The 561719-nt window shown below is 36.8% G+C and overlaps 2 protein-coding genes across 6 annotated transcripts; one reads left to right on the top strand and one right to left on the bottom strand.

Annotated features, from left to right (window-relative positions):
• Window positions 1-33622: 33622 nt before the first annotated feature.
• On the bottom strand, window positions 33623-440367 carry LOC150089212 (MBT domain-containing protein 1-like). 5 transcript variants are annotated; one of them, XM_090388417.1, is made up of 20 exons: window positions 439922-440367; window positions 393370-393493; window positions 382745-382886; window positions 373903-374015; window positions 341050-341149; window positions 310884-310937; window positions 294394-294473; window positions 259502-259631; window positions 229348-229482; window positions 220488-220576; window positions 198969-199206; window positions 192739-192818; window positions 170914-171163; window positions 161041-161120; window positions 135596-135830; window positions 116849-116905; window positions 110151-110261; window positions 72723-72807; window positions 49602-49764; window positions 33623-33787 (listed from the first exon to the last, which is right to left on the bottom strand). In XM_090388417.1, exons 3-20 carry the CDS (start codon window positions 382857-382859, stop codon window positions 33656-33658), a joined length of 2247 nt encoding a protein of 748 aa, XP_090244543.1. In that variant the 5' UTR covers window positions 382860-382886; window positions 393370-393493; window positions 439922-440367; the 3' UTR covers window positions 33623-33655. The 5 variants fall into 5 exon arrangements, with proteins under 5 accessions (XP_090244543.1, XP_090244537.1, XP_090244526.1 ...); XM_090388411.1 differs by having other exon boundaries at window positions 72750-72807; window positions 382688-382886; XM_090388400.1 differs by having other exon boundaries at window positions 382688-382886; window positions 439922-440365.
• A 15476-nt stretch (window positions 440368-455843) lies between these two features.
• Window positions 455844-552777, top strand: LOC150089213 (splicing factor YJU2). Its single transcript, XM_090390377.1, has 7 exons — window positions 455844-455981; window positions 467554-467654; window positions 497012-497156; window positions 503672-503806; window positions 514690-514871; window positions 547546-547702; window positions 552549-552777. Exons 1-7 carry the CDS (start codon window positions 455958-455960, stop codon window positions 552699-552701), a joined length of 897 nt encoding a protein of 298 aa, XP_090246503.1. The 5' UTR covers window positions 455844-455957; the 3' UTR covers window positions 552702-552777.
• The last annotated feature ends 8942 nt before the right edge of the window (window positions 552778-561719 follow it).

The following is a 561719-nucleotide window of genomic DNA, read 5'->3' on the forward strand; positions in this document are numbered from 1 at the left end:
TTTCGCTATGTACAGTGGTTTATCTAAGATTATAAGGGGCATATGCCTCTTTTGCCCATCCTGAATATGCCCCTGGGGATAACAGTTAAAGGCATTCAGTCAACTGATTACAGACTGGTGTTTACATTGGGGGCGAACTTTCCGACGTACGCTCTAGCGAGCAAAATAAAATGAAACCAGTAAAATGAAAATAACTCGCATTTCATAATTGCTCTATTTTTGTGGGATTTTTTTTTTTTTTTTTTTTTTCACTCTTTTTGTGTCTGTATTTGAACAGGCTGATGTGGAACCTTCGGTTGTGTTCACAACTCAAGATAATCTGTGAAATTCTAGAGAGGGAGAGAGATACTTCTGACACAAGAGGTTTTGTTATCTGTATAAAGTCAAACTAGGGGTATCTCAAAACGTAGTTTGTGTTTAACATTGTTGGCAATAAAGTCCTCGAGTGAAGGTAAACATGTAGAAATAATTTCCATACGTCTGAACATAGTGAAAAGCACTGTTTGAGTTTTAAAATATCATTAAAACAAGTATTATAAAAAAAAAAAAAAGATTTAAAGTCAATTCCTACTTAGGTCAACAAAGAAAAATTTTATTTTAGTTACTTTTTATTAAATAATTACAATTAATATAAATATGTATATACATATGACAGAATCACAATATTAAATGGCAAAATAGAAAGCGAATTTCCTTGCAATTTTCCATTTTCCTTTCTATATATGGTGTTGGACTATTATTTTTATTCACATGTTTCATTTTCCATTTTGTTCCCTCCTTGACTCAGACTAGAACCCAGAATGAAAAAAGAATTTGAAAAAGAAATTTTTTTCCAGCGATCTACACGCTTCGCCACTGATGGTATTTATTCCTAAATTTATATCCTGCTAAATATCTTATATAAGAGAAATTTTTTTCTCCCATATAAAACTAAAATTAATTAATTAAATTTAATTAATATTTGAAAAAAAACTGTATTAACATCAAGTGTCATCCACTACAAGTTTAAAAAAAAATATTTGAACTTGAGTGGATGAATAAAAAGTATTTTATTAACGATTGAAAATTTGAGCAAGATATATAAATATATATAGGGAGAGTGTGAACTAATAATAGGAATTGAAAAAAGACGGAAAAACACATTAATTTTGCCTTTTGATTTTCAGGAAAGCTTTTAATAATTTTGCATATGGAAGACTACTGTACAAATTGGAGAGGTATGGCATTAAGGGTAAGTTGCTGGATAAAGGGATGGTTGAGTGGGAGACGACAGAGAGTGGTAATCAATGGACACTATACTTCGTGGACAAATGTTATTAGTGGAGTTCCCCACGGTTCGGTGCTGGGCCCATTGTTGTTTTGTGTATTCATCAAAGATATTGATGAAGGTATAGCAGGATTAATGTCCAAGTTTGCAGATGATACAATTGTCAGGGTTGTTAACGACAGTAAAGACAGTATGCTACTCCAACTGGATATAGATAAGTTGGGCAAATGGGCTGAGAAGTAGCAACTGAAGATTAACATTGACAATGCAAAGTAATGCATTGGGTAGCAATAACTCAAGATAAAAGTACCACTATATGGTACTACACTCAGGGAAGCGGCAAGTCAAAAAGAGCTGGGAGTAATTGTGCAGTCAAATATGAAGTTCGCTGAGCAGTGCAGACGGACTGTCAGGGCAGGGCATTGAGTCTTGTCAATGATATATAGGAATTTTGCTAGCAGGGGCAGGGAGGTGATTATCCCGTTCTATGAGGCAATGGTCAGGCCACACCTGCAGTACTATATTCAGGTCTGGAGGCCTTATTTTAGGAAGGATGTAGAGTTGCTAGAACGAGTACAAAGAAGGGCAACAAGATTGATGAGGGGAACAAAGGGGTCCTCTTACCAATTAAGTTCTGCAAATTGCAGCGCTTGGAGAGTAGGCACCTGCGAGATGATCTGATTGAGGTGTATAAGGCCTTGAATGTGTTGAGGAAGCTGAATGCTGATGGGATTCTTCCTCTTCTCAGATTAAGAACCTGAATGGGCATAGATTCAAACTGAGGAAAGACAGTTGTAGAATGGGTGTGCGGAAATTTGCCTATAACCAGCTGGTTGTTGATTGGTGGAACAGACTTTCATCTTTTTTTGTGGAAGTTGATAGCCTAAATAAATGCAAGGCTGCACTGGACAGGTATTTTGAACGAATGGAGGGGTGAAATGGTTTTTTTTTTTTTTTTTTTGCTGATGCTGCATAAGCTTGCTTTCTTGCATTGTATGCCCCTACTAATGCTAATCTCTCCAAACCAGTTAAGTTTAAAGTTTATTCTGTCAACGCTTCTTATCCTTAAAAATAAAGGAACAGAGACACATAAAATTTACAAAAGCGTAGTTTTATCGACTACCTATATACCCATTAAATAGAATTAAATTCGTTGTGAACAGGAGCGCACCCAGCAGTTTTGTGAAAAATGCCTGCAAACAAGATGGTGATTTATTTTCATTTTACAGGTTTTGGTCCTCGTTTGTAATGCTACCATCCAAAATGTCGACTGAAGTTTTCGAACGTAGGTAAAAGGAAGTGTGGCTTGTCAAGCCTAAATGTCTAGCTCCTGGTAATTTGAATTTGCTTTCTGCTGCTAACGGAAACGCGATCAACTCTTCCAATGACATATTTTGCTTATGAGTTTGTTGTGCTGCTACAAAATTCTAATCCATACATACAGCTGTCCATGAACTAATGTAATGGATTAAAGCCAAAGTTGACTGAAATCATCTTTCTCTTTCGCAGTCTCACGAAAGAAAAACTTTACAACTCCAGGCAGTGCCGGTTCTAGTGGTCCTGAAGGCCAGATGCAATTTTAAGTTGGGGCCCTTACATTTTTTTTTTTTTTAAATGTAGTTAAAATTTAAAGGTCAAAAACTCATAACACATATCTATTTTTTGTAAAAATTGTGCATTTTGAAAAATACATATATTAACAAGACGGCAAAAATCGCAAAATATAGAAAAATGCACATAGACTAGAATTACAGATATGTAAGTTTGCCGATTCCTGGCTATGAGCTATTATAACTAGAGATGTACAAATTAGAAAAATTGGACAATGACAAGAATCATTTAATTTTTAATGGAAAAAGAAATGTATGAAAAAATTAAATGATTTAAAAGTTTACTTTTCTTGATTTTATGGAAGCAGATTCATCCAAAATTTCACTTGTTTCTCGTAGATATCACCTTCTATTGCGATAACTGACAGTCCAACCAGTCTTTCCTGTGAAATACTAGATCCTAGATATGTTTTAATTAGTTGTCTTGAAAATGATCGTTCGCCACTTGCTATTGAAACTGGAAGTGTCAAAAATATTCAAAGAGAAATTAAATTAATAAAGACGCTTTCTAAATCACTTGCGTATATATGTTGCAATATTTTCAGTGGGTCTAAGCTGTCACACTATCATGTATGATGTCCTTTAGAATTTGTATTTCATTATATAATTCGGTGGCACAAATATCCTTTTCTTCACCATCAGTTAGCGCAACCTGTAAATCATCACAGTGTTTTCTTAAAGTGTCCTCACCCATATTAGAAATTTCCTTGAAACTGGATAACAACTGAAATATGTTAAAGTGACTTGTCAAGAGATCAAACCTTTCAGTCAAAGAATTAACAATAGTGTCCACAATTGGAAGAAAAAATGTAACTTTAAAGTTATATTGCGAATCAACTGGCGCTTCGTCCGAACATTCATAACAGAACAATCTTTTCTAACGTCTGCGTAATGTACTGCTTTTGAACTCAGGAGAAATTTCTAAATGTAATGCTAACTCTTTTGCCGATTCAAGTATAACATTAAAATTTTCATCCGATCTAAATTCTTTAGTAAAGTCGATTACATTATTTAACGCCTTTATAGATTCACTTAAATTTGTGCCTGGATTTTGAAGCATTTTTCTCATTACGTTGATCCTGTACAAAGTTTCATACCAGATTATAAGTGAACAAAACAAACCATAATCTTTAATTTTCAAAGCTATTGTTTATGCTTCATATTTTGTAATATTATCAATTTGAATATTATCATAAATTTCTACAAAAGAATCTAAAACTTATCCAATATTATATATAAGCGAACGAAGAGCGTCAATCTTCACTTCCCATCTAGTATCTGATAAAGTTTTAAGTGCAATTTTGGTGTACTTTTTCAGTATATCCCATCGTTTAGTCGAAGCACTAAAGAAATTATAAATTTCTTGTATAGTGCTAAAAAAAAACTCACTGTTTCAGTATTGACTTTAACTTTAGCAGCATCAGCGATCACCAAATTTAATGTGTGTTGCACGTTCACTTGTTCACTTCGTTCACGCATCATTGCCCCGCAAATTTTTGATATCTAAATTTAAATCTTTTAATTTATCTAAGAAGTACGCGGATAAACCTTTTCCTGTTGAATCAAGAACTTCTAGGAAGCCCAAAAAATGTTCTTCCACAGTAATTATATTTCTTTCATTTTTATGGACAAACCTGGCAATAATTGCTATTTGCTAAGTATGACTTATGTTCAGTCTAGTATTATAGAAAAATATTTGGCATTAGTTATCATCTGAACAATGGACCGAGCAATTTGATTTGAAATTAAAGATATTCATTTTGAATATTTTTACTCAAATAATGAGCGGTTTATTTTTTCGGTTCTGGCTTTTAGCCAAATGATTTGCAGTAACAATATCAAATTTGGAAAATAATTTTAAACCTAAATAATTCTACCAATTTTTAAAAAAAATTGCCGTTGACTTTCTCATAAATAATATCCAATGTGCCACGAAAAGCTAGACACTGCCCTGCAAGATATTTTATTATTCGACTATTCTATCGAGGACAGCACGCCAATGTCACTTTTCTCAACTTCACATGCTGGTTAAAATTTACAGTCTATTGTGGTATGATCTTTTGTTTTTTAAGTTCCATCCACTTTATGAAATTGTTTAAATATAATGCACTTCTTCATGAGTAGTAAGTTTTCGATAAATTTTGCCAATTAAAATAACCATCGGTAGTTAATTTCTGGTTTCTTTCATTTGAAAATATTTTGCAACAAAAACAAAAACTCAACCCCAGGGGCTCACATCTGGTGAGTATGGGCTTTGCACACCCAGGGTCCTGAGCTGGATATCATCATTCTTCTCTTTCTTGATGATTCCCTTCTACTTCCGACTCTTGTTCTCTCTCTCTCTCTCTCTCTCAGGGTAATTCAGAATTTTTTTTTTTTGGCTGGTGCAGCATAAGCCTCGGGCTTCCTTGCACCATGTGGCTAATAATAATAATAACGCGGTTTACGGAGGTGGAATACATGAACCATGTTCTTGGCAAAATTTCATTGTTTGCTACTTTACGGTTATAATAAACATTACTAAAACTTCGACCACAATCTTCACGTAGATAAAAATTATTTTTAGTTTGTTTCGGTCCTTGTTTTATGAGAAATTTTCGAATATTACCATTAATAATTGCAGGCCAAGTTGATGGATCACTTGAATTAAAACTGGTTTGGAAATTTGTAGTGTTGCTTACTGCTGATGTTTGTAATAAATCGAAATCGGAAGTTGTCTTTGATGGCTGCGTAGAAAGTTCTCCGGAATATGTGCAATATTGCTTCGCTTGTTCATTTTCATCTTCATTACGCTGTTTTCGTATCTTCAGACTTTTTGAGAAATTTAGTTAGCTTGCCCTTTCTGTTTCTCCTTTTAAAGTTCTTTTGCCGCTTTTCTTTTATTTGCAGCTCCAGATAATTTTTTTCCGTCTTCAATATGCCCAAATTTATTATGAAATAAAAAATCTATTGAACAAAAATTTTGGTCAGTGTGAATTAACTACACATCTGTGTGTTTAGCAATCAAAAATTTGATGGTTTACAAACAATGCGATGATTTACAAAAAAACGCCCATATGTCACTTCGTAATTAATGTTAACTTGTAAAGCGTTCTCAGAAAGAAAAAAAAAAAAAAAAAAAACGTGGGTTAACTTGAAATTTACATTCTGTTTACTACCTTGGAAAATAATTTTTGTATGAACAATTAAGTTATCCTTTTTTTGTAAATTCTATCAGTATCTATGTTCCTTTTTAAGGATAAGATTTAAAATTTAAAATTAACAACTAAAGAAGCGTATGTTCGTTTTGCATACACACTTTGTTTGGCAAAGCTAAATGGTTAAGCGTAACGTGTGTTTTAGTTTGTTTTTGGAAATTTAAGTCTAGTCAAAAAGCGCACTTGATAATGCTAAAATATATATAGTTTTATTCTTGCGGTAACATCGAAAATAACCAAAAATGTCACCCTTAATGTTGGTAATTTTCACTTAAACGCATTTAAGCAAACACACTTGATGTCACTTAATATACACTTTTATTGCTGTGATAGCTAAAACGTCGAAATTAACGTTGGGAATTTTCACATTAACACCTGCTAACAACTAAAACGGAAAAATTACAATTTAAGGAAAAACTGGGGTCACTGAGAAACAGTTTTGCAAAAAATGAACACAAACTGATGTCAGAACCACTAGAGGAACATTACGGCTCCAGAAGTAAGGATTTTGTACATGTCACCAACATTTTTTAATTGTTTGGATTAAGTTTGAAAGATACAGACAGTTTTCACTTTCACCAGAAAGTGAAAACTGTCTTTCTTGAACTTGGTCAAGAAAATATTCACTGGAACTTGAGAAGGTTTCAATTTTTAAGCTTTTGAAGAACAGGTGCAACTTTGGAAGGAAAAAACTAAGAATATTAAGCTGCAGATTTTATTTTCAGGTCTCAACAATGGATGGAAACAGCAAGGAATTTTTATCTTTCAAGTAAAGAAAAAAAAAAAAAAAGTTTTAATCCCACAAACAAACAAGATGCCACGTCCACGACGCAGGGTGCCGGCAGCCTCCCCACAGCATAACCACTCCAAATAAATCTTCCCAATTAACACACACAATGCAACACCACATAGTATTCGGGAGGCAACTAGAGGGAGTAATACTCTTGATTTGATTATCAGCAGTGATTCTTCATGCATTAAGAATCTGCAGATAAATGAACCACTAGGTGGCAGTGATCACAGTGTGCTGAAGTGGGATTTACTCAAAGAGGTAACTACCATTAGGGGTAAAGGGAAGGGTTATTGCTTCCGTAAAGGCGACTACGATGGACTGAGACAGTATTTAAATTCTATACAGTGGGACCAACTGATGATGTTACCAACAGCAAATTCAAAATGGGAAGCATTCAAAGAACTTATCTTGGAAGCTACTAGGCTTTACATACCAACTAAGAAATATTGTTCAAGGTTTAGGCCAAAATGGATGTCAGATGAACTAATGAGGCATATGGCAGAGAAGAAAAATGCATGCGATACTTACAAATTAACACATGACACAGAAGCCTATGATAGATACAAGTTGATATGCAACCAAGTTACAAAGGAGGTTAGGCAGGCGAAGGCAGATTACGAGAAATCCTTGGCAAGGGATGCAAAGAAAAACAGCAAAGAGTTCTTTACTTATGTAAACTCTAGAAGGAAAGGGATGAATCAGATTGGTCCACTTGATATTGATGGGTCAAGTGTTGATGATCCTGCTCAGGTGGCTAACAAACTAAATGAATATTTTGCACCGACATTCACACATGAGGAGTTATTCAGCGAGGGGAATGCAAGAGGTGTATTCAACTCTAGCAGTAAGTTACAGAATCTTGAAATAACTGGGAGTAAAGTGGAGGAGAAACTGTTGAAGATAAACACAAGAAAGGCACCTGGGGTGGATGGGATCTATCCAGTTATATTAAAGGAGGCAGCAAAGGAAGTAAGCAAACCCTTAGCCATAATTATGAGAGCTTCCTTGGACTCAGGGGAGGTACCCATAGACTGGAAATGTGCAAATGTGACCCCAATTCACAAAGGAGGATCAAAGGCTGACACAAGTAATTATAGACCTGTGAGCTTGACTTCTGTTCCAGGAAAATTAATGGAGGCACTGGTTAAAGACGCACTGCAGGATCATTTAGACAAGACTTCAGTTATAGCTCAGACACAGCATGGTTTTGTTAAGGGGAAGTCTTGCCTGACCAACTTGATTGAATACTATGATGCAGTCACAAAAGAACTGGATGCAGGGAATAACTTTGATATTATATACTTGGATCTTAGAAAGGCTTTTGATACTGTTGCACATGGAAGACTGCTACACAAATTGGAGCAGTGTGACATTGGAGGCAAATTGCTGCTATGGATAAAGGGGTGGTTGAGGGGGAGAAGACAGAGAGTGGTAATCAATGGACACTGCTCATCGTGGACTGATGTTATTAGTGGAGTCCCTCAGGGCTCAGTGTTGGGTCCATTATTGTTTTCTGTATTTATAAATGATATTGATGATGGTATATCGGGATTAATGTCCAAGTTTGCAGACGATACAAAGGTTGGCAGGGTTGTCAAGGACACTACTGACACTATGCTTCTGCAACAGGATCTGGAAAGGTTGAGCAGATGGGCTGAGAGGTGGCAAATGAAGTTTAACATTGACAAATGTAAAGTACTACACATGGGAAACAGCAACCCCAGAGCAACGTATCAACTCTATGGTACAACACTGACAGTGGTAGAGAATGAAAGGGACTTGGGGGTGGTTGTGCAGGCAGATATGAAGTTCTCTGAGCAGTGCAGACGGGCTGCAAGAGTAGCTCATGGAGTATTGTCAATGATATACAGGAATTTTTCCAGCAGGGATAAGGGTGATTATTCCCTTGTATAAGGCAATGGTCAGGCCACACCTAGAGTACTGTATACAGGTCTGGAGGCCTCATTTCAAGAAGGATGTAGAGCTGCTGGAACGAGTACAGAGAAGGGCAACAAGATTAGTGAATGGAACAAAGGGGTGCTCTTACGAAGAAAGGCTTAAGTTTTGCAAATTACAGTGTCTGGAAACTAGGCACCAGCGAGGTGATCTGATAGAGGTGTATAAAGCCTTGAATGGTTTAAGCATGCTCAATGCTGATGGGATTCTTCCTCTAGCTCAGAATAATCACCTGAGAGGGCATAAATTCAAATTGAGGAAAGACAGATGTAGGATAGACGTGCGGAAATTTGCCTTTAGCCAGCGGGTGGTTGGTTGGTGGAACAGACTTCCATCCCTTGTGGTGGAGGTTGATAGCCTAAATAAGTTTAAGGCTCAGCTGGACAGGTATTTTGAACGAACAGAGGGGTGAAGTGGAAGTGGTTTTTTTTTTTTTTTTTTTTTGGCTGATGCTGCATAAGCTTGCTTTCTTGCATCAAATGCCTCTACTAATGCTAATGTATTAAAATTATTCACAAAAATTCACTGACATCATAACTGATACATTCAAAGACTACATCTAACCTGAAAATAATGGGGGACCTGCACAGCAGTGAGGAAATGCCAATGCCCACTGAACACAACCCCAGCCCAAAGGCAAGAATAAATTCTGAAATTACCACTAACGCCATCTACCGAGAGGAAAACAAAACAATGCCAGCAAAAAATCCTAATCCCCTCAGGCCATGGCCAATTCAAACACGTTCAAACCCTATCCCGATACTACTTATGCGCACCTCCGTAGCCAGGTGGGAAGGAGCAGTAGTGAGTAGCACACGCTTCTTGATTAGACCGGGGTTCGAGCCCGTCACCAGCAAATACGGAGGATGTGGAAAGGTCAGGGAATGACCACCGCATATTCCGGAGCAATATGGCCTTAGTTGCTAATGCTCCAAAAATCCAAAAAAAAAAAAAAAAACTACTTATGCAACATGACGGTACACACTCTCTTAAAAACTACCAGCGGACCTCACCAGTGAAATGCTGGTCCATATGGACCAGGTGTCCAAGTTCTTGCCAGAAAAAACATGCCCATATTAAGAAACCACCACCACCACCACCTGCCTGGATAGTGGGGCAACACACATGAAGGCATCCGTCGGCATGTTGCACCAGGTATTTGGACTCATCTGACAAGCACTTGTTTAGTCACCCGCTGTCCAACCAGTGTGTTGTTCACCCCACAGCATTTGCCCAACGATGATTTGCGGTGAGGTGTCTTTTGCTGTGAAACCCCATACGTTCGAGTGCGCAACACATCGTCATTTGGGATATTGTTCTTGCATTTCCACATATTGTATTGCGATGTCAGCTGTTGCACAGTAACCTGCCATTGAGCCCATACAATGGGCCATGCCCTTCGCTTACCACGAACATCCACCTTCATACACTAACTTTAACCACAGTGGGTGGTGAGCAACCGACAAGTTGTGCCATTTCCGATATGGAAGCAGCCGATGCACGACCTAACACAATCATGCTGTTTTAAAATTCCGTGATATCTTTACTTTGTCCCATAACTGCTGCTTTATCACTTTGACCTGCATGACCATATGCAAATTACCACTTCTCTACTGAACGAAGCTATATTCAGCTTTTTCTACTTTAAGCTATGCAGATGTGGCAGTCACAATTCAGTGATCACTCAGTGTATATTACACTAAATATAACATCCCAGAACTGCTCAATTGCACAAAGGGACTTGAGGTGTATGGATATGCAACTATCATCTGTTCTGATACTGTGGAAAGTCTTGCAGGCAGCATGGCTGTACATCCCTAGACATCTTCAGATATCTGCTGGAGTCAATGGCTATGTGAATAGTGGCAGTTTTCTGCGAATGATGACCTAAAACGCTATTAGGTAGATGGTCATAATTCAGTAATCAGTCAGTGTTTATTGTCCAGTACTGAATGGCGAGGCGCCTCGGTAGCCAGGTGGGAAGGAGCAGCAGTGCGTAGCACACGCTTCTTGATTAGACCGGGGTTCGAGCCCATCACCACCAAATACGAAGGATGCGGACAGGTCTGGGAATGACCACCGCATATCCCCGGAGCAATATGGCCTTAGTTGCTAATGCTCCTAAAAACCAAACAACAAACTGAACAGCGAGACATTCGCAGCTTTGCTAAAATTGTTGTCAATAAAAAATGGCCATGTACGTGGAAAATTCATGAGTATCATTTGTATCGAAAAAAGACCGACATGATAAAAGAAAAATTGCAATCACATTTAGATGCTAGAAATTATATCCAATTGATTGGCATGTAAAAATCCGATATAATCATTTCAGAATAGTGACCCACTTTTTTTGCATTAAAGACCATACATGGTCATTAAGATGAATTAGGCTAGTATTGATGACAATGTTATTAAACAGCAGAATATGGGAACTGTTTTTTTTATTGGCTAATCATATGTCCTAACGGGAAAACCTGTAACTGTAGAGTAGTATTAAGCATACCACAAATTTAAACAGATACACCAACCGTTTAAAACTGATTTAATAGTAAAATGAAATAAAATAAAAGGATACAAAAGACTAAAATAATATTTACAAAAAACTAGTTTACAATAAAAATAAAATAAAATAAGTTAAAATGCATTAAAATATAAATTTAAAAGCGATAAAAACACTATTGAAGCTTTCAGAGGTGTCTGCCTCCTTCCTCAGCAATAATGAAATTTAAGCGACACATCCTTAAATACCAGGTTCACGGCACACGTGGATGACCAGGCGCATACTCAGTATTCCTTTCACTTGTACCAGAACCGGAAGTGGTCTGGGGATGTGGAAAACTAAAACGTTTCTCTGACAAAAACCACCGCCTCAAAAAGGGGGTGAAGCCTAACTCCCGTCTCTGTTCATGCTATTGTTGCCAGAGGATCCAATCCACAGACTTTCCAGCCACTTGTGGTCCCAGAATCTATGCGCCCGGACTAGGATGACAGCATTGTCGGGGGAGATCTGGTGTTTTTCCCAATAGTGCTCGGCAATGGCAGATTTATTGAGCTCTGCGGTCCGTATCGCTCTTGAATGTTCCCCCAGAGTCCTTGAGACACTGTCCTGTGTCCTCCACGTAACATTCTCCACAATCCGGGAATGTGATCTCATATACGACCCCACTACTAGAATCCCTAGTAATGGGGTCTTTGACCTGTGACATTACTGCGTGCAACCTCCGGCCCGGGAGATGCACACAGCGTGTCTGAAAGTCGCGAAGCATCCTTGCAATGCGATCTGACAGGCCCGGATAATAGGGAACATACACTGTGGTAAGCGGTACAGACGGAACTACCTGATTGGGCTCTTCCTCTCTATTGTATTTATCAATGACCCTCTGGGGGTAACCGCACCTCATAAGATCCGTCGTAATTTGCCTAATTTCCTTCTTCCCCTCCTCAGAGCTGCTCCAATGTGTCCTCACCCCACCCAAAAGTGCACTGGCCACACTATTTTTATGTTGGGCAGTCTGTGCTGTCCTATAATGTGTATACTGGCCCCTACACATTGGTTTCCTATAAACCTTAGTTCTATGTCTGGGGCCTATATACCATTATGTCCACAAATGGGAGGGCGCCATCTATTTCTGCCTTCGAGGAAAATTTTATAAAGGGGGAGAAACGAGACCACATCTTCCTCTCTCCCTTTCTTTACAATAGTGAATGTATCATCAACATATCGTTTTCACTTACGCATAGGGAACTCCAATCTCGCAAAAACCCTATTCTCTAATTCCTCCATAGCCAGATTTGCGACAATGGCGCTGATTGGAGAACCCATGGCTGTGCCGTGAACCTGTTTATACATCACTTCTTGGAAAACCAAGGTTTTTTTTTTTTTTTTTTTTTTTGGTAGTTGTTGGCGCATCAGCTTCTGTGGCCACAATGCACCTCCCAAGGTTTTGCAGTACTTTGATCCACGCCCGAGGCGGGATTCGAACCCGCGACCTTTGGGTTGCTAGGCAAGCACTTTACCCACCCGGCTAGCCCCATCGGCACCAAGGTTGTACTAGAAAGACATAATTCAACAGCACAACATATATCTTCTATGTTTAGGTGGGATCTAGCACTTAAGGTATTATCCTTCTGTAAAGCCAACTTCACACATTCTACCCCATGTGCTATGGGGATACATGTGAATAATGATATGACATCATCTCGTCCTTCCCTATATCTTGACTCCTTACAAAGTTCAAAAATTCCACACTATCTCCAATGACCAACATGGACCGACCACAACCGGAGAAATCAGCTGCGCCAGATATTTAGATAGAGCATACGTAGGGCTACCAATGAAGGAAACTATGGGTCGTAATGGAACATTCTCCTTGTGCATCTTAGGTAACCCATAAAATCTGGACAGCCAACACCCTGTTGCATGCATGGACCGATACTTGTCCTTTGAAATCTTTTCCATTTTTAGCCAGGAAAGTAGCATCTTATTTACACGCTGTTCTAAGCTAGCCAAGGGGTTTCTATGGATAATCTTGTAAGTACCACTATCACCTAATAAGTCTAACACTTTCTTGTGGTAATCTTCCTTGCTTAATACCACCATTGATCTGCCTTTGTCTGCTTTTCTTTTAGTGCTTTCTTCTGTTTCGGAGCAACCGTTTTTGCCTGGCAACAGCCTTAACACGAATCTGATTGGCAATGTGTTCAGGTAATTTCCTAATTGCCCTCTCAATGCCCATAGATGTTTCGGTAATTGGAGGTTTGGGAGGCAGCAATGCAAACTTAGGTCCAAAAGCCAATAGTCTCTCTTGTTCTTGGGTTAAAGGTTTGCCACTTAAGTTCTGAATAAAGTTGGAATGGTTATTACACCTAAATACAGTGGACTGCTCCTCTAATAACGTGTTGAACTTCCTAATATGTCTGTTTATATGAAAAGGTAATCCTATTCGTCCTCTCCAGAAATAACCTCTTCACACCCATCAGGTGTAGAGGGGACAATCTACTACTATCACCTAATGCTACATCAATCTCCTACTATGTCTCAAGTCATCATGAAGTTTCTGAATCCATGTATTCAAAACCTTCTTTTGGTACCATGTGATAATCCTGGACAAACGGGCATCTTTAAATGGTGCCTTGATCCTAAATCCATGTGGAATAAGATTATGATCCCTGCAACAGTAGGTAAACCTTAAGTGCTGTTGCTGTTTGGACTCACCTATGTATCTTTGGAACCTTCGGATGTGCCGCAGAACTGTATGGCCATAAACATTAACTTCAAGTCTTTCCTCAATTTGCATTTGCCCCATCAGGTTTGTAACCTGAGCAAGATAAAGAATCCCATCACTGCTCAATCCATTCAAGGCCTTATACACCTTGCAGGTGCCTAGCATCCAGATGCTGCAATTTGCAGCTTCGTTGTACACATCAGTCAGGCCTATGACACACTCCTACCTTCATTTTTGCTTTTAGTGCTTGTCATACCAAACTGACTCAACATTGCACTGTCCACCCATGTCAACTGGATACGCTTCCTTAGATTTTGTTTCTTAACTAATAGCATAACCCCTCCTCCCTTCCTACCCTGTCTGTACACATTGTACTCTCCAAATTCCAATTCTGCACTGCTTATATCTGTGTGACATTTCCATGCCAAACTTACACCATTCCTGAAAGAAACATGTGCATTTTATAAGTTACAGCTCTTACTCCTCAAATTCAGATTATTATATTAGAGTTATCCATACTCTTAATACATAAACCCGTATTTGTGTCCGCAAATTGCTTGTGTTCTCCGGTGAATCTGCCTGTTTTGCTTGACGAAAAAACTCATTTCTGGAGGGAAAAACATTGCTATCTATGCCTGAGACTAACTAACTCAACCACAGAGTGAAAAATCAACAGGATTCGAACCTGGCCTTTTCTGCCCAGTGTGGGGAGGATGGTGACAAATAACACTGTGCTACCCGTGCAGACCTCTTACTCCTCAAATTATATTATTGCAATTTTAGAATCATCTGCAGGGCTGGCTCCAAAATTTGCAGGGCCCCCTGTTTGTTAATTACTTACCCCCAGAAGTTAATACAGATATTACAGAAAGTGAGTATAACATAAAAATTGTTTTTAAATAATGTCCCATGTTCGATATCAAATGAAACATACACATTGAGAATGAAGTATACCTCTACTTCTAGCAATTTTTTCAAGTAGACTAGCACAAGCGCTCTCAGAGACGATAATTGGGTAAATAGACATTAAGATGGCAGTAGGCTCGTTGACAGAAATTCAGAAAACACATGGATGATATTATTTAGACAATTTGAGTGCAGGGCCTTGTTCGACAGAACCGAATGTTTGAGGCTGGCCCTGATCATATGCATCATTCAGGAATCTTCTTCCACATTCAGAAGTCTTCTACATATTTCCTAAATACTATTTAAATATTTTGATTTTTATAATAGAAAATATTTTAATAAAAATTGGTAAACAAGTTGGTCCTATTCTAATAAAAACTGAAAATTAAGAACAATGAAATACAATTTCAAACTTTTAGCTAGGTGGGTATATAATACATATGCTCAAATGCTATTTTTCCACTATGTGTGTCCCTCCAGCTGCACTTAACAAGTCAACTCCCAATTCATGGATTATCATGAAATTTTAAATTTAGTTCTTTTAGAAAGAGTTGTCAAGCCATCTTAAATTGCATTAAAATTTGACATAAAAATCTGGCAACTATTTTTATTTTGTGTGTATTGCTATGCAAGACACTGATATATATATATATATATATATATAAAAAAAGAAAAAAAAAAAGAAAAAAAGAGTATACAGGAGAAAGAGCAATAAAAAAATTTAGTTGTAATTAAACTGAATGGTAAAAGTTTAGTAAATGGAACTGATGTATTGCATTAACTTGTATGTGTTCCAGAAAGTTACAATTGTAATAATTAATTGATAAGGAGATAACTATATTTACTTTTTACTTCTATAAATCATAAAAAAAGAAGAAAATATAATTAATTAAAAAGTATGAACACATGTGAAATGAAGCACACCATGTACATTAACTAACTTGTCTTCAGTTAGCACCAGCAGGGCATATGATGCAAAAAAGCAAGCTTATATAGAATCAACCAAAAAAAAAAAAACACCCTTCCCATTTCATCCATCCATTCACTTCAGTTCTAGTTCTGCTTTGAACTTATTTAAGTTGCTGACCTCCACTACGACAGATAGTTTGTTCCAACTATCAACCACCCGCTAGCTAAAGGCGAATTTCCACACATCTATTCTACAATTGTCTTTCCTCAATTTGAATTTATGCCCCCTCAGATGAATAATCTGAGCAAGAGGAAGAATCCCATTAGCACTGAGCTTGCTCAATCCATTCAAGACCTTATACACCTCAATTAGATAACCTCACAGGTGCCTAGTCTCCAGATGCTGTGATTTGCAGAATTAAGCCTTTCTTGGTAAAGCCAACCTTTTGTTCCACTCACCAATCTCGTTGCACTTCTCTGTACGCGTTCCAGTAGCTCTACATCCTTCCTAAAACAAGGCCTTCAGATCTGCATACAGTATTCAAGGTGTGGCCTGACCATTGCCTTATGCAAGGGGACAATCACCCCCTTATCCTTGCTAGCAAAATTCCTGTATATCATTGACAAGAGACCATGAGCTACTCTTGTAGCCTTTTTGCACTGTTCAGAAAATTTCATATCTGACTGCACAATTACCTCCAGATCCTTTTAATTCTTCACTACCCTGAGTGTAGTACCACCCAGTTGATACGGTACTCTGGGGTTACTGCTACCCATATGCAGTTGTTGTTGTTGTTGTTATGGGGGTTTAATGGCGCATAAGCTACTATGGCTATAATGCGCCTAACCCATATGCAGTACTTTACATTTGTCAATATTAAACTTCAGTTGCCACCTCTCGGCCCATCTGCTCAACTTTACTGTTGCAGTAGCATGCTATCATTACTGTCATTAACAACCCTGCCAACCTTCGTATAATCTGCAAAAAATATTATAAAGTAGAACCTGAAACAATTTCTTTTCCACATATTTTCTAAACCATATGTCCTTGTTACTGCATCTTTTCAATGTATAAAATAATTATTGTTGTGAGAAGTTCAATACTATTTTATGGTATAGACCTTAATAGTAAGCATTTAGCTCTTAAGTCAACTCAACTGCTGATATCAAATCATGCTATTTATACATCATATTAAAAAAAAAAATTCTACAATGGCAACACGTAGAGATCAGAGCTATTATATTATCTAATAAAAAATAATGAATTACCCACGAATAGTTAGGCTGTATGCATAACCTCCAAAGTAACCAGAATTTTCAGAAATCTGGCGTGTGCTTGACCCCAAGGATCTATTCTATTGTTTTTTTTTAGAAGAGAGCCATGAACTAGCATTATGTTCTTAGCTGCCTTCTTAAGACAAGTGCCTTTAGCTTTAATTTCATTGCTGTTACTACATCAAAAGCAACTTTTGGGGCATCTCACAGTACTGTAATTGTTTTATTAGTTTTCATATTCTATTACTGCCCCACTCTGACTGAAGACAGGGATTCAGTAGAACCTTAAAACAGACAACTGTATTGTGTAGACTGATGTGATAACACTTTAATAAACATCTAAAAACATACTCATGTGGTGTAACAGTATTTATTTTGCTTATCTTATAATAATGACTAACCAAACTATTCTCCTTGCAGATTTATGTTTTTTATACTTGCCATTTTCTAGGGGGGGGGGATACAAGCTTTAATATCTTTTTAAATTTATAAAATAATTTAACCTTAGTTGCAGGTGTACAAAAATCACAGGATAAGAAGATGCCTTGGGAACAAAGTATACAAATCAGCTTTTGGGGATAAACTGGCAGACAAACATTTGGACCGAGTGGATGGGTGAAATGAGAAGGGGGGTGTGAGTTTTTTTTTGGCTGATGCTATATAAGCTTGCTTTCTTGCATCATGTGCCCATGCTAATGCTAATCTGTCTGTTATTGTGTCCATATTTAATTCAGTCACTGAATCTATCTGCAGAAAATGAAGTACTGCAGCAAAACAGTTTTCTCTTCTTCAAAAATTCAGTCAAATATTTCCTGGAGCATAATTTCTAATTTACAATATTACTCTGTAATATTGTAAGTTGAAAATTTTTAGTTTATGTTTTTAATTCTTTGAGATCGAGGGCTTTCATTTTTAATGATCCGATACCACTAGCCAATATGATTTTTACCTCCAAGAACTTAAATGCTGTTTTTAACCAATTTTTATGTGTAGATTTTGAAAATCACCATGATAGTTTCACATCATGTCACAGTTATTAAATATAGAGGGAGTTACATTTTACCAAAATATCCCAATTTTGCATAATCTATCTAGTAATATTTGACATACTGATTTATTTTAACAGATATAAGCTAATTCTCTTAATTTTAACAGTCGATTCTGGCCTCGGTTTTCTTGTGATAAGCATAATCAGACTTCTACCTATGGTTCTTAGGTTCAAATTCCGATACAACTTACAATTTGAAGTGAGCACACAGTGTTTTTGGTGAGGATTTTTGTAGGCTGTGCCAAGGTTTTCTAAGTATTAACTGATTGTGACATGTACTCAGGGTTATAAATCTATCCGCCAAACATAAACAGCCCCTCGAGAATAAGAGGGTGTGGCCCTCCTACCACTTCACAAGATGTCGACTATCAGCCAGTAAGTTTCAGGTACATTTAATCAAACACGATGAGTTGAATGATTTGGTTCGAGAGTTAAATTTGCCAAAAGAACAAGTCAAACTGTTAGGTTCTAGGTTACACAGCAGTGGAATATCCTTGCAGCAGGAACAAATATTTCAGTATTTTGAAAAAGACACGAAAAGTTTTCAAAATATTTTGCTACATAGGACAGTATGTGTTTTTTTGCAAAGACATTATTGAACTTCTGAAAGAATTAGGTGTCGTGCATAAGTCAGATGTTTATTCACAGATGCCTCAAAATTAAGTTTAAAAGCAGTTTTGCTTCATAATGGTAATGAATTTCCATCAGTTCCTGTTTCCTTCAGTCGGACTTAAAGTCATGAAAGTCTAAGACTACCTGCTATAAAATACCAGGATTATGGTTGGAACGTATGCAGTGATCTTAAGGTTATTGGTTTTCAAGTGGGTTCCACAAAATGTTGTTCAACATTGGGACAAGCGGGACGAGTTCGTACCAGGACAATGTAATGCAAAATATATTTCTTTAGTGCAATCAAACAAGGTTCTTCTTCCACCCCTGCACATGAAATTTGGATTGATGAAAAATTTCGTGAAGGGGCTAGATAAAGAAGGTAACAGATTTGCATAACTGAGAAGTGTTTCCTAATTTAATATATGCCAAACTTAAGGAATTTTCATAGGACCCCAAATTAGGAAACTCTTGAAAGACATGTTTGAAACCTAGTTAAAGGAGGTTGAATTAGCAGCTTGGCGATCATTTAAGGTGGTAGTACAGGGTTTTTTGGGTAATAGGAAAGAAGAAAACTATGTAATTTTGGTTTCTAATGCTACAAAAACGTGGGCTGTCAAATGCTGTTGAAAATTCGTTTGTGTCATTCCCACCTAGAATTTTACCCCGAAAATCTGGGAGATGTGAGTGATGAACAGGGGGAGCGATTTCATCAAGATCTTTCCATGATGGAAAAGCGGTACCAAGATCACTGGGATCCTGTAATGATGGAGGATTACTGCTGGTTCCTTGTGAGGGAGAGTAAGCAAGAATACAAAAGAAAATCCCTTAGAGAAAATATTTTTAAGGACAATTATAGGTATGCTGATAATATATTTTATTGAAATATAACTATTTCTCAATGATTTATATTTTTTTATACTTGTATTACAAACCTGAATTATACATATGTATCCCTTTATTTTAACAGTAAACATTGATACATCTTCTGTTGTAGATGTGATGGAGACTTTTTATGGTGATTTTCAGAATTAGCATGTTTATTTCTACCAGAATCACTATTTTCATTGCAGAGGTATGAAAAAAATATTTTTTGTTGGCTAGTGTACTCATTGGAAAAGCTGCACAACTGAAATATGATAATGATCACAATGCTGCTGACTGTACATTTTTTTTTTTTTTTTTTTTTATGAAAACCCCAAACACGAAAGGTATCAAAACCTATAGTACTTAGTACCGTGCATGGGTTGAAGGAGAAGTATGGGGGGGGGGGGATGCCGGAAACTTTGCTCTGGAGACTAAACATGGGTTTCGCCACTTCAAGCCTCCAATAAGCAAAGTGGTGGTATTTCACCGGTTGATGAGAGTCATCTATTCCTACAAACAGAATATGTACAAAAAGTAGATGTTAAATGCTTTACTTTGCTCATATTCAGTCCAGTATTTCAATGAGAAGATGCTTCAATTCTGAAAATATAGCAAATACAATTTCAGCTGAATGCCTCCTCATAAAAATTGAATAAAACAACAATTAAATGCAGTGAGTGAAAAGGAGAAACTAACAAGATGTCTAGACAATTTTCAATGTGATAAAAATCATATGTAAAGTTCACCAAAACATTAATACAAAGTATACATTCATACTGTTCAACAAATTTCAGGCTGATTTTTTGTGACTGAAAAAAACTGATATAGGATACAAAGTATCCTATATCAGTGTTAAGATATAGTTAAGCATCTTTTCTGTTAAGATGCTTAAGTTAAGCATCTCTTTCTGGCTTAGCGAAGCTGTTTTACAGTGCTGAATTCTGGCAACCTTAAAAATGATTCCAGGATTCAAACCCAGACTTCCCCAAAGATGTCAAAATTGGCATATGTACAATACTATCATGAAAGGCAATGTTTGAAGTATTTTACAAAAATACAATTAAATATTTGTTGATTCTATCAAGGTGGATTGGAAAACTGATAGCTTGGGGAAGGGGGTAATACATAAATTAATACTTAAACATCAGCCACAGGCAGGAGCAAAAGAGATTCATGCACAGCTTCTATTAAAGCATGCAACAGTATGGAAAGCAAGCAAAGGAAATAACAAGTCCCAAAAGTGGTTCGCATTGCACAAACAAATATATGGGCTGTTAGGTCACTAAGAGCAAAAACAGGTACATATATATAAGGTGTAGCAACAAAGTTCCTGAACTGGTTCAATAAAAAGATCTCAAAATGAAGGAGCTCAAAAATGGTTTTACGTTTATTCAAAGTAATCGCCACCTGATTGGATGCACTTATGACAGTATTCTAAAGGTTTATGAAAAGAGTCAGCTATGGCATCCAAAGACAATGTTCGGTTCAGCGTTTACATTTTTCTTTATTAGCCATATGGTGCAAGGAAGCCTGAGGCTTATGCTGCACCAGCAAAAAATTCCTGGGTTAGAGAGAGAGAGAGAGTGTGTGTGTGTGTGTGTGTGTGTGTTATGTCTCAACATCTGAAATCACTTTCCTTTGAGGGGCAGTTTTTTCCCCAGGAAAAGGGAAAGAAGTTCTCTGGTGTTAAGTCAGGAAAGTAGAGTGGACAGTTTATCTGTAGAATGCTATGTTTCATCAGAAATGTATTCACAAAAAAGTGCAGAATGGGTGGAGCACTGTCGTGCAACAAGAACCAGCTGCTTTTCTCTTGAAATTGGGGCCTCACCCAGAAATGCATTTCAATAGTCTTTAAAGCACCTGAATGTAGAATGCAGCATTCATACTAATTCCTTGTGAACCACACCTTGTTTGTTGAAAAATATGATCAGCATCACTTTGAATCTGGTCTTCTGTAAACAACACTTTTTTAAGCTTTGGTGGCAATTTTGAAGTCCACTGCATGCCTTTACACTATATCTTAGGTTTGTACTGAAACACCAACACTAATCTCCAAAGACAATATAGTCAAGGAAATTACGATTGTCTTGACAAGTCATCATGTGAAGACTTCATCCAGAAGTCTTCACATGATGACACTCTTCAGTAGTCTGCTTATTCATGAGGCTGGGTGGCTGATTTGCAGAAACCTTCTTTTTCGCTAAATCTTCATACAGAATTTGATAAATCATCTTATCCATATCCAACTCATCATCCAGAGTGTCAAACAACGTTCTCGTGCCACAATTTCCAGAAATTTTGCAACTCATTTTGAGAGGTTTTTGGCAGATGCCACTTTCTGGGCCATTGTGAACATCCTCAGTGGCTTATACCAATCAAACACACTGGTACTACTTAATGTTTCATCGCCATAAACAGATTTTTAATATCTCATATGTTTCTGTTCCAAATTTTCTCAGTTTAAAGCAAAATTTGATATTTGTTCATTACTCCATTGCAAAATTGCAACATGGAACGTTAATGATACTAATGAAACTAGTTGTTACTTGACCTGCCAGCCTACTGGACAATCTCTGTATCACCATTGTAGGGATATTGGTAACCATTCAGACTTAGGGGAAAGCGAGTATAATGGATATAGGAAGGATGGGGGGGGGGGGAAGACTTTTCTTGGTTAATAATCTATAGCAAAGAAAATGGTTGATGTAAGTGGCCAAGGTAATGTTCAGTCAGTTTGACATAACCACTGGAAAAACAAAACTGAGAGCAGTATTAGAACAGGCCAGATGACTTTCACAAGTATAACAAGCAAATATACAGACAAACACAGTGAGCTAATTAATCAGAATGTCTTATAATGAAGATTTTAATTTTCCAGCTGTTGGGCAGAACTTGTGGACTGGTTGCTCACACAGTAACTTAACTTTTCTGGATTTACTGGATGACTGCTTTCCACACTAGCAGTCATCCAGTAAATCCAGAAAAGTTAAGTTACTGGATGACTGCTTTCCACACTAGCATGTCAGATAGGCAACAAGAGAAAGCAATACTCTTGCTATAATTATCAGCAGTGATTTTTCATGCATTAAGAATCTCTAGATAAAGGTAAAACCAGGTGACAGTAATCACCTGTACTGATGTGAAATTTATTTAAAGATAAACTTGCTGTCAAGAGTAATGGGAAGGGATTTTGCTTTCATAAGGGTGAATATAAAATGGTTTTAGATAAATTTAAATTTCATTTAGGACTAAAAGGTTACATTAACAACTGCAAATTCTAAATGGGAAGCATTTAGGGAAGTAATCACAGAAGATACTAAGTTTTTTTATAGCAATTAATAGATAATTATTTTACATTACACCTAAATGGATGTAAAATGAACTGATGAGGTTAGTGGTAGAACAAAAAGTGGATTACACAAGCTACAGCTAATATGAGAAGTCTTTGCCTAAGAATGCAAGAAAAGTAAACTGTTCAGTGGTGGTGAATTTGTTAAAAGTTGTGGAAGAAATCTGTCCAGAAAAACAAACGATAACACAAGGCATTAGTTTATCTCGACAAGCAATTATGCGAAGAGAAGATAATGGAAAAAATTTGTTCGAACACTTTTGGAAAACATAAAACAAATGAAATATTTTAGTGTGGCACTGGATGACAGTACTGATGTAAATGACACAGATCAACTCCTTACCTTCAGATGTGGAATTTATGATAATTTTGTACCAGTTGAAGATTTAGCTGATCTGCAGAATATGCACGGAACAACCACGGGAAAATTTTTTCCCATCTATTGAAAAAAGTTAAGATTACATAATAAAAACCTGGTAGGAGTCAACTAACGGTGCAGAAAATGATTAGTAAAAATATTGGGCTCATAGGTAGAACAACCAAGAAAATGACAGATATCGGAGCTGAACCTCTGATTGGAATTCACTGCACTGTGCATCAAAAAGCTCTCTGTGGGAAAGTATTGGAACTCCAACAAGTTATGAATATGGTTATTTCAACTATAAATTTTATAAGATCACATGGCCTTAGTAGTAACAGAGGCATGTGATGCAAGAAAGAAAGCGTATGAGCTTATGTAGCATCAGCCAAAAAAAAAAAAAAAATGCACACAACCATTCTCTCTGAAAGTTTGTCCAGTTCCTCCTTGAATTTATTTAAGTTATCAACTTCCACAACGACAGATGGAAGTTTGTTCCAGCAATTAATAATCACCTGCTGGCTAAATGCAAATTTCGCACATCTATTCTACAACTGTCTTTCCTCAATTTGAATTTATGCCCCCTTAGGTTCGAAATCTGAGCAAGCGGAAGAATCCCATCAGAATTCAGCATGCTCAACCCATTCAAGGCCTTATACACCTCAATGATGACACTCAGATCACCTTGCAGATGCCTAGTCTCTAGCCGCTGCAATTTTTGCAGAACTTAAGCCTCTCTTGGAAACAGGACTCCTTTTCCCCTCTCTCTGTACTAGAGATTTGTTCAAGCAAATCTACATGTGGCCTGACAATTGCCTTATACAAAGGGATAATCACCTTTTCCCTGCTAAAAAGGCGTCTCCCTAGCCAGGTGGGAAGGAGCAGTAGTGCATAGCACACGCTTCTTGATTAGACCGGGGTTCGAGCCTGTCACCACCAAATACGGAGGATGCGGAAAGGTCAGGGAATGACCACCGTATATCCCCCGGAGCAATATGGCCTTAGTTGCTAATGCTCCTAAAAACCAAATAACAAACACACAATCCCTGCTAGCAAAATTCCTGTATATCATTGACAAAACCACATGACCTGCTCTGGCAGCCTGTCTATATTACTCAGAAAACTTCATATCTGACTGCACAATTACTCCCAGGTCTTTTTCATTTTCTACCACCCTAAGTGTAGTACCACACAGTTGGTATGTTCCTCTAGGGTTACTTCTACCCTATGCAGTACTTTGCATTTGTGAATGTTAAACTTCAGTTGCCAGTTCTCAGCCCACCTGCCCAAATTTTCTAGATCCTGTTGCAGTGGCACACTGCCATTACTGTCATTAACAACCCTGCCAATCTTTGTATCACTTGCAAACTTCAACACTAAGCCTGATATACCTTCATCAATATCACTGATAAATATACAAAACAACAGTGGGCCCAACACCGAACCATGTGGGACTCCACTAATAACATTAGTCCATGAAGAGCAGTGTCTTGATTACCACTCTGTCTTCTCCCACTCAACCATCCTTTTATCCACTGTAGCAACTTACCCTTAATACCATTCTGCTCCAATATGTACAGTATATGTACAGTCTTTCATGCAACAGTGTCAAAATCTTTCCTGAAATCCAAGTATATGATATCAAAATTATTTTTTGCATCCAGTTCCTTTGTAACCACATCATAGTATCAAATCAAATTTGTCATTCAAGAATTTCCCTTAATAAAGCCATGCTGTGTCTGAATTATTGCTGCAGTCTTGTCTAGATGATCCTGCAATGCATCTTTAACCAGCGACTCCATTATTTTACCTGAAACAGAAGTTAAACTAACTGGTCTGTAATTACTCGTGTCACCTTTCGATCCCCCCCCACCCCTTGTGAATTGGGGATACATTTGCACATCTCCAGGCACCTCTGTAGCCAGGTGGGAAGGAGCAGCAGTGCATAGCACACGCTTCTTGATTAGACCGGGGTTCGAGCCCGTCACCACCAGATGCGGAAAGGTCAGGGAATGACCACCGCATATTCCCGGAGCAATATGGCCTTAGTTGCTAATGCTCCTAAAAACAAAATAACAAACAAACAAGCACATCTCCAGTCCGTGGGGACTTCCCCTGAGTCCAAGGATGCTCTCATAATTATGGCTAAGGATTTGCTTAGTTCTTTCGCCACCTCCTTTAATATAATTAATTTAATTAATTAATTAACTTTATTTAATTAAAAAATTAATTAATTTAACTCTAATTAACTTTAACAATTTCTCCTCCACTTTGCTCTCAGTAATTACAAAATCATTAAGCATCCTGTTACAGTTTGATAACAATAATCATTGTATGTTTCAACAGTTTCAGAAATTGAAGCTAAATATGAAGATGTAATGTTACATAGTGCAGTGAGATGGCCTAGTTGTGGCAATGTGTTATATCGTTTCTTTAAACCGCATCACAAATTTGATATTTTTATGACAGAAAAAGGGAAACCAATAAAACAAATACAGTGGTACCTTGGATTACGAGTAACTTGGTATGCGAGTGTTTTGCAAGACGAGCAAAAATTTTTAATAAATTTTAACTTGATAAACGAGCGAGGTCTTGCAATACGAGTACTGTACAGTCAGTCCTCGTATAACACGTGTTTACACTACACGAATTCGATCATACACGATTTATAAATAGGGGAACGATATCTTATATAACAGGAACCGAATTCGCTTATGCACAATTAGCCTTTGTGTTTACAAGAAATGGCAGTCGAACGCAGAATCACCCCAACCGAACGCAACCCGATAGGAATGAAGAGAAGATTTTGAAAATGTATTTATGGTTTTTTATATCAGTGAAGGGGAAACACATTTCACCATAATAACGTAAAAACCAACACAATTCCAGCTATCGGTATAATCGCAAAAGCAATTAGATCGAGTTTACTACCAGTTTATAACAGATTCACTCGCAGAAACGCAACTGGAAATTGTTTTTATTGTTTTATGGTAGTAACCCCTAGAAATGTGCTTTAGTAAAATGTGAGGTGTTAATAGAGTTGTCTCTGCCTTTACGGTGTTGTTTATTCAGTTGCTACACGCGCGCAGCTTTGTTTATGTGTATCAAGCGTGCCTACTCGTTTTGTAATTGTGCTTTATTCCCTAAAAATGAGTAAAATAATTAAAAGGTGTGAAAAGGAAGCATCCTGGCAAAGACACTGCAGATTCAGAGAGAGAAAAAAAAAAAAAAAAAAAAAAAGAAGCAATATCGATAAACAGAGGCGGACTGGGTCAAAAATTCTTACCCGGGAAAATTTATAGTGGCCTCATACTACGGTTTATGGCCAAAATCACACCGGCCTCCGGCCCACCGGGCTACACGCGTGCAGCTTTGTTTATGTGTATCAAGCGTGCCTCCTCGTTTTGTAATAGTGCGAGCGATGAATCTGATTTCCGTGAAATCCTCAAAAGGAGGCAAAAGCAAGTGTCATTGGAAAGATTCCTTGTTAAAGTCGCACAAAAAGAAAAAAAATCAACAGATAGCAGTGATTCCGTTAGAGACAGTGAAAGTCGTCCTACCCAATAATTAATAAATTCGATTGCTCGCAGAAACGAGCAATCGAATTATGTATATTAAATTTAAATATTAAAAATATAAAAAGGTATGTATTTTGTATTAATCATTTTTACAGTATATGAATATTTTTGAGTTTTGGAACAAATCATCTGGGTTTCCATTATTTCTTATGGGGAAATTCGCTTTGATATACGAGTGCTTTGGATTACGAGCACGTTTCCGGAACGAATTATGCTCGCAAACCAAGGTACCACTGTATCAACTATGTAGTGGCTGTTTTATGTTGCAATTCTTACAGACATTTCTAGGTCATTTAAATGCTCTTAATTTAAAACTACAAGTGAAAGGAAAATTGGTCTGTGATTTGTATAGTGACATCAAATCATTTCACAGAATATGTTATTATTTAAATCCCAAAATGAGCAAAACAATTTAGTTCACTTTGAATATTATACTGAGCTAAAAGAGAAACACATATTTCCAAAGAATCATTGCCTTTCATTATTACAATTACTTTTTTACGAGTTTCAAAGTCAATTTGCTGATATAAGATCCTGTCAAAAAGACATAAGCTTGTTTGAGAATCCATTTACTTCTATGGCTGAAACTACAGTCCCAGCCTGCAACTTTAAATTATCGATGTTCAAGTTAAAACATGGCTCAAAAATAAATATATGGACTGTGAAAATAAACTACTTGAATTCTACAAAACTCTCAACACCTGAAGATTTACCACTAATAAAAGATAATGCCATGAAGATGGCTACTTTGTTTGGATCAATATATGTTTGCGAGCAAATTTTTTCATGCATGAAATCAAACAAATATTTAAAAAGAAAGAGAATAACAGATGAGCAGCTTCATTCTGTATTGAGAATTGGAGTCACAAATTTTCAACCAAATTTTGCACAATTATCTAAAAATATCCAGCTCAATTATCTCATTAAATGTTAAGTTTTGTTCAGTAAATGTTATTTGTGCTATTTTATTATTATTTAATAAAATTTTTGAATATTTTCAGTTATAAGTGTATTATATTTATTTATTCACCTTAATATTTGTAGAAGAATAAGAGAAATTTACCTCAATAGGATATGAAGGACACATCCGTATGATACTCTCCAGAAATTAAAAAAAAAAAAAAAAAAAAAAAAAGATTAATGCAACACGATTACAGTAAAAAACCAATTAAACACAATTCAAAAAAAAAATTTTAAAAATCAATTAAAGTTAAATCTAAATTTCTCTCCAGGCATAACCTATCGATACACAACAATTATGGGAGCTTTTTTGAACATCTTGGTGCAAAATTACATTAGATTAATATTAAGATACTCGGCCCAAATTTACCATATTTCTTTTCTAAAATATTGCCTTCAAAACAACATCGTTCCGAAATTTGCCAGGTCAATTTAAATCATAAAATTTTGGGCATAAAGCAACTAGCACTTGCCACATCGCGTAATGTTGTTAAACTTACCTTGAAATCTCGGTATTCCAATAAACAAAAATACCTTTCCCTTTCCAAACTTCGAGACAAATTAAAAAATTATCTACATCCAAATGATTGGTCTGTATTGAAGACCTCCATAGATTTGTGAAGTGAAGCACATGCCACAGAAATAAATACAGACACACTAACAAATTGAATACATTATTGTGGGTATCTAGACAGGTTCATATAAGTTGTTGTTGTTTGTTATTTTGGTTTTTTAGGAGCATTAGCAACTAAGGCCATATTGCTTCAGGGATATGCAGTGGTCATGCCCTGACCTTTCCGCATCCTCCGTATTTGGTGGTCACAGGCTCGAACCCCGGTCTAATCAAGAAGCGTGTGCTACGCACTCCTGCTCCTACCTACGGAGGCGCCTCATATGAGTTCAAACACATACTCGCAAGCTTTTGGCCAAGTGCAAACAAGTTCATTGCTGACTCCCCCACAGGCATAGAACATGCTATCACACAATCAGAATGCTTTAGCTAGTGCTCAAACACCCCGTTGCCCAATGTGTAATGTATCTGCATATCAGCAGGTTATAAATCTTTCCTCGTATATGCTATCGCAGGACCAAATAGCACTTTTATTCAAAGGATTAAATTATAATTTACCACCTTGCAAGCTACCTAAAAAACAGTTTTTTATAGATATTGAATTTGGGCTTTGTAATGTTCCACAAAAAGATTTATTTATTCAACAAGATAACCAAGTGGTGAATAACAAAAAGAAAGTGCCTCCTAAAATGAATGACATGAAAGTTCTGCTTTATCATGAACTTCGGGAAAATAAAGACATTATTATTCAGAGAGCAGATAAAGGAGATACAGTAGTAATACTCTATAAAACTGGTTATATAAATAAGTTAGATTCAATTATATCAGATACTCTACTATTCTAGAGGTAGACCCGGTACTATTTACCAATTTGGTCAATCAGTACAATGAAGTGTTAACCAGTATTGAAAAAATGACTACATTATCATGTGTCAGTTAATGGTGGTTGTTTGTTATTTGGTTTTTAGGAGCATTAGCAACTAAGGCCATATTGCTCCGGGAATATGCAGTGGTCATTCCCTGACCTTTCCGCATCCTCCGTATTTGGTGGTGACGGGCTCAAACCCCCGTCTAATCAAGAAGCGTATGCTACGCACTGCTGCTCCTTCCCACCTGGCTATGGAGGCATTGTCAGTTAATGGAATCGAAGTCCAGAACATATAACATTCATGCATTTTTTGGTTAGGTAAAATTGCATAAAAATGGATTTCCTATTCAGCCCACTGTTTCTTACAGGAACTCAGCATTTTCATCCTTAGCCACACGTTTATAGTATTATAAAACCCTTTAGACAGGCGATACAATTTGGGATAAAAAACTGCGGTACATTATTTAATAATCTTGAGGACTGTAGACTCGGCGATAATGATAATTTATTCTCACTGGATGTTACTTCCTTATATATAAATGTAAATGTTGAATACACATTAGATATTCTTTGGGATATGTTAAATAACTCTATATCAATTAATTATACAAAGCTTTCTATTAAAGAAATTTTTCACTTGATTAAACTTTTAGTTGAAGCCAACTATATAACCTTTGGAGACAAAGTATAGAAACAAATTTTTGGTTTGCCAATGGGATTGAGTCTAAGCGACTTAATATTGGAGGTCTATCTTTCAACACTTGAGCATATACATTTGATGCCTTTGACCAATATGGAAGTTACACACTATACTGAACAATTGATCAGTCCTTTCCTCTTTTACAATACAAATAAATGACTTGGTATACAACATTTCTTGCAGTGATTGTGTCCCGTCTTACCTAGGATCCAAGCAATTTCTGCTCATTATCTACGTAAAACAGCACATGTCCTCGGTTCATGCTTCTCGTGCAGCAGTATTGGAACTGACCTTCCATGCCATTAATAAGAAACACATTTTTATTTAACGAGGCCAAAATACTTAGTATCCAATGTAATTAAACAAGACTTATTAATTGCAGAAACTGTCGAAATTAAATTGAATGAGAATTTTATTAACGTTCATCATCCTTATCTAATCTCTGATTCGTCGTCTTTTGCACAGATATGTAAAGACAAATAATCTCTCTATTTAAGATTCAAGCTCTCACACTTCGTAATTTCCATTCCTGTGATCACGACACACAGACGAAAAGCATTGTCTGCTTCAGCAAGGTAAACAGTTTTGCAAAATTTATGCAATTGATTTTTTAATCTTTTATTCATTTTAATTTCTGAAGAGTATCATACGGAAGTGTTCTATGTATCATATCGAGGTAAATTTCTCTTATTATTTTACAAATACTGATATCAACGTAGAACGTATAGCTCTGTTATATACTATCACCTTAATATTGTAAAGCAGTGATACTTTTAAGATTGTAAATTTTCTAAAGTGAGCATTAAAAAGCAAAAGCAAGGTATTTTTTTAAAAAACAAAAGTAAATAACATTTTTATTATTTTAATAAAATCTAAAAACTAAAAAATAAATCACTGACATAGTTTTGTTGCACATAAAAGTGTTGGGAATTTGTATTTTTCATATATAGCCTGAAAATAAAAAAATGAAAAACAGAAACTTCCTTTTAGATGTAACAAGATATGGAAAATGTAACATACTAATTTTTCTCAAATCACTCTGTGTGGCCTGTCAAACAAATCTAACTTTGAATATGGTCCCTGTATGGGAAAAGGGTGAACACCACCGATATAGAGGATTTTGTTAGCAGGTATAAGAAGGTGATCATTTCATTGTATAATGCAATGGTTAGGCCATATCTTAAGTATTGCATACAAGGCTGTAGGCCTGGAGGATGTTATGTGGATCTGTTGGAATGGCTGCAAAGAAACGCACAGGATTAGTCAGTAACACAAAAGGGCACTCTCACCAAGAAAGACTTCAGTTTTGCAAATTGCAGTGGCAGGAAACTAGGCATCTCTAAGAAGATATGATTAAAGCTTTAATTGGATTAAGTAAACTAAATGCTAATGGCATCCTTTTTCTTTCTCAAAGAACATACTTAAGGGATAAATTTATATTGAAAAAAGGATGGTTGCAGAACAGATGTGCAAAAATTTGCTTTCAACAAGAAAGTAATTGACTGCCGGAACAATATTCCATCTGGTAGTGTGGAAGTGGGTAGTTTGAATAAATTTAAGGAAAGATTACATAAATTGTTAGAGATGACATAATAATGGTTTCCCCCACCCTCCTGGCTGATTCTTCCTTGCTTCCTTTCATCATTTGCCACTACTAATACTAAATTTGAATTAAAAAATTACGAGGGGAAGAACTGCTTCTGTATCTTCTATGAAACGAATGCCACTGCTTCATAGGACCAAGCAGGCGAGTCCAATGGTGTGAAGTCAGAACTGTACAGGCGATATGGCAGAATGGTCCAACCGAATTCCATAATGGTTTCCCATGTCAAGATGGGGTCTGGTATTGCATGGTGAAGAAGAAATTTTGTTTTCTTCTCTGGCTTCACTTTTGCAACTTATTTGTGTCTTCAGCTCCTGGAATTTTTCCACACTGCAAGCAGCATTAATTGTGTGTTCCTGTTCCAGAATACCTAAAGATAAACCCTTTTTTGTTCCAAAAAATGGTAAACACATGATTTTTCCAGTAGTAGTAGTAGTAGTAGTAGACAGAAATCATTACTTTTTACAATTTTGTGTTCTTGTTCCAGGAAAGCCCAAAGATAAACCCTTTATTGTTCCAAAAAATGGTAAACACATTATTTTTCCAGTAGTTGCCTGATCTTTGAATTTTCTCATTATCGGCAAATTGTTGTATCACTCCTCCACAGACTACTGCTTTCAGAGTGCTGTAAACAAGTCTCATCTCTGGTGACAATGCAGCCAAGAAAACTGTCACCCATAGTCTCACATTACAAGCTTGAACTCTCACAACTTGTGATCTGGCATTAGCATTCATGGAATCCACCAGGTGGATCTGTATCTCAGATTGTCCAGAAATGTTTTTGCTCTCATACACATTTCTCAGGTCTTAATTTGTCAGTCTTCACAAATTGGTTTATCCACTCTCTGTGTATTTTTCCTGCTGTCAGTGCAGTGTGAGGATGGCCCTACCGTGATATGTCTCCATATCATTACCATTATCACTGACACATCCTACTTCACTGCTCACATTGACTGTCAGATCCTCATAAACATTTTTAAAATATCATTGAAATTCAATGGTACCTAGTTTTCTGTATTCGAAAACTCAATAACATACTGCTGCTTCACATGAACATCAATGTCGCTCTCCATTTTCAGACTACTACACTTGGCCTGCAGTGTTGAAATTTGCAGGATACTCGCCGTAACATTTAAATTTTCTCCTGACACCACTACATGAGCAAGAAAAAATATGGAGGCATAAAGCAGACAGATTATAGCATTTTCCAAAAATAAAGTATGATATCAGAGAAGTTCAATGAAACTAACTAGCTTACATTAATAATAAAATATACGGAGTTCTGCAGAAATTATTTTAATGCTGAAATCTTATTTCTACTACCAAAAATACATAAATCATTATTTTTTTACAACGGGTATAATTATACTGATATATATTATGTTTAATAGGTACAGTAGTAATACAAAACTTGGAGAAAAATTCCCCTTCTGCATATTCATCATGAAGAACTGCTTTTTAGGAACCTAAAATTTCAACTGAGAGCAGATATAAATTCCAGATAGACTTAACACAATAATAATAAAAAGTTGTTCAAAGGCCTAATTTACTACATGATAACTGGAAATTAAAGCAAAATTAGAATGCCATCTTGCACATAATACAGTTTTTCAAGGTGAGCAAATATTCATTTGACATTTTATGTAGCTATAATAAGTGACATTAAAATTATGACTATATTTTTGATCAAATATGAAGCTGACAATATAACAATTAATTATGGTCAGCACTATTGTTTCTACTGTAAAAAATATTTATTCTAAATTAATATGTCAAATATATATATATATATAATTATGCTTTATTTATATAAAGTTAAAGTCAGTCAGCAAAGCACTCACTGCTCAGCATTTCCGTGATCAGCAATACAAAGGCACAACAAATTTCATTAGTAACATTGTGAAATGCACACAAGACAGTTTACTTTAACAAATCAACAATACAAGCATTTCCTAAATAAAATACTTAAAAAAAAAAAAAAAAACTGACAATGAAACCCTTTAGTCTTAAAATTTCTTGAGATGTGTCCTAAGTTGTTGGATAAGATCAAAGATTTTCAGAGATGGTCCCACTTTCATTCCTGTTAGCGACATAACTTCATCTTTACCCATATTTAAAAATCTTTGGCCATCAATCTTCTGTAAAAACGAATTCAGGCAGAATTTTATTTTCCATGAAACAAAAATTTACACACATACATTCTTTTAAATTATAAACATGTAAGAATTAAAGTGTAAAGAATTAAATTTCTTCCACCATTTTTTGCCCAAAATGAAGATCTTTGAATAAGGACAAATGAACTACACTTTATTAAATAAACAATAAAGCCAGACAAATGTTTTTGTTCCCTGCCCATCATTAACAGATGTTTTTTGTCCCATTTTAAAGTAAAACTGTCTCTCTACTTGAAAATATCAGTTCTACGGACAGCAAAAAGAGTGACGATTTGGTATAGAATGGAATCTATGCATATTTGGTATAGAATGGAATCTGGCATTAGCATTCATGGAATCCACCAGGTGGATCTGTATCTCAGATTGTCCAGAAATGTTTTTGCTCTCATACACATTTCTCAGGTCTTAATTTGTCAGTCTTCACAAATTGGTGAAGACTGACAAATGTGTCAGTGACAAATGTGGCTGTGTGTCAAGCCAGTACTGAAAAAAAAAAAAAAAAAAAAAAAAAACCCCTCCTGCATATTAAAAATGTAGGCCAACAGTTGACAAATTTCCAGTGGTCCCAGTTCAATTATTTATTATTAACTGAGTAAATCAGTTTAACTCTATGAAATCATTGCAGAAGTTTTCATATTAAGTGCGAAGACTGTGTTAGTAGAGAAGTTATGTCAATAAGCAAATAAATAAAGTTTTGTTACACAAATAATTCAAGACATTTGCATTTTTGAGGAAATTCAGATATAACAAAGTAAGATACCTAATTCATACATCTCAAAAAAGCTTTTCATCAGAGATTCTGATGTCACCTATAACATCAAAAACTTTGGTAAACCATTGTGCAGAATACTAAATTTTGTAAATTTAATCTGATTGAAAAAAATTAAGGCCGTTATTTCTTAGAAAAGCCTTAATTTTTTTTTTTTTTTTTTTTTTTTTTATAAAAGTAAGGGTCTAAGAATAGCTTTTGCACTCACCAAGGATCACTGATGTCTGAAGAAATGTGACAAATTTCTTATGTTAACATTGCTTGCATGTACACTAATGTTAGAATTATAGTAAATAAAATTGATGAATTTGAAGTGCTGAACAAGACATCAAAGCCAGATACTGTTGGGATATCAGAGACATGGTGTCACACAGATATAAGCAGTGCAGAATTAGAATTTGGGGAGTTGATTTGATTTTTTGATTTGGTAGTTGTTGGCGCATCGGCTTCTGTGGCCATATTGCACCTCCCAAGGTTTTTGCAGTACTTTGATCCAAGCCCGAGGCGGGAATCGAACCCGCGAACTTTGGGTTGCCGGGCAGGTACTTTACCCACTCGGCTAGCCCGGTCGGCGAATTTGGGGAGTACAATGTGTAGAGAAAGGACAGATAGGGTAGGAAGGGAGGAGGGTTTATGCTGTTAGTTAAGAAACTATAAATCTAAGGAAGTGCATCCAGTTGACATGAGTGGACAGTGCAACGTTGAATCTGTTTGGTGTGAGATAAACACTGGGAAAGGGAAAATGAGAGTAGGAATATATTATAGGCCTAATGACTCTGATGAGTACAATGAACAGTTGTGCACAGAAATAGAATGGGCCAGTATATCAGAATGTCTTGTAATGGGGGATTTTAACTTTCCAGATATTGACTGGAACTTGTGGGTTGGCCACTAGTACACTAGCAAGACTTGTGGATTTTTTGGAGGATTGTTTTCTACAGCAACATGTTCGAGGGGCAACCAGAGGGAGTTTGTTATTTGGTTTTTAGGAGCATTAGCAACTAAGGCCATATTGCTCCGGGGATATGTGGTGGTCATTCCCTGAGCTTTCCGCGTCCTCTGTATTTGGTGGGTATGGGCTCGAACCCCGGTCTAATCAAGAAGCGTGTGCTATGCGCTGTTGCTCCTGCCCACCTGGCTACGGAGGCGCCACCAGAGGGAGTAATACCCTTGATCTGATTATCAGTAGTGATTATTTGTGCATTAAGAATTTGCAGATAAAGGAACCACTAGGTGATCACAGTGTACTGAAGTGGGAGACGCAGCAGTGCGTAGCACACGCTTCTTGATTAGACCGGGTTCGAGCCCGTGACCACCAAATACGGAGGATGCAGAAAGGTCAGGGAATGACCACCACATAACCCCGGAGCAATATGGCCTTAGTTGCTAATGCTCCTAAAAACCAAAATAACAAACAACTAATATGGGATTTATTCAAAGATGTAACTACCATCAATGCTAAAGGGAAGGGATTTTGCTTTTGTGAAGATGACTACAGTGGTCTCAGACAGTTATTAAATTCAATTTAGAGGGATCAACTGGTGATGTTACCTATGGTGAATTCTAAATAGGAAGAATTCAGGGACTTAATCTTGGAGGCTGCTGGGCTTTTCATACCAACTAAGAAATAATGTTCAAGGTTCAGGCCTAAATGGATATCGGATGAATTAATGAGGCTCGTGGCAGAGAAGAAAAAAGCATGGGATGCATATAAATTATCAGGCGACACAGAAGCCTACAGCAGCATATAAGCTAGTCTGTAATCAAGTTACAAAGGAGGTTACACAGGCGAAGGCAGATTATGAGAAATCTTTGGCAAAGGATGCAAAGAAAAACAGCAAAGAGTTGTTTACTTATGTAAACTCTAGAAGGAAGGGGAAGAATCAGATTGGTCCACTTAACATAGACGGTTTGACTACTGATGATCTTTCTCAAGTAGCTGATAAACTGAATGAGTATTTTGTATCTACATTCACACATGAGTAGTTATTCAATGAGGGTAAAGACAGAAGTTTATCAAACTCTAACAGGGAGATAAGTGATTTTTTAATTACCGAGAGCAAAGTGGAGGAGAAATTGTTGAAGTTAAATATAATTGTTGAAGTTAGTTTAAATATAAAAAAGGCACCTGGGGCAGATGGAAGCTATCCAATTATAATGAAGGAGGCAGCAAGGGAAGTAAGCAAACCCTTAGCCATAATTATGAGAGCATCCTTAGTCACGGGAGGTCCACACGGACTGGAGACATTCGAATGTATCCCCAATTCATAAAGGGGCTCAAAGGGTGACACAAATAATTATAGACCTGTTATTTTAACTTCTGTTCCAGGGAAAATAAAGGAGTCACTGGTTAAAGAGGTGATACATGATCACCTAGACAAGACAGCTATAATAGTTCAGACATAGCGGGTTTGTAAACGGGAAGTCTTGTCTGACCAATTTGATTGGATACTACGATGTGGTCACAAAGGAACTGGAAGTGCAAAATGCACTTCCATGTGCAAAAAATAATTTTGATATCATATACTTGTTTCAGGAAAGATTTTGATACTGTTGCACATGGAAGACTCTTGTACAAACTGGAGCAGTATGGAATTAAGGGCAAGTTACTGCAACGGATAAAGGAATGGTTGAGTGGGAGATGGCAGAGAGTGATAATAAATGGACACTACTCTATTTTAACTAATGTTATTAGTGGAGTCTCCCAGGATTTGGTGCTGGACCCATTGTTCTTTTGTGTATTTATCAATGATATTGATGAAGGTATATCAGGCTTTATGTCCAAGTTTGCAGATGATACAAAGGTTGGTAGGGTTGCTAATGACAGTAAAGACAGTATTCTACTGCAACAGGATCTGGAAAAGTTAGGCAGATGGGCTGAGAAGTGGCAACAGAAGTTTAACATTGACAAATGCAAAGTACTCCATATGGGTAGCAGTAACTCTAGAGAAATATACCAACTGTGTGGTACAAAACTCAGGGAGGTGGAGAATGAAAAAGACCTGGGGGTAATTGTGCCATGTGATATGAAGTTCTCTGAGCAGTGCAGACGGCTACCAGAGCAGGTCACGGAGTTTTGTCAATGACATATAGGAATTTTGCTAGCAGAGACAAGGAGGTGATTATCCCTTTGTATAAGGCAATGGTCAGGCCACACCTTGAATACTGTATACAGGTCTGGAGAACTCATTTTAAGAAGGATTTAGAGTTGCTAGAACGAGTACAGAGAAGGGCAACAAGATTGGTGAGAGGAACAAAGGGGTGACTTACGAAAACAGGCTTAAGTTCTGAAAGTTGCAGCATCTGGAAACTAGGCACCTATGAGGTGATCTGATCGAGGAGTATAAGGCCTTGAATGGTTTGAGGCTCAGTGCTGACGGGATACTTCTGCTTGCTCAGATTAAGAACCTGAGGGGATATAGATTCAAATTGAGGAAAGACAGTTGTAGAATAGATGTGCAGAGGTTTGCCTTTAGCCAGCAGGTAGTTGATTGCTGGAACAGACTTCCATCTGTTGTTTGGAAGTTGATAGTTTAAATAAATTTAAGATTGAACTAGACAAACATTTGGAGTGACCGGATGGGTGAAATGGGGTTTTTTTTTTTCTTTTTTTTTTTTATCTGGCTGATGCTGTATAAGCTTGTTTTCTTGCATCATATGCCTCAACTAATACTAATGCTCTGTGCATTCTTGTGTGGATTACATACAAATGTTTCTAATAATATCTAATTCAAATTTAAAAACAATGCAACCATCACTAGTGGGAATTGCAGGGTTCTATTTTTAAGTTACTTTATATATTGCAATTTAGCAGTGCAGGTAACGATTGATTAATGGTGTGTGTGTGTGTGTGTGTGTGTGTGTGTGTGTGTGTGTGTGTGTGTGTAGTTTAAATTTTTTAAGTTTAAGGTAAAACCATATAGTTTAAGGTATAACCACGAAGTCCAATGGAAATATAAGTATTTAGTTATAGCATAAAGGCTACATGGCAAATGTAGTAGTAGTAGTGGCATGTGATGCAAGAAAGCAAGCGTATGAGCTTATGCAGCATCAGCCAAAAAAAAAAAAATAATAATACAAAACAATCCCCTCTAAATATTTGTCCAGTTTCTCCTTAAATTTATTTAACCTATCAACTTCCACAATGACAGATGGAAGTTTGTTCCAGCAATTAACCACCCGCCGGCTAAAGGCAAATTTCCGCAAATCTATCCTACTTCTGTCCTTCCTCAATTTATGCCCCCTTAGGGTTCGTAATCTGAACAAGTGGAAGAATCCCATCAGAATTCAGCGTGCTCAACCCATACAAGGCCTTATACACCTCAATAAATCACCTCACAGGTGCCTAGTCTCCAGCTGCTGCAATTTGCAGAACTTAAGCAAGCCTCTCCTGGTAACAGGATCTCTTCATTCCCCTCGCCAATCTTGTTGCTCTTCTCTGTACACGCTCAAGCAAATCTACATCCTTCCTAAAATGAGGCCTCCATACCTGCACGCAGTACTCAAGGTGTGGCCTGACCATTGCCTTATACAGAGGGACAATCGCCTTCTTTTCCCTGCTAACAAAATTCCTGTATATCATTGACAACACCCCATGACCTGCCCTGGCAGCCTGTCTGCATTGCTCAGAAAACTTCATATCTGACTGCACAATTACTTTCAGGTCTTTTTCATTTTCTACCTCCTTAAGTGTAGTACCATACAGCCGGTATGTTTCTCTTAGGTTACTTCTACCCATATGCAGTACCTTGTATTTGTGAATGTTAAACTTCATTTGCCACTTCTCAGCCCATCTGCCCAAATTACCTAGATCCCGTTGCAGTAACACACTGCCATTACTGTCATTAACAACTCTACCAACCTTTGTGACTTGATTACAGACTAGCTTATATATATCATAGGCTTCTGTGTCCGCTGATAATTTATATGCACTCCATGCATTTTTCTTCTCTGCCACGAGTCTCATGTACCTAAGTACACAAGGTGCCAAACTAGTAATGAAAGGATAGAAAGAAAGAGAAGTACTGAGAATGGATGATACGGAAAGAAGGTGAAAAAACCTAAGTGATTTATAAGAAATTAAAGGCTGAATTAGAAAGCCAATTAGATGGAATGAAGATACAAAAGGAAAGTAAAAATAAATGAGTAATACAAATGATTACAATAAAATAGCATGCATCAAATAAGCAGGTGGAAAAATTTTTATGTAAGAGAAATCTAATGGTGTTAGAAAGTAAAGACCAGTAAAATAATAAAAATTTTTATGCATGCTATAAATACAATGGATTCCAGTTATTTTGGTCACAGGTTAATCAGGGCAGCTGTTTATTTGGGACAAATCTCAAAGAACAGAACCTAACTGAGAAAATAGCCAGGTTTTCTTCACTTAATTGGGACAACACACCGTTTAATCGGGGAGGAAGAAGAATGCAGCGTCTGAGATTACCCCCGATTGTCTCGGACCGGACCACTTGGTCCAGTCAGAGACAATTCCATCGTAAAGTGAAATAAGTAGGCACTGGTTAGTAGAATCAGCCGCTTTATAGAATCATAACGAAACAGGCCTACGCGCTCTGGATTCATTGAGGAATTTTATTGTGGCTTAAACACAGAGCGTACAGATAAAGTAGAAATATATATGAGCTTTCGGCTATATGGTAGCCTTCGTCAGAATTAAAATACATGAATGGCAGTTGGAATGAAGATGTGCACTGCCAGGTGCGTGAGACGCGAGGTTTAATTGTTTGTTGACGTCTGTGGCTGTGACGCATGATGACGTGGCCAGCGCTTGTCCAATGACAGAACTACTGACTCTGTGATCGGGTTGACTTGGCAACCACTGTTCCTGTTTAAGGATTTATCCGAAGATTTTATATTTAATGATTCCAACCAGGTACGCTTTAGGTAATGGTGGGATCTGTCTACCACCACGACATCGCGGTGTGGGTCGATGTCGTGGTGGGTTGTCCAGACATGTTCGGCGATAGCTGAGTGTTCTATATCCGCTAAACGGATCGCTCTTTTGTGCTCCGAGAGACGTTTCTCGAGTCGACGTCCAGTCTCTCCGAAGTAGCAGCTAGTGCAGTCACGGCAAGAGATGCGGTAGACTAAACCGCTCTGCAGAAGGGTGGGGACAGGTGTTTTCACGTTGGAAATGAAAGAACGCAGTTTCCTGCCTGGGAGCTGGATGCACTTTATTCCGTGCGTTCTCAGGATTCTACCGATCTGTTGTGACAGGTTGGGGTAGTATGGGATGAATGCCCTTGTGGATGGCTCGTCACTGTTGGTGTTGTAGCTGGTCGTCACGATGTCACGTGTCTGTAGATCACACCTGTCGAGGACGTCAATGGGGTAGCCACACCTCGTAAGGTCTACTTTGACCCTAGTGACCTCTTTGCGTCTTTCATCAGCGGAGCTGGAGTGTGTCCAGGCGCGAGTAAGCAAGGTTCGGGCCGTGGAGAGGAGGTGGCCTCGCGCGTGTGCTGACCGGAAGTTGGTAAACTGGCCAGCACACATGGGCTTACGATAAACTGTAGTCCTCAGGTATGTGCCCTCACGTAGACACACTTGTCCGACGTGAGGGCACATACCTGAGGACTACAGTTTATCGTAAGCCCATGTGTGCTGGCCAGTTTACCAACTTCCGGTCAGCACACGCGCGAGGCCACCTCCTCTCCACGGCCCGAACCTTGCTTACTCGCGCCTGGACACACTCCAGCTCCGCTGATGAAAGACGCAAAGAGGTCACTAGGGTCAAAGTAGACCTTACGAGGTGTGGCTACCCCATTGACGTCCTCGACAGGTGTGATCTACAGACACGTGACATTGTGACGACCAGCTACAACACCAACAGTGACGAGCCATCCACAAGGGCATTCATCCCATACTACCCCAACCTGTCACAACAGATCGGTAGAATCCTGAGAACGCACGGAATAAAGTGCATCCAGCTCCCAGGCAGGAAACTGCGTTCTTTCATTTCCAACGTGAAAACACCTGTCCCCACCCTTCTGCAGAGCGGTTTAGTCTACCGCATCTCTTGCCGTGACTGCACTAGCTGCTACTTCGGAGAGACTGGACGTCGACTCGAGAAACGTCTCTCGGAGCACAAAAGAGCGATCCGTTTAGCGGATATAGAACACTCAGCTATCGCCGAACATGTCTGGACAACCCACCACGACATCGACCCACACCGCGATGTCGTGGTGGTAGACAGATCCCACCATTACCTAAAGCGTACCTGGTTGGAATCATTAAATATAAAATCTTCGGATAAATCCTTAAACAGGAACAGTGGTTGCCAAGTCAACCCGATCACAGAGTCAGTAGTTCTGTCATTGGACAAGCGCTGGCCACGTCATCATGCGTCACAGCCACAGACGTCAACAAACAATTAAACCTCGCGTCTCACGCACCTGGCAGTGCACATCTTCATTCCAACTGCCATTCATGTATTTTAATTCTGACGAAGGCTACCATATAGCCGAAAGCTCATATATATTTCTACTTTATCTGTACGCTCTGTGTTTAAGCCACAATAAAATTCCTTTATAGAATCAAATTTCAAAAACCAATTCAAATCATTAAAATGCACTACACTTTCACTATTATCATATGTTCGGTGTTATAAGAATCAATTTTGAACGCCTTTGTGATATTTTCCCAAAGCACCTTTCTGGAGGTCACAAACATAAAACAACAAAAACAATATATAGTTTCTGGTTTATTGGGCTTTTCTGTGAGTTAGTGAGTGCACTCTATTATAAACGGGTAGTAAATTCGATCTTATTGCATTTGCAATAATACTGATAGCTGGAATTCTGTAGGTTTTTACATTATTATTCACATTGCCCTCATGTTACACTGATAGTTCAGTGGACAGAAAAAAAAAAAAAAAAAAAAATGAAGTATAGAAAGCAAAAACATAAAGAAAAGAATTTTGGAATACTCGGGTAAATGAGTCCACTTTGTCCATTGAACTATTAGTGTAACGTGAGGGCAATGTGGATGCTATTGCTATCCTTTTCTCTATGCTATCTTCGCCTCATTTTTTTGAATTACTTTATATCTCCTTTGCTGCACTTTATTTTCCTTTTCCGATACCATATGCCTTTACTTCTGTTCCTCCACAAGTATCCATTTTTTTTTTTTTTTACCATTTTCTTACTTATACTTCATTTCAACTTATTAGCCATACCACATACAAAGCCTGTTGTATTTTTCCAACCTACCTTTTTTACAAATTTGTCTTATTCATCTTTAACCTCTCATCACATCCAATAGTTTGGCATCCAATTAATTGACTTGTTTTTATTATTTTTAATTTTATTATACTGCTTATTTAATTTTACCTTAATTTCGTCATGACACACTGTGTTGGGACTACCTTCCCTATCTTTATGGAAGAATTTTGTTGTTTTTTACCCTCATTATAATACATTTTTTTAAATTCTTTCTTTTTGCATATTATTTTTATCCTATCCGAGTATCCTGTTTTAATATTTTTTCTTCCATAGGCATAGAAACGACATGTAGGCATAGAAACACAGTTTATTGATACATAATCAGGTGTAGTCCCACGAAGAATTACCTGCTTTATATAACTTGTTGTTTTGGTTTTTAGGAGCATTAGCAACTAAGGCCATATTGCTCTGGAATATGCGGTGGTCATTCCCTGACCTTTCCGCATCCTCCATATTTGGTGGTGACGGGCTCGAACCCCGGTCTAATCAAGAAGCGTGTGGTACGCACTGCTGCTCCTTCCCACCTGGCTACGGAGACGCCTACCTGCTTTATATAACAATTATTTATAGCATGCATCAAAAATTTTATTATTTTACTGGTCTTTACTCTCTCACATCTTTAGATTTCTCATACATAAAAATATCTCCACTCCCTTATTTGATGCATGCTATTTTATTGTAATCATTTATTTTTACTTTTCATTTGTAGCTTCATTCCATCTAGTTGGTTTTCTAATTCAGCCTTTAATTTCTTATAATTCAATGTTTTTCACCTTCTTTCCCTATCATCCATCCTTAATACTTCTCTTTCTTTCTATTCTTTCCCTACTAATTTGGCACTTTGTGCTGTTTACATTTCCATTTGTCAGCTCTTTTTCCTCACTTATATTATAACTTTGCTTATATATATATATATATATTAAATGAGTAATATGGTAGGTTGATAATAATAATTAATATACTGAATTTATGTGCTAATGCCAATATGTGTTTTCCATTGATTTATCTGGGTATATCTCTTAATATAATTCTCTTACTATAATCTTCGCTACAGCCAAACCGGCCATGGCCGGGGGCCTCATTTTCAGTGTAAATATTTTCTAAAATAGCAAAATTTTATTATTTATTTATTATTATTACTTTATTTTTCAAGTAAAAAAATATAAAACATTTTTGACCTCTTATTTTATGTTTTTATAAAGGGCCTCAAATTTTAATATGGCTGGAGCCTTTTCATCCTTAATCCAGCTCTGCTTTCCCATAAACCAATAATACAGTGTAATTATCTACACCTTTTATTACTTGGGCATTGCCTCTATATTATATCTTTCAAAGCAATTCTAAAAACAAAATCAAAGTTATCCAATCAAATGTTCTGATTTAAATTGAAAATGGCAACACAGTGGATATAAGATTTCTACATTGTTTAATATAAGCATTTAAAACTAAATATGTACATTATATTTTTCATTGCAATTCAACAGTTTATAAATTTTTAATTTGTTTATTGAATATAGGGTCTTGAGGCCAGAATCCATAACTGGTGTCTCTCCCTCCTCCCCCCACATGCTGAAAATTGCACCACATTTGGACACTATGTTTGTAACTCATATTCCCAAATTATTTTATTCATATACTGTATAAGATATCAAATATTTGAATTTACTTCTGGTATGTAAGGAATAATAAATAATATTATGTTAATTTTTATATGAAATTTTTTTTTTTTAACATAGTGCTAGACACAATCCCATAGCGCTCAGCATGAATGCTTTGCCTCTTTATGTGCTCCTGTCTTGCAGCACACCACACATTGTTTTTGTTGTAATAGGAACTACTATTTCATAAAAATGTCTTTCATGGGCCTGTCTAGTCTTGAACCACAAACTGTGCCATATGTTTTCACTAACTTTATAAAAGAAGAAAAGAAAGAGTTTTAAAAGGGTGATTACCACATTTTAGTGCTGCTCCTAAGGTTTTGGACTTTTCAAATTTGATAACATGGGCATCTATACAAAAAAACAAAGAAAAGGGAAAAAAAAAAAAAAAGCTACATCCAGATGTAGTATTCACTGCACTAGTATTGAACATCGTGCATAACCCGCCAAAATGTTAACCACAGCAACTGTGGTTAAGCCACTCTGTCAGTTTTGTTTGCCTTGGATGCTACTAATGGAGATTTTGACTTGTGGTCATCTGTTTTTTTGAGATCTTTGTTTACACAATCAAGTAAGAAATACACAATTGTATTTTGTGTATTCCTTACTTCTATCCTCCTGCCAAAGCAGTTCAGCAAGGACTGACTGTGAAATATCAAGACCTACGAATTCTGCTTCCGGAACAGTTCACTTCGGGTACACAGAATAAAGTTTTTTCTCTAATTGCATTGAACTTTCTGAGGTCAATTAACTAAAAATCATGACTTCTGAACTTCTATTTTTAATTTTTGTAGCATAACATGGCTATAAACCTTTGAATATGTTATTCTACACTTAGTTTTTTTTTTTGAAGGGCTCATAGATGCAAATGAGTTAACAGCAGTTACCAATGCAAAAGCCAAAGTTATTAATTCATTAATTAACTTTTCATTAGTAGCTGAAGTATGGAAATTTAATAGAAGTAAAATGAAAATTATATAAAAACTCCATACCCATTTACCAAAAGAAGATCTGAAAGGTTAAATTCCCAAAAAAAATGGCAGTAACAGCTTTTTATGTTCTTGTTAAAAAACATTACAGTAAGGTCATAAAATCTTAAGAATCAGTTAGACATTTATGTTAGAACCTCCAAATGGATTCTAAAAGGAAGACCATGTATTGATTCCATATTAAACTTAGAACTTCTAAAAAACATAGAATGCAACCTGAAAATGTACATAATGTTTATGGACTATGAAAAACCATTCAAGTTATAAAAAGCAAGTTTTTGATATACCATTGCAAAAAGGCATACCAAAACACTGGTTGAGAGCAATTATTAGCACAGATAAATATAGGTGACTGAAAAAGAAGTTATATCATTTACATTTAAAATACACGCTTCAATACTTTGCTGAAGTTCCATTAATATGTGTGAACTGTTTGCATACTATTTTGTTTTAAACAGCTTCAAGGAAAACAAGTAAGGATAGTGCATTTGCAATATGCACTACTGCTTAACTGTCTGCAAGACAGTACTGTTACTGTCTTGCAGTAACCAATGACACTATTCATTCTCCTTTAATAATGAAATGATGCAGTAAGTAATTTCTTGGTAATGCTTTACAGGTACAGTCTTGACAAAGAAAAAAAGATATCATATCCTGTTCTTTTCATAGGTATGTGAACTTTTGTTTCTCTTTCATTCTGATATTTTGGGTATTAATACATCTACTTAAATTAAACCAAGCTTTGTGAGAAAAAACCTGCATCCAGTCTAGTCTGCTGGAAACCAATTTGAATTAACTGCCAAAACCACTAACAATATCATAAACTTTTTTCTACATCTCATTCTTTCAATTTTTGCATAACTTGAATGCAATCAGGATGAAACTTAAAATGCTGTTGAGCCTTCTATGCACTCCATGGAATCTGGTTTGCCGAGCAAATTTTCTTTCATCAATATTTGTTGCATTATCCATGATTGATATCATGGAAAATGCAACAACCATTGATGAAATTAGCACTTTCAGATTTCATGCTAGCATAAAGTTTGCAAATGCTCACCTATATGCACTCTGCATAATGTTTAAAAATGACTGTGTTGTGCAATAGTCTTTGCTGTAAAACAGTTTACACACAACTTGCACAATGGAAGTATCAGGGTCATGCACATAACATAGATGCACTGTACAAATACCTTACATACAAGGTAGGATCTAAAAAACTTCCATGACTGAATTTTTATTTTAAAGAAATACAATTTTTAAAATTTTTTTGGCAACATATTCTGGCTTTAGAGGTTACATCTTCAATTCTTATTTGGCAATTTGCCATAATAATGCTTCTAAGCCATGCGGTGCAAGTTTGTCTTTTGTTGATGTTCAAAAGTGATTTAGGGTTTATCACTAAGGATGATTTAAGGTTTGCACACCTTAAATCATCCTAAGTGATACTGTATTCATCTTTGAAACACTTTTATCATTCAACTATCCTACCTCGTAAAAAATCATTTTCACTGTATGCATTGGAACAATTATTTCAATCTCTGAGGTTGATTTTTTAAACAAAAAGCAAAATTTTAAAGATCCTTGACCAGAAAGAAACATTCTGAAAAATGACAGTATGAAATTACTTACATCAACAACAGATAAAAAAAATAACCCTGCACATGCCAACCAACATGGTATCTACAAAATTTTAGACACCTTAGGTTATGAAATAAATTAAAAAGCCATCTTTTTTTAAAATTTATATTGTACTAGAACTTTTTGATCCTTTAAAATTAAAATTTTGATCCTTTAATTAAAAAGCTTTCTTTTTTTAAACTTTTTGTTCCTTCTTTGTATGAGGTGCTTCCAGAAAGTAACTTTAAAGAATTTTTTCCTCAAAAACATTTAAATCCACAGAAAAAAAAAAAAAATATATGTTACACAAATAGTCTTATACTGTCATAATTTCCAAAATATAATAACAGATAACACTGCCGACATTTATATATGTAAATTCTGAATGACTGCACAACTGAAAATGGATACCCCAATGTGAACATATTCCACAGAAGAGGCACGCTTCATTATTCAATGTTTGTTACTAAAGGAAAGCTAGGTAATGAAATTCATTGTGCAGTTGCATCCATGTATGGAGAAAAAGACTGTCTGTTCAGAAGTGTTGTTTCGTTTTTGTACCAGCAGACAGCACACAAGCAAGACTGAAGATGACATGTTCATTAAACAAACTATTCTTGAAAACCAACATATTAATCTTTGCAGAACTGCAGATTTCCAAATCAGTTGTGCAAGCAAGTATGCATGGCAATCTTACTTTTGGTAAGTGTGGGATCAGTGGGTTTCATAACAGATAATCACAAGGCAATATGCATAGTATTGGGTGAAACACCTTCAATGCTACAGTGAAGAGTGTGACTAGTCCCCGAAAAGAACTGTAACAGGGATGAAACTTATAGTGTATCATGAAGTTCAATAGTGTGGAAACATCTGACTTCTACTTGGGAAAACAAGTCTAAGATAAGCATGTAGTAAGCTAAGAAGGTGATGGCCACCAATTTTTGGATTCAATATGCCATTATCTTCATTGACTTTATGGGTCAAGGAACCACCATCAATGTATAGTGTTACTGCCACACATTAGAGAAGTCGAATGCTGAAATTTACCAATAATGCCGTCGAATTTCGACGTATGGGGGTTACTATTCTGCATGACAATTCAAGTCTACCATACAAATGTGTGCATGTGTGACTAAGTCAAGAAAAACAAACAGTAATTTTTGAAACATCAAACACAGCCAGCAGCTCACACCAAGAGGTTTCATTTTTTTAAACCTTTAAAAACAATATTTATCTGTGAAATGTTTTGCAATGAATGATAAAGTCATGTGTGGAAAAAAAATGCTGATTTATGGGAAAGAAGAGTTTCTTGAGAAGGATGTTGATGCTCCCTTGTTACACTAGGATAAATGCCTAATTTGTCACAACAATTATGAGAAGTAGATAATATCACTATTGTATTTGTCTTCTTTGGATTAAACATTTCCTGAAAAAAATTTTGGAAAGTTACTATATGATTGCCCTCATATAAACATGCAATTTTCTGAGTGAAAAGTAGGCTGATAGTGTACAGTTGTTGATCACCATTTATAATGAGATCCATATTAAGTCAAACTTTGATAAAATTCTGATTAAAAAAATAGATACAAAAAAATCACCACTCATCTTTAATATTTATTTCAATGAAGTTGTTTCGTGGTGGTGAACAAAAATTGGAACAGGAATTAAATCAAATAATAACTCCTAAACAGACTTTTATTTGCTGATGATCAAGTGGATCTTACAAAAATACAACATTCCAACAAAATTTTACAGCTAGCAGAAATTTTTCCAATAATATCCATGAAGAAGTAAAATTACAGTAGATGACAAAATTATTAGGCAGGTTAATACCTTATATCATAATTTAAAATGTGAAATGATGATGGAAAAGAAATAAACAAAAATAAAAAAATAATGAACTGAAATGCTCACTAGTTCAAGGAAATACCAGAGCTAAGTTACTTGAAGCATAAGTTCTTTGAACATTTTTTTATATGGCTTCCAACTCTGAATTCAAACAGAAAAATTACCAATGATTAATATCAGATGAAATGTGATTTATAATGACAACAATAAACTATGCATTTCTGTATAGAAAGAGAAACAAAGAAAATTTACAACAGAAAGTACAACCAGTAATAAAGAAAAAGAATTACAGATAAAACAAAAACAAGGAAAAATTGGACCATTACAGATAAACAATTTCTAGACTAAACAATGAAACAATTTATAAACTACAAAGCAAAAGGGAAGTTAAGACACAGCTACAGCTGGCAGTAAAGACATAGCCGACTAAAGAGATTAAATATGATACAAGATTGGAACAAGACATCAGTACTAATCCTTGAAATGTATGATGATAATGAAGCAATATAAATAAAATGTAATGAATATAAAAACACACAAAAAAAAAAAAAAAAAAATCAAAGAACCCAGATATTAATATATGATCTGAAATAGTTGTACTGTATTACAGTTAGTAAACTGAATGCACATACTGAAAAATATCTTAACACATACTTTTTGGCTAAAGATTTGGCAGTAAGCTCCACATTCATTTATACGCAGAAATTGGGCTATATCCAGTACTCCCCATTCTTTGGGATTGACTTCTGTGTGGATATTACTAAAAGCAGGTCCAACACTGGCAGACTTTACATCCATGCCTTTAACCAGCATCATACTGCAAAATAATTTGATCAATCAACTATTCAGCACAACAATCCAGTCTATGTTCTTATTATGACATTCAGTACTTATTTGCATCTTTCTGTTCAAATTCTCATGTATCTATGTTTTAGTTTTAGACAAAGAAAAGAAAAAAAAAAAGCCTTAACCAAAATGAATGAATTTCTAATTATCTATACAAGTACTTGTAATGTACTACTACAACCAAGCGATATGCCATTTTATGTGAAACATTATAGCATTTAAAAGTCAAATGAAAAAGCAAGTGCATACTGAAAAATATTCCTATACTAAAACAAAAATGCCAAATTTGTTATAGAAATTGATGTCCAAGCAAATAAAAGATCATGGGCAATTTACAAGAATTCACTTTCCAAAAACTTAGAAAATACCATACTTGTGATGTACAACCATTTTACACATAATGCATAAGTACTTTGGAACTGGAGGTGCAAATTCAGCTAACTGAATAACTACTGAATCTTCAGTTTAGTAGTTGTAACAGAATTCAGATCTTAGTAGGGTTACTCTTTAAAAACTAGGTTTCAGATATAAACTCACTTATAAAAAAACAGAATAAAAAATAATTATTAATGGGTCGTAAAGAGGGGAGGGAGAGAGAGAGAGAGAGAGAGAGAGAGAGAGAGAGAGAGAGAGAGAGAGAGAGAGAGAGAGCGAGATGTTTCCATCAATAATCTACATACTTCAATAGTAAGTTCAAAATATCAGTCAATCATCATATGAAACAGTCCAATTTTATTTTGGTCTGTTTATGGCAAAAGGTAGGACAATTCCGATAGAAGAGATAGAGACCACTGGCCTACATGATATCTATCTTAATCACTGTAGTTCTCTAAATTCTAGGGTGCAGTATCTTTTACACAACTTAATACATCTTACAGAACTTAATAATTTGCATGTGCTTTGGGATGCCCACATAAGGGGTCAGAGGAGTTTACAAGATATGTTGCTACAGAGCATTAACAAATTATGTGGTTTCATATAGATTTGAACACACATGCATGTGTGTGTGTGTGTGTTTAATTCTATACTTTTATTCCAACCACTTCGCTGTTATCATACATGATAGCAATTCATAAATGCTGTTTTTTTATATTGAGACATTTCTTGAGAAAGAAATAATTAGATATTTTTCTAAAAATTTAAAGCATTTAAGCATTTAAAATTTTTAAATATTTTCTTTACTAAACTTGGCCTTTCTTTGTCAGTTTTGGAAATCTGGGTGAATAGAAAATTAAGCTACATCCAGCACTTTTTCAGTTCTGCTAATTTTTTTATGCTCTATCCTCTTTTCTGAAATTTCTACCATCTCATTCTTTTCAAAAAATACTTCAGCTCAGGCATATCTAATAATTTAATAAAAATTTAAAGGTTTCTTAATTTGCATATTTTAGTCTCAGCATTTTATCAGTTTATGATTTCATCATTAGCAGGTTTAGTTTCTGTCATCCTCATGACAGAAACTAAACAAGTTGAATGATAGAAACAAAGGAGTTATGTATTCATAAATATTAGCCAGTATAGGATTTATTATTGCTCAAGCTTTAAGGTGCAAGGTTAACTAAATGCTATAACATGCCAAATAATGGTTAGGAAAAATCAGGCATACACATTATATAGGTTTCATTATCATTTATTATCAGTGGCATTCCTTCACAAATAACCTCAATACGTGTTCTTATTTATCCCCTTTTAATAAATTCCTGGCCAAGTTCAAATGGGTTCAATTAGAATTTATGGTACACAAGTCATTTTATTATACACCAGAATATTTGTTCCCATGTATGAAAAAATGTGTACATTGCTGGGTAATATTTCAAACCTTTATGATCAATTGAATCAAGTAACATTAGCTTAAAAGAAATAAATAATATTTATATGCATAACAAGAAATATATAAGAGGGGCATTCAATGAGTTATCTACCTACCTATGAAGGAAGTGAGATAGAGGCAAAAATCTATTTTTATTTTTCAATGTAACTCCCCTGAACTTCAATACACTTGTTCTAATTTGTTGGCAATGAGGAAATACCACACAAATAAAATTCTTTGCCCTGTCCGTCAAAGAAAACAGAAACAGCAGACTTCAGTTTATTATCATTAGCAAAGCGACATCCACGTACATTCTTCTTGAGGTGTCAAAATATGAAATAGTCACTGGACCAGATCCCCAGCAAGTGACCTGTGCACTGGTGCATTGTCCTGAAGAAGCAGCACACCTCTGGAAAGTTTTCCAAGGTTTTTTCCCTTTATGACATCCCTTAGGTTGTGTAGTAGGGATGCATATGACTATCCAGTGACTTTCTGCTTGTGTTCCAAGTAGTGAATGTGAATGTACAAAATTCCCTCAGTTCCCGAAAAATGGTCGCCATAATCTTGCCACCTGAAGGTTTTGTCCAAAATTTTTTGGGTGAGGGAGAATCCTTGTGCTTCCATTGCATTGATTCTTGCTTGCTCTCCCAATGATGAACCCATGTTTCATCACATGGAACAATTCTGGAGATGAAAGTTTCAGGATCTTTTTATGTGCTCTAAATTCTCCTCACAACACCATACTCTGAATTGCCTCTGCACAGGGGTCAAGAAATCTGGGGATTCACTTTGCACTGACCTTAGTCATCCCAGATGTTCATGGAGGATGGTTATAACTGTTCCCTCAGATATGTCACATTCCCTAGAGATTTGGGACACCTTAAAACGTCTGTCATTCAGCACAAAGGTTTCCACAGCTTGGCACATTTCTGGAGTGGTTGCTGTCACAAGCCATCCTGAATGCGGATCATCTTTGATGGACTCTCTACTCCACTTGAACTGTTTTGACCACCAGAATTTCACTGGCACTCTGAAGATGTACTGTTGCCATACACAGCCATTATCCTTTCATGAATGGCCTTTGGCCCATTTCCTTTTTGGTGAGAAATTTGATGACTGAACGATGCTCCAATTTCAGCAAATCCATAATTTGATACAGGTGTCTTCCTTCTTTCTGTTACAGCAGCACAACCTAAAAACATAATGGGATCAAAATTAGTATGATTCAAGTTGAGATATGTAGGAACATGATAAATCATGAATCATTGAAATATAACTATGGGAAGTAGGTAGATAATTTATTGAATGCCCTATATATATATATATATATATATGGGTGTAAAAAATTAAATATCAAATTAAGTAGGGGACACATCCTTGCATATACAAACTTTGGAACAGGTATATAAAGATATAATTCACACTACAGAGATCAAATTAGGCAGTTTTAATTAGTTATCAATCTTTAAGAGAAAATAATTTAATTATTAAAATTTATTAATTATAAATTACAAAAATAATTTATTTTACTAAATGACTTCCCTGCATTCCAGTTGCAGGGATGGTAATTGTTAACCCTTTCTCATTTAGGGTAAGACTTAGGGCAAAGGTTAAGAGGTCTTGTTTCTGTTCTCCAGAGTAAAAACGTTTTTTGTAGAACTGAGTTTGAATTTTTATATTACACATCATTGAAATTTCTTTGTGTTTTGAATTTTAAGGTATGAGCTGAGTGTATATGGGCTATGGTCTAGGTAGCACTTGGTTTAGGTCACTTGAATGAATACAGCTGGACATAAAAGTATCACGGGAGGAGATGCCTTCCTATGTAGGTGTTATGTGCAAAGAGTGAGGAAATAGCAATTTTTCTGAATGCTCGAGGAACAGAGTAAATGGAGTAAAATCACAAGACAAGTACTCAACAGTCTGCACTCAATACCAAAGCCTGCTCCCATGCATCTGGCTGCACTGTAGAATCACCAAAAGCAGAAGGTGCTGGTCCCATAGGAAGCAATAGGGACAGGGTAGTTTGCCAGGGACAAAAGTTAGTAACAGTCTTATACATACAGGTACTAATGATATAAAACAGAAGCAATCTGAAGCTCTACTTCATAATTATGAAGTGTTGTTGATAAAAAAAAAAAAAAAAACTATAAGTTAGAGCTGAAACCAAAAATGTGTGCAATTTTGCCAAGGCGTGATAGGATGTTCAAGATGAGTCTTGTCAATCAATTCAGACATGGAGACTGTGATGGGTGTTATCGAGGCAAAAGCCAAATGACTATGATGGGTGTAATTAACAACTATAGAGCCAAACAGAGTGGATGAACAAATCAGAATGTCTTCTTTTGGGGAATTTTAATTTTCCAGATATTGATTGGAACTTGTGAGTTGGCAGGTCACTCACTAGAAGAATATATCTGGATTTTCCAGATGACTGCTTCCTGTACCAGTATTTTAGAGAAGCAACAAAAAGAAACCAATCTTCTTGATCTGATTAGCAGCAGTACCCAGAGAAATAGCTACTGTCAGGGAGAAAATGGATTTGTTTTAGCAAAGGTGATTACAATGGTCCAGACACTAAAAATTCATTTCAATGACACTGATGCTTTAGTTTCTAAAACAGTACAGCCAGTCAGAAAGATACTAAAACAGTAGACCCAGTAGATATGCATTGCCAATGTAATACCAAGTCAGTTTGATGTTTCATCATTGGAAAAACAAAATTTAGAGTAAGAGTACTCTAATTTTTCTGAAATGAGCAATTATACACACAAACAGAGTGGACAAACAAATCAGAATATCCTGAGGGATTTTAATTTTCCAGATTTTGATTGGAAATTGTAGCAGAACATTTATGAACTTGCTAGATGACTGCTTTCTATACTGATATTTTAGGGAGGAAGCAAGAGAAAGCAATATTCTTGATCTGATAATCAGTATATTATATGATATACTATACTGATATATTATACTGACAATCAGTATAATTTATTCAAAAAGATAACTACTGTCAAAGGTAAAGGGAAGGGATTTAGTTCTTGCAAGGTACAATGGTCTTAGACATTTTTCAAATTCTTTTTAGTGGGACCAGCTGATGTTTTTAAACAAGTGCAAATGCAAAGTAATCCTAGAAATTGGTAACCATTTTATACGAACTAAGAAATACTGTTCAGAGTTGACACCAAAATGGATATCAGATGAACTAATGAGCTTAGTGGCAGAAAAAAAGATGCATGGGAAAATTATAAATTGCCAGTGACAGTAAATTCTATAATAACTGTAAATTAGTCTAATCAAGTTACTCAGGGAGCAATGCATGCTAAGACAAATTATGAGACGTCTTTGGTAAAAGTACTGATGATCCTGTAGAGGTTGCTAATAAGACTGAAGCTAAATAAGAAATAGAGGCTAGGAATGCATTTAGGAATTTATTAACTGCACATAAAAAACAAACATGTTGATGATCCAATATTATATTCTGCCATTAATAGACTCCTACGTACGCCCTGTTCTATTTTCTACATTATAACAAGTTTTGTATGCGTGGGTAGCAGAGTGGTATTGTCAGTGTTCTCTCACACTGGGTGTAAGAGGCCCAGGTTCGAATCCCGTAGATGATGCAAGGAACTTTTATGGGCTTTTTTTTTTTTTTTTTTTTTTACTCCATGGCTGAGTTAGTTGGTCTCAGGCATAGATAGCAAGGCCCCCCCCCCCCAAGAAATTGGGATTTTTCATCCAGCAAAAACTGGCAAATCGACCAGAGAACACATACAATTTATAGACACAATACACATGGGTATATGAATTAACTTTCTGGGTGACCCTAATGTAATAGTTTGGATTATATCAAGTTTGTCATTAAGCTTTAATGTTGTTCGTCTTTTCTTCTCTGTATGAGGTTTATTAACTTTAGGCACCATAGTGAGGGCTTTTAATTTAAAATAAATGTAAAACAGTGGTATAATCCATGATATCAGTATAGAATTTACTTTCAAAATGGCGAACATAAACAAAGACATTAATCATGTGACTTACCGTTTTCTTTTTTGGCACTGCAAGACATCTGCGCTGTATGTAAACATCCGATCTCAATGTGCAGTTAGCTTGAATGTTCTGTTATTTGGTGTGCCATTATTTCGACAATCTACTGTATTTTGCATCTACATTCACACATGAAATTTTACAGATAGAGATACTAGAAGTCTAATACCCAGTGGGAGTTAAATGATTTTATAATAACTAAAAGGAAGCTGGAAGAGAAACTGTTGTTACAGCTTGTAAACATTTGGTGGTGATGGAAACTATCCAATTATATCAAAACAGCAACAAGAAGTAATCAAACTTTAAGTTGTAATGATGAGTGCATTCAGGGAAGTTTATAGAGATTAAGAGATATGCAAATATTTGTCCTATTCAAAAAAGGAAGCTCAAAGGTTAATTGGAGTAATTAAAGACCCATAAGTTTCACTTCTGTGACAGAAAAAAATACTGAATCCATAGTTATAGTAATAAGCCAATTATAGCATAGATTTGTGAAATGTCTGACCAGTCTGATTAGCTGCTATGACGTTATTGCAAAGGGAATGGATGCAATGCAATAATTCTGATATCATTTAATTTAATTTTGGTATAGCTTTTAATACTATTATGCACAAACAGTTGTATATCAACTGAAGCAATGTGGCATTAGGAACAATTTATTACTAGAGATAACAGCATGGTGAAGCGGTAGGAGACAGCAGTTATAAATGGCCACTGCTCTTCATGGACTAATGTTATGACTGCAGTCGGACGTTATGGGTGGGTAATCTCATCAGTCAGGATATACAACTTTAACATGATCTAGTTATTAGTGAGATGGGCTGAAAAATAGCAATAACTATAACATTAATAAATGCAAGGGCAGCAAAAAAACCACAGAATAACATTATTTGGACAACATAAAACTGGTATTTGACAATGCAAAAAGTCTGTGGGTAATTTTAAGAAATACATACACCTCTTTGAATAGTGCAGATACACTGGTAGGCAAGCTTACAGAGTTCTGTTAATGATATGAAGGAACTATGCCAGAAGAATAAAGAGGTGATTATCCCATTGCACTGTAGAAAATGAAGTATTAATTTAATTTATACTGGCATTAAAATTTGTATGCTAACTAGATATTTCTACATTACTGCTACATAATACATATGATTTAAAAAAAAATAAAAATAAAAAAAAATAAAATCAAGAAAATTTAAAAATATAAAAACAAAACAAAACAGGAGTTTAGACCTACTAATTAAGAAATCATTTGGTTAGGAATGGATGACTGCTTTCTATACTGATATGTTAGAAAGCAATATTCTTCTAATAATAACTATAAATAACACATTTTTATTGGCTGTTTATGTACATAAACGACCACTCTCAGAGTTCTTTTGACAATGCTGTACTCCACATAAAAGAGTGTGAACTATGAGAGTGATTTGATGGCATGGGAAAATAGCTGCACGATGAAAAACATTATGTTGTGAGAGAGAACAATGTTTTTGTTAATGAAAGTGAAGAGAGAAATTCTACTAGATACTGTTATGGAAGATATTTTAATTTAGTGGTCCCTTTTTATATGTGGTTGTGCATTTAAAAATTTTAATGAATCATGACAAGGTGAAATGCTGAGTTCATTATGATGGGGCTAATTCCAGATATAAACGATTTATAAATAATAAAAATTACACAACTAATTTATATACACCATATAGCAACTGTTATGATCAATTAATGTCATTTTGGAATGAAAGGTAGGTAATTATTCCCTTGAATTTATTAATATCAAACACTCTTAAGTGAAAAGGCTGAAGTGAGGGATAAGGATGAGTAATTAAATAAAGGAAAATAAGAGACATGAAATTTACTACTGTTCAATAACACACTGGAGATTCTGCATGTTACCAAACATCATGAGGAAGCTAACTAGAATGGCTGAAGCATACCAGTAACTTTTAATTATTAGCAATAGTTTTAATACCTGGCAATGATAAACTTGTTAGCAGATTCTATAAAAGTTATTGGAAGAAATACAGCTCATTCAAGAGTTCTTAATATATCTATTCCTTGTATATAGCACTTGTTTTTAATACAGTTCACTTTGTTGTTTCATTAATCATTATTATGGACACAAAATATGATATGCAGAAGTTATTATATAGGCAGTCAAGTCAATTAATTCAGAAATATACAATTCTGTAGTTATAAGGGAAAAACTTGCAATCATTTAATTAAGCCATCCTTTACTGTTTTACTTAAGCCATCCTTCCTTGTGAAATTCTGCAATAAGCTTGTCTAATTAATTGCTACAAAGTGCAGTGCCCTACTGACAGAAGCTATTCAAGAAAATTATAAACATTTCATGTGACTGATAGTAGCTCTTGAAAAGCGAGCAGAATTATAGTTTCTTCTGCATCAAACACTGCTGTCAGATCAAAAAAGACTGTGCATAGTCTGGCATTCCAAGGTGCAAGGATCTTCTCTGTTAGTAACTAGGTAGGTGACAGTGGAACAACCTTTCAACGTATAATGAATTTATTTGAGTCTTTCACAGAGGATATGAGATGCAAGTTTTTTTTTTTTTATTTCTTTATGTTTCAAATACATATATTTCTTTATGTATTTTAGGAGTTTTTTGAGAGGTCACCTTGAGAACTGGAATAATGCTGCACCTGGATCATAGATGAGCAGCAGAGAACTTTGTTAAAAACTGCAGTTAGAGTGTCACTAATGAGGAAGCTGGCTAATTTTAATGTGATGGTTGGAATAAGGTCAAAGCCCAAGAGGTTCTTTATTTGTCATAGCATTTATTACATTCATTACTTCATTCTCTGAAAGATAGATGTTGGAAAAGCTGAAAGAAGTGGAGTTTCCCATCCCTTCCCAGGGAAAGATGGCTGCTTGAGCATGTGAGTCATCATGTCTGAGAATGAAATCAGCCAATTCATTCAGACTGACAGCAAAGCTGCGGGATTTCTACTTATGTAGGAAATGATCCTTTTGCTATTCAGCCTGTTGAGAGAAACCTGCCGAAAGACTTTTCTTTAGCTCTTGAAAGTCTTCATACCTTTTTCATGCCACAGATGTTGGAGTAGAACATTGCTGAGGGGAAATTTTTTAAGGTTATATGAGCTCACATAACATGTTTTGAAATTGAGGCCAACCATTTCATTAGTCAGAAGGCTGCTTTGTTTCTGTTTGTTTGGACTGGGTGGTTTGAATGCTATAAACCAGCAGATAATGGTCACTATTTAGAGGATTGTCGTGCGTACTGCCCAGTCTATAGTTGGGAAGAGGATCGGAGAGCAGATTAAGAGATCTATTGAAGTGGTTGAGCCAGTAGGAAAATGGACGTAAGTAGGTAAGCTAGTGTTCAATAGTGTCAAATTCTCTCTGTCAAGTAGCAATTCAATAAGCTCACCGCCCATCTGAGACCAAAGAACCTCACAATGGATGATGTCCATTAAAATCTCTTAATAGACAGATAGGAGACGGTAACTGAGAAATAAGATTTTCCAGATCCTGAATTGTGCATGTTCGATTTGGCAGAAGATATATTGAGACCACTGTCACTGTGATACCAATTACTGTACAGGTAGCAACAGCTTCTAAAGGTGTTTGCAATGGAATGTGCCTGGAGGGGACACGTGATTCCACTAGTATAGCTCCTCCTCCATGGGGGGCTGTTAGTTTCAGATCGATCTTTTCTGAAGATAGTATAGTTTTTGACTGAAATGGATATTTTTGTTGTTAAACAAACAAAAAAAAAAAAAAAAAAAAGGAAACGAGAGTAGCCTTGTGCAGGCGAAGTTTTTATGGCTTTGAAAAATAGAGATTTTATGTTTTATTAACTTAAATTGGCATAACTTATTTTCTAGAATAGCTTTATATTCCTAGTTACGATACTTAGTTAAATTTTAACTTAGATAGAGATTTTGTAGGTTATTACTTAGTATCAATAAGGGTATCCAATCCACATGTTTTACAAGTTTTGCATCTCTGGCAAATGGAGTGTTTTTAGCTATATTTTGTATCTTTATTGACTAATTGTCATAATAAATTATTTTCTATAAGTAGCTTATAGACCTAGTCAAGATTGTTGGTTTATTCTGAATTGAGACAGCGAGATTTTGGAAGTTAATTAATACTTAGTGTCAGTAGATTTACTGTTCATAACTTGCCACCATTGTTATATGATACATTATATCCTGAACTAGATAGAGTTAGCCTAGTATAGTATACATTAACAATTAATCTGTAAAATTTATTAATCTTGTTAAACTTCATTGTCAATTAACTGATTGTACTTTTTAACTAAATACATATAACGACTTAGATTTTACAAACATAACATTATTAATTAATAAATAACTTGATACGGAAGTTATATAACGAAACTCGAAGATAATACTCGAGACTGAAAAAAAATATATAGATATATAGTGTTATAATTGCATTGGGATACAAGTTTAGGGTTATAATTTTGTACCGAAATAATGAAATTGAATCGAAATCATGACTCAGACTAGAGCAGCAAAGCAAAAGTCTCAAGCTAATGGAAGTGCTGTGGCTTAACTGAGGACGGCAGTTGCCTTTTGAATCACAGCCTTTAAAATGCACTGCTTGCTTGATGTTTGTGGAGCAATCAGGTACGGGACATGATATTGCCAAGGGGAATGTCTTTGTGCGCGATGTAAAGAGCATAAGGAAATCAGGCGACAAGTCAGCATTGTTATGGGCCTATATGAGAGCTTGAAGGATAGGGTGGATGCCCCTGAAGGATCTAAATTGAGGGGCCCATCAAGCTCTCAGCAGCCCACATCAACACCAGAGCTTGCACTTGATCAGCACGCAACACAGCGGCAACCCCCAAGGCAGAATGCGCTGGTCCCACAGGAACTAGTAGTTGTTGGTGACTCTATTGTCAGAGAAACAGGGAACATGGTATGTCTGCCAGGGGCAAAGGTTGATGACGTAGTAGAGCGGATATCATCTTTTAAGGGCAAAATAGGTGATATTGTTGTACACATTGGCACTAATGATATTAAGAGAAGGAGACCGGTAGAATCACTTAACAATTACAGGTCGCTGTTGAAAAAAAAGCCGTGAATTAGGATTGAATTTGAAAGTGTCTGCAATTCTGCCTAGACACGATAGGAGGGAGTATATGATGAGAGCCTTGTTGATCAATTCGGCCCAGGAAAGGCTGTGCAAGGCTAAAGAGGTAGAATTTTTTTCAGCCTGGTCTGTATTTGTTAACAAGAGAGATTGCTTCTACAGGGATGGGATACATTTAAATAGAAAGGGGGCAAGAATATTTGCTGATGCTATCAAGGCAGTGTTAGGTGGGTTAGAAAACTGCTAGCTTGGGGAGGGAGGGATACAAGGACTAATAGATTAACAGCAGCCACTGGCAGAGGTAAAGTGATTCTTGCACTGCTTCTATTGGAATGAGCAGCAGCCTGGAAAACAAGATACAGGATGTTTCAGAGACTGCTGGGAGTCCTTGCAGTACAAGTAAACACATGAGTTGTGTTAGAGTATCTAAGAATAGGAACAGGTGCATGTATAATTGCATATACAGCAATGCTAGGAGTTTGGTAAACAAATTTGATGAATTTGAGGTGTTGCTCAAAATATCAAATACAGATATTGTTGGGATATTAGAGACGTGGTGTCACACAGATATAAGGAATGCAGAACTGGAATTTGGGGAGTACAATATGTACAGGAAGGATAGACAGGATAGGAAGGGAGGAGAGGTTATGTTATTAGTTAAGAAACACATAAAATCCAAGGAAGTGAAGCCAATCGACATCGCTGGACAGTGCAGTGTCAAGTCAGTTTGGTGTGACATAAGCATTGTGAGATCAAAATTGAGAGTAGGAGTATGTTATAGGCCTAATGACTCTGATAAGTATAATTAGAAACTGTACAGGGAAATAGAGTGAGCCAGTAAATCAGAGAGTCTTATAATGGGGGATTTTAATTTCCCAGATATTGACTGGAATTTGTGGGTTGGTCACTCACATACTAGCAAGGCTTTTGCAGATTTATTGGATGATTCTTTTCTACATCAGCATGTCTGGGAGGCAACTAGAGGGAGTAATACTCTTGATCTGATTATCAGTAGTGATTCTTCATGCATTAAGAATCTGCAGATAACGGAACCACTAGGTGGCAGTGATCACAGTGTGCTGAAGTGGGATTTACTCAAAGAAATAACAACCATCAGGGGTAAAGGAAAGGGTTTTTGCTTTTGCAAAGACGACTATGGAGGTTGAGAGACAGCATTTAAATTCTATACGGTCGGACTAACTGATGATGTTAAAAACAGATAATTCAAAATGGGAAGCATTCAAAGAATTTATCTTGGAAGCTAGTAGGCTTTATATACCAACTAAGAAATATTTTTAAAGTTTTAGGCCTAAATGGATGTCAGATGAACTAATGAGACATATGGCAGAGAAGAAAAATGCATGGGATACATAACTTAATGGGTGACATGAAGCCTATGATAGATATAAGCTGGTCTGTGACCAAGTCACAAAGGAGATTAGGCAGACAGAGGCAGATCATGAGAAATCTTTAGCAAAGGATGCAAAGAAAAACAGCAAAGAGTTCTTTACCTATGTAAACTCGAGAAAGAAAGAGATGAATCAGATTGGTCCAATGGATATTGATGGTTCAACTGTTGATGATCCTGCTCAGGTGGCTAACAAATGTAGATGTGAATGTAGATGCTTTTGCATCTACATTCACACATGAGGAGTTATTCAGAGAGGGGAATGCCAGAGGTGAATTAAACTCTGGCAGTGGCTAGATGATTTTGTAATAACTGAGAGGAAAGTGGAGAAGAAATTGTTCTAGATAAACATAAACAAGGCAACCAGGGTGGATGTTATCTATCCAGTTATATTAAATGAGGCAGCAAAGGAAGTAAGCAAACCCTTAGCCATAATTATGAGAGCTTCTTTGCACTCAGGGGAGGTACCCATGAACTGAAGATGTGCAAATGTGACCCCAATTGACAAAGGAGGATCAAAGGGCAAAACAAGTAATTATAGACCTGTTAGTTTAACTTCTGTTCGAGGAAAATTAATGGAGGCACTGGTTAAAGAAGCACTGCAGGATCACCTAGACAAGACTTCAGTTATAGTTTGGACACAGCATGGTTCTGTTAAGGGAAAGTCTTGCCTGACCAATTTGATTGGATACTATGTTGTGGTCACAAAGGAACTGGATGCAGGGAATAACTTTGATATCATATATTTGGACCTTAGAAAGGCTTTTGATACCATTGCACATGGAAGACTGCTGAACAAATTGGAGCAGTGTGGCACTGGAGGCAAATTGCTGCTATGGATAAAGGGATGGTTAAGTGGGAGAAAACAAGAGAGTGGTAATCAATGGACACTGCTCATCGTGTACTAATGTTATTAGTGGAGTCCCTCAGGGTTCAGCTTTGTGTCCATTATTGTTTTCTGTATTTATAAATGATACTGATGATGGTATATTAGCATTAGCAGAGGCATATGATGCAAGAAAGCAAGCTTATGCAGCATCAGCCAAAAAAAAAAAAAAAAAAAAAACAAACCACTTCCACTTCACCCTCTGTTCATTCGATATACCTGTCCAGCTGAGCCTTAAACTTATTTAGGCTATCAACTTCCACAATAAGGGATGGAAGTCTGTTCCACCAACCAACAACCCACTGGCTAAAGGCAAATTTATGCACATCTATCCTACATCTGTCTTTCCACAATTTGAATTTATGTCTTCTCAGGTGACTATTCTAAGCAAGAGGAAGAATCCCATCAGCATTGATGGGATTCTTCAAGGCTTTATACACCTCTATCAGATCACCTCGCTGGTGCCTAGTCTCCAGACACTGTAATTTGCAAAACTTAAGCCTTTCTTCGTAAGAGCACCCCTTGTTCCATTCACTAATCTTGTTGCCCTTCTCTGTACTCGTTCCAGCAGCTTTACATCCTTCTTGAAATGAGGCCTCCAGACCTCTATACAGTACTCTAGGTGTGGCCTGACCATTGCCTTATACAAGGGTTTAATCACCTCCTTATCCCTGCTAGAAAAATTCCTACATAACATTGACAATACACCATGAGCTACTCTTGCATCCCATCTGCACTGCTCAGAGAACTTCATATCTGCCTGCACAACCACCCCTAGAACTCCCTCTCATTCTCTACCACTTCCAGTATAGTACCACAGAGTTGATACGTTGCTCTGGTGTTGCTTTTTCCCATATGTAGTACTTTACATTTGTCAATGTTAAACTTCATTTGCCACCTCTCAGCCCATCTGCTCAACCTTTCCAGATCCTGTTGCAGCAGCATAGTGTCTGTCGTGTCCTTGACAACCCTGCCAACCTTTGTATCGTCTGCAAACTTGGACATTAAGCTTGATATACCATAATCAATATCATTTATAAATACAGAAAACAATAATGGACCCAACACTGAACCGTGAGGGACTCCGCTGATAACACTAGTCCACGATGAGCAGTGTCCATTGATTACCACTTTCTGTCTTCTCCCACTCAACCACCCCTTTATCCATAGCAGCAATTTGTCTCCAATGTCACACTGCTCCAATTTGTGCAGCAGTCTTCCATGTGCAACAGTATCAAAAGCCTTTCTAGGATCCAAGTATATATCAAAGTTATTCTCTGCATCCAGTTCTTTTGTGACTGCATCATAGTATCCAATCAAATTGGTCAGGCAAGACTTCCCCTTGACAAAACCATGCTGTGTCTGAGCTATAACTGAAGTCTTGTCTAGATGATCCTGCAGTGCTTCTTTAACCAGTGCCTCCATTAATTTTCCTGGAACAGAAGTTAAACTCACAGGTCTATAATTACTTGTGTCAGCCTTTGATCCTCCTTTGTGAATTGGGGTCACATTTTCACATCTCCAGTCTGTGGATACCTCCCCTGAGTCCAAAGAAGCTCTCATAATTATGGTTAAAGGTTTGCTTACTTCCTTTGCTGCCTTCTTTAATATAACTGGATAGATCCCATCCACCCCAGGTGCCTTTCTTGTATTTATCTTCAACAATTTCTCCTCCATTTTACTCTCAGTTATTACAAGATTCTCTAGCTTACTGCCAGAGTTGAATACATCTCTGGTATTCACCTTGCTGAATAACTCCTGTGTGAATGTCGATGCAAAATATTCATTTAGTTTGTTAGCTACCTGAGCAGAATCATCAACAGTTGACCCATCGATATCAAGTGGACCAATCTGATTCATCCCCTTCCTTCTAGAGTTTACATAAGTAAAGATCTCTTTGCTGTTTTTCTTTGCATCCCTTGCCAGATTTCTCGTAATCTGCCTTCACCTGCCTAACCTCCTTTGTAACTTGGTTACAGACCAACTTGTATCTATCATAGGCTTCTGTGTCACGAGTTAATTTGTATGTATCCCATGCATTTTTCTTCTCTGCCATATGTCTCATTAGTTCATCTGACATCCATTTAGGCCTGAACCTTGAACAATATTTCTTAGTTGGTATGTAAAGCCTAGTAGCTTCCAAGATAAGTTCTTTGAATGCTTCCCATTTTGAATTTGCTGTTGGTAACATCATCAGTTGGTCCCACTGTATAGAATTTAAATACCATCTCAGTCCATCGTAGTCGCCTTTATGAAAGCAATAACCCTTCCCTTTACCCCTAATGGTAGTTACCTCTTTGAGTAAATCCCACTTCAGCACACTGTGATCACTTCCACCTAGTGGTTCATTTATCTGCAGATTCTCAATGCATGAAGAATCACTACTGACAATCAAATCAAGAGTATTATTCCCTCTAGTTGCCTCCCGAACATGCTGATGTAGAAAACAATCATCCAATAAATCCACAAATGCCTTGCTAGTGTGTGTGTGTGAGTGACCAGCCCCCAAATTCCAGTCAATATCTAGGAAATTAAAATCCCCCATTATAAGACTCTCTGATTTACTGGCCCACTATTTCCCTGTATAGTTTCTTGTTATACTCATCAGAGTCATAAGGCCTATAGCACACTCCTACTCTCAATTTTGATCTCCCAATGCTTATGTCACACCAAACTGACTCGACACTGCACTGTCCAGCGATGTCGACTGGCTTCACTTCCTTGGATTTTATGTGTTTCTTAACTAATAGCATAATCCCTCCTCCCTTCCTATCCTGTCTATCCTTTCTGCAGACGTTGTACTCCCCAAATTCCAGTTCAGAATTCCTTATATCTGTGTGACACCACGTCTCTGATATCCCAACTCTGATATCAAGCTTAATGTCCAAGTTTGCAGACGATACGAAGGTTGGGAGGGTTGTTAAGGACACTATTGACAGTATGCTGCTGCAACAGGATCTGGAAAGGTTGAGCAGATGGGCTGAGAGGTGGCAAATGAAGTTTAACATTGACAAATGTAAAGTACTACGTATGGGAATATGTAGTACTTTACATCTGTAGTAGATTTATTGGATTACTGTTTTGTAATCTGTTTCTGCACAGCTTGACAATGATATACACTGTGCTGCCACTTTATTAGGCACACCCATGCTGTGCATACAAATGGTTTGTTCCAATGTTGCAAGTCACATGACCACAGTTGTGAATATAAATGCAGCAGAACAACCTTTCTAGTTTCAGTTAAGCACACAAACCATAGCAAGAATGGGGGAAAGGAGTGATTTTAACGGACTTCGAACATGGAATGGTAGTAGGTGCAAGATGTACTGGACAAAGCCTCTCTGAAATGGCAGTTCTAAACTTTCCACACACCACAGTTTCAAGGGTGTATCAAGAATGGTGCAATGAACAGAAAATATCTTCTCAACGGCACTCCTGTGGAAGAAAATCGCTTGTTGATGAGAGAGGTCAGAGGAGGATGGCTAGAATTGTGCAAGCAAACAGACAGGCCACAATGTCACACATCATGTCAGAATACAATCTTGGTGAGCAGAACAAAATATTGCAATGGACCACTTGTCGCACTTTGTCGTGAATGGGCTACAACAGCCGACGGCCACATCGCGTACCTTTGTTAACAATGAAGAACAAGAGAGCACACCTCCTGTGGGCACAGCAACACCAGCACTGGACTATCGAGGATTGGAATGGACCCATCATGTCTGATGACTACTGTGCAAAGTGGTGGGAGCAGTATTATGGTGTGGGGAATGTTTTCTTGGCACACCTCAAGGAACTGCAAAACACACTGATGTCTGCATGGTACTCCATTCCTGCACACAACGTTTTCAGCATCTCGTTCAATCCATGCCTAGACGAATTCAGGCTGTTTTGAATGCTAAAGGAGGCTCAAAACACACTATTAGGTAGATGTATCTAATAAAGTGGCAGCACAGTGTAAGTTTCTGTAGAGCTTGGTGATGATATTGACATCAACACTTCTCAATATCCTGTTTGATATCTTATACTAGACTTATCATGAACATTCAATCCATGACTCAATCTTTTATACAGGAAGCTACTCTTTTATGGTTCAGAGATAATATATTAAACTGGTTCCACAGCTATTTGGTGGACCAAATAGCAGTGCAGAGTCGTAATCAATCTCAGTTGTTGACCATCAATTCTGGCATTTCCCCAGGTGTCCTATCTAGGTCCATTGCATTTCAATCTTTATATCAACCAAATAGATTTTTATATCTTAACTTGTCTTAATAAAAATAAAAGCAGTAAGAGCTTAATTGACAGTACTCACCTCATTAAGACAGTACTCACCTCATCAATGAGGTGAGTACTGTCAATTAAGCTCTTATTGCTATAATTATTATTAAGTCAATTACATAACGGTACATTAAGAAGCCCTATAAATCACCGAAGTGTCATCTTAATTTGTCTGAGTCCTTATAAGGAAGGCTTCCAAAAACTCACACAAATCTTTTTTAGCTTATGCAGATGATTTTAAGTTTTACAGGATAATTATACAGGAGATTTTACAGGAAATTTTGCTCATTATGAATCTTTACAAATGCTTCAGATCTTTTTTATTGTTGGACCTACTGAACAGTATCTTTTCTATTAACATCTCTAAATGTTATGTGATTTTTTTTCTGATCTCCACATACACTTTATAACATACAATATGTGATTACTCTATCAAACAATTATTTAAGCCAGATTCAGTTCCTAAAAAGATAGATCATTAAGTATTTTTCACACCTAATGAAATTTTATCCCATATTAAAAACATAATTCATTGAAACTATCAAACATCAGGCCAGCTGAAGCAGCGCAATATGGCCAGCGGCAGCCCCAAAGCAGAATGCGCTGGTCCCAAAGGAACTAGTAGTTGTTGGTGACTATTGTCAGGGAAACATGCTTTGTAAAAAGGATAGGTGGAACAGGACCAGGGTATTTCTGCCAGGGGCAATGGTTGATGACGTTGTGCGGATATCATCTTTTAAGGGCACAAAAGGTGATATAGTTGTACACGTTGGCACTAATGATATTAAGGGCACAAAAGGTGATATAGTTGTACACGTTGGCACTAATGATATTAAGAGTAGGAGACCGGCGGAATTACTTAACAAGTACAGATCACTGTTGAAAAAAAGCCGTGAATTAGGGTTGAATTTGAAAGTGTCTGCAATTCTGCCCAGACACGATAGGAGGGAGTATATGATGAGAGACCTGTGGATCAATTCAGCCCTGGGAAGATTGTGCAAGGCTCAAAGGGGTAGAATTTTTTTCAGCCTGGTCTGTACTTGTTAACAGGAGAGACTATTTCTACAGGGATGGGATACACTTAAATAGAAAGGGTGCAAGAATGTTTGCTAATGCTATCAAGGCAGTGTTAGGTGGGTCGGAAAACTGCTAGATTGAGGGGATACAAGGACTAATAGATTAACAGTAGCCACTGGCAGAGGTGAAAGTGATTCTTGTACTGCTTCTATTGGAATGAGCAGTAGCCTGAAAAATAAGATGCAGGATATTTCAGAGACTGCTGGGAATCATTAGGGTACAAGTAAACACATGGGTTGTGTTAGGGTAGCTAAGAAAAAGAACAGGTGCAGGTATACTTGTGTGTACACCAATGCTAGAAGTTTAGTAAATAAATTTGATGAATTTGAGGTATTGCTTAAAACATCAAAGGTAGATATTGTTGGGATTTCAGAGACGTGGTGTCACACAGATATAAGGAATGCAGAACTGGAATTTGGGGAGTACAATGTCTACAGAAAGGATAGACAGGATAGGAAGGGAGGAGGGGTTATGCTATTAGTTAAGAAAAAATAATAAAATCCAAGGAAGTGAATCCAGTCGACATCGCTGGACAGTGCAGTGTCGAGTCAGTTTGGTGTGACATAAGCATTGGGAGATCAAAATTGAGAGTAGGAGTGTGCTATAGGCCTAATGACTCTGATGAGTATAATAAGAAACTGTACAGGGAAATAGAGTGGGCCAGTAAATTAGAGAGTCTTATAATGGGGGATTTTAATTTCCCAGATATTGACTGGAATTTCGGGGCTGGTCACTCACACACTAGCAAGGCTTTTGTGGATTTATTGGATGATTGTTTTCTATATCAACATTTTCTATATCAGCAGGAGGCAACTAGAGGGAGTAATACTCTTGATTTGATTATCAGTAGTGATTCTTCATGCATTAAGAATCTGCAGATAAATGAGCCACTAGGTGGCAGTGATCACAGTGTGCTGAAGTGGGATTTACTCAAAGAGGTAACTAACATTAGGGGTAAAGGGTAAGGGTTATTGGTTTCGTAAAGGCGACTACGATGGACTGAGATAGTATTTAAATTCTATACAGTGGGACCAACTGATGATGTTACCAACAGCAAATTCAAAATGGGAAGCATTCAAAGAACTTATCTTGGAAGTTAGTAGGCTTTACATACCAACTAAAAAATATTGTTCAAGGTTTAGGCCTAAGTGGATGTCAGATGAACTAATGAGACATATGGCAGAGAAGAAAAATGCATGGGATACATACAAATTAACACGTGACACAGACGCCTATGATAGATACAAGTTGATCTGTAACCAAGTTACAAAGGAGGTTAGGCAGGCGAAGGCAGATTACAAGAAATCTTTGGCAAGGGATGCAAAGAAAAACAGCAAAGAGTTCTTTACTTATGTAAACTCTAGAAGGAAGGGGATGAATCAGATTGGTCCACTTGATATCGATGGGTCAACTGTTGGTGATCCTGCTCAGGTAGCTAACAAACTAAATGAATATTTTGAATCGACATTCACACATGAAGAGTTATTCAGCGAGGGGAATGCCAGAGGTGTATTCAACTCTGGCAGTAAGCTAGAGAATCTTGTAATAACTGAGAGTAAAGTGGAGGAGAAATTGTTGAAGATAAACACAAGAAAGGCACCTGGGGTGGATGGGATCTATCCAGTTTTATTAAAGGAGGCAGCAAAGGAAGTAAGCAAACCCTTAGCCATAATTATGAGAGCTTCCTTGGACTCAGGGGAGGTACCCATGGACTGGAGATGTGCAAATGTGACTCCAATTCACAAAGGAGGATCAAAGGCTGACACAAGTAATTATAGACCTGTGAGTTTAATTTCTGTTCCAGGAAAATTAATGGAGGCACTGGTTAAAGAAGCACTGCAGGATCATCTAGACAAGACTTCAGTTATAGCTCGGACACAGCATGGTTTTGTTAAGGGGATGTCTTGCCCGACCAATTTGATTGGATACTATGATGCAGTCACAAAAGAACTGGATGCAGGGAATAACTTTGATATTATATACTTGGATCTTAGAAAGGCTTTTGATACTATTGCACATGGAAGACTGCTGCACAAATTGGAGCAGTGTGGCATTGGAGGCAAATTGCTGATATATATATATTTTTTTGGTAGTTGTTGGCGCATCGGCTTCTGTGGCCATAGTGCACCTCCCAAGGTTTTTGCAGTATTTTGATCCAAGCCCGAGGCGGGATTCGAACCCGCGACCTTTGGGTTGCCAGGCAGGTTTGTTTATTGTTTATTTGGTTTTTAGGAGCATTAGCAACTAAGGCCATATTGCTCCGGGAATATGCGGTGGTCATTCCCTGACCTTTCCGCATCCTCCGTATTTGGTGGTGACGGGCTCGAATCCCGGTCTAATCAAGAAGCGTGTGCTACGCACGGCTGCTCCTTCCCACCTGGCTACGGAGGCGCCTGCCAGGCAGGCAACTTACCCACCTGGCTAGCCCGGTTGGCAATTGCTGATATGGATAAAGGGGTGGTTGAGGGGGAGAAGACAGAGTGGTAATCAATGGACACTGCTCATCGTGGACTAATGTTATTAGTGGAGTCCCTCAGGGTTCAGTATTGGGTCCATTATTGTTTTCTGTATTTATAAATGATATTGATGATGGTATATCAAGCTTAATGTCCAAGTTTGCAGATGATACGAAGGTTGGCAGGGTTGTCAAGGACACTACTGACACTATGCTGCTGCAACAGGATCTGGAAAGGTTGAGCAAATGGGCTGAGAGGTGGCAAATGAAGTTTAACATTGACAAATGTAAAGTACTTCATATGGGAAAAAGCAACCCCAGAGCAACGTATCAACTCTGTGGTACTACACTGACAGTGGTAGAGAATGAAAGGGACCTGGGGGTGGTTGTGCAGGCAGATATGAAGTTCTCTGAGCAGTGCAGATGGATGCACGAGTAGCTCATGGTGTATTGTCAATGATAAAGAGGAATTTTTCTAGCAGGGATAAGGAGGTGATTATTCCCTTGTATAAGGCAATGGTCAGGCCACACCTAGAGTACTGTATACAGGCCTGGAGGCCTCATTTCAAGAAGGATGTTGAGCTGCTGGAACGAGTACAGAGAAGGGCAACAAGATTAGTGAATGGAACAAAGGGGTGCTTTTGTGAACAAAGGCTTAAGTTTTTCAAATTACAGTGTCTGGAGACTAGGCACCAGGGAGGTGATCTGACAGAGGTGTATAAAGCCTTGAAGAATCCCATCAATGCTGATGGGATTCTTCCTCTTGCTCAGAATAATCACTTGAGAGGGCATAAATTCAGATTGAGGAAAGACAGACGTAGGATAGACGTGCGGAAATTTGCCTTTAGCCAGCGTGTGGTTGGTTGGTGGAACAGACTTCCATCCCTTGTCGTGGAAGTTGACAGCCTAAATAAGTTTAAGGCTCAGCTGGACAGGTATTTCGAACGAACAGAGGGGTGAAGTGGAAGTGGTTATTTTTCATTTATTTATTTTATTTTTTTTTGGCTGATGCTGCATAAGCTTGCTTTCTTGCATCAAATGCCTCTACTAATGCTAAATGTTGATGTGCAACATAAACAACACTAACAGTCTGTTGAAGGGACATTTTTTTCTTTATCCCCTCCTCCCTTTCCTGACCCTGTTATTGCCTTCATGACCAGCATTCAGTCTACCTGATCTGAACCTCTCATTATTTCTCTTAAAAAAATTCAACTTGAGGCTGTCAAATAACAGACTCATGTTAAATACTAATACTAAGTTAGATGGCAAGGTTGGCTTTTATAAAAATCACTATGAACAGTATCTAAATAGATATTGCATACTGCCTTCTCCCTCAAAGAACCATTACTGGGCTTCACTTTTTTAATAAGCTCATTTCTTCCAATATCCTCTCTCTCTTATAAATTTCTATGTTACAGAGAATATTTTTGAATCGTGAATATAGTGTGCTGGTATTTCAACTTTATTGCTTTCCATAGTTTGCATTTTATTATTTAAGTATTGTGTTTTTATGAATATGTTAACTGAATAACTTAATAATTTGAATATTTTAGTTTAAAATATTTTGTTATTCTATTATATATTTTAACTATAATCATCTTTCATCTATACATATAGATGAAAAAATCTTTAATGCATCATTACAAGAAGTAAATAATCAAATATGCCACTTGCAGTACAAATTAAAACTATTATCAAGCAAGATGCACAGCTATTTACTATTTATCAAACAACTTATTTCACTTTTGTTATAAATCAAATCAAAACATTCAAAATGAAACCAAACACTATAAATACTGCTACACCATGATTATCACCAGTATCTATCTTTAAAATTTATTGACTAAAAAAAAAAAACATACTTGGAACTTTCAGATAACACTACTGACCCTTTGGTATCTTCCACTGACTTTGATGTTATTCCAGATACATCAGATGTGGATGAAACTATAAAAATGTTTTACAATAAATAATTACCTTTTAAAATAGACTTAATGAACAAAATGTTCTTGATGTAAATATAAAATTCCTTCCTCTTAATTGCATCATGGCTTTCATTTTTCGACTTACAGCCATGCCTATTATTTGAACTACAATACTGATATGAGATTTATGATATAATTAACTCAAAAACTTTAAAAGGGCTATTAAATATCAGGAAGGAAATTTCTTACAGTGTGTGTGTGTGTGTGTGTGTGTGTGTGTGTGTGTGTGTGTGTGTGTGTGTGTTCTTTAAATGAATTCCATTGATCAATGGGCTGCGATATCTACATTTAAAGAGATAATCTTATTTATAGTTCTAATTGATAACATACAGGAAAAGAATAATTTTTGAACAGAAAGGACACAAAGCATCAATATACTATTTCTGTAAACTGGGTTTACAGAAATAGTATATTGAATGAAATACAAAAGTTTCTTGGGGGAAGACGGCATGTAGCTCACCCCGACACTGTTAACCCTTTCATTTCATTAACAAGTTTGTTGAATGTATCAGTTGAAGGTAATGAGGTTTCTACTACCCAACTGCTCTGCAGAGTGAATTTTTGGTAGGGTATTTTTTTTTTTCTTAAACTATAAAAATGAAAACTTTGTACATAAATTTTTTTACGTATTAATTTATTCTTATTTTGGTCTGTTTAGAGTGAAATTACTGGTAAAATTCAAATCAGAAAAAAAAAAAAAAATTGTAGATTTCATAAAGGCTTCTTTAAACCAAACAGGACAATAATAACCAACACGTGAAATCAACTCTCTTTTGATTTTCAAATCTAGTTTCATGCCATCTATTAAAACTGTCTACCATTAGTTGGAAACACAAATAAGAGAGGGCAACATGTACTGGAAGATTTCGAAACAATTTGTACATCAACTGACAATTTATATATGTACACAAATTTACATGTGTGCTCTGGAAAAAGTTAACTTGACCAGTCTGAAAAAAAGGTCCAAAGAAGTTTCTCCTGGGCCGACTGTTTGGCTTTGGTGTCCTCGTAAAAGGAGCCTTGAGATGTGTGCAAGCATTACTCTTATCCATATCATCAGATAAATGCAAATATGTATTACCCTTTGTCCTCTAAACTAGCAATTTCCCTGAACCCTTAAGGCCTCCTCAATGAAACTGGCAAAGATCCTTGCACCACCTGTGTTCAAATGTATTCTATTTCCTTCTACCTACTAGAGTAGGTAGAAGGAAATGGAATACATTTGAAATGAAAGTAGACCAGAGTCACCAGATAGGACTATCTAGTGACTCTGCACTAGATAGTCCTATTTAATGTCATATGAGAGGGTGATCAGTGTATATTACTGTAAAATTGTCGAATCATGCTCAAAGGGCTGCTTGGAGTTATTAAAATATCCATTCCAGTCACCCAGTGTACAAAATAAATCAAAAGCAACTGAATTATTAAGCCATCAAACTCAGAGAGACTAAGAATAATTAGGTAAAATGTACAAAGAAGCTACTGTTATTTCAATATAAACAGTAATACAAGTTGTGATTTGCCTAGAGATTCATCAGTCTGAAAGGAGTTTCAGAGTTGATTAGCTAACTTTCCATGAAACAGATTCACTGTAATAATTTTTTTAATAGAAAAGGCACTTAGCATAAAAGTTTATTTTTATGCATTTAAAATGCAATACAAAAAAAAAAAAAAAAAAGAAAGAAAGAAACACAGCCAATGTTTCAAAGGTATAATCTCATAGTTATAAAAGTACCCTATATTTAGAAATGCCAAATGAACACATAATATTTTGATACCACAACTTCTCTTTTTTTTTTTTTTTTTTTTTTAATGAGAGCTACTACTCCACACCTTTCAGTATATGTATATTCTCCATCAAGTGATGCCCACATATAAGGGATTGCTTTTTGATGTGAAAACTCTTTGGTGGCACCTAAGAATGGTTATGTTATGTTACGTTATTTGGTTTTTTAGGAGCATTAGCAACTAAGGCCATATTGTTCCGGGGATATGCGGTGATCATTCCCTGACCTTTCTGCATCCTCCGTATTTGGTGGTCACGGGCTTGAACCCCGGTCTAATCAAGAAGCGTGTGCTACGCACTGCTGCTAATGCCCAAAAGGCTACAGAGGCACCCCACCTAAGAATGGAATGTAACAGAAATGTGAGACGGATGTGTACTGTTGTGGTCAAATATTTATATTGTTGCAATTATACTAAGGCAGTATGATCATCACAAAAGAACCATAATAATGGTTCTTTAGCGGCAAGTCATACTATTCTACAAATGGATTTCACTAACCTCTTCCAAGTCAAGGATGTTTTCACATGAAACATCTTTTGTGTGTACAGGGTGCACAAGCAATTTTTTTATTGAATAAAATAAATGGAAACTCAAAATGGATTTTATTACTATGTATGTTTCCAAATAGTATTCTGCAGCTTGCAGCTGCTAATATTTTCTTTGTTCTTGTTGTCTTGAAAAAAAAAAAAAAATGCTATGGTTACCAACGTTCCATATCCAAATATCTTGATCATCACACGATCAAGAAAAATGTAACAATTATCTATGGTTTTTTTTTCTTCTTCTTAATTTGCTGGTTATGTATCCTATGTTACTAAAGATGGAAATGTAATGTGGTGCCGACTTGTGCCAAAAAAGTTTTTAACCCCTAATCTAGCAGTATTTTTGTCAGTACATCCAAAGGAATGACTTCAAGCAATAATTTAACCTTAGATTCTGATATATATATTTCAGATTGTAAATATATTTGAAATATCTTGAAATGTTGTTTCTAATTCCTAGCAGTCTCAATTTCAATTTTTAATATTATTATTATTATTAGCCATATGGTGCAAGGATGCCTGAGGCTTTTGTTGCACCAGCCAAAAAAAAAAATTCTGAGTTACCCCTGCAGATAATTGGTTATTTAAAAAAAAAAATTTTTTTTTTAGGAGCATTAGCAACTAAGGCCATATTGCTCCTGGAATATGCGGTGGTCATTCTCTGACCTTTCCACATCCTCTGTATTTGGTGGTGATGGGCTCGAACTCCCCTGCAGACATGTGATACATTTACATTTATACAAAATAACTGGAAATTATGTTGTTTTTAGTTCAGATATTACATGTTCTTGTAGTTGATCTTTTTACATTTTCAAATGAAACAGCCAACCCAAATATTGGATTGCTTCTGCATTTCTTCAAGATAATTCGTACATTAATGAACAGTCCGGAAGTGAACTGCCCGACTTTCATTCAAAACATAGACAGAAATACTGAAAAGGTTAATAAAAATAATTTTGGTATAAAAACATACATTTAAATCTTAAATTAATTATATCATAATGCATGAAAAATAATCACTGATAATCTTTTTCTTTAAGGTTAACATATATTTCTTAATGGTGAGATGTACAGTGAAGAAAGTATAACATAGTTGCTATGCATGCATGAACAATGAGTGAGAGCACCAGCAAATTTTGAATCTTGTTTAAAATTAATAGTTCATTATTACACGTGCTTGTCGATATAGTATATGTAATTATTTCTTACTTCATCCTGTTAAAAAAAATGAAAGTTAAGGAATGAAGTGTGAAAGGACCTTGCTGCCATTGTTCATCAATCAACAAAGAATGATATAAATGTGGTAGAATTTTTCTGCGTGGTTTGTGCTTGTTAACAGGAGAGATTGCTTATACAGGGATGGGGTACACTTAAATAGAAACGGTGCAAGAATATTTGCTGATACTATCGAGGCAGTGTTAGATGGTTTGGAAAATAGTTAGCTTGGGAGACTAACAGATTAACAATAGTTGTGGGCAGAGGTAAATGTGATTCTTGGCTTGTTTCTATTGGAATGTGCAGCAGCGTGGAATGCAGGGTGTTGGGGATTTCAAGGCCTACTATAATTATTTCTTACTTCATCCTGTTAAAAAAAATGAAAGTTAAGGAATGAAGTGTGAAAGGACCTTGCTGCCATTGTTCATCAATCAACAAAGAATGATATAAATGTGGTAGAATTTTTCTGCGTGGTTTGTGCTTGTTAACAGGAGAGATTGCTTCTACAGGGATGGGGTACACTTAAATAGAAACGGTGCAAGAATATTTGCTGATACTATCGAGGCAGTGTTAGATGGTTTGGAAAATAGTTAGCTTGGGAGACTAAGAGATTAACAATAGTTGTGGGCAGAGGTAAATGTGATTCTTGGCTTGTTTCTATTGGAATGTGCAGCAGCCTGGAATGCAGGGTGTTGGGGATTTCAAGGCCTACTATAATTATTTCTTACTTCATCCTGTTAAAAAAAAATGAAAGATAAGGAATGAAAAAGTAAAGACGGGCTGTATTAGGGTAACTAAGAGTAAGAACAGGCATGTATATTTGTTCACTGTGGTCTGTGCTTGTTAACAGGAGAGATTGCTTCTACAGGGATGGGGTACACTTAAATAGAAAGGGTGCAAGAATATTTGCTGATGCTATCGAGGTAGTATTAGATGGTTTGGAAAATAGATAGCTTGGGAGGATACACAGACTAACAGATTAACAATACTTGCGGGCAGAGGTAAACGTGATTCTTGGCTTGTTTCTATTGGAATGTGCAGCAGCCTGGAAAGCAGGGTGTTGGGGATTTCAAGGCCTACTGTGAGTCATCATGGAAAAGTAAAGATGGGCTGTATTAGGTTAACTAAGAATAAGAACAGGTGCATGTATATTTGCATGTACACCAATGCTAGGAGTATAGTAAATAAATTTGATCAATTTGAAGTGGTGGTCAAGTCATCAAATAGAAGAGATGCAGAACTTGAATGGGGGAGTACAATGTGTAAAGAAAGGACAAAATATTTAAAGTATTTTTGTTTTTCGGGCAGTCTCCAAGGTTTCCCCTATACGCTGTGGTTTCGTCTGTAAGGCATATGCCAAAGCTGGTGGTATGTGTGTGTGGTTCTGTTGAATGTTGAGTGCCAGCACCTGGTCCCCTGCCCCCCATCTCTTGCCACTAAGAGGAGGCACACCAAGGACTGTACACAGCTCTTATTGGAGCTTACAGCAATTACTGAAAATCCTGAGGGTATTTTTGAGAACTGAAACATGAATAAGTGGGAGACATAGGGGAGAAAGGAAGGAGAAGGGAAAAAAAGGATAGAATGTCGAGGAGAAGGAAGAGACTTCCCCAGAAAATAAAAATTAGTGTTTAGGAAAAGTAACAGAAAAGAGGACGACCAGCAAACTAACCTGGTTAAATAAACTTTATGTTAATCTAGTATTCATAAGAAAACTTATGTTATGGATAAAAAAGTATGTTAAACCATGAAACATACAATAAAAAATTCTTTTATATGTCAAAGCATTTAAAATATTAGCTAAACAGTTAAGAATCTTATAGAAAAGTGTCATAATGACTATAGTCAAAAGTGAAAGTATATTAAATTTAATTAGTAACAAGAAGAGACGATTGGAGGAAACCAACACAACTGTCATTGACCATTATGACAAAAGATATACATCAGGTAGTTAAATAACTAAGACACCTACTCAGACAGGTGTCAGGTTATGATCACGTACCTTGCAGTGGCAGAGATACGTGTTATAATGGTCTTAATAAAACATTAAAATAGCTATAGTAGCATTCACTGCAAGTGCAGCGGCAGACTTGACATCTTTAAAAAGGTCTTAGTTAAAATTATCATCAATTAGTACAAGCAATTGGCAGTACAACTAAACTCAGTATCAGTTCTTATTTTAGATAGTATACAGTCACTTTCTATTGTCTATTGACAGGTCAAAGAACAACTCTGTTCAATATACGTCCCAAACCAAACCAAACCAGGCAAGGTAAGGAAGTCACATACTGAAGGTAAGGAAGTCACATACATAATGAAGACTTTGCAATGGGAATAAAGTCCAATTAGTCACAGTTCATTATAAAACCATGCATTAGAAGTTGGTGGAACAATATCATTCAAATGCAGTTCTTGAGAGACAACAATAACTTAGAAGACATCAAGCAGTTTTCAAGTCAATGTAGTGAAGATCAGCACCACTGAGCAGCCTGTAGCAATGCAAAACAAGCACAAATCATATACAGTTGTGCCCCTGTATCTGCTGATTCAGTTACCCGTGGTTAACCACAGGAAAAAAAAAAAAAAAAAAACCGAAAAATCTTAACACGTACTACTCGTGTGTCCAATACGATGCTTCCCTTTATTTTTTACAATGTCGCGTATGGGTTGGTCACCAACATTATAATGGTTCTTTAGAGATTTAACAGATGCACTGTTTTCGAACTTTCGAATAATTTCAAGTTTTTGTTTAATTTGAAAGCACAACTCTTGCGTTTGTCCATCATTTTCATGATTTCTAAACAAAAAAAAAAAAAATAAATAAATAAAAAATAGTTACTATACAAAAAAAAAAAAAAAAATTCTGATATCCCTGACATAAATAATGAAACAAAATTTGTCCTTTTGTGGTGCGATGGAACACAACAATCGACGCTACACACTAAATCAAACTAAACAGTTGGTCTCTTTTTTTAAATTTTTTGTTTTGTTTTGAGTGATAGGTGTGAAGACAGTGGGGGATTGCAAGATAATAGGTACGCTAATCTCCCAATGACAACTTATAACACCGTTTCTTGCCGCTTATTTACGACTTGCAAAATATCTGTTTATACCAATTCTAGTTATTACTTGAATTTTATGATTTCTGGTTGATTTTTTTAAAATTTGGATTCTTGAAGTGTCCTGGTTAATCGAATCCCGATAAATTGAGAGTCTGCTGTACTTTATTATTACTGCATTTAATGTTGGTAATGTCTTACTGTATGTTTAATTTATCAATTAAACTTTATTATACGTATGTTCAAGAAAATCGCATTATATATGGGGTTAGTGGGTGTTTGCTTATATCCATGATTTCAGCCATCCAAGATACGCTCCTGGTATCCCCCGAGGATACGGGGGTCTTACCATGTTTGTGTTTCTGAACCATAAGAAACAACATTGGATCTTACAAGTATATAATCTGATCTTGACAGTAAAGTCGTTATCTAATTAATTTATAGGTGACAATTAACAGACTTAAATAGACAATAATTGACAGTCTTATGTACATATATACATGCTGGCCATGAACAAATAGTGCACAACCATGGCTGAAATTGCTATCTTGCAATTTCATTTAATTATCAATTAAATTACAGTAATTACCATAAAAGTTACAACTCAAAACAAGTAATCAAACTCAGCAAATTCATGATGCTGAGAAACTTCTTCCATACAGAAGAATTTAGCTATTAGAATATCTAATCTAATATCTAATCTAAAGAATATCTAATCTAAAATATCTAATTATTACTCAAAATATGTTTTCTCCTTTTAAATAGTTAATCAGCATAATAAGCTAGGGCATGAAAGTTCTCTATTTGTTACTAATTGATACATATTCTCAGCATTATATACCTCAGTAATAATTTGCATTTGATTCCTCAAGTCAACATAAAAATTACACCCGAAAAGCATATGTTCTATAGTTTTTCATCAAGGCTACACAAGTACAAAGGAGAGGCTGCTAAACCAACGCGTGTAATTTATGATCAACACCTGTGTATCCTGTCAGTAGACATAAGATGTTGAGTCCAGGACAGGACCAATTAGTTTGTTTTCTGTAAAGGACAAGGTCAAGGTGTCAATATGTGTTTGTTTTAATTGTGGTCTCCAGGGTTTCCCCTATATATCATAGTAGCATCTGAAAAGGCAAAAGGCCAAGGCCGGGAAGTGTATATATGTAGGTGTGTAAGTATATGTGTTGTTAGGTTGAGTGCTGGCACCTGGCAACTTCGCAGCCAGGGGGAGGGGGGGCAGGGATACCTGGTTCCCTGCCCTGTGACTCCCAACCTTGGCCACAAGGAGGTGCACCAGGGGCTGCTTTTAAACTGAAACTCTTACTGGGGCTATTAGGCAAGCCTGGGAGCCCCAAGGTGTTTAGGGAAAGGAAGTCAAGCTAAGAATGAGAAGTATGGGAACTGGAAGGGAAAGTTGGATAGAAGATAAGGGGAAGAAGAAATAGACATCTCCTGAAATTAAAAAAAAACAAAAAAAAAAAAAAAAAACCAGAAATCATAAAATTCAAGTAATAAATAGAATAGGTATAAACAAATATTTTGCAAGTCATAAATAAGTGGCAAGAAGCGGTGTTATAAGTCGTCATTGGGAGATTAGTGAACCTATTATCTTGCAACCCCTGTTGTCTTCACATCCGCCGCTCAAAAAAAAAAAAAAAAAAAAAAAAAGAGAGAGAGACCAAATGTTTAGTTTGTTTTAGTGCATTGCGTTGATTGTTGTTCCATTGCACCGCAAAAGGCCAAATTTTGTTTCTTTATGTATGTCAGGGATGTTGGAATTTTTTTTTTATAGTAACTTTTTTTATTTTATTTTTAGAAATAGTGAAAATGATGGGCAAAAGCAAGCGTTGTGCTTTCAATTAAATAAAAACTTGAAATTATTCAAAATTTTAAAACAGTGCATCCCTTAAAACTCAATGAACCATTATAATGTTGTTGACCAAACCATACATGACATTGTAAAAAATAAACGGAAGCATCGTATTGGACACGTGAGTAGTGCGTGGTAAGTTTTTCATTTTTTTTTTTTATCTATTGCCATACTTTTTACATAGGTCGCTGAACATTTTTCGATACAGTAAGTCCCTGACTTATGTAGCTTCGGACTTACATCACGTTATTTATATATATATATATTTTATATGACTGAAGATTTCAGTGAAGGGGACACACACTTCACCATAATAACATAAAAACCCACAGAATTCTAGCTATCGATATTATCGCAAATGCAATAAAACCGAGTTTACTATCCATTTATAATTTTGTACTAACAGAAAAGCCCAGTAACCCGGAAAATGCAAATTGTTTTTGTTTTATGGCAGTGATCTCCAGAAATGTGCTTTAGTAAAATGTGAGCTCACGTGGAGTGATAATAGTGAGTTTTTGCCTTAATCCTGTGAGGTTCTTTACAGAAAATCTAATTTTGACCGTTATCATGGTGCCAACTAAGAGAATTGGTGACAGCAGTACTAGCATATTTATCAAGAAAAGGAAAGCGATTGAGTTGGATCAGAAAATTAAAATAATAAGGATGTATGAAAATGACCAAACATTAACAAGTATCGCGCGGAATTCAGATTTGTCAATGGTGAACACAATAATAAAGAACAAAGACAGAATAAGAGAAGGGATCGGCACCAATAAAGTCAACTATAATAACCAAGGCTACGAAATACATATCAGTTTTTACTGTACAATAACATGCGCTTTTTCTTCCTTTTATGTTTCCTTTCTTATGTGCCACTTCGGCTACTTTACTGCTGTCCCCAGATAACGTTTTTAATTGAACTAATTAAAAATATAACTATTTTTCTTCATCCTTCTGAGGATATTATGTGATTTTTGTAATTTTGGCATATCAGGGATATAGCAGCAATGTTTTATTAGTCATTCCCGAGTTATGCAAAACTCAACTTGCATAAGAAGTCCTGGAATGGACTTCTCATGCAAGTAAATCCCCGACATACGTAAGAAGTCTCTTACGTATGTTGGGGATTTACTGTATTTTTGGATTAACCGGGAATATTTTTTTACCATTTATCCCAGAAAATCGAGAGTCTACTGTATCAGGAATTTTATGAAAAAGAAATGGGTAATAGAATGAGAAGTATGGGTGCAGGGGAGGAAGGGGGAAATAGAGATAGAAAGTAGGGGAAAAAGAAAAAGACATCCTCTAGAAGAACGAGTAACATACAGTAAGAAAGTATAACATATTTAAGAAAGACTAGTGAACAGATACTTAATCTAAACTTATGACCAAATATCAGTCAACCATAAACAATAACAACAATATGCACATTGGTTCTGGCTTTAGACCATTCCACAACACAAGTGGGGGAGACATTAACAAACCAATTCCATTTCCTGAATCCTAACATTAGGTAAACAGGAAACAAATAAAATCATGCCTAGACAAAAGCTAAGTTAAGTTTTAAGTCCATTACAATTCAATATTAGCAAAGAGTTAGCAATATCCACCCACGAGTACAGCGAGAAACAATAAAACAAAATTAGAATACATTTCTACAACCAAAATCATTCCAACCCCTCCCAACTCAGGAGAAGAAACAAGGAGAATTTAAAGTCTGTCCACAAAAGCAAGAATAATTTCCAAAAGGACATCTCCCATTTACATAACACATTGACCCAAACAATTGGCAAGGGACAAAAAAATCAGTTATTTACAAAAAATTTAACTATTTATAAACATCCAGAAAACAATATATATCTAAATAATACAACTACAAATCACAAAAAAAAAAAGGGAAAAAAAAAAGACATGTGTAGAAAAAAAGGACACTGTGTAGCCAACATATTAACTCCACAATGTCTATCCTCTAAATTCAGAGGGAGACCACAATAGCTTCCAGAACATATATACATTTTACAGCCAATCAAGTGCCAGTCAATCACAAACTCTACATTTCAGGAGATCATCATGCCAAGCACTAACAACATAAGTACTGGACTACCAAACCAGAGGCCCAAAACACCATTCAACCTCAACAGTCAAGACTTCCAATATTCAGACAAGGTGCAAGTCCACATTACAAAAAAAGGCTCAGTTCAATACATTAATTTGTTAGACAACTCATAATTAATAATCTTTTAGGAGAAACACACAACTCCAGCTCTTGCCAAGAAGTAATTCAACAAGTCATAGAGACAGTAATTGTATCACCAATTTCATAGTCCTGGATAGCAACCAGGACTATGAAAAAACACAAGATCGGACATACAATAACAGTTTCAATCCAGCCAGTTCACCAATAACAAAATGAAAACCTTATAGTATATACTATTAAACCAAAAGTCCTTGGCCAACAGACATTTTCACCCTGATAAATCAAGTTCAACCAGGGCAGAATCATTTCATCAAAACAGTTCTTTTAAACACAACTAGGTTTTTATTGCTGAGGGCCATGATATCCAATTGAAAACAAGTTGTAGATTCTGCAACTTTGATATTTATTGTCAGTTATCATGCACTTTCTATAAGTCCCAACAACTCAAGACAAAAGTTCAATTAATTTCACCCAAACCCAGTAAGAGAACCATCACTAGGTGAAGTCTATTATTCAACCTATTTACAATCAGGTCTAAATTTAATTCACAGCTTAAACATGCCTTGATCAACCGATCACAAGCAATAAAACCCTATCAAGGATTCCAATCTCGAATCCAAAAGCCAACAGTATAAATATTTACACATGTTAAACATTTACATGATTTACACATTCTATCAACGTAATTTCATTAGATACATTTACTCAAGTAGACAGCATTTCCAGAAATTACAATACTTACAGAACACGATTAACACATCCAGTAAAATATGGTCATTGAGATCACCATGCATAATATGCTTCCTTCTGCTGAATAATTTATCAGTAAACTCCACTAATGCTGTGTAATTTTCTCTATTTACAAGAAAATGAAACATATCACTCTGGTTATATACATTTGTAATCAATTGTAACCTATATCTAAGGTCTATGTAAGACACACAGTCAAAGATCAGGTGCTCCACAGTTTCTGGAGCACTGCAAAGACAGTTAGGAGAGTTTGAAAGGCTAAAGGAAAAAAGCTTAGAATTTAAGCTTCCATGACCTCTTAAAAGAAAAGATATATATAAACCTGGAGAAAACCAGGTCAGCTGTTGCTTCTGAATACTGTTACATTAGGCATAAACCTGTAAGCATTTCTTCCAAGTTCAGATAGAGACCAAACATTCTGCCAGTCCCTAACAAACTGCAGTCTAAGCCTAGAAATATCTTCCTTTTCAGAAAGATTCAAATCGACTGAATAGGCTTCTGCCTGCACACGAATACTTTTGTGTTGAATTATACAAGAGATATTGTATTAGCCAGCAGGTGGTTGGTTGGTGGAACAGACTTCCATCCCTTGTAGTGGAGGTTGATAGCCTAAATAAGTTTAAGGCTCAGCTGGACAGGTATTTTGAACGAACAGAGGGGTGAAGTGGAAGTGGGGTTTTTTTTTTTTTTTGGCTGATGCTGCATAAGCTTGCTTTCTTGCATCAAATGCCTCTACTAATGCTAATGCTATTGCAACACAACCTCATATTGTATGGGCATCCTGCCACACAAAACCTGTAAGGCCGCAGGAAGAATCTTTGGGCCTATAGGAGATGTTTTTTAATTAAACAATTATTAAACCTGAAGCCCCAAGCACCAGTTGCATAACATATAATAGGAACAAATATACTAGTATAATAAAACTTAATGGTTGAGGGGTTTGAGCCACCCAATCATTTTTTGTAATTCTAATAATCTTTCCAATAATAGCCTTAATTTTTTGTAAGATATACTTCACATCAGTAACAAAATTAAATCTACTGTCTATCATAATGCCTAAATATTTATACAATCCAGTAATTTTGATTGCCTGATCATTCAACCTGACATTTGGATGCCTATTTAAGTTAGGATAACCTTTCAAAAACATCTGTTTGGTTTTTGGAATGGAAATTTGAAGTTTGTGAATTTTGCACCAATCATTCAAATCCTCCAAAACGAAGTTTGTTCTATTTTCCACTTCAAGATGGGACTGGCCAAAAACAAGAACAACTAAATCATCCGTGTATGCAAATTTCATAATATTCTCATGTTGAACTGAAAGCCACCCATCAAGGACCACATTCCAGCAAACAGGGCCAAGAACGGGAAACTGTTCTTTGCAGAAAACCCTGCAAAAATGGAAGAGACCCTGGCATCCCTGAACCTTGCCAGGATGCTCTTTGCCACCAAACAGTGTCAAAGGCTCCTCTGAAGTCCACGAAGAGGCCGAGGACATTCAGATTCAGAGGAAGACACAGAATCAATGGTTAACTTTATAGCATCGACAGTTGACTTGACTTTAGTGAAGCCAAACTGCATTTGAACGTTCAGACCTTTAGCAGAATAATATGTTTGAAATCTAGAGACAACAAGTTTTTAAAGAGCTTTGCCCAATATGGGCAACAAAACAACCAACCTGTAAGAACCAGGATTGCTAGACTGTTTTTCATGGTTTTTCAACAATAGTTTCAGGTTTGCTATCTTCCAAGACACTGGAAATCTACCTTCTTTAAAACAAGCATTCATCAAGTTAGAAATGACCTGTGGACACACTTTCCAGACATGTTTAAGGACAGCAACCTCAATCAAGTCCAAGCCAGGACATTTCCCGTCTTTCATAGAAAGGATCGCTTGATTAATTTCTTCATTCAAAAATGGTTCTTCAAAAACCTCTCCTTCATATGTTAGATGTTTCATTCTAAGGTCTGTATGCTCAGTGCCCTCAGGTACTGTGACATCTTGATGTATTAAGCTATCTAATATAGCATTTATTGACTCACTCCATGCTCCAGATGTAAAAGATGAGAACAATTCTCCCATATGAAACTTGTCCATAACTAACTTGTAGGGTAAACCCCAAGGTTCATTATTCATAGTAGCATTTACGAGGCGGTCCCACGCATTTTTCTTTTTGTGATATATATAGTAATTAAAATATTAAAATATGGCAGTCATATAGATATGCTCTAGACTTTTTATTTCCTCTCTTTGCCCTTTGAAAATTCCTTCGCGAATTCTTTACATTTCTCCTGAGATCACTCAATCCCACCGACCACCATGGAACAAAGTTTTTCTTGTGTTTCTTTTTTTCAAAGATAAACATCACAAACCATTACAATTAACTTTTGAACCTCAATAGCTTGAGAATCTGCATTCAAAATTTTAAGTTCTATCTTTTGGGTAGTAATAATTTCACGAAATTTATTGTCAAAAAGCAGCCAGTCCGCTTCCCGAGTCCTATATCTTGGAGAGTCATGAGAGCCACGCAACCCTCGAGAAGACGGACCAAAATCCAAAATGAAAGAAATACCATTGTGGTCGCTCCCAGACCATGAAGCAAGCACTTTCCAATCCCTGATGAGAGAACCAAAGGTAGAATTAGACAAAGTAATATCTATATACAACTGACCCCTAGAGGACACCAAGGTAGGAGGATGATTGGGAGTGTTCCAGCCAGTCAAATTCTTAGTCCTAATGTAACTCTTCAAGTAACTCCCCCTTTGGGTCCGAGATGGGACTATTCCAAAGAGTGCAGGATGCATTAGCGTCGATCATGAAAATAACCTTTCTACCTGGTAGCTTGTGTAAAACGTTTTCAATAACCTCCATGCACAAGTACATGATGGGTGATCACCCAGGTGTGAACCAATGTAAGCAGGGGTCGAGGTGTGGCACCCACACCACATGGAGGAATGCCGCCCCTCTATGTTACCAGGCAGTACTAGGTTGTAGATGACTCTCATCAACAGGTGCAATACCACCACTTTGCTTATTGGAGGCTTGAAGTGGTGGAACCCATGTTTAGTCTCTACACCTAAGTTCTGGACAACACTTCCTTATCTCTTCCATCATGCAGTATGATTGATGACTTTTGAGGTTATGATGAACATCATGGCGAGATCCAATATTCCTTACATTTCGAGGGTACAGCTCTAAAACGGTGTTCGCAGGCCGGCCGCTAGTTAGTACACCGGACCAAACCTATTGGTAACTCTCTAGGAGGCTTCGGGATCAGGTAGTGTATAATCTTGCTACCTCTACTCTGCAGATAGTGACTGGAGGGGGTCCGAGTAGTGTGTATGCGGGGAGCACTTTCGAGGCCACGTTATGTCAAGGATCTGGGTATATTTTTTACCATGTGTACGCCATATCCAAAAATTTCATTACTTCATACAGCATGTCCCACCCACTTTTTCTTACTATTGAATACACCATGAATTGTCAAACTAATAGAGCAAGCTTATCTGCGAAAAGATCTAAACCTCCCAAGCACTTCCTAATTCATTTCACAAATATACGTGGTCTCAATTCTAATCCCAACGATGTCCACTTCCACTTGCAGTCTGCCAAACCCCATGTACTTTTTCTGACAGAATCTCAGTTATCGGTTGATTCAACTACTGCTCATCTCAGATGCCCAAATTATTTGCTGTATGATTCCTTTCGCTTGATGTTCCCTGTCAGAGACTTGGCAATTTGGAATCTCCTCTCTTTGATCTTCTCTGGCTTAAAATCCCTCTACCTCATTGTGTCAAATTAATCTGTTGTCGCTACCGTTCTTCCAACTCCACTAATCACTTGGAGCTCTTTGACTTTCTCCAGTCCAACTTTCCTAACAGTGAGGTAATTTTCTTTGCTGATTTTAATGTTCACAACTCCAGCTGGCTTCCGTTTTCTAGTCACACTGATCCAGCTGGTCAAGATGCTGAGGCTTTTACAATGACCTTGCACAGATTGTTCATTTACCTACAAGAATACTGGACAATCCTAATCATACAGCCAATACGCTTGATCTTTTTCTCACAAACAACCCTTCTAAGTACACGGTCGAAGTGAGAGGTCCTTTAGGCACATCAGATCACAACTTGGTGATTGTCTCTTCTCCAATGGAACCTTTATCTCATGGCTATTCCCAACCTCCTGTTGTTTGGCATTACAAGAATGCAAAATGGGATGACCTGCGAGATTTCTTTTCTTCTTTTCCTTGGTCGGATTACTGTTTCAAAACTTCTGATTTCAACGTTTGCTCAGATCGTGTCAGTGAAATTATTCTTGCAGGAATGGAATCCTTTATCTCCACTTTAAATTTGGAATCCTTTATCCCACACTCCACTTTAAAATCTCGTCCTTTATCTAAACCTTGTTTTCCAATAAATGTGCTAAAGCTGTTCAAGAGAAGAATGTTGCATATTTGGCTTAATTGGCTTGTTTCTAATTCTCCAGTTTCATTTTCTGCCTACACCAAAGCTCGCAACAATTGTAAAGCAGTTATTAATCAGTCCAAACTAGAGTTTGAACAGGCTAAGAGTAGAAAACTTGCTTGTCGCCCTAATGGTAGCCGAGCATTCTGGTCTCCTGCTAAAGCTATTGGCCGCAACTTTTGCCCATCTCTGCTCCCACCTCTGTCGAAACCAGATGGTTCTGTTGCCACTTCAGCCAAGGATAAATCTGACCTGCTAGCATCCCATTTTTCTTCCAATTCATGTATTAATGATCTTGGTAAAACACCTCCCACCATTCCCAACACACTCCATTCAGTTCCTCCTGTGGTCTTCCGTCAAAAGAAAGCTCCAGTCCCGATGGTATTTCTCCACTCGTTCTCAAAACCTATGCTCCTGAATTTATTCCTATTCTTTGCAGCCTTTTTTCATTTTCCTATTCCAAAGGTGTTTTTCCTTCTGTTTCGAAATTTGCTCATATCCAGCCAGTTTCTAAAAAGGGTGACAAATCCCTCCCATAGAATTATCGTCCGATTGCAATTACTTCTACTCTTTCTAAAGTAATGGAGAAATCAATTAACCGCCAACTGTTAAACTACCTAGAAATCTTCCGTCTGATCAACGATCAGACAGAAGTATGGATTCCGTCAGCGTCAATCCAGTGGTGATATTCTGGCTTATGTTACCCATTTATCGACTAATTCAATGGAAAGGTTTGGTGAAACACAAGTAGTTGCTCTTGACATCTCAAAGGCTTTCGATCGTGTCTGGCATAAAGGTCTTCTAAACAAGCTTCCATCTTATGATTTGCCAACTGTTTTTAGTAATTGGTTATCCAGTTTTCTCTCTGATCGCTCACTGAGGGTGATGGTAGATGGCTCTCTGTCTTCTAACTTCTCCACTAATGCCGGTGTCCCCCAAGATTCAGTTCCTTCCCCCCACTCTTTTCCTCTTGTATATTAATGACCTACTTCTATTGACTGGAAATCCTATCCATAGTTTTGCCAATGATAGCACATTGCATTCCACTTTCCATTTTGAGAAACCTTGTCCTGCTCAATCAACTTCAACTTCTCGAAAATCTTCTACCAATTTCTTAAATGCCGATCTTCAGGTAATTCTCCAGTGGGGCGAAGACAACTTAGTTGATTTCAACCCTTCTAAAACTCAGTCTTGTCTTATATCTCGCAATAAGGATTCTTCTGCTCCTATGCTTATCTTTAATGACACTCCGATTTCTAGGCAAAATGATATATCTCTTTCGGGGATTACCCTGACTTCTAATCTCTCTTGGCACAAGCACATTACAAATATTGCTTCCTCTGCATCTAAAAAACTTGGTTTTCTCTTTCGCTCTCAGCGTTACTTTTCTTCCAAACAGCTGCTCACTCTGTATAAATCGTAAATCTGCCCTTTCATGGAATATTGTTCCCACATCGGGGGGTGGTGCCCCCAAAACCTCAGGCTTCTTGATTCCATTCAGAAGAGGGCAGTTAGGTTAATTAATGATTCATCTCTAACAGAGTCTCTCCACTCACTGTCTCATAGACGTACTGTTTCTGCTGCATGCCTCTTCTACAGATACTTCCATGGGCACTGTTCTTCTGAATTGGCTTCTATAATTCCTGCTCTCTCTCTCTTTCAAAACAGTCCGAACACTTGCCGCCACCAGCCAACATCCATTTACTGTCCAACTTCAAATTCACAGAACCAACTTTTCATCTTCCTCGCTTATTCATTCAACTGCCATTTTCTAGAACAACTTTCCTTCATACGTATTTCCTGAAAATTACAGTCTACAGAAGTTCAAGTCCAATGTCAACAAATATCTTCTTTCGTCTTCTCAACCTCCAACCCAAGCACGGTACTAAGTACTACAGGTTCTAATACCTCTCGTGTTTGGAGTTTACATTAAAAAAAATGTATTTGGAAAATTAAATGCACTAGGCATAATCCTTATGGGTTTTGATAATTAACTATATAATATCGGTGTAAATACACCATAGTTAACCCATAGATTTGAGCTACGATTGTAGCGTAGAAGGCATCGTTTTAATTGTATCTCATAATGTGGTTGCCTTCACAACAAGATAGCTACTACTGAATTACTTCAAATAAATAACGCTTCTCTAGTAGAGAAGACTACTGTTATTTATTTTCAGTGTACCACCACCCAGACGATCGTTTCGAAGCTTTTTGGCTTCGTCATCAGTGGGCGGGTAGGTAATCTTGTTGTGAAGGCAACCACATTATGAGATACAATTAAAACGATGCCTTCTACGCTACAATCGTAGCTCAAATCTATGGGTTAACTATGGTGTATTTACACCGATATTATATAGTTAATTATCAAAACCCATAAGGATTATGCCTAGTGCATTTAATTTTCCAAATACATTACCACCACACCCTTCTGGCATCTCTCATAATGTGGATATAACTTCGCAACTGAGATGGCATGTTGTATTACCTACCCGCCCACTGATGACGAAGCCAAAAAGCTTCGAAACGATCGTCTGGGTGGTGGTACACTGAAAATAAATAACAGTAGTCTTCTCTACTAGAGAAGCATTATTTATTTGAAGTAATTCAATAGTAGCTATCTTGTTGTGAAGGCAACCACATTATGAGATACAATTAAAACGATGCCTTCTATGCTACAATCGTAGCTCAGATTAAAAAAATTATATATAATTTAGAAAAGGATTAATATTCTGATTAGGCTGACTACACTGGAAATAAATGGAAATTGCAAAAATTCGGCCAAAACTACCCTCCAAGCAAGCAAGCACAGGCAACGTGAGAAGAACAAAGACCAGCTATCTTGGTTATTGTGATTTCAGGAGCAGCAACAACTAGAGCTGTCCACACTCTAGCAATAGCATTGCTGCCTTGACCAAAAATATCTGTATTAGACTGAATGACCCTACAGCCAGAAGGAAGGACCTTTGACTGCACCTTTATAAGAATAGACTTCTTGAAGTCCAAGAATATGTATTTTATGTTCAGTTATTATTTTCGACAGATCATTCGCAACAGAGTTGCTATGCTGGCAGTTCATTTGCAGCACATTAAAGTTTCCTCTAAAATCCATATTTGTATTTGATGTACTAGACAATCTTTTCTTATTTTGGTAGCTTCTTGGGCCCTTATATATTTGAGACACTTACTATCTCTGTACGAATGATCTGCCTTTCGCTTTCGAGCCTTACAGTCAGGGAAAACAATAGGAGCCTCCTTATTCGGACATTTAGTTATATGGTGATCAATAATGGTCACAAGTACTATCAACCTGGTGACAATTCCTGGCCGAGTGACCATAATTTAAACAACGGAAACATCTAGATGCTATTAAAAAGTCCTCAACACCATGGACAGACCAAGTAATATAGATCCTACCACCAGAACCTGTAATTGCCCTTCTAATCTCACGAAAATGTTCAATGATCCAATGACTGTTGTTTCTAATCCTAGATTTAATTTTGAATCTAATTTTAGTATTTTGTTTAAAGTCCTCCTCTGAGATGTCCAACTCAAGAAGGTTTTTACCAAAGAAGTCCTCAAGAAAACCCTCATCAGTTACGTCCTTGCCAACATCATAAACTATCAAAGTCAGAGACAGCTTTTTAGGAAGCTCAACTGAGAGCTTCAGCTCTTTAAATTTTTCACAATTTTTAAGCTTTTCTAAATCTGAGTTTGTAGTCATCTCTATCAAAATTCCTTTTTCTCTTACCTTTCTTACTTATTTAATTTTTACCTTTTTAAATTCATATTTAAGCCTCTTAGACACCTCAGATTTCACTTCTTCACTAGTTTTGTACACATTGTCTTTGTCTGCACGAACAATAATTGCATGTTTGGGCTGAGGCCCTTCCACATCCAAATTCTGAACATTTTGCATGCCCACATTTAAGGTAGCCACACCTGCATAGCTTGCCGCCCGCATTCTTTCCTCAATCCTAGTCTTTAATTTCTCATTTTCCATAGACAGGTCAAGCAAAAACCTCTCTATGGAGTTCCAGATTTTATTGACTTCTATAACCATTTTGGAAGTCACTCTATCCCCATCTTTTAAAACTTCTAAAAAATTATTCTTTAATGAAAAAACAAAGTCCAATGTAGAGGTGCTGCCTAACCCGTCCAGAACACCTTGATTATTTACAGTGTTGGAAGAGTCATTCAACTCAACTCGAGTTGAATGCAAAGGTGGAAAATGCTGTTCTAAAATTTTTGACATCTTTTGCAAAGGTTCTTGAAAATCTGTCAAACATTCCAAACCCACGTCTGGGACTATGGTCAAATCATTTGGCATAGATGGAGAAGAATACACATCAGACATATTTACTAATGTCCAAACAAATAAAATATATTTACAACCAGTATACTTAATTACAATTTAAAACAAAGCAAATCAAACTGAGCAAAAATAGAATAAAAACATCAATTCTGGAAAGAAGTCTAGGTCTAAAAAGATTTACTAGTTCAACTGTGGTCACAGTTCCAATTTAGTTCTAATTTAACCCAGAAACTGAATGAAAAATCTTAAGATGACTAATTAAGTGAAAAAGGTCCTTGGCTGACAAACAGCTCTCCATAACAGTTCAATGTTTAATTAAGTATATATTGCCAATAACCAAGATACCAACTGAAAACAAGTCAATTTTCAAAATTCCATAACTTCGTTATTTATTGCCAGGGTCGCTCAAAAATTCTCAAAATGAAGTAAATCCCTGATGTTCCAAATATGTTCTTAATCTGTCCAATAGGAACAGCGATAATATGGTGACTAAACAACAGCCCAAACAAGCCCAACTGACACTTGAATAGGACTAGTATATGACTAGTCCTATTCAAGTTTGATTTTTGACTTTAACAGCCCTTGTTTGGGCTGTTAAAGGCCCTTACCAAGGCCTTTAATAATATATAAACACATATAATACATTTTATTTCCAATGTCACAATTTGAAAAGGTGGCAACTAAACCACTTTCCTTCCATTTTATCTGCCACATTGCCAATTTGCAAGGAAACACTAGAGGAAGACCAAATGGCAAACAATATCAAATACCTGTAGTGCAAGAGCCAATGTTTCTTAAAGCAAAAGCCAGGCTAGTGAAGGTGGTAAAGCCAAAAGTGTTCCCCAACCACCAACAACCTCCCTGCAGTCTAAAAAATATTTGAATCTAATTGTTCTGCCCAAAATTTGGGAAGAACAGGTCTACTAACTAGAAGAGATCAAACCGACATTTAGAATCTAAGATTTTTCTTAGCAGCCATATTGAGTAAGTACAGGTAAACAGCTGAAAAAAGCAGTTTTTGAAGATGGACTCAGAATGGGCCAAAACCACAAATGTCAGCCATGAAAACTATGCCATTTAACTTACCAAATGTTCATAGTCTTCTGGGTATAGTTTACTAAAAGGGGGTTGCCAAAAACCACAATATTGAAATGATAATCCAAGAGCTAACTAAATAAGCTAATTCACATCACTAAGGCATTGTCCACAATTGTAAAGAAAGGTTAAGAAACACATCAAATCTAAAGCAGCGCTCCCAGTTGACACGAGTAGCCAGTGCAATGTTGAGTCAGTTTGGTATCACATAAGCACTGGGAGAGCAAAACTGAGAGTAGGAATGTGTTACAGACCTAATGACTCTGAATGAGTACAAAGAACAATGGTACAGAAAAATAGAGTGGGCCAGTAAATCAGAATATCAGATATTGAATTGAACTTGTGGGTTGATCACACACACTACCAAGACTTTTGTGGATTTATTGGATGACTATTTTCTACAGATGAACGTTAGGTATCAAGAGGGAATCTCTTCATCTGATTATCAGCAGTGATTATTCATACAATAAGAATCTGCAGATAAAAGAACAACTAGGTGGCAGTGATCACACTGCACTGATGTGGGATTTAATTAAAGATGTAACTACTATCAGGGTAAAGGGAAGGGTTTCTGCTTCGTACAGTGATCTCAGATAGTTTTTAAATTCTATACAGTGGGACCAACTAATCTTGTTACTAATAAGTTCTAAATGGGAAACATCCAAGAAAATGATCATAGAAGCTACTACACTTTTATAACAACTAAGAAACTGTTCAAGGCTTAGACTTAAATTGATGTTAGATGAACAAATGTGACTCGTGGCAGAGAAGAAAAATGCACGGGATCCATATAAATTGTCAGGTGATACAGAAGCATATGGTTATTCAAGTCATAAAGGAGGTTAGGCAAGTTAAGCTAGATTATGAAAAATCTTTGGCAAAGGATGGAAAGAAAAGCAGCAAAGGCTTTTTATTTAAGTAAACACTAGAAGGAAGGGGATGACTCACATTGGTCCACTTGATATCGATGGTTCAACTGTTAGTGATTCTCCTTAGGTTGCTGAAAAATTGAATAAATATTTTGTATCTACATTCACACAGGAGGAATTCTGCAAGATTGTGGAGCCCAGAAGTTTATGAAACTCTAACAGTGAGCTTAATGATTTTGTAATAACTGAGAGCAAAGTGGAAGAGAAATTGTTGAAGTTAAAATAAAAAAAGCACTCCAGATCTATCCAATTATATTAAAGGAGGCAGCAAAGGAGCTAAGCAAACACTTAAGTCATAATTATGAGATCATCTTTAGATTTAGAGGCAGTCCCTGTAGACTGGAGATGTGTGAATGTATCCCCAATTCATAAGGGGGGGGGATGGAAATCAAATGGTGACATGAGTAATTACAGACCTGTTAACTTAATTACAAACCCGTTAGCTTCTATTCCAGGGTAAATAATGGAGTTACTGGTTAAAGAAGTAATGCAAGACAATCTTGGCAGAAGTGCAGTTCTACTTCAGTCAGACAAATTTGACCGGATACTATGTGGTTACAAAGGAACTGGATGCAAAAAATAATTTTGATATCATATACTTGGTTTTCAGGAAAGCTTTTGATACTGTTGTGCACAAACAACTACTGTACAAATCGGAGCAGTATGGTGTTAAGGGCAAGTTGCTACAATGGATAAAAGGGTGGTTGAGTGCGAGAAGACAGAGTGGCAATCAATCGACGCTGCTCTTCGTGGACTAATGTTATAAGTTGAGTCCCCCAGGGTTTGGTGTTGGGCCCACTGTTGTTTAGTACATTTATCAATGATATTGATGAAGGTATATCAGGCTTAATGTCCAAGGAAATGGATGCAAAAAATAATTTTCACATCATGTGCTTGGATTTTAGGAGCTTTTGACAACTTTGCCCATAAAAGACTGCAGTACAAATTAGAGCAGCCTGGCATTAAGGGTAAGTTACTGCTACTTTGGATAAAGGGATGGTCAAGTGGGAAAAGGCAGAGAGAGGTTATTAATGGACATTTCTCTTTGTGGAGTAATATTATTAGTGGAGTCCCTAGGGATCGGTGTTGGGCCCAAGTTGTTTTCTGTATTTATTAATGATATTAATGAATATAAAATTAATACCTAAGTTTGCAGATGCATACAGAGGCCTCAGTTTAGGAAGGATGTAGAGCTGCTGGAACAAGTACAGAGAAAGGCAATGAGATTGGTCAGGGAAATAAAAGGGTAGCTCTTACCAAGAAAGGCTTAAGTTTGCCAATTTGCAGCATCTGGAGACTAGGCACCTCTCAGATGACATGATTGAGGTTATAAGGCCTTGAATGGTTTGAGAAAGTTCAATGCTAATGGGATTCTTTCTCTTGCTCAGATTATGCACCTGAGGGGGACATAAATTCAAATTGAGGAAACAGTGTTGTAGAATAGATGTTCGGAAGTCTGCCATTAGCCAATGGGTCGTTGATTGCTGGAATAAACGTCTATCTGTTATTGCAGAAGTTGACAGCTTAAAATAAATTCAAGGCAGAACTAGGCAAACTTTTGGAGTGAATGGGAAGGCTTTTTTCTTTTTTTGGCTGATACTGTATAAGCTTGCTTTCTTGCATCATATGCTTCTACTAATTGCTAATGATAGAAAGGTTGGCAGGGTGGTTAGTGACAGTAATGATGGTATTCTACTGCAACAAGATTTAGAAAAATTAGAAAGGCTTCAGCTCTGCAAATTGCAGCATCTGGAGACCCAACACCTGTGAGGTGAACTATTGGAGGGGATTGATAAGTGAAATGGGAAAGTTTTTTTTAATTATCATTTTTTTGGCTGATGGTGTATAAACTTGCTTTCTTGAATCATTTGCCACTACTAATACTTACACAAAGTCCTTGACTTTGTGTAAGCCTGAGTTACGTAACTTCTGACTTACATAAATTTTTTTCTCCACTCAAATTTTTTTTTTTTTTTTAAGGATTGTAAAATTAAAAACAGTAAAAAGAAAAAAAAAAAAAAAAGCAATCAATAATGATGAACACATGTACAAATTGCACAAATGAGATACCAAGTGAGTAAAGAGTTTACGAAGTTTAAAAAACAGGAATGAAGAGAAAATTCTGAAAATTTATTTCTGTTTTTTTATATGACTGAAGATTTCAGTGAAGGGGACACACATTTCACTATAATACAGTAACATAAAAACCCACAGAATTCCAGCTATCAGTATTATAGCAAATGCAGTGATATCGAATTTATTACCCATTTATAATGAATTGCACTAACAGAAAAGCCAATATACTGGAAAGTGCAAATTGTTTTTATTGTGTTATGGTCATGACCTCCGGCATTGTGCTTTCATAAAATGTGAGCTCGCGTGAGGTGATAATTGTGTGTTTCCACCTACACCTTGTGAAGTTCTTTACAGAAAATTTCATTTTGACCATTATCATGGTGCTGACTAAGAGAATAAACGATAGTGGTACTAGTAAATCTACCAAGAAAAGGAAAGCGATTGATTTGGATTAGAAAATTAAAATAATAAGGATGTGTGAAACTGGCCAAACACTAACAAGTATTGCGTGGAATTTAGATTTGTCAGTATCAATGGTGAACACAATAATAAAGGACAAAGATAGAATACGAGAAGCAGTGAAGGAGTCACACTAATGAAGTCAACTATAATAACCAAGGCTACAAAATAGATATCAGTTTTTACAGTACAATAATGTGTGTTTTCTTTTCTTAGGTGCTACTCTGGCTACTCCACCGCCATCTTTAGATAAAATTTTTAATTGAACTATTTAAAAATATATAACTATTTTTCTATAGATATAACTAATATATAAAAAATATATAACTACTTTTCTTCATTCTTCTGAAGATGTTATGTGGTTGTTGTAATTTTGGCATGATATCCGTGATAGGATATAGTAGCAATATTTTATCAGTCATTCCTGAGTTACGTAAAACTCGACTTATATAAGAAGTCCTGGAAGGTTATCTCTTATGTATGTCGGGGACTTACTGTACTAAATGCTATTTAGCATTACTCTATATAATTCTGTAGGAGTATAAGTAATATAAGTTTTTATTAAGTCAAAAATGAATAAATGTATAATAATGCAAATGATTTTATAATGTAATTTTATCGCATACTTTGTAAGTACTGCTGTCACAGAACCTGGGAATAGTGTAACTAAGACACATGCATATAGCATTTTTATAATAGTCACTCTTAGTTTCATATGATTTTTTAAAATTTAATTTTGACTACAATCAGGACTTAGTAAAGAAAAAAAGCTCAAAGTATCAAGAATGCATTGGTTCAGGAGAGAACTGCCAATGGAGTTCTCTTCTGTATCAGGGTTTTATACAGTAGTCTACTAGCTGTTTATTGCCCTGTACTTTTAAGAGAGATGTGATAAACCAAAAGGGAATGTCCTTTGTGTATTTTATATACAAAGAGAATGTAAGGAGATTAAGCATTAGGGTATAACTTTAACATTCTGTTGGGTCTATATGAGATCTCAAAGAACGGGGTTAATGCCCTTAAGAAAAATAAAAACAAGGGACATCTCAAGCACCCAGCTTAATGATAGAGTCAATGCTTGTGCAGACAATGCAATGATATCCTCAACAGGAGAGGGAGAGAGAGAGAGAGAGAGAGATCTAGTCACACAGGAAATAGGTATTGTTGGTTGCCAGGAAAATGGCAAATATATTGTGAAAAAAGATAGGTAGAATAGGGGCAGAGTTCATCTACAGGGTAAAAAGTTAATGATATTGTAAAGCAGATATCATTTTTAAGTCGCAAAAGGTGATATTGTTGTACATGTTAGTAATAAAGATATTAAAAGACAAGATCCAAGGATTTATTTATTGGGCAGGTGGCAAAGTTGAGAAAAAGTTGCAAGTTGGGATAAATTTGAAAGTGTCTGCAATTCTGCCAAAAACGACAGGAGAGAGAGAACACAATGAGTGTTTTTTCAAGCAATTCAGCCCTGGAGAGAATGTATAAGGCTTATGGTATAGAAAATTTTCCAGAATCTCTGTACCTGTTAACAGAACATGTATTCCATTCCTTTCCAGGAATGGAATATATGTAAATAGAAGGGAGTGCAAGAATATTTGCTGATGCTATTGAAGCATCAACAAATTGATCCTTTACTGATTAAAATAGAGTGAAGCAGTGTTTGGAAGATGGGAAAACTACTAGCTTTGGTGGTGGAGGGCAGGAGTACACAGACAGATTTAAAAGCAGCTGCAAGCAGAGGTGAAAGTGATTCCTGTAGTGTTTCTACTGGGACATGCAGCAGCCTAGAAAGCAAGGGTGTTGAGGATCAAGGCTTACTGGAGGTCCTCATGGGGCAAGTAAATATATGGGTTATTAAGAGCAAAAACAGGTGCACATACACTTGCTTGTACACCAACACTAGGAGCACAGTAAAGGAATTTGAAGTACTGGGTAAGGTTTTCAAATGCAATCATTATAGGGACATTGGAAATATGGTGCCAATCAAATATCAGGAATGTGAATATGGTAAGTATGTGTACAGAAAGAATAGATAGGGTAGAAGGAAGGGAGGAGTTATGAGGTGTGTCTAAAAAATAATGAGACTGGTGCTATAAAATTTTTTATTAACAACTGAACTACAAATCAACATTATCCCCTTCAAAATAGTTCCTTTGGGAAGCCATACACTGCCGGAGACGTTGCTCCCACTCCCGGTAGCTGTGCTGGAAGTTTTCAACTGAAAGGGCCTTCAGCTGGTTTGTCACGACATTTTGGTTGTTGTTCACAGTTCCAAAATGAAGACCTCTGAGGTGGAATTTGGGGAAAAGGAAGAAGTCACACGGACTCAGATCAGGCGAGTATGAGCTGTGGAACCACTGGAATACCCTTTTTGGTCAAAAATTCGTTCACAGAAATGGCAGTGTGATAGGGAGCGTTGTCTTGACAAAGCATCCAAGAGTCCGCAATCTCCAGCCGGACATGATTAACCATTTTTCAGAGTAATTCAAGGACCTCACGATAGTACTGTTGATTAACTGTTTGTCCTTGAGGCACGAATTCCTTATGAACAACACCTTGATTGTCGAAAAAACAAATTAGCATGGATTTGATTTTTGATTTGCTCATTCTTGCTTTTTTCGGGCGCGGTGAGTTGCTCGTGTGCTACTCTGAACTTTGTTGCTTGGTTTCAGGATCGTACTCAAAAATCCATGCTTCATCACCTGTTATGACGTTTGAAAAAATTTCTGTCATTTTTGATGCGTTTAAGAAGGTCTAGGCACATTTTCCTTCTGATGTCCTTTTTTGGAACTAGCTTTACACAAATTTTCTGCATGCCCATTTCCTCGTTCAAAATGTCGTGAATGGTTTGGTGATTCAAATTCAACTCACTACCGATCATTCAGACTGTCAAATGTCAATGAGACCTCACGAGAGCCCTCACTTTCATCACATTTTTGTCCGTTTTTGACGTGCAGGTCTTCCAGAATGAAGATCGTCTTCTACACTCTCATGGCCATCCAAAAATGCTTTATGCCACCTAAAAACCAGTGCCCTTGATAGAGCATGCTCTCCATAAGCCTACTTTAATTTTTTGTAAGTTTCTGTTGCGTTTTCGTTAAGTTCGATGCAAAATTTGATCGCGCAACGCTGCTCGAGATTTAGTTTTTCCATTTTCTTAACACGTCACTACTACACACACTTACACAACTTGCTGTCAAGTTAGATGTGTTAGCGCTATTCAGTTGAAACTTGCACTCAACATCAAGTAAGAATGCATATCTCGGTTGGTGTCAGAAGCGTGGCTACAGTGTTGCCAGTTTTCAAGCCACGCATTCAGTCTCATTACTTTTTTTAGCATTAGCATAGGTACATGATGCAAGAAAGCAAACTTATATAGCATCATCCAAAAAAAAAAAAAAAAAACACAAACCCTTCTCATTTCACCCATCCACTCACTCCAAATGTTTGTCTAGTTCTGCTTTGAATCTATTTAAGCTATCAATTTCTACAACGACAGATGGAAGTTTGTTCCAGCAATCAACCACCTGCTGGCTAAAGGCAAACTTTCCACATCTATCCTACAACTGTCTTTCCTCAATTTGAATTTATGCCCTCTCAGGCGATTATTCTGAGCAAGAGGAAGAATCACATCAACATTGGGTAAGCTCAAACCATTCAAGGCTTTATCAGATCAATCAGATCACCTCGCAGGTGCCTAGTCTCCAGACACTGTAATTTGCAAAACTTAAGCCTTTCTTCATAAGAGCAACTCTTTGTTCCATTCACTAATCTTGTTGCCCTTCTCTGTACTCATTCCAACAGCTCTACATCCTTCTTAAAAGGTGCCTCCATAGCCAGGTGGGCAGGCGCAGCAGTGCGTAGCACAAACTTCTATTAGACAGCGGTTCGAGCCCGTGACCACCAAATACAGAGGATGTGGGAAGGTCAGGGAATGACCACCGCATATCCATGGAGGAATATGGCCTTAGTTGCTAATGCTCCTAAAAACCAAATAACAACTTAAAATGAGGCCTAGAGACCTGTATACAGTACTCAAGGTGTGGCCTGACCATTGCCTTATAAAACTTTTTAGACACACCTCGTATGCCCTTGGTTAAGAGGAACACAATCTAAGGCAATGCAATGCTGATTCTATTTAATGTGACATAAGCACTGGGAAAACAAAAATGACATGAGAATAAGAGTATGTTATAAGCCAAATGGCAGTATAATGAAGAGGTATATAAGAAAAATAGAGTGGGCCAGTAAATCAGAATATCTTATGATGGGGTCTTACCTTTCCAGATACTGAATGGAACTTATGGGTTGCTCACTCACACAGTAGCAAGACTTTTTTGGATTTACTGGATGATTGTTTTCTCTGAGAGAAAGCAATACCCTTTATATGATTAACAACAGTGATTCTTTGTGCATTATGAATCTCCAGACAAAGGAACTACTGGCAGTGATCATGATATATTGATGTGGGATTTACTTAAAAATAAAATTATTTTCAAGGGTAAAAAGGGAAGGGATTTTGCTTTTGTAAAGGAGGTTACAATGGTCTTAGAAAGTTTTTAAGTTCTTTTCAGCAGAACCAACTGATGATAATACCAACTGCAAATTATAAATAGGAAGCTCTAGAGAAGTAATCAGTGAAAGTATTAAGTTTATTGTACTAAGAAACAGTGTTCGAGTTTTGGACTTAAATGGATATCAGATGAATTGATGAGACTAATGATAGAGAAGAAAAATACACGTAATGATTGGCAGGTTATGAGAAGTCTCTGGATAAGAATGCAAAGAATTCTTTGTTTATATTAACAGCAGAAGAAAAGGGATAAACCATATTGAACCACTAGATATTATTGGCATAACAATTGATGATCCAGTTCAGGTTGCTGAAAAACTGAATAAATATTCTGCAGCTACATTCATACATGAAGAAGTATCCATGAATGGAAACACAACTATATGACAGATGTGGATCTGTTGGAATGAATGCAGAGAAGAGAATAAGATTAAACAAGACACAAAAGGTTACTCTTTCTATGAAAGACTGATTTTGCAAATTGCAGCACTTTGAAACTCTTGACCTACAAGGAGACTTTGCTGAAGTTTTAAGGCTTTATATTTATTGAGTAAACTTACTGCTGATGGCTTTCTTACACTTTCTCAGACAACTCACATGAAGGGATATAAACTAAAAAAGTATGGATGCAGGAGAGATGCGAGAAAATTTGCTTTTAGCCAGCATGATTGAATGTTGGAACAAACTTCCACCAGGTGTTATGGAAGTGTGTTATTTAAAGAGAAAAATTATTAGAGAGGATGGATAGATGAAGTGGATAAGGTTTATTTTATTTTTTTGCTGATGCTGCATAAGGGGGATTTTAACTTCCCACATATAGACTGAAACTTGTGGGTTGGCCACTCACACACACTAGCAAGACTTTTGTGGATTTATTGGATGATTGTTTTCTACAGCAGCATGTTCGAGAGGCAACCAGAGGGAGTAATGCTCTTGATCTGATTATCAGCAGTGATTCTTCATGCATTAAGAATCTGCAGATAAAGGAACCACTAGGTGGCAGTAATCACAGTGTACTGATGTGGGATTTACTTAAAGATGTAACTATGATCAGGGGTACAGGGAAGGGTTTTTGCTTTGTAAAGGTGACTACAGTGGTCTCAGATTTTTTAAATTTGATACAGTGGGACCAACTGATGATGTTACCAATAGCAAATTCTAAATGGGAAGCATTCAAGGAATTAATCTTGGAAGCTACTAGGCTTTTCATACCAACTAAGAAATACTGTTCAAGAGCTGGAGCTAAATGGATGTCATATGAATCTAATCAAGAAGCGTGTGCTACGCACTGCTGCTCCTGCCCACCTGGATACGGAGGCACCATGTGTGCATGCATATATGTGTAAGGAATGAACATATGGGAAATTTCCCCTTTATTCTTTAAATAAACTAAACTATATATATATTATAAAACTGCTTACCAATTGATATAAGTTGTAGCATAAATCAATCATCAAATCATTCTAATAATTTCCAAATTATTTACTGATTTTTTGAAATTGTTGTGTGATCTTTTGTTTGATGCAGCTGCTACTAGCTAAATGATGCTCTTGTCTGAGTGATGATTTGACGCAGGGAACCGCTTCAAATTCTTTCAATGATTTTTCCCCATTAAATTGATAGTCATTGGGAGACTTATAGTCGTAATAAGCAGTGAACTTTTTTTAACATCAACGATATTGTTCTGAATCCTCTCTCAGTGTCTGCTGAACTAACAGCAATACATTAAAAATTTTTCTGCCCCTTATAATACTGTCTGAGACTTATACATTCAATATCTTCTTTATCGACTAAGTCACAAAAATCATTTATCGTAATGTCATTGTTTCAAATGGTATATAATATTTATTCCTTTTTATAATATCTTCCATTCTCTTTCATAGTTCCCTTTATTTATTTTTATATCTTCAATCATTTTTATTGTTCGTCAAATTAATCTGTCAGGTTTAATAACTGAAACATTTCTTTCTTGTAAAGCTAAAGAAAGCATTGGCATCTGTTAGAATGTTGTTTATTAAAGTTGAATCTCTAAAAAATTTTCACTTCCCAAACATTTAACCATTCCCATTTCACGGTTTCTATTAAAGTGAATATACAAGGGTTGATATGATTTCCAAACTGCTTTTGCAGTTTGGAAATCATATCAACCAATCATATCAACCAATTTTCATTATTTCAATTTCTATCTCTTTAGATATATTATTTAATTCTCTCTTATGTTTATTGGATGTATAGCAGGAAACAAAGTTTTATTTAGAAAAGATTTAAATTGATTTACATCTTTTACTGCATCATCCAGAGATGAAAAAAAAAGATGTTTTCTCATTTCAGTACATATGTTTTGCAACAAGCGGGACCATAAATCTAGAATTGCAGCGATATGCCCATATCGATATTATCCTTTTTTTGAAGTTCTATTAAATATTTCATATCTGAAAATGATCAATTATTTTTAATTATATAATACATAGTGTTCAAAATTCTGATGGTACTTTCTAAATGTTTTTCGTGAACTTTATAGACACTCTTTAACAAAATACTTTTTTTCAGAAGTTTCAATTATTTCAAGTGCTTTATTATGTGGAATTTTTTCATGATGTTCTTTTAATTTTTTCCTCACTGATGAAAGCAAATTTTCTTTATTTGAACCATGAGCTTTAAACAGAACATGATTGCTATTCAGATGAAATATGTAACATTTAAAGACAACTTTTGAGCACCATTTGCACACAACATTTACATTACTAGCAATAATAAGCCACTCATATTTTTTGTTGAAATAATCAAATTGTTTTTCATTCCAGAAATATAAATTATTTGTTTTAATTTGTTCTGATTCTTGCACAGTATCAAAAGACATTCCAGGCTGCAGTTCATTATTAATATTGTTTCTTATTCATTCTCCCCAGATTCAAAAGTTTCATGTTTATGATATTTAGAAGTAACATTAAAAAATGTTTCCAAACTTTGTCTCTTCATTCTGAATGTTCTTTTTTAATATTTTATCATAAATTCTTAAATTTATAAATATCAAACCACTGCACAAAAATTAACTCATACCATAGTCGAACTTGGTTATAACGAGCATGGAAATAACAAGATCACGGCTGTAATGAGAAAAAGACCTAATGATTTTAATTTACACATATTCCCATGCAATCGCTCACTGTTATAAAGAGTGTACTACACGGATATACCGAACAAATTTTGAGACAAAACTCGGAACAGATTTTGCTCGAGTAGTTGAAAATTCCCCAATTCTTGGACTAGACTAAAATGAAAAGGGCGACTTAGCTTTATGACCACCTGCATCAGATTAGCGGCCAGTTTATGACCTTGTCCTACTGGGGACGTGGGCTATACAACGGTGCATGGGTGTTCCGCTTGTTGCATTACCCTATTTACAGATTGTCTTGTATTCAATGAACCATAAATTTATTTTGGGACTTCTAAAAATTTTGGAAACAGGACTTCTAAGAACGTTGTATGCATTTTGGGCTTCTATGAACTTGGTATGCAGATCACTTTACTATATTTTAAAGTAAAATCAGTTAGAAATGAACCCTTCCTTTGGAGACATGTCTACTAACAAAAGAAAGTGTCTCTCAATTCGTGAAAAAAGGCGAAATTATTCGTGAGTTAGAACGTGGTGCAAAAAATGTTGAAGTGTGTAAAAAGTTTTCTTTGTCCTCTTCAAGTGTAATGACATTGTGGAAGAATAAAGATGCTTATATATCGGCACTAGAAAAGAACATAACCAAAAAAAAAAAAAAAAAAAAAAAGAAAGTGCGAGATTACAAATGTTGATGAAGCATTGCTTCAATGGTTCACCACACAAAGAAGTGCCGGATTTTCAATAGACGGTTCAATCTTGAAGGCTCAAGTAAAAAATTTGCTAAACAATTTGGACGCGACGATATTGTGTGCAACAAAGGTTGGCTGGATCGATCTAAAAACCGACATAACATCGTTTATGCAAAAATTAGTGGAGAATCTCGATCTGCAGATCCAATAATGGCAAATGAATGGATTGACTGTGTTTGGACAGAAATCAGGAAAGATTTCAATGGCGAAGACATCTACAATGCCTACTAAACAGGACTTTTTTATAATTTGACACCTGACAATACATTTAAATTCAAAGGGGGAAAAATGTGTTGGTGGAAAAAAATCAAAGGCTCGCTTGACGGTGCTCGTATGCGCAAACATGATAGGAATTGATAAAAACAAAACAAAACAAAACAAAAAAAAAAAAAAAAAAAAAATGCTTGTTATCAGAAAATCGCAAAAACCTCGGTGTTTCAAAAATGTAAGGAAACTTCCTGTGAATTACACTGCAAACAAGAAAGTTAGTTAGTTAGTTAGTTAGTTATTTGGTTTTTAGGAGCATTAGCAACTAAGGCCATATTGCTCCGGGATACCCAAGTCATTCCCTGACCTTTCCACATCCTCCGTATTTGGTGGTGACGGGCTCGAACCCCGGTCTAATCAAGAAGCGTGTGCTATGCACTGCTGCTCCTTCCCACCTGGCTACGGAGGCGCCTAAACAAGAAAGTGTGGATGACTTTGGTTGTTTTTCAGCAAAAGTTTGTAAATGATTGGAATAGGGAGCTATTCAAAAAGAAGAAAAATATTTTTTACTGTTTGATAACTGTCCTGCACATCCCCAGATTCAAAATTTGTCTAACATTAAGCTGGTGTTTCTGCCTCCCAACGCGACAACAATTTTACAACAAATGAACATAGGTGTAATCAAGAGTTTGAAAGGATTTTATAAAAGATTTCTAGTTCTACATCTGATCAGTCAAAGAGAACAGAAACTTACTGAGTCTATATCGATATTGGATGCTATAAATTTATTGAATGATGTGTGGAACAATGTTACTTCGACAACCATCTTGAATCGCTTTAAGAAATCGAAATTAAATTCAAATGAAATTTCAACCGTAGACGAAGAAAACAACTTACCATTATCCAAATGGTTGCTATGTAACAATGTTGTAGGTTTTAATACAGATAACATTGTATGAGTCGATGACAACTTATTAACTGGTGGTCTTCCTACAGAGAGTGACATTGTAGATACTGTGCTCAACAAAGACGATAATGATGACGATGAAGATGATTGTGATGATGATATGATGACAATTGAAAGTGAATCAAAATTAGTGCTGACAATCTCACAAGCTCAAGGTGCAATGGACACATTAGTCAATTTTTTTGAAGGAACTGAGGCAAGTAATGAGACTTTTAACGCATTGAGTGTTTCAAGGGGAAACTTAAGAAATATCAAAATGAAATCTTTAAAACTAACATCAATTTCAAGATTCATAAATAAAGACTAATTGAAATCGTGTTTAGTATTAAGTGTATGGTTTTAAAATTATAGACAAATAAATTGTCTTTAATATTAAGTGTATTGTAATTTATACAAATACACTTAATTTGCATTTACATTAATATAATTTATTAATGTAAATTACATTAATTTACACTTAATACACATTTATAGAAATACACAAAAGCATATTAATACAAATAATATGTAGGTATATACTTATATATTTTTTTCTCTCTATTTCTTTTGTTTTTTGAATCTACCTTTTTATCAAATTATTGAGAATTTAAAAAAATAGGAGGTAGATTTACCTCATCACTGATATAAAGCATTCATTGTTTAATGGCCTTAGGGGCTTCCTCATCTCTGCTATCTGCACTGATATAGCAAGTAACGGTTATAACGAGGAAATTTTGTCGGTCTCTTGATGCTCGTTATAACCAAGTTCGATTGTATTTACACAAGTATTTAAAATAATGAAACCAAAGAAAAAACAACTATTTAGAAGCAGCAGCAGCAGCAGCAGCAACTACGTAATTCAAGATTAATGATAACCTGGTGATTCCCCTAAAGCAGTGGTTTTCAACCGGGGTGCGGCAACAACATTCCAGGGGTGCCACGTAATTTGGGTTTAAGTTACTTAAACTTATTTTTTTAAATTTATATGTTTATTTCATTATAAAATGGTGTACAATGTCTTTTTACAATATCGTTTACTTAGTACCTCTATATAAAGAATAAAATTATTATATACTGTATATATATAATTTGTATTATGTAATGTAATTTTTATAATTATATTATTGTAATAACTGATATAACATGTATATTTTTTTATATTTTATATATATACAGAGAGAGAATCAGATCTAACAAGCAGAAAATTGAGTAGGGGTGCCACAAAATAAAATAAATTACTTAGGGGTGCCATTATTAAAAAAAGGTTGAAAACCACTGCCCTAAAGAATGACAGTACACTAATGTGCAATGAATGTGTACACTAAGGTACAAGAATGTGCAATGCAGGCACACTGCTAACCGTTAGTACACAAACGGTGACAATGCAGCTTAGTTCTGAGAGCAATATTATGAGTTTATATTAAAATTTATATTATTAATTAATTTTACCATTTATCATAGCGGAAACTGGAATGGCTGTACTGGTGAGTACAAGCTGAATATCAGCCCTGACTGGACCAGCTGATGCTGCTGAAAAATGTAAATGGGAAGTGAATGCTTTAAGAAAAATAATGTTGCAGACTTTGCCCATTCCAGAAATGTTGAGTCACAGTTTTGCTCACAACAATGGCTCTGCTATCTAGGCTTAGCTGTCAGAAGTATTTCCAAAGATTCACCATAAAGAGAAGGTCTAAACTCAGTTTTTGGCTTTCTATCTTAGCTTTAGCACTGCTATGAAGAATTGTTAAAATGCCAAGCATGACTGGGAATAATTTGTTATATTTCAAACTTTCTTGTGCACTTGTGAGTTCTCCAATAACCACTGTACATCAATTCTTTCTTCTTTTGTAATAGCACCTGCTAGGTTCTCAACACTGAAACTGACAGAACTGATGCTGCAAAACAACTTTTGCTTTAATTATTTCTTCATGTTTAACAACATCAAGCAGTACTGGATAAAGGGACAGTTTAGTAGCAGGAGATAGAGAATGGCTATTAATGGCTACAGCATCACAGGCTAGTATTATGAGCAGGGTACCAGAGAGTCTGGTATTGGTCTCCTTACTTTTTTTTTTTTTTAATTTATTAATGGTATCGTTGTACAGATTTTCTTCAATATCTTCCCAATTCAGTCTGAACTGGGAAGATACTGAGGCAAAATCTCTGGAGAGCTTGCCAAATGCAGAAATTTACCTTTTCAGATTCAAATAAAAATACAGTACTTTTATTTTCTTGGGGAACCTTTTCTTTTCATTCGGATTCTGCTATTAATCACCAGAATAGCAGTCACCAGATTCTTGTAACTCACACTTGTGCTCACACTACATGAAGTACATGACTGGTCATGCAATGCTCACAGGACTTTGTGAATGTATAAGCATCATAAGTACATTTATGTTAAATAATTTTTTCTAAGATGTATCATATTTATTTTGCTTATTAATTTAAAGGCAAAGTTAAAAATCACTAATTGATAAACATTTATCACTTAAATATCTCTTGTAAATATGTTGGGATTTGATTCTCTATTAAAAATTGAGCTATTTACTTTTAATTTTCCATTTTACTTGTGCGCGTTTTTTTTATATGAGCATTTTGATACTATATTTTTTTGAAATTTATATTGAATTTATTTATTAGTAATTTTTTTTTTTAAAATTGAAATTACTGATGAATGTGTTGGAGGGTTTGTGCAATCCAATTTTTTTCCCCTTTCTGGACTTTCCCCTTCCATGAACTCTTTTGAATTTTTTTCACTGGTCCCTTGAATTAACAAGGTTTTACTGGCTACAACATCACAGACTATTATTATGAGCAGGGTACCAGAGAGTTTTATTTTTTATGGAGTATGCTAAAGAACTTCCATTATCACATATCTCTAACCCCCTGAAAATGCAATTTAGTAACTCAAATGTTTAATTCTAAATTCAATTTAAGTCCAGCCTGAGAGTACCTGTATCATCTCCTTCTTGTTTATAATTGTCTTCCATGCTTTCTGTTAACTGGTCCAATTTAGATCGAAATAACATCTTCCGGTTTTGCAAATACAACTTACTTTTCTTTTCTAAGAATAACAATAATAATATAAATTTAATAACTTATATACATTTAATGAATATAATTATATTATATTCATTAAAAATTAAATGATATAAAATAATTAAATGTGAGTGATACTTATAAAATAAAAAATTATAAGTATCATTCACAAAATAAGACAAAGAGAAAGAAAAAAGATAATAATAATAAACAATGACCAGTCATTCAGATACTAAATGGCAAAAGATGTGCATGTTAGTTTTTGTGTAATTGTAATTCCATTAAGGAAAATGGAATCACACTATGAGTCAGAAATTTGGTTTAGAAAATTAATCCTAACCACTACAGGGAAGGAAGGCACAGATCCCAAAATAAAATTTTTATTTAAAAAACTTAAGAGCATCAAAAACTGAAAGATGTGGAATCCTGAAATTGTGCACAAATTCAAATAGTTTAATTTTAAAAATACTAATTGATGATCTATAAAAATCATGTCTGAGAACTGAGACTACTGAGATGAAAACATTCTTTTAGAAAAAAACACTATAATAAATCTAAATGCAACAAGGCATAATACTATAAGAGCTTAAAATTATCTATTAAATATTAGTGTAGATACACCATAGATAGCTCTTAAATGAAAACTATGATAGTAGTGTAAAGGTATCGTTTCAACTCGTTTCATTTAAGAGCTATCATGGTGTATCTACACCAATATTAAATAGATAATTTTAAGCCCTTATAGTATTATGCCTTGTTGCATTTAGATTGATTATAGTATCATCATGTACACCTTTTGGCATTTCTCATATTGTGGGATTAACTTCACAACTGGGTTGTCATGATTGCATTACAAGGTTACCTGCCCACCCACCGATGGAAGGCCAACAAGCCTTGAAACGGTGTTGTCTGGGTGGTGGTACGCACCGAGAATAAATAACAACAGTCTTCTCTATTAGTGAAGTGTTACTTATTCGAGGTAGTACAATACATGGTAACTCATTGTGAAGGATGATCACAATATGAGATACAGTTGAAACGATGCCTTTACACCAATATTTAATAGATAATTTTAGGCTCTTGTAATATTATGTCTTGTTGCATTAAAAAAAAATAGAAGATTTGTGGTGTTGAAAATGAAATCCAAGATCATCAATACTTATGGAACTGCATATAGAATGTCATTAATTTCAAGAAATTGTGAAACAATAAATAAAGTAGATAAATTAAGTAAGCTTTTAAGCCAACAGAAAAATCTTCAAATAATAGACCTCTAGGGTTGGGAAAGTTCTGACTCAATAACTGCAATGGAATACACCAACCATATATGACTGAAACTTTATAAACATAAATTAAAATAGAATAACAATAAAGGAAGAAAGGATACAAATTAAAAGTGATAAAAAACCATAGCTATGAAGCAATGTTTGTTTTAATCGCTTTTACTTGTAATATTCTGTATATTTTAATTTTATATATTTATCTATCAGTTTATCACTTTTAACTCTACAGTTGTCAGTGCATTTTATTTTTACAACAAAATTTCTTCTGTCTTATTTTATTATTATTCTATTTTAATTTACTTTAATAAAAGTTCAGTCATATATGGTTGGTGTATTACATTGCAGTTATTATGAGCCAATAGAAAATTATCAGCATTTTAAAACTGATTACCATTGTACAATATATAGTATGCAGATACATTAACCTACCAAAAGTATTCAGACATCAAAATTGGAAAAACATGTACTTTAATAAACAAATTAAAATGGTCGAGATGCACCTTTGATCCCAATGATGGCAGTGATTAATTGTGTTGAGCACTTATGATGTTCCTTGTACTAGGCAGCAGCATTAGGTCACAAAAATTCGTGACAGAAATAAGTTAGAATTAAATAACATTACAGCAAAACTTACAAACAGGTTCCTATACAACACTGTCAAAAACAAAAATAAATAAATATACAAGATGGGTAACCCGACAAGGCAAAGAAAAATTACATTATACCAAGATAAAAACAAATACTGACATTAATTGCAGCCCAATGACTGCTAGTTACTGTCTTACTAACCTAACATTATAAACAGCAAAAGCCACTATTTCATATTAGGAAGAAACAAAAACAAATAATATAAAAAAAAAATTTTTAAAGTCAATTCCTACTTAGGTCAACAAAGAAAAATTTTATTTTAGTTACTTTTTATTAAATAATTACAATTAATATAAATATGTATATACATATGACAGAATCACAATATTAAGTGGCAAAATAGAAAGCGAATTTCCTTGCAATTTTCCATTTTCCTTTCTATATATGGTGTTGGACTATTATTTTTATTCACATGTTTCATTTTCCATTTTGTTCCCTCCTTGACTCAGACTAGAACCCAGAATGAAAAAAGAATCTGAAAAAGAAATTTTTTTTCCAGCGATCTACACGCTTCGCCACTGACGGTATTTATTCCTAAATTTATATCCCGCTAAATATCTTATATAAGAGAAATTTTTTTCTCCCATATAAAACTAAAATTAATTAATTAAATTTAATTAATGAATTAATATTTGAAAAAACTGTATTAACATCAAGTGTCATCCACTACAAGTTTAAAAAAATGTATTTGAACTAGAGTGGATGAATAACAAAAATTTATTGATTTTCGCAAGAATTGAACTCATATTCTTCACCTTCACTTGAAAAATACTGAAATCCTTGCATTTTACCGATTGAGCTACTGCCTGTTGATTTCAATTTTATTCCTAAATTTATATCCTGCTAAATATCTTATATAAGAGAAATTTTTTTCTCCCATATAAAACTAAAATTAATTAATTAAATTTAATTAATGAATTAATATTTGAAAAAACTGTATTAACATCAAGTGTCATCCACTACAAGTTTAAAAAAATTTATTTGAACTTGAGTGGATGAATAAAAAGTATTTTATTAACGATTGAAAATTTGAACAAGATATATAAATATATATAGGGAGAGTGTGAACTAATAGTAGGAATTGAAAAAAGTGGTCATCACAATCTACAGGGAAGGCATGGGAAAAATCTATGAGAATATGCAATAAATATAGATTAGAAGAGGTTTTAAAATGAATAAGAAAAAAATACTGAAACAATGTAATTTAAATTTAAAACACCGAATTTAAATTGGACATACCGAGAGAAAAACAGAAATAGTGAAAGATGGATATGAATGGGAAGAAAAAAATCATAAATAACTTCAGTTACAGGAAGAGTTTTCCCAAAAGGAAAATTAAAGAGGCTATGTTTATAAGGAAATCAACAGAAATATTGGTAAAGAGAAATTAAAAGGGGAACCAAAAAATTAAGTCATTTTAAATCTCTCTCTCTCTCTCTCTCTCTCTCTATTTGAAATAAAGAAATTAAAGCTTTAACTTGAACAATAAAAGGATGCTGACTGGTTGCAGCATGTGTTCGGCCTGTTTTGGGAGAGGGGGTTTGGTTTTTTTTTTTTTTTTTTTTTTTTTTTAGGAGCATTAGCAACTAAGGCCATATTGCTCCAGGATATGCGGCGGTCATTCCTTAACCTTTCCGCATCCTCCGTATTTGGTGGTGACGGGGTCGAACCCCGGTCTAATCAAGAAGCGTGTGCTACGCACTGCTGCTCCTTCCCACCTGGCTACGGAGGCGCCGAGAGAGGGGGAGAGGGGGAGAGAGAGAGAGAGAGAGAGAGTGTGGAAATTATGGAAGCAAATTCAGAAGAACGGTGCCCACAGAAGTATCTATAGAAAAGGCATGCAGCAGTAACAAAACATCTATGAGACAGAGAGTGAAGAGACTTTGTTAGAGATGAGTCATTTATTAACCTCACTGCTCTCTTTTGAATGGAATCTAGAAGCCTGAGAGAGGTTTTGGGGGAATCACCCCAGATCTAGGAACAATATTCCATGGTGGGGCAGATTGTGATTTGTACAGAGTGAACAGCTGTTTGGAAGAAAAGTAACCAAGAGTGGAAGATAAAACCCAGTTGTTTAAATGTAGAGGAAGCAATATTTGTCATGTGTTTATGTCAAGAGAGACTGGCAGTCAGGGTAATCCATAGTAGGGATATGTGACCATGTCTAGAAATTAGAGTATCATCAACAATAAGCATAGGAGCAGAAGAATCCTGCTCCAGTGCTTATGGTGTTTGCAAGATATAAGACAGGAGTGAGTTTTAGAAGGACTGAAATCTAAGTTATCTTTGCCCAACTGGAGAATTACCTGGAGATCAGCATTTAAGGAATTGGTAGCAGATATTTGAGTGGTGAAGCTGTTTGTACAGGGCAAGGTTTCTCAAACTGGAAGGTGGAATGCAATGTGCTATCATCAGCAAAACTATGGATAGGATTTCCAGTCAATGGAAGAAGGTCATTAATAAACAAGAAGAAAAGAGTAGGGAAAGAACTGAAACTTGGAGTACACCTGCATTAGTGGAGAAGTTAGAAGACAGATAGCCATCTACCATCACCTACAGTGATTGGCCAGAAAGAAAACAAACTGGATACTCAATTACAAAAAACATTTGGCAAACCAAAAGGCAGAAGCTCATTTAGAAGACGTTTATACTAAACACAATCAAAAGCCTTTGAAATGTCAAGAGCAACTGTTTCACTAAGCAGTCTTATTTTTTCACTGAATTTGTCCACAGATGGGTAACATAAGCCAATATTATTTGCATTGACAGAATCCATACTGGCAATCATTCATCAGATGGAAGGTTTGTAGATAGTTTAAGAGTTGGTGGTTAATAGATTTCTCCATTACTTTAGAAAGAGGAAGTAAGTGCAATGGGACAATAAATGGATGGGAGGGATTTGTCATCCTTTAAATGAACTGGCTGGATATGAGCAAATTTCCAAGAAGGGAAAACACCTGTGGAATAAGAAAGTGAAAAAAAAAAAAAAAAAAAAAAAAGGGTGAGACAGACCAGGAGTAAGTTCAGGAGCACAAGTATTGAGAACAAGTGAAGTAAAACTATAAGGACCTGGGGCTTTCATGGCATCAAGAGTGTTAAAAATTCTTCTGAAATCCTTTTGATGGAAGACCACAAGAGGCATTGAATGGGGTGTAATGGGAATGGTGGGAGGTGGTTTACGAAAATCATCAATCAATACACGAGTTAGAAAAAAAGTAGGATGTTAGCAGGTCAGCTTTATCTCTGGTTGCAATAACAATGGAACCGTCTGGTTTTGACAGAGGTGGGAATAGAGATGAGCAAAAGGTGTGGCCAACAGCTATGAAAAGAGACCAGAATGCTCGAGTACCATTTGGACAAGAACAAGTTTTCTACTCTTAGCCTATTTGAAATCTAGTTTGGGCCAATTAATAACTGCTTTACAGTAGTTAAGAGCGTTGGTGTAGGCAGAAAATGAAATTTAAGATTTGAAAACCAGCCAATTATGATATGCAACATTCTTCTCTTGAACAGCCTTAGCATATTTGTTGGAAACCACAGTTTAGATAAAGGACAAGATTTTAAGATGGAGTACGGAATAAAGGATTTCATCTCTACAAGAATAATTTCACAGACATGATCTGAAAGAAAACGTTGACATCAGAAGATTTAAAACAGTAATTCAACCAAGGAAAAGAAATCTTGCAGATCATACCATTTTGCATTCTTGTAATTCCAAACAACATGAGATTGAGAATGGCAATGAGAGAAAGGCTCCATTGGAAAAGAGACCATTACCAAGTTGTGATCTGAGGTGTCTTGATAATGTACTCAGAAGGGGTGTTTGTGAGAAAAAGATCAACCATGTCGGCTGTGTGGTTAGGATTGTCTGGTATTCTGGTAAGGAAATGAAAAATATGTGCGAGGTCATTAGTAATTGCAAAAGCATCAGTATCTTGACCAGCTGGGTCTGTGTGACTAGAAAACAGAAGACAGCTAGAGTTGTGAGCATTAAAATCGCCAAGGAAAATTATCTCACTATTAGGAAAGGTGGACTGGAGAAAGTCAAGTGTCAAAGAGATGAAGTCAAAGAGTTCAAAGTGATTAGTGGAGTTGGGTGAATGACACAGGTAACAGATGATTTTGACAGAATGTGGTGGAGAAATTTTAAGCGAGAGAAGGTCAAAAAGAGGAGATTCCAAATTACTAAGTCTCTGAGAAGTAATACCAGAGGGCACATAGGCACAAATACCACCTTTGAAGCAAAAGGAATCATGTAGGATAATCAGGACAACTGAGATGAGCAGTAGTTGAATCAACTGATAATTGGCATGTCATGAAGAAATTGGCAAAGGTTTTAAACATGCTAATTAATAAAAAAAACTTTTTACTGTGGAGCAAATTATGTAGTCAAATAAGTTAGCTCTAAATATTTCAATTTTGTTTAGTAAAGTGATAGCTTCTTAAAAATTTATAAATATACAGACATGACTTGCTATATATGATTCACAGTACATGATTATTTCGTATTACTTATATTCCATTAACATCACATATAATTAAAGTACATATCAACACCAAAATAAAAAAACAAATTCAAAACACAGACATTTCAATCAAATAAAAATACCAACCTTCAGATTTTGCAATAAAATATAATTGCTAACCTCTAAATATTTTTATTAAAAACTGTTTTGCTTACTTTTCCGTGGACCTTTATATTTTTGATATTTTTTCTTTTTTTTCATCATGTCGGGACCTGAAAGAAATAATTACATTATTGTACCTTACATTTTTAATGAACGAAAAACCACATGAACATATATGAGATGCAACCAAAAAGTTCATGACTTGATTTTGCATCTGAAATTGCAGCATCACAGTGAGTTGTAACTTGTTGCAACATGTTTGGTGACTCATTTAGACATACTTAATGCATGAATAACCTATTTATCTGCAGTCAATATGAATTAGGGTGCACTGAATAGGTGTTTTATGTGTCTCATTGAATTATAAAATGAATAATTTTTAATAAGAGTGAATTTTCATCAAATTGCTTCAACTTAGGGAAAAGTGCAACAGAAATCCATGAAATTTAAAAAACAACTCCTGGAAAATATACGAAATGCATTATTTAAAGACTTTTCGATGCTTTGCAAAGTTTAAAAAAGGCTGCTTGTTCATCGAAGATGATCTATGCTCTGTCTAGCCTTCAACTTCAAAAACCAATGACTCAATTGCTTGGGTACATGATATGATCAAGATTAATCACTGTTTTAACTAACCACAAAGATGCTAATGACCTAAAATTGACATGTTTTATGGGACATGTCAATTTTAATATAAGATTTTAGAATAGTTGTTGTTGGGTTTTAGGTGCATCAGCAAATCCACAAATCTACACAAGTGTGCATTCACCAGTCAATTTGCATGTTATGTAGCCTGAAAAACTCAATATAACTCATGGGGGGAATTCTGTTCCCTCTGCCAAGATCAGATAACTATAGCCATGAATGAACAGATTTGGGAATGTCATGCATTCCCTTGAGAAGACAGAGTGGTAATCAATGGACACTGCTCTTCGTGGACTAATGTTATTAATGGTGTCCCACAGTGTTTGGTGTTGGGCCCACTGTTGTTTTGTATATTTATCAATGCTATTGATGAAGGTATATCAAACTTAATGTAAAGGTTTGCAGATGATACAAAGGTTGGCAAAGTTGTTAATAATAGTAATGACAGTATGTTGCTGCAATAGGATCTGGAAAAGTTGGGAAGATGAACTGAGAAGTGGCAACTGAAGTTTAACATTGACAAATGCAAAGTAATGTATATGGGTAGCAGTAACCTCAGAGAAATGTACCAACTGGGTAGTTTTTTTTTTTTTTTTTTTGATTTGGTAGTTGTTGGCGCATCGGCTTCTGTGGCCATATTGCACCTCCCAAGGTTTTTGCAGTACTTTGATCCAAGCCCGAGGCGGGAATCGAACCCGCGACCTTTGGGTTGCCGGGCAGGTACTTTACCCACTCGGCTAGCCCGGTCGGCTAACTGGGTAGTGTTACACTCGGGTAGTGGAGAATGAATGAGACCTGGGGGTAATTGCACAGTCAAATATGAAGTTTCCTAAGCAGTGCAGATGTGCTGTCAGAGTAGGTCATGGGGTCTTGTCAATGATATACAGGAATTTTACTAGCAGGGATAAGGAGGAGATTATCCCCTTGTATAAAGAAATGGTGCTTTGTAAAGCAATTTTCCTTGGTGATTTTAATGTTCACAACTCCAGCTGGCTTCCGTTTTCTAGTGACACCGACCCAGCTGGTTGAGATGCTGAGGCTTTTGCAATTACTAATGACCTTCACAGATTGTTCATTTACCTACAACAATACCGGACAGTCCTAACCATACTGTCAACACGCTTAATCTTTTTCTCACAAACAACCCTTCTAAGTACACGGTCGAAGTGAGTGCAATACCAGGACATCCTGGACAATTAGGCACTTCCAACATTATGGCAATACTTCGGGGATGGCCCATACCTGTATTAGCAAGACAATGTGCCATGCAATGCTGCTCGGGTCGTAACAGAGTGGTTTGAGGAAAAGTTGGATTGGCCAGCCCAGAGTCCTGATTTGAATTGTCATGTATGTGCATATCGAGATCACCCAAAGAACAAGACCGAACTGGTGGCTGCATTAAAAGCCGAGTGGAGGAACATATCACCTGACATTTATAAAAAGCTGGTTAAAAGTATGCCACGGAGATTGAAGGCCATCAGCCAACATAAAAGCAAAAGGTTTCAGCACAAAATATTAAATGACACAATAAAAGCTTTTTTTTTTTTTTGTCTAAAGGCAGGTGTCCAGATATTAACGGTAGGGCAGTGTATATATTACACTCCTAACCAGCGTGGGGCCCTACAGTGTGGATAACCTACATCTATGAATGTGTTGTGCAGAATGCCGAATGCATTTACTTGAATGCAGTTTGGTGTACTTTTTTTGTTTTTCGTTTAGTTATTATTCTCTCATAACTACCTTTAAATTCACAATTTGTATTCTCAGAACTCCGTTCAACGTTCTTTCTTAGGATGTTATTTGAATCTCCAAACTGCCTGAGCCATCCCATTTATTCTATATTTCCTTTACTATACTCTTCTTTTTATTTCTCATAAACCGTTAGTTCTATGAACAGGTAGCAAGATACTATATTATTCTTATACCACCATTCCTTTTCAAAGTTTTAGCAACTTTTTCTTGCTACTTTGTATGTTGTATTATTTCTTTTTCTCTTCTTGGTTATATTTATCACAAATTTAACCTCTTGCTTTTATTTATTTATTTTTTTTTTCCACTGCTTGTCTTCTGTCTTATTCTTATCTATAGACATTTCTACTTCACTTTCTTTTAGTTTTAGTGTCAGGTTGACCTAGTCACACTATTAGTTAGGTAAAGTCTTTTACTGTTTTTGTCCATATATTACTCTTGTTCGTTTGTTAAGTCAATCATGAATCTCATGTTGGCATTATACAGTCGTCATCGTCCCAGTATCCTTTCAACCTTTACCTTTTATATTTCAAATTCTTAATCTTATTAAATTATCCCTATTTCATCATTTTTTAATTGCACCTTGCATTGATTTAGAAAGAGGCTTTATGTTGTTGTCATTTTGTGTAATTCTGATGGCTGATTCATAATTGCCAACATTAAGGGTGTGCGATATATGACAATGTATTTATATTTTTTAATTTTATTTATACATTTGTGTATAATTTTAATTTTTTTTATATATACCAATTTCTTTTGGTGCCTTTACTTTTATGTATATATTTCTTCCCTCTACTGAAATTTTTACCCTGTTTTTCTATATTTTTATTTTTTCTTTATTAATACACACACACACACACACACACACACACACACACACACACACACACACACACACACACACACACACACACACACACATATATATATATATATATACCGTATTTCCCCATGTATAAGATGCACCTTAATTTTGGGGCCCAAAATTTGAAAAAAAAAATGTATTACATAAAGTTATTGAACTCAAGTTTTATTCATCATAAAATTCATACAACTCCTCATCACTGTCAAAACTCCCATCCATTAACTTGTCCTCATCTGTGTCTGATGACGAATTACTGTCTTCATATATTGCCTCGTCCTCAGTTCCATCTATGGCATTTGAAATGCCACACTTCTTAAATGACTTGACAACGATCTCAATCTTGATATTATCCCAGGATCTTTTCACCCAGGTACAAACTTCTCCTATAGTTGGTTTCTTCACTCTTCCCGCTGGTGTCAAATTGTCCCCAGAAGACTTCATCCATTGATTCCATTCGTCTCTCATGGCAGCTTTGAAGAGTTTGTTAATGCTGACATCAAGTGGTTGGAGCTGTGATATCAAGCCTCCAGGTATGATAGCAAGTTTTGTTTTTTGCTCTCCAGCAATCTTCTTTGTGTTTTTTGTTATGTGTGCCCTGAACTGATCAAGCACCAATAGGGCAGGTTTGCGTAAGAGCCCACCTGGTCTCCTGCTGCAAACTTTCTCAAACCAGATCCATCCAACCCTTGTCACGAACGTGGACAATCACTCCTTGAGGAATGTCTTCTTTTGGCATTGTTTTGCATTTGAAAATCAGCATAGGAGGCAGCTTGGTTCCGTCGGCACAACAAGCTAGAACAACTGTATAATGGCTCTTTTCATGTCCACTTGTCTTCACAGTTACAGTTTTCACCCCCTTCTTATCAACAGTTCTGTTACTTGGGACATCAAATTGAAGGGGGACTTCGTCCATATTTGAAATCTGTCCCAACTGATGTGTCTGATGTGTCTTCCGACATTGAATGACAAAACGATGAAATTCAAGGACGTCCTGCTCATAGCTTTCAGGCATCTTTTGGGCAAGTCTGGCACATACGCATGCTTAGTCCATTCCGTTTCATGAACCTGAAGCACCAATTGTGTCCTCCTTTGAAATCAGTAATTCTTCTTGCCTCATGCTGAACCATCTTTGAAGACACAGGAATTCCAATTGCCCTTTGTTCTTCAATCCATATCTTAAATTCCCTCTCTAAATCAGGCTATTTTGTTGACTTGCCTCTCATGGCCTTCTTCTGCAGTGGCATTTTCAGTAGGGTTTCTTCTTCCTGTAGCCAGTCTCGGATTGTTTTCTGAGTTGGAGGAGGACCAAACTTACGTTCAGCAGCACGATTTCCATTCACTTTTGCAAACTGGATCACTTTTAACTTGAATTCAGCACTGTACGAAAATCTTTTCTGAGCCATTTCTGGGCAGAACGTGCCAAAACATAACATAATATACTGGTAACAAGTGCGAAACAATAAGCAAGCAGGATTTAAAGAAACACAAGGAAAAAAAAAAAAAAAATATATATATATATATATACAGGGTGATTCACTACTAGTGCGACAAACTTGCAGGAGGTGTAGGGGGGCACAAAGACGAATCGGAATCACATAGCATTGCAGGGTCCGAAATGCCTTCGTCATGCGGTAGAGGACGTTGAACGGGAGGTCGCGTGAACAGCGATCCCGCTGGAAGTCAGCATTTGCGAACCGGTTCCTGAGGCAGTAGGATGGACAAGTATTCAAACGTTGAACTGGCCGACATGCACCTCGCGTATGGAACTGCGGATTTTAACGGGCGCGCCGCTCTGCGCTTGTACCAGGAACGTTTCCTGCACAGGCGTGCTCCTCATCATACGATTTTAATCGTATGATGAGAAGGTTACGCGAGACTGGTTGTTTCACGAGAGGTACCATGAATCGAGAGCGAACGACGAGGAGAATGTCCTACATCTTGCAGAAGGCAATCCGAGTACGAGTACTCGAGCAATAGGCCAACGATTGGGTATTTCCCAATCCACTGTATGGAGGATACTGTCAACAAACCAGAGGAGTTCATACCAACTGCAATGCATTCAATCATTGGAGCCTGCGGTTTATCCACTCCGGAGGACTTTTGCTACTTAGTTTCTTCAACAGAAACGGTTCGCAAATGCTGACTTCCAGCGGGATCGCTGTTCACGTGACCTCCCGTTCAACGTCCTCTACCGCACGACGAAGGCATTTCGGACCCTGCAATGCTATGTGATTCCAATTCGTCTTTGTGCCCCCTACACCTCCTGCAAGTTTGTCGCACTGGTAGTGAATCACTCTGTGTATGTATATGTATATATACACACACATAAAACTTATCGTTGTCTACCCACAATCTAGATGACTTCAACTGGGGCAAACCACCCAGACTGAAGCCAAAAAACAGAGGAGTTCTGTTTCTGTAATGATCGATATTATCAATATCAATATAGATCAATATTGATCATTACAGAAACAGAAAATTCCTTATCATTTTTTGCCTTCAGTCTGGGTGGTTGGCCCCAGTTGAAGTCATTTAGATTGTGGATAGACAACGATAAATTTTATGTGTGTATATATATATATATATATATATATATATATATTTTTTTTTTTTTTTTTTTTTTTTTCCCTTGTGTTTCTTTAAATCTTGCTTGGTATTGTCTGCTTGAATTACCTTCTATATTATTATTTTCAATATTATACAAAATATTTTATATATATATATATATATATATATACACACACACACACACACAGGGTGTTTCAAAATTATTTATACGCACTTTAAAATTTTATATTCAATGAAAAATATATACAAATGTAACTTTGTTTGATACTTTGAAGATAAAAAACAATTTTTTTTACAATAAAACTTTAATTATTCAAAATGCCATCCATCAGCATTAATGTACGAGTGGCATCTATCTTCAACAGATCTGCATACTGAAATACACAAATCAGGTGAAATGTTTTCTGTTTCTTGTTGAATTTTCATCCACAATTCCTCCAATGTTTGTGGTTTGTGAATGTAAATCCAATTTTTCAAGTATCCCCAAGCAAAAAATCTAAAAGGGTGAGATCTGGTGACCTTGGAGGATATTCAAAAGCACTCCCTCAACGACCTATTTAGTGATCATGAAATTCATTGTCAAGATAATTGCATACAGCTATATGATAATGTAGAGGTGCACGATCTTGTTAAAAAAAATACCAATGTATCTGCAAACATGTCTCTGATTTTTGGTATAGCACAATCCCTCAACATATCCAGGTAATTTTTTTCATTAACAGTGCTATTTATCAATAGGGACCAATTATTCCACGTGAAGACAGCCCATTCCCAGTAATGCCTGGTAGATTGATATCTTTCTGTAGAGTGATGTATGAATTTTCAGTGGCCCAATAAACATAATTGTGATGATTTATATGGCCATTCATTTTAAATGTTGCCTCATCTGACTGCACAATTGTAACCTGAAAAGCATGATTTTAGCCTTTTTTTTTTTTTTTTTTTTTTTTAATGTACTGCTCACAAAATTGCAATTGTTGATCCAGATCATCTTCCTGGATTGCATGCACTAATCGAGGTATAAATGACTTAAAGTTTAATTCTTTCATCATTCTAAAAACACTTGTATGATTTAAACCTAGCTCTTGTGAACACTGTCTTGTTGATTTTCTTAGGGGTTGCACAAGATTGTATTTCTTACAGCTTCACAACGTTTTCATTACTTCTTGATGTCCTCTTCGTGCCACATGCTAAGTTATTGATATTCTTGATGTGTTTCAATGCTCTTCAAATTTATCCTGCAAATGAATTGTTAAACGTGTTGGCACTTTTGTTCCATATCGTGATTTCTGTGCACGCTTAACTTCTTCATTGACATTTTCATATTTCCAATACCATTTTATAATTGCTTTTTTTCTTCAAAACTTAATTTTCTTCAAAACTTTTTTTCTTCAAAACTTCAAAGCTTACTCTCCATTTTAGAGGTATCTATAAAATAAAAGAAAAATTAAATTATTGCAAAAAAATTTATTTTTAAGCTACAAAGTGAGTCTAAGAAAATTAAATTGGTGCATATTGTTCATTAAATATAAATTTTTAAAGTGTATACATAATTTTGAAACACCCCGTATGTATGTATGTATGTATGTACGTATGTATATACATATACACCATACAAATAAATTATAATAAGAGTTAAAAATAAAAAATAAAATAATGCCAGCAGTATGGGAAGACAAGATCGAAAATAGTCGAAATTAAACTTAAGAATCAAACCAAACAAGGAGGGAAGAGAAGGGTAACAAGAGTAAAAATATTGCAGCAGAAAATCTCTAAGATAATTTAGAACATCTAATAAATAATAATTCATTAAATTTTGAAAGCCAATTAAAATAGAAATTTAACGGCATCCCCTCTGACAGGCACCAGGTCCAAATTTATGTGAAATAACATCAACAGAGATCCAGATCACTACAGTAAAATAAAACAAAAATAAACCAAAAATAGACTGACCATTACGCCCCATCTCAACAGAGGACCACAAGGCCAATAATGGTCAGGGAATTGCTGCATTTCGATCGCTAGAACAAACATTTTCCATCATGAATCTAAATAAAAATTCTTTACGATCAAGCATCACCGATGCACATTTACAAGCAGTTTTAAGAATCTCAACTACAAAATTAACACCCGAAATTAAAAAAATGTTAAAAGATGTAAAACAGTTCCATTCATTTCATTAAATTCTTGGTTGTTAGAGAATAATTTTTTTTTTTTATGTTATATTTCTTCTTCATGATAACAAATAATATATATATAAAAATAGTATTTTATGTGCGGGCCACCTTCTTTTTGAATTCCTAATGTAGCCCTTCAGCCAAAAAGTTTGCCCAGGCCTGCTCGACATGATGCTTGAAATATAACCATACAAATAAATTAGAATAAGAGTTAAAAATAAAATAATGCCAGCATTATGGCAAGACATATTTTAAGTATCATGTAGAGAAATATGCTTTTTGCTGTACCTTTTTTATTTTTATCATGAAAGATTCAGTTTCCAACTATTTTAAACGTTATTCAAATATATGTATAAGTATATCACATAACAGTAGTGGGTGAATTGCTAACGCTGAGCCTGTGCTGCCATCCATAGTTCATTTTTCGTCTATATAAACTGGTTAAGATTACTTTTGTCAGAAGTGTGGCTTTGCACTGGAGTGCTTGTATTTGTTCTATTTTTAATTTTCGCTGCATTGGGACCACCGCTATTCAAGTCCTCTGCATTGGCGGTTCAATCTGGGGATCGGTGGCAGACTGATCTTTCGATCGACTCACCTTTGCGGCGATTTGTCTAGCGATCAAAATGCAACGATTCCCTGACCGTTATTGGCCTTGTGGTCCTCTGTTGAGATGGGGCGTAATGGTCAGTCTATTTTTGGTTTATTTTTGTTTTATTTTACTGTAGTGATCTGGATCTCTGTTGGTGATATTTCACATAAATTTGGACCGGGTGCCCGTCAGGGGGGGGGTGCCGTTAAATTTCTATTTTAATTGGCTTTCAAAATTTAATGAATTATTATTTATTAGATGTTCTAAATTGTCTTAGAGATTTTCTGCTGCAATATTTTTACTCTTGTTACCCCTCTCTTCCCTCCCTGTTTGGTTTGATTCTTAAGTTTAATTTTGACTATTTTCGCTTTTGTCTTGCCATACTGCTGGCATTATTTTATTTTTAACTCTTATTCTAATTTATTTGTATGGTTATATTTCAACATAATGTAGAGGAATATGCTTTTTGCTGCCTCTGATGTTTGCTGTACCTTTTTATTTTATTTTTAACATGAAAGATTCAGTTTCCAACTATTTTAAACGTTATTCAAATATATATAAAATATTAAGGATAATAGAAAAAGTAAATCAATCAAATAATAATACTTTCAGGGATTTAAGAAAATGCAGAAAAAAAAATATATATCACTTTTTACCCACAATCTAGATGACTTCAACTGGGGCCAACCACCCAGACTGAAGGCAAAAAGCGACATGAGGTTCTCTGTTTCTGTAATAATCAATATATGCTAAGTAATTTAAATCTAAACCAAATATAAATCAAATGTAGTAAATGGAAAGTTAAGAAATTTTAGAAATATTAGAATCAAAAGTAAGAAAATATAAGTAAAATATAAATGTAAGCATATATTAATCATCGTTGACCTGACAGAGAACGTAATTTAATGATTAAAATAAGATTAAATATATAATACACACTAAATACTACATATTTACCGTATCTAGGACATAATGTAATAGTCGTCAAAATAATATGTGGTGCCCCCTATGTGATGGATACGGTAAAAATAAATATAAATAAATAATTAATCAATTAGCTAATCAAATAGCCAATCAAATTTAAGTTAATGCAAAGAGAAACATGCAGATAGTAGAAGAAAAACTAAAGGAGTAGGAATAATAGAACCTGAACTCCACAAAGGCGAAAAATAGTGGTATAGATAAGAAATAGTTTCTCCTACGTCCTCAGATTGCCCTAATAATTTTGGAGAAATAAAAATAAAGAGTGTAGGACAGCTTAAAGACATTACAAGATATAAGTTGTGGCTTGGGTATGCCCCGGATCACAAACCCGTTCCTATAGTAGGACCCTGAGCTGAATTTGCATGTTACCTCAGCGTGAACTTAAGTAAATTTAAATGAATTTAACTATATGTATATATATATATATATAAAAAAAAGATACACTGTAATTTGTAATTTGAAAGATTATTGCAAGAAGAAATTAGCATGTTACAATATAAAACACTATATCCATACGCTCTAAATAAATTTAATCAAAAATATATGATGAATAATTTAAAAGATATTTGTGTTTATAATATGTTTCAAATTGCCAAACTTCATAAATATAATTGCAAAAGAAAATATAGTAAATCCAACACATATAAAAGCAACCGAGAACATTTATGTACATTATATTAGACATTGTTAAATTCAGAATTAATATTTTGAATATTAACAAGCAACCAGAAAACTCTGTTCTCATCTTATACTTTCAAAATAAAATGATGGATGATTTGGATATACATAAAACTATTAATTTACGTAATGACTTGCTGCCTATTAATAACTTACATATTAATATCAGATTTAGATATTCTAAACCATTTGGTCTTAAAGCATTATTAGGAGCATTAGGAGCATTAGCAACTAAGGCCATATTGCTCCGGGATATGCGGTGGTCATTCCCTGACCTTTCCGCATTCTCCGTATTTGGTGGTGACAGGCTCGAACCCCGGTCTAATCAAGAAGCGTGTGCTATGCACTGCTGCTCCTTCCCACCTGGCTACGGAGGCGCCTTCTTAAAGCATGTAACTATAAAATAATAGCTACAAACCTTCACAATATTAACATCGGACAGGATACATGTGTTTGCCACAAACCTTCATTTCATAGATACGTGGATCCTAACCATAACCACATTATAACTGGCAATTTAGATATAATCCCATATCCTGAACTTAGAGATATTTTATTACTGGGTTTTAAATTTCGACCTAATCTACCTATTAATAAATCAACCTTTAAAAAGTTGTTATATCTAGATTTATTAAAATACTGCATAAGATCAGCATACAAATATAACATATAATACCAAATTAATAAATAGGCAGCTCAAAGATATACATGAACATTTTGTAATTACTCCTGTTGACAAAGCTGCTTGCAATTATGCAATCACATGTAAATCATATTATATAGAAATTATAAAAAATGAACTACAGTCTAGCCATACATATAAACACTAACATCTTCTTCTAATATAATAATCAAAAAATTAATTGCATTGCATAAAAAATTAAAGTTAAAGTATAATAACCTAAAATATCCGTTTATATATGGCATACCCAAATTTCATAAATCACCTATTGCTTTCAGATTCATAACATCATGTAGAAATAGTTATGCTAAATTTACAGAAAAAACATTAGAAAAGTTACTTAAAATTATATTAAATAACTTAAATAAAACTATTATAATAAATAATAACTTACCGATTATAAATGCAATAAAAAATAACAATATTCAACAAATACAAACATTTGACTTTAACAGTTTATTTACGAGAATTAATCTTGATAATTTAAAAGTCGTTCTCCAGAAACTATATTTGGAAAATAAAAATGCTATAAAGGTTGATTTAACCTATTGGGATACTCTAACAAATTTATGCATCTTTAATAATTATGTATATGATGGAACAACGTTATATTTGCAAATGACTGGCACCCCTATGGGAAGTCCAGCATCAAGCATAATCGCAAACCTTTATCTATATTATACAGAAAGAGCATTCCAAGATAACCTACTTATATACAGATACGTAGATGATCTATGTGTTTTTAATTGTCCACATTTTGTCCAGGATTACAGTAAATTATATCCAGAAGAACTTGTATTAGAAAAAACTAATAGTTCCGATACTATAGCAAATTACCTGGATTTTCATATAGAAATATTCCATAATAATATAGACGTAAACGTATATAATAAAAGAGACGCATTTAATTTCAATGTAGTCAGCCTTACAAACCAGAGATCTAATATATCAAAATCAGTGCATGCTAATATCATTTTATCACAATGTCTGAGGAATGCTTATATTTGCAATAATAATAATAAAAACTGTTCAGCAAACATAACAGCATTGTACAACAAGTTGATTAATAATAATTTCCCTATCGATTACCTGAAATATCACTTCAGGAAAGCAATAAGCATAATTAATTTCAAAAATTTGTTTTCTGAACTCATTGTTTCAATATAATTGTCATATTTAGTGCCATGTATATATGTACATAGGATACACTTTGCATTCTTGGTGTCTTACGGCATAGAAAACTTGAACCCACTGGCTTGCAAATTACAGTGTATCATTTTTTTTTATATATATAGATATATACATATAGTTAAATTCATTTAAATTTACTTAAGTTCACGCTAAGGTAACATGCAAATTCAGCTCAGGGTCCTACTATAGGAAAGGGTTTGCGATCCCCGGCATACCCGAGCCATAACTTATATCTTGTACAGTAAACCCCCGCTATTCGCGGTATATGTATTCGCGGTTTCGCGATCGCCAATTTAATATAAAATGAAACCTAAAAAAAATGTGAATTTTAAAGCGCCGTGAATATTTTCCGCCATAAAAAACATGTGGCTAAAATTATCTTTCCCGGTCAAAACAGCGCTCAGTGGGTGGGGGGAGAGGGGTGACAAAATCGCGAGCGTGGATGTTTCTCGCTAATCCTTGTTCAGTATGTGTTATGCGTTTGTCATGGAAGGTTTGGTCGTTTGCTTTTAATTTATATGCTTATAAATTGAATAAATTTATGAATTTATAAATTGATATGCTTACAAAAATGATAAATCTACCGTTTTGCAGTGTAAAACAGACTTTTTCGAGTGTGTTAACGGAAGAAAGTGACTATTGTGGACAAGTTCTTTCTAATCCCTACAAAAATATGGCTACGAATAAAAAGAGAAATGTGAAAATATCAAAGAAGGTGATGACATTGGCGAATAAAATTGAGTTATTAGACAAACTTTCTAATGGTGAAAGTGTCTCCTCAGTGGCAAAACATTATAAAATCAATGAGTTAACGGTACGATCAATCAAGAAATCAGAAGAAAAAATCTGCCGTAGTGTCCGTGAAAACGCGCTAATTGCTTCAAAAATTTGCTCTGTAACTCGTGATGTTAAATTAGAAAAAATGGAAAAAGCTTTAAATCTGTGGATAGAAGACCGAACTCAAAATAAAATTCTGTTAAGTTCACTCATCATTCGCAAAAAGGCAAAACTCCTTTATCAACACTTTAGCAAAACTGGTGATAGCATTGGCGGGATAAGTTTTTTAGCTAGCAAAGGCGCTGGTTTGAAAGATTTGTTTGAAATTTCTAATAAATATTACATTTAATATTAAATTGTTTCTTATTTTCATTTCGATGCCATATGTTTGCATTTCACTATGTACTGTCTATGTACATAGTCATATTATGAAGGTACATATAATACATACGTAGACAAAATTTTAGACTAGTTTTTCTTATATATTTCATACTTTGGAACGGATCCCCTTTATTACTATGGGAGCCATAACTCAGTATTCGCGTTTTCGGGATTCGCGACATTTCTCAGGAACGTAACCCCCGCGAATAGCGGGGGTTTACTGTAATGTCTTTAAGCTGTCCTACACTCTTTATTTTTATTTCTCCGAAATTATTAGGGCAATCCGAGGTCGTAGGAAAAACTATTTCTTATCTATACCACTATTTTTCGCCTTTGTGGAGTTCAGGTTCTATCATTCCTACTCCTTTAGTTTTTCTTCTTACTATCTGCATGTTTCTCTTTGCGTTAACTTAAATTTGATTGGTTATTTGATTAGCTAATTGATTAATTATTTATTTATATTTATTTTTACCATCATATAGGGGGCACCACATATTATTTTGACGACTATTACATTATGTAATGGTCGTCACCACTCAGCAGCCTTGAATACTGCGTACAGGTCTAGAGGCCTCATTTTAGGAAGGATGTAGATTTACTTGAGCGTGTACAGAGAAGGGCAACAAGATTGGTGAGGGAAATGAAGGGATCCTCTTACCAAGAGAGGCTTAAGTTCTGCAAATTGCAGTGGCTGGAGACTAGGCACCTGCGCGGTGATCTGATTGAGGTGTATAAGGCCTTGAATGGGTTGAGCACGATGAATTCTGATGGGATCCTTCCACTTTTCAGATTACGAACCTAAGGGGGCATAAATTCAAATTAAGAAAGGACAGATGTAGAATAGATGTGCGGAAATTTGCCTTTAGCCAGCGGGTGGTTAATTACTGGAACAAACTTCCATCTGTCGTGGAAGTTGATAGGTTGAATAAATTTAAGGAGGAACTGGACAGGCATTTGGAGGGAATGGTGTGATTTTTTTTTTTTTTTTTTTGGCTCATGCTGCATAAGCTCATACACTTGCTTTCTTGCATCACATGCCACTACTACTACTATGTCCTAGATAGGTAAATATGTAGTATTTAGTGTGTATTATATATTTAATCTTATTTTAATCATTAAATTACGTTCTCTGTCGGGTTAACGATGATTAATACAGCAGGCCCCCGTTATAACGCGGTTCGCTTTACGCTGATTCGCAGCGCCTCTGTAGCCAGGTGGGAAGAAGCAGCAGTGTGTAACGCACGCTTCTTGATTAGACCGGGGTTCGATCCCGTCACCACCAAATACGGGGATGCGGAAAGATCAGGGAATGATCACCGCATATTCCCGGAGCAATATGGCCTTAGTTGCTAATGCTCCTAAAAACCAAATAACAAACAAACAAACAAACGCTGATTCGCTATAACGCTGTTCTTATATTACAACCCGTATCTGACTATAACGCTGTCACAGATCACTATAACGCTCTTTTACAGATTACATTTTTCACATATTTAACGAAATCGTTTCATTTGATGGAGTCGATAGCTTGAAAATGAATAGCAAAACAGCATTAAAACGTTTCCCACGCCGACTTGAGCAATTTTCCCACGCTCAGTGAAATTTTCTTTCACGCTAATTTAAGTACAGTCACTTGTAACGTAGTTCCGAGATCAACATTTTAAAAAATGATCAAATATATTGCTTGTAATATTTGCGTTATATGCATTTATCCGAAGTCTAGTTAGTCATCACTCAGTACAGTATTAGACATCGTGCGTAACGGACAGTTTACTTGAACATTGTATCATAATTAATTCAACCAACGCAGTTATATTTTCGAAGAGCTAATAATGACCGACAGGAATGAAAATGCAACAACGTCTGGGCACAGTACAAAGACTATAAATGTAAGAAAAAGACTGAATTTGAAAATTAAATTAGACATTTTGAAGCGAATCGATTCCGGTCAACGACAAGCGGATGTGTGCCATAATTTAGGACTTGCAAGTTTAACTGTAAGAACAATTATGAAAAAATAAAGAATTAATTTTAGCAGCGGGAAAGATAGCTGTTCCACTGCAAGCAACTAGGACTAGACCGGCTATTAGGATTGAAATGGAAAGACTAATTTTTTTGAAGATAATATTCCAATGCAGAATTCAGTTAAGTTAAATATTAAAAAGAGAGAGAGAGAGAGAGAGAGAGAGAGAGAGAAAGAGATTAGCCAATACGATGATCTGAAGAAAACTCGCCTAAAAAAAAAAATGTGGAACCATTTAAAACTGGTAGAATATTAAAATCACGGGAGAAGCCGCTAGTGCAGATTAAGGAGCCGAAACTTTCAAAAAAGAACTTGTTAAAATTATTGAAGAGGGGTATTATGTGTTATACTTCTCAACAAGTTTTTAACATAGATGAAGCAGGACTTTTGTGGAAACGAATGCCTAAAAGAAGTTTCATATTGAAAGAACAAAAAACATGCCAAGTTTCAAAGCGGCGAAGGATCGGTTGACTTTATTGTTGGGTGGTAACGCTGCGGGCCATTTAAAATTAATACCCCTTTTAGTTTATTTGGAAGAGGGCCAAAGTTCAACTCAAAATCCACACATTTTTCATGATTAAATTCATCCATTAAATTAAATCAATTAAATTCATTATTTTAATTGGAATTTTGTTTACTTTTGAGACGCAAGTAGTTACCACATAATTATACGTATGTAATGCAGAATATTTTATATGTGCAAATATTTGAATATTAAATATTTTGACCGACATTTGTGCATCTTTTCATTACCGTTTATTATTGATTAGGAAATATCCTATGGCACCGACCGCAGCTCACAAATACATATGTTACCTTATGGGAAAGCGGCGCTCGCTTAGCGCGGATTCACTTAGCGCTCTGTTTTTCCGGAACGAATGATCAGTGTTAAGCGGGGGTCACCTGTATATGCTTACATTTATATTTTACTTATATTTTCTTACTTTTGATTCTAATATTTCTAAAATTTCTTAACTTTCCATTTACTACATTTGATTTATATTTAAATTACTTAGCACATATTGATCTTTACAGAAACAGAGAACCTCTTGTCGCTTTTTGCCTTCAGTCTGGGTGGTTGGCCCCAGTTGAAGTCATCTAGATTGTGGGTAAAAAGTGATATATATATTTTTTTTTTCTGCATTTTCTTAAATCCCTGAAAGTATTATTATTTGATTGATTTATTTTTTCTATTATTTTCTATTATCCTTAATATTTTATATACATTATGGGTGTATTGCATGACTGCTTGCAACTGCATTGACCCATAAATATTAGTTACAGTTACTGTCGTTATAACTATTAACTTTCTTTTTTATCACTAATATAAAAATAAATATATATATATATATATATATATATAAACAGGCATACCTCGGTTAACGTTACCTCTGATAACGAAGCTTCGATATAACGAAGTCGGCAATTTCAAGCCCCATTTAGCATAAAAAAATATTCCAGTTTAATCACCTGAAATCTAAACAAACTGAAGAAATTACGGAAACCTTTGGGGCTTCTCGTGGTTGGTTCGAGAGATTTAAAAAAACAGGCCAGGATTCATAGTGTAAAATTAACAGAAGCTGCAAATAAGTTTCCAGAAAAACTAAAGGAAATAATTGAACGTGAAAATTTTCCAAATTTGGTGTTCAATGTTGACGAAAGCGATTTGTTCTGGAAACGGCTACCAACAAAAAGCTTCATTTCTATTGAAGAAAAATCAGCTGCTGGGTTCAAAGCAGCCAAAGACCGTTTAACGTTACTCTTTGGATCAAATGCCTCTGGCGATTATAAATTAAAATTGTTATTAGTTTACCATTCAGAAAATCCGAGGGCATTAACAGGTAACATAAAAATGAATTTACCTGTAATATGGAAAGCAAATAGAAAAGCGTGGGTTACCAAGGAGTTATTTACTGATTGGTTTGTTAACCACTTTTGTCCTGAAGTAAAACGGTATTGTCAAAAAAAACAACTTTGAAGAAAAAGCTCTTTTGTTGTTAGACAATGCTCCGGGACATCCTACTGATCTTAACACGTTGGACACATGCATTCCAGTCAAAGTTGTGTTTCTTCCAGCAAACACAACTTCCCTGATTCAACCATTGGATCAGGGAATAATAGCATCATTTAAAGCTTATTATCTGCGTCGAACATTAAGCAGTTTAACTGCTTAAAAACTTTTTGGAAAAACTACACCATTAAAAACGCAATTGAAAACATTGTTAGTTCTTGGAAAGAAGTCACTAAGAAATGCTTAAATGGAGTTTGGCGCAAAATATGGCCAGAAGTTGTATAGAAGAAGAAAATAACATCCAAGAAATTAGAAATGAAGTTATCCAGATGGCTCAATCAATAGGTTTCGAAAATGTCGATGAAGAGGATGTTAGAAATTTATTGAATGCAGAAGATGATGGTTTTTCAGTGGAAGATTTAGAAAACCTTGTTAGCAACGAAGACAAAGATAATGAAGACGAAGTTAAAGAAGTTCCTGCCGAAAAAGTGTTAGCAACCAAAGATTTAAAAGGGTGCTTAAATGACATTGAAAGCGTTTTAAATTTTTTTAGTGAAAATGATCCTGATTTAGGAAGAAGTGTTATTGTTAATCAATTAGTGTTAAATGCAATAACTCAGTATAGGCAATTATTAAATGAAAGAGGAAAAAAGCATAAACAATCAACTTTAGACTCATATTTTAAAATGTGATTTCACTTTGTATGTAAGTTGACTGTTTATTTAATAAAACTTTTCTTTGTTCGAAAAAAAAAAGCTTTTCATTTTCTTTACGTAGGAACGTATCCCTATTCTGGCCATAGTATTTTTACCTCTGAAAACGAAGTTTCGCTTAACGAAGTAATTTCGTGGAACGCATCCTATTCGTTATTCGAGGTATGCCTGTATATATAAAAGAGTATTAATATATTTAAATTTTTTTAACATACACAGTCCTTCTCAAATGATTTTTACTATCATAGTAACCTGTACATCCACTGGATATAACAGATTTGTCTGATAATAACACTATGATGAATATATTAAAATGTATCAAAAAATAACTAATCATTGATCAGAGTAACTATTTAAGCTGTAATGAAAAAATTCATGATTCATCGAAAATTAGATCCTAAGGTGGATTTGAGTTAATTAGTTAGTTATTTGGTTTTTAGGAGCATTAGCAACTAAGGCCATATTGCTCCGGGGATATGCGGTGGTCATTCACTGACCTTTCCACATCCTCTGTATTTGGTGGTCATGGGCTCGAACCCCGGTCTAATCAAGAAGTGTGTGTGCTATGCACTGCTGCTCCTGCCCACCTGGCACCTCTGGATTTGAAAGGCTCAGCTGTCTCTGAATTTACAAACGGTGCTACTTTCCACCCTCAACCCACCTGTAGGGTTAAATCATTAACTTGGGGTTTTTTTGGCCTGTAATTGCACGCACACACACACACACACATACGCACATATACACACAAAAGTTAAGTGACGTACTTTGCATTCTAGGGGGTTCTAGCCTGTAGCCAACTACTTCACACCAACCCACAGGAAAGAGATCTGGACTTTCGCAGTCACACCACTGATCATAAGCATCATCCCATCCATCAAAGTGCACTCTCAGCAAGCGTCCTACTACTTTAGTAACACAGCCCACACATATCAAACGTGGTTCCATCAGATCTACAGCTTCCAATCTCATTCCTTCTTTGAACCCATGATTTGGAAGATCCTAAAATAAAGGAATATTTGCATACGTTATATTTAAAACTGGGAAATATCCTCCACTGTTATATCATCAAGAAAGTTAAGCTACACTTCTTGTAATCAGAGTTATGATAATTACAATTCTACAAAAAAAAAAAAAAAAAAAAAAAGGTCAAAATCACCTTTTAATAATATAGAACAAGTCCTAATTATTAGTGATTTCATTTCTCCTTTAAATTAAGTACTGATAATTTATAGGTAGCATTGCCAAGTAAGAAACTATTATGATTAACACAACAAAATATGAAAAAAGTTTTAGTTATAAATACCTTAATAAATGTAAAGTTGGCTAAACATGAAAAAAAAAAAAAAAAAAAAAAAAGTGTATTCAGCAATAACAACCATACCGGCAAGAAATATGGCTTAATCAATAATCAAGATCCTAATGCAGTATTTACCATCTGTTACTAACAACCTATCTCAGTTTGTGTTCCATTCCCCCCACAATTCAATAAGTTCAAAATCCAAACTGATGTCTTAACATACTGTTAAAATATTATGTTAAAAAAAAATTTTAAGAAAAATAATCCACTTTTGCACCGTTTGTGAATTTAGGTAAATAATGCTAATATAATAATAACTGCCAGTACATGTTTATTTATTTACTGGCTGTATTAAAATATTTGCACATCTCAGATTAGCATATTTTGTGGAGATGCAAATCTGTTGCTAAGATGTGTTCATTACGCATACATGCATAGTAATAATCATATCAAACATTAAAAAAAAAAAAAAAAAAATAGAATGTAATTTATGTATACACACCATAAAAATTATTCAGTTTAAAATTACATAAATGCAAATTACAACAAAGTTGAAAGTGCTAAACTAGAAATGCAACAAGTGACATTACAAATATGAACAGGTTACATATTCTCTTACAGTCAACAATATACTTAAACCAATCTTACAATTATCTGTCACATAATATGAGATACTGTGACAACTAGTAAATAAATAAAATCAGCCAACTATATTGCAGTAAAGAAAGCAAATCCGTGAAATAAAATTGAAAAAGACATCACTACGAATAAAATTAATTAGATGACAATAAGGAGTTATTACACAAAAAAAAAAAAAAAATTACTTTGACAACCGATCGAGAAAAACATGCATTAGACACTAGCAAAAATGATATTGCATCTTGAAGAGTACATGCCCAATTTCAATAACTTTGACACATTTTGAACACATTTTATTAAAACTGGACAAATAGAAATCCAACAATTTTTGTTTATATATAATTGAGTTATCCATATGTAATTAGCTGAAGTGCTGTTATGCTATTTTTGGTGGTGTGCTAATTGGAGAATGACTGAGCAATATGGCTGATGCCTATAAAATAAAAGTCATGGTTAAGCCATGCATGTTAAAAATGGCTGCTTATTGAAGTTTGCATTTTGTTTAAATTAATAAATATATAAATAATGAATTAATATTTAATTATTCATTTAATCATAGATCAGTGAAAAAAATTCTGTACTTCAATTTTTATTAAAACTCATGAGAAATAAGCAATGCATATTACATCTTAGTGAGGTATGCATGGCAAAAACAATTACTTTGTAGATATTATTCTTCTTAGTTCTTTGTTTTACAGTATCTTAGGTCACATAGCATTAGTGTATCAGCATGTGCATGCTGATACGCTGATGCTATGGGGGCTGTAACGATTAAAAATTTTAATCTCAATTAATTTTTCGATTAAAAAAATTAATCTTGAGTTATTTTTAATCTTAATTTTTCGAGTCATAGATAATCCCAGTGTACAATGAAAACTAAGCAATAAAAACTACTAAAAAACAGTAATACTCTATAAATTATTACAAAAAAAAAAAAAAAAGTATTTATTTAAAACATATTATAAAACTAGAAATTAAATGTTTATTAGGAACTATGGTACTGAGGTAATTAAAAATATTATTAATTTTCTCCATTTAGCCAGTTATTGAGACAAGTAATTTAAGTTGGTAACACTGAGCGAAGCCTGCTTTTTATGGAGTACGTGCTCAGAAAGCAAAAAAAAAAGTTTCTCGTATGGCACAACAGTTGGGCGATACCAGATTTTTCAATGCAAGCTGTGCAATAGGAAGATGCAATGCACGGTGTGAAATTAATCACTATAGTGGAGAAGCATTGTGCTCAATGTCAGGCTCAGATTTATAACATTTGATTGAAATGTGCACATCAGATTCTGCCATTTCAGTCAATTAAAAATATTTAATTTTTTTTATTTGAAAAAAAAAAATCAAATTATCTTTCCTGTCTTCAGGATGGCCAGGCAATAGTCACCAGACAGCATGGCAGAAAATCCAAATTGAAAGCTTATGAGGACCCACATTCAGTCCTTGTCAGATTATCTCCAAAAGAAGCTTCTGGAACTTTGGTTTCATTCAAATACTGAAGAAAACTCTAGCAAATCACTTCGGAGAATTTTTGGTTAAAATATTTTCTATTTTACCCCAAAACAAGTCAGCAGGCTCTGGCATGTCATCATCTCATGTTCATTGACATACTTTTGTGAAGCTGACTGTTCCTCCCCCCATCCCTTTTGTGAAGCAGTGTCACAAATACTGTGCTAGTCATTACAGATACTTGCCCGTAATCAGTCTGTGTGCAAAATCCTGAGGTCTAGTACAAAGTGTGTAGGCCTCTTTACCAAAAAATAAATATATAAATATACAGGGTGATTCTCTACCAGTGCGACAAACTTGCAGGAGGTGTAGGGGACACAAAGACGAATCGGAATCACATACCATTGCAGGGTCCGAAATGCCTTTGTCATGTGGTAGAGGACGTTGAACGGGAGGTCGCATGAACAGCGATCCCACTGGAAGTATCATATACTCCCACAGGGAGTATATGATGAGTGCCTTGTCCATCAATTTGGCCCTGGAAAGATTGTGCAAGGCTCAAGGGGTAGAATTTTTTTCAGCCTGGACTGTACTTGTTAACAGGAGAGATTGCTTCTACAGGGATGGGATACACTTAAATAGAAAGGGTGTAAGAATATTTGCTGATGCTATCGAGGCAGTGTCGGAAAACTGCTAGCTTGGGGGGAGACAAAGACCAATAGATTGACAGTAGCCACTGGCAGAGGTGAAAGAGATTCTTGCACTGCTTCTATTAGAATGAGCAGAAGCCTGAAAAACAAGATGCTTGATATTTCAGAGACTGCTGGGAGCCATTGCGGTACAAGTAAACACATGGGTTGTGTTAGGGTAGCTAAGAATAGGAACAGGTGCAGGTATACTTGCATGTACACCAATGCTAGGAGTTTAGTAAACAAATTTGATGAATTTGAGGTATTGCTCAAAACATCAAAGGCAGATATTGTTGGGATATCAGAGACGTGGTGTCACACAGATATAAGGGATGCAGAACTGGAATTTGGGGAGTACAACGTCTACAGAAAGGATAGACAGGATAGGAAGGGGGAAGGGGTTATGCTATTAGTTAAGAAACACATAAAAACCAAGGAAGTGAAGCCAGTCGACATCGCTGGACGGTGCAGTGTTGAGTCAGTTTGGTGTGACATAAGCATTGGGAGATCAAAATTGAGAGTAGGAGTGTGCTATAGGCCTAATGACTCTGAAGTATAATAAGAAACTGTACAGGGAAATAGAGTGGGCCAGTAAATCAGAGAGTCTTATAATGGGAGATTTTAATTTCCCAGATATTGACTGGAATTTGGGGGCTGGTCACTCACATACTAGCAGGGCTTTTGTGGATTTATTGGATGATTGTTTTCTACATCAGCATGTTCGGGAGGCAACTAGAGGGAGTAATACTCTTGATTTGATTATCAGCAGTGATTCTTCATGCATTAAGAATCTGCATATAAATGAACCACTAGATGGCAGTGATCACAGTGTGCTGAAGTGGGATTTACTCAAAGAGGTAACTACCATTAGGGGTAAAGGGAAGGGTTATTGCTTCCTTAAAGGTGATTACGATGGACTGAGACAGTATTTAAATTCTATACAGTGGGACCAACTGATGATGTTACCAACAGCAAATTCAAAATGGGAAGCATTCAAAGAACTTATCTTGGAAGCTACTAGGCTTTACATACCAACTAAGAAATATTGTTCAAGGTTTAGGCCAAAATGGATGTCAGATGAACTAATGAGGCATATGGCAGAGAAGAAAAATGCATGGGATACTTACAAATTAACACATGACACAGAAGCCTATGATAGATACAAGTTGATATGCAACCAAGTTACAAAGGAGGTTAGGCAGGCGAAGGCAGATTACGAGAAATCCTTGGCAAGGGATGCAAAGAAAAACAGCAAAGAGTTCTTTACTTATGTAAACTCTAGAAGGAAGGGGATGAATCAGATTGGTCCACTTGATATTGATGGGTCAACTGTTGATGATCCTGCTCAGGTAGCTAACAAACTAAATGAATATTTTGCATCGACATTCACACATGAGGAGTTATTCAGGGAGGGGAATGCCAGAGGTGTATTCAACTCTAGCAGTAAGCTACAGAATCTTGAAATAACTGGGAGTAAAGTGGAGGAACTTATCTTGGAAGCTACTAGGCTTTACATACCAACTAAGAAATATTGTTCAAGGTTTAGGCCAAAATGGATGTCAGATGAACTAATGAGGCATATGGCAGAGAAGAAAAATGCATGGGATACTTACAAATTAACACATGACACAGAAGCCTATGATAGATACAAGTTGATATGCAACCAAGTTACAAAGGAGGTTACGCAGGCGAAGGCAGATTACGAGAAATCCTTGGCAAGGGATGCAAAGAAAAACAGCAAAGAGTTCTTTACTTATGTAAACTCTAGAAGGAAGGGGATGAATCAGATTGGTCCACTTGATATTGATGGGTCAACTGTTGATGATCCTGCTCAGGTAGCTAACAAACTAAATGAATATTTTGCATCGACATTCACACATGAGGAGTTATTCAGGGAGGGGAATGCCAGAGGTGTATTCAACTCTAGCAGTAAGCTACAGAATCTTGAAATAACTGGGAGTAAAGTGGAGGAACTTATCTTGGAAGCTACTAGGCTTTACATACCAACTAAGAAATATTGTTCAAGGTTTAGGCCAAAATGGATGTCAGATGAACTAATGAGGCATATGGCAGAGAAGAAAAATGCATGGGATACTTACAAATTAACACATGACACAGAAGCCTATGATAGATACAAGTTGATATGCAACCAAGTTACAAAGGAGGTTACGCAGGCGAAGGCAGATTACGAGAAATCCTTGGCAAGGGATGCAAAGAAAAACAGCAAAGAGTTCTTTACTTATGTAAACTCTAGAAGGAAGGGGATGAATCAGATTGGTCCACTTGATATTGATGGGTCAACTGTTGATGATCCTGCTCAGGTAGCTAACAAACTAAATGAATATTTTGCATCGACATTCACACATGAGGAGTTATTCAGGGAGGGGAATGCCAGAGGTGTATTCAACTCTAGCAGTAAGCTACAGAATCTTGAAATAACTGGGAGTAAAGTGGAGGAACTTATCTTGGAAGCTACTAGGCTTTACATACCAACTAAGAAATATTGTTCAAGGTTTAGGCCAAAATGGATGTCAGATGAACTAATGAGGCATATGGCAGAGAAGAAAAATGCATGGGATACTTACAAATTAACACATGACACAGAAGCCTATGATAGATACAAGTTGATATGCAACCAAGTTACAAAGGAGGTTACGCAGGCGAAGGCAGATTACGAGAAATCCTTGGCAAGGGATGCAAAGAAAAACAGCAAAGAGTTCTTTACTTATGTAAACTCTAGAAGGAAGGGGATGAATCAGATTGGTCCACTTGATATTGATGGGTCAACTGTTGATGATCCTGCTCAGGTAGCTAACAAACTAAATGAATATTTTGCATCGACATTCACACATGAGGAGTTATTCAGGGAGGGGAATGCCAGAGGTGTATTCAACTCTAGCAGTAAGCTACAAAATCTTGAAATAACCGGGAGTAAAGTGGAGGAGAAATTGTAGAAGATAAACACAAGAAAGGCACCCGGGGTGGATGGGATCTATCCAGTTATATTAAAGGAGGCAGCAAAGGAAGTAAGCAAACCCTTAGCCATAATTATGAGAGCTTCCATGGACTCAGGGGAGGTACCCATAGACTGGAAATGTGCAAATGTGACCCCAATTCACAAAGGAGGATCAAAGGCTGACACAAGTAATTATAGACCTGTGAGCTTAACTTCTATTCCAGGAAAATTAATGGAGGCACTGGTTAAAGAAGCACTGCAGGATCATTTAGACAAGACTTCAGTTATAGCTCGGACACAGCATGGTTTTGTTAAGGGGAAGTCTTGCCTGACCAATTTGATTGGATACTATGATGCAGTCACAAAAGAACTGGATGCAGGGAACAGCTTTGATATTATATACTTGGATCTTAGAAAGGCTTTTGATACTGTTGCACATGGAAGACTGCTACACAAATTGGAGCAGTGTGATATTGGAGGCAAATTGCTGCTATGGATAAAAGGGTGGTTGAGGGGGGGGGGGAGAAGACAGAGAGTGGTAATCAATGGACACTGCTCATCGTGGACTAATGTTATTAGTGGAGTCCCTCAGGGCTCAGTGTTGGGTCCATTATTGTTTTCTGTATTTATAAATGATATTGATGATGGTATATCAAGCTTAATGTCCAAGTTTGCAGACGATACAAAGGTTGGCAGGGTTGTCAAAGACACTACTGACACTATGCTGCTGCAACAGGATCTGGAAAGGTTGAGCAGATGGGCTGAGAGGTGGCAAATGAAGTTTAACATTGACAAATGTAAAGTACTACACATGGGAAACAGCAACCCCAGAGCAACGTATCAACTCTGTGGTACTACACTGACAGTGGTAGAGAATGAAAGGGACTTGGAGGTGGTTGTGCAGGCAGATATGAAGTTCTCTGAGCAGTGCAGACGGGCTGCAAGAGTAGCTCATGGAATATTGTCAATGATATACAGGAATTTTTCCAGTAGGGATAAGGAGGTGATTATTCCCTTGTATAAGGCAATGGTCAGGCCACACCTAGAGTACTGTATACAGGTCTGGAGGCCTCATTTCAAGAAGGATGTAGAGCTGCTGGAACGAGTACAGAGAAGGGCAACAAGATTGGTGAATGGAACAAAAGGTTGCTCTTACGAAGAAAGGTTTAAGTTTTGCAAAATATAGTGTCTGGAGACTAGACACCTGCGAGGTGATCTGATCGAGGTGTATAAAGCCTTGAATGGTTTGAGCTTACCCAATGTTGATGTGATTCTTCCTCTTGCTCAGAATAATCACCTGAGAGGGCATAAATTCAAATTGAGGAAAGACAGATGTAGGATAGACGTGCGGAAATTTGCCTTTAGCCAGTGGGTGGTTGGTTGGTGGAACAGACTTCCATCCCTTGTTGTGGAGGTTGATAGCCTAAATAAGTTTAAGGCTCAGCTGGACAGGTATTTTGAACGAACAGAGGGGTGAAGTGGAAGTGGTTTTTTTTTTTTTTTTTTGGCTGATGCTGCATAAGCTTGCTTTCTTGCATCAAATGCCTGTACTAATGCTAATGCTATCAGCATTTGCGAACCGTTTCTGTTGAAGAAACCAAGTAGCAAAAGTCCTCCGGAGTGGATAATCCGCAGGCTCCAATGATTGGACGCGTTGCAGATGGTACAAACTCATTTGGTTTGTTGACAGTATCCTCCATACAGTGGATTGGGAAATACCCAATCGTTGGCCTATCTGGCATGTCATCATCTCATGTATCGCTTGAGTACTCGTACTCGGATTGTCTTCTGCAAGACTTAGGACATTCTCATTGTCTGGTGTCCTCGTCGTTCGCTCTCGATTCATGGTACCTCTCGTGAAACAAACAGTCTCACGTAACCTTCTGTGCACACGTGTGAAAATCGTATGATGAGGAGCACGCCTGTGCGGGAAACGTTCCTGGTACAAGCGCAGAGCGGCACGCCCATTACAGTCCACAGCTCCATACGCGAGGTGCATGTCAGCCAGTTCAACGTTTAAATACTCGTCCATCCTACTGCCTCGGGAACCGGTTCGCAAATGCTGACTTCCAGCGGGATTGCTGTTCACGCATCCTCACGTTCAACGTCCGCATGATGAAGGCATTTCGGACACTGCAATGCTATGTGATTCTGATTCATCTTTGTGCCCCCTACACCTCCTGCAAGTTTGTCGCACTGGTAGTGAATCACCCTGTATAATAATAATAATAAAAAATGTCAAAATTAAAAAATTGACATCTTGTAACATATTTTATAGAGTGAATGTGATCACTAAACATAGGGCTCAATGCAATTACACTTATCATTAGGTATAAATAAATAAATATTTTGAAAAAAAAAAAAAAAAAGCCTATTTTGCTTGAATACAATGGCTCATCTCTAGAGTTTTTGATACAAAAAAAAGTTAACTGTTTTTTTTGCATCAACAAGACAGGGGATAAAATTGGGGCACATTGCCTGGGAATTTTTTTTAGCACACTGGCTACTCAGGACAGTAATCATATGGTTTGTAATGTATTTTGTCTCTACAAGTACGTGTATTCACATCATTCATTCATTTTAGTATAGTGGAGTCCCGATTAACCGAGACTCATTTAACCAAGGTGAATTGTCGAAAAGTTGTACAGCCACTCCCCAATTAACATAAGGGATGCGTTCCGGGGAACTCTATGTAAGTCGGAATTTTCTCCATGCTTGTGCAGCACTCGCTGAATTGATTGAATCAAAAAAATAAATGTTCGACGAACATGTGAATAGAATTATTTATTGTATTTATTCAATTTTTTATCTCATGAGCAGGAAAAATTACAAAAAAAGAGAGAAGACAGGCATAATGTCAGTAAGTTTTACCTCTTGAGCAGCCTTGCCAGTATTGACGTCTTCAGCTGATAAGTACGCTGCTGCAGAGGTTGAGGGCTGCGGAGATTTAGAAGGGGTCTGCTGCTCAACCTTACGAAAGAACATTAATGGATGACTGGACGGTGGCTTTTTTCCTTTTCATCGTAGATTTCTTAGCAGCAAGCATATCATTCACCCCTCTGTTAACTTTTAAGAATCGTTCGAGTGAGGATTCATCTTCTCAAACCTCACCATTGCCAATGTAATTTCATGAAATGCCATTGTCATCTGTCTGGTGATGAAGCATCTCGGCTCCTCATTTGGTTCATCTTGAGCTTCCTCAGCATTTTCTTCTTTAACGATCGCTGCTTGCAAGTCGATAAGTTCTTCGTTAGATAATTCCTTCTCTTCTTCCTCTATTAACTCCTCCACGTCTTTGGCAACAACCTCCAACTGAAGTAGCTCTGCAACCTTTACAATCTTATCTGTAACCTCTTCATATGATTTGTCTTCTACAAACCCTTCAAAGCCTTTCACATGCCATGGGCATTTTTTCTTCTATGTGCCATTTAAATAAATTTTAGTAATTTCCACCCAGGCCTTATTAATGTTTAGGATGGTGTGGTAAATATTGTAAGATTTCCAAAAGTCTCTTAACGTAAAATTTTTCTCACCATCTACTGAAGACAATGCCTGAGCAAATGTGCGTAAATAGTATGCTTTTAAATTCGAAATAACACCCTGTTCCATAGGCTGGATGAGTGAAGTCGTGTTTGGCGGTAGAAATATGACTCTCACATTTGAATTGAAATCATCTAGATGTGTAGGATGTCCAGGAGCATTATCTAATAGAAGCAAAATCTTGAGAAGAATGTCTTTGTCTTTACAATATTTTTCAACCTCGGGAATGAAGCAGCATTTAAACCAATCCTCAAAGAGTGAGATTGTTATCCATGCTCTCTGGTACGATCAGAAATGCACAGGTAGGGTGGCTTCATTGATGCCCTTAAATGCACAAGGATTTCCAGAATGGTATGCAAGCAGTGGTATTAATCTGTAATCGCCCGCTACATTAGCCCCAAGCAAGAGCATGGCCCTATCTTTGAAGGCTTGAATTCTCGTTTCCTCTTTGGCAATGTATGTTGGATCTGGCCTATTTTCCAATACAGAGAGTCTCATTAACGTTAAAAATTTGCTGCGTTTAATAGCTGCCTTTATCAATAATTTTTTCCAACACATCACAAAATTTCTCTGCAGCTGCAGAATTGGCACTGGTGACTTCACTGTATACTTTAATGTTTTGGAAACCAGAGCGATACTTGAACCTATTAAACCACCCGTTGCTTGCCGCGAACTTGGCAGGGATTCGCTGTACTTATCCTTAATATCTTCATAAATATTTCTTGCTTTTGCTTCAATGGCTGTTGGACTCAGGGGCACCTGCTTCAGAATCTGATTTTCCATCCATATTATTAATAGTTGTTCCATCTTTGATATAGCATCTGAACACTGTTTTGTGATCATGTTGATCTGAAGTGCATTGATCCTTTGACATGTTCTTTTATACGTGCACTGGCCCATAAAGTAGTGTTCACTGTTGAAGCAGCGAGATCTAATTCCCTTGCAGTAGATGACAAACTTTGTTCTGCTTTGCACTTCTTAATCATTTTCATCTTCATTTTGAATCAGTTTTGTTTAGTTTCCTGGCCCTGCCAGCACTTGCCCTTTCGATTGGTCCCTTTCCCTTCCTCATTGTAATACGTAAATAGGAATGAAGAGACGTTTCTGAAAATTTGTTTTTTATATGATTGAAGATTTCAGTGAACGGGAACTAATTTCACCATAATACCGTAACGTAAAAACCCAGAGAATTCCAGTTATTGGGATTATCGCAAATGCAATAAGATCGAGTTTACTACTCATTTATAATAGATTGCGCTAACAGAAAAGACCAATTTGTTTTTATTTATTTTTTCTGTCATGACCTCCAGAAATGTGCTTTAGAAAAATATCACAAAGGTGTTCAAAAATTGATTTTTATAGAACATGTGATAACGATGAAAGTGTAGTGCAATTTCCATTATAAATATGAACTTTTAGAGAGATAAATAGCTTAGTAATATAGAAATATTTTCAAATGCCAAGGGCTTGGAACCAAATACAAAAAAAAAAAAAAAAAAACCCAATACGTTATTGGGTTCACATTTCACATTATGATATTTTCACAATATCCCTACAGATGCAAAATATGTTTCCATATTTTTTTCAGTTTGCACTGGCCAGCAAAATCTTACGTAAAGTTGAATTTGCACAAGTCAAGTATTACTTAAGTTGGGAAGTTTCTGTATATATTTTGTCATCAAAGACAAGAGTACGTAGTTCAGTACAGAGTGGGAACTTACACCAGTTGACTGTTGAGCCATGCTGATCTTTTATGCTTGTTGATTTCATGACTCTTTACTCTCTAATTTTAAAGATTTAATAAAAAAAGAAATAAAAAAGATTTAAAAATTTTATTCTCTAATTTTCTAATTTTTTTTTTTTGTCATGTTTCACCTATGTTATTAGAAATAATAACATAGATAAGAGAAAAAGGAACCCAGATTTCTGGACTGATTTTACAGGCTAAGGCCCTTAGAATTTCATAAGCATTTTGATGAAGGGGGAAGAGCAATTTACTGCAAGTATTGATTGGTTGGATTGTTGGAAAAAAAAGTGTGGAGTTAGAAATCTGAAAATCACTGGGGTAAAATTATCAGCTAGTATGGAAGAAATAGCAATATTTACTGCTAAAATAGCAAAAATTATTCAAGAAGAAAATTTGAATTTGAATCAAATTTACAATTGTGATGAAATGGGCTTGAATTATAAAATGCTTCTATCCAAATCACTTGCAGCTAGAAAATGAAAATCAGCTCCTGGTTATAAAAAATTAGAGAGATAAATAGAAAATACAAAGCAAGGAGAGAATATATAAATAATATATATATATATAAATATATATATATATTATATATATATATATATAAATATATATATAAATAATATAAATAAATAATATAATAATATATAAAATATATATAAATACAAAGCAAGGAGAGAATGATGGTACTGGCATGTTCAAATTAATCAGGGGGCATAAGCTTAAATCCCCCCGATCTTTAAAAAATGCAAAATGTTTGCTTGTTAACTATGCAAATCAAAAAAAATGCACGGATTCAACTTTTTTAAAAACATGGTTTCATGAAGAACCTGTCCCTAGCACAAAAAAATATTTGAATGAAAAGAAACTTCCCCACAAAGCAGTTTAAATTTTAGACAATGCTCCATCCCAAGCAGACGAAAGTGAACTAGTTTTTGGTGACATCAGAGCTCTGTTTTTGCCATCTAATGTGACATCTCTTCTTCAATCTCTAGATCAAGGTGTTTTGGAGACTTTGATATGCTACTATAGGCAATGTCTCTTTAAAAAATAAACATCAAGGATGTTATTTATAAATATAAATAGTATATTCCCTTGATTTGGGAGCATAAAATATTTTATGCTCCCAAAATGAAGCCAATGAGAATGAGATGGCAAATGACGATTAAAGAGGTGAGCAAACCCTTCCTGTTTTGGACACTCTTACTACAGAGGATATTAAAGAGTGGGTGAATTCTGATGAACAGCTGGAAATGACTGATGACATGATTGCAAACCTTGTTGACGAACAAAAGATGAAAGTGAAGATGACGACGAAGAGTGCACAGAAACTACAAAAAATATTACACACACACGGAAGGTCTAAATGCTATTCAGTCAGCTTTATGTTATATTGAACAGCAGGAGGATACCACACCCACCAATGTTTTGTTACTTAGGTGCCTACAAAATATAGTAGCTAAAAAGTGAGGAGATTCTATGAAACAGAAATGCATTAAGGAATCTTTTATATGATATTAAAGTGTAGTGCTAACAATGGTAAGGGTACATTTTTCTTGTCAACTTGTAATTTTTATATATGTACTATTTTTTTTTTTTTTTAATTTTTGTAAGAAAATAGTTGTAAATCAAATCTAAAGTGTTTTATTGTATAATTTAAAAGTCATTATGTTCAATAAGTAGGTCTAACCTGAAAACAGTGTACATCATCACGTTAATGTATTCAAATCCAGTTTATTTAATAATAATTTACCAAATCTTCTGTGTTATCCAAGGTTCCCTCAGTCCACATTACCTCGCATAATGTGGACACTACTGTATTAGTAACAGTAGTGGCAAACGGTGCAAGAAAGCAAACTTATACAGCATCAGCCAAGAAGGTGGGGGACCTCTTCCCATAACACCTGTTCATCCCTGCTAATAGATTGTTTAGTTCTTCCTTGAATTTATTCAAACTACCTAACTTCTACAACAATTAACTACACATTTGGTGCCTGTTTGCTGCTGGCAAACTTCTACACATATAGTATACCCTGATTATTGTCAGTAACCATTAACTATCCTGAAATCATCCTTCCTCACTTTCAATTTTTTATGCCCCTCATGTGTAGTCCAAGGGCAAGAGGAACAATTTCATCAGCATATTCTTGTATGCTGGTCATTCTTAAAATTCCGTTAGCAGTAATCTCGTAACAGAATTTTAACAATGACCAGCGTACGCTATCAATATTGGTAAAATATTATGAAACTCGGCTGGTGCTAACAGAGAGATGACTAATTAGTACAATTTAAAATATAGTAGAAATATTTACTTTTGTGAAAAAGAGAGACAGGAGCAGCTGCAGAACCTCAATTGTAACCTCAATCAGATCTCCTTATAGGTGCCCTGTCTTCATGCACTGCAATTTGCAGAACTGAAGCCTTTCCTGGTTGTTGTTGTTGTTGTTATTTGGTTTTTAGGAGCATTAGCAACTAAGGCCATATTGCTCCGGGGATCATCATCATCATCAGCCATTTTCAATCCACTGCAGGATGAAGGCCTCTCCAGCAACTTTCCAGTTCCTTCTGTTTTGAGCACTGGCCATCCATTTACTACCCAAAAACTCATGAATTTCATCTATCCATCTCTGGCTTTGTCTTCCAGGTTTTCTTCTAGCTCCTCTTGGGTACCATTCTGTTATTTTCTTAGTCCATCTGTCATCATGTCTTCGAGCTATGTGTCCTGCCCAAGACCATTTTAGTTCTTTAGTTTTGATAAGAATGTCATTTACTTGAGTTTGCTGCCTAATCCATGTGTTTCTCTTCTTATCTAACAGTCTGATTCCCAATATAATTCGTTCCATTCTTCGCTGTGTAGTTCTCAGCTTCTCTTCCATTCTTTTGGTGAGTGCCCAAGTTTCACTTCCATAAGTCATGGTGGGGAGTATACATTGATTCATTATTTTACGTTTCAGACAAACTGGGATATTGCTCTTCAGTATGTGACTATATTTCCTGAATGCTATCCATCCAAAATTTATTCTTCTCTTGACTTCCAGCCATTTATCATTATTACAGCTAATAACTTGTCCCAGATAAGTATATGACTCCACCTTTTCAATTGCTGCTCCTTCAATCATTATTTCCCTTTCTGTGGCATACTTGTTCATCATTACTTTTGTTTTTGCCATATTCATCTTTAGTCCAAAATCCTTACTAACTGTGCATAACTGATTAAGATTTTCCTCTAATTCTTTGGAATCGTGGCTTATGACCACAATGTCATCTGCAAATCGTAAATGGTTTAGGTACTCTCCATTCACATTGACTCCTTTCTGCGACCAGTCTAATCTTCTGAAAGCTTCCTCAAGGGCAGCAGTAAACAGCTTCGGAGATAGTGTCTCATTGTCGAACTCCTTTCTCGATTTTAAATTTCCTACTGTCTTTGTCTAGTCTAATGAAGGAGGTAGCACTCTCATATATTTTCTTCAAAATCATAATATATGGGGTATCTATGCCTTGTCTTTCCAGTGCCCGAAACATTGCCTTATGCTGTATGGAGTCAAATGCCTTTTCATAATCCACAAATGCCAGGCATAATGGTGTTTTATATTCATTTGCTTTCTCCATTAGCTGTGATATTACGTGAGGGTGATCCATAGTTGAGAATCCTGTCCTAAAGCCAGCTTGCTCTTTCGGTTGATTCTCATCAAGTATTCTCTCTAATCTGTTAGTGATGACCCTTGTGAACAACTTGTAGATGTGGGATAACAAGCTAATTGGTCTATAATTTCCAATTTCTGATTTATCTCCTTTCTTATGCAGCAAAACTATGATTGCATTATTCCACTGCTTAGGCGTCACACTTTTCTAATGCACTTTGTGAAGAGCCTTACCAGTTTTTGTGTTATGTCTCTTCCTCCCAATTTTAACAACTCTACAGTAACTTCGTCTTCCCCCGGGGCTTTCCAATTTTTCATTTTCTTCAATGCATGTTCTACCTCATCAGGAAGAATATCGGGTATGTCGTATGTGTTGCTACTTTGCAATCCATCTTTCCCACTGCTGGTATCATTCCCTCGCTCCTTGTATAATTCTCTATAGTAGTCTTCTGCTATTTGAATTATGCCTTCTCTGCTGTTTATAAGTACACCATCGCTATTCTTCAGTTTCAGTACCATTTGTCTTTCTGTATTACTGCTCATGGCAGTAATACAGAAAGCTCCGGGGATATGTGGTGGTCATTCCCTGACCTTTCCGCATTCTCTGTATTTGGCGGTCATGGGCTCGAACCCCGTCTAATCAAGAAGCATGTGCTACACACTGCTGCTCCTGCCTACCTGGCTATGGAGGCACCTGCCTTTCCTGGTAAGAGCACCCTTTGTTCCTCTCATTAATTTCGTTGGTCTTCTCTGCATCTATTCCAAGAGATCCACATACTTCCTAAAATGAGAATTCCAGACTTATATGCAGTGTTCAAGTTGTGGCCGAACCACTGCCTCGTAGAAAAGGTTAATCACTTCCTTATCCTTGCTGCCAAAATTCCTATATATCATTGACAAAACCTCATGAGCTATCCTGGCAGCCTGTCTGCATTCACTGCCACCTCTCAGCCCATCTGCCTAATTTTTCCTACATCATGTCAAAATAGCATACCCTGAACGCCAACCCATATTCATCAGATGATTTGATGAGCATAATCAAATAATAATTAATTGAGTAATTTCAATAACTGAAATAATCATTCATTAAAATTTATTCAGTTCATCCAAAATTCAAATGATAAAGTTCAACGGGTTTAGTTTAGCAAAAAAAAATCTATCAAACAAATCAAAGATACATAAATTTAAAAAAAAAAAAAAAAAAAGGTAATTAACAGTGTTGAAATTGTTAAAAAATATTCACACACACACACACACACACACACACACACACACACACACACACACACACACACACACACACACACACACACACACACACACACACACACACACACACACACACACACACACACACACACACCATTTTTCTGCAACATTAGTTCCTTCCAAGCCAGTTTTTCTCCAAATCAATGAAAATATATTCTTTTTCTGAAGAATATTTAATTTTGCAATGATATATTTTTATGAAAAATATAGAATTACAAACTAAACATTTTGTAAATTAAATAAAATACTAAATCTAGATATTTCAAAACATGTGCGCTACAAAATTTCTCATATTTCAACTCAGTATGACACAACTGTACTGATTGCTGTGCAATTGAGGTATGTAAAAATTACCAAATAACAAAAAAAAAAAAAAAAAAAAAGAGTTAAAAACTTCTGTATTTAATTCAAGAACACATGACAACATTGTATGAACATTCCAAAGGACTAAAAGAGAATTCTGAAAACTTGCTGTCAAGCTGGTTTTTTCCACATAGAGCAATGCCCATTTGAAATGTAGTGAAATTTCTAGTGGTCCAATTTTAATAAAATTTGGGATGAATGAACAAACCTTTCTAAAAGACCTAAATATAAAATATCATCAAAATTTGTCCCTTACGAGTCAATTTGTTACATCCAGATGGACATGGTGAAGACATAAGGTATTCCCTGAGTGGAAAGGACAAGAACTTTGTTCAAATTCCTGTTCTTTTGTGAAAATGGTATTGCAAAGACAGCTATCAACTGAAGTGATATGAAAATATCATGAAATGTTTGACTGCATTACGTATATGTTTCCAATTTAGAAATAAACATAATAATATCAATGCATCTTTTGAGTGCTTTATCTTCAAACAACATGGTGAAGACAGTAGATGCTGTATGCATTTGTAAATGCACTTAAAAAAGGAACCTATTAGATAAACCAAAAGAATGCAAGAAAACTAACATTGTTGACCGGTGTTATTATATATATATGTATTTTGTTAATAATATTATATTTGATATACAAACAGTAAATGAAAATTAAGTGATTAAAGGCCGATTTGAATTTGACTGAATAAAATTATTCAAAACAATCTCTCAAAAAAGAATAAAGAATCAATAAGGAAAGAATAACTGTTACTAACTATGATGTTGACAAGGTAAATCTACTATTAGTCATAAAAAAATAAATTATAATTTACAGTTATAACCTCTCAATTATGCCCAAATTTAACTATTAATTGTTCAAATGACTAGTGTAATCAAATGATTTGTCATAAGTGGATGAATCAATTATATTCCCTTGATCATGCCCATTAGCCTACCTACTAATCACATTCAAATTATATGACTATAATCAAATAAATCGAATTATTATGTAACTACTAATCATCTGAATGATATGAGTATAACTACTCAATCATGCCCATCACCAGTTCATATACGAGTGCTTTGGAGTTCCCGATGTCACCCCTGAAACTGTTTCATAGACAAATTCTGTAAAACATAAAATCCTTTGAATCATTCACTTTAGTAAAATATAGGAATGAACATGCAATATTAAATAGGCAGGCATTTGCAAAGTACAAGATGTCTAAATTATTCACCCGATTATGAAGCTTTATCAAAATTTTATTGCAATAGGCACTGCAAAACAGCTCGCTGCACTTAATAAAGCAATTCAGAATTTCTTATCACACAATCACACTTCAGTAAATCTCCACAGGGGCACCTTTGGTAGCAAGGCAAGGTGGGAGTCAATTTCATTCCAAGTATTCGGAAGCATCTCTTGAAAATGGAAGTCACAACTTGTTCAATATAGTCTTTTAACTCTGTGATGTTAACTTTTTTTTGAATACATCTTATCCTTTATGTAACCCATACAAAGAAATCCATGATATCCAGGGAATGAGAAGGTCATGGAATGGGTTCATCCCAGCTAATCAACTGGTTAGGAAATTTTTTATTGAGGAAATCATGCATGTGCAAGTTCCAGTGTGGTTGTGCCTCATCTTGCTGATAGAACACATGGGGCTGCATATCATCCAGCTGAGGTACATCACACAGTTCAAGCATATCTAGAACACATTATAGAAGAATAAGAGAAATTCACCTCAATACGACACACAGAACACCTCCGCATGACACTCTCCCGAAACCAAAATGAATATAACACCAACGCAAAACGACTACAGTAAAAATTAAATTGAAAACAATTAAAAAATCAATTGAACACAATTAAAATTAATTTAAAAAAAAAAAAAAAAAAAGAAAAAAAAAGAAGAAAAAAAAGTTTAACGTAAATCGATTTTCCTTCCTGAAGCTGACAATGCTTTTTGACCATATGTTGTGAACAGAGGAATGAAAATTAACAAAGTGTGTATGAGCATGAATCTTAAATTGAAATTATTTGTCTGCGCACGTGTGCGTAAAAGACCAGGAATCAGAGATTAGATATGGACAGCGAGCTTCAATAGAATTTATGTAATTTAATTTCTACAGTAAATTTTCAGGGATTTTTTAATTGTTTTCAATTTATTCCCCACTGCAACCACCCTGCATCAATGTTATATTGATTCAACTTCTGGAGAGCACCACACACAGTGCCTCTGTGTGGTGCCTCTGTGTGGAGAGCACCACACAGAGGCACTCTATGCACCACACTGAGGCAAATTTCTCTTATTCTTCTACAAATATTGAAATCAATGTAGAACATATTGAGGACCATAGCTCTCGTTAATACTATCAAAAGTTGCACCTCAAGTATATCACCTGCGGAGTTCAGAGTGTTTTAATGGAAGCAAAACATCCTGAAGGACAGTGCGCACTATGTTTACCTTGGGACTATCATGTTCATGAACTGAGTGGAAATTTTCAGATCTTCATATGCGACAATTGTGTCTGCTAACTTTACCAGACAGGTGGGATGTCACTTCATCAATGAAAACAAAATTTTCCAGAAAGTACATGTCTTTGTCTGTACACAGTTGAGAACATGAACAGTGAATTCTTCTCATTGTGGTTTGTGAAGAGGGTTAATTTGGACTTTGTAAGCATAAAGTTTCAATCTCACAGTATTTGTAGCCTGCAGCTACAAATACTGTGAGATTCAAGGTGGATAGATTTTGCATAACTTCAAGTAAACTTTTCCCAAATTTCCAAAACTTATCTGCAGATACAATAGGTCTACCTGCTCCTTTCTGGTGCAGCACACAGCCAGTTTCTTGAAACTGTTTTGATCATTGCCTCATTGATTGTTCCGAAGGCAGATCTTTCAGGAATTCCTAATGAAATACAGTCAGTCCTCATATAGCACGATAGTTGTGTTCCTAGAAACCCTCGGGCAATGCAAAATCGTGCAATATAAACAACAGGCCCTATGGGAAAAATAGGGTTAGGTGCCAACCACCCAAGATTGAGCACACATTTGTAACCAAAACATTACCAAACACAATAAATAATCGTAATAAAATACTTACGTATTTTATTACATAACAAAATATTGCGAATGCCTTTGCTTCTATCGTAAGCAAACTTGTTTTTTGTTTGATTTTCTACGCAAACAGATGACAGCCGTTCCATCTCTTCCAATTCTTTGTGTCTTAATCTGATGGATTTTAATTACACTTTGAGTTGTTCCTGCTATGAAAGTTGTTTTTATTTTCTCTGCATTCTTTGTAATTCTCGATGTTGCCTCATTTAGGTCTGTAGCACGTGCAATATCACATGGTCTTTCATTTCGCTCAAAGCGTTTCACAATTTCATATTTTTTCTCTATCAATAGAGGCTGACTGGCCTCTATCGATAGAGAAATATCGATTTCCCCTTATGGGGGAACCCTGGTGGGCCGAAGGCCGGTGTGATTTTGGCCATAAACCATAGTATGAGGCCACTATAAATTTTCCCGGGTAAGAATTTTTGACCCAGTCCGCCTCTGTTTATCGATAATGCTTTTCTTTTTCTCTCTGAATCTGCAGTGTCTTCACCAGGACGCTTCCTTTTCACACCTTTTAAGTATTTTACTCATTTTTAGGGAATAAAGCACAAAACGGGAATAATACAAAACGAGGGAATAATACAAAATGAGGAGGCACGCTTGATACACATAAACAAAGCTGCACGTGTAGCAACTGAATAAACAACACCGTAAAAGCAGAGATACACTATTAACACCTCACATTTTACTAAAGCACATTTCTAGGGGTTACTACCATAAAACAATAAAAACAATTTCCAGTTGCGTTTCTGCTAGTGTAATCTGTTATAAACTGGTACTAAACTCGATCTAATTGCATTTGCGATAATACCGATAGTTGGAATTTTACGTTATTATGGTGAAATGTGCTTCCCCTTCACTGATATAAAAAACAAATACATTTTCAGAATCTTCTCTTCATTCCTATTGTGTTGCGTTCGGTTAGTGTGATTCTGCATTCGACGGCCATTTCTTGTAAACACAAAGGCGAATCGTGCATAAGCGAATTCGGTTCGTGTTATATAAGATATCGTTTCCCTATTTATAAATCGTGTATGATCGAATTTGTGTAGTGTAAACACGTGTTATATGAGGACTGACTGTATTCTCTTTACAATAAGTGGAGATTTTGGTATCCCACAGCCACAATATGCACATTGCTTTCTCAAAAACTCTCACCATTTTAATGTTATACTCTTGCAATGCTTGCTGGGATCAAGGCTGCCAACTGCAGAAAGTCACTTCAAGACACCCATCACAATAAAATATCAACTGAGCTCCACAATCAGGTGAATAATCTATAGAGACCCTGTACAATTTAAAACTTTCCTTCATAGCTTAGATTTTTTACCAATAACAACAATGGTTACTAATTAAAGCTAAACTTAAATCAGTTAACAGAAAAACATTCTTTGTTGCTTAACATATCAATTCATGCAAATTGAAAGCACAGATTAAATGCTGTTAGAAAACATTAGCAATTCTTTTGCTGCTTCAAGAAAAATATGCTAAGTGCTGCAAAAAAGTTTATATTCCTTATTCTTTAACTGTACTTGAAAAAAAGACCACCGATATTCTTTATTTACCTTTATGATTAAAAAAAAATCTTTTAGGCTTGTTCGTTGACAGAAAGAGAGTAAGGTTTCTTATTCGAGAGAAATCAAATAAGAAACCTTACTTTTGAAAACTTCATTTCTAAAATCCAGTGTTGTAAAAAGACAAAACAGGATTCTCGAGAATGATGGAGAAAATAATGCATGGCTATACCTATACCCATACAGCATAAGGCAATGTTTCGGGCACTGGAAAGACAAGGCATAGATACTCCATATATTATGATTTTGAAGAAAATATATGAGAGTGCTACATCCTTTATTAGACTAGACAAAGACAGTAGCAAATTTAAAATCGAGAAAGGAGTTCGACAAGGAGACACAATATCTCAGAAGCTGTTTACTGCTGCCCTTGAGGAAGCTTTCAGAAGATTAGACTGGTCGCAGAAAGGAGTCAATGTGAACGGAGAGTACCTAAACCATTTACGATTTGCAGATGACATTGTGGTCATAAGCCACGATCCCAAAGAATTTGAGGAAAATCTTAATCAGTTATGCACAGTTAGTAAGGATTTTGGACTAAAGATGAATATGGCTAAAACAAAAGTAATGATGAACAAGTATGCCACGGAAAGGGAAATAATGATTGAAGGAGCAGTAATTGAAAAGGTGGAGTCATATACTTATCTGGGACAAGTTATTAGCTGTAATAATGATAAATGGCTGGAAGTCAAGAGAAGAATAAATTTTGGATGGATAGCATTCAGGAAATATAGTCACATACTGAAGAGCAATATCCCAGTTTGTCTGAAACGTAAAATAATGAATCAATGTATACTCCCCACCATGACTTATGGAAGTGAAACTTGGGCACTCACCAAAAGAATGGAAGAGAAGCTGAGAACTACACAGCGAAGAATGGAACGAATTATATTAGGAATCAGACTGTTAGATAAGAAGAGAAACACATGGATTAGGCAGCAAACTCAAGTAAAGGACATTCTTATCAAAACTAAAGAACTAAAATGGTCTTGGGCAGGACACATAGCTCGAAGACATGATGACAGATGGACTAAGAAAATAACAGAATGGTACCCAAGAGGAGCTAGAAGAAAACCTGGAAGACAAAGGCGGAGATGGATAGATGAAATTCATGAGTTTTTGAGTAGTAAATGGATGGCCAGTGCTCAAAACAGAAGGAACTGGAAAGTTGCTGGAGAGGCCTTCATCCTGCAGTGGATTGAAAATGGCTGATGATGATGATAATACCTATACAGTAATGTATAGGTATAGCCATGCATTAAAAGAAACCAGTGTTACAGAATATTGAATTATTTCCTATTCATATAATTCATATTCATATAACTGTCTTCTCATATATCAAAATGAGTTAATAATAACTGTAAGTTAAAACTTCCTAAATTCCAGCACATAAATAAATTTATTCTTAGATAAACAAATTAACCATTGCTTGAAAGAAGAATAACGATTGCTCAATAAGTTTTAATTTATTAGGTAGTTCTCATACATCCAACTGCATAATTCCCTGAATTAAAAAAAAAAAAATAATAATAAATTCTTACATCACACTCTCAATTGCAGTGGCAAAAGACTGAAACAAATCAAAACGTGCTTTTGGTGAATATATGTTTTACAACAATATAAAAGTAGAAAGATTTAGACAGATATTCTATGATAATATTATAATATCACAGAATATTTACGTGTAAATAAATTATATTATTATAAACAGCAAATTAACAGGTTTGAATTAAACTTTATTTATTTACATAGCACAAAATTATGTGACATTAATTCAGTTCATTTTAATTTTTTTTAAAATACAAATATCAAAGTATTCCCAAAGTTCACTGATTAACTTCGATGCAACATAAAAGGTCCTTTCATTATAAACTGTAATGTGGTAAAAAAGAATGAGATAGTGTCAGCCACTAGTATTAGTATAAACCCTATGGTGCAAGCAAGGGCAAGGCTTTTACAGCATCATCAAAAATTAAATAATAAAATAACAATAAACAAATAACAAAATAAAATAAACCTCCTATTTGACTCCTCCTCATATAGCTATATTACTATCAAACTGCTGAATCTTCCCAAGCTGTCTCCTCAACCACACACATATGGAGAAAACATTCCAGTAATGAACAACTTGTTGGCTAAAAGAAAACTTTCTACAATCCAGTCTAAACCTCTTCCCTCATAATCTGAATTTATTGGCCCTTATTTCTGAAATAATTCATAACAGTGAAAATTCCATCCTCATTCATTTTACTTTCTGCTCTCAAATACTTATACATTTCAATTAGGTCCCCTCTAAGGTGTCCAGTTATCAAGCTTCATAGCCGAGATATTCAAATTATTTCCTCACATGCCAATTTTGCCCATCACTTTGCCAATTTTGTCAGGCACATTGCTCATCCTTGAACCCTCTTAAGAAGCCTTGTCTTTCTTTAGGTGTGATCCATGCTTGGACACAGTATGCCAAGTTGGACACAGTATTACAATACTGTAATACTGTGTGTTGTAATACTTGTAATACTGTTGTATTACCACAATATTTTAACTGCCTTATACAACGGAATTATGACATCCCTTATTTATACAAGAAAACATACGACAGAACAACATGGGCCTTCCTTGCTACCTGTCTACACTGCTCAGAGAACTTCATGTCAAAACGTAATTCTCAAATCCCTTTCTTCTTCTGTTTTTAATTCCTAGTATAATCTATAGAGTATTTTAGGGCAAGAGCCTCATGCTACATAGTAGAATGACTAATGTATAGGTTAGTGCAATGGTATTAGTTCAATCCTCAGCCATCCACAAAAGCAGCCGAATCAGCATCGCTCCAACTACATCTCATACCGTGAACACCCCCACAACAAGCCTCCACGCACCGCACCTCCTCGAACAAGCAACGCTTCACCAGTGGAGAAGACCAATGCCACCCATTCCCAGCCGACACCACCACCACCCAGAAGGCACCGTTTCGAAGCCCACTGGCCTATACGACATCAAAATTATTTTTGCATCCAGTTCCTTTGTTATTGTGACAATATCCAGTCAGATTAGTTAGATAAGATTATCCTTAACAAATCCATGCTGCAACTGCAGTATAACTGTTAAATGCACTGTAGTTATGTTGTCCTCTGGCCTATATGACATTAAAAATTATTTTTGCATCCAGTTCCTTTGTTATTGTGACACAATATCCAATCAGATTAGTCAGATAAGACTCTGGCCTATATTACATCAAAATTATTTTTGCATCCAGTTCCTTTGTTATTGTGACACAATATCCAATCAGATTAGTCAGATAAGACTCTGGCCTATATGACATCAAAATTATTTTTGCATCCAGTTCCTTTGTTATTGTGACACAATATCCAATCAGATTAGTCAGATAAGATTATCCCTTAAAAAATCCATGCTGCAACTGCAATATAATTGTTAAATGCACCATATGTGTAAGCAGTTATGTTGTCCTTTTTAAAATACTGGTTATTTAAACATTTACCGAATTTTTATGAATATAATTTACATTATTAATTTTTCCTGTTTTAATATCACTAATCCTTTCCCATTACTTTAAGTGTTTGATTCTTGCAAGACTAAGATTCTAATTAGAGTCTTGCAAGACTAATTAGATACAGATATTGCCAATCTCCATGACTGAGGATATCTATATCTAATTTTTGTGCTTAATTGTTATGGGAAAAGAAACACAAATTATAAACCAAAACCAGTTCACAGACTAGGTTTGGTCCAAAATGACATAGAATAATAATAATGGTATTCAAATTCTGGCACATATCTGGTAAATTGCTAACAGAATTTCAAATATGATCAGCATACACCCCTCAATGTAGGTAAAATATTATGAAACTCTGCTGGTGCTAGCAGAGAGTGATGACTAATTAGCACAATTTAAAATATAGTAGAAATACTTACTTTTGTGAAAAGAGAAACAGGAGCAGCTGCAGATTTTGTATGCTTTAGATAATCAAACCATTTAAAATCACCTTTGTGACCTAATTAAGAAAGCATTTATACTTTAAAAAATTATTTATTTTTTACTTTTAATAATTTTAATATGCCTGAAAATTATCATGTTAAGAAAACAAAAACAAGCAATATTTCATTATAATAATTCTTTGCAGCTGGAACATATATACATATTTAGCTCTAAGCAAATAAGTAGAGAGGATGCAAAATAGTATCATGCATGAAGCAAATTGTTTAATAAAGGGGATGTGCATTACCACTGTAAAATAAAATTTTGTTGAAGATGTTTTTCGCCTGTGGTACAGCAAATAACTGAAGAACATACAGATAATTAGCAGCGCCAATTGTCCTTGGTAAAGAAAAGGAGAAAGACCAATCACAACCCATTCAACTTGAAACTGTTCCCCTCTGACTCTCAAGCTCTCAGTGCTCCAATTCTGTAGTTGTGTCTATTTACCATACCACATATACGAAACGATGACATCACTAAAAATAACATGGTCCAAATGGCAGTTGTTATTTTCATTCCACCTGAGTATGTCAACAGATAAATCAGCATGGTTGATCATCTCGCTTAAATACCTGTGCAATCTGAATTTCATATGCATATCACATCAAATAAGTTCACTGTTGGCATGATAAGTCAACTTCCTCAGGCTGCAAAAAACCTATTCTTGGGGGGGGGGGGGAATGGTACTCAACTGATTGGAGTACCATTCCCCCCCCAACTGAACGGATTTGATTGGATCACTTTTTGAGAGCTACTAAGTGGAACTTTCTTTATTGCTTAATTTTGTAGTCGTCTTGTATTTAAAATTAGTAGTAGTTTTATCTGATTAAGGTGGACTTAATCAGATAAAACTAATTTGTTCTTTATTCTTTAATTTGTTCTTTAATTGTCCTTCAAAGTTGCTGAAAAAACCCAAAGTCCACTTCTGCTAACCGTGTTCTATCAATATAAGATCATTCAATTCTACTGTTGTTGATACAGTATTAATACAAGAACAACACTTAATAGGTTTCTATATACAGTAGAATGTTGAAAATCCAAAAGTCAATAATTCAAAACATCAATAATCTGAATGAGCCAGCATTTATTATTATTATATTTTTTTTATGCTGGTGCCATAAAATAATTACAGTAAGTGCCGGTTATTGTGATCATGTGTGCGAATTAAATTTGGTTCTATTAAATGGCAATTCTAATAAGCAAAAATCGGAGGAATATTATCCAAAGGCTATAAAAATTAAGATATAAAGCACAAACTTACACTTTTATTACCTTACCAATTAACAAAATTAAGTGATACATGAAAATCGGAAGAATATTATCCACAGGTTAGCAAAAATAAAAATAAATTTACGCTCACATACAATTGTTGTTATTTGGTTTTTTTTTAGGAGCATTAGCAACTAAGGCCATATTGCTCTGGGGATATGTGGTGTTCATTCCTTAACCTTTCCGCATCCTCCGTATTTGGTGGTCACGGGCTCGAACCCCGGTCTAATCAAGAAGCGTGTGCTACGCACTGCTGTTCCTGCCCACCTGGCTACGGAGGCGCCATACATACAGTACTAACTAAACAACACTTTGTAATCTGATATGGTTTACCAATGATTTTATTCCGAATATCAAGAAATAGAAGGCAAAACAGGCAAGGTCTTCCTTATCCTAGACAACATGTCATCACATCCTTCAGTATAAGCATTAAACAAAACAGATGACTGATCTGAGGTCATGTTTCTTCCATCAAATGTTACTGCACTCCTGGACCAGGAGTCATTGAAAAGTTGAAGAGAATCTTCAAAAAACAAGCCTTGCATCATTTATTTTTAGCAGAAAGCAATGAGGAAAGCATCATAGCTTTTTCAAAAAAAGCTCAGTCTCATGGACAGTTGTTACATGTTAGCTGACACATGGGAGTCATTCACTGTGAAGAATTTAAAAGACGCTAACAGAGAAAATGAAATCAACACAGGGCCTATGCATGCTGAGGCATTTGCTGCTCCAGAGACTGTGATGGGTTGGTACAAGCAGCAAACTGAATGCTGTCCAGCTCAACTACCCATGCTGAAAAGAGAGAAAGCAAAGCAATGAAGTTCAAAAATGGTGCAGTAAAAAAATAAGCAATTATTTTCGTTAAAGCCTATACATATGTGTTATTGTGGCTGAAAGTTGCATTTTTTTGTTACCTATGAATAAAAATACATAAGTTCAACTTAGTGATTTTATTTCTAAACTTACTAAACCTTTTTTTTTAGTTTCCAAAACAGTATTTTTGATAAGTTCGAAAATCTGAACAAATTGGAAGTCCGAACTACCACCAGTTTCAATTATCGATGCTCTACTGTAGATTTGTAGGAGTTGTTTAATGTTAGAAGTGTTTTTTTAGATCTATAAATTATAAATTTAAAGCAATAAAAATGTAATATTATAGTGTAGCTTATACTGCAATCAAACAAGTAAGATTAGTGTGGTGTTATTATTTTTGTATTTATTAGATGCATGTATTATTTTTAGATTAAATTAGAGCGACAAAGCAAAGAGCTCAAAGTAATGCCTTGGGAGAGAACTGCCAAAGGGCACTTCTATGAATCAGGATTATTATACGTATGTGTTTGTTACAAAGTTCATAAGGAGCTTAGGCAAAATGTCAGTGTTCTGTTGGGTTTATACGAGAGAATCAAGAATAGGGGTTTGCCCTTGAAGGATTAAAACAGAAGGCCCACCAAGCATTCAACTGCCTATCCCAATGCAAGAGCCCATACTCCAACATCAAACAATACAATATGATACCCTACAACAGGGATCTTTGGCCCACAGGAAGTAGTTGTAGTCGATGACTCAATCATCAGGGAAATAGAAAATATACCATGCAAAAAGGACAGGTAGAATGGGACCAGGGTATATCAATCAGGAACTAAAGATGATAGCACAGAGAAGCTATCATCTTTTATTAGAGGAACAAAAGGTGATATTATTGTAGACAGTGGTTCTAATGATATTAACAGTAATAGTTGCAACTTTTTCTCAATGTTGCCCTACTAATGGCAATATTGAGGAAAAAATTCACAAAAAAGTTAGGATTGAAACAAAGCATCTCCAATTCTGCCAAGACATGATGAGTTTTTAAATCAATTTGGCACTGGAAAGAATGCACAAGGCTCATGGGATAGAATACATTTAAACAGAAGAGGTGCAAGAATATTTGCTGATGCTTTCAAGGAAGCATCAGATGGGTCAGAAAACGGCTAGCCTCCTTGGGGGGGATACATAGACAGATTAGCTGCAGAGGCATAAGTGATTCTTGCACTGCATCAATTGGAACAAAGGAACTGATGAGACTTTTGGCACAATAGAAAAATGCATGGAATTATTATAAATTTTCAGGGGATGGAGAAAACTACAATAAGTAATCTGCTTGTTTGTTTGAGTGTGGGCTTTATGGCACAAGAGCAACATGGCCATAATGCACTAAGTAATCTGCAATCAAATCACTAAGGAGATTAGGCATTCTAAAACAAATTATGAGAACTCTTTGGCTAAGGAAGCAAATAAAAGCAGGAAAGAATTCTTTGCTTATGTTAAACTAGAAGGAAACGGGTGAACTATATTGACTCACTAGATATGAATGGTATAACAATTGCTCAATTGATCCTGCTCAGGTTCCTGAAAAATAAATATTTTGGATCTACATTCATGCATAAAGAAGTATACAGAAAAAATACCAGAATATCTAATTCTTACCAGGAGTTAAATGATTTTATGTTAACTGAGAGGAAAGTGAAAGAGAAATTGTATCTAAAAGTAAATAAGGCACTCGGACTGATGAAATATATCAAAATATATTAAAAGCAGCAGCAAAAGAGCTAATTAAACCTTTGGAATTGTTAGACTCATGAGAGGATCCATACAGACTGCAGGTATGCATATGTCTCTCCAATTCAGAAAGGGGTGGGGGTATAAAAGGGCAAAGAAATAATTATAGACCTGTAAGCTTGACTTTTGTGGCAGGGAAAATAATGAAGTCAGCGGTTGAAAAAGTAATGCAGTATCATCCATACAGGAATGTTTTTTTTTTTTTTTTTTTTTATATGAAAACCCCAAACACGAAAGGTATCAAAACCTATAGTACTTAGTACCGTGCATGGGTTGAAGGAGAAGTATGGGGGGAGGGGGATGCCGGAAACTTTGCTCTAGAGACTAAACATGAGTTTCACCACTTCAAGCCTCCAATAAGCAAAGTGGTGGTATTTCACCGGTTGATGAAAGTCATCTACCACCTGCAGTGTTGTTATAAGGCAATCATAGTAAGGATTAGTTAAAGGGAAGTCTTGTCTGACCAATCTGATTAATTACTATGAGGTAATCACAAAGGAAATGGATAAAAAAATATATATATAATAATAATAATAATAATAATTAGATTTCAGTAAAATATTTGATGCTTTCCCACATGAATGACTACTGTACAAATTGGAACAGTATGTAATTAGGGGCAAGTTACTGCTATGAATAGAGGGATAGTGGAATGGGTAGGAGATGGAGTTGTAGGTGAGTTGTTATTAATAGCCATTTCTCTTTGGCTATTTAATAGTGGAGTCATCAAGGTTTGGTGTTGGGACAGGACCTTATTTTCAATATTTATTAATGGTACTGGTGAAGGCACACCAGAAAATGTGTCGATTTTGGGTTGTATTTTGGCCCTCTTCCTGGCAAACTAAAAGGGGTTTTAATTTAAATTTCTCCACACCATTACCACCCAACAATAAAGTCAACCGATTCTTCGCCGCTTGGAAACTTGGCACGTTTTTTTCTTCTTTCAATATGAAACTTCTTTTGGGCATTCGTTTCCAAAAAAGTCCTGCTTCATCTATGTTAAAAACTTGTTGAGAAGTATAACACATACTACCCCTCTTCAATAATTTTAACAAGTTCTTTTTTGAAAGTTTCGGCTCCTTGATCTTTACTTGCAGCTTCTCCCTGGATTTTAAATCTATTCAACCAGCCCTTACTAGTTTTAAATGGTTCCACATTTTTTTTTTTTTTAGGTGAGCTTTGTTCAGATCATCATATAGGCTAATCTCTTTTTTTTTATAATATTTAACTTAACTGAATTCTGTGTTGGATATTATCTTCAATAAAATTAGTTAGAGAGTCTCTCCATTCCAATCCTAATAGCCAGCCTAGCCCTAGTTGCTTGCAGTGGAACAACCGTCTTTACCACTGCTAAAATTAATTATTTATTTTTATAATTGTTCTTACAGTTAAACCTGTCAGTTCTAAATTATGGCACAAATTCACTTGTCATTGGCCGAAATCGATTTGCTTCAAACCGACTAATTTAATTTTCAAATTCAGTCTTTTTATTACATTTGTAGTCTCCATACTGCGTCCAGACAATGTTGCTTTTTCATTCTTATTGCCATTATTAACTTTTCAAATATGTAACTGTGTTGACTGCATTAATTATGATACAATGTTCAAGTAAACTGTCCGTTGCACACGATGTCCAATACTGTACTGAGTGATGACTACTTTGGATAAATGCATATAATGCAAATATTAGAAGCAATATACTTGATCATTTTTTAAAATGTTGATCTCGGAACTATGTAACAAAGTCACTGTACTGCGATTAAATTAGCGTGCAAGAAAATTTCACTGAGTGTGGGAAAATTTCTCAAGTTGGCATGGGAAACATTTTAATGCTGTTTTGCTATTCATTTTCAAGCTATCAACTCCATCAGATGAAATGTTTTCGTTAAATATGCCAAAAATGCAATCTGTATGCTGGTAAAAGAGCATTACAGTGATTTGTGACAGCATTATAGTCAGATACTGGTTTATAATATAAGAACAGCATTATAGCAAATCAGTGTATAGCGAACCACGTTATAATGAGGGCCGCCTGCTGTACTTAGTTGTATTATAGAGTAAAATTGCTTTGAAACTGACCTCAGATGAATCAATGGAAAGCCTCCACTGATCATGGACATGCTACAGATGTAACTCTTTCATTAATTCCTAAACATTGTTGCAATAAACCATAGCATCATCCATGAAGTAATAGGTCGTTATGCTAGATTGCCTCTCCCTATAAAAAGACACACTGACACCCTTTTCAAGAAGATTCCACTGCTGAAGCTGTGATCCTAGTAATTGATCCTTGGTTTTGGACCAATCTCTGACCAAATCGTTCAATTCTGATTGAATGATTTGATATGGCTTTAAAGTAGCAAAAGTTAAAAAGTGAATCTGTACTTATTCTGGGTGGTTCTGCATCTTCTCGAGACTCCTTTTCCGAACCTGAATCAGAGTCAGTTCCATAAGTTTCCGGTGGATTTGTTACTGGCATTGTATCATCGGGAGGAGAAGAGAAAGTACGTTGGGATCCTTTATGCTTGGATTTCCCAGAAAAACAAGAAATTTTGGTCATGTAAAAGTAACAATTGTTTCTGAGGTCTCGATGTTCTCGCCATATCATCTGAGCAATAGGCATCGATTTACGACTACCTCGAAGCTAGCCTATTAATGTCCTTGAACATGAGCTACAGGAAATCTTTGGAGCCCATTATCTTGATCTCCAATCTTACATTCAAAATAAAGTTCATAGGCTTTTCTCACAAGTTGTGACAGTGGCTTCTGTGACAATTTTAATAACACTTCTCCACAAATGTAGCAAAAGCTATCAGGCTTATTTCGGCAAGAATGTGACATATTTCATATACAGTTGAGGTACATGCATATAATTAAGAAATTGTAGATTTTTATTTCTAATTTAAACACAGTTCACGATAAGCACTTATGCACACAATGCTTGTTTACACATACTATTTCACTAAAACACTTGTTCACCACTTGCTTGGTGTGGAACCCACTTGTTGTTGTTGTTTTGGTTTTTAGGAGCATTAGCAACTAAGGCCATATTGCTCTGGGATATGTGGTGGTCATTCCCTGACCTTTCCGCATCTTCCATATTTGGTGGTGACGGGCTCAAACCTGGGTCTAATCAAGAAGAATGTGATACACACTACTGCTCCGAGGCAACGAGAGGCAACGAGAGGGAGCAATACTCTTGATCTGATTATCAGTAGTGATTCCTCATGCATTAAGAACCTGCAGATAAATGAACCACTAGGTGGCAGTGATCACAGTGTGTTGAAGTGGGATTTACTCAAGGAGGTAACTACCATCAGAGGTAAAGGGAAGGGTTTTTGTTTTCGTAAAGGCGACTATGATGGTCTGAGACAGTATTTAAATTCTATACAGTGGGACCAACTGATGATGTTACCAACAGCAAACTCAAAATGGGAAGCATTCAAGGAACTAATCTCGGAGGCTACCAGGCTTTACATACCAACTAAGAAATATTGTTCAAGGTTTAGGCCTAAATGGTTGTCAGATGAACTAATGAGACATGTGGCAGAGAAGAAAAATGCATGGGATACATACAAATTAATGGGTGACATGGAAGCCTATGATAGATATAAGTTGGTCTGTAACCAAGTAACAAAGGAGATTAGGCAGGCAAAGGCAGACTATGAAAAATCCTTGGCAAAGGATGCAAAGAAAAACAGAAAAGAGTTCTTTACATACTTGAACTCGAAAAGGAAAGGGATGAATCAGATTGGTCCACTGGATATTGATGGTTCAACAGTTGAGGATCCTGCTCAGGTGGCTAACAATCTAAACGAGTATTTTGCATCTACATTCACGCATGAGGAGTTATTCAGGAAGGAGAATGATGTAGGTAAAGTAAACATTGGCAGTGAGCTGGATGATTTTGTAATAACTGAGAGGAAAGTGGAGGAGAGATTGTTGGGGATAAACATAAAAAAGGCACCTGGGGTGGATGGGATCTATCCAGTTATATTAAAGGAGGCAGCAAAGGAAGTAAGCAAACCCTTAGCCATAATTATGAGAGCTTCCTTGGACTCAGGGGAGGTACCTATGGACTGGAGATGTGCAAATGTGACCCCAATTCACAAAGGAGGTTCAAAGGCTGACACAAGTAATTATAGACCTGTTAGTTTAACTTCTGTTCCAGGTAAATTAATGGAGGCACTGGTTAAAGAAGCACTGCAGGATCATCTAGACAAGAATTCAGTTATAGCTCAGACGCAGCATGGTTTTGTTAAGGGCAGGTCTTGCCTGACCAATTTGATTGGATACTATGATGTAGTCACAAAAGAACTGGATGCAGGGAATAACTTTGATATTATATATTTGGATCTTAGAAAGGCTTTTGATACTGTTGCACATGGAAGACTGCTGCACAAATTGGAGCAGTGTGGCATTGGAGGCAAATTGCTGCTATGGATAAGGGGATGGTTGAGTGGCAGAAGACAGAGAGTGGTAATCAATGGACACTGCTCAACGTGGACTAATGTTATTAGTGGAGTTCCTCAAGGTTCAGTGTTGGGTCCGTTGTTGTTTTCGGTGTTTATGAATGATATTGATGATGGGATATCAAGTTTAATGTCCAAGTTTGCAGATGATACAAAGGTTGGCAGGGTCGTTAAGGACAATACTGACGCTATGCTGCTGCAACAGGATCTGGACAGGTTGAACAGATGGGCTGAGAGGTGGCAAATGAGGTTTAACATCGACAAATGTAAAGTGCTGCATATGGGAAACAGTAACCCCAGAGCAACGTATCAACTCTGCGGTACTACACTGACAGTGGTGGAGAATGAAAAGGACCTGGGGGTAATTGTGCAGGCAGATATGAAGTTCTCTGAGCAGTGCAGACGAGCTGCAAGAGTAGCTCATGGTGTCTTGTCAATGATATACAGGAATTTTTCTAGCAGGGATAAGGAGGTGATTATTCCATTGTATAAGGCAATGGTAAGGCCACATCTTGAGTACTGTATACAGGTCTGGAGGCCTCATTTCAAGAAGGATGTAGAGCTGCTGGAACGGGTACAGTGAAGGGCAACAAGATTAGTAAATGGAACAAAGGGTTGCTCTTACGAAGAAAGGCTTAAGTTTTGCAAATTACAGAGTCTGGAGACTAGGCACCGGCGAGGTGATCTGATAGAGGTGTATAAGGCTTTGAATGGTTTGAGCATGCTCAATGCCAATGGGATTCTTCATCTTTCTCAGAATAATCACCTCAGAGGGCATAAATTCAAATTGAGGAAGGACGGATGTCGGATAGATGTGCGGAAATTTGCCTTTGGCCAGCGGGTGGTTGGTTGGTGGAACCGACTTCCATCACTGGTTGTTGAAGTTGATAGCCTAAACAAATTTAAAGCTCAACTGGACAGGTATTTCGAACGAACGGAGGGGTGAAATGGGAGTGGGTTTTTTTTTTTTTTTGTTTTTTTGTTTTTTTTGGCTGATGCTGAATAAGCTTGCTTTCTTGCATCATATGCCTCTGCTAATGCTAATGCTAATGCTAATGCTCCTTCCCATCTGGCTACGGAGGCACCCTGGAACCCACTTGTATATGTACCAGTAGAGAAGTTTCTAGAGAACACCGTCGAAAATTCTAGAGCCATCCAGATAGATCCTGACCTATCTTCCGCTTGTAACACTATTCTAGAATGTTAAGTAACATTCTTAAACATTGTAAAAACCTCCCAAGCGTTCTAGAAATCTCCCAAATGTTCTAGAAAAAAATAAATAGATGGAAAAGATGATTAAATGAATTTGTCTTGGTTTTCTGTCATTAACCTACAATATTTGAAAACTGAGGGTGACGAGAACTTTTTAAGAAATTTTTAATTATTTTGCCAACCAATGTTATCCGTACACATATCCATGTGCGTGCGCGCACACACACACACACACACAAATTCAGTTTATCTTACCTCTTGGTGGAGTCAACTGAATATTATTTAACTCACAGAACCCAACAGGAAAAATGCATGGTGAAGAAGCATGATAACAAAACCAATCTGATCCATTTGCTGCCATCATACCATCTATACCAATCATAAGGTAGTTGTTCCTGAGAACTCTAGTAACTGTAGCTACACAGACAGTAGAGAGATTAAGAGGATCGATGGCTTCTAATTTCATTCCCACATCAAATTTGTTATCAGAGACAAGGTTTCTAATCTGAAGCAAGAAAAAAAAATTTTTAAATTATGTTCAAAACACACATGTAAAAAAATACTAATATGATATTTTATGATGCGTTTAACTTTTAAATGTAGTTTGACATATTGAAAACAACTATGAAAATGAAAGACAATATGGCTCTGAAATTCATATAAACTACTCACTAAAGTTAAAAACCACTGAAATACTAGCATATAAATCATCATAAAATAATAAAAAAAATACTGTAAATGAAAAAAATATATAAATAACAATAATAATACTAATTGAAGTTGATCCTGCTTGCAAAAATCCTGAGCCCTAGAACATTTCATAAGAACAATCATGGCACACTCTCTCTCTCTCTCTCTCTCTCTCTCTCTCTCTCTCTCTCTCTCTGTTCTCCCCCCCCCCGTTATTATGTAATGAATTATGTCAATTTAAGTCACATTAAAATATGCAGAAACAAATTCACTTATTATACAGCTTGTGTTGCACCACTTTCCCCTAAATGATGGGGGGGGGAAGGTTATACAATATAGAGGCAACTCGTCGTAAACAGCAATAAACAATTTTTTTGCTTATTCTTCTTCAATGTGCTGCCATCTTTGCAATGGACTTATGTGAGGTAGAAGCCCTAAACAAACACTCATTACTCTGATCAAACCACTCTCTGAGGGTTGCCAACAAAGATTTCCTTCTTTTCCTTCGACTTATTTTTCCAATGATCTTGCCCTGGATTATCATTTGCAACATCTTATATTTGTCGTTTCTCATAATGTCTTAAATATTTTAGTTTCCTCCCCTTAATGGTGTTAGTTATTTCTGCCTCTTTTTTCATCTGTCTCATGATGTCATCATTCTTTATCTTATCTGTCCATGACACGCTCCACATTAGTCTGTAACACCACATCTCAAAAGCATATAACTTATTCTGGGTCTTCTTTGTCAGTGTCCAAGCCTCATCTCCATAAAGGACAGAAAAGACATCTAGCATTCTTGTTCTTAAAGGCATGCATACGATCACTACGGCATAGAAGATTCATTTTAAGACAGGCTGCATGTGCTTGTTCAATTCTTGAGAGCACCTCAATGAAATGGTCCCAGTCCTCGCTCAGCATTTCATCGAAGATAATGAAAACTTTTACGCCTTTCAATTTCTTTATTACTGACTGTCATTTTTGTTTGTTCTTCTTTCTTACTGATCATCATGAATTTTGCTTTCTTGATGTTTAACTTCAGACCAAAATTTTCACTTATTCTATTTACTCTATCCACTAATGATTGTGAATCATTCTCAGGACTGGCTAGCAAAATAGTATCATCTGCAGATCTGATCATGCTTATTGTATTGCCATTAATTTTTATCCCTTCTGTACATTCTTCTGTAGCTTCGTTAAAAATTTCTTCAGCATACATGTTGAACAATATAGGTGAAAGAATACAACCTTGATGAACTCCTCTTTTAATTTCTATTTCTTCCGACTTCCCTCCTTCTATGACACTCTTGCTGATTGTTCCCAATACAAATTTACAATTATTTCGATGTCCTTGCCATCAATTTCAATTTTCTCTAAAATTTTGAACATTTTGTCATGTCTTACTTGTTCAAAGGCTCAAGTAAGACATGACATAATACAAGAAGCCAATGTATACCTCTTGGTTCACATCTCAACATCTTTCTACTAGAGTTTGAATTACAAACGAAGCTTTCCTAATACCCAGTCCTTGCCGGAAACCAATTTTATGGGAGATACAGAATTCATATAATCTTAACTCAGTAGCAGGTAAAACTCGTAGTGAAATATAATTACAGGGTGTTTCAAAAGTGATGGTCAATAATTTAAAGGCGAACTGTACAGACTACAATATGAAAAAAAAAGCCTAGTAAACATGGGTCCTTAAAGTGAATCATTTTCGAGATATTGCACATTTATAGTTGGATCCACCACTGACGTGTTTGTTTAGGTTAGGTTATGCTCATTTTCTTCCTTTCCCCTCTCTGAATGCTCTGAGACATAGCAGGCATACTAGTACTTGTCAAAGGATAGTCAACATGGAAAGAGGTTACAGCGACAAAGAGTATGCGGACGTGCACTTCATGTATGGTAAAGCCAACAGCAGTGCACTCGAGGCTGCTTTTTGGTACAAACGTACCAATGGGCGCACATTCATCAAGGTACATCAAAACCTTAGAGAATGTGGGCACTTCGCACATGGAGTACGAGCAGGTAGGCCCAGAAGCATAACACCTGATGTTGAGGAAGGGTGGCAGAAAGAATAGAATAAAATCCAGGAATTTCAACATGGAGGGTTGCTCTGCAAGAGCATGTACTGAGCCATAGCAGTGTGTGGCGAATTTTACATCACCAATTACTGTACCCCTACCATATCCAGCGTGTACAAGGTCTCAGCAATACAGATTACCCTCCCAGAGTGAGCTTCTGCCAGTGGATGCAACAACAGTGTGTCTTGAACCTCCAATTTTTGAACATTTTATTCACTGATGAAGCTGGGTTTACTCATGATGGTATTTTTAATTTTCATAACCGTCACATTTGGTCTGACGAAAATCCTAATGCAATTTACGACATCAGCAACGTTTCTCGTTGAATGTCTGAGCAGGACTACTAGGAGACCATCTAATTGGACCACACTTTCTGCCAAACAGGCTAACGGGAGAGCTGTACCTTCAGTTCCTGCAGAATGTTCTTCCAGACCCCCTTGATGATGATACTGTTCCACTTCAGCAACGCCAGAACGTGATTTATGCATGATGGTGCACCGGCACATTTCGCTCGAGTTTTGACTTGGTATCTAACTGAAAGGTATTATCAATACCGTTTAGTTACCGGGAATAGGCAGAGGTGGGCTTATAATGTGGCCTCCCAGATCACCAGACTTAAATCCTATCGATTTTTGTATCTGGGGTCATGTAAAAAGCTTGGTGTACGCTTCTGACGTTAACACAGTAGAGGAATTGCAGTGTCGGGTTGAAGGAGCCTTACAGCAAATTAGAAATGACCCAGGAATGCTTCAGAGGATTCGCAACCCAATGCAGAGAAGACTACAAAGTTGCGTACAGATGCAAGGACAGCATTTTGAACACCTTTTGTAACATCCTGTAACATCTGTAAAATCCTGTGGTGTCAAAAACAAAAATTAAAAATGTATTATCTTACGTTTAATAAAACCACTCTTAGCAAAGGATTCACAGCTTTTTGCTAAACTAGTGCTTCCATAGACAGTGGCGATCTTAACAGAAAATGTGCATTATCTTGAAAACAGTTCATTTGCGGGCCGACGTTCACTGGGACTTTTTTGCTTATTTTAGTTTGTAATTTTCCCTTTAAATTATTGACCATATTTTTGAAACACCCTGTATATACAGGAACACCCCGACTTAGGTAAATTCAATTTTAGGTATTTGCTAGGCCGATGCAAACTAAAAAAAATATGGAAAAGTATTTTGCATCTGTAGGAATAAATGGAGGTATTGTGAAAATATTGTAATGTGAACGCAATAACATATTGTTTTTTGTTTTTTGTAATTTCTTCCAAGTCTTTGGAAGTTGAAAATTTCGCTATATTACTATGCTATTTATCTCTCTAAAAGGTCATATTTATAATGCAAATTGCACTACTTTCATCATTATCATATATCAGAGCTTACACTTGATCATCATACAAAACAGCAGTAACCCCCAAAGGCAGAATGTGCTGGTCCCACAGGAACTAGTAGTTGTTGGTGACTCTATTGTCAGGGAAACATTATGTAAAAAGGATAAGTGGAACAGGACAAGGATATATCTGCCAGGGTCAAAAGTTGATGATGTTGTAGAGCAGATATCATCTTATAAGGGCACAAAAGGTGATATTGTTGTACATGTTGGCACTAATGATATTAAGAGTAGGAGATCGGCAGAATTACTTAACAAGTACAGGTCACTGTTAAAAAAAAGCGTGAATTAGGGTTGAGTTTGAAAGTGTCTGCAATACTGCCAGACACGATAGGAGGGAGGATATGATGAGAGCCTTGTCGACCAATTTGGCCCTGAAGATATTGTGCAAGGCTCAAGGGGCAGAATTTTTCTCAGCCTGGTCTGTGCTTGTTAACAGGAGAGACTGCTTCTACAGGGATGGGATACACTTAAATAGAAAGGGTACAAGAATATTTGCTGATGCTATTGAGGCAGTGTTAGGTGGGTGGACAAACTGCTAGCTTGGGGGGGGTTGGTTGTTTTGTTATTTATTGGCGCATTTACAATGTAGATCATAGTGCACCAGCTTGGTGGGGGATACACGGACTAATAGATTAACAGTAGCCACTGACAGAGATGAGAGTGATTCTTGAACTGCTTCTATTGGAATGAGCAGCAGCCTGGAAAACAGGATGCAGGATATTTCAAAGACTGCTGGGAGTCATTGCAGTACAAGTAAACACATGGGTTGTGTTAGGGTAGCTAAGCATAGGAACAGGTGCATGTATACTTGCATATACACCAATGCTAGGAGTTTGGTAAATAAATTTGATGAATTTGATGTGTTGGTCAAAACATCAAAGCCAGATATTGTTGGGATATCAGAGACGTGGTTTCACCAGATATAAGGAATGCAGAACTGGAATTTGGGAAGTACAATGTGTAAAGGAAGGATAGATGGGTTGGAAGGGAGGAGGAATTATGCTATTAGTTAAGAAACACAAAATCCAAGGAAGTGCAGCCATCGCTGGACAGTGCAGTGTCGAGTCGGTTTAGTGTGACATAGGCAATTGGGGATCAAAACTGAGAGCAGGAGTGTGTTATAGGCCTAATGACTCTGATGACTATAATAAAAAATTGTACAGGGAAATAGAGTGGGCCAGTAAATCAGAGTGTCTTATAATGGGGGATTTTAATTTCCCAGATATTGATTGGAATCTGTGGGTTGGTCATTCACACTAGCAAGGCTTTTGTGGATTTATTGGATGATTGTTTTCTATATCAGCATGTTCGGGAGGCAACTAGAGGGAGTTATACTCTTGATCTGATTATCATAGTGATTCTTCATGCATTAAGAATCTGCAGATAACGGAACCACTAGGTGGCAGCAATTACAGTGTGCTGAAGTGGGATTTACTCAAAGAAATAACAACCATCAGGGGTAAAGGAAAGGGTTTTTGCTTTTGCAAAGACGACTATGGAGGTTGAGAGACAGCATTTAAATTCTATACGGTCGGACTAACTGATGATGTTAACAACAGCAAATTCAAAATGGGAGGCATTCAAAGAATTAATCTTGGAAGCTACTAGGCTTTACATACCAACTAAGAAGTATTGTTCAAGGTTTAGGCCTAAATGGATGTCAGATGAACTAATGAGACATGTGGCAGAGAAGAAAAATGCATGGGATGCATATAAATTAATGGGTGACATGGAAGCCTATGACAGATATAAGCTGGTCTGTAATCAAGTCACAAAAGAGATTAGACAGACAAAGGCAGATTATGAGAAATCTTTGGCAAAGGATAGAAAGAAAAACAGCAAAGAGTTCTTTACCTATGTAAACTCCAGAAGGAAAGGGATGAATCAGATTGTTCCACTGGATATTGATGGTTCCAATGTTGATGATCCTGCTCAGGTGGCTAACAAACTAAATGAGTATTTTGCATCTACATTTACACATGAGGAGTTATTCAGGGAGGGGAATGCCAGAGGTGAATTAAATTCTGGCAGTGAGCTTAATGATTTTGTAATAACTGAGAGGGAAGTGGAGGAGAAATTGTTGCAGATAAACATAAAAAAGGCAACAGGGGTGGATTGGATCTATCCAGTTATATTAACACAGGCAGCAAAGGAAGTAAGTCAACCATTAGCCCTAATTATAAGAGCTTCCTTGGACTCAGGGGAGGTACCCATGGACTGGAGATGTGCAAATGTGACCCCAATTTACAAAGGAGGATCAAAGGGCGACACAAGTAATCATAGACCTGTTAGTTTAACTTCTGTTTCAGGGAAATTAATGGAGGCAGTGGTTAAAGAAGCACTGCAGGTGCTTCTTTAACCACTCTTCTTTAATCCCTCGGGGTTCAGTGTTGGGTCCAATGCTGTTTTCTGTATTTATAAATGATATTGATGATGGTATATCACACGCTTAATGTCCAAGTTTGCAGACAATACGAAGGTTGACAGGGTTGTTAATGACGCTAATCACAGTACGCTGCTGAACAGGATCTAGAAAAGTCAAGCCAGGGCTGAGAGGTGGCAAACGAAGTTTAACATCGACAAATGTAATGTACTACATATGGGAAGCAGTAACCCCAGAGTAATGTATCACCTGTGTGGTACTACACTGACAGTGGTAGAAAATGAAAAGGACCTGGGGGTAATTCCAAATTTACCTGTCCAGCTGAGTCCATTCCAAATACCTCAGCTCAGCTGGACAGATATTTGGAATGAACGGAGGGATGAAATGGGAGCAAGTTTTTTTTTTTTTTTTTTTGGCTGATGCTGCATAAGTTTGCTTTCTTGCATCATATGCTTCTACTAATGCTAATGTTTTAATTACCATTATAAAAATCAATTTTGAATGTCTTTGTGATATTTATCTAAATTGAATTGTGCAGGCAGATATGAAGTTTTCTGAGCGGTGCTGATGGTCTGCAAGAGTAGCTCATGGTGTCTTGTCAATGATATACAGGAATTTTTCTAGCAGGGATAATGAGGTGATTATCCCCTTGTATAAGGCAATGGTCAGGCCACACCTTGAGTATTGTATACAGGTCTGGAGGCCTCATTTTAAGAAGGATGTAGAGCTGTTGGAACGAGTACAGAGAAGGGCAACAAGATTGGTGAATGGAACAAAAGGTTGCTCTTACGAAGAAAGGTTTAAGTTTTGCAAAATATAGTGTCTGGAGACTAGACACCTGCGAGGTGATCTGATCGAGGTGTATAAAGCCTTGAATGGTTTGAGCATGCTCAATGCTGATGGGATTCTTCCTCTTGCTCAGAATAATCACCTGAGATAGCATAAATTCAAATTGATGGGATTCTTACTCTTGCTCAGAATAATCACCTGAGATAGCATAAATTCAAATTGAGGAAAGACAGCCGTAGGATAGATGTGCTGAAGTTTGCCTTTAGCTGGTGGGTAGTTGATCGGTGGAACAGACCCATCTATTGTTGTGGAAGTTGATTGCCTAAATAAATTTAAGGCTGAGCTGGACAGGTATTTGGAATAAACGGAGGGGTGAAATGGGAGTGAGTTTTTTTTTGGCTGATCCTGCATAAATTTGCTTTCTTGCATCGTATGCTTCTACTAATGCTAATGTTCCCATTATAAAAATCAATTTTGAATGTCTATGTGATATTTTTCTAAAGCACGTTTCTGGAGGTCACAACCAAAAACACAATTAAAAAAATTTGCACTTTCTGGTTAATTGGGTTTTGCTTTTCTGTTAGTGCAATCTATTATAAAGGGTAGTAAACTCGTTCTTATTGGATTTGTGATAATCCCGATAACTGGAATTCTCTGGGTTTTTACGTTACAGTATTATGGTGAAATTAGTTCCCCTTCACTGAAATCTTCAATCATATAAAAAACAAATTTTCAGGAACTTCTCTTCATTTCTATTTACATATTACAATGATGAAAGGAAAATGACCAATGAAAAGTACAAGTGCTGGCAGTGCCAGGAAACAAAACAAAAGCGATTTAGAAATGATTAAGAAGTGCGAAGCAGGACAAAGTTTGTCATCTATTGCAAGGGAATTAGATCTCGCTTTTGAACAGTGAATACTACTTTATGGGCCGGTGCACGTATAAAAGAACATTTCAAAGGATCAATGCACTTAAGATCAACAGTGATCACAAAACAGCATTAAGGTGCTATATCAAAGATGGAACAGCTATTAATAATATGGATGGAAAATCAGATTCAGAAGCAAGTGCCCGAGTCCAATGGTCATTCAAGCAAAAGCAAGAAGTATTTATGAAGATATTAAGGATAAGTAGGGCGAGCCCCAAAAAAAGTTCGTGGCAAGCAACGGGTGTTTTAATAGGTTCAAGCAGCGTGCTGGTTTCCAAAACATTAAAGTATGCGGTGAAGTCGCCAGTGCTGATTCTGCAGCTGCAGAGAAATTTTGTGATTTGCTGGAAAAAATTACTGATGAAGGTAGCTATTAAATGAAGCAAATTTTTAAGGTTGCCAAGACTGCTCTGTATTGAAAAAATATGCCAGATTGAGCATACATTGCCAAAGAGGAAAAGTCAATGCCAGGTTTCAAGGTAGAATAGATGTGTGGAAATTTGCCTTTAGCCAGCGGGTGGTTAATTGCTGGAACAAACTTCCATCTGTCATTGTGGAATTTGATAGGTTAAATAAATTTAAGGAGGAACTGGACAAACATTTAGAGGGAATTGTTTTGTAAATTTTTTTTTTTTTTGGCCGATGCTGCATAAGCTCATACACTTGCTTTCTTGCATCACATGCCACAACTACTACTCTTTCAAAAGATAGGACCACACTCTTCTTCGGACAAATGTAGCGGGAGATTATAGATTAATACCACTGCTTGTGTAACATTCTGGAAATCCTTGTGCATTTAAGGGCATCAATGAAGCCACCCTACCCGTATTTTTCCGATCGGACCAGAGAGCATGGATAACAATATCTCTCTTTGAGGATTGGTTTAAATGCTGCTTCATTCCCGAGGTTGAAAAATATTGTAAAATCAACAACGTTCCTCTCAAAGATTTTGCTTCTATTAGATAATGCTCCTGGACATCCTACACATCTAGATAATTTCAATTTGAATGTGAGGGTCATTTTTTTACTGGCAAACACGACTTCACTCACCCAACCAGGGTGGATCAGGGTGTTATTTCGAATTTAAAAGCATACTATTTACACACAACATTTGCTCACGCACTGTCTGCAGTAGACGGTGAGAAAAATTTTACGTTAAGACACTTTTGGAAATCTTACAATATATACCACGCCGTCTTAAACATTAAGGCCTGGGAGGAAATTACTAAAAGTTGTTTTAATGGCGCATGGAAGAAAATATGCCCACGGCACATAAAAGGCTTCAAAGGGTTTGAAGAAGACAAATCGTATGAAGAGGTTACAGATAAGATTGTAAAGGTTGCAGAGATACTTCAGTCGGAGGTTGCTGCCAAAGACTTGGAGGAGTTAATAGAGGAAGAAGAGAAGGAATTATCTAAAGAAGAACTTATTGACTTGCAGGCAGCGATAGTGAAAGAAGAAAATGCCGAGGAAGCTCAAGGACATGGGACAAATGAGGAGCCAAGATGCTTCATCACCAGACAGACGGCAATGGCATTTCGTGAAATTGCATCGACAATGGTGAGATTTGAGAAGATGGATCCTCACTCAAACGATTCTGAAAAGTTAACAGAGGGATGAATGATATGCTTGCTTGCTACAAAGAAATCTATGATGAAAAGCCACCGTCCAGTCATCCATTAATGTTTTTTCCTAAGGTTGAGCGGCCGACCTCTGCTAAATCTCCACAGCCCTCAACCTCTGCAGCGGCGTACTTATCAGCTGAAGACATCAATTCTGGCAAGGATGCTCGAGAGGTAAAACTTACTGATGTTATGCCTGTCTCCTCTCTTTTTTGTAATTTTATAATTTTGAAATTTAAATTGCATGCTTTTGTAATTTTTCCTGTGCATGAGATAAAAAATTGAATAAATACAATAAATAATTCTATTCACATGTTAGTCGAACATTTCTTTTTTGATTCAATCAATTCAGTGAGCACAGTTGCGAGTGCTGCACCGGCATGGGAGAAATTCCGAGTTACGTAGAATTCCACAGAACGCAACCCTTACGTTAATCTGGGAGTGGCTGTATATAGTGTTATTACTGCATTGGGATATAAGTTTAGTGTAATATTTTTAATTGTAGTAAAATTGAATAAAAATCTTTCCTGCCTCAGATCAGACAGAGCAGGAAAGCAAGACGCGAAGGTAGTGGAAGTGCTTGGCTCGGGGGAGAACAGGGGGGGATAGTTTTTTGATATGTATTGCTTGTTATATGTATAGCTTTTTGATATGTACTGCTTGTTTGTTGTTTGTGGAGCTATCATGAATGGGACATGATACTGCCAAAGGGGGGGGGAGATGTCTTTGCATGTTTGCTTGATGTAAGGAGTGTGAGGATGTAATTAAATCGTGTAAATCTGATGTAAATAAATTTAATTTGTAATTATATCGTGTTCATTTCCAGGAGCAAAGCGATGAGATGTAGTTGAGATGTGTTGCCAGTCCTTGATGCCACGGTATAAGCAAGAATCTGTAGTGGTCAGATTAAACTGTAAGAACTTCGCATTCAATGATCCATGACTTGTTATTTAGTATGATGTGCAGAGAATGGAGAAGAACCATTTCTGTACAGTGTTGGGAGATGTAAATCAGATGTCAGGCCTGACATCTCATTTACCTGCAATAATTTGTACCGTTGGTGTGGTTACAATACCTTTAGTAGACAAGGACCAACTGGATTGCTATCAGTTGGTTAGAAGATTCCAGTATTTCTCTTTTTCTTTCTTTGCGTCAGCAGTTGGATCGACAGTAATAATATTAAGGAGGGTAATAGGTATTACTTTCCTAATAAAATAGCAGAGACCTCCATAAATAACATGAAGATCAGCGGGTACAGTTCCTGCAATAGCTTGTAGCGCTGGTGTGGAGACTGTACAGCCTGTTCAAAGTAGTGCCAAGAGAAAAGACCTTTGTACAGTATCCAGTTTACATTTTACGTTAAGAAGGCTCGTCCTTTGAAACTAAATACAGGAGGCATATGATAATACTGGGATAAAGACGGTACACAATACAAGATACGGAGAGTATTGTTTTTTAGTCCCCATTCTTTCCTAGAAATTCTGAAGAGCATTGATGTGAGGAAGTTATATGCCAACTCAGCATTATGGGCCTTTATGAGAGCTTGAAGAACAGGGTAGATACCCTTGAAAGATTTAAATTGGGAAGAGGCCATCAAGCTCTTGGCTGCTGACATCAATGCTAGAGCTTACACGTCATCATCAGGCAACACGGGGTAATCCCCAAGGCATAATGCATAATGCTGTTCAACACGTTGTCTTAATGACATTAAGAGTAGGAGAACTGCGAAATTACTTAACAAGTGCAGGTCAATGTAGAAAAAAAGTAGTGAGTTAGTGTTGAATTTGAAAGGGTGTGAAAGTGTCTGAAATTCTGTGAAATTTGAAAGTATGTGAAATTCTGCCCAGACACGATAGGAGGGAGTATATGATGAGCAGTGTGAATCAACTGGGCCCCTGAAGAGATTGTGCAAGGCTCATATGCAGAATTTTTCACAGCTGTTGTTGTTGTTGTTTGGTTTTTAGGAGCATTAGCAGCTTAGGCCATATTGCTCCGGGATATGCGGTGGTCATTCCCTGACCTTTCCGCATCATCCGTATTTGGTGGTGACGGGCTCGAACCCCGGTCTAATCAAGAAGTGTGTGCTACGCACTGCTGCTCCTTCCCACCTGGCTACGGAAGCGCCTACACACACACACACACACACACACACACACACACACACACACACACACACACACACACACACACACACACACACACACACACACACACACACAGCATGGTCTGTGCTTGTTAACAGGAGAGACTATTTATACAGGGATGGAATATACTTAAATAGAAAGGGTGCAAGAATATTTGCTAATGCTATCGAGGCAGTGTTAGGTGGGTCAGAAAACTGCTAGCTTGAGGAGAAACACACACGAATACATTAACAGAAGACGCAGTGAGAGGCGAAAGTCATTCCCGCACTGCTTCTATTGGAACCTGCAAGTTGTGGAACAAGTAAAAACGTGGACTGGGTTAGGGTAACTAAGAATAAGAACAGATGCATGTATACTTACATATGCACCAATACTAGGAGTTTAGTAAATAAATTTGATGAATTTGAAGTGCTGGTCAAAACATCAAAGGCAGATATTGATGGGATATTAGAGATGTGGTGTCACACAGATATAAGAAATGTAGAATTGGAATTTGGAGAGTACAACGTGTACAGGAAGGATAGCCAGGATAGGAAGGCAGGAGGGGTTATGCTGTTAGTTAAGAAACACACAAAATCTAAGACAGTTCATCCAGTTGACATGGGTGGACAGTGCAATGTTGAATCAGTTTGGTGTGACATAAGCACTGGGAAAGCAAAAATTAGGGTAGCAGTATGTTATAGGCAGCCTAATGACTTTGATGAGTATAATGAATAATTATATTGAGAAATAGAGTGGGCCAATATATCAGTGTCATAATGTGGGATTTTAACTTCCCAGATATTAACTAGAACTTGTGGATTGGTCACTCGTATACTAGCAAGGCTTTTGTGGATTTATTGGATGATCGTTTTCTACAGCAGCATGTTAGATAGGCAACCAGTGGGAGTAATACTCGTGATCTGATTATCAGCAGTGATTATTCATGCATTAAGAATTTACAGATAAAGGAACCACTAGGTGGCAGTGATCACAGTGTGCTGATGTGGGATTTACATAAAGACATAACTACCATCAGGGGCAAAAGGTAGGATTTTTGCTTTTCTAAAGGTAACTATAGTGGTCTGAGACAGATTTTAAATTCTACACAGTGGGATCAACTGATGATGTTACCAACAGCAAATTCAAAATGGGAAACATTCAAGGAATTAATCTTGGATGCTATTAGGCTTTTCATACCAACTAAGAAATACTGTTATTACATTATTTACCCATGATAATTTCATAATCCTCCATTTATTGCTATGGATTCAAAATACGTTTCCATATTTTTTTTTAAATTTGCACTGGCCAGCAAAAACGTGTGTAAGGCCAAATTTAACTAAGTCGAGTATTACTTAAGTCGGGGTGTGCCCGTATTTAAGTCTTAATGTATGCCTGTATTTCCACAACTTAAAAAGTCTTCTTTAATTGCTCATTAGAAATTTCTATTCAAGTGATATTTATTAATAATATTCTCTGTTTAATTAAGATGAACCTCAAATTCTAGATCAGTGTTACTGGTTTGTAAAACAACAAACAGATCTCTGTAATGAGCACTACTACAAACGTTCATCCCCCCCCTCTTCTTCCTGCACACTACCATCTTGATAATCCCTGTTTAGGGAATTACTAAACTGAGGGTTAATCAATCGATTGATATAATACTTTGGAAGAAATCAATGGATTAATCCTCACTTTAGTAGTTTCCCCCCTCATAAAAGTTCTCAACAACCCCTGAATATAAAGCTCTGTACCTCTTAATTCTATTACTACATAATACACCTTAATCCTATTAGCCCTTATTCGCTTTCCTCAATCTCCTCACACTGCATTTAAAATAGAACTATGCATCAACAATGATCACATGCAGAACCTACTCATCTTTTGGGATCTAGGATAGGCTATTCATAATATATAAATAAGCTTCCTCTCCAATTCCTAATAATACTCTACCCTATAAAGTTAGGAAAAGCTGCCAAAACTTTTCTGATTAGGTAAGTCTTTTAGAATAAAATTTATTAGTATTTATTGCTTAAAAATATTTTATCTACGGTTAATTTTTTAAAAAAAATCAAAAATTTTTAAATAATTAAATAAAATAAAATATGTAGAATAACTTACATATATATTTTAGTTAATTATTAAATACACAAATACAGGTTACCCTTGTATAACATGGTAGTTTAGTTCCTACAAAATCTCATGTAATGTGAAACCGTGTTATACAGGACTAAGGATCAGTACAAAAAGAGGAGTTATGTTCCAGAAGCTAACAAAAATGCACCATTTTTTTATAACTATCGGAAACTTAATTTTTATAGTAGTAATAATTTAATATTTTAACTTTATTTTTATAACAGTAGTAACTTAAATAGTAATAACTGAACAAACGTCTTACCTTACAAACTGTGATACTTATATGTCAGATGATGTACGTTCATTTAATTTTCTTCCTCTTCATCACTGCTAAGCACAATCTCTTCTGCAGTATCTAGATTTCGTGTATCTTCTGCTCTCTTTAAAAGTCAGGACTGCATGCTTCGAAGTCACAATTTTTTATGGTCTCAAACAAGCACAAAATCTAACCAGGAATCTCCCAACAAAATACAGTGGATCCTGCTTTAAAGATATAAAGCGCAAATTTAACTTTATTACCTTACCAATTAACAAAGTTAAATCATACGCGAAAATTGGAAGAATATTTTAGTGTTAGAAAAATAAAAATAAATTTACACTTACGTACATAGCTTAATTAATACGTACTGTAATATGTACATACTAACTAACTGATATTTCTGTTCACTGTTTTTTTTTTTTGTTATTGTAAAATTTAAAACAGTAAAAATTATAAGCAATTAATAACAGCATGCACAAGTGAGATATGGAGTAATGAGTTTCTGAAAATTTTTGTTTTTTATAATGATCGAATATTTCATGGAAGGGAACACATTTCACCATAATGACGTGAAAACCCACGGAATTCCAGCTATCGGTACTATAGCAAATGCAAGAAGATCGAGTTTACTACCTGTTTATAACTGATTACTAACAGAAAAGCCCAATAAACTGGATACTGCAAATTGCTTTTATTGTTTTATGGTAATGACCTCCAGAAATGTGCTTTAGAAAAATATCACAAAGGTGATGATGACTAGCGAGTCAACAGCAGGGATTAACAAAAAAGAATGGAAACGTTGAAAATTACATCTAACATAATATGCAGCAGGGTTTTCCCAAAAATACTGTGTTATGCGAGATTTCTTGCAATTCTCATACCGTGTTAGAACGAAACCGAGTTATATAAGTACCATGTTGTGCAAGGATTGCCGCAATTTATCAATCATGTTAGAGCGAAACCGTGTTGTAGAAGTACTGTGTTATATGGGGGTTACCTTTTTTGAAAAATATAAAGAATTGCTCATACCTTTTGATAGGAAATTCCTACTGCCTGACGCTCACATCAAATTAATCCGATTAGTACGTTATATTATATAAAAAAAGGTCCAAGCATATAATGCAATTATGCTTTTTAAAAGTATAGTTAATATTTATTAAAAACTAATCTTGTCTTCAATTTCCATTATTTACTTACTGCCATAAGGAAGAGCAAAACGCAGCCGATGTACATCAACTCACCCAAAACTAAACCAACCAGCAATAACAGATCGGAAAGAGAAGACAATTGTCAAAATATCTTGAAATATTTTTGACTAAACTTCTTAATAATGGACTTAAGTTATTTCAGTATGATCCATGCTCATAAGAAGTAAAGTGACTAACTTAACAATATCCACTCTCTCTTATTCAATTAAAATTAGCGCTCCGTGGCGAGATTATTTTGTTAACCAACGTAAACAGTGCTATATACATTTATAGAATTAGGGTTTAACTTCATTTCAAGTGTTTCGGCTATTAAGAACATTGTATATTAATTATTCTTGCCTCATTAAAAAGAAAAAGGTGGTTCCTCATGGATGGCGTGAAAGGAAAGTTCAGACGCACCTGTTCTATTTGCCCCACTGATGCCTGGTGTTGTTGAATTCGCATCGATAGATAATTTTGGGTAGAACTAATGTAAAAAGAGTTTACATTCCCCACACACAATGTTATAGACTATGTTGGTATGTTCCATATTAACAGTTGTAGTTGTCTTCCTCATCTTCAATACTGTGTTAAGTTTACTTATGGGCTGTGCAACAATTTTAAATTCCGTGTTTTTAAAAATATTAATAAATTGTTTATACCACTGTTGTACATAAGGAACTTTAATAAAGTATTTTTGTGTAGTGTTCTTACTAAATGAAACCGATTCTAATTTTTGTTTCATCTGACGTTGAATACTCTCAATTATACTTAATGCATATCCCCTGTTCAAAAATCTTGTAGAGTGTTCCTTAAGCGCATTATTAAGAGATTCCTGTGTCGAACTATATCTGTATGCATTGTAAAATTGGCTGAAAATGATATTTCTTTTATAAGTAAAAGGGTGATAACTCAAATAACATAAAAATTTTCCTGTGTTTGTTGGTTTGCGGTATATTTTAAAATGTATGTTATCATTGACTCTTGTTAACATAAATTTAAGAAAATTTATAGATTTCTCTCCAGGTTTCTCCTCCTCTAAAGTGAATTTTAGTCTCGTATGAATTTTGTTTAAAGACCCCATGAGATTAATTACAATATCTTTATGAGAAATAACCAAGATATCACGTTAGATTTATCAATTATGTTAGAGCGAAACCGTGTTGTATGGCGGTTACCTGTATATGGTTCCATTTATCCTTAGTAACTTCATATACAATTTTCTGTAGGCAATTATTTAATATATTTCCCTCTCCGACCACCATTTGGGTTTGTTTCCCTAATGTCTGCAAGCATACTGATCTACCCAGGAAGGTTAACAAGCCATATCTATCTTTTCTCCTGATCTTTATGCACATCTCTGCATTTTCCACATTTAAAACTGACTTGTAATTTTGGTTTCATTAATATCTCAATTCTTAGGCCTGATGACAGAATTCAACAGGGGCATCAGAAACAGCAATTATTAAGTAGTTCTATTGTGTGAGAATTTAACTTACTTTATGCAATACTTTTTATGAAATAAAATTCAGTTAAAGAAATCATGGTTTAATTAATTTATTAAAAACAACCACATTATGTCCTTCTCTCAAATGCATTACAAAAAATAATTATAAACAGCCACACTAAAAGCAAATGAATTCTGATGCTGTAATTGTAATGAAACCTAACATGATAAATAATCCTCTACACCAGTGGTTCCCAAACTGGGGTCTGTAGACCAGTTCCAGGGGGTCCACGAAATGACCCTCTGGAACTGGTCAAATCATTCGTTCTATGTATAGCAAACTGATGATAAATAAAGTTATTATTATACATTTATGTAAAGATAGAATAAAGTTGAGTTGTTTTAAACATAAAACTTTGAATTTTCTTTTCAGACAACTCAGCACGCATTAGCATTAGCATTAGCATTAGTAGAGGCATATGATGCAAGAAAGCAAGCTTATTCAGCATCAGCCAAAAAAAAAAAAAAAACACACACACCACTCCCATTTCACCCCTCCGTTCGTTCGAAATACCTGTCCAGTTGAGCTTTAAATTTGTTTAGGCTATCAACTTCAACAACAAGTGATGGAAGTCGGTTCCACCAACCAACCACCCGCTGGCCAAAGGCAAATTTCCGCACATCTATCCGACATCCGTCCTTCCTCAATTTGAATTTATGCCCTCTGAGGTGATTATTCTCAGCAAGATGAAGAATCCCATTGGCATTGAGCATGCTCAACCCATTCAAAGCCTTATACACCTCTATCAGATCACCTCGCCGGTGCCTAGTCTCCAGACTCTGTAATTTGCAAAACTTAAGCCTTTCTTCGTAAGAGCAACCCTTTGTTCCATTCACTAATCTTGTTGCCCTTCTCTGTACCCGTTCCAGCAGCTCTACATCCTTCTTGAAATGAGGCCTCCAGACCTGTATACAGTACTCAAGATGTGGCCTAACCATTGCCTTATACAAGGGAATAATCACCTCCTTATCCCTGCTAGAAAAATTCCTGTATATCATTGACAAGACACCATGAGCTACTCTTGCAGCTCGTCTGCACTACTCAGAGAACTTCATATCTGCCTGCACAATTACCCCCAGGTCCTTTTCATTCTCCACCACTGTCAGCGTAGTACCGCAGAGTTGATACGTTGCTCTGGGGTTACTGTTTCCCATATGTAGTACTTTACATTTGTCAATGTTAAACTTCATTTGCCACCTCTCAGCCCATCCGCTCAACCTTTCCAGATCCTGTTGCAGCAGCATAGCGTCAGTAGTGTCCTTAACAACCCTGCCAACCTTTGTATCATCTGCAAACTTGGACATTAAACTTGATATCCCATCATCAATATCATTCATAAACACCGAAAACAACAACGGACCCAACACTGAACCCTGAGGAACTCCACTAATAACATTAGTCCACGTTGAGCAGTGTCCATTGATTACCCCTCTCTGTCTTCTGCCACTCAACCATCCCCTTATCCATAGCAGCAATTTGCCTCCAATGCCACACTGCTCCAATTTGTGCAGCAGTCTTCCATGTGCAACAGTATCAAAAGCCTTTCTAAGATCCAAATATATAATATCAAAGTTATTCCCTGCATCCAGTTCTTTTGTGACTACATCATAGTATCCAATCAAATTGGTCAGGCAAGACCTGCCCTTAACAAAACCATGCTGCGTCTGAGCTATAACTGAATTCTTGTCTAGATGATCCTGCAGTGCTTCTTTAACCAGTGCCTCCATTAATTTACCTGGAACAGAAGTTAAACTAACAGGTCTATAATTACTTGTGTCAGCCTTTGATCCTCCTTTGTGAATTGGGGTTACATTTGCACATCTCCAGTCTATGGGTACCTCCCCTGAGTCCAAAGAAGCTCTCATAATTATGGCTAGGGGTTTGCTTACTTCCTTTGCTGCCTCCTTTAATATAACTGGATAGATCCCATCCACCCCAGGTGCCTTTTTTATGTTTATCCTCAACAATCTCTCCTCCACTTCCCTCTCAGTTATTACAAAATCATCCAGCTCCCTGCCAATGTTTACTTTACCTACATCATTCTCCTTCTTGAATAACTCCTCATGCGTGAATGTAGATGCAAAATACTCGTTTAGATTGTTAGCCACCTGAGCAGGATCCTCAACTGTTGAACCATCAATATCCAGTGGACCAATCTGATTCATCCCTTTCCTTCTTGAGTTTAAATATGTAAAGAACTCTTTTCTGTTTTTCTTTGCATCCTTTGCCAAGGATTTTTCGTAGTCTGCCTTTGCCTGCCTAATCTCCTTTGTGACTTGGTTACAGACCAACTTATATCTATCATAGGCTTCCATGTCACCCATTAATTTGTATGTATCCCATGCATCTTTCTTCTCTGCCACATGTCTCATTAGTTCATCTGACAACCATTTAGGCCTAAACCTTGAACAATATTTCTTAGTTGGTATGTAAAGCCTGGTAGCCTCCAAGATTAGTTCCTTGAATGCTTCCCATTTTGAGTTTGCTGTTGGTAACATCGTCAGTTGGTCCCACTGTATAGAATTTAAATACTGTCTCAGACCATCATATTTGCCTTTACGAAAACAAAAACCCTTCCCTCTACCTCTGATGGTAGTTACCTCCTTGAGTAAATCCCACTTCAACACACTGTGATCACTGCCACCTAGTGGTTCATTTATCTGCAGATTCTTAATGCATGAAGAATCACTACTGATAATCAGATCAAGAGTATTGCTCCCTCTTGTTGCCTCACGAACATGCTGATGTAGAAAACAATCATCCAATAAATCCACATAAGCCTTGCTAGTGTGCGAGTGACCAACCCACAAATTCCAGTCAATATCTGGGAAATTAAAATCCCCCATTATAAGACTCTCTGATTTACTGGCCCACTCTATTTCCCTGTACAATATCTTATTATACTCATCAGAGTCATTAGGCCTATAGCACACTCCTACTCTCAATTTTGATTTCCCTATGCTTATGTCACACCAAACTGACTCGACACTGCCCTGTCCATCGATGTCGACTGGCTTCACTTCCTTGGACTTTATGTGTTTCTTAACTAATAGCATAACCCCTCCTCCCCTCCTGTCCTTTCTATCCTTTCTATACACATTGTATTCCCCAAATTCCAGTTCCGAATTACTTATATCTGTGTGACACCACGTCTCTGATATCCCAACAATATCTGCCTTTGATGTTTTGAGCAATACCTCAAATTCATCAAATTTATTTACCAAACTCCTAGCATTGGTGTACACGCAGGTATACATGCACCTGTTGCTATTCTTAGCTACCCTAACACAACCCATGTGTTTACTTGTACCGCAATGACTCCCAGCAGTCTCTGAAATATCCTGCATCTTGTTTTTCAGGCTTCTGCTCATTTCAATAGAAGCAGTGCAAGAATCACTTCCACCTCTGCCAGTGGCTACTGTTAATCTATTAGTCCTTGTATCCCCCCCAACTAGCAGTTTTCCGACCCACCTAACACTGCCTCGACAGCATCAGCAAAAATTCTTGCACCCTTTCTATTTAAGTGTATCCCATCCCTGTAGAAGCAATCTCTCCTGTTAACAAGTACAGTCCAGGCTGAAAAAAATTCTACCCCTTGAGCCTTGCACAATCCCTCCAGGGCCGAATTGATCGACAAGGCTCTCATCATATACTCCCTCCTATCGTGTCTGGGCAGAATTGCAGACACTTTCAAATTCAACCCTAATTCACGGCTTTTTTTCAACAGTGACCTGTACTTGCTAAGTAATTCCGCCGGTCTCCTACTCTTAATATCATTAGTGCCAACGTGTACAACTATATCACCTTTTGTGCCCTTAAAAGATGATATCCGCTCTACAACGTCATCAACCTTTGCCCCTGGCAGACATACCCTGGTCCTATTCCACCTATCCTTTTTACAAAGCATGTTCCCCGTTTCCCTGACAATAGAGTCACCAACAACTACTAGTTCCTGTGGGACCAGCGCATTCTGCCTAGGGGGCTGCCTCTGTGTTGCCTGATGACCAAGTGCAAGCTCTGGCGTTGATGTGGGCAGCTGAGAGCTTGATGGGCCCCTCAATTTATTTCCTTCGAGGGCATCCACCCTGTCCTTCAAGCTCTCATAAAGGCCCATAACAACGCTGAGTTGTCGCCTGATTTCCTTGCACTCCTTACATCGTGCACACACAAAGACACCCCCCTTGGCAGTATCATGTCCCGTACCCGACTGCTCCGCAAACATCAAGCAAACAGTGCATTTTAAAAGACTGTGATTCAGAGGGCAACTGCCCCCCTCAGTTCTCCCCTGAACCACAGCACTCCCATTAGCTTGAGCCTTTTGCTTTGCTGCTCTGGTCAGAGTCATGATTCCGATTTAATTCAATAAAATTTCAAAACAAAAATTAAATCCTTAAGTTATATCCCAAAACAGTTATAACGCTATATTTATTTTTTCAGTATCTAGTGTTTTCTACGAGTTCCCTTTATACAACTTCCGTATCACGTGTACCACTATAGTTATGTATTAATTATTTGTTACGATTAAGTCGTTATATATATATAGAGTTAAAAATACAATTTAATTGACAATAAAGTTTATCAAGATTAATAGATTTACTGATTAATGGACAATATTATATTATGCACTATACTACACTAAGCTTATGCTATCGTGTAAAAATGGCGGGAATTCTCGAACGGTACTTCTACGGACTCGTAAGTATTGATTAGCTTCCAAATCTCGCTATCTCAATTTAGAAGAAACTAAGAATAAAATAAACTAGAATAAACTAATCTACTTATAGAAGATAATTTGATATAACAATTGGTTAAGAAATCATGCACGCACACAGGGGGGTACGCAAACTTGTTTTCATTTTTGAAGGGGTCAGTAGATCTCAGTAGTTTGGGAACCACTGCTCTACACAACCACAAGCACTTAATCCTTTATAATTGCTCTTAAACTGAAATGTGAAAATTAAATTCATACCGGATGAAACATTTCCCATGATGCATCATCTGTTTCAAATTTTCGAAATAATGCTTTTTGTAAAGATCGTTTTGCATATTCTGAAAAAAAAGAAGAAAGAAATATAAGTCAAAAGGCGTGATTTATAAAATAAATTATGCAAAGTAATCAACCATCATGCAACCTATATAAATGTGCTGAAAATCTAAAGTCAAATCAATTTCAACAAATCTAACCAAATAATAATAATACTACTAATAATTATTATTTTAAAAAAACCTTTTCTCCTTTGTGAGATTTTTTCCACCCCATGACTGGTACTAGTACCAAGTGCACGGGGTGGTTGGTGTGTCCGGTTATTATTATTATTGTTGTTACTGTTGGTTGAGGAACTCTCTTACTATCCTACAGGTGTTCAGGATTACAGCTTTCTGGAATTCCATGAAGTGTTCTCTGGGAGGCCTACTGCTGCTAGACTCTTATGGAGGCTCTTTGGCACCATGCCGATGATTGACACAGTTTTTAAAGCAGATCTCTATAATAAGCACTACTACGACGTTCTTCCACCACACTGCCATCTTGATAATCCCTGGCTATTTATGAGAGATATTACTAAACTGAGGGTTAATCAATTGAAGCTTTGATTTTAGCAGGCTTCTCGGTCCCTGATGGTATTTTTAGTCAGGTTAGCCTTGATCCCCTTGTTTTTTTACTGGTGGGCCTGCATATCCCCAGATATTTGCATGTCTCTCCCTCTGTCATGGCTTCAACCTCTTCACCGGATTTCAGCTGGTAGTTTTGTCTGACTAGATGTCCTTTGATGCAATCCATGGGTCTTGCATTTGCCTAGACCAAATTGCATCCTGATGCAACCAACAATGAACTCTTCAATAATTCTCAGTTGCAGCATAAAGTTTGATGTCTTCCATGTACATCAGGTGAGAGAAGGTGTACGGTGAGTTCGGTGCCAGGCAGAACCATAGTGGGCTCAGGGCATCTCCCTGGAAGATTCCTCTTCTGATGGGGATTGGTCTGGTCTTGATGGTGGTCCTCCATTTTGCCATGGTTGCTTCTAGGAAGCATGTCAGTGTCGGGTTGACTTTGTAGATCAATGTCTCTGTCAGTCAGCTATAGGCTACGGAGTCCAAGAGCTCCAAAGTCCAAAGCTACACTTCTTGTACCAGCAGTTGTGGATGTTATCTATTGGTTGGGTTTGTCGTTTGTGGAACTTCCTGATTGTCTGTTGTACTTCTTACTTTCTAGATCTATCCGGGGGGGCATGGCCATTATGGCTAACTTCACTACTCCACAGGTTACCCCAGAACTCCTCGAGTGGCTTCTGGGTGGGTGTGTGTGTGTGGGGGGGGGGGTCCGTTGCCTTCCTTCTTCTCGTAGAAGGCTCTCGTTTTCATCAAATATCCTGTTATTTGTTTTCCTCTAGGCACTCTCTCTCTCTCTGTAATGGTGCTCTTCCTGAGTGCCTGGAGTTTCTGCTTGAAGGTGTCAAGGTATTCTTTGATTCTCTGATTATAGGTCTCATGTTTGCAGTGCATGCTATTTTTCTTGAGGATGGCCTTCCCTTTTCTGATCAGCTTCTTACTTCTGTTATGTTATGTTGTTGTTTGGAGCATTAGCAACTAAGGCCATATTGCTCTGGGATATGCGGTGGTTATTCCCTGACCTTTCCACATCCTCCGTATTTGGTGGTGACGGGCGCGAACCCGGTCTAATCAAGAAGCGTGTGTTACGCACTGCTGCTCCTTCCCACCTGGCTACGGAGGCGCCTCTTACTTCTGTTACCCGATTGGTACTGGGTCAGTTGGCCTCATCTTCACCCTTATCTCTTCTACCTTCTGATGTAGCCTTTTTCCCCAGGTTGGTTATTTCTTGTATCTGTGTTTTGTGTTATATTGTTCTCTGGTTTCCCTTCTATTTATCCAGGTGGCTGCTACAAAAGTATAGTAAATGACCGTGTGGACGGTGTCAAGTATGACTTTCTTATTGTTGAGATAATCCAGTATTATTTGCCTTTTGAGGTGGTATGTGACTTGCCACAGGATTCTATTCTGTGGAAAGTCACTGCCACAGAGATCTATTCTGTAGCAGTGACTTGCCAAAAGTGTGGTCTCTGCTTCGGTATGATGTGGGGTCCATTCTGTTGAATTCTGCTAGGGCTTTCTTACATTCTTCATCTATTCTGGATATCGCGATCTTGTCTATTTCCACTTTGGCTGCTACGGGTTGAAATTCTTGTACTTGTTATTCCTGCTCCACTTCTGGTTCCACTGTGTCTGGATTTCTTATTGTTTGTAGTTGGCCACTCGCATCCTGTTTGATTTTTTCCAAGACTGCAGGAGCTATCAGGTTCTTCTTGACGATGGTCCATCTCTGGTCTGCTATTCACTGTTCAGTGACCCGAACAGTTGGGAACCGTTCCAGCCACCCAGTGTGTAGTTTTGTCCTGTAAACTGTCATGTCTGCCTCTAGCTTCGTTACTTCATAGTATGCTCGCATGATGAATATATTCATTCTGATGCTTTACTTCATGCACTGGCTTCTTCCTTTCTGGGTGGTCACTAGCACAGTTGCACAGGAAGAACTTCCAGATGATCGGGCTGGGGGTCTTGTCCTGGTAGCCATATGGGAGACAGTGCAACTTGCTCCACTAGTGTCCGTTGGAAACTGTCTCAACTTTTATAGCCAACCACTCTGCTTATCACCTCAATATGACTGACTTCATCCTGCGTCACACTTACAGTATGTTCAATATTTCTACTTCTCATCTTCATCCAGCTGTGGAAATGGACTTTTTTTAAATTTTAGCTTTTGCATCTAGTGGCAGTTATGGGGGCTGATAAACTGAAGGAGTATTTTGAATTTACATTCACGCAGGAGGAGTTATTCAATGAGGGGAGTGCCAGAAGTTTATCAAATGCTAACAGGGAGCTAAGTGATTTTGTAATAACTCAGAGCAAAGTGGAGGAGAAATTGCTGAAGTTAAACATAATGAATGCACCTGGGGTGGATGGGATCTATCCATTTATATTAAAGGAGGCAGCAAAGGAAGTGAGCAAACCCTTAACCATAATTATGACAGCTTCTCTGGACTCAGGAAAGGTCTCCATGGACTGGAGGTGTGCAAATGTATCACCAATTCAAAAAGGGGGTTTCAAAGGGTGACACAATTACCCCAAGGGTTCACATCTGGTGAGTATGGGCTTGGCATTGTGTTCCAGGGAAAATAATGGAATCACTGGTTAAAGAAGCACTGCAGGGTCATCTAGACAAGACTGCAATAATAGTTAAGACACAGCATGGGTTTGTTAAAGGGAGGTCTTGTCTGACCAATTTGATTGGATACTATGATGTGGTCACAAAGGAACTGAATGGCAAAAATAATTTTGATATCATATATTTGGATTTTAGAAAAGCTTTTGATACTGTTGCACATGGAAGACTGCTGTACAAATTGGAGAGGTATGGCATTAAGGGTAAGTTGCTGCAATGGATAAAGAGATAGTTGAGTGGGAGACAACAGAGCTTGGTAATCAATGGACACTGCTCTTCGTGGACAAATGTTATTAGTGGAGTTCCCCAGGGTTTGGTGTTGGGCCCATTGCTGTTTTGTATATTTATCAATGATATTGACGAAGGTATATCAGGTTTAATGTCCAAGTTTGCAGATGATACAAAGGTTGGCAGGGTTGTTAACGACAGTAAAGACAGTGTGCTCTACTCCAATTGGATCTAAACAAGTTGGGAAAATGGGCTGAGAAGTGGCAACTGAAGTTTAACATTGCAAAGTACTGCATATGGGTAGCAGTAACCGAAGAGAAACGTACCAACTGTGTGGTACTACACTTAGGGAAGTGGAAAGTGAAAAAGACCTGGGGATAATTGTGCAGTCAAATATGAAGTTCGCTGAGCAGTGCAGACGGGCTGCCAGGGCAGGTCATGGAGTCTTGTCAATGATATATAGGAATTTTCCTAGCAGGGATAGGGAGGTGATTATCCTGTTATGGTCAGGATGCACCTAAAGTACTTTGAACAGGTCTGGAGGCCTTATTTTAGGAAGGATGTAGAGTAGATAAGTAGCTAGAACGAGTACAAAGAAGGCCAACAAGGCCTTCTTTGTACTCAGTTTTTTCAAGACTATAGTTACAATGCAGTGCCCTTACCAAGAAAGGTTTAGTTCTGCAAATTGCAGTGCCTGAAGAGTAGGCCCCTGGGAGGAGATCTGATTGAGGTGTATAAAGCTTGAATGGGTTGAGCAAGCTGAATGCTGATTGGATTCTTCGTCTTGCTCAGTTTAGTTTTAGTTTTTTTTTTTTTTAGGAGCATTAGCAACTAGGGCCATATTGTTCCGGGATATGCGGTGGTCATTCCCTGACCTTTCCGCATCCTCCGTATTTGGTGGTGACGGGCTCGAACCCCGGTCTAATCAAGAAGCATGTGATACGCACTACTGCTTCTTCCCACCTGGCTACGGAGGCGCCTGTCTTGCTCAGACTAAGAACCTGAGGGGGGCACAGTTTCAAATTGAGGAAAGATAGTTGTAGAATAGATGTGCAGAAATTTGCCTTTAGCCAGTGGGTAGTTAATTGGTGGAACAGGCTTCCATCTTTTGTTGTGGAAGCTAATAGCCTAAATAAATTTAAGGCTGAGCTGGACAGGCATTTGGAATGAATGGAGGGGTGAAATGGGAGGGTTTTTTTTTTTTTTTTTTTTTTTTTTGGCTGATGCTGCATAAGCTTGCTTTCTTGCATCATATGCCTCTACTAATGCTAATAGTGCTGAGTGACACCAAACGGTGCCACGCTCTGCCTCAACCATCACACTTGGGAGAGGTAGGTCACTACCAGTGACCTACCTCCCCCAAGGTCTCAGGCAGTGATTCTCAACTAGTTTCCTTCTTTCTGAATTATAGTTTCACCATTGTGGCAACCACACTGAAATCTCCAATAATACACAAGTGAAGGTAGTCTGTCAACTAGTTAGTGCAGCTCTTCATATGTGATATACTGAATTAGTGGTAAACAGACAGGCTGTTGTTAATGAAAACTTAATCGTACAGTTAAAACAGTCTTTTTTTCAAGACTGTAATGGGATCAGTCTTAGAAAGAATTGGAGAAATGACAGGATCCTCCAACTATACAGTAAAATTACTGTATAGTTGGGGTTTTCAAAAGGTTTCTTGCATTCAGAAAACAACCGAGTCAAATGTACTATTAGGTTTTAAACATCACCACAGATGATACCTGAAACAATTCCACTGTACAAATCAGAATCAGCCTGTACAAAATTGTACACGCTGATTCTGGTTCACTGTTTCAACCAACAGATCATCTGCTTGAGGTGTTGGAACCTTGGGACATCCTACTGTGTTCTCAAAGCATTTGATTGAGAATGAGCTGGAGCCTTCATGCTTATGATTAGTTTGAAAGTGTCTGCAGAACTTGGAGGTAAGTAGTTTACATTTTCCATATTTTCTCTTTTCAGGAGTAGGAGTGATGCAACCTAGAAACCAAAAGTGGAAAAACACAAGTTATTAAGAAATTATGGGGAAAAGTAAAGGGATTTTCCTTCTTTCTGTAGTTCAAGTATATCTAATATTAAGTTAGTTTAATAAATGCATACAGGTTAAACTTACTGGTTGTAATTTCACAGATTACTTCCAATTATTAAATATGAAAGAAGTGCAATTCATCTCCACATTAATTCGCTCAATGAATGCACTGCATCTAGGGTTCTGGTGTTCTTATGCTCCAAGTTTATATTCTAATTATATCTGCACGATCAAAGTCTTAAGTTGAATGTGTTTTAAATTTTATTAACAAATGTGCAATTGCATTTAATGAAAAGATTCCAGTGGCAAGCAGCAGCTTGTTTCAACTAGCAAAATCAGTAGAATATCTCTTATTCTACTGATTTTGCTTCCAACATATTATAAACTAAGCATTTTGAAAACAATTTTATAAATATAGTGCTTCAATTCCTTTCTTTATGTACAAACCTATCATAAACTTCCATCTTTTTATACTGAACATCATGCAATGTGCATAATGAAATTATATCAAATTTCATTATGCACATTACATTTCTTTAATAATTAAATGACAAATGACATCTGTTTTGAGGAGTTTTCTAATAAGAAGCAGAAACTCAGTTCTACACTACACTATAACTAATTCAAAACTCTCAACAAAGCAACCTAACATAGAAAATTAAAAGTATACAATAAGATGACATACCATGACTGGCACGGAGGTCATGTCCCACTACTTGTGCCCAACCAACAGGATGAATTAGTGGAGACCTTTCATGACACCAGAATCCTTCATCACCATCCTCAGAAGTCTCATAAGTTACATGAAGACGGCCACCTACAGTTTCCACGACTTTGGCCACTCTAACAGCAGAAATGCGATTTTTATCAACAACCTCTAATTTCATTCCAATTTTGAATTTGTTTTTCAGGCTTTCATATACCTGTAAACAAAATAATTTACTAAAGGCCAAACTATTTCAATGACACTGTGCAGATGGTGACTAAGTCAAATTTATTGTTTTAATTGTCATTTCACATTCCTACCCTGAAAATGTAAAGGAATGGTTTAAATTTTAAAATAACTGCAACTTCTATTTACAACTAAAATTAATAATATTTCTCACAGCAGATGAAGTAATCAGCAAATCATTATTTAGTCAGGAACCAAGCAAAGACTGTGGAAACTAACAGTACTTATAGTATTCTAGTAACGTAAGCAGGTTGCAATTCCAGAGGAAACTTGCTGGCATTTCTGCATACTGTATGAACATATTTTTGTATGATGTAAATTTTTGGAAAAAATCCATACGGGAAAAGGCTGTTCTAGGTAAAAAGCAAAAAGGAAATATTCAGTTCAGTGATTTTGAAGCTGAACTATTAACAAGTGCAGAGCATATGATTAATCTGCTCAGAATAGTTTGGAAGAAAGAGATGCAAATCTGTGGCGTGATTTCTGTATAATTGCATTCATCTCTAGATGGTCCTGCATTGCTTCTTTAACTAGTGATCCCATTATTTTCCCTGGAACAGAAGTCAAATTTAATTACTGTAATTACTAACTTTATGTTTAATCCCCCCTAAATCCAAGGAGTTTTGCTTAGCAATTTGTTGCCTCTTTTAATATAACTGGAAAGATCATCCCATCCACAGCAGGCACCTTATGTACTTTTAGCTTCAATAATTTCTCTTCCACTTTCCAATCAGTTGTTATAAAATCATTTAACTCCCTGTTAGAATTCAATATATTTCTGTAATCTCCACAACAAAATGTTTCTTAATATGTCAGTGTAGATGCAAAATATCTGTTCAGTTTGTTAGCAACCTGAACAGCATTATCGACAGTTATAGCAGTAATATAAATTTTAAAAAGTTTGACGAATTTGAGGTATTGCTCAAAACATCAAAGGCAGATATTATTGGGATATCAGAGACGTGGTGTCACACAGATATAAGGAATGCAGAACTGGAATTTGGGGAGTACAATTTGTACAGAAAGGATAGACAGGATAGGAAGGGAGGAGGGGTTATGCTATTAGTTAAGAAACACATAAAATCCAAGGAAGTGAAGCCAGTCGACATCGCTGGACAGTGCAGTGTCGAGTCAGTTTGGTGTGACATAAGCATTGGGAGATCAAAATTGAGAGTAGGAGTGTGCTATAGGCTAAATGACTCTGATGAGTATAATAAGAAACTGTACAGGGAAATAGAGTGGGCCAATAAATCAGAGAATCTTATAATGGGGGATTTTAATTTCCCAGATATTGACTGGAATTTGTGGGTTGGTCACACCACACACTAGCAAGGCTTTTGAGGATTTATTGGATGATTGTTTTCTATATCAGCATGTTCGGGAGGCAACTAGAGGGAGTAATACTCTTGATCTGATTATCAGTAGTGATTCTTCATGCATTAAGAATCTGCAGATAAATGAACCACTAGGCGGCAGTGATCACAGTGTGCTGAAGTGGGATTTACTCAAAGAGGTAACTACCATCAGGGGTAAAGGGAAGGGTTTTTGCTTTCGTAAAGGAGACTACGATAGTCGGAGACAGTATTTAAATTCTATACGGTCGGACCAACTGATGATGTTAACAACAGCAAATTCAAAATGAGAGGCATTCAAAGAATTAATCTTGGAAGCTACTAGGCTTTACATACCAACTAAGAAATATTGTTCAAGGTTCAGGCCTAAATGCATGTCAGATGAACTAATGAGACATATGGCAGAGAAGAAAAATGCATGGAATACATATAAATTAATGGGTGACATGGAAGCCTATGATAGATATAAGTTGGTATGTAACCAAGTCACAAAGGAGATTAGGCAGGCAAAGGCAGATTATGGGAAATCCTTAGCAAAGGATGCAAAGAAAAACAGAAAAGAGTTCTTTACCTAAGTAAACTCTAGAAGGAAAGGGATGAATCAGACAGGTCCACTGGATATTGATGGTTCAATAGTTGAGGATTCTGCTCAGATGGCTAACAAACTAAACGAGTATTTTGCATCTACATTCACACATGAGGAGTTATTCAGAAAGGGGAGAGGTGAAGTAAACTCTGGCAGTGAGCTAGATGATTTTGTAATAACTGAGGGGAAAGTGGAGGAGAAATTGTTGAGGATAAACATAAAAAAGGCACCCGGGGTGGATGGGATCTATCCAGTTATATTAAAGGAGGCAGCAAAGGAAGTAAGCAAACCCTTAGCCATTATTATGAGAGCTTCTTTGGACTCAGGGGAGATACCCATAGACTGCAGATGTGCAAATGTGACCCTAATTCACAAAGGAGGATCAAAGGCTGACACAAGTAATTATAGACTGCGAGTTTAACTTGTGTTTTAGGAAAATTAATGGAGGCACTGGTTAAAGAAGCACTGCAGGATCATCTAGACAAGACAGTTATAGCTCGGACACAGCATGGTTTTGTTAAGGGAAAGTCTTGCCTGACCAATTTGATTGGATACTATGATGGAGTCACAAAAGAACTGGATGCAGGGAATAACTTTGATATTATATACTTGGATCTTAGAAAGGCTTTTGATACTGTTGCACATGGAAGGCCGCTGCACAAATTGGAGCAGTGTGGCATTGGAGGCAAATTGCTGCTATGGATAAAGGGATGGTTGAGGGGGAGAAGACAGTGGTAATCAATGGACACTGCTCATCGTGGACTAATGTTATTAGTGGAGTCCCTCAGGGTTCAGTGTTGGGTCCATTATTGTTTTCTGTATTTATAAATGATATTGATGATGGTATATCAAGCTTAATGTCCAAGTTTGCAGACGATACAAAGGTTGGCAGGGTTGTTAAGGACACTACTGATGCTATGCTGCTGCAACAGGATCTGGAAAGGTTGAGGAGTTGGGCTGAGAGGTGGCAAATGAAGTTTAACATTGACAAATGTAAAGTGCTACACTGACAGTGGTAGAGAATGAAAAGGACCTGGGGGTAATTGTGCAGGCAGATATGAAGTTCTCTGAGCAGTGCAGATGGGCTGCAAGAGTAGCTCATGGTGTCTTGTCAATGATATACAAGAATTTTTCTAGCAGGGATAAGGAGGTGATTATTCCCTTGTATAAGGCAATGGTCAGGCCACACCTTGATACAGGTTTGGAGGCCTCATTTCAAGAAGGATGTAGAGCTTGGTTTTTTTTTTTTTTTTTTTTTTTAGGAGCATTAGCAACTAAGGCCATATTGCTCCGGGAATATGCGGTGGTCATTCCCTGACCTTTACGCATTTTCCGTATTTGGTGGTGACGGGCTCGAACCCCGGTCTAATCAAGAAGCGTGTGCTACGCACTGTTGCTCCTTCCCACGGATGTAGAGCTGCTGGAACGAGTACAGAGAAGGGCAACAAGATTGGTGAATGGAACGAAGGGTTGCTCTTACGAAGAAAGGCTTAAGTTTTGCAAATTACAGTGTCTGGAGACTAGGCACCGGCGAGGTGATCTGATAGAGGTGTATAAAGTCTTGAATGGTTTGAGCATGCTCAATGCCGATGGGATTCTGCTTCTTGCTCAGAATAATCACCTGAGATAGCATAAATTCAAATTGAGGAAAGACAGTCGTAGGATATATGTTCAGAAATTTGCCTTTATCCAGCGGGTAGTTGATTGGTGGAACAGACTTCCATCCCTTGTTATGGAAGTTGATAGCCTAAATAAATTTAAGGCTTAGCTAGACAGGTATTTTGAACGAACGGAGGGGTGAAATGGGAGTGGGTTTTTTTTTTTTTTTTTTTGGCTGATGCTGCATAAGCTTGCTGTCTTGCATCATATGCCTCTACTAATGCTAATATCTAGTGAAAAAATGTGATTCATTCCTTTCAATCTAGCGTTAACATAATTAAAGAAGGCTTTGCTATTTTCTTTGCCAGAGATTCACCATCCTTTTGTGAGTTGACTACAGTTTGGCTTACTTAAGTTTTCTGAAACCCCTGATAATTTACACACATCTCATGTATTTTTAATTACACTAGTATCATCAGTTCATCTGACATGCAGGTTTAAGCTTTGAACAGCATGTAGTAGTTGGTATAAAAGTCCTAGTAGGTTCTACGATTGTGTCCCCAAATGCTTCCCATTTAGAATTTGCAGTTGGGAACATCATCAATTGGTTCCACTCAATAGAATTTAGTCACTGCAGTCACTTTCCATTTACATGGGACAAATTATACCTATAAACAAATCCTAGGTCAGCATACCTATAAACAAATCCTAGAAAGCATTCTACTAGTGGATGCTTTACCTGACGATTCTTAATACACGAAGAGTCACCCCCGGTAATCAGATAAAAATTGTATTCTCTTATTGCCTCTCTAACACATTGGTGTAGAAACCAGTCATCCAATAAATTCAGAAAAATTCTGTTATTATGTGAGTGACCAACCCACAAGTTCCAGTTAACATGTGGAAAGTTAAAATTTTCCATTATAATACAGTACGATTCACTTGCCCATATTATTTTTCTATGCAGTTGTACATTATACTCATCACAACAATTTTGCCCATCTATAGCAGACTCTTATTTTTGTTTTCCAAGTGCTTATATCACACCAAACTGGGGCATAGCCTTAGATTCAATGTGCTTCTTAACCAAGAGCATATCCCCGTGTCTTGCCTGTCCTTTCTATACAGTTGTACTCATCATTTTTAAATTCCACATCCCTTATTGTCTGAGATGCACAATGTCTCCAACATCTCTATAACATCAGCATTTGAGGACCTAACCAGTACTTCAAATTCATTAAATTTGTGTACTATAATGTAGCATTAGCGTGCATGCATCTGTTTTTGCTCTTAGTAACCCTAACACAAATCATGTATTTGCATGTTCTGTGAAGACCCCCAGCAGCCCTTGTAATCCCCAACATCTTGCTTTCCAGTCTGTTGTACAGTCCAATAGAAGCAGTGCAAGAATCACTTTCACCTCTGTCTGTGGCTGCTGTTAATCTATTAGTCTGTGTATCCCTTCCCCCACAATTTGTAGACAAGGCTTTGACATGGAGTACGTTCTCTACAGTGTCACAGCCCTCACCCACACTACCCCAGAGTATGCCCTTGGAATCTTTATAGACTTCCAAGGTGCATTTGGCTAGTTTTGTGAGGAAGTATATTGTTGTAACTACAAAAGTCTGAATGCTCTACATTAGCATTAGCATTAGTAGAGGCATTTGATGCAAGAAAGCAAGCTTATGCAGCATCAGCCAAAAAAAAATAAAAAAATAAAAAAATAAAATAAAATAAAAATAAATAAATAAATAAAAAATAACCACTTCCACTTCACCCCTCTGTTCGTTCGAAATACCTGTCCAGCTGAGCCTTAAACTTATTTAGGCTATCAACTTCCACGACAAGGGATGGAAGTCTGTTCCACCAACCAACCACCCGCTGGCTAAAGGCAAATTTCCTCACGTCTATCCTACATCTGTCTTTCCTCAATTTGAATTTATGCCCTCTCAGGTGATTTTTCTGAGCAAGAGACATAAATATAGAGGGCAATAAATGAATACTTTGATGAAAGAACAGCAGTCAAATCCAAATAAAAAACAGAGATATGTACATCACTAGGGGATGCCCACAAGGCTAGGTATTCAACCACTCATGCAGAACTTAGGGCTGGATGAATTCCTTAACCTGCAGTGGTGGAACCCTGGACCTGGTATATGCCCAAATTTCTTCTAAATTTCTTGAAAAAAATCTTGGTGTTTTTGAATTCTGCCTGAAGTATACCAATGTTTGAGCAATGAATTGCAGTGTTCCTCAATGGACTGCAATCCATTATATATTTCTTTATTTTTAAATTTGAAAGTAAAACAAAATAAAATAAAATAACTCCTTTTTGCATAGTGGACACAACGTGCCTGGTCTTATGTGCATGCTGGCTAACCCACAAGGGCATGTGGACTGGGATGGGATCCTGAAGAGATGTGCAGGTAAATGCAAGCAGTTACCTGCAAGGGTGGTCCTCCAAAATCTCTGATCTGGTGGTTACTACTAAAAGAAGAAACAAAACACTGCCTGGGCTCTTTAGTATATGTTGAAAGGGATGATACTTCTGCTACAGCTGGTACAGATTAGCTAAAATGTAGATGAGAGGAATCAAATTTTATTTAGTTTTAAATAGTTATATTTGTTATATTTATTTAGTTTCTTTGCATTAAAATCTGTTCTCTGTTTTCATTAAACCTAAGTTATTAAAATTTTATTGTTTTGTTAAGTTATAAATTTAGGGGTGTTTTTTTTTTTTTTTTTCTGGTCCTATCCTCCTTTGTGAATAACAGATTTTCTCTTCCCCATGGGACTGAGGAGAAGAGTCTCAAGTTGCAGATGATCCAGATTCATACGTCAGAATGAGAACTCAGGAATCAGCTTCCTGGTCCTGAATAGGCCAAATATAGAATACAACATACATTGGGTTAAGTTGAGTTGTTAAACATCGCGGAGCCCACATGGCAGAAATGAGGAAATCCTTGTGTGCCACCTTTACAAGAGACATATGCATATATACGATACCTACACTGATAAGCTAAATCATCATAACCTCCTACCTAATAGTGTGTTGGACCACCTTTCATCATGATAACTGCTCGCACCTGCCATAGTATTGACTCCACTAGACCATGGAAAGTGTCTTCAAGTATCCAGGACAGAAGGACATCCTGAGTTCAGCAATGGAGCATTGGTGCGGCCTGGCAAATGCTGCATTCCATTGCATCCCACAAATGTTCAATGGGACTGATGTCAGAGAAATTCAGTGGCTAGTGGAGCAAATGAAATTCTTGGGCATGATCCTCTAACCATTCCTGCAAAATGTGGGCCTTGTGACATGAGCAATGTCGTGTTGGAGTCTAGTGCCATCTAGATACACAGTCATGATGTAGGACAAAAAAATTGAGTTTAAACAATGTCGAGGAGGCATCTGGCATTGAGAGTGCATTCAATAGGGATGAAGGGAACCAGTGATTCCATGAAAACATCCCCCAAACCATGTACTACTGCTGTCAGCCTGCTTGCAATCAAATATACACCAATCCATCGGCATGATGGAGCTGGAACCTTGATTCATCACACCAGGTGACTTCCCCAGTTGTTTAATGTCCAGGACTAGTGCTTCTGTGCCCATTGCAAGTGGAAGTAAAGTTTGTGCACTCTGGTTGTAGTCTGTCATTAATTGAGGCATTGTGGGCTGTCTGTTGTCCCAGGCAGCATGTGTCGTGAAATTCGCCTCAACTGTCAACCAGTGGTCTCTCCATCCCATCCCAACCTTGGTAGTTTTGTGTCCCTCTTTGGATAATTCCTGCCTTACCTTCATGACAGCAGCCCTCAAACAGCTGACAATGGCTGTTTGCCGAAATGCTAGCCCCACCTTCCTAGAACCACAAATCATTCTCCGTTCCAACTCTGTCAGGTCCTTCTTTTTTCCCCATTGCATGGGCTTTGTACTAACAAACTGATGGCACTACCTGTGTAATCACTGTATATGATGTGCCAGTTAGTGACATCACTCCTAGGTGCTGTAGGATGTGTCCACTCCTGGAGACAGTTTTGGCTCATGAATGTATATCCCACTTTTACTGATGATGGAAGGTTTGGTGTACTGAATGTCAATAAGATGCTGTGAGTGGGAATAATCTCTGAATCTTTTTTTTTTTTTTTTCCCCAGCATAATTCTTTTTGCCCATGTAACTTTCTGCTCTTGTAGTTACTGGATAACTTCATTCTCTGAGATATTCATTAGGTCCCATTCTGAAATAACACCACTGGAGACTGAGTGTGAAATGTGAGAACACTCTGATTGGAACTCCACAAAATGAGGTGAGTTTCAGAAAACACCAAGAGAGTGTGTTTGTGACTACTGGAGATCATCAGCTAGGAGATCACCAGATTTAAGCCTTTGCATCATCCTTGTGGAGCCATCTACTCTTTCTAGACATTTCTTTATGTAAAATGGAAGCATATTGGCTATAGACTGATTTATTAAAGAAAGCAGAATTAAAAAGTTGAATGTTCCATTTGGGGGATAAAGCTATCTTGTTTCACTAGGTTGGATGGGTCATCATCGCCAGGTTCATGCTAGATTTACAGTCTTAATTGGTGGAAAGTTTTCATAGTTTGCAGTTTGTTCCTTTTGGCTCTGGGGTTAGCTTTACCACCAGTTTTTCTGGCCTCACCACAGGGAGGCAGGAGTGGTGCCACAATTTGACTAAGCAGCTCAATGATGTGTGTTGTACTATTAGAAAAAGAAACAGAAAGGTGAATTTTCTTTCTAGGCTTCTGGCTATTCCTTGTGCAAAAGAGTTACTCTTAACTTTTGAAATCAAAAAACTATTTAGAACAAAAAGGAATCTATGCACAAGTAAAAGACATATAGAGAGGGGACTTTGAGAAAAAAGAAGATAAAAAAAAACTGCTTGATCTTATTATAGTATAGAATCTGTTGGAAGGCGAGGAGCAAATTTTGGATTCTTCGTATCTATGAGAGAGAACATATTTAATTAAATGAGATGCTAGCTCACTACAGTAAGCAGTGATCCAAGAATTATTTTGATTAAGTTCTTAAATCCAGACATTGGCCTGAAATCAAATTTCAGTGACAATATATCATTTTTTAATCATTAATGTAAGTGTGAATTTTTAAATAAAATATCATGTTCAATAACTATAAAGCAATAAAATTTTTTTTTACATAATTTCAAAATGTAAGTGGTTACAATGACAGATTTTTGTAGATTTATATGAGTACATATCAGTGGTACCCCTTTCCCCATTAACAATTCTATGCTCACCTCAACACTAAATTATTGTATTCATAGCTGATATAATTAAGATTATAAAAGAAAATTAAAAGAAACATTCATAACATAAATAATATTGTAATTTTTAATCCTACAATACTTAGTATTTTATTAATGTGGCTGCACACGAATTCTTCACGTTAATTTTTTTTCTCGACCAACATTAAAAATCAAGGAAGAACTACACAAACTATTTGAGGAGATGAATAGGTGAAACATGATTTTTTTTTTTTTTTTTTTTTTTGACTGATGCTGTATAAGATTGCTACTACTTTGCTAACTGGAAGCTTGAAGTGGTGGAACACATATTTAGTCTCCTCAGCAAAGCTCAAGGAAACTGCCATCTTTTTTATCATGCAGTATGATTAATGTCTTTTGAGGTTATGATGGATAACACAGCAAGATCCAATCTTCCTTATATTTTGATGCCACAGCACTAAAATGGTATTTGCAGGCTGGCCACTAGATAGTTCACCACACTGAACCTTCTGGTAACTCTCTAGAAGGCTTCCAGATCAGCTGGTGTATGATCTTGCTGCCTCTACTTTGCCAGATGGTGACTGTAGAAAGTCTGAGTAGTGTGTGTGTGTATGCGGGTGTCATTGGCAAGGCCTCGTTATGTCAAGGTTCTAGGTATATTCTTGCCATGCATACTCCATATATAAAAATTTCATTACTTCATACATGCTGTACGAAGTAATGAAATTTGACCACAGGACTTAGCCTGGTCCTGATGGTATTTCTCCAATTGTTCACAAAACCTGTGCTCTGAGTTTACTCCCTTCTTTTCACTTTGTTATTCCACAGATGTTTTCCATTCTGCTTGGAAATTTGCTCATCTCCAGCCAGTTCCTAAAAAAATGGTAACAAATTGCTCCCATCCAATTATTATCCCATTGCACTTACTTCTACTCTTTCCAAAGTAACAGAGAAATCTATTAACTGCCATTGGTTCAAAGTTGTTTCCTCATCGATGGATTTGGAGGAGAGGACCAGTGGAGTGGGCACCACGATCACTGACCTTAACCCGCTGGACTTTGCAGTTTGTGGATTCCTGAAGGCACAGGTGTATGCTGTAAAAATTCGAGATCTTCATTACCTTAGGGAGAGAATTACCAAGGCTTGTGCTGCTGTCGATTCCAATATGCTGAGAATAATCAAAACAAACATAGTACACCAGCTGAGAAAATGCATGGAGAGTCAGGTTGGACACATTGAACACATATTGTAAATGAGAGTAAGCATATGAAGTGGAAATCCCATTTGTGCCAAACTTTTCGGCCACCCTGTAGATATGGCCATGGGGCACTGTTCTTCTATATTGGCTTTTTATTATTCCCACTCTCTCTTTTAAAGTAATCTGAACACATGCTGCAACCAGTCAACATCCTTTTACATCCTTTTATAAATTTGATGAGCTTGAAGTGTTAGTCAAGACATCAAAGGCAGATATTGTTGGAATATCAGAGACGTGGTGTAACACAGATATAGGCAATGCAGAGTTGGAATTTGAGGAGTACAATGTGTTTTTTTTTTTTTTTATGAAAATCCCAAACACAAAAGGTATCAAAACCTATAGTACTTAGTACCGTGCATGGGTTGAAGGAGAAGTATGGGGAGAGGGGGATGCCAGAAACTTTGCTCTAGAGACTAAACATGGGTTTCACCACTTCAGGCTTCCAATAAGCAAAGTGGTGGTATTTCACCGGTTGATGAAAGTCATCTGGGGAGAAGGGGTTATGCTGTTAGTTAAGAAACACACAAAATCTAAGGAAGTACATCCAATTGATGTTGGTGGACAATGCAGTGTTGAGTCTGTTTGATGTGAAATAAGCACTGGGAAAGGAAAAATGAGAGTAGGTGTGTGTTATAGGCCTAATGAATCTGACGAGTATAATGAGCAATTGTGCAGAGAAACAGAGTGGTCCAGTAAATCAGAATGTCTTATAATGGGGGATTTTAACTTTCCAGATATTGACTGGAACTTGTCGTTTGGTCACTCGCACACTAGCAAGACTTCTGTGAATTTATTGGATGACTGTTTTCTACAGCAACATGTTCGAGGGGCAACCAGAGGGAGAAATACTCTTGACCTGATTATCAGTAGCGATTCTTCATGCATTAAGAATCTGCAGGTAAAGGAACCACTGGGCGACAGTGATCACTATGTATTGATGTGGGAATTATTTAAAGATGTAACTACCATCAAGGCTAAAGGGAAGGGCTTTTGCTTTTGTAAAGGTGACTACAGAGGTCTCAGACAGTTTTATATTCTGTACAGTGGGATCAACTGATGATGTTACCAACAATGAATTCTAAATGGGAAGCCTTCAGGGACTTAAATTTGGAGGATACTAGGCTTTTCATTCCAACTAAGAAATACTACTGAAGGTTTAGGCCTAAATGGATGTCAGATGAATTAATGAGGCTAGTGGTAAAGAAGAAGAATGTATGGGATGCATATAAAGTATCAGGCGACACAGAAGCATATGGCAGGTATAAACTAGTCTCTAATCAAGTCACAAAGGAGGTTTGGCAGATTATGAGAAACCTTTGGAAGGATGCAAAGAAAAACAGCAAGGAGTTCTTTACTTATGCAAACTCTAGAAGGAAAGGGATGAATCAGATTGGACCACTTAACATAGATAGGTTGACTATTGCTGATCATGCTCAGATAAACTGAATGAGTATTTTGCATCTACATTCACACATGAGGAGTTATTCAATGAGGGGAGTGCCAGAGGTTTATCAAACGCTAACAGGGAGCTAAGTGATTTTGTAATAACTGAGAGCAAAGTGGAGGAGAAATTGTTGAAGTTAAACATAAGGAAGGCATCTGGGATTGGACGGGATCTATCCAGTTATATTAAAGGTGGCAGCAAAGGAAGTAAGCAAACCCTTAGCCATAATTATGAAAGCTTCCTTGGACTCAGCAGAGGTCCCCATGGACTGGAGGTGTATCACCAATTCACAAAGGAGGTTCAACATGTGACAAAGTAACTACACACCTGTTAGTTTAACTTGTGTTCTGGGGAAAATAATGGAATCACTGGTTAAAGAAGCACTGCAGGATCATCTAGACAAGACTGCAGTAATGGTTAAGACACAGCATGGGTTTGTCAAAGGGAGGTCTTGTCTGACCAATTTGATTGCTTACTATGATGTGGTCACAAAGGAACTGAATGCCAAAAATAATTTTGATATCATACATTTGGATTTCAGGAAAGCTTTTGATACTATTGCACATGGAAGACTGCTGTACAAATTGGAGAGGTATGGCATTAAGGGTAAGTTGCTGCAATGGATAAAGAGATAGTTGAGTGGGAGACAACAGAGCTTGGTAATCAATGGACACTGCTCTTCGTGGACAAATGTTATTAGTGGAGTTCCCCAGGGTTCGGTGTTGGGCCCATTGTTGTTTTGAATATTTATCAATGATATTGATGAAGGTATATCAGGTTTAATGTCCAAGTTTGCAGATGATACAAAGATTGGCAGGGTTGTTAACGACAGTAATGACAGTATGCTACTCCAACTGGATCTAGATAAGTTGGGAAAATGGGCTGAGAAGTGGCAACTGGAGTTAACATTGACAAATGCAAAGTACTGCATATGGGTAGCAATAACTGAAGAGAAACGTACCAACTGGGTGGTACTACACTCAGGGAAGTGGAAAGTGAAAAAGACCTGGGGGTAATTGTGCAGCCAAATATGAAGTTTGCTGAGCAGTGCAGAAGGGCTGCCAGGGCAGGTCATGGAGTCTTGTCAATGATATATAGGAATTTTACTAGCAGGGACAGGGAGGTGGTAATCCCATTATACAAGGCAATGGTCAGGCCACACCTAGAGTACTGTGTACAGGTCGAGGCCTCATTTTAGGAAGGATGCAGAGTTGCTAGAACGAGTACAAAGAAGGGCAACAAGATTGGTGAGAGGAACAAAGGGGTGCTCTTAACAAGAAAGGCTTAAGTTCTGCAAATTGCAGCACCTGGAAAGTAGGCTCCTGCGAGGTGATCTGATTGAGGTGTATAAGGCCTTGAATGGGTTGAGCAAGCTGAATGCTGATGGGCTTCTTTGTCTTGCTCAGACTAAGAACCTAAGGGAGGGCACAGTTTCAAATTGAGGAAAGATAGTTGTAGAATAGATGTGCAGAAATTTGCCATTAGCCAGCAAGTAGTTGATTGGTGGAACAGGCTTCCATCTTTTGTTGTGGAAGCTAATAGCCTAAATAAATTTAAGGGTGAGCTGGACAGGCATTTGGAACGAATGAAGGGGTGAAATGGGAGGGTTTCTTTCTTTTTTTTTTTGTGGCTGATGCTGCATAAGTTTGATTTCTTGCATCGTATGCCAATGCTAATGCTAATTTATTCATTCAGCTTCCATTTTCTGGAATAACCTTCCTTCATACCTATTTCCTGAAAATTACAGTGTACCGAAATTCAAGTATCTTCTTTCATCTTCTCTATCTTCAACCCATGCATGGTACTAAGTAGTATAGGTTCTAATACACCTCTCGTGTGTGTGTGTGTGTGAGGGGTTTCATAAAAAAAGAAGCTTACTTTCTTGCATCATTTGCCCATATTAATACTAATACTGATATTATACCCATTGTAAAATAAAAATATCATTTTTGTATTGGAAATAGTAACTCTTTTTAAATTTTATTTTTAACCCAAGTGGCTGCACAGGCTAATTTTTGCACATACTAAGATTTAAAGCCTATAGCATGACCGCATAAATATTGTCACTGATTTTTTTGACAAGTATAATAATTATATTGATAAATGTAGCATTTAGAAAAAAAAAGTAATAAAATTTATAACAAAATAAAGTAGCTTATAAAATGCAGATCAACAGATTTTTTATTATTATTTTTTCCTGGCTAATACTACTATATGCATTATAAAAGTAAAATATCTTAATCCTAAAATATATATATTTTTAATTATAACCTCAGTAGGCACTTTTATTTATCACAGAATTCCATTTTTTGAAAATTATAATGCAGCTCTGAACAGAGATTTTTTTTATTGAAAACTTTTTTTCCACCAGTTAGTATGCAATATACAATATAAAATATGCAATATAAAATTATAGCATGTGAATCATAAAAACATTATTATTCTTTAAAATTTATAACCTAAGTGACCGCTTTCATTTATTGCAGAACTCCAGTTTTAGAAAATAATAAGGCAGCTATGAATAGGAAGATTTTAAGAAAAATTTTCTCGGTTAGTACAGCTATATGCCCTATTAACAGCCCTATGGGCAAACTGTGAGTATAAGAGGTATCACTTTGCAGTGTAAGAGAAATGCACATAAATAAGTTATTTTTTTTTTTTTTTTTTTTAAACTAAACCCCAAACATGGCAGATATTAGAACCTACAGTACTTAGTACCATGCATGGGGTGAAAGTTGGGAAGATGAAAGAAGACACGTGAAGACATTAGACTTGAATTTCTGTACACTGTTGTTTTCAGAAAATACATGTGAAGGAAGGTCATTTCAAAAAACATAAGCTGAAAGGAGTGATAAATGAGGAAGAAAGGAAGTAGGTTCGGTGAATTTGAAGTCAGAAAGTAAATGGATACTGACTTGTTGTGGCATGTGTTCGGACTGGTTTGAAAGAGAGATGGGGGAATTACAGAAGCCAATTCAAAACAACAGTGCCCATAGAAGTATCTATAGAAAAGGAATGCAACAGAAACAGAATGTGTGTGTGTGTGTTATTTGGTTTTTAGGAGCATTAGCAACTAAGGCCATATTGCTCCGGCGATATGCGGTGGTCATTCCCTGACCTTTCCGCATCCTCCGCATTTGGTGGGCACGGGCCCCGGTCTAATGAAGAAGCACATGCTACGCACTGCTGCTCCTGCCCACCTGGCTACAGAGGCGCTCCGTGTGCATGTGTGTGTGTGTGTGTGTGTGTGCACGCACGTGCAAGACAGACAGAGAAAGAGAGAGACCTTTAAAAGATGGGGGATCATTAAATAAATTAACCCGGATACTCTTTTGAATGGAATCTGGAAGCCTGAGAGAGGTTTTGAGGGAATCACCCCAGATGTGGGAACAATATTCCATGGTAGGGCAGATCTCGTTTTTAAAGAGTGAATAGTAGAAGAAAAGTAATCCTAGTTTTTCAGATGGAGACGAAGCAATATTTGTGATATGCTTATACTCGGGGAGATTAGAATCCAGAGTTCTCCCCACTAGAGACATGTGATTTATAAACCTAAGTGTCTGAGGATTGTATTCTGGAACCTATTATTATTATTTATATATTATTATCATTAAATTTTTAGTAAAAGATTTTAGTAAAAGATCTCAGTACTCACCTCTTAAAATCCATTTAATTATGACTTAAATTGCATAGGAAATAAAAGTGAAAAGTAAAAATAAAAAGGAACTATATGAATGATTAAGAACCATGCCCAGGAAAAAAAAAAAAAAGAAGAAGAAGAAGTGCACTGCTCTTTCCCTGGTTGTCGTCTATAAAAACTCCATAAAAGGAACTATAATACAACGTCTATAACCAAGAGTCTAACGTAGGACTTTAGATGCATTCATAATCAGTTGGTTGTAAGATACACGCGAAAGAAATCTTTTGTAGTAGCTTTAACTTCCATGATGCATTGCATTAAACACGTGGAAATTTTAGGTTTGTTAAGTGCCACATTGATGAAAGATTGGTGGGAAATTTCGCATTTAGGATCTCGAGTGATGAGTTTTGCCCGAACCATTATATTGTTAAGGCTTCAAATACTGAAGTATCCTGTGATTAGAATTTAACTTAATTAAAGTAATAATTGCAGAGTCTGTTAGTGGATTATGATTAAAAGATTGTGATGTTGTGTGAGTTCAGAATTCAAAACACCATATCAATAGTAAGAAATAGAATTAACAATCCTCAAGATAATAGAACTGATATTAATTACACACAATACATTTAAGTTGTAGTCCCATACCACAGCCAATTAGCCCGACAACTTCGCAATGTTTTTATAGGTACAAACATTACACTAGTTTTTTCCTCATATAATAAACTAGACACCTTCTTTAGTAATTATAAAGAGTCATATAAATATAATATCAAGACACAAACAATATATCTTATTAAATGCAAACCAGAGTGCGATTCCTGTTACGTAGGTGGCACAACCACAAAATACGGATCATTTGGCACTAAACTCGCACAACATCACAATCTTTTAATCATAATCCACTAATAGACTCTGCAATTATTTTAAGTTAAATTCTAATCACAGGATATTTCGGTATTGAAGCCTTAACAATATAATGGTTCGGGCAAAACTTGTCACACGAGATCCTAAATGCGAAATTTCCCACCAATCTTTCATCAACATGGCGCTTAACAAACCTAAAATTTGAACATGTTTAATGCAATGCATTATGGAAGTTAACGCTACTACAAAAGATTCCCTTTGCGTGTATCTTATAACAAACTGATGAGGAACACATCAAAAGTCCTACATTAGACTCTTGGTTATCGACGTTGTATTATAGTTCCTTTTATGCAGTTTTTATAGACGACAACCACAGAAAGAGCAGTGTACATCTTTTTTCCCCCAGGCATGGTTCTTAATCATTTATATATTTAATATTTATTTTTCCTTTTCACTTTTATTTCCTATGGAATTTAAACAATAATTAAAAGGATTTTAAGAGGTGAGTACTGAGAAATAAGCTTCTGCTAAAAATTTAATGAGTATACAGACAGTACTCTCAGTTTTAGCTATAAACTATATAATTTATTATTATCATTAAGTTTTAGCAAGGACTTTTATTTTTACGGTACCTACCTCTTAATCCGCATGGTTTGAAGACACAGAATTTAAAGTGAAAGTTGTTGTAGTTGGTATGAAAGTTTCACGACACAAGGGCAACTGTGGCCAATATGTGTCTGTCAGTGTCATTATGTTCATTTTAATGATTAAGGATGGATATATCAGAGTGTATTTGTTATTCCTAGATGTTATTTGTTATTTGGTTTTTAGGAGCATCAGCAACTAAGGCCATATTGCTCCAGGGATATGGCGGTGGTCATTCCATGACCTTTCCGCATCGTCCGTATTTGGTGGTCACGGGCTCAAACCCGGTCTAATCAAGAAGCGTGTGCCACACACTGCTGCTCCTGCCCACCTGGCTACGGAGGCGCCAGTGTTATTCCTAGATGTTTAATATATATATAAAGAGTTCACTTAGGTTTGCTTTGTCACCAAGTACATGAGAGAGGGTTAAAGGAGCTTGCAAGTTTGCTAATGATTGGAAGGATGTGGTTCGAATGGCTGAATAGGATGGACAATCAATCAGGATGTGCCTTACTGTAAGTTGTATCTGACAGATGGAGCAGAGTGGAGGATCTTCTCTTAGAAGTAAATGTTTGTGAGTGAGGAAGGTATGTCCAATGCACAGTCTTGTTAATATAACTTCCTCCTGCCTATTTGTACATGAACTAGAACACCACGAACATAGATCTTTTTTTATTCTGCGAAGTTTATTGCACAGTTTGTCCCTCCAAAGTTGTTTCCAAATGGAAGTATATTTGGTACGAAATACATCCCTATAATCTGTAAATGGTACAAACTGAAAGTTATCTTGTATATTAAGATCTGGATTTTTTGTGGCTTGGTCTGCATGATTATTTCCTGGGATTCCAACATGGCTGGGAATCCAACAGATAGACACTTGCTTTCTTTCTTTATGCAAAACTCTGAGTTGTTTTTTGAGATGCTGAATCAAGGAATTTGAGGAATATTTGCTGTTCTGTAGAGCTGCTACTGCACTAAGGGAGTCAGCATAGATTAGAGCAGGTAGAGTTGATGCTCGGTAATATCATCCAGTGCTAATTTAATAACATATAATTTGCAGTATTTTCACAGCAGAATGTGGTGTTCTGCTGTGAAAACACTGCAAACACGAGGCAAGGAGACGGATATAATATATTCCAGTAAAACTACTGCTGCATTTACTGAGTTGTTCGATTTTGAACCATCCGTGTAAATCTGATGACCGTTTCTATTTTCAAAACTGTGCAGTGCATGGAGCTTCTGTATAACGATTGGAGAGATCTCTTTTTTATTCCTCTTTGTAAGATATGATATGGATAAGGGCGTAGTCGGAATCCAAGGAGGTTCTGAGTTTATATCTACTGCAGAAATGTGCTGGAAATGTATTTCCCAAAATTGAGCTAAGTGTCTGAGACGTAGTCCTACTGGTTTATTTTCATTTGGCTTGCAATCATAATTCCCTGTCCATGGTGAATCGTGAATAATGGACCAATTTGGATGTGATGGCTGACTGTAATTTCTGCTGCATACATGCACAGTAGATAATCTCGTCGAAGGTGCAGTGGGGGCTCCGATGCATCTGCATACAGGCTGTAAATTGGTGAAGTTCTAAATGCTCCTAGAGCTATGCAGAGAGCATTATGGTGAATGGTATCTAGGCGACGTAAGATGCTCCTTCTTGCTGAAGCATATATAGGAGATCCATAATCCAAACGAAATCTAATCAAAGTTTTATATAATAGTAATAATGTGGACCTGTCGGCTCCCCAGGCCATTGAAGATACTGTGCGCAAGATGTTAAGTTTTAAGAGGCAACTAGTTCGAAGTCTTAGTATATGTTCATGAAAGTTTAGTTTTCTATCTAATGTTAAGCCCAAGAAGGAGAAATTTTGAACAACAGGTAGAGCAAATTTATTTAAGTATAAGACCAGTTCAGGATGAAGACCAAGCATTTTACAGAAGTGTATAACAGCTGATTTTTTCTCAGATATTCTATATCCATTATTTTTAGTCCATACTTCTATTTTGTTTATGGATAATTGGAGCTGTCATTCAATTGTGTTCATGCTTTGTGATTGAAATGAAATGGAAAGATCATCTGCATGCATACATATAGATTTCCAATGATGGTGGTATAATCTTTGTGATATTGTTCACATGCAGTGCAAACAGGGTTGCACTTAATACTGAGCCCTGGGGAACCCCTTCCTGTTGTATATATATTGTAGATAAACAGCCTTTATATCGTACCTGAAATGTTCTGTCAACAAGGAATTTTTCTATAAATTGTGGAAGTTGTCCTCTGTATCCTAATTGAAATAGATCTTGTAGAATTCCGAATCTCCATGTTGTGTCAAAAGCTTTTTCAAGATCTAGATTTACCATCACCATATGCTGCTTTCTTATAAATGAGTTTCTAATATTTGTTTCCACTTTGACATGTAGGTCAAGTGTTGATCTATTTTTTCTAAATCCAAATTGGTGGGGTGATAAAACATTATCTTTTTCCAGCAACCACATAAGTCTATTATGCACCATTCATTCAAGGATTTTCCCTAAGCAGCTGGTCAGTGAAATCGGGCGATAATTATAAGTATAGGAAGGATCTTTTCCGGGTTTGGGAAATGCAAGGACAATTGCATGCCACCATATGGATGGATATAGGTTGTTCAGAAAAATTCTATTATATAGAGCTAGTAGGATTTCCAGACAATCAGAGTTTAGGTGTTGGATCATAGTATAATAAATGCCATCGAGACCTGGTGCGCTATTAGGAAATTTTTTAATGGTTGTAAGTAATTCCTCTTTTAGAAATGGTAGATTATAGGGATGAGACGTCTTGGTAGAGAAATTCAACTTACTCCGTTCAGCTTGCTCTTTATATTTTTGAAAGTCAGTGTTGTAGCTTGTAACTGCTGATATGGAAGCGAAAGAGTCAGCCAGAATTTCTGATATCTGGTCTGTTGCAAAAACGTCCTGCCCTTTCCAATGGAAGATTCGAGATTGTGTGCTTGGATAGCTTCCACTTAAAATCCAAATTTTTTTCCACACCAAACCAGGACTTCAGTTCCTAGTAAGTGTAGAAGCAAACACGATCCAAGAATTTTTCTTTGCTTTTTTCTGAATTCTCCTCGCTTCAGCTTTGGCTTTTTTATACGCAATCAAATTGAGGGTAGTTGGATATTTTCGGAATCTATTCCATGCACGATTTTGTTTCGTTTTTGCTGTTGCACATTCTGCATTCCATCAAGAGTTGTACCGTGCCTGACTTGCCTTACTTATTTGAGGTATTATAGCTTTGGAAGCTTCTAGCAGTTGATCATTGATATATAAGACAGCATCATCTATTGGCAGGGATTCTATTAATTGCTTATCCAGTTTGATTAATTGCATATATTTACTCCAATTAACTTTTTTAAAATTCCATACTGTTCTGGTTCCTTCTGTAAGAGTCGATTGTGTCTGTATGGAACATACTATCGGAAAATGATCACTGTTGTAAGGATCATTCAATACGAACCATTCTATACTAGGATAAATTGATGGAGAACATATGTTAAGTCTATTGCAGAAGTGATACCTGTACCCAAACCGATATAAGTGTGAGATCTGGTATTCAGTAAATTCAGTTGTTGATCATCTATGAAAGTTTCGATTAAGTTACCTCTGCTGTCTGTGTGAGAAGATCCCACAAATGATGAAGAGCATTCATATTTCCCATAAGGCAATAGGGAGGTTGAAACTGCATAGTAATTAAAGTGAAAGTAAAATGAAATTAAAAATGCCCCAAGGAAAAAGGAGTGCACTACTCTTTTTTCAGGTTGTCACACACAAGCTGTTGCTAAAATGTAATGATAAAAACAACCAGTACTATAAGTTCTTTCTATAAATAATTTTTATTATTTATTTATTTTTTTGTCTATAAAAAGAGCTCTGGATACTATGATTTTTGGTTTGAAATGCTACAACTATTTTTCAATTTATTTCTACACATTGCTCATATGCTTAATTGTTTGCAAATATTTAATTACACCCTGTGTCACACACACCACTTTAAACTGAAACTAAAACTAAAACTGAAAAGAAATTTACATACAGTGCACGAAGTAAACATATTACCTTTTCCAGATTTTATAACATATCAAAAATCTTGCATATATGTCTTCTCAAATACTACATCTTATTAAAGGTGCTGTTAAAGTTAGCTTCAAACCAAATATATATACAAAAAAAAAAAAATTACAACAGCATGGTATAACATCATGACACATCTCCCACAGAGTAAAACTTATAAACTCTGTGATAAGTAACTTATCATTTCATGTGTTCCACATATTTTATGTAATACAGACTAGCACCTGATGGCCCACCAGTAAACAACAGACAAAGAATAAGATACAGCAGAAATCTGCAGAAATTTAAAAAAATTCTGAATAACAGTGAAGCCATAGTTTTACTTGTTAATTAAAGACATTGTGTTATGATGGTGACAGAGAAGGATTCAAAAGGATGGAATCTTCAACATAAATCCCAAGAGAATTAGTGGCTACACATAGAGGTCACTTCAATTCTAATAATATAAAACAGAGAATTTAATTTAAATAGAATCTGAACTTACTTTAACGTGGAAGTTAGATGGAAGAGTTCTAGCTCCTGTCAATCTTTTTACAAGGAACTGTTTCCAGTCATTGTATTTATACTCTATACCTGTAACAACAAATTATCATTATTATATATATATATATATATATAGGTATATATATTTGGTATACATACATATATATATATACAGTAAACCCCCGCTATTCGCGGTATCTGTATTCGCGGTTTCGCGTATTCGCTATCGCTGATTTAATATAAAATGAAACCTAAAAAAAAATGTGAATTTTAAAGCGCCGTGAATATTATCCGCCATAAAAAAACATAGGTGTGGCTAAAATTATCTTTCCCGGTCAAAACAGTGCTCAGTGGGTGGGGAGAGAGGGGTGACAAAATCGCGAGCGTGGATGTTTCTCGCTAATCCTTGTTCAGTATGTGTTATGCGCTTGTAATGGAAGGTTTCGTCGTTTGCTTTTAATTTATATGTTTATAAATTGAATAAATTTATCAATTTATAAATTGATATGCTTACAAAAGTGATAAATCTACCGTTTTGCAGTGTAAAAGACTTTTTCGAGAATGTTAACAGACGAAAGTGACTTTATTGTGGACAAGTTCTTTCTAACCCGTACAAAAATATGGCTACGAATAACAAGAGAAATGTGAAAATATGAAAGAAGGTGATGACATTAGCGAATAAAATTGAGTTATTAGACAAAATTTCTAATGGTGAAAGTGTCTCCTCAGTGGCAAAACATTATAAAATCAATGAGTCAATGGTACGATCAATCAAGAAATCGGAAGAAAAAATCCGCCGTAGTGTCCGTGAAAACGCGCTAATTGCTTCAAAAATTTGCTCTGTAACTCATGATGTTAAATTAGAAAAAATGGAAAATGCTTTAAATCTGTGGATAGAAGACCGAACTCAAAATAAAATTCCGTTAAGTTCACTCATCATTCGTGAAAAGGCAAAACTCCTTCATCAACACTTTAGCGAAACTAGTGATAGCACTGGCGGGCGGGATAAGTTTTTTTTGCTAGCAAAGGCCCTGGTTTGAAAGATTTGTTTGAAATTTCTAATAAATATTACATTTAATATTAAATTGTTTCTTATTTTCATTTCAATGCTATATGCTTGCATTTCACTATGTACTGTCTATGTACATAGTCATATTATGAAGGTACCTATAATACATAGACAAAATTTTAAACTAGTTTTTCTTATATATTTCATACTTTGGAACGGAACCCCTTTATTACTATGGGAACTATAACTCAGTATTCGTGTTTTCGGTATTCGCATCATTTCTCAGGAACGTAACCCCCACGAATAGCGGGGGTTTACTGTATATGTATATATATATATATATATATATATATATATATAAGTATGCATTAATTTCTTCCCTGAAATAATTTACAGATTCTCCTCCTCACCCACAATTTTCAAATATCATAGGTTTATGACCGAAAATGAAGACCTGTAGTTGGTTTAATCATCTTTTCCATGTATTTTTTTTCCCTAGAACATTTTACAGATTTCTAGAGTGTTTGGGAGCTTTTTACATTGTTCAAGAATGTTACGGAACATTCTAGATTTGAAACAGAATTTGAAACAAGCAGAATATAGGCCAGGATCTATTTGGATGGCTTTAGAACTTTTGACAGAGTTCTCTAGAAACATTGTGAGCCTTCTAGAAACTTCTCTACTGGTACATATACAAGTGGGTTCCACATCAAGCAAACATTTTCGTATTTTAAATGGTGTATGTGTTTCAGAGAGCAAGTGGTGAACAAAGTAAACAAGTGTTTTAGTGATTTAGTGTTCGTAAACCAGCATTGTGTGCATAAGTGCATATCGGGAACTGTGTTTAAATTAGAAATAAAAATCTACAATTTTTATTTCTAAGGTCAGTTTCAAAGCAATTTTACTCTATAATACAACTAAGTATCCACTATACCATTGGCCCATGCAGTTCACATGAAGGAAACATACAAGAACCTATAGGTTCTTCTGCAAAAAATATGCTCTCAAGAATACAAATGGAATATCTGTGCTGACCTAAAAGTGGTAGTTTTGCTGACCGGGTTGCCAGGTGGATACACTAAATACTGCTGCTTTTTATGTGAGTGGGACAGCTGAGGCTGATTGCCACTGCAGAGGGAAAAAAGTGGTCAGACCATTCAGAAACTATACCAGGCCAGAAAAATGTAGTGCATCCTCCTTTGGTCGATAAGTCAAAAGTCTGTTTACTTCCATTGCACATCAAGGTTTGATAAAAAAATATCTGTGAAAGCAATAGACAAAAAGGAGGAGAATTTTCCTGTTTGAGGCAAAAGTTTCCTTAAATCAGTGAGGCCAAGATAAAAGAGAGAATTTTTGTGGGTCCTAAAATCAATCTGCTATTCCAAGATGAGGAATTCGCTAAAACATTAAATGCTACAGAAATAAGAGACTGGAAGGCATTTGAAAACGTCTGCCGGAACTTTTTAGGCAATGAGAAAACACAAAATTACAGTGAAATTGTGGATGAGCTAATTTTAGCTTGTTTTTTGGTAGTTGTTGGCACATCAGCTTCTGTGGCCATAATTCACCTCCCTAGGTTTTTGCAGTACTTTGATCCAAGCCCAAGGCGGGATTCGAACCCGCGACCTTTAGGTTGCCAGGCAGGCACTTTATCCACCCAGCTAACCCGGTCACACTAATTTTAGCATACAGAGAGTTAGAATGCAACATGTCGTTCAAACTTCATTTCCAATATTCCCAATTAGACTTTTTTCCCCGAAAACGTGGGAGCGGGGTCTGATGAATAGGGTGAAATGTTTTCCCAAGATATTTCTCAAATGGGAAAAAGATACCCAGGGAAAACAGAGTCCAAATACATTGGCAGACTGTTGCTGGAATCTCGTACAGGAAACGCCAATGGACCATTATAAAAGGCAAAAAATAACAAAATAAGTGTTTTGTTATCACATAAACATTTTTGTAAACAGAATAAGGTTAATAGACCCATTGTTCAATATTTAGTACTGTACTTAACATTTTCTTAAAATATATGAAATCTTTTATACTAAAAACTGTTTTTGACATTAATCCCTTCTCCCTTAAAATTGGTGGGTGTTACAGCAATATGGGTGCCATATTTGAATCCAGCAACATAAAATCTACAAGAACCACCCTGAATTTTAAGAGGGAGTGAAAGAAGAAAAAAAAAAAAATATATATATATATATATATTTTTTTTTTTCCCCCAACCATTGTAATCATTTTATTCTGCATCTGATGCAGAATAAAATTACAATTATAGAACAAATTCTAAATACATAAAAAAGTTTGTTCATGAGGTATATGAGGTTTACCCAAATGTACCCGAAATTTGAATGTTGTGCGGGAACTACGTACAGTATGGACTTGTGGCGATAGGTAACACTACATGCATTCTTTTTTTTTGTGAATCAGTGTGCCACGTGGGGTTGGGCTGGATAGAGTCACTGTATATTTTTGTGCAGTTCTTTGGCGGTATGTTTCGTGTAATTTGCAATTGTTGTGATGGCTGATGTGAGAGAGCAACGTGCTTGCATCGTTTCGTTTCCTTTTTAACAATATAGCAGCAGAAACCCATAAGAAGTTGAAACATGCTTTTGCTGACAATGCAAGATGGTGGCAAAATGCAGACCACCTACTGCTGGTTTACCGTTTTAAAAACGGTCGAATGTCGGTTGATGATGATGTCGAATGATGGACACCCAGATCGCTCTGGGCATCCATTATTGAGCACCACCCCGGAAAATGTCTCAAAGGTTTGGGTGGAGATCCGTGAAGACTGCAGGCAGACCATCCACGACATTTGAGGCTTTATAGAACTATCTTACAATACGTGTCAGTGGATTTTGTCAGACGAATTGAACATGAAAATGATTGCGGCCAAGTCTGTGCCACAGTTACTGAGTGAAGACCAAAAGCAGCATTGCATGGAAGTTAGCAGAGATCTTCAAGAACAGTCCATGAGTTTTTTTTTTTTTTTAGGAGCATTAGTAACTAAGGCCATATTGCTCCGAGCATATGCAGTGGTCATTCCCTGACCTTTCCGCATTCTCTGTATTTGGTGGTCAGGGGCTCGAATCCTAGTCTAATCAAGAAGCGTGTGCTACGGACTGCTGCTCCTGCCCACCTGGATTTGGAGGTGCAGTCCAGGAGTGATCAAAACTTGATTTTCTATGGTCGATACTGGTGATGAGAGTTGGGTATATGGGTATGATCCAGAAACCAAGAAACAATCATCCAGTGGAAGAGCCCATCTTCGCCCCGACTGAAGAAAGCCCGACAAGTGAGGAGCAATGTGAAGTCCATGCTGATTTGTTTTTTGGACATTAATGGAATTATCTATTAGGAATTCATCCCTCTTAGCCAGACCGTCAATGTAAAGTTTTACTGTGACATCCTGAGGCAGTTAAGGGAAGCCGTCAGGAGGAAATGTCCAGAAGTGGCACACAAAGGACTGAGTCTTTAATCATGACAATGCACCAGCCCACACATCTCTTGCTGTGGTGCAGTTTTTGGCACCCAACAAGACAAATGTACCCTACTCGCCTTATCAGACAGCTCTGCAACTTCTTCCTCTTCCCAAGAATGAAAATCAAGCTGAAGGGTTGAAGATTTGACAGCATAGTCTTTCCAAAAATAAAAAAATTGGTGCTGAATACTATGACGAATAAGAACGTTCAGGATACGTTAAAATCATGGGAGAAGTGCTGGGATTGGTGTTTATGCTCTCTAGTGGACTACTTCAAAGGTGATGGTGGCAAATAAGATCCAGGGTGAGTCTAATTTATTTTAGAAATACATTTTGGGAACTTTTGGGTAGAAAATCATAGAAAATGTGTATATAAAATGACACAGAATCATATAATTGCAACAAGTAATTTGTAAGAATTTACTATGTCAAGGAAGATGAAAAATGGAGTATACTGTTAACAATTATATGACACAAATAATGATGTGATTCAGTCCTGCATATACAAGCATTAGTGTGTCTTCCAAAAATCAGTTAATGCCTGACTGAAAACAAATTTTCATACCTCTACCTTGCAACCAGCTCTTTCACAATTTAAACTTATGTCCACTTTATGTAAATCATATGGGAAAGTGTAAAAATGCCATCACAAAGGAACTGGATACAAAGAATAATTTGATATCACATACTTGGATTTTAGGAAAGCTTTTGATACTGTAACACATGGAAAACTACTGTACTTATTGGAGCAGTATGGCATTAAGTGCAAGTTGCTACAATGGATAAAAGAATGGTTAAGTGGGAGAAGACAGAGTGGTTATCAATGGACACTGCTCTTCATTGCCTAATGTTATTAGTGGAGTTCCCCCAGGGTTCAGTGTTGGGACCATTGTTGTTTTCAGTATTTATCAATGACACTGATGAAGGTATATCAGGGTTACTGTCTAAGTTTGCAGACGATATGAAGGTTGGCAGGGTTGTTCATGACAGTAATGATAGTACGCTAATGCAACAGGATTTGGAAAAGTTGAGCAGATGTGCTGAGAGATGGCAACTGAAGTTTAACACTGACAAATGAAAAGTACTGCATATGGGTAGCAGTAACCCCAGAGTAATGTATCAACTGGGCGGTACTACACTCAGGGTAGTGGAGAATGAAAAGGACCTGGGGGTAATTTTGCAGTCAGATATGAAGTTTTCTGAACAGAGCAAAAAAGGCTGCAAGAGTAGCTCATGGTGTCTTGCCAATGATATACAAGAATTTTTCTAGCAGGGACAAGGGGGGTGATTGTCCCCTTGTATAAAGCAATGGTTAGGCCACACCGTGAGCACTGTATACAGGTCTGGAGGCCTCATTTTAAGAAAGATGTAGAGCTCCTGGAACGAGTACAGAGAAGGGAAACAAGATTGGCGAGTAGAACAAAGGGTTGACGTAACCAAGAAAGGCTTAAGTTCTGCAAATTGCAGCTTCTGGAGACTAGGCACCTGCAAAGTGATCTGATTGAGGTGTATAAGGCCTTGAATGGATTGAGCAAGCTCAATGCTAATGGCATTCTTCCTCTTGCTCAAATTACTCACTTGATGGGGCATAAATTCAAATTGAGCAAAGACAATTGGGAACAGATGTGTGGAAATTTACCTTTAGCCAGCAAGTGGTTGATAGTAGGAACAAACTTCCATCTGTTGTAGTGGAGGTCAGCAACTTAAATGAGTTCAAGACAGAACTAGACAAATATTTGGAGTGAATGGGTAGGTGAAATGGGATGGGGTGTTTTTTGTTTTGTTTTGGCTGATGTGTCTACTAATGGGATCATATGCATCTACTAATGCAATATTGATGAATCATGTTAGAATTTAGTGCCATTGTTGTTATTACTGGTCAGGCAATTTGCATTCTGGGTTATGTATTGTAGACAATTTTTTTTATGAAAGAAATTAGGTTATTTTAAATTTGCTAAGTGATGTGGCTGCACTAGAAAGAACTTCAACCAAGTTATGGAACAAAGATTTTGGATGGCCAATATACTATACAAATGAACAGAATGAAAATAAATAAATAATCAAAGCAAAGAGCTTTAAAATACCGTCCACTGCATTTCTGCATGCATAATTTACCTGCTTCTGCATTAATTAGCTACAGTAATTTGAAAGGAAAGTTTGGAAAGCTATTCAGACAATGCTGGAATACAGTTCTGCAGAATCCCAGCAAATGACAGATATTAATAAGCCTTCTTTCTTTTGATTTCTTTAAGTTAGCAGGTATGCACATGCATGATTTTTCATTACAAGTAAATTTTGATAGCCTTTCCATTCAAGAACTATATTAACCTCAGTTTCACTAGTTATTCCAATGCAATACAGTACTTGATTATACATACAATTATTTTGTGATCAGAAATTAGAGGATTCAGCTAAAAATGCACAAGGCTATAAAATGGCTCAACTGACAACAGAAGTTTAGAAGTGTATATGATATGGACACTGTTGAAATAAGGTATAATATATTTGTATATAATGTCATGTAAAAAAAATAAGCTATAAACTGGAGTCCCTTGTTTCTAAATTGTCTAAATACCAATTTATGAACTGCTATATTGTGTTCTTGGAATACATGAATGTCACATTAAAGAGTGATGACATGTAAGCAGGAAAGACAGAGAAACTAAGAGAGGCATTTTTGTTTTATCACTTATTCAGTGGGAGCTCATGAATGTATGAGCTTATGGAAAAAAAATATCTGCACCATCCTTTGAGAACCAAAAAAGAAAAGAAAATATAAAAAATATATATATATATATATATATAAAAAAAAAACAAGAGTTGCAACATGCTTTTGGAACCCAGAAGAATGTTTAAAAGATTTATCAGTAAAATTGACATTTTTAAGCTGTTCAAGAATAAGTATAGGAAGCCAAAATAATAATATGCTTGATTTCTGAAATACAAAAATATGATTTCCCTTACCCCCACCCAAGTCCTTCCTCTGAACTCCCACAGTACAATATGAAGTGCTTCCAATAAATGAATGCATGTAATATTCAAAATACATTAGCTACCTAATGACAGCTAATGTATTTTATATGTAATTAAAATATCATCATCAGTCATTTTCAATCCACTGCAGGATGAAGGCCTCTCCAGCAACTTTCCAGTTCCTTCTGTTTTGAGCACTGGCCATCCATTTACTACCCAAAAACTCATGAATTTCATCTATCCATCTCCGCCTTTGTCTTCCAGGTTTTCTTCTAGCTCTCTTGGTACCATTCTGTTATTTTCTTAGTCCATCTGTCATGTCTTCGAGCTGTGTTCTGCCCAAGACCATTTTAGTTCTTTAGTTTTGATAAGAATGTCCTTTACTTGAGTTTGCTTCCTGATCCATGTGTTTCTCTTCTTATCTAACAGTCTCATTCCCAATATAATTCATTCCATTCTTCGCTGTGTAGTTCTCAGCTTCTCTTCCATTCTTTTGGTGAGTGCCCAAGTTTCACTTCCATAAGTCATGGTGGGGAGTATACACTGATTCATTATTTTACGTTTCAGACAAATTGGGATATTGCTCCTGAGTATGTGACTATATTTACTGAATGCTATCCATCCAAAATTTATTCTTCTCTTGACTTCCATCCATTTATCATTATTGCAGCTAATGACTTGTCCCAGATAAGTATATGACTCCACCTTTTAAATTACTGCTCCTTCAATGATATCCATTTCTATGGCATACTTGTTCATCATTACTTTTGTTTTAGCCATATTCAGCTTTAGTCCAAAATTCTGAAGATTTAAGATTTTCCTCTAATTCTTTGGGATCGTGGCTTATGACCACAATGTCATCTGCAAATCATAAATGGTTTAGGTACTCTCCATTCACATTGACTCCATTCTGCAACCAGTATAATCTTCTTAAAGCTTCCTCAAGGGCAGCAGTAAACAACTTCGGAGATATTGTGTCTCCTTGTCGAACTCCTTTCTCGATTTTAAATTTGCTACTGTCTTTGTCTAGTCTAATAAAGGAGGCAGCGTTCTCATATATTTCCTTCAAAATCATAATATATGGGGTATCTATGCCTTGTCTTTCCAGTGCCTGAAACATTGCCTTATGTTGTATGGAGTCAAATGCCTTTTCATAATCCATGAATGCCAGGCATAATGGTGTTTTATATTCATTTGCTTTCTTCATTAGCTGTGATATTACGTGAAGGTGATCCAAATTTGATAATTAAAATATATTAATTATCAAATTTTCTAATTATTAATAATTAACATTTAATTATTAATATATAATTACTAATATTAATAATTAAGTTATTAAATATACTAATGTAATTAAAATATGTTTAATTGGCTAAATTTAACACAGCTTACTTTTTGGTGGTATTAGAGGTTTTCCTTGAGATGCACACCACCCAACAGGATGCACTGATTCAGTACAGAGATTCACCCAAAAGTCACTACTGCTGTCTGTTCCAAAACCTTCATAGCGAAGTTGGGCCATATAACCTAAATATTCAATAAGGTAAAATATTCTTCTTATTTATATGAAAACTCAACAGAAAAAAATAAGCAGATTAACAAAAGAAATTACCTTTAATTTTCATATATAACAGCTACTGCACGAAGGAAATTTTTTTTAAACACTTTTAGATAAAAACAAAATTGTTGTTTTCTACATATTTTTCTAGTTATTTTATAGATATGCCTCTACTTAATCGAAACAAGCTTCCATATATGTTCCCTAAAAATTACAGCCTACAAAATTTTACATCTGGTGTGAACTACAGGTGACTCCCACAGAGCGTGGGAGTTACATTTGACCAACATCTGCACATGGCGATTCCATATTCAGCAGGGTACTGTTGTTATGGAAAAACAGGGGTTAGATTCTGAAACTTTTTAAGTAGGAAATTAAAACCATAATCTGTGTTACAAATGGTACAATTTATTTTTAAAAGAAATTGACAATTTCACTTTATAATTTAAAATGTATTCCAACTAAAAACATCATAAAATATATGGACGCAATATTTTTCTATGCTAATATTTGCTGGAATGGGGGGTTTCAAAAATGAACTGAGAGACTGACTTCCTCAATAATTTCTCTTCTCTCATTCCACTGATCCAACTGAGCAACAGTCAATTCATGCCCCTAACATAAATGTAAATGGCCCCTATATTAAAAGAAAACATGATAAAAGAAAACTACACACAAAAAAAATCAAAACTGAATTATGGAAACAATAGAAACTTAATCGGGTATATACTTTCATTACTCAAATCAAAATGAATTCCTGTAAAAAAAAAAAAATTAAAATAAAATTGCATGCTGAAGAAGTAAAACAATGAAATAAAACTTTTAATTGACCATTCAACTTCAAAAGCATGTTCACCTTCTGCTAGCAGAAGATGAACACGAAGTTTAAGTTGACTTACAAAATCCATAATTTTTGTCTGCCGCTGTTTTCTCATGATTTTCTCATATCAACATAAGAAACCATAATATCGTCAATGCCCCTCTTAATTCTCGTACTCTTGTGAAAGTTGGGATCTTCCTGCATAATCTTCTTCAGGAACCTGAGTGCTTTTAGAACCTCTATTATACCCTTGTTTGTTAGTTCAGGTTTCTTCTGCTATTCATTTTCTTCTTCACAAACATCTTTATTGGAGTCCAGTAGTTCTTCTAACTCCTCATTTCTTAATTCATCCTGTTGGGAATGAATATGTTCTTAAATTAATTCCTGCCCTATATCACTAAATCCCTCACCTCCAATAATGTTTGAAAGTTTAATAATTTTCTCAACTTCTGTCTGAATAATACTGAGGTCTTGTGAGCTTCCTGTTTCAGGGAGTAGCTTCTTCCAATGGTTCTTCAAAGCTGACTTTTTCATTTCAGTTCATGACTGATTATTTCAGTACCTGTTAGTACTGTGAATTAAGCCCAATGTTGGTACAGGTTTTTATCCAGAAATTTTAAAATTTTATCAACAAGATTTGCCAAGCTTCTCCTCAGATAATAAGATTTAAAAGTCGAAATAAGGAAGAAACACAAGTTTTACATTTGGATTGCAATCGAGAAGTGACACTGGGTGACTTGGAGCATTGTCCAAGATAACAAGCACCTTCAACGATAAATTCTTATTTTTCAGATATCCTTCAGCTTCAGGTATGAAACGATGCTCTAGCCAGATACTAAAAAGTGAGCCAGTCATCCATGCTTTTCTATTCGATCACCAGTAAATGAGGAGAGGATTTATTTTTGCCTTTCAAAGCCCTTGGGTTATCTGAACAGTACACTAAGAAAGCCTTGCATTTATAATCACCAGAAGCATTACTACGAAATAGGAGAGAGAGTCTATCCTTCGACACTTTATTAAAAGTGTCGAAGGACACTTTTAATAAAGTGCAATAAAGATTATAAATGCAAGATTATAATAAATAATTGCATTTATAAACTTTTAATAAAGATTATAAATGCAAGCCTTTATTAGTGTGTACACTAATAAAGGCTTGCATTTATAATCATCAGAAGCGTTACTACGAAATAGGAGAGAGAGTCTGTCCTTCGACACTTTTAATCCAGATGAGACTCGTTCTTTTTTTAGATATGTCCTGTCAGGCATTATTTTCCCGATAGAGTCCAATTTCATCAGTTAAAAATCTGATCTGCCAATGTATCCTCTCTCTTCTATTACATTTTCCATTCTGGTAAAAAATTTTCTACTGCCTCCACATCCACAGAAGAAATCTCACCAACAACTTTAATATTGTGCAGATTTCTTCTTTTTTTAAATCTATCAAACCATCCACTGGATGCACTGAAACTTAATCCACCATTTGCACTAGCAGCGCAAATGGTGGATTAAGTTTCAGTGTATCCAAGGAGACTTTATGTGATGATAAATACATTGGGCCTTGCACCTCATCATATTAGAACTGAGAGGCACATTTCTATTCCTTTGGTCTTCAATCCAAACATTCAAAATGTTCCATTTTTTCAATAAGTATATCACGTTGACTAAAAAAAGTTTTTTTTTTGCACTTCCAGAATTTGTTTCCAACCTATGCTTGCTTTAATTTTGTCCTCACACTTTTTTAAATTGTTAATATCGATGATTCATTGTACTGATTCTTTAGCTAAAGATGCATATGTTCTTCCTTGCTCTATTTTCCCCAAAATAATCATTTTCTCATGCAATGACAATTTTTCTGGAATTTTTCTTCCCAGAATCACTTTCGAATGTAGAGGCACGCTTTGAAGCCATTATGTTAGGGTTACTATTGAAATAAAATATAAATTCACTCAATGATAAAACACACACAACGAAGTCACTTTTTGCTGAACTCAGAAACTCATACTGACATTGTCACTAGCAAAGACTCGAGCTGACTAAGGGGTTGTTGAAGTATTATGTCACACTGTTTCTGAGAACTGCTAAGTTGAAAGATATATAACGAAAAATATATTGTAATAAAAAAAGTAAGTACAATGTAGAGAGGCTAAATTTCGACTGATTGCAAAACTGCAAGGTGCCACAAAACAACTGTCTCTGATAACAAAGTCGCTTGAAATGAAATCAATGACTATAAATTCATTTGCACTAAAGCAACTACGTACTATGTAATAAGGTAGCATGGCTGAGTCAGATACACCTGCTACTGCGAGCCTTGGACCATGTATGGCACAATCCATGTTGCACGGACTTTCATTGCGTAAGTGCGAATCCATGCATGGTGAAGCCATGCTCGGTGGCAGTTACGTGTACTTCAAACCCATTTAGAGGATCACCATAAAAGAAAAAAAAAATAAAATGTGAACTACAAAATAATTAGAGATGGTCTGTGTGATAAAATATCCTGAACTGTAATATAATTACAGAATTTACTGTTTAAAGCATGACATGCTAAAGGTTTTACATTTTTGGTTTAGCACTGTCATACAAGAAGTTGGTATATACAGTGAATTGTCATGTAACAGAATGATATGTATCTACTCTACACAATATAGGTATAAAAAATATATAATATATATTCTATACATAATATAGGTGTAAAGTATCTACTCTACAGACAAATACTACATAAGTATACCATCTCTCCAAAAAAAAAAAGTTCAAATTAATATTTTATAGATTACAAGCTGGGTGAAAAAAGGTGAAAGAAACTTTAAAAAATCTTATCCTCTCACTTTCCGTGTTCAGTTCTGTTTGAGGTTTTCTGTCCAGGTTAGCTGAATATATTTCATATTCTATGATTACAGATTTATTTATATATATATATATATATATATATATAATTTTTTTTTTTTTTTTTTTTTTTTTTTTGTTTCCAGTAGTTCACTGTAACAACAGATAATGTCCGTGTTAAAAATGGGGTTAAATATTTTGGTTTAAACATTAAGATTCAAGTTTCTAATAATGGGACATTATTTTGGGGTATACAGTGATTTGTTTCAAAGCATTTCATCTTTTGGCTCAGGTCTTCACTTCATCCCAGCAGATATTTCATAGTTGATTGACATTATGATAGTATAGGGCCATAGCCTCTTAATCCTGTCCAATAGCAGGATTTAAGGATTACTGAAATGTCATGCCCTTCCTTTCATTTACCAAAGCATTGTTCCTGATGAGATGAAAACCCAGCAAACAAAATTTTGTTGGGATTTTGGCACATATTCAATTTTTGATTTTGAGAGTTCTATTTCATTTTGCACATATCTGTGTAAAATTAAATATAATATAAATACATATGGTTGGCAGAAGGGACAGGGCAGTCACAACAAATAAGAGTAACTTTCTCTCAGTGCCTTCCTAAATTGCTTGCTAAATTCAAGAATGTGGTACAATTTAAAAAACAAAAAAGGAATTTCTGTTCCAAATTAATTTCCCTTTGACTCTATATATTAAATTAAGAAAGTAATTAGGTTACATAGAGATCTGAGAGAGAGAGAGAGAGAGAGAGAGAGAATCTACAGATCAATTCAAAGACTGCAAATCATATACAGGTAATGCACTGAAATGCACACAAAATAGACATTGGACAACATCCACATGGTGTCAAGAAGTTCCAATGAAGTTCATGTGCTCACTGGGGATCTGATAATTCAATTAATGGTAAAAGAACAATCATCTTTTGGGACAGTAGGAGAACGGGAAAGTAAATATATTCATATTAATGACTTCCAGAGATAACCCAGAGTTACTGATACTCAAGTCTGAGGGTAGGATCTAGAGTGTTTATGCATATTGGCATTTGCATTAGTAGAGGCATATGATGCAAGAAAGCAAGCTTATGCAGCATCAGTAAAAAAAAAAAAAAAAACTTCCACTGCACCCCTCCATTCATTTGAAATACTTGTCCAGCTAAGCCTTAAATTTATTTAGGCTATCAACTACCACAACAAGGGATGGAAGTCTGTTCCACCAACCAACTACCCGCTGGCTAAAGGCAAATTCCGGCACATCTATCCTATATCTGTCTTTCCTCAATTTCAATTTATGCCCTCTCAAGTGATTATTCTGAGCAAGAGGAAGAATCTCATCATCATTGAGCATGCTCAAACCATTCAGGGCTTTATACACCTCTATCAGATCACCTCGCCGGTGCCTAGTCCCCAGACACTGTAATTTGCAAAACTTAAGCCTTTCTTCCATTCACTAAACTTGTTGCCCTTCTCTGTACTCGTTCCAGCAGCTCTACATCCTTCTTGAAATGAGGCCTCCAGACCTGTATACAGTACTCAATGTGTGGCCTGACAACTGCCTTATACAAGGGAATAATCACCATCTTATTCCTGCTAGAAAAATTCCTGCATATCATTGACAAGACACCATGAGCTACTCTTGCAGCCTGTCTGCACTGTCCGGGAACTTCATATCTGACTGCACAATTACTCCCAGGTCCTTTTCATTCTCTACCACTTTCAGTGTAGTACCACAGAGTTGCTCTGGGGTTGCTTTTTCCCATGTGTAGTATTTTACATTTGTCAATGTTAAACTTCATTTGCCATTTCTGAGCCCATTTGCTCAACCTTTCCAGATCCTGTTGCAGCAGCATAGCGTCAGTAGTGTCTTAACAACCCTGCCAACCTTTGTATCGTCTCCAAACTTGGACATTAAGCTTGATATATCATCATCAATATTATTTATAAATACAGAAAACAATAATGGACCCAACACCGAACCCTGAGGGACTCCACTAATAACATTAGTCCATGATGAGCAGTGTCCATTGATTACCACTCTCTGTCTTCCCCCCCTCAACCACTCCTTTATCCATAGCAGCAATCTGCCTCCAATGCCACACTGCTCCAATTTGTGCAGCAGTCTTCCATGTGCAACAGTATCAAAAGCCTTTCTCAGATCCAAGTATATAATATCAAAGTTATTCCCTGCATCCAGTTCTTTTGTGACTGCATCATAGTATCCAATCAAAGTGGTCAGGCAAGACTTCGTCTTAAGAAAACCATGCTGTGTCCAAGCTATATAACTAAAGTCTTGTCTAGATGATCCTGCAGTGCTTCTTTAACCAGTGCCTCCATTAACTTTCCTGGAACAGAAGTTAAACTCACAGGTCTATAATTACTTGTCAGGCTTTGTTCCTCCTTTGTGAATTGGGGTCACATTTGCACATCTACAGTCTATGGGTACCTCCCCTGAGTCCAAGGAAGCTCTCATAATTATGGCTAAGGGTTTGCTTACTTCTTTTGCTGCCTCGTTTAATATAACTGGATCGATCCCATCCACTACAGGTGCCTTTCTTGTGTTTATCTTCAACAATTTCTCCTCCACTTTACTCTCAATTATTACAAGATTATCTAGCTTACTGGCAGAGTTGAATACCTCTCTGGCATTCCCCTTCCTGAATAACTCGTCATGTGTGAATGTCGATGCAAAAAATTCATTTAGATTGTTAGCTACCTGAGCAGGATCATCAAAAGTTGAACCACTGATATCAAGTAGATCAATCTGATTCATCCCCTTCATTCTAGAGTTTACATAAGTAAAGAACTCTTTGCAGTTTTTCTTTGCATCCCTTGCCAAAGATTTTTCGTAATCTGCCTTCGCCTGCCTAACCCCCTTTGTAACTTGGTTATAGATCAACTTGTATCTATCATAGGCTTCTGGTTCACGTGTTAATTTATATATATCCCATGCATTTTCTTCTCTGCCATATGTCTCATTAGTTCATCTGACATCCATTTAGGCCTGAACCTTGAACAATATTTCTTGGTTGGTATGTAAAGCCTAGTAGCTTCCAAGATAAGTTCTTTGAATGCTTCCCATTTTGAATTTGCTTTTGGTAACATCATCAGTTGGTCCCACTGTATAGAATTTAAATACTGTCTCAGTCCATCGTAGTCGCCTTTACGGAAGCAATAACCCTTCCCTTTACCCCTAATGGTAGTTACCTCTTTGAGTAAATCCCACTTCAGCACACTGTGATCACTGCCACCTAGTGGTTCCTTTATCAGCAGATTCTTAATGCATGAAGAATCACTACTGATAATCAAATCAAGAGTATTACTCCCTCTAGTTGCCTCCCGAACATGCTGACGTAGAAAACAATCATCCAATAAATCCACAAAAGCCTTGCTAGTGTGTGAGTGACCAACCCACAAATTCCAGTCAATATCTGGGAAATTAAAATCCCCCATTATAAGACTCTCTGATTTACTGGCTCACTATTTCCCTGTACAGTTTCTTATTATACTCATCAGAGTCATTAGGCCTACAGCACACTCCTACTCTCAATTTTGATCTCACAATGCTTATGTCACACCAAACTGACTCAACACTGCCTGTCCTGTGATGTCGACTGGCTTCACTTCCTTGGATTTTATGTGTTTCTTAAATAATAGCATAACCCCTCCTCCCTTCCTATCCTGTCCATCCTTTCTGTAGATGTTGTACTCTCCAAATTCCAGTTCTGCATTCCTTATATCTGTGTGACACCACGTCTCTGATATCCCAACAATATCCGCCTTTGATGCTTTGAGCAATACCTCAAATTCATCAAATTTATTTACCAAACTCCTAGCATTGGTGTACACGCAGGTATACATCCACCTGTTCCTATTCTTAGCTACCCTAACACAACCCATGTGTTTACTTGTACCACAATGACTCCCAGCAGTCTCTGAAATACCTTGCATCTGTTTTTTCAGGCTTCTGCTCATTCTAATAGAAGCAGTGCAAGAATCACTTTCACCTCTGCCAGTGGCTACTGTTAATCTATTAGTCCTTGTATCCCCCCCCCAAGCTAGCAGTTTTCCGACCCACCTAACACTGCCTCGATAGCATCAGCAAATATTCTTGCACCCTTTCTATTTAAGGGTAGCCAAGAATAGAAACAGGTGCATGTATACCTGCGTGTACACCAATGCTAGGAGTTTGGTAAATAAATTTGATGAATTTGAGGTATTGCTCAAAACATGTTGGGATATCAGAGACGTGGTGTCACACAGATATAAGGAATGCGGAACTGGAATTTGGGGAATACAATGTGTATAGAAAGGATAGACAGGACAGGAGGGGAGGTGGGGTTATGCTATTAGTTAAGAAACACATCAAGTCCAAGGATTTGATTGATTTGGTAGTTGTTGGCACATCGGCTTCTGTGGCCATATTGCACCTCCCAAGGTTTTTGCAGTACTTTGATCCAAGCCCGAAGCGGGAATCGAACCCGCGACCTTTGGGTTGCCGGGCAGGTACTTTACCCACTCGGCTAGCCCGGTCGGCCAAGTCCAAGGAAGTGAAGCCAGTCGACATCGACGGACAGGGCAGTGTCGAGTCAGTTTGGTGTGACATAAGCATAGGGAAATCAAAATTGAGAGTAGGAGTGTGCTATAGGCCTAATGACTCTGATGAGTATAATAAGATATTGTACAGGGAAATAGAGTGGGCCAGTAAATCAGAGAGTCTTATAATGGGAGATTTTAATTTCCCAGATATTGACTGGAATTTGTGGGTTGGTCACTCGCACACTAGCAAGGCTTTTGTGAATTTATTGGATGATTGTTTTCTACATCAGCATGTTCATGAGGCAACAAGAAGGAGCAAGAGTATTGCTCCTTCTTGTTGTGATATCAGTAGTGATTCTTCATGCATTAAGAATCTGCAGATAAATGAACCACTAGGTGGCAGTGATCACAGTGTGTTGAAGTGGGATTTACTCAAGGCGGTAACTACCATCAGAGGTAAAGGGAAGGGTTTTTGTTTTCGTAAAGGCGACTATGATGGTCTGAGACAGTATTTAAATTCTATACAGTGGGACCAACTGATGATGTTACCAACAGCAAACTCAAAATGGGAAGCATTCAAGGAACTAATCTTGGAAGCTACCAGGCTTTACATACCAACTAAGAAATATTGTTCAAGGTTTAGGCCTAAATGGTTGTCAGATGAACTAATGAGACATGTGGCAGAGAAGAAAAATGCATGGGATACATACAAATTAATGGGTGACATGGAAGCCTATGATAGATATAAGTTGGTCTGCAACCAAGTCACAAAGGAGATTAGGCAGGCAAAGGCAGACTACGAAAAAACCTTGGCAAAGGATGCAAAGAAAAACAGCAAAGAGTTCTTTACTTATGTAAACTCTAGAAGGAAGGGGATGAATCAGATTGGTCCACTGGATATTGATGGTTCAACAGTTGAGGATCCTGCTCAGGTGGCTAACAATCTAAACGAGTATTTTGCATCTACATTCACGCATGAGGAGTTATTCAGGAAGGAGAATGATGTAGGTAAAGTAAACATTGGCAGTGAGCTGGATGATTTTGTAATAACTGAGAGGAAAGTGGAGGAGAGATTGTTGAGGATAAACATAAAAAAGGCACCTGGGGTGGATGGGATCTATCCAGTTATATTAAAGGAGGCAACAAAGGAAGTAAGCAAACCCCTAGCCATAATTATGAGAGCTTCTTTGGACTCAGGGGAGGTACCCATAGACTGGAGATGTGTAAATGTAACCCCAATTCACAAAGGAGGATCAAAGGCTGACACAAGTAATTATAGACCTGTTAGTTTAACTTCTGTTCCAGGTAAATTAATGGAGGCACTGGTTAAAGAAACACTGCAGGATCATCTAGACAAGAATTCAGTTATAGCTCAGACGCAGCACAGTTTTGTTAAGGGCAGGTCTTGCCTGACCAATTTGATTGGATACTATGATGTAGTCACAAAACAACTGGATGCAGGGAATAACTTTGATATTATATATTTGGATCTTAGAAAGGCTTTTGATACTGTTGCACATGGAAGACTGCTGCACAAATTGGAGCAGTGTGGCATTGGAGGCAAATTGCTGCTATGGATAAGGGGATGGTTGAGTGGCAGAAGACAGAGAGTGGTAATCAATGGACACTGCTCAACGTGGACTAATGTTATTAGTGGAGTTCCTCAGGGTTCAGTGTTGGGTCCGTTGTTGTTTTCAGTGTTTATGAATGATATGGATGATGGGATATCAAGTTTAATGTCCAAGTTTGCAGATGATACAAAGGTTGGCAGGGTTGTTAAGGACACTACTGATGCTATGCTTCTGCAACAGGATCTGGAAAGGTTGAACAGATGGGCTGAGAGGTGGCAAATGAAGTTTAACATTGACAAATGTAAAGTACAATATATATGGGAAACAGTAACCCCAGAGCAACGTATCAACTCTACGGTACTACACTGACAGTGGTGGAGAATGAAAAGGACCTGGGGGTAATAGTGCAGGCAGATATGAAGTTCTCAGAGCAGTGCAGACGAGCTGCAAGAGTAGCTCATGGTGTCTTGTCAATGATATACAGGAATTTTTCTAGCAGGGATAAGGAGGTGATTATTCCCTTGTATAAGGCAATGGTTAGGCCACATCTTGAGTACTGTATACAGGTCTGGAGGCCTCATTTCAAGAAGGATGTAGAGCTGCTGGAACGGGTACAGAGAAGGGCAACAAGATTAGTGAATGGAACAAAGGGTTGCTCTTATGAAGAAAGGCTTAAGTTTTGCAAATTACAGAGTCTGGAGACTAGGCACCGGCGAGGTGATCTGATAGAGGTGTATAAGGCTTTGAATGGTTTGAGCATGCTCAATGCCAATGGGATTCTTCATCTTGCTCAGAATAATCAGCTCAGAGGGCATAAATTCAAATTGAGGAAGGATGGATGTCGGATAGATGTGCGGAAATTTGCCTTTGGCCAGCGGGTGGTTGGTTGGTGGAACTGACTTCCATCACTTGTTGTTGAAGTTGATAGCCTAAACAAATTTAAGGCTCAACTGGACAGGTATTTCGAGCGAACGGAGGGGTGAAATGGGAGTGGTGTGTTTTTTTTTTTTTTTTTTTTGGCTGATGCTGAATAAGCTTGCTTTCTTGCATCATATGCCTCTACTAATGCTAATGCTAAAGTGTATCCCATCCATGTAGAAACAGTCTCTCCTGTTAACATGTACAGGCCAGGCTGAAAAATATACTCTGCTCTACCCATGAAAATGTGATTATAAGAGATCAGGAGGCACTTTTCTTAATTTATGGAATTAAGGAATGCCCTGATATTGCAATTAACGTTACGTTAAGTGAATTGGTAGTGACCATCCTTATGAGGTAACCTCCTGACTTATAAACACCATGCATTCCAAAAAAAAAAAGCAAAAGTCCATAAATCTGGAGCGCTTTTCTTGTATATATGCTACGAGGCACTACTTAAAAGTTCCAAAAATGAATTAATAAAATATATTACTCACCCTTTGTCTTATTTACCCATGCCAGTTTCAAAGTAGTCCCCTTGAGAGCGTAAACACCGATCCCAGCGCTTCTCCCATGATTTGAATGCATCCTGAAATTCCTTCTTCGTCATAGTGTTCAGCACAGATTTTATTTTTTGGATATACTCTATGCTGTGAAATCTTGATTTTAATTCTTGGGAAGAGGAAGAAGTTGCAGGGGGCTAAGTCTGGCATTTAAGGTGATTAGGGGATGTTGTCTTGTTGGATGCCAAAAACTGCACCACAGCGAGAGATGTGTGGGCTGGCATATTGTTATGATGAAAAACTCAGTCCTTTGTGTGCTACTTCTCTGGACATTTCCTCCTGATGGCTTCCCTTAACTGCCTCAGGACGTCACAGTAGAACTTTGCATTGACGGTCTGGCTAGGAGAGACGAATTTCTTATGGATAATCCTGTCAGTATCAAAAAAAACAGATCAGTATGGATTTCACACTGCTCCTCACTTGTCGGGCTTTCTTCAGTTGGGGCAAAGATGGTCTCTTCCACTGGGATGATTGTTGCTTGGTTTCTGGGTCATACCCATATACCCAACTCTCATCACCAGTATCGACCACAGAAAACAAAATTTTGTTCACTCCTGGTCCATCCTTGAAGATCTCTACCAACTTCCATGCGACGCTGCTCTTGGTCTTCACTCAGTAACCATGGCACGAACTTGGCTGCAGTCCTTTTCATGTTCAATTTGTCTGACAAAATCCGCTGACACGTGTTGTTCGATAGTCCTACAATGCCACAAATGTCATGGATGGTCCTGCCTGTGGTCTTTACGGATCGCTGCCCAAACTTTTGCGACGTTTTCCGGGGTGGTGCTCAATGATGGACACCCAGAGCGATCATCATCAACCGACATTCAACTGTTTTTAAAACGGTTAAACCAGTAGTAGGTCTGCGTCTGGCTTAAAGAATTGTCATCAAAAGCTTGTTTCAACTTCTTATGGGTTTCTGCTGCTATATTGTTAAGAATGAAACAGGTATTTCGAGCGAACGGAGGGGTGAAATGGGAGTGGTGTGTGTTTTTTTTTTTTTTTTTTTTTGGCTGATGCTGAAAGCTGCTCTCTCACATCAGCCATCACAACAATTGCAAACTACACGAAACATACTGCCAAAGAACTGCACAAAAATATTCAATGACTCTATCCGGCCCGACACCACATGGCACACTGATTCATAAAGGATGATGCAGAAGGACCTAGCACCATAAGTCCGTACTAGACATAGTTGTCAGTAGGGCTTGCATAAAACCGAGAAATTTCAAAACCGAGTTTAACCGAAGTTTACTCTTAAAACCGGTTTTAAAACCGATTTTCTCAGACTTAGGGAAAATAATTAAAAGCGTATAACACAGGTATTTATTTTCTCTTGGGTAGATTGTACAAATCTTATGGGGTGGAGTCTGCTGACGAGGCTACTAGACGGTCGTTTTCAAAGCCGCTAAGTGGATTTTTCTTATTTATTGATTTGAAATTATTGTTTTTCTAAAACTTTTGATTTAAATTTAGTAGTATAACATTATTTTGTGATTTTCTGATTAATTTGGTGTATTTATTCTTTACTCGGCCTTGTAATTGCATAAAAGTATCGGTAAAGGTTTCCACGTGTTTCAACTCCGCTAACCGTTCGTAATTTTCCCGCCTTGTGATACGATATACCGTACTAGATAGCGTTAGTTGAACTTCGTTAGCAGTTACATTGTACGTTTAAATAAATACATATAACGACTTAGATTACAAACGTAATATAATTAATTATATTTAACATAATTAATTATACATATAAGCACTTAGGTTACGTAACATAAATAATTGGTAAAAACAAATAATTAATACATAACTTGATACGAAAGTTATATAAAGGGATTTCGCAGATAACACTCGTTACTGAAACGTAAATATTTCGTAGATAACACTCGTTACTGAAACGTAAATATAGCGTTATAACTGTGTTTGGATACAAGTTTAGGATTTAATTTTGTACAGAAATTGAAATTTTATTGAAGGTAAATCTAAATCATGACTCAAACCAGAGCAGCAAAGCAAAGGGCTCAAGCCAATGGGAATGCTGTGGCCCAGGGGAGAACTGAGGGGGGCAGTTGTCCTCTGAATCACAGCCTTGTAAGATGCACTATTTGCTTGATGTTTGCTGAGCAGTCAAGTATGGGACATGATACTGCCATGGGGGATGTCTTTGTGTGTGTGCGATGCAAGGAGTGTAAGGAGATAAGGCGACAACTCAGCGTTGTTATGGGCCTATATGAGAGCTTGAAGGATAGGGTGGATGCCCTCGAAGGATTACAAGTGAGGGGCCCATCAAGCTCTCAGCTGCCCACACCAATGCCAGAGCTTGCACTTGGTCATCGCGGAACACAGCGGCAACCCCCAAGGCAGAATGCGCTGGTCCCAAAGGAACTAGTAGTTGTTGGTGACTCTATTGTCAGGGAAACGGGAAACATGCTTTGTAAAAAGGATAGGTGGAATAGGACCAGGGTATGTCTGCCAGGGGCAAAAGTTGATGACGTTGTAGAGCGGATATCATCTTTTAAGGGCACAAAAGGTGATATAGTTGTACACGTTGGCACTAATGACATTAAGAGTAGAAGACCGGCGGAATTACTTGACAAGTACAGGTCACTGATGAAAAAAAGCCGTGAATTAGGGTTGAAATTGAAAGTGTCTGCAATTCTGCCCAGACACGATAGGAGGGAGTATATGATGAGAGCCCTGTCAATCAATTCGGCCCTGGAAAGATTGTGCAGGGCTCAAGGGGTAGAATTTTTTTCAGCCTGGTCTGTACTTGTTAACAGGAGAGACTGCTTCTACAGGGATGGGATACACTTAAATAGAAAGGGTGCAAGAATGTTTGCTGATGCTATCGAGGCAATGTTAGGTGGGTCGGAAAACTGCTAGATTGGGGGGATACAAGGACTAATAGATTAACAGTAGCCACTGGCAGAGGTGAAAGTGATTCTTGCACTGCTTCTATTGGAATGAGCCGCAGCCTGGAAAATAAGATGCAGGATATTTCAGAGACTGCTGGGAATCATTGGGGTACAAGTAAACACATGGGTTGTGTTAGGGTAGCTAAGAAAAAGAACAGGTGCATGTATACTTGTGTGTACACCAATGCTAGGAGTTTAGTAAATAAATTTGATGAATTTGAGGTATTGCTCAAAACATCAAAGGCAGATATTGTGGGGATTTCAGAGACTTGGTGTCACACAGATATAAGAAATGCAGAACTGGAATTTGGGGAGTACAATGTCTACAGAAAGGATAGACAGGATAGGAAGGGGGGAGGGGTTATGCTATTAGTTAAAAAACACATAAAATCCAAGGAAGTGAAGCCAGTCGACATCGCTGGACAGTGCAGTGTCGAGTCAGTTTGGTGTGACATAAGCATTGGGAGATCAAAATTGAGAGTAGGAGTGTGCTATAGGCCTAATGACTCTGATGAGTATAATAAGAAACTGTTCGGAGAAATAGAGTGGGCCAGTAAATCAGAGAGTCTTATAATGGGGGATTTTAATTTCCCAGATATTGACTGGAATTTGGGGGCTGGTCACTCACACAGTAGCAAGGCTTTTGTGGATTTATTGGATGATTGTTTTCTACATCAGCATGTTCGGGAGGCAACTAGAGGGAGTAATACTCTTGATTTGATTATCAGTAGTGATTCTTCATGCATTAAGAATCTGCAGATAAATGAACCACTTGGTGGCAGTGATCACAGTGTGCTGAAGTGGGAGTTACTCAAAGAGGTAACTACCATTAGGGGTAAAGGGAAGGGGTATTGCTTTCGTAAAGGCGACTACAATGGACTGAGACAGTATTTAAATTCTATACAGTGGCATCAACTGATGATATTGCCAACAGCAAATTCAAAATGGGAAGCATTCAAAGAACTTATCGTGGAAGCTACTAGGCTTTACATACCAAGTAAGAAATATTGTTCAAGGTTTAGGCCTAAATGGTTGTCAGATGAACTAATGAGGCATATGGCAGAGAAGAAAAATGCATGGGATACATACAAATTAACACGTGACACGGACGCCTATGATAGATACAAGTTGATCTGTAACCAAGTTACAAAGGAGGTTAGGCAGGCGAAGGCAGATTACGAGAGATCCTTGGCAAGGGATGCGAAGAAAAACAGCAAAGAGTTCTTTACTTATGTAAACTCTAGAAGGAAGGGGATGAATCAGATTGGTCCACTTGAGATCGATGGGTCAACTGTTGATGACCCTGCTCGGGTAGCTAACAAACTAAATGAATATTTTGCATCGACATTCACACATGAGGAGTTATTCAGCGAGGGGAATGCCAGAGGTGTATTCAACTCTAGCAGTAAGCTAGAGAATCTTGTAATAACTGAGAGCAAAGTGGAGGAGAAATTGTTGAAGATAAACACAAGAAAGGCACCTGGGGTGGATGGGATCTATCCAGTTATATTAAAGGAGGCAGCAAAGGAGGTAAGCAAACCCTTAGCCATAATTATGAGAGCTTCCTTGGACTCAGGGGAGGTACCCATTGACTGGAGATGTGCAAATGTGACCCCAATTCACAAAGGGGGATCAAAGGCTGACACAAGTAATTATAGACCTGTGAGTTTAACTTCTGTTCCCGGAAAATTAATGGAGGCACTGGTGAAAGAAGCACTGCAGGATCATCTAGACAAGACTTCAGTTATAGCTAGGACACAGCATGGTTTTGTTAAGGGGAAGTCTTGCCTGACCAATTTGATTGGATACTATGATGCAGTCACAAAAGAACTGGATGCAGGGAATAACTTTGATATTATATACTTGGATCTTAGAAAGGCTTTTGATACTGTTGCACATGGAAGACTGCTGCACAAATTGGAGCAGTGTGGCATTGGAGGCAAGTTGCTGCTATGGATAAAGGGGTGGTTGAGGGGGAGAAGACAGAGAGTGGTAATCAATGGACACTGCTCATCGTGGACTAATGTTATTAGTGGAGTCCCTCAGGGTTCAGTATTGGGGCCTTTATTGTTTTCTGTATTTATAAATGATATTGATGATGGTATATCAGGCTTAATGTCCAAGTTTGCAGACGATACGAAGGTTGGCAGGGTTGTCAAGGACACTACTGACACTATGCTGCTGCAACAGGATTTGGAAAGGTTGAGCAGATGGGCTTCGAGGTGGCAAATGAAGTTTAACATTGACAAATGTAAAGTACTACATATGGGAAACAGCAACCCCAGAGCAACGTATCAACTCTGTGGTACTACACTGACAGTGGTAGAGAATGAAAGGGACCTGGGGGTGGTGGTGCAGGCAGATATGAAGTTCTCTGAGCAGTGCAGACGAGCTGCAAGAGTAGCTCATGGTGTATTGTCAATGATATATAGGAATTTTTCTAGCAGGGATAAGGAGGTGATTATTCCCTTGTATAAGGCAATGGTCAGGCCACACCTAGAGTACTGTATACAGGCCTGGAGGCCTCATTTCAGGAAGGATGTAGAGCTGCTGGAACGAGTACAGAGAAGGGCAACTAGATTGGTGAATGGGACAAAGGGGTTCTCTTACGAAGAAAGGCTTAAGTTTTGCAAATTACAGTGTCTGGAAACTAGGCACCAGCGGGGTGATCTGATAGAGGTGTACAAAGCCTTGAATGGTTTGAGCATGCTCAATGCTGATGGGATTCTTCCTCTAGCTCAGAAAAATCACCTGAGAGGGCATAAATTCAAATTGAGGAAAGACAGATGTAGGATAGATGTGCGGAAATTTGCCTTTAGCCAGCGGGTGGTTGGTGGGTGGAACAGACTTCCATCCCTTGTCGTGGAAGTTGATAGCCTAAATAAGTTTAAGGCTCAGCTGGACAGGTATTTCGAACGAACAGAGGGGTGAAGTGGAAGTGGTTATTTTTATTTATTTATGTTACTTTTTTTTTTTTTTTTTTTTTTTTGGCTGATGCTGCATAAGCTTGCTTTCTTGCATCAAATGCCTCTACTAATGCTAATGCTAATGCTAAATCGTAATCAAATCTTTTAAACAAAATTTATCACCTCTTATATTAAAAAAAATAAAAAAATTAAAATATTCCAAAAAAGCAACCAGCTTGAGATTATACAAAATTACAAATTGTATTCAAATCCTTTGAATAAAAACTATCTTCTTGTATAGTAAACAAAAAAATAATAATAATAAATAAATAAAAATAATGTGAAAAAAAAAACAGATTGGGGAAATTACTTTACTATTTATTGCTCAGCTTTTTTTCAGAAAATGATCCTTTAAAAAACACAGTATATTAAGCATTTTTCCTGATAGGCTTGACCTTATTTTTGTGTTAAAGAGACCAGTGATTGAAAACACTCTCTCAGATTGGACACTTGTTGGTTTAATTGTCAGCAGTGCTCTATAAACTTTCTCCAGCTTTTCACTTCTACTGCTAGTTGCCTCCAAAATTTTAAATTCTATGCTGATTTCCAATTCACTCGGATATTTTGAAGGCTCTTCAGTTAATCTCTTTATTACACTATCATACTCTCGCATGAGTGTATCTCCAACATCGGAACTACACGAGTCTTTGTTTTCTTCTAAAAGAACAGTTCGTTTATTTTCAGTTTCTTCATTCAACGCTAAGACTCCTTCTGAATGTTTTGCAAATAATCTCTGATAAATCTCTTCAGCATGCTTTTTCAAAACTTGCTTACTTGGAAAATCAAAAGTTCTTGAATCTGAATCTTCTTTCCTAAACTTTTTGGGGTTGTGTAGATATCTCAGCAAAGCCACAGTTGGCAATTTCGTCTTGCATTGTAACGCTGCAAAAGGCTTTGGTGAAACTTTAAAGTAAATGGGTTTTCTGCTGTATCAAGCTTAGCAAGCAGAAATTCTATTGATGATTCTACTTTAAGTAAGTCTGTATCTTCTGAGGTTATAGCCTTCAGAATCATTTCAACAGGTCGCAAAGTTTCACGTAGCAATTCAAGTGTTTTCCAGTCATCGTCAGACACAGCTTCAGTTGACAGTGCTGCACATAGAGCATTTGGAATGCAATTTTTCAATTTCAAAAATCTCTCAATCATATAGAATGTGCTATCCCATCTAGTCTTGCAATCTAATATAAGTTTATATTCTTTCCCATTAAATTTTGCTTTAACAAAATTTTGTAATATGTCATTTTTGGTAGGCGATTTTCGAAAAAGCTTGCAAATTTTTCTCACTTTGTTAATAGTTTGTGCAATATTGTCCATCGGATTGAAGAAATAAATGAGCTCATCGGTAAAGTCAGTTTGATAAAGCATTGATGAAGAAGTTGAAGAAAGACAGCCTTGCTGTCTTTCTTCAACTTCTTCATCATCACTACTTTCTTCATTATTTTCATTTTCTTCATTGTCTTTGGGAGACTCAGAGACTGTGGCACCATAAATGATTGCTTTTTCATAAAGTACATCTATATCTGACAGATATATATACAATCGGCTATACATTGTTGATGATTAGGCGTAATTTGCTTGCCAAACTTAATCATCATTGCTGCTCCATCGGTGGTGCAAGCAACAACATCCTCATCCAAGTTCAAACCAAATTCCTTCAAGTGTCCATCCACAATTTGCTCAGTTCTTCTGCTATCAAGTGAACCATTAATCTCAATAAGACCTAACGACCAATAATTGTCTTTTGAATGCACATTTATATTCATATACCTTTTATTTTGTATAGACGTATATTCGTCTAGAGTCAATGAATACCGTGCACCCAAAACCAATGAATTTTTGAAATGCTGAATGAGTTCTTCTTTCTTAGTTTTATAATAATTCAGAACCATTTTTTTAATTCCATTAACCGAGGCTGGTGGTAATTTATCGTATTTATTTCTCTGAAGGTGAAGGCTTGATTGTATAAACTCACTCTTGGCAAATGAATTAAAAGAAAATCCATCTAAAGCAGCTAATTTTGAAATCTCTTCTTCCATAGATTTTTTAACGATAAAGTTTTCTAATGTTCTTACCATCCTCCAGACGACTTCATTATCTTCTGACATTTTGAACATTGTGCTTCATCTTTGCTTTTTCGAGCAAAATAATTCCATTAATTTGATTTCATCTTAGACATATTAAGAGTAATAAATATTAATTAGTAGGAATTTATATCACCGACAATTTTAAATAAAAATATTAAAGATAACAAAGGCACAATACTATGTGTCACTCCCGCAAGCACTGAATGAAGAGTCTAAACGAGGCAAGTTTCAAATTTTTCACGAAAGAAATTTTTTATTTATTTACTTGCAATTTTTTTTCCCCAATTAAATCTATTGTATTTTCAAAATTACATAAAAGCTAAATTTGGTGAAGCTGCTTTTTGGAGAACATTTGTCCGCAAATTTAATAGGAATAAAGAAGCAAAAAACTTTCTACAATTGAAATTTGTAGAAAGTTTTTTTCTTCTGTAGAAAGCAATATTCAACGAATCTGTTTCTAGTGGGTAACCATCAATAAGGTGCATTCCATAACTTGACTGGCGAACAAGATAGATGGAATGGAGAAATGTTGAGCATTTTCTTTTACGCTATCGTTCCGAATCACTCAGTCGTAAATGAGTACACCTGCATCGTGCCATGATACAGGTGGGAAGATAAAAGGTACCCCTCCTAGATTTGGGCCACTTGCCCATGAGATTCGTACCTTAAAATAAAATAAAAAACATAAAGCAGTTGAACGATCCAGACAAACGAACAAACAAAAGAAAATGTGAGTAACAAAAAACTATATTCGAGGGCTAACTAAAAAAATATTTGAATCCGGTTTTAGAAGCTTGGTTTCGGTTTTAACAACTCAATATGAAAACCGGATTTAACCAATTTATAAAACTGGTTTGCAAGCCCTAGTTGTCAGGCAACATTCAAATTTTGGGAACATTTGGGTAGCACCTCGTATAATAAGAGAATGTGTTCCTATATATAAAATGTTTGCTCCCTCTTTGTAATTTTATCAATTTACGAAATTAAAGGTGGTTCTGATGTTGAAGTGAAGTTTAATTTAGGTCAACACTGCTAGCAGCCAACTTTATGCAGTAATGTCCTGATTTACAAACTTATTCCTCAAAAGCAGATCATAAAGCAAAAGTTCATAATAAAGAGCAATTTTCCCATAAATAAGGAACAATAAGAGGATATGTTCCAAAAAATAAAATGTGCAATCTCAAATATGCATGACAACTGGGACCAACCATTTATATTAAAATGTATACTTATATGTCCTAACAATAAAATTTTAAACATTATTTTACACAATTAGGACATAATCTCATTTTGTACATAGCATTAAGCAAACTAAATTTGCTAATTAATGCATCAGTTCATATTGTGGAGAAACTTTGCAACAAGCTGTCCTGGTATTCACTACCCCAAATAAAAAGTGCTGCTTCGATGGAGACATATACTGATATTTATTTAATAATGTATGCCATTTCCACACTGTCATTTCAACCCTTTCTGTGGCAGATCAACAATTACTGTGAAGACCTGAATAGCCCAGTGATAGAACATGCACGCACGCACGCACGCACGCACGCACGCACGCACACACACACACACACACACACACACACACACACACACACACACACACACACACACACACACACACACACACACACACACACACACACACACACACAGGTGAAATGGTGTTGCAAGTAAAATAAAACATGTAAATTTAGAAACAAAAGCCTCATAGTACAACATAAAACATTACTGTACAAGCATGACTCAGCCTCATTCTGTACATGGCAATGAGCAAACTAAATCTGCTACTTTATCTACATTCTATCACTGGGCTGTTCAGGCCTTCATAATGCCTACTTACCCAGTGATAAGACCATAAAGAAGGGTCGAAACATGGTATGGGTGATGGCATAAATAGCAATATACTTCTCAATTGGAGCGTGCTTTTTATTTACATCTTGTGCAGTGAGGTCTTCCAGAGAATACTCAACTTGAACTCGATCACTATTATCTTCCCTACTACTGTTTTGAGGATAGATTTACAACCCTGAGAACATGTCACAATCAGTTAATACTTGGAAAACCTTGGCACAGCCTACAAAAATCCTCACCAAAAACACTAAGTGTGCTTTCTCCAAATTGTGAATTGTTGCATTGGAATATGATCCTAAGAACCATAGGTAGAAGTCTGATTGTTTATTACAAGAAAACCGAGGTCAGAATCGATTGCTAAAATTAAGAGAATTAGCTTATATCTCTTAAAAAAAATAAATTATGCGAAATTGGCATATTTTGGTAAAACATAACTCCCTCTATCTTTAATAACCGTGACGTGATGTGAAACTATCATGGTGATTTTCAAAATCTACACAAAAACTGGTTAAAAACAGCATTTAAATTTTTGGAAGTAAAAATCATGTTGGCTAATGTTATTCTAAATGGATCATTTTGTTTGGCTAATGCAATAAACTAATGATATGGTCACACAGGAGTTGAAGGCAAGAAAAAATTGTGACATTATATATACAGCCACTCCCCAACGTAAGGGTTGTGGTCTGCGGAACTCTATGCAAGTTGGAATTTCCCTAAATGCTTATGCAGTACTCACAACTATGCTTACCGAATTTGATTGAAGCAAAAAAGAAATGTTCAATAAAGAAGTAAATCGAACATGTAAATCGAATTATTTATTCAATTTTTTTATCTCATGTGCAGGAAAAATGACAAAAGGGTACAAAATTACAAAAAAAAAAAAAGAGAAAGGCATAACCATCAGCAAGTTTTACCTTTCGAGCATCGTTGCCAGAATTAACTCTGCAGCTGACAAGCATGCCGCTGCAGAATTTGAGGGCTGTGGAGAAGGGGTTTTTTAGAACAAATCACAAAATTTCTCTGCAGCTGCACAATCGGCACTGGCAACTTCACTGCATTCTTTAATGGTTTGGAAACCAGCGTGATGCTTGAACGTACAAAACCATGCGTTGTATGCCACAAACTTGGCTTGGTGTTTGCCGTACTTATCCTTAATATCTTCATAAATACTTCTTGCTTTTGCTTGAATGGCCATTGGACTACAGGGCACTTTCTTCTGAATCTGATTTTCCATCCATATTAATAGCTTTTCCATCATTGATATAGCACCTGAACGCTGTTTTGTGATCACTGTTGATCTTAAATGCGTTGATCCTTTAACATGTTCTTTTATATGCACACTGTCCCTTAAAATAACATTCATTGTTGAAGCAGTGAGACCTAATTCCTGTGAATAGATGACAAACTTTGTCCTGCTTTGTACTTCATAATTTTCACCTTCATTTCTAAATCAATTTTGTTTCGTTTCTTAGCACTGCCACCACTTGTACTTTCCTTTATTCACTTTCACTTTGTCATTGTAATAAGTAAATAGGAATGAAGAGAAGATTCTGAAAATTTATTTATGTATTTTATATGATTGAAGATTTCAGTGAAGGGGAACTCATTTCACCATAATACCTAATGTAAAAACCCACAGAATTCCAGTTATTTGTATTACGGCAAATACAATAAGATTGAGTTTGCTACCAGTTTATAATAGATTGCACTAACAGAAAAGCCCTATAAACCAGAAAGTGAAAACTGTTTTTATTGTTTTATGGTAGTGACCTCCAGAAATGCGTTTTAGAAAAATATCACAAAGGCATTCAAAATTGATTCTTATAACGGAACATATAATAATGATGAAAGTGTAGTGCAATTTCCATTATAAAAATGACCTTTTAGAGAGATAAACAGCTTAGTTATATAATGAAAATTTCAACTTCTGAAGTCTTGGAACGAATTACCAAAATAACAATGTATTATTGGGTTCACATTACGATATTTTCATGATACCTCCATTTATTCCTATGGGATGCAAAATACATTTCCATGATTTTTTTAAGTTTGCACCAGCCGGCAAAAACTTAAGTAAAAATTTCTGTAAGTCGAGTATTATGTAAGGCAGGGAGTGTCTGTACAGGCAACCCTCGTATAACACGGTAGTCAGGTTCTTATAAAATCTCGTGTAATGCGAAACCGTGTTATACGGGACTAAGAATTAGTAAAAAAAGGGGTGTTACGTTCCAAAAGCTAACATAAATACACCATCTTTCTGTGTCATCAGCATTTAAAACTTAATGTGGTGTGTATCTGTGCTCTTCAATAGTTTTTTGAAATTTCCTAGCATGTTCATAGCTTTATTATCAGCCAATGCACTTTTCCCTTGAATTTTTATGTTATGTAACGAGAAGCCGTTTTTGCTCAAACCAACTCTTCACTGGCAACAAACTCTGGGTTAACAGAAGATTCTCCATTTTCTTTTAAATGGTTATAAATTTTTAGTGTCATTTGTTTAATTACATTGCCGTCTAATGGGATCAGTTTTTTCCTGCTATCATCAATCCAAATGCTGAATGCTCTTTCCATTTTATAAATTATTGGCACTTGGGAACGAGCTATCATATTTGGGAAAAATTAAAGATCCTTCGTCAACAACAGTTCTAATTTTCTGTTCATTTGTTTAATGGTCCGGATTGTTGATTCATTTAAATTTAAACTTTTTGCAATGCATGATACCTTTCCCCCCTTTTTTTAAGATGATTCAAAATTTGTATCTTTGATTCTAGAGAAATAAAGTTTCTTTTGAGCGGTGCTTTTTTACTTTTCTTGGGCATAATTTAAGGCTGGAATTGAATTCACAACAAAGAAATTATTCCAATACGGTTCTTAAGAACAAAGTTTAGTAATACATAACTGGGAAAATTTATAAATGATCAAATAAAGACCAAAATAACCTTACAAAAACCCTAAAATTTACGAGCTGCACACTTCAAAGTCCATTTTTTATGATCTCAAACAAGCACAAGTTCAATAGCACAAAACAAGTGATTTTCCAATAATTTTTTTTTGCATAATGACAAGTGAGTCAGCAGCGGGGATTCACAAAAAAGAATGGAAATGTTTAAAAATTACATCCAACATAATAGTAGGGGTGTCCCTGCAAAAAAAAAAAAAACCCTGTTAAGCAAGGTTTCCACAATTCTCTAACCATGTTAGAGCGAAACCGTATTGTAGAAGTACTGTGTTATACGAGGGTTGCCTGTACTTAACACTTTAGCAAAGAATTTTAAAAGTTTCACAAGGAAGATCACTGAACAGGCTGGAGTCCATTGGGATTAATATTAGCCATATGGTGCAAGGAAGCCTGAGGCTTATGCTGCACCAGCCAAAAAAAAAAAAAAAAAAATTTCTAAATTATTCAGAGAGAGAGAGAGAGAGAGAGAGAGAGAGAGAGAGAGAGAGAGTCTGAAGTAGAAGAGAATCACCAAGAAAGAGAAGAATGGTGATATCCAGCTCAGGAACCTGGGTGTTCCAAGCTCATACTCACCAGATGTGAGCTCCTGGAGTTAAATACACGCAATGTCCTGAGATAGAATTAGGAATGGATGAAGGAGAGAGAGAAGGTTGTTATAAATGGTCAATCTTCGGAGTGGGTCAGGATTATTAGTAAAGTGTCTCAAAATTCAGTGCTAAGGCCATTCTTGTTTCTGATCTGGAATGGTATTAAAAAGGAAATTATGGGTACGATATTGAAATCTGTAGACGATATAAAGATCAAAAGAATGGAATGATTTGGACAGGTTTTGTGGATGGTCAGAGAAATGGAAGTTAAATTTAAATGCTGACAAATGTAAGGTTCTACATTTTGGAAATAATAACCCAAGGGTAACTTATACATTAGGTGAAGATAAGCTGAAGGGTGTTAATTGTCCTAGGTCCTTGAAGTTGTCACAGACATTCTCTCAGATATGCTAGACAAGCTGTACTTGCTACCTGGGAGTCTAAAACGCTGATGGAACTGATATTCAGGTGACACTGAAGTCAAGTGGACCCAATTTCGGCAAAGTCCGAACAGTCTGTGACAGCCAAATCCTCTGCTTGCTCCTTCATGATGGTGGGACTGTTAGTAATCCTGGGTTGGTTGGTTGGTTATTAGGATTTTTATGGCGCATCAGCATCTAAGGCAGTAATCCTGGGTATAACCTCATGCACATGTACATGGTGGGCGACCACCCAGGTGGGAACCAACGTAAGCAGGGAATGGAGGAATGCAGTCCCTCTATGTTACCAGGCAGCACTAGGTGGTAGATGACCCTCATCAATCGGTGCAATACCACCATTTTGCTTATTGCAGACTTGAAGTGGTGGAACCCATGTTTAGTCTCTAGAGCTAAGTTACAGTCAACACTTCCCTATCTCTTCCATCTTGCAGTATGATTGATGACTTTTGAGGTTATGATGAACATCATGGCAAGATCCAATATACCTTACATTTCAAGGGTACAGCTCTAAAACAGTGTTCGCAGGCCGGCCGCTAGTTAGTACACCGGACAGAACCTATTGGTAACTCTCTAGGAGACTTCCGGATCAGCTAGTGTATAATCTTGCTACCTCTACTCTGCAGATAGTGACTGGAAGGAGTCCAAGTAGTGTGTAGGTGGGGAGCATTGTCGAGGCCACGTTATGTCAAGGATCTGGGTATATTCTTACCATGTGTACGCCATATCCAAAAATTTCATTACTTCATACAGCATGTCCCACCCACTTTTTCTTACTATTGAATATACCATGAATTGTCAAACTAATAGAGCAAGCTTATCTGCGAAAAGATCTAAACCTCCCAAACACTTCCTAATTCATTTCACAAATATACGTGGTCTCAATTCTAATCTCAACGATGTCCATTTCCACTTGCAGTCTGCCAAACCCCATGTACTTTTTCTGACAGAATCTCAGTTATCGGTTGATTCAACTACTGCTCATCTCAGATGCCCAAATTATTCGCTGTATGATTCCTTTCGCCTCAAAGGTGGTACTTGTGCATATGTCCGTTCTGATATTCCCTGTCAGAGACTTAGCAATTTGGAATCTCCTCTCTATGATCTTCTCTGGCTTAAAATCTCTCTACCTCATTGTGTCAAATTCATCTGTTGTCTCTACCATTCTCCCAACTCCACTAATCACTTGGAGCTCTTTGACTTCCTCTCTTTGCAACTTGACTTTCTCCAGTCCAACTTTCCTAACAGTGAGGTAATTTTTCTTGGTGATTTTAATGTGAACATTAAAATCACCAAGTTCACATTAATGTTCACTGGCTTCCATTTTCTAGCCACACCAACCCAGCTGGTCGAGATGCTGAGGCTTTTGCAATTACTAATGACTTTGCACAGATTGTTCATTTACCTACAACAATACCAGACAATCCTAATCATACAGCCAACACACTCGATCTTTTTCTCACAAACAACCCTTCTAAGTACACGGTCGAAGTGAGAGGTCCTTTAGGCACTTCAGATCACAACTTGGTGATTGTCTCTTCTCCAATCAAGCCTTTATCTCATGGCTATTCCCAACCTCGCGTTGTTTGGCATTACAAGAATGTAAAATGCGATGACCAGCAAGATTTCTTTTCTTTTTTTCCTTGGCCGGATTACTGTTTCAAAACTTCTGATGTCAACGTTTGCTCAGATCGTGTGAGTGAAATTATTCTTGCAGGAATGGAATCCTTTATCCCACACTCCACTTTAAAATCTCGTCCTTTATCTAAACCTTTGTTTTCCAATAAATGTGCTAAGGCCATTCAGGAGAAGAAGGTTGCAGGCTCGTTTCTAATTCTTCGGTTTCATTTTCTGCCTACACCAAAGCTACATAAGCTCATACGCTTGCTTTCTTGCATCACATGCCACGATTACTATAATTACTGAGAAAGCAAAATTGAGAGTAAGTGTGTTATAGGCCTAATGACTCTGATGAGTATAATTAACAACTGTACAGAGAAATAGAGTGGGCCAGCAAATCAGATTGTCTTATAATGGGGGATTTTAATTTCCCAGATATAGACTGGAATTTGTGGGTTGGTCACTCACACACAAGCAAGGCTTTTGTGGATTTATTGGATGATAGTTTTCTACAGTAGCATGTTCAGGTGGCAACTAGAGGGAGTACTACCCTTGATCTGATTATCAGTAGTGATTCTTCATGCATTAAGGACCTGCAGATAAAGGAATCATTAAGTGGCAGTGATCACACGGTGCTGAAGTGGGATTTATTCAAAGACGTAACAACCATCAGGGGTAAAGGGAAGGTTTTTGCTTTCGTAAAGGTGACTATGGTGGTCTGAGAGAGTTTTTAAATTCTATACGGTGGGGCCAACTGATGATGTTACCAACAGCAAATTCAAAATGGGAAGCATTCAAAGAAACTTATCTTGGAAGCTACCATATTTTTCATAACAACAAAGAAATATTGTTTAAGGTTTAGGCCTAAATGGATGTCAGATGAACTAATGACATGTGGGAGAGAAAAGAATTCCATGGGATACATATAAATTAACAGGCGACACGGAAGCCTATGATAGATATGGTCTGTAACCAAGTCACAAAAAGGCTAGGCAGACAAAGGCAGATTACGAGAAATCTTTGGCAAAGGATGCAAAGAAAAACAGTAAAGAGTTCTTTACGTATGTAAACTCTAGAAGGAAGGGAATGAAACAGATTGGCCCATTTGATATCGATGGTTCAAGTGTTGATAATCCTGCTCAGGTGGCTAACAAACTAAATGAGTATTTTGCATCTACATTCACACTTGAGGAGTTATTCAGTGAGGGGAATTCCAGAGGTGTATTAAACTCTGGCAATAAGCTAGATAATCTTGTAATAACTGACAGAAAAGTGGAGGAGAAATTGTTGAAGATAAACATAATAAAGGCACCTGGGGTGGATAGGATCTATCCAGTTATATTAAAGGAAGCAGCAAAGGAAGTAAGCAAACTGTTAGCCATAATTATGAGAGCTTCCTTGAACTCAGGGGAGGTAACCCATGGACTGGAGATGTGCAAATGTGTCCCCAATTCACAAAGGGGAATCAAAGGGTGACATGAGTAATTACAGACCTGTTAATTTAACTTCTGTTCCAAGAAAAAAAAAAAAAAATTAAGTCACTGGTTAAAGGAGCAATGCAGGATCATCTATACAAGACTGCAGTTATAGTTCAGACACAGCATGGGTTTGTTAAGGGGAAGTCTTGTCTGACCAATTTGATTGGATACTATGATGTGGTATCAAAGGAACTGAATGCAAAAAAATAATTTTGATATCATATACTTGGATTTTAGGAAAGCTTTTGATACTGTTGCACATGGAAGACCACTGTACAAATTGGATCAGTATGGCATTAAGGGCACGTTGCTACAATGGATAAAAGGATGTTTGAGTGGGAGAAGAGAGCGAGTGGTAATCAATGGACACTGCTCTTCATGGACTAATGTTATTAGTGGAGTCCCCCAGGGTTCAGTGTTGTTTTCTGTATTTATCAATGATATTTATGAAGGTATAACATGGTTAATGTCTAAGTTTGCAGACAATATGAAGGTTGGCTGGGTTGTTAATGATAGTAATGACAGTATTCTACTGCAACAGGATCTAGAAAAGTTGAGCAGATGGGCTGAGAGGTGGCAACTGAAGTTTAACATTGACAAATGTAAAGTACTGCATATGGGAAGCAGTAACCCCATAATAACATATCAACTGTGTGGTACTACACTGATGGTGGGTAGAGAATGAAAAGGAGCTGGGGGTAATTGTGCAGTCAGATATGAAGTTTTCTGAGCATTGCAGACGGTCTGCAAGAGTAGCTCATGGTGTCTTGTCAATTTCTAGTAGGGTTAAGGAGGTGATTATCCCCTTGTATAAGGCAATGGTCAGGCCACACCTTGAGTAGTATATACAGATCTGGAGGCCTAATTTTAAGAATGGAGTAGAGATGCTGGAACAAATACAGAGAAGGGCAACATTAGTGAATGGAACAAAGGGTTGCTCTTATGAAGAAAGGCTTAAGTTCTGCAAATTACAGTGTCTGGAGACCAGGCACCTGCGAGGTGATCTGATTGAGGTGAATAAATGAATGGTTTGAGCATGCTCAATGCTGATGGGATTCTTCCTCTTGCTCAGAATAACTGCCTGAGAGGTCATAAATTCAAATTGAGGAAAGACAGTTTTAGGACAGATGTACGGAGTTTGCCTTTAGCCAGCGGGTGGTTGATTGCTGGAACAATCTTCCATCTGCCATTATAGAAGTTGATAGCTGAAACAGATTCAAGGCAGAACTAGACAAACATATGGAGCACTTGGAATGGATGAAATGAGAAGTTTTTTTTTTGGATGCTGAATAAGCTTGCTTTCTTGCATCATATGTCTTTACTAATGCTAATAATCTATACAAGGCAATTTATAAAAAAAAAAAATATATATATATATACTGTTCTATTATCCACTACAGACAAAACAGCACTAGACTAAATTTTCATAATTAAAATAATCCCTGAAAGAAAAGATATTTTTGAAATTATTGCCAGAATTACTACAAGTCCAGCAGATGGCCTGCATAACCAAATGGTAGATACCAAAAGTACCACAGCTCACATGTTTAAGTTGACTATGGTGTTTGAATCCATAGGACCACAAAATATGATTAATGATAATATTCTTGTAAAAGGTCTAGTTGTAAATTGTAATCTGTTAGGTCACACTTGAGCATACATGGAAATTTTACTAGGGATATTTCTAGAAGTGAAGAATGCTAATATATATATGAGCTCATGTAGAACTACTTTGAACAATTATATTTCATTAACTGATATGTAAACTAGCTTGTTATTAGGATTGAACACTCTTTAATGATAAGACTACACAGATCTTGAATACACTTACCGGCTATTCTGATCACAGTAGCAATCCAATAAAAACTAGGAAATATTTCCCCATAATTGTCACAGTCTTTATTTTCTACTTCTACTTTCATGCCAATATTTATGTTATCCCAACAGTCAGCTAGAGCAACCTGAATAGGAAACAAATTCCTTTATTTTGTATAATTTTGCATAATACAAGCATTTTTCATAATACAAGCATATACAAAAGTTTAAAACAAAATAATTGATAAGAATAGTTGATAAGAATATCAACTGCTTTCCAATGCATAATATGCACTGGAGGCAGAGCTGAATGACTGCTTTGTATCCAATGAGTTAACTTAGTTTATCTCATTGTTAGGGAAAGTGGAACATTTTCTGGCCATATAAAATGCTTTCAGTTTCCCTGAAATGATGACTGATGGAAACAAAACAGAGTATGTTTTTCAGTAGCAAAATGTTGGAAAAATTCTGAAAGACAGATCAAAATATTATTATGTTGTTGTTGTTATTTGGCTTTTAGGAGCATTAGCAACTAAGGCCATATTGCTCCAGGAATATGCGGTGGTCATTCCCTGACCTTTCTGCATCCTCCGTATTTGGTGGTGATGGGCTCGAACTCCCCTCTAATCAAGAAGCGTGTGTTAGCACTGCTGCTCCTTCCCACCTGGCTACGGAGGCGCCATATTATTATGTCTGCATTTCTGCTCAGAAAGGAGAACAAGAGCCCTACTGGTTAACTCTATACTTGAGGGATTCTACAAAGCATGGGAGGGGGGGGTAACTTTTACTTAGCATGGTGGAGACTAACCATCTGGTAAGCCTAAACTATAAATGTAAGACCACATCTTCTTAATGTGTTATAATTTGGACTATAAAGCAATATTTGAAATTTTTCATGGATGCTTTCTAAGTTATTATTCATATATTAATATTATACAGTTAGTAACATTTCCACTGCATTGGTAAAACAATATTGTTTGTTAGAACAAGGACATTTGCATATTGAAAGTCATTCACATTTAGTACTGTTGGAGCTGTTCAACTCTGTCATTAAGTGGTGGAGCAAAGAGTGAACATTAAGCTTCGTTTCAAGTTGAGAAAGAGATTTAAACCTACAAATTGGTACAAAAAAGCATATAGTAATGATCCTCTATCTTGCACACATGTTTTTCACTAGTCCGCACGATTTCAAGTTGCCACGTGGATCTGGAAGGTGACAAGTGAATGTCCAATAATGCTTCAAACCATACAAACAGTTGAAAAGTTCGCATGCTGTCTAAATGTTGTGTGTCTCCTTGAATATCACAGTTGTATAGATTGTTTTCTCTTAAAAGAGAAACAATCTGTGCAACTATGACAGATGATTAGGCAAAGCATGTATGATCTGTGCTTGGTTAATTTTGTATGTTGGACTCATGAACAAAAGCTGCTCAGAATGTTGATGACCCCTCCTTCCTCAATTATATCATAACAGGTGAGAAGTTGTAGTGTTTTGAATGCACAAAGAAACAAAGCACGGAATAGCAATCAAATGATATCAGATATGAAAAAAGTTTTGTTTTTAAATCAAAAACCACATGAAAGTGATATGATTATTTTCCTCAATAACAAGGGAATAATTTATAAGGAATCTGTTCCATCAAGTAAGAAGTATATTATAAACAAATATGGCTCATTTGGTTAAATTAATATATTGAGCAAAGCCGGTTTTGAGAAAAAGGAGAGATGAGAGACAATGCTAGGCTGCATTCTGCACTGATTATTGAGGATTATAGAGCTTAACCACCTCCTCATTCTCCAGATTATTTCTTGTGTCCCAAGATTAAATCAATGCTGAAAGGATGAAATTTGACAGCACTGATGGCATTAAAAGAAATATAGTAGCAGAATCAATGGCAGTCAGTTCAAATGCATTTAAAAAATGTTTACAATGGCTCCAAAAGAAACCTCAGGTGAAGTTGCTCAAGGCAATTACTTTGAAAAATATTAAAAACTTTTTTTTATTCTAACATATGGGTCTCTTTAAATTGACTGAATCCGGGGATTTAACTGTAATTAGTAAACATGTCTCATCTATATTGTAAGTAGTGCACATCTCACCACTAAGTCAGGATGGAATTATGAAAACAAATATAGTTAGTCGAATTACATGTCATTGTTTGTTGTATTGTAAAGGTTGTAATTCACCACATAGGTGCTGCTACAATTATATCCTGTTGTTGTTAAGGAGTACATTAAGTTTAATGTAATCATCTGCCACAGAGTCTGGCAGCACTACTTTCTGCAGACTGCTGAGGACCAAGATATCGGACGAGGAATATTACAACTTTCTGAAAGTGATCAAGTCCAAGAAACCTATAGGAAAAAAGAAATCCATTGAAGAAAAAATAAGCCAAGAAACACGTCATGATGAACCAAAGACAACAAATGAAGACCAAGATAAACGGTGACAAGGAGAAAATTGAGTATACTGAGTTATGCAAAGCCATTAGAAAGAGACTCGGAGAGGACATAAGAAGATTTAACACAAGAAAAGTAGAACAAGCATTAAGGGATTAACAAAGGACTTAAATCAGCAGCCACGAGCAGTAATACAGAAAGACAAAAAGGTAACGTGCAGCCATTATCAACCCACTGCAGGATGGAAGAGTCCTCAACAATTCATGCTGAGGGAAATGGATCATAATCTGCCACGCTGGTCCAGTGCAGGTTGGCAGATAGACTGTATTAAGTAGTCAGGGGCTTGAACCCCGGTCTACTCAAAGAGCGTGTGCTACTGCACTCCCGCTCCTGACCACTCGGCTACGGAGACAAATGATACTGAAACTGAAGAATAGTGTTGGTGTACTTATAAATAGCAGAGAAAGCATAATTCAAATGACAGAAGACTACAATAAAGAATTATACAAGGAGCGAGGGAATGATGCCACCAGTGGGGAAGATGGATCGCAAATTAGTAACACATATGACATACCCGATATCATTCCTGATGAGGCAGAACATGCATTGAAGAAAATTAAGAATCAGAAAGCCCCGGGGGAAGATGAAGTAATTACTATAGAGTTTAAAATTGGGAGGAAGAGACATGACAGAAAAACTGGCAAGAATCTTCACAAAATTCATTAGAAAAAGTGTGACGCCTAAGGAGTGGAATAATGCAATCATAGTTTTGCTGTATAAGAAAGGAAATAAATTAGAAAATTGAAATTATAGACCAATTAGTTTGTTTGTTATCCCACATCTACAAGTTGTTCACAAGAGTCATTACTAGCAGATTAGAAAGAATACTTGAATGAAAAACCGAAAGAGCAAGCTGGCTTTAGGACAGGATTCTCAACTATGGATCACCTTCATGTAATATCACAAGTAATGGAGAAAGCAAATGAATATAAAACACCATTATGCCTGGCATTTGTGGATTATGAAAAGGCATTTGACTCCACACAGCAAAAGGCAATGTTTTGGGCATTGGAAAGACAAGATATAGATACCCCATATATTATGAGTTCGAAGAAAATATATGAGAACGCTACCTCCTTTATTAGACTAGGAAAAGACAGTATCAAATTTAAATTTGAGAAGAGTTTTACAAGGGGAGACAATATCTCTGAAGTTGTTTACTACTGCCCTTGAGGAAGCTTTAGAAGATTAGACTGGTCGCACAAAGGAGTCAATGTGAATGGAGAGTGCCTAAACCATTTACGATTTGCAGATGAGATTGTGGTCATAAGCCACGATCCCAAAGAATTAGAGAAAAATCTTAATCAGTTATGCAGAGTTACTAAGGATTTTGGACTAAAGATGAATATTGCTAAAACAAAAGTAATGATGAACAAACATGCCAAAGAAAGGGATATAATCATTGAAAAGGTGGATTCATACACATATCTGGAACAAGTCATTAGCTGTAATAACGATAAATGGCTGGAAGTCAAGAGAAGAATAAATTTTGAAAATACAGTCACATACTGAGGAGCAATATCCCAATTTGTCTGAAACGTAAAATAATGAACCAATGTATACTCCCCACCATGACTTATGGAAGTGAAACTTGGGCACTCACCAAAAGATGGGAAGAGAAGCTGAGAACTACACAGCGAAGAATGGAATGAATTATATTGGGAATCAGACTGTAAGATAAGAAGAGAAACACATGGATTAGGCAGCAAACTCAAGTAAAGGACATTCTTATCAAAACTAAAGAACTAAAATGGTCTTGGGCAGAACATAGCTCGAAGACATGATGACAGATGGACTAAGAAAATAACAGAATGGTACACAAGAGGAGCTAGAAGAAAACCTGGAAGACAACAATGGAGATGGACAGATGAAATTCATGAGTTTGTGGGTAGTAAATGGATGGCCATTGCACAAAACAGAAGGAACTGGAAAGTTGCTGGAGAGGCCTTCATCCTGCAGTGGATTGAAAATGGCTGATCATGATAACCTAACAGGAAAAAAAAAAATAAATAATAAAAAAATATATATATATATATAGAAGGCTGCCGTAGCCTAGTGGTCAGGCGCGTGGGTGCATAGGTACACGTGCCTTGAGTGACCGGGATACAAACCCGTGACTGCTGAATACGGTGCAGTTTTTTGTATTCTGTCTATCTTGTGAACTCCTCTGACCGTTTGTTCGTCCCAGAGCATAAAAAAACAGAAAAATTTATTTTATTTATATATTATAAAATATAAGAAAAGAGTATAAAAATAGAATGCAAGTAGGGTGAGAATCCAGATTCTCACCCCCTTCGCCTGGTGGGTTCCCCCACTGCCAGCTAACATCCTACCACTAGAGCAGGATGGGCAGTTTGAGCTTCCTACCAGATTCGACACTTACATGGACCTGACAATGATCACCAACGGAGACATACTGCAGCTCTGCTGCCGACATGCTATTTGGCAATCTGAACTGAGTACCCAAACCCGGTGCCCTTTACATCCAATCTCCAGGCATGGGGGAAGACTGGTCTCTGTCTCCGCCATCCCTGGCCTCCCCCATACTTCATCTGGTGGAGCGTGTCCCCACTGACCTCTTTGGGGATGCCTATATCATCCGCATACTTCGACGTGTTTCCCCTAGTCTTCAGTCTCTCCTCCACCGACTCTAACTAAACCAACCAAATACAGCCCTAACAATGCTGCCAAATTCTAATCAACGTCTAGATTTAACTGCGTTCTCGTAAACTTATTTCGGCCTTTCCAAATTCACCCACACTTCCTTGTTTTTTTTTTTATAGGCCTTGAACTGAAATCCTTAGAAATTAGATAGCGGGGACTGCCAGAGTACTTAAATAATCTACTGGGTGACTGACCTGCCTCCTCATGGCAAAGTATGGGCAATGGTGGCTCCTAACGGCTAAATGGTCAGAGAAACAACAGAACATAACACTACACAGCAAACCACTCCCCACACACTTTTTAAATCTCTGGCCTCCACAGAGTTCTGTGTCACAAACAGAGTACACAACACAAAGGTGGGAGAAACCCCTGCTGCCATTAGACAACCAACACACGTTAGCACTACTTCCATCCAGTACAAAATGCTCAGTCATCGATTAGTATGACTAAGTTTATTTCTGGAAGCATGCACAGATATGACTGGAAATACAGTTTTATCCTAGAGAGAAACATTTTGTTTATAGCTGCTCTGAAAATATAAGCACAATTTTATCTTGAAGCATTTGCATTTAAGCAACATAAGTAAGAACCAGATCAGCTTCTCTGTTTTATGAAGTACTGAGAATTTATTTAAAATGTAAGGAGCTGAATTATCGAAGTACTAGGAACATTTCCATTTATAACACACACACAATTCCCATATATTTTCTGTAAATCAAGAAGGAAACATAACTTTTGAAAAGGCAGAAGAGACTTTTTTTAATATTAGCATTAGTTGAGGTATATGATGCAAGAAAGTAAGCATAGAAAGCTTCAACCAAAAAAAAAAAAAAAAAACCTTTCCATTTCACACATCCTGTCACAAAATGTTTGTCTAGTTCAGCCTTAAATTTGTTTAGGCTATTTTCTTCCACATCAACAGATTAGCATTTAGCATTAGCAGAGGCATATGATGCAAGAAAGCAAGCTTATACAGCATTAGCCATAAAAAAAAAAAAAAAACTTCCGCTTCACCACTCTGTTCGTTCGAAATACCTGTCCAGCTGAGCGTTAAATTTATTTAGGCTATCAACTTCCACAACAAGGGATGGAAGTCTGTTCCACCAACAAACTACTCGCTGGCTAAAGGCAAATTTCCGCACATATATCCTACATCTGTCTTTCCTCAATTTGAATCTATGGCCTCTCAGGTGATTATTCTGAGCAAGAGGAAGAATCAGAATGGCATTGAGCATGCTCAAACCATTCAAGGCTTTATACACCTCTATCAGATCACCTCACTGGTGCCTAGTCTCCAGACACTAATCTGCAGAACTTAAGCCTTTCTTCGTAAGAGCAACCCTTTGTTCCATTCACTAATCTTGTTGCCCTTCTCTGTACTCGTTCCAGCAGCTTTACATCCTTCTTGAAATGAGACCTCCAGACCTGTATACAGTACTCAAAGGTGTGGCCTGACCATTGCCTTATACAAGGGAATAATCACCTCCTTATCCCTCCCAGAAAAATTCCTGCATATCATTGACAAGACACCATGAGCTACTCTTGCAGCCTGTCTGCACTGCTCAGAGAACTTCATATCTGACTGCACAATTACCCCCAGGTCCTTTTCATTCTCTACCACTTTCAGTGTAGTACCACAGAGTTGATACATTACTCTGGGGGTTACTGCTTCCCATATGTACTACTTTATATTTGTCAATGTTAAGCTCCATTTGCCACCTCTCAGCTCATTTGCTCAACCTTTCCAGATCCTTTTGCAGCAGCATAGTGTCAGTAGTGGCCTTAACAACCCTGCCAACCTTTGTATCATCTGCAAACTTGGACAGTAAGCTTGATATACCATCATCAATATTATTCATAAATACAGAAACAATAATGGATCTAACACTGAACCCTGAAGGACTCCACTAATAACATTAGTCCACGATGAGCAGTGTCCATTGATTACCACTCTCGGTCTTCTCCCCCTCAACCACCCCTTTATCCATAGCAGCAATTTGCCTCCAATGTCACACTGCTCCAATTTGTGTAGCAGTCTTCCATGTGCAACAGTATCAAAAGCCTTTCTAAGATCCAAGTATATAATATCAAAGTTATTCCCTGCATCCAGTTCTTTTGTGACTGCATCATAGTATCCAATCAAATTGGTCGGGCAAGACTTCCCCTTAACAAAACCATGCTGTGTCCGAGCTATAACTGAAGTCTTGTCTAGATGATCCTGCAGTGCTTCTTTAACCAGTGCCTCCATTAATTTTCCTGGAACAGAAGTTAAACTCACAGGTCAATAATTACTTGTGTCTGCCTTTGATCCTCCTTTGTGAATTGGGGTCACACTTGCACATCCCCAGTCTATGGGTACCTCGCCTGAGTCCAAGGAAGCTCTCATAATTATGGCTAAGGGTTTGCTTACTTCCTTTGCTGCCTCCTTTAATATAACTGGATAGATCCCGTCCACCCCAGGTGCCTTTCTTGTCTTGAACAATTTCTCCTGCAGTTTCCTCTCAGTTATTAGAAGATTATCTAGCTTACTGCCAGAGCTGAATACACTTCTGGCATTCCCCTCACTGAATAACTCGTCATGTGTGAATGCCGATGTAAAATATTCATTTAGTTTGTTAGCTACCTGAGCAGGATCATCAACAGTTGAACCGTCGATCTCAAGTGGACCAATCTGATTCATTCCCTTCCTTCTAGAGTTTACATAAGTAAAGAAGTCTTCGCTGTTTTTCTTTGCATCCCTTGCCAAAGATTTCTCGTAATCTGCCTTCGCCTCCCTAACCTTCTTTGTAACTTGGTTACAGATCAACTTATATCTATCATAGGCTTCTGTGTCACATGTTAATTTATATGTATCCCATGCATATTTCTTCTCTGCCATATGTCTCATCAGTTCATCTGACATCAATATAGGCCTAAACCTTGAACAATATTTCTTAGTTGGTATGTAAAGCCAAGTAGCTGCTTCCAAGATAAGATCTTTGAATGCTTCCCATTTGGAATTTGCTGTTGGTAACATCATCAGTAGGTCCCACTGTATAGAATTTAAATACTGTCTCAGACCATCATAGTTGCCTTTGTGAAATCAAAAACCCTTCCCTTTACCCCTGATGGTAGTTACCTCTTTGAGTAAATACCACTTTAGCACACTGCGATCACCGCCACCTAGTGGTTCCTTTATCTGCAGATTCTTAATGCATGAAGAATCACTACTGATAATCAAATCAAGAGTATTACTCCCTCTAGTTGCCTCCCGAACATGCTGATGTAGAAAACAATCATCCAATAAATCCACAAAAGCCTTGCTAGTGTGTGAGTGACCAACCCACAAATTCCAGTCAACATCCAGGAAATTAAAATCCTCCATTATAAGAATCTCTGATTTACTGGCCCACTCTATTTCCCTGTACAGTGTCTTAATATACTCTTTTTTTTTTTTTTTTTCTTTTTTTTTTTGTTAGTTGTTGGCGTATCGGCTTCTGTGGCCATAATGCACCTCTCAAGGTTTTTTGCAGTAATTTGATCCAAGCCCGAGGCAGGATTCGAACCCGCGACCTTTGGGTTGCCAGGCAGGCACTTTACACACCCAGCTACCCCGGTCGGGCTTATTATACTCATCAAAGTCATTAGGCCTATAGCACACTCCTACTCTCAATTTTGATCTCCCAATGCTTATGTCACACCAAACTGACTCGACACTGTGCTGTCCAGCGATGTTGACTGGCTTCACTTCCTTGGATTTTATTTATTTCTTAACTAATAGCATAACCCCTCCTCCCTTCCTATCCTTTCTGTACACATTGTACTCCCCAAATTCCAGTTCTGCATTCCTTATAACTGTGTGACACCACTTCTCTGATATCCCAACAATATCTGCCTTTGATGTTTTGAGCAATACCTCAAATTCATCAAATTTATTTACCAAACTCCTAGCATTGGTGTACATGCAAGTATACATGCACTTATTCCTATTCTTAGCTACCCTAATACAACCCCTGTGTTTACTTGTACCACAATGACTCCCAGCAGTCTCTGAAATATTCTGCATCTTGTGTTCCAGGCTTCTGCTCATTCCAATAGAAGCAGTGCAAGAATCACTTTCACCTCTGTCAGTGGCTACTGTTAATCTATTAGTCCTCGTATCCCTCTAAGCTAGCAGTTTTCCGACCCACCTAACACAGCTTCGATAGCATCAGCAAATATTCTTGCACCCTTTCTATTTAAGTGTATCCCATCCCTGTAGAAGCAGTCTCTCCGGTTAACAAGTACAGAGGAGGCTGAAAAAAATTCTACCCCTTGAGTCTTGCACAATCTTTCCAGGGCCGAATTGATCGACAAGTCTCTCATCATATATTCCCTCCTATCGTGTTTGGGCAGAATTGCAGACACATTCAAATTCAAACCTAACTCAAGGCTTTTTTTTTTCAGCATTGTCTTGTACTTGTTAAGTAATTCTGCCGGTCTCCTACTCTTAATATCATTAGTGCAAACGTGTACAACTATATCACCTTTTGTTCCCTTAAAAGATGATATCCGCTCTACAACGTCATCAACCTTTGCCCCTGGCAGACATACCCTGGTCCTGTTCCACCTATCCTTTTTACAAAGCATGTTCCCCGTTTCCCTGACAATAGAGTCACCAACAACTACTAGTTCCTGTGGGACCAGCGCATTCTGCCTTGGGGGTTGCCGCTGTGTTGCGTGATGACCAAGTGCAAGCTCTGGCGTTGATGTGGGCAGCTGAGAGCTTGATGGGCCCCTCAATTTAGATCCTTCGAGGGCATCCAAACTGTCCTTCAAGTTCTCATATAGGCCCATAACAATGCTGAGTTGTTGCCTGATTTCGTTACACTCCTTGCATTGCGCACACACAAAGACATCCCCCCATGGCAATATCATGTCCCGTACCCGATTGCTCCACAAACAGTGCATTTTAAAAGGCTGTGATTCAGAGGGCAATTGTCCGCCTCAGTTCTCCCCTGAGCCATAGCACTCCCATCAGCTTGAGCCTTTTGCTTTGCTGCTCTGGTCTGAGTCATGATTTCGAATTAATTTCAATTTCAGTACAATAATTATGACCCTAAACTTGTACCCCAACTCAGTTATAACGCTACACTGAAGTCCAGATGGACGTCTGTTCCAGCAATCTACTACCCGCTGACTAAAGGCAAACTTCTGTACAACTATTCTACAACTGCCTTTCTCACTTTGAATCTATGTCCCCTCGGGTTCTTAATCTGAGCAAGCAGAAGTATCCCATCAGCACTGCGCCTTCTCAAACCATTTAAGGCCTTATACACCTGGATTAGATCACCTCACAGGTGCCTAGTCTCCAGATGCTACAGCTTGCAGAATTTAAGCCTTTCTTCGTAAGAGCACCCCTTTGATCCTCTCACCAATCTTGTTGCTCTTCTCTGTACTTGTTCTAGCAACTCCACATAAAATGAGGCCTCCAGACCTGTATACAGTACACAAGGTGTGGTCTCACCATTGCCTTATACAAAGGGATAATCACCTCCTTGTCTCTGCTAGCAAAATTCCTATATCATTGACAAAACTCGATGACCAGTTTTGTTTGTCCTTTTGCACTGATCAGAGAATTTGATATCTGACTACACAATTACCCCAGGTCTTTTTCATTCTCCACCTCCCTGAGTGTAGTACCACACAGTTGGTACATTTCTCTTGGATTACTGCTAGCCATATGCAGTACTTTGCATTTGTCAACGTTAAACTTCAGTTGCCACTTCTCAGCCCATCTGCCTAACTTTTCTAGATCCTGTTGCAGTAGCATAATGTCTTTACTGTCATTAACAACCCTGCCAACCTTTGTTTCATCTGCAAACTTGGACATTAAGCCTTCACTGATATCATTGATAAATAAACAAAACAACAATGGGCCCAGCACCGAAACCCGGGGGACTCCGCTAATTACATTAGTCCACGTAGAGCCGTGTCCATTTATTACCACTCTCTGCCGTTTCCCACTCAACCATTCCTTTATCCATTGCTGTAACTTGCCCTTAATGCCATACCTTTCCACTTTGTACAGAAGTCTTCCATGTGCAACAGTATCAAATGCTTTCCTGAAATCCAAGTACATGATATCAAAATTATTTTTTGCATCCAGTTCCTTTGTGACCACAGCGTAATATCCAATCAAATTGGTCAGACAAGACTTCCCCTTAACAAACCCATGCTGTGTCTGAGCTATTATTGCTGCCTTGTGTAGGTGATCGTGTATCACCTCTTTAACCAGTGACTCCATTATTTTCCCCGGAACAGAAGTTAAACTAACAGGTCGATAATTATTTGTGTCACCCTTTGAACCCTCTTTGTGAATTAGGGAAAGATTTGCACATCTCCAATTCGTGGGGACCGCCCCTGACTCTAAGGATGCTCTCATAATTATGGCTAAGGGTTTGCTTACTTCCCTTGTTGCCTCCTTCATTATAACTGGATTGATTCCATCTGCCCCAGGTACCGTTTTATGTTTATCATCAACAATTTCCCTTCAACTTTGCTCTCAGTTAGTACAAAATCACTTAGCTCCATGTTAGAGTTTGATAAACTTGTAGCATTACCCTCCTTGAATAACTCCTCATGTGTGAATGTAGATGCAAAATACTCATTCAGTTTATCAGCTACTTGAGCAGCATCATCAATAGTCTATCTATCTATCTTAAGTGTACCAATCTGATTCATAATCTTCATTCTAGAGTTTACAGAAGTAAAGAACTCTTTGTTGTTTTTCTTTGCATCCCTCACCAAAGATTTCTCGTAATCTGCCTTCGCCTGCCTAACCTCGTTTGTGACTTGATTACAGACCTGATAATTTATATGCATCCCATGCATTTTTATTCTCTGCCATGAGCCTCATTAATTCATGCGACATCCATTTAGGCCTGAACCTTGAACAGTATTTCTTACTTGGCATGAAAAGCCTAGTAGCCTCCAACATTAAGTCCCTGAAGGCAAGAATTCCCCCACTGGTAACATCATCAGTTGATCCTGCTGAATAGAACTTAAAAACTGTCTGAGACCACAAAAACAAAAACCCTTCCGTTTATCCTTGATGGTAGTTACATCTTTAAGTATATCCCACATCAGTACACTGTGGTCACTGCCACCTAGTGCTTCCTTTATCTGCAAATTCTTAATGCATGAATAATCATTGCTGATAATCAGATCAAGGGCATTATTCCCTCTGGTTGCCTCTGAAACATGTTGCTGTAGAAAACAATCCTCCAATAAATCCACAAAAGTCTTGCTAGCATGCAAGTGACCAACCCAAAAGTTCCAGTCAATATCTGGAAAGTTAAATTCCTCCCTTACAAGAATTCTGATTTACTGGCCCATTCTATTTCTCTGCAGAACTGTTCACTGTACTCATCAGAGTCATTAGGCCTATAACATACTCCTACTCTCATTTTCCTCTCCCAGTGTTTGTCATACCAAACAGACTCAACATTGCACTGTCCACCTGTGTCAACTGGATGCACTTCCTTAGATTTTACGTGTTTCTTAACTAACAGCATAATCCCTCCTCCCTTCCTACTCTTACTGTCCTTCCTATACACATTGTACTCCCCAAATTCCAATTCTGCACTGCTTATATCTGTGTAACACCATGTCTCTGATATCCTAACAATATCTGCCTTTGATATCTGTGTCAGCATTTCAAATTCATCAATTTTATTTACTATACTTCTAGCATTAGTGTACATGCAAGTATACAAGCACTTGTTCTTCCTCTTAATTATTTTAACACAGCCCATGTATTTACTTGTTCCATGATGACTACCAGCAGCTCTTGAAGTCCCCAGCAACTTGCTCTCTAGGCTGCTGCTCATTACAATAAAAGCAGTGCAAGAATCACTTTCGCCTCTGCCTGTGGCTCCCGTTAATCTTTTAGTCTGTGAATCTCCCAAATCTAGCAGTTTTCCAACCCACCTAACACTGCCTCGATATCATCAGCAAATATTCTTGCAACCTTTCTATTTAAGTGTATCCCATCCCTATAGAAGTAGTCTCTCATGTTAGCAGGCACAGAACGTGCTGAAAAAAAATTCTACCCCACAAGCCTTACACAATCTCTCCAGGGTTGAATTGATTGACAAGGCTCTCATCATATACTCATATACTCCCTCCTATCGTATCTGGCCAGAATTGCAGATACTTTCAAATTTCAGTAAATCTGTGGATCTCTTACTCTTAACGTCATTAGCACCAACGTGTACAACAGTATCTTTAAAAGATGATATGCCCTACTCATCAACTTTTGTCCCTGGCAGACACATATAGCAGTTGATTACAGGATAAATACCACAATTGGAATAAGAGTATTATCTGAGTGAAATTAGCTATATAACTGGCGTGTTTTCAAGAATTTTTTACATTAAATAAAGACTATATAATATCGGTGTAAATACACCATAGTTAACCCATAGATTTGAGCTACGATTGTAGCGTAGAAGGCATCGTTTTAATTGTATCTCATAATGTGGTTGCCTTCACAACAAGATAGCTACTATTATTTATTTTCAGCGTACCACCACCCAGACGATCGTTTCGAAGCTTTTTGGCTTCGTCATCAGTGGGCGGGTAGGTAATACAATAAGCCATCTCAGTTGCGAAGTTATATCCACATTATGAGAGATGCCAGAAGGGTATGGTGGTAATGTATTTGGAAAATTAAATGCACTAGGCATAATCCTTATGGGTTTTGATAATTAACTATATAATATCGGTGTAAATACACCATAGTTAACCCATAGATTTGAGCTACGATTGTAGCGTAGAAGGCATCGTTTTAATTGTATCTCATAATGTGGTTGCCTTCACAACAAGATAGCTACTATTGAATTACTTCAAATAAATAACGCTTCTCTAGTAGAGAAGGCTACTGTTATTTATTTTCAATGTACCACCACCCAGACGATCGTTTCGAAGCTTTTTGGCTTCGTCATCAGTGGGTGGGTAGATAATACAATAAGCCATCTCAGTTGCGAAGTTATATCCACATTATGAGAGATGCCAGAAGGGTGTGGTGGTAATGTATTTGGAAAATTAAATGCACTAGGCATAATCCTTATGGGTTTTGATAATTAACTATATAATATCGGTGTAAATACACCATAGTTAACCCATAGATTTGAGCTACGATTGTAGCGTAGAAGGCATCGTTTTAATTGTATCTCATAATGTGGTTGCCTTCACAACAAGATAGCTACTATTGAATTACTTCAAATAAATAACGCTTCTCTAGTAGAGAAGGCTACTGTTATCTATAGGTTAACTATGGTGTATTTACACCGATATTATATAGTTAATTATCAAAACCCATAAGGATTATGCCTAGTGCATTTAATTCTCCAAATACATTAAATAAAGAAGAAATATTCAAGTTCAGACAATACAGAATCTTTTCGGAAAACTTTTTTTTTGTGAAGATAATTTGTACAACCAATATATTCTATCAGTGCTGATCCACTAGCAATATCTTGGCTTATATTACTCATCTTTAGACAAATTAAATGGATGCTTACTGCAATAATTAAAGACCAACACCAGCCAGGAATTAAAAATTTTACTATAAAAATAAAATATACAGAATATAATGAAATACTGTGATACACTATCAGAAGACTAAAATATTACAATAAAATAAACTACGATAAAACGTTAAAAATGTAGTTAGCAATAAAATTATCTAAAATAAACTGGATTAAAAGCGATAAAACCTGAAGCTTTCGGAGACTGCTGTCTCCTTCTTCAATAGTGTACTATTAGTGCAATGACAAATCCTTAAGTAGATGTTTGTTAGTTATGTTATTTGGTTTTTAGAAGCATTAGCAACTAAGGCCATATTGCTTCGAGAATATGCGGTAGTCATTCCCTTGACCTTTGCGCATCCTCCGTATTTGGTGGTGACTGGCTCGAACCCCAGTCTAATCAAGAAGTGTGTGCTACGCACTACTGCTCCTTCCCACCTGGCTACGAAGGAGCCAAATTAAATGGATAAGTCCTGTGATACTCATACATGTGCTCTTGACATTTCTAAGGCAATCGATCATGTTTGACATATAGGTCTTTCGGAAAACTGGATATTTAATTGCTGTTTACTTTTTGAATTGTTCTGCCGTATAAGTAGATGAACTGTACATGATCATTTCCAGATAACTGCCAAACTAAATGATTATTTTGCATTACATTCACATGAGGAGTTATTCATGAAGGAGAAGGCCAGATGTTTATCAAACTCTAACAGGGAGTTAAATGATTTTGTAATAATTGAGAGCAAAGTGGAGGAGAAATTGTTGAAGTTAAATATAAGAAAGGTACCTGGGTTGGATAGGATCTATCCAGTTATATTAAAGGAGGTGGCAAAGGAAGTAATTAAATCCTTAGCCATAATTATGAGAGCATCCTTGGACTCAGGGGAAGACTCCACGGACTAGAGATGTGCAAATATCTCTCTAATTCACAAAGAGTGACAGGAGTAATTACAGACCTGTTAGTTTAACTTCTGTTCCAGGGAAAATAATAGTCACTGGTTAAAGAAGAATTGCAGGATCATTTAGACAAGACTAAATGATCTTGCAATGGCAATCAAGAGTAATAATTCAGACACTGCATGGGTTTCTTAAGGGGAAGTCTTGTCTGACCAATTTGATTGAATACTATGATGTGGTCACAAAGGAACTGAATGCAAAAAGTAATTTTGATATCATATACTTGTATTTCAGGAAAGCTTTTGATACTATTGCACATGGAAGAATAATGTACAAATTAGAGCAGTATAGCATTATGGACAAGTTGCTACAATGGATAAAAGGATGGTTGAGTGAGAGAAGATAGAGAGTGGTAATCAATAAACATTGATCTTTGTGAACTAATGTTATTAGAGAGGTCCCCCAGGGTTCCGTGTTGGGCCTACTGTTGTTTTATATATTTATGAATGATATTGATGAAGGTATATCAAGCTTAATGTCAAAGTTTGCAGATGATACAAAGGTTGGTAGGGTTGTTAATAACAGTAATGACAGCATGGGCAGATGAGCTGAGAAGTGTACATTGACAAATGCATAGTACTGCATATGAGCAGCAGTAACCCCGAGAAATGTAGCAACTGGGTGGTGGTGTTACACTCAGGGTAGTGGAGAATGAAAGAGACCTGGGATAATTGTGCAGTCAGATATGAAATTTTCTGATCAGTGCAGACAGGCTGCTAGAGTAATTCATGGGGTCTTGTCAATGATATACAAGAATTTTGGTAGCAGGGATAAGGCAGGCCACATTTAAGAAAGATGTAAAGTTGCTAGAACGAGTACAGAGAAGGGCAAAAAGACTGGCGAGAGGAACAAAGGGGTGCTCTTACGAAGAAAAGGCTTACGTTCTGCAAATTGCAGCATCTGGAGACTATGCACCCGTAAGGTGATTTGACTGAGGTGTACAAGGCCATGAATGGATTCTGCAGGTTCAATGCTGATGGGATTCTTCCTCTTGCTCAGATTACAAACCTGAGAGATCATAAACTGAAATTGAGGAAAGACAATTATCAAATAGATGTGTGGAAATTTGCCTTTAGCCAGCAGGTGGTTGATTGCTGGAATTAACTTCTATCTGTCGTTGTGGAAGCTTAAATAAATTCAAGGAAGAAGTGGACAAACGTTTGGAGCGAATGGATGGGTGAAATGGGAAGGTGGTTTTTTTTTTTTTTTGGCTGAATGCTAATAAGCTTGTATCATATGTCTCTACTAATGCTAACTTCTCTACTACTGTTGGTGTTCCCTAAAATTCAGTTCTTTCTCCCACTCTTTTCACTTTCTCTCTCTCTTTTGTATATTAATGACTTATGGACTGCAAATGGTATCCATAGTTCTGGCGATTTTAGCACACTACTTCCAACATTTAGTTAGAGAAACCTTGCTCTTCAGAAACAGCTTCAATTTCTCAAATACACAATGGCAAAATTTATTAAATGTTGATCTCCAGGTATTTCTCCAGTGGGACAAAGATAAATTGTAACAAGACAAATATGTTACTGTTAATCTTTTTAAAACTCAGTCCTATGTCATTTCTCACAAAAAAATGAATCTGTTTCACCCATGCTTATGTTCGATAACACTCAGATTTCTAAATAAGATCACATATTTTTATTGGGGATTTACTTTGATTTCTAATATCTTGACAGGAGCACATCACAAATATTGCTTCCTCTGCATTAAAAAACCTGGGTTTTCTTTTTCACACTTAGCAGTACTTTTCTTCTAAACAGCTACTGACTCTTTACTCTGTATAAACCTTAAATGTGCCCTACACTGGAGCTGTTTCCATGTCGGAGTTGGTGCCCCCAAAACCTCTCTTTTAATCTCCTAAACTCCATCCAAAAGAGGGCAATCAAGGTGCATCTATTAAAAATTCTCTTCACTTTCTATCAGATAGACATTAAGTTTCTGCTATGTGTCTTTCTACAGCTATCTCAACTGGCATCTATAATTGTACCTATCTTTTCCAAAGCCGCCTCAAACATGTCTAAACTAGTCAAACTTCCATTCTCTGTTCAACTCCAAACTCACCAAACTCACTTTTCTCCTTCGCTTGTCTTTGGTGACACTCCAATTTCTAGGCAAACATGTCTCAACTAGTCAAATTTCCATTCTCTGTTCAACTCCAAACTCACCAAACTAACTTTCCCCTTCGTTATTTATCTCTTCTACTTCTACCTATATTTCCCAAAAATTACAATCCACAGAATTTCAACTCCAATGTCTACAACAATAGGAAGTATGAGAGATAGAACACTATTTTGCATTAATCTGAAGTAAAGAATTTATGGAATTGTAGTCGCCACTATTTGAAGTACAGAATGAATAATAGCAAAAAATTATATACAAAGCAGTAAACAAGAAAGGGGAAAGTGAGGAGGATTACTGCACATTATTGCTGGAGTGCTACAACCTTCAAGAGCAGATTTTAGGGGCTTTTCCATGGGGTGTATTTACGTGCAGAGAGCAACTTTATGGTGGCAGCAAATGTAGTAGAAGGAGAATTCTGACTGGACCATACTTGTGCTGAACATTGACATTTACAAGTGCTGTATACTTCTAGAAATTACAGTTTCCTGGAGTTAGTCAGTCTGTGATCTGCATTGTGGCCCTGAGAGAAAGTTGTGTTATGCTGATTGAATAATGATCTTTGTAAAATGGTAGAGATCTAATATTGATGGATGGTGCTGGTTTGATTGGATGACTGACAGTTACCTGGAAAGGCTGCCTTGGAATCTTTTGGGGTTTTCCTGGTGCCAGCAGAAAGTGACAGGAGGCTGCAAATCTGAAAATGTTTCTGTGGAGCTTGGGGGTAAATACATCCCATGCAGTTTTTTCCCCTAAGCTTAAAATTCCTAATATCTGCTGCTGAAAGCTGCAATACTTTGGCCATATTGTGCAGTAATCCTAATCCCTCCCTACTTGCTTTTCTTGCTAACTTCATTCTATTTTCTTTACTTTATTTAATATCTTCTTGTTTAACTGTTCTGTATATAGTTTAGTGTTATTTTTCGACCTCTACTTCAAAAGAGCAGCAAGTGCTGTTCAATAATTTTTTTTCTTCACACAGGATAGCATTCTATCTTCAATATGTCCTACATCATATTTTACTTACCTGTGTAAAATTGTCCTTTAACTATATCCTATATTACAGTCAAGAAGAATCTTCTGTCTTCTCAACCTTCAATATATGATACTAAAGTAATATAGGTTTCAATACCTTTCCTTTACAGGTTACCATAAAAAAAGTTAGAAAGTTAGGATTGAAGGCATTTAGTCATTAACAATGAATGATTCCAAGACCTCTTAAAAGAAGGGAAATATGGTAAAGTGATTAAGACCATTAAATTGGGAATTAAGAGAGCCATATACCAAGGTAATAATGCTTCCTCCTCCTCAACAAAAGTCACAAAGGAGGTTAGGCAGACAAAGGCAGATTATGAGAAATCTTTGGTAAAGGATGCAAAGAAAAACAGCAAGGAGTTCTTTACTTATGTAAACTCTAGAAGGAAAGGGATGAATCAGATTAGACCACTTAACATAGATGGGTTGACTATTAATGATCATGCTCAGGTAGCTGATAAACTGAATGAGTATTTTGCATCTACATTCACACATGAGGAGTTATTCAATGAAGGGAGTGCCAGAAGTTTATCAAATGCTAACAGGGAGCTAAGTGATTTTGTAATAACTCAGAGCAAAGTGGAGGAGAAATTGTTGAAGTTAAACATAAGGAAGGCACCTGGGGTGAAGAGGATCTATCCAGTTATATTAAAGGAGGCAGCAAAGGAAGTAAGCAAATCCTTAGCCATAATTATGAGAGCTTCCTTGGACCCAGGGGAGATCCCCATGAACTGGAGGTGTGCAAATGTATCATCAATACACAAAGGAGGTTCAAAAGGTGACACAAGTAACAAGACCTGTTAGTTTAACTTGTGTTCCGGGGAAAATAATGGAATCACTGGTTAAAGAAGCATTGCAGGATCATCTAGACAGGACTGCAGTAATAGTTAAGACACATCATGGGTTTGTCAAAGGGAGGTCTTGTCTGACCAATTTTACTGCTTACTATGATGTGGCCACAAAGGAACTGAATGCCAAAAATAATTTTGATATCTTATACTTGGATTTCGGGAAAGCTTTTGATACTGTTGCACATGGAAGACTGCTGTACAAATTGGAGAGGTATGGCATCAAGGGTAAGCTGCTACAATGGATGAAGGGATGGTTCAGTGGGAGACAACAGAGAGTGGTAATCAATGGACACTGCTCTTTGTGGACAAATGTTATTAGTGGAGTTCCCCAGGGTTCTGTGTTGGGCCCATTGTTGTTTTGTATATTTATCAATGATATTGATGAAGGTATATCAGGTTTAATGTCCAAGTCTGCAAATGATACAAAGGTTGGCAAGGTCGTTAACGACAATAATGACAGTATGCTACTCCAACTGGATCTAGATAAGTTGGGAAAATGGGCTGAGAAGTGGCAATTGGAGTTTAACATTGACAAATGCAAAGTACTGCATATGGGTAGCAATAACCAAAGAGAAACATACCAACTGGGTGGTACTATACTCAAGGAAGTGGAAAGTGAAAAAGACCTGGGGGTAATGGACATTGCTCTTCGTGGACAAATGTTATTAGTGGAGTTCCCCAGGGTTCTGTGTTGGGCCCATTGTTGTTTTGTATATTTATCAATGATATTGATGAAGGTATATCAGGTTTAATGTCCAAGTCTGCAAATGATATAAAGGTTGGCAGGGTTGTTAACGACAATAATGACAGTATGCTACTCCAACTGGATCTAGATAAGTTGGGAAAATGGGCTGAGAAGTGGCAACTGGAGTTTAGCATTAGTAGAGGCATATGATGCAAGAAAGCAAGCTTATTCAGCATCAGCCAAAAAAAAAAAAAAAAACACACACCACTCCCATTTCACCCCTCCGTTCGTTCGAAATACCTGTCCAGTTGAGCTTTAAATTTGTTTAGGCTATCAACTTCAACAACAAGTGATGGAAGTCGGTTCCACCAACCAACCACCCGCTGGCCAAAGGCAAATTTCCGCACATCTATCCGACATCCGTCCTTCCTCAATTTGAATTTATGCCCTCTGAGGTGATTATTCTGAGCAAGATGAAGAATCCCATTGGCATTGAGCATGCTCAAACCATTCAAAGCCTTATACACCTCTATCAGATCACCTCGCCGGTGCCTAGTCTCCAGACTCTGTAATTTGCAAAACTTAAGCCTTTCTTCGTAAGAGCAACCCTTTGTTCCATTCACTAATCTTGTTGCCCTTCTCTGTACCCGTTCCAGCAGCTCTACATCCTTCTTGAAATGAGGCCTCCAGACCTGTATACAGTACTCAAGATGTGGCCTAACCATTGCCTTATACAAGGGAATAATCACCTCCTTATCCCTGCTAGAAAAATTCCTGTATATCATTGACAAGACACCATGAGCTACTCTTGCAGCTCGTCTGCACTGCTCAGAGAACTTCATATCTGCCTGCACAATACCCCCAGGTCCTTTTCATTCTCCAACACTGTCAGTGTAGTACCGCAGAGTTGATACGTTGCTCTGGGGTTACTGTTTCCCATATGTAGTACTTTACATTTGTCAATGTTAAACTTCATTTGCCACCTCTCAGCCCATCTGTTCAACCTTTCCAGATCCTGTTGCAGCAGCATAGCGTCAGTAGTGTCCTTAACAACCCTGCCAACCTTTGTATCATCTGCAAACTTGGACATTAAACTTGATATCCCATCATCAATATCATTCATAAACACCGAAAGCAACAACGGACCCAACACTGAACCCTGAGGAACTCCACTAATAACATTAGTGGAGTTCATTGACATTGACATTTAACGTTGACTTTAACATTGACAAATGCAAAGTACTGCATATGGGTAGCAATAACCAAAGAGAAACATACCAACTGGGTGGTACTACACTCAAGGAAATGGAAAGTGAAAAAGACCTGGGGGTAATTGTGTGGCCAAATATGAAGTTCACTGAGCAGTGCAGATGGGCAGGCAGGGCAGGTCATGGAGTCTTGTCAATGATATATAGGAATTTTGCTAGAGGGGACAGGGAGTTGATAATTTCGTTACACAAGGCAATGGTCAGGCCACATCTAGAGTACTGTTATAGGTCTGGAGGCCTCATTTTAGGAAGGATGTAGAGTTGCAAGAACGAGTACAAAGAAGGGCAACAAGATTGGTGAGGGGAACAAAGGGGGGTGCTCTTCCCAAGAAAGGCTTAAATTCTGCAAATTTCTGCACCTGGAGAGTAGGCACCTGCAAGGTGATCTGACTGAGGTGTATAAGGCCTTGAATGGGTTGAGCAAGCTGAATGCTGATGGGATTCTTCATCTTGCTCAGACTAAGAACCTGAGGGGGCACAGTTTCAAATTGAGGAAAGATAATTGTAGAATAGATGTGCAGATAAATTTGCCTTTAGCCAGTGGGTAGTTGATTGGCGGAACAGGCTTCCATCTTTTGTTGTGGAAGCTAATAGCCTAAATAAAGCTGGACAGGCATTTGGAATGAATAGAGGGATGAAATGGGAGGGGTTTTTGTTTTTTTTCTTTGGCTGATGCTGCATAAGCTTGCTTTCTTGCATCGTATGCCTCTACTAATGCTAATGCTAAACAGATATTTGTGCACAATGTTGATTTATCAAATGCACAGAGAGAAACAATGAAATTGGTGCTCAAACCATCAGAAGACCGAGGCCACAGGGAAAAATCTTTTATAATTAACTATAAGGGATATAACAAGGTAGTGAAAAGAAATAAAATATAATATCTAACTTGTCTGAATAGTCAAGCTAGGAGTTCAAGTCAATTCCATGCATGGGAATTCACTGACAATTTGGTGCATGACAGTTCAGTGCACAAGACAATTTGGTATATGAGACAGTTTGGATGACATTTTGCTGTATGTGACAAAATTTGGTGTATAACAATTTAGTCAAAGACAACTGGTGGCTACAAGGGACAAGGGACAAGGTATTCTTGTATTGATTGCGGCCTCCAGGGTTACCCCTATATACCGCTGTAGCATCTGTAGGTTATTTATAGCCGGCAAGTGTGTGTAAGTGTGTGTGTGTGTAAGTATATATGTGTGTTGTGATGGTTGTTGTTTGCCGGCCCTGGAGTCTTAGCAGCCGGGAGGCAGGGAGCAAGCTACCTGCGTCCCGACTCCCGTCCCTAGCCACGTGGAGGCGCTCCAGGAACTATCTAAATTACACTTAGTGGGATTCCAACAAGTGGAATCCCGGTTATAGTAAATAATGAATAGGGAGGATAAAGTAGGAGAAAAGAAAGTAGAAGAAGAAATGGGAGCAAAACACTCTCTCAGGAAAAAGAAGAAACAGGAAAGAGGAAAACACTAGTTGGAAAATCTAACAAGCGAGAGAGCTTGAAGAGGTAAAATTTTGAAGCCTGAAGGCTTGTACATTTGAAAGAAAGATTCCCCTAGCCGGGAAGGAAGCCCAACTTGCACCGACAAGGGGAAAAAGAAAAGTCTCAAGGAAAGAACATAGGTAATGTACAAGTGGCTATTAGATAGCCACTTAAAAGAATAAATTAAGATAAAAAATAAATACTTATGTCACCGATATGAAACATAGCAGTAAACATATTAACAAATTACACTGCATAAGCAGAGAGTAAAATATACAATATTTACAAAATAAGTAATTAAAATCTTGGCTGAAAAATTAGTCAACCAAGAAATTAACAGAAATAGTCAACCAGAAGAAATGCAGAAACTTATATACAAAACACAAAGAGACAAACAGAACTCACCCAAGGCAAAGATATGCCAAAGGCAAAACCAATAAATACTGTACAAATAAATTAGTTAACCGAATCAAAGCAATTCTAAATTTAAATCTAAGTATAACAGATCAAAATAATAAGTTAAGTATTAAACAATAATTAATTAATATGCAGAGAAAATGTCTCTGCACAAGTAATCTAATCTATAAACATATGTACATAACCAGCAAGTGCAAAGCTGCTACCACAAGCTGCGAAAAACAAAACTTGTTTCAAATAACAAGACACGTACAATTAACAATAATGCATAGGTAAGCATTAAACAAAAAAAAAAAAAAAAAATGGATGGCAATTGCCAACAAAGCAATTGGATCTGAGAGGGCGGGGAGAGGTCCATCCCACCCCTCAGAACCAAAACCCATTTACAACTAAAAAAAAAAAAAAAAAAAAAATGCTAGACTAAGAACTATATGGTACTAGCAAAAACCCAACTGATTGCAGCTGCAATCAGGCAGGAAAGAAAAATACAACAAATAATCAGCCCCGCAGGAAAACAAAATTAAATCAAAACACAAGCAGCAAGAGAAGCAGCCAGCAGTAAGACAGGCTAGAGAGGAAAATCATCTCACTCAACCAGAATAGCCAACTGAAGGTTGGATCTGAGGGAGCAGGGAGAGGTCCATCCCACTCCTCAGAGCCAAACAGACAACGCAAGAAGAGAAAACTGTCTCTTCAACATAATAATGAGCTAACTACACAAGTAATGTACAATATAAACATTTAAGATTAACTGCTGATTTAAAACACAATAAAATCAGTTACTCTCAATTCTGAGAGCAAACAACAAATCAAACAAAAGCAGCATGATATTAACAAGATAATTACAGTATTTACAAAATACATACAATTTAACACAGAAAATCATTTCAGGCAACCCAGACAGAGTTCGAAGTGGGAGAGGGGAGGTCCATCTCTCCCACTCGGCCAGGCAAAAACCTGAAACAAGTCTCCAGAAAAAGACGCAAAAACTCTGCGTCCAAAACACAAGACAATTTAGGCAAGGAAGAAACTCCTCTCAAAAAAAAAAAAAAAAAAAAATCAGTACAGTAATATATATAAATATTAAGAACAAATAACGAAATCAAGGGTTATTCCTTGATAAAGCCGCTCTTCTCCGGAAGACACTATTAGCAAAAGAAGAGAAGGCAGAAAGAGAGTCCGCCGACCCAACCAGGCGCCAAAAATCATCTAAATTATATACATTTGTACAGATAGACAATTGTTGTCTTAAATCCACATATAAATTACAATGTAGGACAATATGTTCAACCGTCTCCTCAGAGCCACAAGAGCAGAGAGGAGAGGGGACGAGTCCAAATCTATACAAACGAGAATTAATTCCATGTCCCGTGATTAAGAAAGTGGGAAATAACCCAAGTTGAAGCCAGTTAAAATTTTTATCTTTAATAAAAACACGAGGAAAGAAAGCGTATGTGATTCTGCCGAGAGAGGAATCATCCCAAGAGTGTTGCCACTCTTCCAAAGCAAGATTGGAAAGTCTGGCCAGATCAACATTTGTAGAGTTCTCATAATTATTAGCAAAATCTCCCACAGAGGCAGGAGAGAGAGATTTCCTATGGTAAGACAAGAAATGCAATATAATTTCCAGGTAGATAGGGAGACGACCATTAATAACAAGCAGGGCATCAGTAGAAACAGTTCTACATGCCCTGCAAGTATAGAGAAGGAAGGACCGCTGCGCCTGCAGAAGGTATTTTTGGACCAGTGAATTAAGAATTCTGAAGCCCCAAGCGCCAGCACCATAGCAGACGATGGGGATGAAGATACACTTGTAGTAAAGACCAAGAGAAGACGACTTAAGATTCCAGAGGGAACGGGCAAGACGCAACAGCCAGCCGGTAAGAGAACGGATTTTCTGCCGAAGGTACTTACAATGGGGAATGAAAGATAAACGATCATCAATCACCACCCCAAGGTATTTATATTCACTTACCAATTTAACAGCCTGGTCAAGAATTTTAACCACAGGGGGACGATTACGATTCAGTAGGCCTTTCAGAAGAACCTGTTTAGTTTTAGGGACTGAAATGGAGAGTTTATGGAGGGAACACCACATGTGAAGATCATCCAAGATGTGGTTTGCTTTAATTTCCAATTCAAGACGAGAATTCCCAGGTACAAGCAAGGCAAGATCGTCGGCGTAGGCAATGTTGACAATATCATCATGAGGGGCATTTAGCCATCCATCAAGGACCACGTTCCAGCAAACAGGGCCAAGAACGGATCCCTGAGGACAACCCCTAGAAACCGGCCTCGTAACCGAGCAAAAACCGGAGGAGACCACAAGGCTTCTATTATCGAAATAACTAGAAATTAGTTTGTAGATAGGACAGGAGACCTCGGCCTCCCGAAACCTCGCCAGGACACTCTGCCACCATAAGGTGTCAAAGGCCCCTTTGAAGTCTACAAAGAGACCGAGAACGTATTTAGAAGGAGATGCTCGAACAGTGCTCAGGAGAAGATTAATTGCATCTGTAGTTGATTTACCTTGCGTGAAACCAAACTGGGAAGAAGAACAAAGATTTTTTGAGTTATAGTAACCCTTGAAACGTAAAACCAGAAGTTTTTCCAACAACTTGCCAAGAAAAGGAAGAAGGGAAATTGGACGATAAGAAGAAGGAGAGGCAACTGGATTGCCAGGACTCTTGGGAAGGATTTTTAAGTTGGCAATTTTCCAGCGATCAGGGAAAACACCAAACCGAAGGCAAGAATTCATTAGGATAGAAATAAGGATAGGTTTGATTTTCCAGATTCTTTTAATCACAGAAACCTCCATGAGGTCCAGACCTGGACTTTTGCCAATAGTAAGGGTATTAATGGCAGAATCAATTTCTATATTAGTGAAGGGATCCTCAGAAGAAGAGCCTTCAAACACAAGATGCTGTAATCTAAAAAGAGTTTGTTCATTGCTCTCAGGAACAGAGATGTCCCTGAGAAGCAATTCATCCAAGATGGCATCAACAGATGCCGACCAAGTTAAAGTTTCAGTGGAATTTGGAACATGGATCGAGGTCTGAGGAATATGTGGGTGGAGTTTAGAGGCAATGACTTTATAGGGTAAACCCCAAGGATCTGATTTAATAGTTCTTTCCACGAGACGAGCCCAAGCCTGGGCCTTCTCCTCTCTAATACTGTTAAAATATCTGTTGCGAGCTGCCTTATACAAGTCAGCAAGCCTATTTACTTCAATTGGTGGCCTGTTATTCCTTCTAGCTCTATTAAGGTTTCGCCTGGTAGTCCTAAGATCTCTTCTAAGAGAGGAAAGACCATCAGACCACCAGGGAACAGAATTGATTCGACGAGATTTTTTAAGAAAACTAAGGTCAGAGACCTCAGTAATAATTCCAGTTGGTGGCTACAACAATTTGGTGATTAAAGTTTATAATTTTGATAGAGCATTAACCACTTTCATTTTTTACATTAGCATACACGTGTAAAGCACCCGCTGTTTTCACCATGTCCATCTGCATCTAATAACTCTACTCCTAACATATGGATTTTCATAAAATTTTATATATTCAGCATTTTCAATAAGATCTGTAAAGTCCTCCCATATTTCATTAAAATCATACCAACAGCAATCTGAAAATTATTATTCCTTTGTCCATCCATCCACGTATAATAATGTGACTTCCTATTTCATATTTGCCTCTTTTAGAAAGATCTTTTAAGCCTCCAAAATTTCATTAAAACTGGACCAACAGAAACCACCAAGAAAAGGGAAGGCAGCCAAACCAACCAAGTGGTTAGTTTTGGCTCCCTCCCTTTTCTTGGTGGGCCCATGGATACCTCTGCATGGGCCTGGAATAGCAGCATAGATTAATTGAGTATGTGCCTATTATCCTCAGCATAACCTCCCACATATAAAGTAAAGTTAAATAAAGAATTCAGTTTAACTGGTAAGAACATTAACAAAGTTTAATAATATAAGTAATAAACAGAACTAAAGTTTAAGTAATTAACAAAGCTTTCGAGATTACATATCCCTTTGTTAGCTGTGAGAATACATACAAAAAACATAAAACATTACAAATGGAATGTATAGAGTGTGGTCATGTTGAGTAAAGAGAGAGAGAGAGAGAGAGAGAGAGAGAGAGAGAGAGAGAGAGAGAGAGAGAGAGAGTGCAAGAGGATGTGTAAGAATGATAAAGCATTTACTGGGCAGAACTAGGTGATTGTTGTTGACGCAGGGTGCATACATGGGCTGAGTGCCAGCGTTTATCATATTGTAACACTACAGACTCCATGATTGGGTGTAGCCGCATGCCTCTATTGCATTTAAAAAGCGATGGCAACGCTATGTGCAGTGGCTCAAGCCACAGTCATTGATGGTAGTAGCAGGATTGGTCAATGACCTCGGTATCATGTCTGGGATTGAGGTTGTGTTGCATTGAACAATAGTGTTCTGCAACTGCAGAGTCAGCCAATGAAATGGCCCTTTCATGTTCTGAAAGGCAGTCCTGGAGCCTTCAGGCAGTTTCCCCCCACAGAGCAGCTGTCACAATCGGGCAGGTGATGCAGGTGGTTTTTTTAGAGTAAAGTTGTTACAATATCAATGGACAGTAATGCTGAATACAATAGGTGCATACCCACTTTCCAACCTGCCTATGAGTAGGATTGGGTTGAATACTTTTATACAAAATAAATAAACTGATTAAAAAATATATTCTTTTCTTTTTTTTTCTATTATTTTCTAAATTGCTGCACTATCCTGTAGTGTGACCAAAATTTCTTTTGGTTTTGCAAACCTTGTACTTCACTGAATTTTCTTAATTTCTGGTTTGTATGTGATATACCAAATTGTCACTCACCGAAATGCCTTGGCCAACAATTGTCTTTCACCAAATTGTCACATACGGTGAATTGCCATGCACCAAAATGTCACATACAGTGAATTGCCATGCATCAAACTGTTATAAACAAAACTGCCTTGCAATGAATTTCTAGGGGCACTGTAAACAAAATGAACTGATTTAAAATTCTGGTTAGGTCGACATACACCAATATTGTAGAGCTAACTGATTCATAGTGTCACCTGAGATAAAGGAAGAACTTTATTACAGTGATTGGTTGGTTGGTTGGTTTTAATGGGGATTTATTGGCACAAGGGCAACTAAAACCAAATTGTGCTGTCACAGTAATTCTGAAAAAGAAATCTTTTTTTTCTTTTTTTTTTAAATTTAAGTTGTGTCAGATAAGTTCATATAAATGAATTTCCTTTAAAAAATTAAATAGATCTGATAGATTTGCATCAGCATTGAGAATATGGTTCATCTCTAATGAATTTTTTGGGGTTACAGCTGATTTAAAATTTGCTAATAAAGCAGCATGATTGGTAAGGACAGTCAATGAGGATAGGTTTCACTGTTAGCAGGGTGGGACAATGAAAACAGTGAGGACAGGAGAGAAGGAGGACCTAAGGGAAGAGAGGGTTATGCATCCTATAAAAAGCTGCCTAAAAGTAATTCATTACCAGAATCTTATCAAGTTCAAGTAAAAGCTGAGCATGCGAATGAGCAGTAAAGTAAAGATGATTACAGACTAAATGACTCCACGAAACATGATTGATAAAAATCACTTTAGGCAATTTAAATGGGCTAGCAAATGTGATTGTCCTATATATGATAGTCTACGGGTAACTTCAATTTACCTCTTATTGACTGGAAATTGTTGAATGGAAATATACCAAATAGAATCAGATTTTTGAACCAACTGTATGACTATTATTTATTCCAGCATAATAGAGACAAGAGACTCAAACATCAACCTCATCTTTAACAAGAATCAGGATCCATCAAGGATATGATGGTGCAAGAACTGATTGTAGGCTGACCATAATGTCATAAAATGGGGAATGTCCAAAGGAATTTTGGTACTCAAAAGAAAGGAAGGGGGCTTGAATTTCAAGGAGGACTTTAGTGTATTCAGGTATATCTTAGGCTCTATTAATTGGACTTAACTATGCGCTGCCGGAGAGGGAAAAGGAAATTTTAATTGAGGAATAGGAAAAAATATGGAATAGTTATAAACTATCGTGAGACACCATTCTTAATGATAATTATAAGCATAAATGTAACAAAACCACTGTTAAGGTAAGATAGGTGGAAGCTGAGTGCAAGAAATACACATCAAAGAGAGCCAAGGATATAAATGAGATGCTTCACTTGTACATGAATACAAATCAGGTAAGCTCCTCACAAGATGGTAGCAGGTGGAATCATAGACAACCTAGATGACATGAAAGATCAGCTGAATATGTATATGGTAATGATCTTGACAACTGAATGTGCTTTTGAACCAGGAGCAAACATTGAGAAGGAATCAGCCTGTGTAAAAGTGTAATATAACAATCTGTAAGAAGCATCTGTCAGAAAAGCTACTAAGGCTGAGAGAGAAGACCCCATGAGTAAACAGTATATATTTAGTTATACTAAAGAAGCAGCAAGTAAGTGTATGAAACCATTAGTAATGTTAATGAAATTATCAACTGAATCCAGTAATAATCTCCTTGAATGGGAGAAATGCTAGTGTTTCCCCAATGCATAAGGGAAGACCTAAGTGGTGGGAACTACAAATGTGTGTTTGACTTCTGTGGTGGGAAAGATCATAGAGTTCATAGTTAAGAACACAATACAAAACTACTTCAATTAGAATAGAATACTAAAGAGAACAGAGGTTCAAGAAAGGAATGTCTTAAATGGAAAACATGATGAACTACTATGACAAGATCATGAGGACCAGAATGAACAAAAATAAATAAATAAAAAAGTTTTACATTAGATGCCTAGACTTCAGTAGTAGTAGTATTGAAGTACTACTTATATTCTAGTACTACTTCAGTAGTAGTAGTACTAAAGTACTTTTTATATGGTCCCACATGGGAGGTTACTGTATAAACTGAAGAAAACTGAGATTACCATGAAGATACTTGGATGGATCATGAGCTTGGTGAGGCATGTCAGCCAGAGATTAGATATAAATGAGTGCTCTTTTGAGTGGACTAGAATAGGAGATGGGGTCCTTAGGGATTGGTGCTGGGCCTTCTTGTTTCTAATTTCTCTTATAAGAAAAGCTGAGAAAGTTTACTGAAGATGTGAAGTTGGGATGGTAATTAATGTCCAAACCTAAGCTGTGTCACTTCAAAATGGTTTGGACTTTTTATGGTGAAAAACAATTGCAACTAAGGTTTAATACTTCTAAAAATATATAATGATGATAATTATAGCAATGGCTTCTAGTTATGAACATAAATACAACTAAATTGGTCCTTGAGGTTGTCACAGACATTCTCTCAGATATGCCAGACAAGCTGTACTTGCTACCTGGGAGTCTAAAACGCTGATGGAACTGATATTCAGGTGACACTCAAGTCAAGTGGACCCAATTTTGGCGAAGACCGGACGGTCTGTGACATCCAAATCCTCTTCTTGCACCTTCACGATGGTGGGACTGTTACTAATCCTGGGTATAACCTCCATGCACAAGTACATGGTGGGTGACCACACAGGTGTGAACCAATGTAAGCAGGGGTCGAGGTGTGGTGCCCACACCACATGGAGGAACGCTGTCCCTCTATGATACCAGGCAGTACTAGGTGGGAGATGACTCTCATCAACCGGTGCAATACCACCACTTTGCTTATTGGAGGCTTGAAGTGGTGGAACCCTTAGCTCTAGAGCTAAGTTCCGGTCAACCCTTCCCTATCTCTTCCATCATGAAGTAGGATTGATAACTTTTGAGGTTATGATGAATGTCGTGGCAAGATCCAATATTCCTTACATTTCAAGGGTACAGCTCTAAAACGGTGTTTGCAGACCGGCCGCTAGTTAGTACACCGGACAGAACCTATTGGTAACTCTCTAGGAGGCTTCCGGATCAGCTAGTGTATAATCTTGCTACCTCTACTCTGCCAGATAGTGACTGGAGGGAGTCCGAGTAGTGTGTATGTGGAAAGCATTGTCGAGGCCACGTTATGTCAAGGATCTGGGTATATTCTTACCACGTGTACGCCATATCCAAAAATTTCATTACTTCATACAGCATGTCCCACCCACTTTTTCTTACTATTGAATACACCACGAATTGTCAAACTAATAGAGCAAGCTTATCTGCGAAAAGATCTAAACCTCCCAAGCACTTCCTAATTCATTTCACAAATATGCGTGGTCTCAATTCTAATCTCAACGACGTCCATTTCCAATTGCAGTCTACCAAACCCCATGTACTTTTTCTGACAGAATCTCAGTTATCAGTTGATTCAACTACTGCTCATCTCAGATGCCCAAATTATTCACTGTATGATTCCTTTCGCCTCAAAGATGGTACTTGTGCATATGTCCGTTCTGATATTCCCTGTCAGAGACTTGGCAATTTGGAATCTCCTCTCTCTGATCTTCTCTGCCTTAAAATCTCTCTACCTCACTGTGTCAAATTCATCTGTTGTCTCTACCGTTCTCCCAACTCCACTAATCACTTTCTTCCAAACTTCCTCTCTTTGCAACTTGACTTTCTCCAGTCCAACTTTCCTAACAAGTGAGGTAATTTTCCTTGGTGATTTTAATGTTCACAACTCCAGCTGGCTTCCATTTTCTAATCACACCGACCCAGCAGGTCGAGATGCTGAGGCTTTTGCAATTACTAATGACCTTGCACAGATTGTTCATTTACCTACAAGAATACCGGACAATCCTAATCATACAGCCAATATGCTTGATCTTTTTCTCACAAACAACCCTTCTAAGTACACGGTCGAACTGAGAGCTCCTTTAGGCACTTCAGATCACAACTTGGTGATTGTCTCTTCTCCAATGGAACCTTTATCTCATGGGTATTCCCAACCTCATGTTGTTTGGCATTACAAGAATGCAAAATGGTGTGACCTGCGAGATTTCTTTTCTTCTTTTCCTTGGTCAGATTACTGTTTCAAAACTTCTGATGTCAACGTTTGCTCAGATCGTGTGAGTGAAATTATTCTTGCAGGAATGGAATCCTTTATCCCACACTCCACTTTAAAATCTCATCCTTTATCTAAACCTTGGTTTTCCAATAAATGTGCCAAGGCTGTTCAAGAGAAGAATGTCGCATATCGTAATTGGCTTGTTTATAATTCTTCAGTTTCATTTTCTGTCTACACCAAAGCTCGCAACAATTGTAAAGCCGTTATTAATCAGTCCAAACTAGACTTTGAACAGGCTAAGAGTAGAAAACTTGCTTCTTGCCCTAATGGTAGCCGAGCATTCTGGTCTCTTGTCAAAGCTATTGGCCGCAACTTTTGCCCATCTCTGCTCCCACCTCTGTCCAAACCAGATGGTTCTGTTGTCACTTCAGCCAAGGATAAAGCTGACCTGCTAGCATCCCATTTTTCTTCTAGCTCATGTATTGATGATCTTGGTAAAACACCTCCCACCATTCCCAACACGCTCCATTCAATGCCTCCTGTAATCTTCCGACAAAAGGATATCAGAAGGATTTTGATGAATCTTGATGCTAAGAAAGCTCCAGGTCCTGATGGTATTTCTCCACTTGTTCTCAAAACCTGTGCTCCTGAACTTACTCCTATTCTTTGCCGCCCTTTTTCACTCTCTTATTCCAAAGGTGTTTTTCCTTCTGCTTGGAAATTTGCTCATATCCAGCCAGTTCCTAAAAAGGGTGACAAATCCTTCCCATCCAATTATCATCCCACTGCAATTACTTCTACTCTTTCTAAAGTAATGGAGAAATCAATTAACCGCCAACTCTTAAACTACCTAGAAACCTTCCGTCTGCTCAACGATCACCAGTATGGATTCCGTCAGTGTCGATCCACTGGTGATATTCTGGCTTATGTTACCCATTTATGGGCTAATTCAATGGAAAGGTATCGGTGAAACACAAGTAGTGGCTCTTGACATCTCAAAGGCTTTTGATTGTGTTTGGCATAAAGGTCTTCTAAACAAGCTTCCATCTTATGGTTTGCCAACTGTTTTTAGTAATTGGTTATCCAGTTTTCTCTCTCATCGCTCACTGAGGGTGATGGTAGATGGCTCTCTGTCTTCTAACTTCTCCACTAATGCCGTGTCCCCCAAGGTTCAGTTCTTTCCCCCACTCTTTTCCTCTTGTATATCAATGACCTTCTTCCATTGACTGGAAATCCTATCCATAGTTTTGCCGATGACAGCACATTGCATTCAACTTTCCATTTTGAGAAACCTTGTCCTGCTCAATCAGCTTCTACTTCTCAAAAATCTGCTACCAATTCCTTAAATGCCGATCTCCAGGTAATGCTCCAGTGGGAAAAAGACAACTTAGTTGATTTCAATCCTTCTAAAACTCAGTCTTGTCTGATATCTCGCAAAAAGGATTCTTCTGATCCTATGCTTATTTTTGGTGACACTCCAATTTCTAGGCAAAATGATATATCTCTTTTGGGGATTACCCTGACTTCTAATCTCTCTTTGCACAAGCACATTACAAATATTGCTTCCTCTGCATCTAAAAAACTTGGTTTTCTCTTTTGCTCTTGGCATTACTTTTCTTCCAAACAGCTGTTCACTCTGTACAAATTGCAAATCTGCCCTACCATGGAATATTGTTTCCACATCTGGGGTAGTGCCCCCAAAACCTATCTCAGGCTTCTAGATTCCATTCAGAAGAGGGCAGTTAGGTTAATTAATGATTCATCTCTAACAGAGTCTCTCCACTCGCTTTCTCATAGACTTACTGTTTGTGCTGCATGCCTCTTCTACAGATACTTCCATGGGCACTGTTCTTCTGAACTGGCTTCTATAATTCTCGCTCTCTCTTTCAAAACAGTCCAAACACATGCCGCCACCAGCCAACATCCATTTACTGTCCAGCTTCAAACCCACAGAACCAACTTTTCATCTTCCTCGTTTATTCATTCAACTGCCATTTTCTAGAACAACCTTCCTTCGTACGTATTTCCTGAAAATTACAATCTACGGAAGTTCAAGTCCAATGTCAACAAACATCTTCTTTCGTCTTCTCAACCTCCAACCCAAGCACGGTACTAAGTACTATAGGTTCTAATACCTCTTGTGTTTGGGGTTCACGTTAAAAAAAAAAAAAAACCACACAAAAGAAAACTATCAGTATACAGCAAAGGTTCACCATGAATAGAAATTTAAATTAAAATAAACTTGTAGTAAATAATTATCGCAATAAGCTGTCTAGCTTTTCAGTGTTTTTACATTACTTTCAATTGCTGTTACGATGCAATGCACATGTAGAGGGAGCAGGGATTTAAAAAATGGAAGCACATATGGTCGAGGAAGCTTAAACAACCAGATTTAAACTTCCTATCTATAAAAAGATAAAAAAAATTCTATAAAATTTTATTTTATTTACAAATCTAAAAATCCCTATTTACATGTTTGAAGCAAGACACAGGGGCAGCTTGAAATTCTGGATCTGCAAGATACAGCCTCCAATCAAATGACCCTGTCAATTCTAGATAGGGAAAAACAAATTTATAATTGGTTGTAAAAACAGGCAAAAATACAAATTGTACAGGTAATAAAATAAAAAGTTTGCATTACTATTTTGAACAAATTAATAGCCAAACAATTGATACATATTTACAGAAAACTATAATATCCAATGTATAGTAAAAAATGAAGTAAAAGAGAATCGAAAACAGCATAAAGAAGCATTGCCATATACAGGAAGTTCCCGGTTTTTCGAGTTTTCGCTTTATGAGTTCTCCGGTTTACGAGTTTTTTTTTTTTTCAAGTATCAACCAATTCGAAAATATGAACATTAATTGCAAAAAATGAATGTTAAACATTCATAAATCCCACATTTCAAACCATGCTTGTAGCTATAGAATACAGTGCACCCTGCTTTACGATATTAATCCATTCCAGAGACACCATTGTATCGCGAAAATATCGTAATGTGAAACCAATAACCTATTGTTCGTTGTTTTTTGGTTATTCATTCCAAGACCTCGGAAGTTGAAATTTTCACTATATAACTAAGCTATTATCTCTCTAAAAGATCATTTTTATAATGGAAATTGCACTACACTTTTTTATCATAATTATGTTCTGTTATAAGAATCAATTTTGAATGCCTTTGTTATATTTTTCCGAAACACATTTCTGGAGGTCACTACGGTAAAACAATAAAAACAATTTGCACTTTCCAGTTTATTCGGCTTTTCTTTTAATGCAATCTATTATAAATAGGTAGTAAACTCAATGTTACTGGAATTGTGTGGATTTTCCTGTTATTATGGTGAAATGTGTTTACCCTTCACTGCAATCTTCAATCATATAAAAACATAAATAAATTTCAGAATCTTCTCTTCATTCCTTTTTTTTTTTCTTATTCTTAAACTTGTTACTCCGTGTGAATTGTGTTAGTCACAATCTCGGTTGCGTGTATCATGTTAATCAGTTGCAATTGGTGCATGCCGTTAAAAAATGCTTATGCATGCTAGCATGAAATTTATAAAGAAAAGAGAAGATCTTGGAAACAAACGCCCCTTGAAGCATTTCTGAAGACTCCTTGAGCAACAAACCAATAATGAGTGCCGACCCAACAATGAGTGATCAACGAGTGTGCATTTAGTTAATGATGAAGAATAAACATTCTTTAACATTTGTAAGTCATAAATAATTTCTTTAAATTATAATTTGCTTGATTTTACAGGCTATGTTTTCATTTCTTTGGATAAATCAATCATTGTTTAAACATAATATAATTAGCTAAGCAATTTCATTGTTGAGAACGTAACTCCTGTTTTCAACATTATGGCTATGGGAAATAAATTCCCGCTTTACGAGTGTGCACGCTAAGAACGAATTAACTCATAAAGTTGGGAACTACATGTACTACCTTTTCAAGAAATGCAACATGCTTACAGCACAGATGACGAAATTCGTATCCAGACAAAATTGTTAAATGGGGTGAATGTATTTATAATAATAAATATTAATAACAGCCTCAGTGCTGTAACTCTAAATAACTGCAATATACTTAATGCCGATACAGCTTATATCAGCCCATGTGGCTGTTAACAAATTTACAATACTGATACTACACACTGTCATGATGTTAGCATTAGCAGTGGCAAATGATGCAAGAAAGCAAGCTTATAGTGTCAGCAAAAAAAACAAACTACACCTCCCATTTCACCTTTTCTTCCCTTCCATTAGTTTGTCTAGTTCTTCCTTGAATTTATCTAAACTATCAACTTCCACAAAAACAGATGGAAGTTTGTTCCAACAATCAACCACCCATTAGTTAAAAGCAAACTTGAGCACATTATTCTGCAACCGTCCTTCAATTTGAATTTGTGCCTCCTCATGTGTGTGGCCTGCAAAAGAGGAAAAATCCCATCAGCATTGAGCTTGCTCAATCCAATCAAACCTTTAAGCACCACAATCAAGATCACCTCATAGCTGCCTATTCTCCAGATGCTGCAATTTGACAAACTGAAACCCCCCTTTGTAAGAGCACCCTTTTGTACGACTCGCCAATCTCTGTACTCATTCCAGCAGTTCCAGATCCTTCCTGAATTGAGACCTCCAGACCTGTATGCAGTACTCAAGGTGCAGCCTGACCAATGCCTTATACACTGGGATAATCAACTCCTTATCCCTGCAAGCAAAATTCCTGTATATCATTGATAAAACCCCAAGAGCTGTCCAGGAAACCTGTCTGCATTGCTCAGAGAACTTCATATCGAACTGCACATTAACACCCAGGTCTTCATTTTCCACTACCCTGAGTGTAGAACAACACAGTCAGTATGTTACTCCGGGGTTACTACTAGCCTTTTCTAGTAATTTGAATTTACAACATTAAAATTCATCTGCCATTTCTCAGCGCATCTGCCTAACTTTTCTGGATCCCGTTGCGTCATCAATCACCCTGCCAACCTTTGTATTATCTGAAAACTTGGACATTAAGTCTGATATGCCTTTATCAATATCACTGATAAATATATAAAACAACAATGGGCCCAACACCAAACGCTGGGGGACTCCACTAATAACATTAGTCCAGGAATTAGTGCCGACTGTGTCTTCTCCCACTCAACCGTCCCCTTATCCATAGCAGTAAGTTGCCCTTAATGCACATTGCTCCAAAAAAGTAGACCATATCAAAATTATTTTTTGCATCCAGTTCCTTTGTAACTGGATACCACATCTTAGTATGCAATTAAATTGGTCAAACAAGATTTCCCCTTAACAAACCCATGCTATGGCTATAATTGCAGTCTTTTCTAGATGATCCCATATTACGTCTTTTACCAGTGACTCCATTATTTTCCCTGGAACCTGGAACTAACAGGTTTGTAATTATTTCATGTTACTTTTTGTGAATTGGGGATACATTCACACATCTCCAGACCATGGGAAGTTCCTCTGAATCCAAGGATGCTCTCATAATTATGGCTAAGAGTTTGCTTACTTCCTTCACTGCCTCCCTTAATATATAACTGAATAGACCCCCATCCACCCAAACTCAGTTATTAAAAATTCATTTAGCTCCCTGTTAGAGCTTGATAAACTTCTGGCATCCCCTTCCCTAAAGAATTCCTCAATTGTGAATGTAGATGCAAAATACTCATTCAGTTTGTCAGCAACCTGAGCAGGATCATAAACAGTCAGACCATCAATATCAAGTGGACAAATTTGATTGCTGATCGGGCTAGCCAGGTGGTTAAAGTGTCTGCCTGGCAACCCAAAGGTTGCGGGTTCGAATCTCGCCTTGAGCTTGGATCACAGTAAAAATGCAAAAACCTCGAGGTGCATTATGGCCACAGAGGCTGATGCTCCAACAACTAACAAAAAAAAAAAAAAAACCCAAATTTGATTCATATCCTTCCTTCTAGAGTTTACATTAATAAAAATGTCTTTTCTGTTTTTCTTTACATCCTTTGCCAAATATTTCTTGCAATTAGCCTTTGCTTGCCTGACTCCTTTGTGACTTGATTACAGACTAGTTTATATCTACCATAGGCTTCTGTGTCACCCGATAATTTATATGCATACCATTCACTTTTCTTCTCAGTCACGAGTTTCATCAGACATCCATTTAGGCCTATAACTTGAAGAGTATTTCTTAGTTGGTATGAAAAGCCTAGTATCTTCTATGATTAGTATTAGTAGAGGCATATGATGCAAGAAAACAAGCTTATATAGCATCAGCAAAAAAAAAGGTCCTGTCCATTCACTCCAAAAGTTTGTCTAATTCACCCTTGAATTTATTTAAGCTGTCAACTTCCACAATGACATGCTAGAAGTTTGTTCTAGCAATCAATCACTCACTGGCTACAGGCAAATTTCGGAACATCTATTCTACAGCTGTCTTTCCTCAATTTGAATTAACGTCCCTTCAGGTGCAGAATCTAAGCAAGAGGAAGAATCTCATCAGCATTGAGCTTGCTCAAACCATTCAAGGCTTATACATCTCAATCAGATCGCCTCACAGGTGCCTAGTCTCCAGAAGCTTCAATTTGCAGAACTTAAGCTTTTCTTGGTAACAGTAACCCTTTGTTCCACTCATTGATCTCGCTGCCCTTCTCTGTAATCATTCTAACAGCTCTACATCTTTCCTAAAATGAGGCCTCCATGGCTGTATGCAACACTCAAGGTGTGGTCCATCCATTGCCTTATACAGGGGGATAATCACCTCCTTATCCCTGCTAGCAAAATTTCTATTTATCATTGACAAGATTCCATGAGCTACTCTTGCAGCCTGTCTGGACTGCTCAGAAAAAGTCATATCTGAATTACCTCCAAGTCTTTTTCATTCTCCACTACCCTGAGTATAGTACCGCACAGCTGGTATGTTAATTTGGGTACCCATAAGCAATACTTTGCATTTGTCAGTGTTAAAAGTTCAGTTGCCACCTCTCAGACCATCTACTCAACTCAACTTTTCTAGATCCTGTTGCAGTAGCATACCATCTTTACTGTCATTAACAACCCTACCAACTTTCAAATCGTCTGCAAATTTTGACATTAAGCCTGATATACCTGACATCTATGACATGAAGTTAGTTACAGCTGATATCAAAATTTACGAATAATATTACTTAATCACCAAATGTACATAAAAAAATTCATTTTAATTATCTTTCATAGTTTTCGTAAATTTACACCCTCTGTACAACCATATACAGGGAATAATTTATCAATTATTTTTATTCATTTGCAGAGCCTTCTTGAGCAGAGCCTGAAAATTATATAAAACCATAGGAATTTTTTTGTAACTTTCTGAAGCATTATTTTTTCTCAATCTGTCAAAAACTGATATACTGATATGATTGGACAGTTTGTAATATAGAATATAAAGCCAGAAATCATTCTGGCAACTGCTTTATGAATTTTGCGAATATAACTTATTGATACGCATAGCATATCAATAACTCAACTTGAGAAATTTTCCCTGAGCATCAACATTGTAAGCCTTATCTTACCCGCTTAAATATACAGTAAGCACCGGTTATAGTGATCACGTTTGCAAACTGAATTTTGATTCTAATAAACAGCAATTCTAATAAGCGAAAATCAACAAATATTATACTATAAAAATAAAGATATAAAGCACAAACTTACACTTTATTGCCAAAGGTTTATTACGAATTAAATGATACATAAAAATCAGAAGAATATTCCGATTTTTATGTTCCGAAAAGAATAAATATAAATTTTATACTTACATACATAGCTTAAGTAATATACATATTAATTAAACATAACACTTTGCAATATGGTTATAATTTAAAATAGTCACTTATTTTAGATTGCTTTAATTATCACTACAAAATCTATTTATAGATTTTTCAATATTGTATAACAGTCTATATTAATGATGACTTGCACCAGTTTCTTCCAACACTCTCTCTCCTCAGGACGGCTATAGCTTCACGAGTTTGCTGTTTTGTGACTGGAATTCATTTAGGTTCATCTTCATTTTCCTCCTCCTCTTTCTTGGTAAAGTTATCAGTAACAGACTGGGCAATTTCTTTATCTGTTAAAGCTGTAGTAACTTGTAGATCACCATCTATGTCCACCCAATCATTAAACTCCTCCTCCAGCCAGGTGGGCAGGAGCAGAAGTGCGTAGCATACACTTCTTGATTAGACCGGGGTTCAAGCCCGTGACCACCAAATACGGAGGATGCAGAAAGGTCAGGGAATGACCACCACATATCCCCGGAGCAATATGGCCTTAGTTGCTAATGCTCCTAAAAATCAAACAACAAACAAACATTAAACTCCTGTTCACCCACGTCTTCAGGCTTTTCAACGTGATCAGTATAGTGACTTAGTTGCCCATCATGAATAATTAATCCACATTTTTGAAACAGTTGCTAATGCAGGTTTCAGAAACTTCATTCCAGGCACTCATTGTCATATGAAGTGCATCTAGAACAATTATCTGCTTTGCGAGATCGGATGATTTTCCCAAATCTTCATCTATAGACTGGATGATTCTTCGCCTCATATCCAATCTATAAAAGGCCTTAAAGGTTTTTATTATTCTCTGGTCGAGAGGTTGAATCGGTGATGTGGTATTTGAATGTAGAAAAACTAATTCAATGTTTCTGAAAGTCAACTTTGGATGAGTTGGGCAGTTGTCCAAAACCAATACAGTTTTTTTTGTTTTTCTTATCCAATTTTAAATCCCATTTACGAAGATAACCTTCAAATAAAGAAGCTGTCATCCAAGCATTGGTATTATTGGCATATTCAACAGGCAGCTGTTTTACTCCTTTAAAACATCCAGGCGATTTACTCTTGCCGATAACTAACGGCTTCATCTTGATTGTTCCCGTCATGTCGCATGTTAAAAGAACTGTAATCCTGTCACTGATCTTCTTTCCTGCAGATGCAGAGGAATTTTTGAAAATCATTCAGTGGTCTGTGGTAGCCCTGTAGTACAACCCTGTTTCATCTGAATTAAAAATGCCTTCAGGATTATAAGTGCTTAACACAGTTTGCCAAGAGGTTTTCAACCAGGTGTCAGCTGCAGAACCATTGGAATCCTGTTTTTCTCCATGAAGTTTTTTGTAAACAATATCATGCCTCTCCTCCCATCTTTTCAGCTATCCATCTGTCGCCTTAAACTCTTCTTGTAGTTTTTCAGCAAAATCATTAGCTTTTTGAAGAAGAATGCTACGATTGATTGCCGCATTAAACCAAACTAACAGAGCTTCATCTTCTGTTTGGCATTTCCCTTCACGCTTCCTTTTCCTGATTTCACTAATCATTACTGTTTAATGTGTGACATGATTTTAACCATTTTGATAAAGATGACTGAGGCACTCCTAATTTTATTGCTGCTTCCCTTTGAGACACTGCCTAAGTTTAATTTATCCTATGTTTCTATAATTCATAACTTATCTTTTACACTCAAATTCACTCTCTTTCTGTTCACTGACATTTTTTTTGATAGTAAAATTTAAAACACAGTAAAAAAGATAAGTGTCAATCAATAACAAAACACACCGCACACACACAAATTGGAACTAACACGATACACACAAGTGAGACAAAGTTTAGATATAGAAATGAAGAGCATATTTCAGCAAAGGGGAAACATTTCACCATAATAATGTGAAAACACAGAATTCCAGCTATCGGTATTATCACAAATGAATACGATCGAGTCTACTACCAGTTTATTGCACTAACAGAAGGCCCCAATAAACCAAAAACTGCAAATTGTTTTTATTGTTTTATGATTGTGACTTCTATAAATGTGACTTCCAAAAATGTGCTTTAGAAAAATATCACAAGGGCATTCAAAATTAATTCTTATAACCGAAAATGTGATTCTAGTAAACGATGAAAGTGTAGTGCATTGATTTGGATCGGTTCTTCGAAATTTGATTCTATTGAGCGGCTGATTCTAATAACCAGAGATCACTATAACCGGTGCTTACTATATATAACATTAATGCATTACCTGTCAGATGTGATAAAGACCATACAATTAAAGATCCGCATTCTGGAGTTTGATTACCAAGGAATTGATCGACCATATCATATCAAGAAATGCATGACTTCAGGAAACCTTGGCAGTTTCCTGTGGTGATAATGCAATTTACAGCTACTACCATGGTAGTGTTTTTGGCTAAATCCTCATATCCTAAACTTGCAAAAGATACACATAATAAACAAGTACCACAGTTGTATAGCTGAGATAATAAATACATACCAGCATCAGAACTTTATGCCTATCATCAATAAACTAGTGGGGGCACTCTGTAGCAGCCATAAGGATTCAGGATCCCAGACAGCTACTGCGAAATACAGTTTGGCTTTATTATTGATAGGTGAAATGCAATAAAACCCCATCACAACAAATACCATGTTAAAAAATCACTAAAAATATTTTCAAGTTCCAGATAAACATTCCTTATTTCTAGAACTTCACCAGTCTGTCTTATTTGAATAAATATTAGTTAAGATAAATTTCAATACAATGAATTAATTTAAAAATCCACCTATGAGTAAAAGGAATTTGTTTATAAAGAAAAAAATAAGTTGTTCATAAGTTGTTCAGGCTTCAATAAATTTGTTCTCAATTTAGTTGCCACCTGTAAGAGTCAGGCACTATATTAAAAAAAAAACAAAAAAATTGGCAAAATGGACATTAGAGCAAATTACTAGACCAATGTTAATGAGTCAGGAGGGTTTCACAGGGTTTGGTAGTATCAATATCATTAATAAAGATTTCTAATCTTTATTAATGATATTGGTATAGGTATTTCAAGTTCAATGTCAACGTTTTCTGATAATATAAAGGTGGGGAGGGTGGTTAATCACAGTGAGCAAGCTATGCAAAGACTCAGATGAATCATTTAGATGGAAAGAAATGGCAGCTGAAGTTAAACAGTGGAAAATGCAATAGTAATGTATCACTTGGATAGCACCAAACTCAAGACAACTGAAATGGACTTAGAAATAACTATACAACCTAATATGAAGTTCTATGAGCAGTATTACTAGCCATATGGTACAAGGAAGCCTGAGGCTTATGCTGTACCAGCCAAAAAAAATTTCCGAGAGAGAGAGAGAAACAAGATGTGAGACAAGCTGCTAGGAGAACACATGGGGTGATGTCAGTGATATACGAGGTGCAAGTCAAAAGTTTTCAGACAGGCCACATTGAGTGAGTGCTAACTACATGTAATACAGTGGTGAACTGTTAGATACCACTGAACTAATTCATTGCGAGTTAGTATGGTGAGCTTCATGCCAATAGGCCATTGTGCAACTGGTGTTTAAGTGTTTCTGTCCAGTGTACATCTTGCAGTTTTTACAGCCAAGTAAGATGGCAGTCATTAAGGAACAGCAAATTTGCATAAAATTTTGTCATAAACTTGGGGAAACAGCTTTAAATACTTACAAAATGCTTAAACAAACATTTGGTGATGACATTATGGGTAAAACACAAATGTTTCAAGGTATTTGTGCTTCCAAGGAGGCCAAACTCAGCTGAGGATTTTGAGCACTCGGGTCATCCCTAGTCAAGTCGGACTGATGAAAATTTTGAAAAAAGTGCATCAAGTAGTAGTAGTAGTTGCATGTGATGCAAGAAAGCAGTGTATGAGCTTATGCAGCATCAGCCAAAAAAAAAAAAAATTCACACAACCATTCCCTCTAAATGTTTGTCCAGTTCCCATATTAAATAAATTTATGAATTTAAATAAATACATAAATTTATTTAACCTAGCAACTTCCACAATGACAGATGGAAATTTGTTCCAGCAATTAACCAACCGTTGGCTAAAGGCAAATTTCCGCACATCTATTCTACATCTGTCTTTCCTTGATTTGAATTTATGCCCAATTAGGTTTGTAAATCTGAACAAGTGGAAGAATCCCATCAGAATCCAGCAAGCTAAACCCATTCAAGGCCTTATACACCTCAAACTGAGGTGCTTTAGAAAATCAGATCAGTCAATCAATCAGATCACTGTGCAGGTGCCTAGTCTCCAGTCATTGCAATTTGCAGAACTTAAGACTCTCTTGGTAAAAGGATCCCTTCATTCCCCTCACCAATCTTGTTGCCCTTCTCTGTAAACACTCAAGCAAATCTACATCCTTCCGAAAATGAGGCCTCCAGACCTGTACACAGTACTCAAGGCGTGGCCTGACCACTGCCTTATAAAGAGGGACAATCACCTCCTTTTCCCTGCTAGCAAAATTCCTATATATCATTGACAAAACCCCATGACCTGCCCTGGCAGCCTGTCTGCATTGCTCAGAAAACTTCATATCCCACTGCACAATTACTCCCAGGTCTTTTTCATTTTCGTTTCTCTGGGGTTACTTCTACTCGTATGCAGTACTTTGCATTTGTCAGTTTCCACTTTTTCTAGATCCTGCCCAAATTTTCTAGATCCTGTTGCAGTAACACACTGCCATTAACAATCCTACCAACGCTTTTATCATCTGCAAACTTTGACACTAAGCCTGATATACCTTCATCAATATCACTGATAAATATACAAAACAACAGTGGACCCAACACCGAACCCTATGGGACTTCACTAATAACATTAGTCCACGAAGATCAGCACCCATTGATAACCACCCTCTGTCTTCTCCCACTCAACCATCCTTTTATCCATTGTAGTAATTTACCCTTAATACCATTCTGCTCCAATCTGTACAATAGTCTTCCATGCACAAAAGTGTCAAAAGCTTTCCTGAAATCCAAATATGTGATATCAAAATTATTTTTTGCATCCAGTTCTTTTGTAACCACATCATAATATCCTATCAAATTTGTCAGACAAGACTTTCCCTTAACAAACCCATGCTGTGTCTGAATTATTGCTGTAGTCTTGTCTAGATGATCCTGCAATGCATCTTTAACCAGTGACTCCATTATTTTACCCGGAACAGAAGTTAAACTAACTGGTCTGTAATTACTCATCTCACCCTTCGATCCCCCTTTGTGAATCGGAGATACATTTGCACATCTCCAGTCCGTGGGAATCTCCCCTGAGTCCAAGGATGCTCTCATAATTATGGCTAAAGGTTTGCTTCTTCCTTTGCCGCCTCCTTTAATATAACTGGATAGATCCCATCCACCCCAGGTGCCTTTCTTATGTTTAACTTCAACAATTTCTCTTCCACTTTGCTCTCAGTTATTACAAAATCATTAAGCACCCTGCTACAATTTGATAACCTTCTGCCATTTTCAAACCTTAATAACTCATGTGTGAATGTAGATGCAAAATACTCATTCAGTTTGTTTGCTATCTGAGCAGGATCATCAATAGTCGAACCATCGATATCAAGTGGACCAATCAGATTCATCCCCTTCCTTTTAGAGTTTATATAAGTAAAGAAATTCTTGCTGTTTTTCTTAGCATCCTTTGCCAAAGATTTCTCATAATCTGCCTTCGCCTGCCTAACTTCCTTTGTGACTTGATTACAGACTAGCTTATATCTGCCATAAGCTTCTGTGTCGCCTGATAATTTATATGCATCCCATGCATTTTTCTTCTATGTCACGAGTCTCATTAGTCTATTTGATAACCATTTAGGCTTAAACCTTGAACAATATTTCTTAATAGGTATGAAACTTTTAGTAGCTTCCACGATTAATTCCTTGAATGCTTCTCACTTAGAATTTGCTGTTGGTAACATCATCAGTTGATCCCACTGTACAGAATTTAAAAACTGTCTGAGACCATTGTACTCACTTTTACGGAAGCAAAAACCCTTTCCATAATTAAAGATATAATTACCATCAGGGGTTTACTACTGATGGTAATTATATCTTTAAGTAAATCCTACATCAGTACACTGTGATCACTGCCACCTAGTGGTTCCTTTATCTGCAAATTCTTAATACACGAATGATCACTGCTGATAACTAGATCAAGAGTATTACCCTCTCTGGTTGTCTCTCGAACATAAAGGTCATAAAGGACAGAAATATCCTTTCCAAGGTCTTAACAGGGGATGAAAGCTGGGTTTATGGATGTGATACAGCTAGAGTCCTCCAGTGGAAGAGTCCATCATCTCCACATCCAAAAAAGGCAAGGCAGGTTAGATCAAACATCATCACGAACACACTGTTTTCCTTGCTAACGAGAGAATTGTCCATCAGGTGTTCCTTCTGGCAGGCCAAATTGTAAATCACCAATTCCAAATCATGGGTCCTAAAGCATTTCAGAAAGGATGTCAGAGGAAAATGCCCAGACAAATGATGCACTGAGGATTGTCTTCATGACAATGTGCCCAGCTCCCACAGTTTTATCAGTTCAGCAGTTTTTAGCCAAGGACAAACTGGCGATGATCCCACAACTGCCCTATTTTTCAACCTGGCCCCCTTGTGACGTCTTCCTATTACACAAAATGAAAGTCCAATTTAAAGGACAAAGATTCAAAGACATCACGAAGGTTCAGGTTGAATCACAGAAAGTGTTAGGCAGCATCGCGAAACAGGAGTTGCTGAGATTCTTCAAACAAGGAAAGAAGTGCTGAGATCTATGTATAAATTTTGGAGGGGACCACTTGGCAGGGTACAATGCCAATATTTAACTAACATAAGGCTAATTTTATTGCCCTAGTCCAGAAACTTTTGCCTCACACCTTGTATACAGAAGCTTTGCCAGCTGAGACAAAGAGGTGAAATGGTTAATCCGTATCTTGAATAATGCATACACGCTTGAAGACCCTATTTCAGGAAAGATGTGGATCTGCTGGAAAGGACAGAGAGAAGACTGACTAGATTAATTAAAGGTAAAAAGGTCTTATCAAGAGATAATTGAGTGGCTATTCTGTAAAGGTTCATGGCAGGACTTTCTGTATTTCATGGAAACACTTAAAAATTTCCCTGCTGCTCACAGCTCCGAATTTGGATTATCTAGTATCTCATAGCAAGATGAGGTAACTAGACAGGTGTGTTGTCCCCTTTAAGTCAGTATTTTACATCTATTTGGCTGTTTCCTGTGCTTGCCTCTGTACTTCGATTTCTTTAGCATATTGCCAATTGTCAAAAAGGGAATTTAATTCCTCAGCCTGATAAAGGTGATCGGTGGAGGAGGGTGCGTGTGTGTATATATATATATATATATATATAATTCATATATGGCCACTATAATTATATGTTGCATTTCGCCATTCCTTCGTTTTACTTGTGTAACTTTGAATGCATTCTATAGAGGTCTCTAATCCTGCCCTCTTTTTATAGCTTCTGCATTTTTATTTTATGTCCACATCTCACTATATATTATTGCTGGTTCCAAACATTCTCTCAGATATGTTATTGCCTTTGTGTCTGTTTGTCGGATTGCTCTATTGACAGTTACATATCTCCACTGAATATTTTCCTATTATTTCTTCCCACCTCAATGATGTACTATTCATTACTTGAAAATTCTAGGTATCTATTTTTTACTTTCTCATTTGCAAGTGTATATATATATATATTTCTTCATATTCTTTCATTTGCAGTTCTATTAGGCCTTATTCGGCTTTTTTTTTTTTGGGTACTTTTTCAAAACTCTTACTTTGCAAGCATTTGGTGTTAGCTTCCATTTCGACTAACACTTGCTTAGCCAGAGCCCTTTTTAAATGGTTGGGACTTTATGCCCCCAGCTTGCCATAAAGCTATTAGTGTAATACGAGGGCAATACGAAGCTTTATTACTTTCCTTTACCCTTCACTATTTTTGCCTAATTTTATGAGCTTTCATTCCCTCTCTCACCTCACTTTATTCCCTTGCCTTATACCATTTGCTTGCATATTCTTCTAATACTACACTCTAAATTATTCTTCTTATATTAAACTCAAAATGAAGATCGTCTCTAAATTACTACCTTTCCTATATCACATCATTATCTTTCACATGCATGTAGCTACCTACTTTCGCGGCTATTACCACATCTAGCTTATACTATAATAACTTATTTTACTTTAATTACTTATGCTTTACAATGAACACTACATTCGGACTATCTTATCTATCTTTGTGGAAGGTCTGCTTTTTTGCACTCCTTTTAATATATATTTTTCTTCCACACACATTTTTGAATTCCCTTTTATTCCACAAATATAGGTAAATATAGAAATGCAGGCATTGATACATAATCAGGTATAGTCCCCTGATGAAATACCTGTATTATGTATCAATATTTATATTTAGCTTTTATCTTTTTTTTTTTTTTTTTTTTTTTTGTAATTTTCTTCCTCCCTTTTTAGACTATTTTACTAAATTTTTCCACCTTTATCTGATGCTTGCTATTCCTTTATATTTTTAACTTATTACTTTTACTTTACAGTTCACTCCCTTTTAACTGGCTTACCAACTCAGCCTATAATTTGATTTAATTCATTATATCATTTAGGAGATTTTCATTCTTTCTATCTATCTCCCATCTTCAATACTTCCTTTTTCTTCTATCCTTCTCCTTTTAGTTTGGCATTTTGTGTAATTTACACATCCATCTACCTCCTTTTCAACAGTTTTATTACTTCTACCACATATATATAAATCATAGTCACACACAACCTCCTGCAATCAGAAGGATGAATCATGACTTTTGGTAGATAGCATATTTTCAGTTAAGAACCTAGTTTAACTGAAATGCAATTTTGTCCTCTGAAATATAGAATGACCTATCATAACGTATCCTATATCATAGTGAGGTAAGAAACTCAGAATACAGGCAACCCCCGTACAACACGGTACTTCCACAACATGGTTTCTCTCTAACATGACTGATAAATTGTAGAAAACCTTGCACAACATGGTACTTACATAACAGGTTTCGCTTCATGATTAGAGAATTTCAGTAAACCTCACATAACAGTGTATTTCTGAGCTTTTGTGCGGGGAAAACCCTGCTATTATATTGGATGTAATTTTTCAACATTTCCACTCTGTTTGAATCCCAGCTGTTGACTTGCTTGTTATTAAAAAAATATATTGAGGAATCCCTGTATTTTATTTTGTTGGGAAATTGGCATATTACGTTCTGTGCTATTGAACATGTGCTTGTCGAACTTGTGGAAAAAATCTGGATTTCAAAGTTTTATTACTATTGGATAGCAATACCAGGCCATCCAAACGTTGATGTTATGTTCCTACCACCACAGTTGTACTAGGTTAATACAACTTCTTTCGTTCAGCCATTAGATCAAGGAATTATATTCACCTTTAAAATTCATTACATCAGAAAATCGTTACAATGGATTTTGGAAAAAATTGATTCCAAATCTATTGAAGAAGTGATGGAGGCATTGGAAACATTTTTCAATTGTGGATTGTATTGGAATCATAGCTTTATCACTCAAAGAAGTAAAATTGTCAGCATTAAATGCACGTTGAAAAATAATGTATGGCCAGAGTGAGTTCATTCAGGAAATATGGTCGAACAGGCAGAAAACGGAATCGGTGCAATGGTAGAACTTGCTACGTTGGTAGGAGGGGAAGGTTTTGATGATGTGACTACTGAAGTCCTCATGAGTAGCACAGTTGATAGAATTGCCCTCCTTCCCACACTGGGTGAAAATGACCTGAGTTCAAATCCCGTTGATGACGGGAGGAATTTTTATGGGCCTTTTTCACAACATGACTGAGTTAGTCGGGCTCAGGTGAGGGTAGCATGGTTTTTTCTTCCCGGAAACTCAGGTTTTTCATCCAGCAAAACAGAAAATCGCCCTCAGAACGTAAGCAATTTATAGACAATATAAACAGAGTAACATGGTCTTAGTTGCTGATGCTGCAAAAAAAATAAAAAACATATGACTGCTGAAGACGTTCAAGAATTACTGGTAGATAAAGCGGATGGCAAAGTGGATTTGGTGGAAATGGCATCAGAGGTAAAACAAAATCAATTCATAGGATGATAGCGCAGATGAAAATTCTAAACTTTCAAATTTTACACTAAAAAGCATGCGGGAAAATTAGCCGAGCAATTAGAATCTTATTTTTTTAATGCAAATTCTTGAATGAAAGGAGCCCAAAGTTCAAAATGATTTTTTAAAGAGTATAGAAGATAAATGAAATCTAGAATGGTGTATTTTTGTTAGTTTTGTTAATGAAATATGTATTTTTGCTGCCTTTTGGAACATAACCCCCTCTTTTACTTTTTCTTAGTCCCGTATAACACAACATTTTATAGGAACCTAACTACCGTGTTATGCGAGGGTTACCTGTACTTTATTTCTGTTTAAAAAAATTCTTGGAAATACATAAGACATTATTCTTTCTGTACAAAATCTCAAAATGCTACCAAGTAACAATATGAACTGTTGTGATACCCATAAAATGTTCAAGTTCGGAATATCACATAGTTTATTTCCCCTTCAGTAATCTCCAAAAGGAACAGACTGGAATTGTTAAAAATGGTTATCCTGGGAAGATAGTAGTTTATAGATTGCACTGTAGTTTTTCAGAATTTGGAGAATCTTGTCTATGTGTATCTGCACATTCAAATTATTATGCATAGTCTGGTCTATTCAGCATGTTTTCTGTACTTACAAACACCCGTTACGGAGTAATTTCATGAATTCTCTATCAATTGGTTCCCTCTGTACAAAGTTGATAATGGTTAAACAATAAAAAATATTTAAAAACACCTGTTCAATTTTTTTTTCAAATAAAGTTTGAAACTGGTGACACTGCTATTAAAAATAATGGCAGAAAAATATCTGAAGGCTGATTTAATCAATAAAAATTTATCAGTTTAAAAACTTTAGATGAATGATTTTAAATATTGGACCATTTGAGATATAAAACTGGCCAGTGGTTTGATTAAAAAATATTAAAACAGTTGAGCAATTTAAAAATAAAAGATCATAACAGCTATAAGAAGAAATAATTTTGCTAACAAAATTAATAACAAATGAAAATTTTCCTTTACCTTTTCTATTCTCCAGATGATCTGCTGATATACTTTTTTCTATAATTCCTTTTGCTGAAAGAGAATTTTTTAACATTACTAAAAACATTTCCGAGTTGGAAAATTTTAGCAACAGAAGTCAGCTAAGCATATAGTTTAAAAATATAGTCAACCTATAGTAATAAAAAAAAAAAAAAAAAAAAAAAAAATGTAATAGTTAATATTAGTATTAAAGTGGCAGATCAATGCCAAGAAATATAGTTTATGTAGCATGTACCATTGGGGGGGAGGGGGGTAGAAATGGGTGGGATATGCTTACAAATTGTGTCACTAACTGAAACATTAAATTTTTAGAAAAACAAGCATTAGAACTAGAATAATTGCACCAACAGATTCAATTTTCTCAAAGTGACCAAAAATCATAAATTACTATACCATATTGATAACAGAAATCACAAAACCAACTACTGCATTTTCCCAAATATAAGTCTCATATAATTGCAATAAATACACCAACCATATATGTGACAAGGACTTTAATAAAATAAAATTAAATTAAACACAAAAAACTATGGAGTTAAAAGTGATAAAAAATAATAAATACATAAAATTAAAATATATGAATATTAAAGCAGTTAACAGTGACAAAAACAACACCAAAGCTTTCAAAATGTGACCACTTCCTTTATCAACAGTGGAATTTTACAGCCACGGTACATCCTTAAATAATACGAGAAGGATCACGGCTCTCAATAGGTTACTGAAGGAACATGGGCATTATTCTCCACACATGCATGGAAATTGGAATTGGCCTGGGAGCATGCCAGGCAGAACCATTCATCCCATCCAAGGATCATAGTCTTGAAGAGGGGATGAATACAGATTCCCCTATCTTTATTAATAGTGTTATGCTCCGGAGAACAAATTCGTAAGCTCTCAAGTCATTTCTGCTGCTAATACATATGTGAACAATCGACAATAGTTGTACAGTCTGTCCTCGTATAGCACGATAGTTGTGTTCCTAGAAACCCTCGTGCAATGCAAAATCGTGCAATATAAACAACAGGCCCTATGGGAAAAGTGGGGTTAGGTGCCGACCACCCAAGATTGAACACACATTTGGAACCAAAACATTACCAAACACAATAAATAATCGGGTAATTTTAATCGTTATAAAATACTTACGTATTTTATAACGATTAAAATACGTAATAAAAAATATAATATATTTTTTATTATAATATAATAAATAATAAATATTTTTTATTATTTATTATAAAAAATAAAAATACTATTAAAATACTAAAAATACTTTATAATAAAGTATTTTTAATACTAAAAAAGTATTTTTTACGAATAAAATACGTATTTTATTCGTAAAAAATTTATTATATTAAATAAAATAGTCGTAATAAAATACGTATTTTATAATACGTAAGTATAAATTATAATACGTAAGTCGTAATAAAATGCTTAAGTATTTAATTACGACTATTACGTAATAAAATATTGCTAACGCTTTTGCTTCTATCGTAAGCAAACTTGTTTTTTGTTTGATTTTCTATTCAAACAGATGACAGCCGTTCCATCTCTTCCAATTCTTTGTGTCTTAATCTAATGGATTTTAATTACACTTTGAGTTGTTCCCGCTATGAAAGTTGTTTTTATTTTCTCCGCATTCTATGTAATTCTCGGCGTTGCCTCATTTAGGTCTGTAGCACGTGCAATATCACATGGTCTTTCATTTCGCTCAAAGCGTTTCACAATTTCATATTTTTTTCTCTATCAACAGAGGCGGACTAGCCATAAGCCTTACCGGAGGCCACTGTGATTTTGGCCATAAACCGTAGTATGAGGCCACTATAAATTTTCTCGGGTAAAAATTTTTGACCCAGTCCGCCTCTGTTTATCGATATTGCTTTTTTTTTTCTCTCTCTGAATCTGCAGTGTCTTCGCCAGGACGCTTCCTTTTCACACCTTTTAAGTATTTTACTAATTTTTAGGGAATAAAGCGCAATTACAAAACGAGGAGGCACGCTTAATACATATAAACAAAGCTGCGCGCTTATAGCAACTGAATAAACAACACCGTAAAGGCCGAGATACACTATTAACACCCCACATTTTACTAAAGCACATTTCTGGGGGTTACTACCATAAAACAATAAAAACAATTTCCAGTTTCGTTTCTGCTAGTGGAATCTGTTATAAACTGGTAGTAAACTCGATCTAATTGCATTTGCGATTATATCGATAGCTGGAATTGTGTTGGTTTTTACGTTATTATGGTGAAATGTGTTTCCCCTTCACTGATATAAAACACATAAATACATTTTCCGAATCTTCTTCATTCCTATCGTGTTGCGTTCGGTTGGGGTGATTCCGCGTTCGACTGCCATTTCTTGTAAACACAAAGGCGAATCGTGCATAAGCGAATTCGGTTCGTGTTATATAAGATATCGTTCCCCTATTTATAAATCATGTATGATCGAATTCGTGTAGTGTAAACGTGTTATACGAGGACCGACTGTATCATCTGGATAAATTTGATGATCTTCCTCCCAAAAGTGCTCAGCCACAGCAGATTTTCAATAATTGGTAGACTTTATTGCTCTTATATGCTTCCCATATGATCTTTAAATCATTGTGCTGAATCTCACATGTGCCCACATTGCCTCATCACTGGGGGAATTTTACGTCTCTTCGGTCTATGCCAGACCGGGAGAGGACATTCTCCCCATCACAACGTATCTGCAAACCCTACAGCGCCAGCTTCCGAGTGCCAAAATTATTATTGGAATGGATGCAAATTGCAGGTCCCCGGCCTGGCATAGTGAGACGCCAGATAGGAGAGGCACACACAATGGACAGCGACTGGAGGAGTGCATAGCAAGCAGTAACTTTACTATCCTGAACCTAACAAATCAACTTCCCACGTTTTCAAGTACAATGTGGGAAGCAAACATTGATCTTACCCTTGCAAGCCGCACAATAGCAGGACACCTCACCCCCTGTGAGGTACAGGACCATTGGACCACATCTGATCATAGGGTTATAACCCTCAGTCTGCACCGAACCCTAATTCCAAGACAGATTGTCAGATTTCTCTTGCCAAGATATGCCATTCCCAAAGCCTACTGGAATCTCTTCCAACGGACGCTGATGATGGGAGCAGAAAACATCTGTACTGAAGGCCAAAACTTAAGTGACCTCCAGCAGCAGGTGACGAAATTAATCATGGATGCTGTGGACATAGCCATAAAAAAGAAACACCCGGCCCCCAGAGCTGTTCCTAGTTGTCTCCAAAACTAACTGACCTCAGACACAGAGCAAACAGAGCCCGAAAAGCATTCCAACGAGCACACAAAACCTGGCCACAGGCAGAGGTGGACAAGCTAAGGCAGAGGTATCGCGAGGCAAGAAATAACTACACGGCCAAGATTAAGCAGAAGAAAAAAGAAACATGGGAAACTCTGGTCAGTGCAAATGGCAATGCTAACCTATGGGGAATTGTTTATAGAGTTGTCACTAACAAGCTCCCAAGAGGGGAAGTGGTTACAGCCACCGAAACTGCACCAGCAAGTTATACCAGAAACTGGAAATCATCAATTGACAACATATTAGACCACATCTTCCTACCTCAAACTGAACCCCAGACTGAGGAACGGAGAAAACTCTATGAAGAAAACTCCTCTTATTGTACCATGGCAGTTGAGCCCCCCCTTTACAATCATGGAGCTGAGAATAGCAGCAGCAAACATTAAAAACAGGAAAGCCCCTGGTGACGACAGGATTGAACCAGAGATGCTCAAAAAGGCAGTAGAAAAGATACCAGACATCATTCTAAATCTCTTCAATCGCTGTCTTTCAGAAGGCTATTACCCTAATAAGTGGAAAACAGCAAGAATAAGACTTATACTTAAGAATCCAACCAATCCCCAGGATAAGCCAACATTATACAGACCCATAGCTTTGCTTTCTACCTTGAGCAAACTTTTTGAGCGGCTTCTATACCATAGATTAGAGACTCACTTCCAGGAAGCGAACATGATGTCGCCAAGCCAGTTCGGCTTCAGAAGAGGATGCTCAGCGGCAGATGCTTTGGAAAACATAATTGAGGCAGCAAAAAACTGTGACATGAAGTATTTTCTCCTCATATCGATAGACTTTGCTGGCACTTTTGATTCTCTCTGGTGGCCTGGAATCCTGGCCAGACTTCTGCGCGCCCAAATTCCAGGCAGCCTGTTCTGCTGCCCAAATTCCAGGCAGCCTGATCATACTTGGATGACAGAAGGATTACAGTGACTGCTCCCTTTGCCACTCTCTCCAGGCAGGTCCACAGAGGCTGCCCCCAGGGATCAGTTCTGGGGCCCCTTCTGTGGACTCTTGTGCTGGATGAGTTCCTCAATATGGAAATCCCTAATATAAGAACGCAGGCATACGACAATGATCTTATACTGATGCTGCAGGCTAATAACAGGACAGGAGATCCATGCAAATCAGGCCATTTCTGTTCTGCAAGGATGGGCAAATGGGAACCTACTGAACATTTCACCGGAAAAAACACATTCAATACTCCTCAAGGGCTCCCTTGATCCCAGGAGGCCTCCCCAGATCAAGATAAATGGACCAACCATTAAACTCCAAATAGAAGTCAAGTATCTTGTCGTTATCCTCGATAGACACCTCAACTTCACACCGCATCTTAGTTACCTCAGAGTAAAATTCAGGAAATATTCCGGCCTATTTGCTAGTTACACACAGAGACTGGGGTCTGAAGAAGAGGGTGCTCACCATCCTCTACAAGGCATTCTTCATCCCGGCACTGGCTTATGCAGCGGGAGCTTGGTATGCTAAGGCAAGCACTGCTGTTAACAGAAGGAAATTGGAAACCATCCATCGAATAATTCTCCACACAACAACCAGAGCATGCTGCACGGTGAGCACCCACGCTCTCCAGATCCTTGCAGGATGTCTCCCTCTGGACTTGGAGATTGTCAGCTGTTGGCTACTGCACCAACACGCCAAAGGAAGGGTAATCACACATTTGGGATATACTACGGACTCAACTCTGACTAGACCACAGGAAAAAAGATGTCTTACAGACCACAAAAAAAAACAGTGTGGCAGAATCAGTGGAATGACTCCACTAAAGGCCACATAACTAGAAGCTTCATACCAGACATTGGACGTGTTTACCCTATTTCCCCGACCTGGTACTCTCCTGGACTTCATACCACTTACCTGCTGACAGGGCATGACTCCTTCAAGAAGAAGCTACACGATTTTGGAATCTCGGACATAGCACAGTGTAGATGCGGACAAGAAGAAATTTGGGAGCACCTGCTCTATGAATGTAATATATATGAAAACCTCCGTGGCCTGCTGTTTACCAAACTACGCTTCATCCTTAGAAATCAGGACATAGTGCTGCAGGAAGAAGACTATAAGGCTTTCAAGCTTTTCGCTCAAAATCTCTTCGCGAGGCAAAGAGCACTTCCACCACCCTGAAACAAACTTCAGACTATGGACTACCGATGGATAGAAAGAACACAACTGGCCATTGACGACCAGCTGAGTGACTACAGCACTTGAACACAAGTGGTGGGGACAACCTACAGCAACTGAAAGACAACTGAGTCCTAACTGGATGCGACCAAACACTGGGACCTAGATGTAGTTGGCCTGTCACGTGCAGGTGACGCATCCTGGCCTCTGCCAAGACTAAGTTCACCACCTGGAGAGTCAAAGTGAATGACTTAGATTGCAGCCTTGCTGCCAACTAGCCAAATGGCGACCCAGATCCCACACCTTTCCGGGCCTGCTTTATCTCCTTTTCCCGGGAGGGGGGGGGGGCACCCCTGTCTCCTCCTCTCCCTGCAAAACCCACTTTCCTTCTGGTGTGGCATGGGCATGCCCACTGAACATTTGGGGGCCACCTACTCTATCGGTCCCTTTCTTCTTTTTCTACCCTCCAGCCTTCCTTCTCCCCACCCAAATCTGTCTACCTTCACAGAGCACAGCCCCATATGTCAAAATTGTAACTACACCAAAATTGCTTGTCCGACCCTTTTCGGCCAAAAATAAAACTCATCCAGCGTACAATCCATTCTCGCTCTTAAGGCAAATCTCTATGACCAAACAAAGCACCAACAGCGATTAAAGCAATGTCTTTTTTTTTTTTTTTTATAGGTCCTAGCCATTGAAATCTGGGGAAAGTAAGTGGCAGAACCTGCCAGAGTACTGATTCCTTACTGGTAACACCTGGCTAGCCTCCACGTGGCGCAGTATTAGCAACATCGGGTCCCATCAGAGGCCCGATAGCCAATAAGCCAGATGAACAACAGGCACAACAGACTACACTATACACGATTCACACACTTTAAATCTCTGGCTTGACAGGGTACTGTCACTCGATACAGAGAACACCGCGGAGATGGGAGAAATCCCAGGAGCCGCAAGACCCTCAACATACCAAATACCAAATATAACAGTCCCCACAATCTAGACATTTGATCTCATATAACATTCCACTTGTATCCTCAATAGGTACAGAGTCTTTTGCCATTGAAACAACTGTGTGCAGCCTCCATCCTGGCAGCAACATACAAGTCCATAACAAGTCCTTGACAGTCCATAATATCCTTGAGATCCATTCTGCTAACCCCGGATAGTAAGAAATGTACATGCTAGCAATGGGTGTGAATGCCTCTCTCGAACTTTTTCCCCTGCCCGAATGTACTTGGCCAAAATCTTCTGGGGATAACCAAATTTTCAGAGATCTACTGCGACACATCTAATCTCGTCCAATCTATCATCAGAAGTGTGGTGCTGCAGTGGAACCAGCCCTATCCAATAGGACCTTAATTACACTATTTTTATGAGTGATTGGCTTGTGCCATACGGTAATGCGTATATCGTCCCCAACACATTGGTTCCCTATAGACTTTTATCTTTACTCTAGGGCTGCCTCTACTAATCAACACATCAAGGAAAGGGAAGGTACCCTCTACTTTCACCTCCAAGGTAAATCGAATGAAAGGAGGAAAACCCCTTTTGTTTGGTTAATTAAATAAAATAAATTTTCTGTTTATACTCTGGCATGACAACCAAGTCAGTAGAGTTTACAATAAATCGTCAATACAAATATTTATCGTATTTAGTAGTCATGGGCTTGAACCACGGTCCACTCAAGGAGGTAGGTGGTAGATGACTTTCATCAACCGGTGAAATACCATCACTTTGCTTATTGGAGGCTTGAAGTGGTGAAACCCATGTTTAGTCTCTAGAGCAAAATTTCCGGCATGCCCCTTTCCCCCATACTTCTCCTTCAACCCATGCACGGTACTAAGTACTATAGGTTTTGATACCTTTCGTGTTTGAGGTTTTCATAAAAAAAAAAAAAAAAAAAAAGGAACGCATGCTATGCACTCTCGCTCCTGACCACTGGGCTACGTCAGGTCTAAAACTTTATCTTCCCCCTCATATAATGGCAAATGTACTGTTGACAAAGCATTTCCATGCACGCATGGGAGGAGATGGATCCAAACCATTAAGAAACTTGAAATGCCACTGTTCCATGGCTAAATTAGCAACAACAGCACTTATTGGAGAGCCCTAGCTGTGCCGTGAACCTGCTTATACTTTGAAAATACAATTTGCTTACACACTTGGAATATAAGCCTCATCTCCAAAATTATACAGCTTGAAATAAATAAAAAAAGCACTTGTATCATTTTTGAAATTAACACAATTTCTCATTTCTTTCATTATAAGAAATTGGGTGTAAATTACAATGAACACTTATCATACCACCACTGATCAGTTGAACATCTTCACTTCTTCACCACCAGCAGTTTTGCTTTTAATAAAAGCACCTTTCTCTGTACCTGTCACAACATGGCATTGCCATTATCATATTAGAGCACTACAGTATTGTTCAAAAATCGACGTGCAATAATCCAAAAAATAAGCAAGTATCATGTTGCTCCACGTAGTTAAGTTCATTACTTAAAATACAGCAATATACATTTTTTGGATTAATAGGAGGCACTGAAAGAAAAAAGACAGGTACAATTATTTCCATTAGGATTATACCGGGTCGCTTTTGAATGTCCCCGATTTTAAATGTCTTGCAAAAGAAAACCAAGTGCACTAGGAAATGTTAATAAATTTTATTGGGAAAGAAAACTCAAACAGTTTATAATAAAAAAAAGTCAGCAAACTTCTATATGAGCTCCTTTGGTGAAATGAAGAATGTCCAAACAACACTCAATTTCAGACCAGGTTCCCTCCAACATATCTGCACTGATGGTAGCAACTGCCTGCACGTGTGTATGTAAGGTGGCAAGGTTAGACACCTGGATGGAATAAACCATGTCTTTCACATAGCCCCAGAATAAAATCTTAGGGAGTTATGTCAAGTGAATGAGAAGGCCATGGTACTGGTCCACCATGTCCAATCCAATGGTCTGGGAACTGTCGTTCAGAGCAGTGTGCACCTGCAGGCTCCAATGATGCAGTGCTCCATTCTGATAAAAATTATGTTGGATGTAGGTGTGCAATATGAGGAAATGTATATTGTTCCAGCATGTCTAGGTATGTGATTCCTGTAATGATAATCATGTTCTTCATAAGATCACAATACACATTCACTTCTGGGCTGTCTCAAATGTGCTCTTAGATACTGTGTAGGTTTTCAGAACCCCATAATTTGAACATTCTGCCGGTTAATTTTTCCCAAAATGTGAAATGTTGCCTCATCGGAAAAACATAACATGACTCAAGAAATTGAATTATATATGTGTGATCAAGAATATCAATAGCGAAGTTTTATCACTGTGGTTTGTCACTTAACTAGATTTCTTGAACCATTTTAAATTTATAGACATACAAACGTAGCCACTTATACAAGACCCTGTGCAGATTTGCACTGGGCATGTTCAATTCCCTTGATGCAGTCTGAGTGATTTCCGTGAGCAAAGAACAAACCCAGCATATACCACTTCAATTTGCTTTTCTGAGACACTTTGACCATCTCCTCCATATTGTTATCATATATTTGGATTTCAGAAAGGCTTTTGATACTGTTGCACATGGAAGACTGCTGAACAAATTGGAGCTGTGTGGCATTGGAGGAAAATTGCTGCTATGGATAAAGGGATAGTTGAGTGGGAGAAGACAGAGAGTGGTAATCGACACTGCTCATCGTGGACTAATGTTATTAGTGGAGTCTCTCAGGGTTCAGTGTTGGGTCCATTGTTATTTTCTGTATTTATAAATGATATTGATGATGGTATATCAAGCTTAATGTCCAAGTTTGCAAACAATACGAAGGTTGGCGGGGTTGTTAAGGACACTAATGACAGTACGCTGCTGCTGCTGCTGCAACAGGATCTAGAAAAGTTGAGCAGATGGGCTGAGAGGTGGCAAATGAAGTTTAATATTGACAAATGTAAAGTACTACATATGGGAAACAGTAACCCCAGAGTAACGTATATATCTGTGGTACTACACTGACATCATCATCACTGTGCTAACACCTACTTGTACCTGCGCTTCCTGAGCAATAAGCTCATCCGCGCTTTATATCTCTTATCGTATCAATTTTAGTCTTTTGATTCTTAATCATATCCTCCGTATGATAAATCAAACATTGAGGATACGTTACCACCCCTGCCCTGAAGAGGCAGATATCGACTGTCTAGAGCTCAATTAAACTTTAAACTTTAAAGGCAAACTTCTATAAATTGTGATTCTTGTTCCAGCCAAATAACTGTGTGGTACTACACTGACAGTGGTAGAGAACAAAAAGGACCTGGGAGTAATTGTGCAGGTAGATATGAAGTTTTCTGAGCAGTGCAGATGGGCTGCAAGAGTAGCTCATGGTGTCTTGTCAGTGATATACAGGAATTTTTCTAGCAGGAATAAGGAGGTGATTATCCCCTTGTATAAGGCAATAGTCAGGCCACACCTTGAGTACTGTACACAGATTTGGAGGCCAAGCTGTTGGAACAAGTACAGAGAAGGGCAACAAGATTGGTGAATGGAACAAAGGGTTGCTCTTATGAATAAAGGCTTAAGTTTTGCAAATTACAGTTTCTGGAGACTAGGCACCTGCAAGGTGATCTGATTGAGGTGTATAAAGCCTTGAATGGTTTGAGCATGCTCAATGCTGATGGGATTCTTCCTCTTGCTCAGAATAATCACCTGAGAGGGAATAATTCAAATTGAGGGAAGACACTTGTAAGATAGATGTACGGAAGTTTGCCTTTAGCCAGCGGGTAGTTGGAACAGACTTCCATCCCTTGTTGTGGAAGTTGATAGCCTAAATAAATTTAAGGCTCAGCTGGACAGGTATTTGGAACGAACGGAGGGGTGAAATGGGAGCGGGTTTTTTTTTTTTTTTTTTGGCTGATGCTGCATAAGCTTGCTTTCTTGCATCATATGCCTCTACTAATGCTAATGTTGCTTTTGCATGCTACCAGTGTTCAAAAACATCCTGTACCATCTCCATATAGTCTTTAGGTCAGGTGCATCTTTGTTGAACACATGTCTGAACTGGCTTTGAACCATGACAACAGATATGCTTTCTACAAAACATACCATGCTGGAGCCTTGATTGTTTGTTAATGTTTGTTATTTGGTTTTTAGGAGCATTAGGAACTAAGGCCATATTGCTCGGGGGAATATGTGGTGGTCATTCCCTGACCTTTCCGCATCCTCCGTATTTGGTGGCCACGGGCTTGAACCCCAGTCTAATCAAGAAGCGTGTGCTACGCACTGCTGCTCCTGCCCACCTAGCTACGGAGGTGCCTGGAGCCTTGATCAAAGCACATTTCAAAACATCAACAACAAAACTTACCTATATCCTCATCTACTGGCACCCACCATGTTGCTATATGTATAACCCATGAATTTTAACCAAATTTTAAAATCAGGGACATTCAAAAGGGACACATTCAAATTGAGTTCACAAGCAACGTAACATTGAACTGATGTTAAATCAACAGTAGTTGTGAAGTACCAGAAAGGTTCCGGACAAAAAAAATAAAATAAAATAAATAAATAAAAATAAGTTTTTTATTAATTCAAGCTTAATGACTTGCAACTTTTTTGCTACATTCCGAAATACAGACCTAGTTTTTACTTGATTTGTTTTTTAAGGCAATATTTTAAGGTTTTCACAATTATTTAAAAGTACCAGGCAGGTGCTATGGGACCTCACATATCTTGCTTCAATATCATGATTGCATGTTAAACAACTGCTGTTCTAGGTCAAGGTAAACCACTGTTACACTGTTGAAATAAATATTGCAGCATCTCAATTTTAATAACATAGATTCCAACTTAGAAAGAACATGAGTAATTAGCTGAAAAAATGTAATCAGAAAACATGTGAAAATTCTTTAAATTATTGTTACCAGCAACCCTTCTTATAATGTTTGTGTAGAGCTCTGTAAAGTGAATGAATAATAAGTACTCTAGTTTTTCAATATTTTTTATATAAAAGTACTCAATATTTTAATATTAAAATCTTTTGAATTTTGAGAAATACTGCTGAGTATATATATATATATATTGGAGTGTGTAGACTTCTGCTAGCAGTATATCAACAGAATTCCAAGTGGAATAAAGGCTGCACACACACAATTTTGAAATTCTGTTTTCTGCACTGGAAAAATGCAGTGACTATTAGTTTCATGTTTATATTTCATATTTAAAAAAAAAAATAACATTTTTTAAAATTTTATTTATGATTGTAATGTTTTTTCTTCATTTTCAGAAGAATTATATTTATGTAATTTCTGGTTCCATATGATATATATGTGGAAATATATGTGCATCAATCATTTTGACATTTCATGCTCACATTTTCTGCACTGAAAAATACAAGTGGTTATTGATTTCATGTTTATATTTAATGAATACGCAAGTTGTGTTTTAAAAAAAAATGTGTAAAAAATATCATTTTTTAAATATTTAAAAGCTTTTTATTAAAAAATTAAGAAATTGTTACAGACAATAAATATTGCAATCTATTAATACTTAAATAAAATATAAATGCTCAAGGCATAATATATTATGAGTTTAAAATACACTACAAAATATCGGTGTGAATACACCATAGTGAACCAATGGTCAGGCCACACCTTGAATACTGTATACTGGTCTGGAGGCCTCATTTCAGGAAGAATGAGGAACTGCTTGAATGAGTACAGACAAGGGCAACAATATTGGTGGATGGAACAAAAGGTTGCTCTTAAAATGAAAGGCTTAAGTTCTGCAAATTGCAGTGTCTGGAGACTAGGCACCTGCAAGGTGATCTGATTGAGGTGTATAAGGTCTTGAATGGTTTGAACAAGCTCAATGCTGATGCCATTCTTCCTCTTGCTCAGATAGCCACCTGATAGTCATCCTCGATAGTCACCTGAAGGGACAAATTCAAATTGAGGAGAGACAGTTGCAGAATAGATGTGCAGAAATTTGCCTTTAGCCAGCAGGTGGTTGATTGCTGGAACAAACTTCCATCTGTCATGGTAGAAGTTAACAGCTTAAATAAATTCAAGGCAAAACTAGACAAACATTTGGAGTTAATGGATGAGTGAAATGGGAAGATTTTTTTTTTTTTTTGGCTGATGCTTATTTTGATGTTTAATAAGCTTGCTTATTTGCATCACATGCCTCTACTAATGCTAATATTAATTAAATCGATGCCTTTACATTACTTACGTAGTTTTTCATTAAGAGTTCACTATGCTGTATTTGCACCGATATTTTATAGTGCAACCTATTCAGAAAAGATGATATATTGGATATTGGTATACTGCAAAAGTTGACTATCCGTCAAGTCTTCTGCAATTTCCATTGCAACAAACTGAGAACAACAACCACTGGAGGGTAAAAGCATCATATCTTTGTTTGAACTGTGTATATATACTGAATCTAGACAATCAAATGATTTTTTTTTATTTTGCTTTAAGAACTACTTAAAAGTCACACCCCAACTTTAAAATCAATGATTGGGGGGGGGATATTTGGGGATATATGATATTCTGCACCTATATGGCTAGTGTTATCTTGCATGACAGCTTGTTTACAGCAATTTTCTATCCTATAATAAGCCAGCAGTTTTCTATGAGGCTTATATGTGGGTATTTCTTGGCCACAATAAGTATTGTATATGAAAGTTACACAAATTCTTTCCATAAACATAAAACAGCATTTAGTACAAATTAATAGATTAGAAAACTGAATGAAATAATTGTATAATGCTCTACTTAAATTGCCTGCAGAGTCAGCCTGGAAAATACTACATCCTAGAAGTTGTTGATGACAAGAAGAAGAGGTCTCCGTTAAAATATTCTGTAGTAGTAAGCATTTGCTACAATTTACAAATATATTCTGCCCAGTCTCTTCCTAGTTTTTAATCCTGAAATCATCCTATTTTTGAATCCTGAAACTATTTGGCACAATGGAGACCTCTCTGCTGATTCAATGTAGTTGGGATGATAAGGTTCACTGGTCTGTGTTGAATACAGTGATTTCCATAAAATCCCTGGAGGTTAAATTTGAACTCATCAGAAAAAAAGATTACAGATTCTCACTATTCAATTGTCCAATTGGTATGATTTTTAGCCCATGGATTTGGGTAATAAAGGACAATACGTTATTAAATAGAAACTGATGGTATGTACTTACAGGCAGGTGCCTGAATACACAGATGATGCCAAAACATGCATTTCTTAGAAAAGATGCACTTTAAGAAGCATAGACTAAAACAGTACAACCTGTAGACGTTGTCGGTGGATATTAAGTTAGTCTGGTGTAACATCAATGGTGAGAAAACAAAAATGAGAGTTGGAATTTGTTATAGGCCAAATGACTGTGAAGAGTAAATGAACTATGAAGACAAATACGAGCTAGCAAATTAGAATGCCTTATCATGGGGGATTTTAACTTTACAGATATTAACTAAAACTCATGGGTTGGCAGCTCACTCAGTAAAAGAATATTTCTTGATCTGTGGGTTACTGCTGGATGATCAGCAATGATTCATCACACATTAAGAATTTTCAAGTAAAGGAACCTTTAGGTGACAGTGATAATAGGATATGGATGTAGGATTTATTTAAAGAAATAACTACAGTTAAGGATAAAGAGAAGGGATTTTGTTTCTGCAAAGGTAATTATAATAAGCTTATTTATTTTTTAAGCACTCCTCAGTGGGACCAAGTGATGTTAAAAATGTAAATGCCAAATGGTAATCAATGGACACTGCTCACCATGGACTAATGTTATTAGTGGAGTCCCTCAGGGTTCAGTATTGGGTCCATTATTGTTTTCTGTATTTATAAATGATATTGATGATGGTATATCAGGCTTAATGTCCAAGTTTGCAGACGATATGAAGGTTGGCAGGGTTGTCAAGGACACTACTGACACTATGCTACTGCAACAGGATCTGGAAAGGTTGAGCAGATGGGCTGAGAGGTGGCAAATGAAGTTTAACATTGACAAATGTAAAGTACTACATATGGGAAACAGCAACCCCAGAGCAACATATCAACTCTGTGGTACTACACTGACAGTGATAGAGAATGAAAGGGACCTGGGGGTGGTTGTGCAGGCAGATATGAAGTTTTCTGAGCAGTGCAGACGGGCTGCAAGAGTAGCTCATGGTGTATTGTCGATGATATATAGGAATTTTTCTAGCAGGGATAAGGAGGTGATTATTCCCTTGTATAAGGCAATGGTCAGACCGCACCTAGAGTACTGTATACAGGTCTGGAGGCCTCATTTCAAGAAGGATGTAGAGATGCTGGAATGAGTACAGAGAAGGGCAACAAGATTAGTGAATGGAACAAAGGGGTGCTCTTACGAAGAAAGGCTTAAGTTTTGCAAATTACAGTGTCTGGAGACTAGGCACCGGCGAGGTGATCTGATAGAGGTGTATAAAGCCTTGAATGGTTTGAGCATGCTCAATGCTGATGGGATTCTTCCTCTTGCTCAGAATAATCACCTGAGAGGGCATAAATTCAAATTGAGGAAAGACAGATGTAGGATAGACGTGAGGAAATTTGCCTTTAGCCAGCGGGTGGTTGGTTGGTTGCTGGAATAGACTTCCATCCCTTGTCGTGGAAGTTGATAGCCTAAATAAGTTTAAGGCTCAGCTGGACAGGTATTTCGAACGAACAGAGGGGGTGAAGTGGAAGTGGTTATTTTTTATTTATTTTATTTATTTTTTTTGGCTGATGCTGCATAAGCTTGCTTTCTTGCATCAAATGCCTCTACTAATGCTAATGCTAATGGGAAGTATTCACAGAGATTATAGGGGCCACTAAAAGTTTTACACCAACTAAGATATTATTCAAAATTTACACAAAAATGGATGTCAGACAACATGATAACCTTGGTGGCATAAAGGAAAAATGTATGGGATGATTTGAAATTGTCAGGGGATACAGAGTTATACAATAAATACAAATTAGTGTGTAATAAAGTTAAGCAGGAGATTGGGCAGAGTAAGGCAGATAATGAGAAGTCTGGTTAAAGTGCCAAGAAAAGAAACAAGAAATTCTTTGCACATGGTAGCACTAGAAGGAAAGGAATAAATCACATTGGTCCAATGGATATGAAATAAACAACTGTCAATGGTCCCGTATAGATTGCTGATAAACAGAATAAATATTCTGAAACTGCATTCACTCATGAGACACTTTTAAAGATGGGATTAGCAGAAGTCTAATACTGAGTGGGAGCTAAATGATTTTGTAATTACAGAAAGTAAGGCAGAAGAGAAATTACTACTGTTAAAAGTAAACAGAGAAACTGGTACTGTTTACCCATTTACATTAAAACAAGCTACAAAAGAGGTAGTTAAACTGTTACACATAATGAGAGCATACTTAGAATTAGTGCAAATGTATCTCCTATTTGCAAGGGTTGTTCAAAGAGTATAGTCTGAAACTACAGACTAGTGAGATTAACCTCTATGCCATGGAAAATAATGGAAACAGTAGTTAAAGAAGTAATACTCTTATTGGCTTCTATGGCATTATCACAATGGAAATGGATGCAAAGAATAATTTTGATATTATATATACTTAGATTAACAAAAAGCCTTTATTACTGTTCTAGATGTACGGCTGTTGTATAAATTGGAGCAATATGACATTGGGGACAAATTACTATTATGGATAAAGAGATGGTTAAGTGGTAGGAGACAGAGTGGTTATAATTGGTCACTGCACTTCACGGACTAATCTGATGTGTGGCATTCTACATGGGTCAGTGTTAGGCTCACTCTTATTGTTTTTAATATTTATTAATGATACTGATGAAGGTATTTCAACTTTGACATCTGTTTCCTAATGATAAAAAGGTGGGTACAGTGATTAATGACAGTAATCAGGGTATGCTACTTCAAGAGAATGTACATAAACTAAGCAGATCGGCTGGAATACAGCAATTGAGGTTTAGCAGTGATAAATGCAATGTACTGCATTTGGGTAGTAATAATCAAGTCTGGATTAAAAGATCTGTGGGCAATTGCACAGTTTGACATAATATTCTGAGAAAGGCAAACAAGCTGCTAGAACAACTCATGGAGTTCTGTCAATGACACAGGAACTATGCCACCAGGCACAAAGAGGTGTTTATTCCATTGTATAAGGCAATGGTTATGTCACGTGTAGAATAGCGCATATAGGTATGGACACCACATTTCAGTTTAAATATAGATCTTTTGAAATCATGAAAGAGAAGAGCAACAAGATTAGTTGGAGAAACAAAAATATAATTCTTACCAAGAAAGTAGTAGTAGTAGTGGCATGTAATGATAGAAAGCAAGTGTATGAGCTCATGCAGCATTAGCCAAAAAAAAAAAAAAAAAAAACCACACCATTCCCTCCAAATGCCTGTCCAGTTCCTCCTTAAATTTATTCGAGCTATCAACTTCCACAACGACAGATGGAAGTTTGTTCCGGCAATTAACCACCCGCTGGCTAAAGGCAAATTTCCGCACATCTGTCTTTTCTTAATTTGAATTTATGCCCCCTTAGGTTCATAATATGAACAAGTGGAAGGATCCCATCAGAATTCAGCATGCTCAACCAATTCAAGGCCTTATACACCTCAATCAGATCACCACGCAGGTGCCTAGTCTCCAGCAACTGCAATTTGCAGAACTTAAGCGTCTCTTGGTAAGAGGATCCCTTCATTTCCCTGACCAATCTTGTTGCCCTTCTCTGTACACGCTCAAGCAAATCGACATCCTTCCTAAAATGAGGCCTCCAGACCTGTACGCAGTACTCAAGGCGGGGCCTGACCATTGTCTTATCCAGAGGGACAATCACCTCCTTTTCCCTGCTAGCAAAATTCCTATATATCATTGACAAAATCCCATGACTTGCCCTGGCAGCCTGTCTGCATGGCTCAGAAAACTTCATATCTGACTGCACAATTACTCCCAGGTCTTTTTCATTTTCTACCACCTTAAGTGTAGTACCACACAGTTGGTACTTTTCTCTCGAGTTACTTCTACCCATATGCAGTACTTTGCAATTGTCAAGGTTAAACCTCAGTTGCCACTTCTTAGTCCATCTGCCCAAATTATCTAGATCCTGTTGCAGTAGCACACTGCCATTACTGTCATTAACAACACTGCCAACCTTTGTATCATCTGCAAACTTCGACACTAAGCCTGATATACCTTCATCAATATCATTGATAAATATACAAAACAACAGTGGACCCAACACCGAACCCTGTGGGACTCCACTAATAACATTAGTCCACGAAGAGCAACACCCATTGATTACCACCCTCTGTCTTCTCCCACATAACCATCCTTTTATCCATTGTAGCAACTTACCCTTAATACCATTCTGCTCCAATTTGTATAATAGTCTTCCATGCACAACAGTGTCAAAAGCTTTCCCGAAATCCAAATATATGACATCAAAATTATTTTTTGCATCCAGTTTTACTTTGTAACCACATCATAATAACCAATCAAATTTGTCAGACAAGACTTTCCCTTAACAAACCCATGCTGTGTCTGAATTATTGCTGCAGTCTTGTCTAGATGATCCTGCAATGCATCTTTAACCAGTGACTCCATTATTTTACCCGGAACAGAAGTTAAACTAACTGGTCTGTAATTACTCGTGTCACCCTTCGATCCCCCCTTTGTGAATTGGGGATACATTTGCACATCTCCAGTCCATGGGAACCTGCCCTGAGTCCAAGGAAAGACTGGGGTTCTATAAATTGTAGTCTATGGAAACTAGGTGTCTGCATGGTGGCCTAATTGAAGTGCATAAGGCTTTAAAAAGGTTAAGTAAACTAAATGTGATGGTATCTTTATTCTTTCTTTGATGAAATACAAAACAGGACAAATTTAAATTAGCAAATGATGGCTGCAGAACAGATTTTATGGAAATTTTCATTTAGCCAAAGAGTAACCACTTGTTGGAATAAGAATAAACCCCAATCAATATGAGTAGTTTGAATAAATTTAAGAAAAGTCTGGACAAATTATTAAATCGTTAATTAAAGGAATAGGAAAATTAAGTGGTTTTTTTTTTCCCACCCGCTTTTTTTTTCTTTTCCCAGGAGAAGCATGATGTAACAGCTTAGCAATATTACAAGATGATGAAATGCTATCATGTGACTCAGCAAAGAACAAATAAAATGATAAACACTGGTGGGTGGTGATGTTTTGTGGCCATGACCATGTGTGTGTGTGTATTTATTATATATAAAAAAATACTTGTTGACAAGAAGAGATTTCAAATTTTGTAATTTTCAGGAAATGCATGTGTTTGAATGTTGTTTCAAATAACAGAAAAAGATGGGAAAAATAAAGAAGAGGAAAAGTTAGTTCCCTGATTATGTTGTTATTGTTATTTGGTTTTTAGGAGCATTAGCAACTAATGCCATATTGCTCCGGGGATATGCGGTGGTCATTCCCTGACTTTTCCGCATCCTCCGTATTTGGTGGTCACGGGCTCGAACCCCGGTCTAATCAAGAAGAGTGTGCTGCGCACTACTGCTCCTGCCCACCTGGCTACAGAGGCGCCCTCCCTGATTATGGAGTTGGACAGTGAATTGATGTTAACTAATTGATGCACATGTTCAAACTGGTCTGGAAGAGAACAGTGGAATTACAGATGGCAATTCAGAAGAACAGTACTCATGAAAATATCTACAGGAGAGAGTATGTAGCATAACTAATATAGTTAGGGAAGGATGTTACGTGATTGTTTTTAATTAAGATTACTTACTATATTTAATAACCACTCATATAAAACATGAAATTAATAATATAGTTTATTAAGCTAATCACCCAAACCACTTTCATTTAAGGTGACGTTTCAGGCATCTTACCGATACACATCAGGTTCCCAGCAGCACTGGCAAGTAGGAGTCTGTCAGCAGCATGATCTGATGATGGGTAAGGGTAAGATGCCTGAAATTTTGCCTTAAATGTATAGTGATTTGGGCGATTAGCAATAAACTATATTATTAATTTCACTTGGTATATGAGTGTTTAAATTAAATATAGTAAGTAATCTTATATAGCAGAAACTGAATATCTCATCTGTGAGCAGAGATGGGGGGGGGGGAGAGAGAGAGAGAGAGAGAGAGAGAGAGAGAGAGAGAGAGAGAGAGAGAGAGTTTGTAAAAGGTGGATCATTAACTAACAGTCCTGTTTTGGATAGAGTATAGCAGCTTAAGAGAGATTTGGTAGTTGTTGTTGTTATTTGGTTTTTAGGAGCATTAGCAACTAAAGCCATATTGCTCCGGTGCGGTGGTCATTCCCTGACCTTTCCGCAAGCTCCGTATTTGGTGGTGACGGGCTCGAACCCCGGTCTAATCAAGAAGCATGTGTTACGCACTGCTGCTTATTCCCACCTGGCTACGGAGGCGCTCGATTTGGTAGTTACCAAATCATATTGGGTAACAGCATTCGATGGTAGGACAGATTTCAGATTTGACTGTTCAGCTGAGAACAAAAAAGAAAAACCATTTTTTTAATAATATTCCTTACAGAGGAAGCAATATTTGTGATGTGTTTATGCCAAGAGAAATTAGAAGTCAGAGTGATCCCAATAAGATACATGATCTTCTCTAGATCTATGTACCCATGTGTCAAAGATGAGAATGGGAGAAACAAGTTCTTTTTTGTGAAAATAAGACAGAACTGAGTTTTAATAATAAATTTTTCTTCAGCCAAATGAAGAATTACATGGAGAGCAGCATTTATGGAATTGGCAGTGGATATTCAAGAAGTTGAAGCTGTACTGCACAGCAAGGTTTCTGAAATTTCAAGGTAGAAAATGGCATGCTAGAATCAGAAAAAAATAGGGATATCTCCTGCAGTGAGTGAAAGAAGGTCATTAACATACAAGAGTGAGAGGAAAAAACTGAACTTCAGTGAATGCCAGCATTAGCTGAAATTAGAAAGCAGTGATACCCCTTCTACCATTACTAGCAATGAGCAGTCAGAGAAAAAAAACTGGCTACCTAGTTGCAAAGGGCAAACATAAGACTTAATTGATGGAATCCATATTGGCGTCAATGATCTTGTGGGTGGGAGGCGGGGAGAGAGTGCATGTGTGTAGGTAAAATAAAAAAGATAATGCTTCCATAGATTAATATTTTATATACTTATTTAATTCCTTTTTAAATCAACCTACGTTTCTTGACCCTACAAGGCGCTACCTTGACCCTACCTTGTAACATGTTGCAAAAGTTGTTAATTTGGATGCCGATTCTAAATCGGTTTTTGGTTTTCCTCTAGCAAATCTAGTTTTGTTTTTGGGTTAAGGCTGATTACACAAATATGATGAGACAATATACAAGGGACATTCAATAAATTATCTACCTAAGGTACTTCTCATAGTTAATATTTCAATGATTCATGATTTATCATGTTCCTACATATCTCAACTTGAATCATACTAATTTTGATCGTACTATGTTTTTAGGTTGTGCTGCTGTAAGAGAAAGAAGGAAATTACGGATTTGCTGAAATTGGAGCATTATTCAGTCATCAAGTTTCTTACCAAAGAAGGAAATAGGCCAAGGCCATTCATGAAAGAATGGTGGCTGTGTATGGCAGTGCACCTTCAGCGTACCAGGTGAAATTGTGGTCAAAACAATTTAAGTGGGAGTAGAGAGTCCATCAAAGGAGATCCACATCCAAGAAGGCCTGTGACAGCAACCACTCCAGAAATGTGCCAAGCTGTGGAAACCCGTGTGCTGAATGACAGAAGTTCAAAGGTGTCTCAAATCTCTAGGGAATATAACATATCTGAGAGAGCAGTTATAACCATCATAAACATTTGGGGATGACTAAGGTTAGTGCAAGGTGGGTGCCCAGATTTCTGATCCCTGTGCAGAAGCAATTCAGAGTGCAGTGTTGTGAGGAGAATTTAGAGCTTTATAGAAGGGATCCTGAAACTTGCATCTCCAGAATTGTTAGGGGTGATGAAACATGGATTCATCACTGGGATCCTGAGAACAAGCAAGGATCAATGCAATGGAAGCACAAGGATTCTTCCCCACCCAAGAAATTTCAGACAACCTTCAGCAGGCAAGATTATGGACAGCACTTTTTGGGATGCTGAGGGAATTTTGTACATTCACTACTTGGAACACAAGCACACAGCCACTGGGAAGTGATATGCATCCCTACTGTACAACCTAAAGGATATCATAAAGGAAAAACACTGTGGAAAACTTTCCAGAGGTGTGCTGCTTGCTCATAATAACACACCAGTGCACAGGTCACATGCTGCTGTTGCTGCTTTGAGAGACTGTAACTTGACAGAATTTACCCGTCCGCCTTACAGGCCAGATCTGGTCCCCAGTGACTATTTCCTGTTTCAACATCTCAAGAAAAATGTATGTGGACGTCGCTTTGCTGATGACAATGAACTGAAGTCTGCTGTTTTTGCATTCTTTGATGGACAGGACAAAGAATTTTATTTGTCTGGTATTTCCTTATTGCCAACAAAATGAAACAAGTGTATTGAAGTTCAGGGGAGTTGCATTGAAAATATTGGATTCCAATATTGTCAATTGACTGGTGGTATACTGGATTATGTTACCATTCTATGGAAAAATCAATGGAAAATTTTGAAACAAGCAGTTGTTCTTGACATTTCAAAGGCTTTTGATTGTTTGACATAGAAGTCTTCTAAATAAGCTTCTATCTTATGGTTTGCCAACTGCTTTTTTAATTGTCTTCTAACTTCTCCATTAATGTCGGTGTTCCCCAAGGTTCGGTTATTTCTCCTACTCTTTTCTTCTGGTGTATTAATGACCTTTTTCCACTGGCCAGAAATTCTACCTATAGTTTTCTGATGACAGCACATTGCATTCCACCTTCCAGTTTGAGATACCCTGCACAAACAACTTCAACTTCTGAAATATCCACTACCAGTTACTTAAATGCTGATCTCCAGTAGGACAAAGATAACATAGTTGATTTCAATCATTCTAAAACTCAGTCCAATCTTATATCTTGCAAAAATGATTATTCTGCTCCTATACTTATCTTCAATAACACCCAGATTTTTAGACTTCTCTATTAAGGATTATTCTGACTTCTAATCTTTCTTGGCATAAGCACGTCACAAATATTGTTTCCTCTGCATCTAAAAAACCGGGTTTTCTCTTTCACTCTCAGTGTTACTTTACTTCTAAACATTTTCTCACTCTGTACAAATTGCAAATCTGCTCTACCATGGAATATTGTTCCCACATAGGGAGCAGTACCCCAAAACCTCTCTCAGGCTTCTAGATTACATTCAAAAGAGGTTATTTAGCTTAATAATGACCCATCTCTACCGAGTCTCTCCAATCTCTGTCTGATTGAGATTCTGTTTCTGATGCATGCCTTTTCTATAGATACTTCCACGGGCATTGTTCTTCTGAATTAGCATCTACAATTCCTGCTCTATCTTCCAAACCAGTCCAAACATGTTCTGCAACCAGTCAACATCCTTTTATAGTCCAACTTCAAACTCATAGAACCAACTTTTCTTCTTCCTCATTTATTACCTCAATTTATATTTTCTGGAACAACCTTCCTTCATAAATGTTTTCTGAAAATTACAATCTACAGAAATTCAAGTCTAATGTCAACAAGTATCTTCTTTTCATCTTCTCAACCTTCAACCTAAGTACTAGAGGTTGTAATACCTGTCATACTTGGGGTTTTCCATAAAAAAAAAAACATCAATCCTGTGAATGCACAAATTGTATGATCCATCACTTGCTTTTATTGCACAAAATGGACTAATTCCTAATCGACCTTAGAGAAGACAGGATCTTTAAAAAACTGTTACAAGACATAAGGAGTATAAGTACCAGAGATGATGTATCAAGTTTCTACAAAATCTTTCCAGACTAAAGATGATCACCTTGCATGCAAATAACCAGAGCACTGCCATGAATCCAAGCATGATGCCTCTTAACTTGCCATTGACACACCTGACACAGTAAAAGAGCACATATTTTCATCCTTAGTAATCAGTCAATTCAAGTGGAGCAAATGTTTACTTCATCTCGTAAGTTTGTTTGATAAAAATATGTCTGGAACCCACTTTCCCAAGTTTTCACACTCCTTCTGCTGTTCCAAGTAGTGATGAATGAAAGGTGGGATAGGATTCTAACAGAGTTGTTCAACAATAACAGGAGGATCTTCTTTAGTTTTAGCTAAAATCAGGTCATAACCAAACAAGTCAGTCTGAAATCACCTCTTAAGTTAAGGTGTAGACATCATTAGAACTTCCTAACATTTAGGGTTTTTTCACCATACATATTTTGAATATTTTTCATGGCTGCAGTTGTGTTTTTCCTCTCTTAAATTCTGTATGCCTAACATGTTTTTCTTTATACTTCCATCTTATTTTCAACATGTGAAGAAAACTGAGCCCAATTAACATGTTTGCTGTGTCTGTATAAGGGTCAAACAGTAACTCAGGTATACCTCTAAATGTAATGTACCTCGAGGTTACCTCTATATATGCTTGATTCCGTTGACACATGTAACATTAATGCTACTAACAAAATGAGTTGTTACTTGCAACCTGTCAGCCTACTGGACAATCTCTGTACCAGCATGAACTACAACATACCACTTACATTTATTTATAAACTCATTGAATATGACCACATGACCACAACAGCGTGGGAACTTTACTACCACACCTTGTACATGACTGCTTTCCTCTAGGTCAGTAGTTCCCAAACTACTGAGATCTATGGACCCTTTCAAAAATCAAAACAATGTTTACAGACCCCTTCAAAAAAAAAAAAAAAAAAGTTTGTGGACCCCTCTATATATATATATATATATAATATATATATATATATATGCATGTTTCTCTGTGTGTATATATATGAACACTGGGTTTTCTGAAAAGAAAATTCAAAGTTTTATGTTTAAAACAACTCAACTTTATTCGTATTTTTACATAAATATATAATAACTTTATTTATCATCAATTCGCTATACATAGAACGAATAATTTCACCAATTCCAGAAGGTCCGTTTTGTGGATCCCCTGGACCCCATTTTGGAAATGCTGCTCTAGGTAATTTGTGTATTGTTAGTGATTTGTATATACTGGTGTTAGTACATTTTTTTTCCAAGGCACTGTAATTGCATAAGTACAAAAAAAAAAAAAAACTAACATTAAATTTTGTTTCAAGTGGGAAAAAGTTGAAAATATCCATGCAGTGAATCTGATAACACTGGTTTACAGTGTATCTGGGGTTTGAGTAAAAGTATGTGGCAGTTATTTATGCATGTTTACTGATTATTAAACCGAAGTACATTTGTTTCTATCACGTAAAGATTTTTTACAATTCATTAACAAAATATTACCCAGGTATTATACATAAATGTGTACATAACTATAGTTTCTGCAATGGTTTACAAGTTTTATACCCCTATATTCATAATCAGTATCAAATATTTGCCTCAAATACAACAGATTCCGCATGTTTAACCCGTAACTACACACACTGCAAGGTAGCCGACCTTGACCCAGGAAGGTAGACGGGACCCCCACCCCACTCTTCCATCTGTGATTCCTAGAATTTTATTTTCCGAGTGGAGTCAGGGAGACTCCTGTGTGTGTAGTTACGGGTAAAACTTGTCTGAGCATGCACTCACTTGTTTGTACAGTCCACGCAACCATAGAGCCTATATAAGTGGCACATCCCTTATGTGGTCACAGTACTCCTGTAAAAATCGCTGTGAGCTCTCATTGTGTGTTAGTTTTCTTTTAGTATGGCAACCAGAAAGTGTATAAACAGTCCTGACATATTTTGTTACATATGTGGTTGTTTTGTTCCTGTAAAGCAGAGGCGAAATATTATTGATTTTGTAAAAAAATCATATTATGCATACTTTGACATAAAATTTGGCGATCAGGATAAATCGTGGGCACCACATAAAGTATGCCATACATGTGTCGAACATCTTAGAAAATGAAGTCAAGGAAAAAAGGTGTGCTTGCCATTTCCTATGGTGTGGCGCGAGCCAGTAAGCCATGCCGAATGTTACTTTTGTGAATGTGATGTTAAAGGTTACAATTCAAAAAATAAAAAGGACATCAAATATCTAGATCTACCATCAGCCATAAGACTGCTTCCAAATGGACCTGATCTGCCTGTAAAACCTCCACCAGAAACTTTGGAGTCCACATCTTCTTCCACCGAAGCAGAAGCTAAAGAGGTTAGTGAAGAGGAATGTTATCAAACAGAAAATATTTTAACACCACAGCAATTCATGCAAGTCGAACTGAACGATTTAGTGAGGGATTTAGGTCTTTCAAAGTATGCTGCTGAAATGCTGGGATCCAGACTTCAAACGAAGAATTTACTTGCTCCAGGTACAGAAATCGTGAAAGGGAGTTTATACAGTATTTTTCACAAGAAGGTCCTCTTGTATATTGCAGTAATATCACTGGTTTAATAAGTGCCTTAGGAGCACCATCATATGTTCCTAGTGAATGGAGATTATTTACAGACTCTTCTAAGACTAGTTTAAAAGGTATTCTATTGTATAATGGAGATAAGTACACATCTGTGCCAGTTGCTACTTAAAAGAAACTTATGACAATCTAAAGTTGCTTCTGGAGAAAATTAAATATCAAGAACACGAATGGCAACTATGTGGAGACTTAAAAGTGTTATGTATGCTGTTGGGGCAACAGGGTGGGTAAACTAAAATGCCTTGCTTTATTTGTGAATGGGATAGCAGAGCTAAAGCGCTGCATTAGACAAAGAAGCAATGGCCTCGGAGGCACAATATTACACTGCGGTCAAAAAATATTGTGCACGAAAGTTTGGTGAAGCCAGATAAAATACTTTTACTTCCCATGCATATCAAGTTAGTTGTTGTTTGTTTATTGGTTTTTAGGAGCATTAGCAACTAAGGCCATATTGCTCCGGGGATATGCGGTGGTCATTCCCTGACCTTTCCGCATCCTCCGTATTTGGTGGGCACGGGCTTGAACCCCGGTCTAATCAAGAAACATGTGCTACGCACTGCTGCTCGTGCCCACTGGCTACGGAGGCACCATATATATCAAATTAGGCATAATGAAGCAATTTGTTACAGCATTAAATAAGGATGGCAACTGCTTTAAGTACCTTTGCAGTAAATTTCCCGGTTTATCTGATGCAAAACTTAAGGAGGGTATCTTCATTGGTCCACAAATTAGAAAATTGCTTTTAAACAGTCAGTTTGAAACTACTATGACTGGCGTCTCCGTAGCCAAGTGGGCAGGAGCAGCAGTGCGTAGCACACGCTTCTTGATTAGACCGGGGTACGAGCCCATGACCACCAAATACGGAGGATGCGGAAAGGTCAGGGAATGACCACCGCATATCCCCAGAGCAATATGGCCTTAATTGCTAATACTCCTAAAAACCAAAATAACAAACTACTATGACTGACATTGAAAGGGAAGCCTGGATTGCTTTTAAAAGTGTAATAGAAAACTTTCTAGGAAATTCATAAATCATTCAGAATTCATAAATCATTCAGATAAGAATCATTCATAAATCACAGGAATATGAGAAAATTGTTCAAAATATGCTCAAAAAGCTTCGCAATTTAGGTTGCAATATGAGCATCAAAATTCACTTTTTGCATGCCCATCTTGATTTTCCCCCCGAAAATCTTGCACAGATGAGCGAAGAACAAGGGGAGAGATTCCATCAGGAAATAAAGGAAATGGAGCAGAGGTGCCAGGGAAGGTGGAATAAAAGCATGATGGCTGACTACTACTGGTGTTTAAAAAGAGAGAAACCTGGAACTGTACATAAAAGAAAAACAATTAAACGTTCTTTTCAAACAAAGAGACGAAGGTCTGATTAATGAAAGTTTCAGAATTTTGATTAATACTTGTTAGTATTTACGTATTTTTTGATATATTTTTCAATTTGTCATTACTAAATACAATAAAGTTATATACTTTCGTAAAAAACAACACTTTTTTATTTCTTAAATTGTGATGTATCTGGATGTGAGAGAAAAAAATTTAAGTCATATTTGAAATCACAGCAACATATTTCATCAGTAGGACCTATTGAAATTCAAACCCCAGTGAACAAACTTAAATTTGTAAACCAGTGTAATCAAATGACTATTAGAATTATGGAAAACACTTTAAATTAACAGAGAAACAATCTGTGCAGTTCATTCCACATCATTTTACTAACAAATAAAAGCTGCTCAGACTTCACGCATGCAAAAAAGTTCATTCAAGTTGTTGATAATTATCCCTCCTTGCTCAATTTCAAAACAATTGACTAGTTGTAGTGTTTGAAATACAGTTCACAAACAAAGAAAAAAGGCTATGGAATGGTAATCAACATACTTTCCCAACACACAAAAGATTTCATTTTCAAAAATCAAATACCAAAATGATGTTAATTACTTTCGGATAGCATAGGGAATCATTCACAAGGGCTTCTGTTCCACCAGGTAAGACAATAAATAAACATCTAGTTAAAAGAATTCTCACAAAATAAGGCCTTAGCTTCAAGAAAAGTTTCTCATTACACAACAATGCTAGCCACATTTTGCACTGAATATCAAGGAGTTTTTGGAAAAGCATAGGAATATGGAGCTAACCACCCACCTCATTCCTCTGATTTATTTCCCCGACTACTACTTATTCACCAAATTGAATCCACGCTGAAAGAACAATGATTTCACAGCATAAAGCACCTCCCACCATTCCCAACACGTTTCATTCAATGCCTCCTGTGGCCTTCTGTCAAAAGGATTTTGATGAAACTTGATTCTCAGAAAGCTCCAGGTCCTGATGGTATTTCTCCACTTGTTCTCAAAACTTGTGCTCCTGTTCTTTGCCACCTTTTTTCACTTTATTATTCCAAAGGTGTTTTTCCTTCTGCTTGGAAATTTGCTCATATCCAGCCAGTTCCTAAAAAGGGTGACAAATCCCTCTCATCCAATTATTGTCCCACTGCAATTACTTCTACTCTTTCGAAAGTAAGTAATGGAGAAATCAATTAACTGCCAGCTCAAACTACCTATAAACCTTCCATCTGATCAACAATTGCCAGTGTGGATTCTGTCAGTGTCGATCCACTTGTGATATTCTGGCTTATGTTACCCATTTATAAACAAATTCAATGGAAAAGTTTGATGAAACACAAGCAGTTGCTCTAGAGAACTCAAAAACTTTCGATCGTATTTGGCATAAAGGTCTTCTAAACAAGCTTTCATCTTATGGTTTGCCAACTCTTTTTTGTAATTGGTTATCCAGTTTTCTCCCTGATTGCTCACTAAGGGTGATGGTAGATGGCTCTCTATCTTCTAACTTCTCCACTAATGCTGGTGTCCCCCAAGGTTCAGTTCTTTCCCCCACTCTTTTCCTCTTATATATTAATGACCTTCTTCCATTCACTGGAAATCCTATCCATAGTTTTGCCAATGATAGCACATTGCATTCCATTTTCCAGTTCGAGAAACCTTGCCCTACTCAAACAGCTTCAACTTCTTGAATATCTGCTACCAATTCCTTAAATGCTGATCTCCAGGTAATTCTCCAGTGGGGCAAAGAAAACTTAGCTGATCTCAATCCTTCTAAAACTCAGTCTTCTCTTATATCTCGCAAAAAAGGATTCTTCTGCTCCTATGCTTATCTTTGGTGACACTCCGATTTCTAGGCAAGATGATATATCTCTTTGGGGATCACCCTGACTTCTAATCTCTCTTTGCACAAGCACATTACAAATATTGCTTCCTCTGCATCTAAAAAACTTGGTTTTCTCTTTTGCTCTTTGCATTACTTTTCTTCCAAACAGCTGTTCACTCTGTACAAATTGCAAATCCGTCCTACCATGGAATATTGTTTCCACATCTGGGGTAGTGCCCCCAAACCTCTCAGGCTTCTAGATTCCATTCAGAAGAGGGCAGTTAGGTTAATTAATGACTCATCTCTAACAGAGTCTCTCCACTTGCTGTCTCATAGACGTACTGTTTCTGCTGCATGCCTCTTCTACAGATACTTCCATGGGCAACTGTTCTTCTGAATTGGCTTCTATAATTCCCACTCTCTCTTTCACAACAGTCTGAACACATGCCGCCACCAGCCAACATCCATTTACTGTCCAACTTCAAACTCACAGAACCAACTTTTCATCTTCCTCGTTTATTCATTCAACTGCCATTTTCTAGAACAACCTTCCTTCGTACGTATTTCCTGAAAATTAGTCTTCAGAAGTTCAAGTCTAACGTCAACAAATATCTTCTTTTGTCTTCTCAACTGCCAACCCAAGCACGGTACTAAGTACTATAGGTTCTAATACCTCTCGTGTTTGGGGTTTTCTTAAAAAATAAATAAAGTACATTAAAAGAGATGTAACAAAGGAATCACTGGCTATCTGTTTAAATGCATTTAAAATAATGTTTCCAACCAACACTTAAGAGGAAATCTCACATGTGTAACTGCTATTTAGAAATATCAAAGGCTTTTATTCATTCTAATATCTGCTTTACTTTAAATTAGCCCCCATCCTGGAATTTAACTGTGAAACCTTATATGTATTATATAAGTGTAAAATAAGTTATGATTCACCTTGTATATATATATATATATATGTATAATAATATAGCAATTACCTAATTTAGTCTTTTTAAGAGGAGCAATAATTTTTTTTGCAATTGATGACTGCCGTGTTGCTTGTATAGAATGCTTTGTTGTTCTCATTTGGGAGGATGTCTGAAATAAAAAAAAATAAAAAAAGTGATAAAAATATTCTAAGCAGTTTACAAATCAAAATGAATGTAGTGATTTCTAAATCTAGCATTTTCAATTTTCAACTTTGCCTGACAACCTATTTGCAATAATCAATAATGTAAACACCATTCACTTATATTACTGATAACCTTTATAGGCAAAGTCTACATGATACAAATCAATATAGCAAGGTCTAAAGGTTAGATTAATAAAGGACAAGATTGACCCTTTAAGTACTGTGCTCAATTATAGTCAGGCACTGCATTCATTACTAATAACCTGTATACATGTATTAAATTCATTAAATTCACTTCACTGTACACATGTATTAAATTCATTAAATTCACTTCACTGTACGCATGTATTAAATTCATTAAATTCACTTCACTGTACACATGTATTACATTCACTGGTCTGTGTACTATTATTGCAAACAGACAAGCTAATAAACTTTAAAGATAGGTGCTGTCACCTACTGGCTTTCAATAAACCATCAACTACAAAATCGGATGTCAGAAATGGGAGTTTTTTTGTTCATAAACCATGAACATAATACACAGATCTGAAGAACTATTAAAAATGGCGGACCAGTCAAGTGACACTTATATTCCAACTGAAATATTTTAGCTTTTGATACTGTTGCACACGGAAGACTGCTGTACAAATTGGAGAGGTATAGCATTAAGGGTAGGCTGCTAAATTGGATAAAGGAATGGTTGAGTAGGAGACAACAAAGAGTGGTAATCAATGGACACTGCTCTTTGTGGACAAATGTTATTAGTGGAGTTCCCCACGGTTTGGTGTTGGGCCCATTGTTGTTTTGTATATTTATCAATGATATTGATGAAGGAATATCAGGTTTAATGTCCAAGTTTGCAGATCATACAATGGTTGGCAGGGTTGTTAACAACAGTAAAGACAGTATCCTACTCCAGCTAGATCTAGATAAGTTGGGCAAATGGGCTGAGAAGTGGCAACTGAAGTTTAACATTGACAAATGCAAAGTACTGCATATGGGTAGCAATAACCGAAGGGAAACGTACCAACTGTGTGGTACTACACTCAGGGAAGTGGAAAGTGAAAAAGATCCAGGGGATTGTGCAGTCAAATATGAAGTTCGCTGAGCAGTGCAGATGGGCTGCCAGGGCAGGTTATAGAGTCTTGTCAATGATATATAGGAATTTTGCAAGCAGGGATAGGGAGGTGATTATCCCGTTATACAAGGCAATGGTCGGGCCACACCTAGAGTACTGTGTACAGGTCTGGAGGCCTCATTTTAGGAAAGCTGTACATTTGCTAGAACAAGTACAAAGAAGGGCAACAAGATTGGAGAGGAGAACAAAGGGGTGCTCTTACCAAGAAAGGTTTAAGTTCTGCAAATTGCAGAACCTAGAGAGTAGGCACCTGCAAGGTGAACTGATTGAGGTGTATAAGGCCTTGAATGGGTTGAGCTGAATGCTGATGGGATTCTTCCTCTTGCTCAGATTAAGAACCTGAGGGGACACAGTTTCAAATTGAAGAAAGACAGTTGTAGAATAGATGTGCAGAAATTTGCCTTTAGCCAGAGGGTAGTTGATCAATAAAAATGCAATGAAGTAATTGCCACCTTTGTACAAAAACCAAAAAGGGCAAAAGAAAATCAAGATGTGTATTCTGAATGGGGGACTGTATACTGATCCAAGCTTTAGATTGTACCACATTGTTAACTTTTGATGACAATCTATTGTTTTGAAGTTATTATTCTGATATTCTTTGAAGTTATTATTCTGAAATGCACTGAAGTAATTGCCATCTTTGTACACAAAACAAAAAGGGCAAAAGAAAATCAAGATGTGTATTCTGAATGTGGGACTGTATACTGATCCAAGCTTTAGGTTGTACCACACTGTTAACTTTTGATGGCAATCTATTGTTTTGAAGTAATTATTCTGATATTCTTGTACTATAAGAGTCCAGTAAAATATTTTTGATGCTAATAAAATATATTCCACAATGTATCACACATAAAATCTATTAAGATGTAAAAAAAGGTTAACTTTTTTCAAAAGTAGTAACTCAGGCCATGGGACGGCTGCTTTGAAAAGAACTCAAGTACTTAAAGGATTAAACAAAATATAAAGATTTACCACTCATCCAGAAGAGCAATAAGCACTAACTTTCTCATATATTTTATTTCATTCTTTTATATCAAGTTCTACTCTTTCAAATTAATATCTTCAAGATTTATTCTATTTTATATGATGTTTATTTGATTTACAAAGCATTCTGATCATTAACATACCTTTCCCTATCTCTTCCATCATGCAGTATGATTGATGACTTTTGAGGTTGTGATGAACATCGTGGCGAGATCCAATATTCCTTACATTTCAAGGGTAACAGCTCTAAAACGGTGTTTGCAGGACGGCCGCTAGTTAGTACACCGGACAGAACCTATTGGTAACTCTCTAGGAGGCTTCCGGATCAGCTAGTGTATAATCTTGCTACCTCTACTCTGCCAGATAGTGACTGGAGGGAGTCCGAGTAGTGTGTATGTGGAAAGCATTGTCGAGGCCACGTTATGTCAAGGATCTGGGTATATTCTTACCATGTGTACGCCATATCCAAAAATTTCATTATTTCATACAGCATGTCCCACCCACTTTTCCTTAATATTGAATACACTATGAATTCTCAAACTAATAGAGCAAGCTTATCTGCGAAAAGATCTAAACCTCCCAAGCACTTCCTAATTCATTTCACATATATACGTGGTCTCAATTCTAATCTCAACGATGTCCATTTCCACTTGCAGTCTGCCAAACCCCATGTACTTTTTCTGACAGAATCTCAGTTATCGGTTGATTCAACTACTGCTCATCTCAGATGCCCAAATTATTCGCTGTATGACTCCTTTCGCCTCAAAGGTGGTACTTGTCATATGGTCATATGTCTGTTCTGATATTCCCTGTCAGAGACTTGGCAGTTTGGAATCTCCTCTCTTTGATCTTCTCTGGCTTAAAATCTCTCTACCTCACTGTGTCAAATTCATCTGTTGTCTCTACCGTTCTCCCAACTCCACTAATCGCTTGGAGCTCTTTGACTTCCTCTCTTTGCAACTTGACTTTCTCCAATCCAACTTTCCTAACAGTGAGGTAATTTTCCTTGGTGATTTTAATGTTCACAACTCCAGCTGGCTTCCATTTTCTAGTCACACCGACCCAGCTATTTGAGATGCTGAGGCTTTTGCAATTACTAATGACCTTGCACAGATTGTTCATTTACCTACAAGAATACTGGACAATCCTAATCATACAGCCAATACGCTTGATCTTTTTCTCACAAACAACCCTTCTAAGTACACGGTCGAAGTGAGAGGTCCTTTAGGCACTTCAGATCACAACTTGGTGATTGTCTCTTCTCCAATGGAACCTTTATCTCATGGGTATTCCCAACCTCGTGTTGTTTGGCATTACAAGAATGCAAAATGGTGTGACCTGCGAGATTTCTTTTCTTCTTTTCCTTGGTCAGATTACTGTTTCAAAACTTCTGATGTCAACGTTTGCTCAGATCGTGTGAGTGAAATTATTCTTGCAGGAATGGAATCCTTTATCCCACACTCCACTTTAAAATCTCGTCCTTTATCTAAACCTTGGTTTTCCAATAAATGTGCTAAGGCTGTTCAAGAGAAGAATGTTGCATATCGTAATTGGCTTGTTTCTAATTCTTCAGTTTCATTTTCTGTCTACACCAAAGCTTGCAACAATTGTAAAGCCGTTATTAATCAGTCCAAACTAGAGTTTTAACAGGCTAAGAGTCAAAAACTTGCTTCTTGCCCTAACGGTAGCTGAGCATTCTGGTCTCTTGTCAAAGCTATTGGCCGTAACTTTTGCCCATCTCTGCTCCCACCTCTGTCCAAACCAGATGGTTCTGTTGTCACTTCAGCCAAGGATAAAGCTGACCTGCTAGATTCCCATCTTTCTTCCAGCTCATGTATTAATGATCTTGCCAAAACACCTCCCACCATTCCCAACAAGCTCCATTCAATGCCTCCTGTGGTCTTCCATCAAAAGGATGTCAGAAGGATTTTGACGAATCCTGATGCTAAGAAAGCTCCAAGTCCTGATGGTATTTCTCCACTTGTTCTCAAAACCTGTGCTCCTGAACTTACTTCTATTTTTGCCGCCTTTTTTCACTTTCTTATTTCAAAGGTGTTTTTCGTTCTGCTTGGAAATTTGCTCATATCCAGCCAGTTCCTAAAAAAGGGTGACAAATCCCTCTCATCCAATTATTGTCCCACTGCAATTACTTCTACTCTTTCTACAGTAATGGAGAAATTAATTAATCGCCAACTCTTAAACTACCCAGAAACCTTCCATCTGATCAATGATCGCCAGATTCCGTCAGTGTCGATCCACTGGTGATATTCTGGCTTATGTTACCCATTTATGGATTAATTCAATGGAATGGTTCAGTGAAACACAAGTAGTTGCTCTTGACATCTCAAAGGCTTTCGATCGTGTTTGGCATAAAGGTCTTCTAAATAAGCTTCCATCTTATGGTTTGCCAACTGTTTTTAGTAATTGGTTATCCAGTTTTCTCTCTGATCTCTCACTGAGCGTGATGGTAGATGGCTCTCTGTCTTCTAACTTTTCCACTAATGCCGGCGTCCCCCAAGGTTCAGTTCTTTCCCCCACTCTTTTCCACTTGTATATTAATGACCTTCTTCCATTGACTGGAAATCCTACCCATAGTTTTGCCGATGATAGCACATTCATTCCACTTTCCATTTTGATAAACCTTGTCCTGCTCAATCAGCTTCAACTTCTCAAAAATCTGCTACCAATTCCTTAAATGCCAATCTTCAGATAATTCTCCAGTGGGGCAAAGACAACTTAGTTGATTTCAACCCTTCTAAAACTCAGTCTTGTCTAATATCTTGCAAAAAAGGATTCTTCTGCTCCTATGCTTATCTTTAGTGACACTCTGATTTCTAGGCAAAATGATATATCTCTTTTGGGGATTACCCTGACTTCTAATCTCTCTTGGCACAAGCACATTACACATATTGCTTCCTCTGCATCTAAAAAACTTTTTCTCTTTCGCTCTCGGCGTTACTTTTCTTCCAAACAGCTGCTCACTCTGTATAAATCACAAATCCGCCCTGCCATGGAATATTGTTCCCACATCTGGGGTGGTGCCCCCAAAACCTCTCTCAGGCTTCTTGATTCCATTCAGAAGAGGGCAGTTAGGTTAATTAATGATTGATCTCTAACAGAGTCTCTCCACTTGCTGTCTCATAGACATAATGTTTCTGCTGCATGCTTCTTCTACAGATACTTCTGGGAACTGTTCTTCTGAATTGGCTTCTATAATTCCCGCTCTCTCTTTCAAAACAGTCCGAACATGTGCCGCCACCAGCCAACATCCGCTTATTGTCCAACTTCAAACTCACAGAACCAACTTTTCATCTTCCTCGTTTATTCATTCAACTGCCGTTTTCTGGAACAACCTTCCTTCATACGTATTTCCTGAAAATTACAGTCTACAGAAATTCAAGTCCAATGTCAACAAATATCTTCTTTCATCTTCTCAACCTCCAACCCAAACACGGTACTAAGTACTACAGGTTCTAAAACCTCTCATGTTTGGGGTTTACGTAAAAAAAAAAAAAAAAAAAAATTATATATATATATTTATATATTTTTATTATTTATTTATATATTATTATAAATATATAAATATTTTATTTATATATTTATATATATATTTTTTTTATGATTTCAAAATTTTTCATCTTCATCTTTTTTTTCTGTCCTGTGTGATTGGACTGTCCTCAATTAAGCAACTCATTATAACAAGCATTAATAATGGACCACAAATTTAAACATTAAATACATGGAAATTCTACAGTAATAATAATAATACAATGTGTAGCAACATGGAACTTCTTGCTTATTAATGAGGGCTTTAAAAAGGCAGAGATAGCACAATATTTTTCAAAATATTGTGTTCTTTTTTTCCCTCTGATTTATCTGTAAATGATAAATCAGCAACATGAAATGAATTTTTCTTACGAATTTCTATTCCACTGTTATCGCTTACAAACTGCTTTAAGTATGACCTGAGGTTCCTTTTTTCTTTAATGCAACAATAGGATTCAACTTACTGGCCATATGCAGAACAGAGGGGTGAAGTGGAAGTGGGTTTTTTTTTTTTTTTTTTTTTTTTGGCTGATGCTGCATAAGCTTGCTTTCTTGCATCAAATGCCTCTACTAATGCTAATGCTAAGTCAAAATGTAAATTTAAGCACTTCAGTTTGGATAATGTAAAATCTGTCTACTTCCTTGAAGGAATTGCATATTATCCTCAGATGTTTTGTGGAACTTCTTGTTAAGTTAATGGAGTAATAAGGACAGCAATTCCATAAATAAATAAATGGAACAAGAAGTACCACAGAGTTTGAAATTTATATGTAATTCCTTTAAGAAATTAAACTCAATTCTACACACAGGATAAATACTTCCTCCACCTCCTTTATCAGCAGAACCTCTCCACTACTGTTTATTATTTCCATTTCAACTATTTCCAAGTTATACTAGCAATAATTAGCGTTGATGCAACCATCTTTTTTTTCATAACTAGCAAGTGCAACACGATACTATAGAAGTTTTAACAGTTGTCTTTACTAGTTTACTATTTTTTGAATAACTTGCGCTTGTTAGTTATACAAAAGGATGGTTGCACCAATGCTATTTATACACAAGAAATTGCACAACTGACTTCTTTTCACCAGTCGGGTATTTTCTAAGATTTTCTCTACTGTCGTTATAGTAGATTTTTAAAGTACTATCCTTTACATCTAAGTGCAAACCGTATTTATTTCATTACATCATTATAATTAGCATTAGCATTAGTTGAGGCATATGATGCAAGAAAGCAAGCTTATACAGCATCAGTCAAGAAAAAAACCTTCCCATTTTGCCCATCTGGTCACTCCAAATGTTCGTCTAGTTCAACCTAAAACTTATTTAAGCTATCAACATCCACAACAACAGATGGAAGTCTGTTCCAGCAATCAACTACTGCTGCTGGCTAAAGGCAAACTTCTGCACATCTATTCTACAACTGTCTTTCCTCAATTTGAATCTATGCCCCATTTGGTTCTTAGTCTGAACAAGCAGAAGTATCCTACCAGCATTGGAGCCTACTCAAATCATTCAAGGCCTTGTACACCTCAATCCAATCACCTCACAGGTGCCTAGTCTCCAGATGCTGCAACTTGCAGAACTTAAGCCTTTCTTCGTAAGCTCACCCACTGTGTGATTCCATATCAAGTGGCACCTCCGTAGCCAGGTGGGAAGGAGCAGCAGTGCGTAGCACACGCTTCTTGATTAGACTGGGGTTTGAGCCCGTCACCACCAAATATGGAGGATGCAGAAAGGTCAAGGGATTGACCACTGCATATTCCCGGAGAAATATGGCCTTAGTTGCTAATGATCCTAAAAACCAAATAACTAACAAACAATAACAAACCATATCAAGTGGCCTAATTTTGAAGATGGTTCCTGCTCGACCATCTTCAATTTTGTTGAAACTTGGTGTAGATGTTTAAACAGATTTCCAAAGAAGCTATGCAAAAATTCAGTTCAAAATATAGTATGCTTGAGGCACAAACTCATGAATTTCATCTGTCCATCTCCACTGTTGTCTTCCAGGTTTTCTTCTAGCTCCTCTTGAGTACCATTCTCTTATTTTCTTAGTCCATCTGTCATCATGTCTTCAAGCTATGTTCCTGCCCAAAACCATTTTAGTTCTTTAGTTTTGATAAGAATGTCATTTACTTGAGTTTGCTCCTAATCCATGTGTTTCTCTTCTTATCTAACAGTTTGATTCCTAATATAATTCATTCCATTCTTCGCTGTGTAGTTCTCAGCTTCTCTTCCATTCTTTTGGTGAGTGCCCAAGTTTCACTTCCATAAGTCATGTGGGGAGTATACATTGGTTCATTATTTTACGTTTCAGACAATTTGGGATATTGCTCCTCAGTATGTGACTATATTTCCTGAATGCTATCCATCCAAAATGTACTCTTCTCTTGATTTCCAGCCATTTATCATTCATTATTACAGCTAATGACTTGTCCCAGATAAGTATATGACTCCATCTTTTCAATTACTGCTCCTTCAATCATTATATCTTTCTGTGGCATACTTGTTCATCATTACTTTTGTTTTAGCCATATTCATCTTTAGTCCAAAATCCTTACTAACTCTGCATAACTGATTAACATTTTCCTCTAATTCTTTGGGTTGTTGTTATTTTGGTTTTTAGGAGCATTAACAACTAAGGCCATATTGCTCCGGGGATATGCGGTGGTCATTCCCTGACTTTTCCCGCATCCTCCATATTTGGCGGTAACAGGCTTGAACACTGGTCTAATCAAGAAGTGTGTGCTACGCACTGCTGCTCCTGCCCACCTGGCTATGGAGGCGCCAATTCTTTGGGATCGTGGCTTATGACCACAATGTCATCTGCAAATCGTAAATGGTTTAGGTATTCTCCATTCACATTGACTCCTTTCTGCAACCAGTCTACTCTTCTGAAAGATTCCTCAAGGGAAGCAGTAAACAACTTCTGGGATTTTGTGTCTCCTTTCTCAATTTTAAATTTACTACTGTCTTTGTCTAGTCTAATAAAGGAGGTAGCATTCTCATACATTTTCTTCGAAATCATAATATATGGGGTATCTATGCCTTGTCTTTCCAGTGCCCGAAACATTGCCTTATGCTGTATAGAGTCAAATGCCTTTTTATAATCCACAAATGCCAGGCATAATAATGTTTTGTATTCATTTGCTTTCTCAATTAGCTGTGATATTATGTGAAGGTGATCCATAGTTGAGAATACTGTCTTAAAGCCAGCTTGCTCTTTTGGTTGATCCTCATCAAGTATTCTTTCTAGTCTGTTAGTAATGACCCTTGTGAACAACTTGTAGATGTGGGATAACAAACTAATTGGTCTATAATTTCCAATTTCTGATTTATCTCCTTTCTTATGCAGCAAAACTATGATTGCATTAATCCACTCCTTAGGCATCACATCTTTTCTAATGCATTTTGTGAAGAGACTTGCCAGTTTTTGTGTCATGTCACTTCCTCCCAATTTTATCAATTCTACAGTAACTTCATCTTCCCCCGGGGCTTTCTGATTCTTCATTTTCTTCAACGCATGTTCTACCTCATCAGGTATGTTGTATGTGTTACTAATTTGCGATCCATCTTCCCCACTGCTAGCATCATATCTCGCTCCTTGTGTAATTCTCTGTAGTAGTCTTGTGCTATTTGAATTATGCCTTCTCTACTATTTATAAGTACACCATCGCTATTCTGCAGTTTCAGTATCATTTGTCTTTCTGTATTACTGCTCATGGCTGCTGATTTAAATCCTATGTTTTCCCTTAATGCTTGTTCTACTTTTCTCGTGTTAAATTTCTTATGTCCTGTATGAGTCTCTTTTTAATGGCGTTGCATAACTCAGTATACTCAATTTTTTCCTTGTCAGTGTTTTTCTTGCTCTCCATTTGTCATCTTCGGTTCATCATGACAAGTGTTTCTTGACTAATTTTTTATTCTTTGGATTTCTTTTTACCTATAGGTTTCTTGGGCTTTATCACTTTCAGAAAGTTGTAATATTCCTCTTCGATATTTTGGTCCTGAGCAGTCTGCAGAAGCTCAAACTTGTTCTTATGTTTCAGTATATACCGCTTTTTCTCCTCTTCTGTTATCTCAAAGACCTTTGTATTATTTACTTGAGTCAGTTTTTTTCTTTATTTTCTTACATCTATATCAAGTGTGCATCTTACCATTCTGTGATGATCACTTCCAACATTTACCTTGTTCAAGACAGTAACATCATTCACGATATATCTTCTATTAGTGAGGATGAAGTCGATTTCATTGGTTGTTAATCCATTTGGGCTCTTCCATGTCCACTTTCATTTCACCCTATTCTTGAAAAAAGTGTTCATTACTGACATTCCTTGGACCAGAAAGCCAACTCCACCTTTGCTCCTTTCACTGTTTCCATTGGTGTACAGCAGATGTACTTGTGATTTCACTTGTGTTACGTAGAGAAAATCACAAAAAATTTTCAGTGTTAAGTGTAACTGTTGCACAACAGTGAGAGGTAGCGCTCTGAAACTTGGTATACCTAGTTAACTGTTGGCAGAAAATGCAAAACTTTTGGTGTCCATGGTCAAAAACCTTCACATTTTTTACAATGCAGTCTAAAACTGGCACCAAAAATTTGTCGCGACAAATTTAAGCAAGACATTTGAAAGTCACAACTTTGAAATAAAATCCTTTAGTATCTTATTCTTTGGGCATTCCATTTAACATCTGCATGAATTCAGCCTAACTAAATATGAGCTCTTATACTTGTTTTCTGGCTGATATATTTTCCTTCAAAGATAGACTCAAAATTTGAAAGTCAAAATTTGACCTATCTTTAGGGGAAAATATCTTAATGCGGGACACCTTCAATTCTCTCGTTTTTGCCACCACTGGAAAGAGCAAGTCTTAAGCAACAAGAATCATAGTTTTTCAGTTTTATGTCTTGCTACTTAAGGCCGAAAAAAATGGCCTTAAACATTTCATGTTTTCCACATAATATTTGCATACTTATGTGATGGTGAAGTTTCACATCTCAATAAGGACAGAACTATTGCATTTATAAGAGTGAAATTTTCTGCAATTACTCTGCCATTCGGTTTAAGGAGAAAAAATATATTGCCAATGCACAAAAATATCTGTATTGTTTACAAATGGCAAGGAAAGAAATTGCACGAGTTTCTTTAATGCAAGTTCCCAAGCATGAAAAGTGGTCTTTATTCAGGATTCCAAGCATAAAGATTATGTTCTATTGGTTTCTAAGCTTGAAAGAAGTTATAACTGCAACAAAAATTATTTAAAACACAATACAATTTGAAATAAGCAAGTGAGTGTGAAGATAGTGAATCACTGCTTTGTAATGGACTGGAATTTTTCATTGATGGTTGATATGAGAAGGGTGCGTATGTGGTTTTTGTTTTGTTTTTTTTCCGGCTGATGCTATATAAGCTTGCTTTCTTGCATCATGTGCCCTTGCTTGACTACTTCAGGCAAGCTATACTGTCATCCCATTGTTGTTATTTTTGGAGCTGGAAGAGTGGCAATAATTTGTCGTTCAGGAATCCAGCAGACATCTTGTCTAGCAGGCAAGTGAAATGAGTGAGCTGCTCCATGAGGATACATGAAATTTACCAAATACATCATGTTCTTTCAAATGAAATTTTACAAATATTTCCAATCCATCAATTATTGTCATAAATACAGGCAATGTATTGGCCAGGTTGTAAATTAATAATTGGCACATACTGAATATTGGTTTCACTAGTCTGATCTACATGAGCTACAAATGATGATGGTGTGTCATTTGATACTCTGCAAACACAAATCTGTCTTGCATCAATAGGAATAAAGTGATGATTTTCTCTTGTTCCAGCAGTAGTATGACTGTCTATGAATATTTTCTCTTGAAATGGCCTTACTTGCTCAATTTCCTCTTTAGACAAAAAAAAAAAAAAAAAAAACAGAATTTTATTCCAGTCACATGCTTGTCACAAAATTCAAACATGTTTCTTGGTGTCAGGATTTGGTTTTCAATTGGGCATTGGAAACTTGCACATGCTGCCAATCGTTTTATTGTTCCACCAATTTCATCACATGGTTAGTGATGGCTAGTGCCAAAGAAATTCCATTCAGCACTGATATCAAAATCCTTCTGATGATGACACAAGTTAATAAAATTCTTTAAATTCTTGTATTGAGCTGCAGAACCATCACTGAAGTAGTAAATGTGCCTGATTTCTGTCATGAAACTTTTCAAATATTCAATTAAATTGGTTAGAAAAACAATTGTGTCATATCATATGCAATTGTGTCATATCAAAAGCAGTCACTGATTATGCAGAAATTTATATTCTAAAGTTCACAACATCCTTGTAATAAATGACAAATGGATGCAATGTAGCAGAAATACAATGTGGCTATTCTCCCAGTGGAACCCTTGAACAGCATCTTGCACAACAATTGAATAATTTATGCAAAATCCATCAAGATGACCAATTCTCCTGTCATTAGGCTTTCCTTTATTGCCTTCAAATGGTAGCTTTGATGTTTAGCAATATAGTGATGACAGGAAAGTTTAAATATCTTTGAATATCAACTCTTCAATAAAATCTTCTGTTGTTAATTGCTTTGTGTCCAGTATATCTCTGTCAGTGTGTATCCATTGCTTGAATTCAATAATATCTTCTGGTTCATTGTTTTCAAAAATATTCTCCAGAAACTTTTTTAATTCATCTATTCCTTGACATTTTTCACAACGATGAAGCATACAATCTTTTGACTCCAAATCACAGACTGTTTTACCAACGAGAACCTTGTAATCACATTCAAGGACTTGCTGCGAGCATTAACTTGACATATTGATGGATTGTGCATACACATACAGAATGTGTTCCTGGTGCACCAATTGTGACACACCACTTGGGTCGAAGTTCACAAAATTTAGAAAATCCACTGTCAGATCCATTTCTATCTCGATTAGTTATAAACATTTCCTTCAAGTTGCTGAGTAGTAGTCGCTTTTGCATTTCATCTGCATTTCTAATGGAAATGTAATCTTTCTTTCCAGAGCATACACGAATAAATTCATCATGTTCAAAAAATTCTATCACCTTTTGCTTTACTTGCTCAGAAAGCTTTTTTCCTTGCTTTTTTTTTTAGGCATGGCCATGATTCCTTCTACTGCTTTAAGTTTTCTAGCTTTCTTGACCATTCTTTCTGAGACACTAAACTCTTCCACTGTTTTCTTTATGGACCAACTAACTGGAGCTAGTATTAATATTTGAAGTATTTCTGAATGACTTGATACCATCAACTTTTCTTTCAACAGCTCATTGTAATCTAAGCAGTTTCCACACTGATGACTTGCACTTGGCTCCATGATGTCATTTGGATCCAAGCCACCAATAGATGTAATTTTACTAGCAATTACATCTTGTACTTGACTTGCCTTCCTTTTAGCACAGCCTTGTGAGTCTCTCTTAGCCATTCGCTGAAATTTCAGAGCAAAAATACCAATAGCAATCAAACTTGTGTTCAAGCATTTTGTACATGCATTTTGTCATCATGGTCTGATCCAGATGAAATTGATGTTCCTGCTGCTGCTTTTTGGCTGTTGGGCTCTTTTCGGCATTGTGGGCACAGCATCTGGCCTGGTTTTATGTCTAATTTTGTTAGGTCTTTCAGGTAGTCTGCCACTGACAAATCAATTGGTTGTAAACTTTTTTTTTTCACCATATGATTTTTCTTCCGGAAAGGACTGCAACATGAACATTGCAAATATTCAAATTTTGTCAAAAGTAAAGCTTCATGATGTAGACAAATTGTGTCTTCTTCACTCAGTTTTAATACACAATGTTGACCCATCAGCTGTTGTTCTTCAAATTCAAATTCTTTAAATAAAAGTGTCATGTGTAAAAGTGTTATGGTAGAAGATAACACATGACATTTAGAATTATCCATATGACTGATGGTGCATGATTCCAGCTTATCTCCAGCAAAATCTTCTGATTCCATGGCTTTCAATCTGACTAATAAGTGGACGTTTCTGCAAGCAATGAAAACTTAATTAACTTTATTACAGTCAAACAATAAAAAATAGGGGAACAAAATAAACAAACTGTTCATCACAAAGATAAAACACATTCATAACAGCATGGTTCAAATATCAGCTATTTATACTTTTTTTGTGCGATTCTAGAATGATCATCAGTTTTTTTTTTTTTTTGGAATTCAAGACTATAATCTAGAATACTCTAATTCTTCGGTATTCTTCTAGAATACACCAGAATTCTAGAATATACTCTATTTCTAGATTATTCTAAACATTAGGCAGGATTAAGGAAGTGTTCTGCAACAAAAAAGATCTCACAAAATAACAATACGGCACATAAAACTACTTGATGTTTAGGCTTAATTTTAAGGCCTTAAGTGCAAAGACACAAAACAGATAAACCATGATCCTTGTAGCTGAAACTCTGTTCATTCCAGTGGTGGGGAAAACAAGAGAACTGAAGGTGTCTCACATTAAAATATTTGTCCCTTAAGATAGGTCAAATTTGACTTTCAAATTTTGAGCCAATCTTTAAAGGAAAATATCTCAGCCAGAAAACAAGTATAAGAGCTGATATTTAGTTAGGCTGAATTCATGCAGTTGATAAGTGGAATGTCCAAAGAAGAAGGTACCAAAGGTTTTTATTTCAAAGTTATGACTTTCAAAAGTCTTGCTTAAATATGTGACAAATTTTTGGTGCCAGTGAAGGTTTTTGAATATGGACACCAAAAGTTTTGCATTCTCTGCCAAAAGTTAACTAGGTATAACAAGTTTCAGAGCATTACTTCCTCCCCGCAACAGTAACACTTAAAACTTGGAAATTTTTTTCCCTGCATAACACAAGTGACCTCCACAAAAAAGGTGCTTGTGTCTCAAGCATACTAAATTTTTAACTGAAATTTTCCACAGCTTCATTTGAAACCTGTTTAAACATCCACACCGAGTTTCAACAAAATTAAAGATGGTTGAGCGGGACCCCTAGGCCACTTGACATGGAACGACCCCCCCTTTGTTTCTTCTCACCAATCTTGTTACCCTTTTCTGCACACATTCTAGACACTCTACATCCTTCCTAAAATGAGGCCTTTGGACCTGTTCGGAGTACTCAAGGTGTGGCCTGACCATTGCCGTACACAAAGGGATAATTACCACCTTGTCTCGCTTGCAAAATTCCTATATATCATTTACAAAACTATATGGCCTGCTCTGGCAGCCCATCTGCACTGCTGAGAGAACTTCATATCTGATTTCACAATTCCCCAAGGTCTTTTTCATTCTCCACCTCCCTGAGTGTAGTACCACACAGTTGGTACATTTCTCTTGGGTTACTGCTACCCCATATGCAGTACTTTGCATTTGTCAATGTTAAACTTCATTTGCCACTTCTCAGCCCATGTGCCTAACTTTCCTAGATCGTGTTCACTAGCATACTGTCTTTAGTGCCATTAACAACCCTGCCAACCTTTGTATCATCTGAAAACAAGGACATTAAACCTGATATACCTTCATCGATATCATTGATAAATACACAAAACAACCATGGGCTCAGCACCAAACCCTGGGGAACTCCACTAATAACATTAGTCCACATAGAGCATTGTCCATTTATTACCACTATCTGCCATTTCCCACTGAACTATCCCTGTACAGCAGTCTTCCATGTGCAACAGTATCAAAAGCTTTCCTGAAATCCAAGTATATGATATCAAAATTATTTTTTGCATTCAGTTCCTTTGTGACCACATCGTAGCATCCAATCAAACTAGTTAGACAAGACTTCCCCTTAACAAACCCATCTGAACTATTACTGCAGTCTTGTCTAGGTGATTCTGTTTCACCTCTTTAATCAGTGACCCCATTATTTTCCCCAGAACAGAAGGCAAACTAACAGGTCTATAATTATTTGTGTCACCCTTTGTGAATTGGGGATACATTTGCACATCTCCAGTCCATGGGGACCTCCCCTGAATCTAAGAATGATCTCATAATTATGGCTAAGGGTTTGCTAACTTCCCTTGCTGCCTCCTTCAATATAACTGGACAGATTCCATCCACCCAGGTGCCTTTTTTATGTTTAGCTTCAACAATTTCTCCTCCACTTTGCTCTCAGTTATTACAAAATCACTTAGCTCCCTGTTAGTTTGATCAACTTCTGGCATTTCCCTCCTTGAATAACTCCTCATGTGTGAATGTAGATGCAAAATACTCATTCAGTTTATTAGTCCACTTAACCATCTATGTTAAGTGGACTAATCTGATTCATGCCCTTCCTTCTGGACTTGACATAAGTAAAGAACTCTTTGCTGTTTTTCTTTGCATCCTTTGCCTGCCTAACCTCCTTTGTGACTTGATTACAGACTAGCTTATATCTGCCATAGGTTTCTGTGTCACCTGATAATTTATATGCATCTCATGCATTTTTTTCTTCTGCCATGAGCCTCATTAATTAGGCCTGAACCTTGAACAGTAGTTGGTATGAAAAGCCAAGTAGCCTCCAAGATTACGTCCCTGAAAGCTTCCCATTTAGAATTCAGTTGGTAACGTCATCAGTTGATCCCACTGTATAGAATTTAAAAACTGTCTTAGACCACTGTAGTCACCTTTACGAAAGCAAAAAGCAATAATGTCATTATAGTAGATTTTTAATGTACTATCCTTTACATCTAAGTTCAAACAGTAAGGAATTTAATATACGCTGCATTATTATTAAGCAATAATGTAATAAATTTCTATTCAAATTTAGTATTTCCACCAATTGCCTAGGCGTTAACAACTTCAGTGTAAATTTTAATGGCAAGTGATATAGTTAAATTTCCCAGATCTAGCAATCCATTATCCAACACCTTATTTTTTAAGTATTTTTAAGAAAATGGACAAATCTGGCAAACCTATTCAGAACTGGCAAATTTATATCACTAAAATCGTTAGAGGGTTGTGAGACTGTTTAATCTTACTGTTAACAAAGAGTAGTGACAAAATGTTTTGGTCCTATGATTCATACTGAAGCATTCAGCTGACATAAAGCATTAATTAAATGTTAAACAACTTCTATCTATCATAGGTTGCATGGTGGCCCTTACCAATCATATGTTTAAGAAAGTGGAAGTGCAATTCTGGAAACAAGAGTGGAAGATGCAAAAATAGAATTGTATGGTTAATTTTATTGTTGGGGAATCATTTTATCAAAATTCATGTATTTTTTTATTTTTAAGCTGTAGGTGTCTGAGGCATATCTGATTATGCAGCAAATTAATTCTGTGATTAATTCTACATTTTATGTGTAGAGGAAAAGCATAATTTCTCTTAATATATAGCAAGAACCATTGGTATTTATTTTAGCAGTATCCCTTGAACAAGCCTGGGGTCTTAGCAAAAATGCTGTTCATTGCAATTTTTCATAATGGGGTTCAAAAAGCATTTGTGAACTTTAAATTTTTTTAAATTTCATTCTGATATAAAAAATTGATGTGATAAAAATGTAAAAAAATCTTTACAGCACTAGGCTTCAAGCAAAAGAAAAGCTTAACTACATATAAGTTTGTGCTTAAGCAACATGTCTACAACAAATAAACCAACTGAAGTTGTATTATTTGAGGTATCATTACATCTCATTGGGGCTTAGAGGGGGAACAGGCATTCTGTGTGTTATTAGACACTCAGTAAAAAACACTGATGAATCCAATATCTTTCTATTTTAGAAGATTTAGGAGAAGGCTGGTTGGCCTGCCTCCCTAAAATTCACTCATACACACCTTCTCGATGGTAAGCTCTATTACATCACTTTGGTGGCAACAAAAGTGTAGAACAGTTCTCTTCAAGATGCCTGGTCAGCGTGAAGAGGAAATGACCAAATCCTCCAGCACATGATAACACGACAAAACAAATGGCCTTCAGTCCCCAGTGGCTCTCACTCTCACAGCAGCAAGAGGACCAGAGTGGAAGCAGAGCATACTAAGAATCTCTGGGTACAACCAGGCTGCTGTGCACGGAAACTGAACTTGACCTGTTACAATGTAAAAACGCTCATTGGTGAAGATAGGATATTAGAAATGGAAAAGAATTAGAAAATGGGAATTAGAATATCATCGGCCTGGCTGAAACAAGAAGAAAAAATGAATCACTTATAAGTTTATCAAGTGGAAATTTGCTGTACACCAATGAAAACAGTGAAAAGAGCGAAGGTGGAGTTGGCTTTCTGGTATATAAAGATATAAAAAAGAACATTTTGGAATTCAAAAGTACATCACCAGGGGTGTCAAGACTATTACTCAGGATTTCTAAGAGGTACAAACTAAAGGTTACAATGATATATGCACCAACATCAAGCCATGATGAGGAAGAGGTTGAAGAAATGTACACTGAATTTGAGAGACTTATAGATGAACAGAAAACTCACTACACCATTATTAAGGAGGAATTCAATGCTAAGGTTGGAAAGAGACAAAACAGTGCAGAAAGGGAAACTAAAGGAAATTTTGAAATTGGTAAAAGAAATGAAAGAGGTGAAAGACTTGTGGAATTTGCAAAATCTCGAGGAATGTCAGTAATGAACATTTTTTAAAGAATAGGATGAAATGAAAGTGGACAACTAATGAAATCGACTTCATCCTCACTAACAGAAGATATATCGTGAATGATGTTACCATCTGAATAAGGTAAAGTTTGGAGGTGATCACAGAATGGTAAGATGCACACTTGATATAGATGTAAGAAATGAAAGGAAAAAACTGACTCAAATAAATAATACAAAGGTTTTTGAGATAAAAGAAGAGGAAAGAAAAGCAGTATGCAAGCAGTGGGGAAGATGGATCACAAATTAGCAACATATACGACATACCCAATATCCTTCCTGATAAGGTAGAACATGCATTGAAGAAAATGAAGAATCAGAAAGCCCCGGGTGAAGATGAAGTTACTATAGAGTTGTTAAAATTGGGAGGAAAAGACATGACACAGAAACTGGCAAGACTCGTTACAAAATAATGTAATAAAATAATGCAATCATAATTTTGCTGCATTAGAAAGGAGATAAATCAGAAATTGGAAATTATAGACCAATTAGCTGGTTATCCCACATCTACAAAAGGGTCATTACTAACAGATTAGAAAGAATACTTGATGAGAATCAACCAAAAGGGCAAACTGGCTTTAGGACAAGATTCTCAACTATAGATCACCTTCATGTAATATTATTATTATTATTATTAGCTATATGGTGCAAGGAAGCCTGAGGTTTATGCCGCACCAGCCAAAAAAAAAATTTCCAAGTTACACTGAGAGAGAGAGAGAGAGAGAGAGAGAGAGAGAGAGAGAGAAAAGTAGAAGGGAATCACCAAGGAAGAGAAGAATGATGATATCTAGCTCAGGACCTTGGGTGTGCCAAGCCCATTCTCACCAGATGTGAGCCCCCAGGTTTGTATCTCAGCTAAGGGAGAAAACAAATGAATGTAAAACACCATTATGCCTGGCATTTGTGGATTATGAAAAGGCATTTGACTCCATAAACAATGTTTGGAGCACTGGAAAGTCAAGGCATAGACATCCCATACATTATGATTTTGAAGAAAATATATGAGAACACTATCTCCTTTATTCGATTAGACAAACAGAGTAGCAAATTTAAAATTGAGAAAGGAGTTCAACAAGGATACACAATATTAGCATTAGCATTAGCATTAGTAGAGGCATTTGATGCAAGAAAGCAAGCTTATGCAGCATCAGCCAAAAAAAAAAAAAAAAAAAAAACCCACTTCCACTTCACCCCTCTGTTCGTTCAAAATACCTGTCCAGCTGAGCCTTAAACTTATTTAGGCTATCAACCTCCATCACAAGGGATGGGAGTCTGTTCCACCAACCAACCACCCGCTGGGTAAAGGCAAATTTCCGCACGTCTATCCTACATCTGTCTTTCCTCAATTTGAATTTATGCCCTCTCAGGTGATTTTTCTGAGCTAGAGGAAGAATCCCATCAGCATTGAGCATGCTTAAACCATTCAAGGCTTTATACACCTCTATCAGATCACCTCGCTGGTGCCTAGTCTCCAGACACTGTAATTTGCAAAACTTAAGCCTTTCTTCGTAAGAGCACCCCTTTGTTCCATTCACTAATCTTGTTGCCCTTCTCTGTACTCGTTCCAGCAGCTCTACATCCTTCTTGAAATGAGGCCTCCAGACCTGTATACAGTACTCTAGGTGTGGCCTGACCATCGCCTTATACAATGGAATAATCACCTCCTTATCCCTGCTGGAAAAATTCCTGTATATCATTGACAATACTCCATGAGCTACTCTTGCAGCCCATCTGCACTGCTCAGAGAACTTCATATCTGCCTGCACAACCACCCCCAAGTCCCTTTCATTCTCTACCACTGTCAGTGTAGTACCACAGAGTTGATACGTTGCTCTGGGGTTGCTGTTTCCATGTGTAGTACTTTACATTTGTCAATGTTAAACTTCATTTGCCACCTCTCAGCCCATCTGCTCAACCTTTCCAGATCCTGTTGCAGCACCATAATGTCAGTAGTGTCCTTGACAACCCTGCCAACCTTTGTATCATCTGCAAACTTGGACATTAAGCTTGATATACCATCATCAAAATCATTTATAAATACAGAAAACAATAATGGACCCAACACTGAGCCCTGAGGGACTCCACTAATAACATTAGTCCACGATGAGCAGTGTCCATTGATTACCACTCTCTGTCTTCTCCCCCTCAACCACCCCTTTATCCATAGCAGCAATTTGCCTCCAATGTCACACTGCTCCAATTTGTGTAGCAGTCTTCCATGTGCAACAGTATCAAAAGCCTTTCTAAGATCCAAGTATATAATATCAAAGTTATTCCCTGCATCCAGTTCTTTTGTGACTGCATCATAGTATCCAATCAAGTTGGTCAGGCAAGACTTCCCCTTAACAAAACCATGCTGTGTCTGAGCTATAACTGAAGCCTTGTCTAAATGATCCTGCAGTGCTTCTTTAACCAGTGCCTCCATTAATTTTCCTGGAACAGAAGTTAAGCTCACAGGTCTATAATTACTTGTGTCAGCCTTTGATTCTCCTTTGTGAATTGGGGTCACATTTGCACATTTCCAGTCTATGGGTACCTCCCCTGAGTCCAAGGAAGCTCTCATAATTATGGCTAAGGGTTTGCTTACTTCCTTTGCTGCCTCCTTTAATATAACTGGATAGATCCCATCCACCCCGGGTGCCTTTCTTGTGTTTATCTTCAAAAGTTTCTCCTCCACTTTACTTCCAGTTATTTCAAGATTCTGTAGCTTACTGCTAGAGTTGAATACACCTCTGGCATTCCCCTTGCTGAATAACTCCTCGTGTGTGAATGTCGATGCAAAATATTCATTTAGTTTGTTAGCTACCTGAGCAGGATCATCAACTGTTGACCCATCAATATCAAGTGGACCAATCTGATTCATCCCCTTCCTTCTAGAGTTTACATAAGTAAAGAACTCTTTGCTGTTTTTCTTTGCATCCCTTGCCAAGGATTTCTCGTAATCTGCCTTCGCCTGCCTAACCTCCTTTGTAACTTGGTTGCATATCAACTTGTATCTATCATAGGCTTCTGTGTCATGTGTTAATTTGTAAGTATCCCATGCATTTTTCTTCTTTGCCATATGCCTCATTAGTTCATCTGACATCCATTTTGGCCTAAACCTTGAACAATATTTCTTAGTTGGTATGTAAAGCCCAACAAGATAAGTTCTTTGAATGCTTCCCATTTTGAATTTGCTGTTGGTAACATCATCAGTTGGTCCCACTGTATAGAATTTAAATACTGTCTCAGTCCATCGTAGTCGCCTTTACGGAAGCAATAACCCTTCCCTTTACCCCTAATGGTAGTCACCTCTTTGAGTAAATCCCACTTCAGCACACTGTGATCACTGCCACCTAGTGGTTCATTTATCTGCAGATTCTTAATGCATGAAGAATCACTGCTGATAATCAAATCAAGAGTATTACTCCCTCTAGTTGCCTCCCGAACATGCTGATGTAGAAAACAATCATCCAATAAATCCACAAAAGCCCTGCTAGTGTGTGAGTAACCAGCCCCCAAATTCCAGTCAATATCTGGGAAATTAAAATCTCCCATTATAAGACTCTCTGATTTACTGGCCCACTCTATTTCCCTGTACAGTTCCTTATTATACTCATCAGAGTCATTAGGCCTATAGCACACTCCTACTCTCAATTTTGATCTCCCAATGCTTATGTCACACCAAACTGACTCAACACTGCACTGTCCAGCGATGTCGACTGGCTTCACTTCCTTGGTTTTTATGTGTTTCTTAACTAATAGCATAACCCCTCCCCCCTTCCTATCCTGTCTATCCTTTCTGTAGACGTTGTACTCCCCAAATTGCAGTTCTGCATCCCTTATATCTGTGTGACACCACGTCTCTGATATCCCAACAATATCTGCCTTTGATGTTTTGAGCAATACCTCAAATTCATCAAATTTATTTACTAAACTCCTAGCATTGGTGTACACGCAAGTATACCTGCACCTGTTTCTATTCTTAGCTACCCTAACACAACCCATGTGTTTACTTGTACCACAATGGCTCCCAGCAGTCTCTGAAATACCATGCATCTTGTTTTTCAGGCTTCTGCTCATTCTAATAGAAGCAGTGCAAGAATCTTTTTCACCTCTGCCAGTGGCTACTGTCAATCTATTGGTCTTTGTCTCCCCCCAAGCTAGCAGTTTTCCGACCCACCTAACACTGCCTCGATAGCATCAGCAAATATTCTTGCACCCTTTCTATTTAAGTGTATCCCATCCCTGTAGAAGCAATCTCTCCTGTTAACAAGTACAGTCCAGGCTGAAAAAAATTCTACCCCTTGAGCCTTGCACAATCTTTCCAGGGCCGAATTGATCGACAAGGCTCTCATCATATACTCCCTCCTATTGTGTCTGGGCAGAATTGCAGACACTTTCAAATTCAACCCTAATTCTAGGCTTTTGTTCAACAGTGCCCTGTACTTGTTAAGTAATTCTGCCGGTCTCCTACTCTTAATATTATTAGTGCCAACGTGTACAACTATATCACCTTTTGTGCCCTTAAAAGATGATATTCGCTCTACAACGTCATCAACCTTTGCCCCTGGCAGACATACCCTGGTCCTGTTCCACCTATCTTTTTTACAAAGCATGTTCCCCGTTTCCCTGACAATAGAGTCACCTTCGGATATCTCCGAAGCTGTTTACTCCTGCCCTTGAAGATGCTTTCAGAAGATTGGACTGGTCGCAGAAAGGAGTCAACATGAATGGAGAGTACCTAAACTATTTACGATTTGAAGATGACATTGTGATCATAAGCCACGATCCGAAAGAATTAGAGGAAAATCTTAATCAGTTATGCAGAGTTCGTAAGGATTTAGGACTAAGATAGCGTAACGTATATATATATCTCGAACTGATAGTGTAAGGTATAAAGTAAAACTAGATAGCATAATACGAAGCACTCAATTAGGAATCAGTTAGCTTATTATAGTATTGTCAATTAATCAAAAATATTATTAATCTTAAATTTCATTGTTAATTAATTGTATTTAAACGGAAATCATGACCCAGACTAGAGCTGTGAAGCAAAGATCACAGACTAGCGAGAGTGCTGCGACGCAGGGGAGAAACGAAGGGGGCGATTCTCCAACGCATGTCTCAAAAAATGTGTGAAATGTTTGCTGAACTTTCTAAAACGGGACATGATCTAGCCAAGGAGAATGTCTTTGTGTGTGCTAGATGCCTAGAGTGTCAAGAAATTAGGTGCCAACTCAGCGTTCTGATGGGTGTCTATGAGAGCTTGAGGTGTAAGGTAACTGCCCTCGAAGATTGTTTATTTGTTTTGGTTTTTAGGAGCATTAGCAACTAAGGCCATATTGCTCCAGGATATGCGGTGGTCATTCCTTGACATTTCCGCATCCTCCGTATTTGGTGGTGATGGGCTCGAACCCCGGTCTAATCAAGAAGCGTCTGCTATGCACTGCTGCTCATTCCCACCTGGCTATGGAGGCACCGCCCTCGAAGAAATTAATACGAGTTCACCGGTACCAAATGGATGGCCATTGCACAAAACAGAAGGAACTGCAAAGTTGCTGGAGAGGCCTTCATCCTGCAGTGGATTGAAAATGGCTGATGATGATGATACATCTCATATTGAGATAAAGCTTTCACAATGCGTTGCAAGTTTTTCGTACTTTGAATTTAGTTACACTTCTCTAACATAAAGACTTATTCTAAGCGAGTATCCCCATCCAGTCAGCTGTTTCAGAACATGTGGTGTGTTGTTAAAAAATAAAAAATCTTTAGAGAATGATGCTTCAACTACATATAAGTTAATGTTCAAGCATCATGTCTACAGCAGCTGAACCCATCGAAGCTGTATTATTAGACACATTATTACATTAAATCTCATACTGTGAAATCGTACACAGCTGAATTTTTCTGATTAAGCTGACCTAGGTGTTGTGATTCAGTTTGATATAAAGTTTTCCCTGCAGTGCAAATAGTTAACTAGGAAGGCACATGATGTCCTTTTCATGATTTAAAGGACCTTTGCTAGTATAGAGAAGGACGTCCTTTTTCCTTCATGCAAGATGATAGCTAGACTGCATTTGGAATCCTATATTATATCTAGAGAATGCACCTGAAAAAAGACAGTTCTTGAAAGAGTTCAAAGAAGGGCAAGTAGATTAGTGATGAATGCAAATTGATGCATGTATGAAGAACAGCTTAGAACAAGTTAGTTATGTATGCAGTGCATTACATTTCAATCATGTTTTATTGTTTTCCCTTAATTTAAATGATTTTTTAATTTTCAGAGATTAATAGAAATGAAAAGTAAATATAGTTATCTGCTTATCAATTAATTACTAAGATAATAACGTTATCAAATACCCAATAAAACTATAGGTTTACCTTCTCTAAACATAGCCATTTAGTTTAATTACAACTGAATAATATTTATTACTCTCTCCTCCCATATAACTTTTTTAAAGTCTCTTTTCTCTCTGTATATAAATATCTCTTCATAAGTAACATGACATTCACAAGTCTTGTATAAAAATACATACAAAGTGTGCACAAACTGTCTAAGGCTAACAATACTGTATTAAAACTCCAATTAATCTATGAATTTATTTTTTCAATAAAAATTGTATGGAAAACAAAATAATAATTGCTGGATTTCTATTTTTCCAATTTTGATGAAATTTGGACTGGATCAACAAGTACTTTAATCACAACAAAATTTCCTGAAAATCCGTCCACCGGATATCCCTCCTTTACGCAAGGACAGGCAGATGGACATGACAAAGACAACAGACACTTAGCATATATATATAAAACTATAAAGATTATATGAAAATGGAAAAGAAAGAGTAGGAAAAAAGACAAAATTATTTATAGACAACGGCCATTGAGAGACAGAAAGCACCTAACAACCATAATAGTATAATATATAAATAAGTAATAGCTGCAGAGAAAAGAAAAGAAAAGTAGAATAGAAAACAAAGATTAAAAAAAAAAAAAAAAAAAAAGCTGCAGAGGAAAAAAAAAAACCATATGGAAATAAATAAATACTTACAAAAAAAATTCTATAGTTGTATATCTCACAATTCTGATGTTTCTTCAAGTGCTAACCACCAGAATTGCATGGCAAGACAACAATATAGTGTCCTTCGTTTCTAAAATTAAGTACATGCCATGGCAAAACAAATAGCACTGAGGAGAACAAAAAAAAATTTTTTTTTGTTCTTCTCGGTGCTATTTGCAGTGGAGATATTGTCTGGCGTTAGTTCGGTCCTGCTGCCAAGGGTCTGGTCGTTATCCAACAGTTCCTTTGCACATGTGATGGCGTTCCACTGGGATGGAGGTGAAAAGCGACACTACATCAAATGATGCAATGATTTGATCTTCTGAGATGGATAAGGTTCAGATCCGTTCTATAAATTCACTACTGTTGGAGATGTTATTGGTGGTCTTGACTACTAGGGGAATGTACCAGATCCCATCACCTTTTGGTGTCACTACATGGATGATGTGTTTGTGGTTATCCCCCAGAGATTCGGGCAACCGGCTCTTAGACCACCTCAGTTCTCTGTCGCCTTTCATAAAATTCAGCATCAAACTAGAATCGGACAATACCCTAGCATACTTAGACACCCTTGTCCAACGCGAGGGCATGCACTTGAAGACAATGTGTCTTCAAGTGCATGGACCTTGTTAACCCGTGCCTGCACCCACTAGTTCTGTAGATGAGAAGAGTACCGAGATTGCTAAAGTCAAGGTGGATCTTGCGAGGTGTGGCTATCCCACCAGTACCCTTGACAGGTGTGACCTACAAACACATGACCATGTAGCAACCAACGGGTACATCCAAGGTAACGACTGAACCACGAGCGCCTTTATCCCATACTACCCAAACCTATCACAACAGGTTTCTAGGGTCCTAAAATCACATGCGATAAAGTGTGTACAGCTTCAAAGCAGAAAGTTGTGATCCCTCATCTCTAGAGTGAAAACACTGGTTCCCACCTTACTACAAAGTGGTCTAGTCTACCGCATCTCTTGCCGTGACTGCATAAGCTGCTACATCGGGGAAACTAGGAGACGGCTCAGCAAACGTCTTTCGGAACACGAAAGAGCCATCTGCTTAGTGGACACTCGGTCATTGCCGAATACTTCTGGCCAACCCGCCACGACATTGATCCACACAGCGATGTTGTGATTGTAGATAGGTTCCGCAACCATCGGCGACGTGCGTGGTTGGAGTCGTTGAACATCACATGCTCTAATACCTCAGTTAACAGAAGCAGTGGATGTCATGTCCACCCTATTACTGAAGCAACCATTTTGATGAATGACAAACGTTGGCAACGTTCACACAGATCACAGCCACAGGCTTCAACATCAAACAATTAACTATTGCATCACACAGTTTCATATACATGACTGGCAGTACACGCCCTCACGTTCCACACTCTTAACTGTCAATTTGACTGATGAAGGTTACCATAATAAATGAAAGCTTTTGTATGTATTTAATATATGCATGTTTTACAATTAGTATTAAACTAGTCATTATTTATTCTGTCATCTGTTTCGCTCTGTGTCACACAATAATCCACAATAATAATTGAAAACTTAAATAAATTCAAGAAAGAACTGGACAAACTTTTGGAGCGAATGTATGAGTGAAATGAGAAGGGTTTTTTTTTTTTTTTTTTTCGCATATACTGTATAAGCTAGCTTTCTTACATCATATGCCTCTACTAATGCTAATGATTTTGCCTATCTAATACTAATAAGAACAAGCTAGCATAATCAAGTTATCCTGGGGGTTAGGTAGACAAAGGCAGATTAAAATAAATCTTTTGAAAACTACAATGAAAAACAGCAGGAAATCCCTTGCATATGTTAGCGCTATAGAAACAAAGGAATAAATCACATTGGATATGAATGGCATAATTGTTAATGACCCTGTATGCTGATAAAAATATTTTGCATCTATCTAATGCTAACTGGGAGCAAAATGTTTTATGATAACAGAAAGAAAGATGTAAGAGAAAGTGCTGTAGCTAAGAGTGAACAAAGTACCTGAGTTGATGGAATCTGTAATATTAGCATTAGTAGTGCAAATGATGCAAGAAAGCTTATACAGCATCAGCAAAAAAAAAAAAAAGGTGGGGGGAGGAACTTTGCATTTCACCTCATCTAACCATTGTCTCCAATAGTTTGTTTAGTTCTTCCTTGAATTTATTTACACTATCAACTTCTACAACAACAACAGATTGAAGTTTGTTTCAGCAGTCAACCACCTGGCGGCTAAAAGTTAACTTCTGCACATCTATCTGTAACCTATATTATTATAATATTATAATACTATAATATTTATCAAAAATAAATTGTGCTTGGTTTAAGTTATAAACAACTGAGAAAGGACCAGCTCCAAATTTTGCAATTAAGCATGTAGTTAGCCATCCCGCCTCATGATCTTCCCCACATCACACAAAACCCCATTATAAAATAATGTGAGTGAGAAAAAGTTGTAAAGAATATTCTGGAGGAAACTGCCATCAAAATCAAATAGAAGGTAGTGCACAGCTTTAATTCTATTCAGAGAGCAATCCCAAATTTCAACAGAATGCAGAATCAGGTCTTAAAAACTTTAAAGCAAAAGTAACACTGTTACTGTTGGGATGCACAGCAAAAAAAAAAAAAAACATGAGGGAAGAAAAAAGTGCAAACATTAATGCACAAACCAAGAACATTTTGTTTTTGTGCATGTGCTATATTATGTATTCATTCTTTCAACCAGCACTCAGCAACAAACATAACATCCAGTGCTTCTACAATATACAGTATACGGATGGGCCTGTGATATGCATGAAAAAAAAATAATAATAAAATAATAATAATAACTGCAAGATTTCTATTGGTCAAATTTTAATGAAGTTTGAGAAGGCTCAACAAATCATTCTAAAAGAGCAAAATATAAAATTTTATAAAAATCAATTCACTGGGAGTCAAGTTATTACATGTGGATAGAAGGACAAAGAAATAAAAATTGTCCGATTTATACTGGTCGAATTTTAATAAAATATGGGCTGGCTTGACATATATTTCTAAAAGAGACAAATATAAAATTTTATGAAAATCCATAGAGTAGGAGCAGATTTATTACATGCAGATTGAGACAGAAAGCTGACATGCTGAAGGAAATAAGCCAGTGCCGAATTAATCAATATGAAAAATAAGCACATGCTTAGGGCACCAAGGGAAAGGGGGCATCACAGTTTTTATCCCTAGCTATCATGCCAACTTTAACTCTTTCACTGCCACACAATACTTTAGCTGATTTTTTGTAATCGTTCTTACCTGCCATTTAACTTTTCTCCGCATTGTTAAAAAAAAGTTTTCTTCCAAAAAAAAAAAACCACGCTCTTGTCATGATACTGAAAGTTAAACAAAACTCACTCTCAATTAGCGTATTTAGCTTTTGCGAGTTTCATGTGTATTTTTTAACATTTATTCTTCTGTAAATCAGGGTAACGTGGGAATTTCTTTTTTTTTTTGGCGGATGCAGATAAGCCTCAGGCTTCCTTGCACCATATGGCTAATAATAATAATAATAATTTTCAGACCCAAGATGAAACATGCTCAATTAAGTGGTGAAAAAAAGAAAAAACATGTCTAAAAAGAATCAACAAAGCGCATTGGATTTAGTGCCAAGACTGGAAAGCCAACTAATTTCTTCACAAAAGTTACACAACCTGATATTCCAAATCAAAATAGATCTCCGCCATCAGAAACTACATGTATTTGACTACGACAAGATTCAAGATGAACAAAGCTCCACACCTATCAGTACCGCTCGGTCAACTTCAAGATCAGAACATCATGATGATGAAGTGTCACAGGCTGGCTCAACCGGCAAGAGTCTTACTACTGATCACACTTTGCCCGCAAATTCTCTTGATATGTCTAGTGTAAATGTTGAGGCAAGTTGCTCTACAAGACTGTCTGAAGTTGAAAAGATAGCTGAAATTGAAAATCTACTGGACCAAGGTGAAATGATTCAGTCTGCAAAAGATCCAGAGTTGTGGCAAGATTTTTCTGCTGATGATGTGGCTTATTGGATTGCTTGCAGACCCAGTGACTGTCAACACCACAATGAGCTGCACGACAAATCTCGCCAAACTTTCAAAAGTGGCAAACAAACAAGATACTGTTCACAAAAACATTTCTTTGGGGTAAAAGCCAATGGTGAGCAATATAAGAGAGTGGTTATTGTATTCACCAACAAAAGGGTCAGTTTATTGCTCTGTTTGTAAACCTTTTGCTCCTAAATGTTCCTCATGTTTTGCTGAAAGAGAAGGGTTCAATGACTGGCAAAATATTAGTGTAATTGCTCATCACGAAAGAAGCATTACTCACCAAGACTCTACGCTAACATACTTAACTCGCAGACAAGGTTTGGACTTGCGACAACAGTTGGAAAAACAAATTAAAGAAGAGAGAAGAGTGCAATTACTGGGAACGTGTCTTGGGGCATGTAATAGCTGTTATTTGTACATTAGCCGAATGTGGCCTAGCTTTTTGAGAAACAGATGAAAAGTTTGGTTTGCTGCAGAATGGGAATTTTTTAGGGCTGCTTGAACTCATAAATTGGTTTGAGGTTTCTCTGCCTCTAGGACAACAGGCCAGTAGATCAGCAGTACAAGTGAAAAGAATTGTCAACCAGAGAGCGCACACGCACACACACAACGTAGTAAACAATCCCTTAGTTCCAAGAAAAAGTTTTGCTTTCACTATTCCTATCAAGCTAGAACTAGTCAAATAACTGTTAAACATTGAATTGATCAAGGTGATGCTTTCAAGCATACACAATCTATGTTTTCAAAACTGTCTGATGCAAAAGTGAAAGATGGCATATTTATTGGTCCACAAGTTAAGCTTCGCAAGAATTGGAAGACAAAATGTCTGCCAGATTTCATCTTGTAGTGAATGATTTTACAACAAACTAGTTGAGAAGATGATTAAAAATTATGGAAAAATGGGATGTAAAATGTCAAGCAAGTTCCATTGCTTGTATTCTCATCTGTATTTTTTCAGATCAAATCTCTTCCATGGTAAGTGAAAACCACAGGGAGAGATTCTAGGCGTCTCCGTAGCCAGGTGGGAAGGAGCAGCAGTGCGTAGCACACGCTTCTTGATTAGACCGGGTTTCGAGCTCGTCACCACCAAATACGGAGGATGCGGAAAGGTCAAGGGAATGACCACCACATATTTCCGGAGCAATATGGCCTTAGTTGCTAATGCTCCTAAAAAAAAAAAAAAAAAAAACCAAACAGGGAGAGATTCTACCAAACAGTCAATGGAGAAGAGGTATCAAGGAAGTGAGATGAAGCTATGATGAGTGAATATATCTGCTTTTTGCTTTCTATTCACGACCGACAAACTGATTTAAATTAAACTTTATTTAGATAAATAAAATTACTATGAAACTAAGAGCTACCATGGCTTAATATATCCTATGTTTTATTAATACTTAAAAATGCAAAGGATTTTAACTCAGTACTTCTTCATAGGATGACTTCTACTCTCTACTCTCCAAGTAAGACAGATTTAAAATGCATAAAAACTTCTTTTATTTAGCAATTAAAAATTTGCTAAATTTTTGCTAAAATATATAATATAAAAATTTGCTAAAATGTTTATATTATATATTTGGCAAATTTAGCAAATTTTTATTCCACGATATAATTTTATCAGCATCTATTTTTATATTATATATTTGACATGTCTTCAGTCACTCAAGGTTTCGTGGAGGTCTGGGGTTGGGTTGGGGCTTTTGGCTGTGATCCCAGCACTTCAGATAATTCATGTACTAAGAGTGATGAACACATCAAATTATTTTAAAGAAGTTTTTATGCATTTTAAATCGGTCTTACTTGGAGAATAGAAGTCATCCTATGAAGGAGAACTGAGGTAAACTCTTTTGCATTTTTAAGATAAATAAAATATACATAAAAATATAATATTAAAACTGAAATAAGAGTGTTAAAACTGAAAATTGAAATAAGAGTGTCAAAATACATAGGTATAGAGCAATAAAAATATAAAATATGGAATATAATAGTAAAATATAAAAATTCTATTCCCTTTTGCTAAATTAAATTTTAAATCTTTATCTTCAAAACAGTCTGAATTACTCTAAAGATCACTTCACACATTTATAATTAGCATTAGAAATTTTAAAATACAAAGATCATTCAAGCAAAAATTGAAAACATTAAATAAAAGTTGTATTTCACAACCAATAAGGAAATTATGCATGTAAATCTTCACAATATAGTCCTTATAATGTCCAATACTCTTCCTCCAATGACAAATTCCTGGATTCTTAAAAACAAAAGGAAGTTTTGAAGTTGTGTCGAAGTCATTCATGCATCTCCACCTCGACCTCTTCATCTGATAGGAAGTGACATCCTCTTAGTGCAGCTTTCTAACTGCTAGATTTAAATGGTTCAGAAGCACATCACAGCATTTGTAACACAGAGTCGTCAGGAGAATATGGAAGATGAGTTAACACCTTTAGCATCATTTCCTGTATCTAATTCACTATAGAACACAGTGTAAGGACAGGTATTAATCATGCTGCAGGCACACCTGAGGACAAAAACAAAAACACCAGGACACTTCTTTCTAACTGCTGGCTTTAACCCAATGGTTGTGGCAGGTAATCTGGAAGGTGACCCTCAAAAATAACATTACTTCATTAAGGATGGCTCATATAGTGTCATTCTGAACTCGTTTGTGCACCCAGGATTCATCTTTGATCACTATGTGCTCTAAGAAGGCACCTTCGTGCTCACATCCAAAAAGGACACAACACACGTTAAATCTCTATTCCATTAGTACTGGTGTTAAATGTTGAAGAATCCATTGAGCATACATTTTTTGAAAGTACAATTCCTTGCTAACAATAGTATGTGCTAAACCAACACTTATCTTGAATGCCATGGCAATTTGCTTATAGTAATGAGACAGTTTCCTTGTATGAGATCTTCCACTGCTGCTATGACTTCTGGTATCACATCATGCTTGCTCTGGTTCAGGATAATCCTTGACATTTTCAATACTGTTCTTAAACTTATTTACCCACTCATAGACTTACTGTTGACTCTGCATGACCTTCACAATACTGGGCCAACATTTTGCAAAAAAATTTCAACATGCCTTATTCCTTCTGCATTCAAAAATCAGATTACAAACCTCACCTCTAACTTTGTGCATGACTGCAAAGGTGCCACCATCTTGAAAACTGACAGTTTACAACCAATATCAGCAAATTGTAATGTAATTGCTCGGCATTGCCAACAGACTTTGAATAATAATCTGGCACAAGATTATCATCAGTTTTTGCATAACGTGTATTTTTGTTGGTTTATGGTTTTCATTTGAATGATCTTTGTACAATGATGCAATAAATTTCTAAATGTAACTTAACACATACCTTTCCACCAGTCAACTTAGGTGCAGAACGAGAACATGCCAAACTACAATAGCGTTTTGTTTTTGAATAGAAGGCATGTTTTACTCCTACATTGCCACAATGTTCACACACAGCTAATAAAATAACAAGATAAATTAATGAGAAATGTTATCTGAAGCATTAAAAAAAAGTAACAACAAACGAAACTTAGGAATTCTAATTACATTAGCTAACAAAAAAAATTTTTTGTCATACCTCCGCAATGAAAATATGTGATTCTAGAGGAAATAAATGCACTGATTCAGAAATTCACCATAAAAGGTCTCTATCATGTCTACATCAAAAGATGTACCAATGTTTAATGTTAAAATAATAATTCAAGTTTGTAATACAAAAGTAAAATAATATTATATGTTCTCTATAACTCATTTAACTTCAGAAAAATATCATAAATCATTGCGAAATAGTTATATTTCAATAATATATAATCAGCATACCTGTAAATTGTCCTTTTTTCTCATTCCCCTGGGGGAGTTGCTATAAAGATCTCCACTTTTATTTTAATCCCAATATTTAGTTAACTGTCACAACAAGTGACAGTTAACTAAATATGACCTTTGTACGAACTGCACATATCTGTCTCTTTTATGCTGGTACTTCTACCATTCTAACTACCCAAATACACGTAAGGCTTCAATTATTTTCTTTTTCAGTGTAATAAGAAAGAAATATCAGCAAAGGCTATTTCATATTCTGTAACTTTGCAACATTTCACAATTAAAAAAAAAAAAAAAAAAAAAGTAATTTTTTGAATGTCACAATCACTTCTAAGAATCACCACCAACAGTGTATGTAAATGGTCTCTATAGAAAACCAGTAAACTTCATCAGTGATTGAGAATGACTGGACAACTATACAAAAATCAATCTGTGTAAATTATCAAAATTAATTAGAAGTACATTTTGTTTACAGCCAGAGCTTTCTTCATTTCAGTAAAATTTTCAAGCAGTCATATGAACATTCCTTCCTGGCAGCTAGTTATGTTCCACTTATTCTCTCATTTAATTTAATTCTGTTAATTTTCGTTAGCTAAATTGTCAAAATTAAATTTTTCAGCAAAGTTTCTTTATTAGAATTCCTTATCTCTGTATTTTTTTTCTGAGTTTAAATGAAATACACGGATAAGGAATATAATGAAAAATAAATATAAAACATCCCCTATTAAGACATGAATGCTTTATAAGGGTTTCACATAAAAACATATACTGAGTCCAACATCAATTAAATGGAAAAAAGAAAACATAATCATGACACTGTGGTATAAGCTAACCATACTTTTCAAACTACCCATTTTCAATGCTGTGAATATGGATGCAAATAATAACTGTGAATAAAAATGGAAGTTACCACATGTGAAAAGATGGGCCAGCTCTGATGAGGCAATGAAAAGAATATTTGTTTGTTGTATTCCATGTGTCAAAAATATTACTGTTAGGAGGGTATTTAGAATGTCTGAATTTTGTAAATTGATATTTCTAAATGATTTGCCATTAAATGTAATTCATATTCATTAAAATGTTCAACTGAAATTCTGCCATTATCCATTTCTGGTTATGAAAAACTGATCTACTTGTGGTGCTAATTCTATTTTTGGCTCACTGTTATTGAAACCTTAATCACAAACATAAGCTTGCATTTGATTCATCTGAATGACTGTATCTAGTGGAGTTGGAGTCAATCTGTTTGGCTGGGCAGCCTTCTAAGACTTCATTATTGAAATAACTTCATTATTGAAGTACTTCATTATTTGGTCCTTGAGGTTGTCACAGACATTCTCTCAGATATGCCAGACAAGCTGTACTTGCTACCTGGGAGTCTAAAACGCTGATGGAACTGATATTCAGGTGACACTCAAGTCAAGTGGACCCAATTTCGGTGAAGTCCGGACGGTCTGTGACAGCCAAATCCTCTGCTTGCACCTTCATGATGGTGGGACTGTTAGTAATCCTGGGTATAACCTCCATGCACAAGTACACGGTGGTTGACCACCCAGGTGTGAACCAACGTAAGCAGGGGTCGAGGTGTGGCACCCACACTACATGGAGGAACGCCGTCCCTCTAAGTTACCAGGCAGTACTAGGTGGCAGATGACTCTCATCAACCGGTGAAATACCACAACTTTGCTTATTGGAGGCTTGAAGTGGTGGAACCCATGTTTAGTCTCTAGAGCTAAGTTCCGGTCAACCCTTCCCTATCTCTTCCATCATGCAGTATGATTGATGACTTTTGAGGTTATGATGAACGTCGTGGCGAGATCCAATATTCCTTACATTTCGAGGGTACAGCTCTAAAACGTTGTTCGCAGGCCGGCCGCTAGTAAGTACACTGGACCGAACCTATTGGTAACTCTCTAGGAGGCTTCCGGATCACCTAGTGTATAATCTTGCTACCTCTACTCTGCCAGATAGTGACTGGAGGGAGTCCGAGTAGTGTGTATGCGGGGAGCATTGTCGAGGCCACATTATGTCAACGATCTGGGTATATTCTTACCACGTGTACGCCATATCCAAAAATTTCATCACTTCATACAGAATGTCCCACCCACTTTTTCTTACTATTGAATACACCATGAATTGTCAAACTAATAGAGAAAGCTTATCTGCGAAAAGATCTAAACCTCCCAAGAAAAGATCTAAACCACTTCCTAATTCATTTCACAAATATACGTGGTCTCAATTCTAATCTTAACGATGTTCATTTCCAATTGCAGTCTGGCAAACCCCATGTACTTTTTCTGACAGAATCTCAGTTATCGGTTAATTCAACTACTGCTCATCTCAGATGCCCAAATTATTCGCTGTATGATTCCTTTCGCCTCAAAGGTGGTACTTGTGCATATGTCCATTCTGATATTCCCTGTCAGAAACTCGGCAATTTGGAATCTCCTGTCTTTGATCTTCTCTGGTTTAAAATCTCTCTACCTCATTGTGTCAAATTCATCTGTTGTCTCTACCATTCTCCCAACTCCATTAATCACTTGGAGCTCTTTGACTTCCTCTGTTTGCAACTTGACTTTCTCCAGTCCAACTTTCCTAACAGTGAGGTAATTTTCCTTGGTGATTTTAATGTTCACAACTCCAGCTGGCTTCCATTATCTAGTCACACCGACCCAGCAGGTTGAGCTGCTGAGGCTTTTGCAATTACTAATAACCTAGCACAGATTGTTCATTTACCTACAAGAATACCGGACAATCCTAATCATACAGCCAATACGCTTGATCTTTTTCTCACAAACAACCCTTCTAAATACACGATCGAAGTGAGAGGTCCTTTAGGCACTTCAGATCACAACTTGGTGATTGTCTCTTCTCCAATGGAACCTTTATCTCATGGCTATTCCCAACCTCGTGTTGTTTGGCATTACAAGAATGCAATATGGGATGACCTGCGAGACTTCTTTTCTTTTTTTCCTTGGTCAGATTACTGTTTGAAAACTTCTGATGTCAACGTTTGCTCAGATCGTGTGAGTGAAATTATTCTTGCAGGTATGGAATCATTTATCCCACACTCCACTTTAAAATCTCATCCTTTATCTAAACCTTGGTTTTCCAATAAATGTGCTAAGGCTGTTCAAGAGAAGAATGTTGCATATCGTAATTGGCTTGTTTCTAATTCTTCAGTTTCATTTTCTGCCTACACCAAAGCTCGCAACAATTGTAAAGCAGTTATTAATCAGTCCAAACTAGAGTTTGAACAGGCTAAGAGTTAAAAACTTGCTTCTTGCACTAATGGTAGCCGAGCATTCTGGTCTCTTGCCAAAGCTATTGGCCGCAACTTTTGCCCATCTCTGCTCCCACCTCTGTCCAAACCAGATGGTTCTGTTGTCACTTCAGCCAAGGATAAAGCTGACCTGCTAGCATCCCATTTTTCTTCCAGCTCATGTATTAATGATCTTGGTAAAACACCTCCCACCATTCCCAACACGCTCCATTCAATGCCTCCTGTGGTCTTCCGTCAAAAGGATATCAGAAGGATTTTGATGAATCTTGATGCTAAGAAAGCTCCAGGTCCTGATGGTATTTCTCCACTTGTTTTCAAAACCAGTGCTCCTGAACTTACTCCTATTCTTTGCCGCTTTTTTTCACTTTCTTATTCCAAAGGTGTTTTTCGTTCTGCTTGGAAATTTGCTCATATCCAGCCAGTTCCTAAAAAGGGTGACAAATCCCTCCCATCCAATTATCATCCCATTGCAATTACTTCTACTCTTTCTAAAGTATGTGCAAAGTATTGGAAATGTGCAAATGTGACCCCAATTCACAAAGGAGGATCAAAGGCTGACACAAGTAATTATAGACCTGTGAGCTTAACTTCTGTTCCAGGAAAATTAATGGAGGCACTGGTTAAAGAAGCACTGCAGGATCATTTAGACAAGACTTCAGTTATAGCTCAGACACAGCATGGTTTTGTTAAGGGGAAGTCTTGCCTGACCAACTTGATTGGATACTATGATGCAGTCACAAAAGAACTGGATGCAGGGAATAACTTTGATATTATATACTTGGATCTTAGAAAGGCTTTTGATACTGTTGCACATGGAAGACTGCTACACAAATTGGAGCAGTGTGACATTGGAGGCAAATTGCTGTTAAGTTAAAAAGCAAGTTAAAAAACAACTTTAATATCAGTCCTACAAAAGATTTAATATTTCCTGCTAGCATTTCTTTCATAACCAAACCATTTAGATATGGAATGTCATTACAAAAGTTCTGACAGACTGTAATGGCTCTATATTAGTCTACAAAAGATAGCCATTTTATATCTAACTAACCTTATGGTGATGTCAATTAATGCGAGACCTAGCACCAAAAGCCAATTTTATACAATCAGAAACCAAACTCTTCTAAAACTCAGTCTTGTCTTATATCTTGCAAAAAGGATTCTTCTGCTCTTATGATTATCTTTAGTGACACTCCGATTTCTAGGCAAAATGATATATCTCTTTTGGGATTACCCTGACTTCTAATCTCTCTTGGCACAAGCACATTACAAGTATTGCTTCCTCTGCTTCTAAAAAACTTGGTTTTCTCTTTAGCTGTCGGCGTTACTTTTCTTCCAAACAGCTGCTCACTCTGTACAAATCGCAAATCCGCCCTGCCATGGAATATTGTTCCCACATCTGGGGTGGTGCCCCGAAAACCTCTCTCTCTCTCAGGCTTCTTGATTCCATTCAGAAGAGGGCAGTTAGGTTAATTAATGATTCATCTCTCCACTTGCTTTCTCATAGATGTACTGTTTCTGCTGCATGCCTCTTCTACAGATACTTCCATGGGGACTGTTCTTCTGAATTGGCTTCTATAATTCCCGCTCTCTTTTTCAAAACAGTCCAAACACGTGCCGCCACCAGCCAACATCCATTTACTGTCCAACTTCAAACCCACAGAACCAACTTTTCATCTTCCTCATTTATTCATTCGACTGCTGTTTTCTGGAACAACCTTCCTTCATATGTATTTCCTGAAAATTACAATCTACAGAATTTCAAGTCCAACGTCAACAAATATCTTCTTTCATCTTCTCAACCTCCAACCCAAGCACGGTACTAAGTACTATAGGTTCTAATACCTCTCGTGTTTCGGGTTCACATAAAAAAAAAAAAAAAAAAACTGGATATCAGTATTGGAAGCCTGCCAAGCCAAACACATCCTAATATCCAATACTTCATTATTGAAGTATTGGATATAAATGGTCTCTATAGAAAACTTCATCCTTGATTGAGAATGAATCCAATACTTCAATAATGAAGTATTGGATATTATAAGTAACTTTACTAGACTCTTTGATAAAAGAAACTACTTTAGAGCAAGTTAAAAAACAACTTTAATATCAGTCCTACAAAAGATTTAATATTTCCTGCTAGCATTTCTTTCATAACCAAACCATTTAGATATGGAATGTCATTACAAAAGTTCTGACAGACTGTAATGGCTCTCTATTAGTCTACAAAAGATAGCCATTTTATATCTAACTAACCTTATGGTGATGTCAATTAATGCGAGACCTAGCACCAAAAGCCAATTTTATACAATCAGAAACCAAACACCAATAACAAAACCCATTTTATACAACAGGTGGCACCATTTCAAAACTATTTGGTCTATCATCATTGGGTAGGTATCCAGAGGTATAACAGCAGATGATCCAGTTGTGGCTTATACACAAAATATGAGACATGCCAAAAGATGTACTTCTTAGACTAATAAAATTTTAGGACAAGAATGCCTTAAATTATGCAAATTCAAACTATGACACTGTTTAGCGCAATTTCTTCATTAGTATACAGTTGAATTTTTAGACAATTTTGATGCCTAATATACAAGTTACCGAATAACTTGTACATTAGGCATCAAACAGTGCCATGTAGGTGGTAGTGCTCATTTGAGAATAAGTGACAATAGTTAATGACTTTTCTAATGGGGAAGTATTACTTATTCAAAGTATAAGAGTCAACTTGTGAAGAATTTCACAATATGAAATGTAATAATATCTAGCATACAAATTTTGGTTTATTTTAAAATTCAACAATATAGTAACGATGAAATTGCATGAAACAGTTTCACATGCTTGAATTTTAAATAGTATGAGCTTTCTCTGCCCTAAAATTTTATTAGTCTAAGATTTAGAAATAAATCTAAAACAGCAATAGTTTTTTTTTTATGAAAACCTCAAACAAGAGAAGTATTAGAACCTATAATACTTAGTACCGTGAATGGGTTGGAGGTTGAGAAGATGAAAGAAGACATTTGTTGACATTAGACTTGAACTTCTGTAGACTAATTTTCAGGAAATATGTATGAAGGAAGGTTGTTCCAGAAAACAGCAGTTGAATGAATAAACGAGGAAGATGAAAAGTTGGTTCTGTGAGTTTGAAGTTGGACAGTAAATTGATGTTGGCTGGTGGCGGCACGTGTTCGGACTGTTTTGAAAGAGAGAGCGAGAATTATAGAAGCCAATTCAGAAGAACAGTGCCCATGGAAGTATCTGTAGAAGAGACATGCAGCAGAAACAGTACGTCTATGAGACAGCGAGTGGAGAGACTCTGTTAGAGATCAATCATTAATTAACCTAACTGCCCTCTTCTGAATGGAATCAAGAAGTCTGAGAGAGGTTTTGGGGGCACCACCCCAGATGTGGGAACAATATTCCATGGCAGGGCGTATTTGCGATTTGTACAGAGTGAACAACTGTTTGGAAGAAAAGTAACACTGAGAGCGAAATAGAAAACTAAGTTTTTCAGATGCAGAGGAAGCAATACTTGTAATGTGCTTGTGCCAAGAGAGATTAAAAGTCAGGGTAATCCCCAAAAGAGATATATCATCTTGCTTAGAAATTTGAGTGTCACAAAAGGTAAGCATAGGAGCAGAAGAATCCTTTTTGAGAGATATAAGACAAGACTGAGTTTTAGAAGGATTGAAATCAACTAAGTTGTCTTTGCCCCACTGAAGAATTACCTGGAGATCAGCATTTAAGAAATAGGTAACGGATATTCGAGAAGTTGAAGCTGATTGAGCAGGGCAAGGTTTCTCAAACTGGAAAGTGGAATGCAATGTGCTATCCTCAGCAAAACTATCAATAGGATTTCCAGTCAATGGAAGAAGGTCATTAATATACAAGAGGAAAAGAGTGGGAGAAAGAACTGAACCTTGGGGGATACCAGCATTAGTGGAGACGTTAGAAGACAGAGAGCCATCTACCATCATCCTCAGTGACAGGTCAGAGAGAAAACTGACCAATTATAAAAAAACAGTTGGCAAACAATAAGATGGAAGCTTGTTTAGAAGACCTTTATGCCAAACACGATCAAAAGCCTCTGAGATGTCAAGAGCAAATGCTTGTGTTTCACCGAACTTTTCCATTGAATTTGTCCATAAATGGATAACATAAGTCAGAATATCACCAGTGGATTGACACCGACGGAATCCATACTGGCAATCGCTGATCAGACGGAAGGTTTCTAGATAGTTTAAGAGTTGGCAGTTAATTGATTTCTCCATTACTTTAGAAAGAGTAGAAGTAATTGCAGTGGGACGATAATTGGATGGGAGGGATCTGTCACACTGTTTAGGAATTGGCTGGATATGAGCAAACTTCCAAGCAGAAGAAAAAATACCTTTGGAATAAGAAAGGGAAAAAAGGTGGCAAAGAACAGGAGTAAGTTCGGGGGCAGGCACAAGTTTTGAGAGCAAGTGGAGAAATACCATCAGGACCTCGAGCTTTCTTAGCATCAAGATTCGTCAAAATCCTTCTAACATGAATGTCTGTGACAACCTCCAGGACCAATTTTCAATTTCAAAATTAAATTCAATAATTTCATCCCAAATATAGCAAAAAAAAAAAAAAAAAAAAAGGTCTAAATGGCTAAACTCTATATATCAATGAGATATAGACCCCCCCCCCCAACCTTTTAATTGAAACATCTTAATGCTGGCTGGTAGCTGTAGTAAGTGTCTCAGAAACCTTCACTGCAGCTTCACAGGAAACTTCATTTTCCAGTATCAATGCTAAGCAACTAATACAGATGAATGGTGGAGGTGTGACTGTGGTGTACAAAATGCAAAGGATTTTAAGATGACATTTAGTTAAGCAACATTTTTGGTAATAAGAAATTAATTTAAAATGAAAGGAAATATATAAATACAACTCAATCAAAGATAAATACAAAATAAATTTTAACAGCATTTAGTTATTAATGGTGAAAATATAAATTACCAAACAACAAAATTAACAATGCTTCAGTCACAGCACTTACCCATCCCATCTTTTCTGATTGCCAAAACTGGTCTATGCAACCCATTCTGAAAGTTACCTTCAATAATGTTTTCATCTTGGCTTTCACTTTCTGATGAAGTTGATTCACTGCTGGAGCTACTTGTACTGGACATCTCTTTAGCATTTTCTCCTACTGGCAGCTTGGAAGGCATACTATATAATCCTAAATTGTTTTTTATCTTCACATAAAAAAAAAGTTTGTGTAAGAATGATGAAATATAAATGCCAACAAAAAAAAGTATATATATGTGTGTGTCACACACACACACACACACACACACACACACACACACACACACACACACACACACACACACACACACACACACTATTTATAGGTGTTTTATTTTATAAGTACAGTGAAGCTTTTTGCAATGAAGACTTATTTTACTAGTACCCACAACATATATCATGGCAGTAAGTTTGTTTTACTGGTAGAAAGAGCCCACACCTCTGCCCAAGTAAAATTTAAAGAGCAACAAGTGTAAAACCTGAGGAAATTTCCCTCCAGTTACCGACTAGATCCAAACAGACATATCATTATCTACAAATCAGAGGAACCCACAATCAGCAAGAAAAACTATAAGCATTCACAATAATACTGCCAAAAAAAGGCCCACTAAAAATGTCACAAAGTCCACAGAACAGATCTTGGCAAACAAAAGCTAAGTGGACATCATTAGTAGACATCCTTGTTCTTTAACAAGCGAAAATGTCAGCCTTCCCTGGGAAATGTCAAATTAGCTTTTAACAATCATTACAAAAATTAGCTAAAGGAGTAGGAATTAAGCATGTATCTGTATATAGAATAGGTGTGTATGCCATATCCAAATATTTTTTTACTTCATACATGTCTACCATCTACTTTATCTACTGAATGCATCTTGAATAGACAAACAAAGAGAACAAACTTATCTGTTAAAAGATCTAAACCTTCCAAACACTTCCTCATTCATTTCACAAATATATGTGGTCTCAGTTCCAATCTCAATGATGTCTATTTCCATTTAAAGTCTGCCAAGCCCCACTTGCTTTTTTGAAAGATTTACAATCATCAGTTGACTCAACCACTGCCCATCTCAGTTGTCCTAATTACTTGGTGAACAATTCCTTTTGTTTCAATAGTGCATATGCCCACTCCAATATCCCCTGCCAAAGACAGTAATTCGGAATTCTCTCTTTTCAATCTTCTCTGGCTTAAAATCTCTCTATCCCATTCTGTCAAATTCATCTGTTGCCTCTATTGTTCTCCCAACTCCACTTATCACTTGGAACTCTGATTTCCTTTCTTTGAAACTTTATATTTCCCTTTGATATGTCTGTTTGGATCTAGTCAGTAACTGGAGAGAAATTTCCTTGGGTTTTACATGCGTTGCTCTGTAAATTTTATTTGGGCAGAGGTGTGGGCTCTTTCTACCAGTAAAACAACTTACTGCCATGATATATGTTGTGGGTACTATGTAAAATAAGTCTTCATTGCAAAAAACTTCACTGTACTTATAAAATAAAACACTTGTAAAACACTTTCTTTTGAAACTTTTGAAAATTTCTCCAGTACAGCTTTCCTAAACAGTGGGGTCATTTTCCTTGGCAATTTTAATGTTCCAACCTTCAGTTGGCATTAGTTTTCTAGACACACAGACCCAGCCCACTCAAGATTTGGAGGCTCACAAACAACCCTTCAAAGTACATGGCTAGGGTGAATGACTCCAGGCACCTCAGATCAAAACTTGATGATGGCCTCTTCTCCAATGGAGCCTTTCTCCCATGGCCATTCTCAGCTTCATATTGTTTGACATTATAAGAATATGAAATGGGATGAGCTACAAGATTTCTATTTTTCTTTTCCTTGGGATTACTGTTTTAAATCTTCTGTCAACGTTTGCTGAGATCATGTAAGAAAAATTATTCTTTTAAGTAGAAAAAAAGCCTTTATTTCATACTCCACAAAAATCCTAACCATTATCTAAACCTTGGTTTTCCAATATGTGCTAAGGATGTTCATGGTATGAATGTTGCATGCTACAATTGACGCATTCAAACCTCTGGATTAATTTTCTTCCTACACTAAAGCAAGCAACAGTTGTAAAGCAGTTATTAATCAATCCAAACTAGATTTTGAACAGACTAAAATTAGCAAACTTGCTTCTTGTACAAAATTAAAAATTCAATGAAAATGCCTGGTGAAATTCAAGCAGTTGCTCTTTACATTTCTAAGCTTTTGATCACATTTTCTGTAAAGGTCTTCTAAACAAATCAAGCTATTGGCTTGCAGCCAATAGCTCTTTCCACAGCTATTGGCTGCAACTTTAGTCCATCTGTACTCCCATTTCTGTTAAAACCTGATAGAAGAATTCTGAACAATCAGTAAAGAAAGCTCTAGATAATGATGGTATTTTTTCATTTCTTCTCAAAATGTGCTTCTGATTGCTCCTGTTCTGCGTTGCCTTTTTCTTTCTGCTTGTAAATTTTCTCAGATCCAGCCAGTTCCTGAAAACAGTAGCAAATCTTTCCTAACCAATTAATCATCCCATTGCAATTACCTCTACTCTTTCCAAAATAATGGCAAAATTCATTAACCACCAACTCCTAAGCCATCCTGAAACCTTCCATCCAATTAATGATCATCAATATAGATTCTGTCAGTGTCAATCCGCTGGTGACATATTGGCTTGTTACCCATCTATGGACAAATTCAATGGAAAAGTACAGTGAAACTGAAGCAGCTGCTCTTAACTTTTTTAAGGATTTTGTTTGCGTTTGGCATAAAGGTCTTCTAAACAAGCTTCCATCTTATGGATTATGGACTGTATTATGCAATCGGGTATAAGGCGCCTCCATAGCCAGGTGGGCAGGAGCAGCAGTGCATAACATATGCTTCTTGATTAGACCGGGGTTAGAGCCCATGCCCACCAAATACGGAGGATGCGGAAAGGTCAGGGAATGACCACCGCATATCCCTGGAGCAATATGGCCTTAGTTGCTAATGCTCCTAAAAACCAAATAACAAACAAACAAACAGCAAATCGTTTATCCAGTTTTCTCTCCTTTTTTTTTTTACCACTCTCTGTGGGTGATAGTAGATAGCTCTCTGTCTTCTAACTTCTCCACTAATGCTGATTTCCCCACCTGCCTTCCACTCTTTTTCTATCATTTCCACTTCCAGTTTCAGAAACCTTGCCCTGTACAAACAGCTTCAACTTCTCAAATACTATGATAATTCCTTAAATGCTGATAACCTGGTAATTCTTCAGTGGAGCAAAGATAACTTAGCTAATTTCAATCTTGCTAAAGCTTAATCCTGTCTTATATCTTGCTAAAAAAGATTCTTCTGCTCCGATATCTTAAATGACACATATTTCAAGATAAGATCACATATCTCTATTACCCTCAGCATGAATTGTTGAGGAGGCTTCCACCCTGCAGTGGGTTGATAATGGCTGCACTTTATGTTTTTTTTTATCTCTATTAAGGATTAACCTAATTTCTCTTGGTATAAGTACATTACAAATAGTGCTTCTTCAGCATCTAAAAAACGTTCTTTTTTGGCATTATGTTTCTTCTAAACAACAATTCACTCTAAAAAAATCTCAAATCCACCCTACCATGAAATATTGTTCCCACATTTGTAGTGGGAATGTGCCCCCCCCCCCCCCAAACCTCTCTCAGGCTTCTAGACTCCATTCAAAAAAGGGCAGTCATGTTAATTAATGACCTATCTCTTATAAAGTTTCTCCATTCTCTGTCTCAGACATTCTGTTTCTGCTGCTACATGCCTTTTCTATAGATACTTCCATGGGCATCTTCTGAATTGGCATCTGTCAATTCCCTCTACCTCTCTTCCACACTAGTCTGAACACAACTTTTCTTCTTTCTCATTTATCCCCTTCAATTTCCATTAATTAAAATCTATAAAAATTCAAGTCTAACCTCAACAAGTATCTTCTTTCTTCTCAATCTTCAACCCATACATAGCAGTTGGTACTAATGATCATTTTGATCCAAGAAATCTCTATTGAATAATAGAGATTCTTGGATTTTTAATAAAAATACTCTGACAAAAAAAGTGCTTTGGAAATCATTGTAAGTTATACCTGAGTAAAAAAAACAGTTTGAGTGTAAAATAGCAAAGCAAAAAACAAAAAAAAGGGGGGGGGGGAGAATAATTTTCATTCCATGCCAAATGATTAACAATGGAAATAAATAAGCAATATGACAGACTGTAGATGCTTCCTTTTTCTCTGAAATGAACTTTTTGAACTATAAATGATATATACTGAAATGAATTTATGTTTTAGACAAAAGTATTAATAGCCACAATTTTAAATTGAGTAAATTTAGGTCTAAAGGGTGTAGACTATAAAATTTCTAGTATAACTGAATTTTTGCATTTCTAAAAAGAAATGCTAAAAATAAAAGAAAGACTAATGCTTCTTTAATGTTTTTATTAATATCAGACTTTTCATATAATCACTCCCACATATGGCAATCATGGCATGGATTTGTTAAAGGCAGACCAGGTCTGACCTATCTGATTAGCTACCAAGATGTTGTCACAAATGAATGGAACTGGATGCAAAGAACACACCCACAACTGTTGTATAAATTGGAGCAATATGACACTGGAGTATGTTTTAAAGCAGGCCTGGCCAACCCGCAGGCCCGCCACATGATTTTTATACTACTGCTGATGTAGCCGAGTGGTCAGGAGCGAGAGTGCATAGCACGCGTTCCTTGAGAGGACCGGGATTCAAGCCCGTGACTACTAAACACGATAAATATTTGTATTGATGATTTATCGTAAACTCTACTGACTTGGTTGTCGTGCCGGAGTATAAACAGAAAATTTATTTATTTTTACTGACAACATCGGTGGGAAATCATTCACTAGCTGCACTAAGCACGATATCTAATAAGAAATATAATATTAGACCAGCTGTACTACCCAGAATCCCCACCACTCATTCCCTTCTTCGAACCGCAAAGTCTGCAGATGGAAGTAATTGATTTACAGTGCAACAATGAATTAAAACACATTCACGCCAAGACATAAAAAATCAACTTTTACAACACATATGTGACAACAGAAAAGTATCCCAAATTAAGATTTTTTGCAAAAAAAATTGCAAGCACCTTCAGATCCACACATGTTTGTGAAACTTTCTTTTCAAAAATGAAATTTATTAAAAGTAAATCTTGAGCTTCAATAACAAATCAATTGAAAGATGTGCAACTACCAATATTGAAGTAGATTTTTAAAAAAAATTGAGATTGATCGCAAAGAAAAGCAAATATCTCATTGATGTAGATATAAAATAATAATGAATGAATAAAATAAACTTTTATGGCATTTCATTTTTTATTTTTAAAAGATTGTTTCGTTTTATATGTGGCCCACAGAAAATTTGTAGTTCGTCAAAGTGGCCCACAGAATGATTTGAGTTTGCCAGGCCTGTTCTAAAGAATGCTTATAAATGGATATGACTCTTCTGGGGATAACATAATGAGTGGAGTTCCACAGAGGTCTGTGCTATTCCCCTTGCTGTTTTTAATATTTATTTATGAAATCTGCATATAAAGGAACCACTAGGTGGCAGATCACAGTGTGCTGAAGTGGGATTTACTCAAAGAGGTAACTACCATCGGGGGTAAAGGGAAAGGTTCTTGCTTTCATAAAGGCGATTACGGTGGTCTGAAACAGTATTTAAATTCTATACAGTGGGACCAACTGATGATGTTACCAACAGCAAATTCAAAATGGGAGGCATTCAAAGAATTAATCTTGGAAGTTACTAGGCTTCATATACCAACTAAGAAATATTGTTCAAGGTTTAGGCTTAAATGGATGTCAGATGAACTAATGAGACATATGACAGAGAAGAAAAATGAATGGGATACATATAAATTAATGGGTGACATGTAAGCCTATAATAGATATAAGCTGGTCTCTAACCAAGTCACAAAGGAGATTAGGCAGGCAAAGGCAGATTATAAGAAATCTTTGGCAAAGGATGCAAAGAAATACAGCAAAGAGTTCTTTACCTATGTAAACTCTAGAAGGAAAGGGATGAATCAAATTGGTCCACTGGATGTTGATGGTTCAACTGTTGATGAACCTGCTCAGGTGGCTAACAAACTAAATGAGTATTTTGCATCTACATTCACACATGAGGAGTTATTCAGGGAGCGGAATGCAGAGGTAAATTAAACTCTAGCAGTCAGTCAGATGATTTTGTTGTAACAGAGATGAAAGTAGAGGAGAAATCATTGAAGATAAACATAAAAAAGGTACCCAGAGTGGATGGGATCTATCCAGTTATATTAAAGGAGGCAGCAAAGGAAGTAAGCAAACCCTTAGCATTAATCATGAGAGCTTCAGTGGACTCAGGGAAGGTGCCTATGGACTGGAGATGTGCAAATGTGATCCCAATTCACAAAGGAGGATCAAAGGGCATCACAAGTAATTATAGACCTGTTAGTTTAACTTCTGTTCCAAGGAAATTAATGGAGGCACTAGTTAAAGAAGCACTGCAGATCATCTAGACAAGACTTCAGTTATAGCTTGGACACAGCATGGTCTTGTTAAGGGGAAGTCTTGTCTGACCAATCTGATTGGATACTATGATCTGGTCAGAAATGAACTGGATGTAGGGAATAACTTTGATATCATATATTTAGATCTTAGAAAGGCTTTTGATACTGTTGCACATGGAAGTCTGCTGCACAAATTGGAGCAGTGTGGCATTGGAGGCAAATTGCTGCTATGGATAAAGGGATGGTTGAGTGGGAGAAGGCAGAGAGTGGTAATGAATGGACACTGCTCTTTGTGGACTAATGTTATTAGTGGAGTCCCTCAGGGTTCAGTGTTAGGTCCAAATAAGTTTGTTTTCTGTATTTATAAATGATATTGATGACGGTATATCAGGCTTAATGACCAAGTTTTCAGACGACACGAAGGTTGGCAGGGTTGTTAAGGACACTGACAGTACGCTACTGCAACAGGATCTAGAAAAGTTGAGCAGATGGGCTGAGAGGTGGCAAATAAAGTTTAACATTGACAAATGTAAAGTACTACATATGGGAAACAGCAACCCCAGAGCAACGTATCAACTCTGTGATACTACACTGACAGTGGTAGATTATGAAAGGGACCTGGGGGTGGTTGTGCAGGCAGATATGAAGTTCTCTGAGCAGTGCAGACGGTCTGCAAGAGTAGCTGATGGTGTCTTGTCAATGATATACAGGAATTTTTCTAGCAGTGATTATCCCTGCCACAGGCCACAGGTCAGGAGGTCTCATTTTAAGAAGGATGTAGAGCTATTGGAATGAGTACAGAGAAGGGCAATAAGATTAGTGAACGTAACGATGGGTTGCTCTTACGAAGAAAGGCTTAAGTTTCACAGATTACAGTGTCTGGAGACTAGGCACCTGCGAGGTGATCTGATTGATGTGTATAAAGCCTTGAATGGTTTGAGCATGCTCAATGCTGATGGGATTCTTCCTCTTGCTCAGAATAATCACCTGAGAGAGCATAAATTGAAATTGAGGAAAGACAGTTGTAGGATAGATGAGCAGAAGTTTGCCTTTAGCCAGCGAGTAGTTGACTGGTGGAAAAGACTTCCATCTTTTTTTGTGGAAGTTGATAGTCTAAATTTAAGGCTGAGCCTGACAGGTAACTGGAACGAATGGAGGAGTGAAATGCGAGCGTTTTTTTTTTTTTTATTATTATTATTATTTATTTTTTTGCCTGATGCTGCATAAGCTTTCTTTCTTGCATCATATGCCTCTACTAATGCTAATGCTAAATTTGTGGATGCAGAAAATCACCATTGGCTGCTGGTCAAATTTACCTATTGAGACTGTTGGTAGTGTTATCATCATTTTTCTTTTGTTGCTGTTGAATGAAATATTTTACAGATGTATTCTGATACTTTTTTTTTTATATATAAACCCACTCTGAATAAATTTGCTACAGTACTGCATTTTTTTGTGATTTAAAAATAAAATTTGCCAACGTCTTTTTTGGCAACTTTATTGCCTTGCTAAGTGATACATAGCAGGGAACTGCATCAGTTCAAATAAGTTTGTAAACATTCCTTACTAGCATGTTGAGTGTACTGATAAGATATTGCCAACTGTTCCATGAGTAACTGATGTCATCACAGTACTAATTACTATTATTGTAATGACCTTGACCTTCACTTCTCTTCACTGCAAATCTCAGTGACTAACAAAAACATGTTTGTCAATTACCCTTGAAAGTGTCTGGTCTAAGGAGGTTAAAAATATGAAAAGGACATTAAAGTGTCTGCATCTGTATTAGAGAACATACATTTTGTAGAGGTCATTTTACATATATTTCAGTAAGCATTAGTTAATGTGATCACGTTTGTAAACTGAATTTTGATTCTATTAAAAGGAGATTCTAATGAGAAAAAATTGGAGGAATAATATCCAAAAGATAGAAAAATAAAAATAAATATATAAGGTACAAATTTACACTTTATTAACTTACCAATTAACAAAATTAAAAGATACATGAAAATCGGAAGATTATTATCTACAGGTTAGCAAAATAAAAATAAATGTATGCTTGCATATATAATTTAATTCAAAAGTAGAAAAACTAATTCAATGTTTCTGAAAGTCAACTTTGGGTGAGCTGGGAAGATGTCCAAAACAGAGCAACTTTTTTTTTGTTTTACCCAACTATGAATCCCATTTACGAAGATAATCTTCAAATAAAGAAACTGTCAGCCAAGAATTGGCATTACTGGCATATTCTACAGGTAGCTGTTTTACCCCTTTAAAACATCTAGGTGATTTACTCTTGCCTATAACTAACACCTTGACTGTTCCAGTCATGTTGCATGTTAAAAGAACCTGTCTTTGATCTTCTTACCTGCAGACGCAGAGGCATTTTTAAAATTCATGCAGCAGTCAGGGATAGTCTTGTAATGCAACTCCATTTCATCTGTTTTAAAAATGTCTTCAGGATTATAAGTACCTAAACAATTTGTCAAGAAGTTTTCAACCAGTTGTCAGCTGCAGAACTTCATCAGAATCTTGTTTTAACTCTATGAAGTTTTTTGTAAACAATATCATGCCTCTCCTTCCATCCTGTCAGCAATCCATCCTCCACCTTAAAATTTTATAACAAGAAGCAATTCTTTGACCATCACAACCATTCATCTGGACCACTATGCCCATACAGGCTTTCCAAGCACCTTATTTATTTGTTACAAAAAAATGAATAATATAATACAGTAAACTCCTATCATAGGCACTTTTGAAGGGATCAGCCCCAAAGAGCACTATAGGCAGGAAAGCATTACAAGTTTACAGGATATTTTACAGGAATATCCTGTAAAATAAAAAGGAATATCCCCACTCCACTTTACAGGAAGGGCACTAAAAATGGGATAGCACTATAAGTTCCTTCTGTTTTGTATCATGAAGGGAGTTTACTGTAGCTACTTGTCAAAGAAGTAACCATAAAGAATAAACATAAATGCTAGTTAGAAGAAGAGGAACCATAAGGGCATGGAAAGTGTCAAAGGCAAATGGCTTGGCATTATGGTTTCATTACACTACATGTCAGGTCTGTCACCATCAATGTTGGGGTGGGGCCCTTCATGGCTGCCTTAAGTTAAGAATATAAGTAAATAATGTAATCATTTGTTTATCACTTCCTCTTATGTGTGCAAAATCTCATTATCCAATATATATAATTTCCCCTGCTGAATGTTTCCCCTGCTGCCTTTCCAACAGCTTTGCAGTTCCTTCTGTTTTGTGAAATGGCCATCCATTTACTACCCACAAACTCTTGAATTTCATCAGTCCATCTTTGTTGTTGTCTTCGAGGTTTTCTTGTAGCTCCTCTTGAGTACTATTGTTATTTTCAAGATCCAGCTGTCATCACTGCTTTGAGCTATATGTCCTGCCCAGGTCCATTTTAGTTCTGATAAGAACATCCTTCACTTGTGTTTGCTGAATCCATGTGTTTCTCTTCTTATCCAACAGTCTGATTCCTAATATGATTTGTTCCATTCTTCACTGTGTAGTTTTCAGCTTTTATTCCATTCTTATTGACATCGAATTAACGTCTATGTGAATGCAGTGTACCTATATACCTGCCAAGCGGTGGGTTCATCCACTAATAGAGGGGTGACAGCGTCACGTTGCCCAGGAACCAGGTATCCCATGAATTCTGTCCTTTCAGTGTACATGAAACTATACATAACTAAAACAAACTAGGTTTTTGTAGTATAATTACAATGTGATTTGAGAGTGTGGAGAATATAATCATATTGTAATTACATTCTCAATGCTCTCACAGTGGAAATACAATAGACTCAGAGTAAGTCCCAACTTCCAGAAGTTGCATAAATGTCCAGTGTGGTATATGAACCCTCATTTGCAACAGGCACAGCCGATACCTGAGAATGTTAAAGGTTAAGACAACAAATTTTATTTATGATACAGACATAATTTATAAATCAATTTGGTGATCTTATAATGAAATATAAATGTATAAAAAGAATAGATAGTTCATTATATTTTTTCTTTTAACAGGCACTGTTTGTTTTAATATGAAAATATCAATCTACAACTACTCTCATATAACAAACTTGTCTTATACATAAATGTGTTTATAAATACCTATTTTCCCCCCAACTCCAAGCACTGCTCAAAAGAATAAATGTAAAAACATGGCCGCCTGTTTTTCTATTTGTGCACAAAGTACTTCTAACATGAGTGCAGTTTCTTTCCAATTCCATTCACACTAAAAGAAAAAGTGATACACAATTTAGCAAAAACATAACTAATAAGAATTAATTCCTTTAAAAAGTTCTAAAAATAAACAATTATATTTACAGACTGAAAATTTTAACAAACTAGCAGTTCATTTTAAAGCACGATTATATATATAATCTCAAGGTATACTCCAGATCCTAACTGCAAAGAGTTTTGCAATAGGGCCTCCAATTTTCCCAGAATTCTTGGGTTCTCTTGGAATTAATACATTGTAAATATATCCATCAAAACTATTGATGGTAACTGTTATTAATAAGAGATCATCATTAATACTTATTAAAAATAAAATGAACATTAAATATTAGTATTTGTAACAGTATTAGTATAAGTGGCAAATGATGCAAGAAGGCAAGCTTATACAGAATCAAATAAAATAAAAAAATAAAAAAAAGACTTCTCACATCACCTGTCCATTCCCTTCAATAGTTTGTCTTGAATTTATTCAAAATACCCACAACAACAGATGAGATTTTTTCAGCAATCAACTATCCACTGGCTAAGGGAAAATTTCCACACATATATCATGCATCATCCTTCCTCAATTTGAATTTATGCCTTCTTGTGTGTGTAGTCTGACCAAGAGGTAGAATACCATCATCAGTGAGCTTGCTTAATCCATTCAAAGCTTTAAACATCTCAATCAGATCACATCAACAGGCGCTTAGTCCAGCTGCTACTCCAGATGCTTACAGAACTGAAACTTTTTCATGGTGAGACCACCCTTTTGTTCCCCTTGCCCATCTCACTGTCGGCACCTCCGTAGCCAGGTGGGCAGGAGCAGCAGTGCGTAGTACACGCTTCTTGGTTAAACCAGGGTTCGAGTCCGTGACGGACTCGAACTTATTTGGTGGTCACCACCAAATACGGAGAATGCGGTAAAGGTAGGGGAATGACCACCGCATATCCCAGGAGCAATATGGCCTTAGTTGCTAATGCTCCTAAAAACCAAATAACAACAACAACAACATCTCACTGTCCTCCTCTGTAGCAGTTACAACAGTTCCACATCCTTGCAAAAATGAGGCCTCTAGAACTGTATGCAATACTCAAGATGTGGCCTAACCATTGCCTCATACAAAGACATAATCATGTCCTTATCACTGCTAGCAAAATTCCATGACCTGTCTTAGCAGCCCATCTGCACTGCCCAGAGAACTTCATGTCTAAATGCACAATTACTTGGTTTTTTCATTCTCCATTATCCTGAGTGGTATGTTATTCTGGGATTACTGCTACCAATATACAGTACCTTGCACTTTCAATGTTAAACTTCGACTGCTACTTCTCAGGCGCCTCCGTAGCCAGGTGGGCAGGGGCAGCAGTGCGTAGCACACACTTCTTGATTAGACCGGGGTTTGAGCCCATGACCACCAAATACGGAGGATGCGGAAAGGTCAGGGAATGACCACCACATATCCCCGGAATAATATGGCTTTAATTGCTAATGCTCCTAAAAAACCAAATAACAAACAAGCTACTTCTGAGCTCTGCCTAATTTTTCTAGGTCTTATTGCAGTAGCACACCCTGATTACTGACATTAACAACCGTGCCAACCTTCATATAATCCACAAACTTAGACATTAAGCCTGATATGCCTTCATCAATATCATTAATAAATCACATTGGGCCTCCTCTTAATGTCAGTGGTTTAACTGTTGATGACTGCTCAGATTGCTGACAAACTGATTACATATTTTTCACCTACATTCACACATGAGGAATTCTTTAAGGAAGGGTTCATAGTTTATCAAACTAACGGGGAGCTAAATAATTTTGGGATAACTGAAAGCAGGGCCACCTGATATGGTTGTTCAGGTTATGCACTGCACAAGGGGTGCCATTCACATCATAGATATCTTTACTATTTTGAAGATTTTGGGTTTATGGGAATTATATAAAAATTTACTAAATAGGTTTAGATACAATACCTCGAGTAAACTGACTCGAGTAAATAATACAAAGGTCTTTGAAATAACAGAGGAGGAGAAAAAGCAGTATGTACTGGAACTTAAGAACAAGTTTGAGCTTCTGCAGACTGCTCAGGACCAAGATATCGACGAGGAATATTACAACTTTCTGAAAGTGATAAAGCCCAAGAAACCTATAGGGAAACAGAAATCCAAAGAAGAAAAAATTAGTCAAGAAACACTTGTCATGATGAACCAAAGACGACAAATGAAGAGCAAGAAAAACACTGACAGGGAGAAAATTGAGTATACTGAGTTATGCAAAGCCATTAGAAAGAGACTCAGAGAGGACATAAGAAGATTTAACACAAGAAAAGTAGAACAAGCATTAAGGGAAAACAAAGGATTTAAATCAGCAGCCATGAGCAGTAATACAGAAAGACAAATGATACTGAAACTGAAGAATAGCGATGATGTACTTATAAACAGCAGAGAAGGCATAATTCAAACAGCAGAAGACTACTATAGAGAATTATACAAGGAGCGAGGGAATGATACCAGCAGTGGGGAAGATGGATTGCAAAGTAGCAACACATACGACATACCCGGTATTCTTCCTGATGAGGTAGAACATGCATTGAAGAAAATGAAGAATCGGAAAGCCCCGGGGGAAGATGAAGTTACTGTAGAGTTGTTAAAATTGGGAGGAAGAGACATAACACAAAAACTGGCAAGGCTCTTCACAAAGTGCATTAGAAAAGGTGTGATGCCTAAGCAGTGGAATAATGCAATCATAGTTTTGCTGCATAAGAAAGGAGATAAATCAGAAATTGGAAATTATAGACCAATTAGCTTGTTATCCCATATCTACAAGTTGTTCACAAGGGTCATTACTAACAGATTAGAAAGAATACTTGATGAGAATCAACCGAAAGAGCAAGCTGGCTTTAGGACAGGATTCTCAACTATGGATCACCTTCACGTAATATCACAGCTAATGGAGAAAGCAAATGAATATAAAACACCATTATGCCTGGCATTTGTGGATTATGAAAAGGCATTTGACTCCATACAACATAAGGCAATGTTTGGGGCACTGGAAAGACAAGGCATAGATACTCCATATATTATGATTTTGAAGAAAATATATGAGAGTGCTACATCCTTTATTAGACTAGACAAAGACAGTAGGAAATTTAAAATCGAGAAAGGAGTCCGACAAGGAGACACAATATCTCCGAAGCTGTTTACTGCTGCCCTTGAGGAAGCTTTCAGAAGATTAGACTGGTCGCAGAAAGGAGTCAATGTGAACGGAGAGTACCTAAACCATTTACGAATTTGCAGATGACATTGTGGTCATAAGCCACGATCCCAAAGAATTAGAGGAAAATCTTAATCAGTTATGCACAGTTAGTAAGGATTTTGGACTAAAGATGAATATGGCTAAAACAAAAGTAATGATGAACAAGTATGCCACGGAAAGGGAAATAATGATTGAAGGAGTTGAAAAGGTGGAGTCATATACTTATCTGGGACAAGTTATTAGCTGTAATAATGATAAATGGCTGGAAGTCAAGAGAAGAATAAATTTTGGATGGATAGCATTCAGGAAATATAGTCACATACTGAAGAGCAATATCCCAGTTTGTCTGAAACGTAAAATAATGAACCAATGTATACTCCCCACCATGACTTATGGAAGTGAAACTTGGGCACTCACCAAAAGAATGGAAGAGAAGCTAAGAACTACACAGCGAAGAATGGAACGAATTATATTGGGAATCAGACTGTTAGATAAGAAGAGAAACACATGGATTAGGCAGCAAACTCAAGTAAAGGACATTCTTATCAAAACTAAAGAACTAAAATGGTCTTGGGCAGGACATATAGCTAGAAGACATGATGACAGATGGACTAAGAAAATAACAGAATGGTACCCAAGAGGAGCTAGAAGAAAACCTGGAAGACAAAGGCGGAGATGGATAGATGAAATTCATGAGTTTTTGAGTAGTAAATGGATGGCCAGTGCTCAAAACAGAAGGAACTGGAAAGTTGCTGGAGAGGCCTTCATCCTGCAGTGGATTGAAAATGGCTGATGATGATGATGATGACCTCATTTATGAGAATTAACAATAAGCATTACTACTTCAACAATTAATATTTAAATAAAGAATAACCATTAACTATAAAATACAAAGATGAATAGCAAATATTTTTATATATATTTTGAACAATTAAGTCTAACAATATATATTTGTTTTTAACAGTAGTCAATATTTTTAACATTAGGTAGTGTATATCTGTATTATTTATTAATATATGCTAATGTTCATTTACCATTAATAAACCACAAAGTAAGTATTACATAAACATAAATTAAAGATTACTTACTACATAATGATATGCTAATTATATTATAGCAATTAGTTTATATGTTATGAAAATTTAGTCAGTTCAAAAATTAATTGGTTTTAACATAAGGCTTGTTACATACATATTATTTCAAATTGTTACAAATTCTAAGATAAAATACAAAGCTATTATATTATTCACCCTCAGACATTGGAAATAAAATCCAAAAAATTATTGGAATCAAAAATAGAAAACCCTTAGAGAAGAAAATGAGAGAAAATTATTTAATTCGTTGAATAAATTTTTGGAGAAAATAGTTGGAATGCCAGGAAAAAAAAAACAGAAGACTTCAGGGCTATAGTTTTAGCAGAATGTAGCACAGATATGTCACTGATTGAGCAAAATGGGAATTTACTTTCTACCTCCATGCCAACCATAATTGATGAATTTCAAGAAAAACTGGAAGAGAAAAACCCTGAAGAATCCATTAAACTGAATGTACTTTCTGGCAATCCAGGTATATGGCTATGTAATTTGAATATTAAACAATTGGACATTCTTGTTCAAAATTATCCACCCCAAGTAAGAAATTTTAACTTTTTAAAAGACAGTACATGTAAGAAGTTTTTGAAAACTTATTACACATGAATTCTTCCAGATGGCAAAAAAAAAAAAAAAAAAAAAAAAAAAACACCACATCCTGGTTACTTTATTCTACCTCAAAGAATTCTGTATTTTGTCTACATTACAAATTCTTTGGAGACAGCACAAATCAACTGAAGAATGAGAATGGGTGCAAAGATTGGCAGCATTTATCACATATTCTTACAAAACATAAGAAAGTGAAATGCACATCAACAATAGTGTTAAGTATTCAAAATTTAAATCTGAGTTGAAAAAAATATATATAACTATTGATGCTACAGGACAGAGACTATATAAGAAAATGAGAAAAAATATTGCTGTGCTGTTGTTGAACACATAATATACATGATTTGGATTTTGGCGAGGCAATGTATAACATTCAGAGGCTCAGCCAAGAAATTTTATGAGCGTGATAATGGGAATTTTATTCATTTGGCAGAAACCATAGCAAATTTTGATAACATTATGGCAGAACAGTTACACAGAATACAAACATCGACATCAAATAATATTAAAAATTATTTAGGGGATGAAATACAAAACCAAATAATTAAAATTGTAGCAGATGCGATGAATGAAATCATTTTGAATAAGATAAGAAATGTTAAATATTACTTGATTATTTTAGATACAACCACTGATGTAAGCCATGTAGAACAAATAACAATTATAGTTATATTTGTGGATTTCCAAAATACAAATATTTCTATATGTGAACATTTTTTGAGATTTTGTCTAGTAGACGACATGTCTAGCAACCGTTTCTATAGAAAATTAAATATTGGAGCAAGTAGATTCATTTTTAGTAAACTACTTACAAAAACTGAATCTAGACAAAAATAATTTGAGGGACCAGGGATATGACAAAGCCACAAGCATGGAAAACATAATGGATTGCAAGAGATCCTTGAAAAAAATTCTAGGGCATTCTATATTCCTTATTTTGTGCATTTTTTAAACTTGGCAGTGAATGATGCAGCAAAAATCTCTTTGACATCACTGAATTTGTTTATATTGTTCAAGAACTATACAACTACTTTTTTGGCTTTAAAAAAAAAAATGGAGTTTATTTAAAACTCATTTACCAACCATAAATTTGAAACCACTGTTGAATACACGATGAGAAAGTTGAGCTGATGACATCATGTCACTAAAAACTCAATTAGAGTCAATATGCAATGCTCTTTTAGAAATTGTCTATGATGATTCTAGAATGCAAGCCAAAGGTATACTTTTGAAAATACCCACTTTTAAATTTATTTGCTTAGTACTGATTTGGCATGACCCAAAACTAAATTTCAAAATCAATTTTTTTTTCTGTATTGAATACAACAATATCATCTTTAAAAGAAAGGTTTACAATACTAAAAGGATATCATGGCCTTTTCAGTGTTCTAGATGACATGTAATTTGAAGAATTACGATAAATGTGAACTACTACAACTATGTAAAACTGACTGATGAACATTAAGGAATGTGATACTGATGGGACAGCAATGCATGAGAAACTAAAAAGCTTAAGTTGTTTTATAAAACCTAATATATGTGAAAAAAGTATTGCAGTATTTTAGCCACAAAAATATTGAATATTTTTGTGGCTTTCAGATATATTTAACTTTACCAATGTCAGTCGGGAGTGGAAAACATCGCTTCTCAAAATTAAAACTGATTAAAAACTATTAAGATCTACAATGTTACAAGAAAGACTGTCAAATCTAGCAACCGTTTCTATAGAAAATTAAATATTGGAGCAAGTAAGCACTGAAACTGTCATAAAGTTTTTGGCAGATATTGTTGGGATATCAGAGACGTGGTGTCACACAGATATAAGGGATGCAGAACTGCAATTTGGGGAGTACAACGTCTACAGAAAGGATAGACAGGATAGGAAGGGGGGAGGGGTTATGCTATTAGTTAAGAAACATAAAAACCAAGGAAGTGAAGCCAGTCGAAATTGCTGGACAGTGCAGTGTGGAGTCAGTTTGGTGTGACATAAACATTGGGAGATCAAAATTGAGAGTAGGAGTGTGCTATAGGCCTAATGACTGATGAGTATAATAAGGAACTGTACAGGGAAATAGAGTGGGCCAGTAAATCAGAGTGTCTTATAATAATGGGAGATTTTAATTTCCCAGATATTGACTGGAATTTGGGGGCTGGTTACTCACACACTAGCAGGGCTTTTGTGGATTTATTGGATGATTGTTTTCTACATCAGCATGTTCGGGAGGAGGCAACTAGAGGGAGTAATACTCTTGATTTGATTATCAGCAGTGATTCTAAATGCATTAAGAATCTGCAGATAAATTAACCACTAGGTGGCAGTGATCACAGTGTGCTGAAGTGGGATTTACTCAAAGAGGTAACTACCATTAGGGGTAAAGGGAAGGGTTATTGCTTCCGTAAAGGCGACTACGATGGACTGAGACAGTATTTAAATTCTATACAGTGGGACCAACTGATGATGTTACCAACAGCAAATTCAAAATGGGAAGCATTCAAAGAACTTATATTGGAAGCTACTAGGCTTTACATACCAACTAAGAAATATTGTTCAAGGTTTAGGCCAAAATGGATGTCAGATGAACTAATGAGGCATATGGCAGAGAAGAAAAATGCATGGGATACATACAAATTAACACATGACACAGAAGCCTATGACAGATACAAGTTGATATGCAACCAAGTTACAAAGGAGGTTAGGCAGGCGAAGGCAGATTACGAGAAATCCTTGGCAAGGGATGCAAAGAAAAACAGCAAAGAGTTCTTTACTTATGTAAACTCTAGAAGGAAGGGGATGAATCAGATTGGTCCACTTGATATTGATGGGTCAACTGTTGATGATCCTGCTCAGGTAGCTAACAAACTAAATGAATATTTTGCATCGACATTCACACATGAGGAGTTATTCAGTGAGGGGAATGCCAGAGGTGTATTCAACTCTAGCAGTAAGCTACAGAATCCTGAAATAACTGGGAGTAAAGTGGAGGAGAAACTGTTGAAGATAAGCACAAGAAAGGCACCCGGGGTGGATGGGATCTATCCAGTTATATTAAAGGAGGCAGCAAAGGAAGTAAGCAAACCCTTAGCCATAATTATGAGAGCTTCCTTGGACTCAGGGGAGGTACCCATAGACTGGAAATGTGCAAATGTGACCCCAATTCACAAAGGAGGATCAAAGGCTGACACAAGTAATTATAGACCTGTGAGCTTAACTTCTGTTCCAGGAAAAGTAATGGAGGCACTGGTGAAAGAAGCACTGCAGGATCATTTAGACAAGACTTCGGTTATAGCTCAGACACAGCATGGTTTTGTTAAGGGGAAGTCTTGCCTGACCAACTTGATTGGATAATATGATGCAGTCACAAAAGAACTGGATGCAGGGAATAACTTTGATATTATATACTTGGATCTTAGAAAGGCTTTTGATACTGTTGCACATGGAAGACTGCTACACAAATTGGAGCAGTGTGACATTGGAGGCAAATGGATAAAGGGGTGGTTGAGGGGGAGAAGACAGAGAGTGGTAATCAATGGACACTGCTCATCGTGGACTGATGTTATTAGTGGAGTCCCTCAGGGCTCAGTGTTGGGTCCATTATTGTTTTCTGTATTTATAAATGATATTGATGATGGTATATCGGGCTTAATGTCCAAGTTTGCAGACGATACAAAGGTTGGCAGGGTTGTCAAGGACACTACTGACACTATGCTGCTGCAACAGGATCTGGAAAGGTTGAGCAGATGGGCTGAGAGGTGGCAAATGAAGTTTAACATTGACAAATGTAAAGTACTACACATGGGAAACAGCAACCCCAGAGCAACGTATCAACTCTGTGGTACTACACTGACAGTGGTAGAGAATCAAAGGGACTTGGGGGTGGTTGTGCAGGCAGATATGAAGTTCTCTGAGCAGTGCAGATGGGCTGCAAGAGTAGCTCATGGAGTATTGTCAATGATATACAGGAATTTTTCCAGCAGGGATAAGGAGGTAATTATTCCATTGTATAAGGCGATGGTCAGGCCACACCTAGAGTACTGTATACAGGTCTGGAGGCCTCATTTCAAGAAGGATGTAGAGCTGCTGGAACGAGTACAGAGAAGGGCAACAAGATTAGTGAATGGAACAAAGGGGGTGCTCTTACGAAGAAAGGCTTAAGTTTTGCAAATGACAGTGTCTGGAGACTAGGCACCAGCGAGGTGATCTGATAGAGGTGTATAAAGCCTTGAAGGGGCTTAGAGGGGAACAGGTATCCTGTGTGTTATCAGACACTCAGCCTAAAACACTGATGGATCCAATATCTCTCTATTACAGAAGATTTAGGAGAAGTCCGGTTGGCCTGCCTCCCTGAAATCCACTCATGCACACCTTCTCGATGGTAAGCCCCGTTACGTCACTTAGGTGGCAACGAACGTGTAGAGTGGTTCTCTTCAAGACGCCTGGTCAGCGTGAAGAGGAAAAGACCAAACCCTCCAGCAATGAGAGCACAACAATACAAATGGCCCTCAGTCCCCAGCAGCTTTCACTCTCCCTCTTACGGCAGCGAGAGGATCAGAGTGGAAGCAGAGGGTGCTAAGAATCTCTGGGTACGACCAGGCTGCCATGCACGGAAATTGAACTTGGCCTGTTATAACGTACGATCACTCATCGGTGAAGACAGGATATTAGAGCTGGAAAAGGAATTAGAAAATGTGAATTGGAATATCATCGGTTTGGCTGAAACAAGAAGAAGAAATGAATCACTTATAAGTTTATCAAGTGGAAATCTGCTGTACACCAATGGAAACAGTGAAAGGAGTGAAGGTGGAGTTGGGTTTCTGGTCCATAAAGATTTTAAAAACAACATTTTGGAATTCAAAAGTACATCACCAAGGGTGTCAAGACTAATACTCAAGATTTCTAAGAGGTACAAGCTAAAGATTATAATGATTTATGCACCAACATCGAGCCATGATGATGAAGAGGTTGAAGAAATGTACACTGAAATTGAGAGTCTTCTAGATGAGCAGAAAACCCACTACACTATTACTATGGGTGACTTCAATGCTAAGGTTGGAAAAAGGCAAAACAGCGCAGAAAGAGGAACTATAGGAAATTTTGGAATTGGTGAAAGAAATAAAAGAGGTGAAAGACTTGTGCAATTTGCAGAATCTCAAGGAATGTCAGTAATGAACACTTTTTTCAAGAAAAGGGTGAACAGAAAGTGGACATGGAAGAGTCCAAATGGATTAACAACTAATGAAATCGACTTCATCCTCACTAACAGAAGATATATTGTGACTGATGTTACCATTCTGAATAAGGTAAATGTTGGAAGTGATCACAGAATGGTAAGATGTACACTTGATATAGATGTAGGAAAGGAAAGGAAAAAACTGACTCGAGTAAATAATACAAAGGTCTTTGAAATAACAGAGGAGGAGAAAGAGCAGTATGTACTGGAACTTAAGAACAAGTATGAGCTTCTGCAGACTGCTGAGGACCAAGATATCGACGAGGAATATTACAACTTTTTGAAAGTGATAAAGCCCAAGAAACCTATAGGGAAACAGAAATCCAAAGAAGAAAAAATTAGTCAAGAAACACTTGTCATGATGAACCAAAGACGACAAATGAAGAGCAAGAAAAACACTGACAGGGAGAAAATTGAGTATACTGAGTTATGCAAAGCCATTAGAAAGAGACTCAGAGAGGACATAAGAAGATTTAACACAAGAAAAGTAGAACAAGCATTAAGGGAAAACAAAGGATTTAAATCAGCAGCCATGAGCAGTAATACAGAAAGACAAATGGTACTGAAACTGAAGAATAGCGATGGTGTACTTATAAACAGCAGAGAAGGCATAATTCAAATAGCAGAAGACTACTATAGAGAATTATACAAGGAGCGAGGGAATGATACCAGCAGTGGGGAAGATGGATTGCAAAGTAGCAACACATACGACATACCCGATATTCTTCCTGATGAGGTAGAACATGCATTGAAGAAAATGAAGAATCGGAAAGCCCCGGGGGAAGATGAAGTTACTGTAGAGTTGTTAAAATTGGGAGGAAGAGACATAACACAAAAACTGGCAAGGCTCTTCACAAAAAGAAAAGGTGCGATGCCTAAGAAAAGGTGCATTAGAAAAGGTGCGATGCCTAAGCAGTGGAATAATGCAATCATAGTTTTGCTGCATAAGAAAGGAGATAAATCAGAAATTGGAAATTATAGACCAATTAGCTTGTTATCCCATATCTACAAGTTGTTCACAAGGGTCATTACTAACAGATTAGAAAGAATACTTGATGAGAATCAACCGAAAGAGCAAGCTGGCTTTAGGACAGGATTCTCAACTATGGATCACCTTCACGTAATATCACAGCTAATGGAGAAAGCAAATGAATATAAAACACCATTATGCCTGGCATTTGTGGATTATGAAAAGGCATTTGACTCCATACAGCATAAGGCAATGTTTCGGGCACTGGAAAGACAAGGCATAGATACTCCATATATTATGATTTTGAAGAAAATATATGAGAGTGCTACATCCTTTATTAGACTAGACAAAGACAGTAGGAAATTTAAAATCGAGAAAGGAGTTCGACAAGGAGACAATATCTCCGAAGCTGTTTACTGCTGCCCTTGAGGAAGCTTTCAGAAGATTAGACTGGTCGCAGAAAGGAGTCAATGTGAACGGAGAGTACCTAAACCATTTACGATTTGCAGATGACATTGTGGTCATAAGCCACGATCCCAAAGAATTAGAGGAAAATCTAAATCAGTTATTCACAGTTAGTAAGGATTTTGGACTAAAGATGAATATGGCTAAAACAAAAGTAATGATGAACAAGTATGCCACGGAAAGGGAAATAATGATTGAAGGAGTTGAAAAGGTGGAGTCATATACTTATCTGGGACAAGTTATTAGCTGTAATAATGATAAATGGCTGGAAGTCAAGAGAAGAATAAATTTTGGATGGACAGCATTCAGGAAATATAGTCACATACTGAAGAGCAATATCCCAGTTTGTCTGAAACGTAAAATAATGAATCAATGTATACTCCCCACCATGACTTATGGAAGTGAAACTTGGGCACTCACCAAAAGAATGGAAGAGAAGCTAAGAACTACACAGCGAAGAATGGAACGAATTATATTGGGAATCAGACTGTTAGATAAGAAGAGAAACACATGGATTAGGCAGCAAACTCAAGTAAAGGACATTCTTATCAAAACTAAAGAACTAAAATGGTCTTGGGCAGGACACATAGCTCGAAGACATGATGACAGATGGACTAAGAAAATAACAGAATGGTACCCAAGAGAAGCTAGAAGAAAACCTGGAAGACAAAGGCGGAGATGGATAGATGAAATTCATGAGTTTTTGAGTAGTAAATGGATGGCCAGTGCTCAAAACAGAAGGAACTGGAAAGTTGCTGGAGAGGCCTTCATCCTGCAGTGGATTGAAAATGGCTGATGATGATGATGATGAAAGCCTTGAATGGTTTAAGCATGCTCAATGCTGATGGGATTCTTCCTCTAGCTCAGAAAAATCACCTGAGAGGGCATAAATTCAAATTGAGGAAAGACAGATGTAGGATAGACGTGCGGAAATTTGCCTTTAGCCAGCGGGTGGTTGGTTGGTGGAACAGACTCCCATCCCTTGTGGTGGAGGTTGATAGCCTAAATAAGTTTAAGGCTCAGCTGGACAGGTATTTTGAACGAACAGAGGGTTGAAGTGGTTTTTTTTTTTTTTTTTTTTTTTTGGCTGATGCTGCATAAGCTTGCTTTCTTGCATCAAATGCCTCTACTAATGCTAATGCTAAAAAGAATTTTGTTTCCATGAAAGCAAAATGTGTAAATATTTTATAACAAATTAATTATATAATATCGGTGTAGATACACCATAGTTTACTCATAAATTTGAACTACATATGTAGTGTATAGGCATCATTTTAATTGTGTCTCATATTGTGGGTGCCTTCACAACGAGATAGCTGGTATTGCACTACTTCAAATAAATAACGCTTCTCTGGTAGAGAAGACTACTGTTATTTATTTTCAGTGGATACTGCCACCCAGACGATCATTTCGAAGCTAATGGGCTTCATCATCATCAGTGGGTGGATGGGTACCCTGGTAATGCAACATACCATCGCAATTGCGAAGTTATTTACACAATATATGACAGATGCCAAATGGTGTAGGTAATAACAATGCATTAGAAGATGAAATGCACAAGGCATAATTTCTTATGGGTTTAGGTAATTAACTATAAAAAGTATAGTTTACCCAAAAATTTGAACTACATATGTAGAGTAAAGGCATCCTTTTAATTGTATCTCATATCGTGGGTGCCTTCACAACGATGCCTTTACACTACAAACGTAGTTCAAATTTATGGGTAAACTGTGGTGTAATTCACAAAGAGGGATCAAAAGGTGACATGAGTAACTGCAGGGCTGATATTATATAGCTAATAACAAATTAATATATCCTTGTCACTTTGAGTTCCTAATTGTTATGATTAAAATTTGAATTTTATATTATGTCCAATAATTTGATTTGTATAATTTGTACAGAATTACTTTGATTGTTACAATTATTATTACTGAGAAATAAATAATATACTAAATTAAAAAAAAAAAAAAAAAAAAAAGTTATTTGAGGAAGAGGTGCCTTTTTTTCTAATTTGCTCAAAAGTGCTATACAAGCTAGTGGTAGCCTTGACTGAAAGGAAAGCGGAAGATATATTATATTAAGGGATAAATTATATTAAATCCAATTATATTAAGGGAGGCAGCAAAGGAGGTAAGCAAACTCAGCCATAATTATGAAAGCATTCTTGGATTCAGAGGATATATTTGCACATCTCCAGCCCCATATGTACAGGAGATGCGTGAATGTATCCCCAATTCACAAAGAGGGATCAAAAGGTGACATGAGTAACTGCAGGGCTGTTAGCTTAATGTCTGTTCCAGGGTAAATAATGGAGTCACTGGCTAAAGAAGTAATGCAGGACCATCTAGACAGAATGCAATTATACTACAATCACAGCATGGATTTGTTAAGGGGTGGTCTTGTCTGACCAATCTGAATGGATACTATGATGCAGTAATAAAAAAACTGAATTTTTATGATATACTTAGATTTCAGGAAGACTATTAATGTTGTTGCAAATAAAAGCCTGCTTTACAAACAAGAACAATGTGGCATTAAGGGCAAGTTACTGGTATGGATAAAGAGATGGTTGACTGGGGGAAGAGAGAGAGAAGTTATTAATGGGCACTGCTCTTCAAGGACTAATGTTATTAGTGGAATACTCCAAGGTTCAGTGCCCACTGCTGTTTTCAATATTTATTAATGATATTGATGAAGGTATATCAGGTCTAATGTCCAAGTTCGCAAATGATACAAAGGTATGACAGCAATCAGGGTATGATACTGCAACAAGACCTAGAGAAATTAGGCAGATGGGCTGAAAATGGCAGTTGAAGTTTTACAATGACAAATGCATATGGGTAGAAGTAATCCCAGATTAACATACTATGTGTGTAGTGGAAAATAAAAACACCTCGGGGAACTTTGCAGAAACTTTGCTAGCAGGGATAAGGAGGTGTTTATCTCTTTGTAAATGGCCATAGTTGGCTGCATCTTGAGTACTGTATACAAGTCTGGCAAACTCATTTTAGGAAAGGTTGTAGATCTGCTGAAATGTGTGCAGAGGAGGACAATGAGAATGGTGAAGGGAACAAAAGGGTGCTCTTACCAAGACTTCAGTTCTGCAAATTACAACATCTGAAGACTAAGCACCCTTTGAGGAGATCTGATTGAGGTGTTTAATGCCTAGAATGGGTTGAGTACACTCAATGTTGATGGCATTCTTCCTCTTGCTAAAACTACACACAATCAGGGGGAATAAATTCAAATTGAGGAGGGATGGTTGTAAGATTGATGCGCAAGAGTTTGCCTTCAGGTGGTTGACTCTAAAAACAAACTTCCTCTGTTGGGGTGGAAGTGGTTAGTTTGAAAGGAAGAACTAGACAAATTCTTGGAAGGGATAGACGAGTGAGGGTTTCCTTTTCCTTTTCTTTTCTTTTTTTTTTTTTTCCTGATGATCTACAAGCCTTGTTTCTTGCATCACTTGCTGTTACTAAGACTAAATACTGACAATAATGGATTCAACACCGAACCATGGGAGATTCCACTAATAACAGTAGTCCAAAAAAGAGAAGTGCCTGTTGATATCCACTCTGTCTTCTCCCACTCAATTATACCTTTATCTGTAGCATTAACTTGTCCACAATGATACACTGTTCCAACCGTCCACAGCCTTTTATGAAAAACAGTGTCAAATGTTTTTCTGAAATCAAAGTACTGTATATGATGCCCAAAGTATTTTGGCATCCAGTTCTTTGTTCATAACTACATCATAGTAACCAATCAGACTGGTCAGACAAGATCACTCCTTAACAAATCCATGCTGACTGCAGTATGACTGCATTCCCATCTATATGGTCCTCCATTACCTATTTAACCAGCAACTCCATATTTTGGTAGAGATTAACTGTTTTGTATGTTATCAATATTTTTTTTTGAAAATTTAGGTATAATTAACAAACTTTTTTTTTTTTTTCATTAAAACTAATCAGTACTTTTGTGGCCAAAAAACCCAACATTTCAATAATTATTAAATAAATGAAGAAATAAACAAACACTGCAATCTATAAAATGTCATGTGCTAGATACTCCAAAAAATTACTTTTTGAGTATCTTTTTTTCAAATAAAAGCATCAGAATATTTGCTGATGCTATCGAGGCAATGTTAGGTGCGTCAGAAAACTGCTAGCTTGGGAGGATTCACAGACTAATAGATTAACAGTAGCTGCAGCCAGAGATGGAAATGATTTTTGGTCTGCTTCTATTGGAATGAGCAGCAGCCTGAAAAGCAAGTTGCTGGGGATTTCAGGAAGTGCTGGGCATCATGAAACAAGAAAATACATGGGCTGTGTTAGAGTAACTAAGATTAAGAACAGGTGCATGTATACTTGCATGTACACCAATGCTAGGAATATAGTAAATAAATTCGATGAATTTGAAGTGCTGTTCAAGACATCAAAGGTGGATATTGTTGGGATAACAGAGACGTGGTGTCATACAGATATAGGGTTGGCAGAATTGGAATTTGAAGAGTACAATGTATACAGAAAGGATAGCCAGGATAGGAAGGGAGGGAGGAGGGGTTATGCTGTTAGTTAAGAAACACATTAAATCGAAGGAAGTGCATCCAGTTGACATAGATGGACAGTGCAATATTGAGTCAGTTTGGTGTGACATGAGCACTGGAAAAGAAAAATTAGGGTAGGAGTTTGTTATAGGACAAATAATTCTGATGGGTACAATGAACAATTATACAGAGAAATAGAGTGGGCCAGTAAATCAGTGTCTAATAATGGGGGATTTTAACTTCCCAGATATTGACTGTAACTTGTGGATTGGTCATTCGCACACTAGCTAGGCTTTTGTGGATTTATTGGATGATTGTTTTCTACAGCAGCATGTTAGAGTGGCAACCAGAGGGAGTAACACTCTAAATAAGCAGTGATTATTCGTGCATTAAGAATTTACAGATAAAGAAACCACTAGGTGGCAGTGATCACAGTATACTAATGTGGGATTTACTTAAAGATGTAACTACCAACAGAGGTTAAGGGAAGAGTTTTTGCTTTCATAAAGGTGACTACAGTGGTCTCAGAGATTTTTTTAACTTCTATACAGTGGGATCAATTGATGATGTTACCAATGGTGAATTCTAAATGAGAAGCATTCAAGGAAGTAATCTTGGAAGCTACTAGGCTTTTTGTTCCAACTAAGAAATACTGTTCTAGGTTTAGGCCCAAATGGGTCAGTTGAACTAATGAGACTCATGGCAGGGAAGAAAAATGCATTGGATGCATATAAATTATCAGAAGACCAGGGTACAAATAAGTTGTTCTGTAATCGAGTCACAAAGTAGGTTAGGCAAGTGAAGGCAGATTATGAGAAATATTTGGCAACGGATGCAAAGAAAAACAGCAAAGACTTCTTTACTTACATAAATTCTAAAAGGATGGGGATGAATCAGATTGGTCCATTTGATATCAATGGTTTGACTGTAGATGGTCATTCTAAGTTATCTGCTAAACTAAATGGGTATTTTGCATCTACATTCACATGAGGAGTCATTCAAGGAGGAGAGGGCCAGACATTTATCAAACTCTAACAGAGAGTTAATGATTTTGTAATAACTAAGAGCAAAGTGGGGAAGAGGAATTTTTGAAGTTAAACATGAGAAAGGCACTGGGGGGGGGGGGACCTATTCAGTTATATTAAAGGAAGTAAGCAAATCTTTAGCCATAATTATGAGAGCATCACTATACTCAGGGGAGGTCCTAGCAGACTGGAGTTGTACAAATGTGTCCCCAATTCACAATAGTGGGATGAAAGTGTGACACAAGTAATTACAGACCTGTTAGTTTCACTTCTGTTCCAGGGAAAATAATGGAGTCACTGGTTAGAGAAGCACTGCAAGTTCATCTAGACAAGACAGCAGTAATAATTCAGACACAGCATGGATTTGCTAAGGGTGTCTTTTCTGACCAATTTTGATTGGGTACTATGACGTGGTCACAAAGGAACTGGATGCAAAAAATAATTTTGATATCATATACTTCGATTTCAGGAAAGCTTTTGATACTGTTGGACAAGGCAGACTACTGTACAAATTGGAGCAGTATGGAATTAAGGGTAAGTTGCTACAATGGATAAATGGATAGTTGACTGGGAGAAGACAGAAAGCGGTAATCAATGGATACTGCTCTTCATGAACTAATGTTATTAGTGGTGTCCCCCAGGGTTCGGTGTTGGGCCCATTGTTGTTTTGTATATTTATCAATGATATTGATGAAGGTATATCAAGCTTAATATCCAAGTTTTCAGATGATACAAAGGTTGGGAGGATTGTTAATAACAGCAATGACAGTATGTGCTGCAAAAGGATCTGGAAAAGTTAGTCAGATGGGCTGAGAAGTGGCAACTGAAGTTTAACATTGACAAATAAAAAGTACTGCATATAAATAGCAGTAACCCCAGAGAAATGTACCAACTGTGTGTTGTTACACTCAGGATAGTGGAGGATGAAAGAGACATGGGGGTAATTGTGCAGTCAGATATGAAGTTTTTTGAGCAGTGCAGACAGGCTGCCAGAGTAGGTCATGTCAATGATATACAACACAGGTTCCCAAACTTTCTCTGTTCACGGCACCCTTAGTTTCCCAGTAATTTTTTACGGTGCCCCTAGGCCAAAAGAAATAGCTAACACAGTGGTTTTTGACCTTTTAATAAGGTGTGTGTGTGTGTAATATTTAAAAAAATATGTTATATGATAGTTATTATAATAATATAATAGTAAACAAAATTACAATTCATAATACAAATTATATATACTTATATAAATTACTAAAAATTATAGAAATCTTATAATATACTTATATAATAATTTTATTCTTTATATACAGGTACTAAATAACCTTCAATTATAGATCATCACAAAATTAAAAAGATACAGTACAATGGATATCGTACACCTTTTTCTAATGAAATAAATTTATAAATTTCAAAAAAAAAAAAAAAAAAAAAAAAAAAATTAAGTAATTTGAACCCAAATTACATGGCACCCCTGGAATTTTGTTGCGACACCCCAGTTGAAAACCACTGATATACAATAATTTTGCAAGCAGGGATAAGGAGGTGATTACCCCTTGTATAAAGCAATGGTCAGGCCACACCCTAAGTACTGCATACAAGTCTGGAAGCCTCATTTTAGGAAGGTTGTAGAGTTGCTAGAATGAGTACAGAGAAGGGCAACAAGATTGGTGAGGAGAACAACGGGGTGCTCTTATGAAGAAAGGCTTAAGTTCTGCAAATTGCAGTGCCTGGAGAGTAGGCACCTGCGAGGTGATCTGATTGAGGTGTATAAGGCCTTGAATGGGCTGAGCAAGCTGAATGCTGATGGAATTCTTCCTCTTGCTCAGATTAAGAACCTGAGCAGGCACAGTTTCAAATTGAGGAAAGACAGTTGTAGAATAGATGTACAGAAATTTGCCTTTAGCCAGTAGGTAGCTGATTGGTGGAACAGAATTCCATCTTTTGTTGTGGAAGTTGATAGCCTAAATAAATTTAAGGCTGAGCTGGACAGGCATTTGAAATGAATGGAGGGGTGAAATGGGAGGTTTTTTTTTTTTTTTTTTTTGGCTGATGCTGCATAAGCTTGCTTTCTTGCATTATATGCCTCTACTAATGCTAATGTTTCATCAGCTGCTGTTGAATTGCACAAGTAATCTTTGCAGGAAAAAAAATAAAAATTGTGTGTATGCCAAGCACTTGCATTAGATGGTTTTATGTGAAATATCCTTGGCAAAATCCATGCCAATAGTCTAATTACTCATTTGAATGGGTACAATCAAATGGCAGCTGCAGGAAGTCGGATTGCAGTATCACAATCATAGTAGTAGGTATGCAACAATACAAGTTACGATAATTCGCCTCTTGCTGAAGCTGCATTTGTCATCACTTTCATGTCACATTTTTCGTGAGTGATCAGATTTACTCGGTTCAGGGACTCCAAGGATATTTCTCATCAAAAACAAATTGAAAGAACAACTGACTCCACTTTTTTTTTTATTGTAATTCATTAGGAACTGAAACAATGAAGCCTTTATTCATAAGACAATTAATCTTCATCGTTTCAAAAAAATTCTTATTCTTTCCTTCCCTTGCAAATGCCAAGCTAACCGACAGCTATGGATGACTCCAGGCTTTTTTTTACTGAGTGGTTAATAAAGATTGATGAAAATATGAAAAATTCAAATGCTACATTTTAATTCCCTTCAACAACTGTACATCTGGCAAATATATGAGTTACCTATCTACGACTTAATTTACCATTTTACAATAATTGAATCTAGGCATAATTCATAATGTAAAGTTCATTAATGTAAAGTTGCATTCTGAAAGAAATTCTTCTTAGTTACAATGTCCGTAAAAAGGATAAAATTAACATAAAGCATGCAACTGATATGATTTCTGGAGCTTGATCTTCAGTTAAAAAACCAACTATGAAATGTTGAAAAAAAAAAAAAAAAAAAACATTCCAGTAGAAGTGTCCAGCAGTTTCATTGAACAACAAATTGAATCTGATATTGAAATCACAAAACTATGGAAATCAGTTGTTGCTGTGGAATTTCACATGTACTCCTTAAAACCCTGCAAGACCAGGGGCTCACATCTGGTGAGTATGGGCTTGGCACACCCAGGGTCCTGAACTGGATATCATCATACTTCTCTTTCTTGGTGATTCCCTTCTACTTTTTGACTCTCTCTCTCTCAGGGTAACTCGAGAATTTTTTTTTTTTTTTTTTTTGGCTGGTGCAGCATAAGCCTCGGGCTTCCTTGCACCATATAGCTAATAATAATAATAATAATAATAATAATAATAATACGGGTTTTAAGGAGTACATATGAAAAAATTGACAGTTTACTCATTGTGCATGAGCTTAACATAGCAAAATCATTGAAACCATGAGATGGTGCAAATCCCAAAGAAATTAATGATAACAATGAGATAAGAAGCCAAAAATGACCTGATATCACAGAAGCAATTGCAAATATCCAAAAAGTAAGGAAGCTTCTTCCTAGTTATAATAATTCAAGATGATGTCTTTGGTCAGATGAATTGCTATAAGTTCAATCTAAAACGTCAAGTTTTATAACTTTAGTTCAACCTATAATCACTGATTTTATCTAAAGAAAACAAAATGAAGATTACTGTATTTTGTATTAACAGGTGAAAAATAACAAAGTTAAAACTTCTTGCTCTAAATGTTTTAGTGCATGTTCATGTTTATTAAAATTTTACTTTATATTTTGCTTAATTTAGTGTAAATATGCTTTCAAAATGACAATCTTATTCAAATCAATTAATTCTGCAGTGAATTTATTTATTTACATTTTGTGTTGTTTTTAAATAAAATAAACTGCTACCTCTATATATGTTATATTGTATTAGAAAGGTAAAAAAGAATTTATTTGAATAAATAATATGATTTAATCATAAGTTTGAGCAATATTTATTATAACAAAATTTTTGTACAATGAAATCATTCATACACCCCTGTGAAGTTCATTGATATGAAATTTTATTGCAGCCCCATTATAAAAGTCAACGGTGAAACCACATTCAGAATACTGTAATCAAGTCTGGACGTCACATCTAATGAAAGACATTAAGCTTCCTGAGAGGGTTCAAAAATTGGCAACTCATCTGGAAAATATAACAAAGGAATGGTGATATGAGGAGAAACTAAACATTTGCAGGTCAGAAAGATAAACATGTACAAGTTTCAGCCTCAAAAACTTAGAATTAAAGCTACAGCTGAGAAATCTGAAGACAGAGCCATCTACCACTGCATGCAGTGAGTGGTAAAACGAAAAACAGAGTGCTGAAGTTGGATTTACTCAAAGAGGTAACTACCATCGGGGGTAAAGGGAAAGGGAAAGGTTTTTGCTTTTGTAAAGGTGACTATGGTGGTCTGAGACAGTATTTAAATTCTATACAGTGGGACCAACTGATCATGTTACCATCAGCAAATTCAAAATGGGAAGCATTCAAAGAATTAATCTTGGAAGCTACTAGGCTTTTCATACCAACTAAGAAATGCTGTTCAAGATTTAGGCCTAAATGGATGTCAGATGAAATAATTAGACATGTGGCAAAGAAAAAAAAATGCATGGGATACATATAAATTAACAGATGACACAGAAGCCTATGATAGATATAAGCTGGTCTGTAACCAAGTCACAAAGGAGGTTAGGCAGGCAAGGGCAGATTACGAGAAATCTTTAGCAAAGGATGCAAAGAAAAACAGTAAAGAGTTCTTTAATTATGTAAACTCTAGAAGGAAGGGGATGAGTCAAATTGGTCCACTTGATTCGATGGTTCAACTGTTGATGATCCTGCTCAGGTAGCTAACAAACTAAATGAGTATTTTATCTACATTCACACATGAAGAATTATTCAGGGAGAGGAATGCCAGAGATGTATTAAACTCTGGCAATGAGATAAATGATTTTGTTATAACTGAGAGCAAATTGGAGGAGAAATTGTTGAAGATAAACATAAGAAAGGCACCTGAGGTGGATAGGATCTATCCAGTTAGATAAAAGGAGGCAGCAAAGGAAGTAAGCCCTTAGCCATAATTATGAGAGCTTCCGTGGACTCAGGGGAGGTGCCCATGGATGAGATGTGCAAATGTGACCCCAATTCACAAAGGAGCATCAAAGGGTGACAAGTAATTACAGACCTGTTAGTTTAACTTCTTTTCCAGAGAAATTAATGGAGGCACTGGTAAAAGAAGCATTGCAGGATCATCTAGACAAGACTTCAGTTATAGCTCGGACACAGCATTGGTTTGTTAAGGGGAAGTCTTGTCTGACCAATTTGATTGGATACTATGATGTAGTCACAAAGGAACTGGATGCAAAGATAGAAGCTTCCAGAGAAGCATTATTCTTGCTACCCATCTTGCTTGTAGAACAGTGTCAACAGCAGCAGCATTGCAAGTAATATCTGGAAACATCTCCCTGGATCTCTTCCTCATCAATAGAGGACTTGCCTACCGCCTGAAGAAAAGAATCCCAACTGAAATACTAGATATCAAACTCAACCTGGACAGTGATACCAAACAGGAAAAGGCTCATTGCCATAATGAGCTAATCAATGTTTGGCAGACTAGATGAAACATGGCCACAAAAGGACTCATTACGAGAACATTTATACCGGATGTCACATTCGCAACCAACAAGTGGTTCTCCCTCAGCATGGAAAACTCCTTTCTTGTCACTAGACATGGGTCCCTCAACCAGGTCTACTAAATACCGGCGCCTCCGTAGCCAGGTGGAAAGGAGCAACAGTGCGTAGCACACGCTTCTTGATTAGACCGGGGTTCAAGCCCGTCACCACCAAATACGGAGGATGCGGAAAGGTCAGGGAATGACCATCGCATATCCCGGAGAAATATGGCCTTAGTTGCTAATGCCCCTAAAAACCAAATAACAAACAAACAAATAACAACTAAATACCAATCTCTGTTTCTGTCAGTCTGTCGAGAGTTAGGCACATCTACTCTTTGAATGTACTATCTAAGAGGACCATAGACAACAAATCCAGGCAGCAATTTCGGGATTTTCTCCTGACCAAGTAGAACTCCTGGTACAATCACAAAAGAACTTAGGTGTGCTACAGCACTTTGCAGCAGAGATATTCAAGCATAGAAGGAGGATCATCCTAGCAGCTTCTGTAAATCAGCAAATTAGTGGATGCTTGACTTAATGCCAACTCACTACTTTCGCCTTGCATGGGTTTGTTTGTTTGTTTGTTATTTGGTTTTTAGGAGCATTAGCAACTAAGGCCATATTGCTCGGGGATATGCAGTGGTTATTCCCTGTGGTGACCTTTCCACATCCTCCATATTTGGTGGTTTCAGGCTCTAACCCTGGTCTAATCAAGAAGCGTGTGCTACGCAGTGCTGCTCCTTCCCACCTGGCTACAGAGGCACCCTTGCATGGGAAGAAATGAGTTTTTTTTTTTTTTTTTTCCAATCTCTCCTCCCGTGGGGATGTTCTCTGACCTGGAGTAGCCATAGCACTCACCTGCTAGTTTTTCTTTATCCATCCCATGAGGGATGAAAAACTTTTTTTCTCTCTATCATTCTGTCTGCTGGCATCCTGGCCAACGCTCTCTTCCTTTCCTTGACCAGGTTGCAGGATTTAACTTTCTCTTTTTTTTATTTTTCTTTATTTTTTCTTTATTTATTATTTACTCGTATTCTGCCCTGGGGTTGGCTCCCCAGACCAGGCCAGCTCCTCCCTCTCTCAACCAACGGTTTGTTTTTTTTAATTTAATTTATTTATTTTATTATTATTTATTTTTATTTTTTTGTGTTCTAACAATCCATCCTGGCTTGGGCCTTTCCTGGGCTTGGAAAGTCCTCCTCTTTTCTCCTTACCTCTCTTCATCTTATACAAGTTTTTCTTTCCTCCCTGCGAAACTTGTTCCCCAGAGTGGAGGGTGTGCAGACAGTAAGGGAGACTTTGCCCTTCCACTGCTAGGGACAAGTGCCTGGGGGTGGTCATCCAGGTGATCACTGCTTCCATTTAGCCAAAAGATGAAAACACAACATCACACAGAACACACACGAGCTCACAAACACAGTTTTTCTTTCCTCTCACTTTCTCCCATGCAGGATGAAAAACTTTTTTTTTTTTCTCTCTCTCTTGCCTTCCCTTTCATCTATCTTCATCCATCATGGGATATTCCTATGTGGGATGAAATTTTTCTTTTTTTTTTTTTACACAACACAACACTGTCCTTACCTTGACAGAGTCTATAAAAACTGAACAGAGCAACGATGCAGAGATGAACTTTTCTTCTAGGAGCTGCCCATACAAAAACACAAAAAAAAAAAAAAAAAATTACCATGTGTGCGTCATAACCAAAAATTTCATTACTTCACACAGCATGTCCTCACCAGCTTTTCTTGGTTCTGAATACAACACGAATTCTCAAAATAATAGAACAAACTTATCTATGAAAAGATCTAAACCTCTCAAACACTTCCTCGTTCATTTCACAAATATATGTGGTTTCAGTTCTAATCTCAATGATGTCCATTTCCACTTACAGTCTGCCAGATCCCATGTACTTTTTTTTGGCAGAAGCCCAATTATCAGCTGATTGAACTAATGCTCATCTCAGTTGTCCAATATTTGCTGTATGATTCCTTTCATTTCAAAGGTGCTACTTGTGCATTCTGTTCTGATATTCCCTGTCAGAGACTTAGTAATTTGGAATCTCCTCTTTTTGATCTTGTCTAGCTTGAAATCTCTCTACCACATTCTGTCAAATTCATCTGTTACCTCTATTGTTCTCCCAACTCCACAAATCACTTGGAACTCTTTGACTTCCTCTCTTTGAAACCTGAATTTCTACAGTCCAACTTTCCTAACAGTGAGGTAATTTTCCTTGGTCATTTTAATATTTACAACTCCAGCTGGCTTCCGTTTTCTAGTCACCTAGCTGGTCAAGATGCTGTGGCATTTTCAATTACTAATGATCTCGCACAGCTAGGCAATCCTAACTACACAGCCAACATGCTTGACCTTTTTCTCACAAACAACCCTTCTAAGTAGATGGTCAAGGTAAGTGGTCCCCTAGGCACCTCAGATCACAACTTGGTAATGGTCTCTTCTCCAATGGAGCCTTTCTTTTGCCATTCCCAAACAACACAGAACCTATGTTGTTTGGCATTACAAGAATGCAAAATGGGCTGATCTGCAAGATTTCTTTTCTTTTTTTCCTTGGTCGGATTACTGTTTCAAAATTTCTGATGTTAATGTTTGCCCAGATCGTATCAGTGAAATTATTCTTGTAGCAATGGAATCCTTTATTCCACACTCCACCTTAAAATCTCGTTCTTTATCTACACGGATTTCCAATAAATGTGCGAAGGCTGTTCCAAGAGAAGAATGTTGCGTATTGTAAATGGATTGTTTCCAAATCTTCAGTTTAATTTTCTGCGACCAAAGCTCACAACTATTGTAAAGCAGTTATTAATCAGCCCAAACTAAATTTTGAACAGACTAAGATTAGAACATGTATCACAGGAAGAGTATGGGGGAGAACCTCCCAGTTCTACCCCCGTTGATAACGCTGGATATCATGTCAGAACTGGAACTCACCTCAACCATACTCAATTCCTTTCCACCGCAAATTGACTCATGGACGGGACATGGCTCCCAAGGGCAACCTCCAAAGAAAAGAGCAAGCACAGCCTCTGTGCACAATATACCACCCGGACTTGCATTCTGCTTGACAGAATGCAAGTCCGGGTGGTATATTGTGCACACCCATCACAAAGCTCCATTCTCCCAAACAACAAAGGAATCCACCCTAATGGTGAATAAATCCTACTCTTTCAAATATCCATGGATGAGACATGGGTCCCACGAGCGACTACTCAACAAATTGCTGCATTAACTGCACTGTATTGACTTGGACTTATTGATCCTACATTTGCAGCATCAAATGGACCTGGACTTGCTTCTTGAATACCCAATCCTGACCTACAGACGGAGTATGCACCAAAAACGGCAGGCAGCCCTCTGTACATTATCCTATGGATGCTAAAATATGATTTACTGGACGAGTCCCAGTTCCAATGAGCAACCTCCAAATTGGCGACAAAACTTGGCGCACACGGACATCAGAGAAGAGGAGTTAAATCCTAGAAGAGACTCAAATCCTACTGGTCTATACCAAATGCCATATGGATAAATCGCAGTCTCTGCACACAGCGCTATATTGGCGACCTGAGCCAGCTCCCTTGCCTGGTTCACCTTTTCCAGCCCTCCAGGGGAGGAGTGTGACGGTTCTACCGTCTCTCCTCCACACGCCACCCTATTCTTACTCTCTGGTCGGGCATGGGCATGCCCCACTGTAAACTGGAGCTGTCTTCTCTATCGGCTCCATGTCTCTGCCTTTCCCCCAGTCTTCAATCTACCCCCCACACACACACACTCTACCTGCACGCAAGTGAATGCCCCATACAATCTAAATTAAACTATCTAAAATCACCTTCGCCCACTACTTTTGGCCTCTCATTCCTAGCGCCTCCCTGCAACACGCAAGCGCATAAAGGGTATATATATATATATATATATATATATATATATATATATATATATTTTTTTTTTTTTTTTTTTAAGGTCCTAGCCACTGAAATCTCAGGAAATTAGGTGGCAGGATCTGCCAGAGTAAATTTTAGTCTACTGGTGTTTCCTGGTCTGCCTCCACGGGGCGAAAGTGGGGCAACGTTGGGCCTCAGTAGGGGTCCAGTGGCTAAATGACCAGATGAACAATGGTACATGACACTACACATGTACAATATCCATACACTTCTGAATCTCTGGCATTTCCAGTACACTGGCACACCCATTACAATGCAAGCAAAGCAGAGATGGGGGAAACCCCTGGTGCTGCTTGACACCAAACACTTTACCTTTTTTGCAGACTACATATTTTGCTTTTATACTGTCACCCAGTTCTTGATACATAAATTTTGCAGCTCTTTGGCACAAGCACCATGAAATTCACATACCAAATCATTAACAATAAGTGCATGAATAAGTCATTATTACAATACATTTTCTTTTATACTCTAATTTTTAATTACAAAAAGTTTCTTTTTGTAATTAAAAATTTTTTAATTGACTATTTTTTTAAAGTATCAAACAGACTGGAAAACGCAGCCCAATCTTTCACTTACTAAACATTTTATTTATTTATGTAATCAGTATCATTCTAATGAATTATATGAATTTTATTTTATCATTAATTTTACAATTTAACCTATAAATTTATATATATTAGTATACACACGGAATTTATACTCTCTTTATTACTTTATGCAATTAACTTTATATATATATAACTGACATATGTACTGTATCCCAAATTTAAATAGATCAAACTGTAATGTGGTGCAAAAAAATAAATAAGCCCTAATAAGCCGAATAAATAAGCTCAAATGGTTATCGGTAAGTAAAATAGTAATTAGTAAAATTAATGTTTAGGTCTCTCAAAATTACTGATTTTTAATTTTTTTTATAATACAACACACTATACGTTAGTACCGTGTGATATAAAGCAGGTGGGCAGACACAAGGATGCTGTATGCATGCAATTTAGTGCAAAAATGGGCAAAACAAAAGATAAGTGAATCTGAACATGGCATGGCATGGTAGTCAACAAGAGACAGATCAGTATATAAGTAACTTGGAAACTGCAACCCTGCCATGGTTTCCACATACGACTGTGTCTTGGTTGTATCAAGATTAGTCCAATATCCACATAACATCAAGCCAATGGCGATCCTGTGTCCGAAACAGCTACAGCTGGTCATATAATCTGGCATGATCCAGCAATAACCAAACAGGTGTTTCGGAATACACAGCTCATCACAGATGAGGTATCACAGCCAACAACCAAACCAGGTTTCATTCCTGGAGGAACGGAAAAAAGTTTCCTAGTTAGATGACAAAAACAGCATGTACATGGACCCTTCCTGCCAAGTGTCAAATGCAGGCTGACTGCTGATGGAATTGGAATGGAGCCAATGATGCCAATAGAGCAACATTTGGATGGCACAGATTATCTGTAAACTGGTTCCGACTAGGCTCATCCCTTCAAGGCTACAATTTATCAAATGTACAGAACTGTTCAGAGGAATATGAGTAAATATAGAACACTACGACCTCTCTAATTACTATATCCCAATCTAATTAAGAAAAACTCTTTAGCATAGATCTTCTACCATCCAATTTGCAACAACTATAGAGAAAAATTGAGTCAACGTAGACCAGCATCCTTGTGATGTGCTTCTGACACCTCGTTAAATGCCTACTATGATAAACCTGACTGTTCTGGGGGCTAAAAGGGGACATACTATTAGGTGGGCATATCTCATAATGTAATCAATCAGTGTACAATACTGAAATTTCTTCCAGCATCTACATACTTTCTAACTTCATTACAGTAATTAACAAAGTGAGTCAGACAAGACTTTCCCTTCACAAACTCATGCTGTGATCCCCTTTATGACTTCATTCCTATCAAGATGTTTCTGTATTACACCCTTAATCACAGATTCTATTATCTTATAAATTACACAAGTCAAACTCATTAGTCTATGTTTACCCACTTCCAACTTTGCCCCTCTCAAGTCTATAGAAATCACCCCAGAGTTAATATTAGTAGTAGAAAATGATGTAATTGTTCCTGATACTTATAAAGAAGCTAATAAAGTATCATCAGCCAAAAAAAAAAAAATTTAAAACCCTGCAAATTTAAAACCCATCCATATGCACTAAGAATTAGCGGGTATGGATGAGTTTTAATAACCAGAACTAGTCACGTGGCTACGCGAGTCCTCAAAGAAGTCGTGTCGATTATTCCAGAAGCTGACAATTGCAGCCCAAACAGTAACTTTAGGACAATGCAGTGTTCTCTGGTGTTTCAGTCTTGGATTATTTGCACTCCAATAACAACAGTTTTGTTTGTTTACATGTCCATTCAAATGAAAATGAGCCTCATCAGAAAACAAAATGTTGCCAAATTCGGTAAATCTTCTGATCATTTCATTGGCGTAATTTACCCTTGCAATGAACTCACTCTTTGAAATCTTGAACCAAGTCGATTTTGTAAGTGTGCAGAGTCAAATCTTTCTTCAATATTCGGTGTACAGATGTTTGGGGCAAGTTTAATTCTGCAGCATGCTTCCAAACTGATTGGCGTGGATTCTTTTTTTTTTTTTTTTTTTTGTGAACCCCAAACACGAGATGTATTAGAACCTATAGTACTTAGTACCGTGCTTGGGTTGGAGGTTGAGAAGACGAAAGAAGATATTTGTTGACATTGGACTTGAACTTCTGTAGATTGTAATTTTCAGGAAATACATATGAAGGAAGGTTGTTCCAGAAAACAGCAGTCGAATGAATAAATGAGGAAGATGAAAAGTTGGTTCTATGGGTTTGAAGTTGGACAGTAAATGGATGTTGGCTGGTGGCGGCACGTGTTTGGACTGTTTTGAAAGAGAGAGCGGGAATTATAGAAGCCAATTCAGAAGAACAGTGCCCATGGAAGTATCTGTAGAAGAGGCATGCAGCAGAAACAGTACGTCTATGAGAAAGCGAGTGGAGAGACTCTGTTAGAGATGAATCATTAATTAACCTAACTGCCCTCTTCTGAATGGAATCAAGAAGTCTGAGAGAGGTTTTGGGGGCACCACCCCAGATGTGGGAACAATATTCCATGGCAGGGCGTATTTGAGATTTATACAGAGTGAGCAGCTGTTTGGAAGAAAAGTAACGCCGAGAGCGAAAGAGAAAACCAAGTTTTTTAGATGCAGAGGAAGAAATTGTGCTTGTAATGTGCTTGTGCCAAGAGAGATTAGAAGTCAGAGTAATCCTCAAAAGAGATATATCATTTTGCCTAGAAATCGGAGTATCACTAAAGATAAGCATAGGAGCAGAAGAATCCTTTTTGCGAGATATGACAAGACTGAGTTTTAGAAGGGTTGAAATCAACTAAGTTGTCTTTGCCCCACTGGAGAATTACCTGAAGATCGGCATTTAAGGAATTGGTAGCAGACTTTCGAGAAGTTGAAGCTGATTGAGCAGGACAAGGTTTCTCAAAATGGAAAGTTGAATGCAATGTGCTATCATCGGCAAAACTATGGATAGGATTTCCAGTCAATGGAAGAGGGTCATTAATATACAAGAGGAAAAGAGTGGGGAAAAGAACTGAACCTTGGGGGACACCGGCATTAGTGGAGAAGTTAGAAGACAGAGAGCCATCTACCATCACCCTCAGTGAGCGATCAGAGAGAAAACTGGATAACCAATTACTAAAAACAGTTGGCAAATCATAAGATGGAAGCTTGTTTAGAAGATCTTTATGCCAAACACGATCAAAAGCCTTTGAGATGTCAAGAGCAACTACTTGTGTTTCAACAAACCTTTCCATTGAATTAGTCCATAAATGGGTAACATAAGCCAGAATATCACCAGTGGATCGACACTGACGGAATCCATACTGGCAATCGTTGATCAGACGGAAGGTTTCTAGGTAGTTTAAGAGTTGGCGGTTAATTGATTTCTCCATTACTTTAGAAAGAGTAGAAGTAATTGCAATGGAATGATAATTGGATGGGAGGGATTTGTCACCCTTTTTAGCAACTGGCTGGATATGAGCAAATTTCCAAGCAGAAGGAAAAACACCTTTGGAATAAGAAAGTGAAAAAAGGAGGCAAAGAATAGGAGTAAGTTCAGGAGCACAGGTTTTGAGAACAAGTGGAGAAATACCATCAGGACCTGGAGATTTCTTAGCATCAAGATTCATCAAAATGCTTCTGATATCCTTTTGACGGAAGACCACAGGAGGCATTGAATGGAGTGTGTTGGGAATGGTGTTAGGTGTTTTACCAAGATCATTAATACATGAGCTGGAAGAAAAATGGAATGCTAGCAGGTCAGCTTTATCCTTGGCTGAAGTGACAACAGAACCATCTGGTTTGGACAGAGGTGGGAGCAGAGATGGGCAAAAGTTGCGGCCAATAGCTTTGATAAGAGACCAGAATGCTCGGCTACCATTAGGGCAAGAAGCAAGTTTTCTACTCTTAGCCTGTTCAAACTCTAGTTTGGACTGATTAATATCTGCTTTACAATTGTTGCGAGCTTTGGTGTAGGCAGAAAATGTCACTGAAGAATTAGAAACAAGCCAATTACGATATGCAACATTCTTCTCTTGAACAGCCTTAGCATATTTATTGGAAAACCAAGGTTTAGATAAAGGACGAGATTTTAAAGTGGAGTGTGTGATAAATGATTCCATTCCTGCAAGAATAATTTCACTCACACGATCTGAGCAAACATTGACATCAAAAGTTTTGAAACAGTAATCCGACCAAGGAAAAGAAAAAAGAAGTCTCGCAGGTCATCCCATTTTGCATTCTTGTAATGCCAAACAACACGAGGTTGGGAATAGCCATGAGATAAAGGTTCCATTGGAGAAGAGACAATCACCAAGTTGTGATCTGAAGTGCCTAAAGGACTTCTCACTTCGACCGTGTATTTAGAAGGGTTATTTGTGAGAAAAAGATCAAGCGTATTGGCTGTATGATTAGGATTGTTCGGTATTCTTGTAGGTAAATGAACAATCTGTGCTAGGTCATTAGTAATTGCAAAAGCCTCAGCATCTCGACCTGCTGTGTCGGTGTGACTAGAAAATGGAAGCCATCTGGAGTTGTGAACATTAAAATCACCAAGGAAAATTACCTCACTGCTAGGAAAGTTGGACTGGAGAAAGTCAAGTTACAAAGAGAGGAAGTCAAAGAGCTCCAAGTGATTAGTGGAGTTGGGAGAACGGTAGAGACAACAGATGAATTTGACACAATGAGATAGAGAGATTTTAAGCCAGAGAAGATCATAGAGAGGAGATTCCAAATTGCCAAGTCTCTGACAGGAAATATCAGAACGGACATATGCACAAGTACCACCTTTGAGGCGAAAGGAATCGTACAGCGAATAATTTGGGCATCTGAGATGAGCAGTAGTTGAATCAACCGATAACTGAGATTCTGTCAGAAAAAGTACACGGGGTTTGGCAGACTGCAAGTGGAAATGGACATCATTGAGATTAGAATTGAGACCACGTATATTTGTGAAATTAATTAGGAAGTGCTTGGGAGGTTTAGATCTTTTCGCAGATAAGCTTGCTCTATTAGTTTGACAATTCATGGTGTATTCAATGGTAAGAAAAAGTGGGTGGGACATGCTGTATGAAGTAATGAAATTTTTGGATATGGCCTACACGTGGTAATATACCCAGATCCTTGACATAACGTGGCCTCGACAATGCTCCCCACAAACACACTACTCGGACTCCCTCCAGTCACTATCTGGCAGAGTAGAGGTAGCAAGATTATACACTAGCTGATCCAGAAGCCTCCTAGAGAGTTACCAATAGGTTCGGTCCAGTGTACTAACTAGCGGCCGGCCTGCGAACACCATTTTAGAGCTGTACCCTCGAAATATAAGAAATATTGGATCTCACCACGACGTTCATCATAACCTAAAAAGTCATCAATCATACTGCATGATGGAAGAGATAGGGAAGGGTTGACCGGAACTTAGTTCTAGAGACTAAACATGGGTTCCACCACTTCAAGCCTCCAATAAGCAAAGTGGTGGTATTTCACTTTCACAGGTTGATGAGAGTCATCTCGTGTGTATTGAAACATTTATGCGCTTCACATTCTTATCATTTCTTGGATGGCCCAGCGGTCATTGATTTATTGTTGAACTGGTTTCTTCAAATCTCTTGACCCATCATTTTACCAGATTTACACTTGGACTTTCATTAATGTTATGTAAATTATAGTGATCACAAAATCTATGTCTAACGGTAATGACAGAATTATTGTTTTTGTAAAACGTATATATACAAAACACGCGTTCTGGTCCAGTGAAGCAATCCATTGCAATCCAAGAACTGGTCTAAAAGGTAGGGGGACTAGCTGCGTGCTCCCCGCACCACTCATTTTCAAGTTATAAAGAAAACAAAAGTGCAATTCATTATGGGACACCCTGTAGAAGGGATGCAAGGATATTTGCTGATGCTATCAAGGTAGTGAGAAGTGGGTCGGAAAACTGCTAGCTGAGGGGAATACAAAGACTAATATATTAACTAGAGTCACACGCAGAAGGGAAAGTGATTCTTGTACTGCTTTTATTGGAAAATGCAGCAGCCTGAAAGCAAGGTGTTAGGAATTTTAAGCCCTGCTGTGGGTCATCATGGAACAAGTAAATACATGGGCTGTGTTCAAGGTAACTAAAAATATGTGCATGCATACTTGCACATACACTAATGCTAGGAGCATTGTAAATAAATTTGATGAATTTGAAGTACTGATTAAGTCATCAAATTTATTTACAATACTCCTAGCATTAGTGTGTATGCAAGTATGCATGCGCACACATTGTGGGGATAACACAGGCAGGGTGTCACTCAGAATTTGAATATGGGGAGTACAATGTATACATGGAGGACAGGAGGGGTGGAAAGTTTATGCTCTTAGAGCAGGGGTCAGCAACATGCAGCTCACGAGCTGAATGCGGCTCTAACTTTTAGCTCACATGAAGCACAATTTGAAATGGAGTTAGAAGACTTAAAAATCAAGGACATGTGGAGTGCAAGACTAAAATGCCTTAAAACTGAAATTGGGGATTTGGAGAGGCAAAAGGCTGCCTTTACAATTCTACACAAATGGACAGTGATAGATGAGTTGAAAATGCAAGACCAAATTATGTTCAATGCATGGAGTAGCTTACCCGACAAGTATATAAATTTGAAAATATTTGTGTTTAGACTTCTCTCAGTTTTTGGTTCGACGTATTTCTGCGGGCAAATATTTTCGAACACGAACTATTTTAATCAAGAAACCATCTGAACAATGCAAGTCTCTCAGCATTTTAAAAATGAAAATTACGGCATACTTGCCTGATGTTGAGAGACTCGCTCAAGAAGTTCAGCAGCTAAAGTCACATTAATTCATACCTAATTGGATGTTTGTTATGTTTTTCAGTATTAATAAATGATATTTGAAAATACAGTATATATTTTTATAATATACAAGGTGTTTCAAAAATGACGGTCAATAATTTAAAGGTGAACTAAAATAAGCAAAAAAGTCCCAGTGAACATCGGGCCTCAAATGAACCCTTTCCGAGATAATGTACATTTTCTGTTAAGATCCGCCACTGATTATGGGAGCGCTAGTTTAGAAAAAAACTGTGAATCCTTTGCTAAGGGCGGTTTTATTAAACATAAGATAATACATTTTTAATTTTTGGTTTCAACACCACAGGATTTTACAGATGTGACATGTAACAGGATGTTCTTTCTAACACCCTTTCCTCAAAATCAGGTGTTATGGTTCTGGGTCTACCTGCTCGTACTCCATCTGCGAAGTGCCCATGTTCTCTTAGGCGTTGATGTAACCTGATGAATGTGCACCTGTTGGGCTGCCTTCGGCAGGGAAATGCTTCTTGGTACAAACATGCAGCCTTGAGTGCACTGCCGTTGGCTTTACCATACATGAAGTGCATGTCTGCATACTCTTCGTTGCTGTAACCTCTTTCCATGTTGACTATCCTTTGACAAGTACTAGTATGCCTACTAAGTCTCAGAACATTGAAAGAGGGAAAACAGAGAGAATGAGCATAACCTAACCCAAACAAACAAGCCAGTGGTGGATCCCAACTCTGTACAGTTTACCTTGTCAGTGGTGGATCCCAACTAGAAATGTGCAATATCTCAAAAACGATTCACTTAAGGATCCATGTTTACTAGGCTTTTTTTGCATATTATAGTCTGTACAGTTCACCTTTAAATTATTGACCATCACTTTTGAAACGCCATGTATATACACAAAATATATATATTATAAAATTATGTAATATATATTTTTTTTTAATAAAACACTTTCCTACTCTATTCCATTTCTTAAAAACTTCCCCCCTCCTCGAGCTGAGGTGCGGATCTTCGGATTTTCTTTAATTAGATCAAAAATGGCTCTTCACTCAAAAAAGGTTGCCGACCCCATCTTAGAGAAACACGAGGAAACAATATTCTTGATCTGGTTATTAGCAGCAATTCTTCAAGCATTAAGGTTCTGCAGTGGGTGTTTTACCTGCAGATCCTTCAAGCATTAAGGAACTGCAGGTAAAACACTCATTGGACTGGTTGGCAGTAATCACATTGTACTAATCTGGAATTTAATTAAAGACATAACTACTATCAATGGTGGAAAAAAAAAAAAAAAAGGCTTTTGCTTCAATAAGGGTGACTACAATTGTCTCAGATAGTTTTTAAATTCTATGCAGTGGGAACAACTGATGAACGTTACCAAAATGAAATTCTAAATGAGAAGCATTCGGGGAAGTAATCATATAAGTTAACAGGCTTTTTATACCAACTAAGAAATATTGTTGGAGGCTTAAACCTAAATGGATATCAGATAAACTGAAATCTTATCAAGTGATACAGAAGCCTATGGTATATAAAAATTTCTCTGTAATCAAACCACAAAGGAGGTTAGGCAAGCTAAGGCAGATCACGAGAAGTCTCTGGCAAAAACTGCAAAGACTTCTATGTTTATATTAACAGTAGAAGGAAGAGTGGTGAATCACATAGGGGCACTTAATGGCAAAGGGATAACTGTTGATAACCCTGCTAAGATTGCTGACAAATTATTATTTTTATTATTATTAGCTATATGGTGTAAGGAAGCCTGAGGCTTATGCTGCACCAGCCAAAAAAAAAAAAAAAAAATTGCCCAAGTTACCCTGAGAGAGAGAGAGAGAGAGAGAGAGAGAGAGAGAGAGAGAGAGAGAGAGAGAGAGAGAGAGAACTAGAAGGGAGTCGCCAAGAAAGAGAAGAAAGATATCCAGCTGAGGACCACGGGTGTGCCAAACCCATACTCACCAGATGTGAGCCCCCGGGGTTAAATGACTAGGTATTTTGCATTTACATTCACCCGTGTAATTCTTTAGGGAACAGGGTGCCAGAAGTTTATCGAACTCTAACAGACAGCTAAATGATTTTGCAATAAATGTGAATAAAGGGGAGGGGAAATTTTTGAACCTAAACATAAAAAAGGTGCCTGTGGTGGATGGAATCTATCCAATTATATTAAGCAGGCAGCAAAGAAGATCAGTAAACCTTTAGCCATTATTATCAGAAGCATCCTTGTATTCAGAATTCGTCTCTATCGATGGGAAATGTCCAAATGTATCACCAATTCACAAAGGGGGATCAAAAGGTCACATGAATAATTACAGACCTGTTAGATTAACATCTGTTCCTGGGGGAAATAATGGATGTTGCTGTTTAAAGAAGTAATGCAGGATGATCTGGCCAGGAATGGAATTATACTGCAGTCACAGCATGGTTTTGTTAAAGGTCTTGTCTAACCAATCCGATAGGTCACTATAATGCAAGGACCAAGAATCTGGATGTAAAAAAAAAAAAATTTGAGATCATATACTTGGATTAGCATTAGTAGAGGCATGCGATGCAAGAAAGCATCAGCCAAAAAAAACACCCGCTCCCATTTCACCCCTCCGTTCATTCCGAATACCTGTCCAGCTCATCCTTAAAATTTATTTAGGCTATCAACTTCCACAACAAAAGATGGAAGTCTGTTCCACCAATCAACTACCTGCTGGCTAAAGGCAAACTTCCGCACATCTATCCTACGACTGTCTTTCCTCAATATGAATTTATGCCCTCTCAGGTGATTATTCTGAGCAAGAGGAAGAATCCTATCAGCATTGAGCATGCTCAAACCATTCAAAAGCTTTATGCACATCAATCAGATCACCTCGCAGGTGCCTAGTCTCCAGACACTGTAATCTGCAAAACTTAAGACTAATCTTGTTGCCCTTCTCTGTACTCATTACAACAGCTCTACATCCTTCTTAAAATGAGGCCTCCAGAAGTGTATACAGTACTCAAGGTGTGGCCTCACCATTGCCTTATACAAGGGGATAATCACCTCCTTATCCCTGCTAGAAAAATTCCTGTATATCATTGACATGACACCATGAGATCCTCTTGTAGACTGTCTGCACTGCTCAGAAAATTTCGTATCTGTCTGCACAGTTGCCCCCAGGTCCTCTTTGTTCTCTACCACTGTCAGTTTAGTTCCACAGAGTTGATACATTACTCTGGGGGTTACTGCTTCCCATATGTACTACTTTATATTTGTTAATGTTGAACTCCATTTGCCACCTCTCAGCCCATCTGCTCAACTTTTCTAGACCCTGTTGCAGCAGCGTACTCTCATTAGTGTCCTTAACAACTATGCCAACCTTCGTATAGTCAGCAAACTTGGACATTAAGTCTGATATACCATCATCAATATCATTTATAAATACAGAAAACAACAATGGACCCAACACTGAACCCTGAGGGACACCACTAATAACATTAGTCCGTGAAGAGCAGTGTCCATTGATTACCACTCTCTAAGTTCTCCCACTCGACCATCCCTTTATCTATAGCAGTAATTTAACTCCAATGGCACACTGCTCCAATTTGTGCAGCAGTCTTCCATATGCAACAGTATCAAAAGCGTAAGATCCAAATATCAAAAGCGTAAGATCCAGTTCCTTTGTGACCACATCATAGTATCCAATCAAATTGGTCAGACAAGACTTCCCCTTAACAAAACCATGTTGTGTCTGAGGTATAACTGAAGTCTTGTCTAGATGATCTTGCAGTGCTTCTTTAACCAGTGCCTCCATTAATTTCCCTGGAAATTAAGTTAAACTAATAGGTTATAATTACTTGTGTTGCCATTTTTGATCCTGCTTTGGGAATTGGGGTCACATTTGCACATCTCAAGTCCATGAATACCTACCCTGAGTCCAAGGAAGCTCTCATAATTATGGCTAAGGGTTTGCTTACTTCCTTTGCTGCCTCCTTTAATATAACTGGAGAGATCCCATCCACCCTGAGTGCCTTTTTTATGTTTATCTTCAGTAATTTCTCCTCCACATTCCTCTCAGTTATTACAAAATCATCTAGCTCAATGCCAGAGTTTAATTCACCTCTGGCATTCCCCTTCCTGAATAACTCCTCATGTGTGAATGCAAAATTACTGATTGTGAATGAACTATATGCAAAATACTCATTTAATTTGTTAGCCAACTGAGCAGAATCATCAACAGTTGAACCATCAATATCCAGTGGACCAATCTGATTCATTAGCATCCGTATTGGTAGAGGCATATGATCCAAGACAGCAAGCTTATGCAGCATCAGCCAAAAAAAAAAAAAAAAAAAAAAAAACTCTCCCATTTCACCCCCCCCCCCCATTCATTCCAAATACCAGTCCAGCTCAGCCTTAAATTTATTTAGACTATCAACTTCCAAAACAAAGGAGGGAAGTCTGTTCCACCAACCAACTACCCGCTGGCTAAAGGCAAACTTCCGCACATCTATCCTACATCTGTCTTTCCTAAATATGAATTTATGCCCTCTCAGGTGATTATTCTGAGCAAGAGGAAGAATCCCATCAACACTGAGCATGCTCAAACCATTCAAGGCTTTAAAAACCTCAATCAGATCACCTTGCAGGTGCCTAGTCTCCAGACACTGTAATTTGGAAAACTGAAGCCTTTCTTCGTAAGAGCAACCCTTGGTTCCATTCACTAATCTTGTTGCCCTTCTCTGTACTCGTTCCAGCAGCTCTACATCCTTCTTGAAATGAGGCCTCCAGACCTGTATACAGTACTCAAGGTGTGGCCTCTCCATTGCCTTATACAAGGGGATAATCACCTCCTTATCCCTGCTAGAAAAATTCCTGTATATCATTGACAAGACACCATGAGCCACTCTTGCAGACTGTCTGCACCGTTCAGAAAACTTCATATCTGCCTGCACAATTATCCCCAGGTCCTTTTCATTCTTTACCACTGTCAGTGTAGTACCAAAGAGTTGATACGTTACTCTGGAGTTACTGTTTCCCATATGTAGTACTTTACATTTGCCACCTCTCAACCCATCTGCTCAACTTTTCTAGATCCTGTTGCAGCAGTGTACTGCCATTAGTGTCCTTAACAGCCCTGCCAACCTTTCTATCGTCTGCAAACTTGGAAATTAAGCTTGATATACCATCATCAATATCATTTATAAATATAGAAAACAACAATGGATCCAACACTGAACCCTGAGGAACTCCACTAATAACATCAGTCCACAATGAGCAGATGAATGAGTCCACGAAGTCTTGTCTAGATGATCCTGCCGTGCTTCTTTAACCAGTGCATCCATTAATTTCCTTGGAAATTAAGTTAAACTAACAGGTCTATAATTACTTCTGTCGCCCTTTGAACCTCCTTTGTGAATTGGAGTCACATTTGCACATCTCAAGTCCATGGATACTTCCCCTGAGTGCAAACAAGTTCTCATAATTATGGTTAACGGTTTGCATACTTCTTCTGCTGCCTCCTTTAATATAACTGGATAGATCCCATCCACCCTGGGTGCCTTTTTTATGTTTATCTTCAACAATTTCTCCTCAACTTTCCTCTCAGTTATTACAAAATCACTTACTGCCAGTTTAATTCACCTCTGGCAGTGAGCTTGAGCTTGGAGGGGAATAACTCCTCAAACATGAGAAGTTATTCCCCTCAATGAATAACTCCTCATGTGTAGATGAATAATACTCATTTACTTTGTTAGCCACCTGAGCAAGATCATTAACAGTTGAACAATCAATATCCATGTGCACCAATCTGATTCATCCTTTCCTTCTAGAGTTTATATAGGTAAAGAACTCTTTGCTGTTTTTCTTTGCATCCTTTGCCAAAGATTTCTCATAATCTGCCTTTGCCTGCCTAATCCCCCTTGTGACTTGGTTACAGACCAGCTTATATCTATCATAGGCTTCCATGTCATCCATTAATTTATATGTATGCCATGCTTCTCTGCCACATGTCTCATTAGTTCATCTGACATCCATTTAGGCCTAAACCTTGAACAATATTTCTTAGTTGGTATGTAAAGCCTAGTAGCTTCCAAGATAAATTCTTTGAATGCTTCCCATTTTGAATTTGCTGTTGGTGACATCATCAGTTTGTCCCACCGTATAGAATTTAAATATTGTCTCAGACCACCACAGTTGCCTTTACGAAAGCAAAAACCCTTCCCTTTACCCTGATGGTAACCCTTTGAATAAATCCCACTTCAGCACACTGTGATCACTGCCACCTAATGGTTTCTTTATCTGCAGATTCTTAATGCATGAAGAATCACTACTGATAATCAGATAAAGAGTATTACTCCCTCTAGTTGCCTTCCGAACATAATGATGTAGAAAACAATCATCCAAAAAATCCACAAAAGCCTTGTTAGTGTGTGAGTGACCAACACACAAATTCCAGTCAATATCTGGGAAATTAAAATTCCCCATTATAAGATTCTCTGATTTACTGGCCCACTCTATTTCCCTGTACAGTTTCTTATTATACTCATCAGAGTCATTAGGCCTATGACACACTCCTACTCTCAATTTTGATCTCCCAATGCTTATGTCACAGCAAACTGACTCAACACTGTACTGTCCAGCGATGTCGACCGGCTACACTTCCTTGGATTTTGTGTTTCTTAACTAATAGCATAACCCTTCCTATCCTGTCTGTATACATTGTACTCCCCGAATTCCAGTTCTGCATTCCTTATATCTGTGTGACACCACGTCTCTGATATCCCAACAACAACCCACTCTGATATCGGATAACTAACTCTGATATCCCAACAATCTGCCTTTGATGTTTTGAGCAATACCTCAAATTTATTTACCAAACTCCTAGCATTGGCGTATACGCAAGTTTAGATGCACCTGTTCCTATTCTTAGTTACCCTAACACAACCCATGTGTTTACTTGTACCGCCATGACTCCCAGCAGTCTCTGAAATACCCTGCATCTTGTTTTCCAGGCTGCTGCACATGTCAGGAATACTTTTGATATTGTTGCAATAAGTGACTGCTGTACAAACTGGAGCAATGTGGCATTAAGGGCAGGTTACTGCTATGGATAAACGGATGGTTGAGTGGAAGAAAATAGAGAGTGACTATCAATGGGCACTCCTCTTCGTGGATTAATATTATTAGTGGAGTCCCCCAGAGTTCAAGTGATAGGCTCATCGTTGTTTTCAAAATTGATTGATATTTAATGATACTGATCAAGGTATATAAAGTGTAATGTCTAAGTTTGCAGATGATACAAAGGTTGGTTAATAACAGTAACTAGGATGAGTTACTGCAACAAGATCTAGGAAAATTAGGTCACTGGGCTGAGAAATGGCAGTTGAAGTTTAACATAGACAAATGCCAACTACTGCAAATGGGTAGCAGTAATCCAATATTAACATTCCAACTGCATAGTAACATACCAACTCAGGGAAGTGGAAAATGAAAAAGACCTAGGGGTAATTATGCAATCGGATATATAATTCTCTCAGCAAGCAGACAGGCTGCCAGGGATTTTGTCAACTCTGCTAGTAGAGATAGGAAAGTGATTATCCTCTTGCATAAGGCCATAGTTAGACCACATCTTGTATACTGCATACAGTTCTGGAGGTGTTTTTTTTTTTTTTTTTTTTTTAGCTGATGCTTTATAAGTTTGCTTTCTTGCATCAATTTCCATGGGGTATGCAAAGACTTTGGTTTTGTTAATAAATAAATCAGTTTATATATCTGTTGTATTTATTTATTTATTATTGCATATAAAAAATCAACTGCTATTTTAACTTGGAAGACTACATTGAGTTGGCTTTGCATTAACAAAACCAACTTGTGTAGAAACAGTCTGGATTGGGCTGATGAAGTTAGGAATGGCTGACGTAAGATTATAGTTTGCACATGTGGCAATCAGTTTTAATGTCTATGAGGAAGAACGAATGGGCATCAAGATCCTTCCGACTTCAAATGTGGAATGATTATGGGGACAAGACATGCACATTCCAATACGTCAACCAGGGTCGGATTAACACATAAGCTAAACAAACTACAGCTTAGGGCCTCACATTACAAGAGGCCTCGCTCCATCCTAAAAAAATCCTTTTTTTTTTATATTATCACAGGTGAGAGAGAGAGAGAGAGAGAGAGAGAGAGAGAGAGAGAGAGAGAGAGAGAGAGAGAGAGAGAGAGAGAGTGAGGGGCCTTATACATTTTATAGCTTATGGCCACGACAAGCTTAAATCTGGACGACGTCATTAACTGATCCCATTTTATGGTGTTCAGTCTATCATGACTGGCTCAACAGTGATCAAACCACCAGCCAAAGTTTCCACATATGGTTGTGACCGTGGAGGGCATCGTGTGTCTCATCTCGTACCACAGTAGCCTAGCTAATCACCCAATACAACATTAAGAATATCAATATCCACACATGGACTATGCACCAGACATTAACTCTAATAGGCTATTGCATTCAACGGTCATCATGGGTACCTGTGCTCATTGCAAGGCACAAGAAACTTCACTTTAAGTGGGTATATCAACACCAAGGCACCTCCGTAGCTAGGTGGGCAAGAGCAGCAGTGCGTAGCACACGCTTCTTCATTAGACCAGGGTTCGAGCCGTGCCCGCCAAATACGGAGGATGCGGAACGGTCAGGGAATGACCACTGCATATCCCCGGAGCAATATGGCCTTAGTTGCTAATGCTCCTAAAAACCGTATAACAAACAATGTCAACACCAACATGTGGAAATCTGTTGCCTGGTCTGATCAATCACATTTCCAACTCTATCATGCTGATGGGTGTATTCGCATTTGAAGGAAGCAAAACGAGGCCACTGCACTTGACTGTACCATTGGTGTTGTCAGGCTGGAGGCAGTGGTGAGACGGTTTGGGGCTTTTCATCGCATGCATGCCCTGCCTGGGTCATCTGATCACTATTAGTCAACAGCTTGATGGGAACACCTGCCTTTCTATCACTGTCAAACAAGTACACCGCTTCATGATGACAGTGTATCCAAACTTCGGCATCTATTAACAAGACATGCCACAAGGCCCAGCAGGTTGCTAATTCGTTTCAGGACCATGAAAATGAATTCTCCATCCACCCATGACCACCCAACTAACCCATTCTCAGCACATTTGGGACCTACTGGAAAAGGCATTTCAATGACATGATCATTCACTTGACAACACAACATTATTAGTGGCCAAATTGTACAACACATGGGTATCACTACCATAGGACACCCACAACACCTTGTGGATCCTGTAATACAGCCTACACAGGCCAAGACATGTATAGGCTGTATTACAGGCAAAAGATGGTCCCACGCGATATTAGGTAATAGTAGTACTGGCATGTGATGCAAGAAAGCAAGTGAATGAGCTATGCAGCATCAGCAAAAAAAAAAACAAAAAAACACACCATTCCTTCCAAATGCCTGTCCAGTTCCTCCTTAAATTTACTTAACCTATCAACTTCCACGACAGATGGAAGTTTGTTCCAGCAATTAACCACCCGCTGGCTAAACGCAAATTTCCACACATCTATTCTACATCTGTCTTTTCTTAATTTGAATTTATGCTCCCTTAGGTTTGTAATCTGAACAAGTGGAAGGATCCCATCAGAATTCAGTGTGCTCAACCCATTCAAGGCCTTAAACACCTCAATGAGATCACCACGCAGGTACCTAGTCTCCAGCCACTGCAATTTGCAGAACTTAAGCCTCTCTTGGTAAGAGGATCCCTTCATTCCCCTCACCAATCTTGTTGCCCTTCTCTGTCCACGCTCAAGCAAATCTACATCCTTCCTACAATGAGGCCTCCAGACCTGTACGCAGTACTCAAGGTGTGGCCTGACCATTGCCTTATACAGAGGGACAATCACCTCCTTTTCCCTGCTAGCAAAATTCCTATATATCATTGACAAAACCCCATGACCTGCCCTGGCAGCCTGTCTGCATTGCTCAGAAAACTTCATATCTGACTGCACAATTACTCCCAGGTCTTTTTCATTTTCTACCACCTTAAGTGTAGTACCACACAGTTGGTACGTTTCTCTGGGGGTACTTCCACCCATATGCAGTACTTTGCATTTGTCAAGGTTAAACTTCAGTTGCCACTTCTTAGCCCATCTGCCCCAAATTTTCTAGATCCTGTTGCAGTAGCACACTGCCATTACTGTCATTAACAACCCTGCCAACCTTTGTATCATCTGCAAAATTCGACACTAAGCCTGATATACCTTCATCAATATCACTGATAAATATACAAAACAGAGGCCCCAACACAACACCGAACCCCGTGGGACTCCACTAATAACATTAGTCCACGAAGAGCAGCACCCATTAATTACCACCCTGTCTTCTCCCACTCAACCATCCTTTTATCTATTGTAGCAACTTACCCTTAATACCATTCTGCTCCAATTTGTACAATAGTCTGCCATGCGCAACAGTGTCAAAAGCTCTCCTAAAATCCAAATATATGATATCAAAATTATTTTTTGCATCCGGTTCCTTTGTAACCACATCATAATATCCTATCAAATTTGTCAGACAAGACTTTCCCTTAATAAACCCATGTTGTTGTTGTTTGTTGTTTTGGTTTTTAGGAGCATTAGCAACTAAGGCCATATTGCTCCGGGATATGCGGTGGTCATTCCCTGACCTTTCCGCATCTTCCGTATTTGGTGGTGACGGGCTCGAACCCTGATCTAATCAAGAAGCGTGTGCTACGCACTGCTGCTCCTACCCACCTGGCTACGGAGGCGCCAACCCATGTTGTGTCTGAATTATTGCTGCAGTCTTGTCTAGATTATCCTGCAATGCATCTTTAACCAGTGACTCCATTATTTTACCCAGAACAGAAGTTAAACTAACTGGTCTGTAATTACTCATGTCACCCTTCAATCTCCCTTTGTGAATTGGGGATACATTTGCACATCTCCAGTCCGTGGGGACCTCCCCTGAATCCAAGGATGCTCTCATAATTATGGCTAAGGGTTTGCTTAGTTGCTTTGCCACCTCCTCTAATAAAGGCACCTGGGTGGATAGATCCCATCCACCCAGGTGCCTTTCTTATGTTTAACTTCAACAATTTCTCCTCCACTTTGCTCTCAGTTATTACAAAATCATTAAGCACCCTGCTACAATTTGATAACCTTCTGCCGTTTTCAAACCTTAATAACTCCTCATGCGTGAATGTAGATGCAAAATACTCATTCAGTTTGTTTGCTATCTGAGCAGGATCATCAACAGTGGAACCATCGATATCAGGTGGACCAATCAGATTCATCCCCTTCCTTTTAGAGTTTATATAAGTAAAGAAATCCTTGCTGTTTTTCTTAGCATCTTTTGCCAAAGATTTCTCGTATTCTGCCTTTGCCTGCCTAACCTCATTTGTGACCTGATTACAGACTAGCTTATATCTGCCATAGGCTTCTGAGTCGCTTGATAATTTATATGCATTTTTCTTCTCCGTCACAAGTCTCATTAGTTCATTTGATAACCATTTAGGCCTAAACCTTGAACAATATTTCTTAATAGGTAAGAAACTGTTAGTAGCATCCACGATTAATTCGTTGAATGCTTCCCACTTAGAATTTACTGTTGGTAACATCGTCAGTTGATCCCACTGTACAGAATTTAAAAGGTAGATGTTGCTAATGCTGAGCCAACTCAATGTGTGGGTGGGGGTATAGATGGGCACAGGCTGAGTTTTTTCTTTGCATTAACATAACCTTTTATCTATTATAACTAATCTGTAATGAGTGGTTATGATAGGTAAAAAATTACTTAAGTGTTGATTATGTAGATGTAGCTAATGCAAAGTCAACTCAATGTGCGCCTAGTTTCCTTTTATGTAATAATTTGAAATAACAGTAAAATATACAAAATAAATCTTGTGGGGCGAAAGCTCACCTTGTGCCACTGACTCCATAATTTTTCTACAAAAATGGTGCAATATTCTCTTTGAGCGCACTGAACATCTTTCCAGTTCGTCTTACTGATCAAGAACGTAGTGTACGTACTCGTTTATTAAACTAACGATATTTTATTGGAGCGTTCCGTTTTCTAAAATTTTACGTTGCGAGCTTGGGATTGTCTTTGCACTCTCAGTGCCAACAAACCTGAAACACTTAAGCGACCCATTATTTAGATCTAGTGTATTAGTAAAACGGAACCAAGGCAAAAATTTTTAATTATTTGAAAACAAAATGCTGCATATTTAAACACAGCAGATGGGATACATACCATTATATTAAGAAACAACGCAGTTGACGTCCTTCCTTTACTATTTCTTGCGTTCAATAAACAAAATTCAGATCTAATGAAATAAATATGCCTATATCTCAAACTTTCACTTATATACTGAAAGGAATGGCACTATCAAGAATAAAAGTTTGATATCGAATAGAAAGTTATGAACCTTTTGAAAGCCAACAATTGCAGATAAATTCCTTATCCCACACTATTCGTACTGACAACAAAACACGCTTACACTGTAAACGCATGCTCAGATTGTGTATTCAACATCACAGAATAATACGTGATTGCTCTGTGTACTAAGACGATGCTGTAGCGCAGAGAACTGTGAGATGGGGGTCAATGAAGAGGCATTTAAAAAGAACATAATTGTAATAGAATCACACGACCAGTCAATAAACAAAAGCTGTCATTATTACCATATCAAATGGATTCTAATTCAGTAGCACGTTACCAGTATTTAAAAAGGAGGAAACCCTTGAAATACAGCTAACCCTTGCTCTAATAAATGGAAGGATACTAATTCCACAATTAGATAGCTTCGTTCATTTACTGAAAACAACGAATTCATCATTTTGAATGGGCTTTTAAATCTAAACCGCATGCAAGTGCAGATGAGTCACTTTTATTGCACTGATTACACCTTGCATAAATTATACCTGTGGTTTATTACAGTTATCTTACTGACGTAATTACGTTTTAATAAGTTTACGCGTTTACATTAATCAACGCAACACAAATACAGTTCGTATGTCGATGTTACTTAGGTTAATTTCCTTTCCCTTTTGTTTACATTTTAGGATAGTTTCTTTTATTGGCTAAAGATGGCATGTTTGCTGTCTCATGTTTCTATGACTTTTTTTAAATTTTATTTATTTTACGAATTATTTTATTTATTGCTCCATAGTATTTAAGTGGTTGTTGTCACACCGATTTAAAGAAGTCCTGAGCTCGAATCCCGTGACGGGCTTTCATCTTTATTGTATTTTATTTTTTTTCTCGATAATGTGATCTCGAGCCACAGATTAGATAGGTTCCTAGCTAATCTCTGATCTTAGGCGAGAATTCCATGTTCCTCGTCGGTAGCAAAGACAGTATAATTGACGTCCTTTGCACACCTGGGAAAGACCTGAGTTTGAAATCCGTCAATGATGCGAACTTTTATGGACTTTTTCACAACGTAACCGAGTTAGCCAGTCTCAGACTAGCGCAACATTTTTTTTTTTATCGCGGAAACTGTGGGTTTTCGTCCAGCATAAGAGCAAATCGAACACAGAACACATCCAATATACAGACATTATATGTGGTGCAAAATGGCCAAAGTTGATGATAAGCCTAAAACAACCCTACAATAAACAGTCAGCTATGTTTTATCTGCCTTAAATTCGTGATTTTTATCAACCAGACAGATAACTGACCAAAGAATATACACTATTGAAGATACTATATACTAACGCTTCATAGCATTAATTGCTTTGGTCCTTAACACGCATGTAATCTAATCTCATATGAAATACACATGGAGTGGCCACTTTATTAAGTACTCCTAAAATTTCCATGACATCGAGGGCTATTTGTATCTCATGTTCGTACGATGCGATATAGAGTAGAGCAGCGTAAGATGGGACGCTCTATGTTCGCAATTCAAAGGCTAATGTGCAAGAAGAAAGATTTAAGAGAAGGCAGTCGCAGCCAGATGCGGCAGTGTGAATATTTGAAGCAGCAACCCTGCTGAGGTTTCCACATACGACCGTGTATTGTGGGTGTATTGAGATTAGTCCAATAACTAATTAAAGATCCAGTCCATGGGATTCGTTGTGGTGCAATTGCATGCGGGGTGTTTTCTGGTGTATATTGGCCCTTGTACCAGTGAAGCAACATACGGAAGGCACTGATTATCTGAAAGTTTTCTCTCTAACCAGGCATATCCCTTCACGCTTGCAATGTGCCAACTCCAATGCCCAAGTGGTCAAAAGCAAGGGTACGTTAGCATTAGCAGAGGCACATTATGCAAGACAGCAAGCTTATAAAGCATCAGCAAAAAAAAAAAATTTCCATTTCACCCATCCATTCACTCGAAAGGTTTGACCAATTCGTCGTTCAATTTATTTAAGCTACCAACTTCCACAACGACAGATGGAAGTTTGTTCCAGCAATCAACTACCCACTGACTAAAGGCAAATTATCGCACATCTATTCTACAACTGTCTTTCCTCAATTTGATTTATGCCCTCTCAGTTTCATAGTCTGAGCAAGAGGAAGAATCCCATCAGCATTGAGCTTGTTCAATGTCATTCAAGGCCTTATACACCTCAATCAGATCACCTCGCATGTGCCGAGTCTCCAGACCATACAATTTGCAGAACTTAAGTCTTTCTTGGTAAGAGCACCCCTTTGTTCCTTTCACGAGTCTTTATTGCCCTTCTCTGTGCTCGTTCCTGCAGCACTACAATCTTTCTAAAATGGGGCTTCCAGATCTGTATGCAGTAGTAATGGTGTGGCCTGACCATTGTCTAGGGATAATCACTTTCTTATCCCTGAGAGCAAAATTCTTGTATATCATTCACAACACCCATTGAGTTGCTCTGGAAGCCTGTCTGCACTGATTAGAACACAATGCCTGGACTAGCTTCCAGCAACAAACAGAATTAAAACTAGAACAACAACTGAATCTCCAGTTCAAATGCGCAAGGAAAAAGAAGCACAATGGGAAAATGAAGACATTACAGAGGGCACTGAAATAACACCTCAGACATCCGGCTCTGCACTGCATAAAGTAATTGCAGAAAGATTAAGTAAGAGTAAGGGTGGCTAGCAAGAGTGTATGTATAAATCTATGTATGCATGTATATCTTCTACGGTGGCCCCCTAGACATAAGTTCAAATCCACCAGTCCACTGTCAAATTTAAAAAAAACTACCTCGATGAGTGTTGTGTGGGGTTTAGGTAGTATGTATACGTGTGTTTCATGTATAGTAGTCACGCCAGTGAGCAGACGACACCCGAACAAACACTGTTCTGCGCCCATCCCCATGCATATGGAGCCGGACCGGGGTTTACCACTGTGTCGGTGCCAACAGCACAAAAAATCTTACACCCATCAGTAGAAGTTCTAGACCAGTGGATGCAAGCAATCCCGCTCTCAGACCACCCACGCCTGAGAGCCAGCAAAAAAAAAACATATATATCCATACCACCTAACTAGCTACTATATCCCGTGGATGGTAATCATACCCAGCGCCAGCAAAAATAAAAAAAAAATTAAAAACAGGATGTGCCAAAATGACGCGCGAGAGAAAAAAATAATGATAAATAAATAAAATATATAAAATAATTAATAAAGAAAAAATAAATAAATATTTAAAAAATTAATCAAAATAAATAAAGTAAGAATGTTTGAATTGACTGTGCTACATCACGTGTGCCTGCTGTTGCAATACACTACATGCCACCCTCATATAATAATAATAGTAATAGTAATCGTGGCGTGTGATGCAAGAAAGCAAGCGTATGAGCTTATGTAGCATCAGCCAAAAAAAAAAAAAAAAAAAATTTACACAACCATTCCCTTGAAATATTTATCCAGTTCCTCGATAAAATTATTTAACCTATCAAATTCAAATTCAACGACAGATGGAAGTTTGTTTCAGAAATTAACTACCCGCTGGCTAAAGGCAAATTTCCGCACATCTATTCTATAACTGTCTTTCCTCAATTTGAAATTATGCCCATTTAGGTTCGTAATCTGAGCAAGCGGAAGAATCCCATGAGAATTCAGCGTGCTCAAACTATTCAAGGACTTATACACCTCAATCAGGTCACCTCGCAGGTGCCTAGTCTCCAGCTGCTGCAATTTGCAGAACTTAAGCCTCTCCTGGTAAGAGGATCTTTTCATTCCCCTCACCAATCTCGTTGCCCTTCTCTGTACATGCTCAAGCAAATCTACATCCTTCCTAAAATGAGACCTCCAGACATGCATGCAGGACTCAAGGCGTGGCCTGACCATTGCCTTATACAGAGGGATAATCACCTCCTTTTCCCTGCTAGCAAAATTCCTGTATATCGTTGACAAAACCCCATGACATGCTCTTGCAGCCTGTCTGCATTGCTCACAAAACTTCATACCTGATAGCACTCTACCATCCTAAGTGTAATACAGCACAGTTGATACGTTCCTCTGGAGTAACTTCTACCCATATGCAGTACTTTGCATTTTTCAATGTTAAACTTCAGTTACCACTTCCCAGCCCACCTGCCTAAATTTTCTAGATCCTGTTGCAGTAGCACACTGCCATTACTGTCATTAATAACCCTGCCAACCTTTGTATCATCTGAAAATTTCGACACTAAGCCTGATATATCTTCATCAATATCACTAATAAATATACAAAACAACAGTGAACCCAACATTGAACCCTGTGGGAAACCACCAATAACATTAGTCCATGAAGAACAGCGCTCATTGATTACCACCCTCTGTCTTCTCCCACTCAACCATCCTTTTATCACTTGTAGCAACTTACCCTTAATACCATTCTGCTCCAATCTGTACAGTAGTCTTTCATGCGCAACAGTGTCAGAAGCTTTCCTGAAATCCAAGTATATGACATCAAAATTATTTTTTGAATCTAATTCCTTTGTACCCACATCATAATATCCAATTAAATTTGTCAGACAAGACTTTCTCTTAACAAACCTATGCTGTATCTGAATTATTGCTGCAGTCTTCTCTAGATGATCCTGCAATCCATCTTTAACCAGTGACTCCATTATTTTAGCCGGAACAAAGTTAAACTAAATGGTCTCTAATTACTCGTGTCACCCTTCGATTCCCCTTTGTGAAATGGAGATACATTGGCACAACTCCAGTCCGTGGGGACTTCCCCTAAGTCCGAAGATTCTCCGATAATTATGGTTTTGCTTAGTTCCTTTGCCGCCTCCTTTAATATACATTGATAGATCCATCCAGTTATATGTGTAGCCCAGTTGTTGTTTTGAGTCTGCGCGAGTAGCAGAATGGTAACGTCACCGTCCTCCCCACACCGGATGGAAATGGCCTGGTTCGATTCTCGTCGATGACACGGGGAACTATAGTGGCCTTTTTTCTCTCCTTGTCTGAGTTAGTCGGTCTCAGGCGTAGATAGCAAGGTTTTTCCCCTTAGAAACTGTGGTTTTTTTCGTCCAGCAAACTGGCAAATATTATGGTCACCTGTAAATGATTACATCTACCCATATTTATTTTGTCTGTAAATCACACGCAATTTACAGACAAAATAAATATGGGTAGAATCATTTACAGGAGACCCTAATATCATAATTTGTTGAGATTTAGGAGCATTAGTGACTAAAGCCACCTTGCTCCGTATATAATGTCTGCAAATTTCGTGTGTTCTGCGGTCGATTTTCTGGTTGCTGGACAAAAACCCCATTTCCGGGAGAAAACGCATAGTACACACGTATGGTACGGTTAAAACAATTCTACTGTACACAAAATAAATTCCCTGTCAGAAAACTAGAAAGTGAAGTGTTTATAAAACTTCTTAAAGAAAAGTTTTATAAAAAACGCTACTTCAATAAACTTCATTTAATTATAAGCATAGCTCAGGCACTTCCTTTCCCATAACACATACAGACAAGAGGATGATAAAGTGTATATTTTTGTAATATGCAAGAAGTAGTTGTTGTTGTTTTTGTTGGGTTTTAGGTGAGTCAGCTCCTTAGTAGATATTGCTTTGTATATTCTGTCTTTAAATTGATTGTGTTCTGTGGTCGATTTTCTTGTTTGCTGGACGAAAATCCATGCTACTCCAGTAACAACTAACTCAACCATTGTGAAAAAGACCAATGTGTATCCCCCAATAATAATATTGCGTCGTTGGGGGACTGTAATTCAGCCTTTTTTTTTTTTTTTTACCCAGTGTGTGGAGAACTATGATTATATCAATAGAATTTTATGAAATGAAGGAAAATTATCACACAATGAAGTAGTCAAAAACGGATTAACAAGAAACATTAAGAAACTACAAGTTTGGGTGACTGTTTTTTTTTTTTTTTTTTTTTTGTGTGTGTGTGTGTGTTGCTTTCACCATTTGGTGCGTTTTATTGCTAGAGTCGAATTGGTGTGTATCGTTTTCAGTGTGACGACAAGTCATCCACTTCTATCTGGCCTATATCTTCAAAAATGTTTTCTTTAAAAAAAAATTTTTTTTTTTTTCATGCGTTAAACTTTGTGCTTTTTTGTTGTTAGCTTAATTTTTTTTTCTAATTACTGCCGATATGTTTCCTGTTGTCGTTATTGGCATATAACAGGTGTGCGGATGGAAGCTTTTGAAAGAGATTGCCGTCGCTACTGTGGAGAGTGTACGAACCCCTGTCTTATTCCAACTATTGTACGACATGCAATTGTTGCCAACAAAAATAAGAAACACGAATGTCTTTGTCATTATTATCATTATCATTATTAGCTATATGGTGCAAGTAAACCTGACGCTTTTGCTGCACCAGGCAAAGAAGAAAAAAAAAAAATTCTGAGTTACTCTGAATGAGAGAGAGAGAGAGGGTCATTCATTCACGGGCTACCGTTTAACCTGGAACCCACTATTATTCCGATGTCGACGCTTTACAAGGAATGTATTTCTGGAAAAATAGTGTTTGCTGAAGGGTACGAAAAATACAAATTTCTTTCAGCCCAGTTAAAAATGAATGTAAATGATCTGAAAGACATCGGATCTGCCTTTTCCCGAACGAAGGCTGGAGATCAGTTATGTTCAAGACCTACAATTTAGTAGGTGGTTATTGCATGAATTAGCGAACATATCAGTCAGGGCCGGATTTACATATAAGCTAAGCAAGTTACAGCTTAGGGCCTCACATTACAAGGGGCCTCGCTCCATCTTAAAAAAATCCTTTTTTAATATTGTCACAGGTGAACTGTAAGAGAGAGAGAGAGAGAGAGAGAGAGAAGGGCCTCATAGATCTTCTAGCTTAGGACCACAACAAGTTTAAATCCGACCCTGATGTCAGTAACTTCATATCTTTATTTTTTTAAGTGTAACTTTAAGCAGAACTTGTTCAGTTTTATTTTGTGCGTTTGATGAGAAAAAAAAAAGAAGACTGAAACGTCTGTTATAGCTACAGACGAAAATTAGTAATGGATATGAATGTATTTCAGACTTTAAGAATAAGGAATCTACTTAAAAAATCTTTTCTTTCAGCATACGAATGAAGTATTCTACAATTGAAACTTTCTTTTCAGGTCCCTTTGAGTAAAATTAATATTTAGAGAAAACAATAAAGTTCTGAGAGGAGCATAATTTCTTTCCTTATGTTAGTATTAATACAGAAAGAAGTTTCTTCTTTGAAAATTGATTTGAATGCTTTTGCGTTTAATTGGTCTTATCCAGACATGTCTTGAGATCTCACCGAAATGTATGATTAAGTCGCTGGAACTATAATTTGTTTCCTTTGAGGAAACAAATTATAGTTCCAGCTAAATGGTCTCTTGACTCAAATTATAGATTAATTAAAGAATTAAAAAATTAATTCTTTGAGGTTATTGTTTCAGAAAACTTAGCTCTGGCTAGCTAACAAATCGCTCACAACATGTCTGGGCAGTTTGTATGTTTTTTTACTAGCATCAATGGTTTATCTTATCTTGGGATAATGATAATAATAGTGTACTAAGATTACTGTTTTCTAATTCTTGGTAACGGATGATCAAAGAGGAAAAATCGCACTGTTTTTGGTGGTAGTAATGCCGACGTTAAGTGACGATTGGAAAAACAGATTGTTTCATTATAACTATATGCTGCATGACCACTGTTGTTGGGAGAAAGGCATAAGTACTACAATAGAAATGTTCCAGGCAAGAGAAAGCAAGTCTGGCATACTTCTCTCCCCCTTCTACGGAAAACGCATGTCATAGAGCCTGTTTCGTCAATAACGTGCTCGCCTCTATTCGAAGATGTATTATTTCCTTGAACGAAATGCGTTCCCGACTCTGGCTACTTACACAAATCTCTTTCATTCCTCTATCACTACCTTTTTGCTGAGTTTTATTTTTGTGCGTTTGATAAGAAAACTAAAGCAGACCCAAACGTTTGTTATAAGTACAGACGAAAAACTCCCCTGTAAGTAACACTTTAAACAAAACTTGCTGGTATTTATTTTGTAATTTTATCAAGATTAATAACCATGTGAACTGATATTTCTGAACGGGGAAAAAAGCATCATTTTTGAGATTTTTTTAATGTTCTGTAAATATGAAGTTCAGATGGGAAATTAGTACTCATCTTTCTTTCCTTAATTCTTATCATCATAAGAATTACTACATAGTAGTAGTAGTAGTAGTAGTAGTAGTAGTAGTAGTAGTAGTAGCAGTGGCATTTGATGCAAGAAAGCAAGTGTATGAGCTTATGCAGCATCAGCCAAAAAAAAAAAATATATCACACCATTCCCTCCAAATGCCTGTCCAGTTCCTCCTTAAATTTATTCAACCTATCAATTTCCACAACGACAGATGGAAGTTTGTTCCAGCAATTAACCACCCGCTGGCTAAACGCAAATTTCCGCACATCTAATCTACATCTGTCTTTTCTTAATTTGAATTTATGCCCCCTTAGGTTCATAATCTGAACAAGTGGAAGGATCCCATCAGAATTCAGCGTGCTCAACCCATTCAAGGCCTTATATACCTCAATCAGATCACCGCGCAGGTGCTAGTCTCCAGCCACTGCAATTTGCAGAACTTAAGCCTCTCTTGGTAAGAGGATCCCTTCATTCCCCTCACCAATCTTGTTGCCCTTCTCTGTACACGCTCAAGTAAATTTACATCCTTCCTTCCTAAAATGAGGCCTCCAGACCTGTATGCAGTACTCAAGGCATGGCCTGACCATTGCCTTATACAGAGGTATAATCACTTCCTTTTCCCTGCTAGCAAAATTCCTATATATCATTGACAAAACCCCATGACCTGCCCTGGCAGCCTGTCTGCATTGCTCAGAAAACTTCATATCTGACTGTACAATTACTCCCAGGTCTTTTTAATTTTTTACCACCTTAAGTGTAGTACCACACAGTTGGTACGTTTCTCTGGGGTTACTTCTACCCATATGCAGTACTTTGCATTTGTCAAGGTTAAACTTCAGTTGCCACTTCTTAGCCCATCTGCCCAGATTATCCAAAACCTCTTGCAGTAGCACACTGCCATTACTGTCATTAACAACCCTGCCAACCTTTGTATCATCTGCAAACTTCAACATTAAGCCTGATATACCTTCATCAAAATAATTGATAAATATACAAAATAACAGTGGACCTAACACCGAACCCTGTGGGACTCCACTAATAACATTAGTCCAAGAAGAGCAGCACCCATTGATTACCACCCTCTGTCTTCTCCCACTTAACCATCCTTTTATCCATTGTAGCAACTTACCCTTAATACCATTCTGCTCCAATTTGTACAATAGTCTTCCATGCGCAACAGTGTCAAAAGCTTTCCTGAAATCTAAATATATGATATCAAAATTATTTTTTGCATCCAGTTCCTTTATAACCACATCATAATATCCTATCAAATTTGTCAGACAAGACTTTCCCTCAGAAAGCTGGAACAAAATGAATGTACTTGTTTTTTTTTTGGCTATCTTTTACCTGTGAATCATTTTTTAAGTGTAACATTTTAACCAAAACTTATTCAGCAAAATTATTCGAACTATTCAAAATTAAAGCTTGCCTTTTATTTTGTACTTCTAGCGAGATTCATTACCATGTGAACTGATATTTCAGAACGGAAAAAAGCATCATTTTGAGCTATTTTAATAATTTGTAAATATGAAGTTCGAATGTAAAATGAGCACTCATGTTAACAGACGAGGGGTAGTGGTATTGACAAGACTCAGAATTGGACACACTCAACATACTCATCTCTTCCTATTATGAGGAAAAAATCCACCGGAGTGCTCATCTGTCAAAGACAACTTATGGTCCATCATTTTCTGGTTGATTGTCCCTTACATACAACCATCCGATTAACCACGTTTCAATCTCTTTCCAGGTTGAATATCTCACACGATCTATATTATTTTATTGGAAATGAACAAACATAGACGAAATTTTAACATATTTAAAATGTATTGGCCTGTACAGGAGAATATAATTTAACATCTATAACAATATGTTGCCTCTACATAAACTATGAATAGACACAATTTGGCCACAGCAGCCCTTGTGTCGTTAAACCCAATAGCAACAACAGCACTCACCTCTTTCTTTCCTTAATTCCTTTCATAATAGGAATTATATAGGTTCTCAGAAAGTCGCTAACGAAACGATTGTAATCCCACAGCAGATGGAAAAGACCTGAGTTCGAATCCCGTCGAACAAACTAAAAGCAGACCAAAGTCTATTGTAATTTTACACAGAAAAACCAAACAGCTTAATGAAATATAACTACAAAATTAATCTGCTATTAAGAAGTTGAATTAAAATCAGATCTACAGAAAGCTGCCATGGAGTTTTTCTTTTTTTCTTTTTTTTTTCCTCAGCAGAAAAAGTTTTCTTTTCTTAAGAGTACAGATATAAACAGTGAAGTTAATTCTTTTAAACCAAAGTTGGAGTTTTTATGCAAACATCTTTTCTTAGGACTACAGAGACTCTTTTGTTAAGTCTCATGAAAACAAACTGAAGTCTACTGTAATTTTTTCACAAACATCTTTTCAAGTTGTTTTTTAAAGCAGACAAGTGCTATCATTTACTGGAAAGCCAGGGTTTTTAATGAGTAATTAAAATTTTGCTGGACAAGCTTCCATCTGTTGGTGTGGTAGCTGACAGCTTAAATAAATTCAAGGCTGAGCTAGAGAAGCTGTTGGAGTGAACTGATAGGTGAAACGGGAAGGGTTTTTTTTGGCTGATGCTATGTAAGCTTTCTTTCTTGCATCGTGTGCCTCTACTAATGCTAATGTTAATGCTAATGCTAAAGACGATACTTCGTAATACTCGTCTTACATAAATTCCATTTTACGTAAATTTTCACCCACCCTTTCAAACTTAAAAAAAAAAAAAATCATGAACACGTATTTTGCATCCCTTATGAAATAAATGGAGGACCTGACTAGGAGGGCAGAAATACACTGAGTTGACAGAAATTATGGGACACCCACCTAGCATTGGGAAGGCCCACCTTTCGCCCAGATAACGGCAGTGGCACAGCAAATCATTCAATCCACTAGTTCACGAAAGTGTTCCATAGGTATTTCCATCCATTGTTGCTGCACCAGTGTCCATAATTCCGTCGAATCCTTGGGTGGAGGATCCAAAGCCCTAATGGAGGGACCTTTCCACAGCATCCCACAGATGCACCACAGTGATCATGTTTGGTGAACGGAGAGGCAATCCCATGGTGGTAAAATCTGCTGAATACTCTTTGAACCATGTTCTAGTCACAGCAGTATTGGGAGGGGATACGAACCGAATGTCAGTATGGTGGTTCACCACTCGGATGAGGAGGTGGAAAAATGTTTTCTTTTGTTTTTACTTTCTTTCGATACTTTCTCTCGACCTTATGCAGGATCAAAGCTTTTATGCTGGAATGAAAGCCATTAATTTAGAATTTCTTTTTTTAAAAAGTTGTGTGTCTGCGCATGAGCAGTCAATTAGGAAGATGCAAAACTGGGTGAAACCTTGTTAGCAGAGAGGAAACATCAGTACTAACCAAACAAAACGATCACTGGTCAAATCCAGCCCAAAGGTAAAAATAAACTTAAATTGAAATCATATTCTGAAAATAATACTAACGCCATCTAGCGAGAGAAAAAAAACAAAATAAAAAAATCGCGTAGGCATTTTTTCCTTCTCCTCATTTGAGTGGCGACCTACCTTATTGACATTTGGCATGCATCCCCTCCCGATACTAGTAGTATTGGGAGGGGATACGAACTCTGTGGGGAGGCACATTGTCCTGCTGGAGGAGAGTCCATTGCCCAGTTTGTCTGTCTGCATGGGTAGCACAGTGGCATTGTGACCGTCTTCCCCACACCGGCTAGAAAAGGCCCGGTTCGAATTCCGTCAATGACGCGAGGAACTTTAATGGGCTTTTTTTCACTCCGCGGCTGAGTTAGTCAGTTTCAGGTGTAGATAGCAAGGTTTTCCCCCAGAATCTGGAGTTTTTCGTCCAGCAAAAGAGACAAATCTACATAGAACACACGCAATTAACAGACATGACACAAAGCATGGCAGATGAATTTAATTGTTCGGTTGGCCTAAAAATAATTTTTTTTTTTTTTGGCTAGTGGGTGCAGGATGACCATGAACAGATGCAGATGGTCTGAAGGATGGACACGTAACCTGGACTATTGAGAGATGCATCTAGACATACCAGGGGTTCCAACGTGATCCAGTTGAATTTCTCCAGACCATTATCGACCATCCATCTGCCTGAACAGTTTTTATTGACATGACAGTTCATAGCTTCATGCAGTTGCCATCAGATATGCACCCTGCCGTCCTCTTGAAATAACTTGAAATGGGGCTTGTCAGACCAGGAGGTCTGTCTCCAATCACCAGAGGTTTAGCGCCAATTTTCTTTTGACTAGTAGAAGCAGAGTCCTCTGTCATGGTGCTAGCAATGGGACTCTGGTATTCGGCAGCTCCCATAACCTATTGCAGCTAATGATCTCCTGATTGTCTTGGTGGAGACGTTTTAGGCACCTCTCTCTCATTGAAGTCGGTGGTAATTTGTGCCGCTGTCTCTTTCTATTAGCTGTTGCTTTCATTGGCTGAAACAATGTGAGACAGACATCCAAGGCCACATTCATCCACCACCTTTCTCCTCCCACAACGCCGACATGATGAGATGTTATTTCGGAAATGACATATTCCTGATGCACTCTTGATACTGTCAAATGGGGACAGTGCAATTTCTGTACCTTCTGCGATAGAGTGACCCATGTGTCCGGCCTCCACTGTCATCCCTCTTTCAAAGGCGGTTAATTCACTACGTTTATCGATACTGACATCGAATTACCCTCTACGTGAATGCAGTGTACCTATATACCTGCTAAGCGGTGGGTTCATCCATTAGTGAGAAGTGGTTACAGTGTCGCGTTCCCAAGAACCAGGTATCCCATGAATTCTGTCCTCTCAGTGTACATAAATGATCTAACTCCATAAGCAAAGTGCCTAAAGCAAAGTACATGCACCATTCATTGTGTTTATATGGCATTGTCTTCTCCAAATGGAAATGGCAAAATGTCAGGTTTCAATGCTTCGATAGATAGGGCAATGGTCTTGCTTGAGGTTAATGCAATGGGAGATTACTTATTGATTCCAATCCTAGTGTACTATTCTGGAAATACTATTCTAGTGCATTTAAGAGAGTCAATAAAGCCACCGTACCAGTGCAATTCTGATCGAACCAGAATGGATGACAATATCTCTCTTTGAGGATTGATTTTAATGATGCTTCCTTACCAAGGTTGAAAAATATTGTGATTTTGCTTCTATTAGATAATGCTCTTGGACATCCAACACACTAAGATAATTTCAATTCGAACGTGAGAGTTATATTTCTACCGCCACCGTGGCTGAGTTAGTCGGTCTCAGGGGTTGATAGTAATGTTTTCCCCCTGGCAACTCGGGTTTTTCGTCCAGAAAAACAGGCAAATCGGCCATAGAACACATTAAATTTATGGACATAATACACAATGCACGGCAGACGAATTTATTATTTGGGTCGCCTAAAAATAATAGGTTTTATTTCTACCACCAAAGTACAACTTCACTCATCCTAAATTTAGATCAGGGTGTTACGCTGGTGTGCAAAATTTAAGGATCGCTCAGATTTTCACCTGTAGCTTCCCATAGGAGTGCCTGGATATGTGAAAAGCATACCAAAGGAACCTCGTGAGGTACAGAAATGATGAAGGAAACAACACCGACACAACAACGGAAACAAAACGGTACAGAGGGACTTTATTCAAAAATGGCAACTAGCACTGGCTGTCATGATACAGATGCATCACTGCCAAAGATGGAACAAAGGGAAGAGGTGGTCCTCAGTAGGAGATATGGCCACCCCTAATGTCGATGCAGGCTTTGCACCGCCTGTCCATATTTAGAACAATGTTGTTGATAAGTTCTAACATCCTCCATTCCTCTGTCAGCATCATTTTCAGCCGGTGAACACTTTCTGGTGGGTGTGGACGTGCCGCTATGCGTCCCGTATGTGTTCGATGGGATTTAGTTCGACGGAAAAGAGCAGGCCAATCCATATGAACAATGTCCTCACTTTCCAAAAGCTTATCAAAGCTGCAGTGCGACGGGGTGTGGCGTTATCATTCATAAACACGAACGCGGGGCCAATGGCACCTTGGAACAGACGCACATGGGGAAGAATTACCTCAGTACAGTAGGTGCACTGGTTACGTACCGTATTCTAGTATCTGGGCTTGTGTATGCCCATCCAAGATAACTCCTCCCCAGACGAGAACACCTGGACCGCCATATCGATCCCTTTCAGTGATATTTGCGGGGTTATACTGTGTGCCAACCTCTCGCCAGATTAGCTGACGTCCAGAATCGCTGCTGAGACTGAATCTACTCTCATCAGTAAAGAGTACTTTAAGTAAATATTTTACCAATAAAGGCTTCTGCTCTTACCAATAAAGGCTTTTGTTCTGCAATTGCAATGTCTGTAGTCTAGGCACTTTCGAGGAGATCTGATTGAGGTGTTTAAGGCATTGAATAGATTGAGTACTCTGAGTGCTTATGGCATTCTTCCTATTGCTAAGACACACATCGGGGGACATAAATTCAAATTGAGAAAGGAATTTTGGAAGGAAGATGTGCGGAAATTCGCATCAGCTAGCGGACAGTTAATTGTTGTAACAAACCTCCTTTGGTTATTGTAGAAGAGGATATTTTGAATAAAAATCAAGGAATAACTAAAGAAACTATAGGGAGAAATGAACCAGTGATGTAGGACATCTGTTTTTTTTTTAAATATTTCTGTACAATCTTATTTTCTTGCATCATTTGTAAATGTTAATATTATACTATTTTCTTATTCTGTTGTTACTTTTAACAAATGAAAATTAAAGGCGTAATATCATAGCTGATGTGATCATATTTCTAGAAAACGGTGGCACAGAGAATAGCTCATTGACCTCTGAAATTTATTCTCAAATTTTCCTTAATTTCATTTCTTAATGCTTAATTTCATTAGGTCCAACATAGACTCACCTGCCAATAGTCATCAGACGTTCCTCTGATTGCAGAAAATTGTGCGTGACTGAGAATATTCAAACTTTTTTGACCCAAGAAAGTCATCAGCGGTCAGTATTAGTATTAGCAAAATCGTGCGAGTAACTCGAGGCTTTTGCTGCTCTAATAAAATCATTTTATTAATAAATAATAACTAAATAATAAAATAAAATGAACTGCTTCTGCCTCACCGCATAGGTGCCTCTCCAACTGAGTTGAATTTTTCAAGCTGTCAGTTGCAACCAGCCATGGAGGAAAATTATTCCAGTATTTAACAGCTCTCTTTCTCTAGATAAAAGGAAAACTTTGTGAAATCCATAATCGAGCTCCCCATAATTTGAATTTAATCTCCCCCACCATCCAGTTCTTGAATGATTTAGCACCTTGTTCTTGTACCTCCTAGTTTTCAGAAAGATAAAACCTGGAATCCTTGTCCAACTTTTCCAGCCATTTTGAATAAAGAACTCCATAAAAATTCTTTTTGTCTTGAAGGGGAATTCGAAACCATATCTTTTCCGTGCGTGAGAACTGCAATCATTTTTAACTTATATTGGGCTACTTGGTAGCGGTTTTTGCTAATATTTCATAAAACTGTGAAAAGTTAATGCTCTATTTTTGTAGCGACTCTGCCACCTTAGAATCAGAGTTGTAAGATGTTTTAGTATTCGGCACTGAGTATTGAAATACTCTGTGGCACATAGTAGTAACATACTTCTCTGTGTATATTATTTTGTGTTAGCTACTGTGTGTTTATTGATACATCATGTCCGAAAGAAAAGTGTTGAACGTGAGTTGATCATTGTCATTTTTATTGATGTTAAGTTGTTAAATGTAGTTTTAGAAACCTTAAAATTGTTAAAGGGAGATAATATTAAATAATATCTCACTTCACAATATTTATTATGAAGTGAGAGTATCTGGAATTGTGCATGGATTCTTTTTTGTTTTCGCTATTCTCCAGAACATGGTGCACCTTCTGCCTGCCATGGTCTTGGGGTGTTTATCCCCCCCTTCCCGCTGTTTTAAAATAGGAAAACGAGTTCCCGATTTTAAAACAGCGGCAAGGGTGGGATAAACACCCTAACTAACGCTAAACATAGCAGGTTAGGCACATGATTCGTAAATAGCCTTTCTCTCCAACCGCTAAGCTGACCCCACAGCTGATGTAATCGTGTATTTCAGAGGGCAAGCGAATTGATGGGGGGGGGGGATGAAACGCCTGTCTTAGAATTTACTGAAGGATATGGAGGTCAAATAGTTGCAAGCTCTTAATAATCGTTTCAGTTTTCTTTTGTGGAATGTTATTTTAAATCAGAGATGGATGGTGCACTTGTTAAACACAAATCTTTCATAGAAATATTTGACAGATCAATGGATGATCCAAGAGAATGCAATCGTTTCCCTTTACCTCCTGCCTCTGAGTAATTTGGAATATATATACTGTATTTTGTGATTTTGTAACTGCCCTTGTATGTATATTATATAAAAGCTATTAAGAAGCCGAGATAAGTTCAAGCTTAGTTTTCAGTTAATATCAGTAATCATTGTTTTAACCCCCCCCCCCCCCGAGAAGTATAGACCCATCGCAGTGACAGATGGAACCCATACTGATGTTGATGAAATTTAGGAATTGTTGCGTATTTATAAAGTAAGAATAAATAATAATTTAAATGCACTATTTTGTAGTATTGTAGTTACATTCAGAATTTTAATTTTTCATGTTGCTGTTGGCAATAGTAGAAAGTTTATTTTGATCTGACCCTGGCAGTAAAATCTTGATAAGGATCATTTGATTATCATGGTTTTATGTTACTTAATGTTTATAGAAAGACCTGGCTGTTTATAGTTTCATTTTTTATGATTCATTTACTTAGTTTTTATGTAAATACAACTAACATGGTTACAGATGTGGTTATTGCAGGTATTATAGATAGTGAATGATAATTTTGATATTAGCAATTTGAGAACTTTGTTTGGTGACATGCATGGCACATGTGCTGCAGCTGACCCCCAGCAGCAGCTCTAAACCCATGGTGGGGACCAAATGGGAAATAAAAAAAATGGACAAGTTACATAAATAATGTAGTAGTGCCCAAGTGCAGTCATAATTATGAGAGCATCCTTGGACTCAGGGGGAGGTCCCCACGGACTGGAGATGTGCAAATGTATCCCCAATTCACAAAGGAGGATCGAAGGGTGACATGAGTAATTACAGACCAGTTAGTTTAACTTCTGTTCCAGGTAAAATAATGGAGTCACTGGTTAAAGATGCATTGCAGGATCATCTAGGCAAGACTGCAGCAATAATTCAGATACAACATGGGTTTGTTAAGGGAAAGTTTTGTCTGACAAATTTGATAGGATATTATGATGTGGTTACAAAGGAACTGGATGCAAAAAATAATTTTGATATCATATATTTGGATTTCAGGAAAGCTTTTGACACTGTTGCGCATGAAAGACTATTGTACAAATTGGAGCAGAATGGTATTAAGGGTAAGCTGCTACAATGGATAAAAGGATGATTGAGTTGAAGAAGACAGAGGGTGGTAATCAATGGGTGCTGCTCTTCGTGGACTAATGTTATTAGTGGAGTCCCACAGGGTTCGGTGTTGGGTCCACTGTTGTTTTGTATATTTATCAATGATATTGATGAAGGTATATCAGGCTTAGTGTTGAAGTTTGCAGATGATACAAAGGTTGGCAGGGTTGTTAATGACAGTAATGGCAGTGTGCTACTGCAACAGGATCTTGAAAATTTGGGCAGATGGGCTAAGAAGTGGTAACCGAAGTTTAACCTTGACAAATGCAAAGTACTGCATATGGGTAAAATGAAAAAGTTTTCTGGGCAATGCAGACAGGCTGCCAGGCCAGGTCATGGGGTTTTGTCAATAATATATAGGAATTTTGCTAGCAGGGAAAAGGAGGAGATTGTCCCTCTGTCAGGCCACGTCTTAAGTACTGTGTACAGGTCTGGAGGCTTCATTTTAGGAAGGATGTAAATTTCTTGACCGTGTACAGAGAAGGGCAACAAGATTGGTGAGGGGAATGAAGGGATCCTCTTACCAAGAGAGGCTTAAGTTCTGCAAATTGCAGTGGCTGGACACTAGGCACCTGCGTGGTGATCTGATTGAAGGCCTCGAATGGGTTGAGTACGCTGAATTCTGATGGCATTCTTCCACTTGTTCAGATTACGAACCTAAGGGAGCATAAATTCAAATTAAGAAAAGACAGATGTAGAATAGATGTGTGGAAATTTGACTTTAGCCAGAAGGTGATTAATTGCTGGAACAAACTTCCATCTGTTGTTGTGGAAGCTGATAAGTTAAATAAATTTAAGGAGGAACTGGACAGGCATTTGGAGGGAATGGTGGGGGTTTTTTTTTTTTTGGCTGATGCTGCATAAGCTCATACGCTTGCTTTCTTACATCACATGCCACTACTACTACACTACTATTACTAATACTACATAAATAACAAAGCAAAATTTGTCTTTTTGCAGTGCGATGGAACACAACAATCTACATGACGCGCTAAAACAAACTAAACATTTGGTCTCTCTCTCTCTTTTTTTTCTTTAGCGGAAGGTGTGAAGACAGCGGGGGTTGCAAGATAATAGGTACATTAATCTCCCAATGACGACTTATAACGTCACTTCTTGTCACTTATTTACGACTTGCAAAATATCTGTTTATACCTATCTAGTTATTACTTGAATTTTTCGGATTTCTGGTTGGGTTTTTTTTTTTTTTTTTTCAATTTGATGTCCAGAAATGTCTCAGTTGATCTGATTCCTGTAAATCGAGAGTCTGCTGTATATGAAATAACAGCAGTAATTAGATGTACAACATAATGGAGGGACAAATTGGGGGTTTATGGAATCACTTCCACTGCACATGCTTAACTATAATAAGGCAAAAAATTGATGACATAAGCAGAAGTACTGATTACGATTAACATTTTTTCTATGTACAGTATTAATATAGATCTGATTGGAACTTTATAAAAAGTGATACCATTATCCATGATTATAATAAATATAAAAAGTGTACACTGTATTGTAATAAAAATAAAACCCAAGTCAGAGTGGTGGAAATTTCTGAGTTAGAGAATTTTTTTGTTCATCTTTCAAGGTCATTGTAATGAATATAAAATAGCATTAGATTTATGAGAAATTGGCTAGTACCTACCACATGGTCATAAAAACATTCTAGGATTAAAAAGAGGATCTCTTTAAAGAGCTTCAACTCTGTTAGTATTCATATTAATAGCAGAAAATGCTGCAAGGAAGCAAGCTTATACAGCAGTAGCTACAAAAAAAAACTACTCACTTCATCTGTTCATTCTAATAATTTGTCTAAGGGCTATACTAGACGAGTGCTTGAAGCGCAGCATCGGCGATAGCTTCCAATGCCCAGTTTTACAGGAAGCAAGAGGATAAGGGCATGCAAACTAGGCGGACACTTCGAACACTGCGTAGGATAACAGAAGCTGGCGTAATACGCCTGCGAACGCATTTGGACGCGTTACAAGAGTGTATGCCTTGGCATTTGCATAGCATGTGGAGACATTCTCCTCATGCTAAGGCCAATCACCCCATGCACAGGGGTGATTGGCCTTAATTGGTTTGATTATTATACTTTGGGGAAGACTATGTGTGACACAGAGGACTTTATTTGTGAGGTGGAAAGGAGGCCTCCCTTGTACAACATTTCATTAAAAGGCTACTCCAACAAAGAAATAAAAGTAAAGTGTTGTATTGAAATTGGAAAATATATATTTCCAAACTGGTATGAACTATGCAATGATGAGAAGAATCAGAAAGCTGAGTTCTGAACCTGATATTAATTATAAATATTACTTCTATTTTAGTACTGTTTCATTAGTTAACGAAATAGAAGTTTGTTCATTTGCAGAGACAATTTATTGGCAGATTCTGGGTTATCTGTCTATTGAATCACGAATGTACATTAAGTTAATAAAGAACCTTATTATTATTAAATAAGATGAAAACAGTAATCGGAAAACTGCTGAAGTTTTCCATGTATTACTAATGTCGGTGTTAACAAATGATAATGAGGTCTGTCTTCTTCCAAAACAAATTTTGAAAAAATTTCATTTAAACCATAAGTTCGGTGTCTTTCTTTTTTGAAAAGTATTGTGAAAGCAATGAAAGCACGCAATAAGCCGCAAAGTACAGAGTCGTTGCCAGCGGGATACAGAAAAAAAAATATATATATAATAATAAAATAATGCACGCAACTGTTTCTTGGCATAAAAAACATGACTGAAAGAAATGCAACAGATTGTTTTTGAAAAATGAAAAGATTGTTCTTTCTTTCTTCAATGTGAATTGCATCTGCTAACTAAAAATCAAGGAAATTCATCTATTGGAAGCAGGAAAAACTGGTGTAAAATGGATAACACTGCAATGTGCATTTGATAAAAAAAAAAAAAGTTTTCTTTATTGTAATTGTTTTTAAGGATCAATATCGGTACAGCACCTTTTCTGGATGTATATTTGATCTTCTAACGAAATTTCAAGAAAATATTTCTATTGATAGCTGCATTACAAACTTCAAAAACTGGTGTCTTTTCACGAACATTCGTAAAATCAAACGACCCTAATCCTTTATTGCACGAAAAGTATGCCATTACAGTGTGGGTAGTGGAGAATGTTTTCTGCTTCAAAAGAATGGAAAGTATTCATCAATATTCCAGCCGGAAATAATGTCGAGCGGTGGAAAGACAGGAACATAGGTGTTTTATTCTGAGAAGTCCCGTGCAGTAAAATCAAACAGAGTTGCCCTTTGTGTTACCGAAAATAATTCTGTAAGACACAGTCTTACAAATACCTTAATCTCTTAATAAGAATTTTACAAACAAAGAAAACAACATTTCAGAAATATTTCAATTTGTGGGAGTTAACCTGTTGGTACAGCACATTATTATTATTATTATCATTAGCCACATGGTGCAAGGAAACCTGAGGCTTATACTGTACCAGCCAAAAAAAAATTTTCTGAATTACCCTGAGAGAGAGAGAGAGAGAGAGAGAGAGAATGAGAATAAGAAAGATGACATAAGAGAGAGAGAGAATGAGAACAAGAAAGATGACATAAGCAGATATCCAGCTCAGGATCATGGGTGTGCCAAGCCCATACTCATCAGATGTGAGCTCCTGGGGTTATAAAGCATAGATGCAAATATCGGTATTGATTTCTGCATCACGGGATCAAATTTTGCATTTTTTTTCACTAATTAACATTAGAAGTTCATCAAAACTTTGTATCGATGTTCTGTAAAATAAAAATTCTAACATAATATAAAAACCTATTTGAATTTCTGGATGAATCTACCATCGTCATTTTCTCTTTCTACTTGAAATCAACAGTATTTAAATACACAATACATCCAACTTGAACAACATCCATCTTGAAACTAGGAATAGAAAAAGTGAGTCGCTGGTGATATCCAGTTAAGTGTGAGAAGTGCCCCGTCTAGTTTGAAATGATCTGATGTTAGGAGCTCTACGTGTAGGTTGCTATTTTGGAGGCGTTGACGACACCGGCTTACGCTCATGCTTTAGCATTAACATTAGTAGAGGCATATGATGCAAGAAAGCAAGCTTATGCAGCATTAGCCAGAAAAAAAAAAAAAACTTCCACTTCACCCCTCTGTTTGTTCGAAATACCTGTTCAGCTGAGCCTTAAATTTATTTAGGCTATCAACTTCCACAACAAGGGATGGAAGTCTGTTCCACCAGCCAACTACCCGCTGGCTAAAGGTAAATTTCCGGACATCTATCCTACATCTATCTTTACTCAATTTGAATTTATGTCCTCTCAGGTGATTATTCTGAGGAAGAGGCAGAATCCCATCAGCATTGAGCATGCTCAAACCATTCAAGGCTTTATACACCTCTATGAGATCATCTCGCTGGTGCCTAGTCTCCAGACACTGTAATTTGCAAAACTTAAGTCTTTCTTCGTAAGAGCAACCCTTTGTTCCATTCACTAACCTTGTTGCCCTTCTCTGTACTCATTCCAACAGCTCTACATCCTTCTTGAAATGGGGCCTCCAGACCTGTATACGGTACTCAAGGTGTGGCCTGACCATTGCCTTATACAAGGGAATAATCACTCCTTATCCCTGCTAGAAAAATTCCTGTATATCATTGATAAGACACCATGAGCTACTCTTGCCACCTGTCTGCACTGCTCAGAGAACTTTTTATCTGCCTGCACAATTACCCCAGGTCTCTTTCATTCTCTACCACTGTCAGTGTAGTACCACAGAGTTGATACGTTGCTCTGGGGTTGCTGTTTCCCATATGTAGTACTTTACATTTGTCAATGTTAAACTTCATTTGCCACCTCTCAGCCCATCTGCTCAACCTTTCTAGATCCTGTTGCAACAGCATAGCGTCAGTAGTGTCCCTAACAACCCTGCCAATTTTGTATCATCTGCAAACTTGGACATTAAGCTTGATATACCATCATCAATATTATTTATAAATACAGAACAATAATGGACCCAACACTGAACCCTGAGGGACTCCACTAATAACATTAGTCCACTATGAGCAGTATCCACTTTAAACACTTGTCTAGTATAGCCCTAATGCTTCCTTAAATTTATTTAAACTATCCACTTCTACAATGTCAGGTGAATGTTTATTCCACCTATCAGTTATTCTCTGATTGAAAGCAAATTTTTGCACATTATCCTGCAGTGACTTTTTCAGTTTATGTTCCCTTGTGTGTGTGTTTTATCTGCGCGAGAGTAAGGATCACATCAGCATTTAGTTTACTCAACTGATTTGAAGTACTAAATGCTCTAGTCGGGTCTCCTGGTTTCCACGCACTGCAGTTTGAAGAAGTGAAGTCTTTCTTGGTAAGAATACCCTTTTATCCTTGACTGATTTTGTTGTGATTCTCTGTACTTGATCCACCAGTCCCACACATTTTTCTTAAAATGAATCGTCCAGATCTGTAATCATTACTCAAGATGAGGCTTAGTCTAAGGCAGCATTTCCCAATCGGTGGTTCGCGAACTCACAGGGGTTTGTGAAAGTGTTCCAGGGGGTTCGCACTGAAAATTCTGTAATGGTCTGCTTAGATTTACATAGGTATATTATTGTAAATGACAAAATATAACTAATAATAAACAATAAAGTAAAATAAAATTAATGAATTGTCAAGGAAAGAAACCACATCTCACACAATTCCTTATAATTACTTTACTATCTTACAGTATATCGTGTTAAATAAATATCTAAAATTATTTCTTGACTAAATGTCTAAGAGTATGAAAAAGGTTGTTTATACATGGGTACTGCACTTCCATCATTTCTACTACCAGGTAGTATGCATGCGTCGGTTGATTACATCTCATATTATGAATACCTTCACGAGTTGCTGAGGTATTGTACTACTGTGAATAAGTAACGCTTCACCAGGGAAGAAGACTAATGTCATTCTCAGCGGATACCACTACCCAGACGGCACCGTTTTGAAGCTTGTTGGCATACTCATCGGTGAGTGAGCAGGTACCCTGTTGTTGCAATAGTGACAACCCAATTACGAAGTATATAACTCCACGATATGAGAGATGCTTGATGGTGTGCATGGTTTAATCTAAATATATTTCTTGACTAAATTTCTAAAAGTATCAATAGGGTTGTTTATGCATGGGTAATGCGAGATATAATCAAATGATGCATGCATAATACCTAGGTAGTAGAAATGATGGAAGTGCATTACCCATGTATAAACAACCTTTTTCATACTTTTAGAAATTTAGTCAAGAAATAGTTTTAGATTAAACCCTACACACCATCAAGCATCTCTCATATTGTGGAGTTATACTTCATAACTGGGTTGTCACTATTGCAACACCAGGGTGCCTGCCCACCCACCGAAGAGGAGCCAATCAGATAGAAAACGGTGCCGTTTTGATCTTCCCTAATGGGGAAGCGTTGCATCCCCATTAGGGAAGATCGAAAGCCTTTGAAGTTAAACTCAATGCAACAAGGCATCATAGGTTTAAGAGTATAAATAATCTATATAATATTAGTGTGAATACACCATAGATCACTCTTAAAGGCAAAAAACTACATTTGTAGTGTGACACTCAACTCATACTCTCTCATATTGTATGATTATCTTCACAACTAGATTGTCATATCTGCAATACCAGGGTACCTGCCCACCCACCGATGAAAGGCCAACAAGCCTTGAAATGGTCACCAGGGGGAGCCTGATATTCACAGAGTTTCTGAGAATAGGTAACAACAGTCTTCTGTACTGGGGAAGCGTTGCCTATTCAAGGAATTTGAGTTTTTGAGTGGTGTGAGTTGAAGAAATTGCTGTCCATTTTCATTCTTCTACACTGTTTCTTTTCTTCTTCCACTTCTACTCTGTAACTTCCCCTCTACTTTTTGCTTTTCTTAGTCTAACAGGGACAAGTGGATAGTAAAGTTATTATGCCACACGTATATCAACAAGCCTTGAAACGGTGCCGTTTGGGTGGTGGTGGTACCCACTGAGAAAAAGTAACAATAGTCTTTTCTTTTAGTGAAGCGTTACTTATTTGAGGTTGTGCAACACGTGGCAACTCGTGAAGGAGGAGCACAATATGAGATACAGATAAATATGAGATACTTTTACACTACAAACGTAGTTTTTTGCCTTTAAGAGTGATCTATGGTGTATTCACACCAATATTATATAGATTATTTATACTCTTAAGCCTTGTTGCATTGAGTTTAACTTATAATACTTAATAATAATTTTTATTATTATGCAATGTCACTTATAAATATGTAGTACTGGAAATATTTTATAATAAAAATTCAGAAATATACAATTTCAGAGAATTTAGGCTTAGTGGTTCGCATTAAAAATATTGTGTTGAAAGGGGTTCGCGAGTCAAAAAGTTGGGAACCACTGGTCTAAGGTTATTACCCCATTGACCTTTATGCAATGAAGTAATCATCTCCTTGTCCCTGCTGGCAAAATTTCTGTATATATCAATGACAGAATACTATGAGATGCCCTAGCAGTCTGTCTGCATTGCTCGGAGAACATAATTTTGGACTGTTCAATTATCTCTAGATTTCTTTCATTCTCCACCAATCTTGGGTATGGTACGACTCATTTGTATATTACTCTGTGATCACTGTTGCCCTTATGTAATAGTTTGCATTTAACAGTGTTAAATCTCAATTGATACTTCTTAGCCCAATTTTTCCTAGGTCTTGTTGCAATAGCATTCCCTGATTCACGTCATTAACTACTCTACTGACCTTTATGTCATGTGATAACTTAGACAGTAAGATTGGTGTGTGTTTATCAATATTGTTAGTAAATATTGAAATCATTATGGGACCCAGCACTGAACCCAAAGAGACTCTACTAATAACATTAGTCTAAGAAGAGCAGTGCCCATTTATAACCATTTTCTGTCTTATACTACTTGACCACCCTTTTATCCATAGCAAGTAACTTGCCCTCACTGTCACACCACTCCAATTTTTACACCTGTCTCTTGTACAGAAGTGTCAAAAGCTTTACTGAAATTTAAGCATATGGTGGCTGAAATATTTTTTGCCATAATAGTTAACCATGTCATAATAGTTAATCAGATTTGTCAGACAGACCTACCCCCTAATGCTTTCCTATCAAGTTTATAGGTCTGTAATTACTCACTTTTCTCTTTGATCCCACTTTGTGATTAGGAGGAACATTGAACATCTCCAGTCTATAGGGACTGTTCCTGAATCCAGGGATGCTCTCATAATTTTGACCAAAAGTTTGCTTACCTCTCTTGCTGCTTCTTTTAATAGATAGATTTCATCAGTCCCAGGTATCTTATTTAATTAGAGCTTCATCAGTTTTTTTCACTTTCTTTTCACTTATCACACAATCATTTTGCCTCCATTTGTAACTTGGTGTACTGTTATTCCTAAAAAAAATTTCATGACGGAATTTAGATGCAAGATACATAGTTCGTTAGCAGACCGAACTAGATCACCAACAGTTATACCAGTCATATCTGATGGGCCAATGTGGAATGAGTGTGAGGGAACATTTAGATGAATATGGAGCACTGGAAGCTATCAGATGTCAACACTAGGGATATCAGAAACATGATGCTTCTCAAACATAAGGGATGCAGAATTTGAATATGGTGAGCACAATGTATGAATATATTGAATATGGTGAGCACAGTGTGTGAATATGTTGAATATGGTGAGCATTATGTGTGCTCACCATACAAATTTGTATCTCTTATGTCCGAGTAGTATCATATTTCTAATATCTCTACATTATCCACATCTGATGGCTTCCAGTACTTCAAATTCATCTAACCATTCCCCTGCACCCATTCCACATCTTTGGCACTTGTGCTAGGATGTCCGTACCCTTTTTTGTGATTGACATTTTCATAAGCTTTCAATGCCATCCGTGAATGCTAGTACAAGATGGTGGTTGATGTCTGTACTTTGTTCAAAAATTTCTTTCAGTTTAATAAATGTCAAAATTTGTCTTGATGAACCATGCCACACATTGAGCCTTCTTTTGAGAAGACACCATTTTCGTTTACACTACTCTTGTGTGACAGAAGGACCACCTATAATCACCTGTAATATGGTAAAAAAACTTTGAGTTGTTCTATCAATGGCTGTAAATTGTTTTTTAAAAAACTTGTTTTTCTTTTTGTAATGAATTTATGAATTTGGCCAGGTCTTTTTGGGACACCCTGTTTATTCCCTCCTAACATGCCACTCAGATTTGCAGACTTTCAAATTCAATCCTAACTTTTTCTCCACATTACCCTATACCTACTAACTAGACCCTCAGATTTATTCTTAATATCATTAGTACTAACATGTATGACACTATCACATTTTGTGTCTCTTAATGTATGAAAACATCTCTACAACATCATTAACTTTTGCCCCTTTTAAACATACCCAAGTGCTATCCTACTTATCTTTTTTTAACACAAATTACACATTGCACAATATATTTCCTATTTTCCTGACAATTTTTTTCCAGCTAAAGAACCTATTAAAAGAGATAATATTCTGGTGAAGCAGAAGATATGAGAAATGCAATCAAGGACTTTCAGTTAAGGATTGTGAACAAGTTTTTTTTTTGTAGTTATATAACCAACAGAAAAATAAACCATAAATAATCCATGGTCATTATTATGAAACCATTGACAAGTAATTATGAATAAATATTATATTTGTTTAGATAAAAATTGAAACCATTGAACTTTTTTTTTCTTTTACCTTGTTTGTATATGTGTGTATATATATAAATTTTTATTTATTTATTGAAATTTAGAAATATTATCCTCCTGACTTTGATCCATCTAAAATCCCACGGCTAAGACTTCCAAAAGATAGACAGTACACTGTTCGTTTGATGGCACCATGTAACATGAGGTAAATCATTTTGCATATAAATTTTTTGAACATATTTTTTAAATTACCCTATATATCATAATGCAGTGTTTTTAAATAATTTAACACTGGATATTTCATCAGATAAGTATTTGAGGGTTAATTCCAGTCACAGACCAGAGAAATTAGTGTGTCTGTTTTGAGCTGTAGTTAGCTACTTTCAGGCTGAGACATAGGGTTGTTTTTCCTTCTATTGTAGATGAAAACCAGCTTAATATATATGTAATAATAGACATGATATTCTGATGCCATATCTTCAGGATACCCTGTTCTGATGCTTCTTATTTGCTTTTATTAATATAAATAAAAATAAATAAATTTTCTGTTTATACTTCGGGATGACCACACAGTCAGAAGAGTTCACAAGGTAGAGAGAGAATACAAGAAACAGCACCGTATTCAGCAGTCACTGGTTTGAATCCAGGTCACTCAAGGCATGTGTAGTCGTGCACCCGTACGCCTGACCCGGTGCACCTGACTCGGCTACGGCGGCCTCTAAAGTGTACCAATTCACAAATATTGATTAAACCTCTAGCATTCGTTTCTCCCTTTTGAACACTAATGCTCACATGATGGTTATACTTTTTTTTTTTTTTGAACATAAAATGTAATATTTAGCATTTTGTCCTATTGGCCATCCTGTTGTATTTTAAAAACCAGAAATTGAAAAACAAAAATTTAACCTTTCGACTGGGTGTGTAAGACATACTGCACCAACCAACACAGACAAACTTGTGTGGATTCAGTGAAAATTATCATTCATCAAGAATGGTAAAAATTTCCTATTGGCATCATTAAATATTTTTCATTGGAGAAGTATATCCTTAAATTTTTTTTAAGGTTCTATTTTGGAGTAAAAATTTAGGTTTAATAAAATAGTGTTAATTTTCCATAGAGCTCTCAGTTGGGAAAAAAAGTAAAAACTACTTAAAGGTAGTTAAATGAAATGATTTTTTGTAACAAGACTTGTCTCTAAAGAGTATTTTTATCTGATATAGTGTCAGAATTAAGAATAAACTTTTAAAATTTCCCATTTTCAACTATTCCTTGTTATTTATCCTAAATTCCTGATTGGTGGCTTCTGTATACCTGTAACTTAAAAAATTGTAACTAACTATTGTAGTTTAAAAATGTTGCCTGCTTGAAGGCACAATTTTTGTTAAATACATGTATTTATTAGAATTTATTCAGTGTGAATATTGGTATTCTTCAAGTATGGATATGCAATTTTTGATCTGAATTATTAATTACTTAATTGGAACAGTGTAGTGATAAAAACAATTATTTGCAGGTTTGATTTTTCCTGAATCACTATTGTGAGATTTGGCTGTTAAGATAGTTGAGAAACAATTTTTTTGGGTAACAAGATTGATGTTATTAAAGATATTATTTGTTCATACCAAATTCTGTGTCAGATTTAAGAATAAAATTTTAAATCTTTAAATGCCTTTTTTGCTGAAGAAAAACTAGCACACTTGCTCTTGAATTTTAATGTGACACAGCTACTAGATGGTTAAATTGGAAAGTATCATTAAAAAAATTTATTCCATTTCTCATTGCTTGAAATTTATTTAGTTCCTTATTATTTTTTTATATCTTAAAAAAAAAAAAAAAAAAATCTGTTGCTTTCTGAGTGTTTTACCCTACAGATGAGCCATGCAATTTGTAGAAAAAGATACACACATGGGTCATTTTTGCAAATTATTAGGTACTTTTTTAATTTTATTTATTAAAACCCCAAACACAAGAGGTAGTTCATGGGTTGATGGTTGAGAAGATGAAAGAAGATATTTGTTGACATTAGACTTGAACTTCTGTGGATTGTAATTTTCAGGAATATGTAAGAAGGAAGGTTGTTCTAGAAAAGAGAAGTTGAATGATTAAATGAGGAAGAAGAAAAGTTGGTTCTGCGAGTTTGTAGTTGGACAGTAAATGAATGTTGATTGGTTGCGGCACGTGTTCAGGCTGCTTTGAAAGAGAGAGAGCAGGAATTATAGAAGCCAGTTTGGAAGAACAGTGCTAATGGAAGTATTTTGAATGGAATCAAAAAGCCTGAGAGAGGTTTTGGGGGCACTGCCACAAATGTGGGAACAATATTCCATGGTAGGGCGGATTTGCAATTTGTACAGAATGAACAGCTGTTTAGAAGAAAAGTAATGCCGAGAGTAAAAGAGAAACCCATATTTTTAGATGCAGAGGAAGTAATATTTGTAAGGTGCTTATGCTAAGAGAGAGTAGAAGTCAGGGTAATCCCAATAGAGATATATAATCTTGCCAAGAAATTGGAGTGTCATCGAAGATAAGCATAGGAGCAGAAGAATCCTTTTTGTGAGATATATGACAGAACTGCATTTTAGAAAGATTGAAATCAACTAAGTTATCTTTGCCCTGTTGGGGAATTACCTGAGATCAGCATTTAAGGAATTATAATGGATATTCTAGAAGTTGAAGCTGTTTGAGCAGGGCAAGGTTTCTCAAACTGGAAGGTGGAATGCAACATGCTATCATCAGAAAAACTATGGATAGGATTTCCAGTCAATGGAAGAAGGTCATTAATATACAAGAGGAAAAACAGTATAAGAAAGAACTGAACCTTCATGAACACCAGCATTAGTCAAGAAGTTAGAAGACAGATAGCCATATACCATCACTTGTAGTGAGTGATCAGAGAGGAAACTGGATACTCAATTAAAAAAACAGTTGGCAAACCATAAGATGTAAGCTTATTTAGAAGCAGTTGAAACTCAAGCAGTTGCTCTTGCCATTTCAAAAGCCTTTGAAATGGCAAGAGCAACTGCTTGAGTTTCAGACTGTAAGTGGCCAGAATATCACCAGTATCCACTGGTGATATTCTGGCTTATGTTGGATTCCAAAACTGATGGAATCCATACTGGCCATCGTTTATCAGATGGAAGGTTTCTAGATTTTTATTATTTTTTTTTATGTGAACCCCAAACACGAGAGGTATTAGAACCTATAGTACTTAGTACCATGCTTGTGTTGGAGTTTGAGAAGACGAAAGAAGATATTTGTTGACATTGGACTTGAACTTCCGTAGATTGTAATTTTCAGGAAATACGTATGAAGGAAGGTTGTTCCAGAAAACAGCAGTTCAATGAATAAATGAGGAAGATGAAAAGTTGGTTCTGTGGGTTTGAAGTTGGACAGTAAATGGATGTTGGCTGGTGGCGGCACATGTTCGGACTGTTTTGAAAGAGAGAGAGAGAGTGGGAATTATAGAAGCCAATTCAGAAGAACAGTGCCCATGGAAGTATCTGTAGAAGAGGCATGCAGCAGAAACAGTACTTCTATGAGAAAGCGAGTGGAGAGACTCTGTTAGAGATGAATCATTAATTAACCTAACTGCCCTCTTCTGAATGGAATCAAGAAGCCTGAGAGAGGTTTTGGTGGCACCACCCCAGATGTGGGAACAATATTCCATGGCAGGACGGATTTGTGATTTATTCAGAGTGAGCAGCTGTTTGGAAGAAAAGTAACGCCGAGAGTGAAAGAGAAAACCAAGTTTTTTAGAAGCAGAGGAAGCAATATTTGTAACGTGCTTGTGCCAAGAGAGATTAGAAGTCAGGGTAATCCCCAAAAGAGATATATCATTTTGCCTAGAAATCGGAGTATCACTAAAGATAAGCATAGGAGCAGAAGAATCCTTTTTGCGAGATATGACAAGACTGAGTTTTAGAAGGGTTGAAATCAACTAAGTTGTCTTTGCCCCACTGGAGAATTACCTGAAGATCGGCATTTAAGGAATTGGTAGCAGATTTTCGAGAAGTTGAAGCTGATTGAGCAGGACAAGGTTTCTCAAAATGGAAAGTTGAATGCAATGTGCTATCATCGGCAAAACTATGGATAGGATTTCCAGTCAATGGAAGAGGGTCATTAATATACAAGAGGAAAAGAGTGGGGAAAGAACTGAACCTTGGGGGACACCGGCATTAGTGGAGAAGTTAGAAGACAGAGAGCCATCTACCATCACCCTCAGTGAGCGATCAGAGAGAAAACTGGATAACCAATTACTAAAAACAGTTGGCAAACCATAAGATGGAAGCTTGTTTAGAAGATCTTTATGCCAAACATGATCAAAAGCCTTTGAGATGTCAAGAGCAACTACTTGTGTTTCACCAAACCTTTCCATTGAATTAGTCCATAAATGGGTAACATAAGCCAGAATATCACCAGTGGATCGACACTGGGTGAATCCATCTGGCGATCGTTGATCAGACGGAAGGTTTCTAGGTAGTTTAAGAGTTGGTGGTTAATTGATTTCTCCATTACTTTAGAAAGAGTAGAAGTAATTGCAATGGGATGATAATTGGATGGGAGGGATTTGTCACCCTTTTTAGGAACTGGCTAGATATGAGCAAATTTCCAAGTAGAAGGAAAAACACCTTTGGAATAAGAAAGTGAAAAAAGGCAGCAAAGAATAGGAGTAAGTTCAGGAGCACAGGTTTTGAGAACAAGTGGAGAAATACCATCAGGACCTGGAGCTTTCTTAGCATCAAGATTCATCAAAATTCTTCTGATATCCTTTTGATGGAAGCCCACAGGAGGCATTGAATGGAGCGTGTTGGGGAATGGTGGGAGGTGTTTTACCAAGATCATTAATACATGAGAATGAAGAAAAATGGGATGCTAGCAGATCAGCTTTATCCTTGGCTGAAGTGACACCAGAACCATCTGGTTTGGGAAGAGATGGGCAAAAGTTGCGGCCAATGGCTTTGGCAAGAGACCAGAATGCTCGGCTACCATTAGGGCAAGAAGCAAGTTTTCTACTCTTAGCCTGTTCAAACTCTAGGTTGGACTGATTAATAACTGCTTTACATTTGTTGCGAGCTTTGGTGTAGGCAGAAAATGAAACTGAAGAATTACAAACAAGCCAGTTACGATATGCAACATTCTTCTCTTGAACAGCCTTAGCACATTTATTGGAAAACCAAGGTTTAGATAAAGGACGAGATTTTAAAGTGGAGTGTGGGATAAAGGATTCCATTCCTGCAAGAATAATTTCACTGACACAATCTGAGCAAATGTTGACATCAGGAGTTTTGAAACAGTAATCCGACCAAGGAAAAGAAGAAAAGAAGTCTCGCAGGTCATCCCATTTTGCATTCTTGTCGTGCCAAACAACACGAGGTTGGGAATAGCCATGAGATAAAGGTTCCATTGGAGAAGAGACAATCACCAAGTTGTGATCTGAAGTGCCTAAAGGACCTCTCACTTCGACCGTGTACTTAGAAGGGTTGTTTGTGAGAAAAAGATCAAGCGTATTGGCTGTACGATTAGGATTGTCCGGTATTCTTGTAGGTAAATGAACAATCTGTGCTAGGTTATGAGTAATTGCAAAAGCCTCAGCATCTGGACCTGCTGGGTCGGTGTGACTAGAAAACGGAAGCCAGCTGGAGTTGCGAACATTAAAATCACAAAGGAAAATTACCTCACTGTTAGGAAAGTTGGACTGGAGAAAGTCAAGTTGCAAAGAGAGGAAGTCAAAGAGCTCCAAGTGATTAGTGGAGTTGGGAGAATGGTAGAGACAACAGATGAATTTGACACAATGAGGTAGAGAGATTTTAAGCCAGAGAAGATCATAGAGAGGAGATTCCAAATTGCTAAGTCTCTGACAGGGAATATCAGAACGGACATATGCACAAGTACCACCTTTGAGGCGAAAGGAATCATACAGCGAATAATTTGGGCATCTGAGATGAGCAGTAGTTGAATCAACCGATAACTGAGATTCTGTCAGAAAAAGTACATGGGGTTTGGCAGACTGCAAGTGGAAATGGACATCGTTGAGATTAGAATTGAGACCACGTATATTTGTGAAATGAATTAGGAAGTGCTTGGGAGGTTTAGATCTTTTTGCAGATAAGCTTGCTCTATTAGTTTGATAATTCAGATTAAACATGGGTTCCACCACTTCAAGCCTCCAATAAGCAAAGTGGTGGTATTGCACCGGTTGATGAGAGTCATCTACCACCTAGTATTGCCTGGTAACATAGAGGGGCGGCGTTCCTACATGTGGTGTGGGCGCCACACCTCGACCCCTGCTTATGTTGGTTCACACCTGGGTGGTCACCCACCATGTACTTGTGCATGGAGGTTATACCCAGGATTACTAACAGTCCCACCATCGTGAAGGTGCAAGCAGAGGATTTGGCTGTCACAGACCGTCCGGACTTCGCCGAAATTGGGTCCACTTGACTTTATTGTCACCTGAATATCAGTTCCATCAGCGTTTTAGACTCCCAGGTAGTAAGTACAGCTTGTCTGGCATATCTGAGAGAATGTCTGTGACAACCTCAAGGACCTCAAGATGGTTTGAGTTGGTGGTTAATTGATTTTTCCATTACTTTAGAAAGAGTAGAAGTAATTGCAATGGGATGATAATTGGGTGGCAGGGATTTTTCACCCTTTTTAGGAACTGGCTGAATATGAGCAAAAAATTTCCAAGCAGAAGGAAAAACACCTTTGAAATAGAGTGAAAAAAGGCAACACAGAATTGGAGTCAGCTCAGGAGCAGACAGGTTTTGAGAACAAGTGGAGAAATACCATGAAGACCTGGAGCCTAGCATCAAGAAAAATCCTTCTGACATCCTTTTGATGGAAGACCACAGGTGGCATTGAATAGAGCATACTGGGAATGGTGGGAGGTGGTTTACCAAGATCATTAATACATGAGTTGGAAGAAAAATGGGATGCTAGCAGGTCAGCTTTATCCTTGGCTGAAGAGGAAATAGAATCAAATTGGTTTTGATGGAGGTGGGAACAGATAAAAAAGAAGTTGCGGCTAATAGCTTTGGCAAGACATCAGAATGTTTGGCTACCATTTGGACAAGAAACAAGTTTTCTACTCTTAGCCTATTTGAAATCTTTTTTGGACTGATTAATAACTGCTTTACAATTGTTGCGATCTTTGGTGTAGTCAGAAAATAAAACTGAAGATTTGGAAACAAGCCAATTACGATATGCAACATACTTCTCTTGGGAACCAAGGTGTAGATAAAGGACTAGATTTTAAGGTGGAGCATTGCATAATGGATTCCATTCCTGCAAGAATAATTTCACTTACACGATCTGAGCAAACATTGACATCAGAAGTTTTGAAACAGTAATCCGACCAAGGAAAAAGAGAAATGAAATCTTGCAGATCATCCCATTCTGCATTCTTGTAATGCCAACAACACAAGGTTGGGAATGGCCATGAGAAAATAGCTCCATTGGAGAAAAGATCATTAAGAAGTTGTGATCTGACTTGCCTAGAGGACCACTCACCTCAACCTCTACTTAGAATGATTGTTTGTGAGAAAAAGATCAAGCATATTGTCTGTGTGGTTAGGACTGTCTAGTATTCTGGTTGGTAAATGAACTGGTTGTGCGAGGTCATTAGTAATTGATAAAGCCTCAGTATCTCTACTAGCTGATCTGTGTGACTAGAAAACAGAAGCCACCTAGAGTAGTAAACATTAAAATCAAGGAAAATTACCTCACTGTTAGGAAAGTTGGACTGGAGAAAGTCAAGTTTCAAAGAGAGGAAATCAGAGTCCAAGTGATTATTGATGTTGGGAGAACAATAGTGGCAACAGATGAATTTGACAGAATGTGGATATAGTGAGATTTTAAGCTAGACAAGATCAAAAAGAGGAGATTTCAAATTACTAAGTCTCTGAGAAAGAATATCAGAACGGACATATGCACAAGTACCACCTTTTTGGCGAAAGGAATCATATAGCGAATAATTTGAACAACTGAGAGGAGCAGTGGTTGAATCAACCGATAACTGAAATTCTATCAGAAAAAGTACATGGGGTTTGGCAGACTGTAAGTGGAAATGGACATTGAGATTAGAAATGAGACCATGTATATTTGTGAAATAAATGAGGAAGTGTTTGGGAGGTTTAGATATTTTTGCAGATAAATTTGCTCTATTAGTTTAGCAATTCATAGTGTATTCAGTAGTAAGAAAATGGTGGGTATGCCTCCCTGCATTCACACTACTTGGACTCCCTCCAGTCACTTTCTGCAGAGTAGAGACAGTGAGATTATACACTGGCTGATCTGGAAGCCTCCTAGTGTTACCAATAGGTTCAGTCATCAGGCATACTAATTAGCGGCTGGCCTGCGACACCATTTTAGAGCTGTACCCTCGAAATGTAAGCTGTTAGTACAGGGAGTCCCCGTCCTTAATTAAATGTTTAGCTGTTGGTTTACATTACTTCATATTTTATTAGAAGACGAAATGCACCTCTATAATATCAGTATAGATACACCATAGTTTACCCATAAATTTGAACTACGTGTGTAGTGTAAAGGCATCGTTTTAATTGCATCTCATATTGCAGATGCCTTCACAATGAGATAGCTGGTATTATACTACTTCAAATAAATAATGCTTCTCTAGTAGAGAAGACTACTGTTATTTATTTTCATTGGATACCACCACCCAGACTGTCATTTTGAAGCTAGTTGGCTTCATCATCGGTGGGTGGGTGGGCAGGTACCCTGGTAATGCAGCATGCCATCACAGTTGCGAAGTTATTTCCACAACATGAGAGATGCCAAATGGTGAATAAATAATAATGTATTAGAAGATGAAATGCACAAGGCATAATTTCTTATGGGTTTAGGTAATTAACTATATAATATCGGTGTAGATACACCATAGTTTACCCATAAATTTGAACTACTTGTGTTCAAATTTATGGGTAAACTTGTAAAGGCATCGTTTCAATTGTATCTCATATTGTGAGTGCTTTCACGACGAGATAGCTGGTATTGCACTACTTCAAATAAATTTTATATTTTATATACTATTTCAACCTTTTTTAATCTTGGTAATTTCAGTTTAAAAATTGCTGTTCTTAGGATTGGATTGGTTTATAATTTCAGTTTAGGATATTATCCAGTATTCTCATTGTTTGATAAAATGAAAATTGTAACTAATTTTCTCAATTTATTCTGTCTCGGCATCTCTGATGCATTTCTAAATTTAGATATATTACATAATTTTTCTACTACTACTACAAATTATTCATTTGGTTTGATATGATCAAGATTAGTATATATTTTATTGCAACTTATTTCTCAGGTTATTCAGTCTGATTGTGTCCCGTGCAGTTATAAACTTAGACACTTACATCATTGGTTTACTCCTAAATTATTATCTTGTATTCCAGTGGTTAGAGAGTATTTCAGTGATATCATCCTACCCTCTACTTGCTCCTGCTTCCATTGGCCGGTTCTCTGGTCAGTGTTATCCGGTTTACATAATATATAATCCTCTCCTGCCATTTCAGCAACTAGAGTTCTTTAGTGTGTTTCTGTTTTCATATCTGATATAACTGGGTTATAGATTTCCCTTAAGTGCATACAGTTTCATTTGATTTACTTATTTATTAGTTAATTTTCATCATGAAAACCTTAAGTTCATGATTTGCAACCCATATTATTCAAAATAACTAGTATTATGTTTCTATAAAATTCTGAGCAATATTTTATGTCATAAATATTTGATTTTCACTTAAATCTTTGTGCCTTTTATATATCTGGTTTAAAGCTCAGATAAATTTTCCCAGTTGTCATTTGTTGTATTTCATTGGTTTAGTGAAGTAATAACTAGTCAGTATTTAATTTTAAATCCTAATTCTTTAATATTCAATATAAAAAAATTGTAGCTACAAACTGAGTTCATGGACTGTAATATCAACCTATGTTAACTTCTCTTTGTATATAATTTTATAGAACTGAAATCCAGGCCTGAAGACAAATTTCAACATAGAATTGTAGCCAGTTTAGGTATTGGAACTGTTTGAGTCTGGTGTGGCAATTTGCCCTTTTCGTACCAATAATGTAATTAAATACTTCACATGGTAAAGTGTCTTACTAAACTTTCTTGCTTTGACCCCCCTTATTCACTCATCCATTAGGGAGCATTCAATTTGTATCATATTTTCAGCAAACCAATTGAATAATATGGAATAATATTCGGCTAAGTGAAAATTTCTGCCCTTCATTTACACAACCATTCTTTTTCAATTTCAATTTATTTATATCCTATAATGAGGTTTTCAAGCCTGTATTCAGTATTCCAGATATGGCCTCACCATTCACTTATACATGGGATGATAACATATTTAGGCGCCTCCGTAGCCAGGTGGGAAGGAGCAGCAGTGCGTAGCACACGCTTCTTTATTAAACCGGGGTTCGAGCCCGTCACCACCAAATACGGAGGATGCGGAAAGGTCAGGGAATAACCACCGCATAACCCGGAGCAACATAGCCTTAGTTGCTAATGCTCCTTAAAAAAAAAAAAAAAAAAAAAAGATAACATATTTTTCCTTAGTTGAAAAGGTCCTGTATATCACTGACAAAACTCAATAAGCTGTTCTAGCATGTTTGAACTACAGAGAGAATTTCACATATAATTACCCCTATATCTTTTTCACTCCACTACTTTGAGTTTGGTACCATCAAAGTGGTATGTTATTTTGGGATTATAACTACTACCTGCATGTAGTACCTTGCATTTATTACTGTTAAACTGCAACTGCCATTTTACAGCCCAATGCTTAATTTATCTAGATTTTCTTGAAGTAGCATACCCTGATTGCTTTCATTAACCCCCACTCATCCCACCTTTGTATCACCAGCAGACTTGGACAATAAACTTGAAATACCCACATTGGTATTATGATTGAACTTTAAAAAAACTAAGGGTGCACCACCAACCTCTGCAGAACTCCACTTGTCACATTAGTCCATGAAGAACAGTGCCCATAAAAATATTTATAGGAAAGGCATGCAGCAACAACTGAACATCTATGAGATGCAGAGTAATGAGACTTTATAAAATATGGGTCATTAATTAACTGAACTGCTTTGTTTTAAATAAAGTCTAGGAGCTTGAGACAGGTTTTGGGGCCACCACCAAAACCTGTCTCAAAACCTTACTTTGGGAAACAATATTCCAAAGTAGGGCAGATTTGAGATCTTTACAGAGTCAGTAGCTGCTTGGAATAAAAGTAATGCTGAGAACAAAAATGAAAACCCAGTTTTTTGAAGCAGGAGAAGCACTACTTGTGATTAGGGCTTTCAATACTGGGATCCCGGTCATTTTTTCAGGTATTGATACAAAAAATACCCGTTTTCCAGTACTAATCTAAAAAAAAAATAGTTTATAATTTAATCACATAAAGGTTATAAAATCACCTTTATGTGATTATGACGTCGTTATCTCTACTAGCAAATGTTTGATAAATCATCGATAGGACACCATGCAACATTGCAACCTGTCCACAATTCTCGGACAACTTCATGTCTGACTGTATCGTAACTCCCAAGTTCCTTTCTTCCACTACTGACTTTAGTTCAACTCCACCAAGTGTATAAGTTATTTTGGGGTTGCTGTTCCCCAGGTGTAAGACCTTGCAGTTTGCTGAATTAAAGCATACCTGCCCTTTTCTGACCATCCCGGAAGTCTATCTAGGCCACTCTAAAGAAGCTCTGCTTGCCAGCAATCATTAACTACTCTACTGATCTTTACATCATCTGCAAGTTTAGACCTCATGCCCTTTATCCCTTCATAGATGTTATTTAAGATAATCAAAAACAACAGTGGTCCCAATACTGATCCTTGGGGAACCCCACTTCTTACATTAACCCAATCTGAGGAATATCCATTTATCACAACCCTCTGCCTGGTGCCCTCAAACCATCGTGCTATCCATCTAAGGATTTTCCCTGTGATTCCAGCCTTCTCCAACTTATAAAGTACCACTCATGTGGGACTGAGTCAAATGCTTTGCTGAAATCCAAATAAACAATGTCAAAATTATTCCCAAAGTCCAGCTCTTGAGTGACCCTGTCAAAATAGCTAACCAGATTAATTAAACATGATTTTCCCTTTACAAAACCATGCTGTGTATGCTACAGAATTCTGTTTCTATCTAAATGATCCTGAATTCCACCCATGATCATTGCCTCCATGATTTTCCCTACTACTGAAGTTACACTGGCTGGTCGGTAATTTCCCATTACACTCCTAAAACTGCCTTTATGTTCCACTTTACTTACATCAATCCACCGGAATCTCTCCTGAGTCCAGTGATGCTCTCATAACTAGCCTTAATGGTTCAATGCACTCACTTGCTGCCTCCTATAAAATTATAGGGTATATGCCATCAATCACAGGAGCCTTACTCGCCTATAGGCATGAAAGTTCTCATTAAATAATCATTTGAATTTTCAACATCATTAATTACATTTTTTTCAACTTCACTTCCATATCTTATTGACACAAAGGGTTTTTTTATGTAAATATCAGTGCAAAGTAACTGTTTAGTTCATCTGCAACTTCAGCTGTGGTATTAATACTGCCCCACATCCATTACATAAGGGTCCAATCTGATTTGTCTTTCTATTCTTTGCATTTATATATGTGAAGAATTCCTTAACTGCACTCTTTGCTCTCTTCTTTATTCCTTATCCCCACTCTTTTCTCTCTCCCAGACTCAATAAAGATACTATAGTGAAAATTATACTTTGCTTAATAAAATGTCTTTCTCCTTCAGAAAATGATGAACATAATTCAACCATGGAAGACCAGTGTGGAACAGAACATCAATGTTCTGCAAATTCTTTCCAAAATAAGACATTGCCTGACTCCAATGAGATTTTAAAAGATGAACTTGAGTCGGAAATTAATGAAATACTTTTAACTATTTTTGCTAAAAAAATTCAAAGCCTAGAAAATATGCACTGAGATCGTCTACGATTATCTCAGTACCAGAATAGAATCTGAAAGGGCGTTTTCTGCCACTAATCAAATACTGTACGTACCAAAATTAGATCCATTTTAAATGATCATACTATTGATTGCTTATGTTTCTTAAGAGCTCACTTTATTCGGACAGGTAGTGTGGATGCTTAAACATAACTAAACTTTGCAGTAACAATATGTTTTTTTTGTTTTTAGAATAACTGTATTTTAATGATTTCTTTTCAGAATATTTATTATTGCAATAAAAGTTTAATTAAAACATTAATTCAAGTAATTACAGTACTTGATTTTTTTTTCTTATTTTATTGCACCTAACTGTCATCAAAATTTGAGAAAAAACGTTTTGTTTTTGGAATACTGGTATCCCGGTTTCATAAATTAAAAATACCAGTATTAAGATTTATGACAAGGCAAAGTAGAATTTAAGGTAATCCCCAATATGATCTTGTCTGGAGGTATCAGGGAAGGAGGGAAAGAAGGCAAGAAGAAAAGAAAGATGGTAGCAAAAGTATAAATAAAGGAAGTTGAAAGGGTTCATTCAAAAATTTTGCTGCACAGCTACCTGTTCTCTTAGTGGGGATTCTGAATGTTGAACTTATATTCACCAGGAGAGGGGGAGAGTGTTGTATTAAATCTTTGCTTACTAAAATTATATTTATATGAAACATGCTTAATATTTCATTTTTCAGATAAAATAAGCCAGTGAATAGTTATAGACTTGTTTGTTAATCTTATTGCTAAAGTCAGGGTTAAATTTGAAAGTGTCTGCAATTCTGCCCAGACACGATAGGAGGGAGTATATGATGAGAGCCTTGTCAATCAATTTGGCCCTGGAGAGATTGTGCAAGGCTCACAGGGTAGAATTTTTTTTCAGTGTGGTCTATGCTTGCTAACAGGAGAGACTGCTTCTACAGGAATGGGATACACTTAAATAGAAAGGGTGCAAGAATATTTGCTGATGTTATCGAGACAGTGTTAGGTGTGTCGTAAAACTGCAAGTTTGGGGGATTCACAGACTAAAAGATCAGCGGTGGCCACAGAGAGAAGCAAAAGTGATTCTTGCACTACTTCTATTGTAATGAGCAGCAGCCTAGAGAGCAAGTTGCTGGGGATTTCAAGAGCTGCTGGGAGTCATGGAACAAGTAAATACATGGGCTGTGTTAGAGTAATTAAGAGAAAAGTAAGAGTAACTAAGAGAACAAGTGCATGTATACTGGCATGTACACTAATGCTAGAAGTATAGTAAATAAAATTGATGAATTTGAAGTGCTGATCATTACATCAAAGCCAGATATTGTTGGGGTATTAGAGACATGTTGACACACATATATAAGCAGTGCAGAATTGGAATTTGGGGAGTACAATGTGTACAGCAAGGACAGGCTTGGTAGGAAGGGAGGAGGAGTTATGCTGTTAGGTAAGAAACACATAAAATCTAAGGAAGTGCATCCAGTTGACACTGGTGGACAGTGCAATGAGTCTGTTTGGTGTGACATAAACACTGGGAAAGGGAAAATGAGAGTAGGAATATGTTATAGGCTGAATGACGCTAATGAGTACAATGAACAGTTGTGCAGAGAAATAGAATGGGCCAGTAAATCAGAATGTCTTGTAATGTGGGATTTTAACTTTCTAGATATTGACTGGAACTTGTGGGTTGGTCACTCGCATGCTAGCAAGACTTTTGTGGATTTATTGGAGGATTGTTTTCGACAGCAACATGTTTGAGGGGCAACCAGAGGGAGTAATACTCTTGATCTGATTACCAGCAGTGATGATGCATGCATTAGGAATTTGCAGATAAAGGAACCACTAGGTGACAGTGATCACACTGTACTGATGGGGATTTACTTAAAGATGTAATCATGATCAAGGGTAAAGGGAAGGGTTTTTGTTTTTGTAAAGGTGACTACAGAGGTCTTAGACAGTTTTTAAATTCTATAGAATGGGATCAGCTGATGATTTACAATGGTAAATTCTAAATGGGAAGTCTTCAGGGACTTAATCTTGGAGGCTACTAGGCTTTTTATACCAATTAAGAAATACTGTTCAAGGTTCAGGCCTAAATGGATGTCGGACAAATTAATGAGGCTCATGGCAGAAAAGAAAAATGCATGGGATGCATATAAATTATCAGGCAACACAGAAGCCTACAACAGATATAAGCTAGACTGTAATCACGTCACTAAGAGGGTTAGGCAGATGAAGGCGAAGAAATCAAGGGGCGCAAAGAAAAACAGCAAAGAATTCTTTACTTATGTAAACTGTAGAACGAAGGGGATGAATCAGATTGACCACTTAACATAGATGGTTTGACTATTGATGATCCTGCTCAAGTGGCTGATAAACTGAAAGAGTATTTTTCATCTACATTCACACGAGGAGTTATTCAAGGAAGGGAATTCCAGAAGTTTATCAAACTCTAACAGGGAGCTAAGTGATTTTGTAATAATTGGGAGCAGAGTGGGGGGAGAAATAGTTGACATTTAAAAGGCACCTGGAGCAGATGAAATCTATCTAGTTATAATGAAGGAGGCAGCAAGGGAAGTAAGCAGACAAACCGTTAGCCATAATTATGAGAGCTTCCTTGAACTCAGGGGAGGTACCTATGGACTGGAGATGTGCAAATGTGTCCCCAATTCACAAAGGGGAATCAAAGGGTGACACGAGTAATTACAGACCTGTTAGTTTAACTTCTGTTCCCGGGAAAATAATGAAATCACTGGTTAAAGAGGTGATAGAGCATCACCTAGACAAGACAGCAGCAATAGTTCAGACAGTATGGGTTTGTTAAGGGGAAGTCTTGTCTGACCAATTTGATTGGATACTACAATGTGGTCACAAAGGAACTGGATGCTAAAAATAATTTTCGTATCATATACTTGGATTTCTGGAAAGCTTTTGATACTGTTGCACATGGAAGATTGCTGTACAAATTGGAGCGTTATGGCATTATGGGCAAGTTACTGCAATGGATAAAGGGATGGTTGAGTGGGAGACGGCAGAGAGTGGTAATAAATGGACACTGCTCTACGTGGACTAATGTCATTATGAAGTTCTCTGAGCAGTGCAAATGGGCTGCCAGAGCAGCTGATGCAGTTTTGTCAATGATATATAGGAATTTTGCTAGCAGAGACATAGAGGTGGTTATTCCTTTGTATAAGGCAATGGTCAGGCCACACCTTGAGTACTTTATCACATCTGGAGGTCTCATTTTAGGAAGAATGTAGAATTGCTAGAACAAGTATAGAGAAGGGCAACAAGATTAGTGAGAGAAACAAAGGGGTGCGCTTACAAAGAAAGGTGTAAGTCTGCAAGTTGCAGCATCTGGAGACTAGGCACCTGCGAGGTGATCTGATCGAGGTGTATAAGGCCTTTAATGGTTTGAGCAGGCTCAGTGCTGATGGGATACTTCCGCTTGCTCAGATTAGGGGAGCATAGATTCAAACTGAGGAAAGACAGTTGTAGAATATGTGTGTGGAAGTTTGCCTTTAGCCAGTGGCAAGTTGATTGCTGGAACAGACTTTCATCTGTTGTTGTGGAAGATGATAGCTTAAATAAATTTAAGGCTGAACTAGACAAACATTTGGAGTGACCAGTGGATGAAATGGGAAGGTTTTTTTTTTTTTTTTGGCTGATGCAGTATAAGCTTGCTTTCTTGCATCATATGTTTCAACTAATGCTAAAGTCTCACTATTTTATTAGTTATTAGTATTAGCATCACTGACCCCATATATAATGTGATTTTCTTGTACATACATACGTATAATAAAGTTTAATGATAAATTAAACACACAATAAGGCATTACCAACATTAAGTACGGTAATAATAAAGTACAGTAGACTCTTGATTTACCGGGATTGGACATTAACTCCAGGGACTCTCATCTGGTGCGTATGGGCTTGGCACACCCAGGGTCCTGAGCTGGATATCATCATTCTTGTCTTTCTTGGTGATTCCCTTCCCTTTCTGACTCTCTCTCTCTCTCTCTCTCTCTCTCTCTCTCTCTCTCAGGGTAATTTAGATTTTTTTTCTTTTTTGGCTGGTGCAGCATAATCCTCAGGCTTCCTTGCACTATATGGCTAATAATAATAAAAATACTTCCAGACTCTAAATTTAAAAAAAAAAAAAAAATCAACCAGAAATCGTAAAATTCAAGTAATAACTTGAATAGGTATAAACAGATATTTTGCAAGTCGTAAATAAGTGACAAGAACTGGCGTCATAAGGTGTCATTGGGAGATTAGTGTACCTATTATCTTGCAATCCCCCACTAATAGCCGACCGGGCTAGCCGAGTGGGTAAAGTACCTGCCCGGCAACCCAAAGGTCGCGGGTTCGATTCCCGCCTCGGGCTTGGATCAAAGTACAGTAAACCCCCGCTATTCGCGGTATCTGTATTCGCGGTTTCGCGTATTCGCGATCGCCGAATCTGTATTCGCGGTTTCGCATATTCGTGATCGCCGATTTAATATAAAATGAAACCTGAAAAAATGTGAATTTTAAAGCGCCGTGAATATTTTCCGCCATAAAAAACATGGGCGTGGCTAAAATCATCTTTGCCGGTCAAAACAGCGCTCGGGTGGGGGAAGAGGGGTGACAAAATCGCGAGCATGGATGTTTCTCGCTACTCCTTGTTCAGTATGTGTTATGCACTTGTCATGGAAGGTTTTGTCGTTTGCTTTTAATTTATATGCTTATAAATTGATCTTATTATCATTTTTTTTTATCTTTGCGTTTATTTTTTTTTTTCCCTTCATGCGCAATATTTTTTCAGTAAAAGGTAAACTGCAGCCATTATCAATTTATAAATTGATATGCTTACAAAAATGATAAATCTACCGTTTTGCAGTGTAAAAACAGACTTTTTCGAGTGTGTTAACGGAAGAAAGTGACTTTGTTGTGGACAAGTTCTTTCTAACCCCTATAAAAATATGGCTACGAATAACAAGAGAAATGTGAAAATAGAAAAGAAGGTGATGACATTAGCGAAAAAAATTGAGTTATTAGACAAAATTTCTAATGGTGAAAGTGTCTCCTCAGTGGCAAAACATTATAAAATCAATGAGTCAACGGTACGATCAATCAAAAAATCGGAAGAAAAAATCCGCCGTAGTGTCCGTGAAAACGCGCTAATTGCTTCAAAAATTTGCTCTGTAACTCGTGGTGTTAAATTAGAAAAAATGGAAAAAGCTTTAAATCTCTGGATAGAAGACCGAACTCAAAATAAAATTCCGTTAAGTTCACTCATCATTCGTGAAAAGGCAAAACTCCTTTATCAACACTTTAGCGAAACTGGTGATAGCACTGGCGGGATAAGTTTGTTTTTAGCAAAGGCGCTGGTTTGAAATTTCTAATAAATATTACATTTAATATTAAATTGTTTCTTATTTTCATTTCGATGCTATATGCTTGCATTTCACTATGTACTGTCTATGTACATAGTCATATTATGAAGGTACATATAATACATAAATAGACAAAATTTTAGACTAGTTTTTCTTATATATTTCATACTTTGGAACGGAACCCCTTTATTACTATGGGAGCCATAACTCAGTATTCGCTTTTTCGGTATTCGCGACATTTCTCAGGAACGTAACCCCCGCAAATAGCGGGGGTTTACTGTACTGCAAAAACCTTGGGAGGTGCAATATGGCCACAGAAGCCGATGCGCCAACAACTACCAAATCAAAAAAAAAAAAAATCACCCCCACTAATGTTTAGTTTGATTTAGTGTGTCACGTCGATTGTTGTGTTCCGTCGCACCGCAAAAGGACAAATTTTGTTTCGTTATTTATGTCAGGGATGTCGGAATAATTTTTTTTTTTTTTTTTTTTTTTTTTTGTTTACAAATCATGAAAATGATGGGCTAACACAAGAGCTGTGCTTTCAAATTAAACAAAAACTTGCAATTATTAAAAAGTTTGAAAACGGTGTATCCATTAAAATATCTAAAGAACCATTATAATGTCATTTATTTTTATTACAATACAGTGTACATTTTTTATGTTTATTATAATCATGGATAATGGTTAAGCATGTGCAGTGCAAGTGATTCCATAAACCCCAATTTGTCACTCCAATATGTTGCACATCTAGTTACTGATGTTATTTCACATACAGCAGACTCTCGATTTACCGGGATCAGATTAACCGGGACACTTCAAGACTCCAAATTTAAAAAAAAAAAAAAAAAATCAACCAGAAATCATAATTTTCAAATAATAACTAGAATAGGTATAAACAGATATTTTGCAAGTCATAAATAAGCGACAAGAAGTGGCATTATAAGTCGCCATTGGGAGATTAATGTGCCTATTCTTGCAACACCCACTGCTCAAAAAAAAAAAAAAAAAAAAAGAGACCAAATGTTTAGTTTGTTTTAGTGCATCGCGTCGATTGTTGTGTTCTGTCACACCGCAAAAAGACAAATTTTGTTTCATTATTTATGTCAGGATGTTGAAATTTTTTTTATAGTATATATATATATATATATATATATATATATTTATTTTTTTATTTTTTTTGTTTAGAAATCGCGAAAATGATGAGTAAATGCAAAAGAGTTGTATTTTCAATTAAACAAAGACTTGAAATTTTTCAAAAGTTTGAAAACAGTGCATCTGTTAAAATCTCTAATGAACCATCATAATGTCAGTGACTAAACCATACGCAACATTGTAAAAAATAAAGGGAAGCTATTCGATTTAAAATCGACATCGTAAAAAAGAAAGGGAAGCATTGTTTTGGACACGCGAGTAATACCTGTTAAATTTTTTCGTTTTTTTTCCATGGTTAACCGCAGGTAACTGAATTCAGTGGATACTGAATCAGCGGATACGGGAGCACGACTGTATATGATATCAAAATTATTTTTTGCATCCAGTTCCTTTGTGATCACATCGTAGTATCCATTAACCCCAATCTGATGGATTGGGGTTAATGGATAATAATAGACCAATTTGATGGATACTACGATCACATCGTAGTATCCATCAAATTGGTCTAGACTCCATTATTTTCTCTGGAACAGAAGTTAAACTAACAGGTCTATAATTATTTGTCACCTTTTGCACCTGCTTTGTGAATTGGAGATACATTTATACATATCTTCAGTCCATGGGGACCTCCCCTGACTCTAAGGATGCTCTCATAATTATGGCTGAGGGTTTGCTTACTTCCATTGCTGCTTCCTTCAATATAACTGGATAGATTCCATGTGCCCTAGGTGCCTTTTTTATGTTTAACTTCAACAATTTCTCCTCCACTTTGCTCTCTGTTATTACCAAATCACTTAGCTCCCTGTTTGATTAACTTCTGGAATTCCCCTCCTTGAATAACTTCTCAGGTGTGAATGTAGATGCAAAATAATCATTGTTTATCAGCTACTTGAGCAGGATCATCAATAGTCAAACCATCTATATTAAGTGGACCGATCTGATTCATCCCCTTCCTTCTAGAGTTTACATAAGTAAAGAACTCTTTGCCATTATATTTGGTGAATTGTTTATCTAGTATTATGGTATTATCAAAATCTGTCATGTCCAGTTTACAAAAAAATGCATTACTAATTCAGAACCTAGATCATCCTGTTTCATTATATTTTACTTATCCCATGTTTAAAGTACTTTTCTGTAAATAAGTGTGTACTGTTTCTGTAAATAAGTGTATAGTACTGCCTCTATATACGGAGGTGGACAAAATATTGGAAACAACTGTGATAAGAGTTACAGGTATGCATTAATATGGTGTTGGACTACCCTTTGCTTTTAAAAAGCTCGTATTCTATTGGAATAGATTTAAATAAATCTTGAACTGTTTTAAGAGGAATATTGGATCATTCTTCATGGAAGAACATTTCAAATTCCTTAAATTATGAAGGTGGAGGAAATCTGCTTCTCCCTCTTTTCTCTAAATATTCCCACAGTGGCTCAATAATGTTCAAGTATGGTGATTGTGCAGGCCATCGGAGATTCTTATCCTCAGTTTCAGGCTCCTCAAACCAAGATTGGACACATCTGGCTGTGTTTATTGGAGCATTATCATCTTGAAACATGGCATCTTTGTGGTAAACAGTGTTTGTACCGTGGGATGAACCTGGTCACTCAGAATATCAAAGTAATCAGTTGCAGTAATTTGCCCATTCAGGATGATAAGACCTAAAGAATACCAAGATATTGCTGCTGAAACCATTGTTGATCCTCCCCATGTTTGATGGTTAGCATAGGACAGTCAGGATGATGCGCTTCCTTTGTCATTTACCAAACATGAACTCTATCTGATGGAAAAAGTGAATGATATTTTGCCTGAAAATGATGTTTCCAATCTTCAAGTGTCCAGGTTTCGTGCTCCTTACACTATTGCATCCTCTTTCTAGCATTAACATCAGGAATGAGTGACTTGGCAGTAGCAGCTCTGCCGTAAATTTCAGCTCTATGAAATTCTTAGAAACTGCATTGCTGGGACACGTTAAATTCTGTAGTTATTTTTGAGGCAGCAGTTTTATGTTTCTGAGCAACAGTACTTTTCAAGTCCAGCTGTCTGTTTCAGTTTTCTGTCACAATTCTTCCTATCAGATATTGTTTTTTTCATATTTGGTGAATGCATATGTCATTTTCGATACAGTTGCTCTGGGATACATTGAACAAATCAGCAGTTTTAGTCACTAATGCCACTGTGTAAATGTGCACCAACAATTTGAGCTCTTTGTAAATCAGATAGTTCAGTTTTTTTAGTGTACCTTTTTATATCACCTCTAGATAAACATCAGCTTTTATTGTCTTTCCTTTACAGTACTACCTGCAAGAAACAACAACAAAAAAAAAAATTTAAACCTTAATCTTGAAATATATTTTCAACCATTTGTCATGTTTCAACAAACAGTAAACCAGTCCATAGGTTGTTTTTTGAACCTGTTTGATTTATTGTTAGATGTTTATTCTCATCTAATTTTAAGGCAATTTTTTTTGACCAGTTTGGATATTTGAGTTTTTTTGAAACTTTTTTTAAGAAAATCTATTTCTCTCTACCAAAGTAGTTTGGTAGGATAGCTATGTTAAAATGATGCATTTGCACTAACCTACATGTTAGTCATTCTACCTCTTAGCATGAGGCCTTTGCCCCTAAATACTTTATAGAAAATCTATTTCTTGATTTAAGCATCATTCAAGGAGGAATATTTAAAGGCATATGTGAATTTTCCAGTTAAAATTTATTTTTTATGCGATATGAGAACATGACTATGAAAATGAAGGTAATTACTTTTATTGGTTTGTGATAGATTTTAAGTATATTATTATCTTGTTGCTTTAAATTTTTAAAGTGACACTTTATAACATACTTAAAAAAAGTCTATCACAAACATTTTAAAAAATTCAAACTTTTCTTTTCCCCACTCATTGGAAATTTTTAATCTTTCTTGATTTAACATGATTTAACTTATTGAGAATCTTGATTAGAATTTTAGGTTTTCTAGCAAGCAAACAACTGTCCATATATCTTCTGTATATTTTTAAATGGGAAGGGTACTTGGAAACAATTAAATTTTCAATTGCCTTTAGATAGAACTTGGACAAATGCCTGCTTATAGCTATACCCATTGGGACCTTGGGACCTCAAATATCTACTGGTAAGATATCTTCATGTCTAAAAATAATTTGCTACTAATAGGATATTTAATAAACTTATTATATCATCTGTTAATTTGGTTCTATTACTTAACATAATATCTTGATTTAACACTTTTGTTGTGGCTGCTAATATTTTCTGTGGATGTGCATTATTGTACAGTGTTTTACATCAAAGGAGTGAAGTTTGTCACCACAATCCAGTTGTACATTACTGATAGAAGAGTGGACTCATCCATTGATGTTTTAGTTTGACAGGCTCCTGGATATTATCTTCAAAATTGTGGTTTTTGGCCATCCCTCTCCACTTTTCTGATGGTGCCTTCAAATTCATGAATGTTTGTCAAGTTCTCCATGCAATTTTATTGACTAACCAGGGGGTTGCCAGATTACAAGGAGTTTTTTAAACTTTCAGAAATTGTTATTCTGCCCATTGTTTCTCTGTGGCATTTCTATATTATATTCTGTGAATATGGTTACCCTCTAAAGACAGTATTTGTTTTGTGATTAATATTAAAACTTTTGATATTAATCACAAAACATCAGTTTTAGGACAATTTTAACATATTGGGCCACTGTAAGTTGTCGTGCTTCTGGGGATGGCATTTTTAATGCATGACACACTTTTTTACTGGTGGATAATAATTTTTTAAACTTTGGCAATATGCTTAAACACTACTTTTTTATTGTTGCCATTATAGCAGCCATTACTTTGTTTCTAAGTTGTACTTTTTAGGCAGGAAAGATGTTTTTACTTTTTAGATGCAAAAGATGTCTTCATTACTTTTTTGGTGGGAAATTTCCCCATTGGTTGTGTGTATGATGTAACATAGGCTCCTGCTGGACTTTGAGGATATTGCTGATATTATACATGTAGTATATAAATTTCCTGAACTCCTGGTTAAGGCCTTAGATATTGTTGACAATATACATACAACTACATTATACTGTGTAGAGACCTTCTACTATGATGTAGAGTCTCTTTAATGCTGGAGACCCTTTATTTTGGAGGTGATTACTGTTTTATATGTCATTTCAAAATGTGTAATCAACTATGTCTTAACCACCCCTCTAAATTCTTGAAATTTATTTCCCAGACACTGGGGCCAATTATTTTTAATATACTTTTTTGGTTCCTCCCCCTAGTCCAATATCATCCCATAAAAATTATTGAAAATCAGCTTTTGAAATAATGTGTTCATATGTGATATGCTTCTTTAACACAGCTACAACTGCTGGAACTGTGAATTATCAAGAACTGAATTCATATCACTTGGAACTGTTATAACTATTAGTGCCCCCTGCTGGACTACTTACAGTGAAGATCTGAAGTGGACTGTATTCACAACAATTTTTTTTTTCTTTCTTTCAGGGTCCTTAGGTCTTGACACCCATTAACTGGGTCACAATTTGCATTTTTATACTATGGCTGAGAACATTGTTAAAACATTCTCCCTGTAGTATGGATTCACAAGTTGTGAATCATAGTCGAGATGATATCTGTTCTCTTCTTGTTCTGATAAATGTAATGTTTCTAAGGATGAAAATTCCTTCAGTGTTTTTATCTCATATCACTGAGAGTGCATCATATTCTGATACCATGGCCAAGGCTTACAAGATTCACAAGGAAATTAATTTACAGATGAAACCAACCACATTTCAAAGGCAGCAATAAAATTTCTTATTGAAAAATGCTGCGATCTTCAAATTGTAGTTAACAACCTAATAATGGATAATGAAAAACACAAAACAAAATCTGAACAACTCCAGAAAATTGTGGACATACACCCAAAAATTTTTCTATGTCTTATGCTGAGGCAAGCAATGCTTGTCTTTTTTTGGATCCTTCTCTTCTTAACTACATACACCAATATTACTGTCATTATCAACCCTGCCAACCTTTGTATTGTCTGCAAACTTAGATATTAAATCTAATATACCTTCATCAATATCATTAATAAATATAGAAAACAACAATGGGCCTAGCCATATTATCTGTCTCAACAGATAGTGGCTAGGCCCAGTGTATAGCAGTCTTTTATGTGTAAAAGTAACAAAAGCTTTTCTGAAATAAAAGTATATGATAACAAAATTATATTTTGCATTCATTTCATTTGTTGTTGAACTCTTTGTTAAGGGGTGATCTTTTGTCTGAACAATCTGATAGTATCCAATCAGATTGGTCAGACAAGATTGCCACTTAACAAAATTCACTCTGTGACTGCAATATAATTGCATTCCTGTCTAGATGGTCTTGCAATACTTCTTTTACCAGTGACTCCATTATTTTCTTTGGAAGAGAATTTAAGCAAACAGGTCTGTAATTACTCACATCATGTTTTGATCCCTCCTTTGTGAACTGGGGATACATTTACACATTTCCTGTCCATAGAGGCCTTCCCTGAATCCAAAGGCGATCCCATAATTATGGCTGAGGGCTTGCTTACCTCTTTTGATGTCTTCTTTAATATAATTGAATAGGTCCCATACATCCCCAGGTCCTTCTTTTATGTTAAGCTTCTACAATTTCTCTTCCACTTTTCTTACAGTTATCACAATCATTTTGCTCCCTGTTAGATTTTGATGAACAGCTGGCATTCACCTTCCTAAAGAACTTCTCATAGATAAACATAGATGCAAAATACCCATGCAATTGGTCAGCAACCTGAGCAGGATCAACAGTTAAAACATCAACATCAAGTAGGCCAATGCAATTAAGCCCCTTCCTTCTACTGTTAATATAAGTAAAGAAGTCTTTGCTGCTTTTTTTGCATTCTTTGCCACAGACTTTTTGTAATCTGCCTTAGTTTACCTGCTTTGATTGTGGACTAGTTTATATCTACTATAGGCTTCTGTATCATGTGGTAATTCATATGCATGTCATGCATTTTTCTTCTCTGCCACAAGTCTGATCAGTTCATCTGACATCCATTTAGATCTAAGTCTAGAATGGTATTTCTTAGTTGGTATGAAAAACCTAGTAACTTCTACGATTATGTCCCTGAATGCTTCCCATTTAGAATTTGCTGTTAGTAACATCATCAGTTGGTCCCACTGTATACGATTTAAAAACTCTCTGATGACCCCTTACAAAAAAAAGCCTTTACCCTTAACAGTAATGTCTTTAAGTTAATTCTACATCGGTACACTGTGATCACTGCCACCCAGTGTATCTTTTACCTGCAGATTCTCAATGCATGAAGAATTGCTTCTGATAATCAGATCAAGAGTATTGGTTACTCTTGTTGCCTCTATAATATGCTTAATATGCTGCCGTAGAAAATAGTCATTGAATAATCCAGTAGCCCTTGTGTCGTTAAGCCAAATAACAACAACAACATTGAATAATCCACAAAAGTCTTGCTAGTGTTTCAGTGACCTATCCATAAGTTACAATCAATATCTGGTAAGTTAAAATCTCCCATTATATGACATTTTCATTTAGTGGCCCACTCTATTTCTCCATATAGCTGTTTGGTATACTCATCACAATCATTAGGCCTGTAATGCATTTTTTCTTTTCCCAGTGCTTATATCACACTACACTGTTTCAGCATTGCACTGGTCATCAATGTCAACTGGATGCAGGTGTGCCTCCGTAGCCAGGTGGGCAGGAGCAGCAGTGCATAGGTGCCTCCGTAGCCAGGTGGGAAGGAGCAGCAGTGCGTAGCACATGCTTCTTGATTAGACCGGGGTTCGAGCCCGTCACCACCAAACACGGAGGATGCAGAAAGGTCAGGGAATGACCACCGCATATTCCCGGAGCAGTATGGCCTTAGTTGCTAATGCTCCTAAAAACCAAATAACAATAACAAGCAGCAGTGCGTAGCACACGCTTCTTGATTAGACCGGGGTTCGAGCCTGTGACCACCAAATATGGAGGATGTGGAAAGGTCCGAGCACGACCACCGCATATCCCTGGAGCAATATCACCTTAGTTGCTAATGCTCCTAAAAACCAAATAATAATAACAACAACTGGATGCACTACTTAGATTTAATAACCGCTCCCCACCCTCCTGTCCGACTTGTCCTTTCTGTACACATTGTACTCCCCATATGCAAATTCGGTATCCCTTATGTCTGAGTGACACTATTTCTCTGTTATCCTTACAATGTCTGCATTTGATGATTTAATCAGTATTTCATATTCATCAAATTTATTTACTATGCTCCTCATTAGTGTACATGCAATTATACATGCAACTGTTCTTAACCTTTGTTATTTTAACATGGTCCACGTATTTATTTCTTCCCTTATGACCCCTTGCTGCATGTTTCAATAAAAACAGTGCAAGAAACACTTCCATCTGTGCTTGCATTTCTAGTTAAGCTATTATTCTGTGCATTCCAAGCTATCAGTTTTCCAATCCACGCAACACTGCCCCAATAGCATCAGCAAATATTCTTGCACTCCTTCTGTTTAAGTAGTAGAAGAGGCATATGATGCAAGAAAGAAAGCTTATGTATCATCAGCAAAAAAAAAAAAAAAAAAAAAAAAACACATTTCAAAAATCCATTCTCTCCAGTTTATCCAGTTCCTCCTTGAATTTATTTAAGCTATCAACTTCCACAACAACAGATGGAAGTTTGTTCCAGTAATCAACTGCCTGCTGACTAAAGGCAAGTTTCCGCACATCTGTTCTATAACTGTCTTTCCTCATTTTCAATTTATGCCCCCTCAGGTTCGTAATCTGAACAAGAGGAAGAATCCCTTAAGAATTGAACCTGCTCAACCCATTTAAGGCCTTATACAACTCAATTAGATCACCTCACAGGTGCCTAGTCTCCAGATGTTGCAGTATGCAGAACTGAAGCCTAAGAGGATACCTCAGCATACTGCACAACTGAAGCCTAGTTTTATTGCCCTTCTCTGTACTCGCTCAAGCAATTCTACATCTTTCCTAAAATGAGCCCTCCAAACCTGTATGCAGTACTCATGGCTTGGCCTGACCATAGCTTTATACAAAGGGATAATCACCTCCTTTTACCTACTAGCAAAATTCCTGTATATCATTGACAATACCCCATGCCCTGCTGTGGCAGTCTGTCTTCATTGCTCAGGAAACTTCATAGCTGACTGCACAATTATTCCAGGGTCTTTTTCATTTTCTACAACTCTAAGTGTAGTACCACACAGTTGGTACGTTTCTCTGGGGTTACTTCTGCCCATATGTAGTACTTTGCATTTGTCAATGTTAAACTTCAGCTGCCACTTCTCAGCCCATCTGCCCAACTTTTCTAGATCCTGTTGCAGTAGCACACTGCCATTAGCACACTGTTATTAAAAAACTTGCCAACCTTTGTATCATCTGCAAACTTGGACATTAAGCCTGATATACTTTCATCAATATCATTGATAAATATGCAAAACAACAGTGGGACCAATGCCGAACTCTGGGGAACTCCACTAATAACATTAAACCACAAAAAATAGCATTCATTGATTACCACTCTCCGTCTTCTCCCACTCAACCACCCTTTTATCCATTGTAGCAATTTGCCTTTAATACCATACTGTTCCAAGTTTGTACAGTAGTCTTCCATGCACAACAGTATCAAAAGCTTTCCTGAAATCCAAGTATATGATATCAAAATTATTTTTTGCATCCAGTTTCTTTGTAACCACATCATAGTATTCAATCAAATTTTTTTAGATGAGACTTTCCCCCTGTGCCCGTGTCTGAATTATTACTGAAGTATTGTCTAGATGATCCTGCAGTACTTCTTTAACCAGTGACTCCATTATTTTCTCTGGAATAGAAGTTAAACTAACAGGTCTGTAATTACTTGTGTCACCCTTTGATTATGGCTAAGGATTTGTTTACCTCCTTTGCCACCTCCTTTAATATCACTGTATAGATCCCATCCACCCCAGGTTCCTTTCTTATGTTTAACTTCAACAATTTCTTCTCCACTTTGCTGTCAGCTATTACCATCGCATTAAGCTCCCTGTTAGTTTTATAAGCTTCTGTCCCCCCCCCGCACTTCCCTACAGAATTCCTTATGTGTGAATGCAGATACAAGATACTCATTCAGTTTGTCAGCTATCTTAGTATGATCATTAACAGTCGAACAATTGATATCAAGTGGACCAACCTGATTCATCTCCTTACTTCTAGAGTTTATATAAATAAAGAAGTCCTTGCTGTTTTTCTTAGCATCCTTTGCCAAAGATTTCTCATAATCTGCCTTTACTTGCCTAACCTCCTTGGTGACTCGATTGCAGACTAGCTTATATCCACCATAGGCTTCTGTGTCGCCAGATAATTTATATGCATCCCATGCATTTTTCTTCTCATTCCCATGAGTCTCATTAGTTCATCTGACATCCATTTTGGTATAAACCTTGAATAGTATTTCTTAATCGGCATGAAAAGCCTAGTAGTTTCCAAGATTAATTCCTTGAATACTTCCTATTTAGAATTTGCTGAATGTAACATCAGTTGGTCCTACTGTATAGAACTTAAAAAATTTCCAAACTCAGAAGTCTGCTGGGAAGATTGTGCCCTGTCTTTTGAGACAGGGATGGATTTTGTTTATTGACTATCTGGAAAAGGGTAAAGCAATAACTGAGCATTATTCATCACTTTTGGGCAAATTGAAATTGGAAATGAAGGCCAAATGTTGTCCACATACATTTAGCAATATAGTGTAAAAATTATTTAAACTAACAAAGATAAGTATGAATTAACTCACTTGATAGTATAAGGCATACCCAGTTTTAAAAAACTTTTTTTTTTATAATCAGCTGTGTGTGAACTCTCACAATACAAATATTTAATAATGAAGTTAAAATCTTCCCGATACCACAATGCATTTAGTAAGACTGTGTATATAGTAATTATGCTTTTTGACGTGTTACTAACCTTTGTAATGATAATAATCCCAACATTTAATATTTTCCATTATTTATAATAGATGCAAGACTTGTGGTGAATATATATACAAGGGGAAGAAATTTAATGCTCGTAAAGAAACTGTCCAAAATGAAGAATACCTTGGAATCAAAATTTTCAGGTTTTACATTAAATGTCCCCGTTGCCTGTCAGAAATAACCTTCAAGGTTTGTTTTAACACTATTATTAGAATATTAATATTTGATAATTAACAAGTTGGTGACAATAAATAAGGTCACTTAAGTACTTATTACATATTTAAATTAATTAAGAAATAAATTCTTTTCAGAGTGGGACTTTAAAAAACAAACAATGTTATCTGATTTGCTTGTTTTTTATTTATTATCACTGCATTTTTAAAAAATGCAGTGATAAGATTCCATTCACATATAAAAACATTTTTACGGCTCCAACAAATAGAGAAGTTTTTGCTTTTTTATTGACTTAAATTGGCATATTAATTTATTTTTTAGAGTTGCTTTATATTCCTAGTAACAATACTTTAGTTTAAATTGAATTTAGATCAAGTTTTTGTAGGTTATTACTTAGTATTGGTAAGGGTATCAAATCCACGTGTGGACAGGTTTTGCAGTTCCCGCGAACGAAAAGTTTTTAATTATACTTAGCTGCTTTATTGACTTAATTGTTAGATTAAATTATTTTCTCTAACTAGCTTATAGACCTAGTCAAGCTCCGTGGTTAATTTTGAATTTGGATAGTGCGATTTGGAAAGTAAATAATTCCTCGTGTCCGTAGATTAACCATTCATAACTTGTCGCCATTGTTATACGATACAATGTGTGCTAGTGTAAGGTTTAATGGAAAACGAGATAGCGAGTATAGTAGTATCAATTAATCAGTAAAATTTATTAATCTTATTAAATTTCATTGTCAATTGAATTGTACTTTTTTAACTCGTCACCACCAAATACGGAGGATGCGGAAAGGTCAGGGAATGACCACCGCATATCCCGGAGCAATAAGGCTTTATTTGCTAATGCTCCTAAAAACGAAATAACAACTTTTTTAACTAGATAAATATAGCGACCCAGTTATTACAAACGTAACATCATAAATTAATACATATAAGTTGAAAGGGGTAAGAAAGTCATCTAAAGTAACTCGGAGATAATATTCGATACCGAAATACATATATATAATGTTATAACTGCATTGGGATATAGGTTTAGGGTTATATTTTGTATTGGAACTTTATTGAACTTGAATAGAAATCATGACTCAGACCAGAGCAGCAAAGCAAAAGGCTCAAACTAGTGAAAGTGCTGTGGCTCTGGGGAGAACTGAGGGGGGCGGTTGTCCTCTGAATCACAGTCTGTTCAAATCCACTGCTTGTTTGACGTTTGTGGATCAATCAGGAACAGGACATGATATTGCCAAGGGGAATGTCCTTGTGTCTGCGCGATGTAAGGAGCGCGAGGAAATCAGGTGCCAACTCGGCATTGTTATGAGCTTATATGAGAGCTTTGAAAGGGTGGATGCCCTCAAAGGATTTAAATTGAGGGGTCCATCAAGCTCTCAGCTGCCCACATCAATGCCAGAGAATGTGCTGGTCCCAAAGGAACTAGTTGTTGTAGGTGACACTATTGCAAGAGAAACAAGGAACATATTGTGCAAATAGGATAGATGGAACAGGACCAGGGTATGTCTGCCAGGGGCAAAGGTTGATGACGTTGTAGGGCAGATATCATCCTTTAAGGACACAAAGGGTGATATTGTTGTACATGTTGGCACTAATATCATTAGTGCCAACATGTACAACATTAGTGCCGGCAGAATTACTTAGAAAGTACAAGACAATGCTGAAAAAAAGCCGTGAGTTAGGGTTGAATTTGAAAGTGCCTGCAATTCTGCCCAGACACGATAGGAGGAGAGCCTTGTCGATCAGTTTTGCTCTGCAGAGATTGTGCAAGGCTCAAGGGGTAGAATTTTTCTCAGTCTCGTCTGGGCTTGTTAACAGGAGAGACTGCTTCTACAGGGATGGGATACACTTAAATAGAAAGGGTGCAAGAATATTTGCTGATGCTGTCGAGGCAGAGTTAGGTGGAATGGAAAACCGCTGGCTTGGGGGTGATACATGGACTAATAGATTAACAGTAGCCGCTGGCAGAAGTAAAAGTGATTCTTGCACTACTTCTATTGAAATGCAATTGAGCAGCAGCCTGGAAAGCAAGGCAATGGGAATTTCCAGGACCGCTGGGAGTCATAGTGGAACAAGTAAATACATGGGCTGTGTTAGGGTAACTTAAGAGTAGAAACAGGTGCATGTATACTTGCATGTACACCAATGCTAGGAGTATAGTTAATAAATTCGATGAGCTTGAAGTGCTAGTCAAGACATCAAAGGCAGATATTGTTGGGATATCACAGACATGGTGTCACACAGACATAAGCAGTCAGAACTGGAATTTGAGGAGTACAATGTGTACAGAAAGGATAGACAGGACAGAATGGGAGGAGGGGTTATGCTGTTAGTTAAGAAACACATAAAATCTAAGGAAGTGCATCCAATTGTGGGTGCGACTCCGTAGCCAGGTGGGAAGGAGCAGCAGTGCGTAGCACATGCTTCTTGATTTAGACCGGGGTTCGAGCCCGTCACCACCAAATACGGAGGATGCGGAAAGGTCAGGGAATGACCACCGCATATCCCGGAGCAATATGGCCTTAGTTGCTAATGCTCCTAAAAACCAAATAATAAACAATAACCAATTGTGGGTGGACAATGCAATGTTGAGTCTGTTTGGTGTGACATAAGCACTGGGAAAGGAAAAATGAGAGTGGGTGTGTGTTATAGGCCTAAAGAATCTGATGAGTATAATGAGCAATTGTGCAGAGAAATAGTGGGCCAGTAAATTAGAGTGTCTTATAATGGGGGATTTTAATTTCCCAGATATTGACTGGAATTTGTGGGTTGGTCATTCACACACTGACAAGGCTTTTGTGGATTTATTGGATGATTGTTTTCTTCAGAAGCATGTTCGGGAGGCAACTAGAGGGAGTATTACTCCTGACCTGATTATCAGTAGTGATTCTTCATGCATTATCCATAGTAGCAATTTGCCTCCAATGCCACACTGCTCCAATTTGTGCAGCAGTCTTATATGTGCAACAGTATCAAAAGCCTTTCTAAGATCCAAATATATGATATCAAAGATATTCCCTGCATCCAGTTGCTTTGTGACCACATCATAGTATCCAATCAAACTGGTCAGACAAGACTTCCCCTTAACAAAACCATACTGTGTCCGAGCTATAACTGAAGTCTTGTCTAGATGATCCTGCAGTGCTTCTTTAACCAGTGCCTCCATTAATTTCCCTGAAACAGAAGTTAAACTAACAGGTATATAATTAATTGTTTGCCCTTTGATCTTCCTTTGTGAATTGGGGTCACATTTGCACATCTCCAGTCTATGGGTACTTCCCCTGAGTCCAAGGAAGCTCTCATAATTATGGTTAAGGGTTTGCTTACTTTTTTTGCTGCTTCCTTTAATATAACTGGATAGATCCCATCCACCCTGGGTACCTTTTTTATGTTTATCTTCAACAATTTCTCCTCCACTTTCCTCTGAGTTATTACATAAACATCTAGCTCACTGCCAGAGTTTAATTCACCACTGGCATTCCCCTCCCTGAGCAGGATCATCAACAGTTGAACCATCAATATCTAGTGGACCAATCTGCTTCATCCCTTTCCTTCTAGAGTTTTCATAGCTAAAGAACTCTTTGCTGTTTTCCTTTGCCAAAGATTTCTCATAATCTGCCTTTGCCTGCCTAATCTCCTTTGTGACTTGATTACAGACCAGCTTTTATCTATCATAGGCTTCCATGTCACCCATTAATTTATATGTATCCCATGCATTTTTCTTCTCTGCCACATGTTTCATTAGTTCATCTGACATCCATTTAGGCCTGAATAATATTTCTTAGTTGGTAGGTAAAGCCTAGTAGCTTCCAAGATTAATTCTTTGAATGCCTCCCATTTTGAATTTGCTGTTGGTAACATCATCAGTTGGTCCCACCGTATAGAATTTAAATACTGTGTCTGACCATTCTTAGTCACCTTTACAAAAGCAAAAATCCTTCTTTTTATCCCTAATGGTAGTTATCTCTTTGGGTAAATCCCACTTCAGCGCACTGTGATCACTGCCACCCAGTGGTTCCTTTATCTGTAGATTCTTAACACATGAAGAATCTCTACTGATAATCAGATCAAGATTATTACTCAGTCTAGTTTTCTCCCAAACATGCTGATGTAGAAAACAATCATCCAATAAATCCACAAAAGCCTTCCTAGCGTGTGATTGACCAACCCACAAATTCAGTCAATATCCGAGAAATTAAAATCACCCATTATAAGACTCTTTGATTTACTGGCCCACTGTATTTCCCTGTACAATTTCGTAATATACTCATTCAGAGTCATTAGGCATATAGCACATTCCTACTCTCAATTTTGATCTCCCAATGCTTATGTCACACCAAACTGACTCGACACTGCACTGTCCAGCGATATCAAATTAGCATTAGCATTAATAGAGGCATTCGATGCAAGAAAGCAAGCTTATGCAGAATCAGCCAAAAATAAAAAATAAATAATAAATAAATAAAAAATAAAAAAATAACCACTTCCACTTCACCCCTCTGTTCGTTCGAAATACCTGTCCAGCTGAGCCTTAAACTTATTTAGGCTATCAACTTCCACGACAAGGGATGGAAGTTTATTCCACCAACCAACCACCCGCTGGCTAAAGGCAAATTTCCGCACGTCTATCCTACATCTGTCTTTTCTCAATTTGAATTTATGCCCTCTCAGGTGATTATTCTGAGCAAGAGGAAGAATCCCATCAGCATTCAGCATGCTCAAACCATTCAAGGCTTTATACACCTATCAGATCACCTCGCCGGTGCCTAGTCTCCAGACACTGCAATTTCAAAAGTTAAGCCTTTCTTCGTAAGAGCACCTCTTTGTTCCATTCACTAATCTCGTTGCCGTTCTCTGTACTCGTTCCAGCATCTCTACATCCTTCTTGAAATGAGGCCTCCAGACCTGTATATAGTACTCTAGGTGTGGTCTGACCATTGCCTTATACAAGGGAATAATCACCTCCTTATCCCTGCTAGAAAAATTCCTATATATCATCGACAATACACCATGAGCTACTCTTGCAGCCCGTCTGCACTGCTCAGAAAACTTCATATCTGCCTGCACAACCACCCCCAGGTCCCTTTCATTCTCTACCACTGTCAGGTCAGTGTAGTACCACAGAGCTGATACGTTGCTCTGGGGTTGCTGTTTCCCATATGTAGTACTTTACATTTGTGAATGTTAAACTTCATTTGCCACCTCGAAGCCCATCTGCTCAACCTTTCCAGATCCTGTTGCAGTAGCATAGTGTCAGTAGTGTCCTTGACAACCCTGCCAACCTTCGTATCGTCGGCAAACTTGGACATTAAGCTTGATATACCATCATCAATATCATTTATAAATACAGAAAACAATAATGGACCCAATACTGAACCCTGAGGGACTCCACTAATAACATTAGTCCACGATGAGCAGTGTCCATTGATTACCACTCCTGTCTTCTCCCCCTCAACCACCCCTTTATCCACAGCAGCAATTTGCCTCCAATGCCACACTGCTCCAACCTCAAATTGGCTGCACTTCCTTGGATTTTATGTGTTTCTTAACTAATAGCATAACCCCTCCTCCCTTGCTATTTTGTCTATCCTTCCTGTACACATTGTACTCCCCAAATTCCAGTTCTGCATTTCTTATATGTGTGACACCACGTCTCTGATATCCTCAACAATATCTGCCTTTGATGTTTTGACCAACACCTGAAATTCATCAAATTTATTTACCAAACTACTAGCATTGGTGTATATGCAAGTATACATGCAGCTGTTCCTATTCCTAGCTACCCTAACACAATGCATATGTTTACTTGTACCGTAATGACTCCCAGCAGTCTTTAAAATACCCTGCATCTTGTTTTCCAGGCTGCTGCTCATTACAATAGAAGCAGTGCAAGAATCACTTTCACTTCTGCCAGCAGCTACTGTTAATCTACTAGCCCATGTTTCCCCCCCAAGCTAGCAGTTTTCCGACCCACCTAACAGTGCTTCAATAGCATCAGCAAATATTCTTGCACCCTTTCTATTTAAGTGTATCCCATCCCTGTAGAAGCAGTCTCTCCTGTTAACAAGTACAGACCAGGCTGAAAAAAATTCTATCACTTGAGCCTTGCGCAATCTTTCCAGTGCCGAATTGATCGACAAGGCTCTCATCATATACTCCCTCCTATCATGTATGGGCAGAATTGTAGACACTTTCAAATTCAACCCTAATTCACTGCTTTTTTTCAACAGTGACTTGTACTTGTTAAGTAATTCTGCCGATCTCCTACTCTTAATATCATTAGTTCCAACATGTACAACAATATCAACTTTTGTGCCCTTAAAACTTGGTTACTGCTTTAGTCCAGAATTTTAAATTAAAGGGTGCAGATATCAGTGGATTAGAATGTTCAAATCAATTTGTATTTTCGTCCAAAAACATATTTTTTATTGTTCATGTTTTGTCATTTTGATCCATTGTAATAAAATTAAATTAATTGGAAAAAATTGGCTATGAAAATATTTATTGATTCCTAAATTTCAGACAGATCCAGAAAATGCAGATTATGTTGTAGAACATGGAGCAACTCGCAATTTTCAAGCACTGAAGTTGGCAGAAGAACAAGCTGAGAGGGAAGCTCGAGAGCAAGAAGAAGAAGAAAAGAATAATCCAATGAAGGTAGATATACTATTATACAAATGCAGCATGATAATTAAAATGTATATGTATTAATTTGTGGTTATTCAGTTTTGTTAATAAAATACATGAAACATTTAAAACAAATCTTCAAGAAATAGAAATTTGTAAGAATGTTATAAGTATAAATTATTTTATGTTTGTTTTGTGCAAGCTAGTGTAAGAATTGGCAGTTGATGGATTTTTCCATTAATTTGGAAAGTATAGAAGTGAGTGTAAATATACAATAACTGGAAGGTAAGGATTTGCCATCCTTTTAAGGAACTGGCTGGACATGAAAACGTTTTCATGCAGAAGGAAGAACTCTAGTCGAATAAGAAAATATTAAAAAAAAAAAAAAGTGTTACACAGCAGGAGCACAGGTTTTGAGAATGAGAAGAGAAATACACAAATACTACCTCTGAAGCAAAAGGATTCATAAAGCAAATAATTAGGGCAACTAAGATAAGTAGTGGCTTAGGCAACTGATAACTGTCATTCTGTTAGAAATATTAAGTTGGGTATGACAGATTATAGGTAAAAATGGACATCACTAAGATTGGAACTGAGACTCCACAAAGTTTTTAGGAGATTTGGACCCTTTCGCAGATAAGTTTATTTTGTTAGTTTGACTATTTGTGGTGAATTGAGTAGAGGGGAAACATGAATTAACGAAATTTCCACACAAAAGAAGATTTTTGGCACACAAAAGAAGAATATACCTTCTTCTTGACAACGTGGCCTTGACAGTGCCTCTCGCATAAACATTCAGACTCCATCCAGTTATTTGCTGGCAGAGGCAGCAAAATTATACACTAACTGTTCTGGTAGGCTACCTTAGCAACCCACATGTGAAACTGCTCTAAAGCTATGCCTGTGAAATGTGAGGAATGTTGGATTTCACCATGATGACCAGCATAACCTAAAGAGACCACAAATACATATTGGACCTTGCCTAAAGTCTTTAGCTAATAGAACATAAAAAACCAAGGATAATGTACTGAAGCAAACAGATATTGGAACTGTGATATATTAGATAACACACTACATTAGCAGACCAAAAAAAGTGGTGCCTCCATAGCCAGGTGGGCAGGAGCAGCAGTGCGTAGCACACGCTTCTTGATTAGAATGGGGTTCGAGCCCGTGAACACCAAATACAGAGGATGCGGAAAGGTCCGGGAATGACCACCGCATATCCCTGGAGCAATATGGTCTTAGTTGCTAATGCTCCTAAAAACCAAAACAACAACAACAACAACCAAAAAAGCATTGGTATGCTAATATAGCAGACTAACTTTTTCTAATACCTTACAGTTCTGACGTGATTGCTTTTGTACATTATTCTAGTTTTTTTGTTTGTTACTTTTTTATGTTGGATAGTTAGTCAGGTTCATTAAATTGATTTGCTTTAATTATTAATTTGATTTATGATTAGGTTTGTTTAATATGATATTCTCTTTTGGGTTTTTGCATTGTTTAAGTTCAGTTTATTTTTGTTCCATGTACCCCCCCCACCCCACACACACATGTACTTGTGATGTGGTTTACAATTTACCTGATATTAAAAATGGTTATGCCCAGCTTATATAAACGAGGAGGTATGAGTTTACTTAATCATTGAGTTTTCTGGTCTGCCTATCTCCTCCTGAAAAGGTTAGCATAGGCAGCAGAAAGCTGAATAATATTTTAAGTCGTTTTAATAAAGGGTCCCACACACATGCAGACCTGCAAACCTAACCCCTTTGTGCCACTTAGGGTGCTTACCTGTTGAAGCAATTAAGTGACCTCATCGATCATTAACAAACGCATGGTTCTGTATATATGTACACAGATAGTATATATATCATCACAGCATTATATATATTATTGATGTAAAAGAACTGATATATCTCAGTATATCAATATATTGGTTGAGAAAAAAAATTAATATATTGTATGAACAATATATCAATTTTTTTATTATTATTTTTTAAATTTTACTTATTTATTATGAATGTCAACTGGAACCATATTCTGTAATGGTTGGAAAGTGTAGGGATAGCAAAAAATCCTGAGGTGTTTAGTTAAGATGCATTGGCTATGAAAGTGATTATCAGTGTGGGTGACCACACTTTCTGTGATTTTATTACTTGTTCTTTGAGAACCAGTAATAAATTCTGACCACAATCAACACATGAAAAATTCAGCCAGCCATGGTTTATATTTTATCCAAACCACTCATATGGCCACAAAAACTTCGACAAAAGTGCTCAACCATGTTTCTTTTGAACATTTACTGCTAATATATTTCAGTGTACAGGGCAGCTTGCTACTAATGACTTGATAAACAAGGTTCAACATGAATGTCTGTTTGAGCATCTGTTGCTGCTTAACTGTCCAGCAAGAACATATATCTGCAGAGTGCTATGGCAAGCATGTTTTTTTGCCGAAAAAAAAAGTCCATCCGAGTTAAGAAAATTACAATTTTAGTATTCCTCAACTATGGAGTTTCCTTTTGATCTGCATCATTAATTGTTTTGTTAAATGAAGAAGTTCGGCTATAAACAAATAAAATAACACATTTGCATTACACCTATAATATCTGCAATCATTAAAAATGAGAATTTCAAATTAATCTGTCCAATTCTGGCCGTGCACTATTGTCATGTGTTTTAGGAGCAGCTTGAATTGTTGATGCACTTGATGCAATTGTTGATGCAACAATATGAACATCAATACTGAAGAATGAGGGAGTTTCATTTTCACAAGTGGAAATGAAAAGTGCCAGTGTAAACAGTGTCAGCACATTACAAAGAATGAATTTTTTGTTTTCACAAGCACTGCTCTCTGCTAATTTTAGCAGTTGTGAGGCCTCTTCCCAAAGAAACAAATTAAGCCACATCCAAATAAGGGAAATGAGTTTGGACAAAAAACAAATGTGCATGCTCCAATATTTTATTTACAAATATATTTTATTTTCACAGTTGTGTTTATAATAGGTTAAAATGTAGGGTAGCATCAAAATGTGAACAATTTTGAATTATTTCTTGACAATAAAGGTTTTGAAAATGTAGATCCTTAGAAAACCGTAGTTTATAGTTGAACCTTAGATAGTAGAACCTTAGAAAAACGTAGATGTGCTTAATGAAGATGCACTTAAACATGTGATAGCCAGTGCATGCACACAGAAGCATTAAGAAAGGTAAGAATTAATTAATTCTTAATTCATTAAGAATTAAGTAAGTGTGTGACTGTTGTCATACAATAACAGAAAATCATAGAGAACAAATGTTGATGAGTAATTTTTTCTTCTATTATAGTATGACTGGGTGAGTGTCCAGTAGTTGAAATTAAATGAAATTTCTGCTACCTGTTGCAGTATCGTTTTATCTTCTGCCAACACCTCGAGATGCTGTGAATTTGAAATAAATGTCAATCTGTGGAGAGGGAACCTGGGGGAACATTTAAACTCTGACTGATACAAAGCTTGTGAGATACACTTGAATAGTGATCTGGAATGGGAAATTATGAAAGGTATAATTACTTATTAAGAGACTTGTTACTGGCATAGTGCCAGTAACAAGTCTCTTAAGTTACTGGCACTATGCTGCATAGGGCTTAATAAGTATTCTAAGGATTATTTCAAAAATAAGAATGATGAGCTGATGTTGCAAAATAACTGACCACAGGTCACAAACATTGGTGATCCATTTTTCTTCTACTTTGGTATGTCCAGGCAAGCAGCATTATTGAAGCACTAAATAAAATTGCTACTACTTGTTGAAATTTAATCTTTGACAGAAAAGCAAATAAATGACCTACAGATTAATGAAGTAGAAAAAAGAAAAATGTGTTGTACTGCATTAAGTGAATTAAATATTTATTGTGCAAAAACTATGATAAGAAGGAGGGAGGGGATGAGCAGTGGTACAGCTTTCAAATCAAAGAAAGTTTACTTCAGGGTCTTTAGCACGAAATTCATTGTTTCTCAATATAAAAAAAATAGAGCTACACAGCTCAATAGATTCTACAATATATCGATATTTAAAAATATGAGATTACTTCATTCAGTTTTTTTTTTTTTTTTTTTTTTTTGTTAGTTGTTGGTGCATTGGCTTCTGTGGCCATATTGCACCTCCCAAGGTTTTTGCATTCTCTACTCTGATCCAAGCCCAAGGCGGGATTCGAACCTGCAAACTTTGGGTTGCTAGGCAGTCACTTTACCCACCCAGTTAACCTGGTCAGCACCTCATTCAGTTAGTAGGATATCATTACATAACAAAATCTTCCATTGCTCTAGATGCAATTTAACAGGTGTTAAAAGAATGAAGGTAGAATATAACAAAAGAAATTGTTTTCAATGCCATTCAGTGTAAAATTTAAGAAATTAAGAGACTTTGCCTCTTCATGTCCCTTTTCTAGTATAAAATGCAACCTTGTGTGGACATTATTAAGTGTCTGTAAAACGGTTGGTTGGTTATTGGAAGTTTAATGGCACATCAGCATCTAAGGCTATCGTGCGCCAACTGTAAAACTGCATTAGTGGTATTATCATTAGTGATAATAAGTACATCATCGAGATATCCTCCAGTAATGTGTAATTCAGGGGAGAAACGGTGTTAAGTGTATATGCTCAATATTAGTCAAATAAATTTCTGCTATAAGGCCACTAAGGCTTAAGCCCATCGGCAGTCCGAAAATTTGTTTATATATTCTGTTCAGAAAGGTAAAAAATTTGCTTTGGTCAGTTTAACTGATTTTAAAATTTCTTTTTTAGGTAATTTAGTCCGATTAACCCCAATAATGTTGTTATTCAACAGGTCCCAAATTATATCAAGCACATATCCCACATTAACATTTGTGTATGAAGAACTAACGAAAACAGTTTATCATTGTTACCGATTTTGTGATCTTTAAGACTATTAAATAAAGCAACCTAGTTCTTATACTAAATTTTAACATTTGCTTAAACAGTTCTATAATGTTGTAGAAATGTGCAGCTAACTGTGAAAATGCAGTTTCTATAGGATACTATCGGTCGGATGGGGTGAAATTTGGTGAAATCATACCATAACAACAGTGGCATAAGCAACTTAGTAGACTATGTAGGAACACAGAATTTAAAATACCTATGCAGAAATTACACTCCATACTAAAAAATCGCACTGTCCATTCTTCCTTTTCTGTACAAATAAATGACCTTGTATATAACATTTCATGTGGCGATTGTGACTCCATTTACCAGGGCTTGACCTGATGTACTCTAGACCTGAGATTGAAGCAACATGCTGTGTCGATTTGTGCTTCATGATGGCATCAGAATTGGCATTTTTATGCAATAAATGAAAGTCATACATTCTTATTAAACGAAGCAAAAATTCTAAACATCCAGCACAGCTATACTAAATTATTAATCGTGGAAACCTTGGAAATGAAGTTGCATTGTAATTCTATCAACGTTCAATGTCCCTTCCTCATTTCTGATTCATGGTTGTTTACACGCATGTGCCAGCACAAATAATCTCCTATTAATATCTTAACACACACGTGCCTCGTGTCATTTTCCAACCTGTGAACGAGATGTTGGTTTAAGGGAAAGAAATCATTTGAAAAGTAGTTTTATTTCACCATTGTGGTTTTAAAGGTTTAAAGTTATATCATTTTCAAGATTTTGTTTTAATGAATTTGACACAATGTCTTCTATCACTCATAGTTTTGTGGCGATTTCATTTGTTCGGGGTCAGGTGGACCTTCGTCTGTGATCCCAGGGTGTCGAATCATACATGAACAATGAGTGGAAGAATACATTAAAATTATTTTAAGTCGTGTTTTAGTCGGTTATATTTGGAAAGTGTCATATTGAAGATATCCAACAAGCTGAATGAGGTAATCTCTTATATTTTTAAATTGTTTCTCAGTGAATGGCATTGAAAACAATTCCTTTTGTTATATTCTACCTTCATTCTTTTAACAGAAAAACACCTGTTAAATTGCATCTAGAGCAATGATTTTGTTATGTAATATATCAGGATATTTTCCATTAATTTACAAGATATATAGCTTCGTAAAACTTCATAACTTACTGTAGCCATGTGCAAGTTTTGTGCACTTGGAAGTTTACACATGCCTTGTAGTCAAATACACCTACCATAAAAAACTGGAGCTGCAGTTTACATGTATTTGAGTATTTACAAGCTCCACTATCCTCTAAAGTACAAACATTTTCAAAAGACAAAAATACATATTCTACATATAATTTATATAAATGGTTTATTGATTGTTATACCCAGAGGTAGCAAAAAAGGATGTTCTGTTAACTAAATAAAATTGCAACTGATGTCAGTATTCGTGATCTGCTTTGGTATTCCATTCTCAAAACAAGTTATGTTGTAGAAGCAACAGGATTATCACACATATTCATCATCATCATCATCACTATCTTCATGCTTATCTTGATTTAACACCATTTTAGCAATTTCTCCATTACTCAACAAATGCACGACAGGTGCATCAATGTCAATGTTCAGCACTTCTTTGATATCAGCTTCCTCTAACTCAGGGGTGGCCGACTTAATTTGTGATGCGATCTACTTTTTTCCTTCAAAATGTGCCACGATCTACCATCTCAAAAATTTCATTGCACAAGGTTAAAAAAGTTAATCAACACATATTGTAAAATGTTGTTTATAAATTTTAAAATTCAATACAATTCAGAATTCTTATTTTAAATTCATATGTATTTAAAATTTTAATTTATGCGAACTTTGTGTCTTCATGTCATCTGCCAAGCTTTCGAAATCGGGGATATACTGTGATAAGTCCAATCGTAAAGAATCTTCTGTATACAAGTCCGTAAGAGCACAGCAATTCTTCGTCTTTGTTTGTTTCAAATACGAAAAGGCCGATTCACACAGATATATGGAACCAAAACAGGAATTTAAAAGTTCACTGCATTTTTTTACATTTGGGTACTTTTCTCGGCAAACATATTTCCAAAAGTCTTCTTCTGATGATCTGGCTTTTAGGAAGATATCGTTTTGCAATGTAATAATTTCATTTTCAAGTAATATTTTCTCCATGCGAAAAATCGCAACAATTTTTTCTGCAATTTGTTTTGTATCTAAGTGGACATTAAATGGATAACAAATATATTGTTATCCATTTAAAAACAGGATATTTTTGCAAATGATCTTGCATATTTGCAAAATGGTCGAATTTTTTTTCTTTGAAATCCTTAGCCATTTCCAAAAATTGATATTTATATGCAGAAATACTTCTAATCATGTCACCCACATTTTTATTTTTTCCTTGTAATTCTAAATTCAGATCACTTAATTTACTGGTAAAATCTGCCATAAAAGCCAGATCACACAACCACTCCGTATCTTGTAGCTGCTGATAATCATCTCCCCTTTGATCAACAAATTTTTTAATTTCATTCAGCAAATTTCAAACTCTGTAGAGACTTACTCCGACTCAGCCACCTCACATCTGTGTGTAATATTAGATCTGGTTTTTTTTCATCGAGTTGCATTTTGAAAAGTCTCCTTTGAAGAGATTGTCCTCTGATGGAATTCACGATTTCAAAAGCCATGTCCATAACACATTTAGTATTTAATCTTTTGCTGGCTAACACTTGTTGGTGGATGATACAGTGGTAACTCAAAAAAATCTGAGAATTCATCATCCTTTTGGCACAATGCGATGAATCCGTTAAGATGCCCCGCCATTGCTTTAGCTCCATCTGTTGTTGCTATGATGAGCTTATATAGTGATAATTTAATTTTTTCAATAAAATGTTTGAATGAGTTAAAGATATCAAGACCTCTAGTTCTTTCTTTTAAAGAAACCATACGCAGCAATTCTTCTCTAGTGGCAGAATCATCGAAAACATACCAACAAAAACGAGCAGTTGAGCTGTATCAGTGATGTCTGTCGATTCATCCAGTTGTAAAGAAAAGGACACACAATTAGAAATATGAGCACACAATTGTTCACATTTTTACTCATTTTTTCAATGCGTCGCATCGCAGTATTTTGAGATAATTGCAGATCTTGAAGGGCACTTTTAATTTCATTTTTGTTCTTAAAATTTTCAAAAAGAGAATCTGTTATTTCTAAAAATGCATCTTTGATGAATTGACCATCAGAAAATGATTTGCATTTTTTTGGAAGACGACTCACTTTAAATGATGCTACAGTTACTGCTTTAGATTGTAAATTAGGTGTCATGAAGAAATTTTGTTGCGCAAATAAGATTTAAGTTCTTCTAATTTGTTTTTTCTAAGATCACTATTTGGCGGAAAATCCGATTGGTATTTACCATGGAGTGCATTGAAATGCCTTTCTAAATTTCCTTTTTTTTTTGGGTATAGCTATGGAAGCATTGCAAATCAAACAACATTTTTCTTTCACCATTACAAAAAAGTATTCTAGTTCCCACTCTTAATGAAAATGATATGTTTTACTCTTTTTCGTAGTATTCATTTTAAATCAAAAAGTATTAAATTAACATATAAGTCCTGCCCAGTTATTAAATCAGTAAAAGCAATGCTTACCGATTAAAACACTTTGTTGCGCGAACCGGAAAAATATTCTGTCTGAACAGTTAACGTAGGATAATTGATTTAGAGGATTCCCGAATGAGGAAGTTGTTTCCAAAATAATCAGACAAACACACCACTGTTTATTGCTCTGTTTGGTTATATCCTTATAAGAATCAGTTTTGAATGCCTTTGTGATATTTTTCTAAAGCTATTTCTGGAGGTCACTACCATAAAACAATAAAAACAATTTGCAAAAAACAATTCTAATTATAAACAGGTAGTAAACTCAATCTTATTGCATTTGCAATAATATCTACAGCTGGAATTCTGTGGTATTTTACGTTATAATTGTGAAATGGGTTTCTCTTTCAGTGAAATCTTCAATCATGCAAAAATAAAATAAATTTTCAAATTCTGCTCTTCATTCATATTTTTGAAGCTTCGTTAAAAAAAAAAATATTTTTTTAAATAATGCACAGATAGCAAAACCCTCTGCACAATATAAAATTGTGGTAGTATACCTGACCGGGCAAATCGAGGAATGACTGTATATTTAAAATTCGTCATGATCGACCAAAATTAAAGCCGCGATCGACTCATTGGCCACCCCTGCTCTAACTTATTTACACTTTCAGATGATAAACCTTTGGCATAAGTAAAGAGGTTTGATATCGTCTTCTTTTCCTTAGTACACTACATCCTTCAAAGTCCATCTACAGGTTCATCTTCATCAAACATCATTGTAGACTAGTCTGTGCCAGGCATTTGTTAATGTTTTATCAACTAAGCATTAGCAACTGCATAAATCACATCCTTAACATTGAACTCCTTTCTGGAAGTCTTGAATTCTTATGCTTCTGTTGACTGAATTAAGCATACAGTTCAAAAAATTGCCTTTATATTGGCTCTTCATGGAGCATAAAATCCCTTGATCACAAAGCTGTATTAAAGATATCACATTGGTGGGAAAGTAATTGCCAAAAACATTACTTTTCACCAGAAGTTCAGCTGGGGGTATGTGCAGAGCAATTGACCAGAAACAATAAAATTTTACTTTCCTTCCACGTCAGCTTGCCTACAATGAGCTCGTACCCCTGGTACACAGTGGTTATTGAACTAGCCAGATTTATTTCTCTTTATCCACGATTTCTTGTTGGAATAGCAACACACAGATAAATTGCATACACCTTTCAAACATTTCGGATGTTTTCCAGTGACAGGCAACTTGCACGGTGAGATTGGCAAATGGGTGACCATGTGAGAAAGACTCAGAATATGTGAGCTACAGAGCTTGGCAACCGGGCACCTCAGAGGTGACCTGATTGAGGTTTATAAGGCTCTGAGAGGGTTTAGTAAAATGAACAAAGATGGAATTTTCACTGTTATAGATAATTCCAGAACTAAAGTTTTTGCGAGACAATAACAGAACAAACACATCACAAGTCATATGCATATTTTTATATGAAGTTTCAACAGAACCTTCAACATACAAAAGAAGTATGAGGTTTAGATAAAGGAGGAGGGTTTAAGTGCAACAGTGCTGACTTTATTGATTTGGTCAGAACAAGTATCAAGATCAAAAGACTAAAACAGCTTAGGAAAAGAGGAAAGAAATCCTCCTTATCATCCCATTTGGCTGTTTTGTCATAATACCCCAAATGGGATATTATGAGTTCACAAGGCTAAGAATGGCTGTGAGGGATCAACTGCATAGGAGAAGAGATTATTATGAAGTTATGATACTAGCACCTGTTAGGCAAGTGAGTTAATATTCTAGTATGTAAATAAACAATTTGTGTAAGGATGGAAACCATGGCCTTTACCAGCTGCACTCTTACCAGTTGCAGTTACAAACATTAAAGTTCCCAATGAAAATGGCTCCACTGTTAGGGAAGACTAAAGAAAATACGTTTCAATGAAAGAAAACTACAAAAGTACCTGGTAGGCCGGGAGAGCAATAATGATGATAGCAACTGAATGCTGAGAATAAGTAAAAATGATTTTGAACCAGGGGCAGTCAAAAAGCATGGATTCTAGATTAGGAAGTCTCTGAAAAGAACTGTCATGACAGAAATATACCACTTTTAAAATGGATGAGAACATAATGAATAATCAAGGAAAATGAGTTGAGTGGCTTAGATTGTGACTGTAAATAGTTGTGTAGCAAATTACACCTTAAATTTTCCAGCCATACAGAAATATCAGTTCAAAAAATATAATTTTTATTTCAGTGAAGTTGTAGTGCTTTTTATGTAAAATGGCTAATGAACTTTAACTTTTTGAAATTTATTTATTTATTAAATAGGCCTATCTCATTCTCTGCTTAGAAGAAGTTTTAACTAATAATCTTTCTGTTTTAAGCTCCTTGAAAATCGTACTAAAGCATCAAAACAAGAAATGGAGGTGATTGAAGCCTTAGAAGAATTAAAAGACTTAAATCAGCGGCATGCCAGAGTAGACTTTGATCATCTTCTGAATTTAAATTTCCAGCAAATTGAAGAATTGAAAAAAAAACAAGAAAACGAAGATGAAGAATTTATCAGGTTGATATTTTTTATAGTTTTATTGGAAAATTTTATTATTATGTTTTATTAAATTGTTATCTACTTAGTAACCAATTCATCCTAACAAATTATATAACAAACAGTTCCAGGAATTTTCTGATATAACAATCGCTCTCCAGATCCAAATAAATCATGTACTAACTGTGCAAAAGTCTATTAATTTGTGCTAAAAAAATACCTATGCGGTATCCAATTCTTACCTGTGCACATTAATTAAATGCATTCTGTTAACGCAAGGAAAAGTGAAAGAGTATTTATAAGAGAACCAATATTTTATTTTTGTAATAGTTCTGGCTCAATTGTCACACTTTCACAAAAAAAACAATAATATTTTATTTTATTTCAGCCAGATTGTAGACTTAAAAGGATCTGAATAACCGAAATCTCCACAGATGTGCCACTTGTATTTATTACTTTACTTTTCTTAAGTGAAGTTCTATGTCCTTATAGGATTATTTTCATGTGGACAGCATGACAAATGGGTATAGATGTATGTATGTTTCCATTGGTGAGTAGTACAGCTTTTGGACAATTCTGAAAAGGCAATGAAAAGCCTGCATTTCTCCGGTTTATATCATCTTCGAAGGGCATCAAGTAGTCTATCAACATCATTATGGTAGTAGGGTTTGCAGAAAGTTCTTTCTGTTTACAAAATACAGATATAGAGTGTGGAAATTGGAAAAGGAGACCAATTCTAGAAAAAATAATGATCCCATGTATGAGTAAACTAACCTTGGTGTATTCAAAGTAACTTCCTTCCACACACACACGCAGCAATCATGAAGTGACTGAAATGACTGGTATACTGTTCAATATTCTTGTCACAGCTCTTTGAATGGTGTCAAAATCATGAAAATAACAGCCTTTCAGTGGTGCCTTGAGTTTCGTGAACAAAATCGCACAGGGCTAAGTCTGGTGAACACAGAAGTACAACAGTACGCAGACTTTTTTTGCTAGTCAAAAAATTCCCAAATAATGAGAGCCTTTTGGCTTGGTGTGTTGTTGTGTAAGAGGAACTAACTGCCATCTTCTCCATGCTGAGGTTGCACGTGACAGATTCTCTGCAACAATTTATTCAAAACATCCAGATAGCAGGCAGCAGTAACACTTAGGCCATTGGGCACAAACTCTTTATGCATAGAAAGCAATGAGTATGGTTTTGATTTTTGACCTTCCTTGACAAACTCATTTGGATTTGTGAGAGTTTGCCGACTTCCACTCCGCACTCTGTTGCAGGTCGTACTGAAAACACGATCGAATTCAAGATGTTGGGTTTGCTTTCAGTGGCCTCAGTGAGTTTTCTGCAGTGTTCAACTTGGGCCTGTTGTTGACCATCTAATAATGAATGTGGAAAAACCTGCACATAGACCTTCATTTTCTTCAAATACTGGGTTATTATCTGTTGAATGGTTTCCTTATTAATGCACAGATCTTCTGAAATCATTCAGAGAATTGGCACAACAGTCATTGGTAATGATTTCCCACACCTTTTAAATCAACTCTGGGATTCGAACCATTTTTGCTGGGCCCGGTTATTCGTCGTCTTCCATGGGCAAAATGTTTATGCCACTCGAACACACATGCACGAATCAGACAATTCTCTCCATACACTTGCCTCATTATTTGAAACATTTCTATGGCACTTTTGCCCAGTTGAACACAAAACTTGATGTTTGCTCTTTGTTTCGTTGTCTCTTCACAACACAGACAGAGAAGAGACGTGCAGTTCAGTTCACATTACGTTCTGAAATGGAAGCAATTTCCACTGACCTTGACTGCAGTGCTCAAGGAACAATCACTCTCATTTTGTGATTACTTCTAGTACATGGCAGCACCAGCACTGGTCTCATAACATCGATCTCATTTTCCAATCATCACACTGTGTATATCTATATCTTTTTGCAGTAAATTCCATTCCTTTAGCCTAGAGCCCAAAATCCTGTGTCTTAGATTTAAATTGCATACAGGATTGTTTAATTCACCTTGAGTTATAAGATGAGACTTGTTTGAGTCTGGGCATTCATATTCTGATTTAGAGCTCATATCAGTTGTTTCATGGGTCATCCGAACTTTCTTCTTCTAATATCTAGGTTTTCTGGAAGAATAGGCAGTTTTTCATTATGACTAACTTGTCTAATGACTATGGATGCTCATTTATTCTATATTTTCCTTTCTCTTCTTCAGTTTGATTTATGCAAAAATAGCAATTGTTTAATGATAGATTGGCTCCTTCCACAGCATGGAAACAGAAAATGGCAGTGATTTTTTTTTTTTTTTTTTTTTTAACCAACTTTTGAGACATGAAAGAAAGACAGTGTAGCATCACTAAATTTTCAGTTAAGGTGTAGTACATATGGTTTCTTTAATAGGGGTGTTATCAACTGTTTGAGATTTAATTGTGTAATCACTGCATACAACAAAAACTACCTGGTGAATAATGCACTGATGTGACATTTTTAAAATTTGAAAGTTTAACTTAAAAAAAAAAAAAAAACCTATAAAAAAGAGTGAAACTTTACTAATGTATAACAATGTTAAGCTCACACACTTATAATAACTCTGACTGAGTGACCTGTTTAGAAGGTTTGCTTTATATCCACCTGCCAGCAACTCATCACCAAAGTCTAGAAAACTTCTCCATCAGTAGTCCAATTAATGTGAACAGATAGACCAAAATCTAAGCATGTGAAAACTAAAATATGAAATATCTTTTAAAATGAGGATGTTAGGAAAATGGGCTACACATTCAAAATCAGCATTAAAATATACACTAAGTCAACCATATTTCCAATGAAAAAAATTCATTGTTCAATGTAATGGTATCTATTATTAAGTTGAAAAGAAGCTGAAGCTTTAAGGTCAGATCTTGGCCTTGGTCTTCAGTAGAGACAAAAAGATTCTAATGATCAAAACTGAATGGAGTGATTGAAATCTCTCCCCCTCACTCCTTGCAGTCCTATAATATTGCATAATGCACACAAACAATATCAAAGGTTAGATAAACATGACAACAAAGTTAGAAAACATTATAGATAAAATTCACTGCAACTGCTATCAGGTCAATAAGTACTCAACTTCTGGTATAGAATAAAATAATGGCAAACAAATATCAAAATACTTCCTGGGAAGGAAATCTTTTTAAGCCAGTAGCAAATCAAATGCTTTAGTAAAGAACTTTGTGGAAGTCCAGTGTACATTATGAGAAATTTGCAATGCAAATTAGAGATGCTTCTCATATTCTCTTATACAAGGTGTGATGAAAAAGTTAGGGGACTGATTGTAGCTTGAAATTGTTGCACCCTAGCAAGTTGACTTGTTACAATGTTTTGTGATTCACATAGGCACAGTTACACACGAATTGCCCATTTATCTGCAATAATTCTGAATTAACATGCACTAAATAGAAGGTTATGTGTTTCTTTGCATTTTAAAATAAGTGATTTTACTGAGCAGCAAATTTGCATTAAATTTTCTTTCAAATTAGATTAAAGTGCAACAGCTACCCACGCAATTTCAAAAATGACTCATTGAAGATGCTATGTGTTGTTCAAATCCATGGTGAGCACTGTGTCTTGTCTTGGCATTGAATCTACCATGACTAGCCCAACAGTGGTTTAACAACCATCTAAAATTCACATGTGAGATTGCCATGTGTGGTTTATATCTGTGGTGAGCACTGTGTCTTGTAATACAGCAGTGACACCGCTAACCACCCAGTAAATGTAGAAATAGCAAGACCAGTATCCATGTAGACTTTAGTTTAGCATTTAGTGATACAGGTAGTTTCACAGGAGTTTCCTATAACTCCACATTGCGTACTTTGTGTCACAGAACAAAAATTTCCAGCAAATTTTCCTGTCAAGGTCAGATAGTGAGTGTTATTTTGTGTAGTATGCATAGCATTGTGTTGGTCTGTTGTTCATCTGGCCTCTTAGGCATGAACCCTTGGAAAATTGTGGTCTCCCTGTTGCCTGTCCACTACCCTGGGGAAGTGAGCCAGGGTGCCCTTTAAAAAAAGGGGGAGGGGAGCATGGAGGTGATAGTATAAGTTATGGAATATAGGTGAAGGTGGATGATAGGAAGGTGGATGATAGGCCCACCATGCAGAGTTTGGGGTGAGATGGGCAATTGCCTTGGGTGTTTGGTTGTTAAAATCATAGGATCAGTTCCCCCTTACGTTGGAGGGGTGGTTGCTATCAGGTAATTTTAGGTTAAAGAATTCCACACTGGCCATACCAGCTGCAGCCAGTGTCAGCATCCGACATCATGCCACCCAGGGGTTCAGTATGTCATCATCAATCATCACAGGCAGTGGGGGAACATCCAGGTTGGATGCATCCTTCCCAGCTACAGTCATGTTTGGGGGGCTATTAACAAGACAAGTACATAGCACACTTCAATTGCACACCTATTATTATACGAGTATACAGGATGTTTTAAATTTTCTTTTATACGTGCACGCGTGCCTACATATATTTAGGGGTGCAGCAAAGAAAACAAGGCATAGCATTTACTCTCACAGTTACCTTGAACATTGATAGGATCACAGCACCCTGAATATGAACAGCACACATTTTTCGTTTGTTTTTTTTTTTTTTTTTTTACATAGCCAAAACATTCATATCACCTTAGCCTGCAAAGGAGTGTCTAAAGAAATTTATTATTATTATTTATTTATTTATTTATTTTTTATTCATTATATATACAGGGTTGTTAAAATTAAAGTATCCCTATGTAGTAGTAGTAGCATGTGATGCAAGAAAGCAAGTGTATGAGCTTATGCAGCATCAGCCAAAAAAAAAAAAAATCGCACCATTCCCTCCAAATGCCTGTCCAGTTCCTCCTTAAATTTATTCAACCTAGCAACTTCCACAACGACAGATGGAAGTTTGTTCCAACAATTAACCACCGGCTGGCTAAAGGCAAATTTCCGCACATCTATTCTACATCTGTCTTTTCTTAATTTGAATTTATGCCCCCTTAGGTTCGTAATCTGAACAAGTGGAAGGATCCCATCAGAATTCAGCGTGCTCAACCCATTCAAGGCCTTATACATCTCAATCAGATCACCGCGCAGGTTCCTAGTCTCCAGCCACTGCAATTTTCAGAACTTAAGCCTCTCTTGGTAAGAGGATCCCTTTATTCCCCTCACCAATCTTGTTGCCCTTCTCTGTACACGCTCAAGTAAATCTACATCCTTCCTAAAATGAGGCCTCCAGACCTGTATGCAGTACTCAAGGTGTGGCCTGACCATTGCCTTATACAGAGGGACAATCACCTCCTTCTTCCTGCTAGCAAAATTCCTATATATCATTGGCAAAACCCCATGACCTGCCCTGGCAGCCTGTCTGCATTGCTCAGAAAACTTCATATATGACTGCACAATTACTCCCAGGTCTTTTTCATTTTCTACCACCTTAAGTGTAGTACCACACAGTTGGTACGTTTCTCTGGGGTTACTTCTACCCATATGCAGTACTTTGCATATGTCAAGGTTAAACTTCAGTTGCCACTTCTTAGCCCATCTGCCCAAATTATCTAGATCCTGTTGCAGTAGCACACTGCCATTACTGTCATTAACAATCCTGCCAACCTTTGTATCATCTGCAAACTTCAACATTAAGCCTGATATATACCTTGATCCAGAGACCTAGAGGGCTCTGGATCAAGTTCTAAGGCTCATACTGAAGAGAAATTTGGACAACAGGTACAATAAAGAATGCACTCGCCTTTTATTGGGGGGGGGGTTACAAAATCTGTCACTGTATGGCACGTAACTATCTTTAGTTATGGGTATTCCGTGATGGCAGTCAACAGCCATCACGGAATACCCGTGCTCGCTGCGAGACACAAGAAACGACATCTTGCATTTGCATGGCAGCGCCAATGTGTAAATCTGTCGCCTGGTCTGATGAATCCCATTTACAACTCTTATCATGCTGATGAGCATATCTGCATTTCTGTTATTGCCAACCAAATATATTCCTTCATGATGACAACTGCCGTGTCTCTGCCAAGACAACATGCCATGCCGCAAAGCCCAGTAGACTATTAACTGGATTCAGGAATGTGATAATGAATTCTCCATCTTTCCATGGCCACCAAACTTATCTGATCACCACCCAATTGAGCATGCTTAGGCCTTACCAGAAAAGGTCATTCAATGCTACAACCATCCACCTCACAATGCAGCATTAAATACCATTTATTATATTTGACACATTATGACATGTATGTAGCACTGCCACAGCTTGTGGAGCCCAAGCCACAACATGTACGGACTGTATTATAGGCACAAGGTAGCCCATGAGGTATTAGCTAATGTTGCTGATTGAGAACAATTCGGTGTATATGAGACACTTTTATCATAACTACTCCACAGTAGTGAACTTGAGAGTAATTGTACATGTAAATAGATAGTTATTTTCATTAACTGTCATTTGGTAACAGTTCCTTCCCCCTTGCTTATGTACTTCCTTGATAAACTTTTCACAGTAATATCATAACTCTCCCTTATTTTGGCGTATTTATTGATGAGTCACATCTGGATCTATGGAAAGTTGCATTCATTTGACTGATTACCCAAAATATTTTAGTCTTATGAATAATATTGCTGTAACATGCAGAAAAGCTGGAGTAAATATATATATATATAATAATATCTACAAATTTTGATATTGCACCATGTTTTCTTCATCTGTCTCATTTAAAAAAGTAAGACAGTCATGCCAACACACATTCAATCCCCAAGGTACCCTACTTCTAACTGCAGCCCAATCTTAGGCAGAACTATTAAGCACAACTCTCCTGTCTTGCAGAAAACGTGCAATCCAGCTAAGAATTTTACCTGTAATCCTAACATGTGTGTATATATATATATATATATATATATATTGTGCAAGATTGAGTCAAATGTTTTGCTAGGCAACATTTTCCCTTTAAACTCTACTGCAGTACTGAGTCAGATTCTCTTATAAAATCCAAATAATGTCAAAATAATTTAATACATTAAATTCACAAAATAGCCAAGCAGGTTAGGGAAACAAGATTTTCTCCTTTAAAAAAACGAATGCATTTGTTTCAGAGTACCATTCTATTCACATGCTTTTGTATTGCATCCTTAATCAGCACCTCTATGACTTTTCCTACCAATATCAGGCTGACCAGTCTCTAGCTACTCATTTCAGTACTGGAAATGCATTAGCACTTTTCCAATCCAAAGCAATCTCTCTTGAGTGATTTCCTCACTCAAGCTTTCCTTGAGTGATGCCCTCATAAATTTTAATGATTTAATGCAGTCTTTCACTGCCTCAAAATTATTGAGTATGTACCATGAACTCCATGGGCTTTATTTGCAGTTTGGTTCAAAAGTTTTTCAAGCAAGCAAGCTGTCTTCTGTATTGCAGAATCACTGATTTCACACCGCTCAGCTTAATCCATGCAGTTTCTCCTCACTTTTCATGTGTAAAAGTCAATATAAAGTACCAGTTCAATTCATCAGCTGGGTTATTTCACATTTATTGTGCAAGGGTTTGTTCTGATTTTCCCTTTGTATTCACATATATGAAAAACTGCTTGTCCTTGGAAGATAGTTAATTTTGTTGATTTTCAAGGTTTGATAATTCCATGAAGGTAACCATTTTGTCCTGCATGACTTTAAAAGTGGTCAACCAGAGCCACCTAGCTGAACTGTGGAACCACTGAAATTTGAAATTATATATTATTTGGTCTAACAGATAGTGATATATAACTTGTATAGAGGCGCCTCTGTATACAGGTGAGCAGGAGCAGCAGTGCGTAGCACACACTTCTTGATTAGACTGGGGTTCGAGCCCGTGAGCCACCAAATATGGAGGATGCAGAAAGGTCAGGGAATGACCACCGCATATCCCAGGAGCAATATGGCCTTAGTTGCTAATGCTCCTAAAAAAAAAAAAAAAAAAAAAAAAAAACAAATAACTTGTATAAGGTACCCTTTTTCTGTCACAAAGCAAAAGTTGAAAGGAAGTTCAGATAAAGAACAAATGAGGGCTAATATCTCACAAAATATTTACTGCAAGTTACTTATACACACTATCCGTTGGATAGAGGAGTTTTTTGGTTCCTATCAGATGATAGGGTGCTTAAAGATTTATATTGGGAAATAATGGAGATATATGCTATTAAAATTCTCCTTAGGAGAGCATTAAGCCAGCCATCTTATCTTTCTGAAAATATTACTATTTATATAGTGTTGCCCCCTTGACTATCTTAATGATAGAGTATTATTGGTGAACTTTTAACTGATGAATGGCAGATCAATAAAGTACTTGTGTCCCTTGGTGCCACGGATGTAATAGTTATAATCAATTGCTATCGTATGATGTGTGTACTATTTCATTTTAAATAAACCAATCAGGATATTATCACTACACCAGCATAACTACGTTATCAAGTATGAATCATGAAAAAGTAATGTATGATGATAAATCACCAGTGAATTATAGTAGTTGATAGATAGGAATTTAGGGTGATGTTAATTCTTCAGCACAATATAAATTATCAGGAATGAATCATGATACAGTGGTGACAAATCACAGGTGAATAATAATCAGTTGACTAAAACTTGCCGTGAAATTAACCGTCATGGTAATAGGTATCAACAATTTTAAATCATGGATAGGACAGGAGTTAGGAAAGAGACTTTTTAAGATAATTCAGAGGACCATCCAACCTTTACTAGACAAAATTAGATGTCTTACTCATCAGAATCTCCAATTAATTTGAAACAATAAGAAATTGGAAGGGCAAATTGATGAGTTACAGACATGTTTTGTATCAGTGTGGATGGAACCAGACAGTTCCCTTCTGAAATTTCAGCTGGTCAGTCAAGCATGGGATATAAGCTAATGTCAGATCAGTGGCTGCTCTTGACTGAAGTTTGGGAGTGCTGCATCTCAATGTTACATTAAATTGCCTTGGTTATAAGATGTGTAGACATACACAGTAATAATAATAAGCAAGTTAAAAATACTACAAAAAATTAACTAGACATTTACCATAAACAGACTTGAACATTTATTTAAAAACAAAATCCATTCTTCGGTTTTTATTTGTTGAAAACATTAACAACTTTTTCATTCAAGTTTGGTGCACTGTTAACCAAGCTTTTCTCTGTTGAAAGCATTGCTTGAGCGTTTAGCCTTTCCTGATTCATAGTGCTCCTTAAAAATGTTTTTATTCTTTTTAATGTTGAATGGCAGCATTCGGGCTCTGAAGTAGTCATCAGTATGGTCAAAAGAACTTGTATGAGTTTTGTAAGTTCACCAAGAACTTCAACTAGATTATTTTCTGAGATAAATTTCAGCAAGTTTTTTTTTTTTTTTTTTTTTTATGAGAACCCCAAACACGAAAAGTATCAAAACCTATAGTACTTAGTACCGTGCATGGGTTGAAGGAGAAGTATGGGGAGAGGGGGATGCCGGAAACTTTGCTCTAGAGACTAAACACGGGTTTCACCACTTCAAGCCTCCAATAAGCAAAGTGGTGGTATTTCACCGGTTGATGAAAGTCATCTACCAATCGGTACTTATCCAATTTTGCCTTCAGTTCTTCTTGTCTTGGTCTTTAGTTTTTGGGAACCAACAGCATCTGCATTTCACCGGTTGATGAAAGTCATCTAAGTTAGTTAATTTGCAGTAATTGTGTAGATCATTTCTGCTGTAGAAAACTTGTAATTCCATAAGACATTTTTCTCTTTCAATCATGGGATATGCCTCAGTAGTCTCGCATACTTAGAACAGAGAGACGCTGTGGTGATCTCGAGAAAAATGTTGGTATCCACGTGAGAATATTCTTGAATCTTGGGTACTACTTGCTGCATTTCTCATCATCAGATTCAGTTGGTGTCCACAGCAGTGAATAAAATGTGCATTTTTGTACACTTCTTTTATTTTAGCCTGAACTCCCTCATTCTTGCCTTTCATCACGCTTGTGCCATCAAATGTCTGAGCAACCAACCAGTCTTTGAGTATTTCCTTTGAGGATTATGTCTAACTGATCTAGACTGCACTTCCATATTCCATCTGCCATTTGGTTTTCCGGAGTGAAAAAAACCTCAAAAACGCTCAAAAATGTCTCCATTCAGTTCATATCTCAGAACAATTGCCATTTGTACATATTCTGAAACATCTGTTGTGTCATCAGCCACGACAGCTACGAATGAAGCTTCTTTAATTTCTCTTTTTATTTCATCCCAACTTATTTGCAGCAAACAGTCAAGAATATCATTCTGAATAGTTTTTGAAATGTCTTTAAATGCTGCATTACTCTTTAAATGGTTCTTTAAATTGGAATCTAATGTACAGGGGTGCTTCCGTAGCCAGGTGGGCAGGAGCAGCAGTGTGTAGTACACGCTTCTTGATTAGACTGGGGTTCGAGCCCGTGACCACCAAATACGAAGAATGCGGAAAGGTCAGGGAATGACCACCGTATATCCCCGGAGCAATATCGCCTTAGTTGCTAATGTTCCTAAAAACCAAATAACAAACAAACAACCTAATGTACAGGCGAAATTAATTAATCCTCTGAATACGCCTGGATTTTTAGAATCGCCTTTTTCGTCATGTCCACGTAAAGGAATTTCTAACTGTCCACAAAATTTAATGCTGTCTATTATTTTAGATAATACCTCACGATTTTTGGTAACTTTTCTGTTATGTTTGCAGATCAAAAGTCTCTAGGCCTCAATAAGCTGTTCTTTAATATTTACACTTCCTAAAAGCAATAGTGAAATCACATTATCAATATGTTTCTTTGAACTCTCATGTTTTAGAGTTTTTTCTTTCATTCTGTTTGTTTGTAAAGCCACTTTTTGTCCACATTAAGTCACCTCCAAACATTAAACATAGAAAACAAAACAATGCATTTTTAACTTCACAACCACAAAGCCAACTTTTCAGTTTTAAAACTGCGAATATATTTATTATTACTTATTCCCCGCTGAGAAAGTTGAATTTTTGGTGTGGGGCGGCCTTGTTTTTTAATCGAATTTTTTTCTTAGAGAGATAATTGCGAAAAACTAAGTTGCTGAAGTTTATTCACAGTCATGTGATTTACTTCATGGGGAAGCATGGAAGCCATGACCGAATCAAATTTCACAAAACCTTGTGTCAAAGAAATAATGTTTTACTTACACATGACCTCATAATATAACTTCAACTTACCAAGTTCAACCTCTTGCAATTAAGCTGTAATCACATAATTACACTGTTGAATGTTGAGTATTAACGCTGATATTATTTAGTTGTTAATGGGAATTCGGGGGAATAACAAAAAGACACAGGCGCCTCTGTAGCCAGGTGGGAAGGAGCAGCAGTGCGTAGCACACGCTTCTTGATTACACCGGGTTTCGAGCCCGTCACCACCAAATACGAAGGATGCGGAAAGGTCAGGGATTGACCACCGCATATTCTCGGAGCAATATGGCCTTAGTTGCTAATGCTCCTAAAAACCAAACAACAACAACAAAAAGACACTGACATTGTGGCTACACACCCATCATGGTCAACAATGAAATCTGCACTGCGCACTTTACGGTGACTTTGATTTGTTTCACCTATAAAAAATGTATATTATTATTATTAGCCATATGGTGCAAGGAAGCCTGAGGCTTATGCTGCACCAGCCAAAAAAAATTCTGCACTACCCTATTCAGAAGTAGAAGGGAATCACCAAGAACGCAAAAAAGAGAAGAATGATGATATCCAGCTCGGGACCATGGGTTTGCCAAGCCCATACTCACCAGATGTGAGCCCATGGGGTATTGGCAAGTTGCCAATATGCGGGTTACCATTAGCAACCAACTACCAGATATTCACTGGAATGCAAAATGTGTCACTGCCTGGCACACATTTAGGCCTACGGGTAATTAAACTTCAAAGTTGGAAACGATTTCGTGTTTTTATTCGTTTATTATTGAAATGATTACTGGAAATAGAGGATGTGCATACTATATGCAGGTCCTGTTAATAAAAATATTCATTGCATTGCGTTGTTCTTCACAAAATTTCACATAACTCCGTTCACTGTATATCTAGTTTGTAAAATAATAAGAGAAGTTTACCTCAATATGGTATGTAGAACACTTCCGTATGATACTCTCCAAAAATTAAAACGAAATAAACAAAAATCTTTCATTAGAGTAACAAATAAATAAAAATCAATATAACACAATTAAAAATCTATTTAATGCAATTAAAAATAAGAAAATTAATTAAAAGAATTTAACGAAAAGATTGCAAAACGATTTCCCTTCCTGAAGCTGACGCTTTTCGACCGTATATCGTGATCATGGGAATGAAAATTACCAAATAGGGGTGAGCATGAAACTTAAATAGGGATTATTTGTCTTCGTGCATGCGCTTTTACAAGTTGTTGTTGTTTGGTTTTTAGGAGCATTAGCAACTAAGGCCATATTGCTCCGGAATATGTGGTGGTCATTCCCTGACCTTTCCGCATCCTCCATATTTGGTGGTGACGGGCTCGAACCCCGGGCTAATCAAGAAGCGTATGCTACGCACTGCTGTTCCTTCCCACCTGGCTACGGAGGCACCGCTTTTACAAGTCAACAAATCGGAGATCAGATATGGCCGGCGAACATTAACAGAATTCTCGTGTAATTTAATTTCTATGGTTTCTGCAATTAATAGTCACATATAATTACATTGGACACTAAGTATTTTGGCCTTTTTAAATAAAAAAGTACGTTTCTCGTCAATGGCGTGAACGGCTAATTCTGACACTGCTGAACGAGAAGCACAAACTGAGGCTGCATGTTGATTAACACGAATATTCAGAGGAAAACACGTCAAACCTTGTAAAATGAGTTGCAATCACCGCAAGAAATGTTGTATACCAGGTCGTTAATTTGTGTTGCGAACGAGGAAAGGACTGAGCGATTGTTCAGTATAGTGGGTAATTTCCATATTGGCCTGGCCACAATTTTAAATTTGGAATCTTTAAAGAATGTGTTAAACTGTTTGTGCCACTGTTCAACATATGGGACAGAATTAAAGTATTTTTTGATATTATTATTGTTGGTTAGTGTAGTATTTTGTATCCTATCCTTAGCTTGTACCCTAATTCGGTTTATTGTAGCAAGGGGAATCTGCTGGTTAATATTTGTATTTTTGAGCCAAAAGCAAATTCCGTCGTTGAATATTTATAGGCATTTAGAAATTGATTAAAGATAATCGATCTTTTGTAGGTGAACAGGTGATAGCTGTTATAACGTAGAAGCATACTGGTGTTCGTAGGTTTCCAATAGATGTTAAATTAGATTTTATTCGAGTCCAGAGTAAGTGTGAAATTTAGAAAACTTAATGACTTTGTATCCGTATCCTCCCTTTCCAATGTAAATTTGAGTCTAGAATGACAGGCTCAATCCCATTGGCAAACCAAAAATTTGTCTGTACACTTTGTCTCGAAAGGTGATATAGTTGGCCTCAACTAATAGTTTAATTAAGTGAAAAATTTCATTATACATATCCCAAATTATATCTAATGTGTATTCAATGTTTACATCCGTATATAATGAGGTAACATCTAATGTGAACAAATTGTCATTGTCGCCAAGTCTACAGTCCTTTATTTAAGGTTATTTAATAATGTATCGTAGTTCTTAATTCCAAATTGTATCGCCTGTCTAAAGGGTTTTATAATGCTATAAAATTGTTTTAATTATGTTAAATTGATTTTTAATTATTTATTACTCTAATGTAAGATTTTTGATTTTTTCTTTTTAATTTATATTGAGGTAAACTTCTCTTATTATTTTACAAATATTGATATCGACGTAGGACATATTGAGCATTACAGCTCTGGTTCATATTAGCTGTATATCTATATATAAATAGCTGGGTGTGCTGCAGTGCCTATGGACGAGCCGCCCCTCTGTCAGATGAAGACCAACTGATTGTATCAATAGGAGCAAGACTAACTGTTAGAAAAGTCAAATGAAACTATCCTTAAATCTATGGATAAGGTGGTGAAATCTATTGAGCGAAGCACATTTTTTTTTTTTTTTGGTAGTTGTTGGTGCATCAGCTTCTGTGGCCATAATGCACCTCCCAAGGTTTTTGCAGTACTTTCCAAGCCCGAGGCAGGATTTGAATTCGTCACCTTTGGGTTGCCAGGCAGGCACTTTACCCACCCGGCTAGCCTGGTCGGTACACAAAGCACATATAGTAACGTTAAGGAAGATGGATATTTCACATGTGATGCTTATTCAAGATAAGTGATATAATGACCCACCTACTCCTTGTATGACCACATTTAAACTTCAGCAGACTTTGGAGTCCTTCCAACAATATTTGTTAAGGGTTAAGGTGGGTGCTGTATTTAGCTCTTCCAGTAGTTGAGAAATTAAAAAAAGTAGGCTGTGAGGCTCAAGGTTAGGAATAGCAGAGAAGGTCGAAACAGTGTAATTATAGGACTGACATTACAAATGACATTAAAATGACAGAATGTGATTAAGAGTTCTTGTATCATAGTAGTAATAGAGGCATGTGATGCAAGAAAGCAAGCGTATGAGCTTATGTAGCATCAGCCAAAAAAAAAAAAAATTCACCCAACCATTCCCTCTAAAAGTTTGTTCAGTTCCTCCTTGAATTTATTTAAGCTATCAATTTCCACAACTATAGATGGAAGTTTGTTCCAGCAATTAAGCAATTGTTCCAGCAATTTGTTCCACCCGCTAGCTAAAGGCAAATTTCTGCACATATCTGTTCTACAACTGTCTTTCCCCAATTTGAATTTATGCCCCCTTAGGTTCTTAATCTGAGCAAGTGGAAGAATCCCATCAGAATTCAGCGTGCTTAACCCATTCAAGGCCTTATACACCTCAATCAGGTCACATCCAGCTGCTGTAATTTGCAGAACTTAAGCCTCTCTTGGTAAGAGGATCCCTTCATTCCCCTCACCAATCTTGTTGCCCTTCTCTGTATATGCTCAAGCAAATCTACATCCTTCCTAAAATGAGGCCTCCAGACCTGTACATAGCACTCAAGGCATGGCCTGACCATTGCCTCCTTTTCCCTGCTGGCAAAATTCCTGTATATCATTGACAAAACCCCATGACTTGCTCTTGCAGCCTGTCTGCATTGTTCAGAAAACTTCATATCTGACTGCACAATTAGTCCCAGGTCTTTCATTTTCTACCACCTTAAGTGTAGTACATTTCTCTGGGGTTACTTCTACTCATATGCAGTACTTTGCATTTGTCAATGTTAAACTTCAGTTGCCACTTCTCAGCCCATCTGCCCAAATTTTCTAGATCCTGTTGCAGCAGCATATTGTCATTACTGTTATTAATAACCCTGCCAACCTTTGTATCATCTGGAAACTTCGACATTAAGCCTGATATACCTTCATCAATATCATTGATAAATATGCAAAACAACAATGGGCCCAACACCGATCCCTGTGGGACTCCACTAAAAACATTAGTCTATGAAGAGCAGTGTCCTTTGATTACCATTCTCTGTCTTCTCCCACTCAACCACCCTTTTATCTATTGTAGCAACTTGCCCTTAATACCATTCTGCTCCAATTTGTCCTGTAATCTTCCATGCACAACAGTGTCAAAAGCTTTCCTGAAATCCAAGTATATTATATCAAAATTATTTTTTGCTTCCAATTCCTTTTTATTTCATCATAGAATTAAAAATCAAATTTGTCAGACAAGATTTTCCCTTAACAAACCCATGCTGTGTCTGAATTATTGCTGAGTCTTGTCTAGATGATCCTACAATGCATCTTTAATCACTGACTCCATTATTTTACCCAGAACAGAAATTAAAATAACTGGTCTGTAATTACTCATCTATGATGTGGACCAAGATCTAAAAGAAGGGGACTGATTATCTGTATGTGTGGAATTTAATAGAGTAGGGTATTGAAGATGAATTTTTTAATGATGTGAAGTGCATTTTAAAGGGTATTAACAGGACAGGACCAAACTGGATGGTCAAAGTGTACTTTAAGATTCATTGTCGTTAGGAAAAGTCAATTTTTCTCCAATGGAAGAGTCAAGTTTAAACAGTACTATCTAACAATGTGCTATCAGTGTATCCACTACAGACACCGTAGAATGCCCATGTTCGGAAAATTGTGTTCACATTATGCTGTTGGGGTCCGTTCGGGAATAGCCACTCAAGAATGAAAAACGAACTTATGTGAATTGTTTCACTATGAAACGTTCTCACTCAGCACGAAGTGTAAAATGTCCTTACATGAAATTATGGTATATGCCAAAATGCATACCAGAAGTAGTTGGTTCTAAAATAATTCATCTTTGTTTTCTTGATATGTGAAATAAGTCAATTTCTCAGGGTTTTATGTATGACTTTGAACTATCAAAGGTCAATAATGAATTATGAAATGTATATTTAAACTGCTTTACCAAGGAATGGACATGACTGGAATCAACTTACATGTTTGGTTTTAACAGAATCTCATCTCAGACTAGTTCATATTTAAAGCTTTTCTAGTGGTTTGAGTGCCTTGGTTTTTGTTGTCAAGGTTACTTTGATTTTCTCTTTTTTGTTCCTTTTAAGATGTCCTGTAGATATCAAAGGTTGGGATTATTAGCACATGATATATATGGAATGCTAGTATAGTGCAGCTCACCTTCATGGGGCAAAGATGAAAATCAGTGAGTGGTATATTCTGCTACGTACTGGGCTAAGGGCTGATCATTCAACGCAAACATATTCATTACTGCATTGATTGACTTTGCTGGGTACAATATCTTCACATGCACATGGCATGGTTCTATAGTCTGGTCTGGGACTGTCTTCACACAAGAAATAAGAAAAATTGTTTGTGGCTTTCTTAGTTGGTGATTTCTCATAATCAGTCTTTACCAGCGTAACTGTTATTGTGGTACTAATATAGATTACCTGATAGCAGTCATAAGCTTCTGTACTTTTCATCGCTGTAATTCTGTGCTATCTTTTTCTGCTCTGTTAAGCTGGTCAGCTCTTTATTTGTAATTCTGTGCTATCTTTTTCTGCTCTATTAAGCTGGCCAGCTCTTTATTCATCTATCTTGACATTCTTGTGTGCTGTATTTTCTTTATGGTGTGTATGCATTTGTGGCTTCTGTAACTAAAGACTATCCCATAATTCCTGTATCAGGTCCTTGAGGTTGTCACAGACATTCTCTTAGATATGCCAGACAAGCTGTACTTGCTACCTGGGAGTCTAAAACGCTGATGGAACTGATATTCGTGTGACATTCAAGTCAAGTGGACCCAATTTCTTGTGTGCACACTGATGGCCTGTTGGGTAAGTATAGGAAAACCGGATGGTTTTCCTATACTTACCCAACAGGCCATCAGTGTGCACTAATATCATTAGTTCCCACCTGAATAATAATATTCTCCTTAAACTGAACACCCGTTGATAACATCATCAACTGTAGCTCCCAGGAGCCACACCCTGTTTGTAGTCCTATTCTTATTTACGAAAAATATTACTGTCCTCTGACAGTAGTTTTCCAATAAAACTAAACCTTTTTAACTGTATTTTATCATTTTGTTCTGTGGTCCAAATTGGGAGTGCATTGCCTATCAGATCACTAGATCCTTTAGTCCCCAGTTTTATTTGTCTGTAGGGCATTCACTGAGTTCTTGAGTTGCATTCAGTGACTTGCTTTGATCTAATAACACACCAAGTTTTAATTTAAGATTGGTACACTTACATAAACGACAAAGAAAAGTGTCATCACTTGGGCTAGGATTGTCTATTTCATTGAATATGTGCCACAGGCTGTATAAGCAATAAACTCAGAGGTATTGTCCATTCCTGTTTGAGTCATGATATTTTGTGATGTTTGTAGCAATCAAAACTCATAGCATAAACATTTTGTGGATTGATGATGAAAATTCACATTTTTTAATTGATCAAAAATTAAATTTTCTTAGCAATTATATCGCTCTCTTACAGCATGATGGATACATAAAGCTTGTTTTTTTTTTATAAGAGATTACGACTCTGGCTTGTCATTATGTTTTAGGCATAATCATATATTCTTTTTTCTGAATTTCTACTAAAACGTTTTTATAGTGTAAAAAATATTTACTGGATTCTTTTCTTTTAATTATATTTTAAGGCTTTATAATGACTCCTGCAGTTCAGGTAAATTTGTTTCAAGACATAGAATGAAATCAAAAGTTGATGATGGTGATTACACACCTGTAAATGATCCAGCTAATTCAGACTGAGAATCGATCAATCTTGAAAGTGGGTACAACTCCAGTGACTTGAATATGACTTTTCAAGTGAGTATGATTAATTGGATTCAGATGATAGTGAAGATGTAATATGGACTTGCTTGGGGGTAGTGGCGCAAAGTGAATATGGAAAACATTCTTCCTTGTCCCCTTTCACTGTTAATCAGAAATAACTAAAAATTTCTCTTAATGCCAGAGCATTGGATTACTTTGTACTTCCCCTTTATATAAGCATTGTTAGAAACTTTTTAGCAAAATAAAATTGATTTTCTGAGTAGCATGAAACAACCATGTTTACTAATGCAAGTTTCCTTTTAACAATTGATAATCAACCACTGAAGAGGAGATCAGGTTATATTTTGCTATTACAGTGCTTCAAGGCATAGTCAACATGGGATTTAAAGAATGGGCATTTATTCATTTTAAAAACAGTAGTGATACATTCAGTCATGATGCTCATCTAAAACCAGAAGTTGAATAAGCTGTCTGGTTTTGTAACATTTTAAAGCAGATTACATATTGCATATTATTGAACAAACTTGAAGGGTGTTCGATCCTTTTCAAAGGATATCTGAGATGGCAGTTATATATTTCAAAGAAGAGGTCTCAAGTTTGGATCAAAATTCTTTGTACTCTATGAGGTAGAATCAGAGTACATCTGTTTTGCGCAGGATATAGTGATATCCAAATTATGGTAGTTTTCCTTTCTGTGTTAATTGCTCTTCATGGAGCAAGGATGTTGTGTCAATTGCAGGCCAGGCCCAGACCAAGGTATTGCACCCCCCCCCCGGCAGAAACATCTTTTGGTGTCCCTTTATTTTTTTTTTATGATTTGTAAAATTTAGCACCCCTTAAAGAATGCCACATTGGGGAAGGGCCCTGCTAGCTCATACCTAATCTGGCACTGGTTAACTGTTATAAACAATAGAACCTGCAGATATTTTAGTTTCTTAAAAAAAAAAACTAAAATAAACAAAAGAAAGTCTACTACAGGACTTTAAAAGAGAAACTATAAAAGGGAAAAATCAGTTTTTTCTATTGGCAAAAGATCATAGCCTTAAAGTTACAGGATAAAAAAATAAAAAAAAATCTTGAATATTAACTAACAGTTTGTGACTACAACTGGCTTAAGATGGCAAACATCACATCAAGATACTTGTGTCAGTGAGTGTTGCAGTAACTTCTTATTATGAACTCCACATTAAACAGTTGCTGCAGGCTTGCTCCTAATGGAAAAATAACAAAGAACATGGGAGAGAAGCAATTAAGCTAAAAGTTGTTTGTGACTAGTACAGCAGGCCTATTTGAGAAGATAAGAAAGGTGAACTCACTTTGATAGTTATAATAGCTACTTATTACAAATTGAAGGACTTGCTTCTAATGAAAATTTCTTAGAAATATCAGCATATGGATGATGGTCCTGGCAATATTGTCAGTGGATGGTTTCAGTGACATGGTCAGAAATTTATATAAGATCTTTATATTTTAATAGCCAAAATGTATGGAATTTGCATGTACTCTACACTAAAAGTTGCAAAAGCACACAAAGCTTTTGGAATATTGGTTGACATAAAACAATGTGCAAAATTCGGATAGAGAATCATCAAGAGTTATACTGAGCACTGGCTGAAACCCATTAATGTTATCAACAACTACCATTTTGTGTAGTGTATCTTTCTATTCCCTTAAAAAGGAGCTACATTGCATTTTGTTATCTCTAAGGAAAAATACATGTTGCTTAATTCATTATTTAAGGAACAAAATCTAGTAATTTTGAAAAACATTAAAATCGGAATAGTCAAATGACACCTAAACTCCAGAACTGTATTTGGGTATTAATTCCTGATCAGTTCAGTGTTATTGTCCCTTTCACTAGGAAGTAAGCTCCTACTATGTTGCTTAATCACATCCAAGTTAGTTATACATGGATATGACAAGTTAACAAATGGAGTGACAATCTTGACAAATTCAATGTTCTTTGTTTAAAACACTTTTAGCAACAAGATTTGTAAAAGCTTAAAATTAACAATTTAGTAACAAAACCTCAAGATTGTCTTCTACCCTACCTGCTATCATTAACTTCATGTCTTAAATGTAAGTAATTTACACAATTTTATTCAAATTGAGGAAGGACAGTTGCAGAATAAATGTGCAGAATTTGCCTTTAGCCAGTGGGTGGTTGATTGCTGGAACAAACTTCCACCTGTTATTGTGGAAGTAGATAGCTTAAATAAATTCAAGGAAGAATTAGACTAATGAATGAATAGCTGAAATGGGAGGTTTTTCTTTTTTTGGCTCAGTTTAAGTTTGCTTTCTTCACCATTTGCCACTGCTAATGCCAATTTATGAGTTTTCATCTACAAGTTACACTGTTCACTAACAGTGTGTAACTTGTAGAAGAAAACTTAGCCAGGGTCTAGTTCTTGTATTCACATAATCAACACTGGGTATGAAAGCATAAATAACTTTGTCCTTATCCAAATTTGCTATCACTGCTACCAAATGAATCTCAATTCAGCCTTTAAGTCTTGTTTTCTCAGATTTGGTTATTCTAAGTATATTGTTTCTTGCTTTTATTTGGAAGTTATGCTCAATACCCACACACACCCTTGATTTTCTTAGCATAATAGACTAGACATTTAAAAGCAACAAGGGTATGCTTATAATTTGATTGAGTTTGGGTATAGTGCCTGGTCAGCAGGCACCATACCCAAAATAGTTTGTAGATCATTTGAGATAGTCCTATACTTTTGCAATAGCAAGTAGTACAAATTGTTGTATGGAAATTAACTGCTTTGTAATAATAATCTTTTCTGTTTTAGGGTAAATAACCACAGATCCATACAAATGAACAAGATTTTAAAACTAATTTTTAAGAAAAACCATATTAAAGTTTCATGACATCACTTCCATTATATCTTTGATAATGCAAAATGACATGATAGACTAGTCATTTTGCATAATTAATGGAACTGAGCAATAGAATAGTTATAATTGAGTGCTAAATGCCAACTAGAGCTCACAATACTGGTCAAAATCTTAATACCAGTATTCCAAAAACAAACATTTTTCTCAATAAATTTTGATGACGATTAGGTGCAGTAAAGTAAGGAAAAACAATTAATTACTTGAATTCATGTTTTAAATCAAACTTTTATTACAATAATCAATATTCTGACAAAAAATTATTATTAAAAATACAGTTATTCTATAAACAAAAAAAATATATATATATATTAATACTGCAAATTTTTGTTATGTTTAAGCATCCACATTACCTGTCCCAATAAAGTGAGGTCTTAAGAAACATAAGCAATCAATAGTGTTATCATTTAATCTGGATCTAATTTTGGTACATAATTTGATTAGTAGCAGAAGACACCCTTTTGGATTCTATGCTGGATGATGCTAGTGTACTGAGATCGTCGTAGACGAGTTGCAGGTTTATCCCCCTTTATTCCCCCCATCTTCAAAAAATGTGATTTCCTTTTTAACCATATTTTCTAGGCTTAACTTGTTTAGCAAGAACAGTTAGGTCTTTAATTGCCAGCTCAGGTTTACCTTTTAATGACTATCTCATTAGAGTCGGGCAGTTTTTTATTTTGGAAAGAATTTGTAGAATGCTGATGTTCTGTTCATCATTTTCTGAATGAGAAAGACATTTTATTAAGCGAAGTATAATTTTCTCAAGTATCTTTACTGGGGTCTGGGAAATAATTTGCTATCATCTTGTGTCCTGGTTTGCGAATACTGAAGAACCTATGATAAATTTGTATGCCTCTGTGAAATATGGATTTTAAGTGCCATATGCAGTTCTCTAGCTGTTTTAGAATTTTGATTGCCAAGAGTTATAAATTTTATGGCAGCATCTGCAGTTAAAATATTTGCTTCTTTGCAGCAAAGCACATCTGCTAACGTTATAGGCAGTAGTATAGCTATAGCTGCAGATAATAAATTAATAATAATCTAAATCAATTAAAGCTTTCTGCACACAATATCTCAACTCAAAAAATATTTTAAGCATGGACAATAAACTGTTCCAACAAGTTTTGGAATCTAATTGAAAGACAATTTATTTGCCAAATTCTGCTGCAGTATACTTTTGTAAATATTTATCACTTTTGGTTGGTGAGCTTCTAAAAATCTCAACTACTTTTCTTATTTTTGTTTGGTGATCAGTATGTCATGACTTGCAGTCACACATTGCTGTTATAAAAACTACCTCACTAACAGAAAAATATTTTAAAATTTTTATAATACAACAATCTCTGAAATTATTCCTTCACATGCAATATTTACTTGTTATTTTGTGTGCAACAAAGTGTCTAGTAAACCAGCTCTGAGTTTCATGATGTTTTCTGGTTTCCTTTACATTTGTATTGTGTATAACAATTCCTCAGTTGCATATTCTGTAATATTAATGATTTATCATTGTCAATTTTATAACCTTTATGTGAATGAATCATAAACAATTATTTTTTAAATTAGTACCGAAAAACCAGCATTTTTGTATCAATAGCAGTATTTGAATATGGGAAAAAAATGACCGGATCCTGTTATTTGGGACTTCGGCATTGTAATCCCCAACAGCAGCCATACAGGGTGTAAATGGAATTTATTTATTATAAATAGTATCTTATTTTTAGTTCCTATATGCAAGGAATAAATTCACATTTCTTGCAATAAGGAAAAATTAAAACAAGTAATTATAGAAGTAATGCAGCCTACCTTCTGTTTCCTTTACATGATGACTAATATGGCTTATTTCAAGATAATGCATTGAAATGAATGTATGTCTCCATTAGGATATCCTGCAATCCTCTCTAGATAATATAAATGCTTTGTATTGGACTGCAATTAGAAAGTTCTAAATGGATAGTGTTAATGATTTAAGTTGTCACTATCTCATTTTCAAAGTGTAAATGAAAATAAAAACGCCATTGTGGAAATCCTAGAATCAACCAACAACTCACAGTGAATGTTATAAGCATAATCCATTTAGAAGAATTCTAAATGGTGCTTATAATCCGGGTGATTTTTGTGTTATTTCAAAATGGCAAAGCAAAATAAAATCACCCAGGACTTCGTAACATGTACTGCCACTGTAAATTTGGTCTAGAGCAAACTATAAACATAAGTTACTGTGGGGGGGAGGGGAGATACACAAACATGGTGATCTTATAAAACTACCCTACTTTCCACTGGCAAGTAAGATGAACCAAAATAATTATCATATTACAAAAAATTATTTTTTATAAGTGATTTTCTATTTAAACTTAAGGGTGGGCTAGGATTTGGGATTACATACTCTCACTTGGTGTGAATGTATAATACCAATGGAATAAATGAATAATTTATATGGGGATTATTTTAATTTATATAGACCATGAAATAAATAATTTACAGCTGAAATATTATCAAGTATTTCTTATTTTTCAAAAAAAAATTAAAAAAATAACGTGTAGAACAAGATAAATATTTAAAAATAACTACCTAAAATTTATATGATAATACATTCCTGTATTAGCCAATACAATTAAATTAGGAACCAAATTTATATGAATTAAAATGGAATACTCCAAAGCAGCATTATCTGGCTCATTTTTTCATGTTACAATTATTTTATAATGTTATAATATTTTTACTGAGTCATTATAGTATTGCTTAACCCCTTCATGGATTATCCCAAGATATCTTGTTTTTAGTTTTAAAAGTTATTTGGAACTACACGAAATGTCTCCGGATACAGTAATACCCAAAGCAAACAATAATACCTCCAAATTTAGGACTGAAATGTAATTTATCTGGCTAATTTTGCATTAGCCAGGTAAATCCCATGATTTCTCAGGATTTTCTTATGCCTGGCAGCAGATGACTGGCTTTCGTTTTACTTATATTGTACAGCAATGTCAGAACAGTAGCGCGCATCCCTGTGCCACCAGTAAGCAAAATATAATTTGCCGTCCTAAATGCAGAATACTGAACCCACAAAAATAATTCACAAAAACAATATCGAAAAATATTTCGGCGCCCTCTTGAACTGCCACTCGTAAACAACACTTACCTTGCCTGTCCACTTGTGGTGGCTGTGTGTCAGAATGTATTATTGCTTGTGGCTGGAGGTTACTGCTTGTGCGTTCCACTTGATTTTTTAAATTTATTTATAAATTTAAAAAATCAGCATATAAATTTAAAAAATCAATGAGTAATGAAGACTTTTTCTGTGCCTTTCTTTTAGTCCAAGTACTAATTTATAAAAAAAAATCTGTATAATTTGCACACTTTTTGGCTATCCCGAGATAACTTGGGATAGTCCAAATAGGTTAATTACTCTCATGTATTTTCTACAAAAAAATTAATAAAAAACACAAACTATACAATGACTATTTGCACGATGCATACTTTTAATCTGTAAAATAAAAAAAAGTTGATCCGTTACGGGCACATTTTCCAGAAAAAAATGTTCCGGGAATGGGTTAATGTTATTTTATAAACATTCATTATTATGTTATTGTTATATATTATATACTGCTCATAACAAATTTTGTTTTAGAATATTAGCTAGATGTGTATTGGATATGATTAAAAAAAAAAACCCAACATTTTATTCTCAACTTTTAAATGGTGGGAAAAGTCAACCAGACACTTGTTTCTGTAACCTTTTACATCGTCTTCTGTCTGGAAGGAATAATGTATTTTAAGATGAGATATTAAGCTTCTGGAAAAATGCAACATCAAGCTAGTACACACCATAATTAATAGAAAGCTGAGTCAGTGGCATTGCATTGATTAAGGACTTAAGGGTTAGTAATAAAATTTATACAGTCAAAAATATTAGATATACAGGCATACCTCGGTTAACGTTACCTCTGATAACGAAGCCTCAATATAACGAAGTCCGCAATTTCAAGCCCCATTTAACATAAAAAAATATTCCAATTTAAGGCCAAAGCCCGACAATCATCCGATTGGTGACTGACGGCGACTCGTTACGTATTCCCGAGTGCTCCCGAGCTGCGGGCATGTCTGTTATAACAGTTTTGCGTGTCAATCGCGTAATTTAGTTGTTGTTTACATGATTGACGTTGTTTCAGTGTGGCGCATTGCAATAATCGACGTAGGTTCTTTATAGCATTACATAACGTAGATTTTGTAAATTTTAATAGAAATATTTTTGTTTTAGTTAATTAAAATGTCAGAATCAAAGAAAAGAAAAGCAATTTCTTTGGAAACTAAACTAAATATCGTACGACGTGTTAAAAGCGGCGAAAGAAAATCCGATGTGGCACATTCTTTAGGATTAGCGCAATCAACTTTAACAACCATACTAAGTCAATCAGAAAAAATAAAACAGTCTGCTCAGAATTGTACAGATGTTACAGCGGCAAAATTAACTCGCTTAAGGAATCCAATTTTAGAAAAAAATGGAGAAAATGTTAAGTTTGTGGATAGATGATATGTCACAACGTCATATGCCTTTAAGTCAAATGGTGATTCAAGAAAAAGCATTACATATTTTTGTTTAATCACCTGAAATCTAAACAAACTGAAGAAATTACGGAAACCTTTGGGGCTTCTCGTGGTTGGTTTGAGAAATTTAAAAAACGGGCCAGGATTCATAGTGTAAAATTAACAGGAGATTTAAAAAGGTGCTTAAATGACATTGAAAACGTTTTAAATTTTTTTAGTGAAAATGATCCCGATTTAGGAAGAAGTGTTATAGTTAAGCGATCAGTGTTAAATGCAATAACTCCGTATAGGCAATTGTTAAATGAAAGAGAAAAAAAGCATAAACAATCAACTTTAACCTCATATTTTAAAATGTGATTTCACTTTGTATGTAAGTTGACTGTTTATTTAATAAAACTTTTCTTTGTTCGAAAAAAAGCTTTTCATTTTCTTTACGTAGGAACGTATCCCTATTCTGGCCATAGTATTTTTACCTCTGAAAACGAAGTTTCGCTTAACGAAGTAATTTCGTGGAACGCATCCTATTCGTTAATCGAGGTATGCCTGTAATTTAAAAATAAAGTGTACACTGATCTTACTTGGTAAATCAGTTGGTCAGAGAACTCTTAAAAATTAGAACTTTGAAAGAATGGCAGAAGAAACTTGCTAAGAAATACATACAAGAAACAAACAAAGACTGCAACAGAGCTGAGAGAGAGAGAGAGAGAGAGAGAGAGAGAGATTCATTCACCAGCAGAGAAAATTTAACAATACAATAAAAATAGTAAAATCTTACTGTTCTTGTGAGCTGAGTGCCATCTAGCAGTAAGTGGACCATGCGAGGCATTAGTGCTATCAATATCCTGGCACCACGTCAAACAGATATTTATGTGGTGGATACTCATCCCTGCAACCATGCATAAACTGTATAGTAAGGCAATTGTAGCTTTTTATAATTTTAATTCATTTCACATCCATCATAATGGTCACAGTTTACCATGTCAAACCTTATTTAAATATATATTTCAGATGGAATTGGGTAAATTGTTTCCTGTTGGGTTTGCTTTTATGTTCAATATTAATGCCTAACCATTGTAACCAAGACATGCTATTGAGACTTTAGTTCAGATGTTACAGCCCACTAGATTAATTTTCATGGATTTACATTGGTATAATTTCATAAGTTAACAACATTTTACGATCCCATAGGTATGGATACAATAAAGAAACTTAGATTCGTCTATGAATGGAATAATATTCATGCCTCATCACCTTTTTTTTTCTCATCCCGAAAAGTTTGATTTTGATGTTAAATGTTAAATTAAGGCATCTAGCAGTAAGTGGACCATGCGAGGCATTAGTGCTATCAATATCCTGGCACCATGTCAAACAGATTTGTATGGTGGATACTCATCACTGCAACCATGCATAAACTGTATAGTAAGGCAATTGTAGCTTTTTATAATTTTAATTCATTTCCCATCCATCATAATGGTCACAATTTACCATGTCAAACTTTATTTAAATATATGTTTCAGATGGAATTGGGTAAATTGTTTCCAGTTGGGTTTGCTTTTATGTTCAATATTAATGCCTAACCATTGTAACCAAGATATGCTATTGAGACTTAAGTTCAGATGTTACAGCGCAGTAGATTACCGTATTTTCCGGCTTACAAGATGCACCCTAGTTTTGGCAACATATTTTGGAAAAAATAATAACCCTTCTATTATCCTTCGATACTGTTTACGGTGAAACTAAGAAGCGATCTTTTACCGACTGATGTAAACAAATATGGCGACATGGCATGATACGGGACGTAATCAGGGGGTAAGTATTAAAAATAAATTAAATGGAGTTACATTTATTTTTTTATTAAATGGACTTACAACATGGAGTTTTTATTCAATTCATAAAACACAAGAAATTTTTAAAAATATTTATTTGTTCTAAAGATTATGAAATGTCTGACATTTTCATTTATCCTTAAACCCTAAAAAGCCGTTACTGATATCATCATAATATTCAAGATATTCAATGTCACCATCGTCCATGTTATGAGCGATCTCTGAGTCAGATGAATCTGTTTCCTCATACAAAAGGTCGTCTTCCATGCCGTCAAGAGCATTAGTTATGCTACACTTCTTAAACAATCATACTGTCTCCATTTTAATTTCATTCCAAGCATTAAAAATCAAATACGGTAATATATTTTTCTCAAAATAATGGTATACGCTTGGGTAAACATTCAACCAATAATGAAATGTTTGTTTCTAAAAGAAGTTGACAGAAGTAACGTAACAGAAATTCTTACTCACCCTAAGACAAACACGGGCGTCACCTTCTCTTTGTAAAAGACGGTTGGAATTGAAAAATCCCGATCCAGTCTAATTAGCCCACCATACCATAAAAGCACGAGATCATAGAGAAGTACTATAAAAGCGCGAGATCATATTATAGAGGAAGCAAACACATGGGAAAATGAAACACGTTTTTACTTATGTCTGATTGTGAGATTCATATTATGCAGATTTCAACAAATTTTCCACGAAAAAAAAGATTACTGGTATGTATTGTTGCCATAGATTGTAACCACTGATAATTGTTAAAAATATATTTCAACAGATAAATCTTAAGTAAAATTGGTGTGAATTTCAAAGGGAAGTTTTCAGAACTCAGTTTACCGGCACTGCGTCATCGAAAATGCATTGCCAGTAGTCTTTAAGCCTAATCTGACATTGACCATATAAGACGCAGGGTGATTTTCCGAATATTTCTTCACGAAAAAAAACGCGTCTTATAAGACGGAAAATACGGTAATTTTCATGGATTTACATTGGTATAATTTCGTACAATGGATACAATAAAGAAACTTAGATTCATGTATGACCGGAATAATATTCATGCTTCATCACCTTTTTTTTTTCTTATCCCGCAAAGTTTGTGATTTTGAGGTTATATGTTAAATTAAGGGGTTTTTGTCAAAGGGAGCACTGTGTGATATGTGAAGTGTTAGTTTACATCTTATTTCTTATACATTTTATTCTCAACATAAAGTAGTCTTTACATAATATTGTATGTAACATATATATATATTTATTTTTTTTTTATGAGAACCCCAAACACAAGAGGTATTAGAAAATATAGTACTTAGTATTGAGTGGCGCCTCCATAGCCAGGTGGGAAGGAGCAGTAGTGCGTAGCACATGCTTCTTGATTAGACTGGGGTTCGAGCCTGTCACCACCAAATACGGAGGATGCGGAAAGGTCAGGGAATGACCACTGCATATTCCCTGAGCAATATGGCCTTAGTTGCTAATGCTCCTAAAAAAAAAAAAAACCAAACTTAGTACTGTGCTTGGGTTGGAATTAGAGAAGACGAAAGAAGATATTGGTTGACATTGGACGAACTCCTGTAGACTGTAATTTTCAAGAAATATGTATGAAGGCTGTTCCAGAAAATGGCAGTTGAATGAATAAATGAGGAAGATGAAAAGTTGGTTCTGTGAGTTTGAAGTTGGACAGTAAATGGATGTTGGCTTGTGGCAGCACTTGTTCGGACTGTTTGAAAGAGAGTGGGAATTATAGAAGCCATTTCAGAAGAACAGTGCCCATGGAAGTAGCTGTAGAAAAGGCATGCAGCAGAAAAAGTACGTCTATGAGACAGTGAGTGGAGAGACACTGTTAGAGATGAGTCATTAATTAACCTAAATGCCTTATGAAAGGAATCTAGAAGCCTGAGAAAGGTTTTGGGGGCACCGCTCCTGATGTGGGAGCAATATTCCATGGTAGGGCAGATTTGCGATTTGTTTTTTGAACGGTAGGTGTGAAGACCGGGGGGGGGGTTGCAAGATAATAGATACATTAATCTCCCAATGACAACTTATAATGCTTGTTCTTCTCGCTTGTTTATGACTTGCAAAATATCTGTTTATACCTATTCTAGTTATTACTTGAATTTTAGGATTTCTGGTTGATTTTTTTATAATTTAATTTTGAGTATTGAAGTGTCCCAGTAAATCGAGAGTCTGCTGTACTTTATTATTACCGTATTTAATGTCTTACTGTGTTTAATTTATCAATTAAACTTTATTGTATGTACAAGAAAATCACGTTATGTATGGGGGCAGCAGGTGTTCGCTTATATCCGTGGTTTCAGCCATCGACGATACGTATTCCCCATGGATACATACAGGGCGTCTCAAAAATATTGGTACAAACGTTTAGAGGGAGGTAGGTAACATCTAAAGGAATGTGAATCACATAGGAACCCATAACAGGAAACGTCATGGGAAAGTAGTAGCAGAAATGACACAAGACAGTAATTAGTCGCAAACATTTATTTGACATAATATTAACAACAGAGTATGAGATGGATGCATTTCATGATGTTACAACAGATGCTCGAAGGTTCCACCATGAGACGCGATGCATGTGTGACACACCATGGATTGACAGACACGGTCAAACACACCTGGAGTTTCTTTGTTACAGCAGCGCAGACGAGTTTTGCCACGAGATCCATTTCAGTCTCCACAGGCGATTCATACACGATAGATTTGAGGGCCCCTCACAGAAAGAAATCCACCGGGTCCACCACAGCCAATCCATCAACGCCCAAAATGCCTGTTCAAATGGTTACGAATACACCTTCCATAATGGGCAGGCACCCTGTCATGTTGAAACCAAATGTTGCGTCTCACATTTGCTGGAGCACCTCCGTAGCCAGGTGCGAAGGAGCACCAGTGCATAGCACACGCTTCTTCCTTAGATCCGGGGTTTAAGCCCGTCACCACCAAATACGGAGGTTGCGGAAAGGTCAGGGAATGACCACCGCACTGGAGCAATATGGCCTTGGTTGCTAATGTTCCTAAAAACCAAATAACAATAATAACATTTGCTGGAACATCATCAAGTAACCCTGGTAGAACTTGTTCAAGAAATATCTGATATTTAGCGGAGTTCATGCAGGATGGTAACAGGTATGGGCCGACTAAGCAGTCACCGACCATACCTGCCCACATATTTATTGCGAAGCGATGTTCCACATGGGGGCACACACCATGTGGGTTGTCATGAGCCCACACATGAGCATTGTGCTGATTGAATGAGCCTTCCCGAGTGAAAAAAACATAGGCTGGAAAATTAAGTCTTGTAAACTTTCTTGGAGAAACCACTGTGCAAAAGCCACATGTGCAGAATGATTTTGGGGGAGCAGTAACTGAACCTTTTGGAGATGAAAGGGGTGTAAGGAATCATTGCGCCAGACATGCTGTACACTGCAACAAGACACTCCTAAGGCAGAGGCAACAACACGTGTGCTGGTAGTAGGATTATTCTGGACAGCATTGAACACACTTTCTTCCGTGGCGGGGGTTCGCGTCGAATGTGGTCTGCCCTCACTACTCCGGTTACTTCTAAATGACCCATAATTGCACAAATTTTGATGCACGCACACACACACACGCAAACAAACGGTGGTCCAGTACATGTCTGTCTGGGAAGCATTCTCCATAAATTTGTTGAGCGGCTTGTCCATTGCCCTCTGCTAATCCATACACTAGGTGCATGTCTGCCAGCTCACATATCGATGCATGATCTTCGTGCGGCGACTATTGGATGAATGAGTAAACCAGAAATTTCCTCTCTCGCGAACTGATGAACAGGGCCGTGTACTGACTTATGGTAATGTTTCCGGTTATGGGTTCCTACATGATTCACATTCCTTTAGATGTTACCTACCTCCCCTAAACGTTTGTACCAATGTTTTTGAGACATCCTGTATATACACTTATTGTACGTATATTTTAAAAAAAGAAAATTCACCTTGTAATCAGTATATGCGGATTTTTTTTTAGCAAAAAAAAAAAAAAAAAAAAAAAATTTGTTCATCAGTGGGCTAAGCACTTTACTCCAATAAACAAATTAACTTTTGCATTCATTTTGAAAAGGAATGACTGTAATTGGAGAATGAGTGTTTGCCTGTTGTGATCTTATTTTTTGTTGTCCAGATAAGGAACTTTTAAACTTTGTTACAAGAATGACGATAGTGTTACTGTAACTAGACAGAAATGGCTCAAGGCTTCCTTGATCAAGAACCATATTAAATATTAGAAGGCTACCTGACTCCTAAGCCTAGAAGTGATTATCTGTCATCAAGAATTAATGAGATGCAACAAGCCCAGTCAAATTCATTGAGGATATCTAGTGCTCAAAATACATCTTGTCTGACTGGTATTCTCTGGAGTACAGTATGTAAAGCCCTGCATTGACTGAAACCACAAAATATCAGTCATGATTTCCCTATTGCCCTCTGGTGATAAGATTGTGCAGATCTGGAATGGTTAACATTCTATGGATGAAAGAAGTGTATTCCCCCCCCCCCCCACCAGATTTGTGATACATTGATATTAATGTCAACTAGCTCCTACAAGAATACTTCAGAGAACAGCAAATTATCAGTTGCCACTTTCTTTATCCCCGGCTGGCAAAATTGTCTATTTATTCTAGTAGACTTTTGGTTGCAGGATATCTGAAATATTGTGTTTACAGAGATTTCACTTGATTTGAAGGATGAAGTCAGGAAGTAGTGAACATTTCATCAGATGTTTTGAAAGTGCCCCTGCTTGATGCTTATTAGAAAATGAACATATGGAGATTTAATCATCAATAGAGTGGTAAAAAAAAAAAAAAAATTACTTCTGTGTTATTTTGATAAATTAATCATTTAATATGCCTTCACTTGATGAAATTAACTTTGTTTAAAAATTCCACATATTTATTACAACGTAAAAAATCATTTTTCATATGAAAAATGATTGGGCCACTCAATATGGTTGACTTATTAATTTTTAAAAGATTTTATAACTACCCTGTATATATAACGTGTATTAAAAATTGTCTTTATATAATATTGTGTATTTTTACTAGCTCTCTATATGGTACATATAAAGGTGAACCCCTCAAGAGAATTATTGATGACAGTGATGATTCTAAACTAAGAAAGAGCAAATGGGGTAAAAATCAGTTAACTGGAGTAACAAAGAGCAACCTGGAAAAAGAAAAATCAACTGACATACTAACTGAAGTAAGTAATTTTGTAAGTACAAGGTGATTGCATGTTAAAATTCACTGAGGTTTCATCCTTGTTTCTAGTACATCTGTTGATAGTTCTTCTATGTTCGATTATAAATTTCTGAAATAAATTATTTTATCATACAATTATGCAGGAAGGCACTGAAATTTTGCTTTTCTGTCACATGACAAGGTTATATCTTTTCACAAATCTGATACACCAACTAGCACTGATTTTGAAATCAGCAATGTTCATTTTCTTTGCCTGTTTCAGGCAAAGATCTGAATTTTGCCCATGAGAAACACTTTCCAGTTTGTTTCAGTGACAGATTTATATACATCTTTCTGGTCACCTATTAGTCTTACCTCTATTTGTGCATCTGTTCTTAAGCATTTCCCTAAGCTGTTAGATAGCTTCCTCCAATTCCTAACATTATCAGCCATGGTATTAAATTGTGTTCCAGCTGCAGAATTGTTTAGCTTTTCTGCATACTCAGTCACTTTGTTTGAACTTTGTAGTATATTTGTTCCTGCTTGAATCCATTTTGATAGAAAATATGGGTTTACAGAAACAGAATAAAGGAATGCAGATGAATGTAAAATTGGAAAAAACAAAAGCTATTCAGACAAAAGGCATTGAAATGCAACATGTGAACTATGTACACACTACACAACACTGATGGGTAGGAAGCCGGAACTGATAATCTTTATTTGTGTCGAGTATTTGTGAATTTAAATTGGTGTATATGAAAAAGGTTCTACTCTTTATGTAGCAACATAAATGATGATAGAGAACCTTACTGTTAAGGTTAGCATAACATGAGCATGTCTGCACGTGGTATAGCTTATGTTCACTGAAGATGCACGAATATTAAACTCTCAAAAATATTACTGTGTGTAGTGCAACCTTTTTTGCATAAAGACTTCCGCTATACACAAATATATATGGTACATATTTTTAAATTTTTTTTAGCTGGGTCATAGCAATATAAATACTAAAGATATATTATAAAAAGTAAAAAAAAAAATAATAAATAAAATATATAATAGCTGTAACTGTGACATATTTTTTGTCACCTCTATCCATTTTAATGGAATCTTCTGAAGATGCTCCTAAGGTGGGATGTTAGATTTAAAAAAAAAAAAAAAAATCCATTTTTAGGCTCCTACTACTGTAGTATGTTATTATGAAAGTTTAAAACTTTTTAAAAACAATGCATGGCATTGTTAAAATATTATTAGTTTTAGTAGTGGCAAATGATGCAAGAAAACAAGCTTATAAAGCATAAACTAAAAAATTAAAAAAAAAAAAAAAAGACACTTCCCACATCACCTGTCCAACCCCTCCAGTAATTTGCCTTCTCCCTTGAATTTATTCAGACAACCCACAACACGTGGAAGTTCGTTCCAACACTCAACTACAAATTGGCTGAATGCAAACATCTGCACATATCTCTTGCAACCATTCTTCAATTTGAATTTATGCTCCCTCATGTATGTGTATGCTCAGCTAGAGGAAGAATGCTATCAGCATTAAGCTTGCTCAGTCCATTCAAAGCCTTAAACACCAGAATCAGGTCACATCACAGGTGCCTAGTCTCCAGACATTGTAGTTTGTTTCTTGAAGCCGTTCTTGGTAAGACCACCCTTACGTTAGCCTCACCAGTCTTGCTGCTCGTTTTTGCACCATTCCATTCCTTCATGAAATGTGGCCCCCAGACTTATGAAATGCTCGAGGTGCAGCCTAACAATTGCCTTGTAGAGTAGGATAATCATCTCCTTATCCCTGCTACCAAAATAACTATATATCATTGACAAAACTCCATGGGTTTTGCCTGTCAGCACTGTTCAGACAACTTCACATCTGACTGCATAATTACCTCCAAGTCTCTTTCATTATCCACTAACTAACAGGAGTATTGTACCACATGATATGCTAATGTGGGATTACTGCTATCCTCATGCAGTACCTTGCATTTGTCAATGTTAAACTCAACTGCTCGGCCCTTAAGCCTAATTTTTCTAGATCTTGCATTTTTTAACTTCTATTGCCTTTACCCACTCAGCCAACTTTGTATCAACTGAAAACTTAGACATTAAGCCTGATCTACTTTAATCAATATCATTAATAAATATAGAAAACAACAATGGGTCTGGTTCTAAACCTCAGGGATTACACTAGTAACATTAGTCCACAAAGAGCCATGTCCATTAATAACCACTGTCTTCTTGCAGTCAACCATCCCTTAATCCGTAGTTAATGGCACAGTGCTCCAATTTTTATAGCAGTCTTATGTGTAGCCCAAGCTTTCCTGAAATCCAAGTACCAATAATTTTGGTATTAGTTTCCTGTTACCAAAATTATTTTTTGCCCATAAAAATTGGCCAAATACTTGGACTGCAGTAGAATTGCATTCCTGCCTGGATTGTCTGTCATTACTTTAATGAGTAACTCCATTTTTCCCCCCCTGAAACAGAAGTTAAAATACCAAGTCTAATCACTCATCACCTTTTTATCCCCTTTAGTGAATTACGGATATATTAACATATCTCCAGTCCATAAGGATCTCCGCTGAATCGGAAGAATGACTCAATTATTGTTAAGGGTTTGCTTACCTGCTTCACTTAATCATTGGATAGATCTGATCCACCACAGGTGGCTTTTTCATGTTCAGAATCAACAATTTCTCTTCCACTTTCCTTTCAGTTATCACAAGGTCATTTAGCTCTCCATTGGAGTGTGATAAACTTCTGGTATCCCCTCCCCTCTCCTAAAGAATTCTTCAGTGTGAATGTAGATGCAAAAATACCTATTTAATTTGTCATCAACCTGAGCAGGGTCATCAACAATTAGCCCATTGACAATAAGTGGCCCAGCGTGATTCAGTCACTTCCCTCCTTCCTCATGCCATCATAGCCATGATGGCATCAAGGGCCCAGCATGATATAAGCAAAGTAGTTTTTGCTGCTTTTTTTTTTGCCAGAGAATTCTCATAATCTGCCTTAGTTTGTCCACCTATGTTGCAGCTTGCTTACAGACCAATTATATCTACCATAGGCTTCTGCATCACCTGATAAGTTGTATGCATCTCATGCATTTTTCTTCTCTTCCCCAGATTTCATCAGTTCATCTGATATTGGTTCTAAACAGCATTTCTTAGTTGGTGGGTAAAGCCTAGTAGTTTCCAATTACTTTCCCTTTAAGAATTTGTTGTTGGCAACAATGGCAGTTGTTCCCCTCTGTATAGAATTTAAAAACTGACCACTTCTCACCCAGATTCGATAGCTTTCGAACAGGCATAAATTATAAATGCATTTTTTAAATAAACATATAGAAGCTTAATAACAGGTCTAACAACAAGAACATAAAAATGTTTTAGTAAATCTGGCCATGTTTGGATTTTACTGGATTTCTGAAATTTGCTTATGTATGGCTGTTTTGGTAGTTAAGTGTGCAGATCAACAAATACCATAAAAAAAAAAAGTTTGCAATATTACACAAGAATGGAGAAACAACATTGGCATTATGGGGTGATATTGCTTAGAAAAGTGTATAGTCATTGGTTTATGGGAGAATTTTGAAAGGGGAACAATATGCTAAATTAAGCCCAAAATTGGGACAAGAGTGTGCTAGAACAATTAAAAAAATAAACTTATTCACTTTCTAAATTTTTATGATGTACAGTTTGAGTAACAGTAGCAATTTGCCATTTTGAGCAACTGAGTCATATTTGAGTTTAACTCAACAAAAAACATGCTACTTTAGAAATTTATGGCAAAGTTTGTCATAATACAGCAATACCCCGAATTGCACTGATAATTGATACCAGAACTGTTCCATGTTATGTGAAAATGTGCTGATTGAGGTATAATTATAATGGGTTTTAAATGAATGCGTACCAGAGAAACAGTCTATAAAAATTTTATTAATGAAAAAGTAACATCAATGAGAGATGAGAAAAAAGCTTTGTTTATTTAGGTATTTCATTAATGAATTCTGGTGAAGTAGTCTTTTTCTTGTCATACAAGTCTTTGTAGCATCGAATCTCATCTTGTAAAATTTGCTGTCTCTCGATGCTACATTCATTCGGATCTCCATTCATAATCGCCTCACAGGCCGTTAACCCCTTGAAAAACCTTTTCCAATTCTTCTGTTAAATTCTTTTGGTGCCACTTCAGTGTTTTCCTCTTCTTCATATGCAGTTTGCTCATCAATTTCAAGGATAGTTGCACCATCTAAGTCATTTGCACGAGTCGGTGCAGCCACGTACATTGGCAGTGTCAAAGTTTTGAATCTCAAGTCTTTTCCAATCTTCACAATGTCTTAGGCAGTTGTCTGAACTTGCAATTCAAAACCAATGAAATCATTTGCCAAATGGAGCAAAACATGCTGCCAAACAGAACGAATGTTGATGGCAGTGATTTCTAGCCAAGATGCAGATATTTTGGATCGCACTTAAAGGGTAAAAAAATAAATTGTGAAAGCTATCATGTCATCTCGTCAGGATGGAATTAAGAATACCTAACACTCTTGCACTTTGCCACTGACTGCCTGAAGGGAGCTATTGGCACATGTGAGACAATAGAGTTGGCACTGCAGCATATATGTACACATACCTAGGCTACAAAAACACAGCATAGTACATCTAGACTATTGAATGAATTTTAATATGTATAGTAAATTTTTGACTTAAACTTAATTGAAAACCATGTTATAGTGAAACCCGTGCTGAGTGAGGTATTGCTGTATATATATTTTTTAACTTTTAGTAAAATTTATAGAAAGTACCAGAGTGATGGGATCTTATTTTTTACTATTATTTTGCCTTTCTAAATAAAAGTGTATTATACTTATTTAGGGTATCAAACTGGGAACCTCCACAAAACAAAAATTGGAGAATCTTGTTAAAGTTCAAAAGAAAAATCATTCTGTAGAAGCAGGGTCCAGTAATTTGGGCATTCTGGTTAGTTATGCTGAAAGTGAAGAAGATGAAGAGCCTGATAACAACTAAAATATAAATTGATATATTTCTTTAAATTGTTAAATAAATTTTCATTCTCTTGGGCCAAAGTACATACAACTGTATTTCACACCACCATTGTTAAGTAAATAAAACTGTTAATGGGAAGTGTTGCTAATTTTATTTGGTGACATAGCATACATGTTTCAGTAACTATGTATTGAAACAGACAATAAGACAACTTAGAAATAAATAAATGAATAATAAAAAAACATGTCATAATGAAAAATGTATAATAAGCTTGTAACTTGGCAGAGTCTTAAAACTACCTACCCTATTAGCACTCTCACTGGGGGGGGGGATATTTTTTAATGCTTGTAGCATTTCAAGCTTCAAATTTGATTGCAATATCTTCAACTTTTTTCTTGGTTCAAGTCAAGTAATGATGATATGATTGGATTTGTTGAGACATGGTGCCACTCAGATAAGAGATAAGTAATGATGATATGATTGGATTTGTTGAGACATGGTGCCACTCAGATAAGAGATGAATTTCATTTTAGTGAATATTGCATGAATGGGTGTGGTGTAGTGTGCAGTAAAGGGAAGATGATAGGGTATGTTGGCCCAAATGGGCTAATTAGTGTGACTGTCTCATTATGGGCAACCTCACCCTAACTCATAGACAGAAAACCAACAGCAGGCAGTGATCACAGTATTGTGAAATAGGTTGTCTAAAGAAACCAATGTGGTCAAAGGTTAGGGCAAAGCTTCAATTTGGTCAAAAAGGTAGCTATGATGGCATGAGTTATTTCTTGAGCTCAATTAACCTACTATATGCCATTTGATACAAAAGTGCTATAAGATGCCATTAGATACAAACATGCTATTCAAGGGACTTATCCTTGAACATGTAGAGATAAAATGAGTAAATCTGAAGATTTACTCATTTTATATATCTCTATTTCCCTAACCAGGAACTGGTCTTAATACTCCTTATAAACCAAACTTTAGTTACCAAAAATCTTTTGAAGTGTAATACTGTTATAAAAATATCGATCTCATTCTGTTATTTGTTCAAAGAACGAGACCATGATTTTGATAACATATTTCTTGGCATATAATGATTGTTTCATTCTTTCCCTTCCTCTGACTAATCTGAACTTTTCACTTACATATGGTTCACTAAATTAGATGAATATACTTTTAGGAAGCAATTACCTGATGACAAAGTGGAGAAGGGAAAAAAAAAAAGTCAAGTTTTTTTATGTATATATTAAGTATTTTCATAGAACTATGGTTGGCAGTTTTCCCCAATTAAAGTGTCTGTTTAACTTTGATGGGTTGCCAACCTTTCAGGTAGGCTGTATCAGGTTCACTCGCAAGATCTCTTGTACTAGTGGTGAACTGAAATTTGGATTTATAAAGCTTAGCTTCACTTAAATCTCAAAATACAGAAACATCTTCCTGTCTTCTTTTTGGACTTTTATAGCAGTGTGTCTAACTGAAACGATAAAATGAGATTTTATAATCATTTAATTTTTTATGGATTTGCTCTTCTGATTTATATACTTTTGTTAGAAGAAAAACACAGGCAAAGAAATGAAAGCTAAAATTTATTATTTCCACATCCAAATTTTAATTTTCCACAATGTTTTTGTAAGTTTTATAAGTATAACAATAAATATTACCAAATATTTATCACCAAAAATGATATACATTTTAAATATTGGAATTAATAACACATTTTATATTAATATAACAAAACATATTATACCATGCCTGTTTATATAAGTATAGTTCATTTTGTTTTAATTTTGATGCAGACAGTTGGGAGTGGCTTTTGTCTTTCCTTCTCTCAAAAACAGCCACCTCCTTTGTTGGCACAAACCGTCAAGCACGTAATTGCTTAGCTGAGCAGGGTATCTTGTAATCAAGCCAAAAGAGGAAGGGAAAACACAGAGGGAGAAGGTTAAATTCCATCCTCCAGAAATTATATAGCTTAAATGAGAAATTATTAAAATATGAAAAGTAAATAATTACGTGTTAATTTTTACTTCCCTGTTTGATTTTCATGGAAAGCTCAAACAGCCAAATGGATGGAAGGTACACAAAAGTGTACCTTTTGTGTACCTTCCATAATTGCTGTTCCAAAATTTGATTTAATTAAATGTCAGTTTAACTTTAAGCTGCTGCTACTAAATATAACATATCAACACAATAGACTCTGCTAACCAGGAACTGGAAATAACGTGGATATGTGGAATGCAACATTTTAGGTGCATTCAATTTTGCCCTACCCCTTTTGCTTTGATTAATAGATGTGAAAAGTAAATCTAGTTATCTCCTTATCAATTAATTACTAGCTTTATAAAATTGTATAATACGGGGTGTCCCAAAAGTCACTATCTATTTGGCTAAATAGAATTTTCATAAAAATGTCCAAATGACATGATTATATGCATATTTTTCTACAAAATATAGGTATTTACATTGTTGTACAACCTTTCATAATTTATTATTATTTTTTCTTCCCAGACCCATACCATTAGTGATGAATGTGCAAGAATGTATTTATGTAGTAACATGTAGGATAAGAGGAATGATACATAATGAAATTTGCAAGAAAGTTTCACAAAATGAGTTCTACAGACAAAGCAATTCATGACCTCAGGGTGAAGTTTAAGCAAACTGGATCTATGCATGATGACATAAGACCCCGTGCAGGTGAAACTGTGTGCCATGTCTTCAAGGAGGATCAACAATTATTGGATTTGGATGCATCGTGCAGATTGGGCATTCCAAAATCAACAGTTCACAGCATCTAATGTTCTAACCTGCATAAAAAGCCCTACCACATTCAAATTTTTCATTACTTGCATGAGGAGGACTATCCATGAAGAGCAACAATGTGTGCCAATCTTTGCGATCAAATTAACATAACTGTCACATCTGGTCAGAGATAAAACCAACCGAAGTCATCAAATGGGAAATAGACTCGCCAAAAGTGAATATAACAGGCCGTTTTTCTTTGCAGAGGCTACAGTTACAGGAACCATTTACCTTGACATGCTCCAACAATTCCTTGAACCCCAACTTCAACAGGATGGTATTTTCGGAACTGTAGTCTTTCAGCAGGATGGGGCACCATGCCATTATGCAAAAATTGTTCAAGACTACCTCAACAATCGTTTTCCCAATCAGTGGATTGAGGTAGTGAACAATTTTTGCATAATTTCATTATTTTGATGAACAGAGTGTGTTAGTCTTATGTTTTTATAGTTTAACTGATGTTGATATTGCCTTTGAAATTCACCTTATTTAGATGGTGACTTTTGGGACACACCCTCTTCCCATATAATATTTTTAAAGTTTCTCTTCACAAGTGACTCTTACGTAAATACATGCAAAGCATGCACAGACTCTAAAGTTAACACTACTACATTAAAACTGCATTTAAGCTATAAATTTCTATTTGTCTGATTTGAATTAAATGTGGAATGGCTAACACCTCAACAAATATTTGTAAAAGGCTCAAATCATGAAAATATGTCCACTGGGACTCCTCAAGTTGTTACTTGCAGACAAACATGGCAAAGACAAGGTCTAAGTGAATATATATATATATATATATATATATATATATATATATATATGCACAGCCCATACTCAACTATCACTTTAGTATATCTATTGCATTAATTCAGTTACAATGTAGTTTTGAACTCCCCTGTGTCTAGCCATGCAGAGTATAAATGGAAATTTATTTAATGAAAACACCAATGCTTACCTGAAAATTAAGTGCTACAGGTGCAAGTTAAAAGAAAAAGTATTACGAAGAGGAAGAAACTACTATTCTCCCCAACAGTAACTGACCATTAATCTAATTTATCTAAAATTTTAGATGATTTGTTTTATTAAATGCAATAGTTGGAAATTGCTTTAGATCTCAAGAATTAATAAGAAACTCTACTTAAGTGCAATTCAGAAAAACTGTATTGCAACAATTATTTGGGAAGTGGGGGCTGCTTATGTAGTGCCATCACACATTTTACTCAGTTACTTGGTTTATGTTTTCAATTTACAAATATCCTTCCTCTTATGACCTGGTAACAAGATTCTGCATAGATCCATAATTTCATTATTTTGATGAACAGTTCGTCTGTTAGTCTTATGTTTTTATAGTTTAACTGATGTTGTATTTTACTGTCAATAAACCAAGCACTAAGTTATAAACAAATAGTCACTAAGTTATAAACGAATAGTCAATTTTTTTTTTGTACATTTATACATCTTAATCCTTCTCAAAAATAGCCCATCTTTTTCAGAGCCATCACTACCTCTCCTTCCCCTATCAAGAAACATTTCCGAACAATGCATCTGCACAATCAACAAAAATCATATTATGTTCTGTGACAAAAGATGCAAACAACATTAAGCATGTATGAAATGCTACCTCTAATTTTGTATTTCCTTTGATACACTGCATGTTCTCCTTATATTTTTTGTTTGCAAATGTCTACACTGCATTTTCCATCACTTGAGGTTGAGGAAAAAAAAAAAAAAAAAAAAAACACCCCCTTGCCTATATATCTTCTAAAATTTTACATTGTATCCCTTTGGCACCTTATGACATTTTTAATTGGCTTTGCACTGCAACGTACAGGCAAGCCCCCCCCCCATATAGCACGGTACTTCTACAACACAGTTTCACTCTGACACAATTGATAAATTTCACTCTAACATGGTTTGAGAATTGGAAGTCTCGCATAGCACGGTATTTTTGAACTTTTGTGCTGCGAAAACCCTGCTATCATGTTAGACGTAATTTTCGACGTTTCCATTCCTTGTGAATCTCTGCTGTTGATTCGCTAGTCGTTATCGACTCGTGATATTTTTCCAAACACACTGGAGGCCACTACCATAAAACAAAAACAATTTGCAGTTTCCAGTTCATTGGGCTTTTCTGTTAGTGTAATCAACTGTAAATGGGTAGTAAACTTGATCTTGCATTTGCTATAGTACCGATAGCTGGAATGCTGTGGGTTTTCACGTTATTATGGTGAAATGTGTTTCCCCTTCCATGAAATATTCAATCATATAAAAAACAAATTTTCTGAAACTCATTACTCCGTATCTCACTTGTACTTATCATGTTCTTTGTTAATAATTGCTTATCATTTTTACTGTTTTAATTTTTTACAACCAAAAAGAAAAAGTCAGTGAGCAGAAATATCAATTAGTGTGTACATATTACAGTACGTATTAATTAAGCTATATATTTTGCTAACTGGAAAATATTCTTCCGATTTTCACGTATCATTTAACTTTGTTAATTGGTAGGGTAATAAAGTTAAATTTGTGCTTTGTATCTTTAAAGTAGGGGTCCATTGTATTTTGTTAGGTTCTGTACTATTCAACTTGTGCTTATTTGAAACCATAAAAATTTTGACTTTGAAACATGCAGTTTATGACTTAAAGAGAGCAGAAGGTACATGAAATCTAGATGCTGCAGAAGAGATTGTGCTTAGCAGCAATGAAGAGGAAGAAAATTAAATTAACATATATTATCTGACATATAAGTATCACAGTTTAAGGTTTGTTCAGTTATTACTATTTAACTTACTACTATTATTAAAATAAAGTTAAAATATTAAGTTATTACTATTATAAAAATTAAATTTCGGATAGTTTAAAAAAAAATGGCGTATTTTTGTTAGCTTTTGGAAGTACCCCCCCCCCCTTTTCTACTGTTTCTTAGTCCCGTATAACAGTTTCTCATTACAGAAGATTTTGTAGGAACCAAACTACCGTGTCGTACGAGGGCTACCTGTACAATAAACTGGTCACATACTACAGAAAATAAGGCTATTGTCCTGCATTTTTATTTTACAGTGCAGACTGGCACTCCTGACAACCAATTTCTTAATGAAAATAAGCAAAAATTTGCAAGTTTTTTCTTAAAAATTCCAATTTTAATGTAGTGTTAATATTTTTTCTTTTGCAAAAAGAAAAAGATGGAGAAAAACAGAATTTTTGTAAAAATCTGGAGAACTATCATGAAACACTGTCAACCAACTATACAGGGTGATTCAAAAAGGACTTTACAACTTCGTAAGTGTATAGAAATTTATTCAGGAGACAATTTAGTGAACTGTCATATTATAGCAAAAAAACATCAAGTTTTACCTAGAACAGTCATTTTGGTTCAATGTGATTGCCATTGCTGATAAGGCAGACATCCCATCTGAACTAAAATTTCCTCCCAAACACGACGTAACATATCCAGCGTAACTTCGGCGGTGATTTTAGTTTTGAGCTCTGCAAGATTGGTAGGTAAGGATGGAACAAACACTATCTTTAATGAAACCCCATAGAAAAAAAGTCTAGAGGTGTCAAATCTAGGGAGAGAGGTGGCCATGCTCAACCAATCCACCGACCTGGGAAAAGGTTATTGGAAAGTAGCCATTTTTGAAATGCAAGCCACTGGCACTCGCAGTGACGGAATTTGGTACTACAGCACTACGTCGGTAAAACTTTGTTTTTTGCCACAATATGACAGTTCAATAAATTATGTCTCCTGAATAAATTTTTATACACTTACGAAATTGTAAAGTCCTTTTTGAATCGCCCTGTATTATGATGGCCAGACTGAGTCAAATCAAATAAAAACTGGTTCTACATCATAAACTTGGAGTTAGCAGCTATACATTAACAATGAAATAAAAGGTTAGGTAAGTGGATAAATATTCTTCATGAACTACTTTAATAATCAGGTTTTTCAAAACACTAAGCAACTAGGGAATCTTCCAAAGTCACCTGGACATTTTATACAGGCAACCAATGAAATGATTTATAAAAAAACAAGCAATGGGGAAAAAAATAAAAAGTTAAATACTTTAAGTTCATTGTTATCAGCATGCTTTTGATCACAGAACAAACAAATCAGGCACTGATATTATCTACTTAGGAAAGGTTCCTAAACTTTGAGGATATAACCTTTATAACTGGTTATTTGTTTGAGTTAAGTACTGTATAATTTTACATCCCTGTTTTAAAACTGCTTGCAATACATTACAATATAGCATCACCAACATAAAAAAAAATGTATGATCTAGAGATTTATAACATTGGTCAGCAAGATTTTTACCTCTACTAATATCTGCTGCTTTCAGTCAATTTTTGTGTAGATTTCAACAATAATTCTTAATTTCATATCACATACTACATATAATACACATATCTTACAATTTAAGGAAACAGGTATGACACTGATATTTTGTTTTTTTCCTGCAAATAATACTATTTGCATGTAGTCATAGATGGCAGTAATGTTGGGGAGAGTTAACATGTCTGCCTACCTCTCACCTGTCTCTTTCGGTAACAGAACAGTTGTATTGACAATATATGTGCAGTTTGTCTGTTGGATATAGTTTCTTCCATGTTTTGCTTAACATTGTACTGTTAAAATATTTAAGCAAAAGTAAAGGAAGTGTCTGCATCGCACAGACAATTTTTTCCACATATGTATTCTTTCCCGATGTCAGCTTAAAACAAAAATCCAGAGGAAGAAAATCTTTAACATTACTAAATGGGCATATTCTTTGTACTCTGGTTGCAAGATTGAAAAGGCCAGAATTTGGGCTCTAAATGTCCTGTGTTATCTGCAGCACAAATCTGAGGATGTAGTTAACTGAGAAAATTAACAGAACTACCTTTTGCTGTTCCTGTGGAGGAGAACTGTACAACCACACTGACAATTGTGGTTGTACAACCACACTGACAATTGCTTTCTGCATAACAACAATATGAGATGTCCAAAAAAGCAAGCATAGCATAGCATCAAATATCCTAATGTCTGCAATAAGGTCTTCTCCACATAATGAAGACTTGTCAATACCAGATTACAACAATCACTGGACAAAGAAAACAGTAATCAATATAGCGAGGATTCTTGTGTTGTCCATATGCTGGACGGTCCACTTCGAGAGATTTGAATGACTTATTTATCATGATTTAAACTTGCCTAAAGGGCAACCATGGTTTCCTGGTTCTAGCATATAGCAGTGAAAGTTATTTGAAGCAGGAACTAAAATTAGTTTTCTGAACAAACTGGGACTGTCTTTTTCTACTGAATGGTATATATACTTATTGATGCCTAAAAGAATAAGTTTAAAAGCCGTTATGCTGTGCAATGGCACTGCATTCCCATCAGTTTCCTCTGCTTCATGCTGTAGGCTTGAAAAAAATATAAGAAGGTATGTCCAAGATCCCGAGCGCAATAAAATATCACGACTTTGCTTGAAATGTCCATGGTAATCTTAAGGTAGTCTGATTACTCACTGGTCTACAGGGAGGTTTCACAAAATAATGTTGTTTTCTATGTTTATGTGACAGTCATGCAACAGAAAAGCAACATGCATCAGTGGGAAAGGGGAGGAATTTTTACCAAGGAGAAGTAAAGTGTTCCACTGAGTGAACCAAAAAACAAAACATTTTAACACCTTTTTTTATAAAGCTTGGATTAATGAAGAATTTTGATTAAAGTATTTTAAAATGAACATGGCACATTCTTAAAAATAGCATATGTATTATTGTAAGCTATTTTGGAATTGGTTGTTCATTAAGTTACTAAAATTTTGGTATACGTTTAAATGAAACATCAGAGACATAATTTTGGTATTTGTGGAATCAGTGGTTCAATTTCCTATAGAACTTGTAACTTCTTCAGAGGTACAAATTTTTATTTATTGATTTTATTGTTGACCAACAGTGCAATTTTTGCCATTTTTGGATCAAATTAGAGTACTGTTAAGATGGAGAAAATGTATATGGTATGGTTAGGTGGGTTATGGTTACTGCGGAGGCATAAAGATGACAGTTATTCCCCAAATTGAGTTTGCAATGTACTCACTTAGTCATAGATATTCTTTGAAACAATTTTAGTGATGCATTTTGAATTAATGAAAATCTGTAATTGACCCTGGCAACAGAATTTTAGAACTGTTACAATTACAAAAGGTGGCATTTACAAATTAGCGTTACTACAATACTTTTTTTCAGTCTCTC

This window comes from Mastigoproctus giganteus, chromosome 2 (assembly GCF_048544385.1).
Source record: "Mastigoproctus giganteus isolate SK-2022 chromosome 2, ASM4854438v1, whole genome shotgun sequence".
NCBI lineage: Eukaryota > Metazoa > Arthropoda > Arachnida > Uropygi > Thelyphonidae > Mastigoproctus > Mastigoproctus giganteus.

Coding starts and splice junctions, on each gene's coding strand:
- LOC150089212 (XM_090388400.1), bottom strand. CDS start 382,859: ATGCCTTCCAAGCTGCCAGTAGGAGAAAATGCTAAAGAGATGTCCAGT. Junction 310,938..341,049: donor TCTTAAAAAGACTAAATTAG/GTAATTGCTATA, acceptor ATTCTCTTTCAG/CAAAAGGAATTATAGAAAAA. Junction 72,808..110,150: donor ACAAGAAGGAGATGATACAG/GTACTCTCAGGC, acceptor ACATTTTTATAG/TTTCATCCACATCTGATGTA.
- LOC150089213 (XM_090390377.1), top strand. CDS start 455,958: ATGTCCGAAAGAAAAGTGTTGAAC. Junction 467,655..497,011: donor ATGGCACCATGTAACATGAG/GTAAATCATTTT, acceptor TATTTATAATAG/ATGCAAGACTTGTGGTGAAT. Junction 514,872..547,545: donor GAAGATGAAGAATTTATCAG/GTTGATATTTTT, acceptor TATTTTTACTAG/CTCTCTATATGGTACATATA.